The sequence below is a fragment of the Lepidochelys kempii genome, chromosome 5 (genome assembly GCF_965140265.1).
Source record: "Lepidochelys kempii isolate rLepKem1 chromosome 5, rLepKem1.hap2, whole genome shotgun sequence".
Lineage (NCBI taxonomy): Eukaryota > Metazoa > Chordata > Testudines > Cheloniidae > Lepidochelys > Lepidochelys kempii.
In genome coordinates this window covers 70,942,486-71,519,201 of record NC_133260.1, presented here as the reverse complement: position 1 = coordinate 71,519,201, position 576,716 = coordinate 70,942,486, and the positions used below count along the sequence as shown (strand labels likewise).

Here is a 576,716-nt window from a genome sequence, read left to right as displayed (position 1 = left end):
AACAGAACCTAACAGTGACATCTACTTCCTGAGCAAATGCAAGAAACAAAACATCATCCCCAAAGGACTCATCATCTATAACCCTCTGACCACAAAATACAACTGCAAATATGCTGAAAGCTCTGCAGAAGGTCTTCAGAAAAACTGAGGAACCACTTACTGCACCTCACATACTCTAGAAGAGACCATCTAAATAAAAAATCATCACATGCTCCCACACACTGGAAGAAAAATATCAGGATGCTTACCTGGAAAACATCCAAGAAACCCAAAACAACTATAAAAAAACCTGATGACAGCCAACACAAAAACAAAAAATGGAACCAATTACAACAACTCCACAGCCCACAGAATACTACCTTGGGGAGAAACCATGGCATGAGGACCCATCACATGGACACTACATGACACCCAACATCATCAATTGATCAAGACTGAATTTAACCAGAGCTCAATTATTTGTACTTCCCAAGCAACTAAACTTCTTCCCCACCACAGAACCTGATACCATACTAATCTCTGGAGAACTAGAACAATTCTTCTGCCGACTCAGTCTCAAAGAATTCTTTGACAACAATGATAACACCACCCACAATTACCATATGCTTACCGACAGTCTGAAGAAAAAAGAATCATCGGAGTGGACACTGCACAGTGGACAAAACCACACTCTTGATCATTACAATGATTGCTTCAGAAAAAAATCAACGGTGAAATTCTTAACAAACATCACATCCACCACAGTCTCTTCACCATAGAAAGGACAACTATACACTTCCTGAAATCACCAGACCTAAAGAAGAGTGCTATGTAGCTTAAAAGCTTGTCTCTCTCACCAACAGAAGTTGGTCCAATAAAAAATATTACCCCACCAACCTAATCTCTCTAAGATGAACAAATAGCTTTTCAATTTGACTGGCAAATTCCAGGATGCCCAATATTTCCAATTTTATTTGCTTTTCAGTGGTAGTGAAGAACTCAGCAGATTAAAGACCTTTTTTTTGATGGCCTGATGTCAAAATTTAAAACAGGAAGGAAATGAAAATCAACAAATATTTTTAAAAGGATTGATCAGGGTCATAACAAGCAGCTAACTCAGCATTAACATATAAAATGGACCATGAAAAATTATATAGATCAGAAAAAGAACCTGAAAATCTATACAGAATTGAATATTGTGTCAGTGGGGAAACTTAAGGACAGGAATAATGTGACAGATTAATTTAAAATAGATTAACAGATTTGTAGATTTTAAGTCCAGACGGGACCATTACGATTATCTAGTCTGACCTCCTGCATGACGCAGACTATAGAATTTAACTGAATTTATTCTGTTTCAAATCCAAGAGCTGTGGTTGAACTAGAGTATATCTTTCAGAAACGCATCCAATCTTGATTTAAAAATTTCCAGTGATGGAGAATCTACCAGGACCCCTGGTAATTTATATCACAGTCCAGAGCTAGCTGTAACTTTCACCCCTCTCAGGTGATAGGCCCTGAACCTTCACCTCTCTCAGGGTGGAATCCTACAGTTCTCCCACTCCAGACTGAGTGCCCAGATTACAGTACCCCGTGTACCAATCATGATTACTCAGTAGCCCAACTGGATTTGGCTACCATTAGTTCTTAATGAAAAATAACGCACAGAACTACTTTTAAATAAAATTAATTATGGAGGGGTTTGCTGTTGACCTTTTGTTGGGATTCTGTTTGAACGTTTGGAAGCACCAGGAAATTTTAGCAGATAATGTAAATGTTGTGGTTGATCTTATGGATTTACCAGGTCCACAGAATGGTTATTGTCTCTGATATGTGTGAATGATAAAAGGAAAAAAAGGGAGGCAATTTAAAGACAGTTTGTGGAACCATTACATCTGAATTTCCTGACTTAAAAACATTTTTTCCCAACATTCTAATGAGGTTCCTTTGTATTTCCATCCGGAGCTCTCATAAAGTATTTTGTTTTGAGATGGAAACTTCATTCAGCTTTATAACATTCCTGCAGGGACAAATAACGAGTGCTGAAGTGTTCATCAAAGGATAAAACTGTATCTAGAACATCCCTTTAAAATTCTTAAATTCACTTGCTGAGTCGAGAGAGAATGCCAAGAGGCATGATGATGAACAAGGCTTCTTTCAAGAAATGCCAAGTACAGACCAGCAAAACTACACTGTAGACCCTTAGAATTTAATTTCAAGCATTTTTGAAATTTCCAGCACTTAACTTATTAAAAATAGCAAGAAACTGTACAATCTGCAGAGGCAGCACTTTAGACAGTGATCTATGTATTTACACAGACCAATGTCCTACGTATAGGTTAAATCCTTAAATTACAGTGTTCAGCTTCAAAAGGAGTGAATACTTCACGATTCAATTCAACAGAAACTAAGCAGCAATATCCATGAGAAATGAGTTTACAAACAACTCAACCAAAGTCCTAAAATTGCAAGATTCATATATATTATTATTATTTATTATTATATTACTACTACTACTTTTAATACATAGACTGTAGTAGCATGCAGAGTACTCTAGGAGGAATAGGGGCCTCATTGTGCTGAGCTATCTAAACACACATTCAAAATCACAGACCCTGTTACCAAGATCTTACAATCTAAGGAGTATATGCAATGGCATTTGCAATCAATAAATTTAAATGACATAGTCAAATAAAATTAACATTCCTGAAAAATATTTGACATATGCCAGATAGGGTCATTATAGATGAAGGGCTACAATCTGATCTCCATTACATCAGTGTAAATCTGGATTAACTGAAGGGCCAGATTCTGAACCATATCCAAGTAATCTATGAAGTGTTTTAGTGAGAAATTTATTTTGCTTAAAAATATATTTTCTCTTTTTTTATAAAGAGTTGTGACTGCCAAATTCCAGGTTTTACTAAAGTGACATAAAAAACTTGAGTGTAGTTTTAGCTGAGTTGGTCCCAGGATATTAGAGAAACAAGCTGAGTGAGGTAATATCTTGTATTGGACTAGTTTCAGAGTAACAGCCGTGTTAGTCTGTATTCGCAAAAAGAAAAGGAGTACTTGTGGCACCTTAGAGACTAACCAATTTATTTGAGCATAAGCTTTCGTGAGCTACAGCTCACTTCATCGGATGCATACCGTGAAAACTGCAGCAGACTTTATATATACACAGAGAATATGAAACAATACCTCCTCCCACCCCACTGTCCTGCTGGTAATAGCTTATCTAAAGTGATCATCAGGTTGGGCCATTTCCAGCACAAATCCAGGTTTTCTCACCCTCCACCCCCCCACACAAATTCACTCTCCTGCTGGTGATAGCCCATCCAAAGTGACAACTCTTTACACAATGTGCATGATAATCAAGTTGGGCCATTTCCTGCACAAATCCAGGTTTTCTCACATCCCCCCCACCCCCATACACACACAAACTCACTATCCTGCTGGTAATAGCTCATCCAAACTGACCACTCTCCAAGTTTAAATCCAAGTTAAACCAGAACATCTGGGGGGGGGGGGGTAGGAAAAAACAAGAGGAAATAGGCTACCTTGCATAATGACTTAGCCACTCCCAGTCTCTATTTAAGCCTAAATTAATAGTATCCAATTTGCAAATGAATTCCAATTCAGCAGTTTCTCACTGGAGTCTGGATTTGAAGTTTTTTTGTTTTAAGATAGCGACCTTCATGTCTGTGATTGCGTGACCAGAGAGATTGAAGTGTTCTCCAACTGGTTTATGAATGTTATAATTCTTGACATCTGATTTGTGTCCATTTAGTCTTTTACGTAGAGACTGTCCAGTTTGACCAATGTACATGGCATGTACATGTACAATGTACAATACATGTACAATGTACATGTATTGGACTAATTTCTGTTGGTGAGAGAGACAAGCGTTCAAGCCATGAATGCTTGTCTCTCTCACCAACAAAAGTTGGTCCAATAAAAGATATTACCTCACCCACCTTGTCTCTCTAATAAAAAAAACAAGTGATTCCTGGGAGTGCAAAGAAGGACTAATCAAAGAATGAGCATTGTCTGCTATTTAAAAACAGACATTCATCTGCTGATCCTATAGATATCTCAATACATAGTGAATCATCGAATGATATTAGACTTTATCCTGCTCCTTGTGAATTGAACGTGCATTTTGGCATTGGCTTCAATAGGAACAGAATCAGGGTTCTTCCTTGTCCATAGAATCATAGAAATGTAGGGTTGGAAGGGACCCTGAGAGGTCATCAAGTCCAGCCCCTTGCACTGACCCATGACCAAGTGAACCTAAATCATCCCTGACAGAATTTTGTTCAGCTTGTTCTTAAAAACCTCCAAAGATGGGGATTCCAGTACTTTCCTTGGAAGGGTATTTCAGAGTTTAACTACTCTGAGAGTTAGACAGTTTTTCCTAATATCTAATCTATTATTTCATCTATTTTCTCAATGAGGAAATCACAACTTTCACTCTAGTTAAAGGGAAAAATTTAGCCATATTTAGCCACATAAGAAATAACTTCATATCTATACATTGCTTTCACAACAACAGATTTATTTTACATTATGGCTAAAAACATTTGTGGGGGAGGGGACCTGGAGGTGGGAGGGATCACTGCCCATAATGATAGCTGAAGTTCTGGCTGTGGAAACCTCACTTTATTGATTTAGTAGGCTCCTGTGTTTTAGCTGATATTTTCCATGTGTATTTTCCCAAAATATCAATGCCCATTTGTAACATAAATCGCACATCCATGCACCACTACATGTTTTCAGACTCTGCTTTCCACACCTGGTGGCAGAAATGTAGGGGACATTTTAACTGTTTTCTAATGTAATGCAATGCTGTTGTCACAATATAGTATGTGCAGATCAGAGAAACTGTCAACGTGATGGGCAATGGTGATCTTGAATGCTTTTGTACTTAATCTGGAATGAAATTTCCTAAACTGAATGTATTTGCTTCCACTGTAGCAAGAAAAATTCAAAATGTAAGTATTTGAAAACAAACAGACAGAACTGATTCAGATCAAACTAGTGTCTCCTAATCTTGCTTGCCCAGAAGTGGTGAACTGGCAACGATTCATCCTCTGTTCTTGCATAGCCAATGTCCATTCAAGCTGAAATCAGCTTAAGTTCAGCTTTATAGCTAAAACTGACTTGGGTCTGCCTTGGTTAAGTGCTAAAAAAACTAATTCAGCAGGTTTTAACTGACAAAGTTGTTAAGAACACACAGCTGCGGAGGAAAACTGTAGTTTGCAATTGTAATGAAATGAAATCTCATGTATTTAAAAGAAGAACATTAAGTGCATTGAATTGACTTGAATAGAAAGGTCCAGACCTAGAACCATGACTTTGAACAGCCCTTTAGGACTGATATTGTGAGTAAATGCTACTTAGCATGAATTAATGTTGTAGAATTGGACCCTAACCCATTTGCCTTGATAAAGGATATATCTACAGTTACCAATACATATGCTAGTACCATGTTCACAAAATGTCACTGTAAGTAGGTTAACATCCCCCCGCACTCTAAATAGACACACATCATATATTGCCATGGAGTTTCACTTTGTTGGTAACTTAATAACAAAAACTCCATAAACCTCATCTTACATTTTCTGCCCCCAAGTTTGGCTATTTTTAGGATTTTCCCTGAGAGCTCTGCTTTCTCCGAACCCCTAGTTCCCTCTGCCCCAAAGGGATAGTCCCAGTCCTCCTTACCCTGGTTGGTGCTATCAAGATCCACCTGGCAGTCTGAGTCAGCACTACGTGCTTGGCATCTTTGTGCAAGATTCTAGCACATGAGTCTAGGATGCGTCAAAAAAGAAGTCCTGCATTCCTATGCAAGTTCCTTGAACCTACCACCCTATTAGTTATTTATCAAAATGTCCTTGAAAGAAATATTTGGAACCATGATACTGGGAGAAATGTAACTATTGAATTAAATGAAATACCTTGAAGTCTATTTGGTGATGTACTCTATATATCCTCAGTTAAAGGTGCCTCTGTAACATACCATGTGCTAAAAAGTATTCCTTCTTTCCTTCAGTGACAGATCAATACAGGTGATTCCGAGTGAGCACACACAAGCTTGTTCTGTTGGACTGAACTGATTCCATTTCCTCAGCATGCGGATAATTCCTGGAATGTTCTGGCAAACTAATTGTACAACTAAAGCACTTATCAATTTTATAGGGCTGCACGAGTTCAAAGCTAAACCAAGTTCTCAGTATTTAGCTATGCAACTTTTGATAACTATGTAAAAAACAGGCTTCTTCAAAACAGAGTTTCGTTGGTAAGAAGCATATCTTCTGATCTGTCTGTGTTTAAATCCCTGAAACAAATATTTGTTGTGTATGGAACTAACAACAAATGACAAAGGAATGCCAGAAATAAAATGTGTATGTTATCAGATGTATCTTTTAAAAGAGATGAGTTATGCAGTTTAAGGGCCTGCTCATACTCTGACTGAAGTCCATAGCAGAATAGGTTCTGAGCTTTCTTATACTCATGAATGGTTCTGCTCCCTTTTCTTGGGAATGCCCCCTGTACTGGGGGCCAGGAGAAAGGAGTGGCATGGAGCTGCTTCTCTGACTCTTCAGCACTTGAACATTCCTTTTATACAAAGGGAAACCCCAGGCAGACATTTAAGCTGGCTTTCCAGCTGCTTTGGCCCACCAAGGTGGTTGTCCAGACTGTTTCCAAAATCTCAGAATGTTGTTGGCACCACAGCCATGGGTGTCACAGGTGCCTGGCTGCAATTACCGCAAACATAGGTATGCCATTGAATAAACTTAGCATGGCCAAAACCAGGCTCCTCATCTTGCCTTCCAAACCTTCCTCTCTTCACATTTTTCAGCTCCACTAGCCACCCAGTCACTCAAGCCTGAAACCCAGATATCGTTTTCCATTTTTCCCTCTCTGCAGGCCAGGTCCAGATTCTGCCACCACTTCTTCCATACCATTCTCAAGAGCTGACCTTTTTGGTTGGTCTACACAGCTAAAATCTTTGCCCTGGCCCTTATCACCTTCCTTTTGAATTACTGCAACCTTTGACTTTCTTCACTCCCACCCTGACCCTCTCGGAGCTATTCAAACTGCTGCAGCTAAAAAATCATTTTCCTGGTCCATCCCACCATCAACCCCAGCCTGGACCAGTCCACACAAGAGATCCATTTCCTGGACACTACAGTGCTAATAAGCGATGGTCACATAAACACCCTATACCGGAAACCTACTGACCACTATACTTACCTACATGCCTCCAGCTTTCATCCAGACCACACCACACGATCCATTGTCTACAGCCAAGCTCTACGATACAACCGCATTTGCTCCAACCCCTCAGACAGAGACAAACACCTACAAGAGCTCTATCAAGCGTTCTTACAACTACAATACCCACCTGATGAAGTGAAGAAACAGACTGACAAAGCCAGAAGAGTACCCAGAAGTCACCTACTACAGGAGAGGCCCAACAAAGAAAGTAACAGAACGCCACTAGCCATCACCTCCAGCCCCCGACTAAAACCTCTCCAGCGCATCATCAAGGATCTACAACCTATCATGAAGGACGATCCCTCACTCTCACAGATCTTGGGAGTCAGGCCAGTCCTTGCTTACAGACAGCCCCCCCAACCTGAAGCAAATACTCACCAGCAACCACACACCACACAACAAAAACACTAACCCAGGAACCTATCCTTACAGTAAAGCCCGTTGCCAACTGCGTCAACATATCTATTTAGGGGATACTATCATAGGACCTAATCACATCAGCCACACTATCAGAGGCTTGTTCACCTGCACATCTACCAATGTGATATATGCCATCATGTGCCAGCAATGCCCCTCTGCCATGTACATTGGCCAAACCGGACAGTCTCTATGTAAAAGAATAAATGGACACAAATCAGATGTCAAGAATTATAACATTCAAAAACCAGTCAGAGAACACTTCAATCTCCCTGGTCACTCGATTACAGACCTAAAAGTCGCAATATTACAACAAAAAAACTTCAAAAACAGACCCCAACGAGAGACTGCTGAATTGGAATTAATTTGCAAACTGGACACCATTAACTTAGGCTTGAATAAAGACTGGGAGTGGATGGGTCATTACACAAAGTAAAACTATTTCCCCATGCTTATTCCCCTTCTCCCCCCCCACCCACCGCGTTACTCTCACCTTCTTGTCAACTGTTGGAAATGGGCCATCCTGATTATCACTACAAAAGGTTTTTTTCTCCTGCTGATAATAGCTCACCTTAATTGATTACTCTGATTACAGTTTGTATGGCAACACCCGTTTTTCATGTTCTCTGTGTGTGTGTATATATATATATATATATAAAATCTTCCTACTGTATTTTCCACTGCATGCATCAGATGAAGTGGGTTTTAGCCCATGAAAGCTTATGCTCAAATAAATGTGTTAGTCTCTAAGGGGCCACAAGTACTCCTCGTTCTTTTTGCTGATACAGATTAACACGGCTACCACTCTGAAACCTTCCTGGTCTGTCACTCTGACCATGGCACGGCTACTGTCTGAGTGCCCCTCATCCACTCCATCAAGACCAAGTCCTTATCTTTAAGGCAGGCTCTACATAACTTTGTCTCACCCTATCTATCTGGATTACTACTATCTAATCTTACTACATTGTCACCTGCCTCCTCTGCTCCACCAATGGTGTGAGATTTCCTCACCCATTTGCCTGCTTCTCCCACCTTCATGGTTTCTTCAGTGTCATCCCTTATGCACAGAACACCTTCCCTGAACTAGTTCATAAAACCACTCCCTTATCCTATCTTCGGCCTGGTCTACACTACGAGTTTAGGTCGAATTTAGCAGCATTATCTCAATTTAACCCTGCACCCGTCCACACAATGAAGCCCTTTTTTTTGACTTAAAGGGCTCTTAAAATCAATTTCTTTACTCCACCCCTAACGAGGGGTTAGTGCTGAAATGGGCCTTGCCAGGTCAAATTTGGGGTACTGTGGATGCAATTCGACAGTATTGGCCTACGGGAGCTATCCCAGAGTGCTCAGTTGTGACTGCTCTGGACAGCGCTCTCAACTCAGATGCACTGGCCAGGTATACAGGAAAAGGCCAGCGAACTTTTGAATCTCATTTCCTGTTTGGCCAGCATGGAGAGCTCACCTGCACAGGTCACCATGCAGAGCTCATCATCACAGGAGACCATGCAGTCCCAGAATTGCTGGAGAGCTCCAGCATGGACCGAACAGGAGGTACGGGATCTGATCGCTGTATGGGGAGACAAATCCGTGCTGGCAGAACTCCGTTCGAAAAGACGAAATGCCAAAATATTTGAAAAAATCTCCAAGGGCATGTCGGACAGAGGCTATAACAGGAACCTGCAGCAGTGCCCCATAAAAATTAAGGAGCTCAGGCAAGCCTACCAAAAAACCAGAGAGGCAAACGGCCGCTCAGGTTCAGAGCCCCAGACATGCCGCTTCTATGATGAGCTAAATGCCATTCTAGGGGGTGCAGCCACCACTACCCCAACCCTGTGCTTTGACTCCGTCCAAGGAGTGGAAGGCAACACAGAAGTGGGTTTTGGGAGCAAGGAAGACGATGATGTGGATGAGGTTGTAGACAGCTCACAGCAAGGAAGCAGAGAAACTGGTTTCCCCAACAGCCAGGATCTGTTTATCACCCTGGACCTGGACCCAGTACCCCCCAAACCCACCCAAGGTGGGCTCCCGGACCCTGAAGGCAGAGAAGGGACCTCTGGTGAGTTTATCTTTGTAAATATTATACATGGTTTAAAAGCAAGCATGTTTAATGATTAACTTGCCCTGGCATTCACAGCCACTACAGCTACTGGAAAACTCTGTTAATGTGTCTGGGGATGGAGCAGAAATCCTCCAGGGACATCTCCATAAAGCTCTCCTTGATGTACTCCCAAAGCCTTTGCAAAAGGTTTCTGGGGAGGGCAGCCTTATTCCGTCCTCCATGGAGGACTTTACCACGCCAGGCCAGTAGCACGTAGTCGGAAATCATTGCAGAACAAAGCTTTGCAGCATATGATCTCGGTGTTTGCTGGCATTCAAACAACATCTGTTCTTTATCTCTCTATGTTACCCTCAAGAGAGTGATATCATTCATGGTCACCTGGTTGAAATAGGGTGGTTTTAGTAAGCGGACATTCAGAGGTGCCCGTTCCTGCTGGGCTGTTTGCCTGTGGCTGAACAGAAATCTTCCCCGCTGTTAGCCGCGCGGTGTGGGGAGGAGTAAAGCCATCATCCCAGAGAATTGGGTGTGTGTATGTGCGGGGGTGGGGTTAGTTGGGTTTCTGCTGCATGTGAACCCGGAAAACGCAGCCTCTCCTTTTAAATTGCCAACCCATTTTTAATGGCCAACCCAATGGCTACTTTGTATGGGCAATGGGAGCGCTGCTATTTGAAACCATTCCCACATGTTATGAAGGTTAAAGAAGCCAAAGGACTGTGGCTTACCATGGCTGTCTACAAGCCGAATTCTGTTGCCTGGCCCTGCGTGAGTGATCTCTCACACCAAACCGGCATACCCTCAATAAGAGGCAAAATGCGACCTTGTAATGAAAGCACATGTGCTATGTAATGTTAACTGCAAGGTTTACCATGAAAGAGTGTACCCATTGTTCTATAAAATGTGTCCTTTTAACTACCACTCTCCCTTTTTTTCCCCTCCACCAGCTGCATGTTTCTCCTTCCCAGAGGCTAGCGAAGATCAGAAGGCAAAAAAAATCGCACTCATGATGAAATATTCTCTGACCTCGTGCTATCCTCCCACACTGACAGAGCACAGCAAAATACGTGGAGGCAGACAATCTCAGAGTGCAGGAAAACACAATATGACCGCAAGGAGAGGTGGTGGGCTGAAGATGGTAGGTGGCGTCAGCTTGCTGAAAGAAGGCAGGAGTCAATGCTCAGGCTGCTGGAGGATCAAACTCATATGCTCCAGTGTATGGCTGAGCTGCAGGAAAGGCAGCAGGAGCACAGACCGTCGCTACAGCTCCTGTGTAACCAACCGCCCTCCACCCCAAGTTTCATAGCCTCCTCACCCAGACGCCCAAGAACGCGGTGGGGCGGCCTCCGGCCACCCAGCCACTCCACCTCGGAGGATTGCCCAAGCAACAGAAGGCTGGCATTCAATATGTTTTAAAGTTTTAAAGTGCTGTGTAGCCTTGTCCTTCCCTCCTCCACCACCCCACCCAGTGCTTCCCTCCTCCACCACCTGGCCCGGGCTACCTTGGCAGTTATCCCCCTATTTGTGTGATGAAAAAATAAAGAATGCATGAATGTGAAGCAACAATGACTTTATTGCCTCTGCAAGCGGTGATGGGGGGGGGGAAGGGTGCTTAGCTTACAGGAAAATAGAGTGAACTGGTGGGGGGGGGAGTGGTTTCCATCAAGGAGAAACAAACAGAACTTTCACACCATAGCCTGGCCATTCCTGAAACTGGTTTTCAAAGCTTCTCTGTTGCGCACCAGGCCCTCCTGTACTCTTCTAACCGCCCTGGTGTCTGGCTGCACGTAATCAGCGGCCAGGCGATTTGCCTCAAACTCCCACCCCGCCATAAACATCTCCCCCTTACTCTCACAGATATTGTGGAGAGCACAGCAAGCAGTAATAACAATGGGAATATTGGTTTCGCTGAGGTCTAACTGAGCCAGTAAACTGCGCCAGCATGCTTTTAAAAGCCCAAAAGCACATTCTACCACCATTCTGCACTTGCTCAACCTATAGTTGAACAGCTCCTGACTACTGTCCAGGCTGCCTGTGTACGGCTTCAGGAGCCATGGCATTAAGGGGTAGGCTGGGTCCCCAAGGATAACTGTAGGCATTTCAACATCCCCAACGGGATGTTCTGGTCGGGAAAGTAAGTCACTTGCTGCAGCCGTTGAAACAGACCAGATTTCCTGAAGATCCGAGCGTCATGTACTTTTCCCGGCCATCCCACATTGATGTTGGTGAAACGTCCCTTGTGATCCACCAGTGCTCGCAGTACCATTGAAAAGTACCCATTTCAGTGTATGTACTCGCTGCCTTGGTGCTCTGGTGCCAAGATAGGGATATGGGTTCCACCACAGTTAGGGAATCCCATTGCAGAAAAGCCATCCACTATGACCTGCACATTTCTCAGAGTCACTAGCCTTGATATCAGCTGCTCAGTGATAGCGTTGGCTACTTGGATCACAGCATCCCCCACAGTAGATTTGCCCACTCCAAATTGATTCCCGACTGACCGGTAGCTGTCTGGCTTTGCAAGCTTCCACAGAGCTATTGCCATTCGCTTCTCAACTGTGAGGGCTGCTCTCATCTTGGTAGTCTTGTGCTTCAGGGCAGGGGAAAGCAAGTCACAAAGTTCCATGAAAGTACCCTTACGCATGCGAAAGTTTCGCAGCCACTGGGAATCGTCCCAGACCTGCAACACTATGCAGTCCCACCACTCTGTGCTTGTTTCCCGGGTCCAGAATCAGCGTTCCACGCCATAAATCTGCCCAATTGACATAATGATGTGCACATTGCAGGGGCCCATACTTTGTGAGAAGTCTATGTCCATGTCCTCATCACTCTCGTCACCGCGCTGCAGTCGCCTCCTCCTTGCCTGGTTTCGCTTTTCTTGCAGGTTATGGTTCTGCATTTCATGCTGGATAATGCGTGCGGTGTTTATAGTGCTCATAATTGCCGTGGTGATCTGAGTGGGCTCTATGTTCTCAGTGCTATGGCGTCTGCGCTGAAAAAAAGGCGTGAAACGATTGTCTGCCATTGCTCTGACGGAGGGAGGGGTGACTGACAACATGGCTTACAGGGTTGGCTTACAGAGAATTAAAATCAACAGATCAACAGGCTTTGCATCAAGAAGAAACAGAATGGCCCCCTCAAGAATAGAACTCAAAACCCTTTAGCAGGCTGTTGATTTCATGGAGGGAGGGAGGAAGGGAGGAGAAAATGAATACAAAACAAATCTGGTCTATTTCTTGTTTTGATCTACTTCATCTATCTTTATACATCTTGCTGGCTGCAAACGGTGCAGTACGACTGCTAGCCATCGTCATCTCCTGGGTGCTCGGCAGAAGACGGTGCAGTATGACTGCTGGCCATCATCGTCTCCTCGCTGCTCATTAGAAGACGGTGCAGTATGACTGCCGGTAGGACTGAATCACCATGAGACGAAACTTAAAAGGGAAATGACCTGGCTGAGTCACTCCCATGTTTGCCCAGGTGCCCTGACTGACCTCACCGAGGTCGGCTAAAAGAGCACCCTGGAGTATGGCGACGATGGCTACCAGTCATACTGCACCTCTGCTGCCAAAAGGCAATGAGCTGCTGCTGCGTAGCAATGCAATACCACAACTGCCAGCACCCAGCAGACATACGGTGATGGTGAGCTGAGTGGGCTCCATGCTTGCCGTCGTATGGCGTCTGCGCGGGTAATGCAGGAAAAAAGGTGTGAAACGATTGTCTGCCGTTGCTTTCACGGAGGGAGGGGGGAAAGGGGGGGGACTGATGATATGTACCCAGAACCACCCGCGACAATATTTTTGCCCTTCAGGCATAGGGATTTCTACCCAGATTTCAACTGGAGGGTGGAGACTGCGGGAACTGTGGGATAGCTACCCCCAGTGCAACGCTCCAGAAGTCGACGGTTGCCTCAGTACTGTGGACGCACTCTGCCGACTAAATGCACTTAGATCATTTGTGTGGGGACGCACACAACTGACTGTATAAAAACGCTTTCTACAAAACTGACTTCTATAAATTCGACCTAATTTCGTAGTGTAGACATAGCCTTTAAATCCCTCTTCAAGGCTCTTTTGGGTGCAATGCCTATGGTAAAGTACCGATGGATAACAACTAGGCAGATGGCTGGTAGGGATTTCTGATATATTTATCTCATTCATGTGTTATTTATATATTGAGAGAGAGAAAGAGAGGTTGTTACAATAATGAAATAATAAGGGTAGAAATTGATCTTTCTAGTCTACTGCGTTCCATTCTGGTCCCAAATATCAAAAAAGATATCAGAATTAGAAAAGGTTCACAGATGGATGACAATAATAATTATGAAGAGAGATTGAAAAGATTAAGATTTACTGTACATAGGAGACAAAAGGGGACATGACAAAAATATACAAAATAGTGAATGATAAAGAGAAGGCCAATCAGGAACTTCTATTCACCATGTCTCATAATACAAGCACAAGGGGATACTCAATGAAACTGAAAAGTGGCAAATTCAAAATGGATAAAAGGAAATACTTTTTTCACACATTGTACGATTAACCTATGGAACCCATTGCCACAAAATATAATTGCAGCCAAGAAATTATCAGGATTCAAAAAGGGATTTTAAATCTATATGGATAACCAGAAAGTCCAGAGTTATAATAATAAATATTTAAAAAACACACAAGCAAGAGTTTAGGGAAGTTATAAATGCTTCAAAGCTTAAGCCAACTTCCAACTACTGGGGAAATTAGGAATAAAACTTTCCTTGGGACAAGGTTCTTGTGCACATTACTCTGAAGCAGCTGGTACTGGCCACTGTCAGTGAAAAGATACTGAGCCAAATGAGCCACTGGTCTGAGCCATTATGTCAATTTTTATGTTTCCTATCTAGTTTGGGAACCAGAATGGAAGACAATTGTGGAATTCTTGAGCTATAACATTTTCCAAATTCACTGGAATGTGGGGTTATATTATTTTTCTAACATTTTAAAGAAAAAAATGTTTGATGCCAATTTCATTTCCAGTGGCAGAGAGAAATCATATTTGGGAAGGGTGGCAGGAATCAGCTGACAATCTCTGGATTTCACCCCCAATTAAAGGTATGTACATACACAACTCTTGCATGGGGTGCACTATTGTTTGTTCTGTATTTATACTACAATTAATATTTAGTACTTATAGACTCTGTTACATGTCCAAATTAGGCAAATTTTGAACAGACACTCCTCAGATTTCGGCTGTTACTTCGAGGGGGCAGGCACATTGTCACTGTCAATTAGTGCTAATAATGATCATCATCCACTACAACAGGGTTGGTAATTGAGTCAGCGCCACTTCCATGCTTCCTGAATTTCACTGGCATGTCTCTGACCTTGCTTTTCCACAACTTGGGTCTATAGAAGCAACATTTTAGCTATGATGTACAGAGACTTTTAACATATGAGTGGAAGAGGGGGAGGCAGAGGCACTAATCCCTTGTTTGGTTCAAAAGCATCCTTGCTGACACTCCCACACTGACAAATGACTGGCAGGTTGCAGCAAATGCATTTCCCTTTACTATAGGTGACACCTTAGTAAAGTGTTAAAATCAGTTCTTGATTTGGAATGCCTTATGCTTCTATTAAAGAGCTTGTCTCAGATACATAATAAGGCCTTGATACTAGAAACACTATCGAATCCTGGCTCCACTGAAGTCAATGGCAAAACTCCCATTGACTTCAATGGAGCCAGAATTTCACCCTTAATCTTGTACTTAACTCTGGCATGTAACCAGTTCCACTGAAGTTAAAGGTAAAGGTTAAAGTTAAGTATGTGTGTGTTTGCAGGATCAGCGCTTGTCTCCACCTTCCTTTTAAAAATAATATCTTACATTATTTCCACTCTTAAATTTTGCTCATTATATAAGAGGCAGAAAACTCTGGAAAGGGGAGAGTGAATCTATCACTGTGCTGTGTTTTTGCATAATTGTGGTGTATTTTTGTTGCTGTGCTGTGGCTCTATGGTATGTGTGCATGCAAATATTATAGTAACAAGGGCCATATAATTCCTTATCATATACAAAAGTTGCAAAGGTTTAATTAAAGATGGTTTTTAAATTGATGTAACAAGAGGGTCACACACTTTGTTGCTTCAGTAGGCCGAGTATATTGTACATTCTAGGGAAGGGGTGGGCAAACTTTTTGGCCCAAGGGCCACATTTGGGTATAGAAATTGTACGGCAGGCCATGAATGCTCACAAAATTGGGGTTGGGGAAAGGGAGGGACGAGGGCTCTAGCTGGTAGTGTGGGCTCCGGGGTGGGGCCAAAAATGAGGGGTTCAGGGTGTGGGAGGGGGCTCCAGGCTGGGGCAGAGGGGGTGCAGTGTGGGGTGGGGATGAGGTCTCCGGCAGGGGGTGCAGGCTCTGGGGTGGGGCTGGGGATGAGGGGTTTGGGGTCTAGGAGGGTGCTTTGGTTTGGGACCGAGGGGTTCGGAGAGTTGGAGGGGGATCAGATCTAGGGCAGAGGGTTGTGGCGCAGGGGGTGGCTCGGAGGTGCAGGCTCCGGGCAGCGATTACCTCAAGCAGCTCCTGGAAGCAGCAGCATATCCCCGCTCCAGCTCCTACGCGAGGCGCCGCTCCTGCCGCCACAGTTCCTGACCAATGGGAGCTGTGGGGGCAGCACTTGGGGCAGAAGTGGCATGCAGAGCGGAGCCCCCTAGCTGCCCCTATGCATATGAGCCAGAGCGGGGACATGCCACTGCTTCTGGGAGCCGCACGGAGCAGCCCCCAACCCTCCTCCCCAGCTGGAGCGGGGGAAGCCCCAGATTAAAATGGCTGGTGGGCATGATGCGGCCTGTGGGCCGCAGTTTACCCACCCCTGCTCTAGGGACTTTGTGTCATACATTTCCCCTCTCCCCACAAGATAACTGTGTGCTACCTTCCCATTCCCCTCTATTTCAGGGACCCCATGCAACCCCCCCACCCCCTGCCATGCCAGGGGCTTTACCTGTCCTCCATTCAAATGTTAACCCCCGGAAGGAGCTCTGTGTGACCCCCATTTCCCTCCACCTCATAGCAGAGGCTCTGTGCATCCCCATGTTTGCCTCCACTCTTAACATTGCTCTCCCTTCTCCCCTCACTTGCCAGAGGCTCAATGTGCTCTCCATTTTGCCCTTCTCCACATACCATGGCCCCCCATTATTCCCTCCCAGTGGTTCAGTCCCTCCCCATTCCCTATTTTCCCCATACCAGGGGCTCTGGGTGCTCCCCTTCCTCCCATGACACGAGTCCCCATTCTCCCTCCCATGCCAGGGGCTCCATGTGAGGCCTCATTCCCCCTCCCTCAAACCCACTCCCACAAAAATCTTGTTTCTTTTCTTTCTGTTTAGGAGATAAGCCATTCTGGGTGCCAACATTTTCAAAGTATATTTTGGGAGGAAGAGCAGAGCCAAGATGGGCAGGGCGGGTGTTATGGGGGAAGGTGTTAATGGCTGTTACCAACTGGTTCTTTGATCTACAGAGAATTACAAAGGTGACTGAACCTGCTGGCTCTGCTAACCAGCTCTAAAGGGCTCCCATTTTTTCCCTTCCAGTTTTCACCAAAATCAATAGGGTTTGATCACTGATGCCCAGAACATTCCCTGAATTTTTGGAATTGATCGGAAACAGACAACCAGAGAAATGCCACAAAGCTGAGTGTAAAACATTGCTTTGCAGCTTATCCTAGTAAACCAATGCAAACCTCTGTATGGACACTCTTTCCTTAACCGTATATTATATAACCTTAATATTATATATTTTAACATTAGCTTTAATAAAATTTTAAAATTTGATTTAGAGTAAGTTGGATTTGAAAAGTTATTTTAAACAGGTGCAACTTTTGTGAATAGGCACGGCCTAAGTTCTAGCCAAAGTATCCAATAGCTGTTGTCCTGTACCATGTGTAGTCACACCAAAGTGAGTGGCGAATGCTACTTTCTCATTTACTAATCTTTACATCTACTTTGCACACTAGTGTAAATGACTACACCTGCTGTAGCGCAATAGAGAATCAGACAGCCCGTGTTTGTTTCTTTATACTTTTGTAGTGTGTCTGTGCTATGTATCTCTCTGTCAGCGTGGTGCTGAGCTATCTATGTCTCTTTATATCAATGTGCTGTGTCTGTGGTTCCCTGTTATCCTTGTGCCCTTCTGGTGCAAGTGTTTCTTTGTGTTGTCTTTTGTGTCCCAGTGTTGTATGGCATGCTTGTGTCTTTGTGTCACTGTACGTCACAGGGCTGTGTATTTCTGTCACTTTGTAAAAATATCATTATTTATATTGCAGTAGTGGCTTGGAGCCCTAGACATGGACCAGGACCCCATTGTTGGGTGCTGCACAAACACAGAACTGCGCGACGCATCGCTGTGCTATGTCTCTTTGTGCCACAATGCTGTCTCAATGGTGCGTCTGTGCCCGAGCTCTGTATTTGTGTGTCACTGTTTGTCTGTATTTCCATGCCATTGACTGTCCTTCCTCTGTGTTGCAGCAGTGTGTGTCACTGCACTGTGTTTTATGTTGTTGTGCTACCTGTGTGCGTTTCTGATACGCCTGAGTGTCTTTGTGTCCTGGTGTTTGGTTAAACCAGGCTGAAATAGGAAGGGGCGCGCCTATCTTGCCCCTCCGAGCAGGAGCCACGGTGCCAGATCACTGCTCGGGGACAGGAGAGGGAGCTGTGCTCGCCCCACTCCTGCTCTCCCCCTGCCCTGCCTGGCTCTTTGTCCCTGGGCGGCACTGCGGTCTGCATCCGTGCCGGGGTGACGCTGGGTCTCCCGGGAGGGGGTGCGCGCTGTCTCGGTGTTTCCCCCGGGCTCTGAGCGGTGCCTGGGGCGCCCTGGGCCGCTGCGTTGGTCCCTGGCCCGTGTCTCCTCCGCTCCTCCCCGCGCACCATTTTCTCTCCCCTCTCAGCCAGGCACAGGAGAAGCAAAGCGGCGGCGGCGGCAGCTCCGGCTCCCGCCCCTTCCCCTCAGATGCCCTTTGCTACCGCTGCAGGTTTATTATTACAGCGCGGGGCCGCTCGCTCCCTCCCGCCTCCCGCCTCCCGCGCGCTGGGGCTGGCAGGGCGCCGCGGCTGTGCAGCTCCTTGGCCAGCCTCCCCGCCTGGCACCCCACCAGCCCGGCCCCGGATTATTTGTCTGGAAAGCAGCAGCAGCCGCTCTGCGGGGGAGAGGGGGGGGGGAGGGTTGACCGACGGCGGCGCGCGCCAATGGCTGCTCGCTTCTCCCCAGCTCGGCGCTCAGGCCCAGGCAGCAGGGCCGGCAGCACCGCCGAAGGGAAGAGGGGCGAGCCGAGCCGAGCCCCTCCCCCCTCCCCCCTCCCCCCTCCAGCGAGGCGGCTGCCGCCGGGTTGCCTGCGCTCCGCGCGGTGATTGGTCGCCTGGCTCTCTGGCTGCTAGACAGCGGGGGGACTTTGAGTTGAGCATTATTGCAGACTAAGCAGTCTGGCTCTGCAGCAGCAAAGCGGAGGGGGGGAGGGGGGAGAATGTGTGTGTGTGTGTGTGTGTGTAACGAGGGGAGGAGGGGGAGAGCTGGCAGCCAGCCAGCCACCATCAGAATTAGCTCATTGTTCAATAGAACCAGCACAGGCAACCAAACCCTAGCCTGGGAGAGCGGGAGAGAGAGAGACTTTTCTCCCAGCCGCCCCCACCCCTTTTCTTTTTTCCTCCAAGGCTGCTGCACTTTGGAAGAGGTGCAGTCATTCTTTCCCCACACCCCCAACCCTACCCACTCCCCCCGCCCCAACTATAAATTCCCTTCTGGAGCATGCTGCCCTCTTTTTAATCCACATTTGTGTTTCAGATCATGTAGAAAGGACAGAAAGGGAGCAGGGGCTTTTGTCTGTAAGTATATGCAATTCCAGTCCACAGCTCGGAGAGATCTGCATCCCCGCCCTCTCTTTTCTTTGTTTCTCCTCATTTCTTTTTGCCCTTGGCTGGACTCTGCTGCAGCAAATTCACTTGCCTCCCCCCCTCTTAACCCCCAGCTGTACATTTCAAAATAGGCTTTCTTAAAGAAGAGAAACGTGCAGTATACATATTTGCTTAACTATTTCTGCTTTAAGGCTGGATTTTTGAGTTTGGGATTTTTATGCACTAATGGAGAAAATATGCAGGGGTTTTCTGAAGCTGTTATTCCCTCCCGTTTTTGCAATCAGCCACAAAAATGCATTTTTTAAATCGACAGCACTTTGCTTTGCTAGCATGCATGCACGACTCTCGGGTGGCATTTTCTCCCGCTTGTAAAATGAATTTCCCTTTTCGCCGCCCTGGCTGTGGATTCCTCTCTAGCTGCCGGGTTATATTTTTAGAGAGCAGTCATTCTTCTTGCAGCAACCTTAGGCATTTTTGCATGTGCAGCAATTACAAAAAATCAGCCACACTTTAAGTGTTTTTATGCAGATTTAGTGATCTACTTTTCAGCAAATGTTTATATACACGTATCTACATGCGTACTTGCAATCTTATATATAGTGTTTGTGTGTGTGTGTATGTATATGTATGCGTGTAAATGAGTTGTGACTAATTAAATTAATATACTTAGTATAAGAATTTTTTTCCCATACATACTAATGTTACCACCAGCGGTGAGATAGAGGAACTGTGCTGTGTACATAGTAAATAAAGCGGGGATTGCATTATAGTACAGTAATTAAATGTAGAATTGAGATGAAATGGTATAATGTTAGATATTCATTATTTTCCTGTTTAGGAATTGGGGGAGTGCGTAGGGGTGCATGTGTGTGTATTTGCGAGAGAGAGAAAAGGGGGTTACGTAATGCAATGCTATTTCCAAAAATATCCACACTGAACCATAATATTTTATGAAAATGTGACTTATTTTTGCTGTCTAGATTGCAAACAATTATAGGTGATAGTAAGTCTGGGAACAATGAACAACCTTTACATTCAGTACAGAATGATCTATTTTTGTCCTCTTGTCTAGTGGGTTAACCATTAAGTATGGTGCACTTCAAAGATGTGCAGAGTGCTAAGAATAGCACAGGGCTTTGCAAATCCAGGTAACAGGGATTCCTTTGTCCTATATTTAAGCCTATAGACCACTAAAGCACACAGAAGCATGCTATATAAATACAGGTCGTTAGACTAATTTGCATGCTTTTTGATCTGAGCCATTGAAGCGTATATTTAGCCAGTATTATATCAAATGAGCCAAAACCTTTTGAATTTTGTGACAATTATGGTGATATGATATTTTTTAAATCATTTGTAGATTATTCTCTTTGTGGTACCGGAGAGAAACTGCAGTCCCAAGACTTAAGAGTCTAAAAATGGTAAGAATTAGTTGTTTTAGCAAAGAATCAGTAGTTTCCCATGCTATCAAATATCAGAATTAACCTCCTTCCCCCACCCTCACCACATTCAGAAATATGACCTTTATAGACATCCTTTGGGATTCTGGGGATTTTGCCATACAATGATTAATGCACTTTGAAAGCTTTTGTGAGTTGGATTTTTCATTTTTAGATATTTTCAACAGAAACCTGAAATCAGTCTTCATGCAGTGAGGTTTATTTAATCAGAACAAGAGAAAATGTTTACTGTGTTGAAAAGAAACATCATAAGTTGCATAGATGGGAATATGCAGACAAAGCAACATGCCACCAAGTGCATCACAAAAACCAACAAACAAAAATTGATCATTGCATGTAGCAAATAAAACAGTGTTAGTATGTATAGCAAATACCTAAAATGCAAAACACATTTGCTTTTTATGAGGTCAATTTTCAACAGGAAAACCTCTTTTGGGGAGCTAATTGCTCCCCAAAAAAGGAAAGGTAGGTCTCAGCCCAGCTGAATTGAGGTTTACTGTATGTTGAATATAATTGTTGAGCAACACTACACATTTAAATCATTTAAATTTCCCTCTTTTAGTATTTTTCATTGCATTTTTATTTTTATCTATTTCTTATACCATAAAATATTTATCACAGATATATAAATAATCTTAGAGGTCAAACATGGTAACCTCTAGAATTAAATATAGCATCTTCTGACATGGGGCCTTCCAATTTAGGAGGTGATGGCCCTGAGACAATAGGACAAATACTGAGGAAAGTGTCTTAGTTTTTTATTACTATTTTTGGCTCTGATAAGGCAAACTGAGTAAAATTTTATATTTCTTGTCCCAATAATACTTTGTATTGAAAATGTGCCCATTACTTGAAAAAGTTGGGAATCCATGCACTGATAAAATTGATACACCTTGGCTGCTACATAGACAGGCTTGGCAGAATTCAATTTTTTATTTATTTTTTTGTAATTGATGGATAATATTGATATTTTTATCATCAATTTAACTGTTCACAGTTGTGCAAAATCTGGGGTGGGGGTGGGGGTCAAACAATTGTTTAATGACAGTAGACATTGAGATTCAAAAACCTAATGCTTTGTAATAGTTAAAACATAAGTTATCATCATCCCATGTCAAAACATACAAAGTAAATAGCCTTAAGTCAAACTCTAAGAAGTTCTCAAGCAGCATTTTTCTTACTTTGCCTGTCTGTGAATTTCAGTTATTATTGATGGAAATATTTTTTGTCAGTTTGTGTGTATAGTAAAATCAATGGTTACCGACGTTTAAGGATAAAATGTTTACATAAACCCTATCAGGCTTCTTAGAAGAGCTCATTAATAGTTACAGGAGAAAATTCTGTGCTGGTTTATACAGGTGCCATCCCATTGTCTGAAGTGGAATTACCTAGGGTGTATATTAGCCCAGAATTTGGCCTGAAGCGTGAGGCATCTAAGTACAATATTTGCATAAAGTTAAATTAATTTGGATAAATTATATTTGTCTGATTCTTTTGTTGAAAACTGTCTTGATATGAAATCTGTTATGAAGGCCCACTTTTCATATTTGTCTACTGAAACTTTATCAGTTGTATCTTCAAACGAGTCATGCAAATTCGTATTCTTCCTGGAGTCTACTTTTATGGGAAGATTTAACTCATTTTCATACAAATGAATATATTGGGGTAGGGAATTGAAAGGGGAAATAAACTATGAATAGAAATCATGTTAACAGTCTTTCAATTTGCACCAATTTTGGAGTTTCTGATAGGATGTAAACCATCATGTTTCCCAATCTGCCAACACCAAGGGGGACAAACTGCCCATGATTTGTAAAGATTAATACAAATCTTGAGATTGCAGGCAGACTGTTATATTGGATATGAATTTGACACATGTGTAACAATCGCCCCCTCACCCATTTAGACCAAAAGTGGCCGTTGATTTTGCCAGCAAATAGTTCTATAAATCAGACCAGTATGCATGCCAAACCTAACATGTAAGTTAGAGCTATCCAAATGCAGAAAAATAATCAAACATAATTACCCATCTGTTAAGTTTTTCCATTGTTAACTCTGTAGTGCAACCTAATTGAAATTTCAGTTGGTTGGTCTTAGAAAGTTTTTTGGGATAAGCCAAGTTCCACAACTTATTTGTGATTTTTTTCATCAATATTTCAGCATGAGAGAGACCAGATTCCACGCTGGCTTGCACCCTGTGCAAGGTTGTATGAGGTGTAAATCTTGGCAGAATTTGCCTTCCTAATCCCCCCAACCTCCCTTTTTGGCGCAGTACCACTGACTGTAATGAAATCAGACCACTGACATACTTCTTTCATTACTAACACGAACATAGTTGCTATTGACATAGTAATAGTATAGTCATTTATTCCAAATATATATTTTTTTTGCAGTTCACATATGCAGGACTATTCCTTCATTTAAAATGTTAAAAATAATAATAATTCATGTGCATTGGACTGAGTACTGCTTCCATGCAATTATTAAGTACTTTTAACTACCTTTGGTATTGCTGCAGAATCAAGGGCTCAGTCCTGCTGTTACTAAAGTCAATGAAAGTTTAGTTGTTAGACTTCAGTGGGAACACTTTTAGGCCCATTTCTTTTAACCTTTTGGTCTTTGATCAAAATGAAGATGTATTATTTATTTGGTTAAACCTACAGTAAATTAAAATAGTGACTATTGAAGGCTTGTTAAGTAGCACAGATTCATCCTTTGCATAACTCCCTTGAAGTCTGTTCACTTCTCTAGGAGTTTCTTTATGTACTTTTTCCTATTACATGTGTTTTACAGAATGTATAATTTCAAACATCTTAGAGGCTCAATTTTGAGTATTTACTCTGCTTAATACAGGTGGCTTTTTCTGGATTTACACTTATGATGTGCTAGTATCAGGTTAAGGAATCTTTCCCTGCACTCTGTAATATTAACACTAATAATACATTAAAACAGGGTTGAAAAGACAGAAGAATGTACATAGTTTTCTTCTGTGGATTTTGGAGACATTTCATGCACATGGCATAGTTTGAAAGTAACTTTTAAGTTTAAAGGATCAGTCCTTAGCATGTGTTACTTTAATTCATTTATTAATTCCATTCATTGTGAAGTAAAAAAGGACCCCGTTTTACTTCTTTATGAGGTATAAAGGGCAGAAACTTTGGGGTTTTCTTCTTCTCCTACCTCTCCCCCCTTTAACATTAGAATTGTAGGTCATGGCTTACTTTTTTCCTGCACAACATAGATAATGAGGTTTCACTGCTAACTGAAAAGGGAAGGGATTTTTATTCAAAATGTTTTTTAAAAACCCTTTTTGTTTTGTCATTTGCTTTTGTTAAAATCTGTTTAACTCATATGCCTAACAGTTGGAAGAAAATATCTTTGTCAAAGATTCAACACTCTGTTAAGGGTTAGGAAGGCTCCCAGTCCACATGTCTGGGTCCTCCAAGAAGACCTGCAGCAAAACCAGAAAAGACAAGACTTGTTGTTTTGAAGGTAAAAATGAATAGGTGGTGGTGGTGAGACTATGCAAAGAAGCAAGAAACGGTACAAAGCCTGTCCTTCTCCCTGATCATCTTTAAAAAGGAGTTCAGTGTAAAGAGAACTTGTGAAATATTGTGCTAAGGGATGGGTTTATAGAAGTAATTCCCAGTGACCTCAATGGGAGTTATGTTTTGTTTGTCAATGACCAAATAGATTCTTTTGAATTCAAATCTGATCTATATGAGGGAAAAATTAATATTAAAATGTTAAATTTCAGGACAGGCCATTATTTTCACCATGGCATATCACTGTATTCCAGCATTCTTTTAAATCAATACTGCTGCGAAGGCACAGGGATTCAGAACCGTGCATTGACTGAGAATGTGGGATTAGTTGAATCTGAGCATATCCGAGAATGTGTGCATGGTAGGATTAGATCAGTTGACACCTCTTACAGCAACATTTGTATCTTCAGAGACCTCATTACCAACTTCTTTGTTGACTTCAGGCTTTGCTGCCATGTATGGAGAAAAATTTGTCCTGGTATTAAAAAATAATTTAGGTGTATTGTGGCAGGGATGCACCCCAGTGCAAAGGTGTTAGATTCACTGCCAATGAAGCATCTGCTCCTAGCTGATCCATGGTCTCACAGGCTCAGTATCTTATGCTCTTCACTTGGAAGAAGGACAATATGATGGTGACATATTGGAGAGAAAAACAATGGAGGAAGCAGGATTGGCAATTTCCTGGGGGGAAAAACTACTTTAGGACAAAGTGCTGGTAAATACTAGTTTAAACTGGGATGTTGGGAAACATAAATTATTAGAATATACTAATAAAAATTACAGGAACATTTAGCAACTTGATATTAGTTTTGCAATAATATGGTCTGTTTGATTTTAATTAAATTAAACCAAAAAAGCATCATCCTAAAGCTGTATACCAGGGGTCAGCAACCTATGGCACGCGTGCCAAAGATGGAACGCAAGCCAATTTTTAATGGCACGCTGCTGTCTGCCGGGGACCCCGCGGCAGACAGCAGCGTGCCACTAAAAATCCTGCCCAGCCTGGCCCGCTCTTCTCCGCCCCCGCCCCCCCCCAGCTGATCTCCTCTTGCAGGGCAGGCAAGCTTCCCCCTCCCCCCGCCTCTTCCCCCAGCAAGCTGGGTTCCTGCCCTTCCTTCTCTCCCTCCCTGCGCAGCTGATCGGCCCTTGCTATGGAGGGGGAGAGGGAAAAGCGGAGCCACAGCGCGCTCGTGCTCTCTGTTCTGGGGACGGGGGTGGAATCAGCATATCCCCTCCAGCCCCCTGCCGTGAGCCACTCAGGGCAGGGGGCTGGGAGCACCCCCATGACCCCAGCCCACACCCCCAGCCCTCTGCCCTGACCCCTGCACCCCCCTCACATGTCCCCAGCCCTCTTCCCTCACCCCTGAAATCCCAACACCCTCCAGCCCTCTGCCCTGACCCCTGAACCCCCCTACCCTAGCCCTGCGCCCTGACTCCAGCACCCCCCACAAATACCCAACCCCACTGCCCTGACTCCTGCACCCTACTCACACACCCCCAGTGTCCTGCCCTGACTGCTGCACCCCCCACACATACCCAGCCCCCCCACACCCTATGCCCTGACTCTTGCAGCCCCCACATCCCCACCCCCACCCTGAGCACCAAACAGGACCTCCTGCACACACACACCACCACATTCCCACCTGCACCCCTCGCACCAAATGGGAGCTGCCCAGGTAAGCGCTCCACATCCTAACCTCCTGCCCCACCCCTGAGCCCCCCCCCCTCATTCTAGCTCCTGGCCAGACCCTGCACCCCAGCCCCCAGCCTGCTCCTTGACCCCCAGCCCTGTACTCGGAGCACTCCCCGCCTCATCTCAGTGTAGAGAGAGGAAGAGAATGGCTAGAACCAGGGAGAAGGTAGGTACCTACTCTATGTAGACAGGGCCGGGACCCCAGACCGACAGCGGGGCTGAGTGGGTCTGGCAGCCTGGACGCTGGCTGGCAGGAGCTGGCGGATGGACCCCCAGACTGGCAGCGGGCTGAGCTGCTCAGCCCACTGCTGGTCTGGGGTCCCGGCCACTGGCCCCGCTCAGCCCGCTGCCGGTCTGGGGTTCTGGCTACCAGCCCCTTGCCAGCCGGGATCCTGGCCGCAGGCCCCGCTCAGCCCACTGCCGGCCCAGGTGAATGGAACCCCAGGCCGGCAGCGGGCTGAGCAGGCCAGCGGTGTAAGATCAGCATTTTAATTTAATTTTAAATTAAGCTTCTTAAACATTTTGAAAACCTTTTTTACATATGATAATAGTTTAGTTATATAATATATAGACTTATAGAGAGAGACTTCTAAAAAACGTTAATATGTATTATTGGCACACGAAACTTTAAATTAAAGTGAATAAATGAACACTCAGCACACCACTTCTGAAAGGTTGCCGACCCTTGCTGTATACTATTGCCTTGGTGATCTCCAACTGAAATTGAAGTTTCTGAATCAGGGAATTCCCCCTTTAACAATGAAAATTATATGTTTGTTTAGTAAACAAAGAAGGGGAATTCCCAGATTTGGAAGTTTCAGTTTCTGTTTGAGGTAAACTGCCAAACTAACTGTCCTGTCCAGTACTCAGTCTCTTGATCTGGCAGGCTGGTATGCAACTGAACTCAATGAGTACAGTGACTCAGGTCAGAATATTCCAGTATGACTAAAGGTGGAAGACCACTTGGCCCAATTCCTGGGTATTTTGAGAAAGATCATGATGATGGCAAAAAGTCTCAGATGCAGAAACTGCAAAGGAAAAGTGACTGGGAAGGCAGACCGTATGAGGATACATTTTTTGCAAAATGCAGTAGAAAGAACAAAGTGACACCAGAACCAGTGACTTTGGCTAAACGTAGGAAAGTATCCAGAATCAGACGGGGAAGATGAAGGTACTGATATTACCATATTGCCAAGTACATCAAAAGAGCTCCAGATCAAGGTTGTCCAAAGACAATGAGAAAGATGTATCACATTTTCCCCACCACAAATGGATATGTTTATAGCAAAAACAATTCTAGAATTGAAATAAAAGATAGAATTTTTTTACGGCTTGTGATACAGCATGGCCAGAAGGCAGCAGGACAGTGCTATAGGAGAGATATGTAAGTCCCAGGATGAGGAGAAGCCTTATTCCCTGTAGAGGGAAGAAAGGTTTCTACAGATTAAAAGCACCTGAAGCCAATTAGAGCACCTGAAGCTAGTCACCTGATAAAAACCTCCTGCTTCAATCAGCCAGGAAAAGGAGTTGGAGCAGAGTGGTTTGGAGTTGGAGCAGAGAGCAGTTGGAAGGAGTTGGAACAGAGTGCAGTTTGGAGGAATTGAAGTAGAGGAGAGTTTGGAGAAGTGCCATGGCTGGCTAGAAGACCAAGACCCTAGGTAAAGAGACACCTGGCTTGTGCAGAGAGAGAGAGAGAGAGAGAGAGAGAGGGCAGGAAGCCCCACAAGCTGAAGAGCAGGAGAGGGAAGTAGCCCAGGGGAAGGAAGCACTAGTTCAAGTGGTTTACCACTGTCCCTAGGGCCCCTGAGCTGGGACCCAGAGTAGAGGGTGGGCCCGGGTCCCTCCCTCTCCACTCCCTTCTCTGGGTTACTAGTGGTACAGTAAATACCCTAATTCAGGGGCAGGAAACTGCACCCTGAAACACCTCTCCCCCCCCACTCTCACCCCCCCCCCAAAAGAGGAAACATGGCAATCATAATCGTACCGGCAATTTGCCACACGCTGTAATATTCCCTTTTTGGTTACTAAGCATCCAACTTTTCATGCAATGATCAGCAGCCTAAGCCCAGGCTACAAAGCACCCAATCGAAAGCAGGTAGTAGGTGAAATGTTAGATTCAGTTACAGATGGCTTGTGGGTGAAAGCATGCAACAAATTACACGGAAAAGCAATTACATTAATACAAGATGGCTAGTGTAATGTGCACAATGACCCAGCAATAGCTAACTGTGTGCAAATAGGGAAAACTGAAGTTTATGTATCAGTATGTGCTACTGTAAGCAGTAAGATGATTGGAAAGTACACTGGCAAGAAAGAGAGGCTAAGGCATTAGCAAATGAACTGTAAAGTTGTGGTGTTAAGATCTGCCTGGCAGACAATGAAAAAAGGATGCAAAGTATAGGAAGTGATTTGGAAGAATATGATGACACTTTGGTTACGTATGGATATGTATCACATTGGCTAACTCTACTTGAATAGGACCTTATTCCAAAGGATGCTGATGAAACATGTTGTAGATGTTGTAATCCCCATCAGCCTGGTTAAAAAGAGTCAAAATCTGTAAAACCCCAAATCACTGGTGACACATGATGGAATAGTCGTATAATATGCCTGGAAACATGCATTAAAAACTGGCCTCATTATCTCAGGGTTGATCATAAGGCAGAACTTGAAGATAGGATGATCAGTCTAATTAATCATCGAGGGATTTAATGGAAGCAAAGAACATGATCAGTAAATTGAAGCACTTGACACACTCCAAAGGGACACAAACAATTGCTGTTGCATGAAAAATACATTTGGATCTACTGACGAATGAAAATCTTGCACCACACAAAGCAAAAGTACAAAAGAGATTTCATGAGGCGATTACTACGCATATTGGCCAACCTCCTTCGTCCGAAATATGCAGGAAAAAAATGGTCAGTTGAACAAGAAAAAATTACAATCCAATGGTTGCTCATCAAAAATCCCGACTAGCATATTTACTTGCATTTAAAGAAAAAGAAGCTCAGTATCCAAAAGCTCAGTATCCAAAATCAATGTTTTCATACACTATCAAGGAAGATTTCCCCTGTAACACGGTGGAAGAACCTGAAGAATACTGATACTTCATAGAACTGATAGTGCAATTGCATCAGTGTCCAGCAAGCATAGAACAATTTTTTTCAAAGTTTGGACATATCCAATCAAAACTGAGGAATAGGCTCAGAATAAAATACTATCAAAGTTGGTATTCCGCTCCAGGATGCTGCATGGCCAAATGGACTTGGACTGGTAGTCTGTAACTCTGTATGCATGCTTCTGATTGCTCAGTGCCTCAAACCTGCAACTCTGCATTATCATTGTTTTCATATAATTGAATGCTTGAATTTTGTTTATATAATACTGAAAACTGAAATGAGTCATGACATGTATAACTTCCTTTAAAAAATACCTAACCAGAAAGTATACAGACGTTCTGATGTTCAGTATTATAATTACATATATTAGTATTATGCCCACTGCAGTTTTTATTTGTGAAATCCTAAATTAATCTCTGAATCTGCTGCCTTATGTAACCACGATTTGAATTGGTAACTAAAACTAAGTGTAATGTGGTGCACATTTATTAAACTGTTTTTAAAATGGAAAATGCCTGAAACTGGGACTAACTAGTTTTCTGGACCTGTAAAAACCACCTCTGATAAATTCCGTGCCATCCATGGGTGGAAGGCAGTTCTCATCACTAAGAAAGGGAAGCAGCAAAACCTGCATTTGAATTCCAAGGAGTGGGAAGGGGGGAAGCATCCCATTTCTGTCTAGAAGCTCAAAAGGAAATTGATGATATTGCTATTCAAGTTGGGCAAAGAAATGTATGCAATACCTTAAATTTTATACTAAAAACCTCATCCTGGTTTAACCGATTGAAAACAGGTTACTCATGAGTCCCTGAATATAGTTGGTACAGTTTATGATTGCAATTATTACATGATACTTACCTAAGTTTAGTTGGGACAACTACTGACAGCCTTACTGTATTCTGTGAAGATCATTGACCATACTTGGCCTGGCAAAGAGGCATCTGTACATATTTCAGACTTATCCTGATGAATATCAAGAGGATGAGGGACTACGATTGGGCACGAAACCCAGGTTATTAGTAGACACACACAGGCCAAATATAACCTGGGTTTCATGCATGATAAAGCAGGGCCCTAAACATCAGAAAAGCCCCAATACTGCTCATAACTTGTTGAATACTGAGCCTGGGGCTAGAACTGAGGTCTCCTGCATGGTAGATCGGAGCACTAGTCCGTAAGTATGATCACATTCTGAAGTGAATGGTGTTGCACAGGTTTAACCAACTGTAGAATTTGGCCCACAGAGATAGAAAGAAAGATCAGTTGTGAGATTTTTATCATCAAGAGCATTAGTGTGGGTGGGTGGGATTTTTTTTTTAAATGTTCTTATATATTATACATAGGATACTTTTTTATGGTTTTATTTAGTGTACTTTATTACTGAAGACTTGAAATTTTTTTCCAATCTCAAACAAATAAGATGAAATAAACAAAATTTACTCTGCTTAGAACTTTTTCAAGTGAGCTGCTCACAATTACAGAAAAACAAAACAAACTAAGGGATGGAGGGGTGTCCAAGCTGTACAGTGCAGACACTCTGAAGTTGAAGTTCAAATAGTTTTTCCTTTGTCCCAGACTGCTCTTTGTGGACTGTGTTCAAAAAAGCTAAAATATGAAAAACTAGAAATAATAAATTCATGCGCAGAATCGTGATACTTCACCATCAGAAAGTGGGGTTCAGGAAATAACTCAGTCAATAGAAAATTGTTTCCATTGCAGTTCCACTGTCCTACACGGAGTTCTGACAAAGATTGAATTATTTTTTGTGTGAGGTAGAGAACTATAATTATCATCCCCAGAAAGACTGCATAAAAGTAATTCACAGAGGTAGACAATATTGATTGGGATAAAATATTGAAATAAAAGGGCAATTTTGATTGGATTGAACAATGTAGGTTGTATTGAACAAAGGTTTATTCATTACTCTGATACCTCATTAAGCCTTACCAGGTGGGGAGAAAAGTTGGAAAGGTGCAAAATGTTCTCCTCAAATGTTTAAAATGGAATGATATTAAATAATTTGAGTCTGGCACAAAATACGGATTAGGCTGCTAGATTGGCAAATTCACTCTAGTATTACTGAAAGAGTCCCTGTATAGAAGTTCCTTTGACTACCGTTGTTTCCGTTTCTAAACACTAGACTTTTAAAAATCTCACAATATAGAACCACATATTCATTTTTTAACTTACAGGATAATAGATGCATTTGGAGTAATTTTGTTAAAACTAAACTCTTTCCTATATGTTCACATAGCACACATTATGGACGTTTTTGAAAACAAATAGCATAATGATGTTTAGGTATTTTATATTAAAATGATTAGAAACCATCACTTAATATATACATTATTCCTCTAAAAAGAACTATTGAATTCTTAATATTGTAATGTTCAAAAGCATGTGTTGCCCATTTTATGCCATCAGACAGCTGCTCAAAGATTGTTAAACTTTTCTTTATGTTGACATGAATGTATCTGGTGATAAATTCTCCAGTATAGAAGTAGTGGGTGGGTGTAATGCTTGGTTACCAGAGGGAAATCCTACAAAGATTTCGAAGTGCAATAACACTGGCAGGTTCTTTTACAGTTAAGTTGTCAGCTAAGGAATTAAATAAAGCTACAACACCATCATCACAAAAAACAGTGCTTGCTAGGCAAACTATTGTCATTGATATATTTTGCTTTCCAGTTGACTAGAGCTCAAATGATATATTACGTTATTTACAGCATACATGACAGAACACAGGTTAATTTGCCATACTTTTTTATGTAGGGTAACTGAAAGTGATATACACTGTAATAATGGTAGTGCAGTGATGTAGGCAAATGTGGCAAGATAAACTTTTGAATACTTATCACAATGTTGGACAGAGCCATAGATATTACACCCTGTTTCACTGAGATAGTGAATGCTGGTCAGGACAGTTGGAGTTATTTCCTACCCTTTTATAAAAGTGCCTTTGGATCTTTAATACTTGCCAGAGATAGAGGTGACAGCATGCGAGTGCCCTATGTGGGATCCAACTTTCAATCCTGAGTTCTGAGGGTAAGAAAAACCCACAACTGGCCCATGTCAGCTGACTCAGTCTTGTGGGGCTCAGGCTGTGGGGGTGTTTTGTTGCTGTGTAGACTTCTGGGCTCGGGCTGGAGCCCCAGCTCTAGGACCCTGCAAAGCGGGAGGGTCCCAGAGCCCAGGCGCCAACCCGAGAGCCAGTGTCGGCTAGCATGGGCCAGCTGTGGGTTTTTCTTTGCTGTGTAGACATATGTTAAATCGCATTATGCAGAGGCAGTGTACCTTGCCCCTAGTTGACATAGCATATTGTGGTAAGCTTCCCATGTATTTTGTATGAGGAACGGGATATAAATTTCAGGCTGTATCTTGGAGGATTTCTCCTTCTGAATACCCAGCCCACATTATCATTGCAGTAAGTTGTCAGTACTGGGTATCAGGCTAATAAAAGTGGCCCCAAAGCAAGAATATTGCCAACTAAGCTACACAGAGACTCGCTATGCTGAGGACATTTTGGGCCACTTTTGTAAGGGGCCTCAGCTCTGCATCCAATTTTACAGTTGCCATTTATTGCAGGTACAAATATTACACTTAGGTGTCTAACTACCTGATTGTACTTGCAAATCTGGTAGTTAATCCTCTGTATTTGAACCCACAAGTGGTTGTATCTGCAAAATTAGACAATACTTTTTGTAATCAGACCTGTTATATTTACTTCATAGAATCATAGGACCTTGAGAGGTCTCGTGTAGTCTAGTCTTAGTCCTTCACTCAAGGCAGGACTAAGTATTAAAGACCACACTGTGCCAGATTATTGCGGATTGACCTCACTGTGCCAGAAAATTCCACTACAGTTCAATGACATGTGGAGGATTTATCCCTGTAGGAGAACATGTGCTTGCACAATCACTCTCCTTCAGTATTATGCCAGTAGAAGACAACTTAACATACTTGTTGTAAGGCAAATTCAATTAAGCATTTAAAAATATAGTGGAACAGTTGTTTTAGCAGATATGAAAGTAACCAAAATAAATAAAAAGTAGAATTTTCCTTTAAGTTTCTAATTTTCTAAATATACAGATTGTGACCCTGATCTCCTTTGCACTACTCTGCATCATCAGTACAAGCCTCCTGCTGTGGCGTAACAACAAAACATCTTAAAACACTACACCCATTCACAGTGATGTGGTATTGATAATGTGACTGACAGGTCTTTCTAATGACTGCTGTTCTACTGCTCAGTAAATCACATGAATGTTAGTTGCACAAAGAAGTGTCGTACTTCTAAACTTCATGTTGTCCTGCTATGGAAAAGGAGGCAGCGGGAGACACAAACTTCGCTTCCATTTTTCCCATTAACCTTTTCTAAAGTATTAGTGAAATAATAATCATTTACAGCTTAATTACTTGCATACACAAGTGTGATTGATAGGTGTGATGGACAAGCTTCTATACTGCTGTAGTTTTCCTCACTGAAATCATGCTAAACAATGTGCTTTTTGGCTGTTCTTTATCCACTGTATAGTAGTAATCAAAGCACAGTGTAGGGCTGATGATTTCTGGAGTAAAGGAGGGCCAGGGAGGATGAGTGCATTGATAAAGCTCTTTGCATTTTATGAATTTCTCTTTGGTTTCCATTACACATCATTATGCTTCTCTGGCTCTGCATTTCATCTGGCATCATACTACAGCTGTTCTTTATTCTTCCCCATCTGAAGACTCAAACTCCCAACTGTAACAAGATGAAAAAGCCTAAATGAGACAAACAGGCTTTTCCTTTCATTTCCCATCTTCCTCACATTCCTCTCTGTGCTCAAAAAAATGAATAGAAAGTTAATTCATTAATTTCTTTTGCTTACCACTTTTTCAATTTGTCAGTTTCAGAGGACAGGATGTCATCTGCTCCTCCTCTCACCCCTACCCTGACCCATTGGACTTGATTTAATTAGTTTTCAAATATAAATCCTCCCTTATAAATCAGTCTTGTTTGACAGTGTGTCCTTCCATCTTAAAGCTTCCCCATATTCAGTGGGGATTGAAATCAATGGGAATTAGGCACCTAAATGCCTTTGGAGATCTAGGCCAAAGTGCCCCCAACATCTCTTCTGCCCAGGGCCCTGTATGTGGCCAGAGCAGCACGGTTCAAGGAGGGCATATGGGCAGCCTGAACTGAGTATGGTTAGTGCATAGCTTCTGCTGGTAGGACCTCCTCAACTGGGGAGAATTTCAAAAACTTCTGATTTCTCGTAGTTCTCTATGGGGGCTGCTTCCCTGAGTCCATTTCTGCAACAGCCCATCAAAATGGTGGATTCCCACTTGCTTGTCAGTTATTCTTTCTTAACGTGTTTAAGACATTTTAATCACAACCTTCAGTGATTTACTCTTCTGTGAAATAAGATGTATGGATTAGAATATCTTAGGTTACACTGGAGTTTCCCTTTCCAGGAGATTTAGAAGAAGAACTGACAACAGACTCACATGCAGCTAAACACTAGGAAGCCATAACCCCCTAAACAACAGTTGCTTTGTAGGATAAACCTTTCTTTCACTACATTAGTAATTTAGTGGGAATTAATTATAAAAGGCCCATCACTGTAGTAAGTACAGAATACTACAGGTGGGATTTTTAAAAGTGCTGAGCATTCTCGCAGCTCTTCCATTGAAGTTAGTGACAAAACCCCATATTGCTTTCAGGCTTCAGGGGAAATCACCATGCCTTCTAATTTTTTTCTTGAATGAGTTAAATAAGACTGACTAATCTAATGTTCAGATAGCAGTGCTACAAAATAGTAAAGAGTCTGTTTTAGAAGATATAGCTAGATGTTGATAATGGGCCACTGATTTTAAGCAGAACCTTCCATTGAAGTCAGTGGAGATTTCAGCTTAAAAATGGATGGCAAGTATATCTCAATGTAATTAGAATTGGGAAAAGTTGTCATAACTGAATGAAAACTGAGAAACCTCAGATACTGCATAGTAGGAAGAATCTCCTTAGGAAATCCTTGCTGCTCACTGTTCCTGCCAAGCAGGCAACTATGCCTGTAATATTGTTATCCTGAAAGAATGTGCATTAGAAAACAACCAAACTGTGGAAGAGAAGCTGCCAAACAATTTCAGTGGTGCTGAGATGGAACCAGGAAACAATAATTCACAACTTCCCTTTAGGAGCCATGGTGCCATTGACTCTTCTCTCATTACTGCACACATTGAACAAAAAACCCCAAACCACACAAAGAATCTTAGAGAGGATGCAGGTGTGGAAGTTAGCGATGCAAGGTGCAGTATTATCTTCAGTGCCCTTCACTGGTTGATTACATGCTAGATCCCCAGAGGACCAAGTCCTAAAGAACTGTTGCTACCAATCCGTCTTGGAATAAATCTGTGCCACAGAGCCCTTGGAGCCCTAAATTTACAGAGTTGCAATGGTGGGACTTTCACAGGTTTCTGTTGAGTGGAAATTACGCCACAGAGGTAGACTGTGGATAAGGTTTATCCTGTGTGTAGAATGTTGCTCTTTTCATCTCCTTTTAAAGAGTGGAAAACCTGTTCTGTTCTTTCCTCTGTTCCTTACAGTGGAAGGAAGCATATGGCCCTGTATGCCTAGTGTTGTGTTACTTATCTGGCTAATTAAAAAAGCTTATCCTGCATAGCACATCTTTCAAGGATTTCAGTGCTTCAAGGAAGAGTTAGTTGTTAGGGTCGTTGAGCTTCTCTATGCAATCAGGATTTCTGGAGCAGTGATAGATTCTTTCAACACTCCTTTATCCCACATCTTGGGTGGAATACTCTGAAATGACCTGCAACTCATCAAAAGCTGGAGTCTTTTGCGTTCAGAGCAGTTCATGATCTTTATCACAGGAGGAAAAAAAAATCTGGCACAGCAGCTTTGACCCAAGAATTCCAGACTGCTCGGTAGTATGTGAACTCTTGTGTGCCTGCTGGAGATTAGGATTTTTTTCAGCCGTGGTTTAGGGAAAAATGGAAAGAAAGTAATAACTTTTTATGCTTTCTTTTTTGTTGAGTACTGGAAGAAGCCAGATAAGCAGGTTAACAAGAATGTGTACCGAAGTTGTACTATAAAAGGTACAATATGTGTGAGAGACATCTAGACTGATGCTTCTCTGAAGGTTAGATCTGGGCAGCATTTGAAAGGTGCTGCTCTCAGGCCATAGCAACCAGGAGTGGGGAACAACTGTTTCACTTTACCACTTTGTGGCTGATTATGTAGCTCTATTCCTGTTCTGTTATAAATGTCATGCAAATGTTATAGAATGAAGACGGAACATAGTGTCCTCAATAGCTGTTGTGTATAAATATGAGGGCGTTATATAAGGGGAAAGATATGTTAGAGTGAAGGATAGGTGACAGTTTTAGGGCTCTGACACCATGGTTAAACCTATTACTCCTGGAGGCATTCTGCGCCAAAAAAATTTAAAATTCTGCAAATTTTATTTGTCAAAATAACACTACATAATCATGCTAGTTTCAATTAGTTTGGTAATTTATTTCAAAATACCTGTCAACAGACACCCACAACCCTTCCCCCCCAGAGCCCAGCCATGCATTCCCCCCCCCGCCCCAGGACACACACAAAAATTCCCCCAGGAGCAGAGAGTTAAATAACCCCTATGACATCCAATTCCTGTTTCTGTGCCCCCTATTTCCCCAGAGCCCAGCTTTGGAGGGGGTGGGGGGGGAAGATGTCAGACACCCACAACCCCTCCCCCCAGAGCCCAGCCACAGGCCCCCCCAGCCAAGACACCTGAACCCTTTTTTTCCCCCCCAAGAGCCCTGCCAGGGCCCTCCCCCTTTGCCCGGATGGCTGCACACCTTCCCTGCTAGAGCCTAGGGATCCAGAAGGAGAAACAGCCTGATGCTCGGTCCTAGGCTTGCATGGAGTTTTCTACACGCTACCCTCTCCTTCCCTTGGGGCATGCTGGGAACTACAGCCGCCAGAAACCCTCTAGCTCCTTTCCCCTCCCCTCCCCTTGGCAGTGTCTTCTTTGTGCAAGCTGAGCTCTGCTAGTGGCAACTAGCAGCACTAAAGCCCATTTCTGTGGGGGAAAGGAAATTCTGTGCTCACGTTAATTTCTGCAAAATTCTGTATTGCAGTGTCGCAGAATTCCCCCAGGAGTAATCTATTCCTTGCTGTAGTGGTATGAGGATTCTCAGTTTACATATTTCTTGAGGTGAATGAGGAAAAAGGTTCTTTGCACTATTACCTAAATCCTTTCACCTGCTGTGAAAAGGGGTAGAAGTAAACAACACTGTGCCCCTGTGTATGCAGTGATGCTCAACTGTGCTTGGTCCTGACTTTGTTCCAATATTATTGCCTTTGTTTTGATTTTTATAGCAAAAAATTTGAGAGGTTTTTTTTAAGTTGAAGTTTTACATTTAAACTTAGTTTCTGTGTCTTAAGTTAATAATAAGCTCCACATTACAAATTGAGGTCAGCTCCAGGCAAGATGCAATATCAGCTTGGCACATTGATTTTACTCAAAAGTTCTTGGGTTGATGTCTTCCTTTTTTAGTGATTTACTAAGACTTTAGGTATGATGCTTTGTCTCTCACATGATTTTGCTGAAAACAATAAAATCTAGGATTATGAGGAACTAAGATGCCTAAGGAAATGTTTAGGAGTGATTTGGCTTAGAGCTCAACTCTGATTTTCTTGCTGCTTAAGTCAAGCCTTCACACATGCAATAACCACAAAAATATGTGCCAAGAAATAAAAATATTATAATGTGAATCAGAGTTGCTGTGGGAAGCCTTTATCTACAGTATTTGCTTCATGTTAACAGCTGGACTGTTGTAAGTCTTTTTTCTTATTCTGTGCTGGAACATTTCTTTTTTACTTTTATATTTTTGTATATCTGTTCCTGAAATACTAATCTGAGGCTGTATGCTGACTGCAAGTTCTCTGTGTTTTTATAGTACCCTATTAATCAGCATCCCTGAACGCCTATTCAGTTTCTGCCGTATACAGATGCTGCAACTAGATGCGTAGGTTTTAGATGACGTTGTAATTTTGATTGATCTTGAGTCATGGATCTCAGTCTTTTCCATATAAGGATCTCTTTTCCCATTTAATTGGGCTGCAGTCATGACTACTTTCCAGTTTAATAATATGGGAAAGAAAGGGTGGTAATGACCTCCACAACACCCGTTCATGACCCCAGCATTGAGAATAACATAGGAATTGCCATATCAGGTGCAGGGAAGGAATTTTTCCCTGATCAGAGTGGCAGTGACCTTAGGGTTTTTTTGCCTCTCTCTGCATCATGGAGTGTGGGTCACATGCCAGCAGTATCTGGTTTTCTCTCAATTAATTCTCTGCCACTCTAGGGGCCTTGGGCATTGTTGCACCTCAGTCCCTCCTATTCTCTGCCTGTGGCACATAATAATTTGGTTTCCTGCAGGTTGTAATAATTTGGTTGTCAGATTTAGTGTGTGGATGACTGGGGGTGTTGGTAGCCTGTGATAAAACAGGACATTAGATTAGGTGATCTAGTGGTCCCTTCTGGCCTTAAACTCGGTGACTCTATGGCAGTAATCCCTGAAAGGCTCATTTACTATGCCATTGGTTCTGTTCTTTCAGTTTCTTAAAAGGGTGTGCGTCTTCTTCACTGGGTGCCATATCAGTCTTATAGTATCCACTTCAACAAATAATGGACTCTACGTTCTATCAAAGGAAAACTCCCCTTTCTCCCTCACCATCCAATAATCCTAATAGTGTGTAAAAACTATCCTCAACCTACCTCCTCCCCAGATGCATGGGTGAATAGATGACCTGGCAATATGACTAGGGGGTTGGATACGTCAAACCAAGTGGGAGAGTTCACAAGTTCAGGGGACTTCAGAGGAAACTCCCTACCAGCAGCTCTCCTGATTACAACAGAGAAACTCTAGTCTGCGTACCTCAGCTGATCTCAACTGTGGCACGAGGAGAAAGGCACTCTCGCAAGAAGCAGAGTCCTGAACGATATAGATCTTTACAGGTAAAATCAGTACTTTGAATTCCACCCAGTAGCCAGTGCACTTCCTGTAGTATTGCATCACCTTCAGTTTGAGTGCTCTCAAAATGCAGTCCCACATGGGAGTGCTTTATGTTAGTCAGATGATGACAAAAAGAATAAGTGTAGTAAGGTTAGCATCCAAATGCAGATAGAAAAATGCCTTCTGTTCTGTAGCTACCACCTTCACATACTATAGTAGGTTTGGTGCCAACTATACCTTTGCGTTACAAACCATAGTGACATTCTGGCAGATGCACTAGTTCATTCAGGGATGTTATAGAATACTTGCCAGTTCTTCTGGCTCCTCCCGCAATTTACCAACATTATCCCAGTCTCATCAGGATTGAGCCTTTGTTAGTTAGTCCTCGTAGATGCCCCAGTGTCTAGTAGACACTAGATAATCTTTTCCACTGCCACATCGTGACAGCAGAGTGACATTTGCAATTCCTTGTGTGACCAGTAACACATGGACTGCAGTATGTTCCAATAGCCCTTTTTGTAGCACGACAAAGGGTATATTCAAAAAGCACACACTCTTTTTGTTGTTGCCCAGTTGGTGGAGAGGATGTGAAGCGTGTTTCACCACATATTAGTTACGCAAGCTAGACACTCGCTACTGTAATGAAGTCACCCAGTTTTATGCAAGGAACATATATAGGTGGGGGCATCAACTCTTTTTGCACTCATAAAAGGGCCACACGTATTAAATTTGTTGCATAGAATGTTATTGACCAACAAAGCATCAGATTATGTAAAGTCGACTTACATAGATATCCATTAGCAACTCGTGTAACAGAGCCCTTAGGCACTCTTCTCCACAGACATTAGCAAAGGATGCCATCAAAGTCACATGAGCTTTATGAAAGTACATTTTCTACACATCACTATACCTATGGATAACTCTGAATTTTATCTGTATAGTGGCAGACCACACTGTTGTGCATGCATTTTAATGACAAGTTAAAAACATGTAAGTTAGTCATTATCAGATTTATTACAGAATGATTAAAATTCCTTTCTGAAGAATTCTTTTCCCTAGCACATTGTATTTGACAATGGGCTTAATTTTCTAGAGTATGCATCATAGTAGAACACCAAATAGCACATTTGGAAAATTGCATTGGCACTTAGTGTGTGTAAAGTGAGTGCCAAACTGTGTCCAAATATAGGAGTTAGGCTTCTTATTTGGGTGTCTGTTTGTAAAAGTCTCCCCATGAAAGAGGAGACCACAGAAGAGTAAGTTGCTTGCAAGGACACACTTGTGCAATCGTGCATTACAGAGCACTGGTTTTCTGCGGAAGAGGATCTTATTTATTTGAGGATAAAAGAAACACTTTGACTTCAGAATGTGCTAGACAGCTAGCTTACATAATGCCATTTAGCAAACATCTACAGTGGTGAGATCTGGGGAGCCCGTGAAAGGTGTGTGCATTTCTGATGAACCATGGAGCCCTGTTGTGTAGGGGACACTGGGTGTATTATCACAGGTGTGAGTGTAGGGGCTAGGGCAGAGTTGGTGGCTCTGCCACTACATGGATCCACCAGGCAGTCTCCACTGCAGACGGAGGAACACAGAAGCTATTCCAGCCCTTATGATGAAATAGCAATTACAGATTGGGGGCTGATAAGTATTCTTCCCTCCAGACCAAAGAGATCCCTAGTGCATAGCTTAGGGGCACTGGGGAGGCAAATTGGGGCTTAATGTAGCGAGGAATGCATATTGCAATAAGATATATTAGAACACTCCTAATTCTAGGATAGGCATTTTCAAACATTTACATAGTGTGGGCTACATCTTCATAGAATAGGAGTCTCCCGTTCCACTTCTCTGCCTGTTCTGGATTGCATGAATCATCTCCCCTACCATTTCCAATCCATCATAAACCTAAGAGAACAGCAGCAATTGCTTACATGGCAAAGATAATATTAAGTGTTCAGTGTATTTTTCTGTCTAATGTGATGCATTTTGTGCTTTTTTGGAGAAAAGTTAATGCCACTGTCCTTGTTCTTCATTTCATCTCCTCCCATTTGTTCTGTTCTTCTCCCCCTACTTCCCAACATGTACTATTTTGCTGCCTGGTTCCCTTCTCCTCCTGCACTTGCTTCTCTTTTTGCTTGGCTGCTTTTTTATTCTGAACATGCTGCCCAGCCACCTGATCATCTTCTTCCTCAGCTCTCCTGGGTTTACTGCCTAGCTCTGTAGTTGGACAGTTGTCCCTGCTGTTGACTGGCGGCTCTAGTCCTGTTTGTGGCACTGATTCTAGCAGTTCCCATCTTTTCCTCCTCAATCTCTAGAGGCAGTCACTAATAGGGACACCTATGCTAACTCCTCTGTGGTGAAGAGCTTGGATATTTGCAGGAGCAGGTGGTGATGAGGATGAACCAACATCCAGTGACTGGTTACTGGTGGCTCTCTGAAGACAATCAACAAGTACTCTGCAGACCATAGCATGAGAATCTCTCTTAGGATGAGTTTTTCCCAGTATTTTATTCTGTTTCATCATAATGTTGTTTTAAAGTCCAAATTGCTCTGTCTGGTTAGATCAAGACTATTACCATGAGTTTCTTTGATGTATATTTGGTGGCCAAGACTTTTAAGGCTAAATCTCGAAATAAAGATGAGAAGCACTGTTTTAGGGGAAGCTGCTATATTACATCATTCTTTCAGCATGAGCAAATTACAAAATTTTACTTTTAAAGAAAAGTTGTGTTTTTCTTTGTGATAGACACTATTGTTCATTGCTGCATATACTGGGGCAAACTCTCTGAATTGGGCTTATCTCCCCTTGGCTTTGCATCTTCAGATGCATAGTTGAGGCAATCCATTGTGTGTTTGAGATTTTTGAATGAAGACAGAAGGAACCTGCAGTATACTGATTATTATAAATGAGCAATTTTATGCGGTTTTTCCTCATTTGTTGCACTGAAGGAGAAACATTTCAGTGCATAAGCACAGAACACTGAAATGGAAGAAATCAGCAACTAATATGTGTGCCTCAGCCAACCAGAAAAATAAAGTGAAGAGTCAAATAACTGCTGTGGGAGACTGACAAGTATATTGAAGAGCGATCAGTCTGAGCATTGCCAGCTGTGACATATGGAACAAATATGGGAACTCATCGAGAAGATAGGATTAAAAACTAGGAGTTGGACACTAAAAACTGGAATGCTTGATGTTTTGAACCATACAATACAAGAAACAAAAGTAGGAAAATAAATCACGTGGAAAGGCATTTTTGGAAACTGAAGAAGCTGACGTGGCAACTGGCTAATAAAACTGGAGAGAAGAACACAGATTCATAGATTGCAGGCAAGAATGGACCACTTTGACCATCTAATATGAGCTCCTGTACAACACACACTGTAAAACTTCCCCCAAAATAATTCTTAGAGCATATCTTCTGAAAAACATTCTATCTTTATTTTAAAAATTGCCCTCAATGGAAAATCCACCATGACCCTTGGTAAATTGTTTCAAGTGATTGATTACCTGCCTTCTTCTTCAACGTATAGCCGAACAGTCTGCCGTAGCAATTGTTCACCATTTGGTCCATTCCTGTGTGGCCGCAAGGGCTTGACTGGTCAAAAGTCCAATATCAGAACAGACTTGATGCATCCGTGTAATAGGGGGTCTTAATTACCCTCTCTGTTCTAAAAAAAAAATAAAAAAAAAAATTATCCCTTATTTCCAGTCTGAATTTGTCTAGCTTCAACTTCTAGTCATTGGATCGTGTTGTAACTTTTCTCTGCTAGATCAAGTATTTGTTCCCTAGTAGGTACTTACTGAATGTATTCAAGTCAATCCTTAACCTTCTCTGTGTTAAGTTGAATAATTTGAATTCCTTGAGTCTATCCCATAAGGCATGTTTTCTAATCTTTTACTCATTCTTTTGGTTCTTCTCTGAACCTTCTCCTATCAGTAGTCTCTTTGAATTGTAGAGACCAGAACTGTACACAGTATTCCAGCAGCGGTCACAGCAGTGCCAAATGCAGTGGTCAGATCATCTCTTTGCTCCTACTCAAGAGTCCTCCATTTATGCATCCCAGGATTGTGTTAGCCCAGTGCCCATAGTATATACTGAGAGATCATGGCTAGCTGATTATCCACCATGACCCCAAAACCGTTTTCAGAGTCACTGCTTTCCAGGATAGAGCCCCCCATACTGCAAGTATAGCCAGCATTCTTAGTTACTAGATGTATACATTTAGCCATATTAAAAAACATTATTTGCTTGTGCCCAGCTTACCAAGGAGTCCAGATAACTCTGTTATCCGTTACCTGTCCTAATCATTATAGACCACTCCCCCAACTTACGTGGAAACGATCAATGATGATTTTATGATTTCTTCCAGGTCATTGATAAAAGTGTTAAATAGCATAGGAGCCAAGAACCAATCCCTGAGAGACCTACTAGAAACACACACACTTAATGGTGATGATTCCGTTTATAATTAAATTTTGAGACCTGTCAGTTAGCTTGTTTATCCGTTTAATATTTCCATGTAGATTTTATCATTTTAGGTTTTTGTTTTTTTTTTTTTTTTTAAATTAAAATGTTATGTGGTACCAAGTCAAATGTATAAGCCTATTATGTCATTACTATTACCTTTATCAACCAAATTTGTAATCTCATCAAAAATATATGAAGTTAGATTCTATCAAACTATTTTTCATAAACCCATTTTGATTTGCATTAATTATATTACCTCCTTTTAAATTTTTACTGTGAGTCCCATATCAGCTGGTCTATTATCTTGCCCAGGATCAGTGTCAGACTGACAGGCCTATAATGGTCATACCATTTACCCTTTTTAAATATTGGCACAATGTTAGCTTTCTTCCAGTCTTGTGAAACTTTTTTCCAGCGTTCCAAGATTTACTGAAAGCCAACATTAATGGTCCAGCAAGTTCCTCAGCCAGCTCTGTTAAAACTCTTGAATTCAAATTGGACCATTGGACATGTCTAACTTTAATGGCTGCTGTTTAACATCCTCCCTAGATACTAGTGAAATGGAAAGAGTTTTATCATGTGATGACATCTTTTTTCCTCAAGTATAGAACAGATATTTATTGAACACTTCTGCCTTTTCTGGATTATTATTTATAATTTCTTCCCATTTCCATCTTGTAATGGACCATTACCATTGTTAGGATTCTTTCTTTTTGTTCCTAATGTACTTAAACTCCTTCTTATTGTCCTTAACTTCGCTGACCATAGATTTATCCTTTCGTCCCTTTGTTTCCCTTATCAGTGTACTACGGTTACTAGCTTCTGATTCATACTCATTACTATCAACCTCCCCTTCCTTCCATTTGTTATTTTTTTAATTTTACAATAGCTGCGGAAATTGCATCTTGATCTTTGTGCCTGCTAGCTTGAGACTTTCTCTAGATCCCAGGGCTGCCTGCTCGCGGAATTTCTTTCTTCCCCAAGCCCATATGGCTAGGGGGAAAGAGAGGTGCACCACATAGCATGTGATGAATGATGCCATAGGCTTTCATTTGCAGGAAATTCATGTACACAGTTGCTTTAGCCAAATGCCAATAAAGCCATATTACTGTTATGGCTATCATATCTTTTGGTGTCTCCATTCTCTTGCTGCTCTCCCACACAAAAGAACACCGTTGGAGTGACAAATGGAACATCATCTTCTACACAAAGTGATACATACAATATACTTAAGGTACTCTAGGGGCAGATTCTGCTTAATCCAAATGTACACTAACTCCAGTGGAGTTTCTTGGATTTACCGTGGTGTAACGGAGAACAGAATCTGGCTCTTGTCTCTGAGGCAAGACTTCCAGAAGTTCAATTTCAGTGTTGTACTAATGAAATGTGTCACATGAATGCCATGTGATGGCATGGTAAACTTCTCTCCTTAATACAACATAAATGTATACATTTATATTCCACCAGGTGTATCAGCCAAGGTTAACAATTTGGGTCAGCCAGGAACTCTTCCCAACTAGCCAAGGGGATGGAGGATTTCCTAAGGTAAGGCTATTTCCATAATTGTCCTTTACTCATTTTCTCTCATATAAAGATGCACAATTTACTAAGCTTGCAAGCTCTATACAAATATGGGATTGTGAAAGTTTATTAGTAAGGCTATATTTATGTCATGGAAACCATGACTTCCAGAGACCTTGGTGACATTTTCTGCTTCAGCCTGCAGGACTGGAGCTGGCAGCCAGTGGGGCCCTGGCAGGCTTCCAGTGACAGGCGACAGCCATTTCAGGGACCCCCTGCAGGTTTTGGGTTGGGGGTGAGGGTGAGGACAGGGAGAGAACCCTGCAGTTCCCAGCCACCTTGTGGCAGGGGAAACCATGGAGCCGTAGCAACAAAAGCCACTAACAGGTCTCGGCTTGTTTATTGCCCATGACCTGCCCATGACTTTTACTAAAAATAACCATGACAAAATCTTAGCCTTATTCATTAGGTTTAATTTAAGATTATTTAAACCAGAGGTTCTCAACCAGGGTGGGATGGGGGATAGTGATAGCATGCAAAAAGCATTCTAATAATTCAGTAGTTGTAATAAAATTGCAGGGGAGGAGGATCCAGATGCCAGGTTGCAACGCCACTCATTCAGATTTGGCCCAGCTGCCCTTCCATCATAACAGAAGGGCAGCAAGGCCAAATTGGAGTTAGTGGTGTTGCAACATGGCGCATGGGATCACATCACCACTCAAATTTGGCTTTTTCACTATTGGAAGGGTTGGGGCTCCATAGAAAAAAATAATGTTAGGTGGGGTATGATTCAAAAATGGTTGAGAAACCGTGGCTTAAGCTATTGCCAACTCTTACAGTTTTATCATGAGTCATTTTATGATGGTAAGTGTTTTTCTTAAAGCCCCAATTCTGAGTCAGGTAATTACATGAGAATCTCAGCTTTCATAGAGAAATTAAAACGTTCTAACCTTCATGGTTGCAGAGAATAGCATGAAAACTAGAAGGCAAATAAAAAGAACCCAAAATTTATTAAAGTCTCATGTTTTTTAAGCTAGTCTCATGAGGTTTTTTTAATGCTTGGTGTTGGTAATGTTGGAATAGCAACTTATTAAAAGAAAGATTCAACTATCAGGAGTGGTTATAAACGGTAATAAAAGAGGAGACAATTTCTTTTTGCATCTGTCAGGGTTTTGAACTCATGTCTTACCTGCCTTAAATGAAAGTTGCACAGTTTGACTAAAGTTGTGTTTGAGAATCAGTAAGTATGTTAACACAAATACGGAAAGTGTGGTATATCTTGCAGGATTTAAGTGATTTTACTCTGTAACGAGCGTGGTAAACTCATAATTGGATAAGAAATTTGAGGAGCAAAATGAAACAGTTATTCAAAAACCAGAGAACATATTTGTTTCATTCCCATATCCTTGTTTGCTAATGACTCAAAATCTGGCAGTAATGTTGGCAAGTAAGCAAAATGGAAAACTGTTTAGATTATGTTTGTTACTATCTAGACTGAGAATTCCTGTGAACAAAACTCTGCTGTCCCATCTGGATAATAGCACAATTTCCATGCTTTTTTGAGGAAAGTATAAAATTCATTAGACTTCCCTTCCACTTATGAGATTTGCAGACTGTCTTTATGTGTGAGCTTGCATCTTTTAAAATTAAGATATGTGGCAGTAAGCTAGTACAGGGACAGACGTTACCATTATTGGCACTCAAAATACTGTCAAAAGTTCATCAAGTAGGCCAGTAGCAATGCTAGGTTAAGGTGGAGTTGGTACGTGAAATGATTTACATGAAATGATTTATGCAGTGTTACTGTAGCCAGGTAAGTGCCAGGATATTAGAGAGACAAGGTGGGTGAAATAATATCTGTGTAAGCTTGAAGGCTTGTCTCTCTCACTTAAGAGAAGTTTGTCCAGTTAAAAAGATATTACCACACCCACCTTGTCTCTCAATGAAATGAATTTTTAGTAATTTCATAATCTCTAATAGAAAGCCGTTGCAGATCACACAACTGTTGTAGTCATACTGTCTCAGTTGGCAGTCTTCATTGTGAACATTGTTGTCCTGAACCCCTCTATCCACATTTATACAAGTTGGTCCTGCAGCACAAAGTTGAAGTGCGACTAGGTCAATGAAAGAACAATCCTTTCATTGCCCCTGGACTTGTGAATAACTGGAGTTCTTATTCGATGCCTGCAGTATGGAAACATAGCCTTAAAAAAGTTACCAAAATTGCTTAAGATTTTTGAGAGAGCCAGAACTATTACATTTTATTTATTTTCCATCTTAACTCTATTGTGTCCCTGCTTTTCCACTGGGGTGCATTTGCACTATCTTTATCTGCAGCTTCAAAAGATATTTTTGAATACTTGGGAGGATCAATATTTAGAACTATCTCCAAGTTTGTTTTGATAACAAAGTCTCAAAACTAAAATGAATATTTATATGTATAGCCTGTCTTCCTGCACAGTATGAGATTCAACAGAAACAAAGTGTATTTGGAATCTAATTCTTACATCAGGTTTATAAAGTTAGTCACAGTCATCTTCAGTTTAACAGCTTTATGAACTCTTTACTAATCCCAAACAGCCTGAAATAATGAAAGAATAATAATAAAGTGAACAGATTTTTGAACTCATAATTGCAGAAAAAAAGACCTTTTCTTTCTCATGGAACAAGCAAGTATACAGGCTATATTAAATAGAGAGGATGTATTTCCAGACCCCAGAAGGGTCACATGGGATTTTCTATTTTATGATTATATGGCAGAATTTCAGGACTGAGATTGTTTTCACAGCTGAAAAGGAACTGCCCAACACAAAGCTTCTGGAAACATGCCCAGATCTTTGGTCTGTGTGTGTTTTTGCATGTGTAAGTTTCTAGTTTTCTTCCCATCTCTTGTGATAATACATAAGTAACAAATTAGTCAACAAAAAAGCAAAAATATTAGTGCAGTTGGGGTTTCAGTTAAGTGGAAGAAAGTGTGTGTTTAGTAACTGGAGCTCAACAAGCCATGCTTAGTTCTGAAGTTCTCTCCCAGGCAAAACTCCCATTTCTGCTCCAGGAAGGACAGGGTAAAATGATCCTTTCTCCACCAAGCCCAGGTAGCCAGTCTTGGGTCAGAGATTGTTCCATGAGGCCTTGGGGAAGGGGAGACAGGAAGAGCTCCAGTCCCGCAGGCTGCAGATTGGCTGCATTGCTGCTCCCAGCACATGCCCTAACAGAAGCCTCTGATCAATGCATATCCTCCCCCCCCCTTACACCTATTTATATCCACTTCACCACCCTCTAGGGTTGCTAACTTTCTAATTGCACCAAACTGAACACCCTTGTCCTGCCCCCACTCACTCCATCCCCTCTCCCTCCGTTGCTTGCTCTCCCCGACCCTCACTCACTTTCACTGGGCTGGGGAGGAGGTGTGGGGTGTGGGCTCCGGGAGGGAGGTTGGGGGCAGGGGATCTCAGGGCTGGGGCAGGGAGTTGTGGTGCGGGCTCTGGGAGGGGGCTCAGGGCTGGAGTGCAGGTTGAAGGAGGGAGTTTGGGTGTGCAAGGGGGTGAGGGCTCCTGGAGGGTGTTGGGGTGTGGGAGGGGGTTCCAACCTGGGACGGGGTTGGGACGCAAGAGGGGTCGCGGACTCTGGCTGGGCAGTCAATATATTAGGAAGGGACTCAGATTTCTTAAGTAAACAATATATTTTTCTTTTAAACTGATCAGTATGCTTCTCCTAATTGATAAGGCTCAATCATATTTTCACTTTAGTTCTCTTTTTAAAAAAAACCACAACAAAGCAAAACACAGATTTTTTTATGTCATTTCTAACAACCATTAACATTCTGCCCACAAGTGTCATGTTACTAATTTTACAGGGTTTACATTTTAAGGTCCCATTTGGCAGTCCATCACTATTCAGCAAAATGCTTAATTACATGCTTAACTTTAAGCACATACTTAAATGATTTAGTGATTTGGGGCTAATTATTGGGATGTTTAAATATTTGGGATGTGATTACTGAAAACCAGCCTAGATAGTTCACTAATACTGCACCACGTTATTAGCACAGACTCAGTGACAGTATGGTATATTGCCATTCCCTGGGCCTGTTGGAGAAGGGTAAATGTTTTTTTCAGTAAAGTATTACAGGAAAAACATTCATTAGTAAGTACCAGCTGTCTAAAGAAATAGCCCATTTTAAAGCCCTAAGCTCTAAAAGGTACATTACACTAACTTTGTGATCTTTTATAATTCAGACAGGTTTTCTGTGCACCAAACTACATGTAGCATAAAAAGGGAGCCTGGGGTTAAAAAAAACAATTGGTAGACCAACTCATTAATGTTCATTTTCTGTGCTCTCAGTTTATGGGTTTCAACAAGTACATGCACAGTGCTGTCAGGAAGCAATCTACCTGAGATGTATTTAGTGTAAACATTGTAAGTTAGATTTTTCACAGTCGCCTCAATCCAGTCTGTAAATTTATGCCCACAAATTTCAAATGCATCATTGTTTGCACACACACACAGAGCCTGCATTTGGGTATGTGTCAGAGAGAGAAAAATCAGGTATTTAGCCATCTGGCAACCATATTTAATTATGCAAATGTCTCTGTGTGCTAACAGATGTGCAAGATGTGCACATGCAGCTTTAGGCCTAGATTGCCCTCAGCTTTTCCGTAGGTGCATTTGCAGACTCATCTTCCCCATCTCTTTATACCCACCTGCACAAGGCTGGTTTGCAGTCGGTAAAGCAAAGGGACTTCTCCTTACTAGGCCTCCAGGGCCAAAAACTCCCCCAGAGATGGACAGGGAGAAGAGAGACCCTTTGTGCAACCAGCCCACAGAATTAGCTGGGTGAGTTGGGGTCGGGGAACAGATTGCACCATTTTGAAGGATAACAGTGTAGTGTGTGCACTTCCTGAGCATTGTGAGGAGTCGAAGGAAGGATTATGGCTCCTAAAGCACAAGCCCACCTCCCTCCCCCCAAGCTCCTCCTGGGGTGGGTTGATTCTGCACTGGCTCCAACCTGTGTGGGCCAAGGACTGAATTCCACCACCTGGCCTTTAGAGGTGTTTTTGTTAACTTAGTCTTATGAGTCTGCAAGACACACTGGCCCAGCTAAAAATAAAACAGACATGAAAATTCCAACTAGAAACTTCAAGGCTTCTGGAGTTGTTTAAACAATCCTTTTCCTTCTATGGATCTGATATTTATATTTGAGTAGACTGTGTTTAATATGTAAACCACATTTACAAGGCTATAAAAGTCCAAGGATATAAGGGGGCGATGAGGAGAGAGAGAAATACATTTAACAGCTTTCGTAGAAGTACAGCTAACTATTTTTCTTTCCTCCCGTGCAGGGAAATCTTACTATCCCAAAGGAAGTTAATCGCAAGAAGAACAATGAGACTGAAGCTGCGTTCCTGACTCCAGCAAATGGCTATGGATATCATTTCACTGAAATCAATTACCTCTACTCTTTTTAATCATAATTCCTCCATTTGTATTACATATGGTATATGGGTGTTGATGAGGTCATGGTGTCATATATCGGGAATTGTTTCTGTGTAAATCATCAAGTATAAGAAGAAACTATGGGACTCTGAGCCTTGCTTTAGAGAATTACAGTGGATAAATGTGTATCATACAAACAGTTTTTAACATTCTGACTCAAGTAAAAGCTCTCAGAATTTCACACTGTGAATCCATGTTTACCAACATTACAGGTGGGCCTTCAGGCCTGGTTCTGCCACAACGTCTTCCACTACTCAAACTCCACCGCTGACATGCAACCGGTAAACTGCTGCCTCTCCATTTCCACCATTCCTAACTGCTTCTTGCAGAGGCTGAGAGTCCCTCTTTTCCCCTCCCCCCCCGCCCCATTTAGATGTAACAAGCCTAGTAGTTTATTTTCATCAATTGTCTGTATATCTCTATATTTTATCCATGTACTCTTTTGATGTATAGAAGTAGTATGAAACTCATGGTTTCCTTGTGGTAAGTGATTGAGATGCTGCCACGGGATTTGAGACACTGATGAATGGTGCTATTTTGGACTTTAAACATGCTCCTTGGCAAGGTAGCTCTGATGGAGTTATTTTTTATTTCCATGTTCTGAGAAGGTGTTGGTACTTTGTTTTCCTGAATGTTGTTCTTTAGATGGGACTGACTTGTTTCTTGTGTCTTCAGTGTGGCTTTCTTATTCAGTGTTGTAGGGTGAGTAACTACTCAGAGTAAAAGTGAGGGACTGATTCCGGATCAGGGTACGCTCACAGACATGCAACCTGTAGTGGGAGCAATCACAAAACTGTAATTTAAGTCAGTCTCCTTTCTGTATCCTGTCCACATAACTTAGAAAAAGATGAGCAATAAGTTTCCAATAGTCTTTGGAAGTCTCTTATACTTTTGGGGGTGGGGGAGGGAAGGCTTTTTTGGAGGAAAAAAAAAGGGCACTTTTTAAAATCCTCATAAAATACGTGATGTGGTAGGGATGAAACAGTGATTTTTTTTTCTTAAAACTTCAAAAGGAAACACTCTTATAAAAGGCAAAGAGTATATTTCAGTGTCATCAAAGTGTAGATTTTACATTTTTGTTCTTGCTCCCAGGGTATTAAGAAAAGAAAAAAACCCCAGTACCATCTACTCATGGAATGTTGTTGTGTTAGACACAGTCTGAAAGCCCACCTTAATTTTTTTATATAACTCTGTCTTTTAGCTCTTCCTTTTACAGGGCAGGCCTTGTTCTGAACTGTTTTACCTTTTGACTGTTAAATACCAATGCATGCACGACACTGCTTAGGTTCTCCTCCCCACCCCCCCTTATTCCCTTTCTTGTAAGTTTTCTTTTCCAATAGATTAGATGCATCAACTGTGCTGTATATAGAGCAAGAAACAGTACTCAGCAGTTGTGTCATTTATGTATAGTTGCAATTGTGTACTGTTGAAAATGCAGGCTTTTGTAACAGTGTGATCTATAATAATGCACTGCAAGTACCCAATGTATTTTAGCTATTTTAGTAGGATTTGCTCAATAAATATGCAAGCTGTAAAGGTAACCATATTGTCTCTGTGTTTCTTTACCATAAGGGGAGAACTACGTTATTGTTTTTTGTACCAGTCTTTGAAGTGACTTTTGTGGCAATAAGGCTGCTTATTTCAGAAACTTCTACGGGTGTGACAATTCCATTAGAACCGTTGTCTGCTAAACAGTGACTATTATTACATAGCATAACAGATGTTGGGCATGCCCAATAAAAGCTTCTCAGCTATGCCACTTATTTAGCTTCGTACATTGCATGGAAAAATGCGTAGACAGAGCAACACAAAATTCAAATTGATTTAAAAACCATTAATGTGTTTATCATTCACAGTCCTGAACAAACCATTAGGTTAACCTGAAGTAGAATATACTATTCTCTTATAGGTCAAATATTTGCTATTATTGGAAATGAAACATTCAACCTCATTTATATTCTACTGTAGCATGTTATAGAAAGGCTGTATCTCCAATGCTTTGGATAATTGTGGCACTGTACTTCTTTATTCATGACAGATGGGTGAGATGGGATTCTGATTGTCACTTTTAATAAAAAATGGAAAATATAAGCATGGGCTCATGTGTACAGCAAGCACAACATGTTTGTTTATTTATTTCACATCAATAGAAGTCATTACAGTTACTGAACAGAGATATTGCTGAATGAAACTAGAAAACATTCTAAGTTTTGACTGGACTTTCTCTGCCCTGTGCTAATTGGCTATTTGCTCCAACCCTCCCCATCCCTCAAGTCTCTTCACCTCTTCTCCATCCTTTCCCTGCAGCTTATGTCCACCTAACTAAACATGACCCTCCCTCCCCAAAAGCATGGCACTAACATGCCATTTGCTGCCATCACACTGCTCATGCTGCCTATGTGTTAGACCCCCTTCCCTACTCGTGTTTGTCTTGTCTATTTAGACTGCAAGCTTTTTGGGACAGGGACCATCTTTGACTGTACAGCACAGTGGGGTCCTGGCCCATGACTGGGGTTCTGAATACAAATGCGGTATTTCCTTGGGTTAATAAAAAACAGCCTTTAGAAAGTCACTAGATGCAATTCTTGATAAAAAGTTTCTTCTACAGCAGCAGTTTGGGTGTGGGGAGGGACAAATTACGTTATACACACTAAATAAAGTGTCAGGTTTCAGAGTAGCAGCCGTGTTAGTCTGTATCCGTAAAAAGAAAAGGAGTACTTATGGCACCTGAGAGACTAACAAATTTATTTGAGCATAAGCTTTCGTGAGCTACAGCTCACTTCATCGGATGCATCCGATGGAAAATACAGTGGGGAGATTTTATATACACAGGGAACACGAAACAATGGGTGTTACCATACAGCCTGTAATAAGAGTGAGCGGGAAAGGTGAGCTATTAACAGCACGAGAGCTGGTGGGCCGGGAGGGGGGGAGAACCTTTTGTAGTGATAATCAAGGGGGGCCATTTCCAGCACTTTACAAGAACAGTAGGAGAGGAAATAAACAAGGGGAAATAGTTTTACTTTGTGTAATGACACATCCACTCCCAGTCTTTATTCAAGCCTAAGTTAATTGTATCCAGTTTGCAAATTAATTCCAATTCAGCAGTCTCTCCTTGAAGTCTGTTTTTGAAGTTTTTTTGTTGCCACATCTAGGTCTGTAATCGAGTGACCAAAGAGATTGAAGTGTTCTCTGACTGGCTTTTGAATGTTATAATTCTTGACTTCTGATTTGTGTCCATTTATTCTTTTACGTAGAGACTGTCCAGTTTGGCCAATGTACATTGCAAAGGGGCATTGCTGGCACATGATGGCATATATCACGTTGGTAGATGTGCAGGTGAACGAGCCTCTGATAGTGTGGCTGATGTGATTAGGCCCTATGACGGTGTCTCCTGAATAGATATGTGGACGCAATTGGCAACAGGCTTTGTTGCAAGGATAGGCTCCTGGGTTAGTGGTTCTGTTGTGTGGGGTGCGGTTGCTCGTGAGTATTTGCTTCAGGTTGCGGGCTGTCTGTAAGCAAGGACTGACCTGTCTCCCAAGATCTGTGAGAGTGATGGGTCGTCCTTCAGGATAGGTTGTAGATCCTTGATGATGCGTTGGAGAGGTTTTAGTTGGGGGCTGAAGGTGATGGCTAGTGGCGTTCTGTTATTTTCTTTGTTGGGCCTGTCCTGTAGTAGGTAACTTCTGGGTACTCTTCTGGCTCTGTCAATCTGTTTCTTCACTTCAGCAGGTGGGTATTGTCGTTGTAAGAACATTTGATAGAGATCTTGTAGTTGTTTGTCTGAGAGTTTGGAGCAAATGCAGTTTATCGTAGAGCTTGGCTTTAGACAACGGATCGTGTGGTGTGGTCTGGATGAAAGCTGTAGGCATATAAGTAGGAATAGCAGTCAGTAGGTTTCTGGTATAGGGTGGTGTTTGTGACCATCGCTTATTAGCACCATAGTGTCCAGGAAGTGGATCTCTTGTGTGGACTGGTCCAGGCTGAGGTTGATGGTGGGGTGGAAATTGTTGAAATCATGGTGGAATTCCTCAAGGTCATCTTTTCCATGGGTCCAGATGATGAAGATGTCATCAATGTAGCGCAAGTAGAGTAGGGGCGTTAGGGGACGAGAGCTGAGGAAGCGTTGTTCTAAGTCAGCCATAAAAATGTTGGCATACTGTGGGGCCATGCGAGTACCCATAGCAGTGCCGCTGATTGGAAGGTATACATTGTCCCCAAATTCTTCAACAAAAAAACTTCAAAAACAGACTTCAAGGAGAGACTGCTGAATTGGAATTAATTTGCAAACTGGATACAATTAACTTAGGCTTGAATAAAGACTGGGAGTGGATGTGTCATTAAACAAAGTAAAACTATTTCCCCTTATTTATTTCCCCTCCTACTGTTCTTGTAAAGTGCTGGAAATGGCCCACCTTGATTATCACTACAAAAGGCTATCTTCCTCCCCACACCCCACTGCTCTCCTACTGTTAATAGCTCACCTTTCCTGATCACTCTTGTTACAGTCTGTATGGTAACACCCATTGTTTCATGTTCTCTGTGTATATAAAATCTCCCCACTATATTTTCCACTGAATGCATCTGATGAAGTGAGCTGAAGCTCACGAAAGCTTATGCTCTAATAAATTTGTTAGTCTCTAAGGTGCCACAAGTACTCCTTTTTAAATAAAGCATATTAGTTTCAGATGCTTTTATCACTGAACCTAGGAACAGATGAGTTAAAAAAACCAAATGGAGCTACAAGCTAAGGAGCTGTCCCTTGATAATTTCTAGTCACTGAGCCAAGTTCATCCCTGGTATCATTCCATTCAGTATAATTTGTTATTCCCTCTTAGTGGAATGATGCCAGAGATTAATTTGGCCCAGTGTTTTTGACTATAAACAAACAACCCTTCTCTCCCCCTGCCCACACACACACAGTTTTGATTTAGTTGGGGATTGGTCCTGCTTTGAGCAGGGGGTTGGACTAGATGACCTCCTGAGGTCCCTTCCAACCCTGATATTCTATGATTGACCCACATTCACCCAAGAGCTAGCTCAATTAAAGTCAATGAACTGCGATGGGTTTGGGATGAAGTTGGCATACTCTGTTTTAGAAAGTGACTGTATTGAGTGTTTGGTGATTCTTCATCAATATTAAAAAGATGATGATTGATTTAGTGTGGGGGAGGGAGGGCCGCAACATCTGCAGGAATCAAACGGCTGTAAGAGCAGCACTGAAAGCTATCATGTCAAGTATCTTTATAATAAAAGAATGAAGAATCTGTGGATAATATTTTTCAACCAGGCTGCAAGACAATAGAACAGACTCCCCAAAAGAGCAGTTATTATTTATGTCAATACATGTATTAAAAGGTTCTCTATCTCTCTCTCTCTCTCACACATACACACACACACACACAACTGTAATAGCTTTTTCTGTCTTACTGTACTGGAGACTTGAAGTAACCCTTGGCAATTTTCATACCCTTCACTTTTGATGGAGGCTTTTTTGTTTACACACACACACACACACTTTCAGACAAATTTAATTGACCTATTGGTCATTGCTGAAATTTTTTTAATTAGCACTGACATTTTAAGGAAAGTATGATTTCAAGACTTTAGATGATCAAATGATTGAAAAACCATGAAAAGTGCAATCCATCATTTGTTGACACCATAATATACAATAAAACAAACAAGCTCATCACTAGGTTCTCAGAACTACTTGAGTAGTATATGTCTGTTCAATAGACAAGCTAATAAAAATTTCAGGATGGCATTATGGTCAAGTGGATAGATCAGGAAATTTGGTTTCTATTCTGAGACCTGATAATGATGCACCATCCAGCCTCTAGCAAGCTGCTTAACCTTTCTGCCTCCGTGTTGTCATTTGTAAAATGGAAATAATGTTCACTAGGGCTAGCTGGAAAACAAGGTTTACATTTTGTGAAGAGTTTCGAAATTTCAACATTTGTTTTATTCCATATTGGAATGAAACCTAAATCTTTCCAATTAGAATAGTCAATAATCCAGGTATTCAAGCACTCACTGGGATATGGGAGACCAAGATGCTCATTCCTGCTCTGCCCCATTTGGGTCTCCCACCTCCCAAGTGAGTGCCCTAACCACTAAGATATAGGGTCAGTCTCTCTCAATCTCTCTTGTTGGAGCTGTTCCACTTAGCACAAATAATTACAGAAACACTGTGGTGGGAGACTCAGGTTTAGGTAAGTGCCCTTTCCCCTGGTCTATTGGCTACTGTCGGGAGTCTCTTTCGTTCTGAGCTGAAATCTTCCCAAACATTTCATCAAATCGGATACATATCCACAAAATTTAATTAATTAATTAATTAAAATCAGTTCTGACACAAAAAAGTTGACAAAACATTCCCTTGGAGCTCTCATTCTTACCATTTTTGTTAAAGCATTTGATATATAGGAGGGGAGAAATACTACACAAGAGCTACTTGTTACTAGTTTTGCATTAAATAATTAAAACACAGAACTAAATCTAAACTGCATTTGTTATGAAAGTTAAGTTATTCACCACAAGAAAACAAAATGACCATAGTTTGACCCAATTAATAAGATGGTAAATGAATATAACCGTTACTCTTCAGATCATAGAGTTTTACTACAGAAGAAATAGGAGCTAGGTTAAAATAGCTTTTTATTTTCATTAGATTATTCAGTAGAAAAATCAGCTATGAAGTCCCTATTGTTAGAAAATTAACATAAATGTATTATCCGATCTTAATACATAACATTAGAAAATTTACATAAAAACTGCTTTTTATATCAGACTTCAATTAAGTTAGCTGAGTTTATTAAGCAAAAAAGCCTGAAATATTAAACCCTTACTACTGTAACAAGTAAATGTAAATGTAACTTTCTAGATCCGTTTCAAACAAAAGAGCAAATTTAAGTTAAAATGGTTAATTCAAATTCTAGTGAAATCAGATTAAGTAACTAAGCCTCTTCTGCATTTCCCTCATTGTGCTATTGATGAAACAGAGGAAATTTTTTCATAATCACGGAAAAAACCTCTAGGAAGCAGAGCTTGTTGGAAAACCCTTTTTTCCCCCCTGCTTAAAAACAAAAGAAGTTAAGAGAAAAATCCATTTTTGAAATTTTTCAAAATGAAAAATGTCGGGGATTGTGCAGGACACTTCAAAAACTAATGTTTCCTTTAGTTTCATTTCAAAACATTTAGAAACATTTTAATTTTGTTTCTACTTAAAATTTTTCGTTTATTGGGTTCGTTTTTTTAAATTGAAAGTTTTTTGGCTTTCCATTTTGGTTATTAGATTTTCAGGGTTATTTCATCTTTTGCTCCATTTTGGGGAAAGTGATAAAGTATGTGATCTTGGGAAACAGCTTTAAAAAAATGTTTCCCAACTGAAAAAAAGAGATGAAAGGGGGAAAAAAAGAACAAAACTGAAATGGAAAGCCAAAATGTTTTGGTTTCCAAAAGTCAATATGAAATGAAAATTTAAAATAAAACTTTTCAGTTTTCCAGTTGGAAAAAACTTAAAAGTTGCATAAAAGAACATTGAAATTTTCCCATGGAATATTTTGATTTTAACAAAAATCACATTTTCCTACTGTAAATTTTTTAGCTGAAAAATGTCAACTAACTCTGCAGCTCAAACTCCTCATAGTTTATGGGCAATAATGTTAAAAATACAACACTAATTACCCGGTAAAGTAACAGTTATATAGATTGGGATCCAAAACAAGTTCATTATCGTTTTAGATGTACTAAAGATTTCAGAAATCTTCAGAGTTAAAATGAGGACACTACTACAATCAGCAAGTATCTCTAGAACTGGAATGATCTTTGAAAGGGTGGCCACTGTACCATTTCAAGTTGGGTAGATGGAGGCAGAATGAGGGGACTGTAGGAAGAGGGAGGAGAGAATGGAAATTTGGAATGAGGAAGGGAGAGAAGAGAGAGAGTCAGGAAACTTGCAGAGGAAAAGGAGGCTGAGACAGAGTAAGAGAGGTAGTGAGGAAAACAGTGTGTGTTTGAAGAGAGGCAAGATGGAGTAGGAAGAAGAGAGTGAAACAGTTATTGGAGGGCTCTAGGGTAGCCTCTAGGAACTAAATGGACAGAAGGGAGAGACTGCAAAGGAAGAGACTGTAGGAGGTTTTGGGAGAAGGAAGGGAGATTGGGAGGAGTGAAGGGGCTTTATTGGGAGAGGGAGCACAGCGTGAGGGATTTGTGGAAAATAGAGAGTGGTGCTTAGGACAAGGAGAAGAGAGTGGGAGAGCGTAAGAAGGTTTGGGGCACAGGTGGAAAACTCTGGGGGTACAGAGGGAGTGAGGAATTAGGTAGCCTGGAGGGGGAATAAAGGAGATATAGAGAAAAACAATGAGGGAGTTTTGGGGGAAGGGGAGAGTGAGGTGATAGAAATGAACGGAAGAAGTGTGGGGAAACAATACAGGAGATTAGTAGGGGGCAGAGAAAAGAGCTACTTGTAGAGTAAACTGTGAGAGTAATAATCCATGGAATTCAACAGAATTATTTGTTCTCTTAAACTAGATATGTGCTTAAGGGGCTTCCTGACTCAGGGCTTAAGAGAGGCAAAGTTTGGAGTCACACAAGTTACACCCCACTTTGTGTGGAACAGTTTCCTTTTCAGAAGGCTGTTCCCCTAAACTCTCAGCTACTCATCACAAGAAAAGGAATGTTGAAACTCGGAGCCAGATAGCAATAGTTAGATAGTGCCCTATGATAAGGATATGCGTGGCACGGGCCAGCAGGAGCAATGGGACTGTATCATTGCACTGATATTAGAAGGGTGCAGCAGTGCACTTCCTTTTCTAGTGGGCTGGCTCCACCGGCTGAGGCAGAGGAGGAGAGGAAGACCCTGCCTCATCTCCGCCCCAGTAGTTTGTGCCCCAGGGGCTGCTAGCAGGAAACAGTCCCTGTGGTCATGAATATGCTATGCCAGCATTCACATAATGACTGTTTTTATTCTTAGAGTTTAGCCAATGGACATGATAAAGCAGAGCACACATACTGCAGCAAACACAGTTCTCAAACTCTGTCACCTGCTTTAAGTCAGAGTGCCCAGCTCTGCATCTGGATAGTCCAATGGCACTTAGCTACCCAGACATCTGTTTTAATGCATTAAGAGCATACAGAGCAGCTACACTGGCTGCACTGGTTAATTGAACAATGTTGTAATTATGTTCATACTTTCAACCTACTATCTACAGAGCTGGTAGATCAAATATAGAAGTGTTGTGTCGGTTGGAATCAGTAACATGTCAGTAAATGACGTGTAACAGCTGCCAGTTACATGCTCAGGAGTTGAGTGAGGTGGAGCGTGAAAAACAGAAGTGTCTCTACTCTCCACACCAGTACATTAACTTAAACCTTACCCCTTCTTTTGGCCCGTCAGCATATAAGTGACAACTTACACTGCCTTATCAGCTTGTAACTCAAATCACTTTTCATGGCACCTTGATCCTATTTCTTTTCTATAGACTAATTTAGTCTTCTCTCCCCAAAGTCCTAGCAGCCTGCAGGAAATGGTCTCACAGTACATGTTGCTATGCAAACTTCTCTCAACTTGTGACTTATCTTCTCTTCTCCTACTTCTACTTCTTGACTGGAGAGGAAGAGATGTCAGCAGATGTTTTATCTAAAGAGAGAGTATCCCTTTAAGAGAGGAGCCCAAATACAAGGTACACAAATCCTCCTCCCAGTACAGCTGTGAAATTCCCACTACTTAAATGCAATTCCATTAAGAATTTTGAATTCTCTAGAAGTTCAGCAGTTTAGACTCCAGGTTTTGCTGTTGCTATGACTCAGTCACATTTCTACAAGACTATTACCTGACCAGAACTGTAGTTTGTTAAGTTTTAGGACTACGATTCCAGCATTGCCACTGAGTTTATAGTGGCTATATTCTGGATTTACTTTCCACCAATTATGAAATGAGCGACATCAATAACTGTGCTGACTCCTGTGCAACTGTTGCTAGTACTAAGTTTGTTAGCAGGCTGGCAAGGCAGACTTTATCCAGGAGGGTTCATTTCCCTTTGAGTGACTTTGGCTTGTTCACTGTCCCTTCACGACTGTTTGCTTGAAGGTAAGTTTCTACCTATGACTCACTAGCTCCATTGTATAGTCTGTTTTATTGAGAATCTCAGTTGCCATCTACATTTCCTGTGCAAACCTAAATCTACCCCCCTCAAGCCACCTGTATCCTTTCAGCATTTTATATTCCATTTGTTTTCTTTTCAAATCTGACACAAACTCTTTAGTCCCCCAGTTGAATGTGCATGTCTGAAACATTGCACAGTAAGGTTTCAGTGAGAATAGGGCTTTTTTTTCTTAAGGTGGTCAAACAGAGTGACCACTGCAGTTGAAGTTACTATGGCAGCAGGAAATGTTTGTCGGTTTTTGGAATGCTTGCCTAGACACAGCAGGAAGTGCTTAATTCACAATTGTTACTATTTAAAACTACACTTCGATCAGCAGAGTGGGAATGAAAAGTTGTAGATGCATACATGCAGACCTGGTTGGGAATTTTTCAGCAAAACTTTTCTCTGGAAAATGCTAATTTGTTGAAAAACTATTGGCAGAAAAGGGTTGGTTTCAACCTTTCAACACTTTTGAAATTGTCAAACCAAGATCTGACATTTTCCAATTTCTAACAGGTTCTATTTAAGTTTGACTTTAAAAAAAACAACAACTTAAATTTCAAAACAACTATATATTTTATATATCAACAAGATTGAAATCAAGACAAGGTTTGAAAATTATGGAAAACAAAACATTGGATTGACCCGATCCAAAAAATGTTGGTTCCCAACAATTTGAGGTTTCTACTTTTCATCCCAATGCTAAATGGGATGACTTTAAAATACTTGCAGGGTGGGAAAACTGTTCTTCCCCCAGCTCTAGACACATAGTGATCCGCATACTGAAATTTAGTAATCATAGCAATCCAGTAGAATTCACTTTATTGGGGCCCAGAAGGGACAACGAGTCCTACCAATCACTTTTGCTACAACCAATTTTTGACAGGCCGTGTGCGCAAAAAATTTCTTCTGTGCAAATTGTTGTGCTTCTGTGCAAATTTATGTGCGTGCGGTGTTTTGCCGGGTGCGTGGGGTTTAGGATCTGTGTGCACTCGCACACGCGCACAGCTTAGAGGGAACAGTGGCTACAACTCACTGTGCCAGTGAACACAGAGGCGGCTCATATAACACACCAATACGGTGAGCTCCATTACCTGCCCATCCTTTTTCTTGATTGAATTTAATATCCTAAGCTATCTGGGGCAAGGACCATCTTTTGAAATATTTTTGTAAAGTTGCTAGCACAACAGAGTACCCTTGGTTGTGGCCTAAGGTGCCACAACAATATAAATGTTAAATAATAGTGTTAGTCCTCATTTACAAGTGTCAAGGTTCCTTCCCCACTCTGAACTCTAGGGTACAGATCATAGAATCATAGAATATCAGGGTTGGAAGGGACCTTAGGAGGTCATCTAGTCCAACCCCCTGCTCAAAGCAGGACCAATCCTCCACTAAATCATCCCAGCCAGGGCTTTGTCAAGCCTGACCTTGAAAACCTCTACGGAAGGAGATACCACCACCTCCCTAGGTAATGCATTCCAGGGTTTCACCACCCTCCTAGTGAAAAAGTTTTTCCTAATATCCAACCTAAAGCTCCCCCACTGCAACTTGAGACCATTACTCCTTGTTCTGTCATCAGCTACCACTGAGAACAGTCTAGATCCATCCTCTTTGGAACCCCCTTTCAGGTAGTTGAAAGCAGCTATCAAATCCCCCCTCATTCTTCTCTTCCTCAGACTAAACAATCCCAGTTCCCTCAGCCTCTCCTCATAAGTCATGTGTTCCAGTCCCCTAATTATTTTTGTTGCCCTCAGCTGGACTCTTTCCAATTTTTCCACATCCTTCTTGTAGTGTGGGGCCCAAAACTGGACACAATACTCCAGATGAGGCCTCACCAATGTCGAATAGAGGGGAACGATCACATCCCTAGATGTGGGGACCTGCATCAAAACCTCCTAAGCTTACTTTTACCAGCTTAGGTTAAAACTTCCCCAAGGTACAAACTATTTTACCTTTTGCCCTTGGACTTTCGCTGCCACCACCAAACGTCTAACACCGGTTACTGGGAACGAGTCCGTTTGGAAACGTCTTTCCCCCCAAAATCCTCCCAAATCTTACACCCCCTTTCCTGGGGAAGGTTTGATAAAAATCCTCACCAATTTGCATAGGTGAACACAGACCCAAATCCTTGGATCTTAAGAACAATGAAAAAGCATTCAGTTTCTTAAAAGAAGAATTTTAATAGAAGAAAACGTAAAAAGAATCACCTCTGTAAAATCAGGATGGTAAATACCTTACAGGGTAATTAGATTCAAAACATAGAGAATCCCTCTAGGCAAAACCTTAAGTTACAAAAAGACACAAAAACAGGAATATCCATTCCATTCAGCACAGCTTATTTTCTCAGCCATTTAAAGAAAACAGAATCTAACGCATATCTAGCTAGATTACTTACTAAGTTCTAAGACTCCATTCCTGTTCTGTCCCTGACAAAAGCATCACACAGACAGAGAGGCTTTGTTTGTCCCTCCCCCCAGCTTTTGAAAGTATCTTGTCTCCTCATTGGTCATTTTGGTCAGGTGCCAGCGAGGTTATCCTAGCTTCTTAACCCTTTACAGGTGAAAGGGTTTTTCCTCTGGCCAGGAGGGATTTTAAAGTTTTTTATCCTTCCCTTTATATTTATGACAACAAGACACTGCACAGGGTAGGCTCAAGCGACTTCAAAGGTTGCCTAGCCATCCATTAGCTTGCAAACAGCACACAGAGATGCTTATAGACCAGCACATAAGACTCTCAGATGCAGGTACAGAGTATTTTCAAGATTTACAGCACCTAGATGGCCCTAAAAGTCCAATTATAGAAAATGTACACAAAAGGCAAGAAGGTTCATTTGTTCACATACACATGTAAAACATATCCTATTTGCAAAGGCTGTGGAAAAGTCTTTCAAAGGGTAGCGATAAGGATGTTATTGGGTCACTCATTTAAAAACTAGACTGGACAAAGCATTAGGAAATAGTATGTGATCTCACACTGGCAGAACAGATGGACTAGATGACTTGATGGGTCTATTCCAGCAGTTCTCAAACTGTGGGTCGGGAGACCAAAGTGGGTCACAACCCTATTTTAATGGGTTCACCAGGGCTGGTGCTAGACTTGCTGCGGCCTGGGGCTGAAGCCAAAAGTCCAAGCCCCATCTCCCAGAGCTGAAGCCCTCAAGTTTTGTGGGGGCGGAACTCAGGCTTCGGTCCCCCTGCCAAGAGCAGAGGGGCTCGGTCTTCGGTCCCCCTGCCGGGGGTCATGTAGTAATTTTTGTTCTTCTTCGAGTGATTGCTCATGTGTATTCCACAATAGGTGTGCGTGCTTGCCATATGCACCGGTGCCAGAAGTTTTTCCCCAAGCAGTACCCATGGGGGGAACGCCCCCCGTGACCCCTGGAGTGGTGCCTGCCTGACGCGGTATAAGGGGAGCTGCGTGCTCCCCCCACCCTCAGTTCCTTCTTGCCACCAGTGAAGGTGCATCGGAACTGCTCTGCTCCAGCTTTGCTGTAGCTTATCCCCAGAACTGTTTGTTCGTTCAGCGTTAGTACCTGTAGTTAGTTAGCTGTTTAGTTAGTTTAGTTAGCCAGTGAGCCGAGGCCAGGGCATGCCCTGAGCCCCGGGGTTTAAGTCGTGCGGCTCTTGTAGGCTTTCTATGCCAAGAAGTGACCCTCACGCAGACTGTTTGCGCTGCTTGGGAGAAACCCATATCAGTGAAAGGTGCAAGATTTGCAAGTCGTTTAAGCCTCAGTCCAAAAGAGAAAGGGACATTAGGCTCCAGGCCATCCTGATGGAGTCAGCGCTGACCCCGACCCCGGCATGCCGCTCTGAACTGGTACCCAGCACCGTGGTGTTGGTACGCAGTGACCCTCCGGTGCCATTAACCAGTCGGCACCGCTTCCCATCCACGGGGCACGCCAAGAGGGCCAGGAAGACTCCTTCTTCGCAGTGACACCACGGGAAGTCTGGGACAGAGGCTAGGCCCATGTCAGGCAGTCATCGATCCCCACTGGGCCCCAGGCCTCCGACTCACGTTGAGTGGAGTAGCCCGGCCCCTTCGGAACAGGCCTCTCCGAATGTCCGGATGCCGTCCACACCTGAAGCCCTCCAGGCGGCCCGGGACGTTATGTCCATGCTGGTGCCCGGAACGCTGTCGATGTCGGCCCCATGCTCCAGAGGCAAGCCGCCATTGGGGTCTCCACAGTTGCCTCTGGCCCGGTACTGGTCTCGGTCAAGGGAACGTTCCTGATGCCGATCACCGCCCAGCGATTGCTCGGGACGGAGTCCAGGTGGATTGCCCTTGACGCCGACCACACTGTTTGGCTGGGTTCTGTCCGGCCGGGACTCACAGCACCTCTCATCCTCAAGGAGTGAATATCGGCGGGACGGCAATGGGCATCGCCATCAGTCCTCGTCTCAGAGAGGGTACCACAGTCAATCACGGCACGGTTGACGAAACGTGGACTCCCGCTCCAAGTCTCCTCCAAGACATTGCAGCCCCGGGCATCGATCGCCAGCATTTCACCATTGCGGGTCCTCCCATCGAGCCCGTTCACAGAGCAGCTGATACTGCCAGTACGGGTCCTTCACGTTGAGATTGCGGTCCCGTGGCCGTCGTAGATCCCAGCACCATTGCTCCTCCCGGTCCAGAGACAGCAGCAGATCTTACTCCAGCCCAGTCTCCATTCGTAGCCGTCCTTCAATGGGCCAGGCCAGCCAACCCGAACAGCCGGCCCCGATGGTGCCACAGCAGGTGCAAGTGGCACTGAGCGTCGTGGCCAACCCAATGGTACCAGTGGGCACCGTGGTCTCCAGCACAACCCCTGGTGGGAGCTTGCTCAGTGGGCGGAGCTTTGAAGGCACCATCAGGCTCCCTCTCCAAACCCCCGAGAAAGGAGGCGGTGGGACATGCATCCTCGGTACCGTGCCCGAAGTCCGATCAAGTGGCAGACCCTCCGGTGCCAGCCGACACCCAGAGCACTGCACCGGCCTCTTCTCCCCACCCGGAGGAGGCAATTGCAGCCCCACCCCCTCCATCCCGCAGAAGGACCTCACGGCCCACCAAGATCTCTTAAAGAAGGTGGCAGCAAACCTCCACCTCCAGGCAAAGGAAACGGAGGAGCCCTCAGACTCCCTGTTTAACATGTTGTCCCCTTTGGCACTGGGTAGGGTGGCCTTGCCTCTCCATGAAGGGGTGGCTAAGCTTTCAAATGCCCTGTGTCAAACACCAGCCTCATTGGCCCCCATCTCTAAAAAGGTGGAATGCAAGTACTTTGTACCCGCTCAGGGGCATGAGTACTTGTATACCCACCCTGTGCCCCGGCGTCGAGTCGGTCAACCACAGAGAATGGCAGGGTCAGTCAGCCCTGACCCCAAAGAACAAAGACTCTCAGAGACTGGACTCTTTCAGAAGGAAAGTTTATTCATCTTCGAGCTTCCAGTTACGAGTGGCAAACCATCATGCTCTCCTGGGCTGGTACAAATTCAATCTGTGGGGCTCCCTGCGCAAGTCTGAGGACTCCCTTCAGGAGTGTGATAGGAAGGAGTTCAAGGCACTAGTGGAGGAAGGGGCAGCAGCTGCTAGGGCATCCCTGCAGGCAGCCTCAGATGCTGCGGACATGGCCGCACAATCAGTGGCCTCCGCGGTGTCCATGAGACAGACGTCATGGCTCCTGCTCTCTAGACTGCCCAGCGAGGTGCAGTCTTCCATGCAGGATCTCCCATTTGACGGGAAAGCTCTGTTTGCAGCGGAAACAGATACAAGGCTGCATGGCATGAAAGACTCCTGCATGAGCCTCCAGACTCTGGGCCTCTATGTCCCAGCTCCGGCAAAACCCAAGTTCAAGCCGCAGTAGACTCCTGCCCAGGCCGCCGTCCCGAAGTACGAGGCTGCCCATAAGAAGCAGCGGGACTATAAGAGACGCCCTCAGAGGCAGTCTCGGCCTGCCCCCCAGCCTGGGTCCTCCAAGGGCAAGCAGGCGGGGAAAAGGCATTTTTGACAGGACACTCGGGGGCACCCCGCTAGTCCTCATCAGGGATCCACCCCCAATAGTTTCCCTTCTCCCACCGGTTGTGTGCTTTCCTCCCAGAATGGCTGCAGGTAACCTCAGAACGATGGGTCCTCAACACCAACTCCCTGGGTTACACCCTTCAGTTTACCAAGCACCCCCTGCCCCCATCCCTCTTGGGGGACCCCTCTCACGAAGCTCTGCTCGAGCAGGAGGTGGGGCGGCTCCTAGGTCTAGGATCTATAGAGGCAGTGCCCGAGGAGTTCATGGGCAAGGGGTATTACTCCCGTTATTTCCTTATCCTGAAGACCAAAGCGGGGCTCAGGCCATCATGGACCTCTGAGGTCTGAACCAGTACATGGTGAAGCTCAAGTTCCGCATGCTTTCCCTGGCCTCCATCATTCCCTCCCTGGATCCCGGGTAGTGGTACGCTGCCCTCGATCTACAGGACATGTACTTCCACCTCCACACATTCGAGGGGCACAGACACATCCTCCATTTCGTGGTAGGACAGAATCATTACCAATTCACGGTCCTCCCGTCTGGTGTGTCCACTGCCCGCAGGGTGTTTACAAAATGCATGTTGGTGGTAATGGCCTACCTCAGATGGCAAGGGGTCCAGATGTTTCCCTATATGGACAATTGGCTTGTCAAGGGCACCTCCCAGTAGGAGGTGAGGGATCACGTGGCGCTCCTCCTGTCCACGTGCACCGCCTTGGGCCTGTTGGTCAACAACATCAAGTCCATGTTAGTCCCAGTCCAATGCATAGAGTTTATTGGGGAATTCCTGGTCACAGTGTAGGCCAGGGCCTCTCTCCCGCCATACAGATTCAAGATCCTGAAAGGTCTCATTGACTCAGTCACAAGGTTCCTGGTGACAACAGCCAGGGTTTGCCTACAACTCTTGGGTCACATGTCGGCATGCACGTACGTGGTCCGTTATGCCAGACTCAGAATGAGGCCCCTCGAGCTCTGGTTGGCCTCGAAGTTCTCCCAGGCCACGGACAGGATGGACCAGGTCCTCACTGTGCCGGACTCTGTGATCATCTCCCTAGGGTGGTGGTCTGCCCCAAACAACATGCTCCAAGGGGTCCCGTTCAGGGACAGGACCCCATCATTGGAGCTGGTGTCCGATGCGCCGGACCTGGGTTGGGTGGCCTATTTGGGGAACTTTCAGACCCAAGGCCTGTGGTCAGCTCAAAACCTGATGTTGCATATAAACGTCAAGGAGCTCAGGGCCGTGCGGCTGGCGTGCGTGGCCTTCCGCTCGCACCTGGAGGGCAAGGTAGTCAGGGTCCTCACGGACAACACAGTCTCAATGTTCTATATCAACAGGCAAGGCAGGGCCCAATCCTCTGCCCTCAGGCTATGGGACTTCTGTATAGCCCACGACATCCACCTGAAGGCCTTCCACCTACCAGGCACCCAGAACAAAAAGGCGGATCGCTTGAGCAGGGACTTTTCCTCGCAACACAGGTGGTCCCTCCATCCAGAAGTGGCTCCTCCCCATGTCCCGGTTCTGCTCCAGGGGGGCATGGGGAGGAGCACTATCTCCAATGCCTTTTTCCTGTCCTGGTCAGGCCAGCTTCTCTACATCTTTCCCCCATTCCGTCTAATCAGCAGGGTCCTGGAGAAGATAGACGGACAAGGCCTATGTCCTCCTGATTGCCCCAGCGTGGCCCAGACATCATTGGTACGGGACCCTCATGGGCCTGGCGGTAGCTCCGCCGTGGCCGTTGCTGCTCCACCCGGACCTGCTCTCTCAGGACCAGGGCCACCTCCTCCACCCCAACCTGGTGGCTCTTCACCTTGCGGCATGGCTGCTCAGTGGTTAGGTGGAGAGGAAAGGATGTTCTGAGAGCAGGTTCAGCGCATCCTCCTTGAAAGTAGATGGCCCTCCACTCGCCACGCTTATTTGGCGAAGTGGTCCTGGTTTTCTAGGTGGATGGCGGACCAGGGTGTCTCCCCGGTGACCGCCCCGATCCAGCTGATCCTTGATTACCTCCTACACCTGAGGGCCCAGGGCCTGGCACCCTCGCCATCCAGGTGCACCTGGCAGCCATGTCAGCCTTCCATCCGCCAGTGCAAGGACACACGGTATTTTCCCATGCTATGACTGTCCAGTTCCTTAAGGGTTTGCACCGTCTTTTTCCGTATTCTAGACCCCGGTCCCGCAGTGGGATCTAAACCTGGTGTTGGCTTGTCTCAAGGGGCATCCATCTGAACCACTGGCCAAGTGCTCCTGGTCTCACCTCTCATGGAAGGTGGCCTTCCCGGTTGCAATCACGTCAGCCAGATGAGTCTCAGAGCTCAGGGCCCTGACCTCAGAGCCGCCATACACGGTCTTTCATAAAGACACGGTCCAGCTCCGGCCACACCCCATGTTCCTCCCGAAGATGGTCTCTGCCTACCACATGGGTCAGGACATTTTTCTACCAGTCCTCTGCCCCAACCCTCACGGGTCCAGTGAGGAGCACCGTCTCCACACTCGATGTGTGGTGGGCTCTGGATTTCTACTTCAAGCAGACCAAGCCATTCAGAAAGTCCTCGCAACTGTTTGTCCCCTCGGCTGAGCGCACGAGGGGCAAGCCGATTTCCACTCAGCGGCTTTCCAATTGGATCACTTTGTGCATCCGTTCCTGTTATGAGCTGATGGGTGTCCCCTCACCCATTGGGAGGGCACACTCAACTTGGGCACAGGCCTTGTCGGCTGCCTTCGTGGCCCATGTTCCCATCCAGGACATTTGTAGGGCTGCCACATGGTCTTTGGTTCACACGTTCACCTTGCACTATGCGATCGTCCCCGAAACCAGGTATGACACAGGGTTCGGCAGGGCTGTCCTCAGTCCTGGGAACTTGTGAACTCCTACCCACCTCCAACAGATATAGCTTGGAATCACCTATTGTGGAATACCCATGTGCAATCACTCAAAGAAGAAAAGACAGTTACCTTTCCCGTAACTGGTGTTCTTCAAGATGTGTTGCTCATGTCCATTCCATATCCCCTCTGTCGGAGTTGTCTGGCAAGAAGGAACTGAGGGTGAGGGGAGCGCGCAGCCCAGGCAGGCGCCACTCCAGGCTTTGCGGGGGGTACTCCCCCTACGGATACTGCTGGGGGAAAACTTCCAGCACCGGTGCACATGGCGAGCACACACATCTATTGTGGTATGGACATGAGCAACACATCTCGAAGAATGCCAGTTACAAGAAAGGTAACTGTCTTTTATCAGAAGGGGGTTGCGGTGCAATGAAGTTTGAGGAACCCTGGTCTATTCGATCTCCATTTCCTGTGATTCTGTGTTTGTATCCTATTTCCCATAAGGTGGGTCAAATGATCTCTCATTTGGGGGATGGTAAGGCCCTAGTCTTGAGCTGCTGGGGTCCCTGAGATGCAAAACATCTAAACCTGGCTTTAAATCAGCAACTGGAGGATTGTCCCCATGTAGGGGAATTCTTAGAGATCACAGAGCTGCAATGATGGCTCTAATGCCACAGCTGTCATGGTCAGGAAAAGGAGGTATGGCTGAGGCAAGCTGAAAACTTGGATCCCCGGCTGCTACAATGGGCCCTCAGGGACCAAGATGTCCCAGGGTCAGGCAAAAACAAAGGACATCCATTCCCCTGGCTCCACAGCCAAGGTACAAAGGTGGGGCCTGAGTTGCCTCTCATTGATGTAACTTCAATTAAACCTCTTCCTGCCCAGGCCCATTGTGAAGTTTGTACACCCCACCCCACCCTTCAATGCACATTCATAACACCCATTAATGCGAATGTGATACAGAAGGGCAACCCACAAGGAAAGCACACAATTTTGCATATTGACTGGACAATAGATTATGCACAATGAGATGGTTGTCTGCACGTCTGAAAATCAGATCACTTATTTTTTAGGTGCTAAATATGGACCCATTTTTTAAAAGTCTTGGCCTATACATTTCAGAATATGCACTGGCAAATTCATTTAAAACCCCTCATGCTCCAGGACTGGAACATGAAGAAAACAATTTTTAAAGAAAGAGGACTGAATGTGGGATTAACTGTGAAATTGCTTTCAGAAATACGTCGCTTTTAGATTTGTATTCTTCTTACCTAATAGAATAATATGCTTCTTCCGGTCTGTGCCAGCAAACCTTAAGACCCAGAACATACTGAGAAATGCAACAAATCAGAGATCTAGCCAAAGACTATTTGAGGTGTGCACAGGACTCTTCAGAACATTCTTCTCCATGTTGCAAGTGAATTAACAAAATGGTGAAATCTCCTTCCTTCTGCAGTAGTACAAATTTAGTAATACCTATGATGGCTGCAGGTTTGTTTAACACAACGTTGAAGCTGCATAATATAGATTGTCTGCTTCAGAGGAAGTAACACAATCATTTCATAAGCACATAATCCTCAGTGATTGAACCAGTTAATTAAAAAATAGTGCTGTTGAATAATCCACTCACACTCAGGGAAACCTTTCTGGGGGTCTGTCTGACATGTATGCTAGTCAAGAATTTCACTGCCACATATTACTTGAGTATGTATGGCCAGATTCTGCCTGGCCCTTGTGTGGGGCATGGAAATTTAGCATGGCATGCAGGACCAGATTAACTCTTCTGTGGGACCAGGTCTATTAGATTTTGTGGGGCCCCTGTATACAAGTCTTTTTCTTGGGAGGAAGTTTGGTGCAGGAGGAGGCTGGGGCAGGGGATTGGAGTGCAGGAGGGGGATTCTGATCTGGGGCAGGAGATTGGGGTGCAAAAGGGGGTGCGGGGTCAGGGAAGGAGTTTGGGTGCAAGAGGGGATTCTGACCTGGAGCAGGGGGTTGAGGTGGAAGAGGGGATGCAGGGTCTGGGAGGGAGTTTGGTGCAGGAGGAGACTCCAGGCTGGGGCAGAAGATTGGGGTGCAAGAGGGAGTACAGGGTCTGGGAGGGATTTTGGTTGCAGGAGGGCGCTCCGGGCTGGGGCAGGGATTGGGACGCAGGAAGGGGTGCGGGGTCTGAGAGGGAGTTTGGGTGCAGGAGGGGGATTCTGACCTGGGGCAGGTGGTTGGGGTGCAGCAGGGGCTGCAGGATCTGGGAAGGGGTTTGAGGTGTACACTCCGGCCGGGAGGCACTTACCACAGGTGACTCCCAGCGGGCAGCACAGCAGGGCTCAGGCAGACTGCCTGCCTGCCACAGCCCCATGCCGCTCCAGGAAGTGGTTGGCTGCTGGCATGTCTCTGCATGCCCTGGGGGGAGAAGGACAGTGTGCCTCCATGCACTGCCCATGTCTGCAAGTGCCACCCCCGCAGTGCATGGAGACAGTGTGTGTGTGTGGGGGGGTGCGGAGAAGCAATGCGTGGAGTCCCCTCCCCTCCCTCTGCTGCCAGGGGCAGCAGAGACCTGCCAGCCCCCTCCAGGAGTAGCGTGAGGCCAGGCCAGGCCGCCTGAGCACCCTGGAGATGGCTGCCTGTGATTTATATTTGCGGGGCTCCCCTTGAGCCAGGGCCCTGGGCTGCAGCCCCTAAAGCCCCTGCCTTAATCTGGCCCTGATGGCATGGGAAGAGCATACAGGGCTGTCTCCCTCACCTTGTGGGGCCCTCACATATGGACCAGTGTTGTGTCTTTTGCTCTGTACAAGAGGCAGGTAATATGAGGGCATCCTGTGGCACAGTAGGGTCCAAATAACTATGTTTAACCCCTTAACAATATACAACATGAGAGGCCTAGCTACGCACAGCAGCTCTGGCAGGGTCCTGTTGGCATCTGAAACACAGAAGAGTGAGGGCCACTCAAACTATTTAAAGGGCTAGTAGTAACCTATTCCTGTCCATTACAGCCATGCAGAATTGCAACACTTAAGCACTAGAGTTCAAGTTTGTTTTGACGATGTGCTTCTTATTGTATGTGCCCATGCGTCTCAAGCCCGAGCCAACCTGAGGATATACATTCCTAGCAGCGAGGCTGCAGTGTTAAAAGCCTGTTCAATGTGCCTATCCCAAGTGGGTTTTCTGTTCTCGCCGACATTACAGAAGTTATAGCTACGAATCTCAGGCAATACCAGTTAGCGAGCCAGCAGCATGGAAGCATGTGGATTCAAGTCACTCAATAGTATGAAGTTGCTCTAAGTTTTTCCTTTTGCTTGGTTCTATGAGAGAGCAATTTGTACTACAATGGCTCTGAGTAGAGAGTGACCCCTTGCCACAAAGGACGTTATGTGGATATTTGCTGTTAATTGCTATCACTCTATTCATTTTGACAGGTTTCAGAGTAACAGCCGTGTTAGTCTGTATTCGCAAAAAGAAAAGGAGTACTTGTGGCACCTTAGAGACTAACCAATTTATTAGAGCATAAGCTTGAGCTGTAGCTCACGAAAGCTTATGCTCTAATAAATTGGTTAGTCTCTAAGGTGCCACAAGTACTCCTTTTCTATTCATTTTGGATTTGAGAGGCTTACACTAGTACACTGATTTTTCAAGTACATCAGAGCATACCAGTTTTGGGCACAAGCAGCAAACAATTTCTTCACTATGGAAAGAATGATCTGTGAAACTGGAAAAAAAGCAAAGCCAAGAAGCAGTAGGCCAGAGAGCAGCTAGTCTTTCAACACACTCAGGACTTCATCTTGCTAGTTGCAAAAATTAGACCCTGAGTGCAAGGCAAGGATATGTCCACATGAGACCCTTTGCATCACTGAAGCACCATGGAAGGGCTATTGAGAGAGCCATATTCACATTGGGGGGGGGGGCGTTAAATGAGGCATTGCACCTCTGCATATCATGGATGGCTTAGCCCTCAGACTGGCATATGGGGCAGGAAAACCAGAAGGGGAATCCAGGTGATCAAGGAGTATATGTATACACTGAGAGAATTTCAGGGTAGCAGTAGCTGATATTCAAGCCTAAATTGGAGGAGGGGCAGGGGTGAAGGGTGAATTCCCTATCCAAGTTTTGTTCTGCAGAGCTATTTTCTCCCCACCTGTATAGCACCTGAAGGAATAAGAACAAATATGAATAAAGCTAAGGCCTAGACTGTGCACAAGAGTTTAACTCCCCTTTTATTTTGGTAGGAGCTGGTGTGTGTGTGTGTCCACCTTCCCCGCCCCCTCCCCCCCACCCCATTGATCACAAACTTAAATCAATTTAATTACTGTACATATTTCATTAGTGTTAATGCCAATTCAGGATGCATTTTAAAGTCCATTTATTTAAACTGGTACAATCCAAGAAGTGTCCACACAGGGATTCTCCTTGCTCTAACAATAGTGATTTTTGTACCACTGCAACTAAAATCCATTTAATTTGTGTATAGACAAGATGTAAATATTTGATGGCCAGGACTAGCTGAGAAAGCATGTGTTGAAAGATGGAGAAGCATTCTGTTTGTGGGAGTATCCTCTCTCCCCCTGGTTAGTCTAAATAAGTCGATATGCCTAATGCTGTGCCCATAGTAGGAGCTGAGTGCATGGGTGCTCTGGGACTGGAGTACCCATGAGGAAAAAGCAGTGGGTTCTCAGCACCCACCGGCAGCCCACACTTATGCTCAAATGAATTGGTTAGTCTCTAAGGTGCCACAAGTCCTCCTTTTCTTTTTGCAAATACAGACTAACACGGCTGCTACTCTAAAACCTACTTAGATATAAGCTCCCCCCTGCCACCTTCAGGGTGCCTGCCTCACATGTGGCTGTGGTTCACCCATTCTCCCAGCTACTGTCCAGAGACAGGGGTGGTCCCTGCATGTACAAGCGAGCAGAAAGCCCACTGATCAGTTATGGAACACGTGCGTGGATATCACTGTGTTATGACTGTGGTCAATTATGGGCTCCATTATCAAACTTCCTGGTCAGTTACCCACATCGATCCATCTGTCAAGGCCTCAAGAGAGCCAAGCCTGGATCAGCGGACATAATTGAGTTTGAGGTTGTAAAGTCACTGTATCCCTAGGTGTGCTGGAAAGATTATGTACACTGGAGCTACAGCTCACTTCATATAAGTGATGGCCGCATAAACACCACCATATACCGGAAACCTACTGACCACTATTCCTATATACTTGCCTCCAGCTTTCATCTAGACCACACCACACGATCCATTGTCTACAGTCAAGCTCTACGATACAACCGCATTTGCTCCAATCCCTCAGACAGAGACAAAGACCTACAAGATCTCTGTCAAGCATTCTTACAACTACAATACCCACCTGCTGAAGTGAAGAAACAGATTGACAGAGCCAGAAGAGTACCCAGAAGTTACCTACTACAGGACAGGCCCAACAAAGAAAATAACAGAACGCCACTAGCCATCACCTTCAGCCCCCAACTAAAACCTCTCCAACGCATCATCAAGGATCTACAACCTATCCTGAAGGACGATCCATCACTCTCACAGATCTTGGGAGACAGGCCAGTCCTTACTTACAGACAGCCTCCCAATCTGAAGCAAATACTCACCAGCAACCGCACACCACACAACAGAACCACTAACCCAGGAACCTATCCTTGCAACAAAGCCTCTTGCCAACTGTGTATTCTATTCAGGGGACACCATCATAGGGCCTAATCACATCAGCCACACTATCAGAGGCTCGTTCACCTGCACATCTACCAACGTGATATATGCCATCATGTGGCAGCAATGCCCCTCTGCCATGTACATTGGCCAAACCGGACAGTCTCTATGTAAAAGAATAAATGGACACAAATCAGATGTCAAGAATTATAACATTCAAAAACCAGTCAGAGAACACTTCAATCTCCCTGGTCACTCGATTACAGACCTAAAAGTCGCAATATTACAACAAAAAAACTTCAAAAACAGACCCCAACGAGAGACTGCTGAATTGGAATTAATTTGCAAACTGGACACCATTAACTTAGGCTTGTATAAAGACTGGGAGTGGATGGGTCATTACACTAAGTAAAACTATTTCCCCATGTTTATTCCCCCACCCCCACCGTTCCTCAGACGTTCTTGTCAACTGCTGGAAATGGCTCACCTTGATTAGCACTACAAAAGGTCCCTTCCCGCCCCCACCGTCCTGCTGTAATAAGTGATCACTCTCGTTACAGTGTGTGTGGTAACACCCATTGTTTCATGTTCTCTGTGTATATAAATCTCCCCACTGTATTTTCCACTGAATGCATCCGATGAAGTGAACTGTAGCTCACGAAAGCTTATGCTCAAATAAATTTGTTCGTCTCTAAGGTGCCACAAGTCCTCCTTTTCTTTTTGTGAATACAGACTAACACGGCTGCTACTCTGAAACCTGTCATTACTTTAGCTCTTTTCTTGTCCTGTGTATCTTAAAATAGGCAAAATGATTTATACTACTTGTAAAAGTTATAACTCCAAAGAAATTTGTATAGGTGCTGCCCTACAAGTTGAAGTCAAGACTTAGCAAGATTCAAAAAAGGGACTGGACATTTTTATGAATGTGAATATCCAGAAGTATTATAATTCTGGAAGAGATAGTAACCCTCATGCCAGGGTTTAAGACAATCTCTATCAATTGAAGACTAAGGAAAGTGCCATTGTGGAAGCTAGATATCCCACATCGAACTACTGCAGAGTTCTTCCACCTTCCACTGAAGCATTTGGTGCTGGCCACTGTCAGAGACTAGTCCAATATCTGGTCAGTATGCTACAGTATGGCAATTCCATTATATTTGTTAGAAATAGAGCTGTCAATTATTTTAAAAACAAATAAAGATGGAAAAAAATTCCAAAGGATGAAACATTCCACTGACATTTTTAAAACAAAATTTTAAATGTTTTGACTTTCATTTCAAAATGGTGTTTTGTTTGGAAATATAGCTATATTTAACAAAAACACACAGGTAAAAGACCTGAAAATGAAGCAAAATGTTTAGATTTTGGTCAACCAAAATGTTTGACCCAAATTCAAAGTTTTCCAGTTTTTTGTTTTGCCAGGGAGAAACAAGTTGCCATTTCAGGTCAACTCAAAGGGAAAAGTTTCAGATTAGAGCTGACTGCACAAATTAAGTTGGTAATTAGAAGGTAGACAATCTAGCTAAGAAGCAGCTCCTAGTTACTGCCCAGAGGGTTTCCCAAATTCCTGTCTGAATTATTCTTTATAAAGGTTTCTGTAGTAGAGACGGTCTATCACAAAAAGGTTAAATGGTTATAAGGGACTACACCACAACAATCAGGAACTTTCCAGAATGAGCCACAGCCCATAATGTGGGGGCTTCCATTTGAGTACCTCTTTAAAAAAATGTTGCCGGGTATGGTAACATCTGTACATTTGGCTTGCTTCAGTAGGCTTTGTTGTGTAGAACAGAGCTCAGGAGGGCGTACACAGGGTTAGCACAGATACTTTTTACCTTTTAAGAAAGATGACTAATATCGACTTCCATATTGGACGACTTCTGTTCAAAACAATAAGATGATCCTATGCACAGGGCCCATCTATGCTACAGGGAAAAAAAGCCTGAGCTTAATGTTTGTTGGCTCAAATATATAAGCTCAACCATGACCTAACATTATACATTGACTTGGGCCAAGCTGAACAATTGAGAAACTTAGCACACTTATTTGAAGGCTTTTAATATAATGATTTAGCCAATTACAAATGCTGTAAGCCAGGTTGGACTTTTAACAATTTGAGCTCCATGTCTTCCTGGTATTTGTAATGGCACAAGAAAGAAAAAAAAGTGTTTCATTTCCACACTGCACACAGATTACCATGAGCTCCCTTCATCTGTTGCTCATGGTAGGGCTAGATAGGAGCCTAAAGATAGGCGAGAGCTTGCTACTCATCATCGTGTGAAGGCAAAATAATGAAAAAGGTAGAAAAGTATCATCAGATTTGCCTTATGTTTTGAAGAGTTGCTAAATAGCACTCTTAGGCTGTAGGTTCCTTTACTTAAGTGTTCATTTAAATGCAACTAGGTTGGTGTTACAGGTTTCTCAAACTATATGTACATTCATCTAACCAAATAAATCAAAGTTCTATTACAGAAAATCACTGAGTGACTGTGCTGTTTCTTGCTCCATAACTAAATCTGAGAGTAAAAGGAGTTCACTGTGGTTTTGTAAAGGACTTCCAGAGAAACACTGATTTCAGGACTACATCTTTGACAACTGAAATATAAGCAAGAGCTGAAACAGTGGAGAAAGGCAAAATAGAACAGATGCTTATGGGTATTTGAGATTATTCCTATGTTACACTCATGTGGAAGTCTCATTCTGGTGCATATTCTTCTCCCTGTGCATGAGAGTGACTTAATGGTATTGGGAATTATATGTGCCTTTTGAATGGAAAATAGGATAGAGGTGACTTAAGGGAACATTATTGTGTATTCTGTTATTTGTTTCTTGCAAGGAAAATACAGAATATTAAGGGCTCCTGCGTCAATCCCAATACACCACTGTGTAGGAGGACCATAAATAGCTCACGGAGCAGAGGGTGAATTCCCTCAGTGCACACACAGCAAAACGACTCTGTAAGAAGTGCTACACTGGTCCCTGCACAAACCCTAGCACAGGGAGCATGTTGGAATGGGCCTGTAGCCCATGGCACCATGAAGATTCTTGGCTGCTCTGGATTGCACCCGTCATAAAAAGTTTTTCCTCAGAAGTCCTCCCCTCAATGTTTTGAAGTGTCGCTCACTTCCTATATACTTCAAATCCCCCTTTAAAAGAGTATTTAGGTCAATCTATTTTTCCCCCACACACTGAAAAATAAAGATGAATGCCTCTCTTTATAAGTCTATGCCTTCAATAATGACTCTACAACCCAACTGCCTCCAAGTCGTACCTTCTGTCAGACGTATTCAGTCTCATTATCTCTTAGTTGTGTTGTAGAGGTATGAACTAGAAGATAGTGTGGTTGAAAACATTTGTGGCCTGCAGGAAGTTATTATAGGTGATAATGGGTGACTTTGAAAACCCAGGCTGGCTTTGCTATAAAAGTAAACTCATCTCTTTACTTATAAACTATGCAAGTTTGATCTGGAATTAGTGAGACAAACACAAAACCGCACAGTGCTGTTTTTACAGCAATACTTTACAAAGTAGAACTAAGCTAAGCTGATGAGATAAGTTAGCATGCAAGCAGAAAAGGAAATTTTTGAAACCTTTATAGCTCAGCCACAAACTCGCTTTTTACCAGACCACCAAAAGGCACATTCAATATGTTGCCATTTATCACCCTTTGTCCTTCAGTAAGTTTTCAGTCCAAATTACAATGTTTATATCAAAGACACCCTGAAAACTAATTCCACTTTACCAAAATCCAAGGATATCACATCTGTCTTTACAGCTGGTGTTTAGACTGTTTCTCCTTCGTCCACTAATTGTGTGATTCTATCAAAAACAAGCATAACATATCTGCCTGGCAAAATGTAATCTTTATAAATCCATGCCTATTGCTCATACTTATTACTCTCCAGAAGTTGAGGAATTCCCCCCCCCTTTCTTTAAATTGTTAATATTATTCTGTAGTGATAGACAGTAGACTCTTGGGGTCATAACTCATCTAGATAACCTTTCACAGAAGGAGAGAGAGCCATCTGTATAATGAAGCCGTGCTGACAAGGAATAAAGAAAAGCCTACAGGTACTAAGACACAAAGGGCTTCCAACAGATCTCCATGGGGATCTGTGGGGGGTTTTGGGGGACAACCCAATTCCTGTGCCTAGGAGGGACAATGGCAAGGCAGTGACTGAATGAAAACTGCTAAGGAAGTGATATTGTCTCCTCCTGCTGTGACTTCACTCGTCCACTGGATTCTCATCTACATCCCAGCAGGATTTTCCCCTCTGGGCCACATGGGATCTTCTCTGCATTAGCTCCCTGTGTCTTTAATGTAAATACGAATTGTATTAGTGCAGCATGTAGAGACCTCCCAACTGAGGTTGGAATCCCCTTGTGCTAGGTGTTCGGCCAATACAGTTCCTGCCCCAAAGAGCAAATCTAATGGGACAAGACAAAAGAAGGTGAAGAAGGAAACAGAGGCACAGAGAAGGGACATTATTTGCCTAATATCAGGTTAGCGATAGAGTCAAGAGAAGGATTCAAGACTCCTGACTAGAGTGCTCTATCCACTAGCCCATGCCGCCTCCTAGCTCCATTAGTGTCAATAGGGCTACTCACATGCATAAAGTTACTGTTTATGCCTTGGAAAGGCTAGGGCCTAGTTCAAGAGTAGCAACAGAACCCAGTTCCTTCTTGATTCTCACCCATCTGCTCTGGCCACTTGACTATAACTCAGTGCCAACAGACATGAACATAATGATGAAACTAGAACCCTTGCTACCAAAAGCTAGAACATTCTTAGCATTCAAATCTTTGCATGTATTTAACTGCCCCAAATCTAATTGAGACAGAAAATGTTCACATATGTAAACAAGTGCAGTGCAGTGTGTGTAGACACCTGGATGTATCATCACTTATTATCTACAATAAGATTTCTTCCCTGTGCCTCAGAAGAATGCATCTATTACATCAGTAGTCTTTGGCAGGACTTTGACGGTTAATAGGACATGACCTGAACTTATTCCTTGTGCAACAAATAAATACTGTAAAACCCAGGATAAACTGGCTGACTTCCAAACTATTTCTTGGAAAGTGTTTAAGTATTTTCCAAAAGGCAACAGTAATGTAGCAAGTTGTCCAGCTTGGCATGTTAACAAGACAGACATGCCAGAAGTCCAATCCTATTTGCCAGTGTCAAGACTCTCGAGCATAAGTGGCCATGTGCAAGATGCCATTCTGTAAACCAGAGATTAGTATTAGTCATTTTCTCTTATGAGAAACAATGCAGCAGGCAAGCTAAGTGCTTTCCAGCCAAGTACACTGTAAGTTCCCTGGCAAAGCAGTATTTGGTTGCTTTTTAAGCCATAAGTGAATATCTTATTTATGGTGAAAGTTTTCTCAATTGCAGTTCAGTTTTATTAGTTAGTCCTGCCTAGAGTACAGGGGACTGGACTAGATGACTGCTTGAAGTCCCTTGCAGTCCTACACTTCTATGATTCAAAGGCAGTAAGAATTCAAGTGATAGGAAACTAGAAGTGAACAGAAGCCACAGGTTTCAGGTAACTGTCCTGGCATGATTGCTTCACAAGCTTTTGACATTCCCGAGTGAGTTTTCATGTTAGCTTAAGGATCTAATGCATGACCAGCACAACTCTATCCACTAGCGCACAAGACAATTGTTTGCAAGAAACAGTGCTGGTCTGTGGTTTGATAAAACTATCTGGCCTTTTGAGGCTAGCTAAGTACAACTGATGTGTGTGATATTTTGACACTTCCAATTCTGGTCCTGCTGAAACTACAATATTCAGAACAGCATGAACGTGTCTTACAGTATCCCTTTGAACCTGCAAAAAAATAAATAAATAAACAGTAAAAGCATAGTTGGAGAGATAGGAGAGGTTCAAGTCAGTTCTTATTTTGTGGTATGTTTCCCATATGGTTTGCACTTGAAAGCTGTAATGTACATTAATTTAGAGTCCATGGGGTATGTTTTGTATAGTATACTTAAACAGTGTATTTTGGGACAGATAGCTTCTCTTCTGATTCCTCTTGCCGTGAAATTTAGATGTAGGGATTATCATTCCTAGTGATGCACTTACTGATATAAATCCCTTGCACACTAATTTGATTACAGATTTTTCTTTAATAGAATGTCCTTAGAAGGGAGCCAAGCAAAACAACTTGCAGCAATAAACACCCTTCAGCAAATTTTTGCTTTAAACTGTGTTTCTATGGTCAGTATGAGATCTTACATTTCTTATTAGCTACAGTAATAAGCAAATGTGCTTACAGCTATACAAAATTCAAATGCCATTTCTGTAAATGGAAACTTCACCATTAAAATGTTAGCCAGTAGCATGTTGTGCCAACATACAATACTATTTACCTTGTAATAAGTATACAGTATACACGACCACTGAAAGAACCTGATAGAAGGGGGAGACGGGGGAGTTCGCCACACTCTCTCTCTCTCCTGCCCAATAGGTTAGATGTCTATATATCACTGTACTTCAAAAAAGGCATTTTAAAAAAAAAGTCTAGTCTTTGAGGCTCATTGAGGTTTGAGCATATGGACCTATTTTTACATTTGACTCAGGAGCTTTTTAGAAAGCTGTAATGTCAGTTACAGCAATCTACACTTTATAGAGTACTGGCAGAAGAGAAAATCTCCTCTGGACTATAAAAGATAGGGTAACAGAGCCAAGTGTTTAGAGTAGCCTCCTCCAAAGTGCTCCAAGTTTACATCCCCACCCCCCAACAACTTGAATGCCAGTTGGGATTAGGGTCAATACTGCCCACTAGTTTTGTGTGCCCTCACTTGGGATGGCCAATATGACACTTGAGGTCTGACTTTCTTTTTAAATGAGGTTGAGAATCTAAAACTCTCATTTAACTTTCATCATGCCCAAATATCTCAAGTTGGTTCCCCCAAATTGAGACAAGATTAAACACAATGGGATCTTTAAGGTTGACAGTCCATTCATCTTCTGCACAGTAGTCTCCATTACACCTATGAAAATATCAGCTAGTGGTGCTTGTTGTCATCCTTTGTCTGTGCTGTGCAACACTAAGGGCTTGCAAGCCCCAGCAAAGTGATATAGTCCATTGCATTTCTTGCATCTTTCCCCATGTGTCAGGGATTGTCTGGGTGTTATGGCATGTGCTATGCCATGTCTTTCTGCCTCAGGTCTCTTCTTATATTATTTTGCATTCTTCTTTGGTCTACAGTGACTTCCCACCCACACTCAGTTCATTCTGGAAAGTCCCTAAACTTCAGTGTGGATTGAGTGACTTCTGGAAATTCTAATTGTCATGTCAAGGGTTAATTCTGGGTCTCCCAGTAGCCTGAGTTTTTTGTTCCAAATTCCAACAATTAGCTCTGGTCAGGGACTTGGTTGCCCCTCAGAATTGCATTATTGGCTCTTCAGCTTTTGGTCAGTCACAGCCTTGGTCTACATTACTGGGTTAGGTCGAATTTAGCCGCATTAGGTCAATTTTAAAATGAATGCGTCTACAAAACCAATCCCGTTCCATCGACCTAAAGGGCTCTTAAAATCAACTTCAGTACTCCTCCCCGGCGAGGGGAGTAGCACTAAAATCAACCTTGCTGGGTCCAATTTGGGGTAGTGCAGAAACAATTCGACGATATTGGCCTCCAGGAGCTATCCCAGAGTGCTCCAATGTGACTGCTCTGGACAGCACTTTGAAATCCGATGCACTAACCATGTACACAGTAAAACCCCGGGAAATTTTGAATTTAATTTCCTGTTTGGACAGCGTGGCGAGCTCAGCAGCACAGGTGACCATGCAGTCTCCCCGGAATCACAAACGAGCTCTAGCATGGAGTAAACAGGAGACACTGGATCTGATTACTATTTGGGGAGAAGAATCTGTGCAGGCCGAACTCTGATCAAAAAGAAGACATGCTAATATATATGCCTCCCCCTCCCCCCCCCAAAAAATCACACAGGACATGGTGGAGAGAGGCTACAACAGGGACACACAGCAGTGCCACGTGAAAGTCAAGCCTACCAAAAGACAAAGGAGGCAGATGGTCACTCCTGGTCAGAGCCCCATACATGCCACTTCGATGCTCAGCTGCATGGCATTCTGGGGTGGGGAGGCAGGGGAGACCCTACCACTACCCCACCACTGTCCGTGGACACCTGCAAGAGGGGAGTCTCATGTAACAGGGAGGAGGATTTTGTGGATGAGGAAGAGTAGGAGAAGGAGAATGCGCAGCAGGCAAGTGGTGAATCCTTTCTCCCGGGCAGCCAAGACCTTTTCATCACCCTGGAGCCAATACCCTCCCAAGGCGGCATCCCCGACCCTGAAGACGGAGAAGCCACCTCTGGTAAGTGCACATTTGTAACTAAAGTACAGGGTTTAAAAACAATAGTGTTTAATGTTTGATTTGCCCAGAAGAATTGGGACGCATTCGTGGCCAGTACAGCTACTGGAAAAGTCTGTTAACATGTCTGGGGATGGAGCGGGAATCCTCCAGGGACATCTCCATGAAGCTCTCCTGGAGGTACTCTGAAAGCCTTTGGAGAAGGTTTCTGGGGATGGCTGCCTTATTTCTTTCTCCATGGTAGGACACTTTACCACACCAAGCCAAGTAGTCTGGAATCATTGCAGCACAAAGCATGGCAGTTAATGGTCCTGGGTTTTGGTCACATTCAAGCAACATTCGGTCTTTATCTTTCTGTGTCAGCATCAGGAGAGTGATATCATTCATGGTCACCTGGTTGAAATAGGGGAATTTTTGTGAGGGAACAGTAAAGGGATCATCCCGGAGAATAGCCATGCAGCAGGGGGAGGGGTGAAGGGATCATCCCAGAGAATAGCCACATGGCGGGGTGGGGGGGAGGTGTGCTGCACATCCACCCAAAAACCGCAGCCCCTCCTTTTAAATGTGAAACGCAACCGGCATTGCTTGCTATAGGAAAGGATGGCACTGCACTTTGAAACCATTCCCACATGTTATGATGGCGGTAGAAGACAACCCTGTGTACCAAAATGCTTACCATGGCTGCCTGGAAACTGAATTCTGTTGCCCAGCCATGTGTGATGTGTCACCATACCGGTAGGCACTCAATATAAAAGGCAAAATGCGACCTTGTACCTAAAGCACATGTGCTGTCCGCTGCGAATTGCTTGATTCACTGAGAAAGAGTCTCCCTTTTGTTCTCAGAAATGTATCATCTTAAATTTTACTCTCCCTTTTTATCTCCCCCGAGGTGCAAATGTTTCTATGCTCCCCCTATCATCTCGATCCCTGAGGTTATTGCAGATTAGAAGGCGAAAAAACCCACACTCATGATGACAAGTTTTCCGAGCTCATGCAGTCCTCCTGTACTGAGAAGGCACAGCTTAACGCATGGAGGCATTCAGTGGCAGAGGCCAGGAAAGCATTAAGTGAGCACGAAGAGCAGAGGCAGGAGGCAATGCTGAGGCTAATGGGGGAGCACACGAACATGATGAAGCATCAGTTGGAGCTGCAGGAAAGCCAACAAGAGCACAGACCCCTGCTGCATCCATTGTATAACTGCCTGCCCTCCTTCCCAAGTTCCATATCCTCCTCACCCAGATGCCCAAGAATGCGGGGCAGTGGGAGGAGGCGGCTCTGGGCACCCAGCCACTCAACTCCAGAGGATGGCCCAAGCAACAGAAGGCTGTCATTCAAACAGTTTTGATTTGTAGTGTGTCTACAATAAGCAATGTGGTCTTGTTCTTCCCTCCTCCTGCACCCCACCCAGGCTACCTTGTCAGTTCTCACTTATTTTTAAAAAAATAAATAAAGAATGCATGGTTTCAAAACAATAGTTACTTTATTTTCTTTGCCAGCTGTGATCGAAGGGGGGAGGGTGGTTGGCTTACAGGGAATGAAAATCAACAAAGATTGTGGATTTGCAGCAAGGAGAAACACACACAGCAGTCACACAAAGCCTGGCCAGTCATGAAACTGGTTTTCAAAGCCTCTCTGATGTGCAGTGCACCTAGCTGTGCTCTTCTAATTGCCCTGGTGTCTGGCTGCTCAAAATCGGCCACCAGGCAATTTGCCTCAACCTCCCACCCCACCATAAACGTCTCCCCCTTACTCTCACAGATATTATGGAGCACACAGCAAGCAGCAATGACAATGGGAATGTTGGTTGCACTGAGGTCTAATCTAGTCAGCAAACAGCACCAGCGAGCTTTTAAATGTCCAAAGGCACATTCTACCACCATTCTGCACTTGCTCAGCCTATAGTTGAACTGCTCCTTCCTACCGTCCAGGCTGCCTGTGTACGGCTTCATGAGCCATGGGAGCAAGGGGTAGGCTGGGTCCCCAAGGATAACTACTGGCATTTCAACATCCCCAATGGTAATTTTCTGGTCTGGGAAGTAAGTCCCTTCTTGCAACTGGTCAAACAGCCCTGAGTTCCTAAAGATGCGCGTGTCATGCACCTTTCCTGGCCATCCCACGTTGATATCAGTGAAACAGCCCTTGTGATCCACCAGTGCTTTCAACACCATTGAGAAGTACCCCTTACGGTTTACATACTGGTTAGCAAGGTGGTCCTGTACCAAGATAGGGATATGTGTTCCGTCTATTGCCCCACCACAGTTAGGGAAACCCATTGCAGCAAAGCCATCCACTAGGACCTGCACATTTCCCAGCGTCACTACCCTTCATAGCAGAACATCAGTGAGTACACTGGCTACTTTGATCACAGCAGTCCCCACAGTAGACTTGCCCACTCCAAATTGATTCCCGACTTACTGGTAGCAGTCAGGCATTGCAAGCTTCCACAGGGCCATTGCCACTTACTTCTCAACTGTCAGGGCAGCTCTCATCTTGGTATTCCTGTGCTTTGGGCAGGGGAAAGCAACTCACAAAGTTCAAGGAAAGTGGCCTTACACATGCAAAAGTTTTGCAGCCACTGTGAATCATCCCATACCTGCAACACTATTTGGTCCCACCAGTCTGTGCTTGTTTTCTGGGCCCAGAATTTGCATTCCACTGTATCAACCAGCCACACTGCCACCATGCTGTCCCAATTGGTGCAGCCTGTGCTTTCAGAAATGTCTGTGTCCATGTCCTCATCACAATCGTCCTCGTGCTGGCGTCTCTTAGCCTGGTTCTGCACATATTCCAGGATAATGCATGAGATGTTTACAATGCTCACAACAGCAGCAGTGAGTTGAGCGGACTCCATGCTTGCCATGGTATGGCGTCTGCATGGGTAACCCAGGAAAAAAAGGCACAAAATGATTGTCTGCTGTTGCTTTCACGGAGGAAGGCAGGGAGGAAGGGGCAACTGATGACATGTACCCAAAACCACCCTCGACAATATTTTTGCCCCATCAGGCACTAGGAGCTTAACCCAGAATTCCCATGGGCAGTGGAGACTGTGGGAACTGTAGGATAGCTACCCACAGTGCACTGCTCCATAAGTCGATGCTAGCCATGGTATTGAGGACACGCTCAGCTGACTTAATGCGCTTAGTGGGGACATGCACAATCGACTGTATAAAATAGATTTCTAAAAATCAACTTCTATAATATCGACCTAATTTCATAGTGTAGACATACCCACAGACTCTATAATGAGACTTTATGTTCTCGCAGGTTGAAAACATCCCTATTTCATTTTACCTGAAGTGCAGTACTGCTCAGATTTCTGTAATATACTTTGTTAGCCACCTGCAGGTGAATTAACTGAAAAACAAACATATCTGTTTCTGTCTTCTGACTGGCTCCCATTGCTCACCAATAATCAGCATTGCATTATAGCTCTGGTGGAGTGTTTAGCTGCTCCATTCTTCACTCAGATTAATTTCTGTTTCCTTCTGGTACCATGTGGTGTCCAGCAATCACTCTAAGCCCAAGGTGCTTTATTCTGTGACCATGGGCTTCTGCAGCCCCCACCTCCCAAGACTTCCTGTCTCAGAAGTCATACCCCTTACAGATACATTTCCTAACACCACAAATATCAATGATAGCCTTGTAATTTAGGGACACATTCTGACAGGTGATAATCAAGCTGCACTTGCTTTACTGAATGAGTAGTCCCACTGAAACAATAGGACTACTCATCGTGTGAAATATACTATTCAGCATGAAGAGGAGTCAGATAATCTGGCCCTTTTTGGACCAGATCCTCAACTGGTGTAAATCAGCATAGTTTCATTTAAGGTCACTGGAGCTATGGTGATTTCTGCCAGAGGTCTTTAATGGGTTAATTTATTCAGTGTGCTGAAAATCTGCTACAGAGGGTAAATACAAAAACATAGAGGAATCCTTGTAGCACCTTAAAGACTAACAAATTTATTTGGGAATAAGTTTTTGGGGGCTAAAACCCACTTCATCAGATGCATGGAGAGAAAAATACAGTAGGCAGGTGTGTATGTGTGTGTGTATATATATATGTATATATATATATATATATATATATATATATATATATATATATATATATATATATATATATATATATATATATATATATTACAGCACATGAAAAGATGGGAGTTACCTTACAAGGGTAAATGGTTACACTAGACGCTTAATTATTATTATCATTACTGACAAGGTGCTGTTTAAGTTAATTAGCCAGGATAAGCTTGGGTCAAATATAGTTTAATGTATTGTGTATTGTGTACTCCCTACTAACACTGAATATCCTGAGTTTTAGGCAAGGAGTATTATCTAGGTCTAAGCAAAAGAAGTGTCATCACTTCACTTCATAGGTCACCACAAATTAGTAACCCACCATTGTTTTAAGTAGTCTAATTTCATATATGTCCCTCTCTTGTCTCCCCTGTAGTGAAGAAATGGCTCTCAAGTATTCATGGATTTATCCTCAACATCCTTGTGAGGAAAGTAATATTGTTACCCCCTTTGATCCAAACAACCACAGTTTGGGGCCTTGTGGGTTATTTCCTTTAGGAGAAGACAAATCAAGTAGTTCCCTCATTACATCCCATTTGTTTATAAAAAAGTTTTCTCTGAACACAGCAGGAATCAAAAAGGAGATAGTTTCTTTGCTCACAGCTCCAAGACCCTTTTAGCTGGCACTCAGTACTGAGAAAAGCCTAGATAACTTCTTAGGTAATGCTCAGCCCAAGTCTGGTGCATTTTTGTTCCCTTCTGTGTCAGGCCAGGTCAACACTACGGACCTATATTGGTATAACTGCATCACCCAGGGTGTGAAAAATGTACACCCCCAAGTGACATAGGTTGGTATAACTAACCCCGTGTAGACAGTGCTATGTCAATGGGAGAGCTTCTCCTGTCAACATAGCTACTGCTTCTCAGGGAGGTGGATTAAGTATGCTGATCAGAGAAGCTCTCCCATTGGCATGGTAGCATCTTTACTAAAGCGCTACAGCTTATGTTGCTGTGTGCCTGTGCGAGAGAGAGAGAGAGAGAGAGAGAGAGAGAAAATAAGTCACCCCTGAGCAACAGTCACACTGACATAAGCCCCAGTGTGAACAGTGCTATGTCAACAGGAGAGCTCCTCTTGCCAACATAGCTACTGCTGCTTGTGGTGGCTGGAGTAGGTAAACTGACTGGAGAGCTCTCTCTGTCAGCTTAGAGCACCTACATTAGAGAGCTTAGAGTGGTATACCTGCACTGGTGCAGCTGTGCCGCTGTAAACTCGACTGTAGCTGTGCCTTGAGATGTACTCAAACCTTCACAAAATAACCAGCAAAAGGCCTCTCCCCGCATGTGCCTTGCATATGCCTTTGTTTTGGGTGGGAATGTGCTTGTATTGGGGGGCAGGCTGCTATTATTTCTACTGCCTTGTTATTTAATGGAACGTAATGGCTTCTTACAACTGTAAAATGAGAGGCAGCAGTTACACCCACCCGTTTCAAAGAGGCTTAACCCAACAGTGGGGAACTGAGGCAGAGAGTACGGGCTCGTCCAACATCACACAGTCTGTGGTAGAGCTGGGAATCGCACCCACATCTCTTCAGTCTGAGTGCTCTGTCTTAAGCATTTAGCCCTGCCACACCTTCCCCAATCTCCCTCTCGTAAAAGCTCCCTTTAATTTTCCAGCTCTTAGGGTTGTTGATTCACAACACTGCTCAATGCATACAATACTACACAAATTCTGGAGTTGTGCAATGACTAACATTTGTTTGAGGTTTTAGTTACAGGAATTCAAACTGGTATGAACATAGGGTACAAATTTCCTTTCCTGCAAGAATGACCTCATTAACTCTTGTCCAGTCTAAATCTAGCTTCTAACTCAATTTCTGTGCAAGGGCAGGACCTTTACCTTCCAATACTAAGCATTAGAAGAAATGTAGTACTCTGATAGTTCACTTTTACTGGCATTTACAGGAAATCTCAGTCATGCTGTACATGGTTTTCAGAAACATGTCTGAAATTTGGGTTGCAGTTTGATTTTTTGACATTTACTTCTGCATAATTTGTCAGATATAGACATTGCTGCTCTAAACACCCCATAATTAAACCTGAACTACAATATTGTTTTTATAATTTTATCTTTTACAAACAGCTCACACTGGGTGTGCCCACATATCCTCTAGACCAGAGTCATTGGAGGGGTGTATTGGACTATTTAATTTATACAAAGGAAGTTAATCATGCTGAACAGCAAGCAAATAAAATGTAAATTAAATATCATGTAGACCAGTGCAAGATAATACTCATTGGAAAGAAAAATTTGAATTACTCATACACATGGATGGCTTCTAAAACTAACTATAACCTGACAGGAAATGTCATAGGTTACACTATGCTCCCCAAAGTTAATTTTAGTTCAGGGCACAACAGGGATCAAAAAGAGAAAATAAGGTGTTTAAATGTAGAATGGAACAAAATAATAATTCCATTATAAAAATGGATGATTTGCTCTCATCATAATTACTATGTTCAGTTTGTCACCCGATCTCATAGGGACAATAGCAGAAACAGAAATGGTTCAGGGAAAGACAATGAAAGTGTTATGAAATAGAATGCTATTCTAGTCAATTTCCCCACATGGACAAGAAAATAGAACAACAACAAGGTATACAAAACAATGAATGGTATAGAGAAGATCAGTCCTATTTACCCTCTCTCTGAATGCAGAGGTAAGAGGGCATTCACTAAAGGTAAGAGAGCTGCCAATTTAAAGTGGAGATGGAAATACATTTAACCCAAAGCATAATTAACCTGTGGAGCTCAGCACAACAAGGTATCACTGAAGCAAAGAGCATAGTTGGATTCGAAGACACTAGCCATTTACATAAATGAAGCTGTAATCTGCTGTTACACTATATAGGATAGGTTTCGGGGGGGTAGCCATGTTAGTCTGTACCAGTAAAAATGAGGAGTCCTTGTGGCACCTTAAAGGGTAACACATTTATTTGGGCATAAGCTTTCGTGGGCTAAAACCCACTTCATCAGATGCATGGAGTGGAAAATACAGTAAGCAGGTATAAATATACAGCACATGAAAAAGTGGGAGTTGCCTTACCAAGTGAGGAGGTGGGGAGTCAGTGCTAACGAGGCCAATTCAGTTAGGGTGTATGTGGCCCATTCCCAACAGTTGACAAGAAGGGGTGTTAAGCAAATACTCACAAGCAACTACACACCACACAACAGAACCACTAACCCAGGAACCTATCCTTGCAACAAACCCTGTTGCCAACTCTGTCTGCGTATCTATTCAAGGAACACCATCATAGGACCAACCACATCAGCCACACCATCAAGGGCTCATTCACCTGCACATCTACCAATGTGATATATGCCAACGTGGAGAGGAATATGCAACAAACTTTGCCACTTGAACTACAATTTCCCACACACTTCACTCCAACTTACTGGAGTAGATAAAGCAAAAACAAGTTTATTAACTACAAAAGATAGGTTTTAAGTGATTATAAATGACAGCAAACAGATCAAAGCAGATCACCAAGTAAATAAACAAAAATGCAAACCAAGTCTAAAATACTAGAAAGATAGGATATGAATTAGCAAATTCTCACCCTGGCTGATGATACAAGCAGGCTGCAGATTCTTAAGGGACAAGCTGCACTTGCTTTACAGCTTGGAATCTCCAAGTCTTTCATTCACAGGCTAGAAATCCCTTTAGCCTGGGTCCAGCACTTCCTCCATTTCAGTCTTTGTTCCTCAGGTGCTTCCAAGAGTCTTCTTATGTGGGGAGTGAAGAACACCAGATGATGTCACTCCCTGCCTTATAAAGCTTTAGCATATGGCGGGAACCTTTGTTTCAAAACTTGGTTCCCAGACCGGTTTGTGGAAAAATACTGACATCCCAAGATGGAGTTCAGAGACATGTGGTCTGGTCTCCTGCCCCTGCATCATTATAACCAACTCTCATTGGCTATGCAGTGATTCTGAAGGGAGGCACAGTTAGCTAGCAACTTCTGGGAGGTGTTAAACCCTTTTGTCATTAATCACATGCACTTCAATGGCAAGTATCCTGCTTACAAAACTAGCAATAGAAAGTGTTGATAGACACAATTTTGTTTGAGTAATAAAATTCATAGGAACAATTAATTGAATAGGATTTTTAAAATACTCAGCTCCATTCGCATTCAATATGTACTAGACATTACTCACCATAAGTGCCTTGAAGTGTCCTTTATTTGAAGGTAAGGTCAGAATAATTCTCTATGGGTTGGAGAGTCTGGATCTATAAGCCATCATCATGAAGAACTTCTGAGCCTGGATAAGAAAACAGCAATGTTATGCTGCTTCTAGTCTCATCCCCTTTGGTGTCTCTTGGGGGATTGATGACAATTATTCAATAACAGTTTTAACAATAATTCAATAAGACAACTACGTGTAATACAGCAAGAAGTCAGTCCATTATTTTGCTGGGTCCTGTTGCTCCGGTAGAAAACAGCCTCTGAATGTAGACAATCCAGTCCAGTCACATTACCAAGAATGCAACTGAAACTCAAAAAGAAATCTTTCTTGCTCCACAGCTCCCTCCAGCACACCTTACTATCCGTTACTACTTTCTTTTCTCCTCTATCCCAGGTAGGAAATTTCCCCATTCCCTCTTGCTTTATTTAGATATACCTGTGCTGTACATCCCTCTGAGAAGGAAGTGAAAGATCACTGTGAAATGGATTCATGTCTCAATGAATACTAGAAAGTTGTTCCTTCCCGAAAAGGACCACACAACTGAAATAGCTAGTTAAGCTCCTACACACTAAATCAAACCTGCCGCAATGCAGGGTGATGACTAGATAATGCACTCGGGCTCCCTTCCAGATGAAGTGATTCTACAATTATAGAAATCTGGGATAAATGGTTTCATTGTGTTCTGTTACTCCTGAATCTACCTGTGACATTTGACGTGCTTGACCATGATGTTACTGCTGAGTCTGTATTCAAGACCTTGAGAATACACAGGAATGCACTGAGATGCCTGCAGTCCTCTCTCAATGACTGAACCCAGAGGGTTGCAATAGGTCAATCAACCTCCCACTGTGCTTTCACCTATGGAATCCAAGTGAGCCATTCTCTCCCCTATTTTATGCAACGTCTACATAACACCACTGTGAGAGGTAATTAAATATCATTGATTCAAATGCCAGCACAACACAATACTATATATTTCCTTCCCATTCAATACAGAAAACATCACCTGCCATCCATCCTAGTGACTAAGTAAAGTAAGTGCAAGGATGAAGAGTTGCTGACTAAAATGAACCCTTGAACCACAAGAAAAGGTAAAGAGGTGATTTCGTCATAGTCTGCAAGTAACTATATGGAGAGAAAATTTCTGATAGTAGAGGGCTCTTTAACCTAGCAGATACAGGCATAACAAGATCCCATGAGTGGAAGCTGAAGCTAGACAGATTCAGATTATAAGTAAGGTGCACATTCTTAAGTGAGGGTAGTTAACCATTTGTTTGTGATGGATGTGATGGATTTTCTATCATATAAAGAAAAGGAGTACTTGTGGCACCTTAGAGACTAACCAATTTATTTGAGCATAAGCTTTCGTGAGCTACAGCTCACTTCATCGGATGCATACAGTTTCCACAGTATGTATCCGATGAAGTGAGCTGTAGCTCACAAAAGCTTATGCTCAAATAAATTGGTTAGTCTCTAAGGTGCCACAAGTACTCCTTTTCTTTTTGCGAATACAGACTAACACAGCTGTTACTCTGAAACCTTTCTACCATATGTAGTCTATAAATCTGGTCTGAATGTCTTGCAAAAAGATATATGCTGTATCTTAACATGAAATTATGGACTTGATGCAAAAATTAGTGGGGAAAATTCTACAGCCTGCATTATGCATGTGGTTGGACTAGAAGACCATAATGGCTTTTCCAAGCCTTAATAATCATCTATGTCTCTTGGCAGACAAGAGCTGACAGCCCACAACTGTGGCACTCCCTTCTGGAGAGATCAGGATAGCCACGAACCTCACTGCTTTAAAATGCCAGACACATCTTTACAATCTAGCCTTTCCTTATCTTACATCACACTTTCTCCTCTCCAACCTGGGACAAGAGGGGAGAGAGAATCCATGGCAACAAAAAAAACTATTATTTTACTTGTAAGGCACCCTGGTACCATGGTGCTGAACACAGTACAAAAACCCAGGATTGACAGAAATAAGACTCTTTGGCAATTTAGTTTCTATCATTCTGACATTTGAAGGACATATTTACACAGCACTTACGTGATAGGCCCTGCTTCTGATTCACCTATACTGCAACATGTCACTTAAGAATGGTACTTCTGGGACAAGATGCAACAGAACTGTCATCTGCTCAAAAGTTTATTAATAGCTGTCTTTCTCTCATATCATGGATTCGGGAAGAACAACCCAATGTCATTTGTCTTCTTATTCCTTTATAGGTGGCTAAAATAGAATCGAGATATTCCCACTAGCTTTGTTGGTGTTAAACTTTCTGAGTTTTCACAACAAAATTAATTGTACATCACTCCAAATTACTAATTTTTTTTGCTGTTTCTTTTCAAATGGTGGGATTTTGAGCAGGAGGTAGAATAATTCCCGTAGAGACCTTCTTTCCTCTGGGGTAATATGAAAAAGATGCAAATTCCTAGCTGCTCACCCATTAGGCTTGTGAGAAGCATATCTCTTACATTGCACATTTCTGTGCCTTGGAATTCAAACTTCTGCAAGGATAGTACTAAAAAATCTCTCCCTATTCTTTGAGCGAACAGTGGGCAAATCAGCTGTGTAAAATTCAGAACCTTGCCTCCTACCCTCTACCCTCCTCTTGGAATTTGCCAGCTCCTGGAAGGGAACTCTGGACTGAACTTTGCGAGCATCCTATCTCATGGACTAAAACAATAATGGCTACCATAGCTCTCTGACACCATTTCCCAGCACGCTTTAGAGTCAGGGATGGGGACAGAATGAACTAGAAACTCCTGCTGAGGCCAGTTGGGAGGCTTCCACATAGGGTGATATGGACAAGCAATTTTCTGGACCAATGAAGAGGCAGTACTGCTCAACCCCCACAGTGGGAGGGGAGAGTCTGACTCAGAGACAAAGAGACTAGGTTTAGTTTGAGCTGAGAGAGAAGCAGAACAAGTTAGGGACTCTCTGATTAACTCCCCTCCCCAGAGAGGGAGTTTGTACTGCTGTGGGATCTAGTTATGGATGAGGTATTCCAGCCCTGTAGAGACCAGAGTCCAGAGTGGCAGAGTTCAGACCTGGTGCCAGCTACTGAGAGGCAGCCAAGACCTCTGCAGAAGTCTGGACCAGGAAGCCAGGAGAGGATCATGGTCCACACTGGATGAAGACACTTTAAGAGGGCCCTGTGTTTGTTTAAATTGGCCAACATTCACAGCACTGGTCTCTGGCCTCATCCTCACTGTACCACCTGCCTAGAAAGGTGCCAGAGAGGGATCTGGGGTGTTGGGAAGAGTTGGAAAATTGGTTGATTTGTTAAGGTTTAGTATTTATTATTCATTTATTATGTAAACCTTTCCTTCCCCAGATCCTATTTTCCTACTCCCAATAAAATCTCCTTTGTTATATTGTTGGTTTTGGGTATGTCATTTCTTTGCTGTGGTTTATGTTGATGTACTTCATTGTTTCATGTGTGCTGGATTTTATACTCCTTACCAGCAGTGGTAGCATTATTCAGTTTTCCCAGTGAACTGCTCCCCTTGTGTCCCAGGCACAGTGAGGAGTCACCTTGAGTGAAGGCACCAGATATCACAAAACACAAACACACACACACACAAAACCAGGACCGAACCCATCGGGAGAAGAGAAGCCACTCCAACTAGGACGTTTGAGGGAGGAGACTTGAGCCTCACCTCAGGGGAGGGGCTACCCCTCCATTTCTGGAATAGAAATTAACCAATGGATTTGAGACCAACCAGCTTCTTCTTCAGATGTTTTAGATCTTGCTCCTCACCAACTTCTCTTCCCCTAAAAAAAGTCATGAAATATTCTGGGGAGACTACCAATCCATCATGTGAGTTTTGTGTTATCCAGCAGGGAACACCCACAAAGCAGAGAGTGGGTGAAGGCAGAGGTAAAAAGAGAGACAGGAGCAATGGAGATACAGAAAAGTAGAAGAGAAGAGAGCGATGCTACAGGACAAACTTCTACCCAACCCAATCTATTGGTTTCAGTGGAATGACACTTCCTTACACCAGGAATGTATATGTCCCACAGACTGGATATTTGAGTTGGAGTTGAGTTCCACTTCGGATGTCCTTACAATTTTGAGTTCCATCCCATTTTTCAGAGAAGTCACTTAGCTCCTGAACATGCAAGTTGCTGATCATCTTGTGCAGGATTCTGAACACCCTTGACTCCTTTTGACTTTAATGGCTGTTGAAGATGCTGATTATCTCTTAGGAGGAGCTCAGTACCATGCAGGATTAGACTTTTAATTTCTTTTTGAAGCTCTGCATAATCTGTGCCTTTGGTACAAGCAAATTCATTCAACTGACCAGGATGAACCCAGAATCCATCTGCCCCATGGTGTACTGTGTACAGTTCCTAAGACATGGTGGCATGGCATGTGGCCACAGCATTCTTACATTTGGTGAAATTATTATTTTCGAATTAATGGAGGGGGCCAAGAGGAATCTGCCACAATTCATTGCTGAAAGTTCAAAGCAATAAATTCCCCTTTAGTGCACAGTGAATTATTCAAATGTGTACAGTGTAATGATTTTTTTTTTCTGTATATTGTAGACATCTGGCCACCACTTCTCCTGGCCCTCTGTTAGATATTAGTAACCAAGCAAGAGAGATACTAAAAGAATGAGTAGTTGTCGATAAAATGGTCATTAAACTGGTCATTTGCACACTTAGCTGTAATAACCAGTATTGTGAATTCCAAGCACTCAAAATCTTGAGCTAGGCCCCCCCAAATCATGACATTTTTTAAAAAATAACTTGGGGGTTCCTTCTTCTCTTGGCTTTCTGGTATGTGAACCTTTAGGTGTTTGCGTTTTCAGGCTTTTCTCCACAAGCATGAGGGCTAAAAACATCCTAAAAAAAACCACAACAGAAGCTATGTTCATATAATCACATGATTCCAAGAGCTGGACTTTAAGAAACACACCATACATCATGAAGTCATGAGAGTTTGCAATATTGAGTAACTGCTTCTATTCCATATTTCAGGAAAAAAGTCATATTGGACTAAAATGATCACAAGTTTGGACAGTACTTCCATTTGCTATATAACTGTAGAGACACCTTCCCTTTCTGTTACTTAGTATCTCTTCACATATCTTCCTGAAACTATTTGCATTCTTACCCTGGCATTATACATATAAGTCACTTTTAGTTAATCCAGTAGCAATCTGCAACATTTCATTTTGTCAGTTTCAACACTTTTTATCAGTGACTGCAAGTTCTTCTCATGAGAGTTTTTGGGATTAGGATGACTGTGAAGTATGATCATATAAACCTCTCAGGCACTTAAAAAACCCACCCTACCCTCTTTTATGTTGTCCAGAGGCAAGCTATTCCTTATGAAGATATTACTCCACTGTGTGAATATGTAAATGACATATCAGTGGTGTTTTTATGGTTTAACTGTGAGTGAAAGAACAGAGATAATACTGAATCTAAGATGATCCATATTTAGCAAAAGGCAATGTAAGTTTATTTGCTCTGTTTAAGTTAGCAATATCTGTTATAAGAAATACAAGGTGCAAAACAGTTAATGTACTCTCAAACCAGGCCAGCTTTTTTCAGCCACGTATCCATAGGACATGATTCTGATCCCATACCAGTCAGACTCAGTGGTAACTCCACATCAGCCAAGGTTAAAACTCCTGTGAGATCAGAATCAGGCAAACAGGCTGTAAAGTAGGCTATCGGGACACCCCACTGTTGCAGAGTTCATGGTTCTCTTAGCCATAGAAACATGACTCATCCTATAGGTACTTTGTAGTCATGGATTTAAGGAGCTTGGGAAAGTCAGGACTGGTAAATTCTTGCTATGGCTTGAGACTGTGCATTTATTTTGCAATCCAGCAGAAATGTGCACTGCTTCTATGCTTTCTGCATGTATATGAGGAAAAATAATTTATATCATGCAAACAAGTGTAGCTGTTTTTGTTAAAGGCCAAATAACTGAATGTTTAAAAATGTGCACTGCTTTTTCCATTCACTTCTAGTCCCAAGAGATTGTTGCAGATGGCTTCTTGGGACACACCAGCTATTGCTTTAAAATTACTTGGCCAGGCCTGGTGGCAGTGTTCACCATTCCAAGTTCACAAAACTTGTAATTTACTTGTATCTCACTCTTATTGCAGTATTCCACCATTAATGTAAGTTGCTGTTTGCCATTACCCTTGTCAGTGAAGTGATCACAAATCAACCACAGAAACAAGCACAAGAACAGCTAGAACAGGACATCAGGTCTTACAGAAAGTTCTAACGCACAGATTGGAACAGACCTTTTGGACAAGTATGTTGGCTTTCGCACTGTTTTGTGTCTTGAGAACATTTTGTGAAATAGTCATTGAATTATTTGCTCTATTTTATCCCAGGGTGGCAAACATATAGCCCACAAGCCACTTCCAGCAGAACTGATTCACTTATGAGACCTGGATTACATTCATATTGTACAAAACCTAAGCTTTCATTACAAGAAAATTAAGTTTCTAGCCACCACAGCTGCAAAGTTGTGAACTGGGTGAAACTAATGCAGTAGTGTTGAGTCAAGGGACAATCTGAAACAATGACACGGAGGTTTGCACTGCCCTATCCCTATTAATCTAATTGGGGCATCAATTCTACATCCCAATGACATTTAACCTGCATGTCAACATTAACTATTCAATTGCTGATAATTTTAACAAATAGAATGGGGAAAGAGGTGGGAATGAAGCCCACAGGGCTGGGGCATAAGCAAATTGGAAGTTGCTGGAGGGTAGAAAATGCTAAGGGAAGAGAGAAGGGGAGGAGAACATGGATTTTGCCTCATGACTCAGTCGTCTAAAGGATCCGCCCCTAACCCTCTGTCAGGTCAAGGACAGAGATGTATTTGGTGGCCCCTAGTCTCTCCAGCAACTCTTCCATTCTAGTCATAGGGCATAGGCACCGACTCCATGGGTGCTGCGGGGCTGGAGCACCCATGGGGCAAAATTAGCGGGGGCTCCACATCCACTGGCAGCCAAGCTAATAGTCAGAGTTAGAGCCCACAGTCGCCAATCAGGAGTAAGCTGGGTCAGAATACAGGAGGACAGAGGCAGGAGACAGACTGGAGGTCAGAACCATGAACCAGGAGTCACATCAGGTCAAGATGTCAGTAATTCAAGCTGCAGGAGTGGGAGGCACACAGCCCAGAATAGAGTGGAGCCCAGTTGTTCAGACAGCTTCCTGCTCCTGCTGCTGGCTTAAATAGGGCCAGCAAGTCAATCAGCTGCTTTAGAATTCCACCAAAAGGACTGAAGCAGCAGAGTCTCAAACTAGAGATGGGCTTCATGAGTCCCAGGTGGGCAAGCATCAGAAGGCTGCCAGATGGAGGGTTGGAGCATGGATGCTCCTATAAACCCTGCATACCCAAATTCAAGACCTGTTGGTCATGAAAATGGTGATAGGGTTAAGTAGATCCACCTCAACAAGGCTGAGAATTTGGAGGAAAAGTTTTCATCTAGTCATTGTATTTGATCCAACTGTTTTGGCCAGACTTCTTCCCCCATTCACACTGGTCCTAGTTCATGGACTATAGGTGCCTGCAGGGTTGGATCAGGCTCAGATGGTAAGTGCATAATAAAGAGGCCATCTTGGTATTTCTTGGCCTTCAGCAGGTTTTTGTGACATATCAGCATTTCTTTTCACCTCTCTAAGTGGCAGATTTCCTAATTGACCATCCCTACTTGTGTCACTATCTTGAAAGGCCCTTGCCACCTGGCCAACAATTTTAATTCCAAGTTTGGCAGGAACAACAATCACCTTATCCCTGGGCTGGAAGTCTTGCAATCTGTCCCCTTTATTGTGGGCTTGTTCCTGGCTCTGTTGTGACTTCTGTAAGTGCTCCTTAACAAAAATCCCCAGAGTCTTTAAATCTTTCCTCAGAGGGAGCACATATTAAACATGTCATTTTTTGGCCGTGTTCCTCCTGTGTTGCATGGAGGAGATCTAGGATTGTGTGGGCTGCCTTCCATACAGTAGCCCACATGGGGAGGCCCCTTAGCGGCCTGTGGCACTTCACAGAGGAGTGTGAATAGGAGGGGCAGAAACAACCGTGCCCAATGACGGGGCTCCAATGCCTCAAGCTTTGTTAGAATCTTCTTAGTATCTTATTGAAACGTTCCACTAGCCTATCTGTTTGGGGGTGGTAAAGAGACATCTTCAGTTACTGTGATGTTAAACAGGTCCTTTGGTTGGTTAGTATCTCCTTTGGGATTCCTACTTGAGCAGAGACTTTCATCAGTTCAGCTGCAATGGTCGCTGCAATTGTTAAGTGGAAGGGGATGGCTTTGGGTTACTGGATTATGCTATGTAGTGTCACCAAGCTGTGCTGGTATCCTGCTGTGCTTTTTTCCCCAGCAGCCTTACCAGGTCCATACGGATCCTTTCAAAGGGTACTCCCACTGCCAGGAGAAGCACTAGTGAGGCCTTTGGGGTCTGCTTGGGCCCCACCGACTAGCACCCAGGGCATTTGCTTATTTACACCTGACCAGTAAAACTGGAGTGCCACTCTTTCAAGGATCTTCTCTTGCCCTAAGGGTCCCCTGAAAGGTACTGTGTGAGACAGCAGTAATACTTCCCTGCAGAATTTGCTTGGTCCAGGAGCTACACCCTCAAATCTTGAGTTTGGAGGTCCTTCACCACACACTACAGTTTGTCTTCTCTAAGTTCAAACTGGGGCCACTGCTTTATCCATTGTGGGTCAAGCACTTCATCATTGGCAATTTGTTCATACTCCCTGCTTAGGGTTAGGTCATTCATCTGTCAACTACAAAGTCCACATCTGCTGCTAGCAAGTCTAAGCCCAGGGTTTGCCAGGTTCCCATTTTCCTTTTTGTGGGGGGGTTCCGCACCTGTCAGGAGGTCCATTCTTTGGGATCTTCTGCCCCCCCAATCCTTGCCAGCTCTTCTATGACTTAGAGACCCCTAAGTGTGAGTCAATGCCTTCAGGGGGGAAGTCACCCCACAATTTTTTGATCTCCTTGAAATACTTCCAATCCCAGCACAGAATTACCAGGCAAAATAAAGTGGGAGGCCAAGCCCACCCAGAGATTCCCCATGTGCTTTCCCACTGTCATTTGGACTTCCTTCATGGGGTATGGGGATATTGAAAGAAATTAAGGCACAGTTTTCATATCAAGTCATAACATATTGCAAAATCATTAAAATCCATAAAAGGGACATTATGAATGTGATTAGGCCCCAATATGTATCTTCCTTAAATAAAGGAAAATCTTGGGCTGCATCCTTAGATCACAACATCCAAACTTTGGGCAATCCAGGGTTGTATTGGTAACATACCACAATCCCAAGGATGTACTACATTTCATAATAAAAAGGAGCAAAGGCATCCTCATCTGCAATATGCAGTTACAGACAGTAGAGTCTTTAGGTCCCAGCATACAAAGGAGGCTTCCCATGTGGATCAAGACAGAGCCTTTAGGAGCTGTAACACCACAAAGACAAGGGTGGCAGTAGACCATGGTAAAACTCTGGTCTGCAGGCTGCAGTTTGTTCATCCCTGCCTTAGAGGGTGGCATTTGTGTTCTCAGTAAAACCCAACACATTATTTGGGTCCATGGCAACCAAAAATAGGGCAGGAAATGTAGTCAAGATAGTGTAACTGTGCACAGACAAAATAGTACAACCATACACTCTGTCCATGCACCCAATTCCCAGCACAGATCACATCAGGTACAAAAATTGTAGACAAAATAGTATATATATATTGGTGTGATTTTGGTACAGAGAGCAAGAAAAAAGCAGGCATTGGAGGTTGAATATTTGATGGGAGTCAGCTAGTAGACTCCTGAGAATTCAAACTCATATCTTCAAGAAACAGCAAGAGTTCAGTCAGACTCTGGCAGCAACATTTGGTACTTGTTTTGTTGATATTCTGCAAAACTGACTGATGTATTTAAATTGTTGTGGAATGTCACATTTACATTGTAATGGCTTCCCCAGGCTTTGTGAGATATTTTACACTTGTTTGACACCCAAACACAATAAACATATTTGCAGCTGGTTCCTTGCTACAGGAGGTTGTTAAGGAAGTTACACAAAGAATCTCATTTCAGACCTATGAACTCTGTTGCTATAAGCATGGATCAGGAATACATTCACTCTGGCTACCATTCCCTTCTATCTAAGTGAAATTTTTCCATTGTAACCATAGAAATTAAAGCTCTTTATTAATTATTTTACTGCACCACAACACTGAGCTAGGAATACACAAGATGCCTAAAGTCACTTCCCTGAGTCACTTACAATCTTATGTCATATATGACACAACAAACAGGTAAAGGGAGGGAAGAGCATTTATAGGAATAAGATTACACACAGACTCAGAAAACGTGTTCCCAGGATGGTTGAGTTTTAGGTTTTTAACAAATATGTCTGTAAAATATACAAATTGTCTCAGTTATTGAGACATTACCATGGTTACAAGGAAGATCTGAAAAGTAAAAAAAAGAAAAAAAAATTACACACCCCTTTTTAAAGTAATGCTCACAAGAGGACCTAACTGCACCTTCCTGCTACAAGCTGATTGGCTAGCTTAATGAGATGAATAAATAATGCAAACTGCTTTCTCCCAGATTATCCTACATACATTATCCTACAAGCTTTTTCTCCACAGAGGTAGGAGGAGTTTTTTTCAGTGGTCCCCTATTAATGCTAAGGGGAGAGATGGGTGTGGTTAATTCCCCAAGGCTCAGGTAGAATAGAGTGCTCTGGCTTTATAACATAATAGACTTCAAAATATTTGTTGCTATGAGAGAGTACTGAACTCTCCTTTAACATAGCTGCAGTCTCCCACTTAAGGAGTACTGCAGAAAAGCAGTATGTTGTGTGATCCTTCAGATTCATTAAAAGACAGTGTCACAGGCTAGCTGGCCCTTTAAGACAAGCCAGGCTCAGCCTTGCCTGTGATCTAGCAGCTAGTCCCCAACTGATGGACCAAGGAAGTGGCCACCAGGGGATGCCAGAGAGGAGGACCCTTTGCAAGGCAGTGCTCTGGCATAAGGGGGTGCACAGGTGGTGGGTGCACTACTTTACAGATCCTTAACCCCTAAATCGGATATTTCATAGAGGACTTGAGCAACAATGTTTTATTTCATCCCTTAAACTACTCATGCTGCTATTCAAAGTCTTTTCCAGGGGAGCAACTGGAAAACTGCAGCCACCCAGGGCACCATGTCTGGGATTCCTCCTCTATGCCTAGTTATAAAGGCTGGCCAGAAGACATTACCATTTTGCATAAGAGGTTTCAGAATTTGTTTTTGTTCCAATGAGGAACAAAAGAGGCCTTTGGGGAAAAAAAATTAAAATCCCTCTCCCCAAGAATAGCCATCAGCCCAGTGACTAGGGCACTCTCCTGGGATGTGGGAGTCCCAGGTTGAAGTCCCTGCTACAAATGAGGCACAGCAGGGACTTCAACCTGGGACACCCACATCCCTGGTGAGCATGCTAATCCCTGGGATACTGGCTATTCTGGTGTTGCCCTCTCACTCAGGTGCAGGAGGGAAAACCTGTTCAAAACTAAAGAAAGTTTAGTCAAAACCAAAATGTTTCTTTGAAAAGTTTTGGTTTCACCAAATCTGCATTTTCTGAGACACACATGCAAAAATTTAGTCAAATTCCTGACCAGCCCTACCCATCACGCCAGTCCCCAAGACCACTAGGGGTCACTACAGGGTGCAGGAAATATATTTGTTTAAAATCAATGGCTAGCATAAAACATTACTGCAATCACCTTTTGTTTCTAATCCAGTCGATTCTTTGTCCCTTTTTGCTATTAGACCATATCCCTACGTCCTATTAATAATCAACGACAAGAATAATTGATGCCTTCCTGTACAATCAAAGAATTATTGCACAACCCCCTATTTCAAATACTTCGCAAGGATGTACCAAGATAAAATAGCTTGCTCCAATTATGTAACATCAGGGATTAATTTGGTGTCACTGGAGGTACACCAGGGATTAATTTAGCCCTATGATTTTAAGGCTGATGGATGGTCAAAAGAGAAAGGCAGTGATATACACTACAGTTGTAGCACTTCAAGAAATTAAGACATACATGTATGTTCAAACCATTACATAACTTTTAGTTCGTTAGCCAAAAATGTGTTACATCTTGGATTACAAATACCATTTTCTTACAGGAAATGGCTAAGCAACTAAAGATAATGCATCTCACTAATTGAAAAAGTGCCAAACATATGCTTATGGATCTTACAACAATTATGAACACTTGGCCTGAAAGTAAATAGTTTCCATTGCATGAATTAGATAAAAATTCATGGGGAAAAATATCCAGTTTAACTAAAAGAATGTGCGTGTGAATGTGCGTGTGTGAATTTTGTGCTCATAAAGAAGCTGCCAGACGGAAATATGTGCAGACTGAAGTTCTCTATTTATGCACAGAACAGGCACAGCACAGATATATGGTTGTTAAAATTGAGCTTGAGAAGAGGGGTACAGCCCTATACCCATTCATTTCCATTTACCATACATCTAAGGTAGAATTTAACCAAACAGAAATATCTTCCCTAAGGTTACAATGTATTGCCGGTCTTGGGCTACAGCCCAAGAATATTTAAACTCTTTTCTTACTGCTTAATTTATCTATAGAATGTCTCAAAAAATGTAAAAAATGTGTAATTAGAATAAATAGAAGCACTGAAGTGCATGCAATAGTTGTCTCAGCTGAATACAGATGGATATTGAAGGCTAGAGGTTGTTCATAAAAATAATATGTATTCAACTGTAACTAGAACCTTTCGGAACATCCTTGATGGCTGAAAATATGAGTTTTATCTTTGTACTGAGATTAATTATCTTCTAAGTAAATCAATACAAAGAAGACCCAACACCAGATATCTTAAATTTCACCAGAAGCTGTGGATGATCTACTCAATCAGAAGGCTTACGAAGGCCTTTGGAAATTGCTAGTGTAACTGGGCTAAAGTCCATAGCACTGTATCCTCTGTTACTCCTCAAAGAGCTGATATCGCAGAGGAGGGTATTAGTCAAAAATCCTGATTTGCAAAGTCATTATTTGTATATTACTTCATTAATTGTTGGGAACCATGTCTTAAGAATTTGACAATACACAGGGTTGGATTCTAACCGCAATTATACTTCTCAACCTGCAAATGCCCCAATGTGTGACAAAGAACCAAACTAAAGGACACCATGCTATTCATGGAAAAAAATTAAAATGATGTGGAATTCATTCCTTTAATATAGATAACTTTTTCTATAACTCCAGTTTCATATTTCTTTATTTCTGTTATAAATAATTTTCTACAATATAAATTATGGAAAATCAACTTAATGCAGAATGTAGGTAGATTTGGGGACTACAATGAGTGACATCCCTCAAAATAAACAAGGAATGGCGAACTGTGGCCACTGGGAGCTGCAGACAGCCTTGTATGCGGATGGGCAATGTAAACACTGTCTCGCAGCCCGCCAGCGGATTACCCTGATGGGCCACATGCGACCAGCGGGCCACAGATTGCCCACCACTGCTATAGGGAGTCCAGGTAACAAGATAAAATATTTTTATGTGAGTTGTTCCAAAGTCATAAGCTCACCCAGAGGAAAGGGCTTTACAAACTAACCCATTGCCAGAAAGGGCTTTGTACCTAGTGCCATCTACTTGTGAGAATTACAAAGAAATTTATCTGTTAGTTATTGTCTACCATTCCAGATTTACTAAGGTATCTCACTGTGGGATACCCTATATGCAAGTTGTCAGCAAATTTAAAATATGTGTTTGCTCTTTGGGATATAATCAAAGAATTAATAACTGTAGAGTGACTCAGTTTATAACATCATGAGTTTTAGAATGCAGTTTTGACTGTTTACCTTCTCAGGGGAAAATTTTATGCCTTTGTTTTAGTTTTGGAGAGCTGCTATTAAGAGGCTCAGCAGCTATTAAATAAAAACATTCCCCACTCTGGAGCTGGATTAAATTGCTTTTCAATCAGACCATTTAGGGCTGCAACTGAAGAACTGGACTGGAAGTTAGTAGAATTTATTTAAGTGAAGTTCTGTAGTATTGTACTTGTAGGCCAGATCTTGAGACATGCCTGAGCTGTAGTTGACGTAGCTCAGGAAGGTGGTTTTTAAGGGTATGTCTACACTACGAAATTAGGTCAAATTTATAGAAGTCGGTTTTTTTGAAATCGGTTTTATTATATATTCGAGTGTGTGTGTCCCCACAGAAAATGCTCTAAGTGCATTAAGTGCATTAACTCGGCGGACCGCTTCCACAGTACCGAGGCAAGCGTCGACTTCCGGAGCGTTGCACTGTGGGTAGCTATCCCACAGTTCCCGCAGTCTCCGCTGCCCATTGGAATTCTGGGTTGATATCCCAATGCCTGATGGGGCTAAAACATTGTCGCGGGTGGTTCTGGGTACATATCGTCAGGCCCCCGTTCCCACCCTCCCTCCCCCCGTGAAAGCAAGGGCAGACAATCATTTCGCGCCTTTTTTCCTGAGTTACCTGTGCAGACGCCATACCACGGCAAGCATGGAGCCCGCTCAGGTAACCGTCACCCTATGTCTCCTGGATGCTGGCAGACGCGGTACGGCATTGCTACACAGTAGCAGCAACCCCCTGCCTTGTGGCAGCAGACGGTACAGTACGACTGGTAGCCGTCATCGTCGTGTCCGAGGTGCTCCTGGCCACGTCGGCTGGGAGCGCCTGGGCAGACATGGGCGCAGGGACTAAATTTGGAGTGACTTGACCAGGTCATTCTCTTTAGTCCTGCAGTCCTATTGAACCGTCTTATGGTGAGCGGGCAGGCAATACGGACTGCTAGCAGTCGTACTGTACCATCTTCTGCCAGGCAGGCAAGAGATGAGGATTGCTAGCAGTCGTATTGTACCATCTTATGCCAGGCAGGCAAGAGATGAAGATGGCTAGCAGTCGTACTGTACCATCTTCTGCCAAGCAGCCATGAGATGTGGATGGCATGCAGTCCTTCTGCACCGTCTGCTGCCAGCCAAAGATGTAAAAGATAGATGGAGTGGGTCAGAACAAGAAATAGACCAGATTTGTTTTGTACTCATTTTCCTCCTCCCCTGTCTAGATCACACTGCAGTCACTCACAGAGAAGGCGCAGCGAGGTAAATCTAGCCATGTATCAATCAGAGGCCAGGCTAACCTCCTTGTTCCAATAACAACGATAACTTTGGTGCACCATTTCTTATTGGAACCCTCCGTGCAGTCCTGCCTGAAATACTCCTTGATGTACAGGCACACCCTTTGTTGATTTTAGCTCCCTGAAGCCAACCCTGTAAGCCGTGTCATCAGTCGCCCCTCCCTCCGTCAGAGCAACGGCAGACAATCGTTCCGCGCCTTTTTTCTGTGCGGACGCCATACCAAGGCAAGCATGGAGGCCGCTGAGCTCATTTTGGCAATTAGGAGCACATCAACCACCACACGCATTATCCAGCAGTATATGCAGCACCAGAACATGGCAACGCGATACCGGGCGAGGAGGCGACGTCAGCGCGGTCCCGTGAGTGATCAGGACATGGACACAGATTTCTCTGAAAGCATGGGCCCTGACAATGCATGCATCATGGTGCTAATGGGGCAGGTTCATGCTGTGGAACTCCGATTCTGGGCTCGGGAAACAAGCACAGACTGGTGGGACCGCATAGTGTTGCAGGTCTGGGACGATTCCCAGTGGCTGCGAAACTTTCGCATGCGTAAGGGCACTTTCATGGAACTTTGTGACTTGCTTTCCCCTGCCCTGAAGCGCATGAATACCAGGATGAGAGCAGCCCTCACAGTTGAGAAGCGAGTGGCGATAGCCCTGTGGAAGCTTGCAACGCCAGACAGCTACCGGTCAGTTGGGAATCAATTTGGAGTGGGCAAATCTACTGTGGGGGCTGCTGTGATGCAAGTAGCTCACGCAATCAAAGATCTGCTGATATCAAGGGTAGTGACCCTGGGAAATGTGCAGGTCATAGTGGATGGCTTTGCTGCAATGGGATTCCCTAACTGTGGTGGGGCTATAGACGGAACCCATATCCCTATCTTGGCACCGGAGCACCAAGCCGCCGAGTACATAAACCGCAAGGGGTACTTTTCAATAGTGCTGCAAGCTCTGGTGGATCACAAGGGACGTTTCACCAACATCAACGTGGGATGGCCGGGAAAGGTCCATGACGCTCGCATCTTCAGGAACTCTGGTCTGTTTCAAAAGCTGCAGGAAGGGACTTTATTCCCAGACCAGAAAATAACTGTTGGGGATGTTGAAATGCCTATATGTATCCTTGGGGACCCAGCCTACCCCTTAATGCCATGGCTCATGAAGCCGTACACAGGCAGCCTGGACAGTAGTCAGGAGCTGTTCAACTACAGGCTGAGCAAGTGTAGAATGGTGGTAGAATGTGCATTTGGACGTTTAAAGGTGCGCTGGCGCAGTTTACTGACTCGCTTAGACCTCAACGAAACCAATATTCCCACTGTTATTACTGCTTGCTGTGTGCTCCACAATATCTGTGAGAGTAAGTGGGAGACGTTTATGGCGGGGTGGGAGGCTGAGGCAAATCGCCTAGCTGCTGGTTACGCACAGCCAGACACCAGGGCGGTTAGAAGAGCACAGGAGGGTGCGGTACGCATCAGAGAAGCTTTGAAAACCAGTTTCATGACTGGCCAGGCTACGGTGTGAAAGTTCTGTTTGTTTCTCCTTGATGAAACCCCCCGCCCCTTGGTTCACTCTACTTCCCTGTAAGCTAACCACCCTCCCCTCCTCCCTTTAATCACCGCTTGCAGAGGCAATAAAGTCATTGCTGCTTCACAGTCATGCATTCGTTATTCATTCATCACACAAATAGGGAGATGACTACCAAGGTATCCCAGGAGGGGTGGTGGAGGAGGGAAGGAAAATGCCACACAGCACTTTAAGCACAGCACTTTAAAAGTTTACAACTTTAAAATTTATTGAATGACAGCCTTCTTTTTTTTGGGCAATCCTCTGTGGTGGAGTGGCTGGTTGGCTGGAGGCCCCCCCACCGTGTTCTTGGGCGTCTGGGTGTGGAGGCTATGGAACTTGGGGAGGAGGGCGGTTGGTTACAGAGGGGCAGCAGTGGCAGTCTGTGCTCCAGCTGCCTTTGCTGCAGCTCAACCATACACTGGAGCATTCTGGTTTGGTCCTGCAGCAGCTTCAGCATTGAATCCTGCCTCCTCTCATCACGCTGCCGCCACATTTGAGCTTCAGCCCTGTCTTCAGCCCGCCACTTACTCTCTTCAGCCCGCCACTTACTCTCTTCAGCCCGCCACTTATTCTCTTCAGCCCGCCACCTCTCCTCCCGGTCATTTTGTGCTTTCCTGCACTCTGACATTATTTGCCTCCACGCATTCGTCTGTGCTCTGTCAGTGTGGGAGGACAGCATGAGCTCGGAGAACATTTCATCGCGAGTGCGTTTTTTTTTCTTTCTAAGCTTCACTAGCCTCTGGGAAGGAGAAGATCCTGTGATCATTGAAACACATGCAGCTGGTGGAGAAAAAAAAAGGGACAGCGGTATTTAAAAAGACACATTTTATAAAACAGTCGCTACACTCTTTCAGGGTAAACCTTGCTGTTAACATTACATACATAGCACATGTGCTTTCGTTACAAGGTCGCATTTTGCCTCCTCCCACCGCGTGACTACCCCCTCAACCTTCCCCCCCTCCCTGTGGCTAACAGCGGGGAACATTTCTGTTCAGCCACAGGCAAACAGCCCAGCAGGAATGGGCACCTCTGAGTGTCCCTGAAGAAAAGCGCTCTATTTCAACCAGGTGACCATGAATTATATCTCACTCTCCTGAGGATAACACAGAGAGATAAAGAACGGATTTTGGTTGAATGCCAGCAAACATACACTGCAATGCTTTGTTCTACAGTGATTCCCGAGTACGTGTTACTGGCCTGGAGTGGTAAAGTGTCCTACCATGAAGGACGAAATAAGGCTGCCCTCCCCAGAAACCTTTTGCAAAGGCTTTAGGACTACATCTAGGAGAACCGCAAATGCCAGGGCAAAGTAATCCTTTCACATGCTTGCTTTTAAACCATGTATAGCATTTTAAAAGGTACACTCACCAGAGGTCCCTTCTCCGCCTGCTGGGTCCAGGAGGCAGCCTTGGGTGGGTTCGGGGGGTACTGGCTCCAGGTCTAGGGTGAGAAACAGTTCCTGGCTGTCGGGAAAACCGGTTTCTCCGCTTGCTTGCTGTGAGCTATCTACAACCTCCTCATCATCATCATCTTCTTCGTCACCAAAACCTGCTTCCGTATTGCCTCCATCTCCATTGAAGGAGTCAAACAACACGGCTGGGGTAGTGGTGGCTGAACCCCCTAAAATGGCATGCAGCTCATCATAGAAGCGGCATGTTTGGGGCTCTGACCCAGAGCGGCTGTTCGCCTCTCTGGTTTTCTGGTAGGCTTGCCTCAGCTCCTTCAGTTTCACGCGGCACTGCTTCGGGTCCCTGTTATGGCCTCTGTCCTTCATGCCCTGGGAGATTTTGACAAAGGTTTTGGCATTTCGAAAACTGGAACGGAGTTCTGATAGCACGGATTCCTCTCCCCAAACAGCGATCAGATCCCGTACCTCCCGTTCGGTCCATGCTGGAGCTCTTTTGCGATTCTGGGACTCCATCATGGTCACCTGTGCTGATGAGCTCTGCATGGTCACCTGCAGCTTGCCACGCTGGCCAAACAGGAAATGAGATTCAAAAGTTTGCAGTTCTTTTCCTGTCTACCTGGCCAGTGCATCTGAGTTGAGAGTGCTGTCCAGAGCGGTCAGAATGGAGCACTCTGGGATAGCTCCCGGAGGCCAATACCATCGAATTGTGTCCACAGTACCCCAAATTCGAGCCGGGAACGTCGATTTAAGCGCTAATCCACTTGTCAGGGGTGGAGTAAGGAAATCGATTTTAAGAGCCCTTTAAGTCGAAATAAAGGGCTTCACTGTGTGGACGGGTGCAGGTTTAAATCGATTTAACGTTGCTAAATTCGACCTAAAGTCCTAGTGTAGACCAGGGCTAAGACAGCTTAATGCTGATGCTTGCCCTTAAATCCCGGTACTTCCCAACTTTAACATGTCTGTGTAACTTGGAACAGCCTCGGGGCTATTCAAAGGGCTCATCTACATGGGATCATCCAAGAAACCTAATCCAAATAGCTAAAAATGTGACTTTGAATTGGGTTAGTTAAACCATATTAAATATCTATATGGATGCAGTATTTCAGAATTAAAGTGGCTTTAATTCAGTTTAGATTAATTCACTTTGGAAGTGAATGAGGGTGTTCACACAGGAGTTTAATGTGGTTTAACTAATTCATTTCAAAGTCAATTCAGATTAGCTTTCCTGGAAGTCCCTGTGTAGACAAGTCCTGAATTACACCTGGATGCCCATGGCCCCATATTTAAGAGCACTTTGACCATGCTGCTCTCCCTCTTTACCCCTCCAACCATCCCTACGCACATTCCATATGCTGAAGAGCCAACCTTAGTGTCTCTGCATTATCCAGGGATTCACTTTATAGAAGGATAATCCTGAGCTGGCTGGGAAGGTGCAATTTCTACCTGCTTTGTGCTGCTGGAAAGTGTCAAAGAAGACAGAGCGTAGGGGAGGATCACCCAATTCCTATTTAAAAGTATAATATAGTATTTGAACTGTGCATTTATAGTAATCTTTGTAGAATATTATGTGGTTTTTTTTGTATGTTTTTGGAGGATTTCAACTTTCTTTGTTGAGGAACAAAGAAATAAGTATTCTAACCATTCACTGGACATTTATTCTGAACTTTCCAGCCACTGTTCTGAATTGGAGCTATGAGTACCTTTATGAATCTCTAGGATGATGACAGCAACAGACTGGTAAAATCGACTGTATATTTTGGTGGTGATTGAATTATGTGGAAATATTAGGGAGTTTTCCTTTTTCTCTTAATTGAAAGAATGATTTTCTGTTTGAGAACGTTGTTATGAAGAAAAGGCACTAGGAATCTGGCATGTTATTTGTGAAAGAAAGAGGCAATATCAGCCCCTGCTTAGACTAGAAAGAGGTTCAGGACCATTGTTAAAATGAGAATACTAAATTCTCTATTTTTAAGGGGAGTTTTTTCTATAGCTAGCCCCTTTTTTCTTTCTTTATTTATGCCTTTTAAGTGGAACAATTTTTGGGACAAATGAGAAAAATATGGAGGGTGTACCTGGACGGGACAGGATTCAATGGAGTAATGCATTGGGATACCCAATATGCAAGTTGTGGATTTGATATCATTTTGGATTATTTGGGGTCTAATATTATTGACTATCTATAGCCTTTTGTACTTCTTAATGCCCCAATCCTGCAAAGACTTTGCACATGCTAAACTTTACATACTGTGAGTTGTACCACTGAAGTTACTAGGACTACTTACAGTGCATAAAACTAATTACATGTGTAAATCATTGCAGGATCAGGATCTAAATCTGATTGCCAACTGTCGGAAACAAGTATATATGGTGTTTCTCTTTTGCAAGCCAGAAACATTTAGAATTCATTGGAAGGAATAATACTTCATTTATGAATTGTTATTGTGAAATATACTGTACGATTTTTTCCCAGAGTTTAAGTCTAATTTCTAACAAGATTCTTGTTGAAGTCTTAATAATAAAGAACAGTTGATATATTTATTTATTTGAAGGGAATGGGAATTAAATTAAGTCATTCTTGCTGAAAAGTCTCAACTTCAGAGTCAAAAGTTTACATATTTTTATGTGGGTTTGATTGCAATTGATTCTTATATTTTTAGATGAAAAGGAGTAATCATTTTTATATAAATTGATTTTTGGAGTCTGTAAACCATATCTGCAAGAAATTGCTATTCCCCAGAGCCTACGTAATCAAATTGGAGAAATGGAAATAACCATAGCTACGGTTCAGACCTCAAAAAGCCTGGGCCAGAGCTATATGTTGTCAGGGTTGAATTAACCTCTGATGTCCTGGTGGTGTTTCTGGAGGATATCAGAAATTCCCTTAGTCACTAAAACCATCTGACTGGCACTTCTATCAAATCTTAGAGTCACATTTCCCTCACTGCTCTGCACCTGGGGCAGTGCCGCTACCAGCTTGACCCTTGCTATATCCTGACAGTCAACAATTGAGTCTTAACTTTTTTACTGTTCATTATGTAAAGCATTTTGGGATACAGTTTGTATGAAAGATGCAATGCAAAATAAAGCTTCATGACACTGTCCACATGCTCTCAGTATGCAGAATGATGATACTTCTGAATAAAGTTTAGTACATAAAAAATAGTCATTATTATTATATGCTGAAGTTATGCTTGACAATGCACTGTGGAAATGCAGGAAGATCAGATGTTATCCATTATTACTGTGTATCAATCTTCTGATTCTGAAAGGTGGCTAAAAAACAATCTGCCTTAGGAGGTGCAGGAGCCAAGCTCATTCAAGCATATTTTGTACATGCATTTCAAAGTCCATGTTTTCTACTTCCCATGTGAAACTTTGGATTCATGGCCAATGTTAAACATAACACTCCTTGTTAAACTGCTTTCCTCCATATCTCATTTGGATCTAGACATTTATTTTAAACAGCATCTCTTTTGATATGTAAAATATATATATTGCTTTTCTGCCACCTTGTGGCTTCTCCAAACATTGTACCATTTTTTAAAAAAACAACAACCACTCACTTGTTAAGGGGTTTATTTATTTCAGTATTCTTATGTGGAGTTACATATGCATAAGGGCTCAAATTCTGCTCTCATTTACCATGGTGCAACCCGTAGCAGAGCACAGTTTGGCCTCATGAAGACATTCTCTCATAGGATTCAGTCCAACAAAAAGAAATGCTACTTCCTTTGCTCCACTTAGGTCACTGGACTGAAAGTAAACAAGCCATTGTTTCCTCATTGTGGAAACTCAGTTGCATCTGACCCAGGTCTGATTAATACAGTGATAATCTAAGCAACAGGAAATAACATGTGAAGTATAGCTCTACTCTGAAAAGTGAATATGTAAAATCTGAGCTGGATCCTAGTCTGATTCACTAATAAGTCCATAGAATTGTTAGCTAAATGCTGGGTCAAATTTTGCCCTTAGCTACATCTGTGAAATCCAATTGCTTCACTGCTACCCAGGGAAAAATGATGGCAGAATTTGGCCTTTAAGAATCTTTATTATTAGTGAGGATGCATGAGCCCTGAAAAACCAAGCTTGACTTTCAGATTTCAGGTTGTATTTGTAGGGCTGGAAGTTACAGGGAAAAAAGGTTTTAACCTATAAATTGAGCACATTCGATTTGAAAAGCAATGAGAACACTAACATGGAAACACACATGCCATTTCCATAGTTACAGCTCTACACCTTTCCACTGCCATCTGCTGGGGAGGAGGTATCTTTGCTAGGGACATCACAAAATTATGTGTGTACATGAAACCAGCTATTTAAGAAATGTATGAACTGGTTGAACATTAATCCTCAAATGAACCATTTGTTGATGTAACGTTAAGTTAGATCCCAGATCAGAGTGGGTGGCTAAAAAATTAAGCTAAGATGCTCTCTGAAATGCTAAAGTGTTAGTATGTAAATTGCACTTTCCTGCTCCCTTTTCTAGTAGCAGCTGCAGACCAAAACAGCAGATGCAAGTTGGAGCCTGGAGAAAGTAGTGTTGGTACATTGTCCTGACATACTCCAACCTACAATGACCCCTGAAATCATCAGTTGCTAACAGAGCAGGTTCAAGAATAAATGTCACAAAAACTTTAACTTTTGAAGTTTTCCATTTTGCAGGGTTTGAAATTGACCCATTTAATTTTTTTTTAAACATTTTAATTAAAAAAACCCTAAACCCCAGCTTTTGGTAACAAAAGTGTGTAATAATAATTTCTATAAGATTTTTGATTAAAAAAATCAATTTAAAATGTTGTAAAGAAAATTGTGAAACATTTAGAAAAATAGTAAACTATTTGACAGGGGACGTATAATATGAGTGGGTTACACTAACAAAGCCATTTCTGTCATAACCCACTATTAATCCTGAGTGTTAGAGGTTAGCGACTGCTGGAGTAAAATCATTGATGCTTCCCCTCTCACCATCACCACCACCAGTGTTATTGCCCAGGAACAGGTGATTGGAGATCAGGTAGTATGTTTTGTTTTGTTTTTTTGAGAACTGGCCGGACTTACAGATGTTTCAGAAATGTCAGTAGGCAGTCTTTGAGAAGGATACATTAATGACTTTAGGTAGTGGTTGACTGCTGGATTTCATCACCCATGAGAGCCAGGGGACCAATGTAAGAGATGTCAAAATTCTGCCAGACATGGCAGCATGGCCTTTGATTTTGCTGTGGTTCATAATCTTGTACTTTTCAGCACCGTATGGTAAGACCTCCTCACAGAGGACAAGTATTTGGGTCAGAGAATTAATTGAGAAGTCCTTGATTATTAGCTACTTGACTATTTGGAATAGCAGTACTACCTGTGTTTATGACAGAGAAAAATAAAGTTTTCTTGGTTTTCTTCATGACTATGGCATATTTCTATAGGAAAACTTTTTGTTGCTGTCATAAGGAATCAGAAAGGGTCTTGTACCACTCATGTTCTAGTCATCAGCTTCATGTTTCTTTTGACAGCGAATTGAGAAGCAATGGTAAGCTGTGTGGTTAGTGGGTGGGTGAGACAGAAGTAGATATTTAGAAGCCAAGGTCTCACTGGCTGAGACTACAAGGTTGTAATAGTGCTCCACTGGTCCAGCTGCAGGATGATGATCTATGCTACTACATTCTGGAAATGTCAGTTTCTGATAGTGAACCATTTCAGTGGGACTATCGTTCACTGGTAAGTGTTGTCAACCGTATATCAATGGGGAGAAGGTGATGGTCAGGTTCAGGAGCAAGACCAGTTTTTTATTCAAATTTATATCAGCTATGCCAGTGGTCACCAACCCGTAGATTGCGATCGACTGGTCAATCCTGGAGCCTCTGCCATTCGATCCTGATCTCCAGCTGCTAAAAGTCCGGTGGCCCAGAAGGGCTAAGGCAGGCTCCCTGCCTGCCCCAGCCCCATGCCACTCCCGGAAGCAGTCAACTCTCATCTGTGGCCCCTGGGGCAGGGAGCAGGGGTCTCTGCATGTTGCTCCTGCCTGCAAGCACCGCCCCCGCAGCTCCCATTGGCCGGGAATGGGGAACTGCAGCCAGTAGGAGCTGTGGGGGGAGTTCTTGCAGGCAGGAGCAGTGCACAGAGCCATGTGACACCCCCCCCCCACACACAACTTTCTTCAGGGGCGTGTTGGCCACTTCTGGGAGCGGCATGGGACCAGGGCTGACCGGGAGCCAACTGAGGTAAGTGCCGCCCAGCGGGAGCCGGCACCCCAACCGCCAGTCCTGAGTCCCCTCCTGGAGCCAGCACCCCCTGTCCCCTCCTGCACCCCAAGCCACTGCTCAGCCCTGAGCCCCCTCCTAGAGCCAGCACCCCATACCTCTTCCTGTACTCCAACACTATGCCCCAGTCCGGAGTCCCCTCATGCACCCAAACTCCCTCCCAGAGCCTGCACCCCACACCCCTCCTGCACCCCAACCTCCTGCCCCAGGCTCAGCCTGGAGCCCCCTCTCACATTCCAGCCCCATCCCAGAGCCTGTACTACCTCCCGAACCCCAACCACCTGCCCCAGCCCGGTGAAAGTGAGTGAGGGTGGAGGAGAGTGAGCAATGGAGGGAGGGGGAATGGAGTAGGTGGGGCGGGGCTTTGGGGAAGGAGCTGGGCCTTGGGGCTGGGTAGATCCTGGGTTGCACTTAAATTCAAAAAGTGATCTTGTGCATAAAACGGTTGGAGATCACTGAGTTACATGGTGTGATCTGTTGTGTGCATAGGTTTAGAAACACATTGGACTAAAACAGCAGTCTCCCTTTTGCAGGTGCAATTTGCACGTGCTCTTTTTCCTACAGCTGAATTAAAGGAGCAAATCTGTGTATCATGCAGATCAGGTGGTTAGAGGTTCGAGTATTCAGAGTTTCATTTGCAATTCATTTTCCAGTTGCAAAATACATGTGTAAAAAGGGAGGCCAGGCCTCAGCCTTTTTGAAAATTTACTCCTTTGATACAAGCTCATGAATTCTATGCTAGATAGAAGGTTCTTGGGCTAGAGAATTAGAGGGGTTTTTTGGATGAAAGTTGGTGTCAGTGGGAGCTGCAGATATTCCACACCTTTCAGGATGTGCCTCTATGTGTTTTGCAAGGACTGTTCTCTACCTTTTTCTCATAACTGAAAATTAACTCATTTTCAAAAGATTATGAAACATAAAAACATTTTATTAAGTTTCCCATCAGCTGTTAATAAGTGGCATGAATATGCAGTTCTACAAAATGACACAGGGCACAATAATACATTTATAAAAGGTGAGCAATCAGAAAAGATAAAAAAGAAAACATCGGCAAAGTTTAGGTACTAGCAGATTTTAATGTTGCTTTTAGGATAAAAATCACAATTGTCTGAAAGCTAACACCTCAGAAAAATTTTGCTTCCACAGAACATTTATTTTTCTTGGGTTCTATTGTAAAATATTATTTAAAATGTCACAAGGGCAGCATAATAAATGGTACTAATCACTGAAAAAAGATTAAAGAAGGTATTAAAACAACTATAAAATATTCCTGAATTGGAGAGCTTGAGGTATCACCTAGAGCTACCATACTCTGATAGTTTGTTCTCCAGGAAAAGAACATTTTTATCATTAGCAAAAAAGTGCTGCTTATTTTGGCTGAGTGCACATGGTGGTAATGTATTAATTTTCCTTCTCAAAAAGCAGAATAAGGACATGGTAAGTGATGTTACTTTTGTCATTCCATCAATTAATGGGAGCATGCAAAGGCTCAGAAGAGTAAGGCTTGCCAATAGCCACTAAATCTTGAACTTTTGAAAAAAAGTTATCTGATGCCTGTGATTTTGTAAAAGTTTTACATATTGCTTCTATGAGGTTGATACGTCTGTTAACAAAGCTGAACACGGGGGGGTGGGGGAAGCAGCCTTTCATATTAGCTGTGGCTATGGATTAGTTGGTAAAGCAGTTGGACTACAGTAAGCCTCAGAGCCCTAACCTTCAATAGACATTTCGGTTTTCAAGCCTTAGTCTCAATTCTAAAGATCTATTCTTAATTTTTATGCTGAAGAGAGAGACACTTGCTCTCCTTCTTTACACAACCAAATGAATACAAACAACCAATCTTGCTGAAGATAAGGACAGTGTTGAGCAAATGTGATGTATTTAACCATGCTTATTTGTATCCAAAAAGATTGTTCTGTTAAGAACATTTTACTCAGCATGCACACTACAAATGCTGGTGGGGAGTAGATTAGTTGGATAAGTTGAAGCACAGAATTTGCTTAACAGAATAAAATTACATAAATGCTCAATGGAATTCCAGACACGTTTTTATAAACCGATTTTTTCAAAATTAAAAATACTACCATTTTCATTTTGACTCTGGCTCATCCCTAACTTTCTACACAGTTCAGTTAATCCAGGAAATGAGGACTTCCTTTTAAAATGCGATATCAGGCCAAAATTTTATTACAATTAATATTAAATAAAAGTAAGGGCTGTAAACTTAAGGACTCCAAATTGATTTCTGTTCTTTCAAGTGGAAAGCTAATTTAAGATATATCACATAGTAGGCCAGATTCAGCCTTAGTGGGACAGGAACAATTCCCACTGGTCTCAGGCCTCCCATGAGTTGAGCACTATGGCCCTGAAGTACTTTTCTGGACTATGACCAGAGTGCTCAGTTCCTTGCAGGACTGAGCCTACTGAATGCAAACTGTACTTGCCTTCACCAAAGCTGAATTAAGTCCATTATGTCTTGTACACTACAATAACGTTGTTACTTCCATAATTAAATTTATCAGGACAGTTCTTTGAGTTTAAAACATCTGAAAATTACTTTTGGTAAATTCTATAATACAAGCAGTTGAGAAGCAATTTCAACAATCATTCAAATAAGAAATTTACAAATTTTTAAGGGTATGTCTACACTACGAAATTAGGTCAAATTTATAGAAGTCTTTTATTTTAGAAATCAGTTTTATATATTCGAGTGTGTGTGTCCCCACAGAAAATGCTCTAAGTGCATTAAGTGCATTAACTCGGCAGAGTGCTTCCACAGTACCGAGGCTAGAGTCGACTTCTGGAGTGTTGCACTGTGGGTAGCTATCCCACAGTTCCCGCAGTCTCCGCTGCCCATTGGAATTCTGGGTTGAGATCCCAATGCCTGATGGGGCTAAAACATTGTCGCGGGTGGTTCTGGGTACATATCGTCAGGCCCCCGTTCCCTCCCTCCCTCCGTGAAAGCAAGGGCAGACAATCGTTTTGTGCCTTTTTTCCTGAGTTACCTGTGCATACCACGGCAAGCATGGAGCCCGCTCAGCTCACTGTCACCGTATGTCTCCTGGGTGCTGGCAGACGCGGTACTCCATTGCTACACAGCAGCAGCAACCCATTGCCTTGTGGCAGCAGATGGTGTAATAGGACTGGTAGCCGTCATCGTCATGTCCGAGGTGCTCCTGGTTGCCTGTGAGAGGTCGATCAGGAGCGCCTGGGCAGACATGGGCACAGGGACTAAATTTGGAGTGACTTGATCAAGTCATTCTCTTTAGTCCTGCAGTCAGTCCTATTGAACCATCTTATGGTGAGCAGGCAGGTGATACGGATTGCTAGCAGTCCTATTGCATCATCTTCTGCTGGGCAGGCAAGAGATGAGGATGGCTAGCAGTCCTATTGTACCATCTTCTGCCGAGCAGCCATGAGATGTGGATGGCATGCAGTCCTTCTGCACCTTCTGCTGCCTGCCAAAGATGTAAAAGATAGATGGAGTGGATCAAAACAAGAAATAGACCAGATTTGTTTTGTACTCATTTACAAACCCCCCCACCCCCGCCCCCCGTCTAGGGGACTCATTTCTCTAGGTCACACTGCAGTCACTCACAGAGAAGGTGCAGCGAGGTAAATCTAGCCATGTATCAATCAGAGGCCAGACTAACCTCCTTGTTCCAATAAGAACAATAACTTAGGTGCACCATTTCTTATTGGAACCCTCCGTGAAGTCCTGCCTGAAATACTCCTTGATGTAAAGCCACCCCCTTGATGCAAAAGCCACCCTCCCTGTAAGCCAACCCTGTAAGCCATGTCATCAGTCGCCCCTCCCTGCATCAGAGCAACGGCAAACAATCGTGCATTTGAGTTGAGAGTGCTGTCCAGAGCAGTCACAATGGAGCACTCTGGGATAGCTCGCGGAGGCCAATACCGTCGAATTGTGTCCACAGTACCCCAAATTGGATTAGCGCTTAAATCAACGTTCCCGGCTCGAATTTGGGGTACTGTGGACACAATTCGATGGTATTGGCCTCCGGGAGCTATCCCAGAGTGCTCCATTCTGACCGCTCTGGACAGCACTCTCAACTCAGATGCACTGGCCAGGTAGACAGGAAAAGAACCGCAAACTTTTGAATCTCATTTCCTGTTTGGCCAGTGTGGCAAGCTGCAGGTGACCATGCAGAGCTCATCAGCACAGGTGACTATGATGGAGTCCCAGAATCGCAAAAGAGCTCCAGCATGGACCGAACGGGAGGTACGGGATCTGATCGCTGTTTGGGGAGAGGAATCCGTGCTATCAGAACTCCGTTCCAGTTTTCGAAATGCCAAAACCTTTGTCAAAATCTCCCAGGGCATGAAGGACAGAGGCCATAACAGGGACCCGAAGCAGTGCCGCGTGAAACTGAAGGAGCTGAGGCAAGCCTACCAGAAAACCAGAGAGGCGAACAGCCGCTCTGGGTCAGAGCCCCAAACATGCCGCTTCTATGATGAGCTGCATGCCATTTTAGGGGGTTCAGCCACCACTACCCCAGCCGTGTTGTTTGACTCCTTCAATGGAGATGGAGGCAATACGGAAGCAGGTTTTGGGGATGAAGAAGATGATGATGACGACGAGGTTGTAGATAGCTCACAGCAAGCAAGCGGAGAAACCGGTTTTCCCGACAGCCAGGAACTGTTTCTCACCCTAGACCTGGAGCCAGTACCCCCCGAACCCACCCAAGGCTGCCTCCTGGACCCAGCAGGCGGAGAAGGGACCTCTGGTGAGTGTACCTTTTAAAATACTATACATGGTTTAAAAGCAAGCATGTGAAAGGATTACTTTGCCCTGGCATTTGCGGTTCTCCTAGATGTAGTCCTAAAGCCTTTGCAAAAGGTTTCTGGGGAGGGCAGCCTTATTGCGTCCTTCATGGTAGGACACTTTACCACTCCAGGCCAGTAACACGTACTCGGGAATCACTGTACAACAAAGCATTGCAGTGTATGTTTGCTGGCATTCAAACAACATCCGTTCTTTATCTCTCTGTGTTATCCTCAGGAGAGTGAGATATAATTCATGGTCACCTGGTTGAAATAGAGTGCTTTTCTTCAGGGGACACTCAGAGGAGCCCATTCCTGCTGGGCTGTTTGCCTGTGGCTAAACAGAAATGTTCCCCGCTGTTAGCCACAGGGAGGGGGGGAAGGTTGAGGGGGTAGTCACGCGGTGGGAGGAGGCAAAATGCGACCTTGTAACGAAAGCACATGTGCTATGTATGTAATGTTAACAGCAAGGTTTACCCTGAAAGAGTGTAGCCACTGTTTTATAAAATGTGTCTTTTTAAATACCGCTGTCCCTTTTTTTTTCTCCACCAGCTGCATGTGTTTCAATGATCACAGGATCTTCTCCTTCCCAGAGACTAGTGAAGCTTAGAAAGAAAAAAAAACGCACTCGCGATGAAATGTTCTCCGAGCTCATGCTGTCCTCCCACACTGACAGAGCACAGACGAATGCGTGGAGGCAAATAATGTCAGAGTGCAGGAAAGCACAAAATGACCGGGAGGAGAGGTGGCGGGCTGAAGAGAGTAAGTGACGGGCTGAAGAGAGTAAGTGGTGGGCTGAAGACAGGGCTGAAGCTTAAATGTGGCGGCAGCGTGATGAGAGGAGGCAGGATTCAATGCTGAGGCTGCTGCAGGACCAAACCAGTATGCTCCAGTGTATGGTTGAGCTGCAGCAAAGGCAGCTGGAGCACAGACTGCCACTGCTGCCCCTCTGTAACCAACCACCCTCCTCCCCAAGTTCCATAGCCTCCACACCCAGACGCCCAAGAATGCGGTGGGGTGGCCTCCGGCCAACCAGCCACTCCACCACAGAGGATTGCCCAAAAAAAAGAAGGCTGTCATTCAATAAATTTTAAAGTTGTAAACTTTTAAAGTGCTGTGCTTAAAGTGCTCTGTGGCATTTTCCTTCCCTCCTCCACCACCCCTCCTGGGCTACCTTGGTAGTCATCCCCCTATTTGTGTGATGAATGAATAAAGAATGCATGAATGTGAAGCAACAATGACTTTATTGCCTCTGCAAGCGGTGATTGAAGGGAGGAGGGGCGGATGGTTAGCTTACAGGGAAGTAGAGTGAACCAAGGGGCGGGGGGTTTCATCAAGGAGAAACAAACAGAACTTTCACACCGTAGCCTGGCCAGTCATGAAACTGGTTTTCAAAGCTTCTCTGATGCGTACCGCGCCCTCCTGTGCTCTTCTAACCGCCCTGGTGTCTGGCTGCGCGTAACCAGCAGCCAGGCGATTTGCTCAACCTCCCACCCCGCCATAAACGTCTCCCCCTTACTCTCACAGATATTGTGGAGCACACAGCAAGCAGTAATAATAGTGGGAATATTGGTTTCGCTGAGGTCTAAGCGAGTCAGTAAACTGCGCCAGCGCGCCTTTAAACGTCCAAATGCACATTCTACCACCATTCTGCACTTGCTCAGCCTGTAGTTGAACAGCTCCTGACTACTGTCCAGGCTGCCTGTGTACGGCTTCATGAGCCATGGCACTAAGGGGTAGGCTGGGTCCCCAAGGATACATATAGGCATTTCAACATCCCCAACAGTTATTTTCTGGTCTGGGAATAAAGTCCCTTCCTGCAGCTTTTGAAACAGACCAGAGTTCCTGAAGATGCGAGCATCATGCACCTTTCCCAGCCATCCCATGTTGATGTTGGTGAAACGTCCCTTGTGATCCACCAGAGCTTGCAGCACTATCGAAAAGTACCCCTTGCGGTTTATGTACTCGGCGGCTTGGTGCTCCGGTGCCAAGATAGGGATATGGGTTCCGTCTATAGCCCCACCACAGTTAGGGAATCCCATTGCAGCAAAGCCATCCACTATGACCTGCACATTTCCCAGGGTCACTACCCTTGATATCAGCAGATCTTTGATTGCGTGGGCTACTTGCATCACAGCAGCCCCCACAGTAGATTTGCCCACTCCAAATTGATTCCCAACTGACCGGTAACAGTCTGGCATTGCAAGCTTCCACAGGGCTATCGCCACTCGCTTCTCAACTGTGAGGGCTGCTCTTATCTTGGTATTCATGCGCCTCAGGGCAGGGGAAAGCAAGTCACAAAGTTCCATGAAAGTGCCCTTACGCATGCGAAAGTTTCGCAGCCACTGGGAATCGTCCCAGACCTGCAACACTATGCGGTCCCACCAGTCTGTGCTTGTTTCCCGAGCCCAGAATCGGCGTTCCACCGCATGAACCTGCCCCATTAGCACCATGATGCATGCATTGGCAGGGCCCATGCTTTCAGAGAAATCTGTGTCCATGTCCTGATCACTCACGTGACTGCGCTGACATCGTCTCCTCGCCCGGTATCGCTTTGCCAGGTTCTGGTGCTGCATATACTGCTGGATAATGCGTGTGGTGTTTAATGTGCTCCTAATTGCCAAAGTGAGCTGAGCGGCCTCCAGGCTTGCCTTGGTATGGCGTCCGCACAGAAAAAAGGCGCGGAACGATTGTCTGCCGTTGCTCTGACGGAGGGAGGGGCGACTGACGACACGACTTACAGGGTTGGCTTCAGGGAGCTAAAATCAACAAAGGGTGTGCCTGTACATCAAGGAGTATTTCAGGCAGGACTGCACGGAGGGTTCCAATAAGAAATGGTGCACCTAAGTTATTGTCCTTATTGGAACAAGAAGGTTAGCCTGGCCTCTGATTGATACATGGCTAGATTTAGCTCGCTGCACCTTCTCTGTGAGTGACTGCAGTGTGATCTAGAGGAATGAGTCCCCTAGACAGGGGAGGAGGCAAATGAGTACAAAACAAATCTGGTCTATTTCTTGTTCTGACCCACTCCATCTATCTTTTACATCTTTGGCTGGCAGCAGACGGTGCAGAAGGACTGCATGCCATCCACATCTCATGGCTGCTCGGCAGAAGATGGTACAGTACGACTGCTAGCCATCCTCATCTCTTGCCTGCCTGGCAGAAGATGGTACAATACGACTGTAGCAATCCTCATCTCTTGCCTGCCTGGTAGAAGATGGTACAGTACGACTGCTAGCAGTCCGTATCGCCTGCCCGCTCATCATAAGACGGTTCAATAGGACTGACTGCAGGACTAAAGAGAATGACCTGGTCAAGTCACTCCAAATTTAGTCCCTGCGCCCATGTCTGCCCAGGCGCTCCCAGCCGATGTGGCCAGGAGCACCTCGGACACGACGAGGACGACTACCAGTCATATTGCACCGTCTGCTGCCAGAAGGCAATGGGTTGCTGCTACTGTGCAGCAAAGCCATACCGCGTCTGCCAGCACCCAGGAGACATAGGGTGACGGTTACCTGAGCGGGCTCCATGCTTGCCGTGGTATGGCGTCTGCACAGGTAACTCAGGAAAAAAGGCGCGAAATGATTGTCTGCCCTTGCTTTCACGGAGGGAGGGAGGGAACGGGGGCCTGACGATACGTACCCAGAACCACCCACGACAATGTTTTAGCCCCATCAGAGTGCTCCATTGTGACTGCTCTGGACAGCACTCTCAGATGCCCGATTGTTTGCCGTTGCTCTGATGCCAGGAGGGGTGACTGAGGACACGGCTTACAGGGTTGGCTTCAGGGAGCTAAAATCAACAAAGGGGGTGGCTATACATCAAGGAGTATTTCAGGCAGGACTTCACGGAGGGTTCCAATAAGAAATGGTGCACCTAAGTTATTGTCCTTATTGGAACAAGAAGGTTAGCCTGACCTCTGATTGATACATGGCTAGATTTACCTCGCTGCACCTTCTCTGTGAGTGACTGCAGTGTGATCTGGAAGAATGAGTCCCCTAGACAGGGGAGGGGTGAAGCAAATGAGTACAAAACAAATCTGGTCTATTTCTTGTTTTGATCCACTCCATCTATCGTTTACATCTTTGGCTGGCAGCAGACGGTGCAGAAGGACTGCATGCCATCCACATCTCATGGCTGTTCGGCAGAAGATGGTACAGTACGACTGCTAGCAGTCCGTATCGCCTGCCCGCTCACCATAAGACGGTTCAATAGGACTGACTGCAGGACTAAAGAGAATGACCTGGTCAAGTCACTCCAAGTTTAGTCCCTGCGCCCATGTCTGCCCAGGCGTTCCCAGCCGACGTGGCCAGGAGCACCTCGGACATGACGATGACGGCTACCAGTCGTACTGTACCGTCTGCTGCCACAAGGCAAGGGGTTGCTGCTACTGTATAGCAATGTTGTACCGCGTCTGCCAGCACCCAGGAGACATAGGGTGACGGTTACCTGAGCGGGCTCCATGCTTGCAGTGGTATGGCATCTGCACAGGTAACTCAGGAAAAAAGGCGCGAAATGATTGTCTGCCCTTGCTTTCACGGAGGGAGGGAGGGAACGGGGGCCTGACGATATGTACCCAGAACCACCTGCGATAATGTTTTAGCCCCATCAGGCATTGGGATCTCAACCCAGAATTCCAATGGGCAGCGGAGACTGCGGGAACTGTGGGATAGCTACCCACAGTGCAACGCTCCGGAAGTCGACTCTAGCCTCGGTACTGCGGAAGCGCTCCGCCGAGTTAATGCACTTAATGCACTTAGAGCATTTTCTGTGATGACACACACACTCGAATATATAAAACCGATTTCTAAAAAACCGACTTCTATGAATTCGACCTTATTCCGTAGTGTAGACATACCCTTAGGTAAAGAAAGTTCCAACAGTTGGGTTCATGTCTCTGCATGCAATATTGTCTTTAGGTAAATAAAACTTTAGACACACTGCATAAACTAGTGGTCAAACTTTGAGAAAATTATCATTGTGCCTTTAAAGAAAAATCTGATCTATCAAGTTATTTTCTCAAGGTTTGAGATTGAAGTATTATTATTAGTATTGAAGTAGCACCTAAGTGCCCCAATCATGGATCAGGGCCCCATTGTCTAGGTCAGTGTCTCTCAAACTTTCCAGGCTACTGTACCCCTTTCAGGAATCTGTTTCACCTCACTTAAAATCTATTTGTTTACAAAATCAGACATAAAAATACAAAAGTATCACAGCACACTATTACTGAAAAATTGCTTACTTTCTCTTTTGTACTGTATAATTATAAAACCAATTGGAATACAAATATTGTACTTACATTTCAATATATAGTACATAGAGAAGTATAAACAAATCATCGGCTGTATGAAATTTTAGTTTGTATGGACTTCCCTAATGATTTTTGAAATCACTGTTGTAAAAGCCACTGTTATAAAACTAGGCAAAGAGCTAGATGAGTTGATGTACCCCATGGAAGACCTCTGTGTACCCCTAGAGGTACACGTACCACCGGTTGAGAATCACTGGTCTAGGTGCTGTACAAACACAAAAATAAATATTTGACCTTAATAAGATCAATGTATTGTTCTGATGTATAACGTTCATAACACACAATGAAAGCTTTCAAATGTGAATTAAATATAGTGTTTATATATTCATAGAGTTTAAGGCCAGAAAGGACCAATGGATAATTTAATCTGACTTCTTGTATATCACAGAATAGTAAATGTCACCCAGTTACCTTTGTATTGAACCCAATAACTTGTGTTTGGCTAAAGCATATCTTTCTGGAAGTGATCTAGTCCTGATTTGAAGACACCAACAGATGGAGAATCCACCACCCCCCTTGGTGGGTTGTTCCAGTGATTTATCACCCTCACTGTTAAAAATGTGTGTCCTATTTCCAATTTGAAATTGTCTGGTTCGAGCTCCAGCCATTGGTTCTTGCTGCATCTTTGTCCACTAGATTAAAGACACCGGTATTTTCTTCCCATGATGGTACTTAGACACTGTAATCAACTCATCTCTCAATCTTTGTAGATATATTAAATGGATTGAGCTCTTTAAAACAGGGGTTCTCAACCTTTTTCTTTCTGAGGCTCCCCCCTCAACATGCTATAGAAACGCCAAGGCCCACCTGTGCCACAACAACTGTTTTGCTGCATATTCAGTAGATTCAAAGCCAGGGCCAGAGTTAGGGGGTAGCAAGCAGGGCAAGTGCCTGGGGCCCCATGACACAAGGAGCCATGTGAAGCTAAGTTGCTCAGGCTTCAGCTTCAGTCCCCAGTGATGGGGCTTGGGCTTCAGCTTTCTGCCCTGGGCACCAGCGAGACTATTGCCAGCCCTGATTTCAGGTTTATTTTGGCGAACCCCCTGAAACTTGTTTGCGGCCCCCGCAGGGGTCCCTGCTCCCCTGGTTGAGAACCACTGCTTTAACACACTCACTGTAAGGCATTTGTTAAGCCCTTGAATTTTTTTTGGTTCTGTTATGCACCCTCTCCATTTTTTAATTTATGGGAAACATTTTAATGAATTAAAGTATTTTAATACATTTACACAGGGGATATTTATACAGAAACACTACATATTTAATCTAACAGTTTGGTCTGTGGCTAGTTCAGTATTAAACTGTCTCCTTTTTAGTGAATCTGAGTCTTTTCTTCATATTAAAGTCATTTACCAATTTTAGGGATTTTTAAAAAAACTTAAACATTCATCTTAATTTTCACAAAACTTTAGAAGTGGTTGCTGAATCAGTCAGGATCTGGAAGATTTTATAAAGGAATGAATGAACATGTTCATTATGTCAAAAAGTTCCAAGCCATCATTACAGGGCCAGTTATACCATATTTCATTATATAATATCTAACAATAGAATCACAGGCTCCATTCCTTCCTGTGATACATACATATCTTACAACTTGTCCGGAGTTGGATGATGTTTTGCAGGTTAAGCAGGCAGGGTTAAGAAAAGGATGCAGCACCTGTGATTAAATCTTAGCCTTGACCATCTTTATTGAAATGGTTTTCAACAAAATCTGAAGACAGGAACCCATCTTCCTGGATGTGTCCATCGCTTATGACACAGTTTGGCACACAGGCTTTTTGTGTAATTCTCTTGAGTTGCCCTGCATTAGGTGGTCAAATAGTAGAGCTTTTCCTCTAAAACAGGCAGTTCAGAGTACACATGGGCGATCATTGCCGTTCTTGGAAGTGTCAGATCAGCAGTCTTCCTCAAGGTTCGGTTCTTTCACCAATACTGTTCAATGTGTACATCAATGACTTGCCAGTAACACTCTCATGCAAGTTTATTTATGTCAACGACATCTGCTGCAGCTGTCCAGCTCAGTCCTTCTCAGAAATTGATAAGGTCCTGAATGATGATATGAAGCTTATGGCAGATTATTGTAGTTGATGGCGTTTAAAGACGAGCTTTTGCAAGATGGTTTCTGGCGTATTTCATCTGCACAATGCAAGCACAAGCCACAAGTTAAATATTTTTTTAAACGGCCAAAGTCTGCAGCATGACGCAAACTCGGTTTACCTCAGCATGATATCGGATAGGTCACTGATGTACCAGAACCACTTGAAGAAGCAGCAGCCAAAGTTAGCACTCAGAACAACCTGTCAGAAGACTGGCTGGCTCAATCTGGGGTGCAAGCGCTCGGACCCTTAGAACATCAGCCCTTACTCTCTGCTATTCAACAGCGGAATACTGTGCTCTTGTCTGGTGTCACTTGTCTCAAATGAGGCTGATTGATGTACAGCTACAAAGCTATGCACATTGTTACTGGAACTTTACGTGCCACTCCGTTGCTGTGGCTGCCAATACTTAGTTACATAGCATCGCCCCGTATTTGCCGTGAGGGGACTCCATTATGATGCTGGCCAAGATCTAGAAGACCTGCCTTTGTACACAGACCTCTTCAACCATCTGCCCTTTATGGTCACTTATGCCACCACAGGACATGACTGTAGAATCTGTTTGGCATAACGAGTAGTCAGCGATGACAGTCATCAATCACTCTCTCATCACCGACCCAACCACCTGCCTACCAGGTTTTGACCTGCCAGGGAACCTGTAGTCATCCCTGAACCGGTTTTGAACAGAACAGGGCAACTGTGTGGCCAATCTCTTCAAATGGGGTTTCTCTAATGACCCATGATGTAGCTGAGGTCAACTTCAAACTATGCTGCATATCCTTGACAAGTACCCACTGACTTACTTTGACAGCAGCTATTGGCTGTTCATCTGGCTGATGATGTTGCTATCAAATGGCAGGACACTTTGTGCATACGCTTAAGAAGACTGAAAATATTTGTAGCCGAACCAAGCAAACACCACCAGCAGCACTGGTTCAGTTTTAGAGCTTTTGTTGGTATGGACATATTATTAGGATAGAAGATCAATGAATTACAAAGCACATTTACCAAGAAATGCCACTACACAGTTGTCAGCCACATGGTTGCCAAAAGCTTCAGTGATGCAGTGAGTGCCAATTATCGACATAGACTGAACATCTAGACCGTCTTAAGGACCTAGCAAGAGATTGATCCAGGTGGCACTTGATCTTCTAGGAAGCCTATAACCTTTTGGGATTTGCTTTGATGATATCCTCAAAACCCCTGCTAAGCTACTACCTAACCCTGGAGACACCTAAATTCCCAATGTTAAAGTACACTAAGTCTCTGCCTGAGAGTATGTAAACTGCTACCTCAGTCTAGGTGCCTGGGCTCCTATCGCATGCCTAAGGGTATGTCTACACTACGAAATTAGGTCGAATTTATAGAAGTCGGTTTTTTAGAAATCGGTTTTATATATTCGAGTGTGTGTGTCCCCACAGAAAATGCTCTAAGTGCATTAAGTGCATTAACTCGGCGGACCGCTTCCACAGTACCGAGGCAAGCGTCGACTTCCGGAGCGTTGCACTGTGGGTAGCTATCCCACAGTTCCCGCAGTCTCCGCTGCCCATTGGAATTCTGGGTTGATATCCCAATGCCTGATGGGGCTAAAACATTGTCGCGGGTGGTTCTGGGTACATATCGTCAGGCCCCCGTTCCCTCCCTCCCCCCGTGAAAGCAAGGGCAGACAATCATTTCGCGCCTTTTTTCCTGAGTTACCTGTGCAGACACCATACCACGGCAAGCATGGAACCAGCTCAGGTAACCCTCACCCTATGTCTCCTGGGTGCTGGCAGACGTGGTACGGCTTTGCTGCACAGTAGCAGCAACCCATTGCCTTCTGGCAGCAGACGGTGCAATACGATTGGTAGTCGTCCTCGTCGTGTCCGAGGTGCTCCTGGCCACGTCGGCTGGGAGCGCCTGGGCAGACATGGGCGCAGGGACTAAATTTGGAGTGACTTGACCAGGTCATTCTCTTTAGTCCTGCAGTCCTATTGAACCGTCTTATGGTGAGCGGGCAGGCGATACGGACTGCTAGCAGTCGTACTGTACCATCTTCTGCCAGGCAGGCAAGAGATGAGGATTGCTAGCAGTCGTATTGTACCATCTTATGCCAGGCAGGCAAGAGATGAAGATAGCTAGCAGTCGTACTGTACCATCTTCTGCCAAGCAGCCATGAGATGTGGATGGCATGCAGTCCTTCTGCACCGTCTGCTGCCAGCCAAAGATGTAAAAGATAGATGGAGTGGGTCAGAACAAGAAATAGACCAGATTTGTTTTGTACTTATTTTCCTCCTCCCCTGTCTAGATCACACTGCAGTCACTCACAGAGAAGGTGCAGCGAGGTAAATCTAGCCATGTATCAATCAGAGGCCAGGCTAACCTCCTTGTTCCAATAACAACGATAACTTAGGTGCACCATTTCTTATTGGAACCCTCCGTGCAGTCCTGCCTGAAATACTCCTTGATGTACAGGCACACCCTTTGTTGATTTTAGCTCCCTGAAGCCAACCCTGTAAGTCGTGTCGTCAGTCGCCCCTCCCTCCGTCAGAGCAACGGCAGACAATCGTTCCGCGCCTTTTTTCTGGGCGGACGCCATACCAAGGCAAGCATGGAGCCCGCTGAGCTCATTTTGGCAATTAGGAGCACATTAAACACCACACGCATTATCCAGCAGTATATGCAGCACCAGAACCTGGCAAAGCGATACCAGGCGAGGAGGCGACGTCAGCGCGGTCACGTGAGTGATCAGGACATGGACACAGATTTCTCTGAAAGCATGGGCCCTGCCAATGCATGCATCATGGTGCTAATGGGGCAGGTTCATGCGGTGGAACGCCGATTCTGGGCTCGGGAAACAAGCACAGACTGGTGGGACTGCATAGTGTTGCAGGTCTGGGACGATTCCCAGTGGCTGCGAAACTTTCGCATGCGTAAGGGCACTTTCATGGAACTTTGTGACTTGCTTTCCCCTGCCCTGAAGCTCATGAATACCAGGATGAGAGCAGCCCCCACAGTTGAGAAGCGAGTGGCGATAGCCCTGTGGAAGCTTGCAACGCCAGACAGCTACCGGTCAGTTGGGAATCAATTTGGAGTGGGCAAATCTACTGTGGGGGCTGCTGTTATGCAAGTAGCTCACGCAATCAAAGATCTGCTGATATCAAGGGTAGTGACCCTGGGAAATGTGCAGGTCATAGTGGATGGCTTTGCTGCAATGGGATTCCCTAACTGTGGTGGGGCTATAGACGGAACCCATATTTCTATCTTGGCACCGGAGCACCAAGCCGCCAAGTACATAAACCGCAAGGGGTACTTTTCGATAGTGCTGCAAGCTCTGGTGGATCACAAGGGACGTTTCACCAACATCAACGTGGGATGGCCGGGAAAGGTCCATGACGCTCGCATCTTCAGGAACTCTGGTCTGTTTCAAAAGCTGCAGGAAGGGACTTTATTCCCAGACCAGAAAATAACTGTTGGGGATGTAGAAATGCCTATATGTATCCTTGGGGACCCAGCCTACCCCTTAATGCCATGGCTCATGAAGCCGTACACAGGCAGCCTGGACAGTAGTCAGGAGCTGTTCAACTACAGGCTGAGCAAGTGCAGAATGGTGGTAGAATGTGCATTTGGACGTTTAAAGGCGCGCTGGCGCAGTTTACTGACTCGCTTAGACCTCAGCGAAACCAATATTCCCACTGTTATTACTGCTTGCTGTGTGCTCCACAATATCTGTGAGAGTAAGGGGGAGACGTTTATGGCGGGGTGGGAGGCTGAGGCAAATCGCCTAGCTGCTGGTTACGCGCAGCCAGACACCAGGGCGGTTAGAAGAGCACAGGAGGGCGCGTTACACATCAGAGAAGCTTTGAAAACCAGTTTCATGACTGGCCAGGCTACGGTGTGAAAGTTCTGTTTGTTTCTCCTTGATGAAACCCCCCGCCCCTTGGTTCACTTTACTTCCCTGTAAGCTAACCACCTTCCCCTCCTCCCTTTAATCACCGCTTGCAGAGGCAATAAAGTCATTGCTGCTTCACAGTCATGCATTCGTTATTCATTCATCACACAAATAGGGGGATGACTACCAAGGTATCCCAGGAGGGGTGGTGGAGGAGGGAAGGAAAATGCCACACAGCACTTTAAGCACAGCACTTTAAAAGTTTACAACTTTAAAATTTATTGAATGACAGCCTTCTTTTTTTTGGGCAATCCTCTGTGGTGGAGTGGCTGGTTGGCCGGAGGCCCCCCCACCGCGTTCTTGGGCGTCTGGGTGTGGAGGCTATGGAACTTGGGGAGGAGGGCAGTTGGTTACAGAGGGGCAGCAGTGGCAGTCTGTGCTCCAGCTGCCTTTGCTGCAGCTCAACCATACACTGGAGCATACTGGTTTGGTCCTGCAGCAGCCTCAGCATTGAATCCTGCCTCCTCTCATCACGCTGCCGCCACATTTGAGCTTCAGCCCTGTCTTCAGCCCGCCACTTACTCTCTTCAGCCCGCCACTTACTCTCTTCAGCCCGCCACCTCTCCTCCCGGTCATTTTGTGCTTTCCTGCACTCTGGCATTATTTGCCTCCACGCATTCGTCTGTGCTCTGTCAGTGTGGGAGGACAGCATGAGCTCGGAGAACATTTCATCGCGAGTGCGTTTTTTTTTCTTTCTAAGCTTCACTAGCCTCTGGGAAGGAGAAGATCCTGTGATCATTGAAACACATGCAGCTGGTGGAGAAAAAAAAAGGGACAGCGGTATTTAAAAAGACACATTTTATAAAACAGTGGCTACACTCTTTCAGGGTAAACCTTGCTGTTAACATTACATACATAGCACATGTGCTTTCGTTACAAGGTCGCATTTTGCCTCCTCCCACCGCGTGACTACCCCCTCAACCTTCCCCCCTCCCTGTGGCTAACAGCGGGGAACATTTCTGTTTAGCCACAGGCAAACAGCCCAGCAGGAACGGGCACCTCTGAGTGTCCCTGAAGAAAAGCACTCTATTTCAACCAGGTGACCATGAATTATATCTCACTCTCCTGAGGATAACACAGAGAGATAAAGAACGGATGTTGTTTGAATGCCAGCAAACATACACTGCAATGCTTTGTTGTACAGTGATTCCCGAGTACGTGTTACTGGCCTGGAGTGGTAAAGTGTCCTACCATGAAGGACGAAATAAGGCTGCCCTCCCCAGAAACCTTTTGCAAAGGCTTTAGGACTACATCTAGGAGAACCGCAAATGCCAGGGCAAAGTAATCCTTTCACATGCTTGCTTTTAAACCACGTATAGCATTTTAAAAGGTACACTCACCAGAGGTCCCTTCTCTGCCTGCTGGGTCCAGGAGGCAGCCTTGGGTGGGTTCGGGGGGTACTGGCTCCAGGTCTAGGGTGAGAAACAGTTCCTGGCTGTCAGGAAAACCGGTTTCTCCGCTTGCTTGCTGTGAGCTATCTTCTTCGTCCCCAAAACCTGCCTTCCGTATTGCCTCCATCTCCATTGAAGGAGTCAAACAACACGGCTGGGGTAGTGGTGGCTGAACCCCCTAAAATGGCATGCAGCTCATCATAGAAGCGGCATGTTTGGGGCTCTGACCCAGAGCGGCTGTTCGCCTCTCTGGTTTTCTGGTAGGCTTGCCTCAGCTCCTTCAGTTTCACGCGGCACTGCTTCGGGTCCCTGTTTTGGCCTCTGTCCTTCATGCCCTGGGAGATTTTGACAAAGGTTTTGGCATTTCGAAAACTGGAACGGAGTTCTGATAGCACGGATTCCTCTCCCCAAACAGCGATCAGATCCCGTACCTCCCGTTCGGTCCATGCTGGAGCTCTTTTGCGATTCTGGGACTCCATCATGGTCACCTGTGCTGATGAGCTCTGCATGGTCACCTGCAGCTTGCCACGCTGGCCAAACAGGAAATGAGATTCAAAAGTTCGCGGTTCTTTTCCTGTCTACCTGGCCAGTGCATCTGAGTTGAGAGTGCTGTCCAGAGCGGTCAGAATGGAGCACTCTGGGATAGCTCCCGGAGGCCAATACCATCGAATTGTGTCCACAGTACCCCAAATTCGAGCCGGGAACGTCGATTTAAGCGCTAATCCACTTGTCAGGGGTGGAGTAAGGAAATCGATTTTAAGAGCCCTTTAAGTCGAAATAAAGGGCTTCACTGTGTGGACGGGTGCAGGTTTAAATCGATTTAACGCTGCTAAATTCGACCTAAAGTCCTAGTGTAGACCCGGGGTTAATTGCAGTGGGTGCCTCAAAGCAGCTGAAACTGAACATTGCTCTGCCTATCTCACCTGCAGGACCTGATCCGGCAGGTGTGCTCTGAACATACCTAACTCCACAAAAGGACCATTGCATATTTAATTATTGATACATGGGGACAGCTTAAACAGTAGACACCGAGACTCCTTCACCCCAAATGTCCCATAGGCCAGTGATTAGGTCACTCACCTGAGAGATGGGAAACTCCTATTCAAATTCCTTCTTCTCATCTGGCAGAGAGGGGAGCTGAACCTGGGTCTCTGACCTCCTGTGTGAGTATCCTCATCACTGGGCTAAAAGTTATAAGGGGATCCCGCTTCCTACTGCTCCTCCCATTGGCTTTTTTTGTGTGCATTTAGGCATTCACCAGCACCATTCTTCCAATAAATGGGTGAGGTGCCTGCCTCCAGGACAGGATTCAGAGCTGTGGATCCCAAGTGAAAATAGATGCCTCTCTCCAGCCTGCACTTAGGCTTCTAACTTCCTGAGAGGGGTGGGGTTTAGGACACCACCACCACCCTCCTCTTCATCTGCTATGGGCTAGCTTAGGCAGTTCCCTAATAGGGTGCTGGCTTTTGTGGGTCCAGGTCATAGGTGATTATTATTCCCCATGCTTTGTATCGGGAGCCTCGGTACCTAACTCAGGGTTTATGGATATCACTGTGGGGTAAGGTGCCTAAATGTTAGGTACTGCAACATGCAGCAGTGCAATACCTAAGACCCTTGTGGATTTGGGCCCTGTTGCTAGGAGAGGGCTAGCAATTGCTACTGCAGGAGGATACAAGGTAGCAGGATACAGGAAGAGGTGTGTAAGAGTTACACCAAGACTCTCTCATTATACCCCTTACTTATTATACCTTTTAGGAGTTAGGTTAGGAACTGTTTTCCTCAGTTCACGTAACTGGTAAAAGCAATTGTATCTAGGGTATTTGCATCCTCTATTTTATCTGCTTTAGCAAAGCAATCCTCTGTTACTCAGTGTGTGAGTATCAGAACCCACTGAAGTCTACAGCCTGTAGAACTTAGTGCTTGGAGTACCTGCAGTGTTTGCCTCCAAGCTCATGGTACACAGAGTATACTCTCAGACCCCTGAAGGGAAACGGCATACCACAACTCTGCAGCGGGGGTCAGGTGCCATATATGAGACCAAGGCTAAAAATGTAAACTGATAATGACTTGTTCATCCAAGGCACTGCTAGCTCTCAAAATATACTACAGAATATCACACAACACACTCACATCACTCCTCAAAAAGGGCTTTGCCTTGAAGGTTATCAAAATCAGCTTCAGTTGGACTGAAGAAGTGGGAAGAAGAGCAGAGACAAATTCCAGATTTGAGGATCCCCTTTAAGAAAATCACCTGCTACCAGTCCCCTCTTTAAGCTTGAGTCATGTTGTCAACCGCAACTGCAGCAGTATGACTCGCTCTCTTTGTGAATCACCATTTAATAAGCAGGGGGCTGCACTCTGCACTAACTTAAGTTTCCAGGTGCTTTAAGGCCACACAGAGAATTCCATTAGTGTAATCGTGAGTTGACAAAGGCAGAGATACTAGCCAGTTCTGCATCAAAAAGAAAACAAGTCATGCTTTCTTTACCCAGTGCATCTAAAATAGCAGGTTAGGCCACAGCTGAGCCTCCAAGAGTAGAAGGGAATCCAACAAGATTCCTTAACCCCAAAACTGAATAGTAAGCAGAAGACATATTCTTTTATCAGGACAATTGATAATCCTCCATTATACCACACCGTATCAGATTTCAACCAAGGAATATTAACACTTCAAGTTTGGTGTCGGTAAAATTACCTCAAAAGTGTTAACGGAGCAAGCTAAATTAATATAACAGAATACTATGGTACTAATTTTTTTAAAAAACGTGTAACACACTTTTTCTGGCTAAAAAATACACTGGCATTGCAATCTGCCTGTTGATCAATTTGCTTAAAAGTTCTGGGTGCCTGTCACCAGGAAACTGACAGATGTTGGTAGGTTGACTGGCTGATACAGACCTAGTCAGATCCTATTTGTGCAGATTTTTCTCTAAAGTTATGGAATACCTTTCTTAATTTTCTTGAGATAGCAAGGCCTTTAAAGGTCCCAGAGGTGAGAGCCACACTAGCCATATTGCTATCAAAGCCCTGGACCAGCTCACTCTGATCTGCAAGTTTGCGAAAGGGACAATGTATCTGTGATCAAGCTCTATTTCGTGCATTTGATTGCTTGAGGTGAAAGAAGTCCACTTGTGTATGTGGCAAGTTGATAAATATCAAGCCCCCTAGCAGCAGGCTGGGGGACACAGGTGCAAGAGGGTACAGAAACCACACCGCATGCCCAGCCACCCATTCATACACTTCAGCCCCACCCCACCCCATCATTCCACTCCCACTGGCCAATCACTGCACAATGCCCGACACCCGTCCCAGCAGCAGCCAATTAGAAGGCCCACCTGCCACCATCTCGGCCAATAAGGTCGCTCATATGTCAGTCGAAGGTCGGCCACATGCATCCGAGACTCCGCCCATCTCCCCTCGCCGAAAGGGAGGAAGTGCTGGCAGGCGGGAATCGGTCTCTTTTCTTCCCGCCCCAGGTCCTAATTCCGAGGCTGCATCATCCGCTCAGGCCGGCGACATGAGACGGGCCGGCCCGCCCTGTGATTGGCTGCGCCGGGGAAGCCGGCTGGGCGCTCATTGGCTGCCGGTGTCGGCTGCTCGGCCGGCTGAGGAGGCTCAGCCGCACGGGGCACAGCGCGGCGGCGGGTGCGGTGCCAGGCGGGGAGCGCGGCAGCCCCTTGCCCACGGGGCCCAGGTGAGTAAGGGGCGGCCCCTCCCGCAGCCTGCGCGGGGCCCCGAGAGGGAACGGCGGGGCTCGGGCCGGGGCCCTGCCGGCGGGCACCGGCTCCAGCGCAAAGTCCGGAGCCGCCGCCTGCCGCTCGGGAGCCTGGGCAGGGGCCGGGCGATGCGGCGTGGCGGGGCCGCTCGGCCGGGGGAGGGGGAGCGGAAGCGGCAGAGCTCTAGGGGCGGGCCCGGCTGAGGCACTGGACGGGGCTCCGGGCTCAGCGCCCCCCCTCAGGCAGCCGCGGGAGCCCGGCTCCTTGGGCAAAGGTTTCCCAGCTGGGACCCGATAACCCTGCCCAGCCCCGCAGCAGTTAGCGCACATCCGCCCTCCGCTGGTGCCGCTGCTCGGGCGGCCGCGCTTCAGAGGCGCCTGTCCCGGGGCTGAGCGCGGCGTGTAGCCGTTACCTCTCCCTCAGCGGCAGCCGCCGCAGCGTGGGCCCAGCCCTGCTCGCTGGCTTAAACAATACTTCGGCGCCGTGTCCCCTCCCCCTCCCTCCCCCGCTTTAGTGATGCTTAAAGTTGAGTTCATTCATTGGAAATGTTTCTGATTTCCTCTTAATGATGCTGTGGCACATACAGTGAGCGCTATTTAATCTCTTCCTTGGGGTAGTAAAACGTTGATCTTTTTACATGTTCTCTGGATGTCATTCACTGCATATTAGTGAACCAAGATGGGTGAGTTATCTTTTATTGGTTTCAGAGTAGCAGCCACGCTCGGCTGTATTCGCAAAAAGAAAAGGAGGACTTGTGGCACCTTAGAGACTAACCAATGTATTTGAGTACAAGCTTTCCTGAGCTACAGTTCCCTTCATCAGTTGCATCCCATGAAGTGAGCTGTAGCTCAGGAAAGCTTATGCTTAAATAAATTGGTGAGTCTCTAAGGTGCATCTTTTATTGGATCAACTTCTGGTCCTGAGAGGAGACATACATATGTCAGTGGCGTGGTATTTGTCAATAGTAATTGCTTATAAGTAATAACAGAATATCTTAATATGCCATCTTTGGAACTAAACTCCCTATCTTTGATTTAAGTAGTCTACATCTATTGGTCTATAAGGTGTGTTGCAAAACACATTTATTTTTGTGGTCTTTTAGAAATGGGAAGTATGGTGAGATTTTTTTTTTTTCCCAAGGGTGGTGGTGGAGGATGCAGGTATGATGCAGTATTTATTTCCCCTCTGGTTAATTTTAGGTAGTTTTATTTTAAAAAAGCTTACAAAATTGCAGTGATAAAAGTTCTCTTGACTACAGGCCGCTGCTCTGGCTGCATTGAGAGCTATGTAAATTAGACAGTTAATTTAGGGGGGAGTGTAGGTATTAAGATTGTGAAGTGTGGAGCAGTAGGAGCCCTGTGAGATTTCTGGCTTACTCAGCTAAAATTCCTCTAGGGTAAATTTACTGAATGGGCAGGTCTGCCACCATTTGTAAAGTTAGTTGGAGTGTTTGGGTCTCCTGAAGAAATTAGTGCTACCACTGGCACTAATTTGGGAGCTGAACCTCTGGTTTCCATCTTGTTTATAACTGACTCCCTGCTCAAGAGTTTGAGGAATGGAGGGAACACTCTTCCTCCCTTGCTATTTTCACCTTCCATGCACCTTCCTACTTGAGACAAACCAGTTTAACCCTAGGAGTTGTAGTTTAATAACAACCTAATATGAATCCATTTTTCCACAAATTAAAAACTAAAAATAAATCAATTAGAAAAATATTCCACTGCAGGATATTGAACCCAAACAAAGCATTGTGCTAGTGCATGAAAAGTAGAAAGAGAAGCTAGCCAGATAGCAAAGAGAAATTAAACTGATCTCTCTGGTTTCATAGCCCAAGCTAATAGTTCATTTGCAATGGCAGGGTCAGGTCCTACCATTAGCTTTCCCATTGATTTAAATGGGATTACACAAAGCATTAGGGCTCCATGTTTAAGATAGTAAATGGCTAACCACACTTAATTTTAAAAACTTTTAAAATTAATCTAAAATGCTACTAATAACTTGAGGACTTAAGGGTTTTTTTTTCATTTTACAGCAATCCTTTATGTAAGAATAATAGAGTGGATCTTCTCTGAATGGCTGTAGTTTTGTATAAAGTAGTTGTATTTTACTTAGGAATGGGATTTTTTTTAAATAAAGATTAATTGTCAAATATTTAATTTCAAATGCAAGAGTTGGCTAATAAAATTAGTTATGGGCTACATCCACAGAAGGATTTAGGTGTCTTATTGTCACTTTAGGTGCTTAGGTCCAAAATGTCCATCCTCAAAACCCTTGCTCAGCTGCCATCTAACCCTAAAGGCCTTATATGCTTAAGTTTCTCCTGGTAAAATCCTACATTTCTGCTGGTGGGTATGCACAAAGCTGCCTCAGCATCTAGCTTATCCCTAAGCCTCAGTGGGATCCTTGAACTACACGTTCCCCTGCTTGTCTTGTCTGTGGGACCCAATCTGGTAGGCATTCTTGGAGAATACCTAATTGCAATAAAACACTGGCAATAGTGTTCTCTTTATACCCAATAGTTAGAGCACTCACCCAGGAGGTAGGAGATTCAGGTTCAAATCTCCACTCTGCCTGAATCAGAGCAGGGACTTGAACTCAGGTCTCCTACCTCCTAGGTGAGGGCTGTTACCCATCTCCAGGGAAGGGTTCGCAACTGATTCCTGATGCTTCTGAGTTAGGCATTTAAATCCCTTGCCTGAACACTTCCTACTGGCTAGTTTAGGCAGCTCCCTGCTCAGCATACTGGCTTCTGTGAATTCCCATTTTTAGGGCCTAGTTCTCCCTCATATGTTGTATAGGGAGCCTGGGCACCTAACTTGGGCTGTGGATTCCACTGGGTGGCAAGTTGCCTAAAGTTAGGTGCTACAATGCTAAGCTCAAATCCCCTTTGTGGATTTGTCCATTTGCTTTTAAATATAGCCTTCACCAATTTTACTAAAAGACTCCTAGTTTATAGGCCTGGCTTCCCAGGTCTGTTTAGTATCTATAAAATAGTAGTTGTCTTAATTGTCAGTCTTGAAATTCCACAGGATCTGCTTTTTCCATTAGGTATTATTGTGTAGGGCTTTTTTTCACTAGATCATGTATATTGTGGGTGATCACCATTAACTTACATTTACAGCAGTTCCTGAGCCATACTTAAGCATGTGTGTGGTGCAGGTGTATAATATACATGTATGTATGAGAGTGGCTAAAGTAATGACATACTTTGGCCTTCAGTGATTTGATATGTTCAAGATACCATTAGTTTGCAAATGTCCTTCCAATTTAGAGCCTGTTCCCGCTGAAGTCAATGACAAAACTCCCATTGACTTCAGGGGAAAAGTATTCAGCTGTTCTTTTACTCTTTGGAAAAGTGTCTTAGGGCATGTGTTTGGACACTAGCTAAATTGGCTTAACTTTACTCAAAGTGTGACTTTAAAATGCAGTGTACGCCTATATGGATGCTCATGCAGAGGTGGTCTTAGTTCACTTTAGCTTAATCCTTTAATTCAGTTTAGTTTTCCTGAGTGTTCCTGCCCTTAAACTGGTGGTTCCAGATGTCAGACAGTGGTTAGCTTAGAAAGAAACTAAGCCTTCTTAATGGCTGATCTTGAACTTAAATTGTAAATTTCTATACAGGTGAAAAAAGAATGGAAATCCTTCCAGACGCAGCTTCTCTGGCAACAAAGCTGAAAAATACTCTAATCCAGTATCACAGCATTGAAGATGGTGAATGGCGAATTGCTAAGAAAATGGTAAATGATCCAGTTACTACAACTTATGTAATTGTACTACTGTTTTTATCAGATGATTAGTAAGTCATATTTTCCCCTTCTCACACACCTAAATAATGGTAGTTTGTTATGCATTGCTTTCAGATGGAATTCTCTGTACAGCAAAGGACCCAGGTCAGCTCCACTCTTGCTTGTCTGCTTTGAGTCCTAATATTGACCTTTTGGGGTCCGAGGCTTGAGCAGAAATGTTTTGTCTTTACTTGTATCCATAGTTGGGAAAGTATTTCACACTAGAAACAGTTCTCCAAGTTTTCCTTTATAAAAGTGTGGACTTCCCTTGGAACGATCTGATTCAAACATTTCTACTTTCTTTCTTTTAAGATTAGGAATGTGTTCTGATTTGTTTAGTGCAAGTTTATCAAATTGGTAGGAACAGGTGTAAGTTAGTATTTTTGCCACTTGCTATGCAGTAGCAGCTTTTTGGGCCTTTGTGGTCTGTTTTCAAGCAGATGTTGGTGACACAGAATCACATTTTCCTAGTGTAATCTGCTAATTTACAAAATGTAAATAATCCTATTTCTTAAAACAGGAGTAGTAACAAACATCGCGTAGACAACTCCCTTTTTGGAGAAACCTCAGAGAAGGGACCTCTGTGCTGATGTCTACGCTGACCGCAGAAGCAGATGTCTTGCACCAGCTCTGTCTCTTTCTTGGGCCTCAAGTCTCATAGCTTCAGTTTCCTCTGACCACTCTAATCTCTAAATTTTACACACGGGGAAACTTAGTGCAAGGCTATTCACCAAGGCCTGGACAGGTGGGTCTGGGCATCTACTTTCCTTTTGTGAAGTTATTCCACTACCCAAAAGAAGCTCGGAGTTCAACTGCCCAACAAAGCCACATGACTCTGGGTGTGGTTACTGTGTGGCATTTTTACTCTCTCTGGGAGGTTCACCCTGAGTATTTATACACCAGTGATCCCCAGTCTGAAAACAAGTCCCTCCGGATAGCTCCAAGACACCTAAGCATAGTTTTATACTTTTCATTCTTACTGTGTCTTTTAGAGAACGTGGTGTTACTGTGTCAAACTCTAGTGGGGTCCTGCAGTGGTCTGTCCTGGATCTAATACTAGTCAATATTTTTATTAATGACTTGGATAATGGAGTGGAGAGTATGCTTATAAAATCTGAAGATGACTCCAAGGCAGGAGTGTTTGCAAGCATTTTGGAGGTCAGGATTAGAATTCAAAACAACCCCTGACAAATTGGAGAATTTGTCCTAATTTAATGAGATGAAATTCAATAAAGGAAGGAAGAAAAAAAAACAAATCAAATGCACAACTATAAAATTGGGCATAACTCGGTAGGTAGTAGTACTGCTGAAAGGATCTGGGGGCTGTCGTGGATCACAAATGTGAGTTAACTGTGATGCAGTTGCAAAAAAGGCTAATATTCTGGGATGTATTAACAGGCATATCCTATGTAAGACCCGGGAGGTAATTGTATTGCTGTACTTGGTACTGAGGAGTCCTCAGCAGGAGTACTGTGTCCAATTCTGGGTGTCTCACTTTAGAAAAGTGGACAAATTGGAGGGAGTTCAAAGAAGAGCAACAGAAGTGATATGTTTAGAAAGCCTCTCTTCTGAGGAAAGGATAAAAAGACTGGGAATGTTTAGTCTTGAGAAAAGACTGGGGGAGGAAGGGAGACCTGATAAGACTTCAAATATATTAAGGGCTGTTACAAAGAGGACTGTGTTCAATTGTTCTCAGTGTCCGCTGAAGGTAGGACGAGTCGTAATGGACTTAATCTGCAACAAGGGAGATTTAGGTTACATATTAGGAAAAACTTTCTAACTAGAAGGGTACTTACGCTCTGGAATAGGGTTCCAATGGAGACTGTGGAATCCCCATCATTGGAGGTTTTTAAGAACAGGGATGGTCTAGGTTTACTTTGTCCTGCAACAGCATGGGAGGCTGGACTTTATGACTTCTCAGGGTCCCTTCCAGCCCTAGATTTCTATGATTTTAGAAAGAGATTAGCTCAGAATGGAGTTCACTAAAGTCTTTCTAAAATATGTAGGTCATTTCAAGTTTCCTTGGAAGCAGAAGATGCAGTGTAATATAGGAGTGGTGATAATTCAGGGAGAACCCACTGTTACAGAATAAGTGACTCACTTTTTAAAAAACATCTAAAGAGATGTATGTCTCCATGTACCCAATACTAATTTGAAATATGTTCTTTACAGTGTGTCCATCCACCTGAGGCTTTTTGTTGTGGTTACGTCCAACCCCAGTTCTGCCCGGCAGTTGACTTGGGTGCATCTGAAGATGGAGACCTAGAACACAGACATGCATAACATGATTTTACCTAGTCCACACAGATCAGGAAAAGTTTTTAAACCTGTTAGGCATAACTGATTTTAAGTTCAGCCAACTTGAATCTTTGGATGGTGTAGACCTGCCCTTAGACACAAATATCCTGTAGTTTTAAGGGTATATCTTCACAGCATAGTTAGCTCAAGGTATAACTGAACTGTTACCCCAACCCAAATCCCTTCCACACATACAAATCTGTAACTTAAGTCATGTGGGGCTTTAAACTCGAGCTAGTTGGCCATTGTGGGGGAGAGGGATGGAGCTGGAGTGCTACTGAAGCTCGAGCTAGTAATGCAGTGGGGATTCAGCTTAAGTGTCTTTTGCTGAGACACACTCCAATCTTTTTCCTGGGTTAGGAAACAAACTTCGCATTTATGTAACTGTAAACCATTTGTGTGATATTGCTGCATTGACTAGTCTTACATATGGTTTCTTGCTAAATGTTGTCTCTAAGGTGCCACAAGTACTCCTTTTCTTTATATGGTAGTACATTGTTACTTTTTCCTGGTGTCATTGCTAACAAGTTTCACACAAAGTATTCAATGCAATAATTTCATGGCTAAACCTGATTGTGTTTTAATAATAATGTAGGGGGATACAGACTTGTGCTGAACCTATTTTTAGGCCCTGATCCAGCAAAGCACTGAACTTTAGGATAGCGCTATTTCTGACAGATTTCCAACACTTGATACTGAGAAACAGCTCATTTGAAAGAGTGCATTTGCATGTTGTTGGTAAAAAAAACAAATTGGTATGTTTTCATGCCTAAAAACATGTAGAATTTCCCAGATCTAAAATTGATGCACACTTTAGAAGTGGACATAATAAATATGGTATTCTTCCACTTTGTTTTCCAGAAAGATGCAACTGTGTGGCGGAAGCCATCAGAAGAATTCAGTGGATACCTGTAAGTTTACCTTCATACTAGATAAGTAAGTTTGTGGGACTAAGACTTAATAGAAGCTGGAAAAGGGGGCTGTGGAAAAACCTATTAGAGCATCCAGTCCATCACCTTGTCAGTATAGAATTAGTCCCTATAATACTTATCTTAGAGTTTGACATTTTAATGCCTGCATCTTGTATATTGTCTATAACAAGACATGCAACTGTCAATGAAGACTCGGTGAAATTCTTGCTCCTTGGATATAAATGGTAAAACTCCCATTGACATCAAATGGGGCAAGATTTAATCCTTAGTGCTCTGACTTGCAGATGACTTTTCTAAGAACTCTAAGTCCAGACTTGCTGGCACTTGCATTTGACAGCTCACCTTGCATAATCCTGGTAATCTCATTTACCATGGAACCCACAATGGGTTAAGAAGCCGTCCTATGGTTGGGAAGAGTTGTGTATGTGGGTTTCTTGGCAGGGATGGGATCAGGTAACTTGGTGAAAGCTTCCAGGAACCTACTAAAACAGTTTCAGATGACTTTTGAATGTGTGGTGTAAACTAAGATCTATTTGGTATTGGCTACCAAAGCATATTGTGATTGCTCATTCTCAGTGAAAATTACCATTTATTTGTGCTTTATGGAGATTTGACTCCTCCTCATCCCTTTTGTTTTTCCTTTCTGTGTTTCTTCTTTGCCTTCCCCTTCACTACCATCCCCTTTACTTTTCCTTGTCCCTCCTCTTTTCCCTAGCTGACTCTCCTGCTCCTCATTGGAGAGGAACAGCAAATTGACAAGCTGTTTCAGAGATAGAGGATGTCTGTTTTGCTCTACCTCTCCATTTACCCATGCAGTGAGAAATACAGTAGTGATGTATTGCAGAAAATGGCCTCACTGTAGGTGTCAAAAAGAGACCGCATGAATGGGAGTACATCAGCTTATTGGCCTTAAAATAAATTTTAAAAAGCTAAGGAGTCATATCACATGGACTGAGAAGAGGGTTTGCAATTTGAGAAATACAGAATGTAGCTTAAGAACCTCTCTCTTAAAATACCAGTTACTGCAAGGGAAAGGACTGGATGATTGAATAAGTCTTTTCCTGTACCTGAACTTTTCTGATAGAATTGTTTAGTTTTTATCTTCAGATAATGTGTGTATAGTAAGTGGAAAGCATAAAGGATTTCATATTTTAAACAGCTACAAAGCTCAAGGAGTTATAGAAGACATTACCAACAGAGTAGTAGATCACATTCGTCCTGGACCTTCTAGACTAGATTGGGACAACTTAATGACTACAATGGACATTGTTGAAAAGTTTGAAGAGGTAAAAATTTGTCTTCTAGACTTCTAAATAGAACATGTATTTGTGTGGATGTAAATATGTATTCTACAGTACATCACAGCAAGTGCATCATCTTATGGTGATATAGCCTGAAGTTAATCCATGCACATGTCTATACATTTTTATCTTATGGCGTCATCTCACATATATGCTCCTGTATGTAATCGTCTTTTTAGTAGCTTGTTGAATTGGGACAGAATTCCACCATTGCTGAAATTAAGGATCAAAGGATAAGATTTAGTAGGTTATGCTCTATCTTCCAGTAAAAATCCATGTTCTGAGGGAATTAAAATGTCTTTTTTACTTTAAAAGATATAAAACTCTAAAGACTGCATTCATTCTGTGGGATGTAGCTTATTTATTTTTTTTAACATTGCAAAATGATGCATAGTTTTGACAAAACTACCGAGTCACCTGTTCCCTGTAGGCTGGCTCCAGTATGCCATCAGGATTTGGTGCTTGGAACCTGAATAGTGACTGTGGTGGGTCAGGACTTACCAAAAAGATAGGTGTGAAGTTCATCACGTGCTGACTGTTAGTCTTGTCCTGATCACTGGGGACATTCAGTACAGCACTTCAAAGCCTTTGGTTTATACATCGATCACTTTTTACATTCAATTTTCCTGGCTTTAAGTTAGATCCTTACAGTGAACTATTTTACTTAATGTTTAATACATAGAACATTAGTATCCTCTTTAGAATTTTTTTTTGAAGATTACTGCATTCTACTTTATTACTAGCGTGGTGAATCAAAAGCACTTTGCAGAGCAGCCTAGTAGTTAGTGAAAGACTCCTGGGTTTTATTCACAAAACTTTTGCGTGTCCAATTTTAGACATCTAGAGCTTAACTTAGGCCAAGGACACTCAGCTTCTGTTGTCTTTACTTGCAGTTGCTCAACATCTCTAAATTTTAGGCACTTAAGGCCTAATGTTGGACACTTTTGAAGATTACCCTTTAATCTGCACTTTACGGTAGCCATCTGTAAAATGGGTAGCTTAGAAGGGAGAGTGGGATATAAGTAAAAGCTTATTTTTTGTTGAAAATGCTAGCTTCTTATGAACATTAAAAAGTTGACTTTGTTGATACATGGTTCATTGTTTTGCTATCCTCCTGAAGAATTGCTGTGTAATGCGCTACACCACTGCTGGCCAGCTGTGGAACATCATTTCCCCAAGAGAGTTTGTTGACTTCTCTTACACTACTCAGTATGAAGAGGGGCTTCTAACATGTGGTAAGATGTCATTGGCCACTACCTTTTTCTTATTTTGAAACTGATTACCATATAGTTAAGTGCGTATGCTGTTCTGAGCTCCTTTAAAACTGGAACTTTTAAAGGCTTTACAAGATAGTCTACTAAAAGTATTCCAAATATACTAGAGTGCTCCTGTATAGCACTTTACATATTCAAAGCCACACACAAACATTAGCCAAGCCACACAACATTCCTGCATGTTAAGCAAGTATCACCATATTATGCATGTGAAAATTGACCGAGAAACTGTGATATGCCCAAAGCTACATAGTAAATCAGATGGAGTGGAAATAGAACTTGCTTATAAATGGGAGTCCACTCTGGTGTAAAGTTATTGCTTGTCCAGTGAGAGATGGTTTGAATGAAGAATGGGCAGCCTCTGTGCATTAAAACTAGAATCCAAATCTTGGCTATTGATCCAAGCGTCTCTGAAGTGTGCCTGTCACTACTTGTAATATCCCTAAGAAGAAACTCTTACCTTGTATTTGCTCTTGCAGACCCTTTGTTTCTTTCACACCTCTTCTACTTCCCCTCCCTCGTGCAAACAAAATCTTTATTTTGGGTCTGTTGGCTAACTATATAGTGGAGAACATTTATGCAAAGGGCTGTATTTTCTGCTGTAGGATGTCAATGAGAGATGTGCCCATGGATCCAAGAACAGAACTAGACCTGCAACTGTGTACATATGACAAGAAACATGGCTTCCTGATCCAATCTTATTGACTTTTTTGTAACTTTTTTTTAAATTAGGTATAAGTCTAGACTATGGAGAGGTGAGACCTAATTTTGTCCGTGGATTTAATCACCCCTGTGGCTGGTTCTGTGTCCCTCTTAAGGATCGTCCTGACCAAAGTCTTTTGACAGGCTTCATCCAGACTGAACTGCGAGGGATGCTTCCTCAGTCCGCAGTAGATACTGCCATGGCTAGTACCCTGGCAAACTTTTACTCTGACCTCAGAAAGACACTGAAAACAATCAGCTATTGACCTAGATTTCCATACATGTCTTGCAACCATCTGTTCCTCCTTCCTGTATTGTATCAAAGCTTTGATTAGGTTAGCAGGTGCTGCCTAGGGGGTATGCATACATCCCTGGCTCAACATGTGGGTTTGTGCTCCCTGCTGAGCTCTGAAAATGTACAATGTAAAGACTGAACGTACAAAGTCATCTGCTTCCAAGGAAGATAGCTCAGAATTGGGGCTCAACTCTGGTAAATACTGAGTGACCTAAACTCTCACTGAAACAGGGGGAGTGGATGGGTACTCATTTTGCAAGTTCAGACCACCTGTGCTGCCAACATCTCATTGAAAATAGAATTTTACAGTGTATGCTTTTTTATTTTTAAGGTGCTCCTTTGAAAGATTAAGAAAGATATAATCTGTATGTGGAAGTTTCTACTTTTTATACATTTTAGTTAAATCCAAAATGACATTTTAAACGGTCTTTATTAAGGCTCAGAGTGGAATTCCCCAAAGGAATATTAAATTAGGTATCACTTAAATTGAGCTCTTATTTGAGATCTAAAGAGTCACATTAGCAAATTCCTATGTTGTTGGCATTTCCTAAATATTAGTCTTATCTATGACTAAAAGACTTCTTAAATACAGTAGTTATGTCAAGATTCTAAATATTTAGTAGGAATGCATTTATAGCTGCTCAGAGCCTATTGATGTCACAGGGGTCTTTCCATGGTTTTCATTCATCATGGATCAGGCCAATGTTAATCAAAGCACAAAACGCCAAGACATCCATCCATTATTCCTTTGTGCAATCTAGCTTTTAAAAGCAGAAATGTATTTATGTATCTAAACCTGCATCTACTGTAGACTGGGTTTTTTGGTTACTATTGGAAACCCTAACCCATTTTTCCCCACAGTTCAATTAAAACAAAAATCACTCAGTAACATTTTTAATTCTCTCCTCCACCCTTTATATTTTTCTTTTGGATTATATCCTCAAATTTGAGGTTAAATTCTACATCTGCCTTTATCAGCTCCTTCCATATCCAATGTGGCAGTTTATAGCTTTTCCCCCATGTTAAATGACCGGACATTCTCTGAATTGAAAATTGGAGTAACTAACCACACTAAAATGCTCTGCAAACATAAATATTTTGGGTGTTTTTTTTTTAAATGTAAATCTCAAGAACTTGGGTAACCAACAAGCAGAAACCCGAACTCCAGTCTCAGCCTAGTCCTCATATGGCTTTGAATAAGTTTTTAGACAGAGGAGGTAGATGCCTTAGGCTCTTCTGACAATTCCATTGGATACCTAGCTACATCTTTAGGTGCCTAAATATCTTAGTTTGACCCTGAGCATTTTCTATGCATCTTTTGCTTTAGGGAAAACTACGTAGTTACCCATGCAACACTACAAATGCTTAAAGGGTATGTAGTTTGTTTGATTAGGGTTTACTTTAGTTGTGTGGTAGATGCAGTGAATATATTTTAATTTTTTTATAATTTTCAATGACAAGTATAGCAAGTAGCATACCATAAGTGATCGAGAACTACAGGAAGCTTAATTATGATACATACAGCAAGCTTAAAGGGATGTGCAGATAATAGTAGGCCTAATATTTAGATTTGATTGAAACCAAAGTTCAGAAACCTATGATCAACAAAGTTAATCAAAAACAAATGTTAATAGAAACTCAATTTTCCTCTGCAGCATTTACAACCCATTCAGAACACTGAGCTTTGTCTAAACAAATAAGTTATTTGGGGAAAAAAGGATTAAATAGTGAAAACAGATTTTAAAAAATCCTCACTTTGAGGTGTTTAGTGGAGATAAAAAAAAAGCCACACACATAATTGGAACCAAGTTAAGTCATCTTCTGTGCCTATCCAGTCAGAGGAGGCAGATAGTGTCAGATCCTCATTGGGTTTGTGTGCATGTGTTCAGCCTGTGATTCCCCACTTGTATACTCTTCTCCTCTAGATCCCAGAGTTAGGCCCTTCTTTTGGCTGGGGAACTATAATTTGTGATGGGAATAGCTTGACCAAGAGAAAGTGGAGCTGGCAGGGGCCATCCCCTGCAGGGATTCCTAGCCTTCATTAATACCATGAGTCAGTATTAACTCAGGCATTCTTCCTTTCTGGGACCTGGACCCTCCCTTCCTAGAGGGAGGTGATCCAAGGGCAGAGGCCAGTGTGGAAGACCCTAGCAGCACAGCTCCATTGGAACAGCATGGTTAAGGATTTAGAGGAAGTTCTGTGAGAGAGCTCACAGATTCTTCCTAAATATAGGAAAATCTGGGTAATTATATTTAACCTCCATGTCCTTTTCAGAGCTGATGCATCTAGGTCATTCAAAATATTTAATATAAAAATTGTCAGTTTTTGGTCTTTGCCATTCCTTACCTCTCCCTGAAGAGTGCACTCTAAACATCTCATTTATGAAGGCACTTCACTGGTGCAGAACAATTCAAAAGGAGCACCAGAAACCCTTTTGTAGGAAGGTGTGTTATTTATGACACTAGGCACTTTACAGACAAGACTACAAGGTTCCTGATCTAACTCCCTTTGTAGTCACGGGATGTCTTTGTAGAAACTTCAGGGGAATTGTTCTGGGCACTCAAGGAAGATATGCTTACTCTTGATCACCAGCCTATTTTGTTAATGTAATTTTTTTCAAATGGAAGGAAAAATTGATAGTATTTTAGGAGTAATGTTTAATTACCATATTCTCTTTACTTTCCATTCTACTTCCATTTCTCTATAGAAGTTGCCTTACCCTAGTGAGAACTTTTCCCAGTGACACTACTGGGGATCTAAAAAGCTCAGTTCATATCTCCTGTTGAGGTCCATAGGAATTATGTGCTTACCACGGAAACTAGACTACAAAGCATGTGCACTTTATTGCTAGAGGTTTTCACAGTCATTTCTGGAATTATATAACATCTGTTAGCCCTGGTTTTGTTGTGCAGTGCACAGACCATGATTTCATGGAGTGATTATAGATTAAGATGCTGAACTGCAGCTCTCTCCACTCTCTCTTTCTAAATAAAGAATCTGCCCACGCTCCAAAGTCAGTATGAATGTATAGTCTGTCCTTATTACATTCTTGGCACAAAGACCAGCAATTACCAGCACCCACTTCTGTAGTGATTTGGCTGTAGGTACAGCAGGCTTCTTGTAAAAACTGATTTCGTTGCAGAGTAACGTGGCAAGCTAATGTGGTTAGAATCATTCAGAGGCTGAGAGGCCCTACCAGGCTGCACTTTATCTATGTTTAAGGCACACAAACTAGTTTTGCACTTTTCAGCACCTGCATGCTATTGCTAATATCCAACAAGCCAGGCAATGTTTAAGGTAACAGCAAAGCAAAAACTCTGTAGGAGAGATCAGGGCCAGATATTTATTTTGACATAAGGAAAACATTTGACAAGAACTAAGGAATTATACTATGACTAGAAATTTAGTCCATATATTGGATGGGGAATGATTGAAGATAGGCTAAATTTGAAAATTGCCTCAGGCCCCCACCTTGCAACTGTATCATCAAATCTGTGCCTGTAATTATCAGTGTTGTAATTTTGTGAATACAATTCAGACTAATTTGAGTTAGCAGGAGTTCAGGTTGCTCAGCACCATCCACTACTGGGCTCTCCGCTGGTCATCCTGCACAGTTTGACAAAGGACATTTAGAGCCTGCTCCAGAATAGCACTTTCTCAGGGCCTGTGTTCCATTACTTGCAAAGTTAGAGTTCATTTGGCAGTGAACACTTGCAAAGAAAAGTATCGCCCTTACAAAAAGAGTTATAAAAATCTTTTACTGCTGTGAACTAGTAGTTCTAAATACATTGCTGGCACAAGTGGGCACAATTCTATTGAAACCAGTTAAGTTGCTTCTATTTTCATTAGGGTTGAATATAGTCCATGAGAGTGTTGGAGTTATCTTTAACGGACAAAAGCTTATAATGTATCATAAGATTGTATTTATATTTTGAATATGTTTTTGTGCTGTGAATTAAAATGAACACAGACTCTACTTCTTTTCAGTACTTTTACAGAGCCCTATGCTTACTCCATTAAGAGGCAACAGTTCCATTAATTTCACTGAATTGTCTAATTAAAAGCTGCTAAATGGCTGAAGGCAATTAGATGATGCTCTTCATGGTTTTCTCTTGGAAAAACTAGATGTATGTATTTTGACTCTACCACAGCACAATACACACAGGTTTTTCATAGCTTTGAGTATTTGGAAGTCCCTGGAAAAATATATCTAAATGTTCTTACCAAAAACTTGAAAGTCTTCTCTAAACATAATTCATAACAACTTTCACTTACCACACTCTTGCAAGAAGACTATGGAAATTGGCTAGTCCAGGTAAACACCCCCCACCACCACCACATGTTTTGGCACTCTAGCTTGTTACTGAAAAGAGTGAAGAACTTACCATCAAAATAAGTTACTCATCTTAGGCAAATGCACCAGTAGAATTCTGAAAATTGCATACCCTAGATAATGTAGGATGTAATTTAAGTGTTTCTAGACAAAATTCTCTCTTAAAAGATTGAGCCAAAACTCAATGAAGCAAAGGGAAAGACATCACTTATATAAGGAGCTGCACCAAATTTCTCTCAGTGCAGTCTATGTAAGGGCTAAGCTGTTTTATAGCTCCTGCCCTGAGGACTGGGAAGGGTGGATTAATTTCTACTCCTGGGGGGCTATGAATCCCCTTATGCATAGGGCCCTACCACATTCACGGCCATGAAAAACACATCATAGACAGTGAAATCTGGTCTTTTGTGCACTTTTACTGTATACTATACAGATTCGGGGGAGATAAGCATTTCTTAAGTTGGTGGTCCTAGTCCAAAAGGGAGTTGCGGGGGGAGGGGGTAACAAGGTTATTTTAGGGGGGAAGGGTTGAAGTATTACCACCCTTACTTCTGCACTACCTTCAGAGGTGGGTGACCAGAGAGCAGTGACCTAGGGCCCATCTCTGCAGATGTAAAGGTTGCAATACCATACCATGCCATCCTTACTTCTGCACAGCTGCTGGTGGCAGCTCTGCCTTCAGAACTGGGCTCCTGGCCAGCAGCTGCTGCTCTCCAGCTGCCCAGCTTTGAAGGCAGAAGCAGTAAGTTACACCCCACAATAGGGTATAGAAGCAGACACAGACTGCTTGGGCACTTTGGCTCTAACACCACTTGGGACTGAAAATGTCTTTCATCTGCTCCCTGACCCAAGAAAATTGAGACACTTACTGACTTTCAACTTCATGTTTTTTCTTAATAGCCATGTCTCCCAGAGTTTCACAGGAAAACTTCAGAGTGGCCTGAGATGCTTAGCATTTCAATAAGGCCCTTCATTGGATGGTCTTAAGTTAATTTTCATAGTGTTCCCCTTTTCCAGGAGTCACATACAGTTCTCAAAGTGCAATACAGAGACACAGGGTCTCTCTTCACTGCAACATTAACTTGTGCTATAAGTTCAGTATTCTCCCTAACTTAATTCTGTCATCACAAAAAACCCTTAAGCAGAGCTAACTTGGAGGGCCGAGGCTAAAGCTCAAGTGAGTACAACTCATCAGCTGCTACTGTGACCGCTCTGTAGTATAAACAAAGGCTAGCTCCACTCAAATGCTGCTAGTCCTTCAGTGCCTTCCTGCAGTTTGTCTCTTCCTTGCCCTGCCCTGCCCAGCCCATACTCAGAGAGGATAGATGTGTTCTCCACCAATTCACTAGAAAAGAATTCACAGAGGGGCACAGCTTACTGCAGTGCAGAGTCATGGGCTCTGTGCCCAGATCTCTTTGCCACACTTGAGTGAGAGCAGCATCAGCATGGAGTCAGCAGTTCACGTGTCACTTTGCAATGTGGCTGCTGTCATTTGTGCTAGGCTAATTCACGGGAGGTAATGAAAGTGTAAGTACCCTGGTCGACTGCAGTGAAGATATTCCCAATATGACTTGCCCAAGGCTAAACAGAAAAATCAATTCTACAGCCAAGACTAGCCTTCAAACCTGTGATCCTGCAGTTTGCTGCATGTGGGTAGATCCCTATAGCTGCATGCAGCCCTATTGACTTTAGTGAGGCTCCATGGGGGGGGGGGGTTAGAGGGGTCTGTCTGCATGGAGAAATTTGCAGGAGCTGGGCTGAAGACAATTCCTAATCATGCTTTACCCACTAGTTGATCCTCTGCCCTGAAGGAGAAATAAAAGCTTATAATGAGGGGGAGGGAAGACGTCTGTTATACAGTATTCTTAAAAAAGAAAAGAAAAGAAAAGGAGTCATACAATAGTTTGAGTGCAGAGACATGACAGTACAGATAAAAATATTGACATGTTCCAAGCCAGCTGCCTAGCTGTACATTGCAGACAAAATGGCATTTGCACATGTGGCACATACTGAAGAGGAAGTGGTGTTTTAACTAATAAGAAAAGGGAGGGAAAGACTAACATGGGATTATAGCTGGCTTCACTTCTGGCAGCATAGTAACTTTGGGTTAGATTCACAGAAGGAATTAGGTGCTTAGTTGCTATGTTAGGTGTCTAAAGCCCTGTATTGGGCCCTACCAAGATTCACACAATCCCTGCTCGGCTGTCAAACCCTGTAGAGGCCTAAACTTGCAAGGTGTGCTCATTTTTGCAGTAAAGGTTCCCTAGATGCCTATGTGTCTGCTTCAACATGCACGCTGCAGCCCCACACCAAGCATCCAGCTAAGCCCCAAAGTGATTCACAAACCAGAGGACAGGCATTCCTCCGCTTAACTCACTTGAATGGCCCAATCAGGTAAGTGTTTTAGAGCTTGCCTATCAGCATGTACCCCTATAGATAAGCTTACACAGCACAGCCTAGTGAGGGGAGAAAGTGGGAGGACAATGCTCTTCTCCTCACTGGTGGCTAGGTACTCACCTGGGATGGGATAGGTCACCAATTCATAGGGTGACCAGATGTCCTGATTTTAGGGTCTTTCTTCTTATATAGGCTCCTATTACCCCCCTGTCCCAATTTTTCACACTTGCTGTCTGGTCACCCTACTAATTCAAATTCTCCCTCCACCTGATGAGGACGAGAGATTAGAACAGGGCTCTGACACCTCTCATATGGGCTATTCTGATATGGGGCTCCTTAAGTCTCATCTGTTGAAACTTTTCCTCTGTGGATAAATAATTTAAAAAAAAGTCTTTGGAGCAGGTGGACTGAATCCTGGTCCCCTACCTCCCAGGTGAGTGCTCTAGGGTACAGAGTTGCTCTCTCACCTCTTACTAAAAGTGGAACAGCTTCAACAGGAGAGACAGAAAAAACCCTCTATCATAGGAACATAAGAATGGCCATATGGGGGTCAGACTAATGACCTGTCTTCCAACAATGGCTGGTGCCAGATGCTTAAGAGGGAAGGACCAGAACAGGGTAATTAAGCAACTGATCCATCCCTTGTCAGCCAGTCCAAGCTTCTGGCAAAGATTTAGGGACATCCAGAACATGGGGTTTAGTCCCTGGTTGTCTTGGCTAACTTACCTAATTCTTTTTTTAGCCCAGTTATACCCTTCACAACATCCCCTGGCAACTAGTTGACTATGTGTTGTGTGAAGAAGAACTTCCTTGTTTTAAACCTGCTGCCTATTAATTTCATTCAGGGACTCCTGGTTCTTGTGTTATTCTACTCTGTCACATAACACAGCCCTATTCACTTGCTCCACACCATTCATGATTTTATAGGCCTCTGTCGTATCCTCCCTTAGTCATCACTTTTCTAAGATGAACAGTCCCAGTCTTTTTAATTTCTCCTCAGGTGGAAGCTGTTTCATACCCCTACTCATTTCTGTTGCCCTATCCTGTACGTTTTCATCAGACAATCCCATAGCTCAGTGGTTAGGGCACTCACCTAAGTGGTGGCAGAGCCCTGTAAAAATCCCTTCTCATTGGGCAGAGGAGAGACTTGAACTGGGGTCTCCCACATCTCAGGTGAGTACCCTAATCACTGGGCTAAAAGCGATGAAGGGAGAGTGCATCCTCCTCTTCCTGCAAAAACTGCCTACGCAACTAACTCCAAGAGAGGGTTATAGCTGAGCAATGCTTTTAGAAAGAGGCATCCCCCTGCAGCCTGGACATGAATGCTTATCTCTGAGAGAGGGCAGGATTTAGCACAAACACCTTGGCATCTCCCATTGGCTAGCTTAGGACAGTGCTGGTTAGCTTCTGTGAATCCTCTATGGAGGCACCTATCTCTGCTCATTCATTGTACTGGGAGCCTACATTCCAAACTCAGGCTTTGTGAATCTCAGTGATTTTTCTAGGTGCCTAAAAGTTAGCCATAGTGACACTCATTGCTACCACTCCTAAGTACCTTTGTGAACCTAGCCTTTTGTGCTTTCGTAAGCTATAAGATGGCAGGATGTTCTGTGGGTCTCAATTTACTGTCCAGGGTGCTTAAGTTTCTGGACTATCTTCACTAGTGGTTCTATCAGGGATAAATGCTTGTCAGCTTATTGTCTCATGTGCCATCTGAATTTTTGGCTCTGTATTTTTAGAATATGACCTACGTAAGCTTTCATATTGTACCACAGGGTTCCATCATACTTTGTCACCCTGCAGATTTGCAAGTGTGGTTTAAATATAAAAAGTACAAAAACCTTATTGACGGAGTTTCAACTTCCAATCTTGCCTAGCTTGGGAAATCAAAGGAGGGCTACAACAGTTATTCCTATGAACACTCTTCAACCTCTTTCACGCTGACCTTAAAACACATCAATGTTTCACCGGTTAAGACTGCTCTCCTGTTGTACAAAACTACTAACTTTTGGGGGAGGGGGGTGAGGGGGAGAGAGAGGCCACATTGAAATTCATTCAAGATTAATAAGCTATAAACAAATACTGTATGTGCCAGGATATCCCTTTATAATAGCAACAATGTTATATTCTCCATTATACAGTTGGCTGTAACAGTTTTCATCTAATTGAATGACAAACAGGCATTTCCAGGCTAATTTATTATCATATTGTACATGCAAATCTTTTTTTATAAACTTCCCAGCATCAAAGCTTATTTTTTTCATTTAGCAAATATCAGCATGTCCATATGAGCATATAAAAGATTACATTAATCCCAAATATAATACATTGCCAGTTCTGCTGTTCCATACTCCTTTCTAGATCTGAATTCTCTCCTATGGTTTGTTTACACAGTATGAGAAAAGTTATTATACAACTAGGATTAGCCTGAAATAAAAGTGCGTACACTTAACAGGCAGCCCTAAGATTTTTACTTACTATGTTTTTGTTATTAAAGGTGAACAATTGTTGACGGTACAAGATTTTTCTTACATAACAAGTTGTAGAACAGTATGTCAAATGTAGAGAGAACATAGCAGAATTGAGAAAATATGGGTTATGGAGTCCAGTAAGTATACAGACCAACCTCAACTATTCCTAGCTTTATAAGCTTTTATAATAGGATTATAAAATACACCTTGTAACAAATCAATGAGCACCATTTGTCTGATTATTTTTTTTGGAAGTGCTGCCATACTACACTCTTTATAGGTAACTTTAATTAAAGGAAGCAGAGTGCTTAAGCCTATTGATTATAATTTAACAGGCTTTTTACCTTCACAAGTCAAGATCTCTGCACTCTGGTAGTAATTTACTGATCAAATATTTGACCTAGATACTGGTTCTTTAAGTTCGTCACCTCTCCAAGTCAGAAAGCAAGGTCAGGCAAAATAACAAGCCCTCCAACTAATGAGCAGCTTGCCTGAAATCAGCTCTCCAGCGCTAGCCTGTCCACAGGTAATCTCCTTACAGGGTCAAGGAAGGAACTATCCTAACACACAGCAGTAACCGATCATTAGCTGGCTACGAGTCATGGCCCCACAGGTGGGGGAAGTTTAGCAGATCTGCAGAGGAATGGATCCACCAGCCCCAGGGTTGTATAGTGGTGTAGGGAATATGATTCTCTTGCATAGGCTCCTCAGATTCCCAGTCACCTCATGGTTTAGTTCTGACACATGCCCCTTAAGCCTATCACTTTATAAAATACAAGTCCACAAAACATGCTCTCTCTGGGCACTATTTCTGCTATTTAAGCAGCACATTATGTACCACACTGCAAGACAGGGGTGGTTGAGTAAGAAAGTCAGGGCATGTTGTATGTAATACCAAGCCAGACCTGAGGTTTGCTTGAGGCAATGTGTATATATTTTAGTTATATTTTGTTACTCTTCAATGACAGTTCACCATCACCCCAGGAAATGGAGGCATGTGTAGAATGTATGATAATATGCAATACTGTATTGTGGTACTTCTGAGAATGAGGCAATAAAATTAAAATGCTGGTAGACTAACACTAATCTCCCACTTAGGGCTCTGCACTAGCAGGGAAAGGGACTGCATGAGCTGACATTATCCACTGCTTTTTGGGAAGGATATTACTGCAGTAGGATGTAGCAGATCCGTTGAATAAAGATTTTCATATACGTACAGACACATATGTAACATTTTGACCCATCTCATATTTTACACAGCCTGCCAACTGTTCCCCAACAAAGTCCCACTCAACACTTACCAGGCCAGCTTTGCTGAGTAGTGCAAGAGGGTTATTCAAAGCTACATACCTGAATCAGTCAGAACACTCCTCTGGTTTGGTATGGCAGATTGGAGAGGAGGCTGTCAGCCATATTAATGGAGCTATATATACAAGGTTTGGGGGTGGGTGTGATGAGAAATTCTTTTTTGGTTAAAACAGAAGTTGTGAGCAGGACTCCTCCCCATATAAGGGACCAGTGCATCAGGAGCTTGCTTCACTCTCTCATAAGTATGTGTGAGAGTGGCTAAGCCATGGTTATTGACAGATTTTTGTCTCCTCGGGAAGTGACCAGTGAAGAAGAGGGACTTGAGGCTTTTTTCCCCTTTCTCATTGCCCAGGTAATAAAAATAGAGACTTTCATGCAAGCCCACCAATAGCAGGGTGAGATAATATAGTGTTTTTGTTATGGGAGTTTACTGGTTGGTGGGTCCTTGGATTTTTCATTTTGGTGGGCTAATTTATATGTATTTAAATTTATGAGCACTTTTTTTTTCACCAAAATTACATTTTGGGGACTTTTTCCATAGGCACCCTGGTTCTCTCAGGTACTGTACCACATGGTCCTGTACAGAACAATGAAATGCAGTGACCGCATAAGACAATACAGAATGCAGACTAACTAGAAAGCCCTTTTTAATTATTTTTTTAAAAAAAAGAGATGGTCACCTTCCTAGCATTGGGAACTTTATTTGTAGAATGTGTACGATAGAAAATAAAATCAAATTAGAGGGAGTGGAATAGCATTAATTCCTTTGCTGCTTACTATATTATTGTGCTATGATGGTCTCATCTGGAAATCACAGAAATATGTAATTCTATAGGAACTCACAACACCACTGGCTCCTGATTCTAAAGTTTATATTAACCTATATAATTAGTTATATTTACATTTAGAATGTTTTATTTTCAGAGATTGACTACAGCACAATTAGGTCCTGATCCTGCAAAGACGTACACACATGCGTCTCCTTCCACACTGTGAGTAGTTCCATTGACTTCAATGGGCCTACCAACATTGGATAAAGTGAAGGGTGTATAAATCTTTTCAAGTTCAGGCTTCAATGCTGATATCTCAGATCTGTGTATCTCAAATATGTGAGTTGCTGCACTCTGCTTTCCATGTTACCAGTTCAGAGACCTAAGGTCTCAAACTGGTGCTATGATCATAGGACATCTGCAGATCTTAAGCCTCCTGGGCTTCTTTATGGTGAAAGAGGTTCCTCCCAGGGGAATGATAGAAACTTAATACTGTTCCAGCCTCAGTGATCCTGTGCCTGACATTGTTCAGGTGTGTCCAGGTAGGGGTGGGGCCAAAGCCTGAGCCCGGCCACCCTGGGTTGCAGGAGTGGGGGGGGGGAGCGGAGTAGGGTGATCAGATAGCAAGTGTGAAGAATTGGGACGGGGTGGGGGGTAATAGGTGCCTATATATGACAGTACCTCGAATATAGGACTGTCCCTATAAAATCAGGACATCTGGTCATCCGCGGGGGGGCAAAGCCAAACCGTGAATCCTGCCACCCCAGGCAGGGGAGGGAGGGGTAAAGTCTGAGTCCCACTGCCCAGGGCTGAAGCCTCAGTCTTCAGCCCCCATCCCAGGCAGTGGGGCTTGGGTTTTGGCTTTTGCCCTCAGCCCCAGCAAGCCCTGATGACCCCATTAAAGAGAGGTTCTGACCATGGGCGGTAGGTGAATGAGCCATTGGGGGAGGCTAGCCTCTGACCCATCCCCCTCTGCCTGAGACCCTCCCTTCTGTCCCCCTTCCCTGCTGGAACCCAGAGCACCTCCTCTGAAACCGCCGGTCCCCCCATGTGCCCCCCATCTCCAGAGTGCCGGGTAGGTGGCATGGTCACTTTTTAATCTTTCTAATCACACAAAAGTGATCACCCTAGCCCCACCCTTGCCCTGAGGCCCTGCCTCCACTCACTATATTCCCCCTCCCTCGGTGGCTCACTCTCCCCAACCCTCACTCACTTTTACTGGTCTGGGGCAGGGGTGCGGGCTCTAACTGGGGGTGCAGGCTCTGGGGTGGGGCCAGAAATAAGGGGTTCAGGGTGCGGGAGGGAGCTCCAGACTGTGGCAGGGAGTTGGGGTGTGGCTGGGGATGAGGGGTTTGGGGTGCAGGAGGGGACTCCAGGCTGGGGCAGAGGGATTCAGCATGTGGGAAGGGCTGTGGGTTGAAGCAGGGGGTTAGGGTGTTGGAGGGGGTGAGTGCTTGGGATGTGGGCTCTGGGGTGGGGCCAGGGATGAGGGGTTTAGGGTGCAGGAGGGAGCTCTGGGTTTGGGGAGGGCTCAAGGCTGGGGCAAGTGGTTGGGGTAGGGGCTTACCTCAGGCAGCTCCTGGTCTAAGGGCACCACAGCGGGTCTAAGGCAGGCTCCCTGCCTGTCCTGGCTCCGCATTGCACCCTGGAAGCGGCCAGCAGGTCCGGCTCCTAGGCGAGGGAGCCAGGAGGCTCTGCATGCTGCTCTCACCCACAGGAACCACTCCCCTAGCTTCCATTGGCCGCGGATCCCGGCCAATGGGATTGCAGAGCTGATGCTCAGGGTGGGAGCAGCATGGTGCCAGGACAGGTAGGGACTAGCCTGTCTTAGCCCTGCAGCACTGCTGATCAGATTTTTAACGGCCCGATCGGACTTCTAATGGCCTGATCGGCGGTGCTGACCAGAGCTGCCAAGGTTCCTTTTCGACCAGGCATTCCGATTGAAAACCAGACACCTGGCAACTCCAGATGGTGGTGGAGAGGGAAGAAAAACAAGCGGCAATTTGGCCTTTCTTAACATTTGTTAAATGAAATCAGAATTTAAAATGCCAAACTATGGAAGAGATGAGTCCCTCTGTGTTTGATATTTAAGTGTTGGCAGATTAACATTTTGGGACTGTGAGTTGCAAGGTTGTGTGTGTATAAGCTGGGGCAGTTGACATTCACCAGCATGGCAGGCACTCTGCATCCATCATCTACAGTGTTAAAGAGGAAGAAACAATTATGCTCAGAACTGAGGGGGTCTGTTCTCTTCCTGATGTGCAAACATGCTCCGTTGGACCCCCTTGATGTAATTTAGAGCAGCCTTAGAGCTGACTTAATTTCACTAGAAGTTTGTAACTGCGAAGGGCCATGACACGAGCTGGGGATCACCAAAGCCCAACATTTCTCCAGCCATGCCTATATTCTTTGGCCACGCCCTTCCTGCATTAGATAGCCAAGAGAGCTGGGGCACTCCTTCCGGTCCAGCTTTGTGCTGGCAGATTGGTACAAAGGGGCCATAGGACAATAGAAAATCTAGCTCCCAATATTTATTAACGCAAGTCAAAGCTACATACCTTTATTGAGAGAATAGACCCCTTAGAAGGAATTTTGTCCTGAAGTAAGTGAGCCACATTAATTGGAAACACTATAGCTTATCTTCCAATTGAGAAATATTGGAAAATGACGTGGAATGTCTTTAAAAAATTGCTGCCATGCTGAATGCAGACATGACCACTACGATATTTTTCAAGACTGTAACGAAATGTAGTGATATGTTTGTGTGCACTGAAGTCAATTAAAGTGGCCTGCTTGTGTCTGCAGACAAAATGTGGCTGCTTCAGATATTCTATTCTGTTCTACATAAGTTCTTATACTATGCTTATCACCACAGTTTCTGAGCATGTTCCAGTAGTGGATTAAGTGACATGACTAACATCTGTCACGTACCGGCAGAAGTGTGTGCAGTGGCGTGTTTTGTTATGGTATGTTTTAAAAATATTTTATATATATGTGTGTGTGCGCACACACGTATATTGCTATATGTTTATGTTATGAAGGCAAGGTCAAATAAATGTGTCTTGCACTTGATATCAGTGCAGACCCTGCATTAATCTTCATGAAACTATACTGGCTGTAAGGTTTACTTCCTGCCATGTTAACAACTGTGTTTGTTATTTAAATTCTTCTGCAAAAGAGGACAAAGACATTATTTGTGTGGATCATATTTTAAAAAGTAGCTTCAAAAACATATCCTGAAACATCTCAAATTATAGAGCACACAAAAACTGAGTACGAGGAATCTGAAGGACTTGCTCAGTTAGAATGTAACACAGCTATTTTAATGAAGGTCCAGTTGTGTATGTCTCTTAGGCAGTCTCTTGAATTAGGTATCTTTCAGATTTTAAACCTTATAATATTTTTTTCCTCACTTCAGTGTACAAATGATATATCGCCTGGGTGTTGATAGTCCCATTGGCTGAGATAATTAATCAGAAACGCTACAGCCTTATCACAAACAAAGAGTTTGTGTACACTGCATTACAGTCAGTAGAGCAGATCACGCCTATAGTAGGCAAAAAGTAAGAGCGGTGGAAGTGTGTATAGTGGCATGGTCTAAGGAAAGCCCCCATGTTCTGTATGCCCAGTCCCAAAAAAGAGAACTGTGCAAAAAGGAGCTCCAAGCAGCCTTGATCTACACACTTCAGTGCAGGATATATCGGGACTCCATTCTGACATCATGAATAGGGCCCTGTGTGTGTCACGGAGGCTGTGGAAGTCACGGATTCTGTGACTTCTACAGGGACAAGTGATAAGTGTGCCTTTGTTGCCAAGACAGCTAACAGCATATTGGGCTGCATTAGTAGGAGCATTGCCAGCAGATTGAGGGACGTGATTATTCCCCTCTATTCGGCACTGGTGAGGTCATATTGGGAGTATTGTGTCCAGTTTTGGCCCTCGCCCCCCATAACAGAAAGGATGTGGACAAATTAGAGAGAGTCCCGCAGAGGGCAACAAAAATGATTAGGGGGCTGGGGCACATGACTTAGGAGGAGACGCTGAGGGAACTGGGCTTACTTAATCTGCAGAAAAGAAGAGTGATGGGGTATTTGATAGGAGCCTTCAATTACCTGGGGGGTTCCAAAGAGGAGGGAGCTTGGCTGTTCTCAGTGGTGGCAGATGACAGAACAAGGAGCTATGGTCTCAAGTTGCAGTGGGGGAGGTCTAGGTTGGATACTAGGAAACACTATTTCACTAGGAGGGTCGTGAAGCAGTGGAATGGGTCAACTAGGGAGGTGGTGGAATCTCCATCCTTAGTGGTTTTTATGGCCCAGCTTGACAAAGCCCTGGCTGGGATGATTTAGTTGGGGTTGGTCCTGCTTTGAGCAATGGGTTGGACTACATGACCTCCTGAGGTCTCTTCCAACTCTAATCTGCTATGATTCTAAACGTGGCTGGCCCCGGGGCCACCCAAGCAGCTGGCTCTGCGGCCACTCCTGGAGCAGCCCTGGGAACAGCCACACCAGCTGCTGATCCGGCAGCCCTGGTAGTGGGTCCTGGGTGGCTGGCCAGAGCAGCTGTGATCCGCGGCCCCAGGCAGCAGTCCCTGGCATGCTGGAGCTGATGCGGTCCGCTGGCCCTGGCAGCAGTCCATGGTCCCCGGCAGCTGGTGCCGCTGGCCCTGGGTGCTCCCCCAGTAGCGCCTCCCCTCCCAAGATTTAATCACAGGCATTTTTAATATAAGTCATGGACAGGTCACGGGCTGTGAATTTTTGTTTATTGCCTGTGACCTGTCCATGACTTTTACTAAAAATACCCGTGACTAAATCGTAGCCTTAATCATGAACTATGGTGTGTGTGGAAGATGAGGGAATGTATATTGACAACTCAACATTCTTATTTGGGATTTCCTGAAACTCTGGCTGTACTTGCTCATTAGTGCCAATTACCCACTGCCATGCTGGTCATATGGAGTTCCCATCATTCTGTTTTCCTTTCTTATATGTGCTGCTGTCCAGTAGTGGGTACTGTGGTATAAAGCCCTTCCTGTGCGGTTATCCACTTCCCCTCCTGTTTCCTTTGATTGCTGGATTGACCTGTACCTGTTTTATTAACAGTAAGGCCACTATAAACTTACAGTAGTATAACTATGTCATGCAGGGGTGTGAAAAATCTACCCCTGGTTAGACAGCGCTATGTCAATGTCGGGGCTTCTCCTGTCGACATAGCTACCGCCTCTTGTGGAGGTGGATTAACTATGCCAATTTATTTATACAGCGTGTGCATACTATGGCAATGGGAGAAGCTCTCCTGTTGGCATAGTCGCGTCTTCACTGAAGTATTACAGCAGTGCAGTTGCATTGCACTGATGCAGTGTTTTAAGTGTAGACCTGCCCTAAGTGATGCAGCAGGCAGGTAGAGGTGAACAAAAGAGATCTTTATTAAGTATGTAGTGGCCAGTGTTACAGGCTGAGGCTCAAACTTTGATGTGGCAAGCAGACTGGGCCCAACTTGTATTTCTGACTCAGTCCCTCCTGAAACCTCACCCCTCTTTCTCCAGTTCCACTCATTCTACTACAGTATGCATAGGGCCTTTCATGGCAGATTGCTGACCAACCTTTTGCCCTTATAAGTGCAACATACATGGTGGTTGGCTCTGGTCATTCCTTTCTGCATACCAGCCTGGCCACACATTCTCAGAGCAAGGAATGCCCTTTCTTTTGAGAGCATTTTGGGTTAGCATTTTTTGCCCCATGTGCTCTTTTGCACTCAGGGAGGAGATCATGGGCCTAATATACACAAACCCATTACAGTGCACTTACATAAAGTAGGAATAAAAATCACAATGTAACAAGCCAACACCTGAATAATTCATTGTTTTCTTGTGCTTTGTAACGATTCAGTGACAAGTGAAGCGTTCCAAAGGATCAGAAATCTTTAATAGCTTTGGACCCAGTCTTCCACATTTAATTTTAAAGGGATGGGCATTCAAACAGAGAAGGGTTGTTTTTTTTGCATATTATAGCATCAGATTCTCACTCTGGATCTTTGAAATTTAGTTTTGTGTATGCATTTCATGGACTGATGATATCCTCTTTCTCTAAGAAGTTCTGCTCTGTTCAGATACTCTAAAAATGAAGGTTTTCCAGATCAGTACATCTCCCCTGTTTGTGACTGAAGAGCCCTACTGAGAGGTTACTTTCCAGCAGAGGAGGGAATTGGCACAAAATCAAAACTAAACCACATGATATCCTTAGTAACAGGTGGAATCTCAAGAGCGTAAGAGTTAAAGTAAGTCCAGTGGCTTCAGAGCCTGAGCATCATCCTGAGCCACAACTCAAAGGCACTGTCTTACACAGCTATTTTTAGAGTGCTGGCACGAGCCCCGCTAACTCAAGTCTGTCCTCTCAAGCTGGGAGACTCACTGCCAAGGGCGGTGTAGACATACCCTAAGTCAGGGGTGGGCAAACTTTTTGGCCCAAGGGCAACATCTGGGTATGGAAATTGTATGGCGGGCCATGAATGCTCATGAAATTGGGGGTTGGGGTGGGGGTGTGGGCTCTGGGGTAGGGCCAGGAGTTCAGGGTGCAGGAGAGGGCTCCAGGCTGGGATTGGGGAGCGGGGGGGGGGTGAGGGCTCCAGCTGGGGTGTGGGCTCTGGAGTGTGGCTGGGGATGAGTGGGTGGGGATTTGGAGGGTGCTCCGGGCTGTGATTGAGGGGTTTGGAGGGTGGGTGGGGGGATGAGGGGTGCAGGCTTGAGTGGTGCTTACCTCAAGCAGCTCCCAGAAGCAGCGGCATGTCCTCTATCCGGCTCCTATGCAGAGGGTCAGCCAGGTGGCTCTGCACACTGCCCCATCTGTAGGTGCCGCCCCTGCAGCTCCCATTGGCCACGGTTCCAGGAGGGGGCATGCCTCTGCTTCTGGGAGCTGTGCGGAGCCACGGTACGTGCAGAGCGGGGCAAGACCCCCGACCCCGCTTGCCGGCTGGAGCAGGGCAAGCCCCGGATTCAGATCCCCAGCAGGAGCTCAAGGACCGGATTAAAACATCTGAAGGGCCGGATGTGGCCCTTGGGCCGTACTTTGCCCACCCCTGCCCTAAGTGGTGCCAAAGTCCCAAGTCAGTGCCATGACAAAACCTGCTGGTGGGTGACTTATGAGAGAAAAAGCAGTGTGTGAAAGATTCCTTGCGCATGCATGCCTCAGCGTGCTGCCACTCCTACTGTGTAATGTTCGACTGCATAAGTCAGGCACGCTGGTCATATACAGGTAATTCATACATCACAAGCATCTTAATTATTTGATGTTGAAGATACTAAAGGGGAAATTAGGTAAAGTGTGTACAAACCTCATACAGCCCCTCACACACAAATACCATGCTGCCTGTATTCTGCTGTCAGAGATGGCTTCTGTTTACACACATTTGGTTCATACTTGTCATACGTTAAAGACAGTCTGTGGCGTAACTAATCCCAGAATCATCTGACATACCTATTAGGACCACGGTTTTATCCTGCACAAATGAAAACGTATTTCAGATAAAGGTATCTCCATTCAAGGAAGATGATCGATAGACTCTTGAAGTATGGAATACCTGTGCAGCCTGCTCTATCTATGGAAGTTGGAACAAGCTAACCAAAATGATGGAAAAACCCTACATCAATTCAGCCGCTCCTATTGAACTAATTGCTGACTGAACACTAACAGTGTTGCTACTGTAACCAAAGGAGAGACCAGGTGTGAGAATGCATTCGTCCTACAGCCACCTCAAGGGGGAAAAACAAGCCAGTAAAATGGTAGGCAGCGGGATGTACCCCTCATCCTACTCCCAGTGGTTGTATCTGTAGGGAGTATTTTTTTCAAGTGAAGATCTGCAAACTCCTCCCTTTAGCCTATTCAATCAGATCTGTAAAATCAGATAGAAGTCCTGCTGCCATTATAACAGGAAGAAATCTGCCAGTGTTTTCAGCATATACACTTATTTTCTTCCAAAGAGCCATGTCTGGGAAAAGGATGGGCACTTGTGCTTTAAAATTCAGCTGCACTTGAACACCAAATCTTTGTTGTACAAATGTAAATAGCGAGTACTGTGCATCAGAAAACTCAAGATTACCACTTTGCAATGATGTTTCCCTTTCAGACAAGTTATTTTTCTGTTTTAGCACAGATATTTTTATTTAGCAAACCTACCATATGAATAATATTTCATTACCTTTTCTTTTAACTTCAACAAAAAACAAATTACTCTGGCTTCTCTCAGTAGCTGAAATAGTGTTGTTTTTTTGTTGTTGCTGTTTTTCAAGGCAAGTTTTGCTAGGCAAAGCAACTTCAAAACAGAGCAAAAGAGGAAGACTGAATGGATTATTAGGGTCTTGGGTAACTATCAGTATTACAAAGTATAACAAACGCAAATGGCACTGACATTCTTCAGCTTCTTTATGTCATTTCTGTAATATACCAATGCATTATGACATTCAGGTACTATCAAAATAATTAAATACATATTGATGCTGATAAGTTTTCAGTTCATATCAATTATGTCTCACATATGATCAAAGTAAATAAAGAGCTTGGCCCTGATCCTACAAGCTGGTCCATACCCATGTATCTTAACCAAAGTCATGGGAGCTACCCAAAGGCAGGGGTGCTGGAACAATTTGTGTAGTGGGGGTACTGAGAGTCACTGAACCAAACTGTAAACCCTGTATATGATGGAAACCACTTCAAGCCCAGGGGTGCAGCAGAACCCTCAGCAACTCTAGTTGCAGCACCTATGCACACAGGTGCAGGGATCTGCCCATGTAGATCATTTTACAGGACTGGCTCCTTTATTAGCAAAATCTGGATTCATTAAGTACTGAATGATGGAAAACTAGTTAGTCATGAGGTCAAAGCTTCTGGGTTGTATGTATCTATTCATCTATCTAGGTTCTTTACAGTGATGAGTACTGATAAGTATCTGAGTGCCTCCCCAGAGTAAAATCACCCTGCAGTAGAATAGCTTTCTTCAAGTATTTAGAACTTATGGAATTGCAGATTTCCCCCATAAAAACATTTTCTAGCTGCACGGCTTTATAAAGTAATGAATAAATACAATGGCATCTTAAAAAGTTGCGACTACCTTAATCATATTTTATACTAATCTATCATTCTGTTTTGCTAACATTTTACTAGAGAATGAAACGGCAGAAATCAGACTAATTTTGGTTATCATTAAAATACTGTATATAAACTGTTAAAGGTAGAGTAAGGCATTCTCAACACGAACTTGAGGAACATACAGTTTCATGGCCACTAGAACTAATTTCAATTTCTTACGAGGATTAGTGGAATGTTTCTGCATATAAATCTCTATACTATGTTCTCCTTGTAAACAGTTTATAAATATTACTGATAAAAAGCTCAACATTTCAGATGTCATTTTAAAAGCATGGGCTTGACATCAGTTCCCATTCATTTACTGTGAGATTATGATTCGGAAAGGAAACAGTTTCAAATAAATGATTTCTAGAAGATGTCTACTTTTGTAAAACAAAACGAAATAGTATTCATTTCAAACGTCACCTCTAAACACTCTCTAAAGGTATATGAAGTGTATGCATTAATGTAAGTAGTATTTACTGTCTCATGTTTCACTTGTTGGTATTACGGCAAATAACATTGTATCCATGACATACCTGATGGGACAATTTACTATTTTCATAAGCAGTCACATGCATTGAAGTTAGGACCACCAGCTGGTGCATTTTGCACTCCAAAGCAGAGCCACCAGACAGGCCAGGCTTACAAATCTTTCTTGCTGAAGGGCAAGATAGCTGGTGCATGAAATGACAAATCTCAGCTGAAAGAAGAAAGCAAGTGACCTAAGGCTTCTCTTCTGACGCTTCTTCTCCTTCCTGAGTAGGTTTCTCTTCAGGTTCACTGTCTTGAACTGGAGATGGATTACGGCTGGGCTTATTGCTGTCGTGGCTGCTGTGACCACTTGCACTCCCAAGACGAGTTGATGCCACAACAGCTTTCACTGCAGCCTGACAAAGATAGACAATTTAAATAAAATCCATGGCATATAACACCAACTTAGTCTCATATGATCAGGGAATTTTAGTACATTTATGCTTCATGTTAATATCCAATTAGCTAATAAAATAAATTCTAACATTTGAAACAATTTAATGACATTTGAAACAGACACTATTTCTGAAGACTAAACCTTGACTAGCATTAATAGAAACATTTTTTCAGACGTTTCTGAACCTAATTTAAAAATAAAATACACCTATCCATACGGGAGGACAAAGAACAAACTTGTGTTTTTCCCACAAGTATATTCACACTGATTATTTCACAAAATATGCCCGAGATGAAGTGGCTATTATTATTATTTATGTTTGTTATAGTAGTGTCCAAAACATGCTAGGTGCTGTATAGATATATAGAAAGACTCTGGCACAGATCCTTGCTGGTGTAAATTTAAGGGGAGGGATAGCTCAGTGGTTTGAGCATTGGCTTGCTAAACCTAGGGTTGTGAATTCAATCCTTGAGGGGGCCATTTAGGGGTTGGGGCAAAAATTGGGGATTGGTCCTGCTTTTAGCAGGGGGTTGGACTAGATGACCTCCTGAGGTCCCTTCCAACCCTGATATTCTATGAAATTGTCACTGCTCCAATTTACAGCAGTTAGGATCTACCCCTTGATCCCTGCCTGGTAAAGCAGATATTCTTAAAAAACAAATATATGTAAGGGGGCAAGTGGATACTTGACCCAGTAAAGGAGGTGGCAGCCATGGAGGGATTCAAAATGTGAGATGACTTGCTCAGATTGATGGTCTAGAAACAGAACATATTACCTGGTAAAATGATGCAAATTAAAGATAAGTGTAATGACCTTTACTTTTGGTTCTACTATATATGTATACAAGAAGCAGTTCTGATCTACTCTGCTAGAACTAACATTAGGGTTAATTCTGGAGTTTACAGCATTATAATTTTATAAAAATATGGCTTTCAACAGACAAAGAAAAACTAAAGTCCTTACATTGGTCTTATACAGGAGGTGGAGGTAATTTGATATGTATCATTACTTGTATAATTGTAGCTATATGTGTATTATTGCATATACCCTTATTAATTCAGTACCTAGATTTATATTTCATCCTTAGTTTTTTTGGAGAGCGATTTAGTTTTCATGCTATTAGCTATTTGGTAATTCTGTTCTTGATGTAAAAACATTAAAGAAATAAAAAACCATAGTTCTAATTAATCTCAAGTCTTGGGGTTTTTTAAATGTGTCTAGTTCAAGGTCTGAAAATAGATCTGTGGTGTGAGAATACAAAGAGAGTCAATGAAATATGCAAAACAGACACACACTTTTCTTAGACTCTTAGAACAATAAATGTAGAAGTTGACTCAGGAGGAGTTAATTTTGTACTCTTCAGGAAGCGCACTATAAAACAACAACTTTAATGGACATATGTAAGCCTGCTCTCTACAGGCTAAGTGTCACTGTGAATTATGTCTTCTCAGGATCTTTGTAAACACTTCACAACAGTTCTGTCCTCTTTTTGCCAACTAGACTTTCTCCGTCACATTCCCTAATAGCACTGAAAAATGAGAACAAGTGAAATGTAAGGGTAATTTCTTACTTGTGAATCTGTCTGTGCATGGACTGGATAGTTCCCAGTCCAGAGGCTAATTTATTATTTCCATCTGCCCATGATGATGAAGGCATCTCTAAATTATGGCTCCACAATAGCTGTTATTCATAAATATTGTGCACAAATACTCTGTGAAATCTCTTCCAAAACGAACACTATAGACACTAAAGACCAACGTTAGTAGAACGAGGGGGAGAATTGCAAACTCAAGTCAGTTAGGTGCCTAACTGCCAGCAGTGCTTTTGAAATTCTTCCCACTAGTGCCTAAGTCTTGTATGCAAGTATCCCAACAAAGGGGCAAATGGGTGTTTATTGGCCTGATCCAATTCCCATCGAAGTCGCATCTGCACAGCTGGTATAATGGTTCAGGTGTGGAGGGTATAAAATTACCCCAATACTTGTGAAGTTACCTGTAACAACAGGGAACTGCATATTTGGGCATGAATGTGCATATTTGGTATGCACAACACAGGCATTTAATTTTGAAAACTTGCCCCTCTGGGTCATAAAGTAAAGTGCTCTCAATGCATGTCTCACATTCCCATGGATACCTGTGGGAATAGCATGTGCGTTTCAAGGGTATCATAAAGCCAAAAATATAAAACATTAATAAAGTAAAATTTTAACCAAACAGATTAAGCATCTTCCAGGTTTGTAGATGTAGGACTCCATGAGGAAACCAGTGAGTCACCTGCTCTGATTTGGGCCCCTGCCAATCAGCACTCTAGGGATGGAGCATGCAGTACTAAACATAAAAAAGTCTTTAAAAAGATTTTTAAAAGCCATTCCTATTCTAGAGACCAGGTGGGTGAGCTAATATCTTTTACTGGACCAACTTCTGTCTGTGAGAGAGAGAAGCTTTTGAGCTTACACAGAGCTCTGTGTAAGCTCAAAAGATGATCTCTCTCACCAACAAAAACAAAACGAAAGATATTACCTCCCACACCTTCTCTCTCTAATATCCTGGAACCAACACAGCTACAGCAACACTGCAAATATTTCTATTCTAAGCAGTTTCGTTTCTATAGTGTTTACAGTCAGCTCTGCACATTTCCACTTGTCCAGCTGCACAAAGTGAATGGATTATCTTTAGCTTTTTCATCTTCATCAGTTATTATAGAAAAAGACAGAGGAATAGACTTTTTTTTTTTACTGAAGTCAAAAATTTTCCTGAAAGTTTTGTCAGGCTTCTTAAATAGTCAATGCTGCCGTGTGCTTTTAAAGTTCAGTGCAGAGACTTACCTTTAGTTTACGCCGCGCATTGAATTCTTGAAGTTTCTTTTGTGCATTGTCCATATGTGCAAAATTGGCTGCTTTTCCTGTGACCCAGGGGTGCTGCAAAGCTTGAAAGGTTGTGAGGCGCTTCTTAGCATCAAACACAATCAACTTTTTAACCTATGTCACCAAGAAAAGAAAAAGTCAACTTTCTTCCTCAATGATATGTTGTAAGACTTACTTTATGGGGTTTGTTCTTGGTTTTGTGAAGCTGCTCAATGAAAGGCTCTCTAGGAAATAGACTATCATTTTTGTTGCTGTACAACAAATGGATTCTAGAACTAGCAGACTCAACCCTGGAACATAGGTTTTTACTACTTATCTTAAACATGGAGATAATACTAAGTGTATTGCTCAAAGACACAAATGTGCTACTGAAAAAAAAACTTTAAAAACATTTATTGGTGTTGAACACTATGCTGTGTGAACTAGTGCATTTTCATTACAGCGACAGTCGGTGAATGCATTTGTCTAAGCTGCCAAGGAGAATATAATGCCCAAGTTGCAATATGTTAAATGGTTAATGGTAAATGGGCTTAAGTATAAAAGAGAGAAAGAGACAAAAGCAAAATAAAACACATTCACTTTGATTTTTGAACCTCCATGTACCAATTTTCTTGATTTGTTTTTATTGTAGCTCAAGTAGCTGAAAGCAGTTTACCAAAGAAAAAAATAATCCTGCATGTACTGTAAGTACAATATGCAAATTGATTGTAAAGTATGGCCATAAGAAACATTGCATTTGAATGGGTAAATATGCTTATTTGATAACTTAGGTCAGGACTACAACTGACTGCAAGGCTACATTAGAAAGAATATCAGTACACCTAACAAGTTTTAATGTTATTTATAGTGAACAGCTGTGGGGATTAGACAACAGCGGTTGAAAGAGGCATTTTGCAAATTTGGGTTCAAAACTGTGAATGGAATATCATGGCTAGTGGTGAAGGTGAAGTGATAACTGAGGTGTGTTCTGTGAATGGTGTCATATAGTCTTTCACTACCATGAGTCCTTGATTTTCAGGAGCACCAAATCCATTGCTCTTTCTACTGAGTCTGGAAAAAGTGCTTGGCACACTCATTGACTTTCACTAGCTCTGTGATAGTCCTTGGATCCAAGACTCACCTGTTGGCAGCCATTAATATCTTTCAACATAACACTTTTTAATTTTAAAATTGCATTTAATAGGCTTAAATCACATATACCTCAAAATATTGTGTATTTCCTGAATCACTCTCTTACCTACAGTATTTAGACCTCTACCGCAGCAGAATCAGGGCCTTATTTCAGTAACACTTCACTTGCTATCAAATGTGGGTTTTTAAAACTTGAGATTTAAGATTTAAAGGTGACTGGTAAGTTTTTAAAAATATAATCCAAACTAATATTCCACATAAAAAGCCATCTTTTCAAAGTTAGACACATGACCTCAAGTACATTTGTGCATGCAAATACCCACTGGAATTGTGCAAAATAGGGTGTGGTTTATTTTTTTTTGAAGCTCTGTTTCCTCTTTCTTTACACCCTACAGAATGTACTTTACAAATGCGCAAGTTGTACTAGGAATATGGGCTATGCATCATTGTTCACAGCTCAATGAAAGCACCTGCTCAATGCACAGTGGCTGGTCAAAAAAGTAAACAGCATTTAAAATGTTTAAAGGAACTGAACAGAAATTAATACAGGGTCAGATTCTATCAGAGATGGCAATTCCAGTCATCCTATGGAGGCACAGGTAAGCAGCAGAACCTGTACAATTCTGCTTATTAGAGCTTTATCCACATTAGCAGGAAATAGGTAATAGCAACTGCTGTAGGCAAGGGTCAGGTATTTTCATCACTGCGTCTTCTAGACCTGCTGTGAGCAGAGTTAGATGACATGGATTTAGCTATACTAGTGTTTCCACCATTGCTCCAACTGGTGGAGCTGCACCTATGTCAGTGCAATGGTGGGAAATTTCCTGACAAATGCCACTACAGACGCAGCCTTGGCATGTGGAAGGTGTAGAGAGCTGAGCAAATAGGTGTATGCGGTGAAGCTGTGTTCCACAGGTGTCCATCCACAGCAGGGCAGAGGGGCATTGTAAAACTAAGATAAAATAGAAAATGTTTTTAAAGAAGTGTGGACAGAGGAGGAGGACTGTAGCTAGTGGATCTAAAAATACACAGATCTCCTGGCTGAACACCCTTCATGAGCAGCGTGCACTGTGGCTGTGGAGTAGCTCTGCTACTGCTCCATGACTTAAGTGGGGGAAGGGGGATTCTGTTTATCTCCACCCTGGTGGGATTCCCCCACAAGTACTCTGAGGGAAACACACTGCCTCTCCTGAGAGCAAGTGAGAGGGTCACTGTCGTGTGTGCACCCTTTGAGTCCAAGCAGCAATTCTGGATCAATCAGTCAGAATGCCTCTTTTTGGCTCCAACTGAAACGCAGCGGCTCATCCCTCCCTACAGCATGGGTCATGGCTTCAAAGCCACAAACCGCCTCAATCTCTGGTTCAGGTTTTGCTTCCAACCATTCAGAATTGAAAATATGAGCTCCATTAGAGCAACTATGCTGGACCAACTCGCATAAATGGTGTATGCACACAAAGACCATCCACTTAGCTCTACGGCGGGATATTGTTTAGCTGACAGAGATGTAAATGGCATTTGCTCCATCTCAGAAATATTCTAAATCTAATACAACAACAATAAATACTTCGAACTTCTACCATGCCTTTCAGCTGAAGCATCCTGAAGCACTTTACAAACATTAATTACTGTAGCGTTTTATGGCACAGTTTGTACAAGTGATATGGAACTGAACATTTGTTGTTGTAATTTTAATGAAATAACTGAATTGTGTATGTATCATTGGGTAAAAATAGAAGTTGGACATGTTCATCTTTGTAGATCAGTATCTTTTGGATCCAATTTACTTTACCCAGTAATCAAAGGCTATAGTGCAGATAAAATGCTAAGGCTGGAGCACTACTAATGGATCATACTTAAGGGCAATGACTGACTGACACTCATCTACTAAAAACTCATCACAAAAAGCTCAGAAATGGACAGACTCTTATAGTCAGCAACAGCTGGGGCTTTTGTTATTTAATCTTTATAAGGAAAAATGTTCAAACGTGAAACCATACAAACTCTGGGGGGGGGGTCTAGTTTTTATGGCCCTTTTGAGGTTGAAACTCCATGAAGAAGAAAGAAATTGAAAGAAAAAAAAACCCGACTCAAAGAAATGATACCTACAAAAAAAGTCAGACACTAGAATCTTTAGCCAGGTTCTTTGAATATTAACCTGATCTTGAATAAGTGACGTATGATGTAGTGTGGGGACTTTTTACTGTAATTTAATAGACTTTTTTTAAAAAAATACATGTGCTGCAATAATCTCTGAATTTCTACAGCCTAATTTACAAGAGTACTTAAAAGCCACAGCTTTAACTGATGTCAGCAGGGGCAAGAGGTACTCAGCATCTCTGAAGTTCAGGCCACTGGAATCTATGGTGATTATTTCATTTTAACAAATTAGTCTTGATTTGCAGGCAAACAAGATAGGCAGGAATCAAAGTGAGATGAAGATATATGTGAAAAAACTCCACACAAATACTGTTTGCCTTTGCGGAGCGATGTCACATATGCATCGGAGAAAATGTTACACTTTGTGTTCTAGTTGTACTTACCAAATCCTTGGCATTTAGAGACACGTCATCCCACCAGGGGGACACAAAGTCATATTCACAATTCAAAATTCTTTTAAACATGTACTGGTCTCCCCTTTCATCATAGAATGGTTCAAATCCACAAAGTCTAAGGGGAAAAGAGAGCGAAATTTATCAAATATCTAAGTGATTTCAGGCTCCAAGGAACATCTCCCTATGTGATTTTTACCCACTCCACAGCTCTTTTCCCACCCTGCCTGTGAAAACAGAACTACTTTTAATTAAAAAAACAAAACAACAACAAACCTTTCCTTGGGTCTTTATACATATCACTTTAAGTGGTCCCTATATGTATATATACATTATAGGCAGGGCTGATCGCATCACCTATTATTAAGGTTGCCTGACACTCTCCATTATAAGACGTGTTTTCAGTTGATTATAACTTTGTCAGAGTTCAACTGTTTGAGCTGAAATTGTCCCTGCTGGGTGTCTGCCTCAGGGTGGATATTTTGGAAACGTTCAGGCAAAATAGTTCAGTTGTTTCTCTTGCTAGGAAGAATGGTGTTTGGCCCATGTTAAAAAATTCTGGTGAACTTGTCTTTCAGATGTTCTTGCACCCAGTGCTTTGGAGGAGAGACTTGACTGATGTGCACATAATTAGTGTCCAGTAAAAATTTTGGGTTAAATGACTTGCCCAGAATCACATAGGAACTCTCTGGCAGAGGCAGGGACAGAATCCATTTCTCCAGGGCAGCATTCAACTGCCTTAACTTAGAGAACCATCCTTTATCTTCCTGTAGTCCCCACCGTCATTCTCTATGCACCTTCCATCATCTGCAACAAACGAGGCAGTGGTCCTACAGGCAACAGCCTCCATCACAACACAACCCTGATTCATCCCCAGAGTAGGTCCAATCTGTGCAATGAATGAGACAAATTCCATAGAAAAAATGGTATATAGTCATGTAATTAGACGGTATCATAATACATACTCCAAGGAGCCTGAATTAAGGTTACACAGTCAACCTTAACTGTGGTACTTCCTAACTTTTGAGTGCTTGACTGAATCTTAATGTTTCTAGTATTTTTAATGTGATTTATTAAGATTTTTAAAAAGCAAACTGAAAATACAGGAATTCCATCATAGCATCCGATTGACACCCACATGAGTCTTCATCAGAGTTGATACCTTTAGCCCCACTGCACAGGCTTTTGCCACTTGAGCTAGAGGGGGGAGGTGCCAAGTCTAGGTCCAGGCATCTGAACTGAGAGCAGGGAGACGGTCTCTCCTGTGATCTCAATAACACCCTGCTGGGCCCAGGCAGCATGAAGGAGAACTTCAGAGGGGACAAGAATTGGCTGGGATAAGGAGCCTCGTGGAGAGGAAGGACAGAACCTGGGATTGGGAGTTGGGGTGTGGGAAGATTGGGACTGGCTGGGCAAGGCGATTGGTAATGGGAGCCAGGGAGAGAAACAGGGGATGGAAGTGGGGGGACTGGGAGCCAATAGTTAGTGGGGAGACTGAGATTGTATGAGGAGCCAGAGCAGAGACAAGGACAGTCTGGGCAAGGAAAATGGGACTGAGGGGGGAGGGGAGCTAGATCAGATGAGAAGCTGGGGTAGAGGGGGAGAACTGGGAGTAGCTGCGCAAAAAGACTGGGACAAGGAGCTTTGGACAGGGGCAATATTGAGATTAGATGAGGAGCCTAGAGAGGGGGATTCGGACTGGGAGCCAGTGAAGATGAGGAATGTGGGCAAGGGGTGACTGCCAGGAGGCTAGGGTGGAGGAGAAAGATAGATTGGAGGAGGAGCCAGGAAGAGGAGAACTTGGACTGGCTAGGCAAGGAGACTGGGGACAAGGAACTGAGGTGGGTGAGGAGACTGTGAGCCGTGAGCCAGGAGACTGGAACTGGGAGTCCAGAAGGGTGAGACTATAAGGTGGATAGAAAGCTGGCTAGATTATCAGGCTCAACGGGTAGTGATCAATGGCTCCATGTCTAGTTGGCAGCCGGTATCAAGTGGAGTGCCCCAAGGGTCGGTCCTGGGGCCGGTTTTGTTCAATATCTTCAATAATGATCTGGAAGATGGTGTGGATTGCACCCTCAGCAAATTTGCAGATGACACTAAACTGGGAGGAGAGGTAGATACGCTGGAGGGTAGGGATAGGATACAGAGGGACCTAGACAAATTGGAGGATTGGGCCAAAAGAAATCTGATGAGGTTCGACAAGGACAAGTGCAGAGTCCTGCACTTAGGACGGAAGAATCCCATGCACCGCTACAGACTAGGGACCGAATGGCTCAGCAGCAGTTCTGCAGAAAAGGACCTAGGGGTTACAGTGGATGAGAAGCTGGATATGAGTCAACAGTGTGCCCTTGTTGCCAAGAAGGCCAATGGCATTTTGGGATGTATAGGAAGGGGCATTGCCAGCAGATCGAGGGATGTGATCGTTCCCCTCTATTCAACATTGGTGAGGCCTCATCTGGAGTACTGTGTCCAGTTTTGGGCCCCACACTACAAGAAGGATGTGGAAAAATTGGAAAGAGTCCAGCGGAGGGCAACAAAAATGATTAGGGGACTGGAACACATGAGTTATGAGTAGAGGCTGAGGGAACTGGGGATGTTTAGTCTACGGAAGAGAAGAATGAGGGGGGATTTGATAGCTGCTTTCAACTACCTGAAAGGGGGTTCCAAAGAGGATGGCTCTAGACTGTTCTCAGTGGTAGCAGATGACAGAACAAGGAGTAATGGTCTCAAGTTGCAGTGGGGGAGATTTAGGTTGGATATTAGGAAAAACTTTTTCACTAGGAGGGTGGTGAAACACTGGAATGCGTTACCTAGGGAGGTGGTGGAATCTCCTTCCTTAGAAGTTTTAAAGGTCAGGCTTGACAAAGCCCTGGCTGGGATGATTTAACTGGGGATCGGTCCTGCTTTGAGCAGGGGGTTGGACTAGATGACCTCCTGAGGTCCTTTCCAACCCTGATATTCTATGATTCTATCACTTCCCCAGGTGTGGGGAAAAGACAGGATGACACAAGGTCAGGTTGGAGGGGATGAGGCAGAAGGAATCACACTTGAGGTGGGGGGATGGGCAGAAGAGTCTATGTCCACTAGAGCACAATATCCTACAAAGCCTAGAATAGAACTCAAGATTCCCAAGTCTCACCATTCCAGTAACTCCATTAGCTCAAGTGGCAAAAGCCTGTGCAGTGGGGCTAAAGGTATCAACTCTGATGAAGACTCATGTGGGTGTCAATCGGATGCTATGATGGAATTCCTGTATTTTCAGTTTGCTTTTTAAAAATCTTAATAAATCACATTAAAAATACTAGAAACATTAAGATTCAGTCAAGCACTCAAAAGTTAGGAAGTACCACAGTTAAGGTTGACTGTGTAACCTTAATTCAGGCTCCTTGGAGTATGTATTATGATACCGTCTAATTACATGACTATATACCATTTTTTCTATGGAATTTGTCTCATTCATTGCACAGATTGGACCTACTCTGGGGATGAATCAGGGTTGTGTTGTGATGGAGGCTGTTGCCTGTAGGACCACTGCCTCGTTTGTTGCAGATGATGGAAGGTGCATAGAGAATGACGGTGGGGACTACAGGAAGATAAAGGATGGTTCTCTAAGTTAAGGCAGTTGAATGCTGCCCTGGAGAAATGGATTCTGTCCCTGCCTCTGCCAGAGAGTTCCTATGTGATTCTGGGCAAGTCATTTAACCCAAAATTTTTACTGGACACTAATTATGTGCACATCAGTTTTTGGGGACTGATGAGATAGCCTAGGGTCTGATGTGCAGAAGAACCGAGTACTAATACCTGCAAGTGAAGTCAATGGAGCTGTGCTTTGAACATATATAGTGCTTTATAAAAATGCTACTAATACTCCGAAAAGTCAGGTCATAGGCATTTCAAATTGGGCATCCAATATTAGAGGGTACTTTTGAGCTTAATCTCTCTGTGCTCAGTTCCCCACATGTAAAATGGTGATAACATCATCCCCATACCTCCTCTGGGTGTTATGAAGATAAATTCATTAATGTTTGATGCACTCAGGTACCACAGCGATGAACGACATAGCAAAGCCCAGGAGGAAATTAATAATTCTCTCTTCAGAACACGGTTTGAACATTGTGCGGTAAATAAGCCTAGGGCCACACACTGAACAATGGGGATAAAGCAAAACACTGAATAGCTGCTCTTTAAATGAGCATCATCTATTCTCTGCACTGAATGAGGCAGGGATCCTGTGGAAAGATAGTATGTAATCATGTAATTTCAGACTGTATTACAATGCATATGTACAAGGGGGCTGAATTAAGGTTAAATTAAAATACAAATTGACCAAAAAAACCCAAACAAACGAACCAAAAAAATAAAAAAAAAACCACAAAAAACAACCACACATACCCAGGAGATTGAAAGCTAGTTATTTCACTGGATTGCTTGGGCCAAATTCAATAAGTCCAATCAGAGAGTTCAATAAATTCAATAAATCCAATAAGTGAGTTTAGCTTTAGAGAAACGTACACTTTCCTGCCACTTCATGATGTATCACACATAAACCCACTTGCTAGACTACCTTATTCATACACTTGCACCTATTTAACATTACGTAATTTATATGTCTCTGAATTGGGTCCACTGATTACAATCCTGCTCCTACTGAAACCAGTTGTAGAACACCCAATTATTGTATACAACGGTTGGACTTAAATCTGGTATGTACAATGCATTCCAGTAATTTATCTGAATAATGATCCTATTTGCAGATGAGATACATTCAACAATATTTCAGATGAAAAGCAAAGACAATGAGTGACAGTTATATAATACACTGCCTCTTGTTTGCATTACACTGTAATCAGGCTTATCATTTTACAGTAATCTCCCATCTAATCAATAAGTGTCCTGATGCTACAGAGGATTAGTGTATCTGCTGTCATGTTGTCGGTAAATATGACAGGTAACACAAAATGAAGATAAGAAAACAATGAACTGTGAAGAAAGTGAAGAGCAGTGCTATCAGTTAAATACACAGTAAACTCCAGTATCTTAGTTTTGAAAAACAAATATTTTGCATGCTATCCTGTTTTTTAAAATGAGTGAGATGCATTAAAGCTCAAGGAACTAATGTTCTGAAAAAGTAGCGGCTTGCCTGTGGGTGGAGTGGCTGCATCGTGTTATGCAGCTAGCACAGAGACACCAGCCTAAGAATATTCTTAGAACGGTATTCATGCACAAGGCTGGCAGAGGTGGGTTAGACTACAGCAGTAAAATCTTTGAGTGCTGTATTTAAGTAGGTGGGAAGGAGTGGACTGCTGACCTCTTGACCTCTTCACCCCATTTGTCTGCTTCTCCCACCATCATCTTTGTGCTGGCCTCAGTGATGCCCTTTTCCCATGGAATGCCCTCACTCAATTGGTCTGTAAGGTCAGAGCCCTATCGAGAGCTACCAAGACATGTAGTAGAAATTAGGTAACTAATAACAGCAAGTCTGAAGACCAGAGGCAACTGATATTTATTTATAAAACAAAACAATATATTTAATGCACATAAAATGTACATGTTTTGGCTGTATATTTGTTCCCAACTTTTGTATATGGCTTGTCTTCTTAGCAAATCATGGGCACTACTGGGATATAAATAAAAAATAATAGCAATCATGCACCCATTGACATACAGAAGGTTTATGGCCATCCCACCATCAACCTCAGCCTGGTCCAGTCCACACAAGAGATCCACTTCCTGGACACTACAGTGCTAATAAACGATGGTCACATAAACACCACCCTATACTGGAAACCTACTGACCGCTATTCCTACCTACATGTCTCCAGCTTTCACCCTGACCACACCACACAATCCATTGTCTACAGCCAAGCTCTGCGGTACAACCGCATTTGCTCCAACCCCTCAGACAGAGACAAACACCTACAAGATCTCTATCATGCATTCTTACAACTACAGTACCCACCTGCAGAAGTGAAGAAACAGATTGATAGAGCCAGAAGAGTTCCCAGAAGTCACCTACTACAGGACAAGCCTAACAAAGAAAATAACAGAACGCCACTAGCCGTCACCTTCAGCCCCCAACTAAAACCCCTCCAACGCATTATTAAGGATCTACAACCTATCCTGAAGGATGACCCAACACTCTCACAAATCTTGGGAGACAAGCCAGTCCTTGCCTACAGACAGCCCCCCAACCTGAAGCAAATACTCACCAGCAACCACATACCACACAACAGAACCACTAACCCAGGAACCTATCCTTGCAACAAAGCCCGTTGCCAACTGTGCCCACATATCTATTCAGGGGACACCATCACAGGGCCTAATCACATCAGCCACGCTATCAGAGGCTCGTTCACCTGCACATCTACCAATGTGATCTATGCCATCATGTGCCAGCAATGCCCCTCTGCCATGTACATTGGTCAAACTGGACAGTCTCTACGTAAAAGAATAAATGGACACAAATCAGATGTCAAGAATGATAACATTCATAAACCAGTCGGAGAACACTTCAATCTCTCTGGTCATGCGATTACAGACATGAAAGTTGCGATATTACAACAGAAAAACTTCAAATCCAGATTCCAGCGAGACTGCTGAATTGGAATTCATTTGCAAATTGGATACAATTAACTTAGGCTTGAATAGAGACTGGGAGTGGCTAAGTCATTATGCAAGGTAACCCAACTCCCCTTGTTTTTTCCTACCCCTCTCTCCCCTTCCTCAGACGTTCTTGTTAAACCCTGGATTTGTGCTGGAAATGGCCCATCTTGATTATCATACACATTGTAAGGAGAGTGATCACTTTACATAACCTATTACCAGCAGGAGAGTGGGGTGGGGGGAGAGAAAACCTTTTGTAGTGATAATCACCCATTTTTTCATGGTTTGTGTGTATAAAAACATCTTCTGTATTTTCCACAGCATGCATCCGATGCAGTGAGCTGTAGCTCACGAAAGCTTATGCTCACATAAATTGGTTAGTCTCTAAGGTGCCACAAGTACTCCTTTTCTTTTTGCAAATACAGACTAACACGGCTGTTACTCTGAAACCTAGCACTTCTTTTCTTTCTGCTGTGCTAGTCTCTACTGATACAGTATTGGGGGTGGACAGGGCAAGTGAATGTCAGGGAGTTGGTAATGGTTCTGTGATCATAGGTCTGATTTCACGCCAGCCTTGAGGGAGTTTAAGTGTCATCCGCAAACTTTATCAGGAGTGATTTTGTGTTTTCTGCCAGGTCATTGATAAACATGTTAACTAGTGCAGAGCAAAGAACAAGTCCGAGTGGGACCCCAGTTAATGACGACTCCCAGTTTACATTTACACTTTGAGACCTGTGAGTTAGGCAATTTTTAATCCATTTAATGTGTTCCATGTTGATTTTGTATCATTCTAGTTTCTTAATCAAAGTTTTGTGTGGTGGTATGTCAAAGGCCTTACAGAAGTATATTATATCAACACTATTACCTTTATTCAAGCAAACCTGTAATCTCATAATAAAGAGATATCAAAATGTTTGACAGGATCTGTTTCCCATATAGCCATGTTGACTAGTATTAATTATATAACTGTTTAATTTTTTTAATTAATTGAGACCCATATCAGCCGTTCCATTGTTTTGCCCAGGATCAGTGTCAGACTGGCAGGCCTGTAATTATCCACATTGTCCTGTTTACCCTTCTAAAATAGTGGCACAATATTAGCTTTCTTCTGGAACTTCCTCAGTGATCCAAGACTTATTAAAAATCATCTAGAGATTTCTTCAGCCTACTTTTTTAAAACTCTTGGGTGCAAGTCATCTGGACCTGCTGATTTAAAAATGTCTAACTTTAGTAGCTGCTGTTTAACATCCCCCTGAGTTACTGGTGAAATTGAAAGTATTTCATCATCATATGATATGCTTTCATCATCTGTTTTTACCCCCAAACACAGAGCAGAAAAAATTATTGAACACTTCTGCCTTTTCTGCATTATTATTAACAATTCTACAATTTCCATCCAGTAATAAACCAATATCATTGCCAGGTTCTATTTGTTGCTAAATCTCTTCCTTATTGTACCAAACTCTGCTGGCCACAAGTTCTCTTGTGTCCTTTTACCTATCAATTTACTACAATTACTAGCTTCTGATTTATATTCATTACTATCAACTTTTCCTTTCTTCCATTTCGTGTGTATGTGTTTATATATAATATAATAAATCTGATATAATTGATATATTTGTGACGAATTGGATCACAGAAACCCCCTAGGGGTTGCCAACTGATGTGCCAAGACTACTTCTGCTCCTGCTTTCCTGCCCTGTCAGCTTAGGACTTCAGTGCCGTGCCTGGTTTGAGCCAGACCCGCTAGCCTGCTGCAAACCCAGACTCAGGTCTGAACCACGTCCCCTAACAACTGTAGACTTAATTGAAAGCAACTTAGGAAGTTTTCCTGTCCTTGACACTCAGATGCCCAACTTCCAATGGGGTCCAAACCCTAAATGAATCAGTTTTACCCTGTATAAAGCTTATACAAGGTAAATTCATAAATTGTACGCCCTCTATAACACTGACAGAGAGATATCCACAGCTGTTCCTCCTCCCCATCCCCCCCGGCAGATATTAATACATACTCTGGGTTAATTAATAAGTAAAAAGTGATTTTATTAAATACAGAAAGTAGGATTTAAGTGGTTCCAAGTAGTAACAGACAGAACAAAGTGAATTACCAAGCAAAATAAAATAGAACATGCAAGTCTACGTCTAATCAAACTGAATAAAGATAAAACCTCACCAGTTCCAGTAAGCTTTCTTTTACAGACTAGTCTCCTTCTAGTCGGGGTCCAGCAATCACTCACACCCACTGTAGTTACTGTCCTTTGTTCCAGTTTCTTTCAGGTATCCTTGGGGGTGGAGAGGCTCCCTCTTTAGCCATCTGAAGACAAAATGGAGGGGTCTCCCATGGGCTTAAATAGACTTTCTCTTGTGGGTGGAGACCCCCTCCTCTCTCCTATGCAAAGTTCAGCTCCAAGATGGAGTTTTGGAGTCACATGGGCAAGTCACATGTCCATGCATGACTCAGAACTACAGGTAGCAGCCATGGTTCACATGCTACCTTGAACGTCCTCAAGTAGACTTCTTATATGGATTGAAGCATTCGAAGATCCATTGTTCCTGAAGCAGCTTCTTGATTGGACACTTAACTTAGCAAATTTCTTTCTAAAGAAGCTGACCAAATGCCTTACAAAGCTTCCTTAGAAATCAAGCAAGTATACAGCCAATATTCATAACTTCAAGTACAAAAATGATACATACATATAAATAGGAGGAATGTATTCAGTAGATCACCACCTTTACAGAGATATGTTACATGGCATATGTTGCATAAAACATATTCCAGTTATGTCATATATACATTCATAAGCATATTTCCATAAAGACTTATGGGAGCACCGTCACACCCTCCTCCTGAACTTACTGCCAGAGACTTGGACACTGTCCGTGACAGAGGCAGTACATGTAGAATCTCCATTTGTCTTTGATCACACTCCTTTTCAGTACCTTTACACCATATGATGTCATTCAGAAGTGTTCTAGCCAGTTTTGGGGTTCCTGGAGCCCAGATGCCTGAACACAAGTTGGGGTGTATTATTGCTAACAGAATGCATACAGCAATATCTGTTAAAGTGTAGGTGTCTTGGCATTTAGCCACCAATGCCATGAGACGGTGTGCCTCAGTTTCCCTCTCTACACAGCAGCAAGGGCCTGTTATGCTTTTGCTGCTGTGCCAAGCTTCTAGTCTGTTTACAGGTATAGGCTGAAAAGTAACATGCTTGTGGGGCTGTCTTGTCACCATCCCCAGCATGTACAACAGTTTCTTCCACAAATCAGGTCTGTCCCACATCTTTAAAGGGTTAAACACTAGTATTAACTTCTTTTTGTCTTGACCCATAGATGAAATAGTAAAGACACAAGATTAACAGCAAATCTACGGTGGAGAGGCTTTGTTCACACAATTTAGCTTGTTTAGTGTCTACTGTATTTTCCAGTTCTTTGAGCCCCCTGGTAGGCACTCTGATGCAGACTCTTCTGCCTCTTTGAAGAAGGCTTTCAATTCAGGCATGGGTTTGGGGCTTTGGCAAGGAAAGGGTGTGCTGCAACCGTGCCTGCCCTCGGCCCCTCCCTCTGGAATTTCTCTGGGCTGCACTCCACTCCCTTGCGAAGTTTCACCCATGCAGAGATTTCCCCCCTCCTGTCTTGGAGAGACAGTTTTATCTCTTACAAGTGTAGCAAGAACAACATCTTTCAATGGAGTGCCTTGGATTGGTAAAACCCCTTTGGACACCCCACTTTCTGTTCTCAAAAGGTCATCTGGATGGACACCCCCCTTCCAGAAGATCTGACCCTCAGTTTTCCCTTAAAACCTGATCCACAGGAGAGGGGTCTGGCTTTTAAATGCAGACTTTTCACCCTCCTCCTGGAAAAGATCCTCCCTACAAAAGGTGGGCGGACTCTCCAGCCCCCCTCACCTTCCATCTGGGCTTCCCTCTCTGGGCTCCCCTCTGGGTCAGACACTCCTGTGTCCCCAAAAAGGGAAGGTGACCCTGGTCCAGCTGTGGGCTCACAGCTACCAGCTATGACAGACCCTTCACTGGCCAGCAAAATTCTCCCCTTTTCACTCAGGTTGGGCTTGCTTCCTGCTACAGAGTCCTTGGGGTCTGTTCCCACCACAGCAGTTACCAGGACCCCAAATTCCACCTTTGGGACACATGTCTCTGTGCACCCTAGGGCAGGCCTGGCTGCTGGGGTGGCCCCCCTGTTACAAGGTGGTACATTCCCCTCCGCTGGGGAGATGATCACGGGACAGGAGCTGGCTTCATCCAGCCCCTCCCTCTGGAACTTGCCTTGAACCCCGGGGCTACAGGAACTGGCTACAACCATCCCTGCCTCCAAAGCTGCAGTCTTTACCACTACATAGGAATCTAAGAGACACTCTGCTATTCCCCCAGCAGTCCATGTGACTTTACTGCCCTGCCTCATCCTCCCTCCCACCAGGGCTTTTAGCACAAGAGTCCTTCTCACTGCTAACCAACCCTGGGACAGATTCTGCCACATTAAAGAAATCATTCCCCAGTAGGAACGGTGCAAAATTGTATGCCACCGTTGCAACAGTCAGTTCAGCCTGCAAATCCTCAGGTTGCATGTGTACTTTAGCTAAAGGTGCAAGGACTTTGTTACCTCCCACCAGTTCTAATTCTGCCATTTTACCTGGCAACAAATCCTCCTCCTGGATCAGGTCCCTCCTGACCACAGAAATCTCAGCACTTGTGTCCCTTAATCCAAGAAGCGCTTCACCATTGATTTTAACAGCATCCATATGCTCACTGATTGGTTGTGTGAAAGCAAGTTTTACAAATCCTGTGTAGAAAGAGGCCTCAGTCTGGCTCTGAGAAGTAGCAGCTTCATGTGTTACTTGCTGCCAGTTCCCACTCAGCAAGGGACACTTATTCCTCAGGTGCTCAGTGGACTTACAATGGTAGCACCTCTTGGGCTCCTCTGCATGTACAGGAGACTTGGGACGAGTAACAGGGAAATGGGGAGGTGAACGCCCAGCCTCCTTTTTCCCAGGGGTAAAATGGTGGTTCTGCTTTCCCCCAATCCTGTCCCCCTCGGCCAGTGGTTTGTGTTTAATGGCAGCTTGCGCTTGCTCATAGGAGTCTGCAAACCCAGCTAATTCACCCACTGCATCCGCCTTTTTGTCCCACAAATACTGTTTTACATCATCACTGCACATATTTAGGAACTGTTCCTGAGTAACCAAATCACACATTCCTTCAAAGCTTGTAACACCTTTCCCCCTCACCAACTTATCTATCATATTTCTCATTTCATTTACATTAGCCACATTACTCATTCCAGATCCCCTCTTAAGACTCCTGAATTTAACCCTGTAGGTTTCAGAACCAGTTCCTTAAATTTACCATAGTTTGAAGCATCATCAATAGGCATCTTATAGAATATGTCCAGAGCTCTGCCAGTCAATTTTGCTACCAATGTGGTCATCTTTTGGTCTTCAGGGATTGCACAGAGGGTGCACAGTCTCTCAAAGGTGATGAAATATTCAGCAGTATTGCTGGATTCATCATACTGGGGACATAGTCGCTCCCATTTGTGGATTTTTCAGGACATGGAGCCAGCAGCTGAAGGGTTTTGTCTCTTCAACTCCATAACAGCCAGTTCATGCTTCTGGGCCTCCCTAGCTCTTTTGTGGGCAGCCTCCTCCCTGGCTGTTTCTGCCTCCATAGCTCTCTTGTGGGCAGCCTCTTCTGCCTCCACAGCTCTCTTGTGGGCAGCCTCTTCTGCCTCCGTAGCTCTCTTGTGGGCAGCTTCCTCCCTGGCTGTTTCTGCCTCCACAGCTCTCTTGTGGGCAGTCTCCTCTGCATTAATTTCTAATTGTCTTAATTCCATCCATCTCTTGTGTTCATTTTCTTTCTCTTTTGCTTCCAGTCGAGCCAGCTCTAGTTTATGAGCTGCTTTACTGATAGTCATTTTCCTGCGTTCTTGTGCTGGGCCACGCCCCCTCTGCAGTTTACTGAAACTGGGATGCACTCATCTCAGGGGCTTCTTAGTTAACAGAGACTTTCCCAGCGCCCAGTGTTCAGACTTTCTGGGTAATTTGCAACCTGTGCAGTTCTAGCTTCCTCTGATCTTCACTCTTACTTATTTTGCTTCCTTTTCTGTCCTTATTTCCCTTACCTGAAATAAGCAAACAGAAAATAACAAACCAGTAACCACTTTGTCTGTTCTCCAGCCACCACACTTAAAACTCACTTAAAATCACTACCAGTATCTCAAAGCAATCAGCTGTGCACAGACCCTCCTCGACTATGCCACTGTGATGGGTTGGATCACAGAAACCCCCTGGGGGTTGTCAACTGAAGTGCAAAGACTACTTCTGCTCCTGCTTTCCTGCCCTGCCAGCTTAGGACTTCAGTGCCCTGCCTGGTTTGAGCAGACCCGTTAGCCTGCTGCAAACCCAGACTTAGGTCTGAACCATGTCCCCTAACAGCTGTCTGCTTAACGCAAAGCAACTTAAGGAAGTGTTCCTATCCTTGACACTCAGATGCCCAACTCCCAATGGGGTCCAAACCCTAAATGAATCAGTTTTACCCTGTATAAAGCTTATACAAGGTAAACTCATAAATTGTACGCCCTCTATAACACTGACAGAGAGATATCCACAGCTGCTCTCCCCATCCCCCGGCAGGTATTAATACATACTCTGGTTTAATTAATAAGTAAAAAGTGATTTTATTAAATACAGAAAGTAGGATTTAAGTGGTTCCAAGTAGTAACAGACAGAACAAAGTGAATTACCAAGCAAAATAAAATAGAACACGCAAGTCTATGTCTAATCAAACTGAATAAAGATAAAACCTCACCAGTTCCAGTAAGCTTTCTTTTACATACTAGTCTCCTTCTAGTCGGGGTCCAGCAATCACTCACACCCACTGTAGTTCATAGAATCATAGAATATCAGGGTTGGAAGGGACCCCAGAAGGTCATCTAGTCCAACCCCCTGCTCGAAGCAGGACCAATTCCCAGTTAAATCATCCCAGCCAGGGCTTTGTAAGCCTGACCTTAAAAACCTCTAAGGAAGGAGATTCTACCACCTCCCTAGGTAACGCATTCCAGTGTTTCACCACCCTCTTAGTGAAAAAGTTTTTCCTAATATCCAATCTAAACCTCCCCCACTGCAACTTGAGACCATTACTCCTCGTTCTGTCATCTGCTACCATTGAGATCAGTCTAGAGCCATCCTCTTTGGAACCCCCTTTCAGGTAGTTGAAAGCAGCTATCAAATCCCCCCTCATTCTTCTCTTCTGCAGGCTAAACAATCCCAGCTCCCTCAGCCTCTCCTCATAAGTCATGTGTTCCAGCCCCCTAATCATTTTTGTTGCCCTTCGCTGGACTCTCTCCAATTTTTCCACATCCTTCTTGTAGTGTGGGGCCCAAAACTGGACACAGTACTCCAGATGAGGCCTCACCAATGTCGAATAGAGGGGAACGATCACGTCCCTCAATCTGCTCGCTATGCCCCTACTTATACATCCCAAAATGCCATTGGCCTTCTTGGCAACAAGGGCACACTGCTGACTCATATCCAGCTTCTCGTCCACTGTAACCCCTAGGTCCTTTTCCGCAGAACTGCTGCCTAGCCATTCGGTCCCTAGTCTGTAGCTGTGCATTGGGTTCTTCCGTCCTAAGTGCAGGACCCTGCACTTATCCTTATTGAACCTCATCAGATTTCTTTTGGCCCAATCCTCCAATTTGTCTAGGTCCTTCTGTATCCTATCCCTCCCCTCCAGCGTATCTACCACTCCTCCCAGTTTAGTATCATCCGCAAATTTGCTGAGAGTGCAATCCACACCATCCTCCAGATCATTAATGAAGATATTGAACAAAACCGGCCGCAGGACCGACCCTTGGGGCACTCCACTTGATACCGGCTGCCAACTAGACATGGAGCCATTGATCACTACCCGTTGAGCCCGACAATCTAGCCAGCTTTCTACCCACCTTATAGTGCATTCATCCAGCCCATACTTCCTTAACTTGCTGACAAGAATACTGTGGGAGACCGTGTCAAAAGCTTTGCTAAAGTCAAGAAACAATACACCCACTGCTTTCCCTTCATCCACAGAACCAGTAATCTCATCATAAAAGGCAATTAGATTAGTCAGGCATGACCTTCCCTTGGTGAATCCATGCTGGCTGTTCCTGATCACTTTCCTCTCATGCAAGTGCTTCAGGATTGATTCTTTGAGGACCTGTTCCATGATTTTTCCAGGGACTGAGGTGAGGCTGACTGGCCTGTAGTTCCCAGGATCCTCCTTCTTCCCTTTTTTAAGGTTCCCTTTTTTAGTTACTGTCCTTTGTTCCAGTTTCTTTCAGGTATCCTTGGGGGTGGAGAGGCTCTCTCTTTAGCTATCTGAAGACAAAATGGAGGGGTCTCCCATGGGCTTAAATAGACTTTCTCTTGTGGGTGGAGACCCCCTCCTCTCTCCTATGCAAAGTTCAGCTCCAAGATGGAGTTTTGGAGTCACATGGGCAAGTCACATGTCTATGCATGACTCAGAACTACAGATAGCAGCCATGGTTCACATGCTACCTTGAACGTCCTCAAGTAGACTTCTTATATGGATTGAAGCGTTCGAAGATCCATTGTTCCTGAAGTGCTTCTTGATTGGACACTTAACTTAGCAAATTTCTTTCTAAAGAAGCTGACCAAATGCCTTACAAAGCTTCCTTAGAAATCAAGCAAGTATACAGCCAATATTCTTAACTTCAAGTACAAAAATGATACATGCAGACAAATAGGAGAAATGTATTCAGTAGATCATAACCTTTACAGAGATATGTTACATGACATATGTAGCATAAAAAAACATATTTCAGTTATGTCATATATACATTCATAAGCATATTTCCATAAAGCCTTATGGGGGGACACAGTCACAATATTTATTTCATTCCCTTCTAAACCAGGTTTGTTTGTTGCTTTTTTAACCATTATAGGCTTCTTTCACAATTGTGGCACTCTGGGCTTCGAATAGAATGTTCTTAAACAGTTACACATTATCATTCTCACTTTTCTTTTAAAATTCTTTCTCACAGTTGACTTGGCTCATATTTGTTCTCAGCTTTGTGAAATTGGCCCTTTTAAAGCACAAAGTGTATATATTACTGGTTTGTGCTTTATTCTGTTTGAACATAAATGTGTTCAAGCCATTATCATCTGTACCTAAGCTACCACTAATTTTTAGTTCTGTGGTTTCTTTATCTGTTAAGAGGAAGTCAAATACAGGAGAATTCCATGTTGGATGCCACACTTTTTGAGTTCATAGAATCATAGACTATCAGGGTTGGAAGGGACCTCAGGAGGTCATCTAGTCCAACCCCCTGCTCAAAGCAGGACCAATCCCCCCAGTTTTTGCCCCAGATCCCTAAATGGCCCCCTCAAGGATTGAACTCACAACCCTGGGTTTAGCAGGCCAATGCTCAAACCACTGAGCTATCCCTCCCCCCCTAAGTTAATAAACTGCCATCTATAATATTCAGAAATTCCAAGGACATTTTAATACTAGCAGCATGAGATCTGCAGCACGTCACTTGGATTGAAGTCCCACAGCCCTTTTTCCTATACATGATAGATGTATACTTAAGGAGCAGGTCACCCTGTTCTCTGGTGTGATTTGGTGTTCTGTACCAGACACCAGCAGGTGCCTCATTTTGTGCTGTATCTATTAGGACACTGACCATAAGCATTCAAGATCATTTTCCTCTGAGTTGTCAGTGACTTGGAAACAGATAATGTTGTTTTTGACAGAGTGTCACTCCTCCTCTCCTTTTACCAGTTGATGTTTCCCATATAGGTTATAACCAGTGATTTTAACATTCCAATCATGGAAATCTGCCCACGAGGTTTCAGTAATACCAACGAGGTCAAAATCCAATTCCTGTTGATATGGTGGCTCATCACTGTTCTGCCACCTTCTCTGTCTTTTTCTTATTTTCTGCCCCGGTGCTTCTCCCTCCTCTAAACTTACTGGAACACTTATAGTAAAACATTAGTAATGTTAACTGGAATTGAAATACTAAGGCATAAAATTGGTCCATTTTACTATCATCTGAGAGGGCCCAACCCTGCAAGTGCAGAACAACCTCGATCCTCACTGACTTCAGAGGCAGGTTGCACACTCAGAACCTTTCAGAATCTGGCCTCTAAGAGCCCTCTTATTTTCTCCTTTCCCCCATTACCAATGCTTTGAACACAATTCAGGAAACAATCCCTGACAGGTTTCAGAGTAACAGCCATGTTAGTCTGTATTCGCAAAAAGAAAAGGAGTACTTGTGGCACCTTAGAGACTAACCAATTTATTTGAGCATAAGCTTTCGTGAGCTACAGCTCACTTCAATCCCTGACAGTGATCCAGCAGGAAGCACCAGCTCAGTTTACATCGGCTCAGCAGTGTAAAACCACCTCAGCTTCCCATCTTCAGGTTCTTTCCTGCCCTTGCACAAAATGCACCAAGTAGTAACATTTTGTAGTTTCCTATTTGTTAGAGATCTGACATCTTGCTGCTTATAACTGTGGACACAATGATTAAATAGTGGGTGAAAATGACCCTTAATTGCTGTAGTGTAGTTGCATGTGACAGCTAGTTTACTGAGCCTCCATATGAGCTAAGTCATGCATAATGCAGGAGAATACTTCCTTTTCTGAATATCAAATGAAATCTCAAATGTAAACAGTGGGGGGAAAATCCTGTAGTTCTCAGGGGGCTAAGGACTTCATTTCAGCAAGACCAGTTGAAGCTCTTGTAACCAGCATAATTAAAGAGGAAATATGCTAATAGCATCCAATTTGACAAGAAAAACAAGGTTTCTTCAAATCAAAGCTAAATCCTTTTAAAATTTAACTCCATCTAGAATTGTGCAGAGTTAATGCATTAGGAATGACACAGCTATAAACGGGTGTCACTGCATCAAGGGTTAGATTTTGCAATAAAGTAGAATACAGTTGTCCTAGAGATAATCTGGAAAAAACATAATTGCACATTGACTACTAAATGTAACAATGCCTCACCAATTGCAACATTTCAATGCTATCCGGCTTTGTTGTGGGTGCTTATATATGGTTCTTGCACTTATTCTGTCTGCTCCAGTTGCAGGCTCTGATAAACTATTCTCTATCTACTGCTACAAATATTGTCACAGTGACTCATTAACACCGTATGTTTGTAATGCTTATCATGTGAACTGAAAGAGAATTTCATAGAATAGGTGACTCTCCTACACATTATTACTACTGCTCATGTCTATGCTTCTACTCCAAATAGTTAAATGTTCCACCTATGCCCATGGTCTTCTGTTCTATATTCAAAGTTAGACCAGTTTAAATAAAGCTGTAATTTGAAAATGATTTCAATAAACTGGTGCAAAACATAGTGTGGACACTCGACTTAAACCAGATTTATATTGATTTACCTTAAATCGATTCCTTATCAAATTAAGATAAAGCAATATAAACCAGGTCTAAATTGGATTAAGAATATCCACATTGTGTTTTGTACCAAGTAAATTAAGTGGGTAAAAAAAAAAATCACAATTTTCATTAAACCAGTGCAACACTGACTATAGACAAGGGGCCTCATATTTGTTAATTACTATGTGCCTCTCTAATGTGGGATGGGATTTCTGGATACGTCTTTATAAAAGAATACAAGGCAGATCTTCTGCTGGTGTAAATTGTCCATCAACTTTCATGGAACAATGATAATAATTTACAATAGCTAAGGATCTGCCCCGATATAACTTGCATTAGAGGGGAAGGGGTAAAGCTGGATATAAGAGACAAGGTCTGAGGTGTACTCCAGGGCAGATTTGTGGCAGGTCTTGAGACGGGGAAACAAATTTTGTTATAAGAGAATAACGGACAACAAAATGATCATAGGAATCCAGAAAAGTAGGTTCCAAAATGCAAAACTGCCTGTGTTCCTCTTCAATACACAAACCACAGATCTGAGGTTTACACTAATAACTTATGACCTGCATGTAGCAAATCTCCTTTAAGAATCTTTTATTCTTTCCTATCAATCATACTCTAATTTCTTATATTAAGGAGATAGTGTAACTTATTATTTTACAGGAAAATGAAAGAAGATCGCTGATCTTATTTATGTTTTATATAAAAAAACTGCATTTCCCAAGATTTTGTATTAAAACAATTTGTCAGCTATATTTTATATATATTTTGTGTGTGTGTGTGAGAGAGAAAATGTACACACACACACATATATATATATAAATAAAAAAACCCTGTTTTCTTCCCCCTTCCCAGAATGTACTGACTGAAATCATGCCACAAACATGCTGCACAAAAGAAAACACATCAGCCTAGCATCAATATTGCCACAGGACTAACGGAAGTCGCTCATTCTCCCATAAGGAGAAGGGTCAGAACAACAGCATGTACAGCATGTACAATGCACAATGACCTTCAACTGTCAAAAACCTTCTTCAGAAGCATTTCATTTATGCAAAATAAAATAACTGCAATACTCACCACTGAAAAACAGGTCATTCTTATTTAGATACCAAACTACAGAGTTAGGTGCCTAACTTTAGACTTCTCTGTTTGAATATTTGGGCCTAAACTGGCAAAGACAGTTGTGTAAACAGTGCACAACACTGTAGAAAACTTGTTTGCCTAAAAAAGTTTGGGACACTTTGGATCTTACAATCCTTTGTCAGTTATATCTCTGGCTACAGAACAGTATTGAGTTTAAACTGTAAAGTGAAACATCAAATATTTTTATGATTATGGATCATTTCAATCCAGAAATAGATCAAACAAACTTCTTTTTCTTTTGGGTGGGCAGGCCATGCCTCTCCCCACTCTCTGTGCCCAACAGCTCACCGTTTCTTTTCTGCTTAACTGCATGGCAGACTTCCAGATGAGAAGCTGGATGTGAATCAGCAGCAATGGCATTTGGAATCATGGCACCAAAAATGTTGGAGGCTGAAGTCCCCAGAAACCCTGGTGCAGCTGTGCTCCTTGCTATTACAAGGCAGCTCAATTGCAGTCATGTGCTTTGATTTCTTTTTGGCCCACTGTGTCCGCTCTTTTGAAAAGATAATTGCTTCTATTCTCAACTTGCATCAGAGCACAATTCTATTTTATTCTTTTCTGTCCAGGTTTTTGTGGCACACTCCTCACTGTATAATATCTAAGCACACTAGTAATTTTATTTACAATATAGTTTAGTAAGTGCTCTGTTCCCTAAAAGGAAATACAAACAGTGTGCCAGATCCTCTGCTGCATCTGAGGAGTTCTCAGCTTTGTGCTTCCTTATTCCTGTGTGCTCTGAGCCAGGTTGGTTCCCTGGGATGTGCCAAGTTACACCAGTTGCCAAGACATTATGGCAACTGGCACTTGCCAGGGCATAAGGACAATTCCTGCAAGCCAGCTAAACCAGCTTTAGGGCAGTTATTCAGCAGCCGAGTGGGGCAAAGCTCCCCTAATGCAGCCCAAGAACGTACAAAGTTCATAACAACTAAGTTTATATCCAAAATCTTTGTGGGATGATTGTATATCCTTAAGTATTTATTAGTGGCAAATACAATGTGGCATTGCCTATGATATTTGCGATGTAGATATTTTCTACAGCTCGTAAGTGTTTTACTGTTATTTATTTAGACATGAAGAACACTATTTTACATGGTCTCTGTCCTTAGGCACTTATAATCTAAAGAGGCAAAACACATATGAAAGACAAGGAAAAGCTTTATTTACAGTATTTAATCAAGATTTAAAAAGAATCACCCATTATTCAGTGTGTCCAGATATCATTTGGAGTAATATGTTTATCCTGTATAAAGTATCTTAAAAGGGATACTTAAGCAGTCTAAGTACAAAGTTAAGTTTTTACTGGGGGGGGGGGGGATATCAATAATGAATCTAGTTATTAAAACACTGAAACATGGAAATGGAAACATTGCCCTTGAGCTTTTTCAACCCAAACACAACACTGTGCTAAAAATATGACACATAAATGATTATAAATAAGCCCATCTAGTTTCATTGTCCATGCTGAGTGAAATGCAAAAAATAAACATAATAAATGGCAAAAATAAATGATTTTTATAATTCTTTCATTTTTAATGAGTGTTTGCAGTAATTTAGACAAGCGATATTATGCTATATATGCAAATGTATTACTTGAATCTTATCAGTGCTCCTTCAACCTTCAAATCATTTAAATACCATTAAAAATATAACTCACATAAAACAAATTAAGAATTTTTTCACTTTCTGTTAGCACAGTTCAGAATGTCAGAAAAATCTGTGGCCTAGAAAATGAAACATCAAAACACCATATTTTATATTTCACTGAGTATTACTGTCTAAACTTACAGGATGTAGGTGATTATTCCCAAAGACCACATGTCCACCTCTGGGCCATAGGCACATCCGCGTAGAATCTCTGGAGCTGCAGATGATAAAAACATTGTCACTAAAACAAAAGTTTAATGCAGAAATAAATACTACTAATAAAGGTCAGGAATTTCATACACGTCTGACTTCTTAACTCAGAATGTAATTGCAATGTGTCCTCTTCAAGTACTGTAGAACAAATAGGGCCTCACTCTGAAAGTCTTTACTTAGGTAAAACTCCCAGGAGCTTGAGTTTTACTGACTACATGACATTTGTATTTTTTTAATAGTTCCAGTAATTCTGAAGTCAAGTTGTCGCTAAAATTAAGGCTATAATTGAAGGCTATAATGTCGCTATAATTGAAACCCACTCTCCATTACAAGTCCTTTTTCTGACCCCATCTATGTCTCTCCCTGCCCAAATCTATTTGTTTTAGATTTTCTCATGTTCAGCCTCTCATGGGAGGAATAGGGTGCTGTTTGCTAAAGACTGACACTCTTGGGCGTGGAAAGCTGCAAGAAGGATCACTCCAGAGTCAAGAACTTGAAAGAGCCCTATCCTATTGCCCAACTCAAGGAGTTCAACCCTGGGAACAGACAGCAAGAGCATTCCAGTCAATTGCAATTGCCACAGTAGGGCACAAGGGAGAGGCAGTACCTGAGGAGACTCACAATTCTGAAATGGCAAAGAGGAGCCATTATTCACCAGAGGAGCTCAACCCATGGATGATGCTGAAGAACAGCCAAGAGTATGATGTGTGCTTCATGTAAGATATGCACTTGCTGCCTATGCTTGATATGAGATACATACTCCTGCTGTTATGCACACACCTGCATGCACACTATATACGCCATGACGTGCCTCCTTGAAAATACCCCTCTGTTCCCCACAACTTTCAAAGGTTTTGTATTTTCCCCACTCCCTGACAAGTTTCTGACCAGCCCTGTCAGCTGTTGTACTCCCCTGAACACCATTATCAGAAGCCTCTGACTCTGCCAGCTGCCAACCAGCCATATCTTCCTGAGGCAAAGTAGCCTAATATCAGCAGGGGGAGCCAAATAAAACAAATAAAAGGAAGAAGCTCTTCTTCACTCAGTGCACAGTCAACCTGTGAAACTCCTTGCCTGAGGAGGTTGTGAAGGCTAGGACTATAACAGGGTTTAAAAGAGAACTGGATAAATTCATGGAGGTTAAGTCCATTAATGGCTATTAGCCAGGATGGGTGAGGAATGGTGTCCCTAGCCTCTCTTTGTCAGAGGATGGAGATGGATGACAGGAGAGAGATCACTTGATCGTTACCTGTTAGGTTCACTCCCTCTGGGGCACCCGGCATTGGCCACTGTCGGTAGACAGGATACTGGGCTGGATGGACCTTTGGCCATTCTTATGTTCTTATGTTATTCTTACATTTTAATTGATATAGTTTTGCAAATATGGAGGCTGAATCACTGAGACATCTTGAATAGCAAAACGCTCATGGCACTTACTTTGGGCTAAGAGAGGAGGAGGAAGAGAAGAACAAACATACAAACACATATCTTATATAACTTATATCAGAACCAAATGCCAGATCCACACTAAACCCATCTCTATGTGGGATTACTTAGGAAAGTAAAGGAGAGTCAGCTAAAGGTATGAGGTCAACACACAAATTAAAGCATGTTAAACCCCTGTGTGGCTGCTCTTATTCAGGAATAATGTGGCTTTGGTTCTCTGTAATTAATCCTTCTCTGAATCCTCCAAAAACTGTACTTTTGCCAGGGTAATTTGTTTTGTTTTGTTTGGTGGGGCTGGAATCAGGTATAATGGCAAAAGCCTAGTTTTGCTGGTATTAGCTGCATCACAAGGAATGCTTTGCTGTTTCCGTATACCACTTTCGCATTACCACTTTAGCACCCTGGTGTAGACCTGACCTAACTTGTCTTGTCCCAGCCCCACAAAGATGCACTATTTTTCCTCCTCTCTCTTGGGCTCTATGGAACTTCAGGAAATTCAGTACTAGGAGTTTCAATAACATTTACCCAACTCTTCTAACTTCATTGTGACTATCAGGGATTATTCTTACTTTCTCTCCAAAAAGCTATTATGGCTGGGGTGGGGTTGGGATGAGCTCCCAACACCTATAAAATGTTTATAAAAGGCCAATGTCTAGGATGGCCTCTGACAGCCAAACTCCCCATCACTTGTCTTCATGTGGCACAGATGTTTTCATTAAAAGTGCGGTGTATGAAAGTCAGGCACCTGGTGTCTTTAAAATAACCAGACAGTTCAAGACAGCCTACCTAGGAGAATGAAATCTTTGATCTCAAGCCCCCATCCATGGGTTAAATGAAGCCCAGCATTGGGCAGTGGTGACACCAGCACTGCCTTTTGACGATCCACCAGGTTTATGGCAACAAGGTGGGAAGAGAGTGGAAGCTTGTACTTAGTCTAATTAGGGAAAGTTCTTCTCACTGTGGTGTGTGTCAAGGATGGCAACTGATACACTAGAGGCTGGTTATAAGGAAGAGTGAGGCTGGCCTGTTTGCCTCCTGCCAGGGACTACTGCTACTGATCTTTCTGTCCTCTGCCAAAGGTTCACCCACTTCAAGCCTGGCAGCCCTGGGCCAGTAGGATTTCTGGCAGCCAGTGTCTGAACTGCCCTCTAGAGGGTCAGAGGATCAGAGGTCAGAGTGAAGAATCAGACTAAAAGCAGTGACTTGCACAGCCAAAGACACCCCATATTTCAAAAGTGGCAACACTCTGTATATCCAGTCTGACATATAAAGGTATGGAAGTCACTGATGTGATGGTAAGGAGAGGTTTCAATGTGATGGATGGGGAATGCAGCGAAGGGGTTGGCCTTAGGTTGTAAACACGCCTATGTAGGTGATGAAAGGGGGCATAACAAAGTGTGGGTGGCAGGGAGAGGAGAGCTGAGGAAGATGGTGTGCGCAGTTATTAGAGTAAGTGACAGACCATTGGCTGTTAAAAATTAAAAGTGTGTCATGTTTCTGATATCAGTGAAGGCATCTCAGCCCAGACGTGATGAAGAGGAGAAGGAGACTTCCTATCAAGATCTGCAGGTGCTAGTAGACACAGCAGCCCCGAAGGAGCTGCTGGTTGTGTTGGGTGATCTGAATGCACACACAGGCAGAAACAAAAGAGGGTATGAAATGTGTTTAGGAAAATGCAGCCTAGGCACTATGAATGATGAAGGGAAAACATTACTGTATTGCCAAACAACTTGATTCCAAAAGAGGGTGTGTCAGCTGGTTATGTACATCAGTGGTGGAAACAAAAGCCATATGATGTTGGAGAGGAAATCTCAATGGAGTCGAGTTATGGGCTGCAAATCAATACCTACTGAGATGGTAGCACTGCAACACAAACCTCCCGTGGCAATGATTGTGGTAGAGTACTGGACAAGGAGGAACTAAGCTCAAAAGAAAGAGGATTTAAATACAGAAAGTTAAGAGAAGTGCAGCAGAGAAGTTTGTGCAAAAAGTACAGGATATGTGTCCAGAAACGGATTTGCCATCAGCTGACAAAGAGCAGAACCACCTCAAAAGAATGTTCATTGTGGAAGTGAAAGAGGTTTGTGGACAATGTAGATGGGGAAAACCAATAGCAAGAGAGAAGTAGCAGTGGACTGACAAAGTGCAAGCAGTGATCCAAAACAAAAACAAACATACAAAAAATAGAGCATCAAGAAAAAGAAATGAATCCATTGCTGGAAATAAAAACAAATACAAAGAAGCTGCCAAGTGGGAAGTGAAAAGGGTCAAATAAAGTGCCCTAGATGATCTGTATGCTGAGTTTGTAAATGACTCACAGGTGGCTGGCAAAGAGACATACTGCACTGCTAAAATGAGATGCAAAGGTGGGGAGGATGGTATTGCACATCATTTGTAAATGATGATCAGGGAGACTGCTAGTAACATCTGCACAAGGAAAGGAGAGGCAGAAACAATACTTTGGGAGTCTCTTAAATGAGGCAAATCCCTTTAGGATGGAGTTGCCAATACGTGATCCAAATGTGGTGCCTGAGGAGGAGGTGAGAAATGCAGTCCAGGAAATGAAGAACAGTAAGGCAGCAGGACCTGATGAAAGTCCCACATGAGTGAAGTCCCACCTAGTGAAAGTCCCACGTGATAGAGGCATTACATGGATGAGTAGAGTGGTTACAGCCATATGGCAAGACAAGAGAATTCCCAAGGACTGGTGCAAGTCTATCCTGATCCCAATACATAAGAAGACAAGCATCCGTGAACATGGAAACTATTGAGGAATAAAGCTCTTGTTGCACAGGATGAAGATATTGGAACGTATCCTGGATGCTAGGATTAGGAGATTGGTGGAACCCCTCCTCGAACAAGACAAGTGTGACTCTAAGAAAGGATGAAGAACCACGGATACCATGTTTATAATTCAACCAGGGATAAAGAAGTGGCTACTGTACCAACAGGAGAGCTTCTGGGCCTTTACAGACCTAGAAAAGGCATATGATAAAGTGGACAGAAGGAAGTTCACACCAGTGATGAGGAAATATGGAGCGGCTGAGGATTTAATAACTATGGTGAATGCCCTATATATAGATTACCTAAAACAATGATCCAAAAATATTTTGGAACAAGTCCCTTTGAAGTGAATGTTGGACTGCAGCAGAAGTCAGCTCTAAGTCCGCTGCTGTTTACACAGAGAAAAAGATTTCAAAATGAAAGTATTAGGGTGGAAGTCAAAGTCCAATCTGTGGCTGACAAAATCCAGGAAGCACAATGTCATTGGTTCAGACACATGCAGAGGATGAATGAAGGGGACTTGATGATCATAGCACGGCAGGAGGTGATGGTAAGAAAGACTCCAAAGAAAGCTATCAAAGTGATGGACAAATTGCATCAAAGAATACGGTAAGCAGGTGGACCTTAGTGCTGCTTTGGACAGACAAAGATGGAGGATGCTTGCACGACAACCCAACCCTAATTGATGGGATAAGGGAAAAAAGAAAGGTTACTGGTCTGAAGCTTTGCTAGTCTGTTGGAGCAATTGTGGTATACAGTACAGATCATGGGACCAGCAATACAGTGCTTGAGGTCTAATTCTGGGTCTGCAACCAATTCCCTCTGTAGCCTTGTGTACATTACCTAACCTTTCTCTCTTCCTTGGTGTTTGTCCTCTAGGAACAGAACTGAGACCACTGGCTCATTTCACATAGTGCACCAAAAAGTGCACCATTTCACATAGTACATACCAGGGAAAGTAAAATGGGGATAACATTTCCTTTTTCCCACAGGAGTGTTGTGAGGGGAGTTAGGGGTTTGTAGAGCACTCTGAAGATGTAAAGTGCCATGTAAATTCCAAATTCTACTGAACTGCTGTTGTCAGAAATTCACTTTGCAGAAACAATTAGCTGGGGATTCTAAATGGGTTGAAACAATGGGGAGTCCTTGTGGCACCTTAGAGACTAACAAATTTATTTGGGCATAAGCTTTCGTGGGCTAAAACCCACTTCTTGTTAGTCTCTAAGGTGCCACAAGGATTCCTTGTTGGTTTTGCTGATACAGACTATGGCTACCACTCTGAAATGGTTTGAGAAACTCCTTCCAGCTCCTGTTGACTCAGAGTTTTATATATGTTTAACGTTCCTTCCACAATGAAAAATACAAAGAATTAGGTTTGAATCTGTGTGATGCTAAGGGCCCTCAATACCTCAGAGAGGCAATAAGCACACCAAGGATTGGACCCTTAATGACACACATAACTGCCACCCAGTCTCCTCTTCTCAATCACTGCCACACAAACCTTCTGCTGTCTCCTTCCCTCTGCACATATATGCAGTATAAACAGCGGAATCGTCACCACTTTGGAGGCTGCATTATGTGTTTGCTTCCTCTTCTTCACACAATCTTTTATAGTTACAAAAATGTAGGCATAAAAATGGCTTCTGACACTGAGCAATAACTACAGCTTTATGACATTTGCTGTTTACTAGCAATGATAGAAATTAGCATGGAGATTAATAATCAATACTCAAAATACAATTTTATGAGACTAAAGACACTAGGAATAGGTTTAATTCCAAGGGATGTTTAGTTCCTTTGTTTGCCTGATAAAGATACTGCACAAACAAATGTATGTATGACTTGCATCCTATCATCATTTACGTTACAAGCTAATAGAGTAATCTTGTTGCCTTCATCAATGTCTTCCCATTTCCTTTCGTTTCTATAGTAACAAACATCAGAAAGCATGGTCTGCAATACTGTAACTATTTGCTCTTTCTCTCCCTTTTCTTCTTTATGTTTATTCTCTCCAATCCACATTTACATTTTCATTAGCTAGTGACACTACTTCACAGGTATACAGATTTAACACTAAAAATAACCACTTCAAAGAGTTTGGATACATACAGAAGTTAACAGACAGGTTTACTCAGTGCTTCTTGTCTGATTGGGGCACAAAGACTTTGTCTATACAGCGTTTTGGAGTGAGCGGGGAGCAAGCCTCCCACCCTGGGTCAACAGACTTTCGCTGCTAGCGCTCTATAAATAGCTGTGTAGACAGAGATTTGAAGTTGCAGTTCAGGCTGGAGTTTTCGCTTTGAAGCCCCCCCCTCCCCGAGCTGCAACTTCAAAGTGCTGTCTAAACAGTTATTTTTAGAGTGCTAGTGTGAGGACCAGCAGCTCGAGGCTGAGAGGCTCACTCCTGTTTGTTCCAAAATGCTGTGTAGACACACTCAAAACTGCCGTTAAGTTCAACTGAATATAGCCTATAGACCAAATCCTGCTCTGGAGTCATAGAGTTTAAAGCCAGAAGAGCCCATCAGATCATCTAGTCTGAACTGTATATCACATACCACCACCGCCACCCAGCATCCACACACTAAAAACCTTTCCTGGTGATGGTCTGGAAGTCATCAATAGGCACAAAAGAGTTACACGTGGCCAGGGAGATAAAAGGCAATAAGAAGAGGTTCTTTAGGAGCAAGAGAAAGATGAAGGAAACTGTAGGTCCTCTTCATAGTGGGGAAGATGAGCTAATAACTGAAGGAATCAAGAATGCTGAGGTGTTTAATGACTATTTTGCTTCAGTCTTCACTAAAATGGTTAATGGTGACAAGATACTCAACACAATTAATATCAACAATGGGGAAGGAATGAAAGCCAAAATAGGGAAAGAACAGGTTAAAAATATTTAGATAAATTAGATATATTCAAGTCAGGAGGGCCTGATGATATTCAACCTAGGAGACTTACGGAACTAGCTGAAGCAACCTCTGAACCATTAGTGATATCTTTGAGAGCTCACGGGGCTCCCAGAAGACTGGGGAAGGGAAAACATCACACCTATCTTTAGGGAAACAAAGAGGACCCAGGAATTATAGACCTGTCAATCTAACTTCAATTCCTGGAAAGATACTGGAACAAATTATTAAACAATCAATTTGTAAGCAACTAGAGAATAATAGGATTATAAGAAGTAGCGAGCATGGACTTGTCAAGGACAAATCATGGCAAATCAACCTAACTTCCTTTTTTGACAGGGTTACTGGCCTAGTGGGTGGGGGGAAGTAACAGACATGATATATATCTTGGTTTCATTAAGGCTTTTGACACAGTCCCACATGACATTCTCATAAGCAAACTAGGGAAATGTGGTCTAGATGAAAATATAAGGTGGATGTACAACTAGTTGAAAGACCGTACTCAAAGAGTAGTTATCAATGGTTTACTGTCAAACTGGGAGGGTGTTATCTACTGGACTTTCACAGAGGTCTTTCCTGGGTCTGGCACTATTCAATATTTTCATTAATAACCTCGATAAGGGAGTGGAGGGTATGCTTATAAAATTTGCACATGACACCAAGCTGGAAGGGTCTGCAAGCACTTTGGTGGTCATGATCAGAATTCAAAACAACTCTGATAAATTGGAGAATTGGTCTGAAATCAGCAAGGTGAAATCCAATAAAAACAAATGCACAATTCTTCACTTAGGAAGGAAAAATCAAATGCACAACTACAAAATGGGGCATAACTGGCTAGGCGATAGTACTGTTGAAAAGGATTTGGGGGTAATGGTGGATCAGAGATTGAATATGAGTCAAGGATGTGATGCAATTATGAAAAAGGACAACATTCTGGGTTGTAGTAACAAATATGTTGTATGTAAGATATCCTGCTTTGCTCAGCACTAGTGAGGCCTCCGCTGGAGTACTGTGTCCAGTTCTGGGCGCCACACTTTAGGAAAGATGTGGACAAATGGGAGAGAGTCCAGAGAAGAGCAACAAAAATGATAAAAGGCTTGGAAAACCTGACCTCTGAGGAAAGAATAAAAAAAAAAGTGGACATGTGTAGTCTTGAGAAAAGAAGACTGAGGGGGAGACCTGATAACAGTCTTCAAATATGTTAAGGGCCGTTATAAAAAGGATGGTGATTGACTGTTTTCCATGTCAACTGAAAAGTAGGACAAGAAGTAATCGGCTTAATCCGAAGAAAGGGAGATTTAGGTTAGAAGGTGGGAAAAGCTTTCTAACTCTAAGGACAGTTTAGCTTTGGAGTAGACTTGCAAGGGAGGTTATGGAATCCCCATCATTGGATGTTTTTAAGAACAGGTTGGACAAACACCTGTCAGGGATGGTCTAGGTTTACTGAGTCCTGCCTCAGTGCAGGGAGCTGGACTTGATGACTTCTTGAGGTCCTTTCCAGCCCTACATTTCTATGAGTCTATGATTACTATTATTTATTATTTGTATTGCAATAGTGTCTGGGCCCCAGTCTGGACTTGAGACTTTAGGGCCTCATCCTGCAAGGTTCTTAGCACCCTCAACCTCTACTGACTTCAGTGGGAGTTAAAGATTCTCAGCACCTTACAGGATTGGGACCTCAGTGAGGCTCCAGTGTGGTAGCTAGATGTCGGCAGCAGGCGTAGTGGCATCTCTCCCGCCTGGAAGCTGGGGACAGGCATGATCTGCTGTGTTATTGGCAGTATCTTTACCTACTGCAGGGGAGAGCAGACACACATTGGTAACTCTGTTCTCCTGCAGGGAAGGGGGAATGCATCTACTGTGGCATTTCTAATTCCCAACCCTCCAGGAGGGATAGTGGGGGTCAGCAGGGACATTTCTATTTCCTTTCTTCCTTGCCCTCTGCAAGGAGGAACAGGAAGCAGCATTTCTTTGACACCCATCAATTCCTCTCCTCTGTCCCCTAAATACAAGAAGTCACAGGGCTCAAGAAAAAGATCCTAAAACTCTGACTCCAACAATAAATTGAGTATTCTAACAGCAGGGTCTGGAACAGTTCAGTTCTTTATGCAGCAATGACCATCTTTGTGGTGCCCTCTATGAAATGAGCCAATGGTCTCAGTTGTGTTCCTAGCGGGCAAGTGCCGGCATCACAGTTTACCAGCTGTTATTGGATGTTCCCAGTGCATCTTGTCTTCCAAGTGCTCGGTAGCTCTTTTCTCTTAACATTCGTCCCAGGAGTTAGCTAGGGCATGATGGTAAGACTTACTGTATGCTAACTGCTATGATTGCCTTTTTAAATTTTTTCCAAGATTGGTAACACATTTGCTTTTTCTTTAATTGAAGAGTTTTGCTCCCATATACTGGTGCAAGGATGGCTTTGTATTTTGTCCTTTCTGCCTGTACACTGTGAGTTATCTATGTTTGGGATGCAAGCCAGTTAAAAATGTATGGTTACACTTTTCTATTACATATTAAGCATACAGAAATTACAGTCAGCTGTGTTCATTTTGTGGCTGACTTATTTTCTCCCCAAAGCACTGGGCATACTACATTCAGCACTTAATTATTCATAGACTATTAGCATTACAGTTTCCTGATTCAGATCAGGACCTCTTCTCCTACTCGGCAGCTTGGCAACCTATTTTTGTCTGAGTATGATTCTCTGTGACTTTCTGTTTAATTTTCAGCATCCATGCTTTTTCTTTATATTCGAGTTAGTTGTGCCTTCTGTTATTAAAAGCCTCAGGCTTGTGGTGTATGATGTGTTATGATTTATTTCCTTTTACTGAAATGCTGTGAAATCTAATACGAAAACCCACTACATACAATTTAAAAATGTAACATTACATTAAAAGCAGGTGTTGCCAGCAGTAATATATTATTTTCACATTATCGTTTGTATTATTGCAATGTCATTTTATAATCATGATTGACTATTTAAACAGTTTAATTAAACTCTACTTGCAAATGGTGTATTCAGTTTGGGCCTATTGCTGCAAAACTGAAGTCAATAGTAGCTTTGCCATTGACTTCCATGGATTCAAGATCAACCATTTGAAGAAAGGGCTTCTTCCATGCCAGAATCCATCTTTCCTCTGAATTCAGTAATTAGAGCTAAATTTTCAGACAATAGAGGCTGACTTCAGCAAAGGTAAAAATATGGGTGCATCTGTATTTGTACATGCAAATAAGTGATTATGCATGCAAATAACTGCTCGCATATGCAATTACTTGATTTGTATGCAAAAATATGGGGTAAACATTTTTCCATAGCCAAGTCAACTTTCACTTTTGGAAAATGTAAACTTTAGTGAAGAAAAAGGAAACATACCAGAACAATATAGCTAACACATGACTCATTTTATAAACTGCATGCTTAGTGCCCATGATTAATACAAGGTAAAACAGTGTCATTAAGACTCTTAAGAGAACTTTGGTCAAGGCCTGTCCAATATCATAACATAAAAACAACATAAATATTGAATAACCTAAATTGAATAACTACTGAAGCAATAAAAGTTGTAGCTGCTATGTATTATACTTCATGGGTTACAGTCAGAAGCCAAATTTTGCATCCAAAGTTACATATACAATCGTGCACCTAATTTGTTCATGCGGTTATTATGACTGCACATGCATATTAGGCATTTATGAAAATAAATGGCCAGCTAGATGTTATTGTGCAGGCAAGCCCCCAGTTTGCATACATAAATGCAGTACCTTTGTATCGAAATCATGGATACAACTACCTGAAAAAAATTGTGTCTTGCATGCCTCCCAGCCTTTAGAGCTGGGCAGCTGGAGAGCAGTGGCTGCTGGCCAGGAGCCCAGCTCTGAAGGCAGAGTAGCCGCCCCAGCAGCAGCCCAGAAGTAAGGATGGCATGGTATGGTATTGCCACCCTTACTTCTGCTCTGCTACCTGCAGAGCTGGGCCCTCAGTCAGCAGTGAACACTCTCTGGCCGCTCAGCTCTGAAGACAGCAGCGCAGAAAAAAGGATGGCATGGTATGGTATTGCAACCCTTGCTTTTGCACTGCTGCTGGCTAGGGGTGCTGCCTTCAGAGCTGGGTGCCTGGCCAACAGCCACCACCCTCCGGCCACCCAGCTCTGAAGGCAGCACAGAAGTAAGGGTGGCAATACTGCAGCCCCCCTAAAATAACCTTGTGACCCCCCTGCAACTCCCTTTTGGATCAGAATCCCCAATTTGAGAAATGCTGGTCTCCTCTGTGAAATCTGGATAAAAGCACATGAAAGACCAGATTTCACAAAGGGAGAGCAGATTTCACGGTCCGTGATGCAATTTTTTATTGCTGTGAATTTGGTAGGGCCCTATGTATAAGTGGAATATTATTGTATAATGTATTAATTTGTATTCCACATCAGAGTACTTTCATGTAAATTATGAAATTATATTAGAAAATGCACTGGAATATTGGTTCATGTGGCTTGGAACTATAGAGTATGTATGTTTTTGAAAAATTAACACTGATGCCAGCTTCTGAATTCTAGTTTTTGATTTAAGCTGTTCAGGGGCTTTGTCAATATTAAGAAACTTGCATTTGCCAAACACAGAAACTGGAAAATGTAAATAGTCTCTGAATCAAAGTCTAAGTCCAATATATAATAAGTAATAAAGGAACATACCACAGTACCCTGGAGTTCCACAAACTGTCTTCATGGTCACTTGATCTTCCACAATCTTGGAAAGCCCAAAATCAGCTGTCAAGATTTGTAGAAACATAAAATAAAAGTTTTATTGTCTGCTTGTAACTGTGTAAAGTGAGCATAGATTCAACAGGGAGAAGTACTTCACTTTTCTTTTTGAAAACACTACATTTAAGAAAAATCACTGTCATTTTAAGGAACAAATTAAAAGAAAAATTACTTCAAAAGAATTGCATGGAAACAAAATTATACAGAAGCAGAATTTGTGTTGATGGATTAAATCCTCTTGCTCTAAGCTCACCAAAATATTTTTAAAGTACAACTTGTGCTAGCTTCCCTAAAGACAATGGAACATACAGTAGTCAGCAAGGAAGAGTCAGATGCAGAGTCAATCATGTACTCAGAACTTCTGATCGGAGCATGAAATACAAAATACTATGAATACAAAATAAATAAATACAACAGAGAAGATGTTTAAAAACTGAAGAAGGTATATTTTATAAAATAGAGCACTATCCAAGTCACACAAATGAGAGTCATTCTTGTCAGTTGCCAGCTTGTGCAGATCAAGGAGTGACTGGTTCACATTCTTTTCCAGGTGCAAGGCACACTCCATTCCTGTCAACCTATTCTCCCAATCATCACGATCTGGTTTCTTGACGTCCTGCAAAAAGATGTGACCACCCCTCTAGTTCTGTAGAGTATTGTAGAGTATTTTCAAGAAAATAGGGCCTTCGTTCTGATGATGTACTTAGTCCACTGGTTCCTTTGGAAGATAAATTATTTTCCAAATGGATGATTTTGTACTGTTAGAGAAATGTGTGTCTTTCAGTTCTGAAACACATCACCCAGCTACTGGCAGGTCAGAAATTCTAATTACCCAATTCGCCTGTAAAACAGAAGGACAGTAACTTTTTTCTGAGATCATTCCAAAAACACTGTTCCTGGTAGTGCTCTTTCTAGGAGTGACCCTGGATACATTGGGTTGAAGAGCTACCACTTTGGACTTTGACTTTTTCAGATCTTATCAACTAAGTGGGAAGTGGTGTGAGGTTTGATCCTACAAGGAACTGAACCTTTGAGCTACAATCCAGAAAAGCATTGAAGCAAGTGCTTAACTTTAAACATGTGAGTTATCCCATTGTTTTAAATAGAACTACTGGTGTACTCAAAGTTACACCTCTGCTTAAGTGACTTGCTAGATCAGAGCCAGAGCCCTGAGCACCTTGGATCAAGCCTTTGGGTAGTATTTCAATAGCAGATTTCCAAGGAAAACCTAGGCTTTGCCAGAAGGGGGTGTCAGCAACTCTGCATGTGGCACCCTTCCCTCTGAATAAATACTGAGCAGCCAGGAGCAGCACGTTGTCATAGGTGGCACTTGCATGTCCCATCTTTCAAATGAGATTAGAACTGAAGGCCTAACCAATTGTATTTCTTTTCCTATGAATGATCTTAGTATCTTTGTCATCATCCAAACTGGAATTTGAACATCTGCCTTAAAAACTCCAGAATATAGTTTGTTGGTTTGCTTTTGTTTAACATGAATTTAAGTGTGAGTACTCTGAGCTGAGAACAAGAAGATAACAGTTGATATTGTGTTTTGAAAATGCAGATTTAGTATAGACTCATAAAATATCAGGGTTGGAAGGGACCTCTGGAGGTCATCTAGTCCAACCCCCTGCTCAAAGCAGGACCAATCCCCAACCAAATCATTCCAGCCAGGGCTTTGTCAAGCCTGACCTTAAAAACTTCTAAGGAAGGAGATTCCACCACCTCCCTAGGTAACGCATTCCAGTGTTTCACCACCCTCCTAGTGAAAAAGTTTTTCCTAAAATCCAGCCTAAACCTCCCCCACTGCAACTTGAGACCATTATTCCTCGTTCTGTCATCTGCTACTACTGAGAATAGTCTAGATCCATCCTCTTTGGAACCCCCTTTCAGATAGCTGAAAGCAGCTATTAAATCCCCCTTCATTCTTCTCTTCCTCAGACTAAACAATCCCAGTTCCCTCAGCCTCTCCTCATCAGTCATGTGTTCCAGTCCCCTAATCATTTTTGTTGACCTCTGCTGGACTCTTTCCAATTTTTCCACATCCTTCTTGTAGTGTGGGGCCCAAAACTGGACACAGTACTCCAGATGAGGCCTCACCAATGTCGAATAGAGGGGAACGGTCATGTCCCTCAATCTGCTGGCAATGCCCCTACTTATACAACCCAAAATGCCATTGGCTTTCTTGGCAACAAGGGCACACTATTGACTCATATCCAGCTTCTCGTCTACTGTAATCCCTAGGTCCTTTTCTGCAGAACTGCTGCCTAGCCATTTGGTCCCTAGTCTGTAGTGGTGCATGGGATTCTTCCGTCCTAAGTGCAGGACTCTGCACTTGTCCTTGTCGAACCTCATCAGATTTCTTTTGGCCCAATCCTCTAATTTGTCTAGGTCCCTCTGTATCCTATCCCTACCCTCCAGCATATCTACCTCTCCTCCCAGGTTAGTGTCATCTGCAAACTTGCTGAGGGTGCAATCCACACCATCCTCCAGATCATTAATGAAGATATTGAACAAAACCAGCCCCAGGACCTTAGGGGCACTCCAGTTGATACCGGCTGCCAACTAGACATGGAACCATTGATCACTACCTGTTGAGCCCGACAATCTAACCAGCTTTCTATCCATCTTATAGTCCATTCATCCAGCCCATACTTCTTTAACTTGCTGGCAAGAATACTGTGGGAGACAGTGTCAAAAGCTTTGCTAAAATCAAGGAACAACACGTCCACTGCTTTCCCTTCATCCACAGAGCCCGTTATCTCATCATAGAAGGCAATTAGATTAGTCAGGCATGACTTGCCCTTGGTGAATCCATGCTGACTGTTTCTGATCACTTTCCTCTCCTCTAAGTGCTTCAGAATTGATTCCTTGAGGACATGCTCCATGATTTTTCCAGGGACTGAGGTGAGGCTGACTGGCCTGTAGTTCCCAGGATCCTCCTTCTTCCGTTTTTAAAAGATGGACACTACATTAGCCTTTTTCCAGCCGTCCGGGACCTCCCCCGATCGCCATGAGTTTTCAAAGATAATGGCCAATGGCTCTGCAATCACATCTGCCAACTCCTTTAGCACTCTCGGAATCAGCGCATCCGGCCCCATGGACTTGTGCTCGTCCAGCTTTTCTAAATCGTCCCGAACCACTTCTTTCTCCACAGAGGGCTGGTCACCTCCTCCCCATGCTGTGCTGCCCAGTGCAGTAGTCTGGGAGCTGACCTTGTTCGTGAAGACAGAGGCAAAAAAAGCATTGAGTACATTAGCTTTTTCCACATCGTCTGTCACTAGGTTGCCTCCCTCATTCAGTAAGAGGCCCACACTTTCCTTGACTTTCTTCTTGTTGCTAACATACCTGAAGAAACCCTTCTTGTTACTCTTAACATCTCTTGCTAGCTGAAACTCCAGGTGTGATTTGGCCTTCCTGATTTCACTCCTGCATGGCCGAGCAATATTTTTATACTCTTCCCTGGTCATTTGTCCCATCGTCCACTTCTTGTAATCTTCATTTTTGTTTCTAAGATCAGCAAGGATTTCACCGTTAAGCCAAAGTGGTTGCCTGCCATATTTACTATTCTTTCTACACATCGGGATGGTTTGTCCCTGTAACCTCAATAAGGATTCTTTAAAATACAGCCAGCTCTCCTGGACTCCTTTCCCCCTCATGTTATTCTCCCAGGGGATCCTGCCCATCAGTTCCCTGAGGTTGCCAAAGTCTGCTTTTCTGAAGTCCAGGATCCATATTCTGCTGCTCTCCTTTCTTCCCTGTGTCAGGATCCTGAACTCAACCATCTCATGGTCCCTGCCTCCCAGGTTCCCATCCACTTTTGCTTCCCCTACTAATTCTTCCCGGTTTGTGAGCAGCAGGTCAAGAAGAGCTCTGCCCCTAGTTGGTTCCTCCAGCACTTGCACCAGGAAATTGTCCCCTACACTTTCCAAAAACTTGATTGTCTGTGCACCGCTGTATTACTCTCCCAGCAGATATCAGGGTGATTGAAGTCTGCCATGAGAACCAGGGCCTGCGATCTAGTAACTTCCGTTAGTTGCCGGAAGAAAGCCTCGTCCACCTCATTCCCCTGGTCCGGTGGTCTAGTAGATATCGTGGGCTGTACAAGAGCAGTGGCCAATTAGCCACTTGGCCAATGGGGCCCATGCTCAGGGGCCCCGGCCAATTGGGGCCTCCCAGAAAAATGGGCATCCCCATTCCCCTGGCACACTTGCTAGGGGGCGGGGTAGGGGCGCAGGGGCTTGCCCCATTCCTTTTGCCAGCCTGGTGCTTCTGCTGGGGAGTGGGGGAAGCCCCAGTGCCCTAATCCCCCTCCCTGGCAGGAGCACTGGGCAGGCAAGGTGGGGCAAACGCCTCCGCCCCAACCCCGCTCCCTGGCAGGAGCGCCATGGGAGACTGCAGGTGAAAAGGGTGAGGAGGAGCCCCCACTTGCTCTGACCCAGGGTCCCACAGAACCCTAATCTGCCTCTGCCTGCCTGGGACTCTGAGAACATATTTGGTTTTCTAGCCCATGCGGAAGCCTATGTCACTGCATCTTCACTTTTGGGAAGAGATGTCTCCTTATAAAAGAGAGGGCTCAGAAATCCTTTTTCTTTTCTTTACAATATGTACAAGTCAGATCTCTTTCAGTTATCACATCAGCAATGCCACAGCCTACATGGCTCATCAATTAGCATTCTGCTACTTTCTCCTTTATCATAGTATGCCACTGGCCTGCCATAAACTGGCACACAAACTGTAGATTCCCAACATAGAAGTGGTGAATATTCATATCTCAGAGGCTTAGGGTCTGACTTTCAAAGGTGCTGAGCACCCAGAGCTCCTACTGACTCCAGCTGCAGTTGCAAGTGCTCGGCGCTGCTGAAAATCAGGCCCTCAGTGAATGCCCTCTACGCCCTGGTTTGTGACAAACTCTGCCAATTCAGGTCAGCTTGTAGCTTATCTGGTTTCTTCCCACCCTTTTTCATACTGCCACCTATGCCTGGAATAACTTCTCTAATCTGTGCCATACAACCTATCTCTCCTCCTTCAAGTTCCTCAAAACTCACTCCTTTTGGCTTGCTTTCATCGCTTACCTCCACCTTTGCACTCTCATTCATATTTGTCCCAAAATTGTAATATATTGTCTAACAAAAAAGGAACTAACAAGTGGTGTATGTAGCTAGAGTCTGATCTCATAATCTTTCCCTGCTGTGATCTTCACCCTCCCAAATCCCATTCTTCCTGTGTTTGTCATCTCTTGAGGTATTTCGCCTAATTTAGGCTGTAAACTCCTCAGGGCAGGGATCTGTCTTTTATTTATTTTTGAAGGACAGTGCACAGCTGTGCTGCTGTATAAAGAATGGACCTGTTCATCTGGATATCATTGCTAAAATAGAATACAATAATGGGGAGAAGAGAGGAGACACATGTGAAACACACAAAATAATACCAGTACAAGGGAAGGACGGGACGTGTATAGGGAGTGCTGCTCACCTATTTTTAATGGTGCATCTGGCGCTGGTGTTGCATACAGGAGATTCTCTGGCTTCAGATCACGGTGAACAATCCCATTTGCATGCAGGTACTAGAAGGGAAAAATCAAAGTGTCTAAGTCATAGTACGAAAGAAGCTTTTTCCTAATCCTCTATAGTTACAGTCTACTGACTAATATTTCATGACAAGAGACAACCCAATTAACCAGATTTGAAAAAATTGTTTACAAAACTTCTCAGCATGAGACACTTGAATACAGTTTGTCATCTGAACAAGAAACTGAAAACTAAAACAGAGAGAGCATCAGCTCTCATGGTTGAGAAGGAAAACCATCCCTGAGGGGCTTATTGACCATTTAAAATACAATGGTAACATCTCTAGGGGTTAATGTTAAGATAATAGATGCTGAGATATTGAAATCTGAAGCATCAGAAAAGCATTAGGCAGCTTTGTACGTTAAATCATTCTAAGAGGTCAGAACTTGGTCACCCAACTACTGAACCACACATAAACTTTGATGAGAACAAGCATAGTGGAGAACTTAGCATGTGCAGTGCTTTAAAAATAAAATCTTTACTTTCTACAGCAGACGGATGGATTATAATACTCCACAGGCCTGAAGCCTTGGTTTCACATGCTCATGGCTTTCTCAAAAGCTGTCATGGTTTTGGGTTGAAAATGTCAAGGCTTCATCTTATCCCATTTTTCTGAGTGGAAAATTTGGGCAAAATCAGTTCAGCTCTTTTTTAGTTGTCCGAGTGTGGAATCATAGATCTCTTGTTACAAGTTAGTAACAAATTTTATTTCTATTGATGAAAAAAAAAAAAGCCTCTGTCTTCTTCAGCACAAAGACACTGGGCAGCCAGATTCACACCTTCAGGAAGGAGGCCACTAGCTTCCTCTCTTCCAGAGCTACTTTGCTCCAAGCAGCTCTGCTCTTTAAGGTTCTGCAACGCATGTAGTTGCCTTCCTTCCCTCCTTATGATCTGGGCCAACTGTCACATACAGATTGAGTTCCTGGCATACAACCAGTACACCCAGGGCCTTCTGAGCTTATGCCCTGATTGCAAAATCAGTCCCTTACTTGGTAAATACCCTGGGCCTGACTGTCCTCTTGTTTACACCATTTTTTTGGGGGGGAAAGGGGGGCCGGGTTTGGTTTTTTTTTTTACTAGTGAAACTCCAGTAACTTCAACCAGGGTAAGTGAAAGGAGCATCTAAGCCCCAATATTTTCAATATGTAGTACAATGGTTATTTGTACTTGTAGGCTACTTGATAGTTACACTCAGGCCTTGTCTACATGTGAAAATTGTACCAATTTAACTAACTTTGTTTTGAAACTGATTTCGTTAAATCGGTGCAGTCACCTTATGTGCACACTCATTTCAGTTTAAGGCGATAGTGATTTGGCTTCAGTTGATTCCTCACTGATTTAGTTTAATCAGTACAATTTTTTTGTAGAAACAATGCCTTGGTACTGTAGGTCCAAAGTTAATTATCATGAAAGCTGTGCTTTGAATTAAAAGACAGAAACAATTATATACACACTGTAATTACCATGCACAGCAAACACCCTGCCCCTACCTTCTATTTACTAACTATGACATTTAATGGTCAACAGTTACCATGAAAATAAAGAGACCAGGGGGAGGATCATGGTCCAGTGGATAAGTCACAAGCCTGGTCTGTTTCAGGCTCTCCCAGGAACTCACTTTGTGACCTTGGACTCCATGATTCACCTCAGTTTCCTCATCTCTAAAACAGGGATGATATTTGTGTAATAGGGTTTTAGGTCTGTGAATGAAAACTGCTGAGAGTATATGGTACTATATGATAGTTTATAATTACATTTGCTCTCTATAAGACAAAGAGATATTCAGCTATTAACCAAATAGTCTTGCTTGCACTTTCTTCTAATTTTCAGTAAATGGTTCTAGAATGTAAAAGACGGTTGTTCACTGTTTGCAGCTTCATTAATCTGTGTTACCACCATAAACTGTTAAGTAGAAAATTTGTATTTACCTCACAGCATTGTATTTCCATAGCAACATTACTTTGATATATTCAGATTCAGTAAAGTCCTGTAGCATCTGTGTACTAAAGTACGTGATTTACTTGTCAAGTAACAGTAATTAGTCTCTTCAGAGGTGCGTTACAATAAACAAGAACAGGATGAATTACTAATGTAACAATTGAAAAGGAGAAACACAAAAAGAACAATGCAAGATCATGAAAAGGGCATAATTTCAGTGAAAAGGTCTTTTTGAGCATACATATGGATTTACACTGTATTGAAATTATGCTGATAATCATTCTTACAAACGAAAGTCAGACAAAACTTAATCTACTAGCATTTAAGGTGAGTGGGTAGAAGGGAATTTGAAATGAGTTGTTTGTGGTTTAAAAAACTCCCAATCCACAAGTGTGAGAGTGCAGATCAGGTATTTTGCACCCAGCTAACCACTTTCATGAGCAAATGTGGGCTGTGTGTGGAAACCAGTGGGCCTGGCAGACTTTTGTAGGTTCGTAAAAAGTTTGATCTTTAGGATATGTCTACGCTGCAATTAAAAACCCGGGGTGACCTGTGCCAGCTGACTTGGCTAAGGGGCTGTTTAATTGCCATGCAGACATTCGGGCTTGGGTTGCAGCCACAACTCTAGGACCCTGCAAGATGGGAGGGTCCCAGACCTCCGGAGCCCAGAAGTCTATGCTACAATTAAACAGCCATGCAGTCTGAGCCCCATGAGCCTGAGTCAGCTGGCACTGGCCAGCCACGGGTGTCTAATCGCAGTGTAGACATACCTTGAATGTTTCATTCAGAAACTTTTAGAACTGGGCAATCTGGAATCAGCCCTGTTTGGGGGAATACTACAGGGCACTGTCTAATTCAAGTTTTATTTGACTTGGTATAACAATCTAAATACAAATTATTTACTGAGTATTTTTGTTTTGTCTAGTCATATCCAAACAACTCCCCGTTGCAGTGCTTGCAACTCTACATTGCATCATTGTTACAGTGACCAGACTTTCGGCGGGAAAGCTGGGACACCTGACATGAGCAGGGAGGTGGGTGTGCAAAGGATGACTTTGTGGCGTTTCGAGGTTTCATGCATAGTATGGTGAGAGAGAAGAATGAGCCCTCCCTGCCTCCCCAGCTCTTTTCTCAGTCAAGCAATCTTCCTCTTTCCCTGCTACCTGATGGACTTGACTGAAGGGGAGGTGATGGCTTGGCTTGATGAGATTTGTATGAAAGAGAGGTCACTGGAAGGCCTCAGGGAAGAGGTAAAGTAAGATATCAACATGCGTCAGACCTAGAGGTTCTTCATGTACGTGCTCAGTCAATTTCACCAGTTCAAGTGGCCAGTAACACTTTCAGTTGGGCCAGGGGGGTTCAGTTTGCAGGGGGTTACAACACTTGAAAAATGCACCATTTTAAAAACCAAACATTTACAACAGAGCCTATGAATGGGGACATTCCTGCTTATTAGGAACACAGTCACCCAAATAGTACACAAGAACCAGAAAGAAAAGCAAACAAAAAAACACAGAGAAATTAACTAGAAACAAAAGTGACTATTTTAATTGTCTAAGCTGATTGAAATGCACATAAATGCATAAATGGTGAAAATAATATATTCATGTGATGGGGTACACTACCAACCCCACACTGAAAGGGTTAATGAGACTCTGTGGGCACAATCAGCCAAACCCTACTACCCCTGTAGTCAGTGTTGAACCTGAAGAGAGGAGGCCTGGCTCAGTCTCCACACAGAATAATGACCACAAAGAGTTGTTTATTTTTGTAAAGCCATTGGGCAGGGACTGTCTTCCTATGCCTGTACAATGCCCAGCACACCTAAGCACTACTGAATAAAAAAAAAATCATATTGATGATGATAAATAGTCTTTGCCCATTGGATCAACCCTGGGGGAGCAGAATCCTCTTCTTTAGCAGGTGAAGAAGCACTAGTGCAACTACTCAGTGGCCACCTTAATTGCCTGTCAGCTGTGGAAACATCAGTTGTGACATACCTTTCCCCTCCAAATAAAGGAATTTTAGCCATGAGTCTACATAGCTTTCACCCATTGGCTTTGCTCTGTCTACTCTCCCAGCCCTGTCCTGCTCCCAGCCCTTATGTGCACTGCTACAGAATGTACTGCCTCAGAGAACTAGTCTGTGGCGCACAGGGCAGTCCCTTGCATTGCCTCTTCAAAGTCTATCTACCCCCCACATAACAGAACGGCACTTGTTCGCTAGCCCAAGTGCGGTTGGATTTACCCCACGGGGTGTTGAGCAAACTTCAGGAACCCAGGAGGGTACTGCAGTATAAATTTGATATAATCTCAGAAGATCTGGGGTAAATATATTTTAGGATTCAGAGTGTCAAATGGATTATTGTTGGTTGTTAAACTCTGATATGCTCAGCACTGTACAAGACAAAAATAAAGTCAGACCCTTACCCCGTCTACTCTATATAATGCAGATAGGCTTTCTCCTAGTTTTTAATTCATGCAACACATAGTACCAACTTATGATTGGCACATGCCCATGTCTCCTTAAAGGTGACATGAAAAGAAAATACCATTGATTTTCTGCCCCACTCCCCATTTTTTTGCTTCTTTATGAGACCTGACAGCTTCTTTTATACCTCAAAAATTCAAGTCTCATCTAGCCTGAAAGATCTGATGACTAGATGACTAGTGAAATTATGACAACATCACAAGAATCATGAGTCTGAAAGATGAGGAACTGTTAAGAGCAAGGAAACTCTGGTTTTGCTTATTTATATTGGCACCTAATTCACTTTAATGTCTAACAAACAATGTAGAGAAAGAATGTTTTGGTTGAACACTCAATACTCCTGCACCTACAGTTGGTGACAACTCCCAGTAGGCATTGATTTAGCTGTGGGAAGAAGTGGGTGACACTGGGCTTCAATGTAAGCTTTTATATGATGCTATGTGCCAATGCTTCAGAGTATTTTTGTATAGAATATATATATAGTCTTGTAATACCTGTCTGCCACTTTAGTGAGTATTTAATTCACTCAGAGAAGTTAAAAGGGAGAAGTTTTTATAGCCTCTATTTCTGCTATTTTGCTACAGAATATTTTTAGGACTTTCACATGGAAGCTATTACTATATCAAGGCTGCAGGATACAGGAGAGTGGAACAAAAACCATGGGTTCCAGTTCAGCATTGGCTCTCCATAGCTAAAAATGCTACTAAAGCTCTGAATTCTCTTTAAAAAATGAAAAGAATGTTCTTTTTCTCTGATTTCAGGGATGTCTAGACTTGTAATTAAGCTTTTTCTATGGCTCTAACAAAAGTGTGTCATTGTGTAATGAAAGTCACAGCATCGTAATTTAGTTTAATTACAGCTACATGATATTTGATGGGCATATGGGTAATTGATAATGCCCCTGGAACAGCTAGGAGAAAGTATAAAGAACCTTTTAAAGAACCTTACAGGACCAAGGAGGCCCATTCATTAAGTGAAAAAGATTCTTCTTTTCTATTCCCTTTTCTGTTGGTAATATTATTCTGATTGTTTTTTATGTAAACAGGCGATGTCTCTAAAATGGCAGAACAAGATTCCAGTTAATTCTGCTTAAAACACCATGCTGCACAAATCACACTATATAGAGAAAGACAAGCCTTTATCTTTCAAAATGCACTCCCTGGATTACATACTTCCATACTGACCTAGACTTCAAAAACCTTTTCAAGTAGTGAACAGAAGAATACTGTGTGCTCAATAATTAAGATTTCAGGGAATGAGGAGGAACAGAAAATTTCATGGCTAGAGAGTGGCTCTCTAAAATCAAACTGCATATGAGATGACTTATTATTTGTATAGTAACACAGTAATAATAAACACTTTGCTGTCTGATATGTGGGCAAGATTTTTGACATGAAAATCTTACAATGTTTTATCCTTGGGCAAATTACTTAATCTCTCTGCACCTCGCTCTCCCCATCCATAAAATAGGAGTGATGATTACTTTTGTAAAATGTTTTTATTTCTATGGATGAACTGCAATAAGTGTACAATGCTATATAATTTATCATTACATTTGTACTTCCCCCATTGAAGTCAATGCAAAACTCTCATTGTTTCAATGGAATCAGGGGCTTTATGTCCCTTTTAAAAATGGAAGTAATATGTTAAATATAAAAGATTTGGTCCTGGGATCCTTGTGTGAATCAGACTGCAGATAACTTGGAAGGCAGGATTGGGCCCAAAATTGCGTAATGTCTAATCTTTGGAAAACAAGATAATCTAACATATATTGATTGTAGAAAAAAGCGTATATTGGATTGTTTTACTGATCATATTAAGAATGATTTATTTAGGTGTATAACATCTACTTGATGAAACATCTTAGCAGTTTTATTCTTTCTGAATTAGGAAAAATAAATGAAATGCTATATATGAGTGAATTATCTCAGAAATAGAAAAGTTGTTGTACAAGATGTTGGCACAGTTTTTGAGAATTCTCACTTATTTTCTTTCTCCAGTGTGGAGAGGTAACTAACTGTGTGATAGTTACAAAGGCAGGCCTACATTCTGCTATAAGTTACTGATTCAACTCCACCAGAGTCAATGAGGTTGCAGAAGTATAACTGACAAATAATGCATTGTCAAATTGCACATGCACACCATAACTTTCACTATTTTATTATTCCCCTTTAACAGTGCATGTTGTCTCTAGGACCTGGCAACCAGAAGGCTCTTTTTATCACTGCAAGTAATAAAAGCAACACTGAACTGTTATGGGCTTAATTTAGCACATTTTGGAATTTTGCATGTGGTTAAAATTCACATGGTTATTTAGGAAGCTAGCATGTTAATTAAACCTTATAGTACATTCTTGGCACAAATCACTCTCGTTCACTTCCATGGGAATCTGGGGTTCATAAGAATTTAGGATCAGGACCTTAGTCTCTTTGTTGTTCAACAGACCCAAAAATTTCCAGAAAATTTGTTAGTTTAGTGAAACCAATTTAATTGAATTTTAATCAGGTGAGCAAAGCATACTTTCCTTCATGTTTTTAGAACTATGCATTATGTACAGCCAGTTTAATTTATTAAAATGGTGAATCTGAGTACTATAAAAAAGTGTGAAGAAACGCAACAATATGGCTCACAAATCAAAAGCTATGCTTATTTTCTGTTTGTTTCCACCACATTTCACACCTTTAAATAACTCTCACTGGAAATTCTAAATCAAACAACTTGATTTATCCACTACAAGAAATTTAGACTGTAACCTCCACAATTATTTTCTTTTAAATGAAGAATACACTCATTTTACCCTTAAATGATAACCACAAACAACACTTTCATCAATCATATTTAAAGCTCTGTTCTAGAATTATGTTTTTCTTTAACAATGGCTGTGAAATCTAGACCAGCTAATATCCAAAACTAACTGGAATTTTTTGGCATTACTGGAATGTAAAACAGAAGTCAGAGTAGCAGCCATGTTAGTCTGTTACTGCAAAAAGAAAAGGAGTACTAAGGTGCCACAAGTACTCCTTTTCTTAAAACAGAAGTGTTATCCTGCTCTTGAATCAGACATGACATTATCCTAAAGGATGAAATGCAAAGTTCTACTACAGTATTTAATCATGGTGTGACACACACAAGTGCTGGTAAGAGACTTCCCTAATCCCAGCCACCTGTCATGGGTCAGGATTACAAAAGATTAATATCCTTGTGGCACAGAACACGAGTCAGTGGATTGACCCTGTGCCTACTATTATACCTCCTACCGGGCAACATATCCTTAACCAACTCACTTCAGTATTACCAACCTTGGGTGGGGGTAGGGGGGAATACTGTCTGCTAGCATTCTTTCCCATCTCATAACAGATCGTTCCTTTCATGCCATTCCACAATCCGTTCTAGTTTGAATGGATGCACTTTCATAAGAAGAGTGTTTGAAAAGCCGGCGATCATTAGGAAAGAAGATGAATAAGAGAAAAAATGATAAAAAATTATATAAAATAATGAGCTGGAACTTCTGTCCTCCCCATGTCACAGCACAAGAGCAAGGGGACATTCAATGAAATTGAAAGGTGGCACATTCAGCACAAATAAATGAAATACTTTTCCCACACACTGTATAATTAGAATGGAACTCATTGTCAAGAATGTCACTGAGGGCAAGAATTTTATAAGATTCAAAGAGGGGTAGGATGCTTATATGGATAACAAGAATAGCCAGAGTTATAACAGTTAATGCAAACAAAGAGTTTTTGAAGGCATAAAATCATGGCCGGCCCCAGGTGTTTTGCCAGAGTGGTAAATGTTTTCAGCGATCCAGCTGCCCCTGGAGTGGCTGAGCAAACAACCAACCAGCCAATCAGATTGGCAGAGTGGCACAGCAATGTAGTGCCCCCTGTAACTTGGTGCCCAGCACTACTGCCCTCCTCACCTACCCCTAAACCCCTTCTGTATAAAATCCTTGTGTTTCAGGGTTTAAGTCAATCTCTAACTATTGAAGATAAGGACAAGACTTCCTGGGAGGCAGATTATCCCACTGTGGGCTTCTTAAATCTTCTAAATACTGACTTTCTTCTACCTACTGTGGGTTTCTTGCATCTTCCTCTGAAGCATCTAGAGCTGGTCACTGTTGAAACCAGCATACTGGACTAAATGGACCATGGTTCTGATAAAGTCTGGCAATTCCTGTATTCTTTGTGTTGTGTTATTTGTGTAAACCATTTTAGTATTCGGTAAAATAGCAAAGAATTCACAGACTTCATTCTCCTAAAATGGTCCAGAGTACCTTACTGAGGCAAAATGCCAGCTGAATTCAGGATTAGAATATAAGGAATAATACTTAAATCTAACCCTAGTTTGCTCTGGGGCAAGTTAAAGCAGCCCCAGAGATTGCAAGGCTGCCTATGGGCCACTCTATCTTCTGCCTCCAGCATGCCTCTACATGAGATGCTGTGGAGTAGGGTGGCCTAGGGACTGCCTACATTGGTCCTGCACCATCCCTTTTCTGGGTGAATTCCCCCGTGAGGTCATTCTATACCCTTTACACTGCTGGAGTAATATAAAGGGGCAACACACCAGAAGAGGTATTCTGTCTCCAATTTTGGAAAATTTAATTTGGCAGGTGACATTTTCTGAAAATTATGAATGCCTAAAATAATCAAAATTAAACAGGGACTTAAAATAAAAACATTCAGGCAGCATTGCCTATAGTTGTCCCTAGCACTCCACTTATAACACTATACAAAGCGCGACCATGCCAATACGACTACAGCGCATATAGCAAATTCTCTAGGGGTGTGTGTGCGTGTATGATAGAATGCACTTCTTGCCACATAATGCCCAAGTGGGCTTTGTGCAGGGAACTAAATAGTTGTGGGGCATGGAATTTACCTCTCAAACCATGACTAAAGCCACAGAGCTGCAGCTGCTACTGGCTAGAAAAGAACTTGCTAGGTGGTGTTACCAGTCACTGGTCTGCAAAGTGCTGATTTAGCAGCCTCTCCCAAGACCCATCCACAAGAGCCACTCAGCACCGGCCTAGTTAGAGTTGACAAAGAGTCCCTCTTAACATTCCACACCCCATACAGACACTATCTGAACTTTCTCCTCCTGCAGGCCTGCATCTGGGCTTAATTCTTGCAGAGGCAATGGTTCAGGCCCTCTACACTGGGAGCAATTTCACTCATATCACTTTTCATCCACGGTGTACTACTGCAATGCACTGCAGTTTTGTGGTTTTACATAATTAAAAAATGACGGCTATATATTATAGTGCTGGAAAGCATGTCAATGTGGGAGAAATCAACAGTGAAAATCCTGACATTAGATGCAATAGGTAATGCTGCATAATTGTAGTGGGTTGATAAATGGCTTGGAGCTGGACCCAAACAGCAGTTAAAAATGAATGTTGTAGGGCTGCGGTAGGTTTTCCTCTATACAAAGAGGAATTCTCAAAGGCCTAAGAGACAGTAACTCCTGAGTTCTAACTGTGCTTCTGACATTGAGTAACTCTGTGGCTTTGGGTAAGTCTCACTTCTCTGATTTTGTTTCCTCATATGTAATGACACTTGCATCCTCAATGTGCTGTTGTGAGGCTTAATTTGTGTTTGCACGGCAAGAAACACTATCTATCTGCTAAGCTTTAGCATCATTTAAACCCATATAAAACCAGGGCGCCTAGCCAAACAAATCAAATAATATAATGGAGCAAAAGTTATTAATTAACGTACAGACACCCAAAATATTTGAAATGCATTAGAAATATAACTATCTTAAGAACAGAGTAGAGGAGTTACCTGTTTGAGGAATGATTATATTCAGTGTCAGTAAGCTAAACTTCAGAAATGAATGAGTTCTGTTAATTGAGTTTATCCTTGTAAATTCATACAATTACACTAAATCTACAAAAAATTGAGGCCAAATTCTGCCAAATCCAAGACTATTTCCATTTAAGTCAATGATGTAAATTTCGAAGTACTGACTACCCTGTATTTGTTTGCCTGCATATTATGGTCCTGATCCAAAGCCAACTGAAGTCAATGATTGATAGTCTTTCTGCTGACTACAATGGGTTTGGATCAAGCCATATATAACCTACATGGGAGTCATTAATGACTTCTTGCATTGAGGTTTAGACTTGGGCCAAAAGAGGAATCTTCTTGTAAACCTAGAGGAAATTACCTTCAATTAACACATATGGCCCAAACTTCTAAATTATGTTGCAAATGCTAGAACTATCTTCAGATTCTCATGTCAGAGACCAACACTCTCCCTGTCCCAAGAAAACAGAGGCAGTAATAGTGCCTCCAAGAAATTTAGCCTCAAGTATAGAAATTTGGATGTTTTCTACATTCCATGTAGAAATATAATTACAGAATGGTAGGAATAACAGGATCTTTAATTCCTACAGTGCCTTTTATTTCGTATTGAAAGATGTAGCGTGTTCTTCATTTGATGGTAAAGTAGGGTTGAAGAATAAGGGCTAGAGCCTCAATCCTTCTCAGTCCCTCTGGGACTTAGAGTTGCTGACAAATTCTAGATCAGTAGCTCCTGGCCATCCAGGTGACGGGAGCAGCTTCTTGGGAGTCATTATTTGCTGGTACAACTTAGAGCAGGCCTAGTGCTCCTGTAACTAGTGCCTGAGGCTGGTTCAGGGCCCAGCAACCTCCAGTATTAGGATAACAGAAAGCTGATGGAAAGCCATCTACGGCCTCCTGACCCCAACTGCATAGAGGACAGTTCTGGAATACATGGGGATCTGACCCTCAGTGTTTGCCAAATCATCAAGTGTTACACCAAGCAACCAATGGAGGCAGAGCTGGTTGATCTAAAACAGTAAATTTTAACTTTCTTGTAGTAAAATCCTTTTAATTTTTTTATTTTTCTTAATCTAAGCCATACTCAGCATCTTAAAGATTTTTATATTTTTCTTTCACTTTTCTAAAAGAGGTTTTTACACTGAAAAGATATACTTATACTGTATGTTCTGATAAGCCTACATATGCTTGAGTATATATGTCAAGGTCTATACTTGTATGATTAGGAGAATAAGGCAGTGTTGTTCTGTACATACAGACACCTGAAAATAAGAAGAGAAAAACTGTTTGTCCTCAGTATAGTTGCAATGTGCTGCTAATTCTACAACTAGAGTAGTTCCATGATCACAGCTGTACAAAGAACATGTCCAAATATAATGATCAAGTATGTGTTTTAGGATGTCAAATGATTTTAAACTATTTTCACGGTGAAGCTTCAGGGTATTGAGCCTATGCAGTATGATTACATTTTTTTTTGTCCATCTGTAAAATCTTCCTGTACTATACATATAACAAAGTCTATTATTTTAACACATGGTTGTACCTAATGAATATTTATATTCAGGATTTAAATTCTCATTTATGCATAAACAATGTGCAGATGTTTTGTGCTGCTTGTCTTGAATTCCGAAGTCTGGTCTGCATATAATTGTATCACCTTCTAAGACCAGTATTGATCTTGCAGAAATAACTTAAGGAAGAAAGGTCTGGATCATATTATATATTTTTAAATACTTTAATTTTTTTAACATTTCTTTTGTATGCTTGTTAAAGACTTATTCTATTCTTAAATGCCTCAAATACAGCTATAAATGACATAGCCTGAAAAGTCAAGGCTGACAGAAGTGCTGCAATTTCTTTTTTTCCTCTGTGGGTGTAAACTTATTCCTTGCCACACAAATCCCCATAGCTGCTCTAAATTGCACCAGATTTTAACAGGCTTCAGGGACAACAGACCTCGATTAGCTGGAGTGCAGCAAATTCTGGCTCCATTCCCCCTTTCCCTAGCACATCCATATGCTGGAGGCTGCAAAGCAGACAGACAATGTAGCTGTTCTGACAGCTCTATGGTACTCAAGGAATGCCGTACGAAGGGGTATTTTGTGGGGGCTGGTTCCACAGGCCATATGGACCCTTTGTACCTTTGGAGTCGTATAAAGGGGCTTCAGGAGTAAAAAAGTATCTAGCACTTGGTCTACCCACGGCTTCTATGCACCCTCTTCTCCTGGAAGAAATAATCTGTTTGGACAGTTATTTAGGACCTTAATGCCAGCTAAAATGAGACACAGAATAGACTCCCATTCTGGGGAAACAATCAAAGCCAGAATCTGGCTCCAAATGATTACGTGAAAAAAACCCACATTTTACCATTACAGTCTATAATATGAACTATTGTAAAGGAAAATAATCAGAACATAAAAATAGTATGTGGCCAAAAAAATGTATTAGAATGAGTTAAGAAATGCCAGTCCCCTGGAACGAAGGGGAGGGCAGAAAGCAGAAGCTGCAGGTATTGTATTATAAATGTGGTCTCCTGCTGTGAAAAAGATCTCAAATGATGTATGGATAAAATTATGTTTTCTGGGAGTGAATACTAGGTGATTTGTGCAGGCTTCTGAATGCAGAAGAACAATTCAAATCACACCAAGTGGTAGAAAATGTGAGCCTTATTAACGTCTCCAGTTCCCCTCCAAACCCTGGATGTCTAAATGCTGTAAGGTTAGAATTCTAAAAGAGTAAGTGATGAATGGAATATGAAATATAGCCAAGTGAAATACTGAATTTTAAACTTGGATTTTCCCTAAAGCTGTCACTATATCAAATTTTATAAAATGAAGACATTCTTTTTTCTCTGTAGGATTAGCAACATATAAACATAGCATAACTAATTTTTTTAATGAAGTCCTCCTTCTATGCTAAGTGCTGTAGCCCTGAGCTTTAAGCAGCACTACTAATTTTTTAAAAATTGCTACACTATTCATTTCTAGTGTTCAGAAGGCCTCAAGATACATTGTCCCTTTGCTGGAATCTGATTTAAGGCACTAGATTACTTGCACCATAATCCATTTGACCCAGAACTTTAGCCTTTCAGTGAAGAGTTTCCAGAGTCATGCTTTTACACTTTCCTGATTTCCACATGTTTCTCTTCATTTAATTGCAGGACATTAATTATTATGGCTCGAATTTTTAAAGGGAGCCTAAGAGTTACGTGCTGATTTTCATTGACATTTAATGGGATTTGGGTGCCTATCTCCATAGGCTCCTTTTAAAGAATCAGAATCCCTGTTTATAACCTTAAGAACAATCTTATACTAACTTTTGCAGGGAACTACAGCACTTTGTTAGTTAATATACCTTTAATATTAACATTTACTTATTTTGCAGAGTCAAAAGCAAAATCCTTAATATTTGACTTCTGTACAATGATAAGTAAGAAAGTATTTCAGCCTTTTCCAAATCTGTTACCTCTCAGGGCTATTTTTTGCAGGAGGGAAATGATAATTTTGTGACAAATTAATACACTCTGCAACTGTTCTTCTGGCAGCGATAACAGGTAGCTTCAGAACATGCTGTTATCTCCCGTGTCTTTTCAAGATTCTGTAGTCAAGGGACTACAGCCAGGGAATCTGACACTTGAAACAAGCTCAGGTGTAAGTGGTGAGACTTATGGTACATAACTGTGTATAATGATAAGCGGTGAGAGGCAAGTCAGTACTGAATGCACTGGAAGTAAGAGCATTCCCACTGATTTCAGCGGGAACAGGACATGACTGCTAGTTTGAGTCACTTTATTTAAGTACTGCCATGATTAAAATATCTTACCGGTCATGAATAATACACAGACAACTTTGTAATGGCAAGATATTAGGTTATCTTTATAAGGTCACTTTAGATGTGATAAGTAATGCCAGACAATCCATCAGTCACATGTTGCCAATGCACCATGAGGGCTGAAAATCTATTGAAGGAACATAGGAGATAGGACTGGAAGGGGCCTGCTGAATCATCAAACCCAGTTCCCTGCTATCACAGGTAACTCTGTCATGTACTCTAAATCTCTCCATTTTGGGGGACAGAAATTAGGATTGGGTTTTTAGGCAAAAGGCTTGAAAGTATGTAGAGTGTGGTCTTCCCTGATTGTTTGAGGGTTAGTGGGAAATATATGAGCTTAACCCCTTACTGAAGAGTTTAACACTCTAATGAAAGGAGTGGTGGTATTATATCTTTAACAAAAGCATTTTACTCAAAATATTAAACTAAACACAAAGGGTGAAATCCTGGCTCCACTGAAATCAATGGCTAAGCTCCAGGATTTCACGAAAGAGTTTTAAACAGTCTGATTACAGGTCCCTTCTACTCCTCATAGCTCAGCTTTTACTGTCTTGCTTATTGTGATGTCATTTACACCACCTGTCCGGTCAGAGACTTTTCTGATCTGGGCAGAACTGGGAAAAGCAAATAAACAAAAAACTCAAATCCTTCTCAAGACCTTCTTTATACATCACACACAAGCCAAAAAGCCAATTTTTTCCTCTGCAGATCATATTAAAACAGAACAGAGAAACTATTACCAGTCTAAAGAGTACTAATGGGACAAAAATCAATACTAGCTTGAAAAGTTTTAAGGAACTGGAGTATTTTTCCTTAATATCATTGAGAAAACACTCTGCCATCTCCTCCTTTTTATTCTATTATATGATTCTACAACTACATAAAACGTAAAGCGATTAACTCTATAAATATGAAAACTGATGTTAAAAAAAAGAAATACCCATGAACAGTTTAGCCAGAGAACAAAAAGCTTGGCAACTTCAGAAGTTGCAATCATGCAATCCTATGAGGCAACCATGTAGGCTTATTAAATTAGTGAATTAGGGCAAAATTATCCTGCACAATGCGCAGCTCTCAGAGCCAGAATATACAACTAAGATCCACAAGGTTTTAGGTTTACTGCTTTTAGTTTGTCGTGAATTTATTTAAGTGGCTGATACTGAAGATCATTTGACGTATTTGTTAAACAAAGAAAAACAGTGAGGCGACAGTTGAATGAATTAATTCTTGGAGCAACTTGGCAGAATTTCATCTTGCTACCTCCTGGAATTTTCTTGGCCTACGTTGAAAGTAATTGGTTTTCCAAGCACTGACATGCTCTTTATCTGCTTTAATGTTGATAAATATTTAAACAGCAGTGGTTTTATTTACAAACCATTTATGCAAACTTTACCTATGCACTGATTGTACAAACACACCTTATGCATGTGAATGGAGTAAAGAGATACCAGTTTAGAAAACCAGTTCATATCCTACCAGAACAGGGATTTGGTTAGCATCATTCGGTTAGCTTTCCAATTTAACTGTAACCAGTCTTAGAAATAATTAGAAAAAGAAGTACAGTCAAAATGATTATGTTTATCCATGTTGCAAATATATTAAAAAAAATATTTGAACTAATATACAAGTGTGTCAGTTAGGGCATTGTTAAAAGATAATATTGGGAATTAAAAAAAACTCGATAGCACTCTTCCAAGCCCCACATACAAAATATACTCTGCTCATCTGAGTGTCACAATTAACAACACTGCTCACTGTAGATGGTGCAGACATTGACAAGAAGAGCATGTGTGCTCTCTGGACTCCATTGGGCTCCTTGAGATTGCCTGGCCATCTGCGGGGCTCTGCTAGGCTCTCTGGGCTTGACTTCTTTATTGGGGTATCTCGCAACCACCACCCACTAGTGGCACCAAAATCTGATGTTGCGCACAATAAATTGTGCAGATCTGCAACCCTCCCTCTTCTTTCTTACATGAGAAATTAAATCATTAACATTATTGACTTTAAAATTATTATCACTGGGCATCTTAATTAACTCCTCACTAAACTGAATGGGGCTGTTCACACTCCTCTGGGCTTGTTTCAAGCTCTCTGCATACTCACATAGATGTCCCTGCATTAGTTAGGGATGGTCTACACTGGGAACTTAGGCCTGGTCTACGCGAAAAAGTTAGGTCGACGTAACTATGTCGCTCAGGGGTGTGAAAAATCCACACCCCTGAGCAATGTGGTTAAGCTGACCTAGCCCCTTTTTCTGAGAGGTGAATAAAATCAAAATTTTAAAATTATTTTAAATTTCTAACAAAAAATAAACTACATATATATTTATTACACATACCAAATTATCAAATGCCTTGTGGATTTTTCTTTTTTTACATTTTATTGTCCAGTTATCAATGGAGGAAAACAATTTGTAGTGTTTTAGGTAAAGTTTAGATTTTAGCAGATTTTATTTTAAACCACCACCTTTTTCCCCCCTACCAGACATCTTTGTAAATATGTTAGGCACCTTTCTCTCTTTACATTTTAGCTCCTCGCAAAACATTAAGCTGCAGCTTTTTATCATTTCTAGGGGTTGTGCTACTTATCAGCCAATAGTTTGGGGATGCCAGACCAGCCACCAGATTCTGCTCGCATTTCCTCTGCTCAGGGACAGACTTTCCCATCAGTAATGGGGTAGGGCCAGGGACCAGAAGGAGAAAGGGAGGGCCAAGGTTTCAGAAGGGGAGGTCAAGGAAGGAACCAGGGGCTGGAAGCTGCCGCTGGATTGCCGCTGCCTCGGAAAGACGAGTGCCGCTTTGACGGCACACGGATTCCCGCCCCTTTCACAGTGCCGCTCCCAGCACCTGCTTGGAATGCTGGTGCCTGAAGCCAGCCCTGGCTGGAAGTGTAAGTGCTAGGGGAGAGACAAAAGGCCAGAAGGGGTGGACTGAGATGGGCAGTGATATCACTGGAACTGACATCTCTGGAAGGGGTAACCTTATCCTTATATATCAATCAGTCTCCATTTAACATTTACTAGGGTGAACATACTGCGAAAGAATTATGTCCATATAGCCAATGCAGCACTATACGTGATGGGTTGGTGAGCAGTGGGAATGACTTTTCTGCCTACTCAGTGCTGGAATGGAAGATTCTCAGATGAGCAATGTCTTTTGTCAGGCAAGAATAGCTCGGGCAGCAAGACTATTAACAAGCACGTCAAAGAGGAATGATTTAAGTGGTTGCTAGCTCAAGTCAAAATCTCCAGGTGTAATGTGGGGTAGTGAGATCTCAGAGCTCTGCGGGGGTGATAAAAAGGAAGTCTTTGCTGAAAACTAGTTCTTTATATCTGGGATGCTGAGAGAGTACTGGCAAACAGACGTTTCCAGAACACTTTTGACAAACACCCAAGACAGCACTATACAATGTAAAGCTGAAGTTCTGGGCAGCCTTGCTTCTTACAACATGATATTTATAATGCTCTGTTATTCTTCAATTTATGTTTTTAGATATATTATTTTTAGCTACTTTGTCCTCTAAGCTCTGTTGTTCTTTTGTCAGATTGTTTCTAATTTATCTTGGCCATTTTCATTTTTTTTTTAACTTGCATTAATTTATCTTTAAGTTTTCTCCTCTGAGTCCTCCAAGACAAAGAGCAAGGATAAGTATTCATTCATTTTCATGAGCCTTTCTAAGCCTTTCCGTTCACTCCCTCCTGTGTGCCATCAAAAAGACCCTGCCTAGCTAAAGCCTGTTCTGTTCTGCCAGCCTTTGCACTGTTCCCATATCCTAGCTAACAAATGCACTATTCCCATACTCCCATGCCTACATATCAGTCCCTCTCCAACCCTGTGTGTGTCTCCTTTCTGGCGGCTTCAGTTTTTCAAAGCCCCCTAGACTGCACAGCTCTCCATGACCAATGCCCATGGCAAGAAGCTATCACTAGTGGAGATGGTCTCATATTGGTGTAACAATGGAATATAGCTCAGTGATGGTGAGGTCTTGTTTCCAATGAGTTTGTAAAATGTCAAAATCTTTCTCGGGGTGGTCTTCAGGGCCTGAATAATACACCTTCCTGTTATTTGTGAACAGTCTGCATAATGCTGCAAAGCCTGTGCGACAATTATTTTAACCACAGGAAGGAGAGAAGTTCAAAAACAAAAACCATTACCACATCTACAGCTCTGGAGAAGTCCAGAACAAAAAGGTGAGCTTGAGACAGAAAAAATATCACCAGGAAGCACCGCTCAAAAAGGGCCCAATCCTGTGAGATGCTGAGCACCTCCTCCAAGGGATGGAGTCAGTGGGGGCTAGATCCTCACCTGGTGTAAGTTGTCAAGGCGCCATTGACTTTAATGGAGATATGATGAGTTACACAAGTATAGGATTTGGCCTTGGGAGTTCAGAATACTTTGTACTTCACAGGATTGGGCCCCCCGTTAACCGAAAAACAAGGAAGAGTCCTAATTCTGTGCAATAGCGCTGTCCTGAGCAACAGAGGAGGGAATGGAGTGGTATAGTCACATATGGGCCAATCTGTTATTAATTTCTACTGCTCTACTTTCACACACACACCAGATCTTTCTCTCTTAATTGTATCATTCCTTTCTTTCATCTATTTTAGAATATATTTATTTTTTCCTAGTAAAGTCATAAAGGAGAAAGAGCAGGGCTCGTATTAGTTAAAAAGAAAGCGTAACCATTCAGCTCCTGTGAGATTGCAAAGGCAGGCATGAGTGTGTTTAGACAAATACAATCTAAACAAAGATTGCACAGTGCCAGACAACTGAATACAGATGCCAAACAAATTAGGAAGAAGTCATGATCAGCACAGCACCAAAGGTAAAGTTCAGCAACACCCCCGAAATACACCAGTGATCAAAACACCTACATCAATCACCAATAAAAAGTCAGTAACCACAACACTGTCATTTCCTAATCTGAATACAAGGGGAGCTCTGGTAACCTCAGGTGCCACTCTGTCTAAGCTATGGAGCTCAGGAGCACACTATGGTGCCGCACTGTACAGTAAATGTTGACAAAAGTTGATTTTTCAATGTACAAAGATAACAGCAGTTCCTATTAAAAGCAGGATAATTTACAGCTTATGCCTGTTCGTATATGATAGTTCCGTATGTGTGCACTGTATGTTCAAATTCAAAAACACATATACACTTTTCTTAGGCTTTCTCTATACTAGACACCACTGGCGGGGGCATGTAGTGGACATGTAGCTACACGCTGCAGTGAAAAGCCTGTGCGTCCACATTGCCTTGTGTAGCTACGGGAGGGAGGGAGGAGGGCGACAGCCGGGAAAAGCATCGCCAGCTCCCTGCTACTGGAGCCTTTCACTGTGATGAGGAAAGGCTCTGGCAACAGGGAGGCAGTTGGGAAAGGCTGAGCTGCTGGAGCATTTCCCTACAGCCAAAGTTTTTCCGGTGGTGGGAGCAAGCTCTGGCAGCAGGGAGATGGCAGAGCCTTTCCCTGCTGCCTTCCCACTGCCAAACTTTCCCCGCAGGGAGGCAGCAGGACACTACACTGTTAAAAATAGCTGTGTAGATGGGGAGGCAGAGTTTGGGCAATTGGAAAGCACGTAGGGTATGTATCTGCATACATACCTACACACCTAAGCCATTCCTCACCACGTACTCTACTATTTATACTCATGTTAGGGGGCTATGTGGGTGTGTACTCTATATACCGCCAAAATCAGCATGCAGTATAGATGTACCCATAAAGGAAACTATCAATACATTTACTTACTCTGATAGGGCCAAATTCTTCTCTCAGGTGTGTTTGCACACCAACTTCAACTTCAGTTAGAATTACACAGGTGTATCTGAGGGTAAATGCTGGTCCTTAATAATAAAATCAAGAGATGTTTCTCAAGAATCCCTTCTGCCACAAGCTTATAATCCATATGTGACAAGTGTTAACATGCTCTGGTAAGTGAGAGGTTTCAGGGTTCCTGCCTATCACACGGCTGATCTTTGAGTGGAAATATTAAAGGAAAGGGAAAGTTGGTTACTAAGGCCTCCGATAGTTATTATCAAGTAGCTTGAACGGATCTGATTCTCCACAACTTCAATGGAATTAAGTGCCACTAGTGGAGAACTGATGTAACGTGGAGAATCAGATCCACAAACTTTTAAGTGTAGAAGTATTCTATTGCATGCTGCACATTAGGGGGTGTGCGAATCTTCGAAGTTTCAGCCCTGGTCTACACTAGGACTTTAGGTCGAATTTAGCAGCGTTAAATCGATGTAAACCTGCACCCGTCCACACAATGAAGCCCTTTATTTCGACTTAAAGGGCTCTTAAAATCGATTTCCTTACTCCACCCCTGACAACTGGATTAGCGCTTAAATCGACGTTGCCGGCTCGAATTTGGGGTACTGTGGACACAATTCGATGGTATTGGCCTCCGGGAGCTATCCCAGAGTGCTCCATTGTGACCGCTCTGGACAGCACTCTCAACTCAGATGCACTGGCCAGGTAGACAGGAAAAGAACCACGAACTTTTAAATCTCATTTCCTGTTTGGCCAGCGTGGCAAGCTGCAGGTGACCATGCAGAGCTCATCAGCACAGGTGACCATGATGGAGTCCCAGAATCGCAAAAGAGCTCCAGCATGGACCAAACGGGATGTACGGGATCTGATTGCTGTTTGGGGAGAGGAATCCGTGCTATCAGAACTCCGTTCCAGTTTTCGAAATGCCAAAACCTTTGTGAAAATCTCCCAGGGCATGAAGGACAGAGGCCATAACAGGGACCCGAAGCAGTGCCGCATGAAACTGAAGGAGCCGAGGCAAGCCTACCAGAAAACCAGAGAGGTGAGCGGCCGCTTCGGGTCAGAGCCCCAAACATGCCGCTTCCATGATGAGCTGCATGCCATTTTAGGGGGTTCAGCCACCACTACCCCAGCTGTGTTGTTTGACTCCTTCAATGGAGATGGAGGCAATACGGAAGCAGGTTTTGGGGACGAAGAAGATGATGATGAGGTTGTAGATAGCTCACAGCAAGCAAGCGGAGAAACCGGTTTTCCCGACAGCCAGGAACTGTTTCTCACCCTAGACCTGGAGCCAGTACCCGCCGAACCCACCCAAGGCTGCCTCCTGGACCCAGCAGGCGGAGAAGGGACCTCTTGTGAGTGCACCTTTTAAAATACTATACATGGTTTAAAAGCAAGCATGTGAAAGGATTACTTTGCCCTGGCATTCGCGGTTCTCCTAGATGTACTCCTAAAGCCTTTGCAAAAGGTTTCTGGGGAGGGCAGCCTTATTGTGTCCTTAATGGTAGGACACTTTACCACTCCAGGCCAGTAACACATACTCGGGAATCATTGTAGAACAAAGCATTGCAGTGTATGTTTGCTGGCGTTCAAACAACATCCGTTCTTTATCTCTCTGTGTTATCCTCAGGAGAGTGAGATATAATTCATGGTCACCTGGTTGAAATAGAGTGCTTTTCTTCAGGGGACACTCAGAGGAGCCCATTCCTGCTGGGCTGTTTGCCTGTGGCTAAACAGAAATGTTCCCCGCTGTTAGCCACAGGGAGGAGGGAGGATTGAGGGGGTAGCCATGCGGTGGGGGGAGGCAAAATGCGACCTTGTAACGAAAGCACATGTGCTATGTATGTAATGTTAACAGCAAGGTTTACCCTGAAAGAGTGTAGCCACTGTTTTATAAAATGTGTCTTTTTAAATACTGCTGTCCCTTTTTTTTTCTCCACCAGCTGCATGTGTTTCAATGATCACAGGATCTTCTCCTTCCCAGAGGCTAGTGAAGCTTAGAAAGAAAAAAAACGCACTCGTGATGAAATGTTCTCCGAGCTCATGCTGTCCTCCCACACTGACAGGGCACAGACGAATGCGTGGAGGCAAATAATGTCAGAGTGCAGGAAAGCACAAAATGACCGGGAGGAGATGTGGCGGGCTGAAGAGAGTAAGTGGCAGGCTGAAGAGAGGGCTGAAGCTCAAATGTGGCGGCAGCGTGATGAGAGGAGGCAGGATTCAATGCTGAGGCTGCTGGCGGACCAAACCAGTATGCTCCCGTGTATGGTTGAGCTGCAGCAAAGGCAGCTGGAGCACAGACTGCCACTGCAGCCCCTGAGTAACCAACCACCCTCCTCCCCAAGTTCCACAGCCTCCACACCCAGATGCCCAAGAATGCGGCGGGGGGGCCTCCGGCCAACCACCACCCCACCACAGAGGATTGCCCAAAAAAAAGAAGGCTGTCATTCAATAAATTTTAAAGTTGTAAACTTTTAAAGTGCTGTGCTTAAAGTGCTGTGTGGCATTTTCCTTCCCTCCTCCACCACCCCTCCTGGGCTACCTTGGTAGTCATCCCCCTATTTGTGTGATGAATGAATAAAGAATGCATGAATGTGAAGCAACAATGACTTTATTGCCTCTGCAAGCGGTGATTGACAGGAGGAGGGGCGGGTGGTTAGCTTACAGGGAAGTAGAGTGAACCAAGGGGCGGGGGGTTTCGTCAAGGAGAAACAAACAGAACTTTCACACCGTAGCCTGGCCAGTCATGAAACTGGTTTTCAAAAATTCTCTGATGCGTACCGCGCCCTCCTGTGCTCTTCTAACCGCCCTGGTGTCTGGCTGCGCGTAACCAGCAGCCAGGCGATTTGCTCAACCTCCCACCCCGCCATAAACGTCTCCCCCTTACTCTCACAGATATTGTGGAGCACACAGCAAGCAGTAATAACAGTGGGAATATTGGTTTCGCTAAGGTCTAAGTGAGTCAGTAAACTGCGCCAGCGCGCCTTTAAACGTCCAAATGCACATTCTACCACCATTCTGCACTTGCTCAGCCTGTAGTTGAACAGCTCCCGACTACTGTCCAGGCTGCCTGTGTACGGCTTCATGAGCCATGGCATTAAGGGGTAGGCTGGGTCCCCAAGGATAACTATAGGCATTTCAACATCCCCAACAGTTATTTTCTGGTCTGGGAATAAAGTCCCTTCCTGCAGCTTTTGAAACAGACCAGAGTTCCTGAAGATGCGAGCGTCATGGACCTTTCCCGGCCATCCCACGTTGATGTTGGTGAAACGTCCCTTGTGATCCACCAGAGCTTGCAGCACTATTGAAAAGTACCCCTTGCGGTTTATGTACTCGGCGGCTTGGTGCTCCGGTGCCAAGATAGGGATATGGGTTCCGTCTATGGCCCCACCACAGTTAGGGAATCCCATTGCAGCAAAGCCATCCACTATGACCTGCACATTTCCCAGGGTCACTACCCTTGATATCAGCAGATCTTTGATTGCGTGGGCTACTTGCATCACAGCAGCCCCCACAGTAGATTTGCTCACTCCAAATTGATTCCCAACTGATCGGTAGCTGTCTGGCGTTGCAAGCTTCCACAGGGCTATTCCTACTCGCTTGTGAACTGTGAGGGCTGCTCTCATCTTGGTATTCATGCACTTCAGGGCAGGGGAAAGCAAGTCACAAAGTTCCATGAAAGTGCCCTTACGCATGCGAAAGTTTCGCAGCCACTGGGAATCGTCCCAGACCTGCAACACTATGCGGTCCCACCAGTCTGTGCTTGTTTCCCGAGCCCAGAATCGGCGTTCCACAGCATGAACCTGCCCCATTAGCACCATGATGCATGCATTGGCAGGGCCCATGCTTTCAGAGAAATCTGTGTCCATGTCCTGATCACTCACGTGACCGCGCTTACATCGCCTCCTCGCCCGGTATCGCTTTGCCAGGCTCCGGTGCTGCATATACTGCTGGATAATGCGTGTGGTGTTTAATGTGCTCCTAATTGCCAAAGTGAGCTGAGCGGCCTCCATGCTTCCCTTGGTATGGCGTCCGCACAGAAAAAAGGCGCGGAACGATTGTCTGCCGTTGCTCTGACGGAGGGAGGGGCGACTGACGACACGGCTTACAGGGCTGGCTTCAGGGAGCTAAAATCAACAAAGGGGGTGTCTTTACATCAAGGAGTATTTCAGGCAGGACTTCACGGAGGGTTCCAATAAGAAATGGTGCACCTAAGTTATTGTTCTTATTGGAACAAGGAGGTTAGCCTGGCCTCTGATTGATACATGGCTAGATTTACCTCGCTGCACCTTCTCTGTGAGTGACTGCAGTGTGACCTAGAGGAATGAGTCCCCTAGACAGGGGAGGGGGGGAAGCAAATGAGTACAAAACAAATCTGGTCTATTTCTTATTTTGATCCACTCCATCTATCTTTTACATCTTTGACTGGCAGCAGACGATACAGAAGGACTGCATGCCATCCACATCTCATGGCTGCTCGGCAGAAGATGGTACAGTACGACTGCTAGCAATCCTCATCTCTTGCCTGCCTGGCAGAAGATGGTACAGTACGAGTGCTAGCAATCCGTATCGCCTGCCTGCTCACCATAAGACGGTTCAATAGGACTGACTGCAGGACTAAAGAGAATGACCTGGTCAAGTCACTCCAAATTTAGTCCCTGCGCCCATGTCTGCCCCGGCGCTCTCAGCCGACGTGGCCAGGAGCACCTCGGACATGACGAGGATGACTACCAGTCATACTGCACCGTCTGCTGCCAGAAGGCAATGGGTTGCTGCTACTGTGTAGCAAAGCCATACTGCATCTGCCAGCACCCAGGAGACATAGGGTGACAGTTACCTGAGCGGGCTCCATGCTTGCCGTGGTATGGCGTCTGCACAGGTAACTCAGGAAAAAAGGCGCGAAACAATTATCTGCTCTTGCTTTCACGGAGGGAGGGAGGAAATGGGGGCCTGACGATACGTACCCAGAACCACCCGCGACAATGTTTTAGCCCCATCAGAGTGCTCCATTGTGACTGCTCTGGACAGCACTCTCAGATGCCCGATTGTTTGCCATTGCTCTGACGCAGGGAGGGGCGACTGAGGACACGGCTTACAGGGTTGGCTTCAGGGAGCTAAAATCAACGAAGGGGGTGTCTTTACATCAAGGAGTATTTCAGGCAGGACTTCACGGAGGGTTCCAATAGGAAATGGTGCACCTAAGTTATCGTTCTTATTGGAACAAGAAGGTTAGCCTGGCCTCTGATTGATACATGGCTAGATTTACCTCGCTGCACCTTCTCTGTGAGTGACTGCAGTGTGACCTAGAAGAATGAGTCCCCTAGACGGGGGAGGGGGCGAAGCAAATGAATACAGAACAAATCTGGTCTATTTCTTATTTTGATCCACTCCATCTATCTTTTACATCTTTGACTGGCAGCAGACGGTGCAGAAGCACTGCATGCCATCCACATCTCATGGCTGCTCGGCAGAAGATGGTACAGTACGACTGCTAGCCATCCTCATCTCTTGCCTGCCTGGCAGAAGATGGTACAATACGACTGCTAGCAATCCTCATCTCTTGCCTGCCTGGCAGAAGATGGTACAGTACGAGTGCTAGCAATCCGTATCGCCTGCCTGCTCACCATAAGACGGTTCAATAGGACTGACTGCAGGACTAAAGAGAATGACCTGGTCAAGTCACTCCAAATTTAGTCCCTGCGCCCATGTCTGTCCAGGCGCTCCCAGCCGACGTGGCCAGGAGCACCTTGGACATGACGATGACGGCTACCAGTCGTACTGTACCATCTGCTGCCACAAGGCAAGGGGTTGCTGCTACTGTGTAGCAATGCCGTACCGCGTCTGCCAGCACCCAGGAGTCATAGGGTGACGGTTACCTGAGCAGGCTCCATGCTTGCCATGGTATGGCGTCTGCACAGGTAACTCAGGAAAAAAGGCGTGAAACGATTGTCTGCCCTTGCTTTCACGGAGGCAGGGAGGGAACGGGGGCCTGACTGTATGTACCCAGAACCACCCGCAACAATGTTTTAGCCCCATCAGGCATTGGGATCTCAACCCAGAATTCCAATGGGCAGCGGAGACTGCGGGAACTGTGGGATAGCTACCCACAGTGCAATGCTCCGGAAGTCGACTCTAGCCTCGTTACTGTGGAAGCGCTCCGCCGAGTTAATGCACTTAATGCACTTAGAGCATTTTCTGTGAGGACACACACACTCGAATATATAAAACCGATTTCTAAAAAAACAACTTCTATAAATTCGACCTTATTCCGTAGTGTAGACATACCCTCAGTCTTTTTCTTTAGGCAAATTAATTTCTTTCTTGAAAAGTGACTAAAATAGCATGAGGCAAATCACTTTTTCTTTTTACAAAATTTTCTTAAGCCATTGGATAGATCCTTTCATTTTCTTGACCCAGGAGAGCTATTTTGATAAATGGCCTGAAGGCTTTTTATTTTCCCATTCATTTGTGGAAGGCACCATTTTCTTTGGTTTAGTTCACAAGAGCACAGGCCTTTCAAGCCTCTATAACATTTTCCTATTGTGATGGTGGTTGCAGGCAAAAAAATACTTGAAGAAGATCAAAAAGTAAAATCCTTTCATTTTTGCTGCTTTCTATTTCATTGGCCTTTTAAAACACCCTTTCTCCTGACCTTCACAATAATGGTAGAGGAGCTGGGTTCACATAATCCTTGACTGACAAATGGTTACAATTCAACCTGTCAACATTAAGACAAAGGGGAATACACTGCTAACACTACCCACAGGACCTCTCCAACTTGCCAGAGTTTTACTTAAAAAAAAAAAAAAAAGTAAAGATTAAAGATTGAAGATTTCACCCATCAAGCAACAGGATAAGACATAGGTAGAGGGTTTCTTACAAATAATTTGTCACAGGTCATATGTCATGTCACTCATTTGAAAGACAGACATTTTTCCCAGTGTTGCAGTAAATAAACTAATCAGATGGAATGCCAAATAGTGTTTTTGAGAGATTTAATTTCAATATGGGATTTCAATTAGCTGTATTCATTTCAAACATACAGAACATTTTTCCCTAAGGTAGATAATTTATTTTAAATAAAAAGTGGAGCTGCATTACCAAATCATGTTAAACATTTTTGCTAATGAATTAAAATGCAGCCTGTGTATCTGTTAATAAGCAGAGAGTTTAGATGTCCAGAGAACAGAACAATACATTGGATAATTCAATACAACTTCGATTACATTCATATTTTTCTAATTTAAACTATTTACTTTAAATAAACATCTGGCCATGGTTATTACTGAATGTTGGAGCATTTCCTCTCCACAGAAATATTACTATGAATGGGGCAAATATAGGGAAATACAACAAATGAAAATGGTGAGTACTGTTAAGAAAATGCATTGAACAGACTATTTATTATTAGTTAATATTTGTATTATGGCAATTCTAATAACCCCAGTTAGGACGGAGGACCTGTTGTACTGGTTATTGTGCAGATATGGTTCCTGTCCAGAAGAGTTTACAATGCAAGATGAGCAACGTATGAAAGGTAGTGGAAAAAAACAACAGTCAAATATACACAGTATGATGTGTATGCAGAAAGATACATAAACACACTTTTATTTGGGTGTCTACATTTGCTGCTTTTTTGTTTTTCAAATAAAGACTGTAATTACATAAAGTTTCGATCTTCCACACCTACCCCTCATCTGCCTGTCCCAATTACCCAGCAGCTTAACTGTTATGCGTTGGATGACTTTTTTTTTTTTTTTTGAGGAATCATGGCCGTAAGTGGTTCTTGAAAAGAGATTTGAATGAGAGGCTGTTAGCTTGAGGGTTCCATTTAAGTGAGTGCCCCACATAAGATGTGGAAGTGCAGAGCTGTCTGTTGGCAGAGCAAACAAGCTGTCAAGCAGTCAAAGCTGGCATCACTGGCAGCACTTGGGGTGATGACAATAAGAGAAGAGGTACGTAGGGGCAGAGTTGTGATGGTCTTAAAAGTTTGTTTTTTTAGGAGGAGAAACTTGAGCTTGATACATTGGTCAAGTGGAGACAGTGGAGGGTATCAAAGAACGTGCAAAGTGACAATGACATGCAGGGAAGATAGTCTTAGGAGTCCCATTTTGTAACAGATCACCTTTCTTTCCTATAGTGAACTTTAAAAGGGAATTGTGTGTTAAGGGCTTGTAAAATATGAATGATGTTCATACAGTCAAGCTAAAAGTTTCAGAAATACTGCTCTTACATTTGGTGGCACTGTAATCACAAATAATTCTATGAGGAAGCAAAATATGAGTAGTTGCCTATCGATATGAACCAAGTGAAACTACTGTAAGAGTAGGTCTGATAAAAAAATAGTTCATGGAGACAGAGTCAAATTAGCAAGAGGATGGTTAATGTTATTAATATAAAGAGATAATTATAGAAACAGTTCTGGTATACATATGCCTGGGTAAATCATGACACTATGACAGTTGTCTGGGTTTCCTCCCTTTAGAGTTTATGTGCCCATATGAGAGCTCTGAATTAGGAAGGGTGGACAGAACACCTAGTTGTGTGACTTGTCTATTGTTTTTTTTTGAAAAAATAAATATGACACTGTAATATGACTGAATTGGTCAGTGGCCAATATCCATGGCAATTTAGAAGTATTATTTTGCTAATGAGTTAAAATCCATACTGTTCTCTTTCAAGTACAGTAGAATGAATCAGATTGAAAATTATAAGAGAAACTGAATCAAGCAATGACTGCAATAGTTACAAAGAGAAAACAAAGTGTATTCCCTACTTAATGGTAAATTACTGGGTGTTTTGCTTGATCCACCAACAAAAAGCATCCTGGGGCTGGAAACGAAGGAAGAAGTTGGCAAAGTAAATTCTAACATACCCTGGTGTACTACGCTTCTCTTGTGCAAAATTATGGGGGGCTTAGACAGTAGGGAGGGTCAAACAATGATTATTTAATGACAGTAGCTGTTGAGATTCAAAAAAAGTTAAAGCTTTATCACTTTTAAAACAAAGCATCACGACCAGGTCAAAATATACAAATAACCATAAACCAAACTCTAATAAGTTCTCAAGCAACATTTTTCTTATGTTGCCTACCTGTACATTTTGATTACTATCGATGAAAATATATTTTCAACCTGGTGAAACTGATGTTTTCCACTAAAAATCTACCCCTTCCGAGCCTAACTACACTACATGAAAGAGCGTTCATCCTAAACTCTAGGTGCCATTTTAAAATGCATTCATTCGTAAAGAGACTCCACCCATTATCCAAATACATTGCCCTGGCAGCAATGTGAACATAACAAAAATGTAATAAACTCCATCAACAAAACCACCACCAGAAGTATAAACCCTGGTGAAAGGCCCGATTGGCAGGAAGTCCACCAAGGAAGTACAACCCCAATCTCCCTTATGCCAGACAACTCAACACTACACTGTTAAGGGTTAAGTTGTAGCCTGTCCTGCATGCTGGCACAGAGGAGTGGAGGAGTCATAAGGAAACCCTTTCTCCCTTGTGCCAGTGCCCCATGCCACCACTTCCCACACATAGGAGGAAGTAGGCTTTGCAAAGCTTCTCCAGCCCACCCTCACACAGGTCGGAGTGGGGAAGGGGGAGGCACAGCCTTAACCGTGGGTTGTGTAGGATGCCAGCACATTTGGCCCCTCACAGTTTACTCCTTCCCCAGAGCAATGGGGATACCAAAAGGGAGATTATGACTGAAGAAGACAGCACAACAATGCACTGGCCACCTCTACGGGCTAGATTGCAAACCGATGTTTTAGCCCTTATTGATCCTTTAGGGAACTAACTAACAAAGGAGTAAATCACCTGCATTGAAAGTTGCAGTACGTTCAAAATTTAACTATTTCACCTTCCTGCAACTAACACGTGAGTGGCATTTTCCAGGAGCAGCTGTGAAGAAGAGCATAGAGGATCTGCAAGCTATTTCATCAAGTGTAATACATTCTTGGCTTTATTAGTTAGTAAATCCTTATTTTGTGAGGTCAGATAATGAAAACCAGCCAGTCATTCTAAATCTAACCTCCCATGATCCTGTGTCATTTCAGAAACAGCAGTCCCTGAATCCAATTACCTGGAAATGTTAGACATTGCTGCACCACTTGCTGACACGGAAGACAGCAGCAGCTTGACAGCTCATCAGAGTGCAAATCAGATTCCTAAATATTTTGCTCTCATAAGCTATTGTTATTTCAAAACAACTTGGGTTCATTTGGGATACAAATTAAGAGGAAAGGTAAATATTTAGCAGTTGAAGAACACTGTTGCATACAATGCAGCATATCAGCTTTACAAATTTGTCAGAAAAATCACAAATAGAAAAACGTAAACCCTAACTTTAAATTTTGAGGCAGTGTAGTGTAATGGATGGAGCACTGGATTGGGGCACAGGAGAAGTTAAATTCCTGGCCTGCTGGGTGACCTGGAGCAAGTCACTCCCCTCCCCGTGCCTCAATTTCCCCATCTGTGAAATGGGGCTAATGATAACGCCCTTTGTAAAGCACTTTGATGGAAAATGCTATCGAAGGGCTAGATATTATCATTAGCTGTATATTTATACAGCCTAATGGGCCAAATTCTGCACTGTCAAGCATAGCCAAGAGCCAAAAAAGTGGAACCAGCATGATTCTGCCAGAAAGGGGTGCAACTAAAAAAAGCCCACTACATGCAACTGTGTTACCCCTGCATATTATGCAGCAGTGCTCCATGGTAGTTTTCTGTGTGCCACTGTGCATGGAAGGGGGTTGGTTGGAGCTGAATAGCCAATACGGCCTGCAGCCCTGCAACTACACAGATTCACAGTTCAAAACCCCTACAAAGTGTTATTGGGGCGATGAAAGATGCTTCCCCAGGTTCAGAAAAACAGAAAGAGCCACAGAGCAACTCCATGGGTACTCTGGAACCTGTGAGCATATAGGTGAAGGATTCTAACTCCCTTCCCAAATTGCACGTACTCAGACTTTCCACAGATGACAAGATTTGATCAAATATAAGTTGTGGTTTTTTTCCAGTTGAAAATTATTGGGAAGAGGATTTAAACATTCTCTTGAAGTATCAGAATCCATAACACAACAGCGTTGTGCTAATAGAGGAGAATCAGAAACTGAAACATAAAGGTCCAGTGACAAACAGGACTCATTCTGCTACAGGCAGACTTTTGTGTTTCCAATGTTTTCCATGCCAAATTTTTGATGACAAAAATTCAGATTTGAGCATGCAAGTTGGGTATTTAGGGCTCGCCTGTATGGAGCGCTGCAGGGTTCTATTTTGTCACCTCTCTCATCCAATGTATAGATATGGGTGCAAATGAGCTGCTGGGGAGGATGAATTTTGCTAGGGATTTCAGCTGTAGGAAAACATAAGAGCTGCCCTGTTTGGTTCCTGTATTTTGTTTTTGTTTTTATGTTTGTAAAGTTGCATGGAAGAAATTCAGCCAGAGAATTTTGCCAACTACAAAACATTCTGGGTGAAACCCTGAAACACACCCACCCCTCACCACCATCCACCCTTTGCTGGGAAGGGGGATCTATGTTTGAATCTGATCCTCCAGTGGACTTTGTCTCCTATTGCTCCATACCTGCCCTGCCATATTCAAAACAAGGATTGTTTTTTCTCATGGACTAAACCAAACACATGAAGCAGAGGGTTCTTAAAATATACTATAGCCAACACTGAAAAATATCGGAGCATCTTCCATTGAAAGGGAATAGGAAACCTATGGGTTGCTGTAAACTGTTCTGTAATTTCTAACTCCTAGGATGGATATTAGACTGTATTTTATTTTGTTTACAGTATGTTCAAACTATGTTAAGAAGCAATAAAATAAAAAGGTCATGAGAAAGAGAAAAAGCAATGAAAAATAGGAGGCAAAAAGTATTATTAGAGCTGAATAACTCACTTTTTAAAAGCTTCCGCCTCTTTTTGTGCATCAGTTTTACTGTCATATTAAGTATATCAAACTTGAGGCATTTTAGAACTGTATGAATCTTCGCTTTCACAGATGAAAGACTTCCTGGGGAAGAGAGGGTATTTTCAGAGTTACAGAGGCTGCTCATCTAAATTGATCTGGTTCTGGCACTTGTGTTGTGAGGAAATTTGCAGACCACAATGAAACTGACAGAATGCCACTAGAACACATGAGCATGAGTGCAGGGACTCAGGAAACCCCAAAGATGAGCCTGGTGAGTTTGTGCTGAGGGCCTGAGTCTCAGCTGGGAATGTCAGAAAAACAAGCTGTCTGAAAGAAAAATGTTGTTGCTACTACAGTTCAAAGTTGGATCCAGTCAAAAACATAATAAGAATCACAAAACACATTTACAATAAAGGACTGCTTGATTGAGTTCTACTTGTGGGGGGAGGTTCTGGATCAGGTCCTTAATTTAGACAGGTTTGTTATCCTCAATTGATTAAATCAATCTAAACGGTAATTTAGATCTACATAGAACAGCAATGAACACTACAGGGGTGTGATTTTAGAAAATCACACCCCTTAGTGCACATTGATGCTCCGTGTATACAAGCCCTTAATCTTTCAGGTGATATTTCATAAGTAATGTCTCATGTATCATCTTGGGCCATAATGGTGGACACGTGTAGTTGTCTTGAATATAGTATATGGGTTTTACATTATATATTTATTTTATTTAACTATTTCTTCAAATTTCTAAAATGGAACTATCAGCTTCCCATCCTGTGCTCCTATCCCAGAAACTAAATATCAAAACAAAGCTAACTGCTCAGAAATATATCCACCTTAGCCCACCTCTCCTCAACAGCCTTAGAGAAAGGAGATAAAAAGATGGGGTTTTGCAGCATGATTAACAGATCTGGGCTCTGGCAAACCAAGGTGAGGGAGTGAGTTCCAAAACAGATGACCCCTCCCAGACTGGTGGCACAGATGGCTCCTTGCTCCCCTCCTCCCTTGTGTACCTGGGCCAGGCACAATCCACCCTTGATTACTTTACTGAGCAGCTGATAAGATTTATGTACAACTTGCCTATCCAGTATATTTAATAAAAATACCATCATCACATGTACATAAAAGTTACTGTCATCCAAGAGAGGAGTTATACAATTTTCATAAAATCCATGTTGAGAGAGAGAGAACTGTCTTAGGTGATGACACAAGGAACTGACAAAAATCAGTTGATTAGCAGAGGTGGACTTCTACTAAACAAACATCACTGCATACAACCCTTGATGATACTTTGAAGTGGTCACTTAGAACTCAATAGTAACATACTGGAGACAGACTATGACTGTGTAAGGAGAGATAATATAGGATCGTTTATGTCTTCAGGTGTTTGTTATCCAATTTTCCCTCTTTGCTACTGTTCATATTCATGTTGGTGTTTTAGTCTGAACATTCAGTAAAGCACACTGATAGGAACAGAGCATTTACAGCCTATCAGTGATGTGTGAACTAAGAAGTCTTACAGTCCACCTTGACATGATATAGAACAGAAGGTAATGATTCTGAAGCAACCATTGTGGTCTATCAGGTCAATAAGTTGCTATTTAAAAAGGCTGTAAATATTCATGAAGACAGAAGACTACAAAGGATCCTCTGGAGTTATTATGGTCTACTGACTCTATAACAACACATTATAACGTCACTTTACACACATATTTATATGATACAGTAACTGCAATAGTTCCTTTGAAGCATTAAGTTCATGTGTTAATTGTTACCCTATCTTTTCTAAAACTCTGTTTCTTAAATAAGCAAAGCTCTGCTTATGGTTCCCTGACAGTAAGAGAAATTACTCCAACAGATGAATAAATGTACAGCAGACTTCATACTTCATGCAGTAAATATTGCCAAGAATTCAATTTCTGAATGGACACTGAATAATTGCCCACTCTTCCATATGGATTTCAATCCACCTAGAGAAGAGAGCGCGCTGTGATCCATGTCTCAAATTGATGAATGCCTCATCTCTTTTATAATTTTTCCCTTATCTGTTTCGTCACAGGATCCAAACAGAGAACAAGTAATGGAAAATGGATTCTTTTCCACTGACACATGGCCTCGTCCTCAAGGGAGGATGAGTGCGGATGCAAAGTTCATGTTGCTAAATGGTTTCAGGGAGTGGTATTCCATAGCCTTAGAAGTACAGAGTATTCTGTACGGAACATCACTTAACACATTTAGAACCACCCCTCAGAAAAGCTGTGGTGGGTTAGAACTAGAGGGTTGGGCACTTCATTCCTTCTCTATGTGGAGCTGTACGCCCAATGAGAGAGCAGCACATCAGACAAGCTGTCTGTGATGTGTTTAGGCAGCAGCAAGGGGCACCAGACAGATTCCTTTGCCTACACAAAAAATGAGCAAGCTGGGGCCTTTCACCAAAATCAATGGGGTTCTGCTTCCTGAGGCCTAGAATGGTCCCTAACATTTTGGAATTGATTGGATGTGGTGTTCAAAAGTTAGCCCATTACAGACAGAGAAACAGAAAAATGTCATTGAGTTGAGTGTAGGGCCTTCCTTTGCTTGGCTAAGCAGGAACATGCACACAACGTGATTCACGGCACAGCCTACGGCCCAACGGAACCAGATTACAAGTGTTGAGTCCGGACAGGGAGGGAAAACAGCTGGACCCTCTTGGGGCTCGGGTTGAGTCAGCTCTCTTCCACCTGCGCATGGGGTCGGTGTGGTGGTGGCTGCATGCTCCATTCCTGCTGGCTGCCACCATCACACCGCACTTTGTGCATCGCAGAGTGCGGGCACGCCATAGGCACAGTGCCCCTCACTTTGCAGCACATACAGCGCAGCATGGCGTGGTGGACGGCAGGAGCAGGTCACACAGCTGCTGCCATACCAACCCCACGGGCAGGAGGAGGCAGAGGCGATGCTGACTCCGGTTGGGGGGGAAGGGTCAGGGTCAGCTCAGAAAACAATTTGGCCCTCTCGGACTTGTGTCAGGTTGGCTGGGCTTGGGTCCGGTTCAGGTCTGGGTCAGGCCTAAAAATTAGGCCCAAGCAAACCTCTATAAAGCACAAGATACTGCATCATGACTGGGCTAACTGTAGCTAGTAGAACCAGCAGCTAATTGTTACTAATTATGGGGCCACTCCTGCCCCCACCTCCATGGGTCTGGAGAATCATAGATATAGCAAAAATTGTGCAGTTGTGCTGCCTGGGTTGGGGAGTAAAAAATTTGTGTGTGTGTGGGGGGGGAATTCTGAGGGGGGGGGAGGGCAAGGAAATCCCTTTGTGGTGTGGAGCCTACCTCAGTTTGGGGGGCTCTTTTGTGGAGCATTGATGGATCCACCACTCTTGCACCTCCACCAACCATTGCCCTTGTGGAGCAAGTGCACAAGCTGTGTAGAGGCCACCGCAGCCCTGGGGGCTGAAGTAGCAGCTGCAGAAGAGTTCTGTGGTTGCTCAGCTCCTGGGAGATTCCTGCTCAATGTGGATCTTCCTGACACCCAGCCAAATTACTTGGACTGGGTAATGGGCAGACAATTTGCCCCTCTCTGTCCTCTGGATTTGTAAAGCAAATTTTCTTTATGTTTGTGTGCTCTGCTGATTCATCATCTTGCATGTGAAATCAAGTCACATAAGTGTCTCAGAATTGATCCAGAAGAAGCAAGATATTAGTGGGGGAGGGAAGGAGACCCATTTCCACAGATCTCTTCCCTCAGGGTAGTGAGAGCAGAACTTTTATATATATTTTTGATAATGAGAACCAATAGCATATTTTCTGAAGCCACAGCCACTGTGTTTCATTGGCTGAGTTCTGTGTGCAGGTGAACGAGCCTCTGATAGTGTGACTGATGTGATTAGGCCCTATGATGGTGTCCCCTGAATAGAACTGTGTGTCCACACCATCATAGGGCCTAATCACATCATAGGGCCTAATCACATCAGCCACACTATCAGAGGCTCGTTCACCTGCACATCTACCAATGTGATATATGCCATCATGTGCCAGCAATGCCCCTCTGCCATGTACATTGGCCAAAACAGACAGTCTCTACATAAAAGAATAAATGGACACAAATCAGACGTCAGGAATTATAATATTCAAAAACCAATTGGAGAACACTTCAATCTCTCTGGTCACTCGATTACAGACCTAAAAGTGGCAATTCTTCAAAAAAACCCCTTCAAAAACAGACTCCAATGAGAGACTGCTGAATTGGAACTAATTTTCAAACTGGACACCATTAAATTAGGCTTGAATAAAGACTGGGAGTGGATGGGTCATTACACAAAATAAAATTATTTCCCCCCCCCACCACCACCACCACTGTTCCTCACACATTCTTGTCAACTGCTGGAAATGGCCCACCTTGATTATCACTACAAAAGGTTTTTTTTCTCTCCTGCTGGTAATAGCTCACCTTATCTGATCACTCTCGTTACAGTGTGTATGGTAACACCCATTGTTTCATGTTCTCTGTGTATATAAAATCTCCCCACTGTATTTTCCACTGAATGCATCCGATGAAGTGAGCTGTAGCTCATGAAAGCTTATGCTCAAATAAATTTGTTAGTCTCTAAGGTGCCACAAGTCCTCCTTTTCTTTTTGTGAATACAGACTAACACGGCTGCTACTCTGAAACCTGTCATTACTTTAGCTCTTTTCTTGTCCTGTGTATCTTAAAATAGGCAAAATGATTTATACTACTTGTAAAAGTTATAACTCCAAAGAAATTTGTATAGGTCCTTTTACATGACGTATGTTAGTAAACACAGTTATTTGGGCCCCGGAGTGCCTATGTGTTTCCCTCAGATTACGTATATATTGTTCAAAGAACCAAAGTCATTACAGTATCCCTTTACAGGTAACGGTATTTGATCTAAGTCTGGGCTTTTTCCTTTGCCTGCTTCACTTTATTAAGTGCTGACAATGTGCTTAGTGCTGTAGAAGACAAAGTAAAGCAGTCCCTGCTCCAAAGAACTCAAAATCTAATAGACCGACACCATGAAGATGGCATGCATTCAGAAACACTGAGGAAGGAGGAGCATTTCCCTCTCTGCACCTTTCATTTATAGGCATCAGACTTATTGCCTGCAGTAGCTCTGGATGCCATGAAACCAGCTGGCAACAAGAGTGTCTTCTGCTCTCTCTCCTCTTACACTGAGGTTCAAACGGATGCTCCCTGTCAGCTGATCCAACACACTTCCTCACCAAACATTTCATTCCTGATGCAGCACCTGAATTCCAACTGGGAGAATGGCGAAACAGGCTTCCAGTTGGATAGCAGGATTGTCTTCAAATGCACTCCAAGATTATTACACCACGTAACTAGCATGGAGGATTGGGCTGAACCAGCCTATCCCTCACACAATACTTCCAGTAAAGATGCAGATGAATTATCCAGTTAACTGAGGCAGAAAAGCAAAAAGCCAAATCCTAAAGTCCTTATTCAGCTCGTAGACAACATTTCTGATGTCAGTGGGACCTTCATATGAGTAAACTAACTTCAAGAGCTGGCTCAACAACAGCAGTACCTGGAACTTTCATGGCACTTAACATTTTCAGTGTGTTGCATAAACATGAACTAATTAACAACTTTAAGAGAAATTGAAAATATTTTTCTCAGCAAATATTGGAATTATTTCTTTAAAAGGGATAGCTTATCCATATTTTAATACATTAACAGCCCAGCAAATATGATCCTGAGTGAGTCCTTCACTGGACACCAGATGTAGTTCAGTACATCTGCAGTTTTGCAGCAGGTTCATTAGTGCTCGTTTCATTTCCTTCATTAGAGACAATAACAGATAAAATATCCTCATTTCCGTATTGCTCCTGACACGATGGCAACATGACCAGACTCTTGCATCTTAACTTTCACTTTTGCCGGGCACCAATGTGGGGTTGGAGGCACCTTGCACCAGCTCAGGAAAAAGGTTTCTGACAAATCATTTTTGAACCATACAAGTGATATTGCAATCATGCATACATTTGTTACATAAGTTACTGGATGTCCTATTTACTTTTTGAGCTTTAAACATTCGGATGTATTCTCATCAAAGAGAAAACATTGAAACATTAATTTTAAAAAATAGAAAAGGCAAGCACAAGCATCAAACTGATGAAGTTACAAATTCAAGATGTCCTTACTTCCTGAACATAGTATTTTCCTATTTAAGAAGCTATTTTTAAAGTTATGGAATGCTCTCTCAAAGGAAGTATATTTAGGGCCCAATCTGCGCTCCTTACTCAAGCTATGGGAGCACATGAACAGGTCTCTAATATAACTTGACAATTTACATGCCCGTTTGTTGGTTCGTGACAGCAACGTGCTGGAGGGGGCACTTGGGGACACTTGCAAGCCCCTTGTTAAAATTCTGTTACCAAACTGAGGGCAAAGCTGGGATGATTTCTCTGCCTCTGATGGAGTCACCTCTACTCTGGATTCAGCTAAATCATCCCTGCCAGAAATAACTTCTCTCTGAGGCTCATAAATATGCTGCACAGGAGCAAACCACTTGTCTGTGGAATGCATCAAATGGCAGATATTTTCAAAAAACCCTGTCGGGTGTATACTGCTTGGCCCCCACTACAAAAGATACATCTTGCACACTGTGCATATAGAAATATATTCATGATAGATTGAAAGGAACAAATTATAAATGTTTCCTGCAAAATGTAGCTTAATATAAGCACAAGTGATGCTGCCTCCTTCATTGATTTCAGTCACAAAAAAGCATTTTTGTTTAAATGAGAAAACAAGTGAAGACTCCCCCAAACTTCAACCCTCCTCCTTACACAACTCACTGCCTTGACATGCAGGGTTTATTTCTGGGCCAAGGGAGGAAACAATTATGTTAAAATACCAGCAGTACATAACACAAGAACGAGGGGGTCACCCAATGAAATTACTAGGCAGCAGGTTTAAAACAAAAGGAACTACTTCTTCACACAACACACAGTCAACTTGTGGAACTCTTTGCCAGGGGATGTTGTGAAGGCCAAAAATATAACTGGGTTCAAAAAAGAATTAGATAAGTTCATGGAGGATAGGTCCATCAATGGCTGTCAAGATAGGTGGAGATGTAACCCCATGCTCTGGATGTCCCTAAACCACTGACTGCCAGAAGCTGGGACCGGACAAGAGGGAATGGATCACCTGATAATTACCTGTTCTGTTCATTCCCTCTGAAGCACTTGGCATTGGCCATTGTTGAAAGACAGGATACTGGGCTAGATGGACCATTGGTCTGACCCAGCATTGCCATTCTTATGTATATTCTTGCACATCTAATACAGTTATCACTTAAAGATGGATGTATATATTAAGGCAAGAGAATATGAACAAGATCACATCAGATATTGAATAAAGGTTATGTTTCTCATTAATGAACAGAACTAACTGAGCTGGTCTTTACTGTGATTTGTACAGAAGTTTATAAATAATAAAATGCTAAAATAATCACTGTATTTATTAAATTCCCTTCCCTTGTCAGAGCTCCACGAGTGCTGTAAAATCATTCATTGTAATTATAATAAACTGTAACTATAATAAGATCCCACTCAGTTATTGTTCCATCTTATTTCATAACATGACTTCAAACAGAATTCAGAGCATCTATCAATTATCAAAACTTGTTAACTCAGTAAGAACAATTGGTATCTCTCTCTTGACATTTTCTTCATAAATCTGCATACAGAAGAGATGGTGTTCTGAACTTTTTGAAAGTTATAATAACCTGTACACACATCTTCAGGTCAGACATTTCTTTGAAATTCACAATTCACAAATGTTTTGACACACAAGATGCCAATCATCGTGACCACTGCCACTTTGAACCTGCATTTTGAAACTATCATTTTGTCATTATCAGCAAAATTAACCTAAAAGAAGCAGATAAAACGCAATGAAGGTTTACATGTCATTATGCTGGAAGCTGTTATTGATGGGTATTTAATCTATAGACCTGTTTAAAGCTGATGGGTGTGCTTGACACCCTTTCTTCAGGTTAAATGAATTGCGATAGCTGGAAACAGTAGACATCACATGAGGCAATGGGCAGCATGGCAAAGCTTGATCAGAAGCTAAGCTGTGTGGGCAGAGGGGTTTCCTGATTGCAAATATAGAAACTGGGGATGGTTTGGCATGCTGTCTGAGTGCAACAGAAAAGAAAATGAGCAGTCAGTGATAGAAGCAGTTATGAGCATGGCTCTGAGAAGGAACAAAGAGACAAAGCTCCTTGGGGCACAGCACTGATTGGAGGGTCAGACTTGGAAATTGTGAGAAAGGAAGCTACGTGTGATTGTTTGTTTCTACTGTGTTCAGGGAAACAGGACTTACTGTACATACTTTGTAAATAAACAGGATTGCAGCAAAGAATATACGTAACTTGTATTATCCATTTCTTCTCCTAACAGAAACATGTGGCAAGGCCCTAAATCAGTGGTTTTCAACTCTGGTCCACCGCTTGTTCAGGGAAAGCCCCTGGCGGGCCGGGCCAGCTTGTTTACCTGCCGCGTCCGAAGGTTCAGCTGATCGCTGTTCCCACTGGCCGCAGTTCGCCGCTCCAGGCCAATGGGGAATGCAGAAAGTGCTGTGGGCAGAGGGACGTGCTGGTTGCCCTCCCCGCAGCCCCCATTGGCCTGGAGCGGCAAACCGTGGACAGTGGGAGCTGCAAGCGGCTGAACCTGCAGATGTGGCAGGTAAACAAACCAGCTGGGCACGCCAGGGAATTTCCCTGAACAAGCGGTGGACCAGAGTTGAGAACCACTGCTCTAAATATTGGTTAACCACTCAAGTCAAAGGGACTACAATATCTTAACTTCCTAGGTCAGTAGTGTGATATATGGAATTCGAGGGAAACTTTAGGATATTATGAATACCAATATTATAAAATTGCAATGAATTATGCCAGATATGCCATGTAAGGTATTTGCAAAAATGTTACAATTTTTCAAATATGATAATCTTGTCTATATGTTCATATCACCTTTGTATTTTGGGTTATGGATATGTATGTATGTCTTTATTTCAAAACTTGTGCTATGCTTCTGGATGACACCCTCCAGACAGTTTGGCACCAGTACTGCCTAGATTTGCTTGATGGCCCATTAAGGACCATCAGCTATATAACTGACCCATTGAAAGAAGGCAAGGGATACACCTTATGACTCAGAAAGGCATACAGGGGCATGCCTATGGACAGAACTCTAAGACTTCCAGGCCAGGTGCTGGACAGCTTGAGTTTGGAAAAAGGAAACACAAGCTGTATGGTAAAAGACTATAAAAGGCTGCATCTTCTGCTTTTTGTCTCCATTCCTGCTTCTTACCTGTGAAGTAACCTTTCTACAAATGAAGCTCTGAACAAAGGACTGAATGACCCATCCAAGCTGTGGATGTGCTCCAGAGAGACTTTCAAGCCGGCAAACTCACCAACACTGCTAGGAACCTGATGGACTTTGAAGTCTTTGTATGTTCGTGACTGTTTTACCATTTAACATCTCTCTTCTTGTTCTTTCTTTACAATAAACCTTTAGTTTTAGACACTAAAGGATTGGCTGGCAGCATTGTATTTTGGGTAAGATCCAAACCTATACTGACCTGGTAACTTGGCTGGCCCTTTGGGGTCAGAAGAACATTTTGTATATGTGAATAGAGTTTTAAAATAACTTCTCACTGTACTGGACCTAGGTGCTGGCTGGGAGCCAGAGGACTGGAATGCAAAAAAGAGGGCTGTGTGATTTCTTTTTTTGTTCCTTGATAACAAAAAAAGGGGATCAGAAGCACAGTTTGTGACTTGTTGGGGAATTTAACTTTAGTGTTACCCACCAGTCTTGGGAGTATCTGCTCTCCCTTTTGCAGCCTGCCCTGACCTTGGCATTTCCATTGAGGGCTACCCCAGGCATGCCAAGTAACACGTATAGCAAATTTTTAAGGTTTCCAGCATGCATTAGTCCAATTATTATTTTTCAGAAACCAAAAAAAAAAAAAATCAATTAAAAGTATCTTTTCAGAATATATGTAACTGCTGTAATATAAAAAAAATTGATTTGAAATAAGCTTTAATTGTGTATAGAAGCATACAGAAAGTTTGGTAAACTTATTTAATCAAAAATGGATATTTTGGGCCAAATTTTCAAAGCTATATTTAGATTCAGCTAGTTTGTATCTGCAAACAACCAATGTGCCGATGCAAATCAGGTACTGCACAGATACAATGCCAATTAAGTGCCCAGCTGGACATGCATACAAGCAAATACCTGATTTCCCCATGAACCCATCTGATATCGACACAGATAAGTCAGGCGCACAAACTGCATGTGCACATATGCACTTTAGAGAGTTATTAAAAAAATATTATAGTTTAAGAAACATCTAACAAAAATGTCAATGAGTTTGAGGATGAATAATGATTATGAATGGTGGTTATTACTAACTTTCTGCTACAATAAATAATCAGAATATAAACTGTCCATGAACAAATTGAGGCTGGAAATTAGGAGGTTTCTAACCATCAGCGTTGAGGTTCTGGAATAGCCTCCAAATATAAGTTGTAGGGACAAACAACTTAACTAGTTTGACTAGAGAGCTGGACACATTTTTGAGTGCAATTGTATGATGGGGTTGTTTATGATGCTAGGGGGCAGGACTCCACAGCTCTGCGGCTCACTTCTGGTTTATGTCCTATGTTCCTAAAGCTCATACTTCAGGGTTTCAGCTGGCCACCAGCAGGAGTCTGGAAGAGATTCCTCCCCCTCCCACGTATTCTGGGAGGGATTTTTTTTATCTACTTCCTCTGAAGCATCAGGAGATGGCCAGGGCTGGAGATGAGACACAGGATGGGGTAGGCCAGGGCTCTGAGATGGCACTGAACATTCTCTCTCTCAGGTGCTTGGCTGGCTGGTTCCTGCTCACATGCTCAGGGTCTAACTCATGGCCACATGTGCGGTCAGGAAGAAATTTTCCCCCAGGTCAGTTTGGCAGAGGCCTTGGGGGTTTTCATCTTCCTCTGCAGTATGTGAGTGCCTTGTCAGGATTATCTGGGTATATGTCACTTAAACATTTCCTTTCCAGTGTGGGGGCCTCGAGCACTGGTGCACCTTGGTCCTCCTATTCTCTCCCTGTGACACATAATAGTTTAGTCTCCTGTAGGCTGTAAAACTTTGGACTCATTTTGGTTGTTGGGTTAGCGTGTGGATTCTAAGTGGTGTCAGTGGCCTGTGACAGATGATCAGGCTAGATGATCTCGTGGTCTCTCCTAGCCTTAAACTCTATGACTCTAAATAGAATATGTGAATGCACAATTTACAGTATTGCTTTATCCACTATTCAGGTAATAGTTCTGAAGCTCAATAACATCCACCTATTTGGTGTTCAACCAAATATTGCAATTAAAAATTCAGTACATGCCTATGCTTCCTTGTCAATGGATCAGCCCCAAGAAGATGTATTTTCTGTCTGTAAGTTCAGCACTAAAGTGACTATTAGAGAGGCAGCAAGAGGCATAGTCCTAACTATCACAAGACCCAAAATTCTGTAATTTCTTTAACTTGTTAAGGGCAGAGGCTTGAAAAAAATTCAGATGCCTGCTTACTTGTGGGCAGCCCACATGTATGACTAACCCACCAGCCTCCTCATCTGATAATATGGCATCTTGTTAAATTCAGTTGTCAGGGGCATTATTTGCTGTAGTGACAACATTCAACATGGGTGGCTCCAGTTAGCTGAATACCTATAGGTCAGTCAAGAATTGTGGGATTCCTGTGAGTAAGCAAAATCTGTATTACTCACCCAACTCTAACTGACTTTCTCACATTAGCAAAATGAATTAAACCAGGTAAATAATGTCAATATTAGACATTTCCAATCTTGTTAATGGTTTGCTATTTATTCACTGCATTCAAAAAGGAAAAAAAAGAGATTTCCCCCCAAATACATAAGAATATAAGAACGGCCATACTGGGTCAGACAACAGGTCCATCTAGCCCAGTATCCCATCTTCCGACAGTGGCCAATGCCAGGTGCTTCAGAGGGAATGAACAGACCAGGTGAATGTCAAGTGATCCATGCCCTGTCGCCCATTCCAAGCTTCTGACAAATAATCAGAGGTTAGCTTCATTAAAAGTTCCTATTAATAAAACAGTAAGGAAACATAACAGAACATAAATGAAAAATAATTTGAATTTTTAATTAATGCAAATTTGTCATATTTAGACTCGCTTTACTTTACAGCAGCTGGAATAGAAGTATTGTCAGGAGACTCCTTAAGATGTATGAGAACACTTTAATTTACAGTGTGTGCATGAACACACCTAAAATGCCAATACAACCCAGAGCCTATTGGATCATTGCACAATCCTAACAAAACTTTTAAAGATCTTGAGCCGTCTTGTGAGTTTAATCCAAATCTGTTAATATTTTTTATAAAAAGTCTAATTCACACTTGTTCTTATGCAACTTCCTAATACTTGACAACAGGCAGAGCCAACTGATGCCCTAGGGAGGATGTGGAGGACAGGACTAACATGGTCTCAAATATTCTACTAAACTGGAACACCTAAGCACAGATTCAGCTAGTTTGTATCTGAAGAGCTCAAAAAGAGGGAAAGGTCAACTGGCCCCAAAGACAGAAGGCCACCAGGTCACCCTCTTAGAAAACATCTCCAGGTAAACGTGTGGCACGCAGGGATGTTGGACCCATAGGAAATGGATGGCTGGACCCTAAGTGACTGGACCCATCCACTCCTATTTCCTCACTAACTCGGTCTAAGTTAGAAAATTTTCATCTTTATAACACACCTCATGTCTTTCCAACACCAAAGGTGTTTACACTGGCGCCTCAAGTCTTTCCAACACCAAAAAGCCACAAAATTGGGTCACACTATAATTCTGGAGTGATGGAACAGACCAAACCCACTAAAACTGCTCCATTGCAACTGGTGTTCCCAGCACAGCCCACAATGCTCCTGAAACCCTTTCATCGAGCAGACAGTGCAAGAGATCTCCTGTACTCCTGACAACTTTATTCTGAGCTTCTGAACCATCTGCAGTGTTATGCATACAAGATTTCAGTTTTATAAGGTGCAACACATGAAATCTTAAGGATGTTTTTGTTTCAGAAAAACAAGTATTTGTATGCAATACTATTGCCATTTCATTTTATAAAATGCATATTTTATGTATTGAAAAATGCTTATTTATGTGGTTCATCTTTAAAAATAAATTGGCACAGACCCCCAAGCTGTAGATTGCTACTAATATAACCCCCTGCTCCGGGACCTCTGTTTGGCACTGTTGGATAGATACCAACAATGCACCGCCACTGCAGCAGCTGGAGGGCATGCTCTGTATGTCACTATTAACATATTTATACTAGCTAGCATGGATACACTGCAAGGTTACCAGTTACACCCATTGTAAGCTGTAACAGTACAATTGTCTAGTGTAGACAGGGCCAAATGAGAAGTGAATGCTTGGTTACACACAGGAGTGTGTGTCCTTTTATTTCTCCTTCTCATTATGCTTAGGATGGAGAGATGCCAGGCCAGGAGGGTCTTTTTGTTAATCCATGTGAGGCCAAAGGGGAGTGAGAAGGATGAGCCAGTGGCAGGTATTTCTAGTCCTCTTTATGTAGCCGGGGGACTGAGTGTTTTCCTTTCCACGCTTTCCCTTTCCAGCAGGCAGACATGGGAAGGGTTCTTTTCCCTCCTCCACAGAGTATACTAGTTCCAAGGGATTTTTCTCTCTCAGTCCTCCTTCTGTGGTTAGGAGAGCGGTGTTGGCTTACAGGTTGGCTTACAAGAGATATATGTCCTATTCTTCAAATTTCATATTGAGTTCCTTCCCCGACAAGTGCTTTGAATATTAAACTGACATGCAATCTAGAGAGATCACTTCATGCCCGTGCAGCCCTTTCTCAGGATAAACCCAGCATCACTAAACAGTTTAGAATAGGAAGTGATTACATTTTCCCAAAGGGAAAACAGAACACCACACAGGGCCGGCCTGGGGACCCCCCTCTCCTCCCCTCCCCAGTGTGTGCGGCCGGCTCAAGCCCCCCTTCCCCTCCCGCCCAAGGTCCACCTGCCCAAGGCCCTCCTCTCCCCCACCCACGTGGGACCAGCCTGAAGCAGCTCCCACTGCCTGCCCACACGAGGCAGGGCTGGCCTGGCTCGAGCCACTCCACCCCTTATCCCCTCATGTTCCTCCCTGCCAGGAGTCACACCCCACCATTTTGGCAAAACTGGGCATTTGTCCTGTTGGCAAGAGCTAATGGGACAAATGCCCAGCTTTGCCAAAAAAGTCAGGATGGCCAGAACAGGGCTTGAAAAGAGAGACTGTCCTGGCCAAAATGGGACATATGGTAACCCTAGAAGGGAACAATAACTTATTCAACAGAAAATACAGGGAGAAGAATAGGCCACTAGAATGTGATTATCCATACTGGCATTTGTCCAGAACCTCAAAGTTCATACTGTTGCATGATGGGGTATACCAACCCCACCCTGAGTCACCAAGGACTAATGAGCTGTTATGGGCCCACTCAGCCACACTAAACCTGCACTCACTGTCAGTTCATAGAATCATAGAATATTAGGCTTGGAAGGGACCTCAGGAGGTCATCTAGCACAACCCCCTGCTCAAAGCAGGACCGATCCCCAATTAAATCATCCCAGCCAGGGCTTTGTCAAGCCTGACTTTAAAAACTTCAAAGGAAGGAGATTCCACCACCTCCCTAGGTAACGCATTCCAGTGTTTCACCACCCTCCTAGTGAAAAAGCTTTTCCTAATATCCAACCTAAATCTCCCTCACTGCAACCTGAGACCATTACTCCTTGTTCTGTCATCTGCTACCACTGAGAACAGTCTAGAGCCATCCTCTTTGGAACCACCTTTCAGGTAGTTGAAAGCAGCTATCAAATCCCCCCTCATTCTTCTCTTCCGCAGACTAAACATCCCAAGTTCCCTCAACCTCTCCTCAGAACTCATGTGTTCCAGTCCCCTAATCATTTTTGTTGCCCTCCGCTGGACTCTTTCCAATTTTTCCTCATCCTTCTTGTAGTGTGGGGCCCAAAACTGGACACAGTACTCCAGATGAGGCCTCACCAGTGTTGAATAGAGGGGAACGATCACGTCCCTCAATCTGCTGGCAATGCCCCTACTTATACAGCCCAAAATGCCATTGGCCTTCTTGGCAACAAGGGCACACTGTTGACTCATATCCAGCTTCTCGTCCACTGTAACCCCGAGGTCCTTTTCTGCAGAACTGCTGCCGAGCCATTCGGTCCCTAGTCTGTAGCGGTGCATGGGATTCTTCCGTCCTAAGTGCAGGACTCTGCACTTGTCCTTGTCGAACCTCATCAGATTTCTTTTGGCCTAATCCCCCAATTTGTCCAGGTCCCTCTGTATCCTATCCCTACCCTCCAGCGTATCTACCTCTCCTCCCAGTTTAATGTCATCTGCAAATTTGCTGACGGTGCAATCCACACCATCTTCCAGATCATTAATGAAGATATTGAACAAAACTGGCCGAAGGACCGACCCTTGGGGCACTCCACTTGATACCGGCTGCCAACTAGACATGGAGCCATTGATCACTACCCGTTGAGCTCGACAATCTAGCCAGCTTTCTAGCCACCTTATAGTCCATTCTTCCAGCCCATACTTCTTTAACTTGCTGGCAAGAAAACTGTGGGAGACAGTGTCAAAAGCTTTGCTAAAGTCAAGGAACAACACATCCACTGCTTTCCCTTCATCCACAGAACCAGTTATCTCGTTATAGAAGGCAATTAGATTAGTCAGGCATGACTTGCCCTTGGTGAATCCATGCTGACTGTTCCTGATCACTTTCCTCTCCTCTAAGTGCTTCAGAATTGATTCCTTGAGGACCTGCTCCATGATTTTTCCGGGGTGAGACTGACTGGCCTGTAGTTCCCAGGATCCTCCTTCTTCCCTTTTTTAAAGATGGGCACTACATTAGCCTTTTTCCAGTTGTCCGGGACTTCCCCCGATCGCCATGAGTTTTCAAAGATAATGGCCAATGGATCTGCAATCACATCTGCCAACTCCTTTAGCACTCTCGAATGCAACGCATTCAGCCCCATGGACTTGTGCACGTCCAGCTTTTCTAAATCGTCCCGAACCACTACTTTCTCCACAGAAGGCTGGTCTCCCCATGCTGTGCTGCCCAGTGCAGTAGTCTGGGAGCTGACCTTATTCCTGAAGACAGAGGCAAAAAGAAACCGTTCTTGTTACTCTTAACATCTCTTGCTAGCTGCAACTCCAGGTGTGATTTGGCCTTCCTGATTTCACTCCTGCATGCCCCGGCAATATTTTTATAGTCATCCCTGGTCATTTGTCCAATCTTCCACTTCTTGTAAGCTTCTTTTTTGTATTTAAGATCAGCAAGGATTTCACTGTTAAGCCAAGCTGGTCGCCTGCCATATTTACTATTCTTTCTACACATCGGGATGGTTTGTCCCTGTAACCTCAATAAGGATTCTTTAAAATACAGCCAGCTCTCCTGGACTCCTTTCCCCCTCATGTTACTCTCCCAGGGGATCTTGCCCATCAGTTCCCTGAGGGAGTCAAAGTCTGCTTTTCTGAAGTCCAGGGTCCGTATTCTGCTGCTTTCCTTTCTTCCTTGTGTCAGGATCCTGAACTTGACCATCTCATGGTCACTGCATCCACTTTAGCTTCCCCTACTAATTAAGAAAGTGGTCGTTAAAAGGGGAGGAGTAGCTCAGTTGCTGGCTGACCAAGGAGGAGAATAGACCTCTTGTCCTTTGCTCCTTGGTTCCTTGAGGGAAAGGGCCAGCTCAGGACCTCTGCAGATTGCAGACTGCTGGAGCCTCTCCAGAGGAAGGAAAGCCTGGCCCAAAACTACAGAGTCTTGGGACTATTTTTCTTTGCTTCTTTATAAAAGGACTATTGGCCAGGCTAGAAGATGCCTGAGGGGCCTGCTGACACTGTTGCAGGGAACTCCTGCCTAGAAGAGGTGTGGGGAACTGCATCAAACTCTGTGGACTTCTTGCACCCAACTCAAGCCTGCCCTGTTGTGTGTCTGAGACCCTGAAGAGTGTATGGTCACATGTGATGGAGAATGTGGACATGATCTCCCCCTCTAATGAAGGGAGAAGCCTGAGTCACCCAGATCTTCAGGTACACCAAAGTGGAGAGTCAGGAGGAGCTTGCCTTGCTGGGAACCACCTGGACCTGAATGAGTAGGTGGCTCAGAACCAATAGCAGCAGCAGCAGCAGCAACAGCAAGTGGCTCAGCAACAAAAGATCATCCCTCACAGTTTATGTATTGCAGATTCTTGAAGTGTAGATTCAAAATTCTGATTTGGACCTTCTGTGTTTGCTGTAAGAGTATCTCAAGTGTCACCATAAAGATCTAGATACAAACATGTTCATGAAAGATATCAAAGCTCAACCACTGCCTGTACATTACGACTTGATAAATGCAGGCATTCTTGTACACAGTGGAGGAATGGCTACTCATACTCATCTGAGGCCAGATCCTCAGCTGTTGTACATGGTCACAGCTCAACTGACATCATATAACTTACAAACAATTTACTCAAGTAGAGGACCTGGCCCCCAGTCTTTCAAATTCTGGCTACATCTTTTTTGCAACAAGACACTATCATACTTTGCCACAAGGCCCTAACAATTAAATACTGTAGAATCCACTTAATTGGTACACTTTGGTGTGAACAGAAATGTGTCCATAAAGTAATTGTCTCAGTTAAGAGTAGCTCATACAAGTATATTGTGCTGGGAAACAGTCACAGTACTGAGAGTATAAATTAAATTTAGACTACATTAAGAGAAGAGTGCCTCAGTCTGCAGTCATAATAGATCAGAAAGCAGCATGAAGTGAGCGAAGAGTCACCAGTGTGAAGAGAAAAGGAGTACTTGTGGCACCTTAGAGACTAACAAATGTATAGCACTCATTTTCTTTTTGCGGATACAGACTAACAGGGGTGCTACTCTGAAACCAGTGTGAAGGTTATGCAAATAAACACCAATTCACACTTCTTAACTACTGTGAATAGGCTTTCAAACAATACTAACCCAGTCCTTTAGTCTTTTCACAACTGGCCATTCCCTTAACCCATTGTTTAGTGTAAGGGAAATACACTATATTCAATCTTTCCCTATGAATCATCAGGTGATATGCTATTAAATGCATTCCAAGTTCCTTGAACTCAAAAACCAACAGACTTTAGTAGTGGTCCATATTCCCGGGAGTGGAATGAAAGACTGTAGTGCTTATTGATCATCTAACCCCACTCCAGTCCACACAGAAAAATCTCCCATCCAGGTCTGAGGGTGCCTTAAACCCAGATTAACATACAAGGCTGAAGGCATAGGTCTGAGCCAAGGTTTTGCCTCCCTCTGGGCTGGCAACACGTCTACTTTACAGTGAGGGTAAAAAAGCCCAGGAACTGTTACTCCTCCAATGTCTTCCCACAATTCTACCTGGGCCAATTTTTCTTGTCCTCTCCCTCTCTACCGCCTCCCTTCTTCTGCACCAAAGTCACCTGCACTGGGGTGGTGTTTAAACTCCACATTGGCTACTACATTTCTTCTGCGCTTCCACAGCATTTGAACAGAGATGCCATCTGAGAAATTCTTCTCCCAGCATGCTGCCAGCTGGTGAGAAACTGACACCAAGCTTCTGGTGAACCTCTGGTGTGAGGTCAGTTAGACCCATAATTTAAGGAAAATCAGCAGTTCTAAGAGGAAATTTCCAAACAGCTGGCAGCAGCATAATTCAGCAGATAGGATCTCACTGCAGGAGAAAAATCAGATTCTTGAAGACCATGTACAGGAAAGTCAAGGGGATCACAACGCCACACCTGGCATATCACCAAAATTGTGCCCATTCTACAAAGCGTTTGAATGGATGCTTGACTCTACCCCAAGCACAAAACACACTTTCCTGCTGGACGGGCTTTTGAAGGAGGAGGAGATCATAGAGGAAGTAAGGCAGCCTCAGCAGAGACTAGAGGCAAAGGGAGTAGACCACACAGAGCTGATGCTTGCCCATATGCCACTTTGGGGCACACTCAGGAGTTTCTTGCACCAGACCCCCAGGAACTCTACAAAGAGGTGACGGGAAGGACCCAGGATGATCTGGCATTTCTGCAGGTGGGCAGGAAGCAGAGTGTGTAGAGATGTTTGCTATTGTTATTAGTGATATTACAAGATGGGGGGTAGGGCTTTGCCTGTTTAAGGCCAATCTCATTAATGATGTTACATGCTGTGGGCAGAATCTGCTCCATTTTGCCTTTGTCCCTCTTCTTCTCCTCCCCACACACTAACCCCTATGAGTTAAGATGGATTACAAGTGGAAGAGAGAGGGGAGAATTCAACATGCAGACAGTGATTTGCTGTGGCACAAATTACTGTGCAAAGCAGGGATTATTAAGTACAAGTAGAGCAATGCCCGCAAACACAGGGACATGAATGGCACAGGCATATATATTTTACTCAGTGCTTTTTCTCACATTGACATTAGCACTAAAACTCATTCAGAGGCAGCCTAGATATTAACTCCACTGCATTACCTGTGTTGGTATTAAGTCCAGAGCACTTGCAAAGTCTCTAGAACCACAGTGTCAGTTAAGAGCTGCTGCTGAAGATGAAGTGGGGATTGTGGTGGAAAGGTACATCTGTGGTACTTCTAAGCAGCTGCATCCTAGTTTATGTTTGCCCAAATTTTCTCCACTCCTGTGTTATACCTTTCTGAAGAATCCATTATTAAATAGCAGTTCCCCATGTAGGTACTTACAGAATATAATCAAGTCACCCCATAACTTTCTCTTTGTTAAGATAAATAGATTGAACTTTGTGAGTCTATTGTTTACTAATCCTTAAATCATTCTCATGGCTCTTCTCTGAACCTTCTACAATTTATCCACCTCTTTCTTGAATTAGGGACATGAGAACTGACCACAGTATTCCAGCAGTGGTTACACCAGTGTCAAAGAGGTAAAATAACATCTCTACCCCTACTTGACATTCCCCTGTTTATGCATCCATTAGCCCTTTTGGCCATAGCATGGAACTGGGAGCTCATCTGCAGCTGATTACCTACCATGTCCCCCACATTTTTTTTCCCTGAGTCGTTGCTTCCCAGGATATAGTTCCCCATCATGTGAGTATGGGCTACATTCTTTGCTCTTAGATGTGTACATTTACATTTAGCCATACTACATTAGCAGGCTGAAAACAAACAAAAGGAAATACTTCTTCACATAACACAGAATCAACCTGTGGAACTCGTTGCCAGATGTTGTGAAGGCCAAAACTATAACTGGGTTAAAAAAACAATTAGATAAGTTCATGGAGGATAGGTCCATCAATGGCTATTAGCCAAGATGGTCAGGGATACAACTCCATGCTCTGGGTGTCCCTAGCCTCCAACAGCCAGAAGCTGGGAATGGACAACAAGGGATGGATTACTCAATAATTGCCCTGTTCTGTTCATTCCCTCTGAAGCACCTGGCATTGGCCACTGTCAGAAGACAGGTTACTGAGATAGATGGCCCATTGGTCTGACCCAGTATGGCTGTCCTTATGTTCTTAAAATGCATATTGTTTGCTTGCTCCTAATTTACCAAGCAGTCCTGATTGCTCTACGTCAGTGATCAGTCCCCAATTTTTGCATCATCTGCAAACTTTATCAGTGATGATTTTATGTTTTCTTCCAGGTCATTAATAAAAATGTTAAATAGTGTAGGAACAGAAACAGATCGCTGTGGAACCTCACTAAAAATACACCTATGCAATGATGATTTGGCATTTATAATTACATTTTAAGACCTATCAGTTAGCCGGCTTTTAATCCATTTAAGGTGTGCCACATTACTTTTATATCTTTCGAGTTTTTTAATCAAAATGTAATGCAGTACTAAGTCAAATGCATTACAGAAGTCTAAATATATTATTTCAACAGTATTGCGTTTATCAACCAAACTTGTAATTTTGTTTTTTAAAAAAGATGTTGAGTTAGTTTGACAGGATCTATTTTCCAAAAAGCCATGTTGATTGGCATTATTTATAGTATATTCCTTTAACTCTTTATTGATAGAGTCTCAAATCAGCCACTCCATTATCTTGCCCAGGATTGATGGCAGAGTGACAGGCCTATAATTACCAGGGGCATCCCATTTATCCTTTTCAAATATTGGCACAACATTAGCCTATTGGAACTTTTCCAGTGTTCCAAGACTTACTGAAAATTAACTTTAACAGTCCAGTGAGCTCTCAGCCATGTCTTTTACAACTCTTGGATGCAAGTTATCTTAATGTATCAGTTTCTTAATTTCAGATAATTTTAAACTAATGTTTCTTTTCTCTAATGTAAAGATCACTAACTTCAATATCAATTAGGTATTCAGGGTACAAATATGCACCCATTTACTCGAACTCACTCTTCAGTAGATTCAAGGAGAGCCCTGCAATTGCATTTGAGGTTTAAATATCATGGCGATAAAAAGCCACTGCTGAAATCTATATGAGGACTCCCAATCATGCTACAACAATGGGATTTTTTCCCCTAAAATTCCCAGGGTAGATAATGCCTAGGTCAGTGGTTCTCAAACTTTTGTACTGGTGATTCCTTCCACATAGCAAGCCTCTGTGTGCGACCCCCATTTTAAATTAAAAAAACCTTCTTTACATATTTAACACCATTATAAATGCTGGAGGCAAAGTGGGGTTTCGGGTGGAGGCTGACAATTTGTGACCCCCATGTAATAATCTCATGACCCCTTGAGGGGTCCCGACCCCCAGTTTGAGAACCCCTGGCCTAGGTGAAAATTAAACTCAGATACACTGCAGATATAAATATGAGCATTCTACATTATGACAAACAGATTTGATAGAACTGTACAGGGTTTGCCATCTCCTGAACATCCCCTTGTGGCCAGAGGCCATTCTGCAGCAACCTGCCTCTGTTTCCTCCTTTTCAGGGCCCCTCACACAGATTCCACACACTTTTTCTGTGGTCAAAATACCTGTCCTTGGGGTCAGGGTTTAATTAATAGTCCCAAATTAAAGTCCAACAAACAAACATTTCTCTTCTGACTCCCAGGCCTTCCTGCCTGTAGAGGTTTTGCAGTCTTTTCCCCTACTTGGTCAGGATCTCTCCTGCCTTAGGAGGCTACTTCCAGTCCTTGCTAGCTGGAATCTTAATCCCAAATCTCATTCTTAGCAGTCTCCACTTTCCTGAGCATTCCCTTCTCTGCAACTTCCAGCTGCTCTTTATAGGGGAATCACCTAACCCCTCTCAGGTGTGCCTCTTTTAGTAATCAGGGTCGGGGAGCCCCAGATCGTCTATCCCTTACAGGGAAAGCCACCCTGCTACCATAACATATGGCAAATAGTGCTGAGCAGCAGAATAATTTATGTACAAAACAGAAATGCTGCTATTTTTGCAGAGGACAGGATATAGATTCACACTAGAAATTCATCACATTTAGAGGAAGGCTAGAAAGCAAACAGAAGCAGAAACTAGCAGAAGTCCTGGATCCTCTAAAACACTGAACAATGGAAGCCAGTCTGTATTTTCTCTTCCTCTTACCAAGATTTTGTGCTGTGCCAGAGGTACAGCACAAAACATGTAGCCTAGGCCACCCTGGTGACAGGAGAGGCCCTATTGTAACTGCATATCCTCCCAAACCATGGAAACAAGCAGTTCAGTCATTTATTACCCCATCTACACTCTGCTTATCAGTTTTCCTCTCCAGCTGCAGCTTTCTTCTTTCCACCACCTCAGAGTTCAGGTCTTCACCCTCATCCTGAGCCACTAATGGGCCTCCTCAGCCTGCAGCCAAGTCATGGGCTATATATTGTGTTTTGATTATTATTATATTTAAATACTGCATACATTTGTTATTAATATAACACACATATAAATTCCCTTTCATAGTACATTGAATAATTTTATAATCATACCTGATGTATTCCATTAAATCAGTTTTACATTAGACAAATATATTGTACTTTTCTCATTTTAAACATGCATGGTCTTCCCTTCCATCCTGCTCTGTTTCCAGAGAACATTTTGTTCTGTGTATTTTCTACGGTTGGATAAATTATATATATGAAAAAAAAAACTTATTCAATGAGTTTAGCCCATTTTTCTGCTGATGAACAATCCACAAACTGATCTCACTTTTTCAGAATTTAGTTATTGATGATACTTTGTTCAATTGCTTTCCCAACCAAAGTCTAACGTAGATATTATCCTCAAATTGAATACTACTATTTTTTAATATTTGTTATTATGTCTCATAAAAGTCACATATTTTTGTTTCTGCTCTCTGATAGGATGAAAAACCAGGAAAATCACATAGTGAATCAGATTTCACAAACACGATCACAAATACATTTCCGCACTATCTGGCCAGCTGTAGTGCTTTCTATCCAATAACTACATTAGCAAAAGATTCCACAGACTAGTTTCCCATAAAACATATATCTGAGGATTTATCTTTTATTCATTGACAAGGACATCTCATCTATGGACCCATTTTCTGATAACAGTAATCAAAACACTATTCTGCGAAAGTTATATTTTATAACATTTATTAACCTATATTTACTTTCATGACTGTATTTAAAAATTTCATCTTTTGATTGGAAACAATATGCACTCAGAAAATTCACTTTTTTCGCAAGGTCAAAATTGCAGTACTTTGGCCTCCATTTCATACACCAGAGGTATAGAAAGAAAAATCAATATAATCAGTTTACTGAGTTGTATTTATAAGCTGAAAAGGAGTTGTTTTCGGAGAGATACACATATCTACAGAGAACAAAAAAACAGTGTAAACCTATTGTTTAACTTGGCTTATTTAAAAGAAAGTGTAGACAAGAGAATCACTGCGGGCCCAATTATCTGACTTTTACTCATGTGGGAAAATCCTGGCCCCACTGACATCAATGGCAAAACTCCCACTGACTTCAAAAAGGGTGCAGAATTTCACCCTCAGTGAATAGTTTCACTGAATATGGGTGGCAAAATCTAGTTCTTAGTTTTAGCAGAACTTGTCAATTCTTGTGAAATTTAGATGACCACCACATTTTTTATACTGTGTCCCTTTTTCCCCCTCTGCTTCCCCTTCTGATTCTGCTACCTGAACACCTTTGTTTTAATCCAAGAGAACAAGTGAAATTTTTCATATGGAGCCTGAAGCCCTGGATATCTACCAAGCAACAGGGTGTTTAGCTCTTTGCTTACAGGATAAATACATCACCTTCCCAATGTGGTTAAGAATCTTTAATAGGAGCAGAAGATCTGAAGTTATTATACAGTAAAAGTATGTTTCAACAAAGCTCCATGACAATTTTAATGAAATAAAAATGAGGAAATCCTCAGAGCACCCTAATTTCCATGAAACTGTTATGAAATCTAGACCTATGTATTGCCTTGTCTCAGCTAAACTCTATTAACACAGAGGAAATAAAATCTTTGTTTAGGTGGAGTTAAGGTTCCAGGCACTTCATAGTGCCCTTTACACAGCTTGTAACCTTCTAGAACAGTGGTTCCCAAACTTGTTCCGCCGCTTGTGCAGGGAAAGCCCCTGGCGGGCCAGGCCGGTTTGTTTACCTGCCGCGTCAGCAGGTTTGGCCGATCGCAGCTCCCAGTGGCCGCAGTTTGCTGCTCCAGGCCAGTGCGGGCTGCTGGAAGTGGTGCGGGCCGAGGGACGTACTGGCCGCCGCTTCCAGCAGCTCCCATTGGCCTGGAACAGTGAGCCGCAGCCACTGGGAGCCGCGATTGGCCGAACCTGTGGACGCGGCAGGTAAACAAACCGGCCTGGCCCGCCAGGGGCTTTCCCTGCACAAGCGGTGGAACAAGTTTGGGAACCACTGTTCTAAAATGTGAGGGGACAATTTCAAAAACTCAGATGTTGGGAAACTAGGAAATGTTGAGTTCTAAGCCCCCTTAAAAGCATCAGTGTACTATTACAAGCAAAACATGAATGTAAGAAAACCAGTCAATACAGTTAAGGTTGTGGTAAGAAAGAAGTGTCAACTTAACTGCCCCTCATGGGGCTGGCAACAGGAAACAGCACAGTAATTTATCCATTTCTGTATATCCATCACAACCCAAAATCATCATTCCTCTCAATGCACTTCAATGAGCCATCACAGTTGTCTATGCTGCACCACTGATCTGGGAAGTAGTTGCAAATGATTGGCAGAGATCACACTACACAAAAAAACACTTAAGAAGAACTTAGAAAACCAGGCAATGCAGAGTTGGTGCATAGGAACTGTCACTAACTCTGCATTGCCTGGTTTTCTAAGTTGGTGTTTTGTTTTTTTCTTATAACACTAATGATCTTGTAAGTGGAACCTTAATGTTATATTTTCTGGTCACAGAATATCTGAGCTTTTGGAATTGACATATTTCTAGAAGAACACAAGGTGCACAAGACATTATGGAGTGTCTGGAAAGTTATTCCACATAAAACATGTTTTTGCATGTAACTTCACCATTAGAAAAAATGAGTGTAGTGAAAGGGGCTTGGTCGAGAAACATCTTTGCGGGGGCCTGGGCTGGCTTTCTTGGAGCTGCTGAGCACCCTGTTCTTGCTGATAGAGGGATATACGAGTTATGAATGGCACAGAAATTAACAGCAGCGATTAGAAGACAAAACTTGAACTCCTGGCCTCTTGGCCCCTAGTCCAGGACAGTTTTCCCTAAGCTACAGAATGTTTGTGGGGAACTCAGTCTCCCTTTCTCACCCCACACTAGCTGGAAGCCTGCACACAGTGGTATTGGTCCATGCAGGACTGCAGTGGTCTCACTATTGCTACACTACTCCATGGAACCAGAAATAAAGTCTAACAACTTATTAATTTGACTCAGAGCCTTGTTCTGGTACCGGACACTAGAACTCTGCAGGGATAGTCCAGGTTGCTGAGGAAGTTTCATGTGGTTATTGCCCATAATTTCCCCACACACACATATTTCTGCACAAGAAACCGTTGTAAGAAAACTGAAATATTAGGAGCATACAATATGGGGAAGAGGGCCGTGTCTTTGGGAACTCCTTGACCAAATGACTAAATTTTCACCATAAACTTTACCCTGGGCCCCAAAGTGTCCATCTGGGGTCACTCTGTATGTTTATTTTTGAGAGGGTTGAGGATTTAGCTTTAACCAGACATTCTGTTGCAACCTAATCTACTTGTCTCCCCATAATCCATCTTGCTTGTATGTTCTATATTAAGCAGTTCCCTAAGGTTGTATGTGATTTGTTTAGAGACCTCTGCATACATGTTAGCATACATGAAGTAACATTTGTCAGGCAGCAACTGCAAATGAAGCAAAATCTCTTTATTCCTGGCTTTACTCTGCAGGAAACTCCCACTCAAGTTTCCCTAACACGCCATGCAATCTTACTAATTCTTTCATTCCGTTAGTCTCTCAGTGTTGGATGGAAAGGTAATGCAGTCTGTTCCGTATAAAAAGGAATCCTAAATAAATGATAGTGATGTACTTCACAAAAATTTGAATGGAAGACTACAAAAGGGCCAGCAACCTCAAATCATTTTCTGTCCTAAATGACCTATACTGACCTTTGCAGGTTTTTGAAAATGGGTAGTGATAAAGAACATTAATTCAACTATAGCAGATGAATTATAGCATGAGATATATTGGTGTCACTCAAGGTCACTTTTGCCTCTGAGATATCACTACTTTTGGGGGATTGATAGAACAGTAATTATAGAAATGAATGTATAGACTAGTTACAAGGAACAGCTGCTTCTTTTGCACCTGTGTACTTATTAAGCAATTATTCCAAATAAATAAAAGATTATTATGTGCTGAGCCTGTGATCCTAGGTAATACTTACAGCAACTGCCTCCAGGATTTGTTTAACAGCATCGGCAGCATCTCGCTCACTGTAATATCCTTTTTCCACAATCCTAGAAAGAAGCAGGAGATACTGCTCAGACTCAGATATAGATAAGCATGCAATGTAGGTAAATGCTTCATAAAAAAATTAATCAGAAATAATCAAATTTGGACATGTCAGGTAGGCTGCAATGCTCTCTGTAGAATCAAAATTGCAGATTTCTGATGGTTAAAGCTAGGTCTATACATCTGTACTTTACCTGCGGTTCCTAGTTAACATAAAAAAAGAGGATTTTTAAATACCAGTTTATTGTTGTAGAAGTAAAATCATAACTACTAATAAAGTCTGCAAAAGAAAGGTATTAGAACTCTATAGGATGATGAATTTTAGAAAATCCCAGCTAGCCAAATCATCTATAACATCTTTTGGGGATGCTTTCCTACATTTATATTTAGTTTAAGCCATTCTTCTAAAAATGATGTGCCATCCATTTGCAATGTCCCACTAAGATCTGTTCTTCACAGTCAAGCTAGGGTGTTTGGTGTTAGAACCTGCCGGCTGCAAATTATCCATGTAGCAATCTGCTGATTTGTCCTCTACAATGCAAGACTTTATTGTTCTTTAATTCATAAAGCCCAGTACAGTATGTGCATATTGCTCATGACAATTAATAGCCTGATTTTTCAAAAATGCTGAGCACCTGCAGCTCATAGTGAATTCAACGAGCTTTGTTGGTACCAGGAACCTCTGAAAAATCTGGTGACTAAATCTTCTTTTCTAACATTGATTCAACTCTTTATCAGAGAAAAATATATGTGTTTAAAGAGTGTTCTCTTCGGAAGTGTTCTCTTTTAAACAATGGTACATTAATATATAAATGCCTTTTTTTAAAAAAATGGGTAGCAGCAATGACAGAATTTCTGGTGCCTGATTCAGGGTTTCATGTTCTGGGACATTCTGGAAGACCATAAACTAATATTACTGAATGAAACAAAATATGAAAACACAGTTAAATAAGAAAATTTAAAAAAAATAAATAATTATAATCATTTAGCATTTTGGGGGTTTAAAAACTGAATTAATTTTCAAAGCCCAGCACAACAAATACGTTGCACTCAGGTCATATATTGTTACTTGAATATAAACTAGTAAACTATGTACAAAAAATTTAGAAGATTTATATCACTGAACACTTAGAAAAATTCTTCATTTAAGAACTCCCCCAGTAGTACTCTTGTCAGTATTTTCTAACAGCATTCATGACCAACAACATTTCTCTCTAACAGAGTTACACCAAAGACACATTTGACTGATAGGTTTGATTATTTTATTGATTTTTAAAAGCTCAACCTGACATATACCGATTTTTTTGTCTTAGATACAGTACATAGAGGTGCATGGCTGTGTACTTTCAGTAAGATCAATGACTGCAAGCTGTGTGACTGATTTTAGTGATAAGGCAGAACAAGCTTCCACATACCTGGAGCAAGGTTGAGAATCTGATTTATTGAGGAGGGGAACACTTGGCATATGTCTTCTGCAGTACTTATTTCAGCAGTGCTGTTGTGATGAGTGTGGCAATCAGAATGAGAGCCCCTGTGATGGGGCGCCTGCCCCGCACTGGGCTCTAAGAGGTTAATAGAACCCCAGGAAGGCTGCACAGGAGACAGCCAATCAGAGAAGGGCTGCAAGGACTAGCCAAGCAGGGCCAAGCAGGCCCATATAAAAAGGGAGCTGCAGGGCAGAGGAGGGCAATTCTCCGCTGGGAACCCTGGGAGAAAGGACTGTGTCTCTGGAGGGCTGAGAGAAGAGGTTTGAACATTGGCCTGCTAAACCCAGGGTTGTGAGTTCAATCCTTGAGGGGGCCATTGAGGGATCTGGGGCAAAAATTGGGGATTGGTCCTGCTTTGAGCAGGGGGTTGGACTAGATGGCCTCCTGAGGTCCCTTCCAACCCTGATATTCTATGATTCTATGAACTGCCAGCACCCTGGACAGAGCAGTGCTGCTAGCAGGGACCAGCAGAGTGAGAAACAGCTCCTGGCTGGCTGCTGAGATTTGTAGGCTGAGGCCCTGAGTGAAGGGCAAAGAGAATGCTGTGGCCATGAAGAAGTGGCCAGACAATTTGCTGTAGTAGCCACTAAGTGAAGTGGCCGAACAGCAGAATGCAGGTCCCCTCGAAGGGGGGAGCACAGTGTGTGGCACGGCTGAAGGGCTGTGTCGTTGAAGAGGATGTCGAGGTCCTTGGAGAAACGTAGGTCCTAGAGCACGAGCGACGGTGGCGAGGCACCACCTGTAGCGGGCACACTAACATGCAGAGATAATCCTCAAGACAGCCAGCAGAAGGCGCCAGAGTGGTGAGTGAATCCTGTTACAGCCACCCTCTGATGCGTTTCATTATGACAGCACAAGGGCTGATGAAAAAGGTGCTTTGTGACAAAAATTATTACGTAGTCACTGGTACTTTCAGTATAATATATATGACTATCAAAAGGTAATAACCCACCAATCAGGGTAGATCTAACAAATATGGTAGCCCCTTATTGTACCTATATAGAGTGAAAGATGGGTTTGTTTTGAGTAATGCCGTTTACAGTTTTATCATATAACTGACAAGCAGTAGAGAAATATATAGTAAAATGATGATTCAGTTTGACTGGAGGGAAAAATCCAATGAGGCAGGGATATTTTTCAATGTATTGTTTCATAGTCTGCCTAATAATCAACACTCATTCTATTCATCGTTCTTCAAAGGGAGACACAATATAGTCTAAAGTGACACCCATTCATCAATGCAACAGTAAAAACAGCAACTTATGGTACTTGCTGTTTCACTAGAGAATCAGAGAAAGAGACTCAGTTGTTACTCTCGGGAATTTCTGCAAAAAATTCAACATAAGAGGAGTTTTCTTGTGGTTTAATATAACATAGCACTGAATTATTTTTAGGTGCAGATTTTAGAACAATTTTTAAGAGCTGTAATCTTAAACATAATTTACTTTCTATGCTATTGCTTTGACTGTCTGGATACATGAGGGCCAATATTCTCTGTGTTGCCATTTTCATGCACTTGTCTTCAATAGACCACACTGTTCTAGTCCGAAAACACATCCCACAGCAGTAGCTGTTCACTTCTTAAGACCAGTTCTGTATCACCAGTAAAATATATTATTTATGGGACAGCTGCTGCTGACTCCCTGGTACTTTTAAATCAATATTAACACTAGTTCACACATATATTAATAACCACTTTACACCAACAGAACACAGCATAGTTTTATATAAAATTACATCTTTCATACCAAAATTATCCCAAAGCGCTGCAAAACATTGAGTTAGAAAACTGGGAGAGTATTCACCAATGTGACTGACATTATGCACTCAGGAATAAATTTATCTGAGGAATTGAATAGTAGGAATGTTTAACGGACAGACAGCACATGTTGAAGAAATAAAAGACATCGCCTACACTTTTCAAGAACTGACAGAATGTTGAGCTTTCATCAGTAGTGCCATGAGAAATGGGCAGAAGAGACCTGCCTCATGCAAAGGATACAATCTCTGTCAGTGTAACCCCTTCGACCTCTAGTCATTTACAGTATTTTTTAGTGTCAGCACTGAGAAAGTCCTGGTAAACATAAGAACAGACATACTGGGTCATACCAAAAGCCCATCTAGCCCCGTACCCTGTCTTCCGACAGTGGCCATGCCAGATACTTCAGAGGGAATGAACAGAATAGGCAATCATTGAGTGATCCATCCCTGTTGTCCTTTCCCAGCTTCTGGCACTCAGAGGCTAGGGACACCCGGAGCATGGCATTGCGTCTCTGACCATCTTGGCTAATAGCCATTGATGGACCTATCCTCCACAAACTTATCAAGTTCTTTTTTGAACCCTACTATAGTTTTGGCCTTCACAACAGCCCCTGGCAATGAATTCCACAGGCTGACTATGTGTTGTGCGAATACTTCCTTTTTGTTTGTTTTAAACCTGCTGCTTATTAATTTTATTGGGTGACCCTTCCTTCTTGTGTTATGTGAAGGAATAAATAACATTTCCTTATTCACTGTCTTCACACCAGTCAAGATTTTATAGATCTCTATTATATTTCCTTTGTGCCCTGGTCTACACTGGGGCAGGGGATCTATCTAACTTACACAACTTCAGTTACGTGAATAACGTAGCTGAAGTCGAAGTACTTAGATCGACTTACCGGGGTGCCTTCACCGCGAGGAGTCGACTGCTGCAGCTCCCCCATCGACTCTGCCTGTGCCTCTCGTGGCGCTGGAGTACAGGAGTCCACAGGAGAGTGTTCGGGGGTCAATTTATCGTATCTAGACTAGACACGATAAATCGATTCCCGCTGGATCGATCGCTGCCCGCTGATCCGGCGGGTAGTGAAGACATACCCTAAGTCATCTCTCTTCCAGGCTGAAAAGTCCCGGTCTTTTTAATCTCTCCTCATATTGAAGCTGTTCCATCTCCGTAATAGTTTTTGTTGCCCTTCTCTATACATATTCCAATTCCAAAATACCTTTTTTGAGATGCAGTGACCAGAACGGCATACAGTATTCAAGGTGTGGGCATACCATGAATTTATATGGAGGCAATAGGATATTTTCTTACTATCTATTCCTTTCCTAATGGTTCCTAACATTCTGTTAGCTTTGTTGACTACCACTGTACATAAGCAGATGTTTTCAGAGAACTATCCACAATTACTCCAAGATCTTTCTTGAGTGGTAACAGCTAATTTAGATCCATCATTTTGTATGTACAGTTGGGATTATGTTTTCCAATGAGCATTACTTTGCATTTATCAACACTAAATTTCATCCACCATTTTGTTGCCCGGTCACCCAGTTTTGTGAGATCCCTTTGTAACTCTTTGCAGTCTGCTTTGGACTTAACTACCTTGAGTAATTCTGTACTATCTGCAAATGTTGCCACCTCATTGAGCAGGGGGGAGTGGAGCTGTGGCTGGGGCCAGAGCTGAGCTGGGGGCGGAGTTGAGATGGGGCTGAGGCCGGGGCCAGAGCTGGGCATGGAGCGGGGCTGGGAGGCGCTCCCACCCTACCCCACATGCTTTGCCACATGCCCCCTGAATGTTCCTCTGCACCCCCACAGGGAGGCATGCCCCACAGTTTGGGGACCACTGTCTGACACAAAATGTGATCAAAATTGCCTGAAGCACTGATCCATATTTTGGCCTAATGGCCAACAAAATTTTAGTTTGAAAATCAAAATTATTTTATAGTTTAGAAGCCACTGATGGTGGGTTTTTGTTTTGTTTTTTGGGGTTTTTTTTTTTGCTGCTGCTGTTCTTTAACATGCTTATAACAATTCAAGAGGCAATAAATCTCCACCCCACCTCCTCCCAACCCCTCACAACTTTCAGATTTGATAAACCTATTCCCCTCCTGGGCTCTGACTTTGGATGCAAGCCTGGAGTAATTTGTTTTTATGGTGAGCAATTAGCTCTTGTAAATTTATAAATGCAATGCTGACACAATCTTAACTCCATTTCTGTTATCACTGAAACTACTCTGATCAGTCTGATCTGATGAACTACTTCAAGGCCATGGGCATGTGCTAAGACCTATGTTCTCATTTTATGAGAACATTAATTATTTCATAATGAGCCCTGGCTAGGTTCATCTGGGGAACTAGGGAAACAATCTTGGACAAATCTCATAATTGAATGCCCCAGACAACCATATTTTTAATTCTAGCTATTTTTACCATGGTGTATTTATTATGTGTTTTTAACATATTGCCTGTGTGCTCGTTGCTATAGAGCTCTTTACAAAGATTAAATCCTTGTCCAAAAACATTTACAGTCTATAGTAAATAGACAAAACACAGATGAAGGCTGTGTGGCGAGGGCCGTGTGTGGAAGGTGCAGCAGAAAAACAGTGATAAAGTGATTATTTCTGGCATACAGCTTGTTAGTTTGTTATAATGGGAACTACAGGTGCAAGCCCGATGGACTGTCCTATCTGCAGCCTTTATAACCTGAAGTTATGTTCTAGTTCCTCATTAGTCTAGATCTTAAATTTCTGACTGAGAATGTGAGAAGTCAAGATTATTTGTAATATAATATTTGTAACTGATAATGTTACAAATTGAAGGTAAAACCAAACTGCATCTGTTAAAATGGCTATCCAGCAAAGCAAATGGGACCTGCGTAGGTGAGATGAGGCATACTCCTAGGTAGAGACTGAACCTTTATTGTTTAAAGGACTCTCCACTGTAATTTAGACTGAGCAATAATGCTGGGAGAACATCTGAACTTTGTTTGCTACAATGCACATCACCCTGCTGCATATCTTAGCTACACTAATATGAAGAAGGTACATTTTGAATGGCAACATTACTTTGGTGTAATGACCTCTCAGATCTTCTGGAGCCTGAAAATTGCCTTCTTTACAGCAAGTTTCAATGCAAACTACCCTTTTAGAGGACATTGGTCATTCCCTTATTGACCATCTCCATAAAGAGAAAGAGATTAATAGCAATTTCTTATTCTGTCTAATAAGAGCTGAGCTGATGCTTTACATCTAGCTTAAAGAAAGGTCATTCTATAAGAAGAATGTGGATGAAAAAAGACCCCCACTTCACTGAGAGGACAGCTGAAAGAAAGCAGCAAGAATGAGGAACTTTAAAAGAAACAAAAGGAAGACCGTCCCCTCAGTATTTAATATATAGGGGTGAAAGCTATACAGAAAACAGAGAGCCAGACATGCCAAAAAAGTATATATATATATTTATTTTTGGAGGGAGGAAAGGAGGAGAGATACCATTAAAAAAGGAAAGAAAGAATAAGCCACGAACAGATGTGAGAAAAAGTAAATCTGGAATCACATATTAATAAAGTCAATTAGGAAAGAGACGCAGTACTGAAAATGACTAAAACCATCTAAATGAAACAGACATTTCATTATAATGAAATGTTCTATTCAAGTTCCACACGCTGGGCCATATTTTCAAAGTTAGGTATGTGCATTTGATCAGTTCAGCACCTTACTGGGTATGTGTACAACCAAATATACCTAATTGATATTCACATGAGATGTTTACATGCATAAAGCTGGGTGTGCACAAGCATATGTTAAAGTGCCTCTTCTGTTCCTCTTCACATTCTTGAGAACTTTTCTACTTACCATTACTTTGCATCCTTTACTCCACATTACAAGCTTTTCTGTCATATTTTTCAACTGCTGTCACACGAGAAGTTGTTAATTACCTAAATACTCAATACAAAACTAAAATTAATAGGCAAGCAGCATGCACCAGCCGTGGTCAACTTAATGTACCCACTCTACACACATGCATGTTATACATCACATGAAAGATTATTATGTCTACTTTAAGATGAGGTATGATGTGGAGCTGTCAAGTGGTGCTGTTACCATAAAAATAGGGATAAATAATGACACCATCTTTGAAATATTTGCATTCATTTCTGTTACTGACAATGTATTGTTTCAAGACATAAAATTGGATTTTTTGTGACCTCAAAGCATCACAACAACAATGAAAGGATAAAACAAAATCTGGAAAGAAATTTGTACAGGTACCATTGAAGTGTAATAGCGCTGATGACATTTCTAGTCATCATCATCTTGTTCCTCATTATGATCTCTGTCAAGAGTGGATAGGTTACTACAGTCTTCATTGCCTGACACGTACACAGATCTGTGCAGGTGAGTTTGTTCCAATTACAGACACAGGTGATTGTGCAGCGAACTCTAATGGTAAAAATAAGATCTTGTAGAAGCTCAGATGCCATTGGGCCCTTGAAGAATACAGGAAGTAACTCATCATCCACATTTTCTGTCCATGTTGCACCGGTCATCCAATATCTGGTTTACCCATGTGCGAAGACATCCAAATCTTTGTTTGCCAAGATGCTTTTCTGACATGCTCTTCAAAACTGTCACCACATGGTGGGAATTTGGCCAGTAACTTGTTCTTTTTGATGGGTAGATTGAGGCGCAAGCAATTCAGGTCTCCATGGGTCTCCTTTTCTTTCTTACTCTGGTCATGCAGCACTTCTACCAACTTTCTTGCTTCAGAAATTGTGGCTTCTCCATCCATCTCTCCCATTTTGGCAAGATCTCTGAAGTGGTAATCTCCCTTTGTTATGACAATATTAAAAAAAGATTTTTCCCCAATACCAAATAGGACACACAGTCACATCCTGTTAATGCAGCAAGTATGTTGAAATGTCAGGAGTGAGTGCATCACAAATTGCTTGCACAGATATGAAGCAAGGCATGTCAGTTGTGCTAGTAATGTTATCTATATGCTCCATTTTTGGAATATAGTGAACAGCAAGGACAAAACATCTGGTCAGCTGATCTAATTACTACATTCCCTTTAACACCAAGAGACCCAAATGCTATATTGGCACATACAACATCCAGAAGCATCTGATGTCTGCTTCCTCTTGAGTGCTGTACAAGTCTTCAGCTTCAACACTTCTACTGGTGATGGACTTTGCTACTTCACCACTGGAAAAGCCTGCAGCAAGGATTGTTTGTGTCATCTGCATTCCTACATTCCCAGGTACATTTTGAACAATATACTCACAGAGGATTTGTACTAGTTACTTCTTGTTGGATGTCATGTTTAGAAACTTTTACCAGGGGAGGCACAAGGTGTCTACAAAAAGAAAAGGAGTACTTGTGGCACCTTAGAGACGAACAAATTTATTTGAGCGTAAGCTTTCGTGAGCTACAGCTTTTGCTCAAATAAATTTGTTAGTCTCTAAGGTGACAAAAGTACTCCTTTTCTTTTTGTGGATACAGACTAACACGGCTACTACTCTGAAAGGTGTCTACAATCACCTAGTATTTCTTGAATCCAACCTTAGTTCCTCTCTAGCACTGTCTTTCTGCAGTTTTCACAGAGTTCATAGAATATCAGGGTAGGAAGGGACCTCAGTCCAACCCCCTGCTCAAAACAGGACCAATCCCCAACTAAATCATTTCAGCCAGGGCTTTGTCAAGCCTGACCTTAAAAACCTCTAAGGAAGGAGATTCCACCACTTCCCTAGGTAACGCATTCCGGTGCTTCACCACCCTCCTAGTGAAAAAGTTTTTCCTAGTATCCAATCTAAACCTCCCCCACTGCAACTTGAGACCATTGCTCCTTGTTCTGTCATCTGTTACCACTGAGAACAGTCTAGAGCCATCCTCTTTGGAACCCCCTTTCAGGTAGTTGAAAGCAGCTATCAAATCCCCCCCGAACTCTTCTCTTTCGCAGACTAAACAATCCCAGTTCCCTCAGCCTCTCCTCGTAAGTCATGTGTTCCAGTCCCCTAAACATTTTTGTTACCCTCCGCTGGATGCTTTCCAATTTTTCCACATCCTTCTTGTAGTGTGGGGCCCAAAACTGGACACAGTACTCCAGATGAGGCCTCACCAATGTCGAATAGAGGGGAACCATCATGTCCCTCGATCTGCTGGCAATGCCCCTACTTATACAGCCCAAAATGCCGTTAGCCTTCTTGGCAACAAGGGCACACTGTTGACTCATATCCAGCTTCTCGTCCACTGTAACCCCTAGGTCCTTTTCTGCAGAGCTGCTGCCGAGCCATTCGATCCCTAGTCTGTAGCAGTGCATGGGATTCTTCCGTCCTAAGTGCAGGACTCTGCACTTGTCCCTGTTGAACCTCATCAGATTTCTTTTGGCCCAATCCTCCAATTTGTCTAGGGCCCTCTGTATCCTATCCCTACCCTCCAGCATATCTACCTCTCCTCCCAGTTTAGTGTCATCAGCAAACTTGCTGAGGGTGCAATCCACTCCATCCTCCAGATCATTAATGAAGATATTGAACAAAACCAGCCCCAGGACAGACCCTTGGGGCACTCCACTTGATACCAGCTGCCAACTAGACATGGAGTCATGATCACTACCCGTTGAGCCCGACAATATAGCCAGCTTTCTAGCCACCTTATAGTCCATTCTTCCAGTCCATACTTCTTTAACTTGCTGGCAAGAATACTGTGGGAGACCATGTCAAAAGCTTTGCTAAACTCAAGGAATAACACATCCACTTCATCCACAGAGCCAGCTTTCTCGTCATAGAAGGCAATTAGGTTAGTCAGGCATGACTTGCCCTTGGTGAATCCATGCTGACTGTTCCTGATCACTTTCCTCTCCTCTAAGTGCTTCAGAATTGATTTCTTGAGGACCTGCTCCATGATTTTTCCAGAGACTGAGGTGAGGCTGACCGGCCTGTAGTTCCCAGGATCCTCCTTCTTCCCTTTTTTAAAGATTGGCACTACATTAGCCTTTTTCCAGTCTTCCGGGACTTCCCCCAATGGCCATGAGTTTTCAAAGATAATGGCCAATGGCTCTGCAATCACATCCGCCAATTCCTTTAGCACTCTCGGATGCAACACATCTGGCCCCATGGACTTGTGCAAGTCCAGTTTTTCTAAATAGTCCCAAACCACTTCTTCCTTCACAGAGGGCTGGCCACTTCCTCCCCATGCTGTGCTGCCCAGTGCAGTAGTCTGGGAGCTGACCTTGTTCGTGAAGACAGAGGCAAAAAAAGCACTGAGTACATTAGCTTTTTCCACATCCTCTGTCACTAGGTTGCCTCCCTGATTCAGTAAGGGGCCCACACTTTCCTTGACTTTCTTCTTGTTGCTAACATACCTGAAGAGACCCTTCTCGTTACTCTTAACTTGCAGCTAGCAAGAGATGTTATTGCAGTTATTATTGTCATATCTGTCAAAGACTTCAATTACACAATTAGCTTTGTCAAATCCTTTTCGGACCTGCCTCAAGTACTCAGCAGTAAATTAATCAAATGTGTGGAATTTGTCTCCAGCCACCATTTGTATGACATCCACAGCAGCTCTGGTGCACACTGTGGTTTCTTTGTTGCATGCTTTTAGCTCAGATTCTTTCAGCTTGAGCTTCCAGTTAATGCCCTAATTCAGCTTTGTCTGTTCCTCTCACTGTTTCATCAGCTTGGAAAAAAGGACACAGGCATAAGTCCTTTTGGATGACTAAGAACATTTTGCCATTGAAACATCATCTCTTACTCTTAGGGGAATTCTGTGCCACTGCGCATGTGCAGAATTCATGGTCCCTGCAGATTTTTTTCTCTCTGCAGAAAATAGATTCTGCTGGCGAAGTGCTGCAGATACGCCTTTCACCCACTAGGGGCTGCTGTAGCTCCAGAAGAGAGGGCAGCCAGCTGGGCAAAGAGACTGCGGTTCTCACAGCAAAGCCAGGCGAGGAGGCATGGGAGGGACAGAGCAGGGCATATGAGACTGCTGAAGGGTCAATGACTGGGGTTCAGAAGGGCTAGTGAGAGAGTCAGGCTGGGGTGCAGACTCTGGAGCTAGTGGGGTGACAGCATTGAGCCAGAGACCGAATGGGAGGGGGCTGCAGGGACACACAGGAACAGGGGCAGGTGTGCCTGATTACATGGGAAAGGCTAGGGGTCAGCCAGGATCTGCATGAGGGAAGCAGCTCCCTAACTCCCTAACCATTCCTCCTCCCTCCCACCCCCAACAAAAACCCTGTTCAATACTTCTCTCACTCACAACCAACAATCTTCCAGGTTCACTCCCAGGTTCCTTCCCTCTCCCTCAGCTCCTCCATTACCCAGACTGCCCCAATCCTTTCCCCTGCTTCTGAGAGGTGCAGGAAATACATTTCTGTATTGTAGTTTAAATGAATTATTACTCAAAGTTCTGTATTAATATGCCTAGTAAGGAATTTGTCAAAGAAACATTTCCTGAATCTTTTTTGTTGTCTGTATTGTTACAGACATACTTGCTGACAGGTATTTTGAAATAAATTACCAAAACTATTGAAAGTGTCATGATTATATTGTTATTTTGACAAAGAAAATATTCATAATTTTAAAATATTGTGCACAGACAATTTAATATTTGCATAATTCCCCCACCCCCCACCCCCAAGAGTAATCTCTGCATCTTGCTAAGGACAGGACTCTAGGGAAAACAATTTCTGGACTAATAGCTGCAGTGATTGTCCCTCTCTTACCTGATTTAAATTTAGTTTTCTTGGCCATGTCAGCAAATGTTTTGATGCCAGGTTTCTTGACTGGGTTGAAGAAGCTGTGTGTCCCATCAGAATCAAGTGCATCTCTCACAAATCTCCCCTTTGGTTTTTCACCAACATTTGCTATTTTCAGTGGAGAGTCTTTGTACATCTGATGGTAGATATATTATCCAGTAGATACACAGCTCTGGTTGTGATTCAGGGTCAAATGGGTTTGCCATCTTGCTGATGACATGGTTAGTAAAAGCTGTAACATAATTTTCACCCCTTCTCAGTGCAGAGGCAAGGACTGCTTGTGGACTTTGTCATCACCACTTCTTGTTAGTCCTCTTCTTTCTCACATGGCTTTTGTATATTCATAATATGAAGCTGTGTATTGTTATCTCTAACAAGAATACTGACTGGTGCATAAATGTTATTGAATTAAAAGCTAATTTCTACAATAATTCAAAGCATAATACTGCACGCATAGGCAATTACAAATTAAACCTTCTACCAGGCAGACTAGATGCTACATTGTATGTACAAAAGCTTACCAATGGAGAAGCATAACATTGGAAATTCATATACATTTATATCTACCCACTACGCAGTACAAACTATGGACCCACCATCTACTGCTGCATGTGCACAGCCTTCAGTGCGAGACTGATTTAGTCAGCAAATTTCAATTAAAAATATAGAAAACTGTTATAGTCGCTTGTGAAATACTTTGACAATTAAGAATATGCAATGTGAAAATAGTTAACGTTAGTATATTCAGAAATGTTGATACTTGCCATTTTTGCCACATGCTAAACAGCGTGATCATTTCTGAAAAAAACCCCAAAATCTGCCCATGTAATACCAATAACATTCTTTTAATACACTGTTATTTGGTAGCTTTGATCAATAAACACCACATAAACATGTTGAAATTAACTTAAATAGTAAAAACTGTAGTCAGTCATGTTGAATCATTTCTGGAACTATGCAAAATATGGTAATCATTTTGGGTATCATTGCTTTACTTCGCTTACAGCAACACTTGACAGCTCCCCATCGTAACTCATCTAAATGTACATAAAATAATATTTTAAATGATATACAATGTGGGTGTGTTTAGGGAGAGTATATTAAACTCCAAAAACATGGCCCTTAATGAAGAATTGCCACCTGACCATATGGCATCTCCAGTGTAAGAATGCCGAATGTGATGCCTGTATCAGTTGAGTACACCAAACTGTCTTCTCACTCAATCTCAGGAGAATGAGAATTCATTCTACAGTTGCAAATTAACAGAGACCCATTTTAGACAAGGATTAAAAACTAAATTACTTGACGGCAGTAGGCACAAAGAAGATTCCTATGCTGGGCAGAGTGCAAGTAAAAAATTTGTAGAGACCACTTCTACACTTTCCACAGTATGCATCCGATGAAGTGAGCTGTAGCTCACGAAAGCTTATGCTCAAATAAATTGGTTAGTCTCTAAGGTGCCACAAGTACTCCTTTTCTTTTCACTTATTGCAAGTCACATTTGCCTCTTTCCCAGAGATGAAAGAATAAAGGATGTTCCTTAAACCCCTCATTCATCTAAACACTCCTTCAAGCAAATGTTTGGGAACTGAGCACCACACTGTCTCACAAGATACAGCTTATAAGATCTTTGGGAAAGTGAATTCCAGAGTCAAGGGACCTTCACTGAGAACACCTGGCTACCAGCTCCGTGACATTCAAATATAGACTATTAGCTCAAATGTCCAGTTTATATCAACCACCGACAAGATTCAAGAGAGGGGGGTGGCATGTAATCAGGATCTGTTTTGCAGAGTTTTTATCATAGATCAAAATCAACATTTTGAATTGTACCCAACAGGAAACCAGTACAACTTCTATAGCACTGGTGTGATCTATTCCCAGAATTCAGTACTGGTTTACAGTCAGTGTATAGCTGCATTCTGCACCAGCTGTAGCATCCAAGTGATCTTCAGGCACAATTCTCTTACTGCAACGTGCTTGCACACTTGCCGTCTCCCATCCCATCTTCCCAAAATAGTTTCTTCATGCGAGGTATTGAAAAGTTAACAATTTTAAGCCTTTACTTTCCAAGATGACCTGGTTCACTGTAGCCCTGGATATCTGGAAGTGCGCTTCTACTCTAAAAAGCAACTATGAAAAAAAATGATTTCTTGTTATTCATAAGATTTTCTTTGCGCGCATACTCAGATATATCTGCTGTATCTGATGATTAGAACAAGTTCTTACTGCTTTTTACTCCCTGTTACACACACACATGCAGCCCTACAGGGCCAGCCCACAACATTTTGGCACTTGAGGCGGGGAGCTCAAATGACGCCCCCAAACCCCCTCACTTGGGCCAAAACTTTGAAAGGTCTCAATTCTGCCTTCTTCCTGTTCTAATAGTCTCATGGTACTGCTCTGCTACCCACCCCAATAAAGGCGAATGAACAACTCAAAATGCCTTGTTCAAAAATTTTAAGTAACACTTAACTTTCAAACGCCTGAACAGCAAATATAACTTTGCTTGTCTGCATAGTAAACACTGGCATTTTTATCTGTTTGAATAATCAAAGTGGTGCTTTCCGTGCTTTCTTGGTTGCAAAGATTTGAACTGCTTCCTGAAGGTCCACGGTCTGGGCCAGCCCATGCTCTATTGAGATGGTTGCAAGGCCAGCCAGCCTCTCCTGTGTCATTGTGAAGCGTAGATGTGTTTTTATTAGATTCAGCTTGGAGAAGCTGCGTTCTCGATGAGCAACTGTTACAGGAAGTGTTAGAAGTATGCACAGAGCAACAAAAGCATTTGGAAAGAGGGTGGTCATCTTATTTGTGCACATATTTTCCAAAACAGCCTTTGGAGTTGATCCTGCTGAATGTATCTTGAAAGGGATTTCAGTTCATCACCTAAATCACTTGCATCAATATTGCGCATGTCACCATGTGTCAACACTGTCTCTAGTGCCCTGAATTGCTCGTGTAGGTCTTCTTCAGGTATAGTGAGGAGTTTTGCAATATCATACAACATCCCAAATATACTGCTGTGTTCCTGGAGCTGCATGAAATGTTCTTCAACTGACTGTATTACACAATCTAGCACCTGGTTAAAGAATTCAACTTTGAATTGTTGTTTGGGGTCTCTTATGGGATTATCCCGTGCCTTGTAATCAAAATGTCTGCTTCTTCGGTGACTCTTGTATTCTTGAATGGGTAGGAAAATAGCTTCAGTGTGAAGTTCCTCTGACAACTTCTGTGCACTCTTCAGAACATTTTGAAATCCCTCATCTGACCGGTAAGACTGTAGGTATGACTTTGCTTTGTCCAGTTGTTCCATTGCTCCAGATATATCAAGGTCAACACCTTAGTCTTTTGCTTACATTTATTTCAAACAGTATGTTATGCCACAACACTAAGCCACAGAGAAATTTGAAGTTATGTATGTTTCTGGTGATTCCACTTCCCGCTGCCATTGTTCTCCCACGAATAGTTCCTGTCATAGCATTATCCTCCATAATGGCAACTATGGCATCATCTATCTTCCCAATTTGGTGTTTGATAGGCTTTATCGCCTCCACTCGACTTTCCCATTGTGTGGCACTCAGTGGTTTCAGTGACAGAGAGGATGTTCCCAGATGTTGCTTCAAAATTTGCCATTGATGAGTTGATGCAGAGAAAAAAACATAGAGGCTTTGAATTACATTAAAAAATTCAGCAGTCTCACTAGAAGCTGATGCTGCATCACTGACCACCAAGTTTAACAAAAGAGAAATGCATGGGACGAAAAAAGGTTGAAGGTTTAACTCTCGGATCCGTGTCTGCACTCCTCTGGTCTTTCCTCTCATGTTGGCACCATTATCGTAGCCCTGACCTCTCATATCAGCTATCGCAATTCCTGTATCTTCCAGCTTTTTAAGAAGCACATTTGTCATACCAGTTCCTGTAGTATCATCAATGTCAATAAATTCTAGAAAATGCTCTCTGACAGTCACCATTGCAGGGACATTTTCACTAGGTTCTGTTGTTGCTGCAAAACGCACCATTAAAGTCATTTATTCCATATGGCTGATGTCAGGTGTGCAGTCCAGAATAATAGAGTAATATCTTGCTGACTTCAGATCTGCCACAATCTTCTGTTTGACTTTTGTTGCCAGTAACTGTATGATCTCATTTTGAATTGTTTTTCCAAGGTAGTGGTGTGTGTACATTTCTTGAGTGGTGACTCTTCTTAGATGCTCCCGGAGCACAGCATCAAACTCAGCCATCAGCTCCACAGTTTTAAGGAAGTTTCCATTGTTTGGCACATACAGCTGATCTGAAGTGTCACACAGTGCTAGGTTTTGTGTAGCAAGCATTCTCACAATGGCAATGAGCCTCTTCAGAACATTTTGCCATTAAAGAGACTCTGATGCAATCATCTCTTGATGCTGATCACATATGGTGGCCTTTAACCTTAGTCTCATCTCAAGTTCTTTACATTTATGGAATACTCGCTGGTGATTTTCTGCCTTCTCATAGCATGCCAGATTTCTAGCCAGATTTTTCCAGTCCTTTGTTCCTGTAGAACCCAATGTGGCTGGAATATTAGACTGGAAGAGTTTGCAACAAAAACAGTATGCAGCATTCTGGGTTTTTGAGTACATAAGCCATGGCCACTTTGTCACCATTGGGGATTTCATGCCAGTAATGTGTTGGATGGAAACTTCTATTTTCATTGTCTTTGGGGAACATGAAGTTTTTCACTTGCTGTGGCCCATGCAGTACAAGGAAGTCCCTCAGGCTACTACTCAAGTAGGTCCACAGTCCTGGATCATCTAGACTTAAGGAACTAAACTCAGCAACAGCTGTTTCTTGTGCCTCCACCACACTCTTCTCTGATCTACATTTTTCTTCAGGAATGGGCATGGTTACTTCCATTTGGGATGGAGATATGGATGCTGCAGTAGCTGCCAGGTCACCTGCACTCTGACTAACTGGAAGATCAGGCATCTCTTCACCACTCATATCCTCACCGGGGCCAGAAGGCTCACCGTGAACACTTGTGTCTATGTATCTCAGGAGAGCTCCTTCCTGCTTAGATAGAAAAGCTTCCTTTGCTTTCTTTCTTTTTCTGAATGCTGCCCCAGAGGGGCGTTTTCTTCTTTCACTCACGACTGCTGTTCTGTGCCAGCTATAGTGGCTCTCAACACTCAGTTGAAGGGAACAAATAAGCAGGCTGGTAGCAGGGCCTGAGTGAGGGAAGATATCAGCGTCTTAAGGGCCTAACTGGCTCCTACTACTTCAGTTGACTGCCTGTTCTCCTCAAGTGGGTTCAGGGAAGCAGCAGGAAACAGGAAGCTCCCTGAGAAACTGGTGTTAATCAGTCCAGGTTCCTGGGCGTGCTAGACAGGTACATAAGAGGCTCCTCCTCCTCTCTCTCCCTGCAGCTCCTGCTGCTTTCTGTTATTCCCTCTCACCTTTTCTCCTGCCTGCCTGTTATGTCTCTTGTTCCCTCCTTCCTCCAGCACAGCACTCCACCAACTCTGTGCATCTAGAGCAGAGAGAATACACATGCACCAGCAGCAGACACCATTTTCTACACTCTGGATCAGAGTGGTGCCCCCCCACAGTCTGGCACCTGAGGGAGCTGCCTCAGTTCGCCTTATGGTAAGGCCAGCCCTGCAGCCCCACTAAAGTTCCCTCCCGTTAGACACTCCCGGGCTATTATGTTTGGAGCCCACCTCACTGGGCTCTGTGTGCGTTCAGATTCAGAAGACTTAACAGAGTCCAGACATTGCCCCTGGCATGGGGTCTCTAGGCACATGCTTGAGGTGCAGATCCTTTGTCTAGTACCCACCTCGGAAAGCTCAGACACCATGGTCCAACTGCCTATCCCCAGGGACTGGCAAGGACTCTTCAGATGCTCTTGTATCTTAAACACACCCTCTTCCAGAACTGCAACCCTCTGGGTTCACAGTTTACCTCTGCAGGGGCACACAACAGTGCAAGCCAACAGACCAACACTCTTTGCACAGCATTCTAACACCACCATTATTCTTTACTTAGCCTCATGACAAATACACAGACCTACAGAAAATAATAAACCCACCTATATGCATTTCCCCGCTTCAGTTTCTTCCCCACTCTGGAGAGGTCTTTGGGTTGGGGCAGAGTCCTCTAGGGTATCCTCCCTACAGCTAACAGCATCCTTCCAGAATCATGGAGCTTCCCTCCCTAGGTCAGCTAGCATCCTTCGACCTTGGCTGGTCCCATAGTTAAACCAGACATACACACACACCCATTTTTTCCTCTCTCCTGCCCAAAGCTTCCTGAACGATTCTGCAAGTCTTCCCTCAAGTTTATGTATCGCCCTACCCACATTTGGTTTCCTTGTTCTCCTGTTGAGGATTTTCCACTGCCCCTCACTCCAGAGAAGCTTCTCCCAAATTCAGTCAAACCGTTGTCTCAAGGTGTTTCCACCTGAGTAGGCAACCATGAAGGTTTAATGACCAGCTAGCATCTCTCATAAGCATGTGCTACAGCCCCATCAGCAAACTGGGGATTCCACATCCACCTAGTGACATTTCATAACACAACAATTTCATATAACAATTTCACAAAATCAACCAATATTCAGAAGTTGTACATATACACTTTCCCCAAATTGTCACACTCCTATTAACCCTGCAGTAAATATAGCTAAGACAGAGTATGAGCTACATTCTATTCATTCTGAAGCATAATTTTCAGAATTAGTTATGGTGTCTGATCACTTACACTTGTGCAAACTCACTGAGGGCAATGGGATGGCACAGATGTAGCTACGGGACTACATTTTCTGGTGATGAAGTATGAGGAAAGAACCACCAATCTTGACTTTCAGAGTGCAGGTTGAGCTCTTTGGGCTGACAAGATAAACTTGTAAACCAAGCACATTGGATATGGAAATCAACGAGACACAAGAGACATGGAACCCCACACTGCCATTTTTACGGAGTTTCTTTTCAGTGTAGAACTGAAGTTTAAATTCTTGACATATATTTTCCACCATAACTCCAGTTAATTGAAGTTTGTATCCTGGGGAATAATCACCATATTAGGTCAAAACATGGAAGTGATCATTTTTTAAAAAACTGAACTAAATAGTAGGATTTTTGGTTCAGTTACAGTTGAAAAGTCATTGCAAATCCCACACGAATAACAAAACTAAGCACCAAATCATCAGCTCTGCCAAAGTCCTATTTGCATTGCTCTAGTGGTACAAAAGGGACTTTAAGCTTCCTTAAACAGGCAGATGATTTCCCCGGTGTGGCACAATCTTTGGCTGGCATAAAGTCAGCTCTGTCATGCACATATCCCTCACTGGCAGAGGGGAGGTGTCGCAGCAGGCTCAGATGGTTTTGATTAGAAGACAATGTTCAAGATCTGCGGGACAAGTGATCTTCTCTCCTCGCTGCTACCACTTTTTTGCAACAGTAATCAAGGTTACTGTTAAAGAACTGAATTAGAATTTAATGTAATTGTGCAACGGAATATTTCAATAGTGAGATACAAATGAATTCTTATGGCACAATGAGCTCCCAAGACATCACATTTGACCTTCTAGCCATTGCTTTACTTTCTGACTGTTACTGATGCCCACCGAACAGTCTCATTTCTTATTTTTATATAGCCTCTCGTCTTGGAGTTTTATCTTGAGGACATTTTCCTCTCCTCCTAATAAATCTTCTGAGAAATCAGGACACCCTGAAGGAAAGCAAGACAAACTTCTCGGAGATTGAGGTTTTGTGAATCTGTTGAGCCATTTTGCAAAAGTTTTGGGATTCTACTCTACAAAAGTTTGGAACTTCACAAAATTAATCTGAGTTTTATTCAACCCAAACTTTATGAAGCTGTTCAAGAGTTTGGGATGCGTGGATAAAGATAAAGACCACTTCCCCCTTTTCTCTCTTACTCGGAAGAGAAGGGTGAAGATGCAGGTGCTTCTTCTGACCCTCTTCCCATCAGATCCAACTGCACTTCTACTACTATCTTCTAATCAGTGGCTCCTCACATAGTCTTTCTGCAGCAGCAGGCTGACTCTACTATCTCTGTCTTTGGGGGAAAAGATGAGGCTTTCTGCCTTTTCTCAATCCCAAAAGCAGGATTTCTATCAACAGGCACACTTCCCACCGCCTACCTAGCAACTGTGAGTCTGGGGAAATACTTTACCCAGTCCTACTGCACTGCCCGTTCAAATACTAAGGGGCAGAAAATATCTCACCTAACTGTAGGCAGTGATGTTCTCAACAGCAGAAATGACTAACTATGGATGCTGATATAACTCAGCCACGAAAGATTTTTCTTAAAGGGGCTATGGTGTAGAAGCACCTTTCTCTGGCTGACAGCTGCTTTGAAGAGCTGGATGTGCCATCTTGAGGAGAGAGGCAGACAGGTCACCAAACATTTCTTTTACCCCCATGCCCTCCCCTCCCCAAAATGGCAACTGTGGAGAAAGTACTTCTCTATTTTGAAGCAGAGGCCTCACATGTATGGCAGTACCCAGACAAACCAACTAGGAACAAGCTCATTTCTTTTTTGGGTCTGCATGGTCAGTAGGGGTTATTTCAGCCCTAGGGCTGTAGTTACTCCTGCAGCCTCCTGGCTCCAGCACAAAGCAGAGAACTATCCACTCTTTCAATCCCCTGCTCTACCCTAAAACATGAAATTTACGAATAACATTTGCTTCATGCTTCCTTCATCTCAGGCAGATTAGTGCAAATTAAATTTTAAGTTAATTAGCCCAGGCACTTAGCACACAATTTGGATCTTGTCTTTTCTTTAAGGTAATCTGCACATCCTGTCTCTAAACTAGTATTTAATATTGCTGCTATAATGCTTGCCCCTTCCCACTCTGCAGCTGGCTGCATTTCAGTAGTAGATGAAGTGATAAGCATATCACTTATCTTGCAAAATGCTTTATACATACACATGAATATAACAATAACTGCTAACATGTTCAATACTTTTGCACTGCAAATTCAGATAAAATATTTTTAAACCCAGATTTTACTCTTTAATATTCCCTGCTCTCTCACTCTCTCATCCTCCCCCTAACTATATTTTTCCCATTACAGATCACTTGGCAGGAACATCTCAGAATAAACATTTTTTTATTTTTATTTTTTCTATTTTCAGTGTGCATTTATCTAACCCTTTTGTTCCATGTGTTGCTAATGGACCCTGTTGTCCTGGTATAAATCCTGTATTAACTTCAAAGGGAAATTGCCTGCATAAGGACTACAGAATCTGACCTAGTGTTGACACAGTCTTCACCTTTCTTGATTTCTCATTCCATTATAAAGGTTTTCATGTATCTAAAAACATTTGGGCTGTTATGTAATCCTTCTGTAGTTGTACTTTTAAAATGTACTAACCTGAAACATTTCTGTAGATTAAAACTGTTTGAAAAGTCTGCAGAAATCATTAAAGGAAAATCAGATCACCATAACCTATAGCAGAATGGTTGCCATAGGGTACACTTTTCCAAATGGCTCATGTGTATATTGAAATGCGGTTCCAATTTCTTGCTGCCTTGATATGTTTAGTTAGTTACAAAGCCACGCTCCTTTGTAAGTGAGGTAAAACAAGTTAACCCAGATTCTTTATATTACCAGGGTTGAAATGTAATGAATATAATTACCTTGAGTCTCATTCAGTATGCTGTTTGCCCTGATTTTAAAAGCATCTCTGTATATTAATGAAGAGTAGCATTTGGCTTCTATATGGATTCAGACTTTACAACTACATTGTACGTCCATCTAATTTATGAACAGTATATTAAAAATGGCTGCCCAAAGTTAGGCTCCTAAATCCTTTTTTTAGGTATCTAAATAAGTGGCCTGATTTTCAAAAGTGAGCACCCAGCATCTCCCTTGGAAATAACTGGGTATAGTTAGTTGCTCCCCAACTTCGGTGTTCCCCAAGGGTCAGTCCTAGGATCAGTCCTATTCAACTTATTCATAAATGATCTGGAGAAAGGGGTAAACAGTGAGGTTGCAAAGTTTGCAGATGATACTAAACTGCTCAACGTAGTTAAGACCAAAGCAGACTGTGAAGAACTTCAAAAAGATCTCCCAAAACTAAGTGATGGGGCAACAAAATGGCAAATGAAATTTAATGTGGATAAATGTAAAGTAATGCACATTGGAAAAAATAACCCCAACTATACATACAAGATGATGGGGGCTAATTTAGCTACAGCTAATCAGGAAAAAGATCTTGGAGTCACCGTGGATAGTTCTCTGAAGACGTCCACACAGTGTGCAGCGGCAGTCAAAAAAGCAAACAGGATGCTAGGAATCATTTAAAAAGGGATAGACAATAAGATGGACGATATCTTATTGCTCTTATATAAATCCATGGTATGCCCACATCTTGAATACTGCGTACAGATGTGGTCCCCTCATCTCAAAAAAGATATACTGGCATTAGAAAACGTTCAGAAAAGGGCAATTAAATGATTAGGGGTTTGGAACGGGTCCCAGATGAGGAGAGATTAAAGAGGCTAGGACTTTTCATCTTGGAAAAGAGGAGCCTAAGGGGGGATATGATAGAGGTATATAAAATCATGAGTGGTGTAGAGAAAGTGAATAAGGAAAACTTATTTACTTGTTCCCATAATATAAGAACTAGGGGCCACCAAATGAAATTAATGGGCAGCAGGTTTAAAACAAATAAAAGGAAGTTCTTCTTCACTCAGCGCACAGTCAGCCTGTGGAACTCCTTGCCTGAGGAGGTTATGAAGGCTAGGACTATAACAGGGTTTAATCAAGAACTGGATAAATTCATGGAGGTTAAGTCCATTAATGGCTATTAGCCAGGATGGGTAAGGAATGGTGTCCCTAGCCTGGAGATGGATGGCAGGAGAGAGATCACTTGATCGTTGCCTGTTAGGTCCTGGGCAGGTGCCTCAACTCCCCACCTGTACAATGATAGTACTTCTCCCTGCCTTTCAGGGGTATTGCGAAGATAAATTCATTCTTGATTGTGAAGCAATCAGATAAGGCCTGATCCCATTCCCATTGAAGTGAATGGGTGTGTCTCTCCACTGATTTCCATGGGAATTGGATCAGGCCTATACTGCAACCATGTGGCCATGTGCCTAGGTAGATAGGAGAGATCATGTTGTTTGTATGTGAGGTTGAGATCACCAGGAGTCACAGTCTTCACATTATTACCTAACAAACTGAAGTGCTTCATAGACCTTGTGTGTAACACATTGACTTTCATCTATTTTGAATGAGGTACCTCTCCCCAGAGAGCAACCAGCAATAGATACCTTGGTCCTGACTATAACTGCCCATGCTAATGACTCCTGAGAACTCACAGGGACAGACAGCCAGGGCAAGGCAGAAGGACCTTTTGAATGAAGTACTGCACAACCTCCTTCAACAGGGCTAAGAACAGTGAGACTTTAATATTTTATCAGTTGACGTTTTGAAAGTGGCAAGCAGCCAGTGAAACACTCAGACTCTCATCTCTCAGTGGAGCGCAAAGGTACATTCCTTTTTATGCCAAGCAGTATTACAGTGGTGCCAGCAGCGTTGCTTAGATGGGGTGCTTCATTTGTAATGCTGTGTGTGTTTTGATACCTAATGTTGCAGCTATTTCTAAGTGCATCAGGGAGAAACAATGTACTAATTGTACTGTAAACAATTGCTTTCTACAGTCATTTACAGGGAGTCATTTGAATTTGGACTCTGTTACTCTGAAAAAAAAAATTAAACAATAAAATTTACTTTAACCCAATGACAGAGATAACAAGGTATTGACCGTGTACAATTAAAGTGTTAAAACACATCATTACAAAACGATTGAGAGCAACTAAGTACCAAACTGCATTGGCAAATCTATAAATGCACACTTCCGTACTTTGTCATTAGTCTAGGGTCTCATCACTACAGTCACTGATGTTAAGAGATACCCAATGAGCTGTTCAAAACATTAAGAGCCAGACTCACAATTCCAAGTAGGCAGAGGAGAGCTTTCAGCTGAGTAAAGCCAACAGAGCCAACTTGCGTACCAACTGCCTTCCCCAACACTTCGCATACAGAAGTGTCTGAAGCCTGCCAGGTCAGAGCTCTGTTGTGCTGATCCTCAGCTGGTCTATGGTTCCTTAGGGACCATACCCTGCTGGTGAAAATTAGGGCTGCTCTAACTCATGCTGGGTGAGGCACAGCTGCCCCACAGGATAAGGGATCCCTAACCATTTCCCTAACTCCTCCTCCACTTCCTGTACAAAGAAGAGCTCAGACATGGGGGAATCTGTTACTAAATCAGTGATATGCTAAGTGATCCACACACCAGTGGCTAATGGAAAGCAATACAGGTGAAGAGGAACCAATGGGCCTTTCCATTGCTAATTCCCATGAACCAGGGACAAAGAGGTGGGCCTGCAGGCTTCAGAAGGCCCCAAAATTGGCCTTTTCCACACCTCATTTCCACTCTGTTAGCCATCTCTGCAAAAGGGGAGCTCTCCAGAACCACATCACCCATATTTGGTTTTTTGGAAGCTCCACAAAAGTATGAGATATTAGCTCAAATCTACACTACTCCAGATTTTTTTTAACAATGGGAGTGATCTAGATTGCGTCAAGTGTAGACAATATTTTGGAGATGACATTGGGCAGATTTACAGCTGTGGGTGAAAGCAGCTGGAAAAGAATTAGTGGTCAAGATGTCTTAGTTCCTCAGAACAAAGGGAATGTGAGGGTTTGTTTGAGTAGGACAAAGTAGATCTGAGTTGAGGCGGGAAATGGGGTGACAAGAACTATTTTTACCAATTTGCAGAAGATACGGTTTTGGTATTTGGGAAAAAAGAAGTTATTAGTACAGCCAGGAATTATTGAAATTAAGGTATGGCGAATAGTGAGATGAAAGTGATACAGTTCAAAGGAAATAAATATGAACAACATCTAAATAGAAAAGATAATCTGAGATCAGTTTCAGAAAAAAGGTAAGCCTGGGAAAAGGCAGAGACATAGTGGAGGGGTCAAGAGCAATACTACAGCGGGCAGGTATAGCAGCAAAGTAAAATCTACCATTGTCTACCATAATGGAGAGACAGTTTAATAGGCAAGAGCAAAGCCAGAACAACAGGGTGCTAAGATTCTAATGAACTGTACCAGGTGACTGAGAAGCATGTCAATGGAAGTTTATGGTAGTTAACAGTATCAACCACCATACTATTTTTAGGTCAAGAAAGAGGGTAGAGGGGGTAAAAGAAAGAGGAAAGGAAAAGCTCATTGACTAGACATAAGGGCAATATCATTATTATGAAAAGAGCAGAAATGAAATAGAAAAATTATTGAGGATGTCATGTAAAACATGGCTGGTGAGACCAAGGCAGCTGGGAGACTAAGGTAGTTAGCCAGGTGTTTGCCAGTAGAGGAAGGCAGGGAGGTAGTTTTACTTCAACCTGCAGATACTTCACAAGGAAGAACCCACAACAGGAAGAAAACAGCACCTCACCTCTGTTACTCCTCTGCCTCACCTGTGGAGGGCCCAAGCAGACAGACATCCTGACCCTGGAAGCTTCCACCCAGATCCTGGTCTTGACTTGCTGCAAATGTGGCCTGCATGTGCCCATCAACAAAAGCCAGGCAGAAGGAGCCATCCAGCATCAGAGGTGTTTGTTTGTGGAGTCCCTCAGGAAGCATGTAAGACAATTGCAGCAGGAGCAGGACGTTTGCCTCACTAGCACTCAGGAGCACGAGGAATTCATTGACAGGATGCACATGGAGATGTTCGGGATGGAGGATGCTAGCTGCCTAGAGAAGACTACAGCAACACCAGAGGAGGAAGATGAACCAGCTGCTCTACAGGGAAGAGAGACTGGCTGCTGGCTATCTTAGGCAGCAGACTATGCTTCACCTACCTATCCATGTTCCCCATCCATTGCACTCAAGAACAGGTATGCAGTACTGGCAACAGGAGGTGAGGAGCAGACTGCAATGGTCCCCAAGGCTGGGAGGCTCATGTGCACCACTACCAAGAGGAGAAGGAGAAAAAGTGTGGCAGTAGTCAGTGATTCCCTTCTGAGATAGAGGCCTGATCTTACATCCCAGGAGGTGTGCTGCCCTCTTCAATCATGGGATGGTGTCCATGAAGGAGGTCTGCTGGGAAGAGATGGGTCCACCTGACCAAGAAGGGAAAAGTACATCTTGGGGACACTGACTTGCCAACCTAGTGAGGAGGACTTTAAACTAGGTTCAAAGAGGGCAGGTGACAAAATTTCACAGGTAAGCATAAAACAGGTGACCTTTACACAGAGCTAGAAATTGGGGAAGGACACGGAAAATTACAGCAGGATCATAGGAACAACAAAAGTGGAAATTAGTGGGGGAATGGAGTATGGGAAATAAACAGGAAGAACTGGATGTACTAGTACATAAGCTAAATTATGACTTAACTAGTATCACAGAGACTGAGCAGCATAAATCTCATGACGGGAATATTTGTACGGAGGGGTATAGCTTGTTCAGGGAGGACAAGCAGTGTAAAAAGTGAGGAAGAATAGCCACATATCTCCAAGGTAAGGAGGCTCAAGCACACCTCCACCAAAAGGAGGAGACAAAGGCTGGTGCTGGATTATATATCAAGAATACAGACACTTGTTTTGAGGCCCAGAAGAAGCTTGAAAGTCTCTGGATAAAGATAAGTGGAAATATTGGGGTGACATCATGGTAGGGGTTCTACTATAGACCACCAAATCAGGAAGAAGAGGTGGATGAAGTATTTCTAGAACAAATAATAGAAATATCCAAAACACAAGAACAGGTAGTAACTAGGGACTTTAACTACCCAGACATCTGTTGGAAAGTAACATGCAAAACACAAACTGTCTAATAAGTTCTTGGAATGTTTGGGGCCAACTTCTTGTTTCAGAAAGTGGAGTAAATAACCAGTGGAACTGCCATTTTAGATTTGATTTTGATTAACAGGGAAGAATTAATTGCAAATCTGAAGGTAAAAGACATCTTGGGAGAAAGTGATCATGAAATGACAGATTTCATGATTCTAAGGAAAGGAAGGAGTGAGAGCAGCAGAATAAGGACAGTGGACTTTTTTAAAAAAAAGCAGACTTTAACAAACTCAAAGAATTATGGGAAGAAAATCTAAGGGATAAAGAAGTTCAGGAGAGCTGGCAGTTTCTCAAAGAGATGACATTATATACACAACTGCCCACTATTCTGATCCAAAGGAAAGACAGGAAGAATAGTAAGCAGGCAATATGGTTCCATCAGGAGCTCTTCAATGCACTGAAAAATCAAAAAGGAATTTGCATTCCTTTGAAGTCATAGGGCCTAAACTCTTTTCCTACTGTGGCTTTTAATTCAGATTAAAAAGTTTGACTCTGTATATTTGAACTAAAATTCAAGACATTGCCCAAGCACTTTGAAGACACTTTAAGAGTAGAGCTATCAGGATTAACTCAGATTTCTCCTGTTACAATAAATGGATGAGAAAAGCTGCCAGGCTCTATCTTCTGATTATCTACATTTTAAAATAACATGGAGCCTATTTACACAAATTACCACTACATTTTTGCTCAGCATGAAGTCATCCAAAGGAGAAATTACTTTCAAGAACTGATTTAATCTCTCCTCTCCCCAGGCAAAATCTTCAGAAGAAATATAAATGACCAGCTCCACACCTGTGGCTAAGCATCATTCACTGAAGATGTGGGGTGAGGAAGGGGTATGAAAGTATGCTTTGTTCTCTCCTTCCCAAATCCTGTGGCTCTCAGCCCATTAGGCCAGATGCTGGTCTTGATTAGAGCAACCTTAATACTGCTCAAATTTACATTGTCTGGCAAGGACCTCAAGAGGCTCTTTTGGCACCCACGGAAGGGTGCAATGAAGGGAAGCCTTAGTCATGTCCCCTGCACTGGTGACTGGGCAGCGTTTGGTAAAGAAGCTGCCATACTTGAGGGAATCTTCCAGTGACCAGTTAAACTGGCTTTTAGGCTGCTCCACAGAACTGGAGCCAGAGCAGCACAATGCAGTCAGAATGCAGGAAAGGATCTGATCCAGCATTTGGTCTCACACATCTGAGACTTCTGTGCAGTGTAAAGTTAAACTCAACATACCCCAAAAGCACAGCATTATCTGTTCAATTATCAGAATAGCAAAAGTTATCAGCAATGTCAACACAAATGTGTGTTTCGATGACAAACGCACAACACATAAGCCATACCTATTTATCAGACATGGGTAGAGTTCAAGTTGCTATGTTTTGGCAACATAAGTTGTATGTGACTTTAAATATCATGAATGAAGGAGAAGGTGATTTTTAAAGTCTGAGAAATAAAATTCAGGAAGGTTCTCTGATTTTTTTTATAATAGAATTCAGCTGAGTCAGAGAATTAAGACTGCTCTTTCAGTGTTTGAATTTCTCTTGTTTTTGAAAATATAACTGAAGAAATATAATATTGAAAGCACAGTTTGATTTCTTATACTTATCTGTGAGTGCATTTATTGGTATATTATGTATGACAGATAAAGATTTCTCAAGGCTACGTATATTTTATTACTACACAGACCTTTTCATATGAGGGTGGTATGAAACCAACAGTGCATGAAGAATCCCAGTGTGATGATACCGGAGAACTAATCTGACACAAGCTGTGGGTGTTTAGATGCAGCATTATGGCTACAAGAGAGCAAATGTGCAACCAGATTTGTGTGTGTATTCTGGGCATTATGCAGAGGTAAAAGCAGATGAGAAATGAATTGCTCATGTGTAGTTCAAATATTATGGTAATGGGAAAGATGGTGGGAAAGCAGGTATTGCAGATAAGACCCAGCAGTATAGTAAAGGGACACTTGACATGGATATAGCTGTGCGTGGATAGCCCCAATTAGGTGGCAGATGACTTGGAAGAGGCATAGGAATAATTCCTTTACTGTATAGCAAACTCGTCCAGAATTTCAAAAACAAGTCTGTTAAAAACAAGTAACTTTAAAATACTCACCGTATCACTTAAAACATTACAAAAACTTCAGTCCTGCCAATTCAGTAAGCAGGAGGAGTTTGGGACGGAAATATTTTAGTTTTCAATTCTCCTATTTAATTGCATTTTTCAATGCAACCTTAGCCCTGGAATCCTAATTGTGGCTTTATAATTATTGCTGCCCAAACTCTAAATTTGAAGTAGATAAAAAGAAAGTTTGTTCTAGTAGAAACTCTTGGCTAAATCCATAATTACAGTTCAGCTGATGACGCACTCCTAAAAGATGCGCAACCAGTGCATTGTGGGGAGGTAGGCTGGTCCAGTGATTAGGACACTTGCCTTTTGCTCAGAAGACCTGGTTCAAGTCCTTGTTCAACCACAGATGTTCTGTGTGACCTTGAACAAGTCACTTAGTCTTTCTGTGCCCTTGTTCCCCAGCTGTTAATGGAGATAAAAATACCTCACTACCACAAAAAAGTGTTGTGAGGATAAATACATTAAGGATGGTGAGGTGCTCAGATACTGTGGTAATGGGAGCCATATATGTGCATAAGGCAGAATGCGGAAGGCCTCCTAAAGGTAGGTCAGCACATTTCCTGCATTTAAGAAAAATATAGAATGTAGGAGAAAACATGTGAGGTTAAAGAAACAGCAAGGGAGAGAAGAAAAGGAGGACATGTAGGGAGAGGAGAGAAGGTGGAGGCAAGAGCTGGTGAGTGAAAATGCAAGGGAATAAGGAGGCAAGAGAAGTGGATTAAGATATGGGTGAAGAAAAAGGGAAAGTGGACGAAGAAATGGGGACTGAGAAGATAGATTCCTACTTTGAGACAAACTTCCCACATCACTACAACCTGTAGGGCAGCTACCTTATTTCAGCACCACAGTGCTACTGTTAATCTTGTCGCACAGCTAAAAGGGAGAAGGAACAGCTAATGTAGAGCTGTTTATATTAGATTCGTGAGAGGAAGAATTTAAACCAAAAAAATGTGAATGTTAATTGGGAATTGTTTAAGAACGCTTACTCAAGGCACAAAAAGCCACAATCCCCAAATCGAGGAGGAAGGCCATGTTGGTTAAGAAAAAACAACACCTGGTTTACAGGGGAAGAGTTTTAAAAGAGCTAACTGAGGAGCTCACTGGAGTGTTAATGCTCATGGTTCTCTGGGGAAATTCCAGAAGTCTGGAAGCTAATGTTGTGCCAATATTTAAAACAGGTAAATGGGATGAACCAGGTAATTATAAGCCTGTCAGCCCGACATCTATCCCGGGCAAGCTAATGGTGCAACTGATATGGGCCTCTCCCAATAAAGAACTAAAAGAGGGTAAAATAAACAATGCATATGAACATGGGTTTATGGAAAACAGAGCTTGTCAAACTGACCTGTTATCTTTTTTTGATAAACTACAAGGTTGGTTGATAAAGGTAATAGTGTTGATGTAATACACTTAGACTTCTGTAAGGCAATAGACTTGATACTGCCTTAAAAAAACTTGTATGATATAAAATTAACATGGCACATATTAGATGCCTTAAAAAGTTGGCTAACTGATAGGTCTCAAAATGTAATTGTAAATGGGGAATTGTCATCAAATGGGTATGTTTCCAGTGACGTTCTGCAGTTCTTGGCCCTATGCTATTTAACATTTTTGTTAAGTTACCTGGAAGAAAACAAAATAATCACTGATAAACTTTGCAGATGACACAAATATTGGGGCAGTGGTAAATAATGAAGAGGACAGGTCACTGATACAGAGTGATCTGGATCTCTTGGAAAGCTGGGTGCAAATAATGTGTTTTAATATGGCTACATGTAAATGTAGACATCTAAGAACAAAAAATGGATGCCATAGAGATGCTCTAGGAATTATTTTAGGAAGTTCTATGGCCTGTGTTATACAGGAGGTCAAACTAGCTGATCACAATAGTCTGTTCCGGCCTTGGAATCTATGAATCTAATGCAAAAGATGTTGGCTGCGCAGCTGTGTTAAATTATTTTCATGCTTCTGCTGGAGAGGAAGCCACTGCCTTTTGTTAGAAATAACTGATGCAAAATAACTTGATGATTTTTCAAATCACACGTAGAGTGAAAATTTACTACAAATATTTCCAGAGATGCTCATCACCAGTATCAGAAGGGTGCACCATGATTCTAGGCACTGGCAAAACCTCTTTGCTTCAATTAGCAATGTTGTAGATGGAGTTGGGCAGTTTGTAGCAGCTAACTTGTTACTCCAAGTGTAAAATTTCATGGAGGGCCCAATCCTGAGAAAGAAATTACAGCCTAATTGCTGTCGTGTGAAAACTTCATTATGTTAGAGCATGAAATCCCAGCTTCCAAAGTGAAAGCAAGTCCCAGACAGTCTTCAAAGTTGTGCTGCATTCAGCTACCGTAAGTTGAGATAGTAGCAGATGCTACCTTCAGCACCCCCAACCTCACAAATTATTGTTGTTCACAGACCAACACACCATTTCTTTGGCATGTCCATATTTTCCTTTTCCATGATACTCTACAAACACCTGCCAGACAAGTCTCCTTTATGGATAAATACGGTGGTGTACTGTCTCCTTGCGTGCTAGCTTCATGGATTCTAATGGTTTAACTGACACTATGATTTGCCTTATTGCTGTGACTGGATATGGCATGTGTATGCACAGACAGGCACATTTTTCTTCTCTCTGAATTGAAGGAGTGAGAGAAGGGTTTGCTTCTGCTGCGTTCAGAAACTGCTCATGTTGAGCTTATTGCTTTGATTATTATGCATGAACTATTATCCATAGAAAAAGGACAAGTTTGTGTTTCCCCTAATCAAAGTGCTTTTCACGCTCCATTTCTTTAATGCATACTTATATTATATTCCATTTAAATCTTAAACAGTTAAGCTTAGTGGAGAGAAGATTAAATATCCTGATCTTGCATGATTTGGAAAGCATTGTTCATCAGTAGATAAGTTCAGCAGTACAATTGATTTATTCAACAAATGAGCAATGAAGGCTTTGTGTGTGTTTTGCTCTAAAACAAGAATAAACAGCTCTCTTAAGAAACTCCAGCATTAAACATTACCAAAAAGAATACTTTACAGGATTTTTCATAATTTTATACACAGACACCAATATGTTTTGAGTTGTGAAACATTATCATTAAATAACCTGCAGAATTTTACCATTTTCTTTCAGAATCTTTTACAAATGTACAGAATTTTCACAGATATAATCAAGTGCTAAATGCGGGGAAGGGCTTCTCTCATTGCTAGGTTGATCAACTTTTTATTTGGCATTTCTCTCTTCTATCTGCTATTCAGCTGATTTTTGCCTAGCATTTTTTCTGCTGTCTTCCCAGTGTCCCTCTCACTTCTCTGCACAACACACCGTTTCCCTGTTCACCACCTATTTGCATGACCCCGCTTTGATGTTTGCCTGATGAGTCCCCTCTTGCAACACTACATGCTATTTAGAATTTATTGACTGTTTCCTCCCTTTTTCACTTAATTGGAATTTCATTTTAAAAAATCTCCAATGAGAAACCTTTTCCAGATGCCCATTTCGAGCCAGATCCTGCAGACTTTTACTCATGTAAGTAGTCTTCACCCAGATGGAACAACTTCAATGACTACCGATATAAGGATTACTCGGGAAGAGGGGGCAAATTCTGAAGGATCATACCCTTGTTGAGCAATGCATTGTAAGGTGAACACCACAAAATTCCTTGTGCATGCTGCGGTTTGCATAGATCACCCACCTGTCAAATAGCTCCCCTCCTGTGACCAACTCCAGAACAAGACTGATTTCTGTGGGGGTTTCAAATATCTCCTTCAGTTTTATCTGGGAAAAGATACCAAACAGAGTAATTATTTGAGTCCATGCACTGTACAATAGACTACAACAAGGGGACTGTAGCGAAGCGGAAGACAGTACTAACAGTGATTACATGGTTCACACTCAGATCAGTTAAGAAATTTATTGTAAGTACTGTTTATGGTGCCTAATTATTTCTTTTTTGCTTCTTTTGATCTCCTCCTGGATCCCTCTTTCTTTCATCCCTACACATTCACTTCTCATAACTCAGCAACCCTCTCTCAAATGCAGGAAGATTAGAGACTGCTTTATGGCCAATCAGGGCCTCTGCAGGAGTCTTACAGAGGAAGTCCCTGAAGACAAAGGCAAGGCTTTCCCTCCCTCCAGGGAGTAACAACCATGACACCACCAGCTGGCTCTATTTATCCCTTTTCTGCCAGGTTCCCCTTTAAGCAAAAGGCTTGTTTTTGTAAATTCTGTCTTGCTACTTGGCGGAAACTTTAATAATTTACTTTAAAATGTAACTCTGACCCAATGATCTTAGATAAAAACCCAGATTTTTAATCAAAGCCTCTCATACATTAGCATACAATGTGAGCTATGAAGATCAATACTGCGGTCTCAGAAACTGAATACATTGTTAATGAGAGGAGATACAGTGAAATATTCTAAAAATACCCACTTACAATATTTGGATGCGAGAGGCGAAGGAGAACACCTATTTCAGTTCGGACAATTTTCTTGTCTACCTGGTTAAAAGAAAAAAAGATGTGAAGTGTGACTGCAATACTCATCTGAGAAACATCTAATGGCATTACAGGAAAATGTCTATGAGCAGATTGCTAGATTTCTTAGGAGAATGATTTGTGTCTCTTGCACTGAAGTCTAACTGGTAATTATCCCTCTGTATGAAGAGAATGAGAGTTTGCCCATGCTCTGGAATAATGTAAATTTTCTCTCTAGAACACTCACATTGCTGCAATCCCTTGCAAGACAGCAAACACATGAAAGACAAGCCTGAAAAAGAGGCTACAGATTGTATTTGCTATTCTGCCCCTGTGCATCTCCATTACACCAGAGGATGGATGTGGCCCAGCATGATGTGTTTAACAGTGTGTGTCCGGTTAGTTGGGAAAGAAAGGATTCTTCACGCTTAGGTGGAGTTTATACCTTTGTGGTATATTTTGCTATAAAATTAAAAGGTGAACATAAAGGATGTCCGCCCCTGTATGGGCCAAACATCCCTTAGCTGGAGCCCAAATCAAGGTGTAAGGTTTGACTTGCTTCAGGTGCACCTCATTTCAATTAAATTCTGAGGAGGACCCTCCTCCCATTTGCTGCTCAACAACCACACTCTTCCAAGATCCTGTCTCTTGTTCCAGGTTCAGTTTCCATCTCCCTTGCAGCACATCTCACTTATAGTAAAGCTGAGGACCAATTCCCCACAGCTGGTCCAGCCCTACTGCACCACAGGGTCATTCATTCAGGATGACTACTGTGCTCCTACTAGCCAGAGGAAGAGGGTTAACCCCTTTCAGGTTTGGAGAGGGTCGGTGTACCCCATCATACTCAGGTACTGAAGTGCACAAGGAAAAAAAAACTGTTAAGTTTGAAAACATGTCATGAGGTTTATTTTATTTATTTAGCTAAAGTAACCAGTAAGTTGATGGAAGAACTGTCCTAGTAACAGATACTTTCATAAAATGAAGATAATAGATAAGCTATTACCAGCAGGAGAGTGGGGTGGGAGGAGGTATTGTTTCATGGTCTCTGTGTATATAATGTCTTCTGCAGTTTCCACGGTATGCATCCGATGAAGTGAGCTGTAGCTCACGAAAGCTCATGCTCAAATAAATTGGTTAGTCTCTAAGGTGCCACAAGTACTCCTTTTCTTTTTATAAAATGAAGAGCCATACTGAAAATGCTAATAATTAATGTTTCAAATGTCCCTAACTCAGTAAGAATTAGTGGGTTAATCATTATCAACATGGATAAAGGTAACCCTGTTATAATAAAAGAGAATGAGAAATATGAAGGATTCCACCCTCAAATGCATTTCGCTATTCTTGTACAGGCTTCAGAAATGATAGCTTTTCCATTTCCTAGTACAGTTTGTAGAAATATTTGTGACATAACTATTTTTTTTAAATGTATGGTCGAGTTGCATTAGCTATCCTGTGTGGGTTTTTTTGTTTGTTTCACACAAGAACTCAATGTTATCCAAGGGAATTCACCGTGTAAGGTAGAAAACTGCCTGATGAACAAGTGGAACTTTATACTCAAGGTCTGTGCCTGTACTGTGGAGGCATATTCTTGAGTACTTATCATGGTTGTGGCTAGAAAGTAAGTAACAAATGTTTTTAAAAGCCTTCATATTATAGAAGCAGGATACCATTTGGAAAGAAGCAGCACTGTGCTTAAATAAAAGCTTCCTAAATTTTTACCTCGATTGTAGGGAAACATTTTGCTTCAACAGGGAATAAATACAGCAGTTGTTTTTCCAGTGACAACAAGCTTTAAATATTTTTCATTTTCAAAATTATAATGGAGATATAAAGCTCAATTCTCCTCTCACTTACATAAGTGTAAATCAGCTGAAGTCTATGGTGTTACACTGGGGTAAAGGTGGTGTATGCAAGTACAGAATTAGACCTGTAGTCCTTCCTTGAAGCTGCTCATTTTAGTATGCTCTGACAGGAGACCAAAAAAGAAGAGCAACATTGAAGAGACACTGTGAAGGGGTTCCCTTGTCCGACCAGCACGAAGAGGCAAAAATGGAAAGCGACTGAAATAGTTGAGTGAAAACCCTGTGTAGACTTCTCTGTAAAGCTGCTTCATAGTAGCAAGCCAGATAATCTTCAGTAAAGGTAATCAACTGAGACTACTCACAGAACATGTCAATCAAACTGACCTCAAAGTATAAGTCCTCCCAAAGACCCACACTGGATTGGAAGCAACATCTTTGTAATTATGTTCTATGTGTGCTCCCCTTAAAAAAAACAAAACAACGTAGGGAGTTTATTATCCCAGCACAGGCCATGCAGGCTTGTGCCAAAGTAGAGACTAGGGATATTGAGTTATACATCTGGAAGTTTTCATCACTATTGCATTATGGGTGTCTGTCTTCTGGTTTTGAATCCCACTTCCTTCCTACATGTTAACAAGTACATCAAAACATTCACATTGTGGTGGTGATATTCTCACCCAATGCTACTTTTTAGTAAGCGGCCATGTGTGGATGGAGTGAGGTGCAGTTGGCATCATTTCCTAGCTCCTGAAGACAGTAAACATCATGTCTTAGATCTTGCCTTCTCTAGTTTGTCCTTTAGAATAGCTTTTTCAAATTCTAGCGGTTGGCATATTTAACTCCTATGGAAGTTGAAAGGTTGGATTACTACATTTCAAAGCTGGAAATATGAGTAATGTGGTCTAATGATAATGATATGTGATGCCAAGCAGAACACATAGATTGACTCTAGTCAATTGACTAGTTGGGACAGTCTCCACAAAAGTTTGGAGAGTCAGATAAGAAGAAAAGAAAATGGAACTGTGACATCTCCAGGTGCATTTCACCTCCCATGATTTTCACAATAGTAGTGTAAGTGAAATGGGTGGTTTGATGGGATTCCCGGGATGCAGCCTGGGACTGTGAGACACTGTGCCCCCTTAACTCCCCAGTGTGGGCTGTCTCTCACAATGCTTTGCTAGTGACAAGCAGCAAACCCCTCCAGGTACTGTTACCACTCTGCTGGACAATGACCGGTGATGTCTCTTCAGCACCCACCCGGCCATTGGTTACCTCCCTTGTCATGGTCTCTGGAGAACTCGTATCTATCTGGGTGCTTCCCAAACCCAGAGCATATTTTAGTGAAAACCATACAACACAATTCTTATAATTTTATATGCATTAATGATACACTTTTAGATGGAACAATGGGTTTCAGCAGATCATAACCTTTCCCCATATACCTCACATGACATGCTTTATATGCAATATCACAATTATATATAGATGAGTACTATGGGGGTTACAAGACGCTCCCCCGAAGTATAGTGTGTTACAGAGGGCCCATAACCAAACTTTCCTAAACTTCAAAGGTATTGGCTCAGTTTGAAATATCAGATTACATTCTTTTTCACAAGTGGCATGCCCTCTCAGGCTGTATACTCATCTCCACAATGAGGGGAGCTTCTTGTTGTTCAAGAAGCAGCATTACCTGAACAATAAAATAGTTTTGTTAACATTAACCAATAGATTTCAAAAAGTAATTGTAAGTGGTGAATTTCCATTGAAAGGAGGTGTTTTAGTGGTGTGCTGCAGGGAACTGATCTCAGCTGATTATTATTCAATATCTTTATCAATGATTTAGAGAAATATATAAAACCAGCGCAGGTAAAATTTGCAAAATTACAAAAAAAAAATTGGTGGAGTGGCAAATCATTAAGGGGACAGGTCAGTTATACAGACCGATTGGGATCGCTTGATTAGATGGACTCATTGGAACAGCATGCCTGTTAACACAGCCAAATGCAAGGTCATAGACCTAAGAACAATGTACATGGGACACACTTCTAAAATGAGAAACTATACTCTGAAAAGCAGTGACTCTGAAAAGGACTTTGGGGTCATGGGAGACAATCAGCAATCTTGTCGCTAAGAGGGAGAATGCAATCCTTGGCTATACAAGCCAGAGAATATGAAGTAGAAGTAAGGAGGTAGTATTACCTCTGCATTAGTGAGGCCATTGATGGAATAGCATGTCCAGCTCTGGTGTCCACTTTGCAAAAAGAATGTGCTCAGAAACAAGCTACAAGAATGATTTGAGGTCTGGAGAACAAAACTGTACAGCAAGAAACTAAGAGTATGTCTGCATCACAGCTGGGAGGTATAATTCTGGCTCTGCTCAAGCTAGCCCACTAAAAATAGCAGCGTGCCTGGGGAGCAGCATGGGCTAGCCACCCAAGTACGTATCTAGGACCTCGAACGGGGGTCGCCTGAGGCACTGCCCATGCCACCCTGGCCACATGGATATTTTGAGTGCACTAACTCAAGCAGAGCTAGCTTGTGTATGTCTACCCAAGCTGGGAATCAAACCTTCCAGCTGCTGTGTAGAAATACCCTTAATAAGCATTTGGAAGAAAGGTTACCAGGTGACTTGATCATGGTCTACAAGTACCGACATGGGGAAGAGATTTCTAACCGATGGCTCTTTCATCTAACAGAAGAAAGCATAACAAGATTCAATGTTATAAATAAGTAAAAAAAAAATTAACAAAGGAGGGCAATTAACCACTAGAACAACTTAGCAAAGTTTGTGGAGGATTCTTCATAACTGAAATCCTTAAAGGAAGACTTGATATCTTTTAAAAAGCTATCCTATATCTCAAACTGAAGGTATGGGCTTGATACAGAAATTACTGGGTAAGGTGCTGTGGCCTGTGTTATGAAGGACGTCAGACTAGATTATCATAATGGTCCCTTCTGATCTTAAAATCTGTGGATATGTAACATTAGTGAATCTAAATCCCAGTGGTGCAAAGCCTTTTTTGTACAAAGTGTTCTGAAGGGCCATCACAGCCCTATAAAAATTACAAATATTTCTAGTATTATAAAGTCAATAACTCGGCCTTTAGTAAGTGTATTAAGTGTGTAAACGGGACATTTTTTGAGGACTTGAAGGTAAGGCAATTGCCTACTTTCTTGTGAGCTGATATAAAAACTAGGGGGCTGTGACTGTAAATACTAAGTATGGGCATAATCCTGCAAACCGTTACTCAAAGGAGCAATCCCTCAACATCAATGAGGCTACTCATGTGCGTAAAGATTACCTGTGAGAGTGAAGATTTGGAGGATCAGGCTTTAAATACTTACTAGATTCTCAAAGTCAATTCCTTCCAGCTAGAAAGGTTTAAGGAGATTGGAGACTGATGAATTCTGGACTTGTTTTCATAATTCTCTGTAAAATGTCTGACTAACCCAGTAGATATCAAGCAAATGAATTCAAAATATTGCACAAGGCGGTTATTCCCCCATGAAAGCTATTTAAATGTGGCAATCTACTTTCTCCAGCATGCTGTAGGTGTCAAATTGAACAGTACACAGTTCATTTTCTCTATTTTTGGACATGTTCATGCATTATGAATATCTGGCAATAGGTATGCAATAAGACTATGTCTACACAACAGCTGCACTGCTGTAGCACTTCTGGTGAAGACGCTCTAAGCCGACAGAGAGAGAGCTCCTGTTAGCTTAATATCTCCTGCCTGCGTGAGAGGTGGTAGGTGTGTTGGTGGAAGAAGCTCTCCCACTGACAAAGCACTGTCCATGTCACTCAGGGGTGCAGATTATTCACACCCCTGATTGAGGTAAGTTATACTGAAGTAATTTGTAGTGTAAACATGCCTGAGTTTTCCTTTTGGAACCAAATGGGTATTGCTAGGGTATAATAAAGAGCTTAAGGAACAGGATCCTGATTTTATCCGCCTGATGGCAACATATTAAGAGAGGAGGGATGGTCCAGTAGTTTGTACACTAGCCTGAGACTCGTTCAATTCCCAGTCCTGCCACAGACTTCCTGTGTGACACCAAGCAAGTCACCGAGGCTCTCTGTGCCTCAGTTCCACATATGACAAATAATGATAATGAAACTTCATATCTCACAAGGGTGCTGTGAGGTAAAGATGTTAAAAGATTATGAGGAGCTCGGATACTACAGTAATGGGGGCCATGTAAGTACCTAACATAGTTAGATATTTGTAAACAGCCTGGAAAGTGATAACCAAAAATGGCTATGGGGATAAATTTTAGCAACAGGAGAGAGAGAAAGAGAGAGAGAGAGAGAGAGAGAGAGAGTGTGTGTGTGTGTGTGTATCTATAAAACATAAAATCTCTGTATGGTGAGAGTATCAGCCTACATAACACAGTCATTAGGGAGATCATGCTATTTTACCTCTTACATTCATTTCCTTACCAACTCACATGCAAAGTGTCACGTGTACCACAACATATGTCACCACTTAATTTAGTCCAGCCTCTTCCATGGAAGATGCATCTACTTACATAAGGTCTGAATTTGGTGCTAGATGTTTATCCTGGATACAAGCATCTACAATTCTGTCACTGAGGTTTATCTATTCCTGAAGGCAATCACTTTGCTAGGAAAACAATTATGCACTTTGAAATAAATATTTTTAAAACATTGTATTTTAAAAATCACATTTAAATTCTTGCTAATAATATATTTTTGTATAAATTTTGTTAAGCTAACAGAGGTAAAAATGGGCCCAAACATGAACCATTTATCCAAAAATACCCCACAACCCCAAGTGTTTGGATAAAAGACACCCAGATATGAACCATTAGTTTGAGTTGTGTAAACGAATATCCGAGCAACACATTTTCACAAAACTAGAACCATTCTTGATTTTGCCTGGATGCACTTTACAAATTCAAAGCACATATCAACTAGGACAATTTATCTGAGCCTGAGTCTACAGTCCTTTCACATGTTGTGTGCTGCTTACATGAGTAAGCCAACAGGGCTATTATCATGAGTAAATACCACGCAGTGAGTGTAAGTGTTGCAGAATCAGACCCTTTGAGAAGTAGTAGTAAGATCAATACTAGCTGCCAGCAGTTCACTGGTTACAGTAATTTAGTGACTATCCTTGGATGACAAAGAGATTATCCTTTAATTTTAATCTGTTCTAAAAGGGCTCATCAAAAGTATTTGATCTCTGGGCATAAAATCCCTTCTTCCTTTGAAAACCTACCATGTGTTTTTTACTAGCTTGTGAATGCCAGGTTTGGATGACTTAACAATGCTGAGACTTAACTGAACTCTGTTTCCCATCTCCAAGTCCAATATTGCAAATCAGTTAAAAGCAAACTGAAAGATATTTTCTGTATTGGTGTGTTTGCTTTACCTGTTAGTTCTTCACTGCTGACCCTCGGCAAGAAGTTTCCAGGAACACAGACATACATTCAAACAAAGTGCACTGGGGACAGCATGTAATTATTTATACCTTTATTCTCATGCTGTCATGGTTTATCTGTGCAGACACCATATAGAGTGTTAAACTGCCAAAAGCCAAGCAAGAAACAAGAATTGTTATGAAGAGTGATATGACACTGTTCTTTAGCATTCTCATTCCTATTTGTATTCTGGTGTGCATCCACAATATGCTAGGCACTATCTACACAAACAGGAAGACATGTTCCCGGCCCCAAAGAACTCACAAGATAGGCAGTATATGGAGGACACAAGACAGGGATATAATCAAAATACGTACAATTCTTATATGCATAATGGCTAGGTTGAGGGCGAAGTTGAGGAAAGATTTATTCATATAGAAAAAAAAACATTTATTGGGTATTTTAACACTTTAGCTCACATTCTGGTTATTGCTTGTCCTCTCAGATTGTGAAGTCTCTGGGGCAAGGATTGTATCTGCATGTATGGTTGGACAGCACCCTGCACACCGAGAGCACTATTACATACAAAAAATAAGTTATGATGATGATAATAATTTAAGTGAAGTATGTGTGTCAAGTGGTCTTTAGAGCTCTTCCGAGCCAGCTTCCTGCTGCAGGAGTGGAGCCCACTTGCTTGTGCATTGTTGACAACATTTACAAAAGTTTTTCAAGTAACAGTTTTCCAAATAAGCAGGGGTTCTGGATGCAGTTAGGTCCCTCAGCCATTGGATAGATGTCTGTGTGTTCTGGTTAGTTTCAGGACTTATACAGCACTTTACAAACATTAAAGCTGAAATCCTGCCTCAACTAAAGTTAATGGCAAAACTCCTATTGACTTCAACAGGGCCAGGTGTGACCAAAAGCACCCCTATGCAGTATTGTAAGAATCTCTGTATAAAATATGCCTTGTGAGTTATCATTTGAAAACTAATAACTCACTGGTCAATAATATCATGATGAAATATATGTAGCAACATTATATGTAAAGTTATGAATTCCCCCTGTATGATGTTATTAGCACATGTTCAAAATGAGACAGCCGTGCCTAGACAAAAGTTATTAAACAGGCCTATCCTAAACAAAGGAATATGTGACTACCCCAATTTACATACAAGTAGTAAACAGGATCCCTGAGACAGCAAAGGGGGAAAATGGCAGCAGACGAAGCAAATCTTCATTTAAGCAAACATAGGTGAGAAGAAAGAGCATAGAGCCTCCTTCATCTCCTTATTGCCTTCTTTACTGTTTGAGTAAGCTTTGCTTTGAGGGGTAATCTTCAGAAGGTTCCACTTCAACGAGTGACTGGACTATAAAAGTAAGGGGCAAAAACACCCCAGATCATCTCTTTTCTACCTAAGAAGACAAAGGAACCAACCCTTTGACTTTGGGAGCAGATCCTGACCTGAGAGTTTGATCAGCCATGCTAGGATCATGTGGTAAGGATTTTACATTGAACCAAGTCTAGCTTAATGAGTTTTGGTTACTAGAAAGCATTTTATCTTTCAGAGTAGCAGCCATGTTAGTCTGTATTCGCAAAAAGAAAAGGAGTACTTGTGGCACCTTAGAGACTAACCAATTTATTTGAGCATAAGCTTTCGTGAGCTACAGCTCACTTCATCGGATGCATAAAGTGGAAAATACAGGATTAAGTAAATTAATTAAAATAAAGTATTTTCCACTTTATGCATCCGATGAAGTGAGCTGTAGCTCACTTGGTTAGTCTCTAAGGTGGTTAGTCGCTAAGGTGCCACAAGTACTCCTTTTCATTTTATCTTTATTTCTCTTGTAACCATTTCTGACTTTAATGCTTGGTACCTGAATTCACTTAAAATCCTACCTTCTTTTGTTAATAAAACTTGTTTCACTTTTAATCTAAACCAATCCAGTGCTGTGTTTAAACTGAACTGTTTGGTAACTCCAGTTACAGTAGCAGACTGTTGAATACTGACCCCATACAGGGGCAAGGGACCTTTACTATCTGAACTTTCCAGGAGAGGACTGGACAGTGCAGAACATACTTTTGGGGAAAATTTGGGACTGGGAGTATGTTGGGGATCACCCTGCAAGTAATAAGCAAGGCTGGTGGATGCCAGAGTGTGGCTGGTGTTTGCTGACAGGCTGCTGGGGTCAGAGCTGCTGCAGGGCTGGAGCTATACACAGACACTCAGGGTGTGACCTGCATGCTGGCAGGCTGTTTGTGAGCAGTCCATGTTGGGCGCTACAGCAGCAAAGCATTGTGAGGCACCCAAGGTTAAGGGACAGGGGTGACAACCTCTCACTGGTCTGGATTGCACCCTGGAATGTGATACCAGGATTTCACCTTAACTTAATTGTCACAATCTCTCTGTGAGGCAGCCAGGTATTATTATCCCCTTTTCTCAGATATGGAAACTGAGGCACAAAGTGTTAAGGACATTTACAAATGTGGGTGTATACAGTTAAATGGCTAACTCCATACTGAAGCACCAAAATAAAAGTGGCCTGATTTCCAGTGGTTCTGAACCCTCATCTCCCATTGTTTAGCATCTTGGGCTTTTGCTCTTTACTCTACACACATACATTTGAAAAGTTTGTCTTTGTCTAAGCTGGAATTGTCTGCATCCGTTTGAGGGGGTGCCACTGTGACCTGCGCAGGCCTACAAATGCTGGCTCTGTCTGCATCAGATCAAATCTGAAATGTTAGAAGTTGTAACAAATGAATCCTGGGTTTTCCCCAACTGGTGCCCCACAGCATAATGCTCTATCTTTAAACAATCCTGTTAGTCTGTCTTTGCAAAAAGAAAAGGAGTACTTGTGGCACCTTAGAGACTAACCAATTTATTTGAGCATGAGCTTTCGTGAGCTACAGCATCCGATGAAGTGAGCTGTAGCTCACGAAAGCTCATGCTCAAATAAATTGGTTAGTCTCTAAGGTGCCACAAGTACTCCTTTTCTTTTTTTAAACAATCCCTGATCTGCAATCCTTTCCACTGTCTCACGTACATACCTCTAACTTTGGTTTGATGTTACATTTGGTTAAGTTTTTTTTACCTCTGTCTTCACGAACAAGGTCAGCTCCCGGACTGCTGCACTGGGCAGCACAGCATGGGGAGGAGGTGACCAGTCCTCTGTGGAGAAAGAAGTGGTTCAGGACTATTTAGAAAAGCTGGACGAGCACAAGTCCATGGGACTGGATGCACTGCATCCGAGGGTGCTAAAGGAGTTGGTGGATGTGATTGCAGAGCCATTGGCCATTATCTTTGAAAACTCATGGCAATCGGGGGAGGTCCCAGATGACTGGAAAAAGGCTAATGTAGTGCCAATCTTTAAAAAAGGGAAGGAGGAGGATCCGGGGAACTACAGGTCAGTCAGCCTCACCACAGTCCCTGGAAAAATCATGGAGCATGTCCTCAAGAAATCAATTCTGAAGCACTTAGAGGAGAGGAAAGTGATCAGGAACAGTCAGCATGGATTCAACCAAGGGCAAGTCATGCCTGACAAACCTAACTGCCTTCTATGATGAGTTAACTGGCTCTGTGGATGAGGGGAAAGCAGTGGATGTGTTATTCCTTGAGTTTAGCAAAGCTTTTGATACAGTCTCCCATAGTACTCTTGCCAGCAAGTTAAAGAAGTATGGGCTGGATGGATGGACTATAAGGTGACTAAAAAGCTGGCTAGATCGTTGGGCTCAACAGGTAGTGATCAATGGCTCCATGTCTAGTTGGCAGCCAGTATCAAGCGGAGTACCCCAAGGGTCGGTCCTGGGGCTGGTTTTGTTCAATATCTTCATTAATGATCTGGAGGATGGTGTGGCTTGCACCCTCAGCAAGTTTGCAGATGACACTTAAACTGGGACGAGTGGTAGATATGCTGGAGGGTAGGAATAGGATACAAAGGGACCTAGACAAATTAGAGGATTGGGCCAAAAGAAATCTGATGAGGTTCAACAAGGACAAGTGCAGAGTCCTGCACTTAGGACGGAAGAATCCCATGCACCGCTACAGACTAGGGACCGAATGGCTAGGCAGCAGTTCTGCAGAAAAGGACCTCGGGGTTACAGTGGACGAGAAACTGGATATGAGTCCACAGTGTGCCCTTGTTGCCAAGAAGGCTAATGTCATTTTGGGCTGTATAAGCGGGGGCATTGCCAGCAGATCAAGGAACATGATCATTCCCCTGTATTTGACATTGGTGAGGCCTCATCTGGTGTACTGTGTCCAGTTTTGGGCCCCACACTACAAGAAGGATGTGGAAAAATTAGAAAAGAGTCCAGCGGAGGGTAACAAAAATGATTCAGGGGCTGGAGCACATGACTTATGAGGAGAGGCTGAGGGAACTGGGATTGTTTAGTCTGCAGAAGAGAGGAATGAAGGGGGATTTGATAGCTGCTTTCAACGACATGAAGGGGGGTTCCAAAGAGGATGGATCTAGACTGTTATCAGTGGTAGCAGATGACAGAACAAGGAGTAATGGTCTCAAGTTGCAGTGGAGGAGGTTTAGGTTGAATGTTAGGAAAAACTTTTTCATTAGGAGGGTGGTAAAGCACTGGAATGGGTTACCTAGGGAGGTGGTGGAATCTCCTTCTGTAGAGGTTTTCAAGGTCAGGCTTCACAAAGCCCTGGCTGGGATGATTTAGTTGGGGATTGGTCCTGCTTTGAGCAGAGGTTGAACTAGATGACCTCCTGAGGTCCCTTCCAACCTTGATATTGTATGATTCTATAGTAACTAAGAAATAATACATATTGTTTTGAGATAATGCAGTAACTATATTATAACTCAATAGTTCTTTGCACTTCATAGTCCATGGTATCAATGTTGCTGCTGCCTACTACTTTATAACTCTTGTCACTTCTTTATCTCTTTAACTTTGAAGACCGTTCTTAATTTCTCAGATAAACTATGCAGAATCATTTTCTGGTCCACTAAGCTTCTGAAAGTCATAACTCTTAGCAGCAAATGACATACTTGTCTGTCTCCATAAACCAAAGTCACTTTTGTCTTTGTGGATAAATCAAAGGCTGCTAAAGAATATGCTAACTGACTAATACAAGTAACTTCAGAGGCAGCTGTTTTGACAAGGCATTTTCACATTTTTTTTTTAACAATCACATTTTAATTTACTATAATGAAGCTGGAAACTGAAGCATAAGATCACAGGAACTAGCTGCAGTGCACAGATGAAAATCAGTCTTAACAAATTTAAGTAACCATTACTATAATACTTTGGTTGTTAATAAGAGCAAAACTGAGAATTCAATCCACAAGAGATCCTGTTACATATAGGGGAAAAGAGCTTATAGCAAGACTGAAATGTGGGACTCTCCTACTCACTCCATGGATAAGTAAACCCGAATCAACATCAGGTGCTCATTAGGACTTCTGCTGGCCTGGCCTCAGCTGTCAAATCTTCCAAAGGAGAACTGGTAAGTGCACATTGCAAGGTTACAAATTGCTCCAAGGTAATAGGGGGTCCGTAAAGGGAGACTAATAAGAAACGGAGGCAGCTCCCAAAGATGCATTTGGTGAATAAGTAGTAATGTACTGGGTAAAGATTTAAACCATCTATATTTAATTCAAGTTGCTGACAATTAGAGTACTCAATCACTCATTCGATAATGCTGGCAGTTTATACCCTACATTATTATTATAAAACGTTTGTATAGCACAGTAGACTTACACAGAGTGCTTTACAAACACACAGCGAATAGTAGTAGGAAAGGATCAGGAATACAGATGAGAAGTTCTGTTTTGGAGAGAATTTGTTTGAGACAGAAAGTGGACATCCAAGACTAAATGTCAGAAAGGCAGGTGCAGACACAAGACTGGGTGAGGAGAGAAGTCGGGCTAGTGAGACAGAGCCAGGAGCCATTGGCACAGGGTTGGAGACATGGAAGGAGATAACATAGCAAAGAGTGTGTGTGCACACAGAAAGAAGATAGAAATGAGTATAAAACCCTAAGGGACACCAACAGACAGACAGGAGTATGAGAGAGTTTAGGACAAATTTAAAAACATGGTAGAAATGTGGTCAGCAAGTTAGGGAGAAAGCAGGGAGGGCACAGAATCATGTAAGCCCAGGAGAGAGAGGGAGAGACAGCAGAGATTGAGACAGCTATGAGCAGTGTCAAAAATACAAGACAAATCAGGAAGAAAGAGAAAATAGAAGCACCCCATCGATTTAGCTAGAAAGAGATCATTAGAGGCTTAATGAGAGCTGTTTCAGTCGTATGGAGAGGGCAGAAGCCAGATTGGAGGTCACTGAGTCAAGAGCTGAAGGAAAGAAAGTCAAGGCACTGAGAGTAACCAGCATATTTCAGGATACTGAGGGATACTGGGGAACTAGGCAGCCCACCCACCCACAGGCAGCCAGCCAGAGAGCCAAGCAGGGCAGCCAGGCACCCACCTCACAAACCAGCTTGACAAGGGAGAAGCCAGCTGGGGAGCTGGGCAGCCTACCTGGCAGGCAGTTGGGGAACTGGCAAGCCTGGGAATCTGAAAAGCCCACCCCAACACAAGCTGGCCAGCCTGATTTCCTGACAACCTGCCCACCCACCTGTCAGCTGGCTGGTGTGTGGGCAGGCTGTCAGGAAACCAGGTGGCCACCGGGCCAGCCTGCTGCCTTCTGTTGAAAGTTTTGACAGAACTGACACATTCCCCCAAAATGTTTTGATTCCATCAAATCACCATTTTTCTGGTGACACACTGTTCCATCAGAAAACTTTTGACCAGCTCTGCCCAGTAATGTTTCTATTTAGCCCATGACTTCTGTTTGAGCTCTAACATAGTTTTAAAAAAAGAGATCTGCACTTGATTTTAAGATTTGAATGTTATAGAATATTCCAGGTTTCAGAGTAACAGCCGTGTTAGTCTGTATTCGCAAAAAGAAAAGGAGTACTTGTGGCACCTTAGAGACTAACCAATTTATTTGAGCATAAGCTTTCGTGAGCTACAGCTCACTTCATCGGATGCATACTGTGGAAACTGCAGAAGACATTATATACACAGAGACCATGAAACAATAATAGGTATTGAAATAATAGGTAATGAAAAAAAATAGGTATTGTTTCATGGTCTCTGTGTATATAATGTCTTCTGCAGTTTCCACAGTATGCATCCGATGAAGTGAGCTGTAGCTCACGAAAGCTTATGCTCAAATAAATTGGTTAGTCTCTAAGGTGCCACAAGTACTCCTTTTCTTTTATAGAATATTCCATGTCCCTAGGTAAGTTGTTCCAGGGTTAACTCCCTCACTGTTAAAAACATGCCCCTTATTTCAAAGCAAGGACGTGGCAGAATAGTCTTGTACTTTCAGATATTACAATTTACAAAATCTCTGACAGCCTGTATAACGTCCACCTGTGAGAGGACAGAGAAACACACAATAAAACCAGTGCAAGAAGTCTTCTGAGAATATGGGTCTCTATGTTGGCTCGTGGATTTTGGACATTCGGATCAGATACTCAGCCACCGAAGTCAGTGGATCTGTGCTGATTCATGCCAATTAAAAATGAGAATAAATTAGGAAAATTGGGGGATACACTTTAAAAAAAAAAACAGTAGGGCAGAAAATTCCAGATCAAATACCATTAGCTGCTTATATTTAATCAAGTTTGGATAATATTTTTCAATTGTACTGGGGCACCACCATCACCAGCACCAATACATATGAATACACTTCTATCGAGTGTATGCTACAGATGGGGCATGCACTTGACATCTACTGAAGGTGACCGTATACTCTAATTTAGCTTTTTGAGCAAAGTTAAGAGTTTCTATGAAGTAAAGGTTTTGTTTTTCAGAAGCCGTTCACTCTGGGACAAACTTTCTCAGTAATGCCTACAGCCATCTCTTATCAAGGCAATGACCCCTGTGTACAGGGTGACAGACAACTGTCTTTAAAAAATTTTTGGAAAAGTTTATTTTAAGAGTATTGTCTAATAAAATATTTGAAATTACTTTTTTGAGACTTGGGGAAAAGATTGTGGTTTCTGGTAAGATAAGGTTTTCCCCACACTCGCTTAAATGCTGCAGCAAGCTGCTTGATGGAAGGAGCAGGGAACAAAGGCCTGAAGGATAAACAAAAGAGGAAAGGTGAAGAATGAACAATAAAAATAATTTAAAAACAATCTTTTGTCTTCTAAGCTGGATAGGCTTTTCTACCTGCATCTCTACTTGAGCTGAATATTGTGGCCCTGTAGAACACATCAAACATACAATAAAGCACAGCAGTAATTGCACAGCCCTGCAATACTTTTTATGCACCCAGCAGGGAGTTTTCACTTCATACATTGCTCAACTTTTTGCAGTGATTCCATAAGTCAATTTGCATCCTTAATGCAAAGTAAAGAAGACTAAAATATACACATATGTACGTACAATAGAGTCAAACATGTACACCAACTGAATAATTGCATCTGGAAATTGTATGAATGTGTCTGAACTTAGCCTGTTCGGTACCTAAGCCAGTGTGTGTGTGTATGTAAATACTTTACTTGCACATAAATATGTATACATAAAGTAGGTGTTAGCAGATGCACAACTTTGAAGAAAAGGAAGATGGGGGATGCAATACCTGAAGATAACAGCATCAGTTCTTATGAAAAGGTCAATTTTTATACTCAAGGGCCAACTGCTTCCCTTATTAGCTAAAACAAAGTCTGTGAAGTCATGTCACAGACATTCTCAGGATGAGCTGACCCATTGGATCAAGGAACAAATGTTAACAATCTGTGTTTTGCCATTTTGACTTTATTAAGCTTATACCCTCTGTGACATATATGATAATATTTAAAAAAAAAAAAGCCAAAAGCACATAACACACTAAAAAGTCACCCAGTCAATTGTGGGCTGGCTCCATTGTCCCACTGGAATTCATTATATTGGTGACACCACAGAACAATTCATTGTGGGTCATCATTGCATTTAAGAGATTGCAGGAGCAACACTGATGATGTGAAATAATTTTTACAATTTGAGTTTAAAATTAATTATATGCTGAATAGTGCAGGCCTAATTATGTGTTGTGAATTAGTTATCTGACTAATTTAGCTGTTGCTTCTGTTCCTGACTCATTTGTGAACTGATTTCTGCAAATGTGTTTATTGCACAAGGAACAGTTTATGCAAACAAATTTCAGCTGATGGGGTTTTCATGAACGGTTCATTTCACCTATTAGCTGACCAATCAGACACCATGACTAGCAAAGTCACATGGCATTGTTTCTGCTCCCTGAGTTGATGACTGAAACTTTTTAAAAAGGAAAATAATGAATAATGAGTGATAAAGAATGAATAAATCAAACGGTGAATACACATGTTCACATTCATATATCCTTACTTGCATGAATGTTTGGAAAATGGCCTGGTCCACCTGATTTTTCATGTTTAAAACCCCATGCACATTTGTACAAATGCTTGCAAATGGGAATGAGAATGATCACTGCTGAAAAACAACCATTTAGCCTCTGAATGCCTCATTAATTGATCTTTGGGGCATTCAGGGCATAAAAATGTGCATACTTACATTTTTGATAAACAATATATGATAAACTAACATTTGTATCTTCTCTCCTGTTATTCCCCTTGGTGGGCTTTTTTCTCTCTCTCCAGTACACAATGGCAATCTTGCCGCATGCTAAATAGGTAATCATGCAGTGGTCATTTTCTGAGGGTGTGTCATTTGTGTATAGAACACTCAAAGTTTATGCATCCACAGTACCTGTGGATGTGTTATTGGTACTTACAGAACCAAAGGGGGGGGTTAGAATATTTCATTATCCCTCTCTAATACACAGTAGTAGGAAAATGCCAAGGCACTCTGCGAATGAGATACATTTGGCCCAAAATGCAAGAATTTAACAGAACAGCTGAGAGACATAATCATATTACAATAGAGTTCTCATTCTGTCTGTTCTAATTAATTCATTGTTTTTATTGACAATTAACACACTTATAAACAGGATTAATAAGTCTTAATGATACAACCAATTTGAGATAGCTGGCATTTTGTACCAAAGATGTGATGTGCTTCTTTCTCTTACACATGCAACCTAAGAAAACTGAACTAAAGAACTCCCACTTCTTCTGAGTGCCTCACGCAGTAGCAATCCTCATGAAAATCAATAGGTTCTAGGTGACAAGATACTTCACTTGGTACTATTGTTATCTTCAAGCTACTCCACTCTATGTTTCTAGAGGCCTCAATTGCATCAAAGATCTATCTTGGTTTGTGATACATTATGCTTCCCCACATTACCAACCTAGTGCCACTCTTGTGGCAGTTTAAGAAATGCACAGAAATATTCACAAGAAGCTAATTTACACATTTGGTATCTATGTAGTAGTTCACTGAAATTACATAGCTTAATGTGACCTTTTCAAGTTAGCCTGTTCAGGTATAATACAGCAATGCCATCATCCATAGGGAAGATTGCTCTCTCTTTCACAAATATAATTGTTCCACACAAAGGCCAAATACATAGCATGCCTCCCATTTTTTAAACAATAGCACAGCGGATTGGTGATGGCTTCAGATCTATAGCCCATTCTATTAGTATACTGTACATACCACTCTACAGTGGGTAAAAAGTCAAATAACAGAGTCCTTGCCCAATAAGCTTCTGTAGAAAGACACAACAGAGTGGAGTGAGGTACTTTTAACTTCAATGCCACTCAAAACAGAGATGTCTTCAGAAGTTTTATGAAGAATGGGGGCAAGCAGAGGAAGGATCCCTTACTTAGAGGCTGCTCAAAGCATAGGTGACAGAATGAAAGGAGACATGAAGTTGGGAATGGGGGGGGACACACACAAAGGAGCAGTTGAGGGAGCAGAACAGGATGTGTAGGTGACATGTAGAGGTGATTAGGTCAGAGATGTAGATAGAGACTCAAAGGAAAAGATTAGGAGCTATTTTAGGGGGGCACTAGTTTCATAAGGCTCCTAAACTATTTCTGGTCTTGTCACCTGTATAGGCCTATGCTAGATATATGAAAGCACAACATTAAAAAATTTAACTTATTATATGTTTGTATGAATGAAGCCTAGAACTGGGAGGGACCTTGAGGTACTACTGGAATACAAATAAATGAAAGTAATAGTTTAGACCTCGGGACAAGATGTCAAGGTAAACTGTGAAGTCAGCTTTATTGTATATATTAAAGACTACACTTGAGACTAACTATTATGCATGATCTAGGTATATGAAATCAGACATATTACAGTGCAGGGAGAATGAACGACATAACCTGCTAAAGATCTTTTCCAACCCAAAAGATTTTATATCTATAGATATTAATACTCATGGTAGAAGCAAGCATAGAAAAACTGGAAGTCTGTGTTTACTCCTAAAGCTTGGTCAGCATGGATAATCTCTTCTTAGGTCTGTCTCACCCATTCTAAGTATAAATGGGTGTTAGAGCTTAAATGTGTTAGAGCTCAACACAATTTTTGGACAAATTGAAAAAATCCCACTATTGTGCCTGAGCACATCTATACATGCCTGAGTATACCTTCGTATAGCATTGTGCCCTATACCTTTATGACAGAGTAGTAATGGCTATGGCATTAAGAAGGATAAACTACTATACTAAAATGAATTAACTTTATGATTTAAAGAATTATACCATAACTGAGCTGAGACTAACCCCAGGTCCTATTGAGTAATATATGAACCATATGCTCCACAGATAAAGACTGACACAGACAGTTGCCGTGCAAGCCATTTGTAATCAAAGACTTATGAGATCATTGCTGTCTAATGTATACGTATATATTTTACACACACGCATGCACGCACACACACTTGAGCTTCTTACTTTTTTGTCAAGCCAACAGAAAATCTTTTTGCCAAATACTGGAACTTTTTCTCTGGCAATATTAAAACCAGCACTCTTGCTCTCATGCACACACAATGCCACACCCTCAGCCATGCAGAGCTGCGCCAGCTGAGGATCAGCACTCTGCTTCACCAGGGTAGGCTTCCAATGTGAGGGTGGGGAAGTGGACAATGGAGAACAGGCTATAGCACCCAAAGATTTCCCACAGTCAGGGGAATCATCTGTTGCCCTATTAGGAAAGGGAGACCCTAGACTCTGTCACTCTAAATGTTAGAAATAGGGATCAAGTGTTTAAATAAATAACAGCTACAGAATTACAGCAGCATCATATTTAACATCTTGTTACAAAGGACTGAGAGATTGAACCTTTAGAATTTATTGTATTATGGTTCTAAATGTCAGTATCTATTAAAATAATTCTCATTCTCAATTTCCAAGGCCTGTTCAACTGAACAGACGAACACCCAAAACTCAAAAGGAATTAGAAGTTAATACTACCAATTAGATGTTATCTTATGACGAGAAACTACGTACTCATTTCACTGCCATTGTAGATTGTAAGAAAAACAAACCCCTAGGTCTGCCCACATGAATCTCCCCTCTTTCATACAGCAGGGGTCTCAGTCATCTTCATGGTGACATCTCCTTCTTGGGATACTACAAAGGCCTCTTTGCATGGTCTGTGGAAGGGGTGAAGACTGGGAGGGTTGAGGACACAGGGGATGGGCACTGATTTCCCTCCAGCCTCCTGGAAATGACAGAAGAAATAATACAACCTGAGGCAGAGCCGACCCTATGATTTCCAGAGACAGCTACTGCTAGAGGGTGTCCACCGGCACCATGGCTTTTTCCAAAGTTTGGGGGGAAGGGGAAGAGAGGGGACAATTTTAAAAATGTTTTAAATCCTACACCTAAATGAGGAATACTGCCTGACTGAGGAGGAATCATAAACAAACACTGATGCAAAAATCACAAGGCAGAGAGCTGTGTTAATTGAATCTTTAAAGGAAAGATCACTAGGTTAATTACCTGGGACTCGGGAGATGTGGGCTCAATTCCCTACTGTGACCCTACACAAGTTGCTTAGTCTCTCTGGCCCAGATCCTAATGGAAATTAGGAGCCTAATTACCTTTGAGAATCTGGTTCTCTGGGCTTCAGTTCCCATTCTGTAAAATGGGGATAATAATACTGCTCTACTCACAGAGATTTTATGAGGGTAAAAACATTAAAGATCATGAGGCGTTCAGATAGTACAGCAATGGGATACTATACAAGCACTTAATATGCCTAAATAGAATAACCAAGTCTTCAGAATAAGACATTAATAAGATTACTTTTTTTCCAGTGCGTTAATTTACAGGATTTTTGGCTTCTTCCTTGTCCTAGTCTTCAGTAATTAGGACAACTCCTTTCTCAATATTCTGAAAGCTAAATTGTTAGCGTTCTCTTGACCTAAGACTACTGTTTAGCCTTTTGCACAGTTACACTGAAGTCTCACACCTACTATATTTGCAACACATTTATTTTAAAAGCTCTACTTTTTATTGTAGTTTTCTTGCTGTGTTTTTACCATGACCAAAACACAGGGTAGGGATGAAGTGCACTTAAAAGAAAAACAAAACAATTGGTTAAAATATGTACAAAAGGCTAAAACTGCTAAGATAGTAAAGATAAAACCTAGAACTCTGCTAGTTATTAGCTACCATTGAAAGTCTTGCTTAGGCTTGCTAAGAAGCTACAAGATTGTTTAATCTTTCTGAACCCTGTGGTGAACTCTGAATCCCCATTTTCTTGAAAAAACTTATGAACCAAAGCAATTAGAACTCTGTACAACATAAATATAACAGTCTTATTTATATTATTTCTTGTTATTTTATTGAAATACATCCACCTAGTTTTCACTGTATTTACATTTTCCATATTAGCATTCTTCAGTTTCTTGGAACCAAGCCCACTTCAGGTTTCAAACATCTGCTAGCGAAATAAATACAAAGCATAAAGGAATTATATCTTTGGAACAGCACAATAGTTAGTGACAGTAGGGTGCTTAAACAGAAGGGGCTGGAATACTGAAGAAATATTTTAATTTAAGTTTGAAGGGATAAAGTTACACTCCTCTCCTAGGAAGCACATGGCAGCTTGCTCAGAGTGGCAGTGAACTCAGCATGACAAAGAGGCTGAATGGTCATCATGACCACCAGCCCAGTTATTACCACCACTGCAGGTTGGCACCTGAGGATTGACCATCACATCACTGAGCCGTCTTTATCCTGTCTTGAAAGATGTTCTGCCCAGACCACACAAAGAGAGGAAATCAGACAAGATCACTCGCTTCATGGCCCTCTCCTGAGCAACTCTCCTGATGTGAACCTACAATTCCTGATGCCCCCTTCTCAGTGTTTTTAATTTTCCATCACCACCTTATTTCTCCAACCTGTTTCCTATCCTTCCCTTTTGCCGTCTTACTAATAATAGTGAAATTTAGCCATTCAGGACAGATTTAACTTTGCAACACGCTGTCATACCAAGTTTGGCAGGCTAGTAAATACTTAGCAGCCTGAGCTTGGTAAAGACAACATAAAATACATAACTTCATGTTTTAAAAAGAGGGAGATATACCTCCCACAGGGGCCAGAGGAAAATAAGAGCAACATTGCTCGCTACCTTCCCAAGTCAGAGAATGGTTAACTGGATCTTGCACCATATGCCATGCTTGTGATCTCCCAACAACTGAACTGCCCGCAGCAGATAGAAAAAGAAGCAGTTTCTTATCTTTTACTCTTCTCTTTTCCTTCCCTTTCATGTATATGTGTCTGGTTTTGTCTTTAGAAGTATGCAAGAGAAACCAAACCCCTGTCAACCAAACCCAAATTGCTATGCTATGGCAATAAGGAAAGTAGCAAATACGGTAACATCCTAAAAATCCTACCCAATTCTCATGGTGCCTGAGGAAATCTGATTCTGATTCCCCCAGGGAAGAAACAGATCTTCACAGATCTCTAACCCGAACCCCATAGACCTCAGGCAATCCACTGCAAGCACAGAGCCATCCACTCAGAAGCACTGTTCTTCCACACCAACTCCTGGCCCTGTGCTGTTCTCCCCAGCAGGACAGCTCCATTGGAGTCAGGCTTCCAAGGCTTCCTCAGCCAGTAGTGGCATAACCGCACCGAGTTCAGAACAGAAGAGAGAGACTCTAATAAAACATTCATCTAGCCTCACATTGGCTCAGTGCATTTGAAGATTTGCTGCTGGGTGCCAGGGGAACTGTGCAACCCAGCTTTCTACCCCAGCCCTTCCATGGAGTTGGACCCTTTGCTTTTGGTTCCACATGAGGTCTACCAAATAGCTACCTATCTCTCTCCTATTCCCAGTCTCAGGTGTTGTGCAGACTTTGGACACAAAGAGCACCGTGTAGAAGCAGCTGACTGCCCTTTCATGCAGGAGGAGGTGGTTGGGGAGGGAAGAACAATCAATATTAAGGGTGCCTTCTGTGCCTGGATGGGGGTGATGAGAAAAACTCTGGGGCACAAATTGCCTCATAAATGTTCAAATCAAGTTGTTCCCTCAATTGTAGCTATTTAATCAGTGTGTGCGCAATTTGGTTCCTTCTCACTAGTTTAATCACCTGAAAGATGTTCTTTAGCTACTAATCATTATTAGTTCAACAATACAAATTATGCAATAAGTCAAACTTCCTCAAATTGTACAGTAGTATGGTAAGAAAGCTGAGTTTCATAGATTCCTCTTTTCATCAGTTTGGCTAACTTTTACATGTCTGAAAATTAATCTGTTAACATCAGAAACTAAAGTTATCTAATTATCTGTAAATTAAATGCAGTGCGAAAAAGACACAATACAACGTCTCTTTGTTCTTGACTTAATATCTTAACCCTAGGAATGACTTACTCATGAAGTAAGTACTCTGGAACAACAGAGACTTGGTGGGATAACTCACATGACTGGAGTACTGTTATGGATGGTTATAAACTGTTCAGGAAGGACAGGCAGGGCAGAAAAGGTGGGGGAGTAGCACTGTATGTAAGGGAGCAGTGTGACTGCTCAGAGCTCCGGTATGAAACTGCAGAAAAACCTGAGTGTCTCTGGATTAAGTTTAGAAGTGTGAGCAACAAGAGTGATGTAGTGGTGGGAGTCTGCTATAGACCACCAGACCAGGGGGATGAGGTAGATGAGGCTTTCTTCCGGCAACTCGCAGAAGCTACTAGATCGCATGCCCTGGTTCTCATGGGCCACTTTAATCATCCTGATATCTGCTGGGAGAGCACTACAGCGGTGCATAGACAATCCAGGAAGTTTTTGGAAAATGTAGGGGACAATTTCCTGGTGCAACTGCTGGAGGAGCCAACTAGGGGGGAGCTTTTCTTGACCTGCTGCTCACAAACCAGGAAGAATTAGTAGGGGAAGCAAAAGTGGATGGGAATCTGGGAGGCAGTGACCATGAGTTGGTCGAGTTCAGGATCCTGACACAGGGAAGAAAGGTAAGCAGCAGAATACGGACATTGGACTTCAGGAAAGCAGACTTCGACTCCCTCAGGGAACTGATGGGTAGGATCCCCTGGGGGAATAACATGAGGGGGAAAGCAGCCCAGGAGAGCAGGCTGTATTTCAAGGAATCCCTGTTGAGGTTACTGGGACAAACCATCCCGATGTGTCGAAAGAATAGTAAATATGGCAGGTGACCAGTTGGCTTAACGGTGAAATCCTTGCGGATCCTAAACATAAAAAAGAAGCTTACAAGAAGTGGAAGATTGGACAGATGACCAGGGAAGAGTACCAAAATATTGCTCGGGCATGTAGGAATGAAATCAGGAGGGCCAAATCACACCTGGAGCTGCAGCTAGCAAGAGATGTTAAGAGTAACAAGAAGGGTTTCTTCAGGTATGTTGGCAACAAGAAGAAAGCCAAGGAAAGTGTGGGCCACTTACTGAATGAGGGAGGCAACCTAGTGACAGACAATGTGGAAAAAGCTAATGTACTCAATGCTTTCTTTGCCTCTGTCTTCACGAACAAGGTCAGCTCCCAGACTGCTGCGCTGGGCAACACAGCATGAGGAGTAGGTGGCCAGCCCTCTGTGGAGAAAGAGGTGGTTAGGGACTATTTAGAAAAGCTGGATGTGCACAAGTCCATGGGGCCGGATGCGTTGCATCCGAGAGTGCTAAAGGAATTGGTGGCTGTGATTGCAGAGCCACTGGCCATTATCTTTGAAAACTCGTGGCGATCAGGGGAAGTCCCGGAAGACTGGAAAAAGGCTAATGTAGTGCCAATCTTTTAAAAAGGGAAGAAGGAGGATCCTGGGAACTACAGGCCAGTCAGCCTCACCTCAGTCCCCGGAAAAATCATGGAGCAGGTCCTCAAGGAATCTATCCTGAAGCACTTACACGAGAGAAAAGTGATCAGGAACAGTCAGCATGGATTCACCAAGGGAAGGTCATGCCTGACTAATCTAATCACCTTCTATGATGAGATTACTGGTTCTGTGGATGAAGGGAAAGCAGTGGATGCATTGTTTCTTGACTTTAGCAAAGCTTTTGACACGGTCTCCCACAGTATTCTTGTCAGCAAGTTGAAGAAGTATGGGCTGGATGAATGCACTATAAGGTGGGTAGAAAGTTGGCTAGATTGTCAGGCTCAACAGGTAGTGATCAATGGCTCCATGTCTAGTTGGCAGCCAGTATCAAGTGGAGCGCCCCAAGGGTCGGTTTTGTTCAATATCTTCATAAATGATCTGGAGGATGGTGTGGATTGCACCCTCAGCAAGTTTGCGGATGACACTAAACTGGGAGGAGTGGTAGATATGCTGGAGGGTAGGGATAGGATACAGCGGGACCTAGACAAATTGGAGGATTGGGCCAAAAGTAATCTGATGAGGTTCAACAAGGATAAGTGCAGGGTCCTGCACTTAGGACGGAAGAATCCAATGCACTGCTACAGACTAGGGACCGAATGGCTAGGCAGCAGTTCTGCGGAAAAGGACCTAGGGGTGACAGTGGACGAGAAGCTGGATATGAGTCAACAGTGTGCTTTTGTTGCCAAGAAAGCCAATGGCATTTTGGGATGTATAAGTAGGGGCATAGCGAGCAGATCGATGGACGTGATCGTTCCCCTCTATACGACATTGGTGAGGCCTCATCTGGAGTACTGTGTCCAGTTTTGGGCCCCACGCTACTAGAAGGATGTGGAGAAATTGGAAAGAGTCCAGCGAAGGGCAACAAAAATGATTAGGGGTCTGGAACACATGACTTATGAGGAGAGGCTGAGGGAACTGAGATTGTTTAGTCTGAAGAAGAGAAGAATGAGGGGGGATTTGATAGCTGCTTTCAACTACCTGAGAGGTGGTTCCAGAGAGGATGGTTCTAGACTATTCTCAGTGGTAGAAGAGGACAGGACAAGGAGTAATGGTCTCAAGTTGCAGTGGGGGAGGTTTAGATTGGATATTAGGAAAAACTTTTTCACTAGGAGGGTGGTGAAACACTGGAATGCGTTACCTAGGGAGGTGGTAGAATCTCCTTCCTTAGAAGTTTTTAAGGTCAGGCTTGACAAAGCCCTGGCTGGGATGATTTAACTGGGGATTGGTCCTGCTTTGAGCAGGGGGTTGGACTAGATGACCTTCTGAGGTCCCTTCCAACCCTGATATTCTATGATTCTAAGTGAAAACCAATTCAATCTAAATGACGACAGCTGAAAAACATTGTTCTGCTTTAAGTGATTTTACACATTATCTGCATTACAATGTATTAGAATACAATATTTTGCAATGGAGATTACCTGTAAAATGACAATGTATAACAGGACAATATTTTTGAATAAGTGAGAGAGATTTTTCCTGTTGTGAAGGATCTGGTAATACAGACAAAAAGCACTTTTCACTTTCCAGTGAACACAATGCTATTTTCCAAAGTTCTTTGTCATTAAAAATGTCCATGTACACTCACTGTATCAAAAACTATAGGTCATAAAATCAAAACCAGGTATCAATCTCATTTCAGAAGAAGTATTCTTTTAATTGCTCTATTCTTTTACCAGGTATTTATGTAAAAAGAACTTTATTGTGCTTCTCTGTAGACTGCTTATTTGGTGGAATTAAAATATATTTTAAAACTGAATTCTTTAGAAAGGGGGGGTCGAACTATTGAAGTCAGAGTCTTTTCCTTTTAGAGACAAGACTGGATGTGAACAATGGGAAGCCAAAGCTTTTTTCCATTATGCTACATGACTTCTTTATTTGTCAAAAATCTGAATGAGATATTTTGCTCAGTTTTCAAATGAAACGTATATAACAGTATGAATCACAAATTAATAACACTTGATGACACAGATGATTAAAAAGCAATACATCAAGAAAAATAAAGCCATCCAGGCATACAATAGCTAGTGCTACTGGCAAAGAGGTAATTAAACAGTCATTATTTGCCAACAATGACTACACGGTGGTACTGTATTTAGGATCCTAGTTCTCTCAGAAGTTAGTGGCAAAACTCTCTTTATTCTCAGAACAAGAAATGACGATAGGGGAAAATGTATCTCAGATGCCACATTGTGGTGTCTGTTGACAAAATATGGCTTTTCAAAATGATGACCAGAGAAACTATAGTTTATTCTTATTCATTCATACACAGTTACACATATTTATGTTTTTTTTAATCTAACACACTACATCTTAACACATCATGCTTAAAATAATATTTAGTTTGCAAGTCTGAGCCCTCAAAAATTAGGAAATGCTAAAATAAGGCTGCCCATACAACCTTAGTTCTGCCTTCTTGTGAGAGTGCATTATGATTTGGGCTGCTCAAAATTTTTCTATCAAAACCCTTTTGTTTTTTCTTGTCAACTCAATTAATTTAAACAAAAAAAAAGAAAAGAAAAGAAACCGAGCAGCCAAAAATCAAAAAGTTTTGATTTCAAAATATTGCTGGGGTTCCTCAGGGAAGCTGTAGTTTAGGTACCTCATGCCCCATTCTCCTGTATGGACCGGATTTCCCAGCTGGACTACTTCTCTCATGATTAGTGCCCTACCAAATTCACTGCTGTGAAAAATGCATCACAGACTGTGAAATCAGATCTCTCCCATGCAATCTAGCTATTGTAGGGGAGGAGAGGAACAGGTCTGGGGGTGCCCCAGGCGGGACCTCCTACTGGGCACTGGGCTCCAGAGGCTAGTCCCAGTGTGGCTGGGGAGGGACAGGACTTCCACTTCCACTGCACGGCTGCTCTCGGGAGGAGCTCAGACCCATCTCCGGGTACCACCCCTGGCTGTAGGAAGCTCCACAACTGCGCTGCCTTCAGAGCTCAGCTCTGAAGAGAGCGCAAAAGTGAGAGGAACAATCCTGTGACTCCCCTACAATAGCTTTGCGACCCCTCCATGACCTCCTTTTGGGTTGGGATCCCCACAGAAATCGACTAATTTTAAAATTGATCAAAATGTATCATGAATTTGGTAGTGCTCTACTCATGATGCACTGTGGCAGCTCAGCAAGAGGGGAGACTGTGGTGCTTCATGGGAGATGTAGTTTGGCCAGGGAGCCCAGCCTCAAGAGAAGAACTGGGGCATGAGACACCTGAACTACAACCCCATGAGGTTCCTTGGCAACATCTCTGAATCAAACTTTTCAGTTTTTACAGCCACAAGTTTTTGTTTTTCCAAAAAACGGTCAAACATTTTCAGAGGGGAAAACACCATTTTCTGACCAGTTCTAATTATGATTCTCTCTGAGCCTCACAAACATTAATTATTTTCACAACACACTGTGAGGTAGGGAGGATGTTCATAGATGAACTGAGATTAAGGCCAAAATTTTCCAAAGTATTGACTGTATATGTGCAACCTACTTGAGACATGTAGGGTCTCATTTTTCAGAACACTTAGCATTCTTATAGTACTTATATATGTTCAACACACTGTAAAGACATTAACAGGTTATCCCTCACAACACCCCTGTGAAGTAGGTGGACAAATATTATCATTCCCATTTTACAGACAGGGAAACTGAAACAAAAAGGCAAAGTAACTTGCTCACTGCCACACAGTGAGTCAGTGACACATCCAGGATTAGAATTCAGGACCTCCTGACTCCCAACCTTATACATATTACTCCAGACTATATTGCCTTACTGTCAGAGATGCTCATCATCCACAGGATCCATTGACTTCAGCTGCAGCTGTTAATGCTCAACATGACAATCTGGGGAATCTATGCATAGCTTATGAATTGTGGCTGATATTGGGGACTCTCTGTTTGTCTTTGCTGGATTGCAGATTATTTTGAATGTGGAGCTCATTTGGCTTCTCTGTGTCTTTTATGTCTTTCATGTTGAGCTAAAACCCCCAGGCGGTAATAAGAGAAATTCTTGCAGCTGGCACAGGGCTAACAGTAGAGGTTAATTAAACTTTGATCATGGTCCATTAAAATGGGTCGCCCTTGTACAAACAGATGGCAACCATTCAAGCTAAACTGGTTTTTCAAATCTGAACTCCAGGGGAAAGATAACTAAGCAACAGATCTCCTGGTGGGGGACTTTGATCACCCGGGAAGAATGACAAAAGGGGATGGACTGGGAGTGGATGGTCACTACAGAAACTAAATCAATTTGTTAGTCTTTAAGGTGCCACAAATACTCCTTGTTGCTTTTACAAAAACTAATTTCCCCTTGCTAAATACTCACACCTTCTTGTCAACTATTTGAAATGGGCCACCTTGTTTACATTGGCCTCATTAACACTACAAAAGTGATTTCCACTCCTTCTTGTCAACGGTTGAGAATTGCCTACTTCCAAATTAAACTGAATTGGCTCCTTAGCACCGACCTCCCCACTTGGTAAGGCAACTCCCATCTTTTCATATGCTGTGTATTTATACCTCCCTACTGTATGTTTCACTCCATGCACCTGATAAAGTGGGTTTTAGTCCATGTAAGCTTATGCCCAGATAAATGTGTTAGTCTCTAAAGTGTCACAAGGATTCCTCTTTGTTTTTGCTGATACAGACTAACATGGCTACCCCTCTGAAACCTGTTAAGAAGAGTGGGTCTCTCTTCAGCCATCCTGGGAGAGAGCAGAAGGAAACTGGCTGAACAGGAGACAGAGATTCCATGATTCAGAGGAGAAGTCATGTGCAGGAGAGGGGCTTCTAGACTCCTTACTGGACTCGGATCTAAGCCCAGAGAACACTCAAGAGTGGTGAGGAAACTGACACAGGGAAATGCATACAGAAGTGTTACTGTTTTGTTTAGATCTGTGTATTTTTGTGCTAACTGAAGTAAAGAATAATTGTCTCCAGAAAACTTTGCAAATGCCTATGTGTGTGTTATGTGCTACACTTATCACATGTCCCTGAGCTGTAAACCCAGAGGACCCAGAAGACTGGAGCTCTGGGAGAGGGTGTATTTAAGCTACTTGAAGTCTGTGGGGTCAACACTGATCCTGGAGCCTAGGGCAGATGGGCTGAGAGGTCCCATTTCCCTGAAGGAATAATGGACAGAAAGCCTGTGCCCAGGTGCTAGAGAGGCCTACAAAAAAAGTGCTACAGCCTGTGGTTGGATATTGACAGATGTTTGGCTGCATGTGTGTGTTCCCTCCGTGTGCCGCCGCAGCCCTGCGCAGACAGCTGGCACAGCAGACCTCAAGCGAACCGCCCAATGACCACAAGCTCCATTAAGAGACGAAGGCACCCAGCCACGTTTATTGTCGACGAAGCACTTTACTAGCATCCCGCAGACTCTACTGGACCACTAATACATGTATGCCCGTAACAATGGACCAGCTCAGCGAATGGTAGGACTTTCCGTTCCTCCCTAGGCCAGACCAAGACACTCTCTGAGAGATACCTCTTTATACCCTGTTAAAAACAAGTTACATACTGCCCCTCTGACATAATTAGTTACTGCCTCCTGACGTGACAAGTTACTACCTATCTCCCGTACATGTTGGTTCGATCAAAACATCTCTATTCATCACACTGTCATCCTGACCTTATCTTTTAGGTGGGGTCAGTGTGTTCCTGTTATCCTTGGGGGATGTTTTTGTATCATCCTTGATATCGGGATGTTCCGGTACCACACTTCTGGAATGCGTTGGCATGAATGCTCTGTGCCGAGCACTTCATAGGAAGGTGCGTTTCCGCACTATCCGCCCTGCTCTTGCCAGGTTCTGTGAGCCTGCACACCGGCAGAGCCTGACCTTTGCTCACAGCCTGACTTTTGCTAACTCTGCTTTATATCAGCAAAGCCTGCCCGCTACTTTAGCTCAGGTCTCACTCCCGGCCTCTGATACACGGGCTTAGATCTCAGGCTCTTTCTTTGTCTTTTTATGGGAAGGATGTTTACCCATCATCCCGGAAAAGCATAATGCACAGACTGAAGATGACCCAGTGGTCTAAACACCATTATGTGACCACCTTACTTTACCATCCATGCATTTCTGCCCCATCTGTCCCCTGGTCTCCTCCTACTACACAGCCTACTCAGATCAAGGGAAGCTTAAAAGCACACGCACTTCACCGAGGTGGGGCCCAAACAGCAGTATGGTGAGCATCCAGCAGAGGGTGCTCTCCCAGGGCTGTGTATGACTCATAGACTTTAAGGCCAGAAGGGACCATCATGATTATCTACTCTGACCTCCTGCGCATTGCAGGCCACAGAAACTCACCCTCCACTCTGGTAATAACCCCTAACCTCTGCCTGAGTTACTGAAGTACTCAAATCATGATTTAAAGACTTCAAGTTACAGAGAATTCACTATTTACTCTCGTTTAAACCAGAAGTGACCTATGTCACTATGGAGCATGTCCTCAAGGAATCAATTCTTAAGCACTTAGACGAGAGGAAAGTGATCAGGAACAGTCAGCATAGATTCACCAAGGGAAAGTCATGCCTGACTAATGTAATTGCCTTCTATGATGAGATAACTGGTTCTGTGGATGAAGGGAAAGCAGTGGACATGTTATTCCTCGACTTTAGCAAAGCTTTTGACACGGTCTCCCACAGTATTCTTGTCAGCAAGTTAAAGAAGTATGGGCTGGATGGATGCACTACAAGGTGGGTAGAAAGTTGGCTAGATTGTCGGGCTCAACGGGTAGTGATCAATGGCTCCATGTCTAGTTGGCAGCCGGTATCTAGCGGAGTGCCCCAAGGGTTGGTCCTGGGGCTGGTTTTGTTCCATATCTTCATAAATGATCTGGAGGATGGTGTGGATTGCACCCTCAGCAAGTTTGCGGATGACACTAAACTGGGAGGAGTGGTAGATATGCTGGAGGGTAGGAATAGGATACAGCGGGACCTAGACAAATTGGAGGATTGGGCCAAAAGAAATCTGATGAGGTTCAACAAGGACAAGTGCAGAGTCCTGCACTTAGGACTGAAGAATCCAATGCACCGCTACAGACTAGGGACCGAATGGCTAGGCAGCAGTTCTGCAGAAAAGGACCTAGGGATGACAGTGGACGAGAAGCTGGATATGAGTCAACAGTGTGCTCTTGTTGCCAAGAAGGCCAATGGCATTTTGGGGTGTATAAGTAGGGGCATTGCCAGCAGATCGAGGGATGTGATCGTTCCCCTCTATTCGACATTGGTGAGGACTCATCTGGAGTACTGGAGTTTTGGGCCCCACACTACAAGAAGGATGTGGAGAAATTGAAGAGAGTCCAGAGAAGGGCAACAAAAATGATTAGGGGACTGGAACACATGACTGATGAGGAGAGACTGAGGGAACTGGGATTGTTTAGTCTGCGGAAAAGAAGAATGAAGGGGGATTTAATAGCTGCTTTCAGCTATCTGAAAGGGGGTTCCAAAGAGGATGGATCCAGACTATTCTCAGTAGTAGCAGATGACAGAACAAGGAGTAATGGTCTCAAGTTGCAGTGGGGGAGGTTTAGGTTGGATATTAGGAAAAACTTTTTCATGAGGAGGGTGGTGAAACACTGGAATGCGTTACCTAGGGAGGTGGTGGAATCCCCTTCCTTAGAAGTTTCTAAGGTCAGGCTTGACAAAGCCCTGGCTGGGATGATTTAGTTGGGATTGGTCCTGCTCTGGGCAGAGGGTTGGACTAGATGGCCTCCAGAGGTCCCTTCCAACTCTGTTATTCTATGATTCTATGTCCCATGCTGCAAAAGATGGCAAAACCCCCCAATTTCTTCCAATCTGACCTTCACAACCCTTCACAACCCCAGATATGGCAATCAATGAAACACTGAGCATGTGGGGAAGACACACCAGGCAGATACCTGGGAAAGAATTCTCTGTAGTAACTCAGAGACCTCCCCATCTAGAGTCCAGTCTTTTGCCACTGAAGAGATTTGCTGCTAGCAGTCACTGATGGGCCACATGTCATTATAGGTAGTCTCATCAGGCCATCCCTTCCATAAACTTATCAAGCTCAGTCTTGAAACCAGGTAGGTTTTTTGCCCCCACTGATCCCCTTCCGAGTCTGTTCCACAGCTTCACTCCTCTGATGCTTAGAAACCTTTGCCTAATTTCAAGCCTAAACTTGTTGATGGCCAGTTTAGATTCATGTATTCTTGTGCCAATATTGGTGCTTAACTTAAACCACTTCATCCCCTCCCTGGTGTTTATCCCTGTGATGTATTTATAGAGGGCATTCACTGCATACCTGAAAATCAGGCCCCCCAGGTCTCAAGTTGGACACCCAGAACCTGAAGAACATACAGTGGCACTTGTGAACTTGGTTTAAAGTGACTTGCCCAGAATCACATTGAAAGTCTGTGGCAGAGACAGAATCCAATTCTCCTGGATGGTATTCAAGTACCTTAATTACAAGATCATCCTTGTTCTTCTTCCTGTCCTTTGCCTCATTCATTACACAGCTTTCAAATTCTGCAATAAATGAGAAAAGGGCCTGCAGCCTTGTTCACCAAATTACCTAGATTCCTAACATCCAGGAATCTCCTCTTCTCCCAGAAAACCTTCTGGGTTGATCTATGTGACCTACTTTGTTTATAACAGTAACAGTTCTACTATACTGATGAAAAGGTCTCTATAAGCAAAAGATATAATTAATATGACTGGCTAAAATTTTCAGGCAGGTTTTTAAGTTCTTTCTTAGAACAGTGTTATTGGTCTTTACAAAGTACATCCTCTTAAATATTAATGGTGTATAAGTGATTGTGCAATGTCCAAAATGTGACCTCACATTTGCAACCTTAACTTACAGTAGTCTGAAGACAGTTCATCATGGCATGGGGCCCCATTATTTGAGAGACTCTTCTGAAGGGCTAAGTAGGACTGACAGCTCTGCTTGTTCCACATGATTTAAGAATACTTACATTGCCTGGTTCATCCTTCATCTGCTTCCTATGTGGATAGATGTTGGCAGAATTTTAAGAACTCTCCTGAAAATAGTTCAGGGTTACACATAGTTCGGTCTCTGCCAACCAGACCTAGCTCAGGGACAGTGTTTGGATCAAGTCTATCGGTAAATATGAGAGAGAGTAATTTACCAGGCTTCTTCACTGTACCACAAAATTTAGTTTTATAAAAAGTTAATCTTTTTATTGATGTCTTCGTGAAATAAAAATTCCAAACCTAATTTCTTACTCTAGAGTTCTCTCCAATTTTCACCATTATCCATGCCGACTTTTCTTTCAGCTTCTTTAATCTTGCTTTTTAACAGACCAGTGCCTTCTTCTCTTTGTCCACTTTTAGCTGCCGTAGAAGCTACGATCCTACCTTGCCCGACAGTCTTACTTGCTATAGTAGCCAGAGAGATCACAGGAATATTATTCTTATCAACATTGACAGCAGTGAGATACCAAAGGGAGTCTAGATCTCCCATTACATACATTTCCACTGAACTGGCACATGGTCCTGCCCAGAATTGTAGATCTCCTAGATGGCAGCTCAGTAGTTAGCTACTAGATCATAAAAAGTTATGGCAGAGGGATAGCTCAGTGGTTTGAGCATTGGCCTGCTAAACCCAGGGTTGTTAGTTCAAACCTTGAGGGGGCCATTTACGGATCTGGGGCTAAATAAATAAAGTGGGAGGTTGGCCCTGCTTTGAGCAGGGGGTTGAACTAGATGACCTCCTGAGGTCCCTTCCAACCCTGATATTCTATGATTCTAGTCTTGTTACTTAACTAAAATACAGTATAAACAGGAGCTACCACATTGCAGCCCATCCCAGAGAGAGCATGATTTCTACCATTGTCTTATGCCCTGGTTTTTACAATCATCTCTTTTTTCTCTTCCCTTTCTTCTCTCTGCTGTCCTACGAAACATTAATCATTGGGTGGTTAGAAAGCGAAACTGGAGCTAATCTCACTTCTTCCATCTTTTTTCTTCCTATTTCTCTGTGCTCCCAGATGCTGCTTTATGAACAAATAGTTTTAGACAATGGGACTGTGACATCTTTTTCAGTGGGATCCTGTGTCAAAGAGGTAAAACCAGCCACAATCCCTCTCTTTTCTTCACTCATCATACCTCCACTTCCCCCTCTTTATTTCATTTGCCTGCAGCAGTCCTCTTAGTTATAATTCTTGTTCTTAAGATTTTATTTCAAAAATTTAAACTGATCAACATTTTAATGGCATATTTAATTACAGAAAAATATTATCTAAATAATACTTAATCACTCTTTAGACTGAGCTCCTCTGGTCAGAGACCAGACCTACTTTTCTGTTAGGAAGAGCTTAGCACATTGTTCACTCTGCCGTAAGTGATGATAATTTGCCCAAATTGGAACAGATCTATAGTACTTCATCAAGCACAGATACAGACAGCTGTACATTATTATAGTATGACCTTGATTATCTGGTCAATTATCCAAATGAGCCCAATTATAAAATACCACCTGTTCTCGGTAACAGGGGTATGTCTCCCACGCTCTATTAATTACACACAAAATTCCTTCAGTTACCTGAACTTACCCACTGTTAAGCACAATATTCAGATAAGCAAGGCTGTACTGAATCTAGCCACCATTGTTATTCAGGGACATACACTTCACTTCTTATTATGTAATATATGATGTAACAGACTTAGACTCCTACCAGGTATTTGACCTGGTACTGTGTGACATTTTGATTAAAAAACTAGAATGATATAAAATGAATACGGCACACATTAAATGGAGTAAAAACTGACTAAATGCTAGGTCTGAAAATCTAACTGTAAATAGGGAATCATCATAGAGTTGGTGTGTTTCTAGTGGGGTCCTCAAGAGTCAGTTCCTGACCCTACACGCTAACATTTTAATCAATGATCTGGAAGAAAACATAAAATCACCCCTGATAAAGCTTACAGGTGACAGAAAAATTTGTGGTAAATAATGATTAGGACAGGTCACTGATCTAGCTGTCTGGATAACTTAGTAAGCTGGACACACGCAATGTGTGTTTTAATACGGCTGAATGTAAATGTATACACCTAGGAACAAAAAATTTAGGCCATACTTACAAGATGGGGTACTCTATCCTGGGAAGCAGTGACTCTGAAAAAGATTTGGGGCTGTGGTGGAAAATCAGCTGAACATGAGCTCCCAGTGTAACGCTGTGGCCAAAAGGGCTAATGCAGTCCTGGGATGGTTTGCATAAACTGGGGAATCTCAGGTAGAAGTAAAGAGGTTATTTTACTGCTGTATTTAGCACTGGTGCAACCGCTACTGGAATATTGTGTACAGTTCTACAATTCAAGAAGAATGTAGATAAATTGGAGAGGGTTCAGAGAAGAGCCAAGAGAATGATTAAAGGATTAGAAAACATCCCTTGTAGTGATAGATTCAAGGAGCTCACTCTATTTAGCTTAATCAGAGATGGTTAAGGCGTGAGTTGATTACAGTCTATAAGTACCTAAAGGGGAAACAAATATTTGATAGTGGTCACTTCAATCTAGCAGAGAGAAGAATTACATAATCCAATGGCTGGAAGTTGAAGCCTGACAAATTCAGATTGGAAATATGGCATACATTTTTAACTGTGAAGGTAATTAACCACACAACAGTTTGCCAAGGATCATGGTGATCTCCCCACTGCATTTTCCACTGAATGTATCCGATGAAGTGAGCTGTAGCTCACGAAAGCTTATGCTCAAATAAATTTGTTAGTCTCTAAGGTGCCACAAGTACTCCTTTTCTTTCTGCATCACTGGTAATTTTTAAATCACAAGTGGGTGTTTTTCTAAAATACGTGCTCTAGGAATTATTTTGGGAAGTTCTCTGGCCTGTGTTATACAGGAGATCAGACTAGATCAACGGTTCTCAAACTGTGGGTCGGGACTCCAAAGTGGGTTATGACTCCATTTTAATTGGGTTGCCAGGGCCAGGACTAGACTTGCTGGGACCTGGAACTGAAGCTGAAGCCTGAACTCACCCCAACCCAGGGCAGTGGGGCTCGGACTCCAGCCCTCTCTCCCCCGACCCGGGGTTGTGTAGTAATTTTGTTGTCAGAAGGGAGTCGGGCTGCAATGAAGTTTGAGAATCACTGGACTAGATGATCATAATGGTCCCTCTGGCCTTGGAATCTATGACATTATTACTTATTTTTCTCAACTTTTATGGGTTTTTAAACTCTATGTCAATCATATAAATGAACTAATCTGTACAGACACTAAAAAATTAATGGGATTTTTTTAAATTATACCATTTGTTTTCTTAGTGCATTTCAGAATAAGAATCACAAAAAAATTAAATGAGCAATTGTTTATTTTTAAAATGTTATACGAATGTGAGAGTGTAGAGAGCTAAATGCTGAAACTTGAAACTAAAGACCTCTGTTTTACCATAGAAAACAAACAGCACAAGCAGTAGCAATGCAAGCTTTTAACGCAACTACCTTTTGCCTCCCGCCAGCATGCCAAACATAGACGCTGAAGGAGCACCTCTAGTTTCATTTCTATGCCAGTTTAATCTTTGGCCTGTTTTCAAAGACTACAAATTAGTGCCGACATCTTATTGATGCAAAACCTGTCCATTATGTCTTGCACCAATTAATGTCGCAGTTAGGCATGTTTTCACCTACTCACCTGCCGTTATGTTGCCATTCTAGCACATGAATAAAAATCACATCCTTGAACTCCAACCACCCAGCCTTCCCTCAGGTACTCTTTTCCACCCAGTCAGGACCCATCATTTTTCTTCCCCTTCTCTTGGCCTCCTACTACTTTCCTTCTCTGCTTGAGTTCTCCCCACCCCTTTACCAGTCTTAAGAGTGTAGGCCTTACTTATTCATGCTTTCCACCAAATCCCTTTAAGTATGGGGAGCAGAAGATGCTCTGCTGCTGGGGTGATGGATCTCAGAGGTGAAGAGGGTCCAAATTCATTACCAATCCTATCAATACAATGCTGTAGTAACCAAAAAACAACGTACAGTTTTCTTCAACATTTTGACGGCGTAAGGCTTCTGGGTTCCTTTCTGCCTGCATCTGTAGACAATGGATGTAGCACCACTAAATGAAAAAGAAAAACAGTGTTATTATTGAAGGCTATTGAATACATCTTGTCTAATTAGACAACACTGTGTGACTTCTTATTTCCAACTGGAGATTTTAATAAATTGCAAAGCAAAGGGTTAAAATATAAACTGCTACATTCTCAGCTGTTTCAGCGCTCAGGTTCAGTGCAGCTAGAGGACAAAGATGTAATTACATTGCCTTTCTGCCCCTCAAATCCTGGGGGAAGTCAGAACATGATACTGCCCCAAATGCAACTCAGAGCAGCTTTAGGTCTGCCCTAACTTCCACCAGCCATCCCTTTGGGCTCTTCTGCCAGTGGAAATTGCCAGATCTCAGTGAAGTTCAGTCACACCTTCTCCTGCCCCCTGACGTGCCCGGAAACTCTCCCTATGCCGGGAAGCAGAAAAGATTGTGAAGCAGAGGTTTAGGGGGAACCCTTTTAGGGAAAATGTAAGTTCCCTCTGCTGCTGGAGTGTCACAAAAGGGACTTAATATGGCCCAGGCTCTAGACCAATGTATCTCACCTTTGTTAAGATATTTGCAAAGGGGAAAAGATTACTGTGCTAATATCCATTCAATTGCCTGGTTAATCATAGCAAACCCAAATCTCACCCACTTGCTTGCAGGCTGTGACACTAGAAGACAAATTCAGCCCTAACAGAAGCAGAAGATGCTTTCAGTTAAATCAATGGGAGTTGTACCTGCTTACCCTAAGCATTTGAATTTGGCCCAAGATCTTCAATTTCTTCAAGGTGGATTTATTAAACACATCAGGTCAGGGCACTGATAATATGCTCAAACCAATGTGTTCCATTTGCTATTGCCAAGAAAGGAATTGTACTGTATCCTTTGGTTAGAAGCAGGAAAGACCTTTGGGATAGTTTTGGAGGTTCTGAGGATTTCAGTTAACCTGTCATTCCATTATTTTTCATTTTAGCATTTGAATTTCTTATTGCCAACTTAAGTCAGAAGCAGAAGTACCAAAATACTGATCACCATCACTGGTTCTTGTGACATATCTGGACCAACTGGAATCAGGAATTACTTGAAACTTTACAAGAAAGATAGTTCTCATGAGATTTCCATTATCAAAATTACTGAGTCTTAAAGTTCGTAGAGTCATAGGTTTTAAAGCTAAAAGGGTTCATTATGATCATCTCATCGAACCTCCGGCAGAACACATCCTCTAGAATTAAACCCAGTAATTCCTGCAGTGGAGGGACTTTCTTCCTCACTACATAGAGTGAGCACGATCAAGCCTATAATTTATGATTGAATTAGAACATACATTTGAGAAAGGCATCTTCATGACAGGTCAGTTCAGAAAAGGTTTAAATAAGTAATTGCTTGAGAGCTTACATGTATCAAACCATTGAGTCTTTTGAAGTTTGTCGATTTCTTCACACAACGTACAGTGCAGGTACTGTATTTCTTTAGTGTGCTAAAATTAATTTTTTTTTAAATTTGTAACAACAAATTGATAAATGTATAGGAGTATTCTAACCTCCAAAGAATTTCAGAATGATTAAATATATTTAACCAGAACATTTCTCATTAGCCAATATAAAGAACTCTCAAATGGCTCTATTCAACAAGACAGAAAAAATACCCAGTTAAAAAAACCCAAACCCTCTAAATAAAAAAAAGAGTTAATCTGTAAGGACACATTATAATAATACATATCTTTTCAATATTTTACTAAAAAACTTCAATAGGAAGGTCACTGTATCAATGCAAATCATCATTATACAGTGCTTTACATATTTAAAGTGCTATATAAACATTACACTAATTAGTCTTCATATACTCCTGTGACTAAAGACAATAAACCCTCTAGAACCAATAACATAAAACAATATCAAATGTCATCTGATTAAGGCTGGAAAAGAGGAGACAGATTTCTGGAGAGGGGTTTCGTGAGAATACTGGGGCAGTCAAAGAAAAGAATTTGGGGTGGGATTTTGAGTTGTATGGTAGGTGTCTGGGTTTGTTATCCACATTTCAAAAGAAATGATTCAATATAAATATAGAAGGGCAAGTTTAGAAATGGGGAGGACTTTGTTGTAAAGAGCATTTTCACTGCATCCCCTGGAGTCCTAATTTAAGAGCCACATTCTTTCCCAAACAATGGAACATCAGGCAGCTGGAGAAGAATGTTAAAGAGGCCATTGCTGGTATACCTACAAACAGTCATGGCTGAAAGCGCTGTTTCTGTCAGGGAGGAAAGGAGCCTTCTAATTAATACCTAACCCCCACCTCCCCCTTCAGAAACAAGTGGCAAACTATATGAACAGGAAGACCCCCAAATTATTTGACTAATGGTGGGGTGCTCATAAAACAATTGCTGTGAGATCAGAAACCCATTTTCTTCCAACCTGATGATCGTGATGGGAAAGATCTTTCCTTTTTTTTTTGGTTTGTTGTTTTAAATTAAAAGCCCCTACTCTAGAGCCAGTCTTCCTCCTGGGATCATGCAGAATGGAGCCAGAGGTTTAGAAAAGAGGGAGTAGCATAATGTCGGAGGTGGACATTCATTTTCATGAGTTCTCTACTGCTCTGCACAGCTCTGCAACATGCTCACAAGAAGTACATCTTGCTTTGTTTATTTTAGATTTCTGCAGCAGCCCTATCATGCATAAATCAGCCTACTGCTTGACCAACACACAGATCTTTCCTGGACCTGCATGGTTTGGAAGGTCATTGATATATTTTTCAGATTAGACCGTCAGTTAAGAAAAAATAGTGGAAAACTTTGGTGCTGAGAAGCTCATGTAAGACAGGAAAGCTCAGAGCATTTGTAATCATTATAATTGGTGCCCTCATCTTGAGTTTTTCAGTGTGGCAAGTGACGAGTCTTTATATGTAAGGGGACTGTTGCCCCCAGGGGTGTTTTAGTTGCTAGCTCCCAGCACTAAAAAGGGGGAACGGTTGACGGGGAATCAGGACCCTGAAACTGACAGCCCCCAGGAGCAATGGGGAGAGGCCAATGCTCCAGGTCAGCCTGAAGGACAGGGCGGGCAGGCTAATCAGGGAGTCAGGAGGCCAGGGACGTCCCCTCCTCCATGTGAGCTGGAATTGCCTGGGTCAGACAGAGTGGGGCCGAGCTAAGGAGAAAGCAGGGGCCTGAGCTGAGGTGGGGAGCAGAGCTGTGCCAGATCCAGAGGAACCAGAAAAGCAGCTCAGAGAGAGCAGACCCTGTCCTGGGGGCAGAGCTGCAGCCCCAAAGCCAGAGGCACAGCCCAGAGCGAAGAGCTGCAGCAATCAGAGTCAGAGGGGCCAGAAAAACAGCCCAGGAAGCAGGTCAGTGCTGGGAGCAGAGTCACAGAAGCAGCCTGCAGAGGAGACCTGTCCTGGGAGCAGAGCTTCAGCAACCAGAGCCAGAGGGGCCAAAGAAGCAGCCCAGAGAGCTGGAGGCAGAGCAGCAGCAGCAGTGCTGAGACGGAGTGGTGGAGCTGGGGCTGGAGCAGGGTGCGGTGAGCAGCTGGGGAGACCGAGGGGGAACCTGGGCAGAGGGCCCAGCGCAGGGAGACGCCTCAGCCAAGAGGCTCTGCGGGCCAGGCTTGGATCATAACCCTGACAGGGTGGGGGCGACACTGGGAAGAAGGGTCCTACCACTTAGAGCCTGAGAGCGTGTGGCCACCACCAGAGCAAGTGTCCAACCCACAGCATCCCTGCAGAAAAGCCAGGGCCTGAGAAGAAGGCCTGGGACTTACAAGGAACAGACTGTGAACTGCCCTGACATTCCAGAGACATGTTTGTGATGTTCCTTGCCACAGAGCAGGGTGATGTGTTTCCTTTAACCTTTCCCATTTTTCCTTATTTTTTTTAAAATTAAATTGATTGTAATAGTTGATTAAATAACTTGCATTTGCTTTAACTTGTATGTAATGGTCAGTGGGTCAGAGAAGTGCCCAGTGCAGAGAGAGTATCCCGGAGTGGGGACACCCTAGCCCCTGTCCTAGGTGACTACAGCAGGGCTGGGGGTCGAGCCCCCCAGGAATCCTGGACCCAGCCTTGTTGGGGTTACGAGGACTCTGCCAGACAGGAGAGTGGAAGGGGAGTCCTCAAGGGCAGGGAGGCCACTGGGTAAAGGAAGTGGGAGCAAGGACTCAGATCCTTTCGCTAGCCCGCTTCACTGGGGTAGTGCAGAAGCCAGGAAAGTTCCCCACAATAGCGGGACTATTCCCCTGCTTATATAATGTTAGAAAAGAGATTTTCATGAGCAGGCAGGGTTTGGAAGGGCTCACAACTTCATTTCTGGTTCCCTCTCTCTCTCCTTGGAGTATTAAAGTCTAACTAAACTCCAAGCACAAATTATTCAGAGTTGGTTGGAATCATATTAAGAGGACATATAAGAGAAAACAGAAGTAGTTTGCCATGCTAAGAGTCTGAATTTCTACTCTGTGGAAAATACTGGAATTTCTTTTACAGCTCCTGGAAATCAGGTTAGTGATTTTGGATGAGATTTATTTTTAAAGCTGAGATACATACTGCACAAATGAGTGGGGTTTTTAAAAATAAATAAATCTTGCTCTGCTATACAGAGGGATGCCTACAGCAATATCCAAAGTCTGAACTTGCAAAAAAGCCTAAGAAACACTATATAAATCTCATCTAATGCTGCTTGAGTATGAATGACTGTGACCCTAACAGCATCCCAGTGCAAGAGGGCACGGGCCTCACTGGTACCTGGTAGTGAGTTTCAGTTGGCCTGACAAGTTCAGTGTACCCCAATTCATTAATGTCAGATGGTATCTGATGCATGTCATGTACAGCATCATTGGAAGACTAACACCACACTGATCATTAATCTTCTTGTGTGGTGTGCATATGGTAAATGCCAAAGGTACAACAGAAATATCAAGGAAACATGGAACTAAAATGTATTTACCAGACAAGACTGGGGACTGGGTAAAGAGGTTTCTCCCCGACAAAGAACAAGCTGACATCTCCAGCCAGCTGTCATCAGAGTTGCTTACCAATCACATGGCAAGTGTCCATTCATTTGCAAAGAAGAGGGAAGGAACAGATTAATTGGCATTTTAGCAAACACCTAGAGAGAAGGAAACTAGCATGGAACTTCCTTTGCAATCATACTTCATGTCTCCTTCCATACAGCTTGAATTGACTTTATTTTGGGAGGCATCCTTCAGAAGACTCCATGTCAAAGGTTCACTGGACTGTAAAAGAGAGGGGCAGAAAACCCCAAGTAATCTTTCACCTAAGATGACAGACACACTGAGGAATTTGTCTTTGGGAAGAGATTCTGACCAGAGGGGAGGTCAGCTATCTTGCTGGAAGAAGTGGGTGGTAAGAATCTTACCTGATACTTAGACAATAGTTTGTTTCAGTTTTAGCATTAGGAAATGTATTTTTCCTTTGTTTGTAACCCTTTCTAACTGTATTCCTTGTACTTGGCATCACTTAAAATCCTCTCTCCTTTGGTTAATCAGCTTGTTTGACTTTTAATCTACACCAGCCTAGTACTGTGCTTGAACTGAAGTGATTGTTAACTCCAGTTCAAGTGAGAAGCTGTGCCTTGTGTCTCTTCAGAGGAGCCAATGAACCTTATCATTCCTCTGAATGGTCCAGAAAAGGGCTGGACCTTGCAGAGCACACGGTTTTGTGAAATTCAGGACTGTTGGGGAGGGGGGGTGTTGGATTCACTTGGCTGGTAGTCACAGAGGAAACACACACCAGTACCCACTCCAGGCTGGTGCAGCACAAGTCTCTTATTTACCGTCACAGCAGAATATTCCCCACCCCCAGTGCCAAAGAAGTCTAACAAAGTCAGCATTGGCACTGCACCACTCCCAAATGTCTAGTAACCAAGGCTGGTGGATACCAGAGTGTGGCTGGGGTGTAACAAGCAGACTGCTGGAATCAGAGTGCTGAGCCAGACCTGCTCAACACATTGACCGTGCATGCTTATCTGCTGGCTGTCAGTGTACAGGCTTTGAGCCACTGCAGCAGAGCATATAAAGTACCAGAGTTACAGGGAAGGTGGCGAACACAACAATGACATCTAAACATAAAAGTGCTTTGAAAATAAAAACACTTGCTCCCATACAATAAATTAATTGCACTAAGATTAGGGACAACTTGTGGGAGGCACCATTACTCGCTCATTGTGAATGTGGACAAGCAGCTAGGAAAAAGAGTTTTTATTCTACAATGGTGCTATTATTTTGTTGCAATTGTAATGATTTTGGCAAGCGGGAAAATTTAATTTCAGTTGTCAATCTCAATGATTTTGCTGCTTTTATTCTTTGAGCTTTCACACAAACTTTAGAAATGAAATCAGAGGGAAAAATGAGATGACATACTTTGCATATATGTGCTATAATATTTTGCTAATTAATTTGAAATAGCTCTTAAAACATTCAAACACAGGAATAAAGCCCCCTTTTTCTTCATATATTTGTATGTATGTATCTTGGGTTTTGTTGTTGAATATTTTTAGTCATATGTTGTGTGTGAATATTATGGATTTTTCATATTTGAGTCTTTTGGAATTGCTGAAATGTAAACCAAGTAGAATAGCAGAAATGATCATTTGCACACTGTTTTTATTTTTTATACACACTCAACATATGTAGAGTTGGATTATGTAATTAAAGACTGTTTGACTGTGTTTTTATAGTACTTAGAACAATGGAGTCCTGGTCCATGATTCGGACTTCTGGGTGCTACAATATTACAAATAAATAATAATATGCATACACACAAGAGAGATGAATTAAGGTTTTATGATAGCCAGCCACCATCTTGGCAGATACTAGGAACTGAATCAGGGAGCTCCAGAGTTAAAAGCATGAATTTCTAAAGCTTGAGCCAGGTTTCATAGCTGGAGCCTGTAACAGATATGCATCCTCTGTGGATTAGGCACTGAGGGAGACACATACCACACGCTGACCAGTGTGCAGAAATATCACAGTCAGCTTTAATTTGGGCATTTTCTAACCTTTGAGCATTCAATTTTGCAATCCCAATGTCCTTTTGTAAATAATAATATACATCATGCAGTTATTCTTGGGGGTTTTGTTAAAATTTTTTGTCCTGAGCATAACTACTGACTTTCATTTAGACTAAATGTAAAGAAGTGACTGAAACAATAGCTGTCTCCAAATCCAAACATGGATACATGTCTCCACTTAAAGACTCCATCTTCACTGGAATAACCCACATCATCTTGAATCTAACTGCTCAGGCAAAAAAGGGCAAGGCTATTAGAATCATAGAATCATAGAATATCAGGGTTGGAAGGGACCCCAGAAGGTCATCTAGTCCAACCCCCTGCTCAAAGCAGGACCAATTCCCAGTTAAATTACGCTAGGGGTGTATATTAATCAGTGCTACACTTCATCTTTCTCAGCAGCTCCAGAGAGCTCCACTCAGTACAATAATACTAACTTATATACTCTCCTCTATAGACCTTATGAAGGCAAATACATTTATGAGGTTAAATAATAATACCCAACAAGCAAACTTAAAAGAGATATGAATTGAGAGATGATTTCTAGTGGAAGTTAAAACAAGATGAGCACTCTATGAAGTAGAGAGAGATAAAGGAAGGCTGTTCTAGTCAACAGACACTGCAAAGGAGAAGGCTCTTACTCCAAGAGTGGTGAGATTAAGAAGGAGGACAGCGTGGAGGACAGCACCAGACAAGCAAAGGGAAGGGCTAAAGAGCATTGAAGTGTTTTAAAAATTATGGGGTGGAGGGAAGGGAAGGAATGAACTGGATCCTAAAATGAGTAGGTAGCCAGCAGAAAACAAATATAAAATGAATGACACTTGCAAAATATTTTGTAATCACTTTAAGGTGCTCAGACACTATAACTGGTATGTACTATAAACACTTGGCAAAATAGATTAGCTATCTATATCCATGATAAAATAGGCTCAATTAGGTCAGACAGAGTTGTTTGGCCAAAAGATGATGTGGTCCTAAACCTTTATGTACTTAAGAAGGCACGGCAGAAGCATTCTGCTTATGTTGGAGATTCGAGACTTGGGAAGGCTACGGAGAAGGGAATGAGTATTCAAGGAAATCAGAGAGACAAGGTGGGTGAGTATAGTGAGGCGGTGTGGCCTCCCTCCGACCTAGATGGGGAGGAACCACCCTCTGTGCCCAAGTGGGAGGAGCCAGGCCTGACTCGCCCCTCCTACCAGAAGTGGGTAACAGGATGTATAAAGGGCAGGGCCTCCAGCTCAGTCAGTGCAGAGACACTGAGGGAGGCAGATGGATCCCTGTGATTTAAATTGATTTTTTTTAATATCAATTCCATTTGACTTCATCTAATCAAACCATGCTTATACAAACAGGAAGGTCCCAATCAAAGAAGTTGAAAGGATGAATGCTTTGAAAAGAATACTTTATCCTGTGCATTTAAATGGTCTGCATTATGCAGTCACATTAATCTGTGCTGTCACAGGGGCAAGTTAATAGAGTTAACTCTCAGTTTTAGGATTTCCGTAGCAAGATACTGAACGTTTCTATACTCTACAGGTATACAACAAGTTAAAAATCAAATCTCTCTCTCTCACCCACACACAGTAATGCAATATCAAAATTAATTGTCTTACATCTACTGTATGACTTACTCTCAATCTTCCAAATGAAGTGGCCCATTAGAAAATTGTTGAGGGTTAAGCAGAATAAAACCACATTAACTGTTATATAAAACTGCTGACAAACACCAATGAAAACATCATCTGAAAGATTACAGGACTTCAAGATATTACTTCCTGCATTTCTGTAAGCTATGTGAAGTCAGTACCTTTCATGGCTTAAAGTCTTGTGAGAAAGCAAAATACGAGAGCTATACATTAAAAGAAGAGCTCCTACCTCAACATATTTTTAAAAGAAATGTTACTCTATTCTGAAATGCAAGCACAAGAAAGATTCTGCAGCACAACTAGTCAGGGAAATGCACCTCATCTCTTTTATATCAAACAGTAATTCTTTTCTATCACCCTCAGACACTGAATTTAATACTGATTCTTAATAACTTTTTGAAAGCTTTCTACTGGAGAAGATGAATTTCTATGATACAGCATAAAACATACAACAAAATTATTATTATTATTATTATTTTTTTTACAGAGGTACAGGAATCAGGTATATAATTTTGTATTAGTGTAGGGTTTTTCCTCATTATACTAGGGATAATACAAGAAATAGAAATACCATAAAAACGTCTGCAATTCTGCAAAGGACTGGAGAATCAGGAAGAGACTCAGGGATTTTATCTTTTGCGGAGAGACAAGCTTGAATACCCATGTTTTATATATTCTAGATGTATTTTGGAGCGAGAAGGCATGGGTGTTGGAAGAATGCTCATAGTGCATAAAAAAGAAGCCCAATTCTCTTATGTTTTAGAGTTTTGTCTGGCTTGATTTTGACAAGAGAGAAAAATCAATATCCTTTTAGCTTTTGAATCCATGACTTTTAGCTTCCACATTGATTTTCTACCATCTGATTTGACAGTTCAATTTAAAAGTCTGTCCTCATCTGGCGTGGCCTGCAAAGACAATGCCATAGCACAACAGGGAATTTTAGATGTTTTCTTTCGACCGTAGATACAGAAAAACACCTTATTTGGGAGCAGAAGGACAGAAGTCAAAGCAGTTTGTTAGAGTCCCGCTATCTTTGTTACATTTCAAATAGCCAGCTTTCCCCAATCCACTTCAAAACAGTCTCAGCTACATACACCAATATTAAATGTTAAATCAAGCATTCTAGTGTTTGCCAAGATCCTTAAATCCACTGCTTCCTAGATATTGATTTACAAAATTATAGTTTCTTAGAGCTGGGCAAGGTTGGTAGAATGTTAAAATCTAGATGTGCACAGCAGTGGCACCCTCCTCCTGGAGGTGGGTAGCTGATAATTCCAGGAGGCACTATTATAAACCCAACAAGATGAGGGCTGGGTTGGCATTGCTAGGAACTTGAAGAGACCAGATGATTGTATTTCTGATTAGACTCTTAGGTGTATGGAAACTCTTCTTATGAGCTGAGAATTGCAGGAAGCACATACACATTGGTGTTTACATAAACTCAGCTGGAGCAAGACTCCAGAAACACAGTTTCTCATTATTAGCAACTAAATGTCTTCTTATCCAGTAGGGACTTACCCCCTTGGGAGGTAAAATGCCCCCTTTTTGACAGCTGAATTTACAGTTACATAATTTATCTTCCTTAAGTACTTCTACGGCAGAGGTGGGCAAACGACTGGCTGTTTTGGGAGGCACAAGCCTCCCCTAACTGGCCCTCCATACAGTTTCAGAAACCCGATGTGGCCCTCAGGGCAAAAAGTTTGCCCGCCTCTGTTCTAAGGGGTCTATTAACATGGTACTTAAGAACACCAGTTACACAGGTGTGCAGGATGAGATGCACGACACAGGACTATAATATCTGAATTAGCCGTTGACTAATCTGGCTTCTCTGTCCTATACTGAAGGTGGGGGGTGTTGTTTCAGAGATTGCAAATTCTGTATCAATAGACTTGTGTATTTCAGTGGGCAGCAGAAAACAGCCTGATCCACTTCTATTTCTTTTAGTAAAACAGTGCTCACGTGGTCATCTAAGAAAGATGAGGCAGAATTTGGACTGCAGTTTATTTCTGATTTTGCTGTTTGACAACAGTAAATATTGCTACTTTGATACCATTCCACATACAGAAGGTTAGCTTCTGAGCAATGCTGAAAGGGAAAATGTGGTAATGCAGATATGAGCTGGGGAGCAGAGCACAGTAGTTATATAGTATCGTTGAAGTGAGCCCTGCAGAACAAAACTATTCAATAACTCTTCTCTCCTTCTTTCATCATCTCCTTTCAAGTATTGGGCCAGATTGTTCATAAAAATAACTATTATTCCTAAAACAATGGGTGTGCTTCTCCTGCATGATTAACAGTTATTTTTCAAGTCAGAAAAGACACAAGGCAAACAGCCTGTGTCAGCATCAAACTATTTTTTTCACAGACTCATAGAAGTATAGGACTGGAAGGGACTCAATAGGTCATCTAGTCTGGTCTCCTCCCTGCATTCAAAGGAGGACTAAGTAACAACTAGACCTTTCCTGACAGGTGTTTATTTAAAATGCTCTTAAAAACCTCCAGTGATGGAGATTCCACAACCTCCTTAGGCAATTTGTTCCTGTGCTTAACTACCCTGACATTTAGGAACTTTTTCCTAATGTCCAACCTAAACCTCCCTTGCTGAAATTTAATTAAACCCATTGCTTCTTGTCTTATTTTCAGAGGTTAAGGAGAACAATTCTTCACCCTCCTCCTTGTAACAACCTTTTATGTACTTGAAAATGGTTATCATGTCCCCCCCCTCAATCTTCTCTTCTCCAGACGAAACAAGCCAATTTTTCTTCTATCTTCCCTCATAAGTCATGTTTTCTAGACCTTTAATCATTTTTGTTGGTCTCCTCTGGACTTTCTCCAATTTGTCCACATCTTTCCTGAAATGTGGCACCCAGAATTTGACACAATACTCCCAGTGAAGCCTTATCAGCACAGAGCAGAGTGGAAGAATTACTTCTTGTGTCTTGCTTACAACACTGCTGCTGAAACATACTCGAATAATGTTTGCTTTAGCTTTTGATCCACTATAAATAACAGATCTCTTTCCACAGTAGTCCTTCTAGGCATTGTCATTTGTGACAAGTCATAATATTGAGCAGCTCTAAGAGTTCAACAAAGTTGAAAATTGGTTTTAAATATTTTACACTAAGATTCCCATTGACTTCAGGGAAGTCAGGGTTTCTCCCCAGGTACTGAACTTCTTTGAAAATACTGAGTCAAATTTTCAAACCATTTGCAAACTGCACAAGCAGCTATATAGTTTTGAGCAAAAAAAAAATTTAAAAAAATCACACAAGAGTGTGTGCATATTCTTACAACTGGAGATTCTGTACATGCACCTTTTGCATATTTGCATTCCATGCAGCTATCATTACTCTCCATGCACTATAGCATAACCACTTACAATATCTTTGAATATGTGTAAAAAAGCATATCATGCAGTTAGTCCTAGTTTTTAAAAATCTTTCTTTGTTCAATCAGTTAACTTTTATCGCACAAGCAACAACTGAGTCCTTTTTTCCTTAAGATAAATTAATGAAGAATACAGGTAAGAGCCTCCGAATTTATTCACCTTGGGGAGAGGGAGGGAGGAAGAGAGAGAGAGAGAGAGAGAGAGGTGAGCAAGACAGAAGAGGAGAACTAAGCAGTAGGTGTTTGAAACAGCTTCTAAAAAGCTTGTTAAGATCTTCCCATCTAGCCCATTTAAGATGAGTTGATCTTTTCTTCTCCTTTAACACATTCTTACTGACCCTTTGCAAACCCTGGACGAGGGTCAACTGTGGTGTTTAGATGCTGCTTGTAATTATTAGAACTGGGAGCACGGGCTGTTGGGAGTCTGAAAGGACAGGAAACAGGAAGGGGGGGAGAAGTTGAGGAGGTGGAGTGAGAGCTACCAAGGGTGCATCAGCAGCTTGGTAAAGACATTTCCACTTTAAAAATAAAGTCCTGTTGAAGTTTGTCGGTATCTTGCCTGGTTGCTACAACATACTGGCGATGAGGATGGATCTTCTGCCTCTGAACCCACCTGCACCCTTTCTGCAAAGCCCAGGTGAGCCTCCAATTACTTCTACTGCCTGGATCCATGTTTGAGACTTATCTGCTTGCAATCATTGCTACAGAGATTTCTGAAGTAAGAAAGCATTCTCTGCTAATCCCCTGCCTTGAAGCAGAAGGCCAGCATATATTTTACACTTTCCCCCTTGCAGACGATAACTATGAGACTGCACTCACTGCATTAAAGAACTTTTTTGTGCCAAAAGCGAATGAAGTAGCTAATCGCTACAGATTTCGCTAGCGTGAGCAGAAAACAGGGGAAATTATAATGCAGTATATTGCTTCCCTGAGGAGTCTGTGACTTGTAACTTGTGACTTTGGGAATATAGCAGATGAGATGATTAGAGACCAGCTCATTGAGAAAACAACCTTGCTTCATGTAAGAGAACATTTACTTCTAGAACCACAACTTACACTAGAAAAAGCAATAACCATTGCTACTCAAATTGAGTCAGCTACAGCTGAAGCCAAAATAATGAGCATGGATACAGGAGGCACAGTCCAGGCTGTGACTCCTTTGCAGAAAAGTTCACTATCACTGCAAACAAACGATTACAAGAGGAAAACTAATGGAAAACCACCGAATCAGCAAATTCAAAATACAATAAAAGCATGCTGTCGCTGTGGATGCCCACAACACCTTGCAAGCTACACAGGATGTCCGGCAAAAGTAGCTCAGTGCAATCATTGCAAAAAGATTGGGCATTTTGCTAAAGTATGTCGCAGCAGCCAGTTCAATCAACAGGTGCATGCAGTTACAATACCAGATGTTACTGTGCTGAGCGTGGACAAAATCACTACTGCACATATTCCAGAACAAATAAAGTGCACTGTAAACGTTTCCGCCATACTGCAGGCAAATCACACACTGTTCAGCTAACGCTGGACACGGGCTCAGCAGGCTCTATACTACCTGATTCCATCTATTTGCATTACTTTAAAGATGTGCCTCTTACTGAACCCAAACTTCATTTGGTGTGCTATTTGAAAAAACATATTTCAGTACATGGCTGCCTGCCAGCAATAGTTACTTTTGGTAATTGCTGTGTAACTGTAGAGTTCTACATTGTCCACAAAGGCACTCCTATCCTTGGCAGAGGTTTATTGGCTGCTTTAAATTTCAGTGTAGTTAATGGATGAATTGATCTTCCTCAGCAAAGCACTCTTGCGGTACACACACCAGTTTCAGCTGGGACCCAACACCAGGTTGAGGAGAAACTCGGCTGTGCTTATGGGTTTCTGCATAAAGTTAAAATGCAGAATAATGTGATGCCTGTACGATAGAAGTTACGGCGCTTACCATTTTCAGTCAGAGAAGTTGTTTCAGAGGAACTTAGAAAACTTGTTCAAAAGGACATTATTGAAGAGACTGACTCCTCAGAGTAAGTTTCACCTATAGTAGTGACGCAGAAGAAGGGTGGAGGCATTTGCCTTTGTGTGGACTTACGGGAGACAAATAAAGCTAGTGTGATTGACAGCCATCCTCTTCCTCACATAGAAGAAGTATTTGCAGAACTCCGTGGAGCAAAGATGTTTTCTACTCATGATTTGCATACTGCATACTACTAGGTTATGTTGCATGAAGATAGCAGAGACCTCACAGCATTTATTACACGAGGGACTATTTTGTTTTAAACGTGTTCCATACGGTATTGCATCTACCCCAAGTGCCTTCCAAAAAATGATGTCATTGATTCTGAAGAATCAACATGGAGTTCAGTGCTATCTGGATGATATTATCGTGTTTGGAAATACTTCTGAGGAGCATGACAATAACCTGCAGTCTGTACTAAACTGCATCAGCAAAGCAGGCCTCAAGCTCAGTAGGTCCAAATGCAAATTTAGACAAACTGAACTCTTCTTTCTGGGCATACAATTTCACAGGCTGGACTAAAACCTGATCCAGATCATATCTTGGCAATTTCAAATGCTCCTCCTCCAACAGATTTGGAAACCTTACGTTCCTTCTTGGGTCTTACCTCCTGGTATGCAAAATTCATTCCCAATTATGCTTCTGTCATTGAACCATTACAAGAATTACTAAGGAGAAGTTCAACCTTAGTGTGGACAATGGATGCACAAGCTGGTTTCAAAATGGTGAAACACTTGATTGTACATAGTCCAGTACATGTACTATTCACTCATGCATTGCCCACAATTGTAACTACTGATGCTTCTGATTATGGACTTGGGGCTGTCCTCACACAACTTCATGAGGACAACACAGACAGGACTGTTGCATTTGCTTTAAGGACACTAAGTAATGCTGAGAGGAAATATTCTACAGTCGAAAAAGAAGCACTTGCTTGTGTCTGGGCTACTGAAAAATGGAGAACTTACCTGTGGGGGCCGCACGTTCAAGTTGCACACAGAGCACAGCCTCTTGACGACATTGCTCAACACGAAAGGACTGGGAAGAGCAGGATATCATATTGCTAGATGGTCTGCAAAACTCTCTCTTTCAATTATGAACTGGAATATAAGCCTGGAACCCAAAATGTCGTCACTGACTGCCTTTCTCACGGGCCTTTGCCTTCACCAGATGGTCCAGTGGAGGATGAGGATGTAGTAGTTGCACTTATTACAAGCACTCTTACTGCAGTTACAAAAGAACAATTTCAAGCTCCTTGTTCAGCATGTCCAATTCAACAAAAACTATGGGAATTTCTGACAAAGAGATGGCCCAGTAACCCTAAAATCCTTGACCCAGTTTTGCTGCCTTATTTTAGAGTTTGGGATGAACTTTCTTTGCTCGATGGTTGTGTGCTACGAGGTACACACCGGCTACTTGTGCCAGAATAATTACAGTCAAAACTCATACACCTGGCACATGATACTCATCAAGGAATTGTCAGAACCAAACTACGACTATGGGATCTGTATTGGTGGCCAGGGATGGACTCCCAAACTGAAGCACTCATAAAATCCTGTGTCACTTGCCAAATGCATGATAAGACAGCAGTGACATGTACCCCTCCATTACATCCTGTTCCTCTTCCTGAATCTGTATGGGAAAAAGCGTCAATTGACATTGTAGGACCCTTTGATACTGCTCCAAGTGACTGCCGTTATGCCATCACTTTAATAGACTATTTCAGTAAATGGCCTGAGGTAGCGTTTACATTGCAAATCTCTTCTGCTACAGTAATTAAGTTTCTCTCTTCAATTTTTAGCAGGGAAGGTAACCCCAAGAACTGGTTTCAGATAATGGTAGTCAATTTACTTCCCTGGAGTTTGAAACTTTTCTAGCAGAGAGGAACATTTTACATAGAAGGTCATCCCTATATTACCTCAAGCCAATGGGGAAATCGAATGGTTTAACAGAAGTTTGCGAACAGCTAAACTGGAAAGGCAATTGTGGATAACCTTCACTACTGATTTCTTGCAAGCATACCAGGCTACACGACATGCCACAACGCAAAGATCACCCGCAGAGTTACTGCATGGAAAACAGATGAATACTAAACTGAACACTGCTGGATTGTTAAAGGCACGACCTGATACCCCAACCGAGGATGATGTGAAAAAAACAGTTGAACAGAACCAAGCAAAGTATAAAGCTTTCACAGACAAGCGGCGGGGTGCTAAGGAACCAATGTTTGAGTGTGGTTCCTTCGTTAGAATATGAAAACCTGGAATTTTACGCAAAGGGGACCATAAATTCATAGCTCCTCTTAAAATCATAGGGAAGAAAGGACCTTACACCTATCGACTTTCTGATGGACGGGTATGGAATACTTCTTATCTTGCACCTGCCTATGTACCAAGAGGAGATTATGCCAACACCCAGTTTGCATTGGATGACTTCACTGTTGTATAAACACAACAAGACATTGCACTGGAACCGAGGCTTGAGAGATGGCCTGTCAGACCCAGACTACCACCTGTCTGGACTAGAGACTATGTTATGTAGTATCTACACTGTTTTCAGTATAATATTTCTGCCAACAGTATAGTGTCTTGTTTCATATTTGTTCCTGTGGTTAGAACAACAATGTTTATTTTAATTGGGAGAGTTTCTTAAGAGAGGAGGGAATGTGGTGTTTAGATGCTGCTTGTAATTATTAGAACTGGGAGCACGGGCTGTTGGGAGTCTGAAAGGACAGGAAACAGGAAGGAGGGGGGGAAGAGAGAGCTACTGAGGGTGCAGCAGCAGCTTGGTAAAGAGGTTTCCACTTTAAAAATAAAGGCCTGTTGAAGTTTGTTAATACCTTGCCTGGTTGCTACAACAGTCAACATCCTCTGTTAAGTCTCTCGTGATATTCCCCAGGTGCTTAAGACAAGCAAGATCAGCTCTTTATGGCAACAAAGGACAGGATAAACAACTGTGGAATGATTGTTCAGTTATTGGGGACTGGCTGGGTTGTTTGTTTTTTAGTGCAGGATATTTATTTTATTAATAGTCAGGTTTAATGAAGAATGACTAAATCTTAAAATCAGACAGCTCCCATAGACTGGGCAATTTAAGGGGTATTTATTGGGTGCACTCCTAAACCAAACTTCAAAAGATACTCCCTAGAGTTTGACTCTATTTTGATGGAAGCCGCTGCATAAAATTTGATGGTACAATATGGTCCTATGCTCTGATCCTGCAAACACAAACCTGCTTGACTTAACTGCTGCAAAGACCTCCACTGTGGTAAATAGCAAAGTTATGTAAGTGTTTGGAGGATCTGGACATAAAGCCCTATTGTGACATCTAGTTTTATGCAACAGCTCCCATCAAAACCACTGAGTTTTGCTTAGAAGTTTGTGACCCAACGTGGCCCAGGGTTTCCAGACCCAATAAGAAGGATTTAATTTTAGTGTTTGATAGACTGTTAAAAGTTCTTTACTTCTTTCTAGCTCCTCAATTTATTTTTGTTCTTAATCCAGTTTGTGATATGAATTTAGGGGCTATTCACTATGGCAGCATGAAAGGGGTTCAGATAATGCTCTCAATAACTGCAAATGCACATCAAACACAAATGTTTTATATGCTTTAAGGATTTCTGGTTAAAATGTTATGTAATCCACTTATAAAACGATTGTGGTTTTGGAGTGAACAATGATAGCTGAAATCAAAGATTCGTACAACATGATATCATTTCTGTCATTTCTAATATTCCTGGAATAATGAAACAACTTAGACTGAGCCATTAAACCTTAACGATAACAATAACTTGAAAAGAGTCACTGCTACTTTCAGCTGCAATTTTATTGTGAATACTTATTTATTATTTTCTACATCCAAATGGGGTGTGTATATATATAAAAACATACAAAGTACAAGTTAAAGCACCTAGCACACCACTGGTATACAAATAAGAGAAAAACAGTTTGCACAAAACTAAAGGTTTCAGTATGGTGGTACATTTAGTCTTAAATTAAATCAACAAACTAGATTACACCAGTGAGACTGGAAAAAAAGCCAATTTGCTGTATTTAAGGACTGACCCTCCTAGGCAGTGAGCACTTCCTGGGTAGTGCCTCGTGCCTTCTGTAGAACAATGAGTAGGAATGGAGAAAGTGGGTCAAGTCTAATGAGGGAACTAGTTTGGTGTGACATCTAGTGGTCAGGAATGCAGGCTGGTGGCCAGGTTGCTACTAGACAAGCACAGGCCTCTCATCAAATAACATTGGCCTCTGTGCAAGCTCTGTAAAGATCTCTTTCCTACAACTTTGCCTGCTGTCACCAATTGCTCATTGAACACCTTCAGCTCTCACTAACTTCAGCATAAATTGAGCGTGCTTGGGATTTAGCAGAGTCAAGCCCCTACTCACTACCATGGATAATCCTGTGGAATTAATGTCTATGATTAACTGTATTTCCAAGAGTTTGTTAAGGGTGCCCCCAGGTGGGTGGTCTTTTATGTGGTTATACATTTAGGTAAATTAATAATAAATATTCTAGAAAAGGATTCCAGATCTTGTCAATATAAATTTTCTTTAAACATCTGTAGAGAATCATTTTTTAAATTGCCTAAAACAGTAAATGACTAATCTGTGGCTCTATAGGATGTATTAAGTACAGATTGCAGTTTCCAACTTTTGTGATTTCCATTTTGAAAGAATCAGTCTTTTGGCTAGTGGCAGTGCTCTGTAATGCAGGATAATGATTATAATTTAATATATGTGGATTGGTATTTCCAAGTATAAAGACTTCAGCACAAAATTGTATTACAAGTTTAAAGTTAAATTAATTCTCTCATGTTATCCCCAAAGTGGTGAAACTTCAGTTACTGCATGCATTAGATGTCCCTTTTGACTGGTATTTCCAGCCTCTCTCAGAATTCAGCATAATAAAATCAAATTTAAGCAGTGTCCAGTACATATTCCGTCTAGGATTTATGTCTTCCCCCTACTATATACACATAGACATAGTAGTTTCATCACATTTAGGATGTTTTAGGGTCAAATTTTCAGAAAGATTTGAAGTAAAAAAATGTGGTCAATTGTGTATATGTATTGGTGCATGCAGTTACAAAGCACACACCAGGTATATGCAGATGCAAATGGCTAGTTAGATGTCTAAATGACCACTTGCACTTACAAATATCCAATTAGTACCACAGTCACAGAAAGTATGTTTCACTCTGCAAATGTAGAACTGCAAATGCATGTAAACATCAACCCTTTCTCTCTATTAAATCCTAGGACATAATATTTTTATTTATAAGACAATTAATAAATTATTAAATTAGTTTAATTCAATTCTCCATGTTTACATAAATTCAATTTTACCTTGAAAAGTGGCTGTGTAAAAATGGCAGTATCTATCCAACAGCTCTGTTTCTTTTGTGTATTCATTTGTGTCTGTTTACTTTACTAAAAAAATTGCTCTTTTCTCCTGTTAACCCTGTAGAGTGAACACAGCTAAGGGAATGAGCCAGACTCCATTGCTGCTTGTGCACCATCCACAGAAGTTATACTCAAGTTTCCACCTGTGCAAACCCATTGATTGGGAAAACAGGTTCCATCACAACCCTCACCATAAACACTGGTATAGTTGCTACACCCTCTCAAACATCAACAGGCAGCTGAAAAGGGATAGTTCAGCCATGTTGTAGAGTAATTTGTACTCTGAAGACAAAACATTCAGCAATGGGTCACCACTCAGAGTACATTTTCCATCGTTTGACCAGAATGACAGACTTTCTAAAGACAAGAGTATTGAACCCCTAGTACTCGCTGCAAAAACCAACTAAAATAATCAAAAGGCACATTTAATGAGCAAATGTATACTATAGCTGTGTTCAAATGCTGTCTAGTTGAGAAATTAGGGTTTTCCTATCCATGGGATAGTGACAAAACAAGGAGAACACACACACTGGACAGAAACTGGCTCAGCTAATTCTGGCCTAATTTTCAGCCTGTATGGGTACCCACACAAATTGAATTTAGGCAGGATTTTCTGTGTGTCGATTAGCTTGACTTCACATGCAAGAGTTTTTGAAAATTTGGACCACTGCCCTTCTTTCCCCCCCCCTTCCCCCAGAATGAAACTGATTTGTGTGAATTAGATAACAGGATGGCCTCTCTTCTTTGGTGACTATTTCTTTTAGGTTGCAAACTTTGGTCACTGGTCATTTCACAAGCAAAAGAAAGCGGAGGAGAGAGAGCATACTTTTATAATCCCATGTACTAGGTGAAAATATTGTAATCCAGGAGATGACCTCAGCAACAAAATCAAATCTCAAGGATTTTGTAAAGGTAATCCTGTTCCATCTGCTGGAACCCATCCTGGATCTACATCCCAGGAGAAAGCTCCTATTAGGATGTCCATTTTTTCCATAGACATGAATATCATTTAAGCCTTTTCATGCTGAAGATCTGTTCTTGAGACCTCAGCATGATTCGAATGTATCTATCCATGCTCTAAAGACCAGGCCAGGGTCTTCCAGACTAGGATTTCACCATCCTGATTTACCAGAGATTGGACTACAGTTGAATGGAAATTCTTTTTTGAGGGTAAAACAGTAGGTATTTGTCTCTTACTGTGACTAGAAGAAAAGGAGTACTTGTGGCACCTTAGAGACTAACCAATTTATTTGAGCATAAGCTTTCGTGAGCTACAGCTCACTTCATCGGAGCTGTAGCTCACGAAAGCTTATGCTCAAATAAATTGGTTAGTCTCTAAGGTGCCACAAGTACTCCTTTTCTTTTTGCGAATACAGACTAACACGGCTGTTACTCTGAAACCTGTGACTAGAAGATTATCCCTCCATCTCCATTGCTTCACTGTATATTTGGAGATACTGTAATATACTGCATAAGGTCCAGAAAAGTTTCTGGTATCATTTTGTAGAAAAAAAATAATCAGTGTCACTACATATCTCAATTAGATAATTGCCTGTCTAATGTCAGGTAAAGTTAAGGCCATGCTCTCTATTTTCTGGCTTCAAAGAGGACAAAGTACAGTATGTAAAAGGCCTTTGCACATCTTGGAGAAGAGAGAGGAAGTTTTGTAACATTCTGCATGATTCTGGAAAAAATATTAATCTTATTTTCCACTCATAGAACTTATTTTCTCTCTTTCCGTGTAATCTGCAGCCATATAGACATAGTTCCTAGCCTCTGCAAACACAGGTTTACAATCTACCAGTTTTTTTTTACCTAATTCATAATAAACCTGATAGAAATGGCAAATATGGAAATTCAGTATGAAAGCTGCAGATTTTTTAATGCAAGTTCTTAAGGGATTGCTAATGATATGCCGCAGCCACTTTGGATGTTGTACATGTTCTATTTCTACTTTTAAAAAAACCCTGAACACTGCCAAACTTGAAAAATTGCTGCAAACTCCTAGGACACAGTATTTTGTAGAGTACTGTGTCCAGTCGCAATAACAAAGGAAACTGGATATGTCTGACAAGAAATTAATGATCATGTCTAAATCCAGCCCTGCTCCTTTAGCATAACCAATTTATATTACATGCATTATGTATATTCAAGGATCTGCTAAGCATTAAGCACAATGCTTTATAAACACAAGATAGTCAAGGCTCTACACAACACTCATCCCTGTCAACATTTTGTCTCATTTCCTGCCATTTCCCTCCTCATGCTTTGCACGTTACCAGCTCCAATTCCCTCCACTCTCCATTTCTATTTTTCTCCAAATGCCTTCACACCTTCTCCCACGTTGCTCCATATCTGAAATGATCTCCTTGTCCTGTACACTGTTTAACTTTCCTATCTTTCTAATGCTTCCTCAAACCCCATCTTTTGATACCTCATTCCAATGTTAGGGTCAATTTAATAAAATAAAAGTCAAAATATATGAAACAAGCTCAACACCTACAGTGTGAAAACAAGTAACATCATGGCCTTAGGCTATGTATAAACTGCTCTCTCATTTCCGTACCCTTCCCTATTATGTCAACCAGTGGCACGTCATGTCTACAGTGAAACCTAGATTGTTCTTCTAGTTTCTTGAGGCAGGGATCGTGTCTGAAAAACACTGTGCATACTTGGGGTGTTGAATGCAAAGTAACTGTTATTTGCCTGCCTACATGGATCAGCATTAGAAAATATACTGTGAAGCTGCTTTGGCAAGGAATACAAGAAAATAGAGGTTTCTAATAGGAACAGCTATTTCAGATACCATTTTTTCTGGAAAATCATTATAGAGCTGGCTGGCAACCCACACTCAAGCACTAGTAAACCTCGGTCCTTCCTATTCTCTGCCCGTGGCACATAATCTAGTCTCCTGCGGGCTGTAATATCTTGATGTCATTTTAGTTGTTGAATTATTGTGCAGATGCTGGGTGGTGTTGGTGGCCTGTGACATACAGCAGTTCAGACTAGATGCAGTGGTCCCTTCTGGCCTTAAACTCTATGGCTATGAGGTCCTACTGATATCTCAAAGGCTAGCTATAGTGTTTGAATAGCTCTAGTGGAGAGAGCAGAAAAACTGGATGGAGTAGGAAAGCTAAAAAGGGGGTCAAGTAATGCAATAGCCTTTCCACTAAGCAGATTTAATTGAGGCCTGAAATATAGTAAAGGTCAAAAGTGAGGAGGAGTTTGGTAGTCTTTTGCAGTTGTGAAATAAGACAATGACCACACCAATTCGCACAACTGCCTGCGTGAAAGGAAGAACCAGCACCAGAACAGCACGATATTAAAAAGCCAGAACTGAGATACCATAGAATGAGAAATATTTACATAATACCTGCCTGGCTCAAGCTATTAGTCTCTCATGTTCATAAGCAATACATTCACTCATTCTTTAAAGTTATAAACAAATTGCAAATAGTTATTTTCTTGTTCTTATACACAGCAGATCTGACATGTCTGAGTTGCTTAGAAGTTTTAGATTGTGTATTTCAAAGTATTGTGTAATTTCTGTACATTTCAGGATACAATCTCTAAAAATCATTGTTTATTCCCTTAGGGAAAAAACATTTGTTGCCTAACCAGCATGTTATCATCCTACATTTGCTCCCAATATCCCAGGATTTTGCTCTGTGGCAGCCTCTAGCCAATTAAAGTGATCAGTGCTCTTTGAAGTCCACGTCTTCAGTAAATATTTCTGCAATAGTGTAACGGCAAAATTTGCCCTATGGGCAAAACTTCCATTAACTGCAATGGGAGCAGGATTAAGCCCTTATAGTGAAGCATTGTGTTGTATTAATCATTGGAGATGGCTTATTAAAGTACAGTATATTAAATTTGCTCCATCTCCACTTCAAAAATATATATCCAAAGCGCATAATTCACTTAGTTCAGAACTGCTCTTACATCAAAAGATACGTCAGGAGTGGGAAACAGAGAAGGAAGCAGTCCTGTAGTTCAAGCACAAACTTTGGTTTTTTTAGAAAAGCGAGTGGGGAGAGAAAAATTCTCTCCCCTAATTGTGGGCCTCACACACACCAGCTAGCCCTACTAGGTTTGAGCCTACTCTTGGGATTGTTTAGCGTTTTTGAGCCATAATTACTCAAAGAACACAAGTTGTCACAATTAAGTGATTTAGCTGGATGACTGCCAGCAGCCAGAAACCCCCTCCTTGTTACAAACATGATTTCTTGTGACAGCACAGCTTGTCTTAGACAAGGGATATGATTAGCACGGGGAAAATTGACTTGAGAATGTTATTTCACTCTTTCACTCATCTCCTGTGGGAGATGAGGCTATACCAAGTTAAAAAAAAAAAGAGTGATATATCACTATACTGTACATTTTAAAGATAAAATCCACAAGACTTCAATATCCATAAAACTGCATGTTCTATATTTCGAGTGAAAACCACCAGCTCCTGGCATAGACCTTTTAGTAAGCGAGGTGACCTGGCCATATGGAGAAATTTAAATTCTGATCCTGCAGGAAGATATGATGCCCTGGCCATATGGTGATATTCTTCAGAGCGAGAAGAGCAGGAATTAACATTCTAAGGAGGTCACCCTGACTCAAAAGAACCACATTTCTCCAGATGATTCCTAGGGGAAATAAGACAGCTGCTGGCTTCTGTTGCTGGATTGCTCTCTGTGGGCAGATGTGAAGGACAACTAAAAAGTTATACACAGTTTAGATACCAGCATATAATGGAGGATCAGCCAGGCTATGAATCTGGTTCTGAATTCTGTAGAAAAGATGGGATAGATTCTGTTTTAGTGCACTCCCATATCCTCTACCAAAAAGAGGGACAAAGAAAATAGACAGACTGATTTAGGCTGCTCCTTGAACTACTTCTTATAATGCATAATTTATTGGCAGGAAAACTGTAGTCTCCTCTCAGAGATCTCTTTCAGCACCAGCGTGAAGAAAAGAAGATCATGTTTTCTTTGTAAAGTGGGACTCTACTGTATCATTAAATAGTCAACTGCCCATATGTCTCTTCCTACAGAATCTGTAAGCTAATGAATTTGAGATTCCATGGCCATTAAATTGTTCACTGCCCAAGATTTTAATTAACCCTGTAGTTTCACAGATATAAACCATGAACTGGGATGAAAAATACACGCTGTAGTTGTGAATGGTGTGACGAGCCAGATTTTTCCCACTGTAGTACTGATATTAAGACATCACACCAGCATGACAAAAGCTAGAAGCAACATTTTAAAACTAAATGTAGGATGCTGTCGCCAGCAAAGAGCACGAGTTATGTTCTCATCCATCCTCCTGGCTCAGAGTAAGGACCCAGGCAGAGAGACACGCACATCCTGGAGATGAATGTATGGCTGAGCAAATGGGGTCCACCTGACCAAGAAGGGGAACAGCATCTTCACAGACAGACTCCCCTGCCTAATGAGGAGGGCTTTAAACTAGGTTCAAAGAGGGCAAGTGACAAAAGCCAACAGGTAAGTATAAAAATAGTGATCTTAACAGTGGGTTAGATATTGGGGGCGAGGGGGGAAGGGGAGATGGAAATTACAATAGGCTCATCGGAGCAACAAGAATGTATTCAGTGCAGGAATCTGACCAACATCTGAGATGTCTATACACAAATGCAACAAGTACTGAGGAACAAACAGGAAGAAGTGGAAGTATTAGTACATAAAATAGATTATGGCTTCACTGGCATCACAGAGACTTGTTGGGATAAATCTTAGGACTGGAATATTGGTATACAGTGGTATAGCTTGCTGAAGAAAGACAGGCAGGAAAATAAGATAGGAGGTGTTGCATTGTACATCAGGAATATGTACACTTGTCTTGAGGTCCAGAAAGAGGTGGGAGGCAAACCAGTTGAAAGTCTCTGGATTAAGATAAAAGGGGAAAAAATAGGGGTGATGTCATGGTGGACATCCACCAAATCAGGAAGGGGAGGTTGATGAGGCATTTCTAGAACAAACAACAGAAATAGCCAACAAGAAGACATGATTGTAAGGGGCACTTTAATTATCCAAAGATCTGTTAGAAAAGTAACATGGCAAAACACAAAATTTCCAATAAATTCTTGGAGTATTTGAGGACAAATTTTGCTTCAGAGAGCAGTGGAAATAAACCGGGGGACAGCCATTTTAAACTGGATTCTGATTAACAGGGAGGAATTAATTGCAAATCTGAAGGTGAAAGGGAACTTGCGTGTAAGCGATGATGAAATGATGATTTCAGGATTTGACGAGAAGGAAGGAGTGAAAGCAGCAGAATATTGACAAATGGGAAGAAAATCTAAGGGAAAAAGGAATTCAAGAGTGCTAGCACTTTCACAAGAAGACAATATTAAACACACAACTGCAAACTGTGTGGACGCAAAGAAAAGATAGAATATAAGATGCTAATATGGCTGCATCAAGAACTCTTTAATGGCCTGAAATTGAGAAGAGAAATCCCACACCAAGTGGAACCATGGACTAATTGCTAAGGATGAGTACAAAAGAACAGCACACGCAAGAAAGGCCAAGGCACAAAATGAGTTACACCTAGCAAGGGACATAGAAGGCAATAAGTAGAGGTTGTTTAAAGACATTAGGAAAAAGAGAAAGATGAAGGAAAGTGCATGTCCTCTACTTAGGAGAGCTAATAACTGATGACATCAAGAAGACTGAGATGTTTAATGCCTATTTTGCTTCTGCTTTCACTAAAAAGGTTAATGGTGACCAGACACTCAACACAATTAATACTAACAACAAGGGGGAAGGAATGCAGGCCAAAATAGAGAAAGAACAGGTTAAAGAATATTTAGATAAGTTATATATCAGCAGAGCCTGATGCAGTTCATCCTTGGGTTCTTAAGGAACTAGCTGAAGCAATCTTAGAACCCTTAGCAATTATCTTCAAAAACTCATGAAGGAAAGGTGACATCCCAGAGAACTGGAGAAGGGCAAACTTAGTATCTATCTTTAAAAACAGGAACTAAGAGGACCCAGGGAATTATAAACCAGCCACCTGAACTTCAATACCTGGAAAGATATTAGAACAAATTATTAAACAATCAATTTATAAGATTCTAGATGATAATAGGGTTAGAAGCAATAGCCAGCATGGATTTGTCAAGAACAAATCATGCCAAACCAACCTCATTTCCTTCTTTGACAAGGTTACTGACCTAGTGGATAGGGCGAAAGCAGTAGATGTGATATACTTTGGATTATAGTAAGGCTTCTGACACAGTCCCACATAGCATTCTCACAGAAAACTAGGGAAATGTGATCTAGATGAAATTACTGTAAGGAGTATGCACAATTGGTTGAAAGACCACACACAGAGAGTAGTCATCAACGGTTCACTGTCAAAATGGGATGGTGTATCTAGTGGAGTTAGTCCTGGGTCCGGTATTATTCAATTGTTATCCAAGTCATTAATGATACTGAGTGGAGAGTACGTTTATAAAATCTGCAGATGACACCAGTGTGGGAAAGGCTGAAAGTACTTTGGAGGACAGTATTAGAATTCAAAAGAAGCTTGACAACTTAGAGAATTGGTATGAAATCAACAAGAGGAAATTCAATAAGAACAAAAATAAAATACACAACTACAAAATAGGGCATAACTGGCTAGGCAGTAGTACTGCTAAAAAGGATCTGGGGGTTATACTGGACCATAAATTGAAGATGAGTCAGCAAGTTGATGTAATTATGAAAAAGGCTAATATCATTCTGGGGGGAATGAACAGGAGTGTCGTATGTCAGACATGGGAGATAATTGTCCTTCTCTACTTAGCAATGGTGAGGCCTCAGGTAGAATACTGTGTTGAGTTCTGGATGCCACACTTTAGGAAAAATGTGGAGAGATCCAAAAAAGAGAAACAAAAAAGGTAAAAACTTTAGAAAACCTGAAAGCTAAAAAAACTGGGCATATTTAGTTCTGAGAAAAGAAGACTGAGGGGGGAACCTTATAACAGTCTTCAAATATGTTAAGGGCTATTATAATGAGGACAGTGATCAGTTGTTCTCCATGTCCACTGAAGATAGGACAAGAAGTAGTGGGCTTAATCTGCAGCCAGAGAGATTTAGCTGATATTAGGAAAAATCTTTCTAACCATAAGGATAATTAAGTTCTGAAATAGACTTCCAAAGGAGGCTGTGGAATCCCCATCATCGGAGGTTTTTCAGAATAGGTTGGACAAACATCTGTCAGGGATGGTCTAGGTTTACTTGGTCCTGCCTCAGCACATGGAGCTGGATTGATGATCTCTTGAGGTCACTTCAAACCCTACATTTCTGTGATTCTGTGATCCTTAATACACATCTGATGTGTTCACTACAATTTACATCACATCACCAGGTTACAACTGGCTACACAAACACACATATTCTACAGATGACTGCTGGAGAATGGAGAAGTGGGGGTGAGAATGGAACATTGAAAAATGTATTTTCTATGAATTACTAAAAGGTGTAACATTATTTCCCACCATTTAAAGGGCACTCCTTTCCTCCATTCCCTTCCCTCTCCCAAGCACTATCTTTACTGCTGAAAAAAGGGTGTTCTGTAATGAGCACTTACATAATTTTATTTTAAAACAAAGCAATATCTTCCCGTGTCACCACCATTTAAACACAGAATTCGGTCAGCTTCTAAGATCCTCCTTGAGGTGAACTTCAAAGGCCAGTGGGACTTAGACCAAGATGGTCAAAGCCCTGGCTCCAAATTATGAAGTGACAGTTTGTGGGTGAGTGTCTCTTTTTCCATCTAGTTACAATTTATGGATAATTCTGCAGCAATCAGTAATTCCTCAGCACATAATATCAAATTGTTACAGAAAGTTAAGGTCTCCGATTATAATCATTTTTAAACTTATGATAGGAAAAAAATCATTCTAGAATGCATCCTAAGTAAAACTCAATTAATGGCCTATTCCTATCATTTTGAGTCAAGCTTTCACTTGCTTTTTGACCAGTATTTGAAGGGCAAATAAATTCCTTAAAAGCGAAGAAAAAGAACCTGGAGAAATGAATAAGGAGGAATCCATTGAAAAGAAATCCCTAGACATTCAGACTATATTCAGCCATTTGGCACTAAGCCACCACATTTTTAGTAAACAATAGATGGAGGAGAAAAAAATTACACCAGAGGCTGGATGTGAGATGCATGATACCAGTAAGTATCATAGACTTCCAAAGGAGGCTGTGGAATCCCCAAAAATAACAAAAGAGAATCAAAGAGTTTCTAGTGATCAGATGTTTTTATGCATCAATGCTCTCTACATGTGATATATTTATAGCATATGATATTAAATACAAAACATACCAAGAAATAGATGTATTACAGTTACACTCGTCTAGTTAAGGAGACTTGTTTCAGTTATTGTTACCAGGAATTGCATGTGAAATATGCTACAGGTGTGCTAATTTTTCAGTTTTGTGTTTATGAGAGGGGACTGAGGCATAGTGAGTCTAAACCACATGCCTCCATTTTTTTAAAAATAGCTGTTACCAGCTGATGATCACTCAGCAAAGGTGCCCAATTTTACAGGTTATTACCACCTTATTGGTTAGGCATAGCTCTTTTGTAATATAAAGCTTAAAAAGTTACTTTTACAAAGGAACAGAGATTTTTTTATACATTCCGCACCAGATCGTTCCATTACCACCTTCATCCAGAGGTTCCCTATCCCCATCCTGTGGCCTCTCTAGCTTTGTAGGACTAGTACTTTCCCTTTTACCTGGAACACAGCAATCAATACATCTTCTAACGTCATCTGCAAGGCCAGCCTATGGCCCTACTAGCAAGCTGTGAAGGCACATTAATATCCACTTCCCCCATGATGCCTCTTAACTTCCCCTAAACCAGCATACAGGAGTTCTGAGATCATGTACTCAGCATTTGATCCTGCACTCACGGACTTCAGTGGTGCAGGTGCAACATGGGTTACACAGGACCATGCCTTTAGTTCTTCCTCTGCAGTAAATGTGAAGTGCACATAGTTTACAGCAGTTAACCATAAACAAAGATTGCTAGCTGCCCAGTTTCCAGCAACTCAGCCCAATGACAAAAAGAACTGACTTTGTTGGAGAAAGCTCATCTCATCAACCGTCTAAGTAGCAAACAAGAGGCTCTAAAAGGATAAAGCAATGAAACAATTATAAACCCAAGGGAGTCACTAAGTACAGAAATACGAATGTTAATCATCCATGTTTAAAATTCTTGGACTTCAAGACCTTCCCTTCTTCACTAGCAGTATCTCCATTGCAATCAGCAGTAAGGAGAAGTGTACCTTCCCTCTCTGTACTATAGACTGATTGAAACAGCACTGTATCTCAAGCTACATAATTGTGATAAACAGATGTATAAGAAAATCTGCCTGATACACATTGGGACTTCAGATTTTCTATGCTTCATATGATTGACCTTTATAATGCTGTTTTGTATTTTTGTCACAATATTTTTTTAAAATTGACAAATCTGGAATACAGGAAGTAAAGAACAGCTGCTTATCTATTCCCCTTAAAATGATAAGTTTACATTGCATTGACCTTTCCATAAATGTTGTCACCATTTACGCTAGAGTCTGACAAACAAAAGTGGCTAGATCCTTTTCATCACAGCCACATTGCTTGTCTAATCTGAAGTCACTTCTTTCATCTCACCTTCTGCTCTCCCTTCCCTCATGTCTCAGGGCAGACCAACAAGTGTGATGGGACCAGCAGAGGGAAGGCAGGGAGACAGCTGCTGGCTGCCTTAACACCCATTTCCCCCAAACTTTAACACTTTACTAATGTGGGAGAATGGGGCTGCAAAAACATCAAGCAGAAAGGGGGAATTCAAGGGAGGAGAAGAGACCACAGGGAAAAGGAGACCAACAGGTGTTGGGAAAGACATTTTGGAGGAAACAGGGTAGTTATCCTAGATGGGCAACACAGAGAGACTCCTGGAGGTGGGGGTGGGAAGACAGACAGACCACAGGGAAGAGAGAGGAGGAACTTTTGAGTAGGGAAGCAGAGGAGATAAGAGCCACCAAGGAGTATGTGGTGAGCATGTATGTATGTGTGTTTTGCGGAGTGGGGAAACAGACATCTCAAATGAAGAAATAATTGATGTGCAAGGACATGGGCAGAACAAAAAACATTTGACTATCACAGAAACACAAAGTTGGGAATTGGGCCACTAGAATCTAGAGGTAAGTGAAGAAACAGAAGAAGGAAGCAGCAGAATATGAGAGGCAGCAAGACATGGTGGACAACAGGAGGGGGAAGAGAAGACTGTGAAAGAACAGAGAATCAGAGGAATGGCCATGTTGCTTTTCAAAGAAAGACAAGGGGGAGACATAGGAAGAAAAAAAGAAAAGTAAAAAGAATTCCTTGAAAGGAATGGGGGGGGAAAAATGGAATGAAGGCAGAGTCAAAAGACAGAAAGACAGAGAAGGGAAAAGGCAAGAAGTAACTTTTGGTCAGTGACATTGAATTTCCATTTAACCCAATCATTAATGTTGTCATGCAGATAAACTGCTGTGGAACATGACACACTCCATTCCTTATTCTAGGGCACTGCACTAAAAGTGAAAGTTCTTAAATTAATACCGTTGAACTGATACACTCTCGTCTTCTGTCCTCCTTCAGGCATTCAGCAATTAGAACAAAAACCTAATTGCAGTAAATCCAACCAAGTGCTTCAAAAAATGACCCCTATTGCACCTTTACTAAGATCAGATTCCAAAGCACTTGAGGTCTGGGTGTATAACTCTTAGCAAAATAGCCAGAATTCAGTCAAGGCAGGACTCTGCATTTGTTATGCAAACAAGCTGCCTAAGATCTGACAGGTTCTACTGGCCTGAAACTACAACTAATTAAAAGCAGAGCAGCTACTTTCAATCAGATATGCCTCAACAAGTCTGAATATCACCACCCTCAAAACTGGAAAGTATTTGCCAAGTTTGACTGTCCGTCAAATGAAGAAATCTGCTACAAAATTATTCTATTGACCAGGGATCAGCAACCTTTCAGAAGTGGTGTGCTGAGACTTCATTTATTCACTTTAATTTAAGGTTTCACGTGCCGGTAATACATTTTAATGTTTTTTAGAAGGTTTCTCTCTCTCTAAGTCTATATATTATATAACTAAACTTTTGTTGTATTGTAAAATAAACAAGGTTTTCAAAATGTTTAAGAAGCTTCAATTAAAATTAAATTAAAATGTTGATCTTACGCTGCCGGCCCGCTCAGCCCGCTGCTGGTCTGGGGTTCCGTTCACCTAGGCCGGCAGAAGTCTGAGTGGGGCCTGCAGCCGGGACCCCAGCTGGCAAGGGGCCAGCAGCCAGAACCTCAGACCGGCAGTGGGCTGAGCAGCTCAGCCCGCTGCCACTCAGGGGTTCCATCCACCGGCTCCTGCCAGCCGGGGTCCCGGCTGCCAGACCCACTCAGCCTGCTGCCTGTCTGGGGTCCTGGCCGTGCCCACATACAGTGGGTACCTACCTTCTCCCTGGTTCTGGCCATTCTCTTCCTCTCTCTCTGCACTGAGCTGAGGGTGGGAGTGCTCCGAGCACAGGGCTGGGGGTGAAGGAGCAGGCTGGGGGTGGGGTGTAGGGGTCTGGCCAGGAGCTAGAATGAGGGAGGGGTCTCAGGGTAGGGGCAGCAGGTTTGGGTGTGGAGTGCTTACCTAGGCAGCTCCCATTTGGTGGGAGGGGTTCAGGTGGGAATGGGGGGGGGAGGTGCAGGAGCTCCCGTTTGGTGCCCAGGGTGGGGGTGAGGATGTGGGGGGTGCAAGAGTCAGGATGTGGGGGGTGCATGGGGTGTGGGGGGCTGGGTATGCGGGGGGTGCAAGAGTTGAGGCATGTGAGGGGGGTGCAGGTGTCAGGGCATGGGGTGTGGGGGGCCTGGGTCTGTGTGGGGGTGCCAGAGTCAGGGCTGGGGCGGTGTGTGAGGGGGGGTACAGGGCTCAGGGCAGGGGCCTTGGGGGTGTGGGGGGCTGCAGGGCTCAGGGCAGAGGGCTGGGTGTGTGAGAGAGGGGGTCAGGGCAGAGGGCTGGGGGTGTGGGCTGGGGTCATGGGGTGCTCGTGGCAGGGCGCTGGAGGTGATATGCCCCGCTTTCCCAAGGCCCTGCCCCCGCTTCTTCTCTGTCTTCACAGGGAGCAGCGAGCACGCTGACTCCGTTTCTCCCCCACCCGCTCCCCTGCAAGGGCCAGCAGGGAGGGAGGGACGAAGAGGAGGAGGGTCAGGAACCCAGCACACTGCGGGAAGAGGCAGGGGAGCCGGCAGGACCAAGCTTCTGCCCCTTGCCCCCACGGGAAGGGGCGGGGAGCGGAGAAGAGTGGGCCGGGCCGGATTTTTAATGGCACGCTGCTGCCTGCTGGGACCCCGGCAGGCAGCAGCGTGCCATTAAAAATGGGCTCGCGTGCCATACGTTGCTGCCCCTGCTATAGACTGACAAATAATCCACCTTCCCCAGGTGCAGTTCTGTGATCATCTATTCTTAATTTGCTAATAACCATTAAGAATAACTGCAAAAGCTGTAATATCAAATAATCTTTGATATATTACCTATGCTTCCCTTATAATGGTGCATCTACATTGTGCTGCCTAAGTGTACGGTCATCTTAAAGAAACCATTTTAACTTCTCCACCTACTGCTAACAGAATCCATTATATGATTTAACTGTGACCTTTTATAACATATACTTGCCTACTACCATTTTGTAAATGTTGAACTTTTTATGTTAGTTTTAACATTTAGTTCTAAATGCACTTACAGCACATCACTTAACATTTAAATTAAATGGCAGCTATTATTAAAGTTTGCTTGCTGAGATAATGAACTCACATTTTTAAACTATTGGTCATTAATCATCCGCCATGAGAAAAATATCAGATCTTTCTAAATAACCTTGTCCAACAAGAAATAAAGAATCTAGAAGCATAATTTAAGACAGCCTATTTAATTTCTAATGGAGTATATTTTTAAAGAATGGGGTGGTTTTAATCTAATGGATTAAATTTCCAACAGTTTAATAAAAAATTGCCTTTAGATATTTTTCTGTTAATCAATGAGTTACTGCAATAAATGGGTGTTTTTGGGAGCACTTTCGCTAGGGCTCCCAATAGTCCTTTATTACAAGGGACATCCCTTATTTTTTCAACTCTGTACAACAAGATAGAGAGTTGTTGAGTGCTGCAAAAAGCAGCAAGAAATACCCCTAGCACGTGCAGCGGGTCGCATAGGCTGGGGGAGGCTTTGCCTCCCCAAACAGCCAAGCGTGACCTCCACCCCTTCCTGTGATGCTCCCTGCATGTGGCTCCAGTCCTCCGGCTCCAGCCCCCTAGTGCTCTGCTGTGGCTGGGGCCACCTACCTTCCCGCGCTCCGGAGCTGGGGGCACGCACTCCCCGCCCTCCTGCACTCTGGGGCTGGGGAGGCTGCGGCTGGCTTCCTGCCCCCCTGGGCTGGGGAGGCTGGGGCCAACTAGCTCCCCAGCTCCTTTGGGGATGGGGAGCTAGCAATGGGACTGGGCTGGGAGCCATGGTGAGGGAGGCAGCTCTGGGCTATGGCGGGGCCTTGGGCAGAAGGTGAAGGGTTGGGGCCTAGCCTCCCCCGGCTGCCGGTTCACATGCTGCCCATGACCCCTAACAAATGTTGGTAAGTACTGATTATTTATTATTATTAGTCATAATAGTAATAATATTGATAATATCAGGAGGAGGAGGAGGAGGGCAGGGATGCTAAGAAAACAGTCACTTATTTTTGAAATACAACGTTGGCAACCCTAACTTTCATTCATTTTCAGTGAGTCCATTTAAATGTCCCTCCTGAAGCTTAGTGATTGCAAATCTTGGTCTCCAATATTGTTTTGCAATAGAAAATATTTTAGCAATATGTGGCTATGTTGCTTATGACTACAGCTGATAGAGAACATTATATTTCCATTCTTACATACCTGAAAAAGTCTTAGCACACCATAGTGACAGAACCATTTGAATGGATTACCTCTGATGTTCGTTCACTGAGAGTTGACTCCACACACTAACAAACTGGTAGGAAATACAACTAGTTGCTTTGGAAAACAGCCAGGATATAAAGATATTGCTTGTGTAAACCATTAGATCTCACACAATGCAACGAGTTTCCATACTAATGCCCACAATTGTAAAAATCCTTGATCTGCTACTGACGGTAACAGTGGCGGCAATCTGCTTTATAGAAACCTTCACTATTACTCTAGCCTTCCCACCAGTCTGTGCTGCAGTTCAGAAAGATACTAAGATGACAATGCAAAAGAAATTAAAATGCTCTCATATGGCTCTCTTTGCTTTTTATATGCATTGACTTTGTCTTACCAATTGCTGGGAGAAGGAGAGACATGCCATTGTCCATGACTGCCATCTATTCTGTGCTCTCAATTCTCTAGAGCTGGTTGTTGCAGTAAATGTCAGAAAATAAATACTTCCACACAAGTGGGGCTTCTGTTTTTCAGGTTTTATTCATTTCATTTTTCAAGTTTTATTCTCAGCAATGTTTGAATTTTATGTAGATACCCAAAATTCAGGGTTCTCAGGGCTCTCTCTTTGTGTGTACATATACTGTGGTGAGTAATCTTTGTAATGTTCCCTAGTGTGTTTTAATGAAGGGAATGTCTACACTGCAGCTACGAGCAAGTCTCCCAGGAGAGGCAGGCAGACGTGCATTGGTGGGGCTCAAACTTGCATACTAAATATAGTGAAGTGGACATTCTGGCTCAGGCAGAATCTTGGCTCTCACCCACCTCTGACCCCTAGGCCTAAAAACCTGAGCTTTCATCTGAGCCAGAACACCCACACTGCTATTTTTAGCACACTATCTCAAGCCCTGCTAGCGCACCTTGGTTGACCCAAGCTGGGAGGCTCACTCCCAGTTGCAGTATAGACACACTGTTAGTACTGTTTCAAACAGCAGTAGGTGAAAGCACACTAGGAGACATTTCATGTCTACACAGACCAATTCATGAACAATGTGTTAATACACGCCCATAGTCCATATTATTACTTCATGCAGACAAGCCCTTATATAAAAGCAAACATTTCCAATGTTTTCCCAAGGTTAATTGGATAAACATCAAGGTTGTTTTGTTTTGGTATATGGGGTATTTATTGGTACTTATCAGTTAAAATGAGAAGCCCTACACATGAGCAAGTTATCTGTTTTTTCCCCCCTGCTAGATGGGAAGAAAAATTCCAGAGTTGCTTCTAAATTCTGTTTTCAGTATAGAGTATTGATTTCACTCCACCAGACTCAGAATAATTTATGAAATTAACACCTGACCTTCCTCTGACACACACTTTTTACACTGTGTTGGCTTTGAAGTCTTTGTTAACTACCGGTATGTCAAGATACCAATATTTTACCTGAATATATCATTTAAAGTAACTCACATCATTCACTTAGTTCACAAAATAGTGTCAACTCATCAGTCCTCTCCCACATACCAAGCTAACGGCAGGTGCATTGTATTTCTAATGACCTTTTCTTTTGCCAACAATTTTCTTATGGGAAATTAAATCTCTTACTATTAATAAATCTTCATTATTAAACTATTACAAGCATAAGGTCACAGAAAAGCATATTAATTCTGGAAGAAAAAAATGTACACTTTTCCTGCTGATCTCATTTCTAATGACAACCTTGACAAAGAAATAAAGTGGGAGGCTGACAGGAAATCAAACTGCATTAGTTGTTCAAGAACTGGGAAAATAGTAACATGTGGACCTGTACATTACTTTTGCTTTCCATATTGCAGAACAGCCCTGATATTTCATTTTACATTTGAAATAGGTCTCTTCTCAAAAAGATTTCCTCCCCCTTTCAAACTTGACACCTAGCCATTTAAATTGGTATTTTTGTCCTCATTAAATTGTCAGGATTCAAGAAGGTAGCTGTCAAACTGGTTTCCCACTGTTTCTGGTTTATTTTAAAAAGATAATAGTATCTATCATATTCATCAGTGATCCACTTTTCCCACTTGCGTATTGCTCATTATAAAAATTGAAAGAAGATGTTTGGCATAAGTAATACCAGCCATAATTTGGCAGGATTTTTTTAGAACTATTCTCTCATAGTTAAGAACAGAAGTGAACTACAAAATTAGAGCTGGTTTTATCATTATGCTCTTCACCACTAATTAATCAGCTGACTAGATTCTGCAGACTTCTGTCCACTGGGCTTTCAGACACCATGCATGTCTGAGGCAGACAAAAAGGGTTTTGGGTAAAAACTATGGAAGGGGCATTGACTTTCTGCTGTATCATCCCACTTAAAATACAAAGGGCTATATCCTCTGCCCCAATTCCAGTCTCTTTGCTTCAGCCAGGCATTGCAAAGCTGCACTAAAGGAGCAATCAATGTTTCCCCTATTTCAGGGAATGTTGGGTGGCATAAAGCGAACACTCCGCCTCCAAAATTCAAAAATTAGGGAGGCCTGTAGCTCTACAACTGCTCCTCTGAAGAGATCTCATTTTGGGGAATATTGCCAGAAGACCCTGCAAAAGATCAAGACGGGGCTCCCAATTTAGGACTCTCTTATTATTTGTATTGCAGTAGTGCGACATTGCACTCCATATGATTTTATGAAAATATGCTAATAAGTGTGAATATAATGTAATTGGAATATGCTTCATGCAAAAGGTCTCTTGTAAGGTATCGTTACAAAGTTTATAATCTGAGGGTGTTCATACTATATGTATGAATGTATCATTCTTGTATCTGAAACTAGAAATATGAAATTAACTCTGAGGTCCTACTGTAATTATGCAAAGTGTGGGCCGTGGTGGTGGTTTGGAATCTTGATGGCTCCCATTAACCTGGACAATTGACTGTAGATGGCCCTGTTTACTTGCAAGCCTTCGTGTGAGTCAGGCCAGAAAGAATGAAGGCTTGGGGTCTCACAGGACATGTGACCAGGTCACCTGGTACTGAAATCCATCTTAAACCTGGTGCTTTTCCATTTAGAAGGAGAGGTGCGGACCCAGAGAGACAAAGATCCCCACCTTGTGCCATAGCTATAAAAGGGGGTAGAACAGAACAAAGGGGGCTGCAGTCATGAGAAATCCCCTAGCTACCACATGAGCTAGAACAAGGACTGTACCGGGGAAAGGATTGGGCCCAGACTAGAAAGGAGTCTAGTCTGTGAAAGAAGCTTATTGAAACATCTCTGAGGGTGAGATTTACCTGCATTCAGTTTCTTACTGTATTAGGCTTAGACTTATGTGTTTTTGTTTTATTTTGCTTGGTAACTTACTTGATTCTGTCTGTTATTACTTGAAACCACTTAAACCCTACTTTTTGTGCTTAATAAAATAACTTATGCTTATTAATTGACCCAGAGTAAGTAATTAACACCTCGGGGAGCAAACAGCTGTGCATATCTCTCCATCAGTGTTATAGAGGGCGGACGATTTATGAGTTTACCCTGTATATGTTTTATATAGAGTAAAATGGATTTATTTGGGATTTGGACCCCACTGGGAACTGGGTATCTGGGTTCTAGAGACAGGAGCACTTCTTAGGCTGTTTTCTGTTAAGTCTGCAGCTTGTGGGAGATGTGGTTCAGACCTGGGTCTGTATTTGCAGCAGGCTAGTATGTCTGGCTCAACAAGACAGGGTACTGAAGTCCCAAGCTGGCAGGGAAAATGGGCTCAGAGGTAGTTTCAGCACATCAGGTGACAGTCCCAAGGGGGTTTCTGTCACCCAACCCATCACAAGTAGCATCTAGAAGCCTTAGTCATGGACCAGAAGCCCATTGTGCTAGGAGCTGTGCAAACACAGAACAAGAAAATGTCTTCTCTTCCTCTGGGAGAACATCTGTGTTTCTCAGAGAAGAATGGGCCACAATCACATTAGACCAATCCTCTCAGTGGTAAAGAGAGGATATTTAATAGAATTTGAAAGCTTCCCCCCATTTTCAGGGTCTGGAACATTGTCTTGCACTTAAAGTCAGTAAGAAGCAGTGGTCCCTGTTTCCCATTCAGAGCAGTTGTGGGAGCAAGAAGAGCAGGGAAAGCTCTTCCTAAATCTAAATTACTCAAAAAATTCATTCCTAAAAGACATTTGTGCATAGCTGAGCCAAAACTAGTATGGTAAAGCATGAAACAACCATGCCCACTGGTTTCAACAAAGCCTTGTGTTAGATTTTTTCCCAGATGGTATTGGTTTCACGGTCAATTGTATCATCACCTTCCTTTTTGTTCATTATTCTGTTTTCTAAAATCCCAGAGGTATGAAATATAAGGATAGTTTCATGTGAATTTCTAATGCTTAATTGTGACCCTACAGTCTTCCAATATTTCTTTGGTCCATGAGAACCTGTGCCCAACCACAAAAACAATCTTGGTGAAGTTGTTAGATTGAACTGTGGCTCCCTGTACTGACTTTACTAACGGTGCTTTGGTTAATTCTCCCATATCTGGTCCTTCTTTCCTCTAGGAAAAAAAAGTCAAGTATTTCAGTAAAATGCCACAAGCTATCATGGAGGTTTACAGTGACCCTCATGCATAAATTCAGAACATACTGTCTGATGTCATTTATTCTTTATTAAATAGAATGTGTGAATGGTTTTTTAAAAAGCTTGCAGGTAACAACACAGAAGCTGCTGAATAATACATTAGAGGTCACTCAGAGTGTTTCACTGAAGAATATGAATGTTCAGTTCCTATTTTTAATACTTTGCACAATCCTGCTATGTTCAAATTCAGGCCCACTATAGAGATCAAAGAGTAGCTTTAAAAATTATAAAAGAGGTTTGATTAAGGTGATGGTGATATACATTTAGGTTGGTGAAAGCTTCCAGAAATTAAGGTGATATAATCTAAGGAAAGGAAATTAACAGTGAGTAGGAATTTGGGCAAATGAAAGCCATTCCATTGACAAGACACCAAATATATAGAATCAACTACTAGGAGAAGTGGTTGAAGAAAAGAGCTTTAATGAGCTCAAGATTTGTTTCAGGAGAAGAGGACTGTGAGGACTAAAAACCTGGAAAATGAAGTCAAGATAAATGCAAACCAGGATAGGCGTGCTGGGAAAGATGGATCCCCCACTCCAGCCCCCATAAGGGAATCTTCAAGAGCATAACTGCTTCTGCACCATACCCCCATGGTCCCTGGTATAGGGCACATGTTTGAAGTATCCCTATGCCCCAGTAATACCCAACTGCTGGAAAGGCCCCTTGGTAGAAAATCCACAGGCTGTTCTAATTAATGTCATTGGCCAGCCCAGACCAAATCAGTCCCAGCCATAAAAGTGGCTTAAAGCGAGACACCTTTGCCCCCTCCCTCTCACCCCTAGTCATAAGCCAAGGGTAGCTCAGACTAGAGGATCTGGTCCATAAATATTATGGCTAACACACAGTATACTGACATTAAGGCAAAGTACAGCTCAGAAAGTGAGACTATAAAACTAGATTTTTTTTTCCACATGAAAATTCTCTTAATTTTTTTTCTTTTCTCCTTTCATTGTTTCACAATGTGCCTCACAACACTTGTGACTGCCCAGCACGAGTGGCTGTGTTTGTGCTGCATGTGTACGGCGCCCTTCTCAAGAGAGCAGCAAAACATACATGAGCCTAATTCACTGTTCTCTGCAGATCAAGTTATAAGCTAAGAACAACAAAAGCTAAACACACTTTTTAAGGCGCTTACAATGATTTTGCAGAGCAAATATCTTCAAACATGGCACAGATCATAAAACAGACGAGCATAATGCATCAGAGACATTGGTCCTCATAGAAAACTACATCCTTGGTAAGTCTGAAGGTTAGAAGCAGACCCATTTGAACATCTGAAGTGCAAACTGTCTTGTCATTTTTAAAAATGACATTTTGTTATACGTAGCTGAGGTAGGTTAAATGATTTGTCCAACATCACAAAAGGAGTCAGTGAATCAGCAGGTATTAAAACCCAGACTCGCCCTAATTCCCAATCTTTTGCTCTAACCACTTTTCTTATATAGCCTTCTAACTCCTTGCATATTAATTTCAGAAATATTACTTTGACATTACTGCAGTTCATCATGATTTGCAATGATGTGAATGAGAGGAGAATCAGGTCCTTATGCTTCCAAACAAACATTCAGAACAAGGCTAGAAATGTTGTCACTGACCAATAAGCAAATCAGAGTAACAAAAATCCCATCTGGCATTGGTAAGGCAAGAGGAAGTTAAGACTTCTGCTTTTCTGCTGTGTACTTATGGAATGTTCTTTATGCTAAACTCTATGGGTAAAAACGCGGACGCACTGAAGTCAATACTCAGCTCTTCTGTTGTTACTTCAATCTCTCAAGTCACGCCCACACCATTTGTTTGATTTATCCACTTGTTTTGTCCTGTCTGTCATGCTCTGCTTTTTGAGGTTGGCAAAGTGGCTTCACACTCCTACCTCATATTAATTCATTGTAGTTTCAATAATATATAGCATTCCTGATATGTTTCAGAATAGCACTATTGTCTCTAAAAGCATCAGGAACATCTATAGTGTTATATAAATGCTATAGACTATCATAGGTGCTGGAACCAGGGGTGCTGCCGCACCTCCTGACTGGAAGTTGTTTCCATCATATACAGGGTTTACAGTTTAGTTCAATGGGTGTCTGCACCCCACTATATAAATTGTTCCAGCACCCCTGTGGACTATACCCTGAAGTTAATAGCAGTTGCATAAGTGCAAGGATGGCAGAATTTGTCCTTAATAAAATAACAAACTCATATACTCTTGCCATAATCTAGCCCATCAATCAATAATGACTGGCAGTGAGACACTCTGGCCTCTCATGTTCCGGGTGAAAGATCTTTGATTTTTTTATTTGCAGCTCCAATTTTCTTTTTCTACACTTTTACCTTCAGCTCTCAATTTTTCTAAAATTATTTTTCTTTTAAAGAACATCTGATTAAATATTTTCCTTCTTTGAACTACATTGCTCAGTTGTGACAATTTGTCACCCACATACAGTAATTATGGTCCTCAAGAAACAGCCAAGTATAACTCAGAACTAGGAAAGGGAATCAAGATTCAGTCAAGCGTTTAGTAGCCAAATAGGAAGGTGAGAAAGCTAGTGACCTGGGTGCAGCTATGAACTAAACAAATATAATGTTTAGGAAGTACAGTATAGACAACCGTCTACAATTCTTTATTTATACTTTGTGAATTTTTCAGCATTTGATTTGTCTCTCCAGCACCATAAAGTTTTGATTGGCTTTGTGATGGGCGGCACTCACTCCTGTCAGCTGGATGTAGTACTGCAATCTTTTTTCTCCTGGCGGCCCTGTCATAGGTGCTAGAACTAGGGGTGCTGCTGAACCCCTGGCTTGAAGCGGTTTCCATCATATACAGGGTTTACATTTTTGTTCAGTGCCTCTCAGCAGCACCCCCACTATACAAGTTGTTCCAGCATCCCTGTCCCCTGTAGGTTGTCAACTTAGTTAGGCAGGTATTCAATGGGTCAGCCCTCTGGCTAAGTCACACAAAGATGACCTCCTTTGGGGTAAAAGTCCAGCTGAAAGTCCAAACATCCAAGCAAAGGATTTGTCTCTTCCTTTTGGCTTACTGAGCCCAGAATGCAGACTGACGTTCTAACTTCTGGGGTAACTTTAAGTCCTTCCCTACCGTGTTACAGAGCTCTGACTTCCAGGCTGCTTTCCCTGGAGTCCCTTTTGCAGTCCAACAATCACGGAAGTTCCCTGCTCTTCACCCCTACGCCTGCCCCTGCAGAGTTCTTCTTTGCTTCTTAAACTGAGCACTGCCCCCAGGGCTGTCTGCCTGGAGACTCTATCTTCACAGGCTCTCACTGCCCCAGCTCTCCAGCCAGGTCGTCTCTCAAGTTCAGTTCCCTTCTGGGGTTGCAAAGAGTTCACCAAATGGTCTGTCTGCCCCTACCACGGTCCTCAGCCGCATCTCTGGGCTTTAAATCCCACCCTTCACTCGGGCTTTTAAGTGAGCCTTGCCCCGTTCTCAGAGAGTAGGCCACTCTCCCAGTGGCTGGTGGGAATCCGGGCCTGCCCACTACTCCAAGTCCCAACTCAGGGATCTCATAAACAGCAGCCACATACTTCTTCCTCCTGTTCGCTGCTGCTTCCCTGAGCCTTTTCCCATATAATCCCTTTCTCTTCACCCTTATCTCAAGGCTGAAGTTCTCAGATGATCTTCCTCCTCACTGAATACAAATATCACCAGAACCCATCTTCTGGTTCTCTCCTGTGACTGGCAAGGAGTACCTTCCTTGATCCTCTGGTCCTATCCAGGAACCGACCTGTTCAGGTCCTATGGCTCCTTTTATCTGAGCCTGCTGGGCTCTGATTGGCTGCTTCTATGAAGTCTCTCAAGGAAGGCTTGGAGGACCCACCTTCGCTGTTCCTTTCCTGGGGGACAGGGCCTCCAGCAGGGGACTTCAGCTGGGCCAGATTTACCCCGTCACAAGCTTCTTCAGAATTCTTGATGTTTCTCAGACACTGATGTCCATGATACAACTTCTCCTCCAATTTCTCTCTAAGATTTTCAGTTCTAGACAGCTCTTTCTAGCTTGAAGACTTACTCAGAAAAGGTCTGTATTGGTTATGGTAGACAACATGTCATCCAAATTTTCAAGAGAGACTCCTTTAACAGCTTCAGGAAATCATGTTCAAAAGCATTTGACCCCTCATTTGAGAACTGCAGCTACGATGAGGCCAGCTGCATGTGACTCCAGGAATTAGTTTCTAAAGAAATCATTTTTTTTCATACTTAGACTTCCCCATATTGTCCCCAATAAAGTCAAGTCCAGATCACTGCGCGATCATGATCAGAAATCACTAAACCTAGGAAGAAGGCTCAGCAAAATTGTCCAAAAAATCTCTCATGAGGTAATATGGGATGGGGGAAGGGATAGGATGGGGAGACCGTGAGGGCCCTGGGCTGGGAGGAGTCACATGGGGGTGTCACGTGGTGAGGCCACTTGTATTCTGTGTTATAACTGAAATCAAAGTGTATATTATTTTTGATTATCATTTTATAGTGCAAATATTTGTAAACAAAAGAAATAGTATTTTTCAATTCACCTTATACAACTACTGTAGTGCAATCACTTTATTGAAAGTGCAACTTACAAATGTAGATTTTTTTTTGTTACGTAACTGCACTCAAAAACAAAAGAATGTAAAACTTCAGAGCCTACATATCCACTCAGTCCAACTTATTATTCAGCTAATCACCAAGACAAAAAAGTTTGTTTACATTTACAGGAGATAATGTTGCCCTCTTCTTATTTATAATGTCACCAGAAAGTGAGAACAGGCATTTGCATGGTACTTGTGTAGCTGGCATTGCAAGGTATTTATGTGCTAAATTCTCTCTAAGCTGTGTGCCTGCGCAGCTGCCTATTAAGCTCTGCACGGGGCTCAGGGCTGTGTTGGGGAAAGATGGCTCTCCCCAGCATGGACCTGCTGCGGCCGCGGGAGAGGCACCCCTCCCAGCCAGCCCCAACAGAGACCTGCTGCGGCCAGGGGAGAGGCGCGCCTCCCCACCAGCCGCAGCGCAGACCTACCCCAGACTTGCCACGTCCGGGGCAGAGGAGCCTCTCCTTCAGCCTAGCCTGGCCCGGCCCAGGCCCACCAGCGTTGCCGCAGCCGGGGAGAGGCTCCTCTCCCCCTGACCCAAGCTGCTGCGGCCAGAGAGGGCTGGGGGGAGTCCTCTCTCCCTACAGCAGCCTCACCCCAGAGCCCACACCCCAAGCCCCCCATCCCTAGCCCCACCCCAGAGCGTGCACCCCAACTGTTTGCTCCAGCCCTGAGCCCCCTCACACACCCCTCACCCCAGAGCCATCACCCCTAGCCGGAGGCCTCACCCCCTGCACCCAACTCTCTGCCCCAGCCCTGAGACCCCTCCTGCACCCCAAACCCCTAATCCCTGGCCGCACCCCAGAGCCCTCACCCCCGCCACATCCCAACCCTCTGCCCCAGCCCTGAGCCCCATCCCACACTCTGAACCCCTCAGCCCCACCACATGAATTTTGTTATGTGCACCAATATGAAGGTGATGTGTCACGCAGCACCTCCATACTGGTGCACATAACAAAATTCATTCTGCACATGGACATAAAAAATTAGAGGGAACACTGTTTATGTGCCAGATATGCTAAACATTTGTATGCCCCTTCATGCTTCGGCCACCATTCCAGAGGACGTACTTCCATGCTGATGATGCTTGTTAAAAAAAATAACGTGTTAATTAAATTTGTGACTGAACTCCTTGGGGGAGAATTGTATGTCTCCTGCTCCGTTTTACCCGCATTCTGTCATATATTTCATGTTGTAGCAGTCTCGGATGATGAACCAGCACATGTTGTTCATTTTAAGAACACTTTCACTGGAGAATCAACAAAATGCAAAGAAGGTACCAATGTGAGATTTCTAAAGATAGCTACAGCACTCAACCTAAAGTTTAAGAATCTGAAGTGCCTTCCAAAAATTGGAGAAGGACGAGGTGTGGAGCATTCTGTCAGAAGTCTTAAAAGAGCAACACTCCGATGCAGAAACTACAGAACCCGAACCAGAAAAAGAGAAAAACTCAACCTTCTGCTGGTGGCCTCTGACTCAAATAATGAAAATGAACATGCGTCGGTCCGCACTGCTTTGGATAGTTATCGAGCAGACCCCGTCATCAGCATGGACGCAGGTCCTCTGGAATGGTGGCTGAAGCAGGAAGGGACATATGAATCGTTAGCGCAGCTGGCACATAAATATCTTGCAACACTAGCAGCCTGAGAATGCCTGTTCTCACCTTCAGGTGACATTGTAAACAAGAAGCAGGCAGCAGTATCTCCTGCAAATGTAATCAAACTTGTTTGTCTGAGTGATTGGCTGAACAAGAAGTAGGACTGAGTGGACTTGCAGTTTCTAAAATTTTACATTGTTTTATTTTTGAATGCAGGTGTTTTTTTTACATAATTCTACATTTGTAAGTTCAACTTTCATGATAAAGAGATTGCATCTCAGTACTTAGGTGAGTTGAAAAATACTATTTCTTTTGTTTTTTTACAGAGCAAATACTTGTAATCAAAAATAAATATAAAGCGAGCACTGTATACTTTGTATGCTGTGTTCTAATTGAAATCAATCAATATTTGAAAATGTAGGAAACATCCAAAAATATTTAAGTAAATGGTATTCTATTATTGTTTAACAGTGCAGTTAATCGCATGATTAATTTTTTTAATCGCACAATTAATCGCGATTAATTTTTTGTATTGCTTGACAGCCCTAATATATATATGTCTATATCTGTTAGTCTCAAAGGAAAGGTAAACTGAAGTATATTATATATATATATATATATATATATATATATATATATATATATATATCAGACAGAAATGAAGTGAGGTACAAGTAAAAATGCTAAAGAACAAAAAATGGGATTTATTTTGGATCATAACACAGATCATTAAAATTGGAGAGATTCTCTTTTACAGTGGTGCAACTAGAGGTCAGCTGGCACCAACAACAATTGTGACCTTACCAGCAGACAAGGGTGTGTGTGTGAGTGAGTGTGGGGGGAGGGAGGGGAAATAATGTAGATCCCAAATTGGAAAAGCTACAGGTTACTGCTATGTTAGATGGAAAGTTAAATAAATTAAGAGGATATTAATAATTCAGAATAGCATACTAACAGTTTAGAATTTCAATTGATCAAGAACAATGTAGGCATTCAGTTGTGGGAATGGAAAATATCACAAGGCCCTCAAGCTGCGGAACCAGCTCTCAGAGAGCAGCCTACTTGTAAATTTTAGTTTGAAATTCAGATAAAGTACCATAGGAGGGTCTGGTGGTTTCGGAACTAAAAATAGTCTTTCCTTCTATATTCACTGGTTTAAATCACGGGGTGAAATGGCTATGATGGGAGAGACCAAAATCTGTTTCCATCTGACGGTTCAGCAAGACAGCCAGTGTAAAGTGACCAGGCAGTCCCATTCCACAACTTGCATCATAAAAAATAATCACCACCACAGTTGGCACAATTGTTAGTCCCTGGAAAGAGATGAATGATCATGGAGATTAAATTACCCTCTCAGCTCTAAGAAGTGTCCCTGAAGAGTTGAGGCTCACTGCAGAGGCAGCATGGGGAAGCATTTAGTACTTGTTCTATGAGCAAATGAAAAGCTCCATCCCTCCAAGACAGTTTTAAAGCTCACGCCAATTTTAGAAAAAAATATTAGTACACATTAAAACAGAACTCAGTATTAACTATCTCGAAGTCCAATCCCCAATTTGTTACTAGGAACCCTTTAACTGACTCATAAAGATGACAAGGAAAAAGCTCGGATTCATTAAAATTTGAAGTTCTCTTCTACTAAATGCCTCCCACCATGTATAAAAATATATTCCTAAAGATCAGGTACCTTTTATTCCTGCAGTGCCCAATATACGGATCGGGAACAATGATTGGCTTCTCTGCTGCCAATGAACAAACATTTAGACATTAGCAGTGTTTGCAATCAGATAAGCAGCTGGGAGAGAAAGCCAACTTTATTCCAGTGAAAAGTGCCCAGAAAGTGCTAGCCATCCCTAGGGTACAGTGAATAGGGGAGACTGCCCCGGGTCCCACACTTTGGGGGTCCCCGCAGGAGGTGGGCAGGGAGGTGAAGGCGAGAGGCAGGCGGATGAGCGGGATGAGGAAGCGAACAGGGAGGTGAGCGGCAGGCAGGGCAGGGCAGGCACCACCAGAACCTCCTCACTGCTGCCCCTAGGGACAGCCCTGGTGCTCGCTATACAAGAAAAATTGAGAGAGCTGAAGGAAAAGAAAAGTTTCAACTTGATCCTATATTGCAGTGTTATAAGTTCTTGACAGGAAATCTTTGCCTCATTTTGTGTGGTGACTAATACAGTGGTGTGGAAAATTTATGTCAAATCTTAAGCCCACTCAGACTAAGCTGGGGCTCAAGACTCGAGATGTTGTGTGAAGCCAGAAGAATATTTCACAGCAGAGAAATTTACAAACCTTCCTGAAGCACACTCTCAGACAGCTGGCACCCCTCTTTCAGAATCCCCCAAAATGTCCTGGGAATCTCCACTTACTGTGACAATCTTCTCACTCTCTTTCCCTGGACCAATCACTATTCACAGTCAATCATAATGACTGTGAATTGCTGCTACGAATTACAATGGATAGTCACAGGGCAAAAGGATGAAAATGACTATCATCTGATGCTTAGGGCACTCACCCAGGATACAGAAGTCTGAAGTTCATGTCCCTGCACCAGTGACTAATTTATTTATACAAAGTGGAACAGCTTCAAAAGGAGAAAGAGATTCCTGTGTCAGAATATCCTATAACCCAGTGGCTATGGTGCTTTCCTGCAATGTGGGAGACCACAGCTCAACTCCCTTCTCCACATCTGGCCAAGGGGGAAATTGGACCCGGTCTCCTGCATCCTAGGTGAGTACTCTAACTCCCGGGCTAAAAATTATAAAGGAGTCCTCCTCTGCCACCGCCACTGATCCATTTTGGTTCAATTTATTCAACCCAAAATGGATTTTTTTCCCCTCACCAAAATGCTTTTGCAGTGTTTGGATTCAATCCAGGTAGAACCGTTTTTTCCCCCCAGCACTGCCAGCCACCTGAAAAAAGCCACCTTTGCTTCCCCGTACTGTTTTGCACTTACTCCCTTTTTCCGAAAACCTCGTCTCTGTTCCACCAAATTTTGGGGGGAAAAAAGAAAAAAAAGCCATAATAGCAGTTTCATCCCTGCTCCTCAAAATGCCTCTTCCTAGTGATGACTCCATATAACTTCCACCCCCAGACTTCTAACCCTGTAGTTTCAGCACTTTAAACCACCGGAAACTCCTAGTTGTTTACCAGCCAGCTTCTCTCTCAGCTTCAGTACAAATCTCTAACTCCTTCAGTCATTATCTGACATTTTTCTCAGAGAGGAGAAAGAAGTAAACAGCCTCCCAGCTGTGTGAGCACCTCTCTGCCTGCTCATTCAAGGAGGAGATTAAGGCTTGATTTTGTGTGCATAATGATCAGATTTGCATGCTCACATAGCCAGTTAAACTAGAACACTGGCATAACCTTAATTAGTTGTTCATAGTATTTAGAAAACCCGAGATGTCATCCAAGTTCTCTTGGTTCACTGTCATCAAACAAGGTTCCAGCTTCCTGCAGTCGATTCTTCCTTATATTTTTCCACATTCAACTCCAAAATTTAACTTAAACAATATATTGAAAACAAGTTTTTAAATCAAGGAATCAAAACCATCAGAGATTATAGGCCCAGTTTTCTAAATACTATGAACAACTAATTAAGGGTATGCCAGTGTTATAGTTTAACTGACTATGTGAGCATGCAAATCTGATCTTTACACATACAAATGGCCAGATACAACAACTGCATATTCAAATGGTGCAATGTGCACATTGGGTAGGTATATAAGGTTAAAAATGCATAAATACTATTTGTGATTGTTGCAAATTACACACAGGCTAGCAATAGTTTGTTTTAGTATTAATTCTGCAATACATTTTGCAGTTAGGGTTGCACCATTAGATGACTTCTTGGCATCTTTGCTGTGAAAGAATTCTTTTGAGGCAGAGTTGGTGAAAGAATTCCTCCAGTTCTCCACATGTTATTTTGGTATCAGGTTCTGTGATGGTGCAGAAGTGCAGTCCCTTCGGGTATGTCTACACAGCAAAGAAAACCCCATGGCTGGCCCGTGCTAGCTGACTCAGGCTCATGGGGCTCAGGCTGTGGGGCTGTTTCATTGCTATGTAGACTTCTGGGCTTTGGGACCCAGAGTTATTTAGTCTGCAGAAAAGAAGAGTGTGGGGTGGATTCGATAGCAGCCTTCAACTACCTGAAGGGGCGATCCAAAGAGGATGGAGCTAGGCTGTTCTCAGTGGTAACAGCTGACAGAACAAGGAGTAATGGTCTCAAGTTGCAGTGGGGGAGGTCTAGGTTGGATATTAGGAAACAGTCTTTCACTAAGAGGGTGATGAAGCACTGGAATGGGTTACCTCGGGAGGTGGTGGAATCTCCATCCTTAGAGGTTTTTAAGGCCCAGCTTGACAAAGCCCTGGCTGGGATGATTTAGTTAGTGTTGGTCCTGCTTTGCGCAGGGGTTTGGATTAGATGACCTCCTGAGGTCTCCTCCAACCCTAATATTCTATGATTCTATGACCCTCTCACTCTCCAACCCCACAGGTGCTCCAGCCTGAACCCAGAAGTCTACATAGCAATGAAACAGCCTTGCAGCCCAAGCCAAAGTTGGCTAGCATGAGCCACCCGAGGGTTTTTCTTTACTGTGTCGACATGCAGGGATAGCGAGTCACATGGGCCCATGGTCCAGGAATATTCTGGGCCCAGGGGCCTGGCTCCCCCAACATTTGGGGCCAGGTCTCTCCCCTGGCCCCGCCTACCGCCCCCGCGCACCTCCCCCAGCCCCACCTGCCATCCCTAAACAATTTAAAAGGACCCAAGGGCCCCCAGCTGCCACCACCAGCAGTGCAGTGGGGCTAAGGCGGCTTCCTGCCCGCCCTCGCTCCGCGCCACTCCCGGAAGCAGCCAGAATGGCCCTACAGCCCTGGGGCTGTGTGTCTCTCCGCATGCTGCACCAGCCCGGGGGGGGGGTCTCCGCATGCTGCCCCCGCCCTGAGAGCCAACTTCACAGCTCCCACTGGCCAGGAACTGTGGCCAATAGGAGCTGCGGGTGTGGTGCCTATGGGCAGCGATAGGCAGACTCCCCAGGCCCCCACCCCTTCCACCTAGGAGCGGCTGCCAGAGGGGTGTGAGAGTCGCTTTCGGGAGCCACCTGAGGTAAGAGTCTCACTCCGCACCCTGTCCCAGCCCGGAGCCCGACATTGGTGGATGTGCAGGTGAATGAGCCTCTGATAGCGTGGCTGATGTTATTAGGCCCTTTGATGGTGTCCCCTGAATGTCCACCAATGTGATATATGCCATCATGTGCCAGCAATGCCCCTCTGCCATGTACATTGGTCAAACTGGACAATCTCTACGTAAAAGAATAAATGGACACAAATCAGATGTCAAGAATTATAACATTCATAAACCAGTCGGAGAACACTTCAATCTCTCTGGTCACACAATCACAGACATGAAGGTCGCTATCTTACAACAAAAAAACTTCAAATCCAGACTCCAGCGAGAAACTGCTGAATTGGAATTCATTTGCAAATTGGATACTATTAATTTAGGCTTAAATAGAGACTGGGAGTGGCTAAGTCATTATGCAAGGTAGCCTATTTCCCCTTGTTTTTTTCTACACCCCCCCCCCCCCGGCCTTCTGGTTAAACTTGGATTTGTGCTGGAAATGGCCCACCTTGATTATCATGCACATTGTAAGGAGAGTGGTCAGTTTGGATGAGCTATTACCAGCAGGAGAGTGAGTTTGTGTGTGTATGGGGGTGGGGGGGTGAGAAAACCTGGATTTGTGCTGGAAATGGCCCACCTTGATTATCATACACATTTTAAAGAGAGTGGTCACTTTGGATGGGCTATTACCAGCAGGAGAGTGAGTTTGTGTGGTGGGGGGGCGGAGGGTGAGAAAACCTGGATTTGTGCTGGAAATGGCCCAACTTGATGATCACTTTAGATAAGCTATTACCAGCAGGAGAGTGGGGTGGGAGGAGGTTTTGTTTCATGGTCTCTGTGTATATAATGTCTTCTGCAGTTTCCACAGTATGCATCCGATGAAGTGAGCTGTAGCTCACGAAAGCTCATGCTCAAATAAACTGGTTAGTCTCTAAGGTGCCACAAGTACTCCTTTTCTTTTTGCGAATACAGACTAACACGGCTGTTACTCTGAATCCAGTGATAGAAGTCTCTCAAAAGGTTCTGAGATTTATTTTGAATAACTATCTGAAATTTTCGGGTCGTATTCCTCCTCCTCTTACCCTGACTACTATAGATGCTTATCTGGCAATGTCCTGGTATGACAAGTAGCAAATTTAATAAACTCCACTGGCGATAACCGGCACACAGAAAAGAATTAATAGAAATACATCTCTTTGGCTATGACATTCCAAGAGACCAGGGATACAATGAGGTCACATGTCATAATACATATCACAGTAAAGACAACAGTAACCTTCTGGTTGGTTACTGAATCGTTGCATTTGTTTATTCATTGAATATACAAAAAAGCAGTAGCCATTTCTCAGGGGTGTTTCCAGGTTGACATACATCAGGTTCAAACTGCAGTATAATTCAAAGAGCTGAAGAAATCCACAGGTTCCCCTTTCCTCTCACTTTCTACCACCAAATATAAAGACACAATTTGGAAACAGAGCTGCAAATGCCAATGGGGATTGGTAGAAACAAGCGTCTGACTCAAATTCAATACGAACTAAATAAAATCTGTTCTGAGAAAGTAGAATTCCAGTTTCTTAGCGAAAATACTTATAGCAGGAATGAGGAAACAAAATGAGGAGACTCCCATCACAGTAAATCTGAAAGTCAGAGGCCGTAATGCATGACATTAGCAATTACAGATTAGCTTGGCTCTTTAATGAAATCTGCACTCACTTTTGCTGCACTTTTTGCTATGCTAAGATGCTAACTCAGCATGTGGATCAGCAGATCAAGCCAGATGACTACTTAACAATTACAGACTGGGTCATGGTATATCAAGCATAACCCAGTTTGTGTCCCAATACCCACACTACAAAAATACCCTGGCTTGGTTCAGCTGACTCAGGTTTGCGGAGCCATAAAATTGCACTATAGACATTCAGGCTTGGCCTGGAGCCTGGGCTCTGGGACCCTGCAAGGGGGGGAGAGTGTTTTATTGTAGTGTAAACATACCTAAAAGACCCTGAGAAGCTAGGACCAACCCTGCAGTGTACTGAGCATCTTCGAAGCTAGGACCAATCCTGCAGTGTACTGAGCATCTTTGACACATTAAATTCAGAGGGAGTAAAGATTACTCAGCAACTTTGAGGACCAGGCCCCGAGTGAAACAAAAAATAAAATTAGCTAACACCACTATTTATTAGTTTCTAGATGGGCCTTGAGATTTGAAAGTGGATTCTACCAAAAAGGCCAGCTAGAACATAAATCTGAACTCAGTTCATTATAGTGTGGTGGCCTTTACCGACAAACTCAACAGGAAATGGAAGAATTTTTTAGGGCCATTAAAAGAATACTGTACAATGGATGTACAGGTTAAAGATTAATTTACAGACACTTGGACCTCATTCTGATCTCTCACTGATTTTACACTTTCACATGGACTTAAAGTGGAGATGAACCTGATTTACATGGTGAAAACAAGAGCAGAATTAGGCCAGGTTATTTTTTATGCAATTTATCATATATTAATTTACAAACAAATGCTATATTAAGACAAAGAAGACTTATGATTGACCAGCAACGCTGTGCTATTTTTACATTTTATTATTCTGTTGTAACTATTGAACACCAAAGCCCAAAATATATGGAAAACTGTTTTTCACACAACCTAGTTGTAGGCTATTGCTAATGCCCTGACTCCAGCAAGCCAATCTGCTCAATCTCAATATTTCCTTTCTTACAGTGGAAATATTGATTTGGCAGGTTTACTCAGTTCTGTGGAGCGAGCAAACAAGAGGAAGTAAAAGGCAGATTAACTTTTCATGGAGAAGATGGTTTTGTCATTCCTGAATGCAGCTTCCTCAGAAATTTATTTCCTTTTCTCCTTTTATTTGGGTCTATCTGATTCCAGTATTTACCAGCATACACTTGAGAAATTACAGCAGTCATCTATACACTGGAAATCTAACCAACCCCCAAAATGTTTCTTTTGTGGTTAATTTCCAAACTACACTGTCAGAAGTAGTATTAAATAAAAATACTGTTTTGAACTGAAAGATTGTATGCTCTTCAGGGCAGGGACTGTATCTCCATCTGAGTTTGGAAAGTACCAAATGTATTTTGGGTGCTACCACGATCTAAATTAAGACTCATTTTCTGTACAATATCTTTGATTACTTCCAGAAGTCTGTATACAAAGTGCAGTTCAGAGCTCTGAACAGTCTTGGTTGATATTTTATAAAGTGCTGTGTAAATATACAATGCTGTAGAAACGATTACATTATAAATGTTATCCTGTGGTTCAACCGTGAACTGCTGAATGTGCTTTTTATGCAAATCAAGCCTTTTGTCCACTAGAGAAAATTAGACATACTCCAGATAAGTATAGACGATATGGTATCAGGAGCCAGCAGGCCATCGTCACTAGAATTAACATTGCCAACACTGATTTTGCTGAACTTGAGTTTGCAGTGGTGGGAAACTTCCTAGTATACAGTAGGCCTAAGGGTCAAACACTCAATAGGCAGCAGAGACTAACTAATATATCTTAGTCATTCTTTTTTTCTTAAAAGAATAAACGTAGGCAACCCAAGTTTAGGAAAGTTATGATTTTTTTTTTGAATGACAAGTAAATGCTTTTGCACTTCACACCACTCATTTTCTGGACCTCTATTGTTACTCAGCCTCCATCCCTCCTACATTAAACTTTTTAAAATAACTGCTCTACCGTCAGCACAATGCACCTGCAGTTAGTCTGGCTTTTTAATGTAACTGCCTATTTAAAAATTTCGGGTTTGATCTTATAATTCCACCAATTTCTCTTCCTTCCTAAAAAATAAGAAAAACAAACTGTTAAACTGAAAGGCAGCAAAATCGCAAGTAAATGCTATTGAAAAGCTGCAGCTGGCACATATTTAACATTTTTTATGTTTAAAGCTGCACAGATATCAAAAATAACTCATTTCTAAAATAAAGTTTGCTTCTGATGTGTTATACGGACTATTAAATACATATATACACAGAGAGAGAGAAAGACATTTGAAAGGTTTCTAAGGGCCAGATTCTGCTGTCCTTGTTAAATAGTACCTTCCTCCACCTATGTCCAGCTGATCTTATTTGGGCGACTGCTTGAATGGTACCTTACGCTATGTGAGTATGGGCAGCAGAATCTGGCCTTAATTAAATGAAAACATTATATATATATATATATATATATATATAATGTTATGCCATTAAGAAAAACAATCTCTATGTATTATACTTTAATAATGATTACAGCTTCTAAAACAATATATTTAATAAGTACTTGGGGCCATTCTGTCTAGATAGAAATGCGTTACTCGTTACACCCATGTGTACTCATCATCATTTGTGTTTATTCTCCTGACTCAAACAGTTACTCATGTTAACCCGGCAGATCCAAAGAGAATTGCAGGAGAATGAACTGCAGCCTGTTCCCTCTTGAGCAACATCAACAGAATTGTGAACTAACACTCTGATCCAGCAAAGCACTTCAGCACAAGCTTGACTTGGATGATATGAATAGTTCCATTGACATCAATGCTCAAGTGCATTGCTCAATCAGGACTTGAATTCTGATTGAAGAATCTTTATTCTTGGTGAAGTATGAGCCAGAAAGAACAGAGCTTGACTTCTAGATTCTAGGTTACATTTGCAGGGCTGGCAATTAGAAAAGTCATCTCTTTAAATCTCCTAATTTTACAAGTCATCTCGAAGTCAGTGAGATAACAAAATATATCACTCAACAATGCCATTCATGGTATCACTTTTCAGATTAGAACTGTTTTTTCATTCTCCCTTTTCTTCTTGTAGACATCTATTTTTGTACTGCCATCCTATCTGCCACAGCTGTTGCTCTTAAAAAGAAGCTTCTGTTAAATTAAATCTCCAAACTCTCTAGAATTTCATAAACTAAGTAATTTTGGGTCACAGAGTGTCAATTTCCAGAAGTATGACTGATCCATCAATTTATTACTCATCACAAAACTGTTTTATCCCCAGTTCACAAACAAATTAGTAGAGTTGGTTAGAACATTTCCATTAAATTAAGATAATCAACAAAAGATGGGAGGGAAGGCCGAAATCTTTAAACATTTCTTGAGAAATGTTTTCTAACATGATCTTTAACTTATAAAGTTATCAGAACCTGGATCTTTAACTTATATGGATCTTCCACCACCTGTTGAAAATTTGTTCTGACCCACTCTATAGTGGTTAGGTAAAAGAAAACACTTTCTGGGGAAAAAAGAAAACATTTTTCCGACAGTTTTATAAAATTACTATTAGGCCATCCATGGGCTCAACAACTCCTGTACTTTTCTCTCTTAATCCATTCCCCACCACCCACCCTCCCACCCTTTGACTTGTATCCAAATCAGGACTAAAGATAATTCTCTGCAGGGTAAATTTGATGTTGAGATTGTCTATTGGCTTATGTTTTGATCTATCCTGTTTCATCCTCTGCTACCAATGTGGTTCTCTCGATCTCTGCTTCAAATATTCTTGAAATCCTTTGTTGGCATTTCAAGGACACTAAAAAGACATTATATATTGAGGACACAGAAGGTCTGGTTTTAGTAAGAATATTTAAAAGGTCACACAGGAATTTGTTTTGTGAGTACACCATGCCTGATGTCTATCAACTGGCTCATTAATATCTCGGTTTTAAATATGGTCAGTGTTTCTTTCCCAAGATTAAAGGACTCTGTTTCCCTCCTCACAGCTCAGAGATCCTTCTTTACAAAATTCCCAGCTAAATATCAGATCCTTATTGGTCCATTATGTCCAAAATATTTTTGTATTTTCTACTTTGATCAATAGCAGCTCATCACATATGCAAAGAAGATATAGGCAAATTCAAAATTTACTTTTGAAGATACTGAGTTCGTTGACATGCTTCATGATCATGAGTTGATGGTATTTCTGACTGTGGTACTGGATGTTCTTCATAACAGAAAAATGAAATAATTTCAAACACACTTCACTCCAGGCTCAATCAAAATTTAAACACAAGTGTGCCCATCAATCTCAGTTTCCATGTATTTTATTTAAATTTCATAAGTGAATATCTAGTTCTCTAGGTGCTGTAAAATTTTTAGAAAAGCATATAAAGGATCTATCTCTAGGAAAGAAGCAACAAAGATTGCCCTGTTTGCTACCCCCTAAAGCCAGCCCTTACTCTGTGGAAACGAGGGATAAAGACCCTTGTCTCTGGAACCTATCACTGAGAATACCTTGTGATCAAACTCCTTCCAACTTAAACCAGATGGCTGTTAGCTCTATTGGTGAGCTGCCGTTCACAATTGCAGCAGTTTAGAGATATACCTTTGAGATCTACTGATGAAAAGTGTTATATAAGGGTTTGCTGGTATTATTACACAATGAGGGAGGTGGTCAGAATCTAAACACTAACTTCACTTCCACCTGAAATTTGGAAGGCAAGCCTAGGTTTGAATCCATATTCGGACTGCTTTAAAAATAATCTGAATGGTTATGTGAGCAGTATCAGTGCAGAAAATAAAATAAAATTGTAGAGATAAACACTAATATTTTTGCTCACAACTCCAAAATGTAAGGGATTTGGAGAGGCACAAGGAGGTAGAGGAATTGTTTTGTTTGATTTTTAATAAAGCCATTTACAAATCATTTTAGATTTTTTTAAATTAACATGATCATTTGATCTTTTATGAAAACAGGTTACATTATACTCACAGTAGCTTTGTCATGGCCAATTGTAAGAGATATTATATCAAATTCCTCAGGGTTATAGATCAATTTTCTGTAAACTAATGATCTGTTCATTTAATGAACTACATGTTCACTATGCTGGGTGCTGGTGGGTCAACCCCCAGTCGTAGAAGTGCCAGGTGATAGGAGGAGGACTTAGAGATCCTCACTCTGAGAGAAGATTCTCTGTGCATACACTCTCAGCCATAGTATGACAGAGTGGAAGAGGAGAACTTAGGGTTTCTTGCTCTGCCCCTGGGAGGGGTTTTGCAGATTTGCACTTGGTGTATGGGCCCTCGGTGGTAGAAGGCCAAGTAATACAGAGGGAGACTTAGCGTCTCTCTCTCCGGCCCAGGGTGGGTAACATTGGAAGCCCCAGTGCCGGCGTGCACCATGTGAAATCTCAAGTGATTAAAGTTTTTCAGAGTGATACTAACGGATTGTGATAACATGTGCAGGAAACAAAAGGGTACAGCTGCGGACTCGGGAGTCCCCCAGTCATGGGCGATAGCATCAATCATGGGTTCAATGCCAGACGTACGAGCATTAGGGAGCACGGACTTGGTAGTCCAACTGCCCGGTAAGCTGGTGTCAAGGGAGGCAGGTGGACCGGATGCCCGAGCCATGGGAGAGGCAGCAAAGGGGGACGGGACCCTATTGCCTCTTTCAAAGGGGAGTGAAGACCTCTCCCGGCTGGCAAAGGCTCTCACCAAGGTGGGGTACAATCCCTGGGGTTCCGTGGCAGAGCTTCAGAGAAATGTGCATTCTTGGCAGGCTTTGTTGGACCTATATACTAAGTATGAAAAGCAGAAGGGTAAAAACCTAGGGACAGCTGTGGGATTAATTTGGACTGCAGCAGCCATGTGGCATCAAATGTTGTCCGGACAGAAAGAGGAGTTGGGGAGAAGGGAAGAGGAGTGTAACTGACAGCTGGTGGAAATGGAGCAACTGAAAGCGCAGATTACTAGCCAGGCTGCAAAACAAACCTATGCCCAGGACAAGTTGCAAGCCTTGAGACAGGCGGAAAAGCAGAACACACCCACCTGGAAGCACTGGCTAAGCAAGTACGGGACCTTCAGGGACTCGTCAAAGACTTGACCATCCGCGTTCAGCATACACCACAACAGCAGTGTGCTCGCCATGAAAAGGAAATTGAGCAGTTAAAACGTAAGGTGACCATGCGTTTGGTCCAGGTGGCAAGTCTCACGGAGGATGACTCGGGTGAACCTTGTGAGTGATATTGTTTAAGAAAAGGAACCAGAGAGGTGGGAGCTGGTTGAGAAGCCCACCCTCCTTGCTAAATTGGTAATGGAACGAAGCCTGTGCCCATGGAAAGGGACAATTCAATAAGAAAAACAGGATCGGGCCCAGAAAAGCAGGCAGGCAATAGTTAAAGAAATTGAAATAAAACAGGTTGGAAGCCCTAAGGGCATAGTGCCAGAAGTAAGGAACGAGAGTGAGAAGTTAACTCTACAGATGCTGGAGGGAATTAAGCAGTGAAACATTGTGAAAGTGTTAAAAAGGAAAAGTGTTAAAGAAAAGAGAATTCTTGGTTTCTTTGCAGCTATTCTGAAGGAAAATGGGCCCTTTTCCAAAGGAATGTCTGTAAATAATCCAGGCAAAGGGACAATCTGATTTAAATCATTTGACTATGGACAATTTAGTCAAATTTACTAAAAGAATATAAGGGGGTTCTACTGGACCTTAAAGACCAAAGTTGTAGCTGCAACAGGGCAGCGAAAGCCAGGAGAATGGGAAAAGATTTTAAATCTGTTATTTTGTAACAAAATAGCAGATAAAAGGGTAGTAAAAGAGAGAAAGACCATGCCCCAAGCCCCTTAAGGTGGCTCTGTGTAATCAAACTGTCACTTTGCCAAAGGGAGACACAATAGGTTGTGTTTTCTTCTTCAAATCACTGTGTGTTTGGAAGCAGGAGTTAAAAGTGAAAAGTAATCAGAAAACTCTGGTGAAAGTTGATTGTTCCTTTTAAGACAGAATCTCAGAGCTGCTGATGACTTTGAATCCAAAAGCAAGCCAGAAAGCGTCTGTGTTAATGCAAATTACCTAACTGATAAAGGTAAAGCCATTGAAACCTAGCCTGCCTATAGAACAAACACAGGAAAATATGGGGGTAATTCCTCTGTTTTGCCTGCAATCAGCAAGGGTATTTGTAAAAGAAAGAAATATTCTGAGCAATAATCTGCCACCCCCAAAGGGGTAGAAACATGTTCTTTTGTCTTTCAGAAAAACAGGAAAAGCTGATACCAGCTGAAAAGCAACTCAGAATACCATGAATCTACTATCACAGGAGAGTCTAATACAGAAACAAATGGAAACAAAAAAACATACTGCTATAGCTATGGGATGTACTGAAATGCAGCTACTTGCTTTGCTCACCTTGGAACACAAAATGTTTTGGGGTAATATCAAGAAACACTAAGGTTTTGACACACGTGCTCAAGCCAAAAAAAAAAAAAATCACTGTTTGATACTTGTCAGTGCGAATGGATGCAGTAGGTTTTTAGCATAAGGCCAGCCCTTTTAACTGGGGGAAATTGTTGATAAAAATCGCACTCCAACAGGCTCTGGAGGCAAAGATATGGAAAGTTAGCTCACTCCCCATATTGCACATGGGATCCTTCTGGCTACCCTGGACCTCAAGCCAGGGGGATGGGGAGGGAGGGAAGCGATTGGACACCAGAGGTTGTACCGAGTGGACTCCTCAAAAGTGGGTGTACTTGTCCTTTCTCCAGAGCCCTGTAGTAAAGACATTTCACTAGGATCCTGTATGTGGAATGAATTAGATAATGAGACCAAAGTACTGTATGATGGGCAATGTGTATGTGTTAATTCCTGCGAAGAAGTGTTTTGGGAAGATGGAAGTGTTAGCAACCTGCTAATAGACAAATGTAAATGTAATCTAAGTACTGTGTTTACCAATAATCACATTTACTGTTTGCCACAACCAAAAAAGTCTCAGCTTTGCCCAGTTGAGGAAGGAGCTATGTGAAACCCCTGAAGCTGTAGAGGCCACTTAAGATAAGAAAAAGGTCAAGTGTAAGGGGATCGTCAAAGACATCCAGGGATGGCAAATTGGAAACAAGGTAATGTTGCAAAGGCTGGGGAAGGCAGCCCACACTCTGGACGCCAAGTGGGTGGGTCCGTACTCCATTGTGAACCGCATCTCCCCAGCAGTGTACTAGCTTCAGCTACCAAGCAAACTAAAATGAGTACATGCCAATCGGCACAACACATATGCTTCTCCCTAGCTTTCTGGTCATGGCGTCGTGGGCCTTGGTTATGGACCAGCCGCCTGCCTGGACCATCCAAGTCTCCAGCGGTCCATGGGATTATCTGGATAATCATAATTAGGAGGAGGGAAAATACCTTCAAAGGCTCTCCCTAGCTCGAGCGGCCAAAGGAGCCCGAGCCACGGAAGGCGGGAGGGGAGGTGCCTTGGAGACAGTGCATAGCCTGGATAGACACAGCAAGGCCACAGCAAAATACCTGGTGGGTGGCCCCGAACCTCCCCTGGATCCCATTGGGGCAAACCCTGTTCGTCCTGTGGTGGCCTGGAGTGGAAGTAAAATGGGAAGCCCTTTGGCAAGAAATAGTAATTACTGATCTCGGGATGTAATATTATTGTTGTAACCTCAACCTTAATCCTAACCAGGCAAACAACATCCATGATGAAAGCCAGGGAGGGCTGTAGCTGGACAAGTAATAATTTAGAGCGTTTTTGTATGTACCTCAGTTTCCCCAATAGGTGCAGTTACGTTGTTGCTTTTTTCCCCCTTTTCCTTTGTTAACAGGACAAGGCAGTAATAGCAAGAGCCCAGGGACACCCCAAACAGGAGTGGTGGTTCTGCTCTTGCTGCTTTAAGACTGCAAAATTCGTCAGGGCAAAACAATGTATGTATGGTAGTATTTCTTTCTGGGAATCCTCGGTTTCTGGATGTTTTGGGCCTCCTTTGTTAATTTTACCACTGTTCAGAATTGGCCATAGTGGAAGAAAAAGTCAATTATCCATTGGCAGAGGGGGCAATTGTAGCTTAGCATCCTGGGAATGTGGCATCACATATTATCTGGGATTGGACGGTCCATCGCGACACATGGGAGGTGGCTCCCACCAATGACATAGCTAAGCGGTATGGGCTGACTACATCTTTTATCAGCACATATGGATAGCAGAGGGCAACACTTGGCAGCTGTGGCCTATGGAGCCCCCTCAATGATATGCAGAGAAAAGGCAATGCCAGGCCAATTTTATGAGGTAGGTCAACACATCTGCTGGGAAGGGGAGGCATCGGGATATGCCCCTTCTAAAGCCCATGTGTTTATCAATACCTCTGCGTGTGTTTGGAGGACCACCTACCCCAGGGTGTCACTTGATTTGCTGTTACACTTTCAGGCGCAAAAAAATTTCAGTACATTGGCCTGCGGTTATGCAAAGTATGATTAATATCTTTCACTATGTTGTGTTTAATTTTTCATGGATTGCACCCAAAGTTTTCCTGTCCTTGACGCATAGCCAGGAACAACTGACCGTATTCCAGATAGATGCCTCATCCTTTATCGTGTGGCAGCACACGTTTAATTTGGAGAAAGCTGCCTTTGCCACAGAAATTCGAGTGGGGCATCTATGCCCACAGGGAGATGTGCTATGCTATGTTACTAATGAAGCCAGAAGTCATTATTGGCTAGTGTATGCAGTTGTTGTTGCCCTAACAATTCTGTATATGTTATATTGCTGTTTACGTAGAAGGCCAACAGTAGCCCTAGCCACCATGTCAGAGGGAGGATGGAAGCTGAAATGGTGACCCCTCACAACAAAATGTTGATTCGGGGTCGGGGGGGGGGAGGAATGTCACAATCCAATGGCCCCCTCCCCTTAGGGAGTCCCCCGGGAAGGCAGATCAGCACTGTATATTGCTAACGCTGTTGCAAGCATCACAAAGCATTTTGGGGAGGGTCAGAGGTGTGTGAGTGGGGAGTGGGAGTTTCCTTTGCAGGTACGAGAGGCCGGGTGGGAGAAGAGAGAAAGAAGAGAATGGGTTAACTAGTCTGAAGATAAGAAGCTGACTTCAGCCCAAGATCACTGGCTACCTGCCAAGACAGAAGGGGGAAAGTCCAACCCACCCCGACCAGCTGTAAGAAGAAAAAAAACTAAGTGAAGTAAAGCTGCAAAGAGAACAGCAGGAACAGTGAGAGCTGGAGCAATTACAGCAAAGGCCAATACAAGGGAAAACAAAGTCTCTGGAGTCGGGATGTTTTGGAAAACCGAGAAAGCCACAGCAAGCCGGTTTGGACTGACACAAAAAGCACCAGGAACAGAGGTCGCAGAATGGAACACCCCCAAAAGAGCCCAGAGCTTAAAACCCTCCTAAGAGCTGGAGCAATTTGGAGAACACAGCAGATCCTTGGACGACCTGGGCCCAGGACAGCACTCCCATTCGCCTTACCCCCACACACACACCTTCTTTTGACGTTACTCCCAGACTTGGCCAGTCTGGGGCGTGAGAGTGAGAGTATGAAAGTGGGTTAGGGCTTGAGGCATTAACACTTTCTTGCTCCCCCTGAGTGACGTGGGAGAGTTCCCAGCAGTTTCTGCTGTTATTTTATTATTTTATCAATAAAGCTTTAAAATTTAGACACTTGGTGTGTTTCATCATCTCCCCCCAACGATCCTGCAGCGTCAGCCTGATCACCTGATGCAGCGGCAGATTGGTAACAAAAATCTGTCACAGCAGGGCAACTACCTGGGGTCTCATGCCACATAGGGGCCCGTGAAGCTCAGTTGATCAGGCTTTAGCTTCAGCCCTGGGCTTGAGCCCCATACAGTGGGGCATCAGCTTTCTGCCCTGGGCCCCAGCAAACCTAATGCCGGCCCTGCTTCGCAGCCCCCGTGAAACCTGCTCACAGCTCTCCAGGCGGCCCTGGACTCCTGGTTGAGAACCACTGCTTTAGACTGACATGTCCAGCAGGTCTCAGCAACACAGTGTTAGGAATTTAAACATAATCATGTGAATGATTAAATCAAAATAGATAAGAATACCCCACCATGCATGTTTGAATGTATAACTTAAGACTGAGCTTTGCTACATAGGCAATCTCTTATGTTTTGTTAATGTAGTAGAGCAAAGTCAAATGGTGCTGAAGTTAGAAGTAAATGACACAGTGAAGTGTTTAGTGGTGCTCTGCAGAAAGAAAGAAAGGACAGTTATCTTTCAGTCAGAAGAGCTCTATGAATATATTGCTTTTGCAGTACCCAATGTAGGAGTTATACACCATTGTTCATGGGTCAGCAAACCATATGCACAGCTCTTAAGTGAGCAAGAGCGAGGCAATTTCATTATGGATGATTTAGTTTTAAGAACAATTTGAACCCCCAAAAAACACCAATGAACAAGTTCATAGTCAATTAACAAACATAGTTCTTTGGCCTACCTTCGTGCAACATCATTTTTCCAATGACAAACAGTAAATATTGTGGGGGAAGAACCAATTAAAATTGTGTTTGTTCTTAACATCAAATTGCTAACTACAACAGTATTCTAGTTTTAGCAACCACCACATTAGCAACTTCCATGTGTATCTGTGAATTGCGTAGATATCATAGCACTTACACTGCTGTGGAACTATTTTGGGAAATACCTGCTTACATATTTTATAACATGTTTTAGAACGTGTCTTTTACTCTAAAAATAGAAGGTAATCCTCCTCCTTTTTTATGGTTTCCTTATTAATTTTTATTTTATAGAAGGAGCTTTTCCATGTTATATTTCTTAAAGCATATTTTAATAGCATCTAGCTTTTTTTCCCTCTCTCTAATAAAACTGTTTATACTTGGAGCCGGAAAGGAAGGACAATTTCTCTGAACAACAAGCTATGAAACTTGTTTTTTATATTCAAAAGAACAAAATGCTTGTGAAAATGCAGCACTGACAGTGCAGAGAAATTAAATCTTCTATCCACAGAGTGGGAGAGAAAGAGCACTCACAGCGCTGGGGCAAGCTTCCTCATATCACCCAATGATCTTCTGGAGGGTCTCCCTCTTGGGGAGAGAGGAGAGGTCAATCTCAATGCCCACCTATTTTGGCCCGAGGATACAAACAAAAGGTATAAATTATTGCCAACCTTTGCTGAGGAATGATCTTTTGCTACCTTCTGCACAGGACCTAAGATTTTTCTTCTACTCCATTTAACCACAGAAGTCTCCTGCTCACTCTATTCAAGCCCCACCTGCCAAAGTCTGGTTTAAATAATTTGGCCAGAATCACATTGGAACTCTGTGGCAGATACAGGGAGAGTGTCCAGTTCTCTAGGGCAGCTCTCAACTGTCTTAACTATGAAACTCTCCTTTCCCTTCCTGCAGTCCCCTGCCTCATTCACTACACACCTTCCAACTTGTGCAACAAATGGGGAAGGTACCCTACAGACAACAGCCTCCTTTACCATACAACCCTGATTCATTCCCTGAGCACGTCCATACTTTGTACTGAATGAGGCAGAGGTCCTGGGGAAAAAATACTATGTGATCACGTATCATCAAACACTATCATAACACATATGCACAAAGGCAACTTTAAATCTGGCATTTCCTAATTTTTGAGTACTTGACTTTGCAACCTTAATAGTGTTCTTTTAATTTGCTACCTCAGAGGTCCCCCCCAAAAAAATGGGGGAGCAGGGCAGTGCGCACATCCAGGATGATGCTAAATCCACACAGCTGGACAGCTGGCAATGTGCATTGAGCACCCTTACAGATTTCCTAGGCCAGCTGCCTCAAAAAAAAAAAAAAAAAAAAAAAAAAGGATGACTCTGGGAAAAACCTATCTGAGGGGGAGATAGCACATGCGCAGGCTAGTTACACACAGGAGCCGTGAGGGGCTGAAGCATATTTAGTGAGGATGGAATCTGGAGATTTTAGTTCTCAAACTCTAGCAATCTCTACTGAGCATGTGCTAATTTCAGTTTTTCAAAGCCTTATAACTTGGCCAGATTTGGGCAGGTTTTCACAAGTACTGCAAAAAAAACCCTCATCCTTGACACAAAGGCCGCCAAATTCTAATCCCCTGCTCCAAAGCATGGGGATACTAGAAAATTTCTAAGAAAAGATCTTAATTTTTTTAACATGGGCAAAACAGTATATTTCCCTAGCCTCTTTCTTGGAAAAGGTTGAACTGGTTTGGCTTAAATTTTCCAAAACAACTTCAACCTGAGGCAGACATCTGGCATGGAAAATTTCAACCTGAATGGTCAAAATTTAGTAAAGCAATAAACAACAGAAAACAGGGTCTTACAATGGCAAGTATTGAGCAGCCTTAATAATAGCTCCACCTTAATACTGAAATAGACTATGTCAGCAGGGTTATTTACATAACTCTGACTAAATGCAGAGTTACATTAGTTTGCAGCATTACCCAAGTTCCTGCTCCTTGACTTATGACTTACCTCCCAGACTCTACACCTGCAATAAATAGGACAGACTAAGTTTTCTAATATTAAATATCTTTAAGCAAGGTTAGATTAAGCCATAAGCCATAAGGCACGAGACCCAGCTCGTGGAATCACATATTGACATCATAATTTCAGCTTTTATCGAAAAATTGTTTCTAACCCCCAGAATTATGAAGACAATTTTCAAAATGTGAAGATGGACAGGGCCATGGTTGTACTCAGGACCCTGGATTACCTTCATGTGGCCCTATCTTGAAGACATAATTAAATTCAAGTAACCATGAATGTTTCAAACATCTCATGGGTGATTCCTGTTAACATGGCAACATTTGTAAACATGCCTTCCTTCATTCCTTCCCACACAGGATATTCCCACAGTGATCAACTTAAAAGCAAGGAAATTAATTAATTCTGATTTACAACTCAAGCTGACCTTGGGCACTTTCAATAAAATATCAACCTACTGAAGAATGTTCAAAGAAGTCAAAGTATCGGCAAAAAACAAACTTGCTGTGAAAATAACATTTCCAGAAGGTAGACTTGGCATACAAGTAAAGTCCACAACAACAAAAACTAAATTTAAATGCCACCTAAATTTTTCCACTTTTGTTAACTTAGATGAAAAGTAGCCATTATCTGATGTTCATTTATTAAACTAGTAATATATATTGATCTCAACCCTCCTACATACCAGACATAGTATTTTAAATCTATGTTTTAAATCTAACATAAAAGAAATAAAACTCTGTATAGTTCAGTCGAGTTAATAAAAGTACAGTTGGTTACAGAAGGTGACTCCATATATGCAAGGGGAAGGGAGAGGAGATACAATTACCTTGTAGCTTTTGGGCTTTTAAATTTTCCAAATTAACATTAAGAGATTTTTACATGTGTCAAGGTTCCCTCCCCACTCTGAACTCTAGGGTACAGATGTGGGGACCCGCATGAAAGACCCCCTAAGCTTATTTCTACCAGCTTAGGTTAAAAACTTCCGCAAGGCACAAATCCTTCCTTGTCCTTGGATGGGTACTGCTGCCACCACCAAGTGAGTTAGACAAAGACTCAGGAAAAGACCACTTGGCGTTCCTGTTTCCCTAAAATATCCCCCGAAGCCCCTTCACCCCCTTTCCTGGGGAGGCTAAACCTCCCTCTTAGCACAGGGAAAATTCACAAGCTAAAACAAAAGATAATCTAATGCATTTCCTTGCTATTACTTACTATTTCTGTAAGTTTCGATGTATCATTCAGTGGGAGCTGGATTACTTGCTTGGTCTCTCTCTTCGTCTCTGGAGAGAACACACACAGAGCACAAAAACAAAGCCTTCTACCCCCCCACCCCCCCCGCAGATTTGAAAGTATCTTCTTTCCCCGTTGGTCCTTCTGGTCAGGTGCCAACTAGATTAATTGAACTGATTAACCCCTTACAGGTAAGGGGATTCTGTACCTCTGGCCAAGAGGGAGTTTATATTACTGCATACATAAAGGTTGTTACCCTTCCCTTTATATTTATGACATGTCCCCCAAATCACAGATGGTGTGGGACAGCCTGTTCCACAATGGATGTGATTTCTTCCTGGAGCTCTAGGAGAAAACAGAGTTAATAAGACACATGCACCTTTATGATATACTACTAACTATATAAAAACTTAACATTTTCCACATTTCAAGGAAGATTTTAACCAGTTGATTCTGGGAAACTTCCATGGGAGAGTGCATCAGCCACTTTATTAGACGCTCCTGAAATGTGATGTATTTCAAAATTAAAATCTTGGAGAGCTAAACTCCACCAAAGAAGTTTTTTGTTATTGTCCTTTACTGTATGAAGCCACTTCAGCACAGCATGGTCGGTTTGCAGGTGGAAACACCGCCCCCAAACGTATGGGCGTAGCTTTTCCAGAGCGTACACAATGGTGTAACATTCCTTTTCAGTGACTAACCAGTGGCTTTCCCTCTCAGACAGTTTTTTGCTGAGAAACACGACAGAATGGAATTCTTGATCCAGTCGTTCCTGCATTAAAACTGCTCCCACAACACACTTGGATGCATCCATGGTTACTAGGAAAGGTTTGTCAAAGTCTGGGGCTCTTAGCACAGGGTCAGACATGAGTGTCACTTTAAGCTGGTTAAAGGCCTTCTGACACTTTTCGGTCCACTGCACTGCATTTGGCTGTTTCTTTTTGGTCAGATCTGTCAGTGGGGCAGTGATTTGGCTGTAGTGCGGTACAGATCACCTGTAATATCCAGCCAAGCCTAAGAAGGATTGGACCTGTTTCTTCGACTTTGGGACAGGTCACTTTTGGATAGCATTCACTTTGGCCTGTAGGGGGTTGATAGTTCCTTGACCCACCTGGTGTCCAAGGTAAGTCACTCTGTTTAGGCCTATTTGACACTTCTTAGCCTTAACAGTTAGTCCTGCCTCCCTTATGTGCTCAAAGACTTTTTGCAGATGCTGCAAGTGTTCTGCCCATGAATCAGAAAAGATGGCCACATCATCAAGGTAGGCGATTGCAGATTCTCCCAATTCCACTCGGAGACAATCTACAAGTTTCTGGAAGGTGGCGGGTGCATTTCGCAGCCCGAAAGGGAGCACATTAAATTCATACAGCCCTACATGGGTGATGAAGGCTGACCTTTCCTTCGTGGATTCATCTAGTGGTACTTGCCAGTACCCCTTCGTTAAGTCTAAAGTAGAGATGAACTGGGCAGGTCCCAGTTTCTCCAATAGCTCATCTGTGTGTGGCATTGGATAGTTGTCTGGGCAAGTCACAGCATTTCACTTACGGTAGTCCATGCAAAAGCGTATCTCCCCAGCTGGTTTGGGAACTAGAATCACTGCAGATGCCCATGCACTGTTAGAGGGGAGGATTACACCCATCTGTACCATGTCCTGGATCTCCCATTCTATAGCAGTTTTGGCTTGAGGAGACACCCGGTAAGGTTGAACTCTAATTGGGTGCGCATTACCTGCGTCAATGGAGTGGTATGCCCATTCGGTCCATCCTCGGATAGCTGAGAACATTGGCACGAAGCTAGTGCACAGCTTCTTGATCTGCTGTCGCCTGCATACATCCGAGGGTCATTGAGAGGTTCACCTCTTCCACGCCACCGTCACTTTTTCCTTCGTAGTAGACACCTGCAACCAACTCAGCATCATCTCCTCCCTGAGCTGTAAACTGACAAACCTTTAATTCTCTGGAATAAAAGGGCTTTAGAGAATTAACATGGTACACTTTAGGCTTTAGGGTTGAGGTGGGGAATTCTGAGATAATTAACTGCTCCCAGGCGCTTTTGGACCTTAAATGGCCCTTCCCACGATGCTTCCATCTTATGGGCCTGGAGCGCCTTCAACATGACCTGGTCCCCTACTTTGAAGGAAAGCTCTCTGGCATGCTTATCATACCAGGCCTTTGCTCTTCCTGAGCATCTGTTAGGTTTTCTCTAGCAAGGGCTAAAGAGTCTCGGAGAGTGTTTTATAGGTTGTTTACAAAGTCCAGAATGTTAGTTCCTGGAGAAGGCATAAACTCCTCCCATTGCTGCTTCACCAACTGTAATGGCCCCTTAACCTCACGGCCATACACAAGTTCAAATGGTGAAAACCGTAAACTGGGATGTGGTACAGCTCTGTAGGCAAAGAGCAACTGCTGTAACACTAGATCCAATTATTGGAGTGCTCATTTATGAATTTACGTATCATGGCCCCCAAAGTTCCATTAAACTTCTCCATCAGGCCATTTGTTTGATGGTGGTAAGGGTTGGCAACCAAGTGATTCACCCCATGAGCTTCCCAAAGGCTTTTCATGGTTCCTGCCAGGAAATTAGTTCCCGAATCCATAAGGATGTCGGAGGGCCAACCTACCCCGACAAAAATGCCTGTTAATGCCTGGCACACACTTTTAGCCCTGGTGTTGCTTAGAGCTACTGCTTCCAGCCATCGGATGGCAAAACCTATGGAAGTCAGTATGTACTGCTTTCCTCTGGGTGTCTTTTTCGGAAAAGGACCCAGAATATCCACAGCTACTCGCTGAAATGGAACCTCAATTATGAGGAGTAGCTGGAGAGGGGCTTTGACCTGGTCTTGGGGTTTTCCCACTCTTTGGCACACCTCACAAGACCGGACACAGGTAGAAATTTCCTTGCTCATTCCCTCCCAATGAAAGGGCTTCCCCCAAACGGTCTTTGGTCCTGTTCACCCCAGCATGGCCACTAGGATGATCGTGGGCTAAGCTCAAGAGCTTTACCCGGTACTTAGTTGGAACTGCCAACTGTCTCTGAGGATGCCAGTCTTCCTGGTGTCCACCAGAAAGAGTTTCCCTGTATAAAAGTCCTCTTTCTACAACAAACCTGGATCGATTAGAAGAGCTGAGAGGTGGTGGGTTGCTCCGTGCAGCAGTCCTGTTCATCTGCTTCCTGTTCAGCCTGGAACTGTTCCCTTGATGCTGGAGACATCAGTTCCTCACTGGATTGTGGACTTGGGCTTGGTCCCTCGGGAAGTGATGCAGGGGACGAGGCTGTTTCCGTTGACTGTGAACCACTCTCTGCTGGCGCAGTATGTTGGGTTTCAGGCTCCGGCTGAGCCTCTTGCGCAGGTTTAGCTGCTGCTGCCAGAGCAGGCTCGGTGGTGCCCTCTGGTGTTGGAGCTGTAGACGGAGTTGCAAGCACTGGACTCAGTGCTGGCAATGGTTCTGGTGCTGGTTGCTCTGCCAGTTCCAGGACTGGCTCTGCCTGGGTCTCTGCGATTAGATCCACTACTGCTGTCACAGACATTGGCATGGGGTCCGGTTCCACCACCTCCATTTGGGTCTCTGGTAACACAGACGGGGCCCTGGTGGAAGGCTCAGGAACAGGGATAGGTGTGAAAGCTCGCTTAGCCTGTCTGCGGGTGACTATTCCAACCCTCTTGGCTAGCTTCACATGGTGGGCCAAGTCTTCCCCCAGCAACATGGGAATGGGATAATCATCAAAGACTGCAAAAGTCCACATTTCTGACCAGCGCTTGTACTGGACAGGCAACTTGGCTGTAGGCAAATCAAAAGAGTTTGACTTGAAGGGTTGAATCATCACTTGGGCCTCTGGGTTGATGAATTTGGGGTCCACTAAGGATTGGTGGATAGCTGACACCTGTGCTCCAGTGTCCCTCCACGCGATAACCTTCTTCCTGCCCACACTCACAGTTTCCCTTCACTCAGAGTATCTGGGAGGCATCTGGGCCTGAGGACCTTTGGTGTGACCCTGGTGCAATGGACTGTAATCTGTTGGGGTTCTTGAGGGAGTTGGCCTTTACATGCCCCAGCTCATTACATTTAAAACATCGTCCAGCTGACTGGTCACTGGGGCAGGGTGGGTTGCTGGAGAATGGTGTGGTGGGACAATAAAATGTCTGGGTTTTTTCTTGGGGTGTAGTTGGGGCTTTGGGCTGCCCCCGGTGTATGGTGTGGTCTCAGGGTGTCCCTTCTGGTATCCACCCAAACTGCGACCAGGGTTGTTCCTTTCTGCTACCTCCACCCGTTCTGTTCCGATTTGCCCTGCCTCTGTGACGGTCTGGGACTGCTCGTATTGATCCACAGAAGAAGCAAGACTTTCTGCTGAGTCCATTTTCTTAACCCATAAACACTGTTTTATATCATTAGTCATAGTCAGGAACTGCTCCTGTATAACCAAATCACACATTCCTTCAAAGCTAGTTACACCCCTTCCTTTGACCCATTTATCTAAGAGATCCTTCATCTGGTTTACATAAGCCACATTACTTAGTCCAGGCCCTCTCTTAAGGGCTCTAAATTTTACTCTGTAAGTTTCAGGTATAATGTAAAATTGTTTCAAAACCAAATCCTTAAATTTACCATAGTCAGAAGCATCCTCAACAGGCATCTTGTTGAATATGACCAGAGCTCTGCCAGTCAATTTTGCTACCAATGTGGTCATCTTGTGATCGTCAGGAATTGCATGAAGTGTGCAGTCTCTCAAAAGGTGATCAAATATTCAGCAATATCACTGTATTCATCATACTGTGGACCCAGTCGCTCCCATTTGTGGATTTTTGGGGAAGTGGAACCAGCTGCTGAAGGGTTTAGTCCTTTTAACTTTATTACCTCCAGTTCATGCTTCCTCTCTTTCCCTCTCCTCCTGAGCATGCTGCCTCTCTTTTTCCTTCTCCTCCCTAGCAGCTTTTTCTCTGGCCACTTGTGCATCAATCGCCATCTGTTTTAATTCCAGTTGTCTTTCATGTTCCTTCTTTCTTTCTTCAGCTTCCAATCTGGCTAAATCTAGTTTCTTTTGGACATCACTTTCAGTCATCCTAGCCTCCCTGCGCTTAGCCTAGCCTAACCCGAGAGCTAGAAAGAAAAAAAAAAAACCCAACTTGTGAATTCCCTTGCTGTAGCTTAACTACTCGGCCTTGAGGCAGAGAAGAAAGGGCGGGGGGAGAAAACAAAAACAAAGCAAGTCATCCCATTGGTCGTCACCCCGGCATGCTCTGTGCACAGCAGTAGCTGACTGCAAGACAGCCTAGCTGGGGTGGGCACAGCGGCAGCCCATTCCCTGCCCAGGCTCGACTTCTGGGGACAGGAGCCAACTCCGAGCACGCTCAAGGGACAGGGGGAGGGGCTCCAGCTCACTCAGCCAACTATCCCCAGAAGCTTGCCGCAGCCAAGGGCTCTCCCAATCAGCCACCGCACTGTATCGGGCAGTATCCCAGTCTGTGTAGCTGGAAGAGGCTCTGGCCCTGCCCCTTCCTCTCCCTGCCCAGGCCAGCCAGCTGCTGGAGGGGCACTTGACCCTTCGTGCCCCTCCCACCAGTCACCTCTTTGTAATTACACCATGGAAGAATTGAGCCCACTCAGTTTAGCTAGCCAGTAAAGGTCGTCATTCTCAACTGACGTAAATCAGGGTAACTCCACTGAGGTCAATGATGTTTTGCCAATATACACCAGCCGAGGTCCTAGAAAGAGCGAGTCTTCCTGGTACCTGTATGATCTATCATTCTAGCTGCGGCAATATCAAGAGATACTGCATACAGAAGTCAGTCCCATCAGTCTGGCAAGATTTGAGTGTTTCTTTGCTGTAACTGCAATTTTATTTAAGACATACCTTGTCTATAAACAGACCTATATATGCATGTATGCCTGTCTTTAGTTTATTTGTTCATTTTGCTGTATACGTTAGCCTTTTATTTGTAAATAGCTTTAAAACCAATGCTGATATAATTGATGGGGGTGACTGATAATAAATATTGACATTGTCTAGACACCAACACCACAAATTTTGTCTGCTCAAGAAATAGGGACAAAAAGATGAAGCTCTCTGTGTATGTAACAATTACCTTAAAAGTCTTTCAAAGATGGCAACTGTATAAAGCTGTACAATTCTGAAATGTCTGGAGAAATCTCCCTGCAATAATGCAGCAAAGACACCAAGAAAAGACCCAGATAAGAGTGGATGTAACATAATAGAAGAACTAGACAACATATGTTTCAGAAATAAGTGCAAAAATCTTCCACATTTCCATACAAACCTTGTGTGAGCACATTTTTCATACATCAGAATGCAAGCTACCCTAGGAAAGGAAATCAGAATCAAATGTAAAGCAGTTGAAGAAAATCCACCAACACAAGTACGGAATGAAACATTACTTTCAATCCCAGGAAATCAGTAGCAGGGAGCCTCTCTGATTTATTGCACTTCTAATGCTTGATGACACGATGTGCCCATATGTTACTGTTTCATTCAATGGACATTATTCAGCCACCTGCCACAAATACAAGCCAAAGACTTGTTCCAGCCTCCATTTGTACCATATATGCATTACCCTACAACCAACAGCTGAAAGAAACCAATATCTGTCAAATCATGAGGAGTGATTGGTACACAGAGCTGGCTGCCTGCTGGCCACGTCTATACTAGAAAAGTTTTGCCAGTATAGCTATACCGGGAAACCCCCCTGGGTAGATACATTTATGGCAGCAAAAAAGTGCTTTTGCCAGTATAAACCTGTCTTATTTCACTTGAGGAACTGGTATAAGTTGCCTGCCAAAAGCACTTTTTTGCCACTGTAAACTGTTTACTCTAGGGCTTCTGCTAACATGGAAAGATCATTTAAAAAGCCACATAGGTAAGCCAACATTACTATACCAGGGCCAGCTGCTAGTATAGACCAGGCCTTAGATAATTAATACCTACTTTGTGTAAACTAAATGAAAGTTAAGGACACAACATAAATTTGCATGCAAATATGTGTAATCAGTGGTGGTACTCAAGCATATACTTCCATTTTTAAAATATTGATTTCAAATGTTGATGGAGATTATGGTAAAGCAAATATGTGTTCTTAACACTGTGAAGACATGAAATAAGTATATGTGCATATATTGAAGGCAAATTCTTGGCATGTGGCTGGAGTTTTTGCATCTTCTAAAGGAGACGCATTGGGAGCATTTATAACTTGAGGGATTTTGGGGAGAGAGAGGGACTTCAAGGTCCACTTATCACACACTATATGAGCAAAAGATTGGGAAGGGAGTACAACTCAAGTGCACAAAACAGGTATTTACAGATGCAATCAGACAAGTGATGCATGTAAATTGGCATGCATGATTGATCGGTTATGAAAGTCTGGATCTTGCTTTTCCCACACAAGTGTCTATATAAAGTGAAAGTCAATAGCCTCTAAACTAACATGTGGGTCTCTCAGTATTCTTCCATATTCCAAAAAAGCACATATTTCCTGATTTGCATTACCTTTTTTCTAAAAAAAAAGGCAGATCTCCAAAGAGCAGCAAGAAGGAGGATTCATATGCTAAAGTTCTTCATATCTGCCATCTGAAAAAGGTGTCACAGGAGTAAGTGTTTGAGCATATTTTATTCCATAGCTTTGCTGAAATAAACTAGTGTTTTTTAATGTAGGCAAATTTATGATTAATTGGGAGTTGCAGTTTTTCACACAGGTTCAGCTAACTCAGAAATGAAGAGTCCAGCACTTGGGGAGATGATGTAGTTTTACAACATTCCCTGGAGGACTTTCCCACTATGAACCAGTGACGTGAGTACACTCATCTATATACTATATGCAATTTTCATGAGACATATAAAATTGATAATATTCTTAATTTAATAAATAAACCAAATGTTATTCAGAAAAAAAAGTTAAAATATTAATGGAAATTACTTCAAAATGATTAATCATATACTCAGTAAGTAAATGGTGTACTGTGTTACTAGGATATTTTATTATTGTAACAGTCTGATAGGATATGACTAAAGGGTAAATATTATGAATGAGGCAGTGGTCCTGTAGAAAAATAATATGTGATCATGTAGTTGAAGATTATATCATAATGGATATGCACAAGATTGCACAGATAAACATAATCCTGGCATTTCCTAACCTGAGTGCTTGATTTTGAAAACTGGTTCTTTTAACATACAGTTTTTTGGGTGGGTATGTTTGTATACATATTTTACACACACCAGTATAAAATTAACATTATATACAGATGCTGTATGTACACATTTTTCAGAAAGTACATACTGTGTATGTTTTAGTACAAGATATAGTGTACATATATTTGTTAGCTAATTTTTCACTTTGCTATTATTCTTCACAAACAACTATTCACAGTTGATAATGCTCTTTTTACTGTATAACCAAAACAGAAAGGACTATAAACCGATTTTGGTTGACTAGCAAAACGTAGACACAAAAATGCTCAGAGTGCACCCCTGTATTCACACGTTACACACTATTGTAATCTTTGTAGAATGTATGCCTTGTAAGGTATCATTTGAAAGCTCATAAGATTTGGTCACTATCGTTCTGATAAACATATGTGTAGCAACATTGTATTTAAAGTTATAAGATTTCCTTATTTGATGTCATTAACACATGTTCCAAATCCCACACACCTGCCCAAGCAGAGGTTGTCAAAAAGGTCACAAAGGAATATGTGCTCTGCTAAATGTGCATTTAAGTAGTAAACAAAGTCATCAAGCAATAAGAGAAACAAATAAATCTCAAACAGGTGAGAAAAAGCCAGCAGGGAACATCCTTCCACATATTGACTATATTTGTCAGAAGCATGGGTCAGGAAATCCTGTCCCCAGTCAGGTTTGCAGAAAATAGGGGTAGAACCTGCACTGTGGTTCCCTTCCAGCATTAACGGGGTTTTTGAATTCAGAAGAGCAGAATTTCATCCTTAGAGCTGAAAGTGGCTCTGAGGGCTTTTAGGCAAGGAGATGGGGTGGGGGGGCGTGCAATGGAAACAGAAAAAAGTGAGAAAGCACTTCTTTCATTTTCTTTCCTAAAGAGTTTAAACTGTAACACTCCCAGCTGCAGAGTCAGCTCTTTTGCTGAGCAGCCAGTAGTGCAATCGGAGGGTCTGCCCACAAGAAAGGGCAGTCTGACACCAGGTGAGGCAGCATGGGGTAAGGAACTAAAGGTATGTCTTTATGCTGTACGTGTAGTTAGCAGATCAAGGAGACATGCCTGCGCTAGCATCTCAGATGTATTTTTAGTGCACTAGCTTTCATCAAGCTAGCGCAGGTAAGTTTACCCAGGCCTCCAACCAGCTGCAGGCTAGACATACCTGCAAGTTAGAGGCTGAAACCAAAGGACTAATCCTACTTCTCACACTGGCTCATTTTGTGGCTCAATATGTTCTAAACTTGGATATTTTAGGTGCTTAACTTTAGGCAATCAATGTGAGTTACAGATGTTCAGCAGCTCTCAAAGTCAGACCATTTTCATCTAGATGCCAAGATGCTGAAAAACTGGAGAGGATTTAGAAGGAAAAAGAAAAAAAATTCTCACTAACCCTTTCCCAGAACCTCAGGCAGGCCCCACGCATTGAGGTGGGAGACAATGATTGATTCTGCAGGCTCCCCAAAACGCTACAGGTGGCTCTGCTGTGGAGCTCCCAAAGAAATACTAGTGGACAAAACAAGCAGCGTTTCTGTTTCTGAGCACTGGTAACTGACAAAGCAGCTACTAAGTCTTGTTAAAATGCTATATTACAGTCTTGATTCCCCACCGCACACAAAAGCCACATGGGCAGATAGAGGATGGTAGGCTGCAGGGATGTGGCTTGTGGCTCCCCAATTCAAAGCCACACAGTCCCAGACTGCACAGCCCTAACATGTGCCACTGGTGTAAAGTAAGCAACCTTGTACCAATGGAGAAACATGCAGAGCAGAGCTCATTTAGCCCATTGCTTCGTCATAATGCCCCTCTTTTCCATTAAGCAAAAGGGAAGCATAGCTGGTGCAGAAGAGAGCCGGGCCACCTCTACCAACTTTCCATCAGCGAAGAACATCCTTGTGCAGAGGGAATTCTTCACTGATTTTCTCTGAAGACCATTTCATGCTGCTTATGCATAAGGCTAAGATTTTGTCACGCATATTTTTAGTAAAAACACAGACGATAAAGAAAAATTCACAGAAGCCTGTGACCTATCCATGACTTTTACTAAAAATATGCATGACAAAATGGGGAGCTGCAGGGTCCCCACAGCACCCCTGGGGGCTGTCCGGAAGCTCCCAGGATGCCCTGATGCCCGTAGCAGCTCCGATCTCCCGGGGCACCCCGGTTGTCTGCGGCCCTGGGCGCTCCAGGCCCCACGGTTCCCAGCCATCACAGGCGATGGGGGGACCCTGCAGCTCGCAGGCACTGCGGGCTCAAATCACGGAGGTCTCTGGAAGTCACGGATCCGATGACTTCCGTGACAAAATTGTACACCTACTTATGCAATGGAGAGCAGCATTAACAGACCAGAGCATCCAGCCCCACATCTCCACCAGCACCAGAAAATATTACTTGTGCAGAATGGACTGCAACAGAGTTACCACAAACTTGTTTTGGCCATTTCTTGATTGCGTCTGTTATTGTGGCTTCTCCAGAATACAGCTTTATAAAACAAAGTGATCAAGACCTACTTGAGTTCTTTCATGAGTCAAGAGACACTCTGAGGATTTGCAATGATAGCAATAGAACATGAACTGACAAAAAGCCTTAAGTACGACAGCCTGACAGATGAATCTGTATGCAGAAAAATCAGGAAGGTCCCTCTGGAACTGAGAGTTGCTGGAGTTTAAGCTGCTGTAAAAGCTAGTAGTTTTAGACAGAGAGAGAGAGATGTGAAAAGAATAGCTATATGGGTATACAGACCTTATTTAAAAATCTGTATTTTAAATGGGTTTCGCCTTGATGAACTTTAAAAGTAATTTTTCTATCAAGCTATAGATTTCAGAAGATGAGCTGTCTCACTATAGCCCAGCTCCAAAATAGGAAGGTTTTTGTGACTGCCTTGTGTGCAAGAACATTTCTGTTTTTAGATTAGTGAAGGAAAAAGTGGAAATGATTAATCAATCAGAAAATAAAAATAAATTCAGACTTATGATCAATTTAATGTTGAGCAACTGGTTGCCAAGATTTCTCCAATTAGTCAGTTTTATATTCAATTTTCTGTAAACTGGTGACAAATGTCTTTTTAAGACATTTGATCAGATGAGACCATGCCAGCTTCCTCAAAAGTGGAATGAGAGCCTCATTCAAAATTGACTGGAACGAGCTGAATGGTTCCAAAGTAGGCCTCACACCAAACTTCGGAGAAAGGTGATGGAAAATAGACTGAGCAAAATTTGTAAACTGTAAGAACCCAGGGTAAGGCCTAGAATCCTCCTCTTTTTGGTCAACAAGTCACCTGAGGTGAGACAGATGTTCTAAAATCTCCAGGACCGACCACTTTGAGGGAGGGGACATCACAACATCAACTAATAGGCCATCATTATTTATTGTATTTTTCATGTTAGCTAGGAGACATCAGAGTCTTTTTATATTCTTTCCTTTTAGGATGTGGAAATAAATGTGTGGCTACATTCATTCATGAGCTCCCATGAAGCCCACACACAAGGTGCCAGAAAAGAAATTTCCCCAGGTTTAAACTGCCCTAAACACTGTCTTACAAAGACACTCTGTGTATTCTTGGAAAAGCCTTGACAAATTTGAGATTTTAATCTGTAATTTCTAGTAAATAAGAGTTGTTAAACTTCTATTTATTGAGAGTGTTCTATTAAAGATTTTATTATAGATGGGTCTACACTTACCCTTGAAGCAGCTCAGATCACTCGCACTGCCAGGGCTACACTCTGTTTTTAGCATGCTAGTTCAATCACAGGAAGAGAGGGTATATCTCCTTGAGCTGGAGTTTACACCTCCATCCAGAAGTGTCGATGTACCCATAGCGTCTATGTGTTGGGAGGAGGGACAGGGATGGGTTAGCTACCATATAAGAATCAGAGCAGGGTAAAATTTTTCAACCAAAATGTAAAACAGAATAAAATAAAATATGTAACTTTGGTGTCACCAAAATTATTTTCAAATTTGTGTTGATTTTGCTGTAGTGTTAGTCATGAAAAAAACTAAAAATATTTTTTTAAAATATCAAAACATTGTTTTGACACTTTAGAAACCAAACATTTTGATTGTTCAGTTCAAAACAAGTTTTCATTTCAAAACTTTTTATAATAGAAATTCAAAAATATTTCTCATTTTTTGATTCTGAGCAATTGCACATTGCATTCATCCCGAAATGCATTTTTTTCAACTTTTGAAAATTGCCAACAAGCCAAAAAAGCCTTTATTCGCTCATCTCCAATAAGAACTTAAGTCTAAGAAGGAAGTTTTATAATTGGCTGTGAGTTCATGCTTCACAAATTAGACAATAATTTGGTTTCAGTATTAAGATACTCAACCAGATTTAAATTTTCAAGTTCCTGATGCATTTGGTAAAATTCTTTCAATGGGGTTTTTATAAATAAACGGACAGCCACCTTTTTAGACTCCTTCTTGGAAGGCATGAGGACTGATTACTTTTGGTAGTAATTTGAAGATTTTTCTCCAATCCAATATTGAGACTATTTTGTTTGATTTAATTCTGATTTGAGAGATGGTTGTATTCTTCATTTAGATTTAAAATGAAAAAAGGAGCCTACCTAAGGCTCTAGGTGCCCTAATATCTTCATTAATTAAAAATATAAATAATGAAATCCCAGCAGCATTCAAATAATCACTCTGACAGGAACTCAGCCCACCAGACACCTACAGAGATTCCTTTCCACCCCTTCATCACTGTGGGAAACACAGCTTCAGCCTTCTCCAAAAACCCTCTCAAACAGATGTCTTTTGCATCGTGCTTAGATGGTCACCAAACTCTTCTCATTTATACCAAATGTGGAGTGGGGGAAACCAAGTAACAGAGTCTAGGAGCCCTCACAGAGCCCTACCTTTTATGAGGAGGAGGAAATCGAGCACGTGTACCCCTGCTGACCGCAGCTTTGGCGGTATAGGAGAGAGATGTCGTGTTAATAATAGCTTACCTTTGGCAATATTTTTTCTTGACTATTTTAGGAGATTTTTAAAATTATATACATAATAGAAATGGATATGAGTTATATTTCTCTTAATATGGTACATGGGTCCAAAACCTCTGACACACTGGAATAGATACCAGCCAGTCAAAAGCCTGACCACCGGCTCCCTACAAATAGTCTATGGTTCTCAGAGGGAGCAGGGTTCAAAGAGCATATTTTGGAGAGGATTGAGGAGGTATCCACTAGGGATTGTGAAACTGAGGGTAGTAGGCAAAAGAGATTACAGAAAAAAGAAGGGCACCTCCTCATTTTCTATGCTTTTGTCTTTTAACCTTTTCCTCATTTACTTCTCTCCCCGCCCCCTGCCTTTTCCTTGTTTTTCTCATCCTCTGTCCTTCCCCCTTCTATAGTTCTCACCTTCACATCACTCTACGTGCCACTGGGGAATGGGGGAGAGCCTCCAAACACCATAAATTCCAGGGATCCCCTGAGCAGAAAGGCTCCAATGCCATAAAATTGTTATCCCTCCCTGGTCCTGTATGGCAAACCCCATCTCTAGTGGCAGCCTAACTCTCTGAGAGGGACCAATACCGGTGCAAAAACTCTGCACGTGCAGTCCTCCTCACTCTCTCACCAAGAGTTCAGGCATGTAGCACAAGTTAATTAAGCTCCATGCTGCATTAACTCCTATACAGATAATTGCTCACATTGCTGCTCACTGACACTGTCCCCTTCCAGAACTTCATACCCCTTCTCAGAGTTTTGTTCCCTATAGTGCTTCAGGGCCCAGAATAACATGGCCATACGAAAATCATAACATTATAGCTGGTTTGACAACTGAAATTTTACACCACCATTTTTTGGCTGCAATTCTTGATAAGATTTTCTGGAAATTCCGAATTTCCAACAAATTAAAACCACTTCTAGATGGCATTATCAAGCAGCTCAGCCCACAGATATTTAGTATTTTATAATACATGAAGTTCACACAATGCTCATGCCAATTTAATCTTTAGAAAAGCAGTTGCTATGATAGTGTTTTAGATTTTTCTTCATTCATGAGATTTCAGTTCTGACAATCAGAAACACATGCAGAGCCACAGCTAGGAGATACACAAAGATGCAAGTTTCTTTGCTATCAGAAACATGATAGGATATTTTCCTAGCATAACTAACTTCTACAGGAAGAGGGGTATTCCATATTTTATTCTTTTCAATGTGGTAATTTTAAACTGTCATGGTAACATCCCCAAATTTGTAGACAAAAGTGCCACTTAAAGATACTTTAAATCGCCACCATTCCTGCACAGTTCATTCTGTGGAGCAGCAAGATAACCCTTAGTTTGCAAACACCTGATCGAGCTGAAGACGGACTACAACAGTAGTTTGAAAGTTCACTTATTGAATTTGCTGCTGCTTTGTTAAAATTCAGAAAGACTTCTGATAGTCTACTGTGCTATACTTCAGCATTTGCTTCCCAAACCATTTGAAATTAAAGAATGAAATTGCTGTTAGTGATATGTGCTTTCAATACAACATTTTTTATGTTTATGCCTGTTGTCCCAGGTGTGAGGGAAACCTGAGCTCTTGGCTCTCCCAGTCTAGTAGAATTATATGAATAAACACAGCCAGTTGTCCTGTGCCAGATATATTCATTGATCCCTTCCATACCACACTGTGAAAATCAGTTTTATACATCTGAACCTAGCTGTTTCAAAAGCTATGTTGCAGATGTAACTGCAGTTGATACAATATGTTGAACACTGCAGATTTGTTCCCATCAAAAACACTGACTTTAGCAACTTACACAAAAAAACTTACAAAAAAATATTCAAATGGTGGGTTCAATCATGCAGCAATGCAGCAAACAAGTTGTAATGTAACCTTAAACTTTGGGCCTCTGCAAGGCTGGACACTGAAAGGGATCTGCTAAATCTCTGAATAGAATGAAGACTTCATCATTCCTCATTAGCACTTTCCGAGTAATTTGCTCAGCATCATGTATTAGAAATAAACCAAACAGAGAAAATGAACCATGTCCCCCTCATGTGGGATAGAGGCAGGTGCTACTTCAAGAGGACTTGGGAAATAAAAAATAAAACCAGGATTAAGGAGCAAGAAGAAACCCATTCACTTTCTAGCATGTACAAAGTTGACAAAAAGCCTTTACTGGTGAATAAGCAGGGAGTCAGGAGCACACTGTGGAAAATCAGAGACGGGTAAAAAATATTGGGAGACTATGAAACAATGTGTTTTCTTTTCTTCTATATGTACTTTGATTCCAGCTGAGTATCTGCTTCTTACTGAAACTGTCATGCTGAACAATGCAGGTATTTAAAATGATTCCTAGGCTTTCAAGTTAGCACTTCATTTTGTTGACTAGTAAAGAAAGGAACAAGCTGGCTGAAGACCGTTTTCTAGAAGGCTGAATTAGCTTGTTTTAGGGAATCCTACTTCTCCATCCATAATATCCCAGGCTTCTTTGCTAGTGCCTTTATTAGGAGAAATTCACACACACAATTTGGTATCAAAGATTCTCACTTTTAAAAGAAATCTGATTTGTTCAAGGGAGGCGGCAAGCATAGCGTGCAGCATCTGCCTCCAACCTGGCCTGAAGAGAACATCTCTAGGGATGAAAGGATGCTTTCAATCTTAAACCTTTTCTCCTGAGTCTGCCCACAGCTGGCACCATTGTTATTTTGTGAGATGGACTCAGTTCACATTATCTGTAGTAGACTCAGTCAATGAACAGCAATCAGAACAGCATTCAGTCACTACTGATGTTGGCTGGCCTGAATTCAGCCCAGCCAACTAGAGGCAGAAACCTTCATATCTTATTACTAATCTCCAGATTTTATTTTAGGCTGCAGTTCAATCTGAACAGTTTAGTAAGAAGAGAGTCTGACACAGTGAGAACAGAAAGGGAGAAAGTACTTCTTTAAAAATGCATTTTGCTTTGAAATGTGAATTCAACACAGCTACAAGGGCATCTCACTGTTTTGTTCTAATTACATTGCATGACAATCATGGGCCTGGACGGGGCCCACTGAGAAGCCCAACACTGCAGAATGGAGGAGCACTGTCTGAATTACATCATCCTTGTTTTGTCACCTGCTTCCTCTTCAGACGATTTACTTTTGAACCAAGTACAATTCACTTATATTAGCTAGCACTTTCACTGACCTGACTGAAAATCCTTACTTCCTGTATTATTGAGGGACCATATTAAAATCATTTTTTCCAAGCAACAGAAAGCCAAGCAATAGAAATCAAGGGTCTCAGGAAAGGTAGATGGATTATATAATGGAATTCTGTAACTTTAGTTTTCAAACATGGGTGAAAGATATTCAGTAACGTTTGCCACAACAGATTTTCCTCACACTTTTCAAGTTCACAAAATTACAAGAAACCAAAGGGCTTCTTATGGTGATGGTGGTGCAATGAAACATACAATAAAGTCTTACGCTCAAAAATTGGCAGCTGTAAATTTTCTGATAGTGAACAGAATAGACAGATGGACCCGGATTATGCTCAAGACCCACTTTTAACCAGAGCCACTTAAAAAAATACATTTCTTTTGTGGCCATTTTTATTTCTTTTAAATCTGAGAATCTATTGTTACCCTGATTTAAAAGGAATGTGTTATACAGCAAATAGAAATGTTCTGGATAGAAGATCCGGAAGAAGCCAACATGAAAGTCTCAGGTTATTTCCCCACTGTAGACCAGTATGCCTGAGGCCTCATATTTCAACTGTGAGCACTCACTGACTTCAGCTGGAGTTGTGTGTGTTCAGGTCACCTGACAATCAAGCCCTAGGGTTCATTGCTGGTGCAGATCATTAATGTCTCTCTTAGGGAGGGAGCAAGTTATCAGCTTCTCTAACAGAAACTTGATTGCATCCTCTGCTCGAGAAACCAACACCAGAAGCTGGGTAACTATCAGCAAGTATCACATCTTCCATTTTTTGGTTAAGATCACAGAGAAGGTTGCAGTGAAACAACCCTGAGTACCTCATTGCCTCAAATCTCCATGATCCCTGTCAATTTTGTTTAAGACCTGTGTACCAAACCTAAGCTACACTGGTTGTATTGAAGCCAATCCTCCCATAAACAACTGAAGATCCAGTGTCTTTAATGATACTGTGAGATACATCAGTAGCTTTTGACACTGTTGATCATGAGGTATTGTTAACTCACCTGCTAGACTCCAGCAGTGGATGGGGCTGATGTTAGGTGGGCTCCAATATTTCCTGGCTAAACACTCCCAGAAAGTGATATGAGGAGGTTGTGCCTCTTCTCTGAGAGCTATTATGTAAAGTTCGGTAGGTATCCATCTGGTCTTCCCTCCTGTTCACGGTGTATACAGAGCTGTCAGCGAGAGGACGCAGGCGGCAGTGTTTTCAGTATGACAGCTCTCCACTCTATATTCTAGTGCTCCTGACCCAGTCATTGCTGTTGCACATCTTGCCCAGGGCCTAAGGAAGGGTGGGACACAGCTGAGAGCCAGATGGCTGAAGCTCAATATAGATAAGGCTGAGGCAATACTGATAGGATATGGGAAGCATCTGGCTGATATAACGAGGCTGGTGCCTCCCCCTTCGACGAATGGTGTGCTTCTGCCTTTTGTTACTTAAGTTTGCACCTTGGGGTTTTACTGACTCCCTAGTTGCTGCTGGATGATCATACAGCAGCAGTGTCTAGGAATGCTTTTTACCATCTGTACTTGGTCAGGAGATTGTGACTTTAGTTGTGTTATTTTCAGACACACAGATGCAAACCTTACTAATGTATGTAACCATGCCTTTGTCATCTCAAGGTGGGATTACTACAATGCACTCAAACAAAAGGTTCCATTTTAGGCCAATCCAGAAATTTAAGATAGTGGGTAGCTGTATTCTGCACTTACTGAGCAGCGCATCTCTGTGGCAGTATAGGTCACGGGTCCTTCATGATCTGTACTGGCTATCTGTTGGTTTCCTGATTGAATTTAAGGTGCTGGTTTTGATCTATCAATCCCTAAATAGCTTTGAACCTTGCTACTTAAGAGAATGCTTCTCTCCATGCACCTATCAATGGGAGCAGTACGTAGGACAGAGGGGATTTGGGCCTGAAGACTAAATGGATCCAGAGGGGGGCACGAAGGAATTATGAGGGAGATTTCAAGGTGCATGAGGGAGAGAAGAAAGAAAAAAAATGTATAATTTCCACATCTGGTTTTGGCTGGAAATGCAATAACCAAAATACCATGAGAAATACTATTCTACAGTTTTTGGCTCAGCTGAAACCTGGAAGTACTAAAAATGTCAAGGGAGACCTAAATTTTGCAAAATATTTGCCTTGGTGGCTTATTCAAACTGCTTCAGATAAGCTTCAAAGAAGCATTGTACCTGAACTTGAGAATGTTATGTTTGCCCATCGCTAATGTAAACTGGGAGTTTCAAAAAGAGAAGCCTAAAGCAAGACTTCTAAATCCATATTTATGTACCCACCTCAATTTCAGAAGAGCTGAGCACCCTACAGCTCCCATTAATTTGAAAGTGGCAAGGAACTAGGTGCTTAGCACCTTTAAAAAAACAGGCAGGGGAGTCATGATATCACCCCCATGAGCAGCGTCATCCTATACATAAACATGGATTGTAATTGGTTCCAATTTTAAACACATGTATGATGACATAATTACATTAAGTAACCTTGCCCCATTAACCTCGACAGACCCCTTCAAGGTCTGTTTACAGCCACGCATTGTTGATTTTTTGTACATTCAAGTGCATGAGGGCTGTTGTAATGTGAGGTCATGAATGAGTATTGACAGAATGAAAGCTGACAGAAAAGACCCAATGTGCCAAAGGGCTGATTGTTCATAAACTATTGATTAGCGAGCACTGAAAAAAAAAAAACAACAACAACAAACAGCAATTACCCACTTAGCCGTGCTGTGAGTATACTTCAATCTTATATTCCAGTAATGAATGACTGGGTGGAAATATTGTCAAGCAGCAACACACATTTCTCGATTAAGCCACAGAAGAAATATCTTTCCTTTAATCATTTGCAGTGCCACTAGCAAACTGCAAGCTACTTTGTCCCAGATATTGTATTGTACTGACCATTTTCTATTCCAACAAGCCATACTTAACAGTAAGTACTATTTTTCAATCTGCTTGTCTACAAGCTATTAACTCAATTTCCAGCTTTCAATTTTTATTCTCAGCTGATCAGCAAGATAGAGGAATTGATTACTCATGTGGAAAGGTAGGATAACATAACTAAAACTCTGCATTGCTTCAGTCATGATGATTTCTGTATAGCTGACTTCACAGTAATTAATGCAGTGCAAAGGGATATAAAAAATACCAACAAAAGTATTTCAAAACCTTAAAGGGCAGTGTGACCGGGTGCCTGGATGGATCACGCTGAGAATGCTATACTCAGGGCAGACTGCAGTGAATGGGGCAGACAATCCCTAGTACTGGTGGTTTATTCTATAATTAGATTCACCAAACCAGTAACAGACCAGCTTCTGTAATACCACATTGATTAGAAGAAGCTATCTACAGTCTCCTTTAAGCAATTCAGTCCTTGGTCCCCATCTAGACAATCACATCTAATATAGCGAGGGTTTACTGAAAACCTGATTCACCATATGTGAATTTCACCAGTCTCAAAGGACCGGATACTGATCCCCAAGTCAATATGAATTTCATATCTTACCCAATAATTACACAGATGCCAAACCTTTACTTACTAAAAGATTAAAGATTTAATAACAAAGGGAAAAGGAAAGAAGAGAGTTGCAGTGGTTAGAGATCAATATACATACAGATATGAGTAAAGCCCTTAGGTCAGTTTCATAGCAGAGATGGTGAGGCTGCTGATTTGTAAAAGTCTTTCTGGAATCAATTTAAAAGGTTATAGTCCAATAGGCAGTCCAGGTCAAGAGTCTGTTAGAGTTTTTCCATGCATTTTCCAGGTTATTTCAAATAATTATTTGGAAGATCTCCATCTTATGACATATTTTCCCAATTTGAACAGATTAGAGATGGCAGGATCAGGCTTGGGGCTTTCCTTTAAAGTCCTCTAGCAAGCTGATAAACCTCTTGACACAGCAGGAGCTTCCCTGAGGAAGAATAGGCAGTGCAGATAGAAAAGGAGGACTTGTGGCACCTTAGAGACTAACCAATTTATTAGAGCATAAGCTTTCGTGAGCTACAGCTCACTTTCTCAGATCATGTAGCTCACGAAAGCTTATGCTCTAATAAATTGGTTAGTCTCTAAGGTGCCACAAGTCCTCCTTTTCTTTTTGCGAATACAGACTAACACGGCTGTTACTCTGAAAGCAGTGCAGATAGTTGCTTTGAAGCTAATCTTCTACTTCCTATGCATACACAGGTAAACTAGTTGCATTCATTCACAAAAAGCAATTAGCCATTCAAACTATCAAGACAGTTCACAGGTGATTTACTATGTGGAATTACAAGGAGAGATTAGGACAATGATAGTATTAGGCCACAAGTCCCATCTAAATGATAATATCCCCTTTTGATCTCTGAGTCAATAGAATACAGTAATGAATCATTAGAAGACAGGAACAGGATTTAGCATCTACAAGCCAATTTAGATCACTTTGTTATATTTCTAATAGAATGCAGGTAAACACTTAGGCCACGTCTACAGGATCGGCGGGTAGTGATCGATCAGTCGGGGATCGATTTATCGCGTATAGTGTAGACGTCACTCTGCTGTCGACTCCGGAACTCCACCACGGCGAGAGGAGAAAGCGGAGTCGACGGGGGAGCGGCGGCCATCAATCCTGCACCGCAAGGATGCGAAGTAAGTGATTCTAAGTTGATCTAAGATACATCGACTTCAGCTATGCTATTCTCGTAGCTGAAGTTGCGTATCTTAGATTGATCCCTCCCCCTCCCCAGTGTAGACCAGGCCTTAGTGTCTACCCTTGATTTCTACTGCTGGTCTAGTACATCTCTTTGAAATTCACATACTAGTAGATGGTCTTCATTACATTTCAATGCCTCTTGTTAAGTTGTCATGGGTCACACACAGGTTGGTTAGTCTGTCAGTGGCACAGGCAGATTCTCTGCCTTACCCATGCTCTGCAGGGGTACACTGGAAGGATGAGCATGGGGGGAGGGAGAGGCATAGAAATCTTGGTGCAGCTCCCTGCTCCTCAGCCACTTGACACTGGCATAAATTAAAGATGTAGGGACCAGTGAAGAAGTAGATGTAGTGGACCTCTGCTCCATGATATCCTTATGCTTCAGGCCCACAGCACCCCTGACATGCTCCTTCTCTTCCCTTGTGCCAGGGGTGGGGGAACAGCTGGTACAAGAGGCAGCCAATCCACCACTGTCTGCTTTCCTCAGGCTGACAGATCTCCTGCACATCTACTAGCTTTCAGCACTACTAGAGAATCTGCCCCTAATAATTCTAAAAATCATTGTTCTGTGGAAAGTTTGGCATCTACTGAACAAATGAAGATGAGGTATTTTAGAAAGATTTAATTGGTAAGTTGTTCAGGATAGCCAGGTCCACCCCAACTTCCAGCATGTAGCCCATATACGCACACACGACATTTTACAGCATAACTAAAAATGCTTCTGGGAAATTTTCAAACGATTGGACAGAACTGGCCAGAAATCAGAGGTGGAAAACTCATAAGATGCCACCAATAAAATCCCCTCGGAACGGAATTCTCCCAGACACTACAGATTTTCTGCTTAATGAAAGTGCAAACTTAAATGTTTCTATTATACCACAAAAAAATGGACTTATTCTGACAAAATTTTAAATCCAGTACTGCATATGCATTACCTAAAGAAACAGTGACAATTTTAGACAACCTTTGTACTAGTCAGATCCTGAAGATACAGTGCTGCACAAAATACCAGGCAGTCAAAGAAGATTTCAGTTTGAATTCTAGATAAGGATGCACTGGAAAAATAAAGACTGAAGCATTGATGATATCAAGGAATCCTTAGTATTGAATCTGCTAACACCACCACAGACAGATACTGAAAAATCAATAAAAATGGTTAAGAGAGAGCAAGCAAACAAACCAAAGACACTTACTTCAAACACTAATATCAAAACAAACTAGAAACACTGCAACAGGAAGACTGATGCACTTCTGGCAAGACAGACCATGTTTTGATGGTCTGAGTACACAGAGGAAGCTCCTCGGGGACCACAGGGAGCATATTTTGGAGAATTGTTTTGCCTTTTTGCGACAGTCTCTTGTTCATATTCAGACCTTGCATAGAGCAGAACTATTCCAATGACTGCTTACACCAGCACTATGTTTGGTCCTCTCTTTTAGGGACATGTGGCTCTAAGTCCTATAGAGCTGTGGAGCTTTTTTCCTTTGCTCCGGACACAGAAAATGAGGTATCCCGTCTTTGTATGCTGAGTGACAAACAAGAGTATCATTGCTATGCAGGTCAGAAAGCCAATAGAAACCTGACATGCAGTGTTTAATGCTGGTGGGAAGAATGGACTAGATTTCAGCAAAGAATGGTAGATAGCATTCCACCAACTCCCCCTTCCAGTTTTGGGAACTAATTAGAAATACAAGTTTAATGGTACATAGAGGTAGAAGCACTCACCGCCCCAAAAGTAACAGAGATGAAAAACCATGTACTCCTTAATTATACTTTTAAATCCCACAGATGGAGCATCTGTCAAACATAGGGCCCAATTCTTCACTGCCTTTCATCTCACGTAGTCATTTACTCCCATGGTTTGAATAGAACCGAGCCCAAAGGGGAGAATGGGGTAAAGAGGCATCCAAACTACAACTCCCATAAGGCACCATGGAACATAGGTAGATGTAGTTTAATGTTGAACTGACTCAAAATGAAATATTTTGATTCAGGAATGTTGAAACATTTCATTTGAATTTTAAAAATGTCAGAGCAGTTGAAAAAGGTTCACATCTTGATTTCAGATGAAGACAAAAGCTGAAATACTGGACTATACAATGGCATGGAAATTCTGATTTTCACTCAGTTCTACTCGTTCACTAATTGTGACCATTTGCATAAACAGGTTTTTGTTTTCAGGAGTACCTGAGGGGGAACAGCTGTTCATCGTACTACATATGAACACGTGTGCGCTAATCATTTGCTACTTGTTATTTTCCTGTTTTAAAACTTATCATCCAATAAGGGAGAAAAAATAATATGAGGCATTGTAGGTGACCAATCACTCACTACAAACAACAGTTCAAGAGCCACCCAAAGGCTAAAACTTATTTGACCAAGCTATCTGGCAAGTATTTACAAATAATGAATGCAGTCATATAGATCCCGCGGTATGTCTATACTTCGAGCTGGGGAGGTAAATTCCAGCTTGAGGAGATATACCTGCATCAGCTCTCATTGAGGTAGGACACTAAAAATAGAATATAGCTGTGGCGGCATGAGCAGGTAGCCACCCCACGTTCCCACCTACAGTCTTGAGATTAGGATTTGTTGGATAATTTGTTTACAATAAACCATTTGGCCAGCTCTAATTATACCTCCATCTTCTGTTAGGAAATAAGCCTATTATGATTATTTCTGCCACTAAAGGTATTTTATCTTGTCTGAAGTCAAACATAGGAATGTGATGGCTACATTTTCTAATTTGGATAGTTTTCCGGATGTTGTAAACACTACCTAGATTAGATGCTGCAGCTCTACACAGCTGAAAAGTGGCATTATAGCAACAGGGGCTATTGTTTCCATTTTATATCTACCCAAGCAGAGGCTTCAAACTGGTCACAAAAGATATAATTCCACAGATGATAAAGAGGAGACTAAGTGGCTGATCTGCAATTTGGAATAAATAATTCTTTGGAGATGTAAGAGGATTCTTTTTATACAATGCAGCTAGTCAAACAAGCTCTATACAAAGCTTCTTTCAGTACTAAATAAAATGCCTTTTTAACCTGATTTCATTCCAATTACACCTGCTTCAGAACAAAACAAGGAACAAAGGATTTTAATGTAAATACAAGAAAGACTTTACCTTTTTCCTTATTATGATGGAAACTGGTTTTCTTTTTATGAAAAGAAGGGGAAGGAGAAATAAAGGCTAGTTTGGTAAAGTGTTTTGCAACATTGCTTTTCCAATTCACATTGACTCAATCTAGTAATTCGTATAAATTTTACTGCATGGTTACTGGAAGGTGACATAAGGTTATTAAGTTCTAAACAATGGCCCCAATTCTGTTCTTACTTGCACAAGTGTTATTCAACTGACATACAGTGGAGCTACTCTTGATCACTGTTCCCTTTTAAGCTGTGTATGTGTGCGCGCGCACACAGATCCTAAACCCCACACACACGGCGAAACACCGCGCGCTCAAAAAATGAAATACTACATCGGAGCCAGGCCGAAATATCATTGACATTGTTCGCCCGCCATCTATCCACACTTCCAGATTCTACTAGCTGGCAAGGGGGGGAAAGGGATAATGTATACGCATTTTACTCGCTTGGGCGCATTTGCCTCATGGCGCACAAATTTGAACTCTGCTTCAAAAATTTGCACAGAAGAAATTTTTTGTGCACACGGCCTGTCAAAAATTAGAGGGAATATTGCTCTTGATTTAAACTACTGTAATTGAGAGGAAATCAGGCTCAACATTTGTAATCCTCCCCAGAGACCAAACTGAAGGAATTTAAAATTACAATTGCCTTTTCAATGTAGGGTTACCAGATGTCCCGATTTTATAGGGACAGTCCCGATATTCAGGACTTTTTCTTATATAGGCACCTATTACCCCACCCCAGTCCTGATTTTTCACACTTGCAATCTGGTCATCCCAAGTGCACTTAGTTATTATTACAAAGGAATCTTAATTATCCAGATCATTTGGATGATGCCAGATATGCTCAGGGAATCAATAGGACACATACACACAAACACTAAGAATTCACTATAAACTACAATGCAGATAGTGGTGTTGGTGGAGAGAGCTGGTTGGACCAGGACTCCTGCTGTATATTGTGTGTTTGAGCTAGTGTAAACCTAATTGTATAACAGGAAAAGCTGACAGGTAAATATTTACCAGCTAAGAAAGTAAATGATTCAATGGAGTTGCACTAGTGTAATAGAGCAGAATTTTGATTTAACATTTTCAAAAATGCGTCAGTGAAAGTGTACTGTACATTCCACACCAGCCCGTGACAAAATTTATCTTGAAGTGCTATTGCTGTAAAACAATCATTAGCCTTTTCCCTCTTTTCTTGGATACATAATAAGGATTTAGCCTTTTAACAGCAACATGTGAAACAATACCATTATATGCCATAGGAATCTGAATCTTACTGTTACCATCTATACCCAAAGCATCACTCTCAAAATACTTTCAGATATTCCCTGGCTCAGAATGTCAGATAGGTGCAGAATGCCTAAGAGTTCAGACCTTTTAGACTAATATAAGCAAGAACCTACAGAGTTAAAAATTGCTGACAAATTACATATCTGAGTACTTCTGACCACGTGAAAAGGATATTTAGTTCTCTTGCTCAAAAAAAAAAAAAAGGGGGACAATAATTTGTCTCCAAAATTAGTCTCCAGAAAAGGAGACTACAACAACTATTTGAATATTAAGCATACAATAGCAGTTCTTCTGCAGAAGGGATCTAAAAGTCCATTCATTTTAATCAAGCATTTCATTTTACCACAAAATAAAAGAACACAGCATAGAATTCTTTAGTGTTGGTAGCATGCCTGTGCTCCTAATGTTGATTATCTGAAGATAACTTATAAAGAATCAATAAAAATGTTATTTCAAAGTACTGTCCGATAATTCAAGATTGGTTATCCCATGAGGGTTAATTGTTAAAACAAAACAACAACAAAGCATGAATTCTTCATTATATTCGTTACTTCAGTTTGTTGCAAGTCATTTATCAGAGAACTTTAACCCTTGGTTCTGTTTGCAAATCAGTCCTGGTTTCTTCACACACATTTGTTATTCATTAGTATCCACAGAGTAGCTGATGTGAACAAATTTCAGTTGATGGGTTGTTCCTGAACAATTTACTCTGACAATTCATTAGGGAATCAATCATGCGCACCACAACTGAGTCATATGTATGTTTTTTCTTCCTGACTGGATAACTGAACCAGTAGAACAAAGACTAATCAATCACACACACATTTGTGGTACAAATTTTTGGACAACAGTCAATCCTACTAGAATTCATGAAACTTTCAGGATTCATTGATATTTTAAACCAGATATCATCTGAATATTCTAACCACTAATAATATGATCCCATTGACAGAGTGCACTTGATATATGTTTATTTTCATGAAAAATATTCACACTCTTTGTATCATCATTCACTTGGCTCTATTCATGACATTGTTGATTTATGATGATAAAGATAGCAAATGGTCTCAGGTGAAAGTGTACAAAGCAGTTATTAATCCTTGTTGGGGGAAATATGGAAAAATGAATATAAACCACACACATGCTGTATCGATATTTTAGCTTATTCTCCAAACCTGAGCAAGTGTGGTTTTCCAAAACTGTGTAGAAAGGTCACAGGGAGATGTGTTATCTATTTGTGGTGGGGAGAGTTGGGGAAAGAGTATGGGAAGACAGCATCCCTTCTGAGGTAAAGATACAGTTTTAATAGCTTATCTGTCCTATCTGGTGGTTATGTTCATGGTGAGGTGCGTGTCTTTGGGTGGAGGAGGAGAAGGTAACACCAAAGTAGTTTTTTTATGAATACACATGCACAAAAAATCTAGAAACAGTTGATGAGTAAAGCATGGTTTCCAGCTCTAAAATGGATGTGGGTCGATTCTAATCCCTTCTGCAACAGTTCCAGGCAAAGGTCCTTTGCCATTATGCTCCTGCTGAAAGACGGCACTCCCATTACTGTCTTCTGCAACATCCTCATCTCCGGCCTCGACAAATGCAATCTTGCCTCCTTTATATCCTGTCATGGATCCACAGACTCGGTGCTATGGCTCCAGCTTTGGAGCAGTGTCTAGGAGGAACCCCTTCAAGGTGCCAGACCTCCAAGAGATCTCACTTTTCCTTCAGGATAAGCCACACGGCTTCACCGCCTCCTTAGACTGGACGACTGGGTCTGCAGCACTCCTTCACATTGTGAGCTTTGTTCAGTGAAGACCAAGAGAGACAGACCCCGATGGAGACTCTTCAGGGACTAACGTACCTTGCCAATCCTTTGTCACAGCATTGTCAGAACAGTAGGGTTTATTAGCCATCTGGAACACAGCATAGGAAGCCCTTAGGTTAACACAGAGGAATGAAGGTCAAAGCATAGTGACCATTCTGGGTAGTGCAAAGCCTAGCCATGCTATAGCAAGCAACATTGTTTGAGCGGTCTCTCTCCCCATCCGATCTCCTCCATCAGACTCCAGGTGAGAGCCCCGACTGCCTCCAGCAGCCAACACTTACCCCATCTCACACCTCTCCAGTCCTTTGTTCTCACGCTGGAGAAATTTTGCACTGTCCCGCCCACTGAGAGGAGAGGAAGTCTCTCTCTCTGGGTCACTGGCTGCTAAGTATCAATGTCAGAAGACAACAGTAAATCCAGTTGCCCTTATATGCTCCACTGATATGGGGGCCGAGACCCAGACAGCTAGGCAACACCCATATCTATGTCTCTTCACCTACCCTGAGAGCAAACTACCCTTCCCTACCCGCTAGGTAACAATACTGCACACAGAGGAAGCTAAGGACACAGGCCTCATAACAATATTACAAAAAAATTCCACTTAGTCACATATCAATTCAAAACACTGCTGTAAAGATAATTTTTCTGGCTTGTCACTTTGATCATGTCACCCCTCTCTTTGTGTCCCTCTGCTAGCTCCCCTTTCTCCACCGCACCAAACACAAAACTACTTGGCTCCACTTCCAAGACTCTTCATGGCCCTTCTCCATCCTCCTTATCATCTCTCATTTGCTATAGAGATGTAAACTCTGACCTCCACTCTGCCAGTGATGGCATATTTCACTTACTTGTGCTTATTTGAAACTGTAACCTTTGTGTTTTCAATCATACTGCTCTTTATACACAGGTATCCACAAAGGCAGCTTATTGTCCTCCTTAAAACTTATTTGATTTGATGCCTACAAAATAGTTGTCAACAGTTAGGCAGCTGGCATGCTGAGACCACTGCCTATCATCCTGATCAATACTGTCTCATTGTTTCCTCATGCTGTGTCAGTGTCCACCTGTTGTCTCCTGTCTTATATTTAGACTATAAACTCCTTGGGGCAGGGACCCGTTTTTTTGTTCTGTGGTTGTACAGCACCTTGCATAGTGGGGAATCTTGATCCATGACTGAGGTTCCATGGAGCTACTATGAGATAAACAACACTCACTGTACAGTACAAACCTGCTGTAGACCTTGAGGGTACATGTGCACAGCAGTGTGTCAGAGAACCCTGGGCTTGAGCAGCTACATTGCATTTTAACTCTCTGTTAAGAATCTTCTGACCAGTATTCAAACCCTGGGCTCTGGCATCCGCACTGCAGTGCACAGACCTGAGTCAAAGTAACCATATCCCAGAGAGCCTAGTGACCCCCTCATGTCACCACTCTAGCCCTAAGAACATGGTGCACTATGGGAAAACTCTACTGCCCATGCTGCACATTACAGGAAGTTTGAACCACCCACCAGCACAGCTTGCCGAGCAGCCATTATGTTCTGTGCACTCCCAGCCAGAGTAGTAACCTGGAGGAAGTGCCTTTTGACAAACTTCTGCTTGCTCTTTCACTCCTGTGTCAGGAAACTGGCAGAGCATCCGCGAGGCACTGGTGGACATTTCAGCAGTGTTTTCTGTCCCACCACAGGTACCTGACAGATTTCCTGATGGAGCTGCAGGAGGAGAAGGAAGAGTACTCTAGCATCACAGACTAACATTGGCAGATGCTGCAGTATACTTGGCATAGCCACTGATGACCCCTATGTACATGGCAGCTTCTAGTGCAGGGCAACAAGCATGGACTAATGGCACCACATGATCATGCAGACCTGGGATGACCAGCTGTAGATCCAGAACTTTCGCATGAAGAAAGACACATTTCTGGAGCTTCGTGAGCAGCTTGTCCCCACCCTCCAGATTAAAGACACACATCAGAGGTCACCCTTGCTGGTCCAGAAGCAGATTGTTATATCCGTCTAGAAGCTAGCTACCTCAGACTGCTACAGGTTCATTGACAACCAGTTTGGGGTTGGAAAGATGACTGTAGGTAAAGTGGTGGTAGAGGTGACTAAGGCAATCAGGCATGTGGTTTACCCCAAGGTGGCAGGCATTAAAAATATTCCACAGGTAACTGCTGGTTTTGAGAGAATGAGGTTTCCTAACTGGCGAGGCCATTGATTGGACTCACATGTCCATACTTTACTTTGCCCTCCTCGAGGAGACACGAGTACCTAAACCGCAAAGGGTGCAACTCCATTGTTATGCAGACACTAGTGGACCTCAGAGGCAGATTTATGAATGTCAAAATTGGCTGTATAGGAAAATTTCACGATGCCAGAGGTTTTTTTTGCCTATATTCATGGACAGGCTGGGACACTATTCTCACCAAATGACATTGACAAATTATGTTACTGTCCCCACTGTTATTCTGGAGGACCCTGCATACTCTCTCTTTTGCCTTGGCTTATGAAACCATACCCTAATTTCAGAGGCCCTGGCAAAAGAAGGTTTAATTACACTCTCAGCAGGCGTAGAATGATTACTGAATGTGCTTTTGGCACATTAAAATCTCGTTGGAGGTGTCTACGGACCTGTTTGGATGCCAGTGTAATTAATGCTGTCCGCATTACTGTGGCTTGCTGTGCTCTTCACACCCTGTGTGAAGCCAGACGTGAGCCATTCCCCCAAATGGCCCTATGACAGCGAGGGGATGCTGGGTCAGCACTCCCAGCGAGAAAGTGCAGCTACCACTGAAGGAGCTGGTTGCACCGAGGCAGGAGAAGTAAGAGATGCTTTGTGTGCTCACATTAGGGACTCACAGGTACTATTCTCCCTCTTCCACTGGGCTATGCATGAATATGATGTGGGGAGGAGAGAGAGAGAGAGAACACAGAGTAATGGATCATTTTGGACAGGGGGCAGTACCTGGGAGGGGTGGTCTTGACTGCCATGGAATGCAAGTCAGAATGACATGATGAAAAATGAATTTGTTTGTAGGGTGGGGGCAGCACAATGGCTGTACAGATGGAATTTACTGAAGAGCTGTACCTAGATAACTAGAGGAATACTGTTTGCTTTGTAATGCTTAGTTACTCCTTAACATGTTTTTAGCTTTATTATCTCAAATCATAATTGTATGATGTGATGCACAGATTACAAATAAACAGACATGTTCTGTTTTCAAGAAAGTTTATTGCTATCAGTGCATCACAGTCTTGGGCAGGCCAGCTGCCATTACAAAACCATACATCCAAACAGAAAGGGCAGGAAATAGTTCATAACCAGCACAATCCGCCTATTGCTGGATGTCCCCTGGCCTCAAGCTCGCCTTTCTCTTCTTTACTCATTTACTCTTCCACTCCACTCTCCTGCCCCCAAGTGAGGTTTACACTGGAGAGGGGTGGAAAAAGGAAGGCTGCACGGTGTTTAATTGTCCTGCCCAGCAACTAATGAGTCCTGAATACAGGGGCCGCCCCAACAGGGAATTGTCTAAGCTACTCCTGAGCTGAGGGTATGTTGCAGGGGCATCATGCCATGGGAGAGGCAGCAGGGACCAATATTCTTGTAGCCATTATAGACAGGACTTTCTGGAACAGTTTTCTCTGTTGGGCTCTGTCCTCCCCACTTAGCTGCCGCTCCTGTTCCAGTAACTGTTTACCCTGTCCTCCCCCTGGGCAGCATGCCTTAGCCTTTCCTCCTGCCTCTCAGCATGCTGTTGTTTCAGTCTTTTATCCTTCTTCTGATACTGGACCTGCTGGTCTGCCCTCTCAAGAACATTGATTATAACTTCATCACAGAAGCGCTTCCTTTTGGAATGGTCCGTGAGTACGTTGGGCCAGAGATCGAGTTCCTGAAGAACAGCAGGCAGGATGGGCTGAGAGTCCTGAAACAGGACAAGAAACAGGGTGTTATTGTTTAAAATAGCTCTGTGGAGGAGCACAGAATTAATAACTGTGGAATTCAAGGACAAAAAATATAACAGTTCTAAAGTGAACCTACACACATTGTGAAGGGGATGCGTCAGTCCTCACACTGTCTCTTGATACAGCTTTGTTAATCATAGTTAAAGAAGTGCAAAGGCAATGGTAAATTTAAAATTAAAACCTTTACTCTGCTTCATAAAAAGTTCATAACTAATTGCCATATGGAAGAGAGGTGGGTGTGTCTAGAGCCCTTGCTGCAAACAGCTTTTTCTGTCATATCGGGCCTTTCATATTTTTAAAAACATAACTGTTCTTGTGGTGCCCTAGTGGCAGAGAGAGATGTTATTCCAAACTAAAGGAGGAAAACTTGCAGTGTATGCAGCAGAAGTATTCAAACGAACAGTGACCGAATAGCATATCCCGGAGGGGAATGGACTCAGTGCTTAATCTGTGCCAGGGCCTGGCACTTCATAGCCCCAGCACCTCTGAGCTTGCTGGGCCAGTTATGAAAAAAAAATCTCTATTTTTTGGTCTGAAGTGTGTTTTTCTTAAAAATTCTCAACACAATTGTATCCATCAGGACATTAACCAGGACAGGGCAAGCGGGGCAGCCACCTGGGGTGCAAATCCGAGGGAAGGAGGCCAGAAAAATGGGGCAGACAAAAAAAAAGTAGGGGGTAGAGCCCTGCAGCAGGACTGGGATCTCGCGGGTCCCATTACCATACCACCCTTACTTCTGCACTGCCTTCAGAGCTGGGTAGCCAGAGAGCAGCCTAACATGAGAGTATCAATTAAACACATGGCTTTCCCTGTTACTTGCTGTATGCAAAACTCTCTGAAATCTGCAACATGATTCCACTCCAGTATCCGCCCCACCAGGCTTACCTCTGACAGAAATGGACTTGGCTTGGGAATACAGAATACTGTTTCCCAAACACACACAGTTCACTGTTTACAGGAAGCTGCACAGACCCAGGAAGAGTGACTGCATAGTGGCAAATTTCTAATTAATGACAGGAAAACAAGAATGACCATAGCAAATCGGAAGAGGAGGGCTGCCTAGATGCCATGATGCAATCCGCCATTAGTGACTAAACAGTGATCACCATTTTTGCATTGCTTCTTAAAGCAGAAATCCCTCCTGTTAATGTAATAATAAACAGTAAATTTAAATCAGACACTTACCCAGCTCCGGGGAGGCTTCTGTCCCCATGGAGTTCTCAGCAGGCTTGGCTGCAGCCTGTTCCTTGGCGGCAAACAGCTCTTCCAAGTAGGGAATGGGAATCTGCTGTTGATCCTGATCCACACCCGGCTCTGGGACTGGTTTAATTAAAAAAGTCACTTCATGATCCTGGCTGGGAGCCTGCTGTTGGCTTCAACCAGTCCCATGCTGCTTTCTGGTGGACGGCAGGGCACCATCCTGCCTCACCAGGTCGTCATGAAACACGGTTGGCTCTGTGCTGGGCGCGGTGCCCAGACCCGGTCAAAGTTATCATAAAAGGGGCATGTCGTTGGCAAGTTGCCCGACGTGCAATTCTTATCCCTTGTCTTCCTGTATTCACTCTTTAGCCTCTTAATTCACTTACTGCACTGATTACCTGTCCAGAAACTCTGCAGAGTTTCCAGCTTTTTAGCTATCTGCCAGTATTTCTGGTGCTTTTGCTGAAATCCACAGTTCTACTGGCCTCACGCCACAGATTCACCAAAATCTGGCTGTGCTCTAGTGGCCAAGAAGCAGCTCACTTTGCAAAAGACTTGATCAGATCGATGTCCATTTCAGACCCTGGAAGCTCTCTGATACTGTGCTTGCAGATTGGTGATCAGAAGACAATGGGTTAACACCAACCTGTCATTCGCAAAGGGGGGTGGCTTCCGTTTGCAATAGAGTACATTGCAGATTGTTAGCATAGAGAGGACTAAGGAAGTTGCCCCAAGGAACTCTGGCATTCCTCCAGCTAATTTCTTGGACTCAAGTAAACTGGTGCCATGTCTACCCTGCAAAGCAATAGGGCTCGGACACTGTGTTCCGGCTTGACCCAAGCTCGGACCATCCAGCCCTGCAGGGTCCTGGGATCCTGGTTTCAAGCCCTGGATTAGGGCAACTGCAGTGTGGATGCAAGAGGAGTGAGGGGGGCTTGCCTTGAGATCAGGTTTACACTGCTGTGTAGACATACCCTGAGCTTTGCCCTGACAATACTAAGCATTAGGTCTTTGGTTTGGGTGGAGTTAAGTCTGTTTTTTGCATAGACTTGCTCATTCTAATATTGCATACAATTATAGTTTTAATAGTTGCCCTGTTAACAGAGAAACTTACAGCTGCATTCTCTAAGCTGTTAGTATAACTTCTGATATTTTTGTTGGTGAAGGACATTTCATTTTAAGCACTAAATTTACTGTGTAATTTTGCATGCCTGTGGATGTTGGTATAAATCAGAGAATCTGAACATCCTGGAGTTTCCAGATTTGGCTCTGTAACAGGGCTTGTTTGCCCATCAAGGCAGGCTGCAGGCCTGGCACAGTCCTCTTGCAGACCCTTAACAGAGATCAGGCTAAGATATGAGGTCTGATCCATACCCCAAGTTCAAATCCAGGTATATCACTATTTTCAAAGGAAAGACTTAAAAATCTCAAGAATAAATAGGAACGAGGCTATAGCACTCAAAACATGTTCAAGAAAAGCTACAAACATCCAGCAAACCAAGAATCATTTCACTTGGTTAGGAAAAGCCTCATTTCCATGAAGATAAGGTCTAATTTTAATAAAAAGCATTCTTCTTAAGTACTCAGTGCACAGTACATTAATGGAGACAACTTAAAATGTGAGAAGTATGGACACTATAGCCTATATGTGTCTGTTTTTCTTTAACTGGCAGTAAGAGTTATTTTCTTCTAAGTTTTGTTTAAAGTCTCCTCAAGTAACTTAATAAACACGAAGAGTCTCATTTGGAAGATTCACATAAGCCAGGGCAAAGTTGTAATGAGAGTGCACACAGCTGGTTAGTTCAAATTTCAGTTTGGACAGACTTCCCTTAGAAAAGATTAAAGACAATGATGTGTGTGTATTAGTATATACCAAAATGGGATGAAAACAGATGTAAGCAGTGTCAGGATGAGCTCCACCCTGACATCTGGTGGTGAGGTGTGGCAAGTGGTGGAAAAGAACTTCAGGGGCCGATCTCATTTGCATAGGCACACCCACCCCCCCTAGAATGAGGCCCTAGCTGCCCAAATGGTCACTTTGGTTGCTGTGGGATCCCCAGTGTCTCTATTATTGGGGCAGGAAGAATAAATTGTTATTACCCTGATTATGGGAACTGTGCTTGGAACTGTACTTGGCCTTTTGTTATATGGAGGGACTCACCATCAACTAAGTAGCACTCGCTAGGCAAGGGTCATGGTTCCAAAAATCTGTGAATTGAGAGAGGCTGGGGATAAGTATTAATACTTAGTGGCATGGGCCCTTGGGTGAGGGCCTTACATGCTAATTGCACTTTCTCCTCTCTCCACTGTGGAATATCAGAGCTAATTTTGATTCCATTAGGAGTCTCGTTACAGGCTGCTGAGCTCACTTTGGGCTAATGGTGCACCAGCACTGAGGCTCCCCTACTACAAGCTGAATTCACCAAAGAGCTGAACTGACTAAGAGCTGAAATCACTGAGTGTTGTGTTAAGTAGTGGGGGAGCCTGAAGATATATTGTGGAGCAGTTTGTGGGACGGCTGGCGGAGCGGAGCGAAGGCCCATGGAGCTGTGGGGCGGTCAGCTTCAGATCATGTAAGGTGCCCCTTACCTCTCTCCACCCAGGTTGGGAGGTAAAGCTCTGCAGATAAACTTTCGAACTCTGGGGCTGCCCTGACCGGGGACAGAGACTTTTGGGTCATTTGACTTTTGGGACTTTGGGTGATTTGGGGTTGCTGGACTCAAGAACCAAAGGGAAAGGGCATGCCCCAATTTGCTTGGGGTGGGTTTTTTGCTCATGGGTTGTGTTACGAATCCTGTTGGTGGTGTTTCCCCAACATAATGCCACATTGTTTCTCTCGGTTATTAAAAGGCTTTTTGCTACACTCAGACTATGTACTTGCGAGAGGGGAAGTATTGCCTCTTGGAGGCGCCCAGCGGGGGTGGTATATATTTGTCCCAGGTCACTGGGTGGGGGCTCGAACCGGTTTGCATTGTGTTATTGGAATGAATCCACTAGATATTGAACCCGGCCCTTGTTGCTGCCAACTCTGACAGGCAGAAGGGTCACACATATATTGACTCACACACACGCACAAAAAGGCTAACTGGCCTTGAATTTAATAAACTATTTGTCACAGACTTTGTTTCCCGTGCCCTTGGGTTGTGACAGGGCCATGCACTAATCCAGCCTCCAGACCTCTGGCTCCAAACAGTCATCAATACAGGTCCAGGCATGGGAGATTCAGCCCTTCAGCCAAGTCCCACTTGAGTCTATCCCTTTCAGGGTTATCGGAGGTCCACAAGTGGAGGCGGGGGCTGACGACTCACTCTCACACACCTCCCTTCCTTCAAGTGGCCTCTGGCAAGGTATATTCTAGTTCAGCAGCCCCCTCCCCCCAGTAAGTCACTAATAAGAGTTACAAAATAATCGTAATCATTCGGAGGCCAACAAACCTTTCACTGAGGGGGCTCAAATAGGCAGCAGTTGTGCAAGCAGTCTCTGTTCTCAGCTACACTCTCCTCTGGGAGAGGAGGACTGAAGGTCTGGTCTCCTCCCAGGGCTACTGCTAACTGAGCTGAGTTTCACCTTTTCAGGCCCTTCTTCCAGGCCTGACATGCCTGGCAGGTGTAGTTGGGCAGAACTGCGTGAGCCCATAGCAGTTTGTTAACCCTTGCCTGGCCAGTGCGGGTTTGTACACACTCCACCACACGTCAACAAGAGGTTGACAACAGGGAGAGATGAAGGTGTCAGAGGAACCCAAGAAAAAATCAGACTGTTTTGTTACAGTAAACAAAGCAAAACAGTACCATTTCACAAGAGAGCCTAATCAACTTATACATTTCTGAAGATGATTTTCTTTTGTCCCTTCTAAGACAAAACACTTAGATTTTGGGGGACAGAAAGCTGAATTTTGTAATCATAGCAAATTGCACTCACATATATTAGTATACCTGCTTTCACCCACAAAAAAGGCAGTTAGATATTCCAACCATTAATATTAATGCCCACTGTTCAGTGCAAGCACAGAATTGTACCTGAAAAAAAAAAAAAACACACCACACACACAAAAAAAAACAAAAATTGAAAAACAGAGATTGAGTTGAGGTCTGGATGAAAATCTGTCCTTCAGTCCTTCCTGACAGTTGCTTTACATTATGTTAACCTACAAAACACATCATTATAGCAGAGGGTTCATGACTGCAAAAGGGCCTGCCTCCACAGGTGCTAGGAGCAGAAAAAGAATGTCATGGACATGGTATGCTTCACCTTCTGCATTGGCAGGAGGAGATATGTGCACGAAGAAATCAGAGAGGTATGATCCAGCCCTTAAGCTTCCTGTAACTTAATTTGCTCATCTGTAAATCAGGGACAATGGTGTTTGGAGACCAAATTAATTAGAACATATAAAAAGCAGATTGAGATATATAAACGCAAAGAGGAGACAAAGATTTTTCAGATAAATGAGGATTAGGTCTTTGGAATCAGGGGCTTCAATCCAGCAGTTGTGCACAGAAATCACATAGAATGTTGGTCTCCAATCCTCCTTTGAAATTAATAAAAATTCCATACATTGCACAGCTGCCTACTTTGGCCCTTCATCAGTACTGGAGAAAAAGTATGAACAACTAAAAGATCTGCAATTTGAATTATGTGCAGGTGAACTGTCTACAGGCTTATTTAGGACCTGCACTCCAGTAATTTCCCACTTTTGTAAGGAGTAACAGCAAATTATGGGTTTTTTTAAACCCCATTTCAATATAATCAGTCCTGGCTGAAAAATGCTGAATGTTTCTCAGAAACACTGTCTAGAATCTCTATTTTTAAAAACATTTTAACTAGTCTTTAAAAGTCACCCCCAACAACTTAGAGTTTCACATCATTTTCAGAAGTACAAAAAAATGTTGACCATTTCTAACAGTCAGCTAGTGAACCAATTCTCCCCTCTCTTTACCCAATGTGCTTTGATAGCAGAAGGGCCTCTCTCTAGCTGTGATTTCATATGCAAGCCCAGGATCAGAGCCCTGTGGCTTTGGCAAACACCGACACCCTTCAGGCCTTTGTGCCAAGGAATCGTGTTTTATTAGTTATCTATCAGGGAGCTTGGCACTCTGTTCTGCATAGCCTTATATTAAGCGTGTTATGCATTTCAAGTCCTGCAATCAGTTCCATGACCAAATTTAGCACCCTACTTATCTTCTGATGACCAATAAGTCTTTCAAATAGACATCTGATTTCTTGTTCAAGAACATTAAATTCCCCCAAAAAAAATCCTATTTAACCCAAACTTTCCAAAAACTAACACTATTCATGAGTTGAGACTATAGATAGATAAAAATATATAAATGAGAGTGCAAGCACACACATGTACAACTCATCTGTGCTAAAATACCCTATTTTAGTATCCTGCACTCCCCCGCTACCTCTTGAGGTCTCATCCACCTGTTAGACCTTACCGTTCAGGCTGTAAACTATTTGGGGCAGGGACTGTCATTTCTGATATGTAGGTAATGTTTAAACATTAAATAATAAAGTATTCTGCCCATGAAAAAAGCTACATAACCTAATTATCTAGTTATAAAGGACAGAATATTTTACAAGCTTTTAAAATAATCCATTTAAGAATTAACATTAGTCTCTTCATCCAGTGCACAACGCCTATTGATTGGCAATGGCAGTTGCTTATGTGGTTTATGGACAGTACATAACCTAAACTGTCAAACAAAATACTGGAAGAGCTGCTCAGACAACTCCTTATTTGCATTTAGAATTCATATAAAAAAAAATGATGATACAGCTCTGTGATCTGTGCTTATCATTTCTCTCCACTATCCCTTGCAGAGGAAGTTCAAAGGGGACATTTACATTGTTTGCAATGCTCTGCTTGGTCCCTCAGCAGTTACAATTCTTTCATTTTTCAGAAAACCAGAAAGTGAACTAAAGCCAAAAACTTTGTTGACTTCAGAAAGCTAGTCTCAGAAAGATTTTATTTATTTATTTATTTATTTTAGTGTAGAATAAAAAGCTAATAGATCTTTACACTAATGAACAGATGTATGGCAATAACCATAACACACTTAGTGATATCCTCTATATCTTTTTATACATATTCATGTTGTTTTCATAAATTTAATTCTAAAATCATTAGGTGAATGTACCTTCCCATTTTAAAAGTAATGACATACCAAAACACAAATGTGTGGATATATAATCAAATGTATTTAATTGGAACTTAGAGCATTTGATAAATGTTGTTTTGGACTTAAAACAACAACGGGCTTCCATGTCCTATTTCCAACAGTGTTCTTACTCTTTTAATGTGCTGACAGTTCTTAAGATAGGCGAATATCTTTTATAATGTGGTCAAAACCTGCTTTTCCTGATCACAAAAAATCTTAATACTAAAAGGGAAATTACATTAGGTTTGGACTTTGTAGACCTCAGAAACTCAGTTACAATAATTAAAAAACAAGAACACCCACAAACCACAAGTTCTCTGCGCTGTCCAGGACACACCAGGATAATTCTCCATTATCCCACCCCTCCATGGGGTAACCTGGGTAAGTTCTACCTTGTTTACCTTGCCCTGGAACATTCTTCCAGCTGGTGGGCCAGCTTGGACAGAATTCTGTACTGTAATGTACTATGCAACAATCCACCCTACAGCCTCATTACAGGAGATGTGGGCCTAATTTGAAAACCAATCTCACTTCCTGGCACAGAAAGACCTGGGAACGTTCTATGGGTAGTGACTCTCCCTCTTGAGCTGGAGAAGGGAGAAGCACCTTTTTCTCGCCATTCTTGAACCAACTTCTCAAGGCTGAAAAGTGGTGCTGGTGGGCTCTGGAAAGAGCTTCATCCAGCTCTCCTTCATCAAAAGGAACAGTCACCCAGAAAAGGCCTTTGGTGGCAATGATGGAGAAATAAGAGGGCAAAATGAAGAGACCACAAAAGACAACACTCCCCCATCACCCAAAAAGTTTCCATACTCTATATACCATATGCTTCAGAGAATTTCACAGAGTCCTGGGGTCTGATTCCAGATAGTATTTTAAAAAGAAAAAGATGCTGGAACAGAGCTTTTAGTTTCTAAGCAATAACAATTAAATGAACAAGCATTTCCTGGGAATTAATGACTGGCTGGGGAAGTTGATAGCACAAGGCAAAAGCTGAGGATCATTAACCTTTGGCCAGTCATTAATTCCCCGGGAAATGCTATTTGCCAAGCTTGTCATTTTTATTTTCTAAGTATATAATATCTGACACGCCATGAATGAGAGACAGGACCACTACTCAAGGGAGGGGATGGGCAAAATCTGCTACCTTACTCCAGTTGAGTATTCCTTATTCCACAAGTAGCCTCCTTGAAATCAATGGTGCTTCTCAGAAAGTGAGGGATTACTTAACATGAACAAAAGTGCCAGAATTAGGCCCTTAATACGGTGAATAGATATAACTTTAAATCTGTAGCAGCTGTGCAAAATTACATGGTTTAAATTCTGCTACATTGTGATGACACAACACAGGTAGATACAATGAAGTATATTTTCTTCTCAGTGTATGTACTTAACTCCTAATGCTGATAGGTGCTGTACACACACAGCTTAATACACATGCATGTCTTTGCATCTTTGTTCAACGGAAAGGTTAGCGTGAGAAACTCTCTCTTTACAAGGCTACATTAGTGACTGGTATCCAGCTGGATACCAATGAGAGATAGTTCACCATTAGGGAGGCAGAATAGTCCAATGGATAGTACACCAGGCTGGGAGAGGAGGCGGCCTACTTTGGTCTTCCAGATTTGGCCCTTAGATTACCATGGCCAACTCACTTAACTTCTCCACGCTGTCTCCCAACTCATCTGTTGGGGACCATTACCCTCCTCTACCAAGGATTTTGAGATCTACAGATGACAAGTGCTATTGAAGTGCTGAGTATTATTATTTCACAAGGGCCACCACTTATAGTTGGGGGTGGGTTGTTTGGTTGTTTTTTTTTTTTTTTTTTGATATGATCATTTTCTATGCCAACAAGCAGCAGGCATTAAGACATCTATCACTGGTAGCCATCTACCTATACTACCTCATGCAGTCACCTCCAGCCCGGGTTATTCACACATCATAGGCCTAGTCACAGCCATGGAGATAACTGGATGGGCCTTGTACATCTCTTTTGTACCATACAGGGCTCCATCAAACTTAGGGCAAGCACTGGCCCATCTAAACAATAATTTAAGGTTGTTATAATAAAGTCCCATTTGGAGAAAAATTTCTGGCAACACTTGAAATACATGTATTCTATTTCTCATATAGGTTTTCTGCGATGAGTTAAACAAACAGCTTTCTTAGTTCTGGACTGCAGATTATAGTGCTTTTGCAGAATTCCTCATAGCTTCTCAAACATCTCTCTCACATCCTAAAGTAACTGATACAACTCCATTATTTTCAGTTTCTGAAGCCCAGACACATCTGCAGTATTTCTAAGAATTTTTACCTCAAGGGTAAGTATTAATTTTTCATGTGACAAATACAAATTTTCTAGATATTTTTTTAAAACCAAAAAGCCACCACAAAGATGGATAGCTTCTGGAACAAATAATGCCATAGAAATAATAAATATAAACTGTTCTCTGGAGAGTAACATTCTCCATTTTAACAGTCCTTCCATAAACACAAACAAGCTGTGAAAATTATACAGAAAGATCCACCTACAGCAACCATTTCAAACCACCTCCAGCACTTATTCTACAAAAGAAATTGAAAGGTTCACTTGGTTCACAGTACAAGACATTCTGCATATTAACTAATAAGGGGTCAGTATGCAAATACAATGTAATACTCTGGAAACACAGTATATTCTGTCACTGCCCATTCAGAAACCCTAATTCTTGATTTAAGAGTGTTTAAACCCCATCCCCCCTATATATCCTGTCTAGTTTACAACTATATATAGGGCAAATGACAGACATCTTGCACACAAAATAAAAATATTGTTCAGGATGTATGCATTACTTTTCTAAAGTATGCATGGTAATAGAACTGGACCTGATAACCTCTAAAAAACAAATCCATTTTGTGTTTATTCCCCAGGTAGCACATCTTTCAATGCATCTGTAATTGAAAATAAGTATCTGCATGTCCCAATCAGTAGTCTATTTTGTTTGGTTTGAAAAACTTTGCTCACATTACAGTATAAACAAATTATATGTTATAAGATGAATTTAGGTCCCATGAAAGGTATCATTGACTGCACTGAAAACTGAACTCCTCTATTTTCCTACAGAGCATGTAGGAGCAGCTTCTGCACACTGCCCCACTGATGAGCTTTAGGCCATTCCTGGAGAAACATGGCAGGCTTAGCAGAGAAAACAAACATTGTGGAAGCCAACAAAGTTAACAGTTGTTGTGTGGACACCTTTGTCCACTGGGAATTACTGTAGACTGAATCAGCAAACTCATTTCATATAGACTATGTTCTAACCATGATATGGTAATAATACTTCAGTCACAGTACTATCAAGGTGAGACTCAAATAAGCAGTAGTGAAAAAGCTCTATTTTCAGTTACCCATTTCTTGAGCCGTCTCAGAGATTTAGGTTTAGATTCTGCAATCCTCATTCCAGCTAGGGAGAGTCTTGCCTGAATAAGGCATAGATGACAGATTAGATTAAATCCTGGCCACATTGAAGTCAACAGGAGTTTTGCCACTGACTTCAGGAAGACCAGAATTTCTCCTAGTCCTTAAGCATTAGCAAGCAAATTTTACGATTAAGAAAAAAAAGAGTGGACCAAATTCTGTGCTGCTTTGGAAACTCATATTCTTGCAATTCGAAGTGGCCAGACACATCTTTGTACTGATGTTTGATTAAAGCTCAAAAGCATGAATGAATTAGGCCATTTCTGACTTTAATTACACATCCCTGCCACCCCATTAAAGTTGAAGGCTAAATGGGCTCCACAAAGTAACTGAGCGTGGAATTTGACTTGTGACATTTGGACTTGGATGCTCAATACTAAAATATTGTCTTATTTGAAAGTGAATTAGGAAGATGCAAGTCTTTGTACCACCAATAACACTCTTCTGAAAATACAGGTAGTAAGAGATTTAAACAGGGTTGAAAGGGTTAATAAAGGATGTTTCTTGAGTCATCAGCTCGGGAACTTCCAAACATTCTTACTGTACCGAATTGCCAATCTCTGATGCCTTTTTGCTGTGGTGACCGCATTTTTTCTGTTAATTGATATTAGGGTCCAGTCCTTCGTTCCTTGCACATCGGTTAGTTCTCTATTTTACTGCAGCTTCAATAGGAGTTCTACATGTATAAGGATTTGATCTGGCATCCCTTAACCACAGGCAGTTCTACTAAGAAAGTAAATGATTTTTAAATTTCTCTTCTTTTATGGCATTACAGTACAAGTTTGCTCTGAATTAACCTTTAATTCAATTAGTGGAAAGTGGAAAGTTCCTACATAAATGGCATATTAATTTATCCTATTTTTATAGAAATAACAACACTTGTGAGCAGACAGCCAGATCCCGAAAATACTACCAGGACAGTGCTTTCTACAGCAACTTCAATACAACTACTCAGAGCAAGCGTCATATTAATTCGTGTTTGCAGGACCAGGCCTTAGAGAGGCAGAAGAGAATAATCTTTTCAAGTACTTGTTCAGGCTGCTTTGATAAGTATTCAATTATTTATACATGACATAACTCAGGGTAGAAATTTGTTAATTAGAGACAGATGGGACAGAGTAGCCTAACTCCAAAGCTACTACATTGTCAGAGCTCATTGTTACAGACTCTGGTTCAACACTTGCACTTTCCAAAAATATATGCATTTGGGAGGAGGGGGGAAGAGACTTGTCTGGCAAAAAATAACTGAACAATGAGTCAGTGTAAAACAATGAATTAATACATTCAATACTAGAATCGAGACCACAGTGTTCTTTTAATACAAAGATCAAATTACAGAGCTAAAAGATCTAGTTTATGAAGCCAACTTGAAAATATGAAAGTCTCAGTTATTAACTCCATAAAGGCCAAAATCCTGCTCACCCTATTTGCGAAATCTTAATGGGACTACTTGTATTAGTAAGGCAATCAAGATTGGCCTACCTCAAAAAGCGTTTTCTTTTTTTTTTTTTTTTGGGGTGTACTGCAGAATAACCCACCATTGTAGCAAGCAAAGATTGTGTCAAAAACAAAACAAAAAAACCCGAGTGGTATACATATAGTTTAACACCCAAAACAAACTGAGCTTCTCAACTGGGCACAGAAAGCACAGTCTGTACGACATGCAACTCTGTAGGTGATCTATTTATGAAGAGGAACTACAAAGCTGTTTTGTAGGTTGTCGTCACATGAAGTTCTGCAAGGTGATATGACAGCAGACAGCACTGACTTAGAGTTTCAAATAAAATGTATTATTGCCTTCTAAACATATGCAAAATTAACCCATTTCTATAACAATAATGCTGCTAAAACAATTGCTGTTACCTGACTTTAGAATTCCCTTTCAATTACTGCTATATAACAGCTTTCATGAACAGGATTATTAACATAAGATGTTAGCACGGCTCACTCAGCATCACTAAAAGATGGTGGGTTCACAGCACACAAGTACTTGAGCTCACCCTGCATTGTGTCATTAGGGATTGAGGCCTGGATACACAAAGAGATTTAGGCGTTGCCGCACTGTGTGTTGCAATGCCTAATTTTTAGGCACCTAGGAAAAAAAATCCACAGGAACAGTGCTAAGTCTGGGCTGCAGAGAGGTATCTCTCTCTGCACAGATGATCCCCAAACTGGAACCCCTCTCCTGGAGTCAGGCAGCTTAAGCACCTACATAGCTTCTTGTGGTAGTGAGTTGGGCAGCTGCCTCACTCCACACAAAACAGTGGCACCAGTGCCATGCCCACTCACCTGATTGCTTTAACCACTGGGCTAAAAGATTTGTCAGTGTTGAACCTGGATCTCCCATAATTCTCTTCTCTGCCAGAGTGGGGAAGAAAGGATCTGAGCAGGGTTCTTCTACCTCTCAGAAGAGTGCTCTAACTGCTAAGCTATGGGATATTCTGATGTGGTGCTCCCTCAGTCTCTTCTCTTGAAGCAGATCCATTAGGTATAAATAATGAAAGTGATTGGAGCAGGGGAACAAAACCTATGGCCTCCCACCTCCCAGGTGAGTTCCCTAACCACTGGGCTCAGTGGAACAGTCATTGGGCACATGAGCAAGAAAGAGACTCTGTAAACCGGTGGTTTGGCCACCCACCTTAGAAGTTGAAAACAGACAGTCCAATCCCCTTGCTCCAATCACACTTTCATTATTTATCCCCAATGAAACAGCTTGTACAGGAGAGATTGAGGGAGCCCCCACATCAGCATATCCCACAGGTAAGGACTCTAGCCACTAAGCTGAGAGGTAGGAGACCCTTTTCAAATCCTTTCTCCCTGCTCAGGCAGGGAAGGGCATTGAACCTGGGCCTCCTACATCCTAGACAAATGTTCTAACCACTGGACTAAAAGTTCTAATCTGGCTACCACCACTGCCATCCTGGCCAGATTTTGATTAGGATTTGACCTGGTAGGCAGCCTCTCAGCATACCTACTGAATCTCCTAAGAAACGTGTACTCTAAAAAAATATAGGCATTGAGTGAATTTTGGCACCTACAGGATTCAGTGCAAGTTTTGTGGATCACAGTGGAGGCAAAAACCAGGACTTAGGTGTCTAAGTCTGGGGTTTAAGCATCTAAGTATCTTTGTGGATTGGGGCCTGAGTGCACAGTGCTTTCCCAATTCCCATTGGAAATACAATGGGAACTCTGGGTGCTTAATACTCTCAGGATAAGGACCTTGATGAGGATTACACTAGCGAGGCTATACTTTAAATGAGAAGTTAGCCCAGAAGGTTTCTGATGATGGTTCATGTGCACAGAAGAGTCCGCTGTCATTTTTTGACAATGAGGGAATAACTCTAGCGACCCAGCCAGAAATATTCCCTAATAGTCAAACTGTGTATGAGCTGTTGGCTCTGCCAACAATCAATACATTAGAAACATCAAACTTTTCTGTCACTTTCTGATTCAAGATACGGAGTGCATAAAATTTGCCATACCAAAATAAATTATATTCAATACAATTCCAATAAAAATGATATCTGCAGATATGTTCACAACTTAAATTGCCTTTTTTTAAAAAATGCATTGAGTATCAAAGGAGTCATTTGTTACATAATTTTACCTCTCCTCTTCAAATAATCTCTTTATACTAATCTCAATTGCATAAACTCTGTACCTGATAGTACATAAAAGATTTTATGTTTCTGGGATACTACAAGTGTAGTATTTTATGTTTAACATTGCTGCAAAACCTTTTCTCAGGATATTGTGAAATGCAAACTCTCAGCTGAAAGACACACTGGGCAAGATACAGAAAATATACAACTCACCAATTCTGCCACCTACAGAGTATTAACAAGTGCTGTATTGTTAAAGTCAAATGCATAGAATATCATTCATGAAGGCCTTTCGGTTCAAGTTATTATCTATATGGTATGTGCAATCATCATCATAAGTGACAAAAAGGGAGGAATGTTAGCCAAATACTCAACAGCCAATAAGATTTTGTTTTTTTTTAAACATGCAACCATGTCAGTTCAAGGATTTACTTTTCCTTTCAGGTAAAAACATTGTAATTACAAGTCCTTCTGTGAATAAACTGATGCAACTGCGCTGTCATCTGTGAAATTTTTCACTACGAGATCGTTGATCTCATTTTACTTCCTACTCTGTAAAGTTTATGACAACTCATCCATCCCTATTATACATGTTACTGCATCACATCAATTCTTTTATTTTCCACTTCTAAATGCAATATCATCCGCTAATAATTCTATACTGATACAGAAAATTCTACACAGATATAAAAAAGGAATACTTATGGCACCTTAGAGACTAACAAATTTATTTGAGCATAAGCTTTTGTGAACTAGATCTCACTTCATTGGATGCATGCAGTGGAAAATACAGTGGGGAGATTTTATATACACAGAGAACATGCAACAATGGGTGTTACCATACACACTGTAACGAGAGTGATCAGGTAAGGTTGTTTCGTGAGCTACAGCTCACTTCATCAGATGCATGCAGTGAAAAATACAGTGCGGAGATTTTATATACACAGAGAACATGAAACAACCTTACCTGATCACTCTCGTTACAGTGTATATGGTAACACCCATTGTTGCATGTTCTCTGTGGCTCATTACTTCAATGGCAACTTTGCCTGAGTAAGGACTGCAGCAGCGTGCCCAAATTCATACAAACATGTCTAGTATAAAAACTCAGAATTAGACTGTCAATTTACTTATAAGTGTGGCCGATTCACAGAAATTCTGAACAGTCACTCTGCACAGTATTAAGCCCAGATTCTACAAACACTTATGTGGGTAACTCTACTTATGTAAGTTACTCACATGGCTAAGCATTTAAAGGATTGGGCCAATAGTGTGTTTTTCTTAAGAAATTAACTGGTATTTTCCTTTTAACATAGGACTTGCATGACTTTCATTCTGAACCGAATTTGTTTTCTGTGTTTGAACATGCGTGCACACCTGCAAAATGGACAGATATGCATCCAGCACAAAAATACTGACACCTCTTTGGACCATCATTTACAGTTTAACTTTTTCAGCTATTGAAATCAGGGTGCATTCATCATCAAGACACTGTAATTGATAGACAACAGCAGTAAATGCCTCATCTTGAGCTTTCCTAGTACAAAAGAGGCAACCCTGAAATGTGTTAAATACTGTAAACCTTAGAGTGAGCAAAAAGGTGAAATGTCTACTTCTCAAAATAGTTATGGTGCCATCTCTGTCAAACCAAAGTAGGCAGGTCACAGGTGAAGGGCAATAGCTGTACATGCTGGTCACCATGAGGACATGATCTCCAGATGGTATTTGGAATATATATTCTCTTCCGCCGCCCCCCACCACACACACACACACCAGTACAGGGAAGCCTAATAGTTTAGGCTCTTCCCAGATAATTAGTGCTAAATTGTTCCCATACAGGGTTTCTCTTTGTATCAACATGTCAGTTTATAATCCTGCTTGCAACTGTTTTAAGTGATTCATTCTCCCCTTCACTACTGAAAAGCCACTAAAGCAAGCTGGTATTTAAGTTTAATTTCCCATGTCACTGGTCTTAAACAGCAAAAACAAAAAGTTTACCATCACTAACATCATCTTGACTGTCCCCTCCCCAGCCAAAAAACCCAAACCCCCCGTAAGTCTTCATCTCCCTCTAGCCCTGGAAACGCGGGGATCTAGGAAATGCTGCATACTCTACATGTAGGGGAACTGCCATAGAGCCAACAGCACTGGGGAAGAGGCGGTCTCCCTGGCTGTCACATCTCTCCCCTCCAGTTTCAGGCACCCCTCATAGAAAGAAGCCAGCATGAGGGGTCGGGGGAGAGACTCTAAATACGAACCACACTCAAAGGAAATGCAGCAGGCGGGGTGGGGGGGGGGGCAGCCAGCCCCACCTCGCAAGGGAAAAGTCCCCGCAGCCTCTGACACCGCTTGCACGCGTGGGATCCTGCCCTCCCCAGTCGCGGCCACAAGCCAAAGCCGCCGGCTCCGCCGCCCCGCGCAGCGGAGGATGCCCCGGAAATGCCCCTCGCCCAGGGCGGCAGCCGCCCGTTCCTTACCGTCCCAGCTCCGACTCCAGCTCGAAGTAATGGGCCAGGGTGTCTTTGTTGGAGCCGTCGATCCAGTAGTCGGGCGCCGCGCCCCCCGCCCTGCCCGCGGCGGAGGCGCTGGAGGACGAGGAGGGCACGGTGACTTTCAGCATGCCGGGACCCCGGCCGGCCGGCGGCTGCCTCCCGCTCCGGCCAGGCTGCGGAATCCGAGCGCGAAGGCGGCCGGGCTCGGCGCTCCCCCCCGCCTCGCCCTCAGCAGCGGCCGCGGCTCCTCTCCCGCGCTGCCAGGAAAACTTCCAGCCTCAGCAGCTGCTGCGCTGCCAACCGCCCGGCAGAGGCAGGCGGGGAGGGAGCGGACGGGGGTCCGGGGGCGGCGGCGGCGGCAGCGGCAACACACACCGCGGTGGGGAGCGGGGGCTGCAGCTCCCAGGGGAGCCCACAGCAAAGCCGCCCCAGCCCTCCCGCAGCGGCTCGGTCCCGGCGCGTGGAAGGTGTGAGCGGGGGCATCCAGGGGCGGGAGCAGCGCCTAGAGCCACGCTTGCGGTTTCTTTACTTGCTGGGCTGCTGCCATCGCCATCCACTTCCCATTAAAGTGATGCTGGAGCCAGTCCCGGGATCGGCTGAGCGAGCGCAGAGCCTCCCACTGGCACCGGGCCCCCAGCAGCCTCTCTCTGCCTGTATGTGAGCTGCAGCCAGTAAGTATATCAGGGTACCTGCCTGCCGCGCCGCCTTTCCCCGGGGCCCTAATGCGCTCTGGGTTCCTCTCCGGCCCTCGCAGCAGACTGGAAGATGCTCTGTCAGAAGGGAAGAAGCACTGTAAGAACCTAACGCCCCGAGCTGTTCCTTCTCCCCCCGCTAGCACTCCCCCGAGCGACTGTTAAACTAAAGATCGCATCTATTTTTTCAGACTTTTCTTATTGTTACTAAAATCTCTTGGTTATAAACCGGCTGTTTTTCTGCCCTTCACTCATCTCGGGAAGGAAAATTAACGGGCTAGTTTCACTCCCCAGCCCCCACTAGTGAGTTTCACTTTCAGATTCTCGTGCAATGCCATAACGCTACAAAGTCTGGGTTGCGAATACTGCAAGAGACTGGTTATAAACTAGGGGAGAGGTGTGTCCCGTTTTCATTTACATTCATAGCATCGGTTTCAGAGTAACAGCCGTGTTAGTCTGTATTCGCAAAAAGAAAAGGAGGACTTGTGGCACCTTAGAGACTAACCAATTTATTAGAGCATAAGCTTTCGTGAGCTACAGCTCACTTCTTCAGAAGCATCGTGTCTTTGCTTTAAGCACCAGTACTAAAAGTTGTCTTCACTACGTGGCAGTATCTCTTTAACTGTAAATGATTACACTCCAATAGCAGCTCCCCTTATTTACTGCACTGCTACATTACAAACATTAAGAACATACCACTGCATTTATAGCACATGGAGACTGAATTGGGCTCTAGTTCTGAGTATATTTACACGTTTAATTTTACTCAAATGAATAAAGGCAAATGGGTTTTTGCCTTATCAGGCCTAAGTGTGTATTATAGTTATACTAAAAATATTGGAGTACTTGTGGCACCTTAGAGACTAACAAATTTAGTAGAGCATAAGCTTTCATGGGCTACAGCCCACTTCATCAGATGCATAGAATGGAACTTATAGTAAGATTATATATAGATATATATAATATATATCTATCTTCCGACTTATCTGTGTGTGTGTGTGTGTGTATAAGTTGGAAGATTATATATATCGATATATATAATATCTATTATAATCTTCCAACTTATATACACACACACACACACACAGATAAGTCAGAAGTTACCATATAAACATGTATGTATACACACACACACACATAAATTGGAAGATAGATAGATATTATATAGACATATATATAATCTTACTATATGTTCCATTCTATGCATCTGATGAAGTGGGCTGTAGCCCATGAAAGCTTATGCTCTAATAAATTTGTTAGTCTCTAAGGTGCCACAAGTACTCCTGTTCTTTTTGTGGATACAGACTAACACAACTGCTACTCTGAAACTAAAAATATTGTTAGAGTAAATTGGCTTGTGAGTTAATGGGGAAAATTTAGTCTTTTTGAGTTAGATTCCCTTCATTTTTGGAGCACAAACTTGGTGCTAGAATTGTGTCCATATTTACTTCATTGAAAAGCCTCTAAGAACCTATATATAATTTTTCACAGAAGTTTAGGACCGTCTCTGCCTCAGAAATTTAGGGCCGATTCTGTTATATTTGAGATTAATTTGGGGCTTACATTCATGCAAGATGGACAATTCCAGACCCAGGTGGGGAAAAAAGTCTTTCTACTTTTAGTAAGTCTCAAAACTTATGCTCATTTTAAAAAAAATGAACCAGTGTAGATATTTGAGCAGGGGAGAGGCTAGGGCTCCAGCTATGCAGTCTAGGAGAGATGCACAAACCCAGATATGCAGCATTTCACCAGCCCCAGAGTGGAAGTGGTAGAAAGAATGTAACACACATGCATAGGATTTGTATAGTTTGATTTTTTTTTTCCTCTGTTGAACTTGAGAGAGAGAGAAATTTTGGAAAAGAAGGATTAACAAATGTCCAAAACAGAACAAACAGTAACAGAGAGAGAGCCTCCTTTCCCTGCACAAAGCCAATATAAATTACTCAAAAGCCCAAAGGGGCAACACCACTGGGACAACCTGCCAAGTCTGCAGCAGTGATATGCATGTAAATATAACAAGTACATTGCTTTCCTGGCTTCAGCTCCCATGCAGAAGGATCTACTTAAAGGCAGTTTCTCCTGATGTAATCATGAAATAAAAATAGCAGCAGTTGTGTGTACCCAGCATGCACATGCCATGCCATGTCAATTCTACTCTCATCCACTTTTACTGCCATGCAGGCAGATAGGTACATTGTAAAACGTCCTACATGCAAACCTGTTTAGCTCGTGCACCAGAAGTGATGTGTAATATGTCCTCCAATATGTAACCATGACCTGATAATGTTTTTAAACACAACTATCCTGGTTCACAGTAAGGGGAAAAGGCTTGTTGAACATTGTGTTAATGTGTTTTCTAACCCAATTCATTTCCCCCACTACAGACAAGTCCCCATTCCAATTCTGGGGAAGTGCAGCTACAGATTGCCCCTTATACAGAGTACTGCTTAAGAACACAAATCTAGCCCTATATTATTAAAGCAGCTCTCTTCTTCTCCCTCCTCTTTCTCTCTCCTTATTTCCTCAGTCTCTTTCATAGCTCCCAAGTGACTGGTGATATTATTAGAATCAGAGATTCAAGGTTAAGTCCTCCAAAGCTTTAAAAAAAAAAAAGCAAAAGGTCTTGCCTACCCTTAAAAATAACCTATTCACTAAATCTGTTCTTGGAAAAGGGATACAAGTAATATGGCTTTTTCTAAATAGTGGGATCAAAACAGGAAAATAATACTGTCTCCTCTGAGTTGACTATTTTGGATTAACAGTCAGTGTTGGAATCCACATGATATTTTACTCTTTTTTTTTTTAAGTTAGAATAAAGTTGCATAAAAAGTAGCAAAGACTCCAGCACTGTGAAGCTAGTTTTCAAAAAGTCATTCACAGGCAGAAGGCCAATGGGCTTCCCTCTCCAACAGCTTGGTGTCCAGGGTACTCACCATAGCAGTTGTTCGATCATTCCCAGATTTGGGGAATTCTGCTCTTTGGGGGTCCCCAGTTGTTTATGCTTGCTGTTTCCCACTAGCTAGTTTGGAACTTTTCTACCTAAAGCTTCCTGTTGCTAGGAGACATTTTGCCTTTTTTTGTGACATCTTGTTGCCACAGCACCTCTTGTGAGCACAAGCACAAATGCCCAAGCATGGCCAATGACCACTAAAGACATGTAACAGTGGTACTTTATATCTTCTCTATTTTTTTATCATTTAATTAGGGGTTTGACTAAACAAAAATATTAACATTGTATGACCCAAAGAATCTACATGTTCTCATTATTTTACAGTTATTTTGGTAAGATCCTGTTTATTCAGGCACCCATAAACTGAGAGACACCCTCATCCAAAAGGTGTTATTTGAATTAAAGTTATTTACATGCATTAATATGGTCTTTATCACAACAGGATATCTGAACACTAACTTGAATTAATCCACAAGACCCATTTATCCAAAAACATTTGATTTACCCTTAAGCCATTGGGCAGGGTCACACTGGGTGGACAACCTAGTACTTTGAGACTGCCATCTTGTTCGCTAGAATCTCAGCTTTCATTAAAAAAAAAAAAAGAGCTGTTGTCCAGGCTGGGGATCAAGTAGGAACATCCCCTACCTGCTGAGTCTCAGTAGCTCCCCTCACTCAAAATGCAGAGCACCAACCCTGCTTCTCTTCATCCCACCCCTGCACCACATCCTGGCCTCCCCATACAGAGCACATCTACCCTGCATTTGAGGTGAGCTTCAGCTGCCTCTGCCAGAGGCCCTCTGCAAATTTAGGCAGGCATCACTGCATCAGATACAATTGGTCCGGATTTTCAAGCTTTTCTTGACCACTGGCAGAGTAAGAAACAGAACTTTTTAAAGAACAGAAGCAAACTTGGGCACATGCTTATTTACCTATGTCTTAATTTAGTTCTGTTCATGGGTGTATCCAACCCCATTAATGGGGAGCCCAGCAGAGCATGTGTGATCATATTTTGAACATTTTTGTGAGTAGGATCTCATTTTGGCATCTCAAGTCAGTAGTTCTTGGTTTGTGGGTGGAGTTTAGGAGGGTACCACTGAAGGGTTAAAATCCATTGTTTATGTAATAACCTGGTATATGGATTTGTGTACAGGCCCAAAGTCCAGAGTTTGGTCAAGAGGTCAGAGGCCTAGCAAATAGGGATTAGCTAAGAGAAAGCAGAATAACCAAAGATAACCTTGCTTAAGATACGCCTGATCAGCACAATGCCAGATGTTGGAGGTAATAATTGTGTCTTATTCAAAGTTGCAAAACCAACCTTCCACACAAACTTCCTCGTGGCTGGACTTTACTAAAACTAGACAAGCCATTTACAACACACACACACTTTGCTTCTCTACAAAAGAAAAAGGACACTAAACTTTCTAAACTACTACATGCCACAAGGGGCCACAGCAATGGTTCCTTCAACCCACCCAGCAATATTGTTAACCTAGCCAACTATACTCTTAGCCCAGCAGAAACAGCTGTCCTATCTCGGGGCCTCTCCTTCTGCCCCTCCACCCCCACGAACATGATACAGTTCTGTGGTGACCTAGAATCCTATTTTCGAAGTCTCCGACTCAACACACCTCTGAACAACATACTAATCCACAGAGACCTCCCTACCAACACTACAAAAAGAAGGATTCTAGGTGGACTCCTCCTGAAGGTCAAGAAAGCAGACTGGACTTCTACATAGAGTGCTACCACCGACGTGCACGGCCTGAAATTGTGGAAAAGCAGCATCACTTGTCCCATAACCTCAGCCGTGCGGAACACAATGCCATCCACAGCCTCAGAAACAACTCTGACATCATAATCAAAAAGGCTGACAAAGGAGGTGCTGTTGTCATCATGAATAGGTCGGAATATGAACAAGAGGCTGCTCGGCAGCTCTCCAACACCACTTTCTACAAGCCATTACCCTCTGATCCCACTGAGAGTTACCAAAAGAAACTACAGCATTTGCTCAAGAAACTCCCTGAAAAAGCACAAGATCAAATCCGCACAGGCACACCCCTGGAACCCCAACCTGGGATATTCTATCTACTACCCAAGATCCATAAACCTGGAAATCCTGGGCGCCCCATCATCTCAGGCATTGGCACCCTGACAGCAGGATTGTCTGGCTATGTAGACTCCCTCCTCAGGCCCTACGCTACCAGCACTCCCAGCTACCTTCGAGACACCACTGACTTCCTGAGGAAACTACAATCCATCGGTATTCTTCCTGATAACACCATCCTGGCCACTATGGATGTAGAAGCCCTCTACACCAACATTCCACACAAAGATGGACTACAAGCTGTCAGGAACACTATCCCCGATAATGTCACGGCTAACCTGGTGGCTGAACTTTGTGACTTTGTCCTTACCCATAACTATTTTACATTTGGGGACAATGTATACCTTCAGATCAGCGGCACTGCTATGGGTACCCGCATGGCCCCACAGCATGCCAACATTTTTATGGCTGACTTAGAAAAACGCTTCCTCAGCTCTCGTCCCCTAACGCCCCTACTCTATTTGCGCTATACTGATGACATCTTCATCATCTGGACCCATGGAAAAGAAGCCCTTGAGGAATTCCACCATGATTTCAACAATTTCCATCCCACCATCAACCTCAGCCTGGTCCAGTCCACACAAGAGATCCACTTCCTGGACACTACAGTGCTAATAAACGATGGTCACATAAACACCACCCTATACCGGAAACCTACTGACCGCTATTCCTACCTACATGCCTCCAGCTTTCACCCTGACCACACCACACAATCCATTGTCTACAGCCAAGCTCTGCGGTACAACCACATTTGCTCCAACCCCTCAGACAGAGACAAACACCTATAAGATCTCTATCAAGCATTCTTACAACTACAATACCCACCTGCGGAAGTGAAGAAACAGATTGATAGAGCTAGAAGAGTTCCCAGAAGTCACCTACTACAGGACAGGCAAAGAAAAGAATAGAACGCCACTAGCCGTCACCTTCAGCCCCCAACTAAAACCCCTCCAATGCATTATTAAGGATCTACAACCTATCCTGAAGGATGACCCAACACTCTCACAAATCTTGGGAGACAGGCCAGTCCTTGCCTACAGACAGCCCCCCAACCTGAAGCAAATACTCACCAGCAACCACATACCACACAACAGAACCACTATCCCAGGAACCTATCCTTGCAACAAAGCCTGTTGCCTACTGTGCCCACATATCTATTCAGGGGACACCATCACAGGGCCTAATCACATCAGCCATGCTATCAGAGGCTCGTTCACCTGCACATCTACCAATGTGATCTATGCCATCATGTGCCAGCAATGCCCCTCTGCCATGTACATTGGTCAAACTGGACAGTCTCTACGTAAAAGAATAAATGGACACAAATCAGATGTCAAGAATTATAACATTCATAAACCAGTTGGAGAACACTTCAATCTCTCTGGTCACGCGATTACAGACATGAAAGTTGCGATATTACAACAAAAAAACTTCAAAACCAGACTCCAGTGAGAAACTGTTGAATTGGAATTCATTTGCAAATTGGATACAATTAACTTAGGCTTGAATAGAGACTGGGAGTGGCTAAGTCATTATGCAAGGTAACCTATTTCCCCTTGTTTTTTCCTACCCCCTCCCCCTCCCTCAGACGTTCTTGTTAAACCCTGGATTTGTGCTGGAAATCATAGAATCATAGAATATCAGGGTTGGAAGGGACCTCAGGAGGTCATCTAGTCCAACCCCCTGCTCAAAAGCAGGACCAATCCCCAATTAAATCATCCCAGCCAGGGCTTTGTCAAGCCTGACCTTAAAAACTTCTAAGGAAGGAGATTCCACCACCTCCCTAGGCAACGCATTTCAGTGTTTTACCACCCTCCTAGTGAAAAAGTTTTTCCTAATATCCAACCGAAACCTCCCCCACTGCAACTTGAGACCATTACTTCTTGTCCTGTCCTCTTCCACCACTGAGAATAGTCTAGAACCATCCTCTCTGGAACCACCTCTCAGGTAGTTGAAAGCAGCTATCAAATCCCCCCTCATTCTTCTCTTCTGCAGACTAAACAATCCCAGTTCCCTCAGCCTCTCCTCATAAGTCATGTGTTCCAGACCCCTAATAATTTTTGTTGCCCTTCGCTGGACTCTTTCCAATTTCTCCACATCCTTCTTGTAGCGTGGGGCCCAAAACTGGACACAGTACTCCAGATGAGGCCTCACCAATGTTGAATAGAGGGGGACGATCACGTCCCTCGATCTGCTGGCTATGCCCCTACTTATACATCCCAAAATGCCATTGGCCTTCTTGGCAACAAGGGCACACTGCTGACTCATATCCAGCTTCTCGTCCACAGTCACCCCTAGGTCCTTTTCCGCAGAACTGCTGCCTAGCCATTCGGTCCCTAGTCTGTAGCTGTGCATTGAGTTCTTCCGTCCTAAGTGCAGGACCCTGTACTTATCCTTACTGAACCTCATCAGATTTCTTTTGGCCCAATCCTCCAATTTGTCTAGGTCCCTCTGTATCCTATCCCTGCCCTCCAGCGTATCTACCACTCCTCCCAGTTTAGTATCATCTGCAAATTTGCTGAGAGTGCAATCCACACCATCCTCCAGATCATTTATGAAGATATTGAACAAAACCGGCCCCAGGACCGACCCCTGGGGCACTCCACTTGACACCGGCTGCTAACTAGACATGGAGCCATTGATCACTACCCGTTGAGCCCGACAATCTAGCCAACTTTCTACCCACCTTATAGTGCATTCATCCAGCCCGTACTTCTTTAACTTGCTGACAAGAATATTGTGGGAGACCGTGTCAAAAGCTTTGCTAAAGTCAAGATACAATACATCCACTGCTTTCCCTTCATCCACAGAATCAGTAATCTCATCATAGAAGGCGATTAGATTAGTCAGGCATGACCTTCCCTTGGTGAATCCATGCTGACTGTTCCTGATCACTTTCCTCTCATGTAAGTGCTTCAGGATTGATTCTTTGAGGACCTGCTCCATGATTTTTCCGGGGACTGAAGTGAGGCTGACTGGCCTGTAGTTCCCAGGATCCTCCTTCTTCCCTTTTTTAAAGATTGGCACTACATTAGCCTTTTTCCAGTCATCCGGGACTTCCCCCGTTCGCCACGAGTTTTCAAAGATAATGGCCAATGGCTCTGCAATCACAGCCGCCAATTCCTTCAGCACTCTCGGATGCAACTCGTCCGGCCCCATGGACTTGTGCACGTCCAGCTTTTCTAAATAGTCCCTAACCACCTCTTTCTCCACAGAGGGCTGGCCATCTATTCCCCATGTTGTGATGCCCAGCGCAGCAGTCTGGGAGCTGACCTTGTTCGTGAAGACAGAGGCAAAAAAAGCATTGAGTACATTAGCTTTTTCCACATCCTCTGTCACTAGGTTGCCTCCCTCATTCATTAAGGGGCCCACACTTTCCTTGGCTTTCTTCTTGTTGCCAACATACCTGAAGAAACCCTTCTTGTTACTCTTAACATCTCTCGCTAGCTGCAGCTCCAGGTGCGATTTGGCCCTCCTGATTTCATTCCTACATGCCCGAGCAATATTTTTATACTCTTCCCTGGTCATATGTCCAACCTTCCACTTCTTGTAAGCTTCTTTTTTATGTTTAAGATCTGCTAGGATTTCACCGTTAAGCCACGCTGGTCGCCTGCCATATTTACTATTCTTTCGACACAATTTACTATTCTTTTGACACACCTTGATTATCATACACATTGTAAGGAGAGTGATCACTTTAGATAAGCTATTACCAGCAGGAGAGTGGGGGGGGAGAGAAAACCTTTTGTCGTGGTAAACACCCATTTTTTCATGCTTTGTGTGTATAAAAAGATCTTGTGTACTTTCCACAGTATGCATCCGATGAAGTGAGCTGTAGCTCACGAAAGCTTATGCTCAAATAAATTGGTTAGTCTCTAAGGTGCCACAAGTACTCCTTTTCTTTTTGTAAATAGAACAAAGAAGCCATGTTTCTGTTGTGTTAGTTTCTTCTGTAGGGAGATGTTCTTCCCACACATCCAGCCTTGAGTTTATGAAAGGTTCATGCATGTCAGTATAAAATATGGCCTCCTCCTACCTCCCTTTCCCAGGGACCAATGCCTGCCTTAAAACACAAATAAGCAACTTGAAAGAATCTTTATTGCCATATACTTTCACTGTTTCTTTGCTTTTACCCCTAGATATGTATCTGTTGGACAATCGGAGCTACTTCATGCCTATGGACCCCAAATCAGAATTCAACATATATTTTATACTAATACATTTATTAAAGTACTATTAAATGCTAAATGTTAATTTGTGAACCTGAGACCATGGGCGGAGACATTATGTAACCTTTTGACCATTGGCTACTGTGCTATCATGTCTTGCAGCTGAACCTATCCGGGGGTGTGGGACTGCCTATCCCGTCACTTTCCCCCGCCCATAAAAAAATCCATATATTCTATTGTAATCAATTGATTGACAGTGTCTCTGAGCCTAATAAGCAAGGGAACACTCCATCAGCGCTGTACGTAATAAACTCCTGTGCTTGACGTCTACACGGTGTGAATTTATGTCCTTCAACCACTATTCCTTCCACTCCTCCCATTTCAAGCCCTGCCTGAAACTTCTTTCTGGCCAGATAGGATTGTACTGTCAATACATTGTTCCCTGTGGGATCCTGAAAAAAATCCTTCCTATTCATCCTATGGCACTGCTATACTTCTCTAGACATTGCACTCTAGCTGCTTGTTAAGGTAGAAAATGCCTGCTGCAGTGTCTAGCGTATGCTATGCAAGTAAAGCAAGCTAGGTCTTCAGGTAAGAGTTGCCTCAAAATATTGGTCTTTTCCCTAAAGCCACTTATGGTTCAGAACAATTCAGGTCAGGAGACTCTGTAAAAGCCTCCCTTTCCTTTTTGTAAAGTGACGCACACTGTTCCTGTCCTCAGATGCCCCAGGAACCTCTAAGACTCTCCACTGAGTGGCAACTTGGGTATGTAAATAAACACACAAAGACCAATACAGTCACACTGTTATATAGTGTGCTTCTCTACCTTTAGCCCTTTCCCTCAGGGCCAGGGAAGAGCGGTGGTCTTCCTTCCTATAGATCGCTACACTCACAGAGCTCAGCAAGCCCTAGTTACTCCTTCTCCCCCAGTACCATCTTTCTGTATCCTTAATAAGGACAACCTGGGGAATTACAGACCAGTCAGCTTAACTTCAGTACCAGGAAAGATAATGGAGCAAATAATTAAGCAATCCATTTGCAATCACCTAGGAGATAATAAGATGATAAGTAACAGTCAGCATGGATTTGCCAAGAACAAATCATGTCAAACCAGCCTAACAGCTTTCTTTGACAAGGTAACAAGCCTTGTGAATAGGGGGAAGTAGTAGATGTGGTCTATCTTGACTTTAGTAAGGCTTTTGATACTGTCTTATATGACCCTCTCATAAACAAACAAGGAAAATACAACCTAGATGGAGCTACTATAAGATAGGTGCAGAACTGGTTAGAAAACCATTGCCAGAGAGTAGTTATCAATGTTTCACAGTCAAGCTAGGAGGGCAAATTGAGTGGGGTCACACAAGGATCAGTTATGGGTCCAATTCTGTTCAATATCTTCATCAATGATTTAGATAATCGCATAGAGCAGCGGTTCCCAAACTTGTTCTGCCACTTGTGCGGGGAAAGCCCCTGGCGGGCTGGGCCAGTTTGTTTATCTGCCGCATCCGCAGATTCAGCCGATCACGGCTCCCTGTGGCTGCGGTTCACTGCTCCAGGCCAACGGGAGCTGCTGGAAGTGGCATGGGCTAAGGGACGTACTGGGCGCCACTTCCAGCAGCTCCCACTGGCTTGGAGCAGCGAACCGTGGCCATGGGGAGCCGCGATCGGCCAAACCTGCGGACGCGGCAGGTAAACAAACCGGCCCGGCCCACCAGGGGTTCTCCCTGCACAAGCAGCAGATCAAGTCTGGGAACCACTGGCATGGAGAGTCCACTTATAAAGTTTGTGGATGATACCAAGCTGGGAGGGGTTGCAAGTGCTTTGGAGGATAGGATTAAAATTCAAAATGATCTGGACAAACTGGAGAAATGGTCTGAAGTTAATAGGATGAAATTCAATAAGGACAAATGCAAATTATGGCACTTAGGAAAGAACAATTATTTGCACACATACAAAATAGGAAATGACTAATTAGGTAGGAGTACTGCAGAAGGGGATCTGGGGGTCATAGTGGATCACAAGATAAATATGAGTCAACCGTGTAACACTGTTGCAAAAAAAGCAAACATCATTCTGGGATGTATTAACAGGCGTATCGTAAGCAAGACAAGAAGTAATTCTTCCTCTCTACTCCATGCTGATTAGCCTTCAACTGGAATATTGGTGCCATCACAATCCACAAAACCCTTTGGAGGCCTAACCTCACTTGATGCTTAAATATCCACTGTAAAAGTTCCTGCTTCTAAGCATGGGCAGAAAGACTCATTCTAGGTGCCTGATGCTTGTCTCACACCTAGCCCCAGTGCAATCCACAAACCAAGGGAAGATAGATGGAGGAATGCCTGTAGGTCCCAATCCAGTAGGTTTCCTCAGAACCTATCTAGCCCCACATAAAATGGCCAGCTGAGAAGAGGAAACAAGTTGCCTCAATCATAACCTTTAGTCCAGTGGTCAGAGAACTCACCTGGGATGTGGGAGACAGATATTCAATCCCCCCTGTGCCTGATGAGGAGATGAGATTTGAAAAGGGATCTCCCACCTCTCAGAGGAACGCCTGACCACACCCTCTGGCCCAATTAATAATATTCAGTTATTAAATTAAAGTGAAAGAGCTTCAACAAAATCAGTTGTGAGACCCCCCTCCCCCTCCCCCCCACATGAGCTCAGTGGTTAAGATACTTTCCTGAGAGGTTGGGAACCACAGTTCAAATCCCTTTCATCACCCTTGCTATTTTTACTTATAATCTGCAAGGCTTGCTACGCATACCGAGCACACACATAACAGTCTGAACTTTTCGTCTTTCATGCTGTTTAAGATGTAAATCTGTATCAGCTTAATTACTTCTAAAGCTGCCTGACAAGCAGTTGATGGACAAGTCCACCTTAATGGGAAAAAGTTTTATTTGAAATGAATGAACATATGGTGCAGGGAACGGGTAGGGAGAGATTGGGCTATATGTACTTGGAAGAGCGGGAGAAGACTGTAATTTCACAAAATCATCACAGCTAAGTAGGATGACCTGAGAGAAGAAAGAGGCAGCAGTAACATTCCGCACACACACACCCCTCACATTTTTAAATCAAAAACCCTTTTCCCCAGGCCTGGAAGAAAAGCTGCATATGCAGGAACAGAAGTGGGTACCTGGGGAAAAGTTGTCAGGGAGCAATGTGACTCAGCCAGCTCTGAGTCTCAAACCCAGCAATTCATTACACAGTTGTTGACAGGGTTGTTTCACAATCAGACCCAAGCATCTTTCCATCTGAATATATTACACAGACCAGAGTCTTTCTTTACCAGCCAGACATGACAACACTCTCCCCTTCAGGTGAGAAAACCAAGGCAAGGGGTGGAAATCTTCCTGAAGCATTCCCTTTTCCTCTAGACATTAAAACACCACATTTTCTTGTCCAAAGAAAAAGTTAATCAGGTTTGGCTATGCCATTAAATAAAAATAAGCCATCTCTTTTTCTAGGAGGCTTCATAAACCATGTAGTCCTTTGCTGAAACCCACAGAAGGTTCCTGGTCTCCCTCATGGAATAAAGCCCAGTCTGCTGTTTCCTCCTCACTAATCCCTGCTCTGTAATGAACCCTAGGTGGAGATCCCATCCTCCACGACTAGCAGCTTAGGTGATCTCTCTCCAGTAAGATGGATTCTCTTTCCTGTTCCTCGTGCTGATTTATCTTAGTTAGCCAGCAACAAAATACCACCAAGCCCCTATATTATATATCTTACATTCATAAAATTAATACAGGTAACCCCCACATTCTTCACACTAAGAACAGATTTAGTTGAAAATCCCAAGAAAATGCAATCTCTACTGAAACATCATATGATGAAAATTTGGGGAAAATATACTGTAGTCTTCATACAGAACAGAGAGTCTGAATCCCTCCTTTAAGTGAAAAACAAAGCCTAATCTTAATATATATAGCCATGATTGCATGAAAAAATGTATTGCCAAGGAAAAGTAGTAGGTTATGTGTGCACAACTGAAAGTACAAATTAGGAATGCACATTTCTGTATGCACAGTTGCACACTTAACTTTTTGAAAATCTGGACCTTTCATTTAATTAGCATGGTAGTTGGTAACTAGGTTCTTGAACAGAGCAAACAGTGGGTCTTATTGCTCTATGAGTTACTCAGGCTAGTGGTTTTCCAGTAGAAACCAAGAGAGAAGCTGAAGGATTACAATGCAGTCTGCTCTAATTTCCAGTAGGGTTAGTATAGGAACCCTTTATATCATTTGTCAAGGCTGATTCCCCACTCTGGCACTTCGAGTGCAGAAGGTGGGGAGCCGCAAAGACTCTAAAAATTAATACTTGCCACTCCAGGCTCATATAAAACTCCTAAGGTTACAGCTTTTCTCTGACCTCGGATGGGTAGATGCTGCCAGCACCCAAGTGAAAAATCCCTTTGAGAACTCAGGAAGGTGCACTTGGGAATTCCTTCCAGTGGGGTACTCTCAAGCCCTTTCACCCCCCTCCCCGAGAAGAGCTGAGAAGAAAAAAAAAAGGAAATCAGCTGTTGCCACCAGCTAAACAACCAACCTGTGCACAAACCTCTTAAAACACAATAATCCAATTCTGTTCTTTAAAAAGGTACATTTTATTAATAAAAAAGAAGAAGAAAATACATCTGGAAACATAGACTTTTGCTAAATTAAAAAAAAAACACTACAAGGCTTAACCCTCAAGAATAGCTCTCGAGGTTCGGTTTAAAGGTTACAAGCAAAACAAAAGCATCTTGGGTTAGCACAGAGAAATCCACAAGCCATAAAGAAATAAAAGAGATAAACCTAATCACATCTTCTTAGACATTCCCTAATCTACTTACAAATATGGGGTTTCAAATGAGTAGTTTCTAGGTATGATACCGATGATTTTTTCATACCTGACCCAAGCATCTCACAGCATAATTCTGCCCTGTCCCCTCTCTCTGGGAGAACAGTCACAGACAGACAAAAGGGGAGTCTTGTTTCAATTTTAAAAAGTTCTAGCCTTCCCATTGGCTCTTTTGGCCAGGTGCCCACTCACTTCCTTTTACCTATGCATAGCAGTGAGACTTTTTAACCCTTTACAGGTAGAGCACTTAGAGAACAGCTACTAAGAGGGATTTTATAGCTACTGGCTGGCTGGGCATCCACAACAGGGAGCTACCCTCCACCCTCCTTCATTTATCACATCATTTCTAAAAGACTTGAAATAAACATTGGACTTTGACTTCTGTATTGTTATGTTCTGGTACGATCTCTCAGTGTGTCAAAACAAGCAATCATCATTCAGGACTTGTACAAATAATTTTCATTATTTGTTCCTTGCCCAAAAGGCTAGTTATCATTGAAGGCATAGATGCTAGAACTGGGGGTGCAGCCGCACCACTTGGCTTGAAGTGGTTTACATCATATACAGGGTTTACAGTTTGGTTCAGTGGCTCTCAGCACCCCTACTATAAAAATTATTCCAGCACCCCTGTTTTGAAAATATGTTTAGACTGCTGGTATATATAATATTTCTATAGTCTCCAGGTAACATTTGACCCGCTCTAGTCACTGGATTCCCTTTACTATACTGTCAAGAAGCAGTAACATGTTTTTATTGTTCTTCCTTATCTAAATTCAAACAATCAACAGAATATTAAAGAGCATTTTATAAATCCTAATGGGAGCTGAAATGTTTTGAACACTGTTCAGTACATTGTTCAACTGAAAACAGTTTATTCTTGGATTTAAACATTATTTTTAGTGCTCAACACTCAAAAACACAGCTGCATTGTACTAGAGAATAATGGAGAAAAATATGAAGCAGAGTATAAACAGACAGAAAATGACCACTTAACTTCCAGGACCAAGTTTCTAGGAAGTAGAGGGCCAGACTTGTGCATCCAAAAATGCATGTATGTCTTCAGTGCACATAATTACTGTGATTGCACGCACAATTCCTGCATTTATGCAAGTGGCAAGACAAGACTCTGGAAAAATCACACCCTTTGTTCTTCCACATAGCCCAAAGGTAGCAAGCCAATATTAAAATTAAAAGTAACTGAAGAATAAGCACCAGGCTATTGCCTTTCAGGGTTTCCCAATGCATTCTGTCTAGTCTGTTTTTTAGGATTGTAAATGTTTTATAACTGAGACTTGTTTATTTTGTGTCTTGTAAAGTGCTGAGCATTTTATCACATCACAAATAAAATAATAATAATGGGGCAAATTCTGCTCTGATTTACACTTGTACAAATCCACTAAAATGAGTGTTATTGCACAGGTGGAAATGAAAGATGAACTTAACCTTTCTATCTGCAAGGTGATTGGGATATCAGTTTTCTTCAAATGTTAACAGTTAAAAAACAAACACACCATTTTTATAAATACCAGATGAGATGTGCTTTGATCTTATTGTGAATATCTACTGACAAGCCAACCCTCCATTCTTTAGCCAAAGCTTCCATTGAGAAAGCATTGTGATAGCACCGGTGAGCTTACATGAGTTTACTTACCACTATTATACTTTTCTGTGAATGTAAAAGAGAGACTGTTATGAAATGTTTCCAATTCTGCAGATAAGCATCTCCATGCATGTGGGGAAGGAAATGTGCATTCTCTCTGCCTGTAAAGCACAGTGGAAAAAAAATCAGCCGTACTGTTATGTTTCCATACGCTGAGAGCAAAACAGAATCATAGAAATGTAGGACTAGAAAGGACCTCAAGAGTTAATGTAGCCCACTCCCCAGTGTTAACATAGGGCCAAGTCTACTTAGACCCTCCCTGACAGGTGTTTGTCTAACCTGTTCTTAAAAACCTCCAGTCAGAGACAGATTAAGATTTACTGGGGCCCTGGACACAAAGAACACTTGGGCTCCCTCTACCCCATTAAAAAAAAATATATCAAAATGCATTAATACAAAACTTCCCTGCCATGAAGTGCAGTCTGGGCCGACGGTGCCAACCTCTTCCCAGTGGGGGGTGGGGCATTAGCCCCCCTTCACCACAAGACCTGGTTCCTTTCAGTAGCCTCGCCCCCTGGCCAGACCAGAAGCCGGAGCCAGGCAATGGTAAGAGCCATCCAGGGGGCCCAGACTCTCCACCTGCCCTGGGTGGCATGCTCCAAAGGGGCAGGGACACGGGCCAGGGACTGCTCTCAGGCAACCCAGCCTCCAACCAGGGCAGGTGGAGGGACCTGGGCTCCCCACAGCAGCTTGGGCTCCCTGGGCAGCTCTTGCCACTATCTGCCTAGAGTGTGGGGCCTTGGGGAGAAAAGGAAGAACAGGAGAGTTGGCCATAGAGAGATGCAGGGCCTCAGGGCCCCCCTCCATTCCACTAAAATTCTGGCACTCCTGCTGGGGGCTTCTAGGCCCAGGCCCCTTGGGCCCATGTGTTTATCCACCACTGCTTCCAGTGATAGGAATTCCACAACATGGGCTTTCAGTTTGATGTTACAGAAAACAAGAAGAAATAACAAATGTAAAGTCTCCATTAGCGAGCACGGAGGGTGGGTGCATTTGTGCATGTCTTCTTTTACAGACTAGAACAGGGGTGGGCAAACTTTTTGGCCTGAGGGCCACACCTGGGTATGGAAATTGTATGGCGGGCCATGAATGCTCATGAAATTAGGAGTTGGGGTGCAGGAGAGGGGTGAAGGCTCTGGCTAGGGGTGCGGGCTCTAGGGTAGGGCCAGAAATGAGGAGTTCAGGGTGCGGGAGAGGGCTCTGGGCTGGGGGAGAGGGTTGGGGCATGGGAGAGGGTCAGGGTGCAGGCTCTGGGCGGCATTTACCTCAAGCATTTCCCAGAAGCAGCAGCATGTCCCCCCTCTAGCTCCTACATGGAGGTGTGGCCAGGTGGCTCTGCATGCTGCCCTGTCCGCAGCCGCCGCCCCTGCAGCTCCCATTGGCATGGTTCCAGGTCAATGGGAGCTGCAGGTGCAGCATGCAGAGCCCTCTGGCTGCCCCTATGTGTAGGAGCTGGAGAAGGGACATGCTGCTGCTTCTGGGAGCTGCGCGGAGCAGGGCAAGCCCAGGACCCCACTCCTTGGTGGGAACTCGAGGGCCGGATGCGGCTCCCGGGCCGTAGTTTGCCCACCCCTGAACTAGAAGCAACCCTGATAACAAAATGCTGAACTCTGCGAAGAGGGGAGAGGTTTTAGAAGCTTAAAGGAAGAATAAGCAGAAAACAGAGCAACAGTTTGATAGCTGTATAGTTTTAGATGTTAATGTTTATGTTAATAAAAATAAACATAACCAATATAATGAGTTTTTGCTTTGGTTACCTGATGGGCTGTTAGGTTACGTCTACGCTGCAAATACATATATATCTACAGCAGTGAGTCTCAGAACCTGAGGTCAGCTGACTCAGGCTTGCACCATGGGGCTAAAAATAGCAGTATAGACATTTGGACATGAGCTGGGGCCCAGGATCTGAAATCCAATGTGGAGGGGGTGTCTCTGAGTCCAGGCTTGAGCCCAAACACTTATACTACTGTTTTTAGCCCTGTAATGTGATCCCAAGTCAGTCGACCTGGACTCTGAAACTTGCTGCCATGGGTCTTTTTTTGGCAGCGTAGACATACCCTTACTTGCTGGAATATCTGTAGGAGGTTGTTTCACTTGTGATCAGATGTGAGTCCAGAACAAGCCCTACCAAATTGTTAGGAGGTTCAAATAATTTCAGATATAGAAGGTAAAGGAGCTATTGAAACAAACAGAATGAAAGCATTGCCTTGTGATCATATCCTGAATGCAAGGTCACTGGATATGTTAGGAGAGCCTGAGGCCAGTCTAGGATAGCAAAAGAGACAGAGCCTACTGAGTGCAGAGGCTTTAGACAAATACTGCATCCCCAAAAATATCCCCCCCCCCAAACCAACTATTGTTAAGTGGGGGGCTAATTTAAAACTTTTAAATGTGTGTAATACTAAAGAGGGACACATTTTTTCAGTCATCAGGAGTTTTGCCTCAGTAAAGAGAGGGAGCTAAATCCTTGCCACTGTTCCAGGCTTGGTACATGGGTTATATGGAAGGGAAATAACCCTACCTTCCATGCGGCAAAGTAGCAGTAGACACACTTTATGGCTGCACTTGCAGCTCTGAGGCTTTAGTAGCTCTTGCTCCCCCGTGGCCAGTACGTGGTGGCTTAAACTTAAGCAGATCCACCAGTCTCGCCCCACTTCCTGTTCCTCAAACCCTACACTTCAGAAGGATATGCAGGAGTCCTGAGAAGCTTGGCTGTATATTTATTACACAGTGGCCCCAGACACTGCATTGACTCAGAACTGTACTGGCTCTGCAGCATCTGGAGCAATCTGCAACTGCAGAAGAGATGAAGGGTTCACTCCTGATTAAAAATGGAGTCAGAACTGCAGGAAGTGGCCTATTCATAATTGTCCTGCTCTTGCAGCATAATGGTGAAACATCTTTGTTAGCATAATTATGGATAATGTTTTCCCGCTCTAGTCGTGTAAAATAAAACTTTAGTTTCTCTTTCTGAAATTGTCCCCTGCTTAAATAATTTACATTTGTGATACAAGCTGCATCTCCATTTGTTAATTTTATTATCATAAGCTTATAAAATATGTAGAGCTTCACTAAATCTGATAACAGATGAGAAGAGATCACTAAATTGTAATTTTATGCAGGTTTCAAATTATACTGTAAAGTACTCCAGCTTTATTTGTGTGGTTTATAATATTGCCAGAACTTCTTGATTAAATTATAGCATTTCCAAACAGCCTCACATCAGTTATCCTGCATGTGATTTTTCATCAAATATGGTTTCTTCAGCTGTATGACTTGCTGTTCCACTTGTCACATACAAGTGGTAGGTACAGGGATTCTAGAAAATTAAAGACAGAAAATAACTTTGAGGCCACATTAGAGACTGCCCTGAAAATCGGGAGCATTCTTGGCTCTCCCATTGACTCAATGTGTGGCCTTCAGTAAGTCACTTAACCTCTGTTCCTTCATTTACTCATCTGTGTAATAGGGATATCAATAACTAATAAGCCTTTGTAAATCACTTCAAGATCTTTAAATGAAAAAGCACTATAGATTTGAACTGCCAGGTGGCAGAGCACTTTGGTCCCAGTGCAGCAAATACTCCAGTGTGTACTTAACTTTAAGCATGAGTAGCCATATTGATGCCAAGGGAACTACTTAAGTGTCGACGGGGCCACAACCCTCAGCAGCTTGCAGGATCACGCCCCACTGAGTATCGGTGCTGGAGCTACAATTCGTTTTTAGAGTCATCTTTACAAATCTGGGCTAAAGCCTCCATTTTTATATGTCTAACTCCTCAAAACCAATGCCTTTGAAAGGAGATGTTTTGTGATCCTGTATATGATATTTTAAACTAGACTGAACAAAGCAATCCCAATAAAGTCAGGCCTGAAAGACAACTGACATATAGAATCAGTTATCAGAGAAGGCAAATAAATCAGTACTTTCATTTACAACTAGTCTTGTCCCTGCAGGACAGAACTGAGGGGCATGGTGGGAAGCAAGGTTAAGATAAGCTTCAGAAATCCATGTTAATTTAGATGCACTTTTCCTAAAGTTTCTAATGTTGTTATTGCATTGATTGAATTAGTGAATCCCAGTCATTTATTCAGTAAATTCAGTATCATTATAGATCAACTTCAGGTCAATGCACCCACCTTTGAGAAGCAAAGCAGCACATTACAGGATGCAGTTTGGAAGACCACTAGTACTCTTTGGTTCCACATAAAGAATTCTCCCAGTGCTCCCAAGAAGCACGATCACATCCAGATCAGTAAAAACAACAAGGAGTCCTTGTGGCACCTTAGAGACTAACAAATTTATTTGGGCATAAGCTTTTGTGGGCTAAAACCCACTTCATCAGATGCATGGAGTGGAAAATACAGTAGAGATGTATAAATACACAGCATATGAAAAGATGGAAGTTGCCTTACCAAGTAGGGGGCCTTACCAAGTGTGTGGGGGGGGGTCAATGCGAATGAGCCAATTCAGTTAAAGGTGGAAGTGGGCTATTCTCAACAGTTGACAAGAAGGGGTGGAAATCACTTTTGTAGTGTTAATGAGGCTAATGTAATCAGGGTGTCCCATTTCAAACAGTTAACAAGAAGGTGCGAGTATCAGCAGGGGGAAATTAGTTTTTGTAGTGACTTATCCACTCCCAGTCTTTATTCAGGCCTAATTTGATGGTGCCAGTTTGCAAATTAATTCCAGTTCTGCAGTTTCTCGTTGGAATCTGGAGCCAGCAATGCCTCTCTGCCATGTACATTGGCCAAACAAGACAGTCTCTACGCAAAAGAATAAATGGACACAAATCTGACATCAAGAATTATAACATTCAGAAAGTAGGAGAACACTTCAATCTCCCTGGACACTCAATAACAGACTTAAAAGTGCTTAAAAGTGGCAATTCTTTAACAACAAAAAAGTTAAATAGACTCCAATGAGAAACTGCAGAACTGGAATTAATTTGCAAACTGGACACCATCAGATTAGGCCTAAATAAAGATTGGGAGTGGATGGGTTTAGTAAGAACTGCCTGTCTGATCTTAAGATGGAAACGTTGTAAGACCCACTTCTCAAGAATTTAGCAAACAAAGGCTGAAAATTAGGGACTATTAGGACTAAAGGCCTAAAATGAGAACATACAGACAGAGCCTTGGAGGGCTTCCTGTTGTACTTAGCTTCCAAGTTTTTCAAGAAAATGTATACAGTATTTAGCTGTTTTTATATTCAAAGCACTTTAGGTGATGGTACTGCTGGCTTTAGAAGGTGTTTTTTCCCTTCCCACTATAAATCAAAACTGCTTTTTGTCTCATACTAAAAATGTGTAGACTGCAATTTGTTTTTTGTATCTTAATGTAGGCAACTAGGCTTAGAGCTGAAGCCTGTTTCTATTGAAGGCAATGAGAGTTTTTCTATTGACTTTATTGGGATCAAGGCTCAGGTCCTGATTCAGCAAAGCATTAAGCACATGCCTAAGTGCATCTCTTCTTAGCAGAATACAAATGTGCATAGGTCCCACTGAAGTCAACAGAACATCAATCGCATTTTTTAAGCGTGTGCTTAACTGTTTCACTGAATCAGGACCTGGGTCCTTAGGGCCTGATGCTGAGCCTAGTAGCCAGCCAGGCACTAGATAGAGGTGGCAGGAGGAATTTTCCCCACAGGCAATGTAGCAGCCTCTGTGGACTGACTCTGCAGAGCTATCACAGCCTGTACCAGCAGTAGCTTCTGTGGCTCCAAATGTGGCCTCCACCATAGTATTGGGGGGCAGCGTGAGGGACTACAGGAAGATCAGCATAGAGCGTATCCTCCAGCCCTTCCTCAGCCTCATCTTCAACCCACCCTGCTTGGTCCTTAGCCTCACCATGCATGAACTACTCAGGGAGCTCCCACAGAGGAGGGCTGCTGCAATGATGTGTCTGCCTCTGTGCAGTTCCCACACTCTCTGAAGCTGGCTAAATCGTCCCTACTGGGAAGGATTTATCCCCTCATAAATACTCTGAAGAGCAATTGCAGTCTTCTGGCAGGGACTTGTTTGCATCAAAGTGGTGTGCCTCCCTCCTTGATTACGGGGAGAAGAAAATGTTTTTGTTTAAATGAGAAAACAAATCAACAGCTTTACTGGTCCATCACCCCTCCTCTGTGTAGCACTCCCTTCCCCACTGGACTCTCAGGCTTGGGGAGGCTAGTATATTGTTTGTGGAAGCCCTTGTTAAACTAGTGACAGCACATCATTGTTAGCGGTGGGCCATGCTGTCCCCCATCCTCACTGGGTTCTTTTGGCAGGGTGGCTGGGCTGTGGGAATCCTACCTTAAAACGGATAGGATCCAGAGATTTCCTACTGGATTGGAAGTACACTTTTGTAATTTTTAAATCCACCACTTTGTCACTGCAGTAATGTCAAACAAGCAAGCCTTGTGTGGAAACTATAATTCCCAGTTTCTAGACTTGGATCCAGTGGGTGCAGTTTCAAAAATGCATGAACATTCACTGTCTGTAGAAATACCTGTTTGCACAGGCAAGTGTGGGCTTTTGTGTTACCTCCATGTTTAAAAACAATGGCCCATGATGCTCTGTGATATTTTGCTGTAGGACCAGCAGAGGGAGCCCATGTTCAAAAACAACACTTATTCAATGAAGTCACACAAATGAGGTTCATTCTTGTCAGTTGCCAGCTTGTGCAGACCAAGGAGTGACTGGTTCACGTTCTTTTCCAGCTGCAAAGCACACTTCCAAGAGGAGTTTTTACACAGTGATCCCACTGAGTCAAATAAATAAACAGTCTTCTTTGCTTGTGCTCCAAATAATACAATAAAGACTAAATAATGAATAGTTTATATAAGAAAGAAACCCAGTCAGTGTCTGCAAATAGGAAAGGACAAACTCGCAGGGAGAATGTTTTGTTTGCTTATTTTTCAGGTTTTAAGTGTCTGTACACAATAGACACTGCATGTATTAAGCACCAGTTAAACTCTGTTTTAAATAAAGGATTTTGTGGGGTTACATTAGCTGTGCTAGCCAGGAGTGCTATAATTTTTTTAAACAGATACCTACACCATGACTCAGTATACTTAGCACTCTTGAGAGCATATATACTAAATTTTGGCTGGAAACCATGAGCAGCAGGTCATACTACAGGAAAATATCCATCTTTAAATAACTACAAAGAAGTGAAAAATACAGCTTACTTAAAACTGCACGCACATATATCAGTCCAGACAGCAAGGTATATTATATATAATCAGCAATGCAGTATATCTTAATTAGTCAGCGATGTCAATTTTAAATCTTTCTTTTAAAAAGAAAAGTAAAAAAAAAAAATCTAAAAGCTAAAATATTATGGTAAAATCATTAGGAAGGTCAGTGAAAGTGTGACTATCCCCCCTTTATAGGTAGGAGGGGCTGGGGTCAGTCAACCTCTGTTCCTAGGATTTCTGGGGGAGATAAAGACCTAGCAAAGGACAGAGGCAGGTTTCGTGCGGAGGGAAGATGATCCTGAGGAAATGGTTAAAACGCAACTTACTGTTTCTTTAAGGAGTGGGATGAGGAGCCTTGCAATAGAGGGTGGGGGGCAAGGCTCCCCTCTCTTCCAGCCAATAGAGAAAAGTTCTGGAAAGGAGGGGAGCCTCCTCTCATGACAGGGGAGATACCAACAGGGGAAGTAGTGCTGACCTTTCTCAGCCCAGGGAGGAAAGGGACTAAGCTACATAAGGGGACAGCTTGGAAAGAAGCCAGTTTAAGGCTTTTGCAAGCCTGAATCAACCCAGACCGCAAGAAGAAGGGGACAGGTACTCCTGAATGAAGGAGAAGAGTGGGGCCTGAAAAAGTCCTTGTTTGGAAATAAAATAAACCCCACAAAAGGGGAATCTTGTTTTAGCATTCTGGCCTGAGACAGTCATTCCAGGGAACCAAAGGCAGGATGCCATGAGAGGGTGCTTTGTGATTTGACACCTATCCAGCAGGCCCCAGTGTTTCAGACACACACATGCTTAATTTTACTCACATGAGTAGTCCCATTGCAGTCAGTGAAGGCATTTGGGTGCCAAACTTGACATCTTAAAATGCCTGATTTCCCAAAAGCACTAAGCACCTCTGAGGTCGTCAATGCTGCTAACATGTTTAGCATCGGATACAATGGATGTTTTCTGATTGTCTCCTGGTATTTCCAAGTCTCTCACTTTTTCTTGACCATCTGGACATTTGTGATGGCTTTCACACTCATCCTTAACCATACACACATTCTTTACTCACACCAAACAATTTTACAGAGACTTTCAGACAGGATAACATTTTGGAAAGGATTATATGGTTACTAAAGGAATTACAAAAGAACCTTACACAACTTAGCTTGCAATGCATACAAGAAGCAAGACCTTATAGCAAATACTGTAATGAACTCTTACCCTAAAACAAAAGGTGACCATAATCAGCCATAAGGACTATTCTGGTCTATTCCTGCCTTGAAATCAAAAAAGGGTGGCTGGCAGGATGAAATCAAATCACACATTAATACATACTACATTATTATAACCATCAATCATTATAACCTCTAATACAAATATAAAATCTTACTCCTACACCCCAACAGACAATGCTTGAACCCTGGTGAGGGCATCACACACGACAGCCAACTTCTCTAACATTAAACTAAACCCAAGGTACTAACTATTATCTACAGGAAAACAAAAATCTCTCAGAAACCTGAGACTGAAATGTGAGGTGAAAACATCAGACTGAGCTCTGACTCTAGCCGTGGGCGGTGAGAAGGGACAGAGGTGGGGCTGGGGCAGTGCCACCCTTATATTGTCAGAGAAGGGGCTAGTGCACCCCCTTTACAAGTACTGCTAGGCAAAATTCTTCAGCTTTGGTGAGCTGGGTGTATGCAATACATGGCTGCATCTACGCAAGCACTCCAGCCTGCTTCTACTACTGTTACTCACTCTGCACCACCAGCTTCACAAACCATGCGTTTCCATTAACATTTGGGTAAAAGTAGGACTCTTAAGGACAACTCAATCTAATAATGGGCCAGAGAGAGATTTTTCAGACTTGTTCTTCCGGGGTGAGTGCAAGCTTTGCTGACGCCTATTGGACTTGGTTTCTTCCCTGGCATCTGTTTAACCTACTGTGTCACATTATGGCATTTGGAACCTACTTGGCTAGTGTTGCCAGGAGGCCATGTAATCAAGAGCTGCCAACACAAGTGACAGCAACACATATGCTAGACTGGTGTCAATCAGCTCTACTTATGTTTCCATCAATTCCTGGAACAGAAATGCCTGGCAACTGTAGTTGATGTGGGTCTTCAGGATAAGCTCAGTCTGAAACGATCTAGTTTATTGGTTTGGTTTGGAAAGGATTATGAATCAATTATTCGGACTGTCTTGGGATGCTACGTGCTAGAAACATTTCATGAAAGCTACTTGAAACCATTCTATTCCAGCAAGAGATTCGGGGGCACTATATAACAGGCTAGCATAGAGCAGAATGTGACTCTTTGGTGCCAATGCAATGAATATGTGCTGAGTGGAATGCTTTTTCAGAATTTGCTGCTTTGGTTTACTCACTCCTTGAACACACCAATGCTTTGCACCCATATAGCACTTTTCATCCAAAGACTGAAAAAAACTTTAGAAAAGGTGGGTGTTAGTATTCCTGCTGTATTGATGAGGAAACTGAAACCCAGATTACTGATTTGTCCATGGTAGAGTTGGGAATAGAATCTATGTCTCCTGGTTTCCAGTCTGCAAACAACACCAGTAAATGTGCAGAAAGCTCCAACAAATAGTAAGCTCAGCACCCACTTTCTCCCCTCATCATTGCCTTTCACCATTGGGAGGTAAATAAGACCTGCTTACTTATGAAAGCCAGGAAATCTGCAAGACCTGGTGGTATATTATTTCCTAAACACCTTGGAGCCCAGGGATAGAAATAGCTGGTTGCACAGTTCTCCACTATTTATTCCTCCTGGCTTGTCCCAAGGATCTGGCACAAGGCTATGGTCATTGCCAGTGCCAAGTGTGGGAAGCCAACCAGTAATGCGTCATTATACTGGCCCACATGACTTCTGTCTACACTGTACAAGCTCATGGAGAGAATATTATTGGCAAGGATTATGCTGCTTATAGAAGCAATGTTACCGAATGAACAAGCAGGTTTCTGACCAGGACACAGCTGTACTGACCATATTAGCCTTAACATACACTGAAGCAGGACTGCAGCAAAAAGTCAAGACTGGGGAAGGTTTCTAAGGCTTATCTCCAGCCTATGACATCATATGGAGGAATGGCCTTCTCTTGAAAGAGAGTAAAATTACTTCATGCAATGCAACAGTAAAATTATTCTGAGAAATCCTGACTAATTGTAGGTTTAATGTTTTCCTGGGTGGCCAGGTCAACAGGCCACACACTCTCAAAGATGGCTTACCACAGGGATCACTCTTAGCCATGATCCTGTTTAATATCTATATCAGTCACCTTCCTTGAACATCATCATGGAAATTTGTCTATGCTGGTTACACTGCTCTGACTACATAGGCACAGGATCTAGCCAAGATCTAAATCCTAGCCAAGGACCTTAGAACTATGGAAGAGTATTTCTTATATTGGCAGCTAAAACCAAACCCCAGTAAGATTGTTGTCTCAGCATTTCATTTAAACAATTGAAAGGCTAGGGCAGAACTGCTTGTGAATTTTTGTGGCTAACAGACAACATGATCCTACCCCGAATAATCTTGTTGTGACATTAGACTGAAGCCTGACATACCACAACCCTCCTTCCCCCCCAAAAAAATATACATGGTAAAATAAACGTGTGTAAATCTCATCCAGAAACTGCTAAGAATGACCTGGGGAGCCAATGTAATACACTCTATGAACCTCATTACTGGCCCATGTCTTCTACTCTACTGCAGAATATTGCTCACCACTCTGGACACAGCTCCCATATATTACTTGTCGATTTTCAATTTAACACATTCATGCAGATCATTGCAGGCACAGTAAATCGTCTTCACAACCATGACTTCCCATACTGGCACACATCTATCCACCCCAAATTCATCATGAATTGAGAATCCTTTGGGAGTTGGATCGTATTCCAGGGAACAAGGATCTCCCAGTATATGAAGGCCTAAATAATATTCCGAAATTCCAACTCAAATCCAGAAAACCTTTTTGGCTTGCAGCGTAAGACCTGAAAGACTGGGGGTTCTCCCTTTGAGATCAATGGTGAGGAAGGTGGAAGGATGCCAATGTCCATATAAACACCTTATTAAGGACCCAACCAACGAATCCAGTGACTTTTCACTCCCTTGGAAAATATGGTTCATTTTGGACTGCATCCGCACATGGGCAGATGGGCCTATATCCTGCATAAACGATGACAGAGACACGATCCTATTTGACTGCAGAAATGGACTTCAGACTGTGGAGCATCTTGCCAACCAATGTTCAAATGATTGTATCCTGGTGGTACTTCTTCCATCCTCTCCATGGCACCTGAAGCAATAAATTGGATCGCCAACCTAGATGTGGATATCTAACATTTCTCCTCCCCACCCCCACCTCCATACTTAAAAACAGCAGACAAAGGTAACTAAAAAATATTGCTTTCCAGATAAAGTTTGCTGTGGCATGTAATAAAATTCCATAGTCATCATTACCATTTAGTATTAATGTATGATTTATACCCCAAATCCTGGCCTTGGACTCCTTCCCCTTTGAAATATTCTGTGAATCCATGGCTGGTGCAGAGATCCCTAACAAAACTGCTCCTGATGGTGTAACTGGAGAGCTGTCCTTAGGCTACTGTGATGGGGTCTATTAGGCCTTCTGTGCCCCCTGCTGGAGGCATTAGCACCCTGATACCCCCACACACACTGAGCTACCAACAAGACAGTTCTCCAGAGGCCTGGAAGGGCTAGGAGGAAACATTGGCCAATCAGGAGCCAGCAGGCTAGTCAAGAAGGCTTGTCTGCTGCTTCTCAGAGGTGGGGAAAGACTGCAACAGAGGAGGAGCACGTCTGTACTAGCCCAGAAACCCAAGGCTGGGTCAGGGCCAGGTCTTCAAGTGCAGAAACTAAGTGCTTGTATTGGAGTTTTTGTTTCTCTACTTAAAGGGTCAGACAGCCAAGTTTCTGCATTTTTAATTTGTTATTTAACTGTTTAAGAGACTGAAACTGAGCTTACGGCACAAGCCACCCTGCTCCAAGCAGGTGGCCTAAAGCTTGCAGACTAAAGTAGGGAATGCTTGAGGTACCATGCTTGATTCCACAGGGGAACTACAGAGCAGCACCACCTGCCACAGCTACTCTAAGTAACTCTCGAAATTGATTCAGCCCCCAATCAAGCTGAGGATTAGATGAGAGCAGCTCAGCTGGACCCAGAGATCTGGCTCCAGGTGTTGGAGAAAGTCAAGCTAGCTCTTTGTGTCACTATCAAACAAAAATACCGTCCCATTTAGAAAACAAACACCTCAAATAGTGACCATAGCTAGAAGATTCCAATTTAAGGCCCTTAAAATGATGATTTTTTTCTGAGAAGCTGAGAAATTTAAAAATGTGCATTGCTGTCTACCATTTTCACATGCATGTGGAGCAGAAAGATTGATCTAAATGTGTTTTTCTAATAACTTCCAAATACCATTTCTCTAGTTAAAACTTCACAGCATGGTTGTACAAAGGGCAGAGATTCACAGGACTCATCTTTAGTAATCATATAGAGAACTGAAATGCAGCATGAATGAAGAAACTGCAAGTCCGTTACATGCTGTAGATCAGAGTTAGATCAGGGACTTGAGTCTGTGACAGCTGGGGCTAGAATTGGGGAAGGCAGATGGGGTCCTTTTATTGACTAAATATGAATATTTATTGATTTTGACCAAATGTTACCAATCCAAAATAAATAAAATAATGTAAAATATCATATCTAGATTCAAAAGAAATAAATAGTAAAGAAATATCAATTGGACTGTCAGTCAAATTAAGGTTCCTGATTAATATTAATATTTGGCTTTTTCTTATTCTGACTAGTCAAATCATATCTGGTCAGTGTAAAATATGAATATTTGCGTGGTTATTTAAATAACCAGTCACCCTTCACAGGAACAAATTATAAAAGTATTGTGTGTTCTGAAACAGAGCACATGTAATTTCAGCAGCTTTGGGTTTGTGTAGTTTCTGCACAGACAAGAATCCTATCTAATTTATAAATATGCTGCATTAGGTCTATAGTGCTTGGATTTTTACAATTGATATGCACGGTTTTCATTTTTATGTTGGCGAGAACATCATTATTAAAAGATATCAACTCACTAGACATTTTCTAGTTCATCGGTAACGAAATTCAAAGGTAATATGCAGAGCCCTGCAAATCCGCAGATAGCCACTTTTTATCCGCGGACTGGTTTTGCAGATCTGGGAATAAATGCAGATACAAATTTTGTGTCTAGATCCCTGCAAATCTGTGGATATCTGCAGATAGCCGCATCCGTGGCTTGGATGTGGGTACAAATTTTGTATCCATGCAGGTCTCTAGTAATATACTAGCTTTAAAACTAAGAGCCAGACAAATTACTGATTATCATAAGGTGTAAAATATCCTATTAAAAACTACAAAACATTCATACTGTATTTAAAATAGAAGATATAATAAATAAAATAAACCTCTCCGCAGTTATAATATTTAACAAAGTAGCAAACCAAAAGGTCAGACTCTATACTGTGCTTTGCAGGAAGCACAACATAAGGTCAGGGAGGGCAAAGGTGACTCTCTTAACTTTGAATGTCTGAAGTTACAGGCTGGTCCAGGGCCAACAAGCCTCCTGGTGCTCTCCAATGTACTGCAGCTGTGGGCAGCTGCCAGTGGGCTACTCTGCAGCCCAGTAGAGCCAGAGCACTTGGTCAATTCCCACCTAGGCCTGTGATACAATCCCTCCTGGCCTACCCACTCTCTCAACATGCTCTCAGCCCCATTCTGATGGGGGAATTCCCTTACACAGAAGATTATCCAGTGGTACACTCTGCCTCTTCTAGACCGTTGGAGCAACATCAAGTGGCCACTGCCTGGGCCAGAATCTTGTCCAAAATATTTGCATTACTGCTCATTCAAGGGAGCCAAATGCTGAGACACACTAACCTATTCCCTTCAATATGGCAAACCAGAGCCTTTGGGGCTTGATATTGTAAGGTGCTGAACAATTTTCAGTGAGTGATTTATTAAGCAAACATGGCCCCCTTTTCTGTTTGCTAATTATCTACAAAGCAGCTTTTATGAATGAATTGTCTTTTCGCAACTGTTTAATAAATGGATTGTCTGCAAACTAATTGTTGTTTGTTCACAGTTTGCAACTTATGCTGTGTAACTGGACATATTTTCCACTCCCTGAGCGGACTGAGCGTGGCTGGCTCATTACAAAAGCAGCTTCGCCTCTCCTGGAATTGACACCTCTTCATCTATTATTGGGAGTGGACTACACCCACCTTGATCAAATTGGCCCTGTCAACACTGCTTCTCCACTTGTGAGGTAACTCCCTTCTCTTCATGTATCAGTATATTTATGTCTGCATCTGTAATTTTCACTCCATGCATCTGAAGAAGTGGAGTTTTTACCCACGAAAGCTTATGCTCAAATAAATCTGTTAGTCTTTAAGATGCCACTGGACTCCTTGTTGTTTTTGTGGATACTGACTAACACGGCTACCCCCCGATACTTGTCCCTGAGGGGGTAATTCTCAAACCCACACTTAGTTTCTAAAAGGTTTGTCTAAATTAGAGTTTGGGGTCCTGTTTTAATTCAAGTTAATTGACTGCCAGTTAACTAACGTGAATAAACATTTATTTCAGGACACAAATGTTTGTGGTTTACCCTACACTGAGCACAACTCTGAAAAAAATCAGGGCCCCCCTTAATGTATCTCAAGGTGGGCACCCAAAATATGGTGTCACCTCAAAATCACTAGTCACTGCCTAGAGAGTGGCCATTTGTCGCTATACTTCCCATTACAATCCCAATCATATTATGCTTCCCTCTATAATGACACAGAACTAAAGTAATCAGCCTGAAATTTCATGTGCATTTTCTCAGCTCAAGGTAAAATTTTATAGCAGCATTGGAGGAAATAAGGGAAAGGAAAATATTTGAGAGATATATTATCTCAGAAGCAGAGACTGCTTTCACTTCTAAGTAATTTTCCTAATTTATTTATTTATTTGGCTCATCATAGCACAAAACTTGCCAAACTTAGAAATTGCTCTGTTGATGTGTGCGGGCATTTATGAGGACTGGTACTTTTGATTTATTGTGAGGGATTGGGGTGCTTAGATATTAATTGCTGATAATATACATCCTGAAGTCCACCAAGTTTAGAAAGCCATATGGTGGCTTATCTGGTCCTAAGGAAATGCACAGCAGTCTGATGTGGGATTCCTGATGTCATGCATATGTATCTTGGGATGCCTGCACAGGAGTTGACACGTAAACACCAGATCATAAACCCATTTTGCCACCCCAGAAATGAACAATAGAATGTCCAGTCCTGCCCTTAAGGGAAGGAAGTTTGCTTCTTCAAACTATTATTTTTCTCTCTCTCTCTCACACACACACACACACAAAGAGAACATTAAGTCTGCAAAGTCAAGCATTCAAAAGTTAAGAAATGCCAGAATTTAGGCCCTTTGTGTATGATACACTTTTTAATTATATGATCATACACTAGTCAAGAATCTTGAGTTCCATTCCAGGCTCTGGAGGGGAGTTTGTTCTTGGAAACTGCTGAAACGTTTTGGCTGAAACTTTAAGAATTCTGCCAGAGGCAGACACACAGCACGGAAAATTTCAGTCCAAATTATTAAAGTTTGACAAGGATATAAGCAACTGAAAACATAATGGAAAGTGTCAGACAGCCTTAATAATAGGTAGTATTAACAGCCCTGTGTATAAAAAAACATTCTGAAAAAGCCAGGACATTAACAAAAACACATCTTGTGATGTTTACTCCTCTTCTCTCTCTACAACTATTCATTATTCTTTGTTGTGTGAGGTTTAATACAAGGTCAATCGTACAGCCAACTGAAGTCAAGGGAAGTTTTGCCATTAATTTCTATAGGGGCAGAATCAAGTCCTTGGATTGTAAATTCTCCAGGGCAGGGACCTTTTCTTGTTATTTATGCGTAACTCTAGGAGCTGCTGAAAGCCTTTTACAAGTGCTGAGGCTGTCCTCAATTCCTATTGCGGCACAGTATGGATCCCTTTTCCTGTAGTAGGAACAACAGAACACAATCTGACTTGAGTCAAAACAGGCCCTAAATGTTTGACTAGTCATGCAACTAAGACCATGAGTAATGCCAACATGGTACTATTTATGTTTTCTCTGAACACACACAATAACACTGCTTGTGCTGGTGAAGGGAGAAGGCTTTTCTGAAGATAGCTTAGTACGTCAGATGGACAGCAGGAGAAGATCTAGGGAATTATGGGAAACTCATGGATAAAGTGACTGGATGGCTTTTATTACAAAAGTGCTAGCATTCCAATTCTGGAATCAGACTAATTTGGAAGCAGAAAGAAGGTGTAAGTAGGTACCCTGTTTAACAATGCAGAAAACCTCCATACCACCTGATCTTAACCTGTCATGAAGGTAGTGTTAGCTAGTAGTTACAGCAAGGAACTTAGAGTTAGGATTCTATAGTTCTATTCCTGACGCCCCCCTGATTTGTTGTGTGAGTTTCAGTAAGTCATTTAGCCTCTCTGTTTTCCTATGTGTAAAATCTAATAACGCTTTAGCCTACCTTTGTGAGGCTAAATTTAGGCATTAGTTTGTAAAGTGCCTTGAAATCTTTGGGCGAAAGGTACTATATACAGTAAGTGGAAATTAATTACTACTACCACCACCACCATTGAGTGGGCACTGCTAAGATTTAGAATTAGCTCATCACAACTAGGTCACTACCTGAACAACAATAGGAAGAGTGTGCATCTGTTTCTTGGGTCAGTCCCAAAGCAGATAGACAGTCCCTCAGCATAACTGTTACAGTTTGAATTATGGGGTCACCATCATAGTTTGTCACTCCAAAAACCACAGCCAAGACCTGGTGTTGTCACTTGTCTCAAATATTTCCTCGGAGTACAGGATATCGATGGCTCTCCACATTTGAGATCAGTCCTGAACTTCCACTGGGTCACATTGAGCAAGAGCGGGGGTAGCAAAGACCGGTGACAATTTAGAGTACACCAATGTATTCATTTGAGGTCAGTATCTGGGGGAAGTTGTTCTGAAGGAACCAAGCTCCCCAAGATCAGCAGCATTTCATCCCTCTGTGGCCTTCCCAGCGGTATTTTGGGGTAAGATTTTCAGCTGCAAAGCTCTTTCTGGACTTCAGACTCATAGGTGGTGGAATGTGTCCATACACTGGATATCTTGGATCATGCCCCTGTTTTTGTCTCTCCTTTTTACTGAAAGCATCCCGCCTCCCCAATGGTGGTGCAGTCCCTCGGAGGCATAGTGACAGTGTGGGAGTTTGTTTCAAAGTCCCTGTGATGATCCTCCTGGATTGATTAAGTTCAGTATCAATTAGATGTGCCTGGGTTAAGAGCAACCATACTGAGGCACAGATCTCCACAGATGTGTAACAAAGGATGGGACTAGTTGCTTGAAGTGTTTTGGGGTCATCTCCCCATTTTCGGTTGGCCAGTATATGATGTCTGGCATTCACTTTTTCAGCTTATTGAGGTGCACTTTGAGTGTCAGCCTTTGGTCTAATGTGAGCCCCAGGTACACTGAGTGTTCACAGTGCTCAAGGACTGTATCATGCCATGATGTCTGGAGTTTTTGCTTGGCCTGATGAGGTTTCAGGTGGAAGGCACGCACTTGTGTCTTGCCAGGGTTTGCATTCAGGAATCAAGTGGAATAGTATTTTCCAAGTACACTCAGGTAGCCAGTTAAAATACTCTCCATGTCCTAAAATCTTTCCGAACGGGTGGCAACACAAAGCTCATCTGCACAAATCAATCTTTGCATGTTGGGGAATTCTGGGTGGTCATTTGTATAGACATTAAACAGCAAGAGTGACAGAACTGAACCTTGGGACAATCCATTCTGCTGAGTACATCAACTTTTCTGACCCTCCATCATGACAAAGAAACATCACTTTTCAAGCAGGGAGGAGATTACCTGGAACATCTTGCTATTTCTCAAAATTCATCCCAATTTCAGTAGAAGTATATGATTACTCACAGTGTCATAAACAGCGGACATCAATAATCCTGTAATTTGCAGGTTTCAAAGACATCTGATGTATTGAGTTGAGTTTACAGTTTGGTCACAGCATCAACCAACCTGGTTTCTGTCCAGGGAGGTAATCAGTCAGCTGCCCTTCCACTACTGGTGCTACTCTGCTCAACTAACAAGCTATTTGAGCAAATGATAACTGGTAGAGTAAGGATATTGGGCAGTAACTCTTTGCAGAGTTAAGGTCTTTATGTGGCCTGTGTAGTGCAACCACTTGGGCCAGTCTCCACAGACTGGGTCTCTGCATTGTCTCTGTCCAATAGTCAAACAGCCATTTCTGCACTCTCATCTAGTGTAGTAATAATTCATCAGCTATACCATCGAGTCCAGCTGCCTTTCCATATTATAGAGTTTTCATGGCTACTGCCAGCTCCTCAGTGTTGAGCTGCTCATTGAGGAACTTTGCTGACTCTGAGAAGTGAGACAAGTTCCTTCTTGACTTGTTTCATTCTGTGCTTTGTGGGTGGTTTTGCCATTTAGGAGGCGTAGGCATGCAACTAGGTTGGGAGAAACTGCAATGATGTGCTTTGCTTGGTTGCTGTTCTTCAGGGTTCAGCTTGCAAATGGCGGTCCACACTTTTTTACTCTTCTGGCACAGGTTTGTTGTTTCAATTAGCTCCCTCCAGTGGCAGCACCATTCCTATCCTCTCTCTCTCTCTCAAGCATTTCCTCAAGCCTAGTGATTTCTTCACTGAAGGGATCCAGGTCAAACATTTCTGGCTGTTCTCTCTATTGTTGGCTTGTCTGTTTTGACAGCCCAAGTCCATAGAAGGTACGTTTACACTGCAATTAGACATCCGTGGCTAGCCCATGCCAGCTGACTTGGGCTCACATTGCTGTTTAATTGAGGTTTAGACTTTCAGGCTCAGGCTACAGCCTGAGCTCTGGGATCCTCCCACCTCACAGGTCCTAGAGCCTAGGCTCCAGCCTGAGCCTGAATGTCTTACAACTGAAATTAAACAGCCCTTTAGCCTGAGCCCTGCAAGCCTGAGTCAGCTGGCACAGGCCAGCCGCAGATTTTTAATTGCAGTGTAGACATACCCATAGTGTCCGATATCCTCTAGGACAGTGGTTCTCAGCCCGGGGCCCATGGGAGGAACACGAACAGGTTTCAGAGGGTCCACCAAAACAAACCAGTGAGCAGGGTCAGCGTTAGACTCACTGGGGCCCAGGGCAGAAAGCCAAATCCAGAGCTGCGCTGAAGCCAAAGCCCGAGCGACTTAGCTTTGCGGGGCCCCTGTGGTGTGAGGCCCTGGGCAATTGCTCCACTTGATACCCCTAATGCCGGCCCTGGATTTTAATGTCCTGAAAAACAGTTGTTGTGACACAGGTGGAATTTTTATAGCATGTTGCAGGAGGGCCGCAGAAGGAAAAAGGTTGAGCACCCCTGACCTAGGGATGTGCTTTGGGGCAGACTTCCATGCCAGGGAGACAAATTCTCCACAGTGCTTGTGTGTGGGAGTAATATTATACATGGATTCATCTAATGCAAAGGTAAGCCTAGGAAGGCCTTTCTGAAATTGAATCTTGGCAGACAATGCTTTCCTGAGTGGTAATGCAGCCTCTGTTGTCACTTGCACTGGTCTATGCTGTGATTACTATCATGACCTCCCTTTTGGAGTTGCCTGCATTATCAGGGTCACAACGGCTAGGTTGGGATTGTACCTCTTATTCCATCGTGAGTTTTGGAAGTTACATTCATCCTTGAAGTCATAAAACAAGGTCAAATTGTTTGTTGCTGCCCACTTCTCAGCTTCTTCCCCCTTGTTGTCATTGTTGGGGTATCCCCAAATGGTGTTGTGACTGAAGTTGCCTATGCTAAGACATGGATTTCTTGCAGGAGAAAGTTGGCTGGCTATGGAAACTGTTCACCTCATGGTTTGTAAACAGAAACTATTCCAATTTTATTGAGTTCAACCATGGTAAGAGACTATTTCTAGGGTAATTAAAAGGCTAATGGAACAAAAGATTTTTCTTTACTCCCCAATATTACTCATAGCAGACACTTTCTCTTTTGTTTAAAGGAAGAAACATACCTAAACAATGCAAGAATAAAGTTCTGCTTAAAAGGAGGAACATAGATTAGAAAGTGCTGAGATGACCAGATGTGACTAATGTTTTATTCAACCTTTGTGATTACTGGCTGTGATAAATGGAAGCAGAGATGGGAATACAGTGAAAGAAATGTGATTATTGAGAGTAATAGAAGGAATAACCGGAACCTCATTAATTAATACTAACAAACCTTATTCTCTTGATGTTGGAAAGATCATAATTATAACTCAGGGAATATCTGAAGATAAAATCCTTTTGGAAAAATAATTACCTACGATCTAAGTAACGAGGGTCACAGTGATGAGAAAGAAGAGAAATTGGATAATTCTAGAAAGCAACTGTCAGAACATGAAAGGTTTATAGTTTACCGTATTGAGAATATCTTTTCAGTTACAGATTTATGGAACTCTTCATCTGTGATCACCTTCTCTTTATTTTGATAGATTAGAAAAAGGCCTATGAAAGAAGAGGATTACCCCTCCCTTCACTCTTCATTCATTCCAATTTGTGTAAAACCTCTCATATAGGGTCATTTTAATAGAATCAAAGGACTGGAAGGGACCTTGAGAGGTCATCTAGTCCAGTCCCCTGCACTCATGGCAGGACTAAGTATTATCTAGAAAAATAATAAAGACGGTAATGTTGCTGAGAATACTGTCAGTCTCCACTTCTCTTTAATCCAAGTGGTTGATTAACTCATTTTTCCCCATTGCACATAAGTAAAACAGCTGTTCTTTCTGAATTTATTTCTGAGTTATTAGTTAAGATTCTAGGGGCTTTATATAGAAGTCTTGTCTTCATCAGATTACCCAGTTGCTTTTGTTTAAAATTATAGGAGTTTCCAAATCTCTTTAAAGTAGCACATTAGTATATTACGCAAAGCAGTAGAGAATTCACCCACGCATTTATTATAAGAAAGAAACATTCTTCTAATCCCTGTCAGTAGTGAGTCTTGGAGTACAGAAGAGATCTTCTCTCTTCAGTGGTTAGAGATCCTGTGCAGATCTTTCTTAACAGCAGGATTTTATCATTTTAATTTACCGATCATGCAGACTGTCATTTATTAAAAGCAAAGTCATTCAAAGCTGTAGTAATTGTGAAATGTTCTCCAATACAATTAGACATTAACTCAATCCTTCTTGAATTGCTAACCATGCCACAGAAGAAGTCTCCATGTTGATGACATCTGGCCCCTCAAATGCACTTTTCCTCACCCTCACTTCATTTGACCTACAGCCCTGATACAACTCTCCCACTCACTAAAAGTGCTGTTCACTTGATTTGGTCTTCTCCAAGTATTGCTCTTCCTCTGATTCCTATGTTGCTGAGATCCCCCTCTACCACCACCACCTGGTGACTTTCAACATAGTTCACTAGCCATCCCACTGCCCCAACATGCCCTGTCATTCAGCCTTTCTGTGACATTCAGTCCATCAATGCTAATGACTTTTCAACTGTCCCGTCTTCCCCTTCTTCCATTAGTATGTTGTGATTCTCTTCATGCTTCATTCTCCTCCATCCTTGACTCCTTTTCCCCTCTCCCCCATCACAAGCTCTGCCTGCCAAACCCATGTTCTGGCTTACACCCAACATCCACTTCTCCACCTTGCTCTTGCACTGTGGAGCATCTCTGATGTAAATCCTGAGACCAGACTGATTTCCTCCACTACAATTTGTTCGCTTTTCCTTCAGTTTTGCCACCTTCCAAGCTAAACAATAACACTTCTCTAACTTAATTGAATCCCATGTCCTCAGTCCCAGCACCTTTTTGCCACCTTTGACTCACTACTCAAACACTCCCCTCCTTCTGCCTCCACTTTTCCCTGCGCCAAGAATCTCGCTGATTTCTTCCAAGAGAAAATGTGACATTTTCCCCCTCCCCTTAGCTTGCCTTCCCGTTCCCCTTCCCCTCCTACAACACTCATCTCCTTCTGTCACAGGTAAAGGTTTCTCACTTGTTCTCCTCCTTTAACCCCTCCATTTGCCCCTATGACTCCATCCCATCTCCTGTTCACCCTCATCCTCTCCCTTACTCTTCCTGTAACCTCTCACTCTCCTTTGACTCTTTCCCCTCACAATACAAGCATTGTCTAGTCTCTTCTGTCTTAAAACAACCTTTGACCTCACTTGCCACTCCATCTACCGCCCCATCTCCGTTTCATCTTTAAGCTCATTGAACATGCTGTTTACAATCATTGTCTGCAGTTCCTCTCCAATTCCATCCTGATCCTTTCCAATATGGCTTCTGCCTCTCACACTCCACTGAAACTACTTTTGCCAAAGTTTCTAATAACCTCTTCCTAGCTAAAGCTCAGAACCAATACTCCATCCTCACTGACCTGTCAGCCACTTTGGACTGTGCTGTTTTCTTGAAATCTTGTTCTCTCTTAGCTTTCATGAATCTGTGCTCTTCTGATTCTCTTCCTGACTCCCTATTCACTATTTCAGCATGTCCTTTGAAGGATCCGCCTCATCACCCTCTCCAACTTTCTGTGGGAGTTCCATAAGGCTCCATCTTTGTACCTTTCTCTTTCCCTCTATACCTTAGTCTCCTTCAGAAACACAAAAATTAATTACACTGACAACTCACAGATTTACCTTTACTGCAAACCTGTCTCCTTCTGTCCACACAAAAATTTCAGTTTGTCTCTCTGACATCCCTTTGTAGATATCTACCCATCAGCTCAAAGTCAACATGGCTAAAACAGAGCTGTTAGGTGGAAGCAGAGAGCTTGTTGGGAAAGCCATTCTCTGTCCACCATCCAGCCTTATTCAGGACTATTACCTCGGCATCATTTTTGACATGGACTTTTCTGTCAATACAAAATTAATATGGCACACATTAAATAGATTAAAAGCTGTCTGACAGGCCTCAGAATGTACTTGTAAATGGGAAGTCATCATTTAGCAAGTGTGTTTCTGTGATACTTAACATTTTTAATCAGCGACATGGAAGGAAATAAAATCATTACTAAGTTTACCCACCAATTTCTGTGCCATTTGCAATCAGCTGAACATGGTCTCCCAAAGTGATGCTGTGGTCAAAAGGGCTAATGTGATCTTTAAATGTATAAAGAAGGGAATTTCAGAGGTATGGAGCACTCTCAACTCCATATAAGTCCATGGGAACACTAGCTGCTCAGTATCTTTGAAAATAAGGTCCCTTAAAAAAATACCTCTGCCAATGATAAAAGTCTTATCCTGTTTCAATGTACTTTGATTTTATGATTATTGGTGATTACATTTGTCTTTGTTTGGCATTTACCTGTGTCTGTCCATCTTGTTTTGATGATAGCTTTCAGCTTTTTCAAAATGCACTGTGCCCCCTCCGTTCGACCTGCAGTCTGCTGTTCAGCCACTTCCCTTAGTGGCTACTGCAGCAAATTGTCCGGCCACTTCCTCGTGGCCCCAGCATCCTCTTCGCCCTTGCCTCAGGGCCTAAGTCTGCAAACTCCAGCAGCCAGCTAGGAGCTCTCTCTCACTCCCCCAGTTCCTGCTAGCAGCACTGCTCTGTCCAGGGTGCTGGCAGTTCTCTCAGCCCTCCAGAGAGGGTCCATCCTCCCTGGGCTCCCAGCAGAGAACTGCCTTCCTCTGCCCTGCAGCTCTCTTTTTTATAGGGGCCTACTTGACCCTGATCGGCTGCTTCCTTCAGCCCTGCTCTGACAGGCTGTCTCTAGCACAGCCTCCGTAGGGCTGCTTTTAACCCCTTTTCTGCCAGTGAGAGGCAGCCAGCCACCCCATCACATATACTATTTCCGATTGTTAGCACTCTTATTGTCATTTGTTGCCAAAAACACATCTTTCAGCATGTGGGAATTTGGATGACTTGTATTCTGTAATTATATGGAGTTGACAGGGAGCACCATTATCTTTTGAATAATGCATCACCATTGGTGCACATCACTATAAAGAAGTAGATCAATCAAATAATTAACACAGCAACACCTCTATGATATTTTTTGTAATACATGATTAAAGCAACAACTCATTCTTATAACGTATCAAGATAAAAGCAAGTATCACTTGATGACATATATTGTAAGTGAGTCAAAGACTACATAACGGTAAATTGGACAACTGGCTTCTCTCACTCGTATGGATTCAATGATTTTCATGCCCTATGCCTCTGGACTCTAGGAACATAAACTAGCATGATTTATCTTATGAAGACATTTTCTCTTATAGGTAGGAAGTTAGAAGCTGTTCCACCAACGTTACAAACATTTGGACAGAATGTTGCAAAAATAACCAGAAAAAGTGATCTCATTTAGGATCCAACAGTTTGCAATACAATGTGGGAAGTTAGAATTCTGATGGAATCATTTTCCTCTCGTTGGAAGGAGGGGTACGTGGAACAGGATTTAACATGTTACTTTGGTCTCTAAAGAACTACCACTGTTGGGGTCCCAGTCCAACAAATGTTAATATATTTTTCAGTACAGATTTGGAAACAAACTTTTTTTTTTTCTAAATTGGGTAAATTTAGTGCTGCAAAAGGTGCTTGGATAGAAAGCACAACAGAGTGAAGTCATTTATCCACAAAGCAGGCACTGCATGGGCATTGGCCATGCAAGCTTATTCCTGTGGCCTCATCACTTACCTAAAGTTGAGAGGGCAATTCAGTCTCCATGCATGTTCTATCCTTTCCATTTTTTGTAACTACCAACAAGTGTGCCAATTAAGAACATAAGAGCAGCCATACTGGATCAGACCAATGTTCCAGGTAGAGGCCAATGCCAGGTGCTTCAGAGGGAATCAATAGAACAGGCAATCATCAAATGACCCATACCCTGTCATCCACTGCCAGCTTCTGGCAATCAAATGCTAGGGACACCCTGAGCATGGGATTGCATCCCTGACCATCTTGGCTAATAACCATTGATGGACCTATCCTCCATGAACTTATCTAGTGGGGTTCTAAAATGAATTATAGTTTTGGCCTTTCCAACATCCCGTGGCAATGAGTTCCACAGGTTGACTGCATGTTATGTGAAGAAGTACTTCCTTATGTTTTAAACCTACTCCCTATTAAATTTGTTGGGTGACCCCTAGTTCTTGTGTTATATGAAGGCATAAATAAAACTTCATTATTCACTTTCTCCACACCATTCATGACTTTATAGACCTCTATCAAATCCTCGCTTAGTGATCTTTTTTCCAAGATGAAAAGCCCCAGATTTATTAATCTCTCCTCACTTGGAAGCTGTTACATACCCTTAGTTATTTTTGTTACATTAGAATTGGAAAAGGCACAGAGAAGGGTATCTTTTTTTTTTAGATGAGGCAAGCAGAACTGCATGCAGTATTCAGGGTTTTGGCATGCCATGAATTTGTATAGGGGTATTATATTTTCTGATTTCTCTCTCCCTTTCCTAACGTTTCAGAGTAACAGCCGTGTTAGTCTGTATTCGCAAAAAGAAAAGGAGGACTTGTGGCACCTTAGAGACTAACCAATTTATTAGAGCATAAGCTCTGAAGTGAGCTGTAGCTCACGAAAGCTTATGCTCTAATAAATTGGTTAGTCTATAAGGTGCCACAAGTCCTCCTTTTCTTTTTTCCTAACGTTGTTAGCTTTTTTTGACTCCTCTTGCACATTAAGCAGGTGGTTTCAGAGAACTCTCCCCAAGATCTCTTTTTGAGTGGTAACAGCTAATTTAGATCCCATCATTTTGTATGTATAGTTGGGATTTTTCCAAGGTGTAGTGCTTTGCATTTATCATTGCATTTCATGTGCCACTTTGTTGCCCAGTTACACAGTTTTGTGAGATCCTTGGTACCTCTGCACAAGTCTGCTTTGGACTTAATTACTCAAGATAGTTTTGTATCATCTGCAAATTTTGCCACCTCACTGTTTACCCCGCTTTTACCCCACTTATGAAGAAGTTGAACAGCACTGGTCCCAGCACAGATCCCTGGAGGGACTACCACTATTTATCTCTCTCCATTCTGAAAAATGACCATTTATTTCTACCCCCTTTCCTGACTTTTAACCAGTTACTGATCCACAAGAGGACCTTCTCTCTTATCCCATGACTGCTTATTTTGGTGATGGACCTTGTCAAAGGCTTTCTGAAAGTCCAAGTACATTATATCCACTGGATCACCCTTGTCCACGTTTGTTGACCCCTTCAAAGAATTCAAATAGATTGGAGTGATTTCCCTTTAGAAAAGCCATATTGACTCTTCCCCCAACAGGTTGTGTTAATCCGTATGTCTGATAATTTTGTTCTTCACTATAGTTTTTAATCAATTTGCATGTTATTGCTCACTGACCTTTAAGTGCCAGGATCACCTCTGCATCCTTTTAAAAAGAATTGGTGTCACATTAGTTTCTGTACCAGATGACTGGAGGATACCTAATTTAAGTGATGGGTTACATACTAGAGTTATTAGTTCTGCAATTTCATATTTGAGACCTGGTGACTTATTACTGGTTGATTTATCAATTTATTCCAAAATCTCCTCTATTGACACTTCAATCTGGGACAGTTTCTCAGATTTCTCACTTAAAAAGAATGGCTCAAGTGTGGTAAATTCGGCCCATCACACCTAATCCTGACAATGCTATTCAAAAAGTGGTTTGCTGTCACTTTCAGGAAAATACGTAGCAACCAATGATCACATCTGTGATTATTATAATTTGTTATCCCACTTAGAAAATGAAGAGCCAAATGCCGTGCTGATTTTTCTCCAAAATTCTCTGTTGTGTTCTATGACTCATTCAAAAGCATCAATTCATTTCAAGTCAGCAGAGGCTCTTGTTTAATCTCTCAAAAGAAACCTGTTCACTCCCATTTAGCACCATATTGAAAAGCATGGGTCAAGGAACATTGAAGGTGGTAGCAATTTATAATGACCCAGGTCCACTGCAACCCCTATCTTAAAAACTAAACAAGAGGACATCACAAACTGAGGTGTTGACAACAGGGAAAAGGTAGAGGTGATTAATAAGGTGGAAGCAGAAGAGTGATGAGAGTCAGATTATTTAAATATACCCAACTAAAGGGTTTTAGCCAAATCACAACCCTGAAAAGTCAAACAAAGTAATCAAGCATTATTTTGGGCCCGCACAAGATGTTTCGCAGGAAACACCCCTTCACACAGGTGACAGATGCCATGCCGATACTACAGCTGCTGTGGAAGTGCAGCTGTAGCGGGAACAATTCCTACATCAACAAAAGGTGTTTTTGTATTGATGTCGTTAATTTTTGTGTGGACCTAGCTGTGTCTACACCGAGAGCTAGTTCAACCTAACTACCCAGTAGGTAGGTAGATTGGTCAATCTAATTTTAAAGCGTACACCAGACCTGAGGCACATACGTAGCTGCAATGACTCCTGAACTCCACAGCAAGCTGGATCTAAATTCTGGAGCAAAGACTCTGGCTTCTATAGTACTGTGGCCCAGGAGACTAAGATTTTAATGCAGCTGTTGCACAACTTTAAAAACAGTTTTTTTCTAATTAATATTAAAATATGCACTATACTCAGGCCAGTGGCCTGATGTTTTAATGTTAATGTCTTATGCTGTCTCCTTATGCATTTTGAAAAAAGTAAATGTGAACTGACAACTCAAATCTACTGCACAGAAATTCTCAGGATGGAAGCTATTACACAGTGAAAGATGTCGCAACTGACGATGATATGGGGAAGCTTGGGACAAGTATATTAGCTGGATGTTTGTGCTAAATTGATCAACAATGGAAGAGACAGTACTGACTTTTAGACTGACTTCCTTCAATTTCAGTGTTAAAATTCCATAGAGTGAATGGGGCAGTTCACAACTCTGAACTCATCTCAGGCTGTAAGTAGAATCAGGAAGACGACACTATCACATCTATTTCACATTTTTAGGTTGCCTTCGTACTCAGGAGGCTAGAGACTTTGTTTTCAAATAAGCGCTTAGATTCTGAAGTGTAATTTTCCATCCAGGTGTATTTTGAAGCAAACTCCGCAGTTATGGAACCATAGAGTACACTAGATCCTGACCAAATCACATCCATTCTTTTCCAGGACCAGGCCCTCACTACAGTATTCACTCTTTCCATCCAGCCTGAAAAATTGTGTTAATAACTACATGAATCAACCAATGGAGGCACAACATGTAGAAGCAAGCAAGCACCGCCTCAAACAAATGCTTTAGTGAGCAGCACTTAAAAAAAAAAAAAAAAAAACACAAACAAAAACCACACAGACCCAAAGGCAGATTGGAAGAAGGCTGACTTTTATGGCTGTTTGGTGAAATATACTTTCAGTTTAAGTGAATTTAGCATCCAAATGCGAAAGCCCAAGGTCAAAGCAGAGCACAGTCAACCAGGGATCGGAGCCAAAAGTCAGAACAGAAGTCAAAGTCCCAAATGCAAGAGCCAAGGGTCGAGAGTTAGAGCCAGGAATCAGCCAAGGGTCAGAAGTTGGATTACCTGAAGTCAGAGAAGGCAAAAGTCAGGCTAGTTCCAAGACAGGAGCAAGGCTAGAACAAGGCTGGGCACAGGGCAGGGTCTACGCTGGAGCGGCACAGGAACATGGCTCGAAGCAAAAACAAAGACAGGGAGGCAGAGAATCCATGGGCATGTGCATTGAGCTGTCACTGATCCTCTGCAGCTGCTGGGTTTAAGAGTAAGCCACATGACTACCTTTGCCAATCAGTTGGTTCTGCTGTGGCTCAGATGCACTCGTTGGCTGCCTGACAACTGGGCAGGTGCAACTGCAGGCCCAGGTAATTTAGATTATCAACAAAGACATGAAAATATCCCATTCCTTTTGCTGCTGCTGTTTTGAGCCATCATCCACTCCCTCACTTTTGTTTAAGTATGTCTAAGTAAAATACAGGTTCGCTGTTGTACGTCTATTTCAGCAGCTTTATTTCCATTGTTCTAATGATGTTCCACTGACACATTCAGTTGCACACTGTAATATTATAGGTTTCAGAGTAGTAGCCGTGTTCGTCTGCATCAGCAAAAACGATGAGGAATCCTTGTAGCACCTTAGAGACTGACAAATTTATTTGGGCATAAGCTTTTGTGGGCTAAAACCCACTTTATCAGATGCACAAAGTGAAAAATACAGTAAACAGAATATATATTATAGCACATGAAAAGATGGCAGTTGCCTTACCAAGTGGGGAGTCAGTGCTAACAAACCAATTCAATTAAAGGTGGAAGTGGTAATATTATAGTTAGATGTACTGGTACTTTTGGCAGCAAGAAAGAAAATATTTTAAACCTTTTCTGCCATTTTTTCCATTTTAAAAACAGATTTTATTTCTTCTCATTAACCTTTAGAGACATAAAGCTCTTTCAAGTGGATCGCCCTGGCAACTGTCATTTTAATGGCTTCCAAGGCAGACCAGGTCATCTTTCTCCAGGGAGATGGAATAGCAGCCAATCTGAAACCCTACCCACATAAAGGAATCATGGAAGTGATTGTGCAGGAGGAATAAGGTACTTCCAGGGTTGTTGTAGGATGGCATGTCTCTTTCCAAAAAGAAAGACAAACGGAAGATCAGCAGTTCACAGAGTTGAAATACTAATCAGGAAGGGGAAGGAGACCGAATGAGGAGCAATTGGGCCAAGCATACTTCTCTTCATTGCTATTTAAGGATTAATTGTTTCAATCAGATTCAGGTAGAGATGGATTGCACATACTAATGTTTCTATACCAAGCCCACAAATGTGTCCACAATTAAGTCTCCCCACAATGAGTAATAAGAAAGGCCTTTGGTTTCTAATTTAGATTTTTTTCAATACTTAGACTCATAGATTCTCATAGATATTAAGGTCAGAAGGGACCATTATGATCATCTAGTCTGACCTCCTGCACAATGCATGCACAATGACCTCCATGCAGGCCACAGAATCTCACCCGTCCACTCCTACAATAAACCTCTCACCTATGTCTCACCTAGTGAAGCCCTCAAATCATGGTTTAAAGACTTCAAGGTGCAGAGAATCCTCCAGCAAGTGACCCGTGCCCCATGCTACAGAGGAAGGCGAAAACTCCCCAGGGCCTCTTCCAATCTGCCCTGGAGGAAAATTCCTTCCCAACCCCAAATATGGCGACCAGCTGAACCCTGAGCATGTGGGCAAGATTCACCAGCCAGATACCCAGGAAAGAATTCTCTGTAGTAACTCAGATCCCACCCCATCTAACATCCCATCACAGGCCATTGGGCCTATTTACCATGAATAGTTAAAGATCAATTAATTGCCAAAATCTATCCCATCTAATAAATAACTTCCAAAATTTGTAAAAAAAAATTATTATTTTTACAAAGAAAATTTAAGATTTTTTTAATTTTGATGTAAAAGATTATGAACTGTTCCTTCAACATATCTGACCCCAAAATTTAGGTGTGCAGATACCTGAAGATTGCTATTGTCAAGTAATCCATGCATATAACCTTGTTAGATCCTGCAAGCCTCACAAGACTTGGTCTGGGCAATATTTAGCAAGGAAAGCCCCAAGAAAAACCCAGCTGCAGGAATTGGTGCTATTCCCTATGAAGGGGGCAGTCTTACCACTGAATCAGTACTAAGCCAACATCTCAGCATGGTGCTAGAATACAATATACTGATGGGGTTGTTATTTTTCAGATAAAATATAAAGAACATAGTCCTGGCCATTTGTAGCAGTTCAAGACACCATGGCCCTTTGCTTACGGGAAGGTGTGTTACTCCTGGCCAAACTCTAACATGGATAATTACATTCCGGGGAGTGGGTCTGCCCCAAGCAGGAAAAATCATTCCTATGTGAATTTTCACAAGTCTTCTGAAAAACATTTTATGAAATGTCATAGAAATATTTTTAAAAGTCAAGCTTCAAAAGCTAATGGCAAATCTGAAAAAGTGACAACTGGTAATTTTGCAAATGTGTTTATTTTGTCCAAATATATCATACAGAACAAACTATTCAGCCAGTTCCAACCCTAACATTTCCAATTCTGCCCTATCAAGTTAATTTGTTCTCTGCACTACATTTTGCTTGTTCTTCCAATCTAACAACCATAGGGACAGGATGCTGCCACCTTTACTCACAGCAAGTAGTGCCCTGCTCTGTGACAAATCTCATTGAAGAAACTGGTCCAACTTCTGGAATAGGCCACTACTGAATCAGAGTAAGAGTGAGGAATCCAGCACAGTACTGTTACCTAGGTTGGTTGGTTTTTGTTTTTATTTCCTTTCCTCCATTCCAGTGCTATCTTTTGAAAAGTTATGCTCATATACTTGCCTGTCCCAAATCTCATCCTATGTAATCTGACCTACCCTCTATAAACTCAATTGCTTTAAAAGAAGCCTAGAATTTCTCCACATACCTAGCCATGAATGTAGATCCAGTATTATTTCTCAGAAAGCTACCGTGGAAAGCCTATTTGTTAAAGTAAATTTTAATCACTTAATCTTGGTTTGTAAGATGTTCTTTCTGCTTCCGTACACGCTTGTTACTTGTCTCAGGTTCAACTCAGACCTGCAATAAACACTGCACTCCATCTTGATGTAAGACACCCAGGAGACAGAAGATGGTCCTCAGGTTCAAAATTATGATTATACAAGGTGGACCAAATTCATTCCTGGTATATTTCCACTGACTTTAATGGAATTACATCAGGTGTGAATTTGACTCTCTAGTCACATCTCTTATTAAGTTGCTCACCATTAGCACCTGCCTTTTCTTATACATTATACCCCTTCCTTTCTCATTAATAGCCTTAACATATGCTCCATGCTCCTCTTTTTGCTCTACTGTTAGTTATTTGACATATAATTTTACACTGGTGCAACATTACTAGGCTTAGATATCAGTTGAATGATTTAACACAATTCAGTTAAGTATGCAAAAGCCTAACTATGGAGTTCAATTGCAATTCTACTTAAAAATTTTTGAAGTACAGTTTAAGTTCCTGCTGTATAATCCTATTTATCTCCAGACATATCCTATCAACTATTTCTAGACATTTCTAAGTAACCAAACATATTTTAAGATGAAAAACAGAACTAGCATAACTAAAAACTGGAGCTGATCTTGCAAGTTGCTGACCTCCTATTTGCCAACAACAACAAAAGTGAGCTGAGGACATTCATCGCATTTCAGGAAGTACTCCACATCTTGCAGGATTACTTACACCAAGACCCCGTGTCTGTATCAGAATATATGGCCAGATTTCAACTATAAATGGGAAAGAATAGGAATAGGAAAATTTAAAAGAATACTTAAAAAAAAAATCAGTTTCTCTCTCAGGCAAGATTTTATGTCTCTTTAACAGCTTGGCAGAACACAATGCAGTGCACAGAATTCAGCTTCTGCGCTGCTTTTTACATTTAGAGTTCATTACCTGTTGCACAGGAAATACCAAAATCTGGTTGTGGCCCATAAAAAGCCTCTGTTCACCAGGGGTTCTTAGTAAAAGTTGGAAATTACTGTTACATATAGAAATATTTGTGGTACACGTGCACATTTTTAAGTGAAATTCACCTAGATACCAGTGCAGAGGTCAATTCTTTTCTTAAAAATCCCAAATAAAAGCAGCCGCATTTCTTCAAATATCTCCTGACAGCCAATTTATTTTGTAGAGGTTATACCTTCTGAAGTATGAACACTACACCCTCTCCTGGCTGAAGGAAGGGATGCTTTGACATTTGGCAGCTTTTCAGAACACAGAGGAGAAAAATATCAGTTGAATTCTGTAAAATATTTACATTTGTTTTTTTCAACTCATTTTTGCAACCCCCCCCCCCATGCACCCTGAAAGTTTAATGCAGAGCTTGCATCAGGTAGCATAGCACACTTTGATAAATAAGCATGAGCTGCTCTAGAACAGATTACTTAAAAAGAAAACAATGAAACTGAGGTCAGTGGTTTTAGTGGAATGAAAAAAGTTATGCATATATGGCAATTAATCAGTTTACTTCTGTTTCATACTTATGGTGTCATATGGTATATAAGTAAGATTAGAATTTTGGCACAGAAATTTTGCGTAAATTTCACAGCAGAGATGAGGGAAAAAAATTTATGGCAAGGCCAGGGGGCACTGAAAAGTGAGGCCTGGGACTGGAGGGGTGTTGGAGAGTGAACTCACACTCACCCCAAATCAGTGGCTCCTGTCCTGCAGGGCTGGTCCCAGCTCCCTCCTCTGGGCACTGCAATCTGGTGCATGGGATCGCAACGCCACTCAGGTTTGGCTCATCTGTCCCTCCACAGATGGAGACAGAGGGATGGACGGGCCAAATCTGAGTGGTGCTGCACCCTCGTGCACAGGTCGCAACACCACTCTGGTTCATGGACTTCATTCAAATTCACAGTTTCTGAGATCTCCATGACAAAATCACAGCCCTAGGTGGGCACCAGCCCCTTCTAATCAGAAGTTTTTCTAAACTACATATACACACCAGCTACTCAGTGAGACAATGCTTCTATCTGTAGTGCATGAAACAGAATGAACTAACTAACTTGTCCAACAGAAAACCATTCTTGGGCTTCTAGACATATTCTGAACCAGCAGCACTTGAAACAGACCCTTTTAAAATTCAAGATTCTCTTTGAAAGAAAAACTAAGATACCTTTTTTATTGAGGGTAATATTCATTTGCATAGTTAACATTCAGTGCTGCTAACAATGAACGTCAATCTGAATGCTTTTATTCCCCATTATCACTAATGGAGTCTCATAAAATTTCAAGATAATACATTTCATACATGCAAATGCAATTTTTTTTTACATTCTATCTTTGATATTACAGCTGGCAATCTTTGCTTGAGTAAAAAGGATCTGAATAAAAAGAACAATTTACAAGAGTGTGAAAACAAACTAGTTTCTTCAAATTGGCTTTAGCAAGCACTTAGTCATGACAATGACAATTTGGCTTCAAGGAGGTGTGCAGTTTCTGTATCACTATTTTAGCTCACAGTTAACATTTGTTAACAAAGTAATGGCTTTTTATAAGCTACAGCATAAGTCTAACAAACACAAAGTATTTTATATACACAGACTGGCAGGTTTATTGCTTTCTCTGTCTCTCTCATAATTTGCTGCCCCATTTTGTTTTTGGTCATGATACTATAGCTTTGCTACGCTATATTTGTCCTTAATTTTTATTCATCTCTAAAAATAATTTAGATTGCCTCCAGTAGTCATTTAATGGGACACTTTACATTTTAAAAATTTGTAAGTTCAATTTTTGACACTGAATTTAAATGAGCTAAATAAAAGTTAAATATTGAATTCTGTATTATTTAACAAAGACATATAAAAGCTGTATTGTTGGAATCAGAAACTTATCTGCAATGTAAAAAGTACCAGCAAGCTGAGGGGATTTTTATCCAACATTAGCATTCTTAAATAGGAACAAAGGCACATTATAACAAAGCACTTTTCATATAATTTAACACACACAGACTTTGATTGAAGAGAGTCTGTAAATGGATCCAGGTTTCCTCTAGTTGGGTTGACACTTTGGCTATTTCTTCCAGCAAGACTGGCTCTGAAGAAAGGATTTTAAGATGCAACTGAAATGAAAACGAGTAGTCAATTATTTAAATTCAAATGATCACACTTGGGGGGGGGGGGTGTCAACTTTTCTATTCACCCCACATCTTCCTTTCAGTGATGCCCCAAGTAAAGTTATTTTCTTTTAATAAATTCAATTTAATGCTGTCTTTATTTTGTCAGACCCCTTTTACCATCAGTTATTCTACTACTACTTTCTATGTATTACCTAGGAGAAGGCAGCAAATTTTCTCAAACACAATGCCAAACCATATATATGAATGAAAAGATATGATCATTATACATTCCCATCTTTTTCCCAAGGAGTAACTCTGCTCTTCCTAAACATCCTGCATCACAGCCAGTCTCCCTCTGGCACAGACAGGCTGGATTCAGCACTCTGAAGCCAATCAGTATTGCTTATTCAAATGACCCTTTACTGACTAATGCAAAAAGAATGAAGCCAGGCACTCTCCTCTTATCTTGGGGCTGAGCATAGTGACTTCACATAGTTAGCACATGTTGACCTGGAGCAAGGGACAGAGCTCAGAAACAAATTTTAATCCCATGCAGGGTAGCATACTGCACCACTACTATACTGTAGCCCATGTAGTCAATATGTAGCTATGGAGTAGTCACAGTTATATAGTAAGTAAACAATAAAGGAGTAAGGAATGGATAGCAGAAACACAAGAGACTGACAGGTTTCAGAGTAACAGCTGTGTTAGTCTGTATTCGCAAAAAGAAAAGGAGTACTTGTGGCACCTCAGAGTCTAACCAATTTATTTGAGCATAAGCTTTCGTGAGCTACAGCTCACTTCATCGGATGCATACTGTGGAAAATACAGAAGATGTTTGTTTTTATACACACAAATCATGAAAAAATGGGTGTTTACATAAGCTATTACCAGCAGGAGAGTGGGGTGGGGGGAGAGAAAACCTTCTGTAGTGATAAACACCCATTTTTTCATGATTTGTGTGTATAAAAACAAACATCTTCTGCATTTTCCACAGTATGCATCCGATGAAGTGAGCTGTAGCTCACGAAAGCTTATGCTCAAATAAATTGGTTAGTCTCTAAGGTGCCACAAGTACTCCTTTTCTTTTTACAAGAGACTGATCAGCCTAGCCCTATAAGGTAGCTTAAGCAGTTAGCATAAGTATAAAGCCTTATAGCGTGAGGAGGAGTTCCTCAATAAGTTAGCATACATAAGTAAACAAACAGTGACCTTAAGTCACAAGATGGCACAAGGCTTTGTTTACTGTTTTGTAATAATCACAAATGTTGCAAACTACTGAAGATGCTAGTTTACACCAGCTGGGGATATTTTTATTTAGGGACATCAACAGACATCTGACCACAAGAATAGCATATATGTCAATTTGTTTACCATGATAATAAACTTGAGGTAAAAAAATTAATAACCTATGGAAGAATGGCACCACAGCATTAGTAGGGTGAGGAATTACAAATGAGGAAGAGGGGCTGAAATCCCGACTGAATATGCATTAGGAATAGTGGTGTCGGTATAACATTAGAAAAGCTGTATCCCAGCCTTTGCGCCTGTGGTGATATGCCAGGATGATGACCACTGGTGATGGTGATCATGGGGAGCAGGAAGATGACAACTAACACTTCAGATTGTTTTGCAAGAGATGGTATGAGTATATGGATGCTTAGCTCATTCTGTGTTATCTTTGCCATGGTGAGTTACAGTGTTTGGGACTTTGCTAACCGTGTTAATAAAACTATTATAAATACAGTGTGATTTCCTAAGTCTGAGTGTTGCAACTGTACACATTGGGGTTCCCAACTGAACAGTAATTCTGCTAATACTGAGCCTGATCTTGGGACAAGAACCTGCCAAATTTCAGAGTGCTAACTGGGAAAACTAAATCAGTAATGTAATCAATATACAATCAACACATCAGGCAACAGTACCACTGGGCCAGCTGTTCACTTTTCTTTATACAGTTAAATTTATCGGTCACATTGAGGTCGGAATTTCTGTTCTGCCTAAATTCTACAACAGGGGTCGGCAACCTTTCAGAAGTGGTGTGCCGAGTCTTCATTTATTCACTCTAATTTAAGGTTTCGCATGCCAGTAATACATTTTAACGTTTTTAGAAGGTCTCTTTCTATAAGTCTCTAATATATAACTAAACTATTGTTGTATGTAAAGTAAATAAGTTTTTTAAAATGTTTAAGAAGCTTCATTTAAAATTAAATTAAAAGGCAGAGCCCCCCGGACCGGTGGCCAAGACCCAGGCAGTGTGAGTGCCACTGAAAATCAGCTCGCGTGCCATAGGTTGCCTACCCCTGTTCTACAATATATTAGTGCTCAGGTATCACAGAAAGACAGTTTTTTCCCCCTGTGGACTCTAAATAAAGAGTATGTTTGTATTTCTTTAGCCTAACTAATTTTAAATAGCTCCCTCTCCCTTAAATTTTAATCTCTGAAAGATTGTTAAACTGCCTTGATTAAATGGAGACTCTCAGTGTGTGAATCTAAAGAGACAAAATTTTAAAAAGTTGTAACTGTAATTCCTTTCCTACGCTATAGTACAATAAAAACAGTCTCTCTCAACTAGCACAATCTACACAGTCTATCATCATTAGAAAACAACTTTAAGAACCATTTTACTAAAAAGCCACTTCCATTTAAAAGAGTGCCCGTTGCCATGCTAAAGTATGACAACTTGGTATCAGAGGGGTAGCTGTTATGACAGCTTGGTAATCTTCACACCTCCTGGAGTACATTCAATGTTAACCCACTGGTGCTTAAGTCATAGTTTCTCAAAATCAGCAGTCTAAGATGCAAGCTGAAAACTACAACTCCCGGGGTGAAAAGAACAAATGCAATGAAATGTTTATAGGTAACAGTTATTTAACTACACTTTAAGTAACTGTTGGTTAAGAAAAAGCAGTAAGTCATATTCGAATGGCAAATTGGAAAAAAACCAAAATGAACATAAGCAATGTATTGTGTTCAAATGTAGGGTTATCAAATCAGTCAATAGATACAGTAAATCATTTCAGTAAACCAGAATCTACCACCATAAAAGATGATAAATTCTTCAAAGCAGGTCTGTTTTTTGTTGGACAGATTTTATCTATTTTACAGAGCAATGTACCATTATGGTATAATAAGAAGTAGCAGCAGTAGCAATAATTGTATCAAAATATATACAGTTACCTTTAAAAACAATGCAAGATATGCCTGGGCCAACTCAAAGTCACACTTTGTGTTCAACATTGTCCCAATCAGTCTCAAAAAGCTTTTCATCACCTCTACAGAGCCACCAGCATCTGGAGCCAAGCCTCTTAGCTCTGTCTCAATACTAGATGGTCCCATTTCCTTTAGAATACTAAGTGGAGACTTATCTGTGTTAAAGCGTTAAAAAAGAAACAGTTAAACATTTGCAATGAAGTGACATAGAAACACTCAATATGAAAAAAATATATTTCAAAATCTTTGAACTGCTATTTGGTAGCATTCTAGATGAGTCTTTTAGTTTGTTGGGGTTTTTTCTTTTTGGTTTCTTCAGAATGTCATCTCTGTCTGCAATTACTGTTCCATCACATATTGAGAGGAAGTATGTATCTGAATCTCATCACCAGTAGTAGGAGTTTGGCTCTCCCTAAGGACTACCTTCATGAATATTTTTTATGCCTTCTGACTTTGGTGCCTTCAAAGTGTTGTACAGCTTATCATTAACAACTTTAGTCTTACCATTAGCCACCACCTTATCATTAACCACTAATTCTTGGCATAAGAAAAAGTGCAGACTGCCACTTTCAAGCTGTTGATACAATATATACCAAGGCATGTGAGTTGAATAGCACTTTGGTTGAGGCAAGCCTTTATTTAAGTAAAACATGGAATTATTTATTTAATCAAAGTTATATAATGCTTTTTCAATTTATTACTTTTGCTAGTGATTAATTTCCCCCAGCATGATGGCAGAAAGATGGCCACTTTGTAATTTTAAGTGTTCTTTTCTCTTCATTACTCTTCTTACCCACTATTTCCAAATACTACAATCCTACCTGATTTTTGATACCTTTAGTTATGCTTCTTTTGAAACTCAGAAGTAAAAGCTGATGACAAGATCAACTTCTAATGCAACAGATCATAAACTAATGATCTTAAATACCCTTTGTATTCTGTTAGAGTTTGAGTTTCTGAAGTTACTGAGAAGAGACCATAACCTTCATTATATTGTTTCTAAAAAAACCTTTACCATCTAGAGTGTTATAGTAGCTACATATGAGGCAAGAACCATAAAACTACTTTTTATTTGTAAAAAAGTCACATTAATATAGTGCTGGTAAAATGCAGCATCTAATTGCCAGAGATATTCTTAAACAAGAAAAGCATACAAATATGCACCATATTTACAGAGTTAATATTCAGAGAATACTTGTAATTGTTCAAAAAGGTTTTACACTTGTCTATACAGCAGCTTTGAAAAGATTCAGTATAGTGCTGTGTACTGAGATACTAAATGCACTGTATGAAATGTATACCAGTTCTTGTATACAAAATAGGATCTAAAAGGTACCTAATTTTATCAATCTATCACCAACTAGCACTATGGCAGGGAACGTTAAATCAAAAAGTATCAGTCACCAAATGATAGAATATGCTACGTAAAACGTACCTACTAACACCAGAGGAAGGGAGAAAAGATGGATAAATCTTGAGTCTACTAATTCTGATAGTTCCTTTAAACTAAAATCCTCAATTTTCTTAAAGCAGTAAGAAATAACCAGGCTGGGCGATAATGACCTTGGTAGAGGGGTGTGAGGAAATAGCCTTCTCCAAATCACTCCCATCCCCACCACCCAGTTGCACTGAGTCTGATTCCGTAGTCACTCCATACACAGAATTTCCTTTGAAATCTATGGAAATTCCACAAGCAAAGTGGCTGGAGGATCAAGCTCACTACTTGGCTGGAAACAGTTTTCTGTAGAAAATGGCTGACAGGACAGCAGCACCTCCATTTTTATACTGACAACTTTATCATTGCAACAGAACAATACAAACATATGGTAGTGAAAATTAAGTTTGCAGACTATTTCAGAATGCAGCAAAATGGCACAGACTAAAAACGTGACAATTTCTTCATGCTTGTGATTTACTCTAGAACTTGATGTTGAGTTCTTTTTGCTGAACTTGGTCCTAAAACGTGCAGTTTGTTCTTAAAAAAATGAGAAGGATTTCTTTTGTTTTACTCTCCCACAATTCAAACTACTGAAAATTTTTCAATCAAACTTAAAAAAATAGCTTAGGACAGACAAAGCATGAAAAATAATCCAAAATGTGAAAGCTGAGTGCATGTGAAAACAGGAGAAATTGTTACAATGGAAACCGCTCTGCAACCCTACCAAGGACTGCCTTACTTTAATTGCCAGTGTATGTTGTCTGCAAAATTTCATTTATACCCAATGTTAAATCTGAAATACATTCCTCCTTCGTTTGAGCGTGACAGAATAAGCTGGCTCACTTCAGAAACCTTATTTGAAGGGTCTAAGAAGCAGCAGAAGAAATCTTAGTAAAGCTGGCTTACAAACAAGTCTCCAGTGACAACCTACTGATGTTCAAGTTCTGCTCTTTTTAATTAACAGTTGCTTCTAAAATCCTATTTTAAAGTGGCTCTGCAGAGGCACCATTTAAACAAGCAAATGAATCCACCAAGTATATGCATCTCTACAGATGATTCAAAGCATTTCAATTTCAAAATGCACCAACTAAGCGTTAAGTTACCCAAAAGATTATTTTTATAACCAATTATTTCTGTTAAAGCCTTATGTTTAAATTATCAGGAAGAGATCACAAGCCTTAAATTGTCTAAAATATGGTGAGCAGGCCATTCACAATAAAAGTTAATAAAAAGGTATTGCTAAGCCCTGGTCTACACAGGGGGTGGAGGGGGAATTGATCCAAATTACGCAACTTCAGCTACGTGAATAAGGTAGCTGAAGTCGACGTACTTAGACCTACTCACCGCGGTGTCTTCACTACGGTGAGTCGATGGCTGCTGCTCCCCTGTCAACTCTGCCTGCGCCTCTCGAGGTGCTGGAGTACAGGAGTTGACGGGAAAGCGCTCGGGGGGGGTCGATTTATCATGTCTAGACTAGATTTATCGCTGGATCGATCGCTGCCCACAGATCCGGTGGGCAGTGTAGACAAACCCTAAGATAGCTCTAGAGAATCACCATCTTAAAAGCATCAGATGTGCAGACATTACATTAAGCATTTACTGCCTGTCTCACAGACCAGTGTCAGGTCATCATAAGTTTCAAGGTACTGCAGCATATTATCTTTAAGAAGTCAGTCTCATTCTCTTATGTAGTGGTTATATTTTATTTATTTTTTAACTGTTTGCCTAGTGCCACTGTCTCTGCAAATATATGATAGACCTCTTTTCCATGACATACTAATACTTCATCAGAACTCAGACATTTATCCCAATATTAATAGTTTGACTTACACTCATTACTGCTCAAGGCTTCTTCAAGTTGAACGTAGAAATCAGATTTTTGTGCCAATACTCCGAGGTTTACTACCTTTGACTAAACAAAACAAAAAAAGGTCACACATCACTTGGAGCATATACCAATATACAATGTGTACTTTCACATCCTACGAAGGTATTTTTCATGGATAGAGCATATACCAATATACAATGTGTACTTTCACATCCTACGAAGGTATTTTTCATGGATAGGAAAAAACTTTTGAGGAATCGGGATATAAATTTGTTTTATATAACAGTTGGCGCTGAAAAACTGTTTTGACAAAATTTTATTCACAGGACTTTTAAAGTATGCCTGGGATATGCAGGGAAAAACATACAAAATATTCAAACTCTATTCAGTTTTATCTTTACCTGCTGTCCATCGTTTTCTTGCTTAGCAGCAGCATATCGTGGTATGAGACCAGGAACTGTTGGGATGAAAAATGGAGCTGATTTGGGAACTTTTGGTGGCTCTCTTGGTTTATTCTTTTTCTGTTTAGACATTTGAATTAAAATCATCAGGTTTATTATAAAAAAGTTTTTGATTTTACAGGTTTAAAAAAGATATCCTTATTGGGAAGATAATCAGGACTGTTAGAAAAATAAACACTTCTATATTTGGGAAATGTTTTATTGATTAAAGTTAGGAAGACTCTTAAGAGTACATCTACAAAACTGTCCCCGGCATTATGAAATGCATTACGTATTTTCCGAATGAAAAATCCTAAAATAATATTGAAGACAGAGGGATGGTCTTTTGGACCAGCTCTTCTATGCCTGATGCAGCACATGGGGGGCATGTAAAGCTGTCTTTATACCTCTTTTCATTCCCCTCTCTTCCAGGCACTGGTCTGGTGGCACAACGTACAGCAGATTCATAGGGGTGTTTAAACTGGTCTGACTGGAAAGTGCCCTCAAAACAGGCCAGTGTAGTGGCCATAGTGGCTGAGGTAGTGATACAAGAGTCCTTATGCAATTCCTGTACCATCCAGGGAGTCCCTCCACTCCAAAGGAGTCCTAAGGCAACTGGTTACGTCAGCTGTCTTGTCTTGTGCTACCAGAACTGTCCAAAGTAGGTGGGACAGGACCACAAGTTCTGGCCCAGAGGCCACAATAATAAAAGCTTTTCACGATGAGGTGTGCATGTAATATTACCTTGATAACATCAAGATTGAGGAGGTTTTTCCATCTTGATTCAGACAGTGCTGACAAGGTCACTAACTGCTCTTCCAATTGCGCTGGTGAATTATAATCAATCATTTCATTGCTTGTTTCTTCATCTCCTGTGATGTCCACATCTTTCAGAGACAAATTTCATTTATAAACACATGTAAACCAAAACAAGTTATATCAGCACTGATGTATGATGTTTACATGAAAATATATTTGAGTTCTAGAGATATTTTTAAATACTTTGTTGAAATATTAAATTTTATTTAATACAATGACAAACTATTATAGGTAATCTAGAATCAGGGAAACCTGAAAAGATTAAAAAAATTGTTCAGGTACCAGTCTGACCAAATTTAATTTGAGATCAGCTGCATTAGATCAAAATAAAGTTAAATTTGACAGTTTTTTCTAGTTTCTTGACTACTATTAAAATGTTGACAGGATGAACAAAAATATTAGACGCAAATATTTGATGTTACTAACTGTGTAATATATTAAACAACAAAAGTGATTGGCTAGCACAGTTACATGTGCCTTTCAGAGTAGCTGTTGATAATCCAAATATATATTATGGCAGCAAACTCATTTATGATCTCTGTGTGTGGAGAAGCAGACAGGGACAACCGAGAGAAGGGGAAGGGAAATGTTTACTGATTATGGGACTCTGCTGATAATCCTTAGACTCTATTCATCTACTGAAGTGTGTACAATATTTATAGAATTGCTCACACACAAATATGCATACAATTACATACATGAAAGGAAAGATGGTCTTATGATTAATGCACTGTAAGGAGATCTGGGTTCTGTCCCTATGTCTGCCTGAGTCTCCCTGTGTGACTGAGCAAGTCATGTGATCCAGAAGCAGGAACTAATTTTAGGGACTAAGGTTAGTGTGTTACATTTTAAAACAGTAATTTCCCCAGAGATGGTAGAAAAGAGTCCTTATTTTAATTATAAGCAAATTTTTCCTGTTACATTAATTTCTTTATGGTCAAAAATACTGAATTTACACTGAGAAAATTAAAAGTCTGCTATTTGAGGTTCATTACACAACTAGGAATAAGCCTCTTTCATCTCAGGATTACCTTGTGTAGGGCAAGTTCCAGGAAGCATTATTACAGAAGGCTCATAATCTGCTGAAAGTGGCCGTAAAGAAACAAGTGAATACAAGGAACGGTTGGACCTGAATAATCGAGACAGAGACACATTAAAAACATCATTTGACTTTTTTTCAAGACAAACATGTGGACAATTATTTTAAACTGTTTTTTAAACTTCTGATATTACTACAATATGACAAATCACTGACTTTCTTTCTCAAGATTAGATTCACTCATCTCTACAAAAACTAACAGAGAAAGTCTAAAACTTGGAAAAAGTTTTCTGTAAAATATTGGTACAAGTGAAAAATAACTTCCATGCTTTTAAAAATCATGCTGCAAAAGCACATTTCAAGACCAACAAGCCATCACTACAAATGGCATTATTTCTACTACTGTGTAAATTGCAGCACATCTTAAATTTCTCGTTCCCCAGAATGTGTGTTTATTATGTTGAGTGGAGGACAAGAGCTGGGATTTCTGGCTCTCAGTTACTGTGCAACTTCGCTTAATCTTTGCGGTTTCTCTCTAAAAAGGTAGACTTACCCACCAGTTTTTAGGCTTAATGTTTGTAAAGTGCTTTACATTTACACTGCTTGTACAACGATTTCCCAAATTATGATTATCATCATCATCAAATAGCAATTATTCCCTCAATTTCTATGACCAGCAGAAATGTGTATGAGGGAAGCTTGTGACAAATAAGGCCTAATCTATACTTAAAATGTTTTATTGGCATAGTCATGATGATTAAAATATATATTTTTTGCTAACCTAGCTATACTGACAAAAGCCCTAGTGTAGATACAGCTATACCTGCAAAATTAAGTCCATTTGAATGGTTTAGCTTAATTCACGCTGGGAAATGGTATAAGTTATACTCAACAAAAGGACCTTTTTGCTGGTGTATGCTGTCTCTGCACTAGGATAGTTTGCCAGTATTGATATATTGGCAGTTTTTAAAGTGATTTAATACAGGGAGGAAGTCTATCACCACCCCTATATCTGTGCAGCACTTCATATTGTTCCAACCCACCCAATCAATCCTGTCTCCCTAGTCCCTCCATCAATTCTGCTCTCGCATCTGTTCTGCCCCCCACAACCTCTCAACTGGTCCTCCGATAGCTCCTGCATTTCCATACCCTCCTCCTCCCAGGCTTGGTGGGCGATGGGTTGCAGCAGGGCCTCCTCTCTCCCTTCCCTGGGTGTTGCAAGGAAGGGAGGAAGAAGCAAAGGAGCCTTCCATTAGAGGGGACAGGGAAGGAGGGAGCGGAACCATCCTGAGCTACTGGGCTTTCTGCTCCTCTTTCTCCTTCTGAGACTAAGCAGTACTGAGGAGAAAATTTTAAAAAGGAAAATAATCAGCTGATTGTTAGGAAAAGTGTCTAGATCATGAGATATTTAATGGTAGAATTGTCCCTCTAAGAATGGAAGCCTTTTGAGAATTTTTAACTGGAGAAGACAAAATAATGGAGAATATACTTAAAGGAACAATTCTTAATTTGCAGTAGAAGGATAGGGTAATTCAAGAGGCCTTTTTCCCATCTCCAATTTCCATAATTCTGTGCCCAAATAGGTATATTTCTGAATATTTATTAAAATGTATTATGTACTCACCATAGATAAATTCCAAGATCATCTACATGTGATGAAGCTAGATAGTCTCCAGTAGGAGACATAGAAATGCTGATAGCTGCTGAGTCTAACAAAAAACAGTCTATGAGGCTATGGGGAAAAAAGGAAAGAAAAAAGAACAACCCACACAAACAGGATTATATACAGGACAATGAATTCATTTTCTTAACATTTTATTATGAAAACATATGTGATTTTCACATTTGCACTCAGATTATGGAAGCATACAGACAAACTAGATTTTTTCAAATAATCCAATAAACTGTGTGTATTTTAGCAGGTGGATGACACTAAAACCACTTATTAATCTTTATTACTTTAAGTCACCTCTTTTTTGAGGCAGTATAATAAAGTTAAGTGCCCCCTACACACAGTTTTACATATTTTGTGGAAGTCAAGAATCCATTTCTCCACAGCCAATTCCACAGTTTTACTACTAAATTGGTTTTTAGGGGCAAGAAAGTACATTTTATATTGTCAGTTACATCTAAATAGACACACCGTTTTTGGGCTCTCATCTTGTTTTCACTTCCCCCTGCTCCCACCAATGGGCTGCCACTGATTGCTAGCTTGTGCTACCTTATGTGGCATAAAAACACTGTTAGCATCTCCCAGCTAAACATTAAAATCAGCATGGCATCCTCAACTGTACTTGGATTCTCTCATTTTTCTCCCATCATAACTTGTGGAGAGGAAAATTCAATGTTTTGTTTTTTTGTAATAGATTTAAAAAAATTGGATTTTGTATTTTTTAAAAACCTCAACTACAACTGTTATTTTGACAACAATGAAGAGGAAAATAGAAATAAACTAAATAGGCAATATCCAGTTTAATTTAACAGCCCATCACCTCATAATAAACTCATTATACAGTTTTAACTGGTCACACAAGCACATGTCTCCCAAGACAAATATTTTTTATCCTACCTAAGTTACACTGTTAGAGCCTGATCATGTGTATACACCACTTTCCACAACCTCTCCTGAAATTCAAAATCTGCACAGTATGGCAAGAAGCTCCTTGCTAAGCAAGGAATTTGAAGTTATTTTAATGAGCATTTCTTCATATGCACTTTCAAATAAAAAAAAAACAAACTCTTTATTCCAGGGGTTCTCAAACTGGGGGTCAGCCCCCACCTCAGACCCTGCTCTGCATCCAGCATTTATAACGGTGTTAAATATATTAAAACGTGTTTTAAATTTATAAGGGGGGGGGGTCACACTCAGGCTTGCTATGTGAAAGGGGTCACCAGTACAAAAGTTTGAGAATCACTGCTTTATTCTATATGGTGTAGGAGAGACAGTGCTTAGTAAATGAATCAGTGTTGTAGTGAACAAATCCGCACAGCCTTCCCTACCCGGCCGTCGATACAGTTTCGCAACCCCAATGTGGTCCTCAGGCCAAAAAGTTTGCCCATCCCTGTATTAGCAGGAAAGTTGTAAGCAAGACATGACAACTCATTCTTTCACCCAATCTGTGTTTATAAGGCTTCAATTAGAATATTGTGCCCGGTTCTGGGTGCCATATTTCAGGAAAGATGTGGACAAATTGGAGAAAATCCAGAAGAGAGCAAAAAGAATGATTAAATGTCTAGAAACCATGACCTATGAGAAAAGATGGGAGGGGAAAAAAAAAGGGAGGGGGGGGTTTAGTCTGGAGAAGGGAAGACTGTGGGAGACAGTATAATAGTTTTCAAGTGTATAAAAGGTTGTTACAAAAGGAGGAGGATGAAACATTGTTCTCCTTAATGTCTGGGACAGGACAAGAAGCAATGAGCTTAAATTGCAAGGGAGGTTTAAGTTGGATATTAAGAAAAAACTTCCTGTCAGGATAGTTAAGCACCGAAAAAAATTGGCCTAGGGAGGCTGTGGAATTTCTGTCACTGGAGGTTTTTAAGAACAGGTTAGACCAGTGGTTCTCAACTAGGGTTATGCATACCATTGGGGGTACACAGAAGTCTTCCGGGGATACATCAACTTATCTAGATATTTGCCTAGTTTTACAACAGGCTACATACAAAGCACTAGCGAAGTCAGTACAAACTAAAATTTCATACAACTTGTTTATACTAATCTATATACTATACACTGAAATGTACACACAATATTTTTAGTCCTATTTATTTATTATACAGTAAAAATGAGAAAGTCAGCAACTTTTCAGTAATAGTGTGTTGTGACGCTTTTATATTTTCATGTCTGATTTTGTAAGCAAGTAGTTTTTAAGTGACGTGAAATTTGGGGTACGGAAGACAAAAATCACACTCCTGAAAGGGGTACAGTAGTCTGGACAGATTGAGAGCCACTGGGTTAAACAAACACCTGTCAGGAATGGTCTGGTTATTACTTAGTCCTGCCTTAAGTGCAGAAGACTGAACTAGGTGACTTATTGAAGTCCCTTACAGTCCTACACTTCTGAGAGTCTAGAACATGCTTGTATTGTGAGAGGAAAGAGCCGAAAGGGAAGGGACAAGAGTGGGTACAAGGGAGATCAGGAGACGTGATGGGGTCACTGAGGTGAGTGGAGGGAATCTTCTCCATCTATGACAACGGAGAAAGATGAGAGTAGTTGTAGAAGAAATCAGAGAGCTCCTGGGTGGAGAGAGAAGTGGGCATATGAGGAGCAGAGGGTTTGAGCAGTGAGCCAAAAGGTAACAAAAACGCACCTGGGACCGTGGGTGTGAGGTTTAATTAAGTTGTGGTAGTAGAGTTGTTTAGCAAGGAAGATGGGAGAACTGAAAGAGGAGAAAACAAATCTGTAATGGAGGAAGTCAGCCAGGTCATGGGATTTCCAACAGAGCAGCCCAGCAGCACAAGAGCAGAAGCATAGCAGTGAATGTGGGGAGAAGAGCAAAAGAAGCCCTGCAGATGCCTGTATAAACACACTGTCTCTTGCAAGGAGAGAATCCATAAGCACTCAAAAAGGAAACGTAAGTATGGTGAGTTAGGCTGGGAGGGGCAGAAGGATGTGTTAGCGCATACTGAGATCACTAGGAAAAAGTTCAATGCTAGAGAGAGTTAAAAAAATAACCCAGATTAATGTTAATTTACATGTCCTGTACTCTTAATTTGTCTATCCAAGCTACGCTGAGTAAGAAGAGAAATTTGCATACAGTTACATCAACTAAAATTTTCTTGTCTGGAATAGCTTTTGCACAAATTACACTTCCTAACTTGCATGCAAAAGCTACGTAACTAATTACATACAATTAGTCACAGATGGATCATCAATTTCTGTGAAATTTAAGGAAACCATTTAAACATCATTCAGATTACAATAGAATTTATACACAACGTACTCAATGAGTGGACAGCAGAGTGCACACTAAACATGGATGTATCATAACTTGTAAAAGATTGATGTTTTTGAATCAAATTAAATCTGATTTTTCTTAAGTAGAGCTTCAAAGTTAGCAATTGTTTTTGTATGTGTAAAATAGCTCCTATCTAAACTCTTCCATTTATTAATTCCTAACCATACTAAGGGAAAGTAAGATCTGCAGCTGAATTTTTAATGAGCATCATTGCTCTATTTCAGTATTTTCCTCTGCCTATACAAGAGCAAAACCATCTCTCTAAATTCCAAGCAAGATAAATTACCCTAATTTTTTTTCAGACAGAATATGTAATGTACTTACTTAAATTCCATATCAACAAGAATTTTGCTAGAGTTATTTTGTTGTCTTCTTATCTCCAATATATATTATAAAATATAATAGCATCTATGTACTACAGCGACAGATGCAAATGTTAAACAAGCTAAACCCTCAAGGCAAGTGCAGTGATGGTCTTAGATTGCCTTTAAAAACTTTATCATATACTTTTCCAAGTCATTTCTTTAATAAGAAATGAAATCAACATTAAGAATCTATAATAGCTTTGAGGAGAGAAGCTCTAAATTTAATTCATCTATTAACCTTTTGGTCTCTAACTTGAGGCATGATTTTCAACAATCTATTGACCAATCTTTCTATGATACAACTCACATCATGTACTTTAAATGAAAGACTTCATAAGGTAAGTAATTTTCAGTTAATACTGTCATAGCAACAAAACAAGGCAAACCTTTGAGCAATTGGGACCCAGCTGCAGTCAGAGAAGCCTAGCCTTTAGGCTTCTTTAACTTACACTAAGGGCACATCTACACAGCAAAGAAAAACTTGTGGCTGGCCCAACTTGGGCTCGAGGGGCTTGCGACATGGGGTTGTTTCATTGCCATGTACACTTCAGACTCGGGCTGCAGCCTGCGCTCTGGGACCCTGCGGGGTGGGAGGGTTCCAGAGCTTGGGCTGCAGCCCACGGCCAGAAGTCTACACAGCAATGAAACAGCCCCACAGTCTGAGCCCCATGAGCCCGAGTCAGGCCAGCCATGGGTTTTTCTTTGCTGTGTAGACATGCTTTAAGGTATCAACCCAGATCAGGAAAGCACAAAGGGGGTCTGAAGTCACCTTTGGGCCTATCTTTCCCATCTCCTGAATTATACTGTGTACTTCTCAGCCAAAACTGAACAGCCAGGGCAGAATATTCACTTTTGAGCAGAGGAGAAATTTTCAGGAAGTTTATAAGCAAGTAGAAATGGAAAACTAAAGTTGATTTGCAATCTTAACGTAGTGTTTGATACTACAGACATGATAACACAGTCATTTTATGCTTTTGAATTTACAAAGTGTTTTGCATTGACATGAAGCACCATTCAGGAAAGCAGAACATAAGGTTATATGGTTTTATTATCAAAGTAAAATTGACCTAACTTTTTCAATTGTACATGTGCTTGAAAGTAAAAAAAACAAAGAGTCCTATTGTTCACAATTTCACTGTCAGGCTTCAAACACTGCCTATACTATACTAATATAATTTACTATAAATTCCCATTTACAAGAGCTTCATAAAATGGCTATAAAAATTATTAATACCAGACAAAACAAGTCAGTTTCAAATACTAATTTTCAACAAATATCAACTTTTTGATTAGTGTAGGTTTATGGGAAATAGTCAACGCACCAAGTCTTTTTTGTGGTTTAATGCATGGAATTCATATGCACGTAAGAGCTCTCTGCTACAGTACTTAAATTGACTTACCATCCAGATGGGAGGTCCCAAGTCTTAATGGTGCAATCCATTGATGCAGTTATTAGCCAACGGCCATCAGGACTGAAAGCCTATAATAATAATATATCCAAATGAGTATTTTAGAGCATACACATCCTGCTTTAGTTCATAAGAGATAGCTGATGGTTTCATCCCAGTCCAAGCAGACATTTGTCCACACAACAAAATTGATAGTCTCTGATTATAGGAGACCTAAGGCTAGAAAAGCCAGGGTGTAGCAGGATACTGTATAAGTGCAGTGACCCATATTATGTTTGTAGGCCCTCACTTTTGTGCACACAGACAGATATTCACCACAAAACGTGAAAGAAAAATAAAAACAAAAGACATCAACATCAGAGATGTACTCATCTCTTGGTATTTGGAATAAATTAGTAACTGAATACAAATCCTGACAGCATTCTGAAAACATATCTAATTCACATCAGCAGGTCACTCTTATGTGCTGTATAATAAACACATATAGCTATGTAATGATTGATGCTTAAAACTACTGTTTATACTTCTGGTTTGTAAGGAATCTCTTGTGCCAATACAGACTTTGAAGAGATGGATAGCTTCCCAGTTGCTGCCCTCAACACCACCACTGTGACCTCAAATATCTGTTACGTTACTTCTAAATTTTCATTTGATTAAGAACAAAAAAAATAAGGTTTCACACACATTCATTCTTTAAACTGTCTGTCCTTTGGTAATAAAATTCCAAATCTGTACTGGTGAGCTAAAATTTCTATATTTACTATTTGAACATTGAGCATCTGAATCAAAAAACTATATTAATTCTTAAGAGGACATATACACATGTATGGTTGAGGTTTCCAAAGGGGTAACCCTGAATTTTTTGGCTTCTGCAGCTGAACACAACAAGAAAGGATCCAACTTAAACGCACATTTATATTTTATTATTTGTTATATACAGAAAACAAACCTATCACCCTCAAATTGAATTAACTTTTGTTGCAGATCATGTGCAGGCAAATATGTACAGTATATAGTCACCATGTCGTTAATCTGGCTGTGGTGTCCTGAGAAGTTCCTGACAATCCTTCTTGTTTCTATATCCAAAATGCTAATGCCAAAGTCATCTGAGGCAATTCCCAGAATGCCACTGGAAAGAATTAGTAGTATATATTAGCAGTTAATATTCAGAGATAAAACAGACAAGAATATCCTAATATTACCTGACAAAATTTTATGTTCTACTGAAATTTCCTAAGCAAGATAAGTTTCCATTTCTTCTGCAATATAAAAAGCTCCTTGCAGGACAAATAGTCATTTCTAGCTTAAAATGTTAGGAAATGAAAGACTTTTGTCATGAACTTTTATTAGAGGCTTGGACTTTAAGGCTACAACAAAACAACCAAAGCTGTAGTTGAAAAAGTTTTAGATTCTCACCTGTCTCTGTGAAGCAGCATTGCACTTGGAGAAGAAGAGAGATTAGCAGAGTAAACTAGGTCCATGGTCTTGAACTTCCAGAATTTAATTAATCCTTCACTTCCAGCTGTGATTGTCAACTGGTTTAATCCATCCACTGCTACCCCTCTAATGGGACCTTCATGTGCTTTAATCCAAAAGAAAAAAATAAATTACATTTCAGGGCTTTACACCAATCTTAGGTACCTATATAGTGCCAATTACTGGTGCATCTAAGTCCTTTCGGAGCGAAGGACAGATATTTAAATAAGAGGAAGGTATCGGACAAACAATAGTAAAGCCCCCTGACAACTATTACTTGAATATTATAGGTTTATATACTTAATCAGGACTTTCCATCTGTACACAGGCCAATTCTGTTTGATTAAGGTACCTATAACTAAGCATTAGTGTGACATAGTGAGATATACAAAAAATATATGCTATGAACAAGATTAAGATGGCAATTCAAAATGTTTTAACTGAACAATTTTTCATGTTGTTGACACAAAGCAGAATATTAGTCTTCATTATTTGCTTGAAAATCATGATTCTGAATTTGCAATTTTGGTTTTCTGAATTGCTTTTAATTACTTTACCTTCCTATTCTGCCACTAATAGGACACTGAAATTTTGAGACATTGAATTATATATATTCCTGATGTAGGTTTTCCTGTTATGAAAATTGGTAAATCCACATATAAGTATAGAATATATGGCAATAATCAGCAAACAAATAATATAAGCAGGAAGGCACTAAGACTTCATTAACTTTTAGAGAGGAAAAGCCTTAAAAGGCTGGCAGCTTTTCTATCCCCAATGTAGAACTTCAAGTATTACCAAAAAACATTTAAACTGTCTTGCGTCGCTCTTGGGGTACAGAGAAACCACTGGTTAACTCATTCCCCAGCCTCCACTAACATCTTACTTAAAACTAGATGCCAAAGTTGAAGGGCCCCAAATCTAGCCTAAAAGTAACTTGCTCCAACCGTAACATCTCATTTAACATGTCTGTTCTGTATTTGGATCAGAAGTCAGTTGTCTGAAACAAGGGTGCAACACAACTAGAGTCACAACTTTTCAAGAGAGCAATTCAACAGCAAACCCAAAGAACTGGGCTAGGTTACAATCTGCACGCATGCATGCTATCCCTACATTCTCTTTGGAGCAGGGAGCATACTGACATGTACAAGAATTTGGCGTTCTGCTAGGGAAGTAGAACAGAGCAGGTCATGAGGGATATGATGTGCATAGCCACAAGCCTAATCAAAGCCATCATTTTATACCCAACACATTTGATAACCAACAAGTTTATGTTACTTAAAATTAAATAGATGCCAACTCCACAACTATCCACAGTAGTGGAAGTGTTGTTGTCCCTCACCCAGAGAGAATAAAAGACAACTGTACAGTAATCTCAGCCACCTGTTGCTTCAATAGCAAGATTCCTGCATTCCACCCAGAAACAACAATAAAAGTATTTCGATTTGCAGCTAGTCTCTTAGGATGTAATTAAAAAAAAAATTCACCTTTTTCTTTTCCATAATGACCTCTATGAATGCCAGACTGCATGTTGTATACATCTACATGTCCTGTTGAAAGCCCAATTACAGCAAAGTTTCCACATGAAGTAATGTCAACTACCTTTGAAGGGAGGAAAAAAAAAAGAGAAAGGAACTTAAAACACATAGGTCATTAGCAAAGAAAAATAATATGTTTAATTGTAGATGTGCTTGTCTATATACAGCAATTACAAAGCATCTCATATTGAAAAAGGAAAATCTTAAAAATCTCTATATTACAATTTTCTTGTGGTTTTAAGATTAACATAAAAGATGGTTTACCTTCTCCCACACAGAAAGGAAAGCTATATTTGCTTTCTTGAGAGAAGTTATGATAAAAATGAGCACGTGGCAGAAAGAGTAAGCAATGAAGATGAGAGTACACAAATAAACAAGTTAGCGACATTCTCATAGACACCTCACTAATTGTAAACAACATTTACATCTTAATGCCTGTTATATGGTATGATCAATGTAACCTAAAAAAACCAAAATCTATATGATTAGCCCTCCATTGCACAAAAGGACATGCTAGGGAAGTTAACTTCGAAGTCTGCTGCCACCAGATTTTGGTGCTAGAAATGGAGAAACAGTATCTGAAAACAATCAACTACGATGCATGCAGAAAAGAGATGAGAGTTTACATTTTAGATTTTTCAACCCAGAACTTAAGAAGGAAGAGACATCACAAATAGGGGTCTGGATACACACACAATCCAATCTAATAGTTATACCCAGTGTATTTGGAGTTGTGAGCTCACCTACCGCCACCAAATTCAATAGAGTTAGCTAGCTATTTTCCTATAATGGGATAACTTGTAAGTTCCCTGATGCACCACTGATTACCCCCTTCAATATATACAGTAACTCCTCATTTAAAGTCGTCCCGGTTAAAGTTGTTACATTGCTGATCAATTAGGGAACATGTTCGTTTAAAGTTGTGCAATGCTCACTTCTAACGTTGTTTGGCAGCTGTCTGCTTTGTCCACTGCTTGCAGAAAGAGCAGCCCAGTGGAGCTAGCTGGTGGGGGGCTTGGAACCCGGGTGGACTGGCAACCCGCCCATCAGCTCTCCACTCCCCTAAGTTCCCTGTGCAGCAGCCTCCCAGCAGGTTATCAACTGACAGGCAGTTCAGCTGTCCCTCCCCACTCTGCCATGTGTTGCTCTTGCCCTCTGCCTTGGAGCTGCTCCCGCTGCTTGCTGTGCAGAGGTGATGGGGGGGGGGGAAAGGAGTGCTAATGCCAGGTGTCTCCCTACCCCCCTTACCCGCGCTTTGCTTCTGTACTTATCTCCACGGGAGGGGGACACGACAGGGCTCAGGACGGAGGGAGCTTGCTGGCAGCAGCTGCTGTCTCAATTTGCTAATCTATTTAAAAAGGCAATGTACTTAGAGTAGGGTCAGTATACTCAATGGGGCAATGCGCAACACTCTCTCTCTCTCACACATGTCTGTATCTCTCTGCCATGCTGTTTCCCCTCCCTCCATTCGTGCTGCCTTGTAGTGTGTGAGGGTACATTAACAATAATGTGTTAACCCTTGAGGGCTCAGCCGACTGCTAGTTCATCATTTAACAGTAAGGCATTCCCTGGGAAATATCCCACCTCTTCCACGCTCTGACTTCACCACCTCAACCAAGCTTCACAATCATTGCTGTGTACAGCATTAAACTGTTTAAAGCTTATTTTGTGTATATGTGAGAGTATATATGTATATAAAATAGCCTTTTATCTGGCGAAAATATTTCCCTGGAACCTAACCCCCCCCCCCCCATTTACACTAATTCTTATGGGGAAATTGGATTCGCTAAACATCATTTCGCTTAAAGTAGCCTTTTTCAGGAACGTAACTACAACGTTAAGCAAAGATTTATTGTACAAAGAATTCTCGTCTAAATTATCCATGTCTGAAGAAGCCTGATCTATCTGCTTAGCAATATATTTACTTATTAGGTTGGAAAAGATTTCACACTCATTTGTACTAAGCACTCTGTATTTTGGTTGCTATTCTTGCTGATAGAACTATTATATGCACTTACCTCAAACTACCATCAATTCCTGTTACCAAATGGAAAAGAACTAACTGTGGGCAGAGATTAGTGATATTGCATAAGAGAAAACAAAACAGAAAATAAAAAATTTATTCTGAACTAAGTTCAGGAAAGTCATTATAGAAAGAATAGCAGCAATCCCTATATTTAGGTTGCCTAACTCTTTCCATTATAAAGGATTAAGAACTTTTCTTTGAGAAGCCCTCACACTTCCATAGTTTGCAGCAGGCCTTTGAAATTCAGCAGAAATGAATGCCCTTAACTAGAGAAGTGTCTTTTCTTTGTCCCATGAAATTCCACTCAGATGTAGCCATGATAAATTGTTTTAAGAAAGAATCACCATTTTCCTTCTCTCACTTGGGTTCCTCAGGAAATTATTATTTTGGCAGGATGCCAAAATTTAACGGGAAGCTTCTAAGCCTGGTTTATGTTTCTACCCAAGTAGAAGCTACACTCCCCAACCAACACCCACCCACACTGGAACATCTGGGAGCTGCCAAAGTAGTGGGGGCAAGAGGAGTAAGGAAGGGGGTCCATGTCTACTCCCCAACCACACTTTTCTCTGGACCAGGCACACAACACAAGCCTCACTTTCCCTCCTCTGTGGGCATCATATGGGGCAGAATCTGCCCCAACTCCTATAGGCTTAGACTAGAGAGCACTGAGAAGGGCTCCCTCCACCCAGACTTAGTACATGTACTTATTCAGTACACAGGTTGGATATCAATGAGGCAGAATTAAGGCTACATGTGCAATCCTAAATCTGGCATTTCCCAACTTTTGAGTGCTTGACTTTGCGCCCTTAACATTCTTTTAATGTACTTTTTTTGCATGCAACTTAGAAATATACCGATCATTTTCAAAGGTGTTAATCTTGAGAAACTGTTGCTTAACATTACCCTTACAAAAGTGTCATGACAGTTTACAAGCCCAGGCACAAAATCTTCTCTCCCACCATAAACAAAGATGAAAGTGAGAGGAACAAAGGTACACAATGACTATTTAAATGTCTTTGAAGTAACTACAAATCTTCAAATAATTGGAGCTCATAAAACCAAACTTTGTTTTCCTCCCCCATGTATTTCTGATTCAGGAGATAATTTTAGATAACTTGGAGTTTCAAGATAAATAAGATTGAAATAGTTAGCATTTACTTTATTATTTTATTCACTTATAAAAAATTATTAACTCCAATGTAGATGATAAGTAGAATTTTACAAGGCTTATTTAGATCTTTACCAAATGGTTCTTGGTTTTAAGTATTCAGTTTCTGTGCAATTGGATAGCAAATTAGCAGCCATGCCACAATAGGGCATAGAAATAGAAATAAGATTACCCCAAAAATCACACTTACTGTTGCATATACATCAAGAGGCTTGTTTTTGCTGAATGCTTTTGGTTTCAGTTTATGGGCTCCCATGGAAGTTTTCTGGTAGTTCCAGGTTGTACAAGTTATATAACCTTGATGGCAAGCAATGATCCCATCCCAGTCATTCTGACGTGCTATCTCTGTAATACAATCCAAATTGTTACTCCAGAAACTGACATTCTGAAGTGAGAGAGATTCTTACATCACAATTTATAACATTAGTTCCAAAATCCGTTATGTAACAAAGCCATTGCAATTTTATATTTTCATTGACTAGTCAAAGGGCTACGGTAAAAAAAAAAAACAAAAAAACTAGAGTAAACATTGCTAAAAAAATATTTTAAAAATATTTGTGGAGATTTTAATAAACCTGAACCACATAAGGAAGCTACATTCTCACCACTAGGATATAAATTGCCACAATCTAGATTTGTGAGCATTCTGTTCACCAGGGTGCATACATTTAAAAAAATGTTATCAAAACATGTTTTACATTTAAAACGATTTATTACACAAAGGAAGTATCTGTTGTATTTAATTAATTTAACTGATTGTTTCTGATCACTACATCCTTCAAGATTTTAGAACTAGTAGATTTCAACCTCTCAGCTAGTTTTTATTCATACCTTTGAAAAGAAAAACAAAAAACAACCCAAGCTCTCTTGCTTTTTAAACTCCCAACTGGTTTCTTAATTTTGAATGAACCATTGAACTGAACTAGTTGAATAAACCGAAATGAAGAAAATATTCTCTTTTCACCTGCAGACAAGGTTACTGCTGTCAAAAACTGGTTAGCACTTGAACTAACTCTGGTTCCAGACACTTAGCAAATGACTTCCACCAGTTCAGTAGTTTGAATTTCTTTAAAACTTAGCAGCAAACATGTACTGCTTTATATTGTTTTTTGTATTTCAATCTAAATAATTAATAGATAAGAAGTTTGACAACCTATATTAAGGCCTATTTCAATTTAATTTTAAATGGGTCTATTTAAAAAAAAACAAAACCCAAAACCCTATATTTAAATTTAAAAAAAAATTTCAATTTTAATCTTTTAAATAGATTTGTATGCACATTGTTGTACCCTTTTACTAGGCTTAACTGAACAAATCAGTCTGCACAACATTGGACACTGAAATGAAAGAAAAGCAAAGTGAAATTCATGCTTCTGAAAACTGCTAGTTAAAGGCCCGGGAGATTGAAATCTACTGCAGAGCACTCTCCGATTGACTCCGGTACTCCACTGGGAGCAAGACTAAGGTGAGTCGACCCTGCTCGGAGTAGACATCGTAGTAAGTGACACTACGTCGACTCCAACTACGTTATTCACACTATGTCTACACTATTGCAGTAAGTCAACTTAAGTTACACTACTCCAGCTATGTAATGTACAAAACTGGAGGTACAAATTTCTATAATACATCCCCCATAAATGTTTAATATGATAGCGGTTTGCACTTTTTAATTTAACCAGCAATGTTTAAAAAAAAAATTTTTAACAACTCACTGGAGGATAAGATTTTCGTTTTGCCCACCAAGAAGGTAAGGGTGCATTGTCTGTAGGCATCTCGTCCCTATATTCTCTCAAAAACAAGATGTGAAAGTTCACCAATTTGATTTTATTATTAATTTTCTCTATTGCAGTAGCACCTACAGGCCCCAACTGAGATCAAAGCCCCACTGCGAAAGATGCTCTACAAAACACATAGTATGAGGTCACCAATGTCCCAAAGAGCTTATAATCGTTATCCAATACATATATGTTGGGCATAGCATACACCACATTAATAGGTATTATGTGCATGGTATTAATAAAATATGCATGATATGTATTGGTGTTGGGAAGTTATGTTAGCTGAGTGTATTATGCTCTTCCCACAATTCTGTTCACGCATGTCAAGCACCCCACAACACTTTGCAAAGCTGAAGTCAGCTTTGGCATTAGAAAAATAGGAAACCTGTCTAAGCAAAAATGCATGAATACTTTGTACCAAATTCAGTTAGGAAGTAGGTACAGCGGTGTGGATAAAAATAGATTTAAAAAATTAAAATTCCAATTTTATTTTAAAAACACACAAGTTCTTTTTTTTTTTAAATAGACCTATTTAAAATTAAATTGAAATTAACAACCTATATTAAGGCCTAAATTTAACACTTGGAATGTAGTATTCAAAACGAAATAAAGGCAAGTGTAAGAGGAACGAAGGACAACGTTAGCACAAACTAATAGGTTAAACTTAGAGTTTAAGTGATGTATAAAAAGTTTTGTAACTTGTCAAATCATACTATAAATACTACTAGCTGAAATGCTACCTTTGAAGCACACCTTTTGCGTAAGGGGAACACGCTGCAAAAATCTGTTTCCTGGAAGGAGGGTCTCCTTTTTGTATTGTACTGCTTTGTCTCAAACAATAAATTTGGCTAAGTTCAGTTATTTAGTCTCGAACATTTTAAAAAATGAACCGCAAGTATAGTCAAACAATATAACCTAAATAGACAAGAAAAATGCACAGGAAGGGAAACTGAAGTATAGAGATGTGGAGTGATTTGCCCACGGTCACACAGTAGGTCAACAGCCACGCTAGGAATAGATCTTAGGTCTCTTGGCTCCCACTCCAGTAACTTTACCGATTAGAGCACATTCTACATCAGATGAATTTTAAATATTTTAATACTCTTGAAAGACCTTCACCCGTGGCCAACTAGGTCAACAAGTTTAAGGAACTTAAGGACATTGAATATAGCACTATGATAGCAATTACAAAAACAATGGGTAACAATTACTACTGAAAGAGCCAAACCAGGAGTGTGTGTTATGCAATATATGAACAACCAAAATGTAAGCTTTAAAATTACACAAATTATAATTGAACATTGTCTTTTTACAATATGTAGGCTATTTATGTGTTGACATTGTTAAAATGCAATTGCAACTACAATTGCTTTTGCTTCTGGTGCAAGAGGATGAGTTATTGGGGCCTTACTCTTAAGGAGAAAATCCTTTTAATGTATTAACATGACAAAAAAAAATCCAGTCTGAGAATCATCATATTGTAGGCACTATCAAAAAATACTGAAATATTTCTCTGCATATGTTCATCTACATACAATTTTACTGACAATGCAGGATACACACATTAGTAACAGTAAGATAATTTAACTATGCCATGAACACGTGTTAATCACAAATAGCTATTTCCTTACACTAGGAATTTCTCCCAGCTGGTCCCCCTGACTGCTAGTCCTACAAATTCAGTCGGGAGAATATAAAGAAAGTTAAGGGGTTTCTGACTTGTGTATCAGCAACAATAAAGATTCTCCAATCAAAATTTAGTTAACTCCGATGATGCATGAGCCAGAGTAAAATCCAGTTCATTCTTAGACATCTGTATTGAGTCTGTAGCTCTATTGAGAGTACTCAGAAGGCACAATTTATATAAAAATGCCACCTTGTTACCCAGCTAGTCACCGTTCAGTATTTGAAGAGCTGTACCAATTTAATATATCTCCTCAAAAAGATTAATTTGGGTTTCTGATAAATTAGTAAATTTTTGAATAAGTTACAAAAATGTAAAATTGAAGAAGCAGGTTCCTGTGAGCAGAGGAACGACTCTCTCCTACATATGACATAAAATATTACCTACCTGTTGCAAATGCAGTAATAGGTGGAAGGGCCATTGTATCATACTGAAGACCTTTCCTTTTTGATTTCTTTTTGTTTATGGAACCTTTAAAAAACCAGAAAAATGTCAGCAACTCTCAGTCAGTTAAAAATATATGCAGCCACAAACTTTCCTTAAGGTATAAACAATCTACTAAATGTAAAGTTCACAGCAAAAATATAGAATACATTAATTTTTTGTTTAAAAAACTTATTTCTAAAATGTACAAATTGAAACTTTTAACATTAAAGTCATAATGGGCAAAACTCATAGCACTGCTTATAAAGTTGCCCAGCACTTCCCACTATAAAGACCTTGTTTTCAATTGCTTAAATTTTGCCACACTAACTGCTCAGAGTAAGATTTTTCATGCTGAATGTCTGCCTCTGGTGGAACTGTTTGGGAAAGTTTCAGCACAAACCATTCAGCCATTTCTGAGATTGAGATTACAGAAACAAATCGTTTTGCCCATGTTAAAAAATTCCTCCAATCATTTTTCTGAGACGCTCCAGTTCCTCCATGCTTTGGAGCCATGACTTGAAATTTAGCATGCAGGGGGGCTGTTGCACTCGTGTCCAGGACACAGTCTCATGCTCTGGATGCCCCTGGACCTCTGGTTGCTAGAAGCTGGGACTGGATGACAGGGTATGGATCACTCAAATTGCCCTGTTCTGTTCATTTTCACTGAAGTGTCTGGCACTAGCCACTGTTGAAAGGCAGGATATTGGGCTAGATGGACCATTGGCCATACTGGGTCAGACCATTCTTATGTTTGGGATGCGCCTTTTGCTGTTCCTGGTAAAATCTCACTAAATTTGGCCAAGTTATAAAGCCTTTGAAAAAAAAACAGTTCACACATTGTCAGTAGCAACTTCTAAGAGTTTGGCAGCTAAACTCTCAGAAGAGAGAGTCTGTATTGGGCTGAAGCAGGACTTTTCCTCAACTGCTCCTTTCAGCAGCCAGAAGCTGCTGTGGCAGCTCTCCTGTGCTCTTGATGATCTCCCTGATGGAGCCCACAAACAGCATGAAGTAGCAGCCCAACTCCACTGCAGAGGGAACAAGAGCTGGACTAGTGGTGAGGACAGATGAAGTAGATTAGGACAAGGAGTTGTCAGGGGATGGGGGGTCGGGGGGGGGGGGGGGGAGAAGAAGGGAGAAAGGGAAAGAACTGGAACTGGGAGCCAGGGAGAGGTGAGTGGTCAGGCTTCCTGGGGGACCGGGGACAAAAGGCTCTCTACTACTGCACTCTCCACTCCAGAACCTGGAACTGAATGCAAGATTCACAAGCCTCTATATTCCTCTCTGTCAGCAAATCTCTGAAACCCACTGGCAAAGTGTGCATCAAACCCCTTAGTAATGGTAGACCAGCCAATATAATCAATTACTCCATTCATTCAGGTGGCAGGTCTGTGCTGTGGATCTAAAGGTCCAAATCCTGTTGATGAATCATGCAGGGATCAGTATGATTTCATGTGTTAGCATTTCTACTTTTTTCTAGTTTGCTTTTTAAAAAGCCAGGCGATTACATGCAAAAAAACTACATTAAAACACTATAAAAGGTTGCAGAGTCAAGCACTGGAAAGTTAGGAAATAATTCAACATCTGTGTGCATATGCATTAGGATACAGCCTTTAATGACATGATCACATACTATTGTCATTCAGTGCACCAGATAGATAGTGCTCTGGCAATGAATCAGGTTTGTGTAGTGAATGAAGATGTGTTCTGTAGCATTCCCGTACTCTTTGTTGCAGTGGCTGTCGTTGGAAGGTGTGCAGTAAAGGAGGCAGGAGACTTCAGGAAAAGAAAGGACAGTCTCATAATGAAGGCAGTTGAATGCTTCCTTGGAAAAAAACTGATTCTATCCCAGCCTCTGTCAGAGTCTGTATCATGCGGCACAAGCCACATAAACCCAACTTTTCACAGGTGGTCACTAACTATGTATTCCTCATGTGTTCCTGGGAGTCTGACTTGAGACCCTTGAACTCAGCACACACAGCTGTTACTGAAGTCAATGGGAACTGAGCTTTAAATACATATTTCTATAAAATGCTACGTGTGCTGAAATATCTCGCCTAGGAATTTCAAAATTAGTGAATGCTTTTAATCTCACTATCTCTGTGCCTCAGTTCCTCATCTGTAAGGGAATAATGCCACCCCCTCACCTCCCACGGGAACTATGACAATTAATTCATGTTTATGAAACACTCAGATACTAGAGGGATGAGCACCACAGAAAAGCCTACAATGAAATTAACACTTCTGTCTTCAGAGCAGGGTTTGAATAGTGTGCAGTAAATAAGGCCAAAGGCCACAAATTCAATGAGAAAACAAAATATGGAATAGAAGCTCATTCAGTAAGCACCATCCATTCTGTGCATTTAATGAGGCAGAGGTACTGTGGAGAAATATAGCATGTAATACTAGAAAAGGGGACCAAGCAAACATTACACAGGCAAGTTTAATTCCCGCATTTCCTAATTTTTGAGTGCTTGACTCTGCAACTAACTCTTCTTAAATGCCATTTCTGTGTGGTGGGTACCTTCGATCTTTTCAGAAATGTTATATACTATTTTTACATTGGAGTAGGAAATCAACTCTTTTGTGTTAATCACTAGATTGTGAGTCAAGAAATCTGAAGTTCCTGTGAGAGTTTAGCAAAGTCTTAATTGAATTTCAGTTCCTCTTAGGTAAAATTTGGATAATACTTCATGTTTCTCAGGATGGTGTAAGGCTTAACTTATTAATGTACTTAGATATCACAAGTATAACAAATTCCCCAGAAAACAAATTTATGACATCACCAGATGACCACTTTTACAATTATTTGTATCTATGCACATTTGTATCCCCATTATGTACTTTCAGTTAGTGGAAAAGCAAGTCCCTCAGATGCAGCAAAGGTTACTTTCAAGATTATTTTTGTTAAGAGGCTAAATAAGGAACACAGCATATTCCCAAAATGTAGTCCCACCAGTGGGGGGTGGAGGGGGAGGGGCGCAGGGGAATATGCTTGAAAGCCACCCAACCAGCTGCGAGATGCTGTTGGAAAGTGAGAAGAGGAAGTGGACAGCCAGATTTAAGAGATGCAATCTAAAGGGTGAGGGGGAAGAGAGAAATTTTAATATTAAATATGTAAAAAATTAAAATAGAAAAAATGCCTACTATTCTATACTCCACTAATACAAAATAATTCATATCACAAGAACCAGAAATTATTTCCCATGACATAGTTCTAAAAAAAGTCAGTCTTTAAATTAATTAGAATTATTTGCTGAAGTGTTTAACTATACTACCACACAAAGACACTTCAGTCACATGTACGGTATGTAAAATGTGCACTGAAGCTCACTGTGCCCTACAGGATATGCTTTGGTACTTGTAGAAATAAGAAAAACAAAGTCATCTCATTTTTCAAACTATATTTTTACATAATTAAAAAATGTTTTATTCCTTTCATTTGTACATTCATTGTACTACTTACCACGTCCTAAACTTTTATTGAACCTTTCGTGCACTGTGGAAAAAGACTGCAAGGTTCCATCCTGACCTGATGGAATATTAAGAAAAAGAAAAGTAAATACCTACCCATAACAATATCAGCTTATGCCCAAGTCACAAAAATCAAAAACAGACATTTGAACAATGATAAACCAGAATGCTACAGGAATGGTAAAGCAGTTTATGTCCAAATCTTGATACACAATAAACCCAGACAAAAACAAAATAACCTGGAGTTAGGGTTAGAAGCACAAATTTACAGGTACAAAACCCCCCAGAAATTTACAGTTATCCCAAAACAGGTGTTACAAACCCAGGAAATTAATAGAAGTTAACCTTTAAAGAAACCAAAACAGACTAAGGCATCAAAACACAATTAAGGTACACAAATCAACCAAACCAACTCGTGCCGGGAAGGGAATAAAAAGGAGCAGAGATGAGTGAAAGCAAGGCTGCATGGGGTTGGGACGGTACCTGGCAGGGGATGGGCATTACAGGAGAAGACTCTTTCGGGAGCAGGGGAGCAAGTCAAATAAGTGGGGATTCAGTGGCAAATTTTGGGGTTGGGGAGACCAAGGGTGCACATGGGACTTAGGAAGGTTATGTGCAGGATAGCTTGTATTAAGAAAACCAGGATTGTATGACAGGAGTCTGGGGCAGGGAGCCCAGTCCCTCTGCACCAAGACGTAAGTGCTTGAAAGGTTCCTCACAGATCAATGATCTATATGAGCCCCAGACTTTAGAGTCTTTAGGTCTAACAGTGCCCTTGGTACCTGAGGAACTAGCAGACTCATACCAGGCTGGAGAGCAATGAGTGCCAAAGTGGCTGGAGTCACCAGAAACCACAACTTCTGAAAGGGAGAATTCCAACCTGGAGAACTCAAGGGACGGTCTTTGGGAGTCTTATGGGAAGAATCTTGGGTCTTCCTCTTAGATACCCTCAAGGAATGTGGCTTGGAGGCATCAGTCTTATTTGGAGACTGGGGGGTCCCCTGGCCTGGGTCAGAAGCCAGGTGCTGCGAGGTCTCCATCATGAGGTGTCCAAGTTTGATCTCCCTATTTTTTTTCTTGACTCTAGGTTTTAATGCCAGACTGAAGTTTGCACTTTTGGGAAATGTGAGATTTCCCCAAGGCAACGGATGCAGCAGGAGTGTCCATCACTCACTGGGACTGCCTCCTGGCACGAAAGGCAACGTTTGAAACTCAGAGAACCAGGCATACCCTCCCAGTAAAGTAAAATGCCCAGGAGGGGAGAAACTATCTAGCAAAAAATTTTCTAAACTAAACTACTACTACTTACTAACTACAATTAAGGTTGTGGGTTTGTCACAGAAGTCAGAGATTCTGTGACTTTCTGCGACCTCTGTGACTTCTGCAGCAGCCAGTATGCCTGGCTCAGGGGGAGCTCAGGCAGCCCCTGCACCAGTTGCACTGGCGGCTGCTGGGGCAATCTTGGGCGACCGCGCCCCACAGCAGCAGCAGAGTTTGGGTGTGGGAGGGGGCAGGGCACAGGACGGGGTGAGGCGGGCTCTGGATGGTGCTTACATGGAGGGCTCCCCAGAAGTGGCAACATCCCCCTCACTCAGCTGCTAGGTGGAGGCATGGCCTGGCAGCTCTGCACACTGCCTCTGTGCAGAGCTCTGGCTTCGCAGCTCCCATTCTCCGGGAACCGCGGCCAATGGGAGCTGCAGGAGTGGTGCCTGCAGCTGAGAGAGTAGGATGTTGCCGCTTCCGGGAAGCCCCGGAAGAAGAGCCAGGTAGGGAGTCTGCCGGCCCTGCAGGTCCCCCAGCACCAGTGGGGGGCCCAGGCTGTGTGCTGCCTCTCTGCCCCACAAGTTTTGGTCAGGGGTATATAGTAAAAGTCATGGACAGGTCACGGGCTGTTAAGTTTTGTTTGCTGCCCGTGAATGGTCCATGACTTTTACTAAAAATACTAATGACTAAAATGTAGCCTTAACCATAATAAACTAACTACAAAAAGAGCTAAGGGGACACAGTTGAGCTAAAACGCAACATGGACAATGACAAAGGCTCAATCTCAGGCTGAGGTGCTTGAGAAGGAACTGAGGGCAGTTTGCCCACACAGTGCTACGTAACAATGGCACATAGCACAAGGCTAGGTAACACATGTGTGGGACAAATGGACACTGCTATGAGAAATCTCCAATCAAAGGCGCTGGGGACGCAAGTGCACTTAGAGTGGAGCACCCATAAGGACACTACTTGAAGAACTTTATCTTTTTCAAGAATTTGTTGAATTGACACATGTCTAAGATTGGTCTGAGACCCTCTTATCCTCATCCCAAAGGGATGGAGGGTAAGAGGGTCTCAGACCAAATAAAACCCCTTCCCTCTGAGATCACATGGAACCTACCCTGCAGCTTCCAACCAAAGGGGAGATTGTACCTCCTGAAAGAGGTGCTCCTTGTGAGAGTGATCCCTGAGGGGGGCAGGGAGGGAAGTTGTGAAGGAGGGGTAGAAGCAAACTGGAGAGTATATCCCATCTCCACAGTGTTCAAAACCCACAGGTCTGAAGTAGTTCAGAACCAAGCACTGAGGAAGCAGGACAGACTGTTTGCAAAGGTGGGGGAATATGGATTTGGAGTGACGGAGAATGGCATGGCAACCTCAACAGGGCCATCAAAATGACTGCTTGGTACTTCCTGGATATCTTAAGCTGAAGCAGCAGAAGGGAGAGGCTTGCACCTAAAACCTTTGGACTTCTTTTTTGACAGGTAATGTCGAGCAGATGGAGTGGGGGTGGGGAGAGGGGCAGGGAAATCAGTGTCTCTCTTGATGTTGAGATCTTCCCCAGTCAGAAAGCACTATGTACAAACCCAAGGACTTTAAGGTGGCTCTAGAGTTCTTAAGCCATGGAACACTCTGTCCACCTGGTCTGAGAACAGAGAAGTATCTTCAAATGGCAAGTCCCAAGTAGTATTCTGGACTTCAAAGGAGAGAACAGAAGACTAACCTAGATAATTTTTACTTAGCAACCGCAGAACCTGTGGTCCTAGCTACTGAGTCTGCACTGATATTCTTGCAACTAGTTTGCCCTCATTGACCAGAGAAAAGAACTCCTGCCTAGCCATCAGCAGACATAGGTCTCCGAACTTCTACACAGAGCCCCATAAATTAAAACTGTACCGCCCCAGCAGAGCCTGTTGGTTAGCAATACACAGCTGCAAACCCTCCATGGAATAAATCTTCCTGCCAAATAAGTCCACTCTCTCTGTGTCTTTTGATTTGAGGGCAGCAGTCTGATGTCCTTGTCACTCACCCTCATTAGCTGCCATAATTAATGAGGCCCAGAGATGGGTGGGTACAAAGTTACTCAAAACATTGGGTGGGCACATAGTATTTTCTCTTTGCCCTCTTTGAAGCGGAAAGCAGTGATAACGGGATTTGCCATGGAGCCTTTATAGGCTCTAGTATTGCCTCATTAATTGGCAGAACCACTTGGAGGGACCTACAGTTGATACTATGTCAATCAACTGATATGAGGACTCCCGGACCTGCATGCCCATGTCTGCAGTCACTCTCTTTCACAACTCCTCAGACTTTAAATTCATCCAGAGAAACCACATCATCTGGATAGGACGAAGAGAAAGCCAGGAGTGGAGGAGATTGAAGCTCTCCTACAGGCTGTTCCTCTGCTTCTAGGACCTCTTCCTGATGCTTGGTTTTGGTCCTGGAACCAGACCCTGCAGACCAGTGCGCAGGCTGTCCCCAGATGAGGGCACTGAATAGGCATGGTGAGGGGGGAGATCTGGAAACTGGGGAAACCCCAAAGCATTCCAAAATGGCTACTGGTACAAGGCTCGACCTCAGTGACCTAGCCACATTTTCTTGGCAACTCCCATTGTGGGGTCTCAATGGTAGGTGGGGAGAGAGGACTGAGGACTGACAGGTCCTGCTTCGGGCTTGTGAGACATAAGATCCCATCTCTAAGTGGCTCATCCAGTCAATACCAGGGACTGGTACTGAGAACCTGGTGATAGGCGGAGCGTCCTCATCACTGCAAGGTTCCCCTTGGTGGGTACGAATGGGCTGACCGGGGAAATAGGCAACTTCAGTACCACACGTTGGCCTGCTGGAGATGGCAACGGACAGGACAATGGTGCCGAGGGATCCGAGTCCTGTACAGATGGAGACACCAGCATCGAGAGGCAGAGCAAATTTCTTGCTGACTCAGGCACCTCCGGGGTAGTTGGCACTGAGGTGGTATCTTGTTCTGGTGACAATGAAGTTGATTGTGCCGCTTCTGGCACTGGGCTCCATGGTGCCCTTTGCAGCACTGAAAGCAACTGTGCTGACTAGAGCACCGATTTGGGAGAGGAGTGCTTAGGTTTCAGATGCACTCAGTTCAACGTGTTCTCACCCCTCCTACCAGACTTTAAGGGTAGAGATCTTCCCCTGCTCTGAGCCTCTTTGGAAGTCTTATATTTCTTTCTTAGCACAGACAAGAGAGATCGGTGCCCAGATTCCAATAATGCTGGAGGTGCACTTCTCACTGAAGCTGCAGCACTCAGCACCAAGTCAGACCGGACTGGCTTCAATGGTGGCCTGATTGCCAACTCCCAACAGCAGAAATTTCACCCTAGCCTCCCTATGCTTCTTCATTCTAGGCACTGGTCTTTTTACTCTGCTTTAGCCAGACCCCTCAGGCAACTACAGTAAGTTGCTCACTAGCACAGGCCTCGAGCAAGAAGCACAGTGCTTGAAGCCCAGTGACTGGGGCATACCTTGGTGCAATCAGTAGAACCCTGAAACGCAGGGGGAGGGGAGGGGAAAAACAAGACCGAAAAAACTGTTGTTTTTTTTTTAAAATATCAAAATCCTACAACTACCAGACTAGCTCTATTATGTACATCATCATGCACAAAGCTGACAAAGAAGTGTTCTGGTAATGAACAAGGGTTCTGATGACTGTCATGGGTGACAGGAAGGAACTGAGTGGGGCTAGGAGCAGCTCTGCCCTTTATACAATGGTACATGGCAGCAGAGGGAGCACAAGCCACCCAACAGGTACAGTTGAAGGAAAAATTTCCCAACAACCGAGCGCTAGGTGCGGACACCAAGCATGGAATGCACATGTGCAATCACTTGAAGAATTACTCAGTTTGCTTAATATATCTAAATGATTAAATACAGTAATTTGCAATGCGCTGTCAAAATCAAAGACATTGCTAGTCATATCTCTTTTATCACTAGCCAATAAGCTGAAGAGTTTATTTAATAACAGTGCAGAACAAAATGGGTAAATTTGAGAAGTTGAGGATTTCTACCTGCACTAAGAATTTGTTGTCCATTTTGCCCATGGTATCTGATTTTTGTTGGAGGAGCACTATGTCCCATACGGCACCTCAACAAACGACCACCACCTCCAGGGCCATCGAAAATCCATATCTGCTCGAGAAATGCAAAGAAATGGAACATCAGTAAACATAACAACAACTCCCATTGAAAAAATAGATTGGAATAACGTAGTTAGAAACAACAACTTGTCTCATTCAGTAACTTTGGTTTTACTATACATGCTGATGCAACTGAAAAAGGGCTACCTCAAGTCTACACAAGTATTCGTACTTTGGAGGACCACTGGAAAAAAATAAATTTACCACAATGGTAGTAGCAGAAAAAATAGCTTACCTTTATAGCATTATCAGCGCCATTAGTAACAAGAAGTGGCTCTCCCTGGACAAATGACATACCAGCTATTGCTGTGGAATGGGCATTTCGCATTTGACTAATTAGTTTCTTCTCTTCCAGATCCCAGAGTGCAATGTGTCCAATAGGACTTCCAGCTGCCATGACTGGATGACCATCTGATCACAAAATGAAGAAAAAAACAATCCAAAGCCAAAAATTTTTTTTATTATACGTTGCTTATAGCTTTCAATCATTTTAACTTTTTAAAGTTCATGTAAGCAAATCTGTCTCTCAAAGATTACAATCAGAGGAAAAAAATAATTCCTAAATAGAACATTAAATTAAAGCAATCATTTATCATAGCGATCTAATTTTTGAGAGAGAGAATGGACCATCAGCACGATAAGTAACAGGACCAGAGGATTTGCAATATCTGATCAGACCAGGTATATCTAGTTTATTATCTTGGTCTGACAATGGCCAGTACCAGATGCTTCAGAGGAAGATTCACGAAACCCCACAGTGGATATTTAACTGGCTATCTTTAGATTTCAGAGTTAGACGAATGACAGGAATGGGCGCTGCTCACACATCTCAGATCTAATTTCTGTTTGTATGCTTACTGCACCAGCTGACACGCTTATATTCTCAAGGTTCAGTTCACAAGCATTAGAGCTTGATATATTTAAATAAAAGATTAGATTCAGGAGCACAATTCTGCAGCAAGAGCCAAATCTGCTGTATTGAAAAATACTGACCCCTACAACTAGGCTGATCTGTTCTGAGTCAATATTACTTCCTATTTATTAAATAGTAAAATGTTGCAGTACACAGATTTTAAACATTCCCCTGTAAGATTTGCAATTTTTCCAACTATATAAAGAAAATATCACAAGTTTATTACTATTAGCCGTTGTAAACTTTAAAAAAACCCAAGACATACAACCCCAAGTTTTGTGCCTACAATAGCTTAAAAATGTGTTTAAATTTTTCTACTTTTCAATTAATATTACTGTTTTAATTTGATCCGCATATATGACTAATCAAACTGCTAGAATTTACCTGTACGGAAAGATATTGCTGTGATGGGACCCCAGTCTTGCTGAAATTTCATCAGTGTTTCATCAAACTTAATGTTGTGCACAATGATATGACCAGACACGAGACCTATTGCAACTACATCTACTGCTGGTGCCTGTGAAAGACAGTTCAATGATGAGAGAGAAATTAAACAGATTCCTCTCCATCCTTCTGTATTTTTCCTATTAAAAATAAGTTCTTCTGCATGCATTAATATATTCTTTAACTACATATCTTATTATTACAACATCACTGCTTCATTCAGTGCACAGGTTGAATTTGCAAAGCAAATGAGGTACTTCTTCTTAGCAAATTAGGCAGGGATTCTGCTCCATTCTAGCCAAAAACTTATGTTTGAAATTACACAACATCAATTCAGAATAAAACTACTGAGTCACTTGATTTGACCTGATTTCATTATAACTCTGAGCAATTCAGCTTTCAGTGCACAGGAGCAACAATGTGTAGTGTGGCAGGAGGGAGTCCATGGATATTCAACTAACAGGAGGGAATGCATTAAATTTAGCATAAAAATAATTTAAGAAATAAATTTAAGCAATTAAAAACTTTCCTAGAAAAAATAAAAAATCTTTTTGGTAGATAACTGTACTGGATAAAAGTTTTCTTTTAAATATGTTCAAAATATGTTTTAAGGTCAGGCTTGACAAAGCCCTGGCTGGGATGATTTAATTGGGGATTGGTCCTGCTTTGAGCAGGGGGTTGGACTAGATGACCTCCTGAGGTCCCTTCCAACCCTGATATTCTATGAAAAAAGTCTAATAAATTTCACATCTGTTCCTCGTTCACTGTGCAACTGGTGCATTATGTAAGGGAGGCAGTCTTACACAATGTGTGTATGCATGATACGTAACTAAAACCTGTACAGTATAAAATATGCACAAGGATCTTATTTCCTGACTTGAGTGCTTCATTTCACAAACTCAGTTTCTGTAAGGAATATGTTATGTCAAGTTCTATGTAACCCACTTCATGGTCCATAAGCTTTTCCTATACCAATATGTTACAGGTACAGCAAGTTAACACCCGATATGCATGACATTAAAGTAAATTTAGGTCTAAAATAAATGGTTTAACCTTATAGTCAGGTACTTAATAAATCTTACACTTCGTTTCCTACCACGTAATATCACTTATTTTAATCTATAATTGAGCATTTGACCATTCTAAAGCATTAAAGTGAGACTGAACATGTTGCATTAAAAATAAATTTATATGAAATCAAAATTGTTCACAGAAGCTTGAGCAGCCGATGTTATATGATACCATCTGGTATAATACTTTTAGTTTGTTTGTAATAGCCCCATTTTTTTCTTTTTGGAGTTCTTTTCATTTTGGCAAACGTTTGATTTTCCCACCTAGTTTCTCTTAAAGCAAAACAAATTTCAGAAGCAAGAAACTTGCAACATAATTAAGCTGACCTACGGTACATCAATACCCTACAAACTTAAGTCACCGAAGTAGCCCTTACTCAATGGAGTAACCAGAATGAAGTTAAGAAAGCTATGTGAGTTAGTAAGAGTTTACATGGATGGTCCCCTAGATTGTATGCTTCTCAGAGCAGGGATATTATCTGTACTCTCTGCACATAATATGCACCTATTCCACTGTACAAGAATGTTAACACTGACTGCTGTTCTATATTTACCTTTTATAAACAAATGTACTAACAAAACTACTAACCTGTTCGAGGGTTGTCACACCCCCTAAACGCCATCCTGGAAATGAGTATAAAAGTTTGCTGTGAAAAGAAAGTGTTTTAAAAGTTACATTTAGAAAAAAATCTATGTCAAAATGAATGTCTAGCAAGTACATCTAGAAAGAACTATGACAAAAAATGAAGGCTAGCAGCATATATTAAAAAAATATGGAATTTAAAAATTTGGGTAATACAATCATTTATATGGAAAAGTTAAAAAATATATTGGGTGCATTCGGTCTTCAGGATGAGACCATTTTCAGGCACAGCAGTGGTAAAACTGAGTGCAAAGGAAATTGTAAACAAGGCCCTGATTACAGAATGCTTGAAACATGAGAGGTGCATGAGTAACACTAGTGACTAAACTACATGACTGAGGATATGTACCATCACTGTAAGCAATAAAAGTATTTTGATAAAATAAAGTTTGGCTGTGTTTATTAGTTATCAAATAATGAAACAAAATGTCTAGTTTTGCATGCTATACAAAAAAAAAAAGTTGACTGATTTTTGTATTTGGGTTACAAGGCAGATTCACTTAAAATCAAATTTAGGGCTCAATCTTGCACCCACTAACTGGTGCGGATTACCACAAATACTACCACTGATGCCATGGGATTATCTAAATCAGTAAGCATTGAACTAGGCACCTGGCTCAAGATCAGGCCTTTAAAACATAATTCTCGATTATGTTTACACACAAGTGTGAAAATGCTGAAACAAGCGCAAGCAGAGCATTAATTTCAAACTGCAATCACCTACTCTATCTTTGTTTAAAAAGGAATTTAAGAAAAAATTCTATTTTAATCCTATTTTAGTAGTTTTTGTACAGCATCTATAGCACCATATAGCTACCTTGAATAAAAATAAAATAAAATAGAAGAGCAATGATATTACTGAAAATGTATAACTGCTATGAGACTAAAACCCTGAACTACATGACAAGTGTAAATTCTCATGAATTGTAGTCATATATATTTTCACATTTACAGAGAGTGTGTGCGCACCCATAATGAGGTCTCCCACTCTATCTTTCCATGAGCTGGCTATTTCCAACTCTAGAGTACCAACACTTAAGTCAAGCTTATTAATAGTGACTCAGCCATCGGCCATTGCGCCAAAACCAAAATATATTACAATGAAACTTAAAACTAAATCCAGATTTTTAAAGTATTAAAATACATATAAAAACAAACTAAAAAGAACAAACTCATTAAAACTGTATATAATCACTGATTAACACTTATTTGGCCTGCACAGTCTTTAAAGAATTTACGTTATTTTAAAAAATTAAGTTCCTAGCTCTGGTTGCGAAGATATTCTAAACATGTCCCAATGCAGTGGCAAGTCTGCAAGCGAACACAGCTATTGTTTCAGTCTAACACAAGAATGGAAGGTCCTAAAATACAGCAGAGTTTCCACTCTGCAAGGATGCAAGGAAGGAGGGAAGAAAACATATTAGTCTGTATAAGAGGACTCGGCACCATGTAGTTTTGTGGTTTGGCAGAAAGAGTGCAGATGAGCAGCCTGGAGATTTGCCACCATATGAATTCACATACCTAATCAGCACACCATACAAGAGAGAGATAAAGGCCTACCAGCTACTATAAAAACCATGAGTCGTAATTATGGTTTTTGTATTAATGTGATTACTGAAAGTAAATGGGACTTGGCCTCCTCAGTGCCAAAGTCATTTCTGAAAATTGCACTTAGGAGAACTGGAATGTACAACAACGCCCTCCAGCCCAACAACTTCTACAGTGCAGTAATATGTTTTCAATTTCAGATGCCTGTACTGGCAAACTGGGGCAATGTAAAACAAGTTGAATCAACAACAGGGCAGGACCCCCAATCAGCAAGTCTCTTCCCCACCTTGAATTACTGTAGTGGAGCGTGAGGAGGCACAATTTGAGTAGTGATCTCAGTCCCAAATCCTGCAGCAGCTGCACAGGTGTGAAACCTTGCTCCCCACACTCAGCTAAGCATAGGGTGACCAGATGTCCCGATTTTTTGGTTCTTTTTCTTATATAGGCTCCTATTACCCCCACCCCCTGTCCCGATTTTTCACATTTGCTGTATGGTCACCCACGCTAGGCATATCTCCCTCCTCCTCATGGGCCCACTCAGTGGCTGGACAACAATTTTAAAGGGGAGGAGTTCTACAACTACTTCCACTGCCGTACTTCATCAGACAGACAACTAGCCAAAATGCTGAGTGGGGTCGGGGTTGGGAAATGAAAGCAAGGAACATTACTGAAAAAACCTGCATGATCCCTGTTACTTCACAGCAAAAAAATCCTGGCTAGAAAAATAGCATTTTCAGTCACATGAGAGAGGTAACTGTATTGCCCATATTTCTGAAAACAACACTGAGGGGCTCTTCTGCTGAAGGAGTTAGAAAAAACAGACCTGCATTAAGAGAACATTTTATTTAGGAAATATTAAAACTCGGAGTATAGCTCCACCTAGAGAGTGAAATGTACTTAAAGAATACATAATCTTACTTGGATTTTACATTCCATAACTGCAGGCTTCCTTGTTCACTGCCAAGGAGGATTTTATTTAAGTAGGTACTTGGATGCATAATGGCAGAAACTGCAAAAACAGCCTTATCAAAAGTCAGTTGTAGGTATTCTTCTGCAGACATAAGAAACTGTGTTAGTTATGCTGCCATTACAAAATTCCAAGTTAGAATGATTATTTCTTTAAAATTTGCAAAAATGGCTCTCTTTTACATGCACAAGTGGAAGAAGTCCTCACAATTGGGATTTCTTCCCTGAAAGCACCAGAAACCTCGTATGAACCTGACCCATCTCATGGCAAGTTATGTAGCTTACTTTATATTTTCCAGCAGAACAGATTTATCTCATTATGAAGGATTCTTATTGTGCTTTCTGAGCAGAACATCTCACTTGATTAGCATATCTTCTGTTTACATTATAACAAGAAGTCTTGTTAATACATGAACGCCACCTTAGAAGCATAGTAGTTATTTTAAAAATTGTTAAACGCCGCAGACCACCATAAGAGAACCTGTCAGGCTAATGAGTCATTGCCCAATGCCAAATTTGGACAATTCTTTGAAAAGAAAGAATTAAGCCACCGAAGTGCGATCCCACCTAACAGTGAGCCATCAAACCTTATTTAAATGTGGCACAAATAGCCTTTATAATATCGATGGATAATATTTAAGCAATTTTTTTCTATTATCTATTTAAATTTTCACAGTTGTGAGAAACTATGGGTGGGGTCAGGCAACAGGGGTAGACAATTATTTCATGACAACAGAGACAGATTAAAAAAAAAGTTTTTAACTACTAAAACAAATTGTCAACACCACATGTCAAAATACACAAAGTAAATGCCTTAAATCAAAACTCTAAGAAGTTCTCAAACAGGACTTTTCTTACTCTGCATATCTGTAAGTTTGCAATCATCATTGATGGAAATATTTTTTCATTGGTTTGTGCACATATGGTGAAATCAACATTTATCGATAAAAATCAAATCCTTTCAAACCTATTCACTCAAGAGCACAAAAGGCTACTGACAACTAAAAAACTTGGCACTTGATCTTTTTCTGCTGCCAAGAGAGCAAGCAATTTCCATGCCATACCCACTGTCAAGGATAAAGGGACTGAAGAAATTTTAGAACTGCATATGACACCAAACTTCTTTCATCACAACCCTCATGAACAAAGGGAATGTTAAGAGATACCAGTTATCCAAGAGTAGAATTCTGCACCCACATGCTCCTCCAACCCTTTCTCCTCCCAAAGTCAATGGAGCTTTGAATGGGTGCAGGGGTCCACCAACGAAGCTCACTGCAGGATCACGACTTCAAACACTAATGCAACAACTGTTTTATTTTGCCTTAAGAAAATTAAGAACTCTGCCATAAGCATTAAACAAATTGTCTTACATTATCAAATGCTTACTACCTTTATCACATACCACAGATACAATTTGGACAGTTACAGAATGAGGCAATAGTGACTCACCTTCTGATTGTACATCCCAAACAATAAGAACGTTATCAATATCCACAGAGATGACATGATCACCAAACGGCTGCAAAAGGCGAATTTCTCCTTTGTGACCCTCATATATATGAACCACCTATGATTTCAAAGTACACATTATTTAAGTAAAAGCTTTTCACATATTGTAATATTTTAGTATATTACTTGAACGATAGCAACTACCTGTAACAGAAACCTGTTAATACACAACTTTATACTATATTTTATCTAGTAAATATGCACCTTTATTAATCCTCATTTATGATAGCTTCCTCGGTACTGAGAAAGCGTACTTGGCAAATCCTTTTTGTCAGTTTTAATTGTATTTTAACTTTTGTGTCCTGAAGATCATTTCTTTATTTTATAAGTGTCACAGCCCAACCACTGTAGAATTTGTCCTTAAACCTTTTTTATTTTAACTTATCCATTGTTGTTATTGCTGAGCATTGTGAGGCTATTGTCCCCAAAACTCGTGAAATTAAATTATAATTGATATGAATAAGTGACTTAAGTAAGAAAACATATCAATATTGGCTTAGTGTCTGGTCATTACACAATAAATAAGTTATAAAAACCTCTTTGTTCCGGGCAAAAGCATGGAGAAGATTGCCATATGAAGCAAAGACCAACATTCTGTCTGCTGCCAAACAAGTAATGTCTTGTAATAAAGCATTACCTATGAATAAAGAGGGAAATAAGTTTAACAATTTCCATTTTCACAATAAAAAAAGAATGTCTTACAACGTATCAACACATTCATGGTTGCAAATTACCAACAACAAATTAAGGTACATCAGGAAGAGAAAATTATCCAATATTGTCTTTGGGCAACAAGTGGCTAAATTATAAGAAATGTTTTCCTAAGAATGAACACAATGAGAAACTATATAGGATACACTGCAAGTTATGGCATGAATTAACTTTTAAAATATGGCTGCATTATACATGACAGAAGCTACCCAAAAATAACATTTTCAAGATTCCTACAGCCCAAGAACAGCCTTCTTAAGAAAACTGAATGCATGTTAAGACAGGAGCATATAAAACAAGTGACACAAAAAAGTGTCAACTATTTTTGTATTTGTCATTAAGTCTTGAGAGCTCCTGACACTGCCTACAGTTAAGGTTGCTTGACACATCCCAATATAAAACCCCACTTTCACTGGCTAATATCTTTGTCAACGTTAAACCATTTGGACGGAAATTTTCCATGCTGAGTATCTGCTTCAGGTTGACTACTTCTTAAAAGTTTTAGCTAAAACAGTTCAGTTGTTTCCAAGAATGAGATTACTAGAACACACATTGTTTTGACTATCATAATTCTTTTCCCCCTACAATGGTTTCATTTGGAAGTTCTACTGCCCCATGCTTTGGAGCAGGGACTCAAAATCTGGAAGGTGGATGGGGTTAGCAGATTCAGTGGGGTGGGGTCTCGGTGTGGGGGGCTCAATGGGGGGGCCCAGGTGCTGGGAAAGTGGGGCTTGATGGGGTGGGGGTCCAGGTGCAGCTGGTTGGGGAATCAGTGGGATGGGAGTCTGAGTATGCGGGGCAGGACTTGTCAGGATGAGGGTTTGATGGGCCTGCTTAACGGGGAAGCTCCAGCTGCTGCTGAGGGGATGCTGCATGCCCGGCTCCCACTTCCCCCATGATTCCCATATCCCCGTTTCTTCTCCATCCTCCTCCCCTCACTCCCACATTCCCCTCCCACTTCCTTCTCCACTGCATCTTCCCCCCCTCACTCCCCCTTACCCAGCCCCATCGGAGGCACTCACTGTTGCACAAATGGGAAACAGGAAGGCTCCCAGCACACAGAAGGGGAGCACAACTGGCACGAGGACCCAGAAAGCAGTGTTTAGCTGCAGAGTCAGCGGAGCCAAAACAGCCTCCTTTGGCTGGACAGCTCTGCGCTTGCAGAATGGGGGCTGGAGGGATGGTGTGCCCCTGCCATGCCTCACTTCTGTTTGGAGGGGGGCAATCCCCCCCCCCAAAACTGCACCCATGGTTACCCCCCACCCTCCCGTGTGGATTCCCTTTGCTTCCCTGCCATTTTCTACAGGGAAATGCCGGGGGGGGGGGCGGAATTCCTTCCCGACCCCAAATATGGCGATCAGCTAAACCCTGAGCATATGGGCAAGATTCACCAGCCAGATACTACAGAAAATTCTTTCCTGGGTAACTCAGATCCCACCCCATCTAACATCCCATCACAGGCTATTGTAGACTGATGTGTTAGCTGTTTGGGGGGGGGGAATGTAATTTGCAGGATGTAGAACTGTATACTTACTAACAGCAACTATACCAAGTTTCTTTACCTGTAAAAAAAAAAAAAAAAGATAGATCTTTAATAGTTTTCTGCTCTGAATTTCCTACAAATACTAATCCGGCATTCTAGAAACATTAGCATTTGCAAATTCAGAACTATGTAGCAAAAGGGTCGTCATGGCTCTAAAGTGCAGGAGCTGACTAGAAACCAATGTGTAAAACTCCAGCAGAGACAGGGCCAAATACTACTCCCAGTCACTGAACGTCTTCATAATCATCTCATCTGGGAGACAAGATTTGCATCCCCCAGCATGGAGCAGGTCCTAAACCTTAAGGCATGCCAAGATCCACAAGAAAATTCTGTGGATATCAAAACATCTGCAAAGGGCTGGTATATATGTACAAAGGTGCTGGGTGGCTAGATTCACATATGTCTTAGGCACCTAACTACCACTTTAGACACTCCCAGAATCCAACATTTAGGGGCCACTGAGATCCTCAGAACACACGGTCAGCTGCCATCTAATTCTGTAGGCACTTAAGTCCCCATATGCCTACATTTCCCCCATTAAAGTCCCTCAGGAATCAAAGTTTCTGCCAGCAAGCACATGGACAACTGCCTCAGTCTGTCAGGGGTCTCAAACACACGGCCCATTCCTGCAGCCCACCATAAGCGGCAACTCCACCGGCAGCCAACTCCCTGCTCCTACGCCTAACTCCCAGTTCTTCTCACAGCTGTTTGGCAGTGCTTAGGACTTTCCGGGGGGGGGAGGGGGGAGGAGTGGGGGGACGACGACACGACACGGCACACTGAGGAGAGGAGACGTTGAAGAGGCGAGGCTGGAGCGGGAATTCGGGGAAGGGGTTGGAATGGGGCAGGGACTTTGGGGAAGGGGTTGGAATGGGGTCAGGGAAGGGGTAGGAAGAGGCAGTGCAGAGGCGGAGCCTCATGGACTAGACGAGAAGTCTGAGGTATGAAGTTCAGCATGTATGATTCTTTGCTGTGAGTAGTTGGGAAGAATGTTTGTTAAAAGTGGCAACGTATTTTGTACGAATAGTTACTTTAAAAAGTTCCTGCCATTACAGCCATGTCGATAGACATCAGTGTTACTGACCACCTAATAGTTACAGGTGTTTATATTTTATTAAAATGCCTCTTCACATTACAGATTTTAAAAAGTTAATACATTGACTTTTAATAGCATATTACATTACTCTTCATTTTTGACTATACTTTTGTATTGTTGTATGAAAAGGTTTCAGTGATGAGGCCCTCGGGCCAATGTACTAGTCCTCATGTGGCCCTCATGGGGATTTGAGTTTGGGATTCCTGGTCTATGTGCTCAAAAGCCTATCTCATGCCTAAGCCCAATTGGGATCCTCAAAGTGGTCCTCCACCTGTCACACCCACAGGGCTCCATCTAGTAGGCAGGCGTTCTCTGAGAGCACCCCTGTCAAATCATGTCAAACCATTCCTTTGTTCTTGACAAATCCATGTTGACTGTTACTTATCACTCGTGCAAATACAGACAGACATTTTCCTTTCCAAATGCAAACAAATGGACATCATACCAAAAGGACTGACGGTAAAAAACCATTACAATCAACATACCACACAGACTGTGGTGAGAGATTGTGCCACACACTCTCAAAGAAACTGTGGAACCACCTGACCAACATCCTATACAGCAAATAGGAGAAGATCAAGAATGAACTCTCAAAACTAGAAACTCTCAAAAAACAAAAACCCCAACCTTTCACACAAACTCCCTCATGGCTGGACTTTACAAAAACTAGACAAGCCATTTACAACACACACTTTGCTTCTCTACAGAGGAAAAAGGACACTAAACTATCTAAACTCCTACATGCCACAAGGGGCCACAACAGTGGTTCCCTTAACTCACCCAACAATATTGTTAATCTATCCAGCTATACTCTTAGCCCGGCAGAAAAGTCTGTCCTATCTTGAGGCCTCTCCTTCTGCCCCACCACCCCCACAAATACGATACAGTTCTGCGGTGACCTAGAATCCTACCTTCGACGTCTCCGACTCAAGGAATATTTCCAACACACCACTGAACAGAACACTAACCCACAGGAAGCTTCCTACCAACACTACAAAAAGAAGGATTCTGTGTGGACTCCTCCTGAAAGTCGAAACAACAGACTGGACTTCTACATAGAGTGCTTCCGCCGACATGCACGGGCTGAAATTGTGGAAAAGCAGCATCACTTGCCCCAGAACCTTAGCTGTGCAGAACACAACCACATCCACAGCCTCAGAAACAACTCTGACATCATAATAAAAAGGCTGACAAAGGAGGTGCTGTAGTCATCATGAATAGGTCAGAATATGAACAAGAGGGTGCTAGACAGTTCTCCAACACCATATGCTACAGGCCACTATCCTTTGATCCCCCTGAGGAGTACCGAAAGAAACTACACCATCTGCTCAAGAAACTCCCTAAAGCAGCACAGCAACAAATCTACACTGTCACACCCCTAGAGCCCCGACCAGGGGTATTCTATCTGCTACGCAAAATCCATAAACCTGGGAATCCTGGATGCCCCATCATCTCAGGCATTGGCACCCTGACAGCAGGATTATCTGGCTATATAGACTCTCTCCTCAGGCCTATGCTACCAGCACTCCCAGCTATCTTCGAGACACCACTGATTTCCTAAGGAAACTACAATCCTGTAGTGCTCTTCCAGAAAACACGATCCTAGGCACTATGGACGTAGAAGCTCTCTACACCAACATTCCACACAAAGATGGACTACAAGCCCTCAGGAATAGCATCCCCGATACCATCATGGCAAACCTGGTGGCTGAACTTTGTCCCCACCCACAACTATTTAAGATTTGGGGACAATGTATACCTTCAAGTCAGCGGGACTGCTATGGGTACTCGCATGGCCCCACAGTATGCCAACATTTTTATGGCTGACTTAGAACGACGCTTCCTCAGCTCTCGTCCCCTTATGTCCCTACTCTACTTGCGCTACATTGATGACATCATAATCATCTGGACCCATGAGAAGGCGGCCCTCAAGGAATTCCACCATGATTTCAACAATTTCTACCCCACCATCAACCTCAGCCTGGACCAATCCACACAAGAGGTCCACTTCCTAGACACTACAGTGCTAATAAGCGATGGTCACAAACACCACCCTATACTGGAAACCTACTGACCACAAAACTTACATACCTGCCTCCAGCTTTGATCCAGACCACATCACACGATCCACTGTCTACAGCCAAGCTCTAAGATACAATCACATTTGCTCCAATCCCTCCAATTTGCTCCAATTGCCCAGAGGCAAACACCTACAGGATCTCTATCAAGCGTTCTCAAAACTACAGTACCCACCTGCTGAAGTGAAGAAACAGATTGACAGATCCAGAAGGGTACCCAGAAGTCACCTACTACAAAACTTGCCCAACAAAGAAAGTAACAGAACGCCACTAGCCATCACCCACAGCCCCCAACTAAAACCTCTCCAGCGCATTATCAAGGATCTACAGCTTATCCTGAAGGACAATCCCTCACTCACAGACCTGGGGAGACAGGCCAGTCCTCGCTTACAGACAGCCCCCCAACCTGAAGCAAATACTCACCAGCAACTACACACCACACAACAAAATCATCAACCCAGGAACCAAACCCTGCAACAAACCCCGGTGCCAACTCTGTCCACATATCTATTCGAGGGACACCAGATCGGCCCTAATCACATCAGCCACACCATCAGGGGCTCTTTCACCTGCACATCTACCAATGTGATATATGCCATCATGTGCCAGCAATGCCCCTCTGCCATGTACATTGGCCAAACCAGACAGTCTCTACGCAAAAGAATAAACGAACACAAACCTGACATCAGGAATCATAACATTCAAAAACAAGTAGGAGAACACTTCAATCTCCCTGGTCACTCAATAACAGACCTAAAAGTGGCAATTCTTCAACAAAAAAACCTTCAAAAACAGACTCCAACGTGAAACTGCGGAACTGGAATTAATTTGCAAACTGGACACCATCAGATTAGGCCTGAATAAAGACTAGGAGTGGTTGGGTCATTACAAAACCTAAACCTAACTTCCCCCATACTAATTTCACCCTACTGTTACTCACACCTTCTTGTCAACTGTCTGAAAAGGGGCACTCTCATTACCACTTCAAAAGTTATTTTTCCTTGCTTGTTATCCTGCTGTTAATTGAATTGCCTCGTTAGACTGACCTCACACTTGGGAAGGCAGCTCCCATCTTTTCATGTATTTATACCTGCTCCTGTATTTTCCACTCCATGCATCTGATGAAGTGGGTTCTAGCCCATGAAAGCTTATGCCCAAATAAATTTGTTAGTCTCTACGGTGCCACAAGGACTCCTTGTTGTTATCACCTTAGTATCTTCTAGGTGTTTGCAAATTGATTGCTTATTTGCTCCATTATCTTTCTGGGTACTGAAGTTAAACTGATTCGTCTATAATTCCCTGGATAATCCTTATTCCCCTTTTTACAGACTGACACTACATTTGTCCTCTTCCAGTCCTCTGGAATCTCTCCCATCTTCCATGAGCTTTCAAAGATAATGGCTAATGGCTCAAATATCAACTCAGTCAGCTCCTTGAGTACTCTAGGAGCTATTTCATCAGGCCCTGCCAACTTGAAGACATCTAGTTGTCCAAGTAATTTTTAATTTATTTTTTCTATTTTAGCCTCCGATCTTACCTCATTTTTACTGGCATTCACTATGTTAGATGTCCAATTGTTACTAATCTTTTTGGTGAAAACCGAAACAAAAAAAGTAATTTAGCTCTTTCGCCATTTCCACATTTTCTGTTACTGTCTTTCCCCCTCTCTTTCAGTAATGGGTCTATCCTGTCCTTTCTCTTAGTTCTAATATAGTTTTAAAATGTTTTCTTGTTACCCTTTAAATCTCTAGCTAGTTTAATCTCATTCTGTGATTTAGCCTGTCTAGTTTTGCCCCTACATGTGTTTTGCTTGTGTTAGTTTTTTTATACTCAATAATCTGACCTCAATCCCCCTTTTTGTGGGACTCTTTTTCTGAGTTTCAGATCACTGAAGATCTCCTGGTTCAGCCAGGATGGTCTCTTGCCATACTTCCTATCTTCCCTACACAGTGAATGCATAATAAATGCTTGAAAAACTGCCAACTCTCTTGAACGGTTTTTCTCCTTAGACTTCCTTTCTATGGGATCTTGCCTACCAACTTCCTGAGTTTGCTAAAGTCTATTTTCTTGAAATCCATTTTCTTCACTCTACTCTTTTCCATCCTACCATTCCTTAGAATCATGAACTCTACCATTTCATGATCAATTTCACCCAAGCTGCTTTCCACTTTCAAATTCTCAACCAGTTGCTCCCAATTTATCAAAAATCAAACCTAGAACACCCTCTCCCCTAGTAGCTTTTTGCTTCCAAAGCATTCCAAGAACTCTCATTTACTTATAAGACCCTTTTTGTATGATTAGATTAACTCTCTGGATGATGTGGCCCAAGTGGGGCATTTGAGGAGAGTCAGCATTACAGCACAGAGGAAAATCTGCACAGATCTAGAGGAAGGTGCTATGGCACCCATACTGATCGTGGGAAACAGAGAAGTGGTGGGATTCCGGGCAGGAGGATACACAGTAAAAAGAAAAGGAGTACTTGTGGCACCTTAGAGACTAACCAATTTATTTGAGCATGAGCTTTCGTGAGCTACAGCTCACTTCATCACTTGCATCCGATGAAGTGAGCTGTAGCTCACGAAAACTTATGCTCAGATAAATTGGTTAGTCTCTAAGGTGCCACAAGTACTCCTTTTCTTTTTGCGAATACAGACTAACACGGCTGTTACTCTGAAACCTGTCAGGATACACAGTGTGGGTGTCACAGACTTATGCTTTGTTTTCACTTTTCCCTGCTTAAAAAGGTGGGGGAGGAGATTAGGGGGAGAGGGGAGTTATTGCAAGTCTTGTAAAATCCTAAATGGAAACAAGGCACCTTGTAGGTCAGGGGTGGGCAAACTATGCCCCGCGGGCTGGATCCGGCCCCTCAGGGCTTTGGATCTGGCCCGCAGGATTGCCACTCCTGTGGTGCCATGGGCCCCGTGCTGCTCCGGGACGCAGCCAGCACCATGTCCCTGCGGCCCCTGGGGGAGGGGAGGCAGAGAGCTCTGGGTGCTGCACTTGCCTGTGGGTACCTCCCCCGAAGCTCCCATTGGCTGCTTCCTGGTGCGCACCATTGCCACCCCGGAGCCCACACCCTGAACCCCTCCTGCACCCCAACCCCCTGTCCCGAGCCCGCTCTTGCACTCCACACCTCTCCCTGCACCCCTGCCCTGAGCCCCCTCCCGCACTGTGCACCCCAACCCCTTCTCTGAGCCCCCTTGTACACACCACACCCCTCCTCGGCCCTAACCCCTTGCCCTAGGCCCTTTCCTACACACGGCACTCCCTCCCGCACCCAACCCCTGCCCCAGCCCTACACTGATGGCCCTGCAGGCAATTTCCCCACCCAGATGTGGCCCTCGAGCCAAAAACTTTGCCCACCCCTGCTGAAGGTGCAGGTGGCTGGGCCGGGAGAGGGGGCGCGGACTGGGGCGACCACGCATGCTGCGGGACAGGAGTGGGCACCGGAGCCCACGGGGGGCCGCTCACGCTGCGGGGGAGAGGGAGGGGCCACATGATCCGGCGGGGCGGGAAGGGCTATGGGGGGTCGCTCGGGGGAGGGGCAATGGGAGCCGGGGAGAGGCGGGGGTCACTCACGTTGTAGGTGTGGAAGCTCCTCCCCGCGGCGGTGAGCAGGTAGAACTCGCGGTGGCGCTGGTGGTAGCGCAGCACGTGGGGCAGGTGGTTGGAGTAAAGGCCGAGAGCGCGGAAGCCCGCGAAGAGCGCGCTGCCCCCGCCGGGGGCCGCCCGCACCGCGCTGCCCGCACGCGACATCCCCCCAGGCTGGGCCGCCGGCACCCTCACCCCCCAAAGCACGCGCCCGTCCCAGAGCGCTGCGGAAACAGCCCCACCCCTTCCGGCGCCACCGGCTCGTAGCAACGGCCCAGCGGCCCCGGAGCGTCCACGAAAGGGGCCCCCCCTACGCCTGCGCCCGCGCGCTCCGAGTTCCGCCTTCCGCGATGGTGGGGGGGGGGCTGGGAGAGAGAAAGACTCCCGCCACAGCCGGTCGCGTCTGCGCAGGCGCTGCCCCTGCCGGCGCCTGGTTTCTTGTCGAGCTCCCCGTGGCGTACTAAGTGGTCACCTCGCCGCCTTCTCTGAGGTGCACAGCAGCTCGGGTGCCCCGGCCTCCCGATAGTTAGTTGATTGTCCCGCGGCCCGAGCGATGAACGGTCCGGACGCCATTTGTCCTGATATTCTGCTTCGGCAGCTCTCCAGCTTTTTTTTTTTTTTTTGGCTTGGGGCGGCAAAAAACCTAGAGCTGGCCCCGGGGGGCGGTGAGCCTGTGGCTGCCCCCCCTATGTGTCCCGATATTTTGTTCTGGTCATCTGGTCACCCTAACTCCAGTGCACCCAGCCCTGTGGCTCCTGACACCGTTTCCTAGAATATCAGGGTTGGAAGGGACCTCAGGAGGTCATCGCGTCCAACCCCCTGCTCGAAGCAGGACCAATCCCCAATTTTTGCCCCAGATCCCTAAATGGCCCCCTCAAGGATTGAGCTCACAACCCTGGGTTTAGCAGGCCAATGCTCCAACCACCAAGCTATCCCTGTCACTCCCCCCAAACCCTTACATGTCCTGTGCCAGCCCCACCTGCTCCCAGATTGGGCCACTGATGATCCCAACTAATGAAATGGGGGCTCTCCTCCCAGGTGATGGGCTCAGACTTTGCTCCACAGCTGGGCTCGGATCTTACTTGTTTATTTAAAGGTGCAAGCTGAGAGTCTGGTCACCTGACACCCTGACTCTAAGAGCTGAGGCTTTGAGAAAAACAACAAATCTCACCAGACTAGAAAAAAAAAGCAGGAGAGTGAGCCCCAATGCTGTCATGGGGAAAAGCATGTCAGTTTTATATGATTATAGTCTATTTGTTAATCACTGACATTACACCCCGTCCTGCATGAGATGCAGATAACAGCCCAATCCTACAAACTTGCACCGTGTTTGATGCTAACATGAGCCATCCCCATTGATTTTAGTGGTACCCTTCACAGAAGTAAGAAGTCAATAATACTCAGTATGATTGAACTTGGGACACCAGAGGGTGTCTAAAAAGAGAGTTTGTGTTCTAGATTGGATTGATGTTTTTTCCCCTTAGTTTCACACAAATCTGGCATTCTCTAGGGTTGCCACCACTGAGGTACCAAAAAGCCAAAACAAAACACAGGACATTCGGGATGATCCTGAGCCCAAAAAACTGAACTGATGGTGGTGTTTACTGAGCACCTTTACAGATTTCCCAGGACAGCTAGCTCCAAAAAGGGACAAGTATGGGAAAACATGGACAGGTGGCAACCCTAATTCTCAGCATGCTATTGTTTTGTTATTTACTTCAGAATAGCTTCTATGGAAAAATCTTTGTGACAGAAAAAAGAAAAGCTGAAAACTAAAGAAATAATGGTGGTTAAAATCTGCCTAACCTCAGGCTTTTGACCTGAGACTCATGCTTTTGGGGGATTTTTCCAGCCTATGGAACTGTTCCCAGAACCTAAAGCCTTTTGTGGGTGCCATAGTTGTGGTTGCTGCAAAAGCTGTTGGTACAGATACAGCAGCCATAATGTGGCTACAGAGAATCTAGATTAAATTTCCCACACGCTGCAAAGAATAGATGCATTCTTGGGTTTCTGTATTGGCCTAATTCACCTAAAATAAGTGAGAGATATTTTCCTGATTTTTCTTTAGAATATATTTTGTACCAATGTATTTTGAGACAACAAATAGAAGCACAGGGAGAAGAACAAACCACCCAGAAGGAAGATCTGTATTTTCCATTGTAGAGATGTATGGCTGACACCCTAAATGGAAGGGTTGGTGGAGGGAAGAGAAAGGATCTACTGAGAAAAATTTTCATTAATGCAGAATTAAGGTTGCCTGGTGGCGTCTTGTACCCTTCCAGAACATTTTTGGGCACACTTGGCTTCTGAAGTTCTAATGGTTTAAAGGGAATTGGAGGTTGGGATGGAAATGGTGGAGGGGATAATATTTTGGGTATGTGGTTTGGGAGAAGACTGGCACACCAGTCTTTTCTCACATGCTTAAAGTTATTGTAACCGCCCAACTAGTTTGAGTACCATTTTCAATGGTGCTCCTCCATCGGTTTAGTGGGTGCCATGGAGTAAATGTTGAGTGACTGAAATCACTTTGAGCACATTCAGGGGCATGGTTTGATCTGCAGTGCTACACAAAAGAGTTGGTTAAATCTGCCAACATTAAGAAATGCTGGGGGGGAGGGGTGGAGAGAATTATATCTCTGGGATCCCTTTTGTGATTGCCCCCAAATTTGGATCAATAACCCTACCGTAAACCCACCTGAGGCATACCACATTTCAAAGCATTACAAGAAGCATGTGGATTTTAGAGCAAGTTCAAGAGTCAATCTTTAAACAGAAAGATGTTCTCAATCTTTATTACAGTGCAGCTGGCATTCTGTTATAATGAGAAGGGCCATGTCTACACTGTACAGACTATAACGACATAGCTACCGCACTGTAGCTCTGCTGGCATAATCCTGTAGCATAGATGCAGCCTACAGTAACAGAAGGGATTCTTCAATCAATGTAGGAACACCACCTCCCCAAGCAATGGTAGCTATGTCTCCAGAAGCATTCTTTTGTTGGCCTACCTGTGTCTAGAGCAAGGATTAGGCTGGCATAACTGTGGCACTCAGAGATCTGGATTTTTCAGACCCCTGAGCTCCATAACTATGTCAACCTAAAATTTTAAGTGTAGACCAGGCTAAAGTAGAGTAGCTTTTAGGATCGCCTTTCCCTTCCCTTATTCCAGTAGAAGGGTAGAGGTGAAAACTAGGAATTCCACCCCCTTCTTCTGCGCAGTCAGGTTGGATAGGGAGAGAGAAGCGATTATGTTATTTGATAATATTGTGTTGTATATAGCTGCCCACATGCTTTAAACAAATGAAACCATTTTCTGATTAAACCAGGTATCTGGGAATAACAAGATGGGTGTGCGCACATTTGTGTGTTTTTAGGTCAAATTTTACCAGGGCTTCAAAGTTGAGACAGTTTGGTTGTTAAAGTTCCACTGCTAGCAGATCAATAGGACAAAAATCAAAACATCCACTAAATCCTATATTCTTTACCTCAGGTGTTGCACTGTTCAAATACTGATATAATGTATGTGTCTTCATAATGATGAAACACTGGAGAGGTGGGGGAAACAATTGCACAAAAGCACAGTGACTAATACTTTCACTCTTACAGACACATGCGTGGGTATGCACAAAAATGTAGCAGCAACAATCGCCAAAAAACATAAGCAGACATGCACAAAATCCAGTACCAATACTGCCAAAAATACACGCATGGACTCATGCAAAACCTGCCACTAGCACTGCCAAACATACATATAAGTACATGCACAATACTCACTACCAACACTGATAAAATGTCTAAAACCACACATCAACACCACCAAACTATAGTTTGGAAAATAATTGACACACAAAACCTACTACCAGCATTCATAAAAAATTACATTGAAGGGACATTTGGATTAACAACCCCCAACATAGCCAGATACTTTTAAAAACATGTTCAAAGTTTTAAGTCTCTTTCTTCTGGCTGATCTTTCTCCATGCCCCCATATATTGCCCTTTCCCTATATCCCATTATTTCCCCTTCATGTGGATCTTTTCTAATCTGTTCCAAGATGCCCCCCTTTGACCCACATACAAAGTATGGCAAACCATTTCATGAAAATTGTTTTAATTAATAAATCCTTACATTATGGTACTAAGCTATTTGTTTAGCAAATATGTACGTTAAAGGTTTTTACAAAATAAATTAAAAACATTTAAAATTCAAATTGAAAAAATCATTTGTAAAATTTACAGCTTTACAAATTTGCATCATTGATAATAAATATTTCTAAAATGAAGAGGGAACCTATTTGTTGATATTCATATAACTCCTCAATACAGCCAGTAGTTCTTGAAGTCTGTGCTCCTCACATGGTTGTGCTCTCTGAGATCTCTTTCGCTTTTTCATTCGATGGATATTGGATCTAGATTCTTGACATTCAACATGCTGCTGACCATGAGAGCAGAGTTCAGTGAATTATACTTTAAACTGTAACCACATTTTACAGAGTTGATCAAAGACACTGGCTAATGGTTTTCTGGGTCTGACCCTGCATTTTCTATGCACACAAAACTCCCGCCGAAGTCAGTTGGAGTTCTGACTGTACAAAGAATGCTAGATCAAGCCCCAAGAGTGTTTTTCATACTGATGCTGTTTCTTCTTACATCTAAAAAATTATTAATCTGCTGTGCATTTCTGATTGTAAAAGATTTGTGCAAGGACAATATTCATTTTGAGTTATAATTCAGATTAAATTGTTAGTTTTTACCAATAGTTTGGCAAATAATATTCATTCTGAAATGCTAACTTCCTTTTGTGTTACATAAGAACTTAATACATTCAGAGGAAGCACAAGAAAAATAGCATAATTATTATGAACAGTGGAACATAGCTGAAAAATAATGACTTTAATTAACAATATTAAAACCCACCACATCACAATTCTCTGGGAGCAGGGGGTGAAATTCACCCCTATGCATAGAGGTAAATAGGACCCTAAATGGCACATGGGTCTTGTGCTAGCTGAACTGCATCTGGGACTCTGAATAGCAACATATATTGAGCAAATTACCCTAGGAGGCAATCCTGCTCATTGAAGTTGGTGAGATTTTGCCAGTCACTTAACAGGAGCAGTATTGAGCCTCTGGTACAGAAAGGATTGTGTTGTTGCCACAAAAACTGAATACATGAGGCAGTGGGGGAAAGCTGAGTTTAAAGAGAGTACTTTTGTTTTTTTAAAAAAAGAAAAGGAGTACTTGTGGCACCTTAGAGACTAACCAATTTATTAGAGCATAAGCTTTCGTGAGCTACAGCTCACTTCATCAGATGCATATCGTGGAAACTGCAGCAGACTTTATATATACACAGAGAATATATAAAGTCTGCTGCAGTTTCCATGATATGCATCTGATGAAGTGAGCTGTAGCTCACGAAAGCTTATGCTCTAATAAATTGGTTAGTCTCTAAGGTGCCACAAGTACTCCTTTTCTTTTTGCGAATACAGACTAAGACGGCTGTTACTCTGAAACCATTTGTTTTTTTACTTACAAAAGGCCAAGTCCTGTTTTCTTGAGTCAGGTAAGCAGCCTCTTTGACTACTTGCATGAGTACAACAGGCAGGAGGTTAGTCCAAATACTGTAAAACTTCTACAGAACCCAGCCCCTATCTTGAGCATCAACATTAAAGTATCCCGAAGGTTTCCATCAACGTTCATTACATTCCTCTCAACCTTTAATTAAAAGCCACTTCTGCCAGGCAGTAACTTAAAGCGTGGTTATGTTCTAAAACGTGACACTTCAAAACCAGCATTGAACAAATTGCTGGGTTTACACGGAGGTTTTTACCCTCTCACTAACTTCCAGCGCTGGAAACTCAACCTGGGCTTAGAAAGTCAAGCTGCTCTTTCTGGCTCACACATCACCAGTTGTAATCAGTTCTGCTGCTGAAGTTTAGGGGCAAATTCTGTCTCTGAGACCATGGAGGTGCCCTTGGCAGTGAACAAGAGCGGTTCAACTGCACAAACCGGACAGGATCAGAGGGAGGCAATGCAAGGGATGTACACCACCTTCATGGCACAGCATCGTCATCTTCATCAGCGATGGACTACCAACACATGGCACAGCCCTCTCACAATGGGCGGACCCCTGAATGGCCATATACATTGAGCTGATGAAAGTGAGATCTGGGCAGGCCAGTAGACGGTTGGGGTTAAAGGATCTTGTCACTGCTTAGATCCATCCTCCTTTTGCATGTAAAGACTGGGAATCCTTCCCCCCCTTCTGCCCACACATCCTCTGAAACAATAGCCAGACTATTTGTCCTTTAGTTAATTCTGTCTACTATGCATGAGCCATAATAGAACCAGGTTCACTCTCCCATAGTTGTAGTGGTTTCGTGTGCTAATAAGAATGAAAAGTTGTAAACAACTTATTTTTGTCAGTAAAAGGAATCAACTGTGATTTGGTATGTGGAGGGGGAGCAGCTCTGAGTGAGAAGGCACTATTTTTACATGGTCACTTTACTGATCTTAGCTACTTTCTAACCTTATGTCTACACTAGAATTTTTACTTCCAGTTAATTGATAGCTAACAGGTGTGCATAGGCTAATCTGAACACCCCTACATGTTTGTTCCCTGCTAAAAGTCCTTTTTGGTTTACCCGAAAGATCAGCCCAGTGTTAACCACTTCCAGCTAGTGGGTAATTAACTAAGTTCAATTAAAATATTCATAATAAAGACGTGCCCAAAGATAGAATCATAGAATATTAGGGTTGGAGGAGACCTCAGGAGGTCATCTAGTCCAATCCCCTACTCAAAGCAAGACCAACATCAACTAAATCATCCAAGCGAAGGCTTTGTCAAGCCGGCCCTTAAAAACCTCCCTAGGTAACCTATTCCAGTGCTTCACCACCCTCCTAGTGAAATAGTGTTTCCGAGGATAGGTTTCACTATCTTGGAAATCAGACATAATACGTGTGGAAAAGCAGAGTGAAAATAATAGCTAGAGGATACACTACAGATTAATTTTTGGGGAAAATAGCAGGATCTCAAACATATTTAACCGTTAAGCTAAACAGGAAACAGATTTCCTCAGAGTCTCCTCGACACAGGCAAAAATAAGACCTGTAATTCATTATCAATGTTGCTTCGTAAACAATAGAAACTGTAGTACAGACAGGACTCAGATGGGTTTAGATATTTTTACCACTTTTTTATGGTAGTAAAAATCACCTGGATCAGGACTATGCTATAGTTTCCGCTGTTGATATCATCAGCTGCGCCAGTAGGGAATTAAGAATCTGATTTGAGTAAACAAGACTGGAGAGGTATGGTGCTGCAGAACAGTGCCCTGGGACAATAATCTGCGTCTGAATGAAACCTCCGGGAAATCATCAATTATCTATGGGCCTGTCTTTTTCACTTTGCTCCACGAATCTTTAGCATACTCCCTTTAGTGGGAAGTATTTTCCTTTGCCCTTTTTTTTTTTTTTTGATTGCCTTCGAGTCCAGCGTTAGGAGAAAAATACAAAACCTCTGGCTTTCGAAACAGCGTCAAGTAGTCAGTGATTTGCATATTTCCCAAGCTGACTTCCGAAAGTAAAAATAAGCGCTCTCCACCTTCCTCAAAACATTCAAGAAGAAAATAAAGACGTGCTATAGGTTCTGTCCTGTTCTTACCTTCTCTGGGAAATAATCAGCACAATTTGCATTCAGAATGGTACGAGTTAAGGTCCAGACATCCTCCTTCTGTGAACCGGCTAGGCAGCATCTGATAGTGTTTTGTATGCATTCCAGCAGTTCGCCTTCCTGGTATGTGGGAAGAGAAGCAATGCTGTGACCAGGACACTAGCGGCGGTAATGGCGCATAGTAGCCGATAGATGGCACCCATTATAGCCGTCCCAGCTACTAAACCAGCTGTTCCCTATTCTTTCCTCAACCGTATTCCTTCTAAACCAGCTATCTGAAATCACTTGCTGTCTTAGAAGAAAGAATCATAAATTTATACTTTCTTCCCGCTTCCAATTACATCTTTTAACGCAGTGAGGGGGGCGAGAGACACTCGGGTATCCACGCTTACATCTTCTAGTCTTTTTGTTTTGTTGTTGCCATTCAACATAGCTTACCCACCCCATACATATAATATATGTATATGTTATTAATGCAAAAAAAAAAAAAGGTCGCTTACTAACGATGTTGGGATTTGTTCACCTAGTCCAAACTTCTGGCTGCTCTGGCACCTCTCCACGGTACCATCATTGCACGGCTTCAGAAAGCAATGACGTACTATATCAACACACACACACACACATCACTCACTTTTTCCCCGCATCCGTGAGAATCCTGATCTTTTAGCTAGAAAGAAAGAAGATTATAATCTTATGTATTAATTAACCAACAGTCGGTTATAGAACGAGAGGGTCATGCAAAACAATTTATAACAGAGAACCTTCTAAAGTATTGTTGGGTTTGTATCTATTTTATACATCAATTTAATAATCTTGACAGCTGTATATACGGTTGTGTTTTCTTCCCTTATCGGGTGCCCTCAAAGATACATCACTTATCTCAGTTTATTTAGGTTATCTGCCAAAGTCCTAGCTAGAGGCGTTCAGACCTGTTTAGCTCGAAATTACAGCGTGTTTTTGGTTTTATATCTATTTTGAAAATCGGCTTGTACTTATTTTACACTTTTGTATTATTCTCTTGTATTTTCTTCCTACATCCTGTGCCCTTAGAAACACGTCATTTACCTCCAATTAATCAAGTTATGTGCCAAGGTCCTAGACAGAGGAAGTCTTAGCTTCAAAAAACTATGCTCTGTTTGTTTTTTACTAAAGCGTGTCTGTATAGACATATGTACACTGCCTTTATGTACTACTTACACCCAATCATAAACATTTATCACATTGATAATAAGCAGTTTTCTCCAGCACTTGCGAAATACTGTGCATGTTATTCCCCCCTTACCTCACCCCCAGCCTCCTTACAGCACTGAAGTGTGGAATAAACCGCAGGGTTTGGAAGGAACGTACCCTCTTTGTTTTCTCCTCTTTTAATCTACTACAAATTACAGGGTCAGCTGGAAAGAAATGTTACTAGCATACTTTCCACCGTTTAATCATACCTATATAGACACAGGCTGCGTCTTGCCCAACACAGCTTCATGTCACCCTGGGAAATTAGGGGAAGATTTTCCCCTCCTCTCCAAATGTATTGGAGTTTTCTGAAGAAAACCATCTTCTAAATTTTTCAGGTCCCAGATTTACCAGTCAGCGTTTTCAAAAAGTGTCTTTCCACTAACATTAAAGACAATTGTAGAAGCAGCTACTGTACCACCAGTTTCCATTTGATGCTGTAAGACAAACAACCACACCTTATAAACTCACTTTCTACGGTACCTTTTCCAGATGTACCGAGATAACGTTAAAAAATGCATCCTTTATGGCTTCATGGTTACAGTTACTGAAATTGTAGGTAGACATCAGCACTAAGTCAGCAAGCTGAAGAAAGATGATCAACCTAAGGAGGACTGTTGAAGAAGAACAAGAAGGAAAACAAAAAACACCCAGCATTAGTTATCAGGAACTATATTACCAGCAACGAAACTAAAATTTTAAGAGTTATAGTTCTGTAGAATAAGTAAATCAAGTGATACTTGTAGTTCTGAGTACTAGATGAACATGATGATTACCCATTATGTTCTTTGAAGTTGGATTTTCAGTGCTGGGGTTCAATGCTTTGCTGGTTTCATATATATATTGTATGCATCTGAACGCCTACGGTCAATGGTATTTTCAAATGCCATAGCTGGGGCTCATTTTGATGTCTCATGCACCTCTTTTCCTGGACTGTAAAATAGTTATTCATAGTATTGTAATGAAGTTGTGTAATTACTAATTTAAAAAGAAATAGAGAAATCTTGTAGTACAAACAAAGTTTGTAATCCGGGGTCACCTCCATAAAACGTAAGACAACTCTTGCAGTAAGTGCACAGAGTTCAACAGCTGCGGCTTGTTCCATATCCCTTTGAAGCAGAATGTCCATATGTATGTCCGAATAGCCAGACAGACATATGCACACTCAATATTTAGGTGCAACATACGTCAGTTTTAAAGAATACACGGGGGGGGGGGCTATAATGAATGTGCTGACATTAGCCTTTTCACGATCTTAATCAATGTTAGGGTTATATACTTTGTCCGGAAGGAAATATTATGTGTTCGGCAGGCTTGATGCTGTTAGAAGCAGATCAGCTGGCCACCTGGCAGTCCTCAAAGAAGGGTTTCCAGCCCGTACAGATTGGGACATGATTGGAGAGGGATAGTCCATGGCCAATATGTGCTTTCCCCACTAAACCTGCAACCCCCCCCCCCCCCCCAACTGTTCAAAAGCGAAGACGCAAAGAAAAATCTTATCTGCACGATTGTTAACCAGCCTAGTAACAATTAAAGATCCGACGGGGCAGATGATGTCCATTTGCAGCCGGTAATCACACTGTTTGCAGCCCTGGACTGAACGCAGAGCCAAGCACACTCACTGATTGTTCCCCTTTTTATTAATTGTGTGCCACCAAAGACGCGTCTTGCGCAGATGTGTTTAGTGAGGAGTATTGCCTATGCAATACTGTATTATGCACACTGCTGTCCAGTGCAGAGCTATTTAGCTATGCCGGGGACTCCCCCAGAGCGAGGAGAAATGGGCTGTATATAGCGCCTGGTCGGAAGGGAAGAGTGTAGCATCAGCAGACTGTGTATTGGAAGAGCTCTAGTTAGGGGCTTCTGGATTCCTGCGGTTGAGAATTCTCTGTGTATATATAAAGTTTGCTACAGTTTCCACGGCATGCATCCGATGAAGTGAGCTGTAGCTCAGGAAAGCTCATGCTCAAATAAATTGGTTAGTCTCTAAGGTGCCACAAGTCCTCCTTTTCTTTTTGCGAATACAGACTCACACGGCTGTTACTCTGAAACCTGTTTGGGAACAGTTTCAAATCCAGAGCCATTACTTTACTGGCAAGTTTGACTGATTTTACCCCCGCCCACACCCCGTCTGATGACTGAGGCACCCTTTTCATGTCCAACATAAGTTCTCAGTTAAAAAATCAAAATGTTGACTGTGGAGCGAGGGAAACGTGCCACAACTTGTAAACACACTAGCGCCTCTGCATAAACAAGCTGGCAGTGAGATGGCATCCACGAAGTTGCGAGGGGCCAGAACAGCACCTGTGTGTGCATCGAGAGAGACCCTACAACTTGGCCTTCCCAAGTCCCCCTGGTGCCCATCCAGAATCCTTTCCCCACGACACCCCCAACCCTCCTAACATACGGAAGTGTGAGTGTGCCAAGATTGGGGCTACGGAAAGTGTCCTGGAAAGCTCTCCAGACAAACAGGTAAGCGTGCAATGACCCGGCTGCTCGGGCAGCCGGGGGGCAGCAGTGAGCTGGCTGCGGGGCCCCTAGCTCCAACGCGTGGGCGCCGAGAGAAGAGGCAGGGGGCTGGGCAAGCCCCTGCAGCCAGAGCTGACCTCAGCGGGGCTGTCAGAGCGCCGCCGCTCCAAACTCAGCGCGACCCTGGGTTCAGAGGAAGTTGGAGTCGATGACTCCTAGGCGTGAGTCATCAAGAAAAGCCCGAGGGGGGCAGCCGGCGCGCGTGCCAGGTTTGCTCTAGGCGCGCGAAGGCTGAGGACCGACCCAGGCATGTTGATGGCTGGCTGAGTGCCGGCCTGACTCTGAGCCATTGGGGCGAGTTTCCGCTCTCCCGGAAAACACTGCTAGAGAGCGGGGGACTCAGCGAGGGCGGGAGGGGAGGAACCGTAGCCTCCTACAGCCCCGGGAACTGCACAGCCGCCTTCAGCTGAGGTCTAGGTTCTGTGCAGGGGGCTGGGCTTCCTGACCTCTGGGGGACCCTTGCAGCCCTCTAGTTCTGTGAGTCTGAAAAGGCCTTCAGGGCAGGGCTCTGCACAACCCCTCATGCAGCCTGAGGGCCAGGTTAAGTAGGATTGCCAATTTTGGTTGACTAGATTCCTGGAGGTTTCATCACATGACATAACCTATCATTAAAGATTAATCTTTAATGCCTGGAGACTCCAGAACAATCTTGGAGATTTGGCAACTTTAAGTGTAAGAGTGCAGACCAGTGCAGCTTGCAAGGCTAGATCGAGCAGGCTGAAGAGAGCTTGGGGAGAACAGATTACCTTGTAGGTTGCCACAAGGCCTAACATCTCCTGCAGAAGCACAGTGCTACTTCACTAGGCTGCCAGGCACCCACTGTACAGCTATTGACACTTCAATTAACCCAGCTGTAATGGCAGATCAGAACCTCACTGCAGCCACCTGTTTTGACAGTTATGACCACCATTGATTTCCTCATTCACCATACTGGATGTGCTAACACTGCCTTAGGGAGATGTGTACATAATGTAAATAAAAATAAAGTAGGGAAGAATATCTTGAGGATACCCATTCATACCCCTTTAAATAAAACCCACTTCAGGAGGGGAATCCTTTTTGACCACCAGGATACCTGGACTCTCTGATAATGCTGAACACTAAGATGCCTAACTACAGTCCTAACTTGTTTTTAACCAATAACAAGCCTTAAATAGGCTAGGACCTGTTTACAACAGTGGTTCTCAACCAGGGGTATGCGTACCCTGGGAGCATGCAGAGGTCTTCCAGAGGGTACACCGACTCATCTAGATATTTGCCTGGTTTTACAACAGGTAACATAAAAAGCAAAGTCAGTACAAACTCAAATTTCATACCGACAATGTCTTATTTATGCTGCTGTATATACTATACACAGAAATGTAGGTACAATATTTACATTCAATTGATTTATAGTTATATAGTAAAAATAAAGTAAGCAATTTTTCAGTAAAAGTGTACTGTCACACTTTTGTATTTTTATAGCTGATTTTGTAAGCGAGTAGTTTTTAAGTGAGGTGGAACTTGGGGTACACAAGATAAATCAGACTCCTGCAAGGGGTATAGTAGTCTAGAAAGGTTGAGAACCACTGGTTTATAAGGCTGTCTCTCTCGCCATGCAATACTGTACCAGACGTCCTGCAAAGTCAACCTTTCTTTTCTTGTTCTTTCTTTTCCCTTTCTTCCTCAGGCATTTAGGGAGGAGGTGGGTTCAAAGACTGAGGGTAGTCTGGGGATCACTGTAAGAGACCCTTTTATTATATGGGAAGTTCAGATAGCAAGTATACTATAGATTTTATAATGTTGTTACACTTTTTTTAATATGTAAGTCACCTAAAACTTTGGACAGGCACTGAAAAAATCAAAATACATTTAAAATACACTATCCTTAATTTACTGTTACAATATGCCATAGGTCCCTGTGGACCGTAGAGTACAAAATAATTAATGTATAATAACAGAGATAGCTAGAGCCAAACTCTAGGGGGAAGTCTGGATCCATAGCTAGTATTTTATGACTATAGTTCCCAGTTCTATGGTAATTAAACCAAGACTCTGGCTCCAGATATCTCCAAGCTATAGAAAGCTTGGATCTGTACCCAGACTTTGTGATTAAGGCCATTTCTAGCATTCACACTGAGAGTCATCTTGGTTTCAGAATCCAATTTGTGTCTAAGAAAGGAGCAGGAAATATTCACAGCACTAGGGGTCTCAGTGGAAGCACTTAATAAAATGTAGCAAAATCACAACCACTTACCATTCACATTTCTATGTGCTGGACTAAGAACACAAAAGCGGAGTCAGTGTGCTGTAAACTATAATCAGCCCATAAATAGAAAGAGATAAAACAACAGACCATATTGCAAACATTATGATCCAGAGGTTTGGAAGGCTTGTTAACAGTGCCCTGATAGGTATCAACAGAAAACCAATGTGTTTCCTATAAAAAGTCTGTAGTAGTGTTGTCAGTAAGTCTCGGAAACTCCTCACACCTTATGCTTTCAGTTTTCTCACACTACACTATATGCTTTTGGTATTCGGTGATTAAAGAACAGGACTGAGGACTAGGAGTTTCCTTCCTATTTGTACCTCTATCACAGACATCCTGTATGAACTTGGGCAGCTTATTAGCATTCACATTTTCACAATTGGACACAATTTTAGAGCCCAGAACGAGACACCTTGGGAAGGCTTGCCTAATGAAGGGCTCAGGGAAGCATCAGAACCTTAATGTTTGGCTCTAAATCAGTTGTTCTCAATGTGTGGTACTGAGCCTGCAATAAGGTTGGTTTAGAGTACTATATCATTATGAAAATCCATTCTTACTATACTGGTTGAAATTGCCAAAGAGGTACACTACAGACGTTTGAGTTTTAGATGTGCTAAGTTAGGTCTTAACATTTGAGAAATGCTATCCAATCTAGTACATACTGTTAACTGAATTGTTGAGTCTGGAAGACAAGATGCTACATGTCAAGTACATCTGTATTTTATATAAATGTATGATTTACCTAGTCCTTTACTAAACTGCGTATGACAGAGAGGACAACTGATCAAGGCATTCACAGCTGTCCGTTTTCCAGGGTTACCAGCAACATAATTTCTTAAAGAATTATCAATTTACTGCCTTGCTGGAATATATGATGGTTATCTTAACTGGCATATTCATTGTGCTTTGTATTTATGTAGCTTATTGCATCTGAAGATGTTAATATGTTTTACAAATATTAATTAAATCTCACATGCCCCTTGCAAAGGAGTTTAATTAATTATCCTAATTTTACAGATGTATAAACCAAGTCTCACACACAGGTAAAATGACTTGCTTAACACAAAGTCCATAGTAGAGCTAGGACTAGAATACATGGGTTTCCTAACCCCCTGTGTTCATTCAGTGGGAGATTTGCCTGAGTAAGAACTGCAGGATCAGGCCATTTCAGTATTGTGTGCAATAGATGCACTTAAGGTGTTATTGTGTAGCCTGTGGATACACATTTTATATTGGAATGAAATAGAGACTTACAACTTATGATGTATTTCTTTGTGCTGTTACAATAATTAAAGGATAAAATTCCCATTGATTTTAATGTGAGCAGGATTGGGCCCCAATTCTCCCAAGCTTCTATCAGTTGTCCAGATGATTTTATTTCTGACCTATAATTAAGTGTAGATATAGTTTGGAATGTTCAAGAACATAGTTTTGGGGCCCAGTCCTTTGCCTGCTAAGTTTGCCCATTGACTTTTTATTAATGTAACACCCTCTATAGGTGGGAGGGGATTTACAGACAATACTAACAACAATAAAGAGAGACATCCTCTGCCTTGAGATATTTACAATCTAAATATAGGACAAGATGCAACACATGAGATGAATAGAAGGGGGGGGTGAAGGAAAGTTGGAGAAGGAATAGCAAGGGTTACAAAAATAAGGTTACGTGCATGGTTTGAGGCTTCCATTGTTACAGTAACAAGCAGGACATCACCCCTTTTAAAATATATTATTATTTATAGAATAAAGGTGTTTTTTTTTAATGTATCCCTCTCCCTTTCCTTTGGTGGGGTGCAAAACTGGGATGATAGGAGAGTAGTAGTCACAAGGTGTGTGAAAGCTGAAGAGGTCATGCAGAATGGAGAGGCATAGCAAGAAATGGGCAAGGACCAAGGATTAGGAAAATGAAATAGG

The 576,716-nt window shown here is 42.3% G+C and overlaps 4 protein-coding genes across 13 annotated transcripts; 1 reads left to right on the top strand and 3 right to left on the bottom strand.

Annotated features, from left to right (window-relative positions):
• Positions 1 to 109,123: 109,123 nt before the first annotated feature.
• On the bottom strand, positions 109,124 to 110,915 carry LOC140911942 (uncharacterized). Its single transcript, XM_073346103.1, has 2 exons — positions 110,275 to 110,915; positions 109,124 to 109,686 (listed from the first exon to the last, which is right to left on the bottom strand). Exons 1-2 carry the CDS (start codon positions 110,855 to 110,857, stop codon positions 109,124 to 109,126), a joined length of 1,146 nt encoding a protein of 381 aa, XP_073202204.1. The 5' UTR covers positions 110,858 to 110,915.
• Positions 110,916 to 137,508: 26,593 nt separating this feature from the next.
• Positions 137,509 to 149,261, top strand: STARD4 (StAR related lipid transfer domain containing 4). Of its 5 annotated transcripts, none has more exons than XM_073344686.1 (6): positions 137,509 to 137,767; positions 141,411 to 141,526; positions 144,734 to 144,783; positions 145,964 to 146,090; positions 147,226 to 147,340; positions 148,112 to 149,261. In XM_073344686.1, the coding sequence occupies exons 2-6, from the start codon at positions 141,422 to 141,424 to the stop codon at positions 148,345 to 148,347; spliced, it is 633 nt and encodes a 210-aa protein (XP_073200787.1). In that variant the 5' UTR covers positions 137,509 to 137,767; positions 141,411 to 141,421; the 3' UTR covers positions 148,348 to 149,261. The 5 variants fall into 5 exon arrangements, with proteins under 5 accessions (XP_073200787.1, XP_073200786.1, XP_073200789.1 ...); XM_073344685.1 differs by lacking the exon at positions 137,509 to 137,767 and adding an exon at positions 138,051 to 138,471; XM_073344690.1 differs by lacking the exon at positions 137,509 to 137,767 and adding an exon at positions 142,095 to 142,319 and having other exon boundaries at positions 141,441 to 141,526.
• An 18,793-nt stretch (positions 149,262 to 168,054) lies between these two features.
• CAMK4 (calcium/calmodulin dependent protein kinase IV) lies at positions 168,055 to 459,941 on the bottom strand. Of its 6 annotated transcripts, none has more exons than XM_073344680.1 (12): positions 428,435 to 428,733; positions 417,389 to 417,430; positions 344,345 to 344,423; positions 306,910 to 306,972; positions 306,168 to 306,250; positions 273,409 to 273,481; positions 214,641 to 214,731; positions 209,097 to 209,171; positions 197,207 to 197,282; positions 176,236 to 176,362; positions 172,526 to 172,678; positions 168,055 to 169,659 (listed from the first exon to the last, which is right to left on the bottom strand). In XM_073344680.1, exons 2-12 carry the CDS (start codon positions 417,412 to 417,414, stop codon positions 169,495 to 169,497), a joined length of 1,011 nt encoding a protein of 336 aa, XP_073200781.1. In that variant the 5' UTR covers positions 417,415 to 417,430; positions 428,435 to 428,733; the 3' UTR covers positions 168,055 to 169,494. The 6 variants fall into 6 exon arrangements, with proteins under 6 accessions (XP_073200781.1, XP_073200784.1, XP_073200780.1 ...); XM_073344683.1 differs by lacking the exon at positions 417,389 to 417,430 and adding an exon at positions 340,581 to 340,733; XM_073344679.1 differs by lacking the exons at positions 417,389 to 417,430; positions 428,435 to 428,733 and adding an exon at positions 459,255 to 459,941.
• Positions 459,942 to 509,632: 49,691 nt separating this feature from the next.
• WDR36 (WD repeat domain 36) lies at positions 509,633 to 561,368 on the bottom strand. Its single transcript, XM_073344678.1, has 23 exons — positions 561,113 to 561,368; positions 554,351 to 554,378; positions 552,642 to 552,742; positions 552,046 to 552,163; positions 550,549 to 550,681; positions 548,029 to 548,086; positions 546,310 to 546,442; positions 545,248 to 545,423; positions 544,884 to 545,004; positions 539,579 to 539,644; positions 536,077 to 536,160; positions 532,418 to 532,572; positions 528,983 to 529,097; positions 527,436 to 527,601; positions 527,040 to 527,148; positions 526,011 to 526,090; positions 520,914 to 521,021; positions 519,282 to 519,379; positions 518,176 to 518,318; positions 517,393 to 517,512; positions 516,994 to 517,075; positions 513,693 to 513,880; positions 509,633 to 510,515 (listed from the first exon to the last, which is right to left on the bottom strand). The coding sequence occupies exons 1-23, from the start codon at positions 561,287 to 561,289 to the stop codon at positions 510,366 to 510,368; spliced, it is 2,709 nt and encodes a 902-aa protein (XP_073200779.1). The 5' UTR covers positions 561,290 to 561,368; the 3' UTR covers positions 509,633 to 510,365.
• Between the last annotated feature and the right edge of the window lie 15,348 nt (positions 561,369 to 576,716).

Coding starts and splice junctions, on each gene's coding strand:
- CAMK4 (XM_073344679.1), bottom strand. CDS start 459,397: ATGCTGAAAGTCACCGTGCCCTCCTCGTCCTCCAGCGCCTCCGCCGCG. Junction 344,424..459,254: donor CTGGAGTCGGAGCTGGGACG/GTAAGGAACGGG, acceptor TTTTTCATTTAG/TGGTGCTACATCCATTGTCT. Junction 197,283..209,096: donor TGGAACTCCAGGGTACTGTG/GTATGTTCCTTT, acceptor TATCATCTGCAG/CTCCAGAGATTCTACGCGGA.
- LOC140911942 (XM_073346103.1), bottom strand. CDS start 110,857: ATGCAGAGCTCATCAGCACAGGTGACCATGATGGAGTCCCAGAATCGC. Junction 109,687..110,274: donor AGGCGGAGAAGGGACCTCTG/GTGAGTGTACCT, acceptor TTTCTCCACCAG/CTGCATGTGTTTCAATGATC.
- STARD4 (XM_073344685.1), top strand. Junction 141,527..144,733: donor GGCGAATTGCTAAGAAAATG/GTAAATGATCCA, acceptor TTTGTTTTCCAG/AAAGATGCAACTGTGTGGCG. Junction 144,784..145,963: donor GAAGAATTCAGTGGATACCT/GTAAGTTTACCT, acceptor TATTTTAAACAG/CTACAAAGCTCAAGGAGTTA.
- WDR36 (XM_073344678.1), bottom strand. CDS start 561,289: ATGTCGCGTGCGGGCAGCGCGGTGCGGGCGGCCCCCGGCGGGGGCAGC. Junction 546,443..548,028: donor GTGTGACAACCCTCGAACAG/GTTAGTAGTTTT, acceptor TGTCTTTCACAG/GCACCAGCAGTAGATGTAGT. Junction 517,513..518,175: donor TCAATCTTGATGTTATCAAG/GTAATATTACAT, acceptor ATGTCTAAACAG/AAAAAGAATAAACCAAGAGA.